Below are 495,473 nucleotides of genomic sequence, written 5' to 3' on the forward strand. Positions count from 1 at the left end.
TTGCTAAATTAAGAGGAAAATTAAGCCAAATTAAGAGGAAAACTGCAATAGGAGTCTGCTGATAGACTTTGTAGCCAACAGTGCTGAGGTTCCCCAAACCGGATTTACAAACAGCTGGCCAGGGAAGGAAAGACTAGACTCCCTGGGTACCTGCAGTGGGAGCAACCCTGCCACAGCAGAAGGACACAAGTAGCCCACAAAGGGGTCACTCCTGGATCTTCTGGACTGGTGACAAGAGGGAAGCACACTGCTGGGCCTCATAAGGCATCTCATACATAAGGCCACTTCTCCAAGATCGGGAGACAGAGCCGACTCACCTAATACATAGAAAGAAGCACAGAGAAAGAGGCATAATGAGGAGACAAAAGAATACTTTCCAAGCAAGGGAACAGGAAAAACTCCAGAAAAGCGACTAAATGAAACAGAAACAAGTGACCTACTTGACAAAGAGTTCAAACAAAATATCATGAGGATGCTCACAGATATGCAGAGAAGAATGGATGAACACGGTGAGCACATCAGCAAAGAACTGGAAGATATAAAAAAAAAATCAGAAATGAAGAATACAATACTGGAAATGAGAAATTCACTAGAGAGACTCAACAGCAGAGTAAAGGATGCAGAAGAACAGATCAGTGAGCTAGACAAAAGACTAGAGGAAATCACCCAAGCAGAACAGAAAAAAGAAGAAAGAATTAGACAGAATGAGAATAGTCTAAGGGAACTCTGGGACAATATCAAGCATGCTAACATTCAGATTATAAGTGCCCCAGAAGGAGAAGAGAGAGACAAAGGGGCAGTAAATTTATTTGGAGAAGTAATAGATGAAAATTTTCCTAACCTGAGGAAGGAAACAGACATCCAAGTTCAGGAAGAACAGAGAGCTCCAAACAAGATAAGCCCAAAGAGGCCCACACCAAGACATATTGTAATTAAAATGTCCAAAATTAAAGACAAAGAGAGAATCCTCAAAGCAGCAAGAGAAAGGCCACAAATGACATATACAGGGAAGCCCATCAGGCTATCAGTGGACTTCTCAGCAGAGACCCTACAGGTGAGAAGAGACTGGTACAACTTATTTAAAGTGCTAAAAGGAAAAAACCTACAGCCAGGAATACTCTATCCATCAAGGTTGTCATTCAGATTGGAAGGAGAGATAAAGAGCTTCCCAGACAAGCAAAAATTAAAGGAGTTTATCACCAGGAAACCAATTCTACAAGAAATGCTGAAGGGACTTATTTAAGTGGGAAAGCAATGACCACAAATAGAGATTTAAAAAAAATTATTATCAAAAAACAACAACAACAACAACAACAAAACCAGGCAATAAAATCACTTTTAAAGGTAAAAATATAGTAAAGGTAGCAGATCAACTACCTGTGAAGATAATATGAAGGTTAAAAGATAAATGTACTAAAATCACCTATTTCAATGATAAGAGGGTAATGGATAGACACACACTAAACAAGAGACTATGTATGATTTGAAAAACATAAAATGTGGGAGGAGGGGAGTGAAAAAGTAGAGCTCTTAGACAGAGGTCAAGCTAAAGAGTCTATCAACTCGATATAGACTGTTATATACATAGAATATTAAATAGGATCCTCATGGTAATCCAAAATCAGAAACCTATAATAAGCAAGAAAGTAAGACAAAAGAAATCAAACATATTACTAAAGATAGCCATCAAACCACAAGGGAAGAGAGCAAGAGAAAAAGACAGGAACAGAGAAGAACTACTAAAACAGCCAGAAAAAAAAGTAACAAAATGGCAATAAATATGTTTTTATCAATAGCTACTTTAAACATCAATGGACTAAATGTTCCAATCAAATGCCATAGTGTGGCAAATTGGATAAAAAACAAGACCCATGTATATGCTGCATACAAGAGACATACTTCAGACCTAAAGACACAAACTGAAAGTGAAAGGATGGAAAAAGATATTCCATGCAAATGGCAAAGAAAAGAAAGTGGGGGGAGCAATACATATATCAGATAAAATAGACTTTAAATCAAAAACTGTAACAAGAGACAAAGATGGGCACTACATAATGATAAAGGGAACAATCCAACAAGAAAATATAACACTTGTAAATATCTATGCACCCAACATAGGAGCACCTAATGTTTATTAATTATTAATTGTTTATATTAATAATTATATAAAGCAATTATTAACAGATATAATAATTCTGTCTATATAGACAGAATAGACTAACACAATAATAGACAGTAACACAATAATACTAGGGGACTTTAACACTCCACTTACACCAGTGGATAGATCATCCAAACAGAAGATCAATAAGGAAACACTGGCCTTAAAGGACACATTAGACCAGATGGACTTAGTAGATATATACAGAACATTCCATCCAAAAGCCACAGAATACACATTCTTTTCAAATACACATGGAACATTCTCCAGGATTGATCACATATTAGGCCACAAAACAAGTCTTAATAAATTTAAGAAGATTGAAATAATACCATGCATCTTTTCTGACCACAAAGGAATGAAACTAGAAATCAACTACAGGAAGAAAACCAGAAAAGCCACAAAAATGTGGAGATTAAACAAAATGCTACTGAACAATGATTGGGTCAATGAAGAAATCAAAGGAGAAATCAAAAAATTCCTGGAGACAAATGAAAATGAAAATATGACATGCCAAAATCTTTGGGATACAGCAAAAGCAGTTCTAAGAGGGAAGTTCATAGCAATTCAGGCCTACCTCAACAAAGAAGAAAAATCCCAAATAGACACTCTAAAAGTGCATCTAAAGGTACTGGAAAAAGAACAACAAACAAAGTCCCAAATCAGTAGAAGAAAGGAAATAATAAAAATCAGAGCAGAAATAAACAATATAGAGACTAAAAAAAACAATAGAAAAAATTAATGAAACCAAGAGCTGGTTCTTTGAAAAACAAAATTGACAAACCCTTAGCTAGACTCACCAAGAAAAAAAGAGAGAAGGCTCAAATAAATAAAATCAGAAATGAAAGAGGAGAGATTACAACAGACACCTCAGAAATACAAAAGATAATAAGAGAATACTATGAAAAGCTACATGCCAACAAATTGGATAATCTAGAAGAAATGGATAAATTCTTAGAAACATACAACCTTCCAAAACTGGACCAAGAAGAAGTAGAAAATTTGAATAGACCGATCACCAGTAAGGAGATTGAAACCTCCCAAAAAATAAAAGTCCAGGACCAGAAGGCTTCCCTGGTAAATTCTACCAAACATTCAAAGAAGACTTAATACTTATCCTTCTCAAACTCTTGCAAAAAATTGAAGAGGAGTGGAGGCTTCCTAACTCATTCTACGAAGCCAACATTATCCTGATACCAACACCAGACATGGGCAACACAAAAAAAGAAAATTACAGGCCAATATCCCTGATGAACATCGATGCAAAAATCCTCAACAAAATACTAGCAAATTGAATACAACAATACATTAAAAAGATCATACATCATGATCAAGTGAGTTTCATTCCAGGGATACAGGGATGGTTCAACATCCGCAAATCTATCAACGTGATACACCACATTAACAAAATGAAAAATAAAAATCGCATGATCATCTCAATAGATGCAGAGAAAGCATTTGACAAGACACAGCATCCATTTATGATAAAAACTCTAAATAAAATGGGTATGGAAGGAAAATACCTCAACATAATAAAGGCCATATATGACAAACCCATAGCAAATATCATTCTCAACAGAGAAAAACTGAAAGCTATCCCTTTAAGAACAGGAACCAGACAAGGATGCCCGCTGTCACCACTCTTGTTTAACGTAGTATTGGAAGTCCTAGCCAGAGCAATCAGGCAAGAAAAAGAAATAAAAGGGATCCACATTGGAAAAAGAAGTGAAACTGTCACTCTTTGCAGACGACATGATTTTATATCTAGAAAGCCCTAAAGAATCCACTAAAAAACTTTTAGAAACAATAAAGGAATACAAACAAGTCACAGGATACAAAATCAACGTACAAAAATCAGTTGCGTTTCTATACACTAACAATGAAGTAACAGAAAGAGAAATTAAGAATACAATCCCATTTACAATTGCAACAAAAAGAATAAAATACCGAGGAATAAGCTTAACCAAAGAGGTGAAAGATCTGTACACCGAAAACTATAAAACATTGTTGAATGAAATTGAAGAAGACACAAAGAAATGGAAAGATATTCCATGCTCTTGGATTGGAAGAATTCACATCGTTAAAATGTCCATACTGGGGCTGGCCTGGTGGCCGAGTCATTAAGTTTGCATGCTCTGCTGCAGACGGCCCAGTGTTTCATTGGTTCGAATCCTGGGTGCAGACACAGCACTGCTCATCAAGCCACACTGAGGCAGCGTCCCACATGCCACAACTAGAAGGACCCACAACGAAGAATATACAACTATGTACCAGGGGGCTTTGGGGAGAAAAAGGAAAAAAGTGAAATCTTTAAAAAAAAAAAATGTCCATACTTCCTAAAGCAATCTATAGATTCAATGCTATCTCTATCAAAGTTCCAACAACATTTTTCACAGAAATAGAATCAAGAATCCTAAAATTTATATGGAACAACAAAAGACCCAGAATAGCCAAAGGATTCCTGAGAAAAAAGAACAAAGCTGGAGGTATCACACTCCCTGATTTCAAAATATACTACAAAGCCATAGTAACCAAAACAGCATGGTACTGGTACAAAAACAGGAACACAGATCAATGGAACAGAATCGAGAGCCCAGAAATAAACCCACACATTTATGGACAGCTAATATTTGACAAGGGACCCAAAAGCATACGATGGAGAAAGGAGAGTCTCTTCAATAAATGCTGTTGGGAAAATTGGACAGCCACATGCAAAAGAATGAAAGTAGACCATTCCCTTACACCATGCCCAAAAATCAACCCAAAATGGATTAAAGACTTGACTGTAAGACCCGAAACCATGAAACTTCTAGAAGAAAACATAGGCAGTACGCTCTTTGACATCAGTCTTCGCAGCATATTTTCAAGTACCATGTCTGACCACGCAAGGGAAACAAAAGAAAAAGTGAACAAATGGGACTACATCAAACTAAAAAGCTTCTGCACAGCAAAAGAAACCATCAACAAAGTGAAAAGACCACCTAACAATTGGGAGAAGATATTTGCAAACCATATATCAGATAAGGGGTTAATATCCAAAATATACAAAGAACTCATACAGCTCAACAAAAATAAAACCAACAACCCAATTAAAAAATGGGCAAAAGATCTGAACAGATTTCTCCAAAGAAGATATACGGATGGCCAACAGGCATATGAAAAGATGCTCAACACCATTAGCTGTCAGGGAAATGCAAATCAAAACTACAATGAGGTATCACCTCACTCCGATCAGAACGGCTATAATTAACAAGACAGGAAACAACAAATGTTGGAGAGGATGTGAAGAGATGGGAACCCTTGTACACTGCTGGTGGGAGTGCAAACTGGTGCGGCCACTATGGAAAGCAGTATGGAGTATCCTCAGAAAATTAATAATAGATCTACCATATGGGGGCTGGCCCCGTGGCTGAGTGGTTAAGTTCGCGCGCTCCGCTGCAGGCAGCCCAGTGTTTTGTTGCTTCGAATCCTGGGCGCGGACATGGCACTGCTCATCAAACCACGCTGAGGTAGCGTCCCACATGCCACAACTAGAGGGACCCACAATGAAGAATATACAACTATGTACTGGGTAGCTTTGGGGAGAAAAAGGAAAAAAATAAAATCTTTAAAAAAAAAAGATCTACCATATGATCCAGCTATCCCACTGCTGGGTATTTATCCAAAGAAATTGAAAACACAAAGGCATGAAGATACTTGCATCCCTATGTTCATTGCAGCATTATATACAATAGCTAAGACTTGGAAGCAACCTAGGTGCCCATCAAGTGACGAATGAATAAAGAAGATGTGGTAGTTATACATGATGGACTACTACTCAGCCATAGGAAATGATGAAATCTGGCCATTTGTGACAACATGGATGGATTTTGAGGGTATTATGCTGAGTGAAATAAGTCAGAGAGAGAAAGTCAAATACCATATGATCTCACTCATAAGTAGAAGATAAAAACAACAACAAAGAAACACGTAGCAACAGAGAATAGATTGGTGGTTACCCTGGGGAAAGTGGGGGGAGGGCAAAAGGCGTGATTAGGCTCACATGTGAGGGGATGGACTATAATGATTTTTTGGGTGGTGACCATGATGTAACGTACACAGAATTCAAAATATATTGAGGTACATCTGAAAGCTATATAATGTTATAACCCAATGTTACTGCAATTAAAAATAAATAAATAAAATTGAAAAAAATAAACAAATAGTAAGGGGATTGAGTCAATACTCAAAAAATTCCCCAAAAGAAAAGCCCGGGACCAGAGAGCTTCACTGATGATTCTATCAAACATTTAAAAAAGAACTAACACCAAAAACACACTATCCATATAGTAAAAAGGCAATCCATAGAATGGGAGAAAGCATTTGCAAATCATATATCTGATAAGGGATAATATCCAGAATCTATAGAGAACTTCTAAAACTCAACAAAAAAACCCAAACAACTTAATTCAAAAAAGAGGAAAGGACTTGAATAGACATTTCTCCAAAGAAGATATTCGAATGACCAATAAAGCACATGAAAAGATGCTCAATATCACTAATCATCAGGGAAATGTAAATCAAAACTACCATGAGATACCATCTCATACCCATTAGAACGGCTACTATCAAAAAAACAGAAAACAAGTGTTAGTGAGGATTCAAATAAATTGGAACCCTTGTGCACTGTTGGTGGGAATGTAAAATGGTACAGCCACTGTGGAAAAACAGTATGGTAGTTCCTCAAAAAATTAAAAATAGAATTACCATATGATCTAGCCATTCCACTTTTGGGTATATACTCAAAGGAATTGGAAGCAGAATCTCAAAAAGATATTTGTACACTCATGTTCATAGCAGCATTATTCACAATAGCCAAAACGTGGAAGCAACCCAAGTGTCCATTGATGGATGAATGGATAAGTGAAATGTGGTATATGCATGCAATGGAGTATTAGAAAGGAAGGAAATTCTGCAATATGCTACATCATGGGTGGACCTTGAGGCCATTTGCTAAGTGAAATAAGCCAGTCACAAAAAGACAATCTGGCCCCGGTTGCTGTGCCTAGTACTTGTGACACACTCAATAAATGTTTATTGAATGAAGAAAACCCCACAATTACCTACCAATTCACATCCACTAAGATGGGTATAATTTTTGAAAAAATGAAAAACCAGTGTTGGCCACAAAGTGGAGAAATAGGAGTTTTGTACATTGCTGGTGGAAAATAGTTTGTTGGTCCCTCAAAAAATTAAAATGGAATTACCATATGATTCAGCAATTCTACTTCTAGGTATACACCCAAAAGAAGTGAAAACAAGTACTCAAATACATGTTCAAGAATGATCACAGCGGCACGATTCATAATATCCAAAAGGTGGAAACAACTCAAATGTCTATCAACAGGTGACTGGATAAACAAATTGTGTTATGGGGCTGGCCCCGTGGCCGAGTGGTTAAGTTCGCGCGCTTCACTGCAGCCAGCCCAGTGTTTCGTTGCTTCGAATCCTGGGCGCGGACATGGCACTGCTCATCAAAGCACGCTGAGGCAGCGTCCCACGTGCCGCAACTAGAGGGACCCACAATGAAGAATATACAACTATGTACTGGGGGGCTTTGGAGAGAAAAAAGGAAAAAATAAAATCTTAAAAAAAGAAATGGGCAGGTGACCCGAACAGACCCTTTAAAAAAAAAAAACAAATTATGATATATGCAAACAATGGAATATTGTTCAGCCATAAAAAGGAATGAAGTACTGATACTTGCTACAATTTGGATGAACTTCAAAAACATTATGCTAAGTGAAAGAAAGTAGATACCAAAGGTCATACTTTGTATGATTCTTTTTATATGAAATATCCAGAATAGGCAAATCCCTAGAGACAGAAAGAATATAGTTGAGTGTTTGTCCAGGGGTGGAGGTGGGGGATGGGTAGTGTCTATTTAATGTGGTGGGGTGTTCTTCAGTGCGTTATGAAAAAGTTTTGATGCTAGGAGAGAGGTGGCGGTTGCACAACACTGTGAAATCATTAAATGCCACTGAATTGTACACTTTAAAATGGTTATTTTAATGTCATATGAATTTTACCTCAATTTAAAAAAAAGTTGTGACAGCACCTGGTTTAGCTATAGTGGAGTTTTGTGGGGAGCTGTGGTCTATCCCTCAGAGAACTGGCCCCACGTTCCTAGAAGGCAAAAGGACACATCTGTGGGTGAAGGGTGCACAGGACCTCTCCGTACTATTTTTGCAACTTCCTTTGAGTCTACAATTATTTCAAAATAAAAGTTTAAATGAAAAATAAAGACACATGTGATCATGGCTGCCCTATGTCTCCAACTTTCAGATCTGGCACTTAGAGACTGCCCACTCCCTTTGAGTCCTGGGACTCATCCTTGACTGGCTACCTGTAGCTGCCTGGTGTGGCAGCTATAGGCAGGGGAGAGTCCTTATTCTCTGAGGAGATGGCTCAGGGCCAAGCAGGCACCCCCCAAAATGTAAGGCTCCCCCCAGCTCTGTGGTTTGGGCCCTGGGGTGGGGACAATGTAAACTCATATGCTCTCACAGCCTCTGGGATGAAACTGGCTCTGCCCTGAATGGTCTTTAAGTTTCTGTGTGGTGGACAGCAGGCCAGGTGAGCCCTCTCAGGACGGGGAGTTCCCACCAGCACTCTGTGGGTAGGAAGCCCATTCAGGCAGGGGTACCTGAGGAGGATGGGGGCCCGAGGTTTGGGACACCTAGGAAGTCACAGGAAACCATTGTATCCAGCCCACATGGGTCCCTCCTATGGCCCTGTCCCCTTCCTCGAGAAAGGTACTTACTCTCTCAGAGGCCAAACAGACCCAGGAGTTCTGTCCCACCTTGCCTGTGCCCTATGGCTGCCAGAACTCATCTTTGCCAGGCTAGGCTGTCCAGGCTGGAGGCAGGACTAGGAGCCGACTCAGAGTCTAGTTTAACTTTCACTTTTGCTTTCCCTGAGGTGACAGAGGAACCGGGAAGAAAGCTGTGACCAGCAACGTCCTTCACTTCCTTAGGCTTAGTTCCTGTTTGTACTAGCCACAACTCGGCACTGGCCTCTGCTGACACTGCCTCCCACACAGAGACCCTATCTATAAGCGCTGCAGCCTGTTGTCTAGCCCCAGGCCTAAGGATGGATGTCCTGGAGACCTCCAAGTCACTGGATGAGGAGCTGTACTCACGGCAGATGTGAGGCTTGGGGAGGGGAGTGGGGAGGGAAGTGGGGTGGCCTTCTGACCTCTGATCTCCAATTGTCTGCCCTCTTACTTCACATCCACAGGTATGTGCTGGGCTTGCCGGCCATGCAGAGGATTCAGGGAGCCAAGGTCCTGCTGTCAGGTCTTCAGGGCTTGGGGGCTGAGGTGGCCAAGAACCTGGTTCTGATGGGTGTGGGCAGCCTCACTCTGCATGATCCTCACCCCACCTGCTGGTCTGACCTGGCTGCCCAGGTAAGGGTCCTGGGAGGCTGTGGGTTCTCAGACCAGGGTGGAGGTAGAGCCCAAGAGAAATCTTGCTTAAGCCAGACTGTCTCTCTCTCTAGCTTTTCCTCTCAAAGCGGGACTTAGAAAGGAGCAGGGCTGAGGCATGTCAAGAACTGGTCGCTAAGCTCAATGGATCTGTCCAGGTCTGCATCCACACAGGTGACCTCACTGAGGACCTGCTGCTGGACTTCCAGGTGCCTTCCCAGCCCCACTCTCCAGGCCATCCCAGTCTCCTCCAGCCCTTAGCTGCAGGGTGGGCTGGGCAGTGTTTTGGACCTGCTGATCATGAGGTCCACTCAGGTGGTGGTGCTGACTGCCTCAAAGCTGGAGGAGCAACTAAAGGTGGGCACCTTATGCCACAAGCATGGAGTCTGCTTTCTGGTGGCTGACACCTGGGGTCTTGTCGGGTGAGTGAGACTGCCTGCCTAGCCTGCCACATTATAGACAACAACTGGTCCCAGTGCTGCTCTAGGCTTGCTCCCATTGCCCTTCCACCCAGCCCCAGGCCTGTCCCAGCATCCCCTCCTGATTCTGGTCCTTAGTCCCAGCTCTCTGCTTCCTCCACCCAAGCCTCCAAACCTGCTCCAATAACTCCCTCAAACTCCAGCTTCCAAGCTTCTCCCAGCATTCCTTTCCTGATTCTGGCCCTCTGGGCTTGTCCTAGTGTCCTCTACTTTTCACCACAACCAAGGTGGTTAACCACTGAGCCATCTCGGTGACCCCTACCACCTATTACAGGCAGTTGTTCTGTGACTTTGGTGAGGACTTCACCGTGCAGGACCCTACAGAGGCAGAACCCCTGACAGCTGCCATCCAGCACATCACCCAGGTGGGTGCTAAGGTGTGGGCACTCGTTTGCTGACTGAAGAGGGGCTGCTACAGCCTGTGGAAGGCAGGTACGAGCACCCCTGAGTCAAGCCATCTCTTATCCAGGGCTCCCCCGGCATTCTCACTCTGAAAAAAGAGGCTGATGGCCAGTACTTCTGCAGTGGGGACTTGGTGACTTTCTCAGGGATTGAGGGCATGGTTGAGCTCAATGACTGTGCTCCCCGGCCTATCCATGTGCAGGGTAAGCCAACCCCACTCCAGCTCTAGGCTCAGCGCCCACGCCCCCAGTGGGGGCACACGGCCTGGTCCTTGGGAATAGGTTTTCCCTCTGCCTTTCCCCAGTGGAGCAAGGTCAAGGACATCAATGCAAGACAGAATGGGGTGTGAGGAACTACTCAGGTTCAGAAGTCATACTGACTAGGCTGGATCTCCCCCAGAGGATGGGACATTGGAGATTGGGGACACAACAACTTTCTCCTGTTACTTGCGTGGCGGGGCGGTCACTGAGGTCAAGAGGCCCAAGACTGTGAGCCATGTGCGTGCAAGTACATCTGAGGTGGGGGAGCTTGGGATCCTTGAGGGGTCCATAGTGTTCTGGACCCCACCCTGAGCCAAGTGTCCCTTGCAGGAGCCCCTGGATGCAGCCCTGCTGCAGCCCCGTGTAGTGGCCCAGAGTCCCCAGGAAGTTCACCGTGCCCACTGCCTGCATCAGGCCTTCCGTGCACTGCACAAGTTCCACCACCACAATGGTCGCCCACCCCGGCCCTGGGATCCTGTGAGTGGCCCTGTTGCCCTTCCCCCAGCCTCTGTCTTATTGGGGGTCTCACCTGCCAGGAGGCAACAATGACTATCTCACAGATCCAAGTTTGAATCCCAGAGGCAGTTTCCCATTCATATAAAGGAAATGATAAGCACTATCTCCAGACCAGAGGCTGGGTCCCCCACAAATCCTGCAGACCCCTGCTACCTCCTAATTCCTCAGATCTGGGCTGGAATCTATCCCTAGGTTAGTGAAACCTCCAGGGCTGCTCTCTGGTTCTAGGCATCCTCTGGTAGAGCTGCTCGATCTAGCAAATGGGCTGGGCCTTCCCCCTCAGGTTTCTGCTTCCTCTTCTGTGGGACAGAGTAGATGGCTGCCTGAAGGATTTGAGTAGGGTGTAGAATTCAGGCTGAGGCTGCTGTACCCATGGAGTTCTACCCCACAGGTTGATGCAGACATGGTGGTGGGCCTGGCCCGGGCCCTGGAACCACTGAAGGGGACAGAGGGAGAGCCATTGGAAGAGCTGCTGGATGAGGCTCTAGTGCGGACAGTCGCCCTGAGTAGTGCTGGTACCTTGAGCCCCATGGCAGCCATATTGGGTGCCATGGCTGCCCAGGAAGTGCTCAAGGTGGGCACAGGCACAGGCAGGGTGGGGCTGGGAAGGGAGCAGAAGTCAATGTGGGTGCCAAAGGGTGCCCAACACCAGACAGTGGCCCTGGAGGCTTCACCAACCTGGGTACAGACCCTAGCCAGGATCTGAAGGGGCTGGGAGGTGGCAGGAGTCCCTAAACTAAAGTGCTTGCCTCTAGGCAATTTCCAGGAAGTTCATGCCCCTGGACCAGTGGCTGTACTTTGATGCCCTTGATTGTCTTCCAGAAGATGGGAAGCCCCTTCCCAATCCCGAAGACTGTATACCGGTGAGAACCTGGGGTAGGGGTGTAAGCCTTATCTAAACTCAAGATTAGGGGAGAAACAAGAGGAACCACCCTAAGATCCAGACCTGGAAAACTCAGTGTAAGAGGGAGATGCAGCACAGGCCAGCAGCCATCACTGACCACTATCTGCGTCTCCTAGAGAGGATGCCGCTACGATGGGCAAATCGCAGTGTTCGGGGCTGGTTTTCAGAAGAAGCTGAGCCACCAACATTACCTCCTGGTGAGCTGTGTGGTGAGGTTGGGAGTGTCTGTGGGAGGGCTAGGCCAGGCCCTCTGGCTAAGGCTGCTCCTGCTGGCAGGTGGGTGCTGGTGCTATTGGCTGTGAGCTGCTCAAAAACTTTGCCCTAGTGGGCCTGGGGACCAGGGGCAGTGGGAGCGTGACTGTTGCCGACATGGACCACATAGAGCGCTCCAACCTCAGCCGTCAGTTCCTCTTCAGGCCCCAGGACATTGGTGTGAGTGCCAACCCCTCCCCATACCGCTATGTCCTGGACTTTCCTCCTACAATGCCCCCATCCACCCAATGTCTTCCTGCTTTCTTCTCAGAGGCCCAAGGCAGAAGTGGCTGCAGAGGCCGCTCTCCGCCTGAACTCAGACTTGCAGGTGACCTCGTTCACCCACCAGCTAGATCCCAGTACAGAGGACATCTACGGGGACAACTTCTTCTCCCGTATGGATGGCGTGGCTGCCGCCCTGGACAGTTTCCAGGCCCGTGAGTGCTCCATCTTGGAACTCAGCCCCTTGTCCAAAGCTGTGCCAGCCCCACTCTTGACCCTCTGTCCCCTTGCCAGGACGCTATGTGGCTGTTCGCTGCACCCATTATCTGAAGCCACTGCTGGAAGCAGGTACACAGGGCACCCTGGGCCATGCTTCAGTGTTCATGCCACATGTGACTGAGCCCTACAGAGCCCCAGCCTCGGCTACAGCTTCTGAGGATGCCCCCTACCCTGTCTGCACTGTGCGGCACTTCCCCAGCACAGCTGAGCACACCGTACAGGTGGGAAGCACCCAAGGGACCCCTCCCCCACCCTGTTCAGTCCTCAACTGCAGACCTGTTTCCTACCTGACACCTCGCGGTTCCTCCCTCCCCTACAGTGGGCCCGGGATGAGTTTGAGGGGCTCTTCCATCTGGCTGCTGAGACCATCAACCACCACCAACAGTAAGGCCACCAACAGGGGTGGATGGAAGTCCAGGGCCCCTAGCACCAGAGTCTTCAGGGCTTAGCCTCAAACCTCCTCCTCTCTCCGCAGGGCACTCACTTCTCTGGCAGACACAGACAGGCCACAGGTGCTGACTCTGCTGCAGGCGGTGCTGGGTGTCCTGAGAGAGCGTCCACAGACTTGGCAAGATTGTGTGGTGTGGGCCCTTGGCCACTGGCAGCTACGCTTCTGTTATAGCATCATGCAGCTGCTGAAGCACTTCCCACCTGATAAAGTAGGTGGCTAGGGGTCAGGGGGCTGAGAGCTCAGGGTGACCAGACTGAGCCCAGCAGCTTCCCTTTCCCTAGGTGCTTGAGGATGGGACTCTTTTCTGGTCGGGTTCTAAACGGTGTCCTCAGCCCTTGGAGTTTGATGCCAGCCAAGTGAGTGGGGTCCCTTGGGAGCCCCGAGATGGGAATGTGGCTCCTCAGAGCAGAGGTGGGCACCTCTGCATTCTGCGGAGATGCACCGATGCTGAGAAAGAGAGCATGTCCTCACCTGTCCACATGTGAGGCAGAGGCAGGCACTCAGATCCACAAATGGGTGGTGACCCCCACCCCATGCACCCATACCTACCCACTCACACCCATGCATCTGCCCCTGCTCTTGGCCTGACTGCAGGACACGCACTTCCTCTACGTGCTGGCAGCTGCTAACCTGTATGCCCAGATGCATGGGCTGCCTGGCTCACAAGACAAGACTGGGCTCAGGGAACTGCTAAAGTTGCTGCCGCTGCCTGGCCCTCAGGACCTGGCCCCCATCTTTGCTAATGACTTGGATCCGGCTCTGGCTTCTGCTGAGTTTGGTGAGGTCCCTGGCCCTGGTCCCCCATGCTGCCACCCAAAGGCCTCATCCTGACCTCAACCTGTGCGGCAGAAGGAAGATGGGGCCTGGGGACCCTGCAGCCAATTCATTACCTCTTAGGCCCTCTGACCTTGCTTCTCTCTAGGCTTGGGCTCATCCTCTAGCCCCTCAGTAGGCCCTCTCCCTGCTGCCTATCCCTCCCTGACACCCCTACCCAACCCCTGTTCCCTTGGCAGATCTCAGCAAAAAAAACAACACCACAAACTGTTGGGCCCTGGGAAGCACCTAGCTGTGGCCCCTAGGTGAGGACAGTCACATAGGCGTGCATGTGTGTGCATGTAGACACACACACACACACACAGGGGTGAGGGCCGGGGCTGCTGGGGAGAAGATTGCAGCATCAATCAAGAGGTCTCTCTGAACATGGTAAGTATAGGCTTGGCAGAGACCAAGGATAGGCACCAGGCTCCAGGAGAAGAGTGCAGGAGCTGGGGCCTAAGGCCTGCCCCAACACCCCCTTCACCTGACAGGCCCTGAGCAGTTGAAACTGCATGAAGCCCTGGAATTCTGGAGCGTGGGCCCTCACCTGAAGCCCCTGAGGTTTGAGAAGGTGGGAGCCCAAGTAGGGATGAAGGGCCAGGCTGGAGGGTTGTTGGGGAAGGTCAAGAGCTAAAAAGACAGCTTTGAGGCCTTTTGGCCTGAGTTCTCCTCCCAGTAGGACCCCAGAAGCATCTTACTTTCCCTGAGCCTCAGCTTCCTTATCTGATAAGTGGGGAGATGTGAACATCTAGCCCATAGAACTGTGTCAAGACCTGTGCAGTGCCACACGATTGGCCGTGGTGAGGGGCATTGGGACAGTGTTAACACTACTGTCACTTGGGCCTCATAGGACAATGACAGCAACTTTCATATGGACTTTGTGGCAGCAGCAGCAAGCCTGCGAGCTCAGAACTATGGGATACTACCCGCCAACCGCATGCAGGTAACTCTGCCCCTTGGGGCTCAGGCCTGGAGGTGGGGGTCAAACCCTAGCCCTACACCTTGGGCCCAGACCAAATCTCCTGTCTTTGGCAGAGCAAGCGAATCGTGGGCCAGATTATCCCAGCCATTGCTACCACTTCAGCAGCTGTGGCAGGCCTGGTGGTCCTGGAACTGTATAAGGTGGTGGGTGGGGCACAATCCCTTGGTGCCTTTCGCCACAGCTATTTGCATCTGGCAGAAAACCGTTTCAGCCGCTGGGTGCCTCACGCCCCAGCCATCCAGACGGTGAGCCCTTGACATCCCACCCACTCTAGGCCTGGGTTTTCCCTCTACCTCCCCAAATAGGCCCTACTCTGGCTTTTGGCTCTCACCAGGACCCAGACTCTGGGGGAGTCCTCAAGACTCCCTCCAGCCCTTTTCCTGCTATGAAGCCAGGCTGGGACCTGTCAGACACAGGAAGCAGCCGTCAGCCATCCCCACCCCCCAACCTTTGCTGCCCGGGTCTGGGGGAGCTGCAGCTTTAACTCATTAGTGGAGCCAGACATCCCCCACAGCCCCCTCCTTTGTAGGAGTTCCCCTGAGGGGGAGGTGGTGGGGAGGGGACACTAGGGCTCTAGCCCCAAACAGAGCCTAACTTCTGCCTGCCTGGTGTGGGGATCCTGGCCCATCCCTCCAAGCTGAGTTAAAGAGCACTGAGCTTACCACCACAGGTGTGGCATCTACAGCCCTGTAGGGATGTGTGCATTTGTATCACTGGTGTGAGTGCACCAGGGTCTGGGAATCCCTGGCCCTGTGGTGTGTGGGCATGGAGGGAGCATGCTTGCACATCTGTGTGCCAGATGGGAGTGCAGGGCTCTTCTTCAATGTGGGCTTGCATGGGTATGCATGTGAGTACACATGCAGGCATTCCTGGGCTTGTGTGCATGTGTGTTCCTCCCAGTGCAGGGCTGTGAATGCCCCTGGCTGGGTGCCCAGGCTCTGCAGTAGTTGGCATTTCCTTGGGGAACAGGGGAGGGGGTAAAGAAAATGCCCTCTCCAGGGAGGAGGGGAGAGGGGAGAGGTCATGGGCCAGCACTGGGCTTTTACTGAGCAGCCCTGGGGTCCCTCAGGGCACAGCACACAGAGCGCCTTTGTGAGGGGCCCCGTCTCCAGCTAGAACACAAGCTGCCTTTGTCCATGATGGAGGGAGAGGGGGAGGGGAAGGATCCCCCCCTCCATCTCACCTCTGTCCTTGTCTCAGCTAGATACCACTGTGTTTTCTGGGGGCCTGGCAGGGCCCTCCTGTCCTGGCCCCTGGCTGCCTGCCACCCTCCTACCCTCAGCTCTGGGTACCAGAACCCCAAGACTGTTGAAATAGGGAAGGAAAGAGGAGGCCTCTGTGGACTGTGTCCCTGCTGGAGTCTCTGAGCCAGTGGGGCCCCAGTGGTCACTGTGCGCCTTGCCCATGTGTGCCCATGAGTAGTCCAAGGTCCTGGCAGTACAGGATGAGGGAACAGGATATACCCCCCAGCTCCAAGCCTTGCATTTGAAGAACAAGCTGCTTTATCGGTGACTGCAGCGGCCCTCCTCCTGCTTCCTCAGGAAGCACCGCCCCCTACCCCCCCAGCCTGTGTGATGGATCGCCTATTTCCCTGTTGGGGGGGGCCCCATAGCCCCATTTCCTGTGCTGGCCCCAGCATGGGCAGGGAGGGTGCTGAGACTCTGGGCCCAGATCCCACCTTCCACTCCCAACCCCTGGCTTCTGCTTTCAGCCTCTGGTCTAGCTCCTCCCCTAGGAAAGGGGCCCTCAGTGGCTGGTAACTGGGGTAGTGGGGAGGGTGTGTGTGTGAGAAGCTCTCACTCCTCCCTACTACCATCCCCCAGTTCCATCACCTGAAGTGGACCTGTTGGGACCGCCTGAAGGTGCCTGCTGGGCAGCCTGAGAGAAACCTGGAGTCATTACTGGCCCATCTCCAGGTGTGCCCCATTCCTGCCCTGCCCCCAGGCCTGGCCCAACCTGGCCTAGCTGGCACCTGACCTGTCTCTCTCTAGGAACAACATGGGCTGAGGGTGAGGATCCTGCTGTACGGCCGGGCCCGTCTCTACTCAGCTGCATGGCCGCCTGAAAAGCAGGCCCAGCACTTGTCTCTCAGGTGAGACCACACCTGGCTTTAGCCAGGCCTTGTTCTGTCCCTAGAAGTTGGAGGTGCAGGACACGCAGCCTTTCCTCTTCCCAACCCCATTGGGGCCCCTCACACCTTCCTGAAGTTTTCTTTTGCCAAATGGAGCCAGCAAAAGGGCTGGGGGTGGGGCAAGAGCTGAGAGCCTGAGGGGAGGCCTCCAGGAGCTGCAGGCTTGGCCAGCCCCACCAGCTCCTCCATGCCCTGCTCAGCCCCTCTTTCATAGCGCACTCCCAGGGGACTCACAGCTTCCTGCCTCCTGCCTGCCGGGCCAGCAGCTCCTAAAATAGTTTCAGATGTTTCCTGTCTTGAGCTGCTCCTGCTCCTAGTTTGGGCTCCTTATAGACCTCAGCATCCTCTAGTCCATGCCATATCACTCTCTGCCTGTCACTGCTCACCTACCAAATCTCCCCCAACCTCCCTCCCCCCCACACCACCAGGGTGACGGAACTGGTGCAGCGGGTGACAGGCCAAGTGCCTCTGCCTGGGCAGCGGGTGCTGGTACTGGAGCTCAGCTGTGAGGGTGAGGAGGAGGACACTATCTTTCCACCCCTGCACTACGAGCTGTGATAAGCAGCAGCCTCACCACCCAGCTCTGTCAAGCCCTGCATCCTGAGTCCACAGTAAACGCTCAATAAATGCTTGTTGAAAAAAGGTGTAAGTGGAGAGGATGGATGATAGAACACAGGGCAGGCACATGGGTGTGACATGGGCATGAGAGGGACCCCTGTAGGGAGGGAAAAGGCTCTTGATTCGCCTGCATGGACTGTGCCTTACAGGGCTGGGGCTGCCTCCTGGAGCCTCAGGGCTATGGAACCAGGACAGTCCAGAGAAAGTTCTTTATTGTCCTAGGCTGGAGGGCAGGGTCAGAGGTAGCTGATGACATCATTGCAGATGATCGGCTGGCGACTGCGGCAGCTCATGAGAGCTGCAAAGCGTGAGACATCTGCAGGCAGTTCAGGTTCTGAGCGAGGTGGGCATGACAGGCGCTTTCCCGCCATGGCTGCCCGGCGTGCCCTGGCCAGCTGACGCCGCAGCTGCTCAGAGAGGCCAAGCAGAAACTGGGGGGGCCGAGGACGGGCACGGGGCCCACCACCAACATCCCCCTCACCCACTGCCTCAGGCAGCTCCATCCAGTTGTGCACCAAGTCAGCAAAGCAGTTGTCCCCCAGCACCAGGGGCTGGCGACTGCGACCTCTGCTCAGCAAGGCTGCTGTCCAGTCCTCACCTTCCAGCCCTCGCCAATGCTCCAGGCAGGCATCTGGGGTGGACTTGGGCCGTGGTCGGTGGGCAGGGGGTGCACTGGCCACAGGGGCCCCTCTGGGCAGGGAGACGCCACTGGCTGAGAGGCGCTCTCTATGGGAGGGCCATGCTGGAGGTGCTCGGTGCTGAAGTACGGGCAGCTCTTCCTCTCTCCATGTGCTGCCTGACACCTCCGAGAAGCCAGAGTCCCAGTCCAGGGCATGCTCCCTCGGGCCCCCCAAGGCTACACCCCTGTTTCTTATCACCACAGCTTCTTCTTCCTCTTCCTCCACGCAGCAGACCGAATCCTCTTCCAAGGCATCTGGGGCCCTGAGCCGGTGGCTGAGCCCCACACCTGGGCCAGGTTTGGGAGGTGGTGGAAGAGGGCCAGGCATTGGGGGTGAGCCTGTGTCCCGGCCACATAGCTGCAGAGGAAGAGAGGGCAGAAGTGGGAGGGGCAGCCCTTGTCACCCCTGCCGCCTGGCCAGGCCAATCCCAAAACAGAAGGCCCAGGAGGGCTAGATAGGCCTGTAGGCCTGGGAAGCAAGGCAGCTCTAGTGGGCACAGGGCCGGCATGGGGGTGCTGGCACACGAAACTCGTGTGGCTCCCATCAGCCGACCTGGTGGCAGTCCGGCAGGCTGCAGCACGCAGAGCCGGGCAAGTCGGTACCCGCCCTGGAAGGCAGGGTTGCGGGCCTGCATGGGGAAGTAGGGCCTGCTCAGGGCTGGAGGGGCATCCCGTGCCTCTTGAGAGATTCAGCTCCCCAAAGCTCATAGCATCTTTTAGAGAAGGATGGAGCACTTGCCAGGTGGTGGGTAGAGGAAGGAGGTACCAGACAGCCTGAGGTAGCGGGCAGCGCCAGCATTTCTTTAGTCCCTCGCAGCCCACTGCTCCACGCCAAAAGAAGTTTCTCCCCTGCAACTCCCTCCGCTCGGGCAGCACAGCCAGCTGGGCGGCTGTTATTTGATGCCCAGCGCAGCTCCCAACCGTCCGAAACCCGACGCGGGCCATCTGGGCCATTTGCACTGCCCCGCCCCCATCCTGCCTTGGATGGGGACTCGGGACGGCCCCCTACCCTTTTGTCGTTCCAACCGGACGGCAGCCGAGCACCCTACACACGTCCTCACAAGCCACACCCGCTCCCAAGCCTCACCAGTTCCCAGCGGAGCTGGCCCAGAAAGCTGTCAAGCCGAGCGCTGTGCATGCCCGAACCGGAGCCCCCGCCAGGCCTGCCAGTTCTTCGAACTCCAGCGGGAGCTGCGCGGAGAGGGCTCGGCCGGCCGGCCAGCGGCGCCCTCGCCCTCCGCCTTGCTCCGCCGCTCCTCGCTCACCGTAGCTCCAGCCGCCACCGCCCCAACATCTGGCAGCCGCACCCCGCCCCTGGCGCCGCAGCCAATAGGGCCGGGGCGGAGCTAAGGTGGCCCCGCCCCTCGGGCCCGGCCTGGTGGGTGAGCCCAACGCCCACTCCTCATTCCGCTCCGGCTCTGGGGGAGGGGCGGGACTGTAGCTGTAAGCCGGGTGGGGTCGGCCCGGGACTCCTAGACAGCGCGGGCTGTTGAGCTGACTCTGGGTTTGCTGCGTGACCCAGGACAAATCGCTTCCCCGCGGTAGCCTCCGCTTCCCTATTTTTCCCAGGATAGAAATGCGGCCTCTCCCGCAGGGGTCCGGTGAGCGCGCGGGGTCCCCGGAAGCGCCTAAGTGCGGGCAGAGCGCCCCTAGCCTTCGGACTCGGCAGTACAGTGGCCCACTTGGGGCCCGACCCACTGAATCCGCTCCTAGAGCCGGCCTCGACAATCCCTGGAAGTGACGGGAGGGATCCAACCCTTCTCAGGATTCCGGCAGCGCGGGACCCCGCTGCAGAACAGGGGAGGGGCCACAGCTAAGGCCCAGCCTGCTCCCTCTCCGCCCCGGGTCTGGGCCAAGCCGGGCGGGGCCGCCCTCTAGTGGGGAGCGCGCGGTTAGCCGCGATTCCCGCGGCGACGTCCTCATCCCCTCGGCCCGGCACCACAGGCAGGGTGTTAGAGCGGCGCTCTCTGGCCGGAACGGTCAGAGCCGGTTCCCTGAGGCCTCGCCACGATCAGGGGCTGGGTTCAAGGATAAAGTCTAACTGGACACAGACTAAACAAGTCAGTAGACAGAGAAATACAGGGGAACGAGGGCGACAGGCTAGCTTGGGAGAAGGGACTCTCAGAGGAGGTGGCATTCTTTATGGGATCTGGATGAGCCATCATGGGGAGATGAAGAAGAGGGGCATTCTAGGCAGAGAGATCAGACGAATTAAAGGTTCCTTTGCTCCGTGGCACAGCTGTTAAGTTCACACGTTCCACATCGGTGGCCCGGGGTTGGCTGGTTTGGATCCTGGGTGTGGACATGGTACCGCTTGGCAAGCCATGCTGTGGTAGGCGTCCCACATATAAAGTAGAGGAAGATGGGCACAGATGTTAGCTCAGGGCAGTCTTCCTCAGCAAAATGAGGACGATTGGCGGCAGCTGTTAACTCAGGGTTAATCTTCCTCAAAATAAATAAATAAATAAATAAATAAAGGCCCTGAGAGTGGGGCGCTGGCCAGTGGTAGTAGTTAAGTTGGCGGGCTCTGCTTTGGCAGCCTGGGGTTAGTAGGTTCGCATCCTGGGCACGGACCTGTGCACCACTTGTCAAGCCATGCTGTGGCAGCATCCCACATAGAAGAACTAGAATGACTTGCAACTAGGATGTACAACTATGTACTGGGGCTTTGAGGAGAAAAAAAGAGGAAGATTAGCAACAGATGTTAGCTCAGGGCCAATCTGCCTCACGCACACACACACACACAAGCCTGCAAATAAAGGCCTTGAGAGTACAGGAGCTAGACAGGGCTTAACTTAAAGAAGTAGTTGGGAGAGTGAAGAGCCAGCAAAACCAGGCTCGTAGCAGCCTTAGAAAAGAACATGGGGTTTTGTTCTTGGTGTGCTGGGGAGCTCCAGGGGCTTTTGAGCAGGGAATTACCTGGGCTGGCTCCTGTTTAGATAATCCCAGCTGCTTTGGGAGAACCATTCTGTAATCAGAGTGGAGGCTCCTGCCCTCATCCAGCAAGGGAGGGGAGGGCCTGGGCCTATGTGGGGCTGGTGCACAGAAGGGGGTCACTTTGGGGTATGTGTTGGAGCTAAAATCAAGCCCTGCTGGTGCATAAATATGGGTAGGGAAAGGGAAGCACCCAGCACGGCTCCTAGATTTTGGGCCTGAACAACTGGTTGGATGGAATTGCCATGAATTGATCCAGGAAAGACTGGAAAAAAGTGGGTTTGGGGAGGAAAATCAAGTGACCATTTGTGGACATGTGACCCTTGACATGCCTGTTAGACATCCAAGAGGAGATGTAGGGTCAGCCACTGGATGTGTGAGATTAGCACTGAAGCCTTGGACCTGGGAGGCAAAGTGAGTGGATGGTATTTAAGGCCAGGGGCCTGGATGTGATGGAGGAGGTGAGTTTACATAGAGGAGGGTGGCAGTCAGGACTGAGCCCTGGAACATTCCACTGGATGGAGGTAGGGAAGATGTAGCAGAACCAGCAAAGGAGCTGAGCAGGAGTAGCCAGGTAGGTGGGAGGAAGCTGAGAGTGTGGGCACTTAGGAGCCAAGGGGAAGAAGCATCAAATGCTGCTAAGGAGATGAGAGTGGAGAATGCACTGCTAAACTGGGCAGTATGCAGGTGTCTGAGGACTCCAACAAGGGCAGGTTCATGGAGAGAGGGCAGTTTCAGAGGAGGGTCATTTTCGCGGCTGCACTGGGTAGAAGAGAGAGTGAGAGGTGAAGAACTAGAGAGAGCAAGTGTAGACAAGTTTTTAAAAATTGACATCTAACAAATACAATGATTGTCAACTCTCAAAGGTATAGCTTAATAAGTGTTAAAATCTGTAGACACTTGTGCAACTGTCACTCAGATCAAGATACTGTATAGAATATCTCCAGCCACCAGTGGAGGCCACTTTGTGTCTCTTCCAGTCGATATCCCCAAAGATAACCACTATTTTGATTTCTGTCACCAAGGATCCCTTGTTGAATGTAGACAATTTTTGAGAGATTTTGTTGATAGTTGCACTCAGATTTTGTAGGTAGATAATGTTCTAATGGGTGGTGGGCAGCTGGAGTTTGGACTTTGTGGGGTAGCAGGTCCTGGGCCCAATTTTCCTGATGCTGTGCTTCCTCTGTCTCCAAGGACTACATGACTAAGACTTCCCTGAGCCTCAGTTTCCTCATCTGAAGCTTGATTCTTCTCCCCTCACATCCTTCAGGTTATAGTAATGAATGGGGGAATTCACTGGGAGCAGTGAAAAAAATTGTTTTTTCCAGGCCTCTTGACACCTGTCTGAAGCCTAGAGATGTCACCAGGGATGGGAGGGGCTAAAATCTGGGAGGCCCAGGAGTCCCGCCTGACCAGCTATGTTTGAGCAACTGACCTGGCAACGAGGTGGGCCTGACAAACACGTCTGGCCTTCTAGAGTCTCCTCTGCTGTTTGTATCTTCAGACCACTATGGTGCTGCTCAGGGCCCTGGTGCTGCTTCTTGCTCTGGTTGTCTCTGGTGAGGAGCCGGTGGGTGGGGGAACTCACAGTTCTCACTTGCCCACTCCACAGTGGAGTGGAGACCTGACCTTTCTCAGATAAGCTCTCATGGAGGGCAGGGGCTAGGAGAGAGCCAGGAAAGGGCAAAGATCTGAGCCTCTGACCCTCATTCCTTATCTTGGCTGCTTCCTCCACCAGGTCCTCACTCCCAATGTGGGAAATGAGCTGACCTATGGTAGGATGTTGGGGACAAGGAAGAGCTTTGTCTGCTTGGCCCCAAGATGGCCAGAAGGGCAGGACTATGCTCATGTGTGTGGTTCTACAAGCATGGGGGGGGGGGGGGGCCTCCAGCCTGAATCATCTCTTCCTTACAGACGTCCACTGCCTGCCCTGGTTCATAAAAGTCTCCGAGAGCCAGGGACCTGGCACCATCCTTCAGTTTTTCTCCTTCAACTGCTCTTCTCATATACCTACCCTAGAGTTGCTCCATGTGCAGCCACCCACCACCTTCTTCAACCCACCCAGCCTGACTAGGTGGCAAGGGATGTATGTGGGTGAGGTAGGGTCATGGGCACAGCTGAGGACTGTGGGGAAACAAGGGCAGAAGCTAAATTCACAAAGCCAGAAGTGGTGTAGGGGGTTGGAGAGCCTAGGCCCCACATGGCACTGCCCACCTGCCACAGGTGACCTTGAGCAGCTCGGCCCGGCTGGATGCCCTGGTGGTGAACCACTATGAGCTGCAGCTGCGGTTCATATGTGGCAACCACGTGATGGAGGGACCACTCTCTGTGGATGTGCAGCAGGACCCTGGCCATATCCGGTGTGCTGGCCGATTTGCCAGCCCAGGTGAGGCCAGGGGCAGCAAGCAGGGGGTGGGCAGGCATGGCCTGAACAGAGCCTCCCTGACCTCCCCTCTGGCCAGGTGGGGAAATCATTCAGGTGCTGGAAACAGTCTCACCTGGGGCCCGCCTGTACACTCTGTTGCTCCCAGGCCTGGAACTCCAGGGTGCCCAGGTGAGTCCAGCATAGGGGCAATGGGGGGCAGGATGGTGGGTGGGGCATGGGGAGACCAAGCCCAGCTTCTGCCAGGTCAAGTACCTCCTGCAGAGGGATCCTTTAGTGTACAGCTGAGCCTCTGATGCATGTTCTTGGAGAAAGCCACTGAGGGTTGCCCGCCCCCCCCAGTGACCATGGATATTCCTCAGGGGCTGAGTTCTTCTTTCAAGTTCTCCTATGTGTTCTGAATTATCCATGAAAATTCTGTATCACTTTTGTAATCCAAAAAAGAAATGTAGTTAAAAAACAAAACAATTGGTTGCAAAGCAGAAAGGATTGAGGATCAGGGCCAGGGGTTGGGGTGGAGCTTAAGAAGCCCAGGCTGTGGTAAGTGTCAGTGGTGGGGTATAGGAGAGTTAGGTGTGGGAAGGTACCTGCTGGACTGTTGGGAGATTTTGAAAGGGATGGTTGGGGTACTAGGGGCTGAGGATGGGCCTCAAAGCATCTCTGTTTTGTCAGATGAGCATCACCAGTGCCCAGGACCCTCCACACTTCCCTGGACCTTTCTCTATCAATAGGCAGGGTTGGCTGCAGGCGCCATCCCAGGGCCTCAAAGGCCAGGCTCAAAAGGTGAGCATGACTTGGGACCAGGAGATATCCATGGATTGGGCATACAATGGGCAGAGCCACCACCTCCTGGAGGTTTGTTTGTTCTTGGCCTCCTTGGCCTCTTTGATTTTGCTGCCTCTCCCAAACATAGCCCACACCTGCATCTGCTGCCCCATGCTGGCTGTCCTCCTGTGTTGGTCTAGTTCTGTGCTGGACTCTGGAGTTCCAGGAAGAAAAGGGATCTTTGGCTCTGGGAGCTCATAGTGCCTCTAATAGAAAGGAGAGAATTCAGAGCAGTCACACAGGAAAAGAAAGTTCTGGGTAAAATGACTAGTGCAGTCTGGAGGAGGTTAGGGAAGTTCCTTCTTTAAAACTCCCGTGCCTTAGTGACTGGCTCCTAGCAATTCTAAGATGATAAGTCACATCATGAATGACTCAAATATCACTCTTTTTTTGGGGTGTTTGCATCCTAATAGAAGAATTTATGGCCCAAAGAATGGGATTCAAAGGACTACCTGTTAGAAGAGTGACAGATCATGGGGAGGAGAGAGTGTTGGGCTCCTTGGGAAGGACCTGAGAGGGCTGCCTATATGAAGGGAAGACTGGGCACGGACATACGGGTAGACACACACCCTGGTTCCCTTCCTGTTCTATGTACATCACAGAGCTTCCAGCTTCAGGTCTCAGTGACCTTTGGACAAAACCGAAGCTGCCATGGCATGCTGATGGTTAAAGTTTTGCCTGCTCCCTCCAGCCGGGTCTCCTTCCTGTAAGACTTCCCTACCCTGGGAACAGGGAAGGAGGCAGGGCCTAGCCCCAGGGAATTAGGAGGAGGGTGAAGATGAGGTGCTGGAGCGTCCTCAGCTAGCTCCTGTTATGAGGGAAGCCCCAGGGGAGGGGCCTGTGCATCCAGCCAGCCGTGGCCAGAGTGGGCAGGAGCCAGTGTCTCCCTTTTGGTCCAGGGAGCAAGCCCAGAATATCACCATCTTGGAGAACCTGGTCCCCGGGAGTAAGGTGGCTCAGGTCCAGGCCCGGGGCTTCGATGTGCGCTATGAAATCGTCTCCCCGGTGCCCTGCCCGCTCTTCTCCATCGGTCGCGGTGAGGGGCAGGGATGACGGGTATGGGGATGCCTCTGCGGCGGTCTAGAGGTGACTTGCGGTACCTCCTCACCCTCCTGAGAAACCAGGCTGGAGCCCAGGCAGAAAATGGAGCGTGGTTATGTTTGGAGGCTGGGCAGGAGTTAGAGGGGATCCTTGGAGGAGGCGGCTGGGGTGTCCAGGCTCAGCCCCCTTTGCCGGTCGCCGGTCCTGAGATCCGGTGGGAGGGTGGAAACAGGAATGAGCTGAGGGCGGGGCCGAACTCTGCGTCCCACACCCTCCCACCCCGGCCAGCCGACGGTGTGGTGCGGACCGCTGCTCCTCTGGAGTTGACGCCAGCGACCAAAGGAGCCGCGGTTACACGGCTGCAAGTGAAGGCCTTCGAGCGGCTCCGTCCGTGGGCCAGCGTCGAGCTCGATCTCACGGTGAAAGTGCGGTCAGTCAACCGCTGGCCCCCGCGCTGCCTCCCAGAGCTGCTGGTGTGAGTGCACGGGACCCTTACCTAGTTTATGGGGGCGAGAGCCATGGCTCATGGCCTGGCCCAACTTTTGCCTTGCCGCCTGCCCTCTGCTCCCAGGACACAAATCCCGGAGACCATGCCTGTGGGCACCATGCTGAACACCTTCACTTGCACTGACCCGGATTCTCCTGGTTCCACCTTGGACTACCAGCTGCGGTTCCACAGCCCTCCTGGCCCAGCCAGTCTCTGCCTTCGAGAAAGGGTCCTGGAGGTACCTAGCGCCTGCTCCCAGACCCACGTGCAGGGTGCTTGGGACAGGAAAGGGGGGTGGACCAAGGGTCTGTGGGAGCCAAGCCCATGAGCGCAAAGGAGATGGTGGTGGAGCCCACCTGCTTTGCAGTCTGGAAAACAGAGGTCAGGGTAGGCTTCCTGTGGTTACCCTGGCCTGAGGCAGCCCGGTTTGGCTCAAGGCTCTCCCAGGCCTTGGCTGGGCCTCACTCTCTGGCCTCTCTGGCCAGGTGAATGCCACACTGGACTGTGACACTCCTGGGGCCTGCTTTCAGCATGCAGCCTCCATCCTGGTGCTTGATGATGGTCAGCCCCTGATGACCAGTGAGTGACCATACCCAGGACTGGACATTCAGGAAAGAGCTGTTCTCTACCCCTCTCCTCATCCTCAGGGCAGAATCATCGCTCCTCCCTGAAAAACCAGTAAAGTAGTGTTGTCTCCACTTCAGACCCCTAGGGTGGGACATCTCTCTCCTCTCCTAGACCCTCCCCCCCAGCAGGAGAGGGTTATTGCCTTCCCTCCCTCCAGACCCTCTCCCTCCTTACACCGCCAGGGCAGGGCCATGTTTCCCTCCTCAGACCCCCAAGGCAGGGCTAGGCTCCCCAGGCTAGCTCCCTGAATGCTAAATGGCCTCCAGCTGAGGTGCCGGTACTGGTGATGGTGACACCTGTCAACGAGTTCTCCCCAGCCTGTGTCTCACGCACATTTCGAGTTCGGGAGGATGCAGGGCCCCACACTCTTCTGGGCTCTGTGGTGGGCACCGACATGGACTACCCGCACAACAGCATTGAGTACCACACCTCTGGCGGATCCGCCACCTTTGCTGTGGACCATCTCAGCGGTACTCCTACCCCAGGGTTGGGATGGAAGGGTGGAGCCAGAGTTGACTCTGTAGGCTGAGGCTCTGGCCACCCCTTCTAGGAGAGGTTCGCCTCCTGGGGTCTTTGGACTATGAGCTGCAAAGGTTATACAGGCTCACTGTCCTGCTGACTGACCACAGCCAAGACCAGGACGCCACTTGCCACCACTCAGGCTCCTGCACCATTACCATCGAGGTTGAGGTAATTGAACCCTGAGGCTTTGGAAAGAATTGGGAAGAGTTCACATCTCCCTCTGGCATTCTGCTTTTCCACTCTGTGCCTGTTTCCTCCATTGGTTGGCTTGAGGGGTTGGGACCTCATTGTGGGAAGCTTTGGAGCCTGTTACCTGATAGCTAGGCTCTGGCTGTGGTGGGAGAAGGCTGAGGGACTGGCCTGAGGGTTTGGGAAGTGGGTGACCTGGCTACCTTCCTGCAGGATGTGAATGACCATGCCCCAGAGTGTGAGCCCCCCTTTCAGGAACTCACCATCCACACATCCCTGGGCCAGAGCGTGGAGGTGACCAAGGTGTTATGTCGGGTCCCCCAGGAGCCTCAGCGCCTGGCCTTCTCCTACAGTATCGTGGGAGGTAAGGGCCATGGGGGCCACCAGGCTATGGGGGAGGAGCAGGACAAGGCCAGCAGTTGTCTTCTTCTTCTGCCACTCTGCTTTCAGGGAATAGTCAGAGCCGATTCAGTCTGCAAGGAGCCATCCTGGTGCACAATGACCTCATGTTGGCACCCCCTTGGCCAGAGCAGCCTCATACTTATGAGCTATTGATTCGTGTGGCCGATGCAGGTCCCTCCATCCCCCATCTCAGCACCACAGCCACCGTCATTGTGCATCTAGTTCCGTGGAGGGCCAGCACAGTGGCCACCAGCACCCACAGAGCCACAGTGAGGGGGGTCCTCGGGGGTGGGGAGAGAGGATCTTAGAGGGTGAGGAGACCCAGTTTACCAGGTGGAATGATGGGGGAAGGCATTCCAGAGGGAACTGTTGAATGCAAAGGGCCTGGCAAAACAGGTGGCCCAGCCCTTAAAGGAGTTTGAAGGCTGGATGATCAGGGCATTTCACAGGGCAGTGCTGAGACTGTGGCCCCCATTTCAGATGCCTTCAATGATGACACCCCTGCTTGTGACAGACACGGAGGCTTTCTGGCAGCCGGAACCCTGGTTTGTGGTGATGCTGACAATGACCGGTGCCCTTCTCCTCTTGGCTCTGGGCTGGCTCCTCAACAGGCTCCTTCAGGGGTAGGGCTCCTATCCCTGTGCTCCCTGCCTCCCCCCAGCCCACCAATGGACCCCATCTATGATAGGTGGTTTCACCTAAGATTTGATGACAATGCCAAAGTTGATGAGCAGCCCAACTGATACTGAGTGCTGCCCTCCCTCCAGAGGTTGTCAGGTTAGAGGCAGAGAGGCACTGGGAGGAAGACGTCTCCATCCTTGGCAGAGCCCAGTCTTGGAATGGGATGGGTGTGGATGAGGTCCAGGGCTTGAGACTCTGAGTCTCTCATGCATTGGGCATTTACCTCAATTCCTGACCCCTGCCCTCTACTTGAAACCTGACCTGCTCCTGGGGCTGGCCCCTTGGCTGAGTGGTTAAGTTTGTGTGCTTGGCTTCAGTGCCCCGGGGTTCGCCAGTTTGAATCCTGGGCACGGACCTATGCACCACTCATCAGGCCATGGTATGGTGGCATCCCACATAGAGGAACTAGAATGACCTACAACTAGGATATACAACTATGTACCAGGGCTTTGGGGAGGAAAAACCAAATGAAAAAAAACCCTGACCTGCTCCTAAGACTGTGGGTTTCTTGTGGGCACAAGACTGAACCCAGGGGAAAGTGGGGGTAACAATGTGGGCATTTGCATACAGACATTGACTCTCCCCAATATAAAGAGGCTGGTGAATGGTGCTGGTCCCTGGAGCCAGCGAGTCAGCTGCCCTCACTACTTGGTGCCCCCTCCTGGCATTTTAGGTTGGCCCGGGTGCTACAGGCACTAAGCATACCAGCCCAGGCTCTGCTGCTAAACAGGTCAGCCTCGTTTGCACATCTCTATGCCAGGGAGTCCATTTCTTAAACACAGGCTGGGGCCCAGAGCCTTAGCCTGTACTCCTGCTCCTACTTTGCTCCAGTATCCAAGGAACTGAGAGGTCCATTGAGGGGTTCATGGAGGCGCCAAGGATGGAGATGCCACAGGCACCCAGCAGCATCATGAGCCTGGTATGTAAACCCAGCATCTGTGTAGTGGGCACACAGCCTGCTCCAGAGTGCTCCCCTGCCAAGCCTGCCCCCTTCCCCATGGAGTGCCCTCTCCAGCACCATCAGGATGGAGGCGGCAGGTGGGCTCTTGACTTCTTTGGCAGCAGGCCTCTACTGCTCCCTATGGGCAGGATTCAACTCATTGCACCCTCTCATTTTTCCTCTCAGCAGCACTTTGATGGCAGAGCACAGGACTCCCGTGAGTCCCCCTCTTCCCAAACTATTCTCCACCTGGGCCCACTTTCTCTCCTTACCCCATCTCAGTATCTCCTCCTGCCACCAGACATCCACTATCTACTCTTTCCCTGAATGGGGTCTGTTCTCACCCCCACTCACCTTCAGCCAGTATCTGTCAAACACCTGTGGGACCAGGAGATGAGTCAGACCTGGTTTGGTTCCTGCCCAAGGGGGAATCGGGTGAAGGGGGAAGCCCCCAGATACTCCACTGTCACCAGTGAATTATGGCAGAGTAATCTGGCACCGGGTTTAGGGGATCTAGTGTCCAGTTTTGGGGAATTAAGGATGCTTCCTGTGCATTGGAGCCAGACCTCAAAGGATTTGCTGGGAAAGGGGAGAAGGGACAGATTGGATCAAGCAGAAGAGGGGTCACACCAAGCGTTTTGGAATGTCTTCCCCTACCCTTAGGGGAGGGAGGCAGTTTTGCTGAGGCCAGCAACACCTTCTCTCCCTCTCTCCTGACCATCTGAGCTCAGGTGCAGGCAGAGATTACCTGTTCAACACGCGCACGGGAGCCCGGCACTGGCTCTGAGGCTGAGAAGCTGCTTCACTATGTGTGGAATTTCATCTTCACGTGATCATGGGCTCTGTTTTCAAGTTGATTCAATAATAAACAAAATTACAAACAGCAAAGTCTCAGCCTTGTAACCTACATGTGGGAGAAGCTCTGAGATCTGTGCTTCCTTGCTCTCTCTTGGACAATGCTCTACTTTGTGGGCACTCTCTAGGGAGTAGTGAGGTTCATTTTCTTTTTTTGCCAGCATGTCAAAAAGAACCTTTATTATTTTTATAATAGCCTCTTATCTCTTATGTTTTCTTGCCAGACGCCTTTGGAGCAGGTGCTCTCTGGGCTGGAGCTGTCTGACCATTCTGAGCTTTCAGAGGTGCTGTCTTCTGGCCTGCAGCTTTCTTGGCAGGAACCTTCCGGGCTGGAGCCTTCTGGCCCACAGCAGTCATCTTTTTTGCTGGAACCTCTGCAGCAGTTGTTGCAACTGCACCCTTAGCAGCAGATTATTTCTTGGGAGAAGCTTTCAGGAGACCTTCCTTTTGAGGCTTCCTGACTTCAAACTTGATTATTCTGTTCTTCATTTTCTTTGCCTTCATGACTTTAAAACCATCAAAATCTGTCATCTTGGCTTTCCTTTTTCTGGCTTCAATCTTCTTGGCCCATCTTGTGGTTGCCCAGTTTGTATTGATATCTGCCTTCTGCCAGGCTTGTTGGATGTACTTCTGGCGGGCACTGTGTGGAAACTTTAGGATGAAGTCAGTGAGCTGCATGTATTTGAAAGACATAGCTTGTCTCCTTACCTGAGTGCAAGGACCATCGACCAAAGTCCGGTTCTGATCAATAACATCTACAGTCGCAACCAGCTTCCCTGCATGAGGCCCAAAGGAGACGTAGGTCACCCAGCCAACCTCCATGAAAGTGCCTGAACACCGTGTTGGTGGCGTTCAGTGAGAAGCAGGTTATTTTTCTTTGAAGAAGGCATTGTACAATGCTCTGACAGTGATTAATGCTCTGCAGAAGTAAGAGGCTGTTATCCTTGCCAGTGACTGAAGGGGCCTCCAGTCAGCCTCTTCCCTCAGAGGCCACCTGCTCTGGCAAATGTGGATGGCCCAGGAGCTTCCTTTTCCCACTGAGAGGAGGACATTGTTGCTGTTCGAGGGCCCCACCAACCTCCAGGGCATTTTCCTGATTGTATGTGGTTTTCTTGGGAAGGATCTGGAGCTGTTGCACTGAGGTGAGGGTTGATGCAGACTTGAGGACTCTGTGGCATGGATGGCCATGGAGGACTTGATGATAGCCCCCTTCTGAGGGGCTGTTCCCATTTTTTCCTGATTTGTTTCTTCTAGTTCCTCGGCCCTCGGTGCTCCTTGTGCTGAGCTGAGCTGTTGCACATGACCAGGTAGCCTACAGTAACCTGTAGCAGGGCAGGTTCTGTTGGGTGCAGTGCTAGCCCACTACCCATGCCCAGCCTGGCACCAGGTCTCAGGTTACTGCCAGCTCTCCAAGAGGACCTGTCTGTGTGGTGGCTACCTTTACTGTGGTATCCCCAAGTTCTCTCAATCTTCTCCCCTCTACCAAGTCTGTGGGCCTGAACCCTCTTGGGGCACTGGAGGACCTCTCTTCCTGAGCTGTAGTGTCCCAGGTAGTGGAAGAAGCTGAGTGCCTTCTGTGGGAAAGACATGTTTCACAGTGCTTCCAATAAAGTGTGGGTGTCAGACCTGCCCTAAGGGACAGCAACGTGTTGCTGGAAGTGGTTGCAGGTGGACTTTTCCTGAGTACTTACCCTGCTCTAAGGGCTCGACTGTTGTTCCTCATTTTACATATGGGCCAACCAAGGCTCAAAAGTCACAGAGCTAGCTAGTCTGGGCACTTGATGTGGGTCCAGGCTGTGTGACTATCTAGGCTCCTAACTCTGAAGCCAACCCCAGGGTTAAGGTGCTCTGTACTGGGGACCAAGATAATTAACCGTGTTTTCAGGACTCATAGTCGGCCTTGTAGGCAGATCATGACAGCCCAGGGTAAAAGATGTTGTCACAGGAACTCAAGACAAGATGCTCTAGGGCAGGAAGACAGAATACCCGCTGTGTGCCAGAGCTTGTTCTGGGGACTAAACTCCGGGCAGAAGGACAAACGTGGGCAAGCCTCCAGGGACTGCTCGGGGCAGCAAAATGGCTGCACCTTGGAGTGATGACCGGCAAAGATGGTGAAGACGCTAGGAAGAGGGAATTATACTGTGGAGGCAGCAGGAGAAGGTGCAAGATCCAGTGCCTCCACTCCCAGAGGTGGCGTGACCTTGGCTCGGCCTCAGTTTCCTCATCAGTGAACAGGGGACAACAATCCCTTCCCTTCAGGGTGGGTGACAAAAAAAGCAAATAGTACACAGAAGACATGCCCTAAGTGTGAGCGCAAGTGTGAGAAGACGTTGTCGGCTCCGCAGGCGCGCAGGGCTTGCAGACAGAACAAGGGCGCTACGGTCTCGGACTCAGCAGCAAAAGCTTTGCCTCTAGCAGCTCCGGGAACGATGCGCATGCGCCAACCCGTGCCGTCACAGTCACGTGCTGAGGCGTTCGGCATTGGCTGTGAGAGGCCGGCTCTGACTGACAGGCAGGCCGACCTGTCAGCAGGAAGCACTCCCGGGGGCGGTGGGCGAAGAGGCTGTTAATTGGAGATATCCTCAGCTGGGGGCGGGCTCTTTGCCGTCCTGGTTACTATGACGCCTGGCCCCCGCCCCCTCGGCTGGCCGCCATCTTGTTGTTGATCCGTACCCAGTGGGCAGCGCCGGGAGCTGGACCGAGCGGCCGGTGCGGGGCCGCTGTTGCGGGGCTCAGCCACCAGCACTGCCTGCCAGGGGGCGGGCCGAAACCAGGAGGCCCGCGGGGCCCAGCTCCCCTGGGGAGCCGTGGGCGCCCGCTGCCCGGGCCGGTGAGTGACAGGAGTCGGGCCGAAAGACCGATCTCACGGCGGCGGGGCGGCCGACGGCGGGCGCGGGGTTGGAGCGGGCGCGCGCAGGGCCAGGGTGTCATCAGAGCGTCGCTCGCGAGTCCTCATCGGCCGCCGGTGGAGCCTCCGGGATGCTGTCCCCGAGGCCAGGAGACGGCCTTGGGGTGGAGGTCTGAGAGCCCCGCGCCAGAGGGCCGGCCTGCCGGGTAGGGGGAAACAGGACCGAAGCCCTGGGCTACGCTGACCCGCAGCGCTGACACGTGTTCAATGCCAGCCAGATGCTCTCCGGGTCGTTGTGTTCCTCCCGGGTAAGAAATAAACGTACCTTTTTCTTAGATGTCGCCCCTGCGAGTGATTTTCAGACCGCTTGAGACTAAGACTAGATGAAACAGGCAGGAGCCCCCGCGAACCAGGCCGGCCAGTGTCACTGCCCTCTGATTCTAGCAGGGAGAAAGCCCTCTGCCCGGCGCCTGCGTTCTGTGCTCCTCGGAGCCCACCGTTTGCTTCTTCCTGAAGGTCTTGGTTAAATGTCCATGATGCTCGAATTTTATCTTGGAACAGAATTTCTTTGGTTCTCTACCACCACTTTTTGGAGTTGTGGTAAGGTCTTCCTCTTTTTTGCTGTAGGAGAAAGTGAATATTATGGTGATGACTTGGTTGCTTTTAGCTTCTAAAGAGAGATTCTGCCAGTTTAATCAGGAGACAAAGGAAATCCAGGAGTTTGTTAGAATCAGAAAAAGAAATGAAACTTCTTTTTGTCGTTGTGGATGGTATGAAACTGCCAAATTAACTTTTAACAGACTAAATGTATCTTGTCCAATTAAAACAGACCAGTAAGGCTCCTTTCCTGCAAGGGTGGGAGGGTTAGAGACCCTGGGCAAGGTGTGCAGGTCCTAGGAAGAGTTCTGAATGCTCCAAAACACATCTCTCTTTCCCTTTGGTCCTTTGGCTTCTCCGCACAGACTCCTTGTATGAGGTCACGCAAAAAGCCTTCATGAGACGACTAAAAAGTCAAGTGACAATACTTTGTGCACTTGTGTCGGACTTTGTCACCTCAGAATATTTGGTTTTGAGGGAAACCACCTCCTTGATTAGGAGATCGTTTTGGAGAACAGATGCTGAAACCAGAGGAAGCTGGGGGCATGTCGCTGTTTGCCTTAGGTGTGAGAAGAGGCAGCAGTTGGGTAGTCTTGAGTTATTTATTTCATTGCCCTCTCTCAGGCCAGTTTTTGAATCTTCAAAGAGTTTTGACCTTGGTGAGACCAGTTCCTGGGGCAGTTCTTGACGAGAAAGGAGGGATATACTTAAATATTAGGAGCTTCTCAAAATTGCCCCAAGCTAACCCTCCAACCCCTGTTTGATTAATGCTTCCTTTAGAAAGGTAAGGCAGCTACAGGGTTAAATTCTTGCTGGTTTCTGTTAAAATAACCCTAAGTTAGGCTCCTAGCCTGTTTAGGATATCAGACCTCTGTGAGATGTGGAAAGAGACAGATTGTCTCCTTAGTCAAGTTCACAACACTAACTTTTGCGTACACTTTTAGGTGGTTCAAGGGCCCATTAAAGTACATCCACAGTCTAATCCTATGTTAGAACCGCTGCCCAAAGGAGATGATAGAATACCCGAGAACTTTTATTGCCTTTGTTTAATGCTTTTACTACCTCATGAATATTTATGAGGAGTAGATGATGCTTAATTCAGCATGGTATTATCCAGCAGTAGCTAATAGCAGTACTTCTGTGCTGGGCATTTTTAACCGCAAATGAGTAAGATGTTACAATGGCAGACCATCCACTTTATCCACTTAAACTTCTTTGTCTTTATGTAGTTCACCTGTAAATGTCAACACTTTTTATTTTTTTATTTTTTTTGAGAAAGATTAGTCCTGAGCTAACTGCTGCCAATCCTCCTCTTTTTGCTGAGGAAGACTGGCCCTGAGCTCACATCTGTGCCCATCTTCCTCTACTTTATATGTGGGACGCCTACCACATAGTGGCGTGCCAAGCCGTGCCATGTCCATACCCGGGAATTGAACCGTCAAACCCCGGGCCGCTGAAGCAGAATGTGTGCACTTAACCACTGCGCCACCGGGCCGGCCCCTAAATGTCAGCACTTTTAACTGTTGTGAGCAACAGACACACTTCACAGACTATGGAGATCCTACAGTGAAGTTAGAAACTACTGCAGGCTTATGGGATGAGATCTGAGTCCTAATGTGGCATTGAAGGTACTGCTGCCCAGCTGGCCCCAGCCCACCTTTCCAGGGCTTATTCTAATCCCCACTAACCAAATGGTTTGCTAAATATTTCATACACGATATATCCCTACTCAAATCCTCTTGCCAGTTGAATCCACTGGCATTTGCCCCTCTTTGAGATACCCTTTTCCTTCAGCTCCACTTCTCTTTTCTCCAGAGTCCAGCTCTAGTCTTTCCTACTTTCTTTATGAAACACTCCCCAAACATTCCAGCGCCTGGGGATGCTTCACTCCCTCTGAACTGTAGTAGCATTATTGCCCTTAAACAAAAAACAAAATAGTATTTGCTCACTTAAGAATAATTTTTTGTTTCCTTTCGTAAGACCTAACCTCTTTCCTACAGAGACTGTATTTTTGTGTCTTCTTGTACCTGTGTGTAGTAGATGAGGAATAAATGTTTACAAAAATGTGTGAGTTAGAAACACTCTCTGTAATTAAACAGGAAATGGAGGGAAGGGACAAGTAGAAAGGGGATTTGGTGGCCATGGATTCCACCTCCTACCCTGCCTGAAGTACTTGCATGTGTTGACTCTAGCACCTTATGGAGGCCTGTCTTCAGTGCTGGAGAACTTGTTCTGAGTGCCGAACTGAGGCCTGAAAACAGAAAGTAATTCTACATTTCAGAAGAGGCTGTGTGGCCCACCCCCTTCCTGGCTAAGATGCCAGTTTTTTTTTTTTTTTTTGAGGATGATTAGCCCTGAACTAATGTCTGCTGCCAATCTTCCTCTTTTTTTTTGCTGAGGAAGACTGGCCCTGAGCTAAGATCCATGCCCATCTTCCTCTACTTTATATGTGGGACGCCTGCCACAGCATGGCTTGCCAAGCAGTGCCATGTCTGCACCCGGGATCTGAGCCGGCGAACCCTGGGCTGCCGAAGCGGAACATGCAAACTTAACCACTGCGCCACTGGGCCAGCCCCTAAGATGCCAGTTTTGACTCTTGGAAAACGTGTTGGGTGAGCATAGCGCCAGGTGTTGAGATTCTTGGACCCTCTTCTTGTTTGGGTCTTGGTCTCACTGCCATCATGGGCTGCTGTAAACATGGCAGTAGTATTTGCTGCTTGCCCTCCTCCCAGTGCTGCCCAGAGACTATAAGTAGCAGTGATGGGCAGAGCTGGGGATAGGTTGCACAGTGCACGCTGTCTCTGGCTTGGAGCAAGGGAGCAGTCAGGCATTTTGTATATTTGTCCCAGTGGATCTGTGTTTTGTCCTGATTTTAAATCAGATTTCGTTTCCCTTCTCCTACTATAGCAGGATTTGAGCAGTAGATTCTGGGTGGGAAAACCTAAGACATCTTGGTTCTTTTACAAGTAAAAAGATGTTAGATCAAGACTTCTGTTTGCTGCTGTGGTTTGAAGTTGCATTTATGTAGGAGGCATTACAGATGAGTTTTGATGGGAACACATGTTCACTTGAGTGATGGATCCCTGTTAGGAACTTTGTTTTGTTGAGTGCTTAGAAAATCTGCTGCTGATCTCTTATGTAAAAGTTTTATTTGTGGGTTTAGCTCCTTTATTCCTGTCCCTTCATTTACAGATGGTAGGTAGATCAGGGGAGCAGGTCTAGGACTGGACTCTTGTCAAGTGTAAAATTTGATGTCAGTGAATAAGAACACATTGAAGTCCATAAAAATCTGGGTGTATTATGATCGGATGAACATTTATAAATGACTTACTCCATAATCAAAAAGACAGATAATGATAAGTGTTGTGAGGATGTGGAGAAATCAGAGCCCTCATACAGGGGTGGTGAGAATGTAAAGTGATGCAGCTACTTTGGAAAACAGTCTGGCAGTTCTTTACATGGTTAAACATAGGGTACTATAGGATCCAGCAGTCCTACTCCTAGTTATCTACCCAAGAGACATGAAAACGTCCACACAAAAACTTGTATATGATATTTATAGCAGCATTATTTATAATAGCCAAAAGGGGAAACAACTCAGATGTCTATCAACTGATAGTGGATAAATAAAATGTGTATACATACAGTGGAGTATTATTTAGCAATAAAAAGAAATGAAGTACTGATGCATACTATAACATAGATGAGCCTTGAAAACATTTTGCTAAGTGAAAGAAGCCAGACACAAAAGATCATATATTATATAATTCCGTTTATGTGAAATGTCCAGAATAGGCAAATACGTAGAGACAGGACGTAGATTAGTGGTTGCTTAGGGCTTGGAAGTGTATGAGAGGGTAGAGGAATGATAACTAAAGGATATGGGATTTCTTTTTGAGGTGATGAATATGTTCTAAAATTGTAGTGATGGTTGTACATATCTGCAAATATATTAAAAACCATTGAATTGTGCACTTTAAATGAATGAATTGTATGATGTATGAATTATATCTCAAAGTTGCAGATAAGTAATGTATATTCATTAGTTTAAAAAAAGCTAATATATAAGGAACAAGAAATAAAAATAAAGGATCATCCATAATTTCACTGTTAGTGTTTTAGTGTATAACCAGACATTTTTTCCCTGTCTCTTACAACTTTTACAAAAATGAGAGTATGCTATACATCCTGATTTCTACCTTTTTGCAGTCAGCAATATATTATAAACATCTGGGTTAGTAAATGATGCATTTACGTCAGGGACCAGCTAGTAGTAAATTAGGGAAGCAGGTTGTAGGGCAGTGGGGAGTGGTAGGGTCTAGGGTTAACTAGTTAACACAGACCCTAAAGGGTCACTGTTGCTCAGTTCCAGCCAGTTGTTGTGTTACTAGATCTTATGATTTTTTCTTTTTTGGAAAGAAAACCAGAAATCTGTATTTTTATGTGAAATTTCTTGAATTTTAAATTTGGCAATGAATTAAAATTTGAGCTGCTTCACTGGCCAAAGAAAACCCTTTGCAGACCAGAAATGGCAAAAAATTTGAATTGCTTGGTGTGCGCGTTCTCAGCTGAAGTGGAAGAAGGCAACTCAGCCTTCTTGTTTCAGCTCTCCTGCTGTAAACAAGTGTCCTTTTTGTGGTCTATCTAGTGCCATAGTTTTTCATATTTTTATGTTTTTTCTTAGTGATTTCGCTGCTTAAATGGCTTCCAAGCATAGTGCTGAAGTGCTGTCTGATCTTCCTAAGCACAAGAAGGTGATGTTATGCCTTACGAAGAAAATCTATTTGTTAGATAAGTTTTGTTCAGGCATGAGTTATAATGCTCTTGGCTGAGAGTTCAGCATTAATGAGTCCACAATGTATGTATATTAAATAAAGTCTTTAAATAGAAACATACATAAGAGATGGTATATTGTATGTATGTAGCTCTAGAAGGTTATGTATTGATTGGCTGACAAAAATTTTGTGGAGGCTCACAGAAACTTAACCTATGTTTCCGCAGGAGTAGTTGCTCGGTATTTGCTAACTTGGTGTTGGTGGTGACTATAGAACATAACCACTGTAAATAATGAAAATTGACTATATAGGCTTTCGTATCTGGCTTCTCTTGCTCTGTATGACGATTTCAAGGCTCATCCATTTTGTTGTGTTCCTTTTTATTGTTGAGTAGTATTCCTTTTTATGACTATACCATTTGCTGATGGGCATTTGAGTTGTTTCTAATTTTTGGCTGTTATGAATAAAGATACAATAAATGTTCTCACGTAAGTCTTTGTGTATGTATATGTTTTCATTTCTCTTCAATAAATGTCCAGCAGTAGGGGCTGGTCCACTGGTGCAGCGGTTCGCACATTCCGCTTCTTGGCGGCATGGGGTTCGCCGGTTCAGATCCTGAGTGCGGACATGGCACCGCTTGGCAAAAGCCATGTTGTGGTAGGCGTCCCACGTATAAAGTAGAGGAAGATGGGCATGGATGTTAGCTCAGGGCCAGTCTTCCTCAGCAAAAAGAAGAGGATTGGCAGTAGTTAGGTCAGGGCTAATCTTCCAAAAAAAAAAATATCCGGCGGTAGAATTGCTCTGACTCAGACTGCATCAGAGGGACACTGTTTCAGGAAAAGTTGAAGAGCACTCCTGTGGGCTCTGGGCCCAATTTTGTGGTTATTCCTCTCTGATAATCCTCAGCTTGAAGCTTCATTTAACATTTTTACCAGATTTCCAGATCTACCTGAACTAAGAACTAGTGGTTACTCCATTGAGGTGAGAAGTTGAAATAACCAGGAACTGTTGCAAGTGTACACAGGCTTCTAGATTGAGGGGTTCTATTTGCTTTAGAACTTACTTCAGTACTTGTCGTGTTTCTGGATTTCTGTTAATTGATGCAGGCCGGGAGGCTTCTTGGTCATCCACGGGGTTCAACAAAATTCATCCTTCATTTCTCTCTGGAGCCTGGCCTTGGTAGTTTGTACCTTTGTAAGTGTTCAGGCCCAGTTACCACAGTAGATACTACCTCTTTAGACTGTTGGTCATGTGGCACATATTTCACTACTTTAAAAAGTAACGTGAATTAACTTTAATTCACATGTAACTTTTTAAAGCTTCAGGCTTTCTTGTCTGATGATCTTCCATGTATGATATTTGAAAACTAGTACCAACAGAGGGTCCTAGCTAAGTGTTCTAGATTTTAATTTCTGGGAGTGGCAAGCAGGGCTTTGATGATGACTTTTCATCCCTTAAATCCTCCCTCTCATTAAAAGTCATTTTCATACTTGCCTATTCATAGCTCTGTTTGACATATTGCATTCTGTTTCACCATTGACTTCTTGGGCCAGTGTTCAGAAGCGACTAGTTTCTTCGTAGCCAAGAACTTGGTTATCAGGATCCTCTTTTAAAGCTTCCCAAATGTCTTAAAGAATTAAATAGGTGGCCGGCCCTGTGGCTGAGTGGTTAAGTTTGCGCCCTCTGCTTCAACGGCCCAGAGTTTTGCAGGTTTGGATCCTGGCCACGGACATGGCACCACTCGTCAGGCCATGTTGATGTGGTGTCCCACATGCCACAACTAGGAGGACCCACAACTAAAAAAATAGGCAACTATGTGCTGGGGGGATTTGGGGAGAAAAAAGCAAGAAAAAAAAAGAAGATTGGCAACTGTTGTTAGCTCAGGTGCCAATCTTTAAAAATAAAACAAAGAATTAAATAGATTCTTATGGAGCTGCTAAAATGATATTTCCTGGGTGGAAGGTAAGGTGGGGATTTAAGATGAATGAAACTATCATGTGGAAGTTGGTCGAAGTGAGAAAATTACTCTTTAAATATTGCTGCTTTAGAGGGCATTTTTATTAAAAAATTTTAAGTGTTTTATAAGCTGTTTTATTTATAGTTTACCATATTTTTTATAGTTTATTGGCAGAGAGACCAATCTGTAATAGTCCTCTGACTTGATTGGAATCTTTATTTCCCAGTCTGCATGTTTTTCTTTTGAATAACTAAGTGGACAAGACAAGGAATTTCTTTTTCAACAGCCCTATGAGACAAGTTGTAGTACATTCATTTTATATTTGAGAAAGCTGAGAATAAGATGTTTAGGCCACCCAGCCAGGGAGTATCAGTGCTCAGACAACAGTGCCCATGCCTTGTCACGAAAGGTTCTGCCTTCCAGTGTTAGCTTAAGCACAGATTTTTTTTCCCCTCAAATGATTAGTTTGCCCTGTTAAATTTGTTTTGTTTTTAAACTCCTTGAAGTATAAAATACATATAAAGTGCACAAAATCTGATGATTTTTTTATACATGTATACATGTCTAACAACCACCCAGATAAAAAATTAGAACCTTTAAATAATTCGGCTTTTTAAAAAATAGACTATTTTTAGAGCAGTTTTAGGCTTATAGCAAAGTTGAATGGAAAGTACAGAGATTTCTCATATACCCCTTGCTCTCACACATACATAGCCTCTCCCATTTTCAACATCCCACACCAGAGTGGTACATTTGTTATAGTTAATGAACCTGCATTGACACATTATTATCACCCAAAGTCTGTAGTTTGTATTAGGGTTCACTCTTGATGTTGTATACTCTGTGGTTTTTGACAAATGTATAATGACATGTATCCACTGTTACAGTATCATACAGAATAGTTTCACTGTCCTAAAAATCCTCTGCACTTCTATTCATCATCCCTCCCTCTCCCCCATAATTATACAGTATGTAGCCTTTTTAGATTGGTGTCTTTCACTTAATAATATGCATTTAAGGTTTCTCCATGTCTTTATAGAGCTTGATAGCTCTTTTTCTTTTTAGTGCTGAATAATCCATTGTCTGGATGTACCAGTTTATATATCCACTCATCTAATGTAGGACATCTTGATTACTTCCAAGCTTTGGCAGGTTTGAAAAATCTACTATAAACCTCCATGTAATAATTTGTTTTTTTGTACAAAATAGACTTCGATGCTTATGTTTTCCTTTGAATGAAAAGCTCTTTTTAAAGAGGGGCCAGCCCCATGGCCAGGTGGTTAAGTTCGTGCTCTCCGCTTTGGCACCCCAGGGTTTCACTGGTTCGGATCCTGGACGTGGACGTGGCACCGCTCATCAGGCCATGCTGAGGTGGTGTCCCAAATAGCATAACCAGAAGCACCTGCAACTAGAATATACAACTATGTACTCGGGGGCTTTGGGTAGGAGGAGGAGGAAGAGGAAGAGGGGCCGGCCATGTGGCCAAGTGGTTAAGTTCATGCACACAGCTTCAGCGGCCCAGGGTTTCGCCAGTTTGGATCCTCGGCATGGACATGGCACTGCTCGTCAGGTCACTCTGAGGTGGCGTGCCACGTGCCACAACTAGAAGGACCCACAACTAAAATATACAACTATGTATTGGCGGGATTTGGGGAGAAAAAGCAGAAAAAAAAAAAGATTGGCAACAGTTGTTAGCTCTGATGCCAGTCTTTATTTTTATTTTTTTATTGAGTTAATGATAGGTTACAGTCTTGTGAAATTTCAGTTGTACATTAATGTTTGTCATTCGTGTTGTAGGTGGACCACTTCACCCTTTGTGCCCATCCCCCACCCCACCTTTCCCCTGGTATCCACTAAACTGTTCTTAGTCCACATTTTAAAATTCCTCATATGAGTGGTGTCATACACAGATTATCCTTCTCTAGCTGGCTTATTTCACTTAACATAATTCTCGGGTGCCAGTCTTTAAAAAAGAAAGATAAAGAAGAGTAACATGGCCTTTCATATTTGTCGTAAATTTACGTAGATGTTTAGATTCAGAACCTATTATGAAGTGGCCCAGATAGAGCTTTTTCCTTTCTTTTACTTTAGCTTTCATCTACTCAACTTCTCTGTGCTTTAGTTTCCTCGTCTTTTCAATGTTGACAACTTTTCCTTTCCTCTTAAATAGCTTTGCACCCTGATGTATTACCTGAGAAAAACTGGGCTGTGGGTAGGTAATCGTTTACCTGGGAAAATGTAATCTGTGCTGTTGAGCAAGCCTTATTGCTGTATTGGGGGCTTTTTTATTTTTCCTCCTCCTTCTCCGCAAAGCCCCCCAATACCTAGTTGTATATTCTTTTTTTTTCCCCTAAAGATTGGCACCTAGGCTAACGACTGTTGCCAATCTTCCTTTTTTTTTTAAGGATTGGCACCTGGGCTAACAATTGTTGCCAATTTTTTTTTTTTTTTTTGCTTTATTTCCCAACCCCCCCCCCCCGCGGTACATAGTTGTATATCTTAGTTGCAGGTCCTTCTAGTTGTGGGATGTGGGACGCTGCCTCAACGTGGCCTGATGAATGGTGCCATGTCCGCGCCCAGGATCTGAACCCTGGGCCACCGCAGCGGAGCGCGCGAACTTAACCACTCGGCCACGGAGCCGGCCCCTAGTTGTATATTCTAGTTGTAGATCCTTCTAGTTGTACTATGTGGGATGACGGCTCAGCATGGCTTAATGAGCGGTGCCATGTCCACGCCCAGGATCTGAACCGCTGAAACCCTCGGCCGCCAAAATGGAGCATGCGAACTTAACTGCTTGGCCGCAGGGCCGGCCCCTTTTGTGGCCCTTCTTGAAATACTAGCCCTTGTGGACTGCTGAAGGTCTACATCTTGGAGCTATTTGTAAAACTTCTGGATGCTAAAAATCCTTATCAAGAATATGAGGGTGAATGAGAAAATACTTCTACAGTATCATGAGTTGCTTTTAGGTACAAGCACTTAGAGGTGATAAAAACAAATTAAAACCAACTTTCCTTTAAGGATTTTTTCTTTTCAAGTATAAGACGGTAATTGGATCATACCCATTGAACAGAGCTGTTTAGGTTTCTAGTCCTCATATGACCTAAGATTAAGATAAATCCTTCATTAGAAAAAAGTTCAGGGGCCAGCCCGGTGGCACAGCGGTTAAGTTCTCACATTCCGCTTCTTGGTGGCCTGGGGTTCGGTGGTTTGGATCCCAGGTGCAGACATGGCACTGCTTGGCAAAAGCCAGGCTGTGGTAGGCCTCCCACATATAAAGTAGAGGGAGATGGGCACGGATGTTAGCTCAGGGCCAGTCTTCCTCAGCAAAAAGAAGAGGATTGGCAGTAGTTAGCTCAGGCCTAATCTTCTCAAAAAAAAAAAAGAAGAAAAAAGTTCAGATGATTCGTTCTGCAGTTCTTCATTTGACTAATAAGTGATAAAAGCCAGGCAGGGGACTTCGTTTCTCCTCTCTGCTTGTCTTGGAGCCCTTTGGTAACTGTACCCTTTGTTCCCTGCAGCCGTAATTGCTGTGTCTACTGAAGAACATGTGAGTGGCCATGGTATACTGACAGCCTTGCTTTGCTGTGGTACTTTCTTCCCATGTCAGTTATTTTGTTTTTGTGTACTGTTACTTCAGTTTTTCCTTTTAAAAAATACACATTGTGTCTTAACAAATCTTGTCAGTGGAGCTCCACAGAGGCCTTGCATCTAAACTATAAAATTGTCTTGGTAGTTGAAGTGATGCCAACAAGTTTGCTTCTCTGCCAGGGCAGAGAGTGGGAGAGGGTGGGAGATTAATAAATTAATTTTATAACGCAAGTAACTGCTACTGAAGTTAGATGTTGTATTTTTTTCTGTTATTTATTGCTGAAGGAAACATTTTCAAATGCTTTTCTCAGAAAGTTTTCTCCTGACCATGGACATTGATGCTGTTTGTCAGCACTCAGTGTGTTTCCCCGGGAATTTGAAACCCTCCAAGATTATATTACCACCCTTGAAAACATTGGAACTATCATGTGAAGGTTTCCAGGATACTATGCTTTTTTCAGGTGGGATAGATACAGAATCTTAGACATTTTTTAGAATGTGGGGACTTTGACAATTATTGTATTCAGTTTCTAGGTGATGACTAAAATTGCAGAGAATAAGTGATTTTCTTAAGGCCATGGTTCTGAAACTCTTGGTATCCTGACCATTCAGTCTCTCTTCCTCATGCCCTGTGGCCTTGCTCTCTGCAGTGTGAAAAGGCAGGGAAGGAGTGTTGTCTCTAGTGTCTGAAAGGTTTGGGGTTCCCACATCATTTTGTAGAGACACTAAACTTGTTGAGCAAATGAACCTACAGTTGTATTGCTGAGAGTGCTAACCTTACTCAACCCTGCACCAAGTGATACCTGCCTCCCCAGACTAGACTGAAAAGATAGATCTTGGGGCTTTCCTAGGAACGAAGCAAGGAAAGTGAATGCTGGTGTTTTACATACTTTCTAGCTGTGGAACCTTACTTAGGCGAGTCAGCTGACTTCTCTGTATACTTCTTTGCTTGTAATATTGAGTTGATGATACCTACTCTCCCTACGTCATAGAGGATCAGATAAAGGGGAAGCTTGTCAGTGGTTAACTTATGGCGTGTTTTAGTTTTTCAAAACTGTTTGGGAATAATTTCATTTGGCTGTTGTAGTCTTGCCTGCTCCAGTCCACTCTACACTGCGGCCAGTGCAAATCTGAGCCCTTTTTTTGCCTAAAGCTCTTCAGTGACTTCTTGGTGGAAAGTGTGGGTCAGGTTCCAACTCCTGAGTCTAGTAGATGAGGCACTTCATCATTTGGCTCTTACTGATCTCTAACTGCATCTCTTGACCATCCGGCCTCAAGATGTTTCAGGTGACTCACTCCTCCCTCTGGGCATTTGCCCATGCTTTTATCTTCACTCTCCTTATCCCCTTCTTTCTGTCTACCTCCAGTTATCTTTCAGATTTCAGTTTAGATGCCATACCCTCTAAGAAGCCTTTCCTGACCCCTATCCTCCATCTTGGTTAATGACCACTCCTGGTGTTTTTATAGTACATTCTTCATTGTAACATTTACCATACTTTAAAAAATTGCTTATTTGCCTCTCATTTCTACCTGATGTACATCCTCATTTTCACTTTTCTGAGGGCAGGAACTGTGTTCGTCTTATCACTACAATATTTGTTCTGCAGAGTCTCACTCAATGTATATTTGATTATATACCTTAAAAAAGTTTTTTGCAGGTGCTATTTTAATGGTCCTTGATTGATTTGGAGACTTTATAGTTGCTGTTTGGATGCAAATTTGATTTGGTGGTGAGTATTCTGAAAATTATTTATAAAGACTTTGCTCAACTGGAGGATGTTGTGTGGATCAGAGCCAAGGAGCACACTAGATATTTCAGATAAGCACAAGACATGCATAGGCTGTTTTGATTTTTGATATTCTTCATGAAAGTTAATTTCTTTAGCGTAGAAAATTAAATGAATGCTAAGAAGTTTCTTCCGTGTTTGGGAAGATGTATTATAAAATATGTGGTTGGTTAGCTATTTTGTGAATGTCTCTAAAGAAAGTGCTGACCTTGGCCTTGGGGAGCCAAATATTAAGCTTGCATAACTTCACGAAGCAGAGTGTACCAGGCAGGGTTACTTGGACCCTTAAGCATGTTAACTTGGCTGTTTTACAGTGTTGTATTACTTTTTATTGGTAGAATTGTAAATAAAGCAGAGCTATGTGGATTTTATGTAGGGAATAACATTTCTTATTTTCAGTCTATGCTACTTAGCCTTTTCCACTCATTGAAAAAACTGCCAAGTTCCATTCAGGAGACAGAAACCACACAGTAATTTGAACAGGTAAAGTTTAATATAAAGAATTACTGAAAAAAAAAAGAAGATAGGCAACAGTTCTTAGCACAGGTGCCAGTCTTTAAAAATGAATAAATAAGTAAAAGAATTACTGACTATAACGGGATTGGATTAATGAGGGATTGGCCCCTCTAATACTTTTAAAGCTATAAAATGTCATCATTGCTTTAGCTGCATCAGTATAGTATATACTTTTAAAGTGTTTTCTCATGTATTATGCCATCCTAAAAAGTACATAGGAGAGGGGCCAGCCCCGTGGCCGAGTGGTTAAGTTCGCGTGCTCCACTTTGGTGGCCCAGGGTTTCACTGGTTTGAATCCTGGGCACGGACATGGTGCCGCTCATCAAGCCATGCTGAGGCGGCATCCCACATGCCACAACTAGAAGGACCCACAACTAAAAGTACACAACTATGTACTGGGGAGCTTTGGGGAGAAAAAGGAAAAATAAAATCTTTAAAAAAAACGTACATAGGAGAAATGGTCTCAGATCTAACTTATTGACAGGGAAAAGAAGTAAATTGGTATATTGAAGAGTACACAACTTCTTAATCATGGGATTGTGCTTGCTTCTAGGTTGAGTTCCACTCTTTATTTTTTCACATAGTTTCTGACTCCCAGAATCCTGAGAGCTCTACGTGTTCAGGCTGTTCAGTTCCTTATGTCACATGAGGGTCAGGAAAGAAAGCTGAGAGAGTGGAGAGATGTGGAACCTGCTCTTAAGGAGTAATGTTTCTTTGGAGACATCTCTACACTTTTTTAAGTCGGGAAGTTGTTATGGATTTGTGTAGATGACAGTTAGTTCCCATCTGTCTGGAGCTACAGATTGTCTATGAGGTAAATGGAAGTGCTTTTCTAATGTTTAAAGGCGCTTAAAAATAGTAATTCTGATGTTTCACTGGAGGGTAGAAGACAGCTGGAGTCTAATCTGCTTGAAGCAAACTATCGCATTTTGTGAGGCATTAAACAGGTCATTTACTTCTTATGTTCACAGGTTTTCCCCACACTCTCTATCACTTTGCATATTTCTCATCTGCTTCTGGGTACCCTCTAAAAAAATCTTTATCTACATGATGGGTTTTCAGATGTGTTATTGTGTGGCCCCCAGTGGTGTGTGGTTCTGAATGAAGGAACTGCCTATTGAGTTTGTGCCCTGAAATCTTCTTGCATTGTTTTCTGAATGTCTGGCTGTATAAGAATTGTGCTGTGTGGGCCTTGAGGGGGAGAGGTCTTGCAGGAGGGCAGGAACATAGGATATCAAGAACATGGTCCTTGAAGGAGAGAGCTTGAACCAGTCTCTGTCCCAATGTGGGAGTAGCAGCAGCTTATTCAAAAAGAGCAAAATTCAGTGGAGCTATATTTTGTGGTAGACACTTCCTTATATCCCCAACTATAGCTGAATACAACCCAGTGTCCATGTCTGAGGAATTTGATCTTTGATTGTATTTTCAGATAATCTGCAGAGTATTATACCATCAAGACGTTTGAGTGTGTGATCTCACCACCACAGGGAGAGTCCTCTGGATTGTAGCCGTATCTGATTTTTAAATGTGTGTTCCCTTTTGGTGCCTTTTTAAAAATAGTGCAGAATTCAGTGATTTAAAACTCCTTTGGGGTTCCTGACAGTTTTGTGGTATCATTGAGATACCACAGGAAAGACAGAAGCTATTTTATGGTTGCATAATTCCTAACTCTGGAGGTTTTTCTTGTTCTAAGCTAGTAATCATCTTCAGTGTATGTGTGGGGGTGGTTGTTAAATGAGGCCTCCAAGTACTCTAAAAAGCTCAGTGCTGTGACCAGAGCTTTGGCTTCACTTCTCCTAGGTCTAGGAGATTTTATTTCTGTGTTTTACCTCTTTAACAGCAGGGCACATGTGAATATCACTAGTACAAGGTAGTAGATTTGTACCTGGAGTAACCTCCAGTTATAAACCTAGTGTTGCAGCTAATTGAAATTTTGAGGAGTGATAAGAATTATTGTTATTTTGTTTCTGTTCTGAAATAGAGAGCACATTTTATTCAAAATGGTTATGGTGAGGGAAAATCCCAAGTAGAGAGGTATCTACATCAGTTTCCCAGCCACTTTAGGGTGTGTTCACCTCTGTGTCCGTCCTGTCAGTTTGCCTCTACTGTGTTCAGCTTCTCTTTTACTTGAGCTACAATAGGATGGAGGAGGAGAAAAGGAACGAGAATTACCAGTCACGTCAGAAACCTAGGTTGTGAGAACAGGCATGATACTCTGCCTTTGCATCTTTCTTTCAGTTGTGCAGCAGCTTCTCTCTTCAGCTTTGGGTCTTCACTGGGATTGGTAGTATGAGAGAAGTCTAGGAAACTCACTCTTCCATATTTTAGCATTTTAGAAAGTCTCATTTTAAGTGTTCTGTGGTTTGTGTGTTGTTTTTTTAAGAACAATTTCTCCTGTCCTTCTATGTGTGTGCTTTCTAGGTTTGACTATGTTTAGGTTTTGTTGTAAATGTGCTAGGCAGAGACTGAGCTGATTCAGGTATGGCTTGCCTGAACTGACTGTTTAGTGGTAGCACTGGCACCCCTTGGCGTCTTCTTAAAGAATAATCCCATACAAATGTGAGCAGATAGTGCTTCAGGTGAGAAACATGTTTCTTCTTTCTTTCGGTGTTTTCTCATTTTGATTTCCCCTGTATCACTTTGGACCTGTATTCTTAAAATTCTGTCCTCAAACCCCCTTTTTTCCACTCTCTTTAGCACAGTTGAGACAGATATTTTCAAAAGAATCTTTACTAAAAAACTACATCTGGGGAAGCACAGGTTTCTGATCTTCAGAAATCCTGTAAAAACAGGAAAGGGGTACACTGGATTCTAGCTTCTCTCTTTGTCCTAAATTAATTCTGTTCTGGCTGTTTCTCAATGGGCTGGCACATCTCAGGCCTCCTGCCAGGTTTGCTTTCCTCCTTGCTCCCTGTTTGTTCTCACCCCGGTGTCCTCAGGAGAATGTCACTGTGTCCTTTGCTCCTGGAATAGGACCCAGGAGTCTAAACAATCCTTCATCTCTTCTCTGAGGACAAACAACGAAAGAGATGCCTTTAAGCCTTCTTTCTCTTTTCCTTGCTTCATACCTCCCAGATTGCCTTAGGCCTTTGCACCCATTTCTGGTTTCTAGGTGAGGGATGTGCCGGTCCCTGGTAGATTGGAAAGGCAGGCTCAGGTTGACAACCCTATTTACCTTGACAACATTCCCTATATTTCCCTCCTCCTTAAAGGAGAACTTTGTGAGCATCTGCTTGAAACAGTCCACGGTGATGAGGGAAGGAGGATTGTCCCCTCCTACTCTTCTAAGTATACCTAATCTGTATCAGTGCCTACAGTCTCGTATGTAAAAGCAAGAATGGACCTGAATTTAAGAAAGCATTAGGTTCCCTTGGTTGTGTGCTTTAGAGAACAAACATAATTTCATGTTAGTTTTCTGCTGTAGTTTTTTTGTCCCTGAATTTCAGGGTATTTCCATGTCTTTTCCTGTCAGAGTCCACATCAGCTTGTTGTTTGTGAAATTAGTTAGAAATCAGTTTTCGTCAAGTCCAGAGCTATGCAACTCAGACTTTGTATGTTGTTCTTTTCTGTTAGAGTAATTTACCAGTCTGTTATGTTCTTTTTAGTTGAGTGATTTTGCTATTTTTCCCTTGGATTGTATCAGAGAATAAAAAACAAACTGAAGATACATTATTGCCAAAATTTTACTGAGCATTCCTGATTTGCCAAGTTTAATTTTGAAAAAACTAAGTAAATTTCATGTGATTTTTTTTTAAAGAGCGTGTTGTTTTGCCATTATGTTTTTAGTGCTTAAGTGGATATATTTAATTTAGAAGAGGTGGTAGAAATATTGGATATCTAAACCAATTTTTAGGAAATTTGCAAATATACTTGTGCAGTATGAAGGCACCAAGAATGCCTCTCTTTCTAAAAAGATTGCATATAAAATCTAGTTGGTTAATCTGAGGCTATAAAAATATGTTGGCTGTAGAATTTGCAATTCTAACCAAGCTTCTTAGAGTGCATGTATGCTGATCTGCATTTTGAGTGTGTAACTGTGCTCATCTGACCAACAAACTTCGTCGCTAGGTATTGTTTTGCTCTTGCTGAGACTGCCTTCCTAGTTCTTAAAATAGTCCTGACCTTATTCACCACCATATCTGATTGCAATTTCTCTTTCTTTGCCAGAGCTTTTATTTATTGCCACTTTCTAGGCTTGCTGTGTTGTTGAATTAAAACAAACAAACAGAAAAACTACTTACGTTGTATCTCCTAAATTTGGCTCAAGTTCTTTGATGTGGTTCATCCTTTATTTTTTATTTATTTTTTTTGAGGACGATTAGCCCTGAGCTAACTGCTGCCAATCTTCCTCTTTTCGCTGAGGAAGACTGGCCCTGAGCTAACATCCGTGCCCTTCTTCCTCTACTTTATGTGTGGGACGCCTACCACAGCATGGCTTGCCAAGTAGTGCCATGTCCGCACCCAGGATCCAAACCGGTGAACCCCGGGCTGCTGAAGCAGACTGTGCACACTTAACCACTGCGCCACTGGGCCAGCCCGTGGTTCATCCCTTAAAATTGAGGTCATCTGTATATTTACCTGATTTTCCCCTTGTTTGTCTTTTGTATCATTAATGAAAATAGTCTAATCCTCTTCTTCATCGGCTATTTTCTTTTTCTTTCCCTGTCTTATTTAGTTCTGTTGCTATTTCTATCCAGGTACATTTCAACCTGTTTTTCTTTCATATATCAAATCTTTTTAGAGTCAAAACACAGAATTTTGCTTCTCTTTATTTGTTGATTTGGACTTCTGTCCCATGGCCAATATACTTTGTTCTTTGTAAAGCCATGTTACCTCTTTGTTCTGGTTTTGGTAGCCCTAGATTAGAAGTCTGTAAACTTTTTTGATTTACAACACTAATTAAAAAAAAAAAACTTGTCCCTCCATAAACATTTTTTCATGTTACATACTTACCCTACTGTACACATCTGCTATATATATCTTATACATACATACATTTATTCAGCTGTTTGAGTTTTTTTTTAAGATTTTATTTTTTCTTTTTCTCCCCAAAGCCCCCTGGTACATAGTTGTGTATTTTTAGTTTTGGGTCCTTCTCGTTGTGGCATGTGGGATGCCACCTCAGCATGGCTTGATGAGCGGTGCCATGTCCGTGCCCAGGATTCAAACCAGCGAAACCCTGGGCCACCGAAGCAGAGCGAGGGAACTTAACCACTCAGCCACAGGACCGGCCCTCAGCTGTTTTTATTGTGTGGCTACCATGTGCCAGGCACCTCTCCAGGCATTTAGTATAAATATAGTAAACAAAACAGACAAAGAGCTTTTCCTTCATGGAGCTGACATCATAATGAAAATAATAAACAACAGACATTTATTTTATTTTATTTTTTGCCCTCAGGTTGTTTTGGAGCTGCAGTTTTGTTTTTTTTTTAAAAGATTGCCACCTGAGCTAACATCTGTTGCCACTTTTTTTTTTTTTTTTGTAAATTCTTCTCCCCAAAGCCCCCCGGTACATAGTTGTATATTCTAGTTGTGGGTCCTTCTAGTTGTGGCATGTGGGACGCTGATGAGCAGTGCCATGTCCACGCCCAGGATCCGAACTGGTGAAACCCTGGGCCGCCAAAGCGGAGCACGCGAACTTAACCACCCAGCCATGGGGGCTGGCCCCAACAATGGCCATTATTAATAATTAAGCTATATAATGTGTCATAAGGTGATAAGTGCCATAAAAAAGGAAAAGAGCAGATTAAAGGGGATGAAGAGTGCAGGTGGATTTGCAGTTTAAATTTAGGAGGTTAAGGTAGACCTCATTGAGAAAGAGACATTTGAGGAAAGACTTTTGAAGGAAATGAGGGAGTTAGCTACGACGTGGATATCTGGGGGAAGAAGGGTCCAGGCAGAGTGAATGGCTCGTGCAAAGACCCTAAAGTGGGAATACGCCTGTGTGTCTAGACAATATGTTTAGAGTGGGGTAATAAACAATGGAGAGAGGGGTAGGAAATTGGAGCAGAGAGAAAATGGGAGTGAGGAGGAATAGAATTTGTGCGATCTTGTAGGATATAGTAAGGAGTTGGAGGTTTTTTTCCCTTTTTTGTGAGGAAGATTGGCCCTGAGCTAACATCCGTTGCCAATCTTCCTCTTTTTGCATGAGGAAGATTGGCCCTGAGCTAACATCTGTGACAGTCTTCCTCTATTTTGTATGTGGGATGCCACCACGCTTGATAAGCGATGTGTAGGTCTGCGCCTGGGATCGAACCTCCGAATCCCAGGCCACCGAAGCAGAGTGCACAAACTTAACCACACTGCCACTGGGCCAGCCCCTGAAGTTGGACTTCTGCTCTGGGTGAGATGGGAGCCATTGCAGGATTTTGAACAGAGAAGTCACATGCTCTGACTCTCAGTTTCAGAGTTACTGTGGTTGCCGTGTTGAGAACAGACTGCAGGAAAGCCATGATAGAAGCAGGATACCAGTTAGGAGGTGAGAGATGTTGGTGATCACACCTGGGGGATAGCATTAGAGGTAGTGAGAAGTGGTTGGATCTGGATATGTTTGGAAGATGGAGTCAGTAGTATTACATGATATAGGGTTTGAGAGAAAGAGAAGAATCAAGAACGACTGCCAGGTTTTTGATGAGAACAGTTGTAAAAATGGAGTTGGGGGTGGGGAAGACTGCAAGTATTTTTTGTTTTTTTGGGTGGGGGGGATGAGTTCTGGCCATGTTAAATTTAGACTTCCTAGATCAAATAGGCAGTTGGATATATAACTTTGGTGTCCAAAAGAGAGGACTGAACTGAAAGTGTAGCTAGACAAGAGAGGACCAAGGGCTGAGCCGTGAGGCCTCCAATGTTAAGAGGCTGAGCAGAAGAGGTAGAATGAGCAAAGGAGACTGTGTAAAGGAGGACGAGGAGAGTGTGGTGCTTGAAGGCCAAGTGAAGAAATCAGATCAAGAAGTTCTCATATTTTCCTCCCACTTCTAGGGGACTGTGATGGTAATCATATCCCAGTTTGGAACCATTGCTAGTATGTTCTTCTCCTCTCATTTACTGTATTGACATCACGTTTTAGCACTATGAAGGCTTTTTGTTTTTTAATTAAATATAAGTTCAGAAAATAATATAATACTAATGTACTTGACACATAGATTTAAAAATGTTAACATTTTACCATATTTGTTTTCCAACTTCTTAAAAAGAAATAAAAAAATATAGGTAGAGCTGGAGTTTCCTTTTCTTCCTAGATACCAGTCCTCTCCTTTCCTTTCCTCCTCTAAAGTGGGTACACATCTTTCCATTCCATATCATTGTTCTTGTTAATACACATATGTGTTCATAAATTTGTGCATAATATAGTATTGTTTTATGTATTAAAATTTAAATGGGATCATGCTAGAAATAGCATTTTCAAAATTGGTTTTTCCAATTTGGTTTTGAAATGTATTTGTGTTGACTTACATAGATCATTAGTTCAGTACTGTACAATTTATGAATATACCCATTCATTTATCCATTCCCCCCTTGGTGGACATTTAGGTGGTTCCCCATTTTTTGTTACAACAATGCTGCAGTGGACATCCTTGAACCTGCCATTTTGGGCATGTCCTGGGTTACAAAGGGTGCACATCTTGGGTTTTGAGTTGCCATCAACAGAATAGGAGATGGACCATTTCTCCCTGGCTGGCCAGTGCTTGGTATGTTCAGGCTTTAATTTTTTGCCAATTTTGTAGGAGTGAAATGGTTTCCTGTTTTGATTAGCATTTCCCCAATACTTGTGAGGAGAGCATTTTTTTACATGTTTATTAACCATCTGAACCTCCTCTTTTTTCCATTTTCTGGGTTCTTCCCCATTTTTATTTATAGTAGTTCTTCATATATTATTTACTATTTTTTTGCTAAACATTGCAAATACCATCTCTTAGTCTGTCTGACTTTTATCTTCATTTATACAAAAAATAATGTGGCTAGGGGAGTGGAAATGAGGGAATTGCAGATGGGTGGGAGGGGTCTTTTGGGGTGATAGAAATATTGTAAAATTGGATTGTGGGGATTGTTGTACAACTGTGTAAATTTACTAAAAATCATTGCATTGTACACTTAAAATGAGTCAATTTTATGGTATGTAAATTATACCTCAATAAAAGCTGTTAAAATTTTAAAAATTTTAATATGGTCTTATTCATCAGTTCTTCCCATTGTGGTTTGTGCATTTATGTCTTATTTATGGAGTTTTTCCTAATCTGTTGTCAAAAGGCATTTAAATTTTTTTCTAATTACCTTAAAGTTTATTTTGCACATTTAGACCTTAGTATATAGGGAATTTATTCTGGAGTATTGTTGGAGGTAAGGATAGAATTTTATCTATGTAGAGTGTTAGTCTAGCCTTGTTTATGACTTAGATCATCTTTTCCCAGTTGATTAAATGGGTATTTAAATACTACTTCAATCGCACACACCACTCCCACGTCAGTATGTGTCTGTTCCTAAGATCTCTCTTCTGTTTTGTTCATCTTCTTGCCTCTCTTTGCAAAATATCCTACTCTATCTTAATTGCTATAATTTCATAAAGAGCTTTGCTATCTGGGAGGGCAAGTCCTCCTTTGTTACTCTTTGACATTGCTGTCTAGCTACATTATTTGGCCATGAGTCTTCCATATGAATAGAGGCAGCTTGTCAAGTTCGTCAGAAGAGTCTATTGAGATTTTGATTGAAATTGCAGTGCATTTCAATATCAAGCCCTCCCTCACATGAATGTGGTGTACTTATGTCTTCTTTTAGGTCCTTCAGTAAAGTTTTATTATTCATCTGGCATAATTTTTAAAGATTTATAGGTACTTTACAGTTTTGGTTGCTCTTGTAAATGGGATATATTTAAACAGTTCATTTTCTAATTGTTTTTTCTGGTATGGGGGATGTTATTGATTTTTTTTTATTGTTATTAAGCTCTAACTTATGGTAAAGTTCACAAATCTGAGCACACAGCTCAGTGGATATTTCTAGTATTCACCTGTGTCACCTCTACCTTTGTGCCCCTTCTCAATTAGTATTTTCCCAGAGTAACCACTGTTGTGGTCTCCATTATCATTGTGAATTTCATATAAACAGAATCATACCCCATGGCCTCTCTAGATTCTTTCTTGCTACATCATGCCTGTGAGATTCATCTGTGTTGTATATGGCAGTAGTTGGTTCTTTTTCATTTCTGTGTAGTATTCCATTGTATGAATATACCACAGTTTAATTTTTTTACACAATTAAATATCCTACTTATTAATTCACAAATAATAAAACCTGATAGTCATTTCACCTCACAAACAGCTTTTGCTTTGAAAAAGGAAAACAAATTAATATACAAATTTCAGCAATATCAGAAACTTTATTTTCCTTGAATAGAGACATAATTCATTTTGGAATTCAGTTATATGTTCAAGGAATTAGTTACTATAACCAGAAAGTCCACCTAACTGTTGTAACTATCTTTGCAGTGTAAATCTATTTCCACTTGCTGCTATTCACCAGTGAAAAAAATTCAACTTCAGATTCTCAACAAGTTCTTTTTAAAAATAGCCTCCTTCCCATTTTATACACTAAAATGTGGAACCAAAGTGTTTTAAATCAAATGAAGGACAGATAGAGACTTCTGTTGCGGGTGATGTGCAAACTCATAGGCATGACTGTGGGGGAGTGGTCCATTCATAAGCTGACAAAATTTTAACCATTTTAATATAAACTTCCAATGATCCAGAATAACTGATTCAAACAAACTACATTATTTCCTCTCTGAGGATTGTTCACCAGGATAACATGTAGAGAATTGTTGTTACTTTAGCCCCTCTTACTCCAGCATCCACAATTGCGAAGAACATCTGCTCCTTTCCCTCAAGTATTGTACCTCTGCTCTGCTCATAAGGGTGGTGACAATGCAGAAGATAATGCAACTATCACTGACGACCCCACAAGCCAAGCCATTGGTCTTTTGGTTAGGGCACAGTCTTTTTATGATAAGACAAAAAAGATTAAAACCACGTTGTGTATTTAGGGCGTAGAAGTTATCTACTGGGTCATATAATTTTAATCACAATATGATTTTCCCAAAACCCAAAACTTAATCTTGTCCAAAGTATCTGTTTTGGCAAGCCAAAGCCTAGCTTGGTGCTCTACTTCTCCCCCCTCCCCTAGGACCTGATTCAGACCCTAATGCAAACAACCCAATGAAAACCGACATGGTAATCAAAACACAGGGGTCTTATCTACTCTAATACATAAATATTAGATAATATTCTTGATTCGTTTTCATCTTTCAAGATGAGTTCGTTTAGAAAGCTTTACTACAAAATACTGAAATGTATCAGGCTTCCCCAGTGGGAATTTTCTTATTTTTAAACGTTTAAATGTAAAATCATTTCCATCCAATACACACAATGCTACAAACTATTCCATAGAAGAGTATAAGATCCTTCTCACAAAAGCAAGATTTTCTCACCAAATATCCTGCCAATAATCATCACAGAAGTGGTGAAGTCTCATCTGAAACAGAGAAAACAGGTACTCTGGAAGCAGAGCTTAAAACATTGATCATGATTTCCACTATAGACTGAATGTTTGTGTCCTCCCCAAGTCGTATGTTGAAACCTAATCCCCAGTGTGATGGTATTTGGAGGTGGGGCCACTGGGAGGTGATTAGGTCATGAGGGTGGAGCCCTCATGAATGAGATTATGCCGTTATAAAGGAGACCCCAGAGAGCTTCTTCCACCATGTGAGGACACAGTGAATCACCAGACACCAAATCTGCCAGTGCCTTGATCTTGAACTTGCCACCTCCAGAACTGTGAAACATAAATTTCTCTTGTTTATAAGCCACCCAGTCTATGGTGTTCTGTTTACAGCAGCCCAAACAGACTAAGACAATTTCCTAAGGATCCTTCTCAAAACCCTAAGGATGTTCCTCCTCATAGTTACCTCCTTTTAATACTCTTAATGCCCCAAAGAGGAGAAATGCCCTACTTCTGGCAAGGGAAAAAAGAGGTAGAAAGAGAATAGTAAATTTTCCTTCAACTTTCAATCTGGGCAAATGCCGCTTCAGACTTTCATCTCAAAGAATAGGCTATAGAACTTAAATACTAATGGCAGTTGCTTTTTACTTTTGAATGTTTGTTTGTCAGTCATAGCTAAGGAACGTCAGGATGATTGGGGAAAGTGGGAACCTCTTTGTTCCTGGGAGATAGTTTTAATAAATGCCAGTTTTCTGCCAGTCTTAGAAACTGGGGTGGCAGCTCACAAGTTCTTGAGTCTGACCTAGACACATCTGAGCCATGGAATTAAAGTGGCTATTTTGTAACACTCAGGTACCACCCTTCATTCCTTTCCTTGACCCTGGAAACCACCTCTTGCCAGCTCAGAGGTCTGTATCTACAGGAATTTCACTTTTCCAGAGAAAATCTTATGAGTGTTACTTGGAAGGCAAACAAGACAGGTGACTTGGGAACACGTTTACGTGGTACTAATTCTACACAGAAAGGTAAAACTTGGCCATGATTTCTGTAACGATACAGCTCTCAGATGACAGATTCCAGGAAAAAAACACTGTGAAACACTGGTCTCTATTTAGATTTCCCTCTGCCCAGAGCTCATAGCACTCCCCACTATAGGCTTGTCCTTGTGCTCCTAGAATGTTAGTCACAATTTCCTGCTCAGGAGGACACTGGGTTATTATGCACCTTTCCTTCATCTGGGTTTATAGTCACTGATATGTGAGAAGTTTCTGATCCTGCTGGGAGATAGAGGAAGAACAGAATAGTCTCTCCTGTCCTCTAGACTTTACACATCTTTTTTTATGTGTGAGGAAGGTTGGTCCTGAGCTAACGTCTGTTGCCAGTCTTCCTCTTTTTGCTTGAGGAAGATTGTTGCTGAGCTGACATCTGTGCCTATCTTCCTCTATTTTATGTGGGATGCTGCCACAGCGTGGCTTGACGAGCAGTGCTAGGTCCTCACCTGGCATTCGAACCTGCGAAGCCTGGGCTGCTGAAGTGTATTGTGCTGATTTAACCCCTCGACTTTACACGTCTTAATGGTTTACATTGTATTAAGTTTGAGTAGCTCTGCTGGGTATACTGAAAGGGATATATTAAGATGTTTGGGCCATATTGATAGTCTCTAAGGGAAGTGGTGAAATTATGTAGGGTTTGTTGAAGGGAGGTTTGTAGGTATGTTTCAGTGTGTTCTGACAGTACTTCTTGTTACTCAAGTCCTTAGTCATGACAGGGAGAAGGTTCTTCCTGCCTTACTGGTTTGCATCGTATTTGGTTACTCGGTCTTGTTGTGCAGGAAGGTCCCCAGGATGGCTGTCGTCATGCCCAGAATGTTAGTGCTAGTGACCATGTTACACTGCATGATCAGAATACTGTGGTGACCATGTACCTCTTGGTGGCATTGGCAGCTGAATAGCTTGGAGGACTGATGAGTGTGAAGATGCTGAAGACAATGGTGGTGGGTGTGGGAAAAGACACAGAAGACTTTGACAGTGACAGCCAGGAGTAGGAACATCCAGGGTACTACTTGACTTGGAGATGCAGTCAAGTCGTGGCCTGCAGAGGGATCAAGGTTGTAATGGGATCTTCTAGAAGCTTCCTAATTGCAGTTAATTCTGGAGTAGGGCGGGGGATGAACCTGGGCATCACTTTGCTTCAGGTACTTCGCAGGTGACTAATGCACCACTGGGGAAGAGGAGGTTCTGTCTTGTGAGTGGAGTGTTAAGTATGTATGTTAGTGCCCAGCAGAGGCTGCTGGTGATTGGATTGCTGTCTGGGGCTGAAAGGTAAGCTCATTTGGGACACTAACTCTTGCCAAAGGCTTTGAAAATATTGCCTTGGTAAAGTACCTCTCCACAGAAACTTAGGGAACTTTGAACAACTTGGTATTTGACTGGTCTTTTGCTGGTTATTCCTCCCTGTTCAGCTTAGCAGTGACTCCAAGAAATGCTCCAGCCTGTCCCTTTTTTTTTTCTAGCTTCTCGGTATGGTTTTAGATTCCTTTCTGTTCCTCTTGTCCTTATTCACATGCCTTAGAAGTTCCATAGGAATGGAAGGTTCTGTGTGCTTCTGTGGCTCTTGTCTGACACAGGAGTAACTGCATAATGAGCCCTCACTACCTTGCAAGAGGAGTGGACATCAAGTCTTAGGAAGAAACTATAAAATGAGGAATTGCAGTTGTGCTTAAGGGATCAAAGAATAGTTGGGAGACTAAGGGAGACTCTCTTTCTCTGAGCTGTGTTAATTAATTACAAAGCAAAGTGATTTTTCACAGAGAAAAAAAAGATTGCAAATCCTAATGGATTTGAATAGATAGACTTGTGAGGTCTTTATAATATGTGGATTATTATACCTAAGCTTTTTCTCCTCCTGAATAAGCTCTTGTGATATTTGTAGGAGATGATATTTAGTTGTTGTTCTTTTTTTTAAGTAGAAGTATTTTTTATTAGTCTCAATCTAAAAATTATCCTGTTACTATTGTCATAGCCAAAGATTTTGTTGTACCTTATGTACTTGAGCAATATGAATTTCAGATAGCAGATGCATGGGAAACACCACTGTATTGTTAACCAGGTAGGGAACCTCGATTTATTGATGCATAGGGAAAAGAGTACCATTTGTAAAGTTTCCCCAAGGGAAACCTTTGGAGTCATTTATAAAACAAAAAACAAGACATAAACTGGTGGATTTTATTGTTATTGTTAGTTTAACCTATGGCAATGAAACCGGAGTCCCTCATGATTTCAGTTATCTGACATTATTTTTTGATACTTTGTAGCTTTTAAAGAATTTGCAAGTTTTTCTTTATGGTAGTAGTTCCTTAATTTAAGTCTAGAAAAGTCTTCAGAAGCTATTGACGTCTTGAGTGGCATAAACTACTTGAAATCACGTCAGTGTATTTGCAGAGGACAGTCTCCCAAATCTTTGAGGATTAGTTACACTCTGGAAAACAGGATTTCTTGACTCCATTGTATTTAGATGCATTCGTAAAAAATAATGATCAATAAGGTCTTGAAGTGGCAAGAGTAAGATTTCTTTTATGGTCTGTGTCTTATTGAATCACAGCAGAATTAGTTCTAAGCTAATTATTTGGGTATTTGGACAGATTCATTCCTCCTTATTAGAGAAAGAATTTTCTGTTTGTCATTTTTTTTGTAGTGTCTTGGTATCAGCCTGTGCACCAGACATAATTCAAATTCTTTGCCTTCAGGGACACTTTAAAGATTATAGAGCTACATTTTTCACTTTGAGGCTTGGGGAGAGTGTGCCCTTTGTCACCAGTGAAGGGCTTGTTCTTTAGTTGTTGGAAGTTTCCCTTTTGTCATCAGAAAACACTTATTGACCTCTTTATGTGCAAAGTGTATTAACTGGAGATCTGGGGATTTTGATGCAACTATTTCTGTCCTTTCATTTAGGATGGTTTTGGCTATAAGTGATAGATTTTGTTACACAACAAGAAGATATCCAGTACTTTAGTGATAGCAACGGGGACCCCAATTTTTTTCTTTCTGTTCTGCATACTCAGCCTTGTCTTTAGGCTAGTATCTTTTAGGGTCACAAGGTGGCTGCAATAGTCTCAGATATCACATCCAGACAAAATAAGATTCTGAGGAAGAAGAAGGACACCTTTCTCGTGGTCTTTAAGAGCAAGGTAACCTTTCCCAGAGAACCCCTGGCCACCTTCCCCTCGTATCTCATTGAGTAGAAGAGGGTCATATGCTCTTTCGTAAGTCAGCCCACTTAGAAGCATTGGGGTACTATTCAAGATTCTCCCTGAGCTAGAATGAAATTTCACATTCCCTTGAGGTTTGGCTACCTGAACAAGATTGGGGCACTGTTAGCAAGGAATTGGTGGAGGCCTCTCAGTCCATAGTTTTCACAGTGGGCCTTAGGTGAACACTAGACTTCAGGAGCAATCTCTGGTTGTTTTTGAAGAAGAGAGCGGTCACTATTTCCAGTACTTCCAAGGCTGGGCAGTAGGTGAGGCAAGCCCAAGTCCTTCGCCTGCATCAGCATGTCCCGCAGGGTTAGCAGTGGGCGTGTCTTCATTTTACAGTTGAGGAAACTTGAAGTTAAGTGACTTATCCAAGGCTCCACACTTTGTAAGCCAGCACTTCACGGAGGTTGAAAGAATTCTGAGCCCTTCTGCTTTTCAGGTTCCATGTTATTTAAAAAGAAATCCCAAAACAAAGTTACAGAAATGTGGTATATTTTACATGTTTACTTCTAAGAAAGTATTTCAAACACAAAAACGGTACCATGACTTTCTGTGGACATCATGTGGAAACAAAATATCGGAAGTCTAGATCTGACTAGAGATTGGACTTTCTGCCTTTCAGTCCTGTGGAGGCTGCAGAGGTTGCCATGGATCTCTCAGAGTCCAAGGAATGGCCATTTCCTTGACCCTCCTCTTGCCCAACTCTTCTGGAATACTTGGCACTGTTGTCCCCTGTCCTTTCTGAGACACCCACTGACCCAAAAGTTTAGCACCTTTCTGGTATCCCATCCACAGTCAGAGGCAATCCCAGGGTGAAGCGGAGCCAGCACAGGAGCTGACTGACAGTACTGACTAGAGTCCACAGTGGCACCCCCAAGAACCCTGAGAAAAGGCCTCCACAATTGCTTCCCCATTTTCCACTCTAAGCACTGCCACTGTGAGATTCCTTTTATTTTCATATCGTGCTTTTACTCACGGTGGTCCTCTTCCTGGAATTACTTAATTCATTCCAACAACTCCTTTTTTTGAGCACTTACTGTGTGCCAGGAACTGCCTTGGACCCTGGATGGAGATGAGAGAATGGTTTGGTGGTGGTGACAGGGAAGTAAATAGCTGACAGTACAGTGATGATATTGCTATGATAGAATTGGCACAGGTTATCTTAGGAGCCATAGAGGTGTGCACCAAACTCATGTTTGGACAGAATGGAGTCTGGGAGAACTCCCTGGGGCAGAGTTGCCTTATCCTGAAGGAGGACTAGGAAGTGGATAGCTAGGCAAAAACGTGTGTATGCATTAAAGCTGTGCTGATCTGTTTGGGAGAGTGGAAATGGAGAATAATTTATTTTTGTTGATAGCAGTGAAATAGACCATAGTTTCCTGGGCAGCTTTGGATTAAGAAAATTTTGCAGTTTTGCAACAGTGTTCTTGTATAGCCCATTTTGCCCATAGTTGTGAGGTTCAGGAAAAAAGTAATAGTTTATCTCTTACAGGTAAAACCATATTCTTGCTCTACACATATTTTACTTCTTTAGTCTTGATCTTTCAGATGTAGTCTTGCCTAATACATTCCTAATTTTAAAAATGTATTCAGTATTAAAGAAGTTGCCTGCTACTTTAACTTTCTTGAGAGAAAATTAACATTACAAGGAGGGTATCTAAGTACAGAGAGCTTTTCCTTGTCCCACTAATTGGTAGAGAGTCATACAGAAAGGGAAAGTGTGTGGTGCTGGGTATGGTCATAAACTGATGGCCGTAGATTTAAAGTAGAAGAACTCTGAAGCCTGAATTCCTTTGGGAAAAGCAAAACCTTTTTATGATTCTACAACTCAGCAGGGAATGGCTTTCCCTGCCTGGTCTTGGCACCTTGAGCAGAAAAATTGGGAATCTAGTGGGCCCTGATTTCTCAGGCAAAAATCCTTTGAGTCAGGGAGAGACCCTTACCAGTACTGGATATTGTGAGAAATCTGAACAGAATGAATTCGTGTGGCCTTGTGTTTTTTCCCCTGAACTCTTAGCTTTGATTGTGAAGTAAATGAGGGTAGTTGTCTTCCTGATGGCTGTAACTACTGTAGCTCAAAGGCAAATCCTTTAGAGAACTTAGAAGGGATCTGAGAACTAGGAAAGGAAGAGAATGTAGGCGTCTGTGCATAAAAAGATGGATGGAGGAGACCAAAGTTGCATCATTCAACAAAAATTTACCCACCGCCTCTCATGCACCAGGCAGTGTTGTTGTACATGCTGGCGGACCACATAGCAGGGAACAAAACAAAATCCCTGTTCTTACTCAGGGAGCAGATGTTCTGTGAGCTCCAGGGAAATTGCAGCTCTCCAGGTGTTTTGATTCCCTCTTTTCCTCTCTTCCTTCTGTTTAGGAAAGAAGAATAATCTGAACACTCTGACCACTGGCTTTCAGCTCACCAGGACCTTCTACCTCGCTCTCTTTTCGTGGCCCATGTGCTGCATCCTCTGCCCTCAGTGTGCAGCTGGCCCCCAACGCAATGTGTGTTTGTCAAACCATGGAAGTGGGGCAGTATGGCAAGAACGCAAGTCGGGCCGGAGACCGGGGAGTCCTCCTGGAGCCCTTCATCCACCAGGTGGGCGGACACAGCAGCATGATGCGCTACGACGACCACACTGTGTGCAAGCCCCTCATCTCCCGGGAGCAGCGCTTCTACGAGTCCCTGCCTCCCGAAATGAAGGAGTTCACCCCTGAGTACAAAGGTCAGTCACTGGTCAGTTTGGAGAGAGCAACAGCCTTGGGCTTGTAGGCCCTCAGCTCAGTTTACCTTGTTTTGTTGGCCATGTGATGTGATAGTAGGTCTCTCTTGTCTCAAAGCAGCTAAGTCACTTTGTTACAAAAATTGAAGGCTGAAAGCATCAGCTGAGGTCTTTAGATTTTGCAGTTTGAATTCATTGATAGGTAAACCAAAGAAGAACTCACAGCATTAAGTCCCATTGGTGCAGAGAATGCTATTCTCAAGGAAGTTTCCTCTATTTGCTGAGTGATATAGGAGAGAAGGGGGCAGCACTTTTCTGGTCCCAGAGGAGGAGGAATTGGATGCTTTCCAGGCTAAAGTGGTTAGACAGCTGGCAAGGAGGCTCTATGGAGGCTCTGTCTGTTCGTGCTGGCGGAATGAATTGATGGTAAGAAATTTACAGAAGGACTTGGGCTTGGAGGTCATAACTTTTGAAGGAAAAATAATGTTTTAAAATGTAAATTAACTTTATAGAATAGAAGCTCATGAATATCTACCAGAATTGTCACTTTATTTTAAAATCTGATTTTTGTCACTTTTTACACAATTTTATGATTGCCCATCTTGTGTAAGTTATATTGTTTTGTGTTCTGCTTTTTAACTTTTCCAAAGCTGTATAAATTCAGTCATGTTTACACTATCCTTTACTTAGGGATTCTCAGTTTAGAAAAACCAATTCATATCAGTATTGACTTGTTTCCTTAACTTATGTTTTATTGTGGTGAAATATATATAATATAAAATTTACCACTTTTGAGTGTTTTTTATTTATTTATTTATTTTTTTTTTGAGGAAGATTAGCCCTGAGCTAACTACTGCCAATCCTCCTCTTTTTTGCTGAGGAAGCCTGGCCCTGAGCTAACATCGTGCCCACCTTCCTCTACTTTATACATGGGACACCTACCACAGCATGGCGTGCCAAGCGGTGCCATGTCCACACCCGGGATCCGAACCGGTGAACCCCGGGCCTCCGAGAAGCGGAACGTGCGAACTTAACCACTGCGCCAGTGGGCCGGCCCCTTGAGTGTTTAATTTAGTGACATTAAATACCTTCACAGTGTTGTATACCATTGTTATCTATTTCCAGAACTTTTTCATCACCTCGAACAAAACCTCTGTACCCATTATTTTATTTTATTTTTTTGAGGAAGATTAGCCCTGAGCTAACATCTGCCATCAATCCTCCTCCTCTTGCTCAGGAAGGCTGGCCCTGAGCTAACATCCGTGCCCATCCTCCTCCACCCCGTATGTGGGACGCCTGCCACAGCATGGCCTGACAAGTCGTGCGCAGGTCCGCACCTGGGATCCGAACTGGCAAACCCTGGGCCACTGGAGCAGAGCGTGCAAACTTAACCGCTGCGCCGCCAGGCTGGCCCCCTCTGTACCCATTAAACAGTGACTCTCCATTTCCCCCTCACCCAAACCCCTGGTAACCTCTAATCTACTTTCTATCTCTAAAAATTTGCCTGTTGTAGGTTATTTCATATAAGTGAAATCACGTAATTTTTGTCCTTTTGTGTCTGGTTCTTTTCACTTAACATAATGTTTTCAAGGTTCATCCATGTTGTAGCACGTATCAGAACGTCATTTCTTTTTATGGCTGAATACTATTCCGTTGTAAATATGTGCCACATTTTGTTTATCCATTCATCTGTTGATGGACGCTCGGGTTGTTCCCACCTTTTGGCTATTGTGAATAATGCTTCTGTGACTGTTAGTTTACAAGTATCTGTTTGAGTCCCTGTTTTCACTTCTTTTGGTTATATACCTAGGAGTGGAATTGCTGGATCATATGGTGATTCTGTGTTTAACTTTTTGGGAAACTGCCAGACTGTTTTCTATAGCGGCTGTATCATCTGACATTCTTAGCAGCAGTGTTCCTAATTTTTTACATCCTTGCCAATACTTATTTTCCTTTTTTAATAAAATTATTATAGCCACCATAGTGTGAAGTGGTATTTCATGGTGGTTTTGATTTGCATTTTCTTTTTTTGCTGAGGAAGATTTGCCCTGAGTTAACATCCGTGCCCATCTTCCTCCACTTTATATCTGGGACGCCTGCCACAGCATAGCTTGCCAAACAGTGCCATGTCCGCACCCCGGATCCGAACTGGCGAACCCTGGGCTGCCAAGAAGTGGAACGTGGGAACTTAACTGGTGTGCCACCGGGCATTTTCTTAATGACTAATGATGTTGATGTGCTTGTGCTGTTGGCCATTTGTATCTCTTCCCTAGAGAAATGTCTGTTCAAGTCCTTTGTGCAGTTTTGAATTGGATAGTTTGTTTGCTATTGTTTTCAAAACAGAGTCAGAAGAATGTTGAATTTGGAGGAATAGCTATTCTAAGGCTCCAAAACTAGAGAGAAGCCAGAATCAAACACACTGCTGTCTCTGAGTGGCTAAAGAAACAATAGTTGCAAATGCTTTATAAATGCAGCTTAAGCCACCAACTCATCCACACTCAACACATCCATGGCTAAAGCTTCTGCTATAAATATGACAAAACCAGAAAAAGAACTACAGGCCCTGTTAGCTCATGGAGTCCTGATGCTAAGGAAGAAATCTCTTAAAAGGAAGTTGAGCCCTGCCTCCAGACAAATGTTTTCTAAATCACAACCACCAAAACTGGGACAAGTTAGAATCTCAAGGTACCTCCCAGGGAAGGATTGTCAGTCATAGAATTGGTTCAGGTTTTCCCTCAACGTTTTCTCAGACTGGGGAACTGAAGTCCTTAAAAGCCATAGCAAATCCTTCGTATATACTTGATTTTCTTTCCTCGGGCTGCATTTTCACAAGGGAAGAATAAATACACTTTCTCAAAAATACAATTCAGTTAAACTAAAATTGATCCCTTCTTTTTAAGTCAAATGAAGCCCAATTTATTCAAAGAAAATAGAGGATATTATTGATCCAATTCATATATTTCAAAGACAGACAGCATTTATATTTTGAAATAAATTTACAATTATAGAAAAGTTGAAAAAATAATAGAGTTCCCATATACCCAGCTTCCTCTAATGCTCCCATGATGCCAACATACCAGGTAAAGCCCTATCACAGGGTCACCCATGTCTTCTTGGAGAGCTCCCACCTGCATGTACTGGCTCCCCAGCATGCATGGCAGAACCAGCAGCCCCAGGCTGGATGCAGGCCATGTGCAGGAGGAGTCTGACCCATCTCTCTTTTTTTTTTTTTTTGAGGAAGATCAGCCCTGAGCTAACATCTGCCAATCCTCCTCTTTTTGCTGAGGAAGACTAGCCCTGAGCTAACATCCATGCCCATCTTACTTTATATGTGGGATGCCTACCACAGCATGGCTTGCCAAACAGTGCCATGTCCGCACCCGGCATCCAAACTGGTGGACCCCAGGCCACCAAAGCGGAATGTGCGCACTTAACTGCTGCGCCAGCGGGCCAGCCCCAATGATCCATCTCTTGAAGCTCTTGAGTCCTGCCAAGATGATATTTTAAAACGTCTGTATGAATTGAAAGCTACAGATGATGGTCTTTCCAAGATGATTCAGATGTCTGATATGGACTTGGATTTAACAAACATAGCAAAGCTGATGAGCCCACTGCTTGTTCAGCAAGTATATAGAACTTAAACTCAGTGCTTGGAAAGGATTATGGGGCACTGAAGGACACTGTGATCAGTGCAAACCCCACCTCCCGTCTCCCTGCCCATGCTGTGCCAGCTGCTCTGTGACCGCTACAGGGTCCTGTCCACCATTCACATGCATTCAGCAGTCAAGAACATACCAGAAAACCTTTTCAAGTACTTTGGCAAGCAGACTAAAAAACAGCCCCATCATGAATATCAGCTGAGTTTTACTCTAATTTAGAAGAATGTACCAAAGACGCAAATGAAGTTCATTGTCCAAACAATGTATCCTGTCAAAGGAGAAGGGAGCATTGCATGTTTTTTGCTCTCTCTGTTTGGCCAAAAGCATAATGCTGTAAATTTAACCCTCATAGACAGTGGGGTAGACATAGCTGTTTTTCAGCTGAAAGAGGGAAGCAGTAAAGAAAAAGCCGCTGTGTTTCACTGCATGAACTCTGCTCTTGGAAAGAGCCCCTGGCTTGTTGGAAATGAACTCACTGTGGCAGATATTGTGCTGGAACCTATGCTCTAGCAGACGGGAGGCTGCAGTGTAATGGTGCCAGCCAACGTGCAGAAGTGAATGAGGGCCTGTGAAAACCTGACCCCTTTTAACACTGCCCTCAAGCTCCTTAAGTGACTTTCAGTAACCGATCTTAAAGGGTTTAGATTTTAAGAATGGTGCTGTTTCATGCCTATTGTTGATAAGGGGACTTACATTAAAATCAGTGTTTATTTAGGCCAGTTGTCAAGTATCAATAAAAGTATATTAAAAAATTAACAAAAAAAATAACCGTGGTACAATTCATAATTTCCAAATGAGTATCGATAATGCTATTTATCATACTGTTAGTACAAATAATAATACTATTAACTATTCGGCACACCTCCTTCACATTTCGGCAGTTTTCCTATTTACGTTTTTTTTCTGGTCCAGGATTTCATGTTGCATGTAGTCCTCCTTAGTCTTTTCCAGTCTGGGGCAGCTTCTCAGTTTTTCTTTGTCCTTCATGACCTTGACACTTGTGAAGAATACTAGCAGTTGTTTTGTGGAGTGTCCCCAAGTTTAGATTTGTCCTATGTTTCCTCGTGATTAGATTAGGTTATATATTTTGGGCCATAGAAATGATCCTGTGTCCTCAGTTAATCATGTCAGGAGGGGTACATGTCTTGTTACTAGTGATTTAACTTTGATCAGGTGATCGGTGATTAAGGTGGTGTCTCCCAGGCTTCTCCACTGTAAAGCTATTATTTTTCCCATTGTAATTGATGAATATCTTACAGGGAGATATTTTGAGACTCTGTAAATATCCTGTTTCTTATTGTACTTTAGCCTACTGATTTTAGAATACATCAGTGGTTCTTGCCTGCAACAATTATTACTGTGTTGCACACCTAATGGTGACTTATGTTTCCATTATTCCTTCTATGTTTATTAATTAAAAGGAAGTACAGTTCTATAAGATTTGTCCCTTCTCACCCATTTATCTATCAATATGGACTTATGGATATTTTATCCCTCAGATTACTCTAGATTTGACAACTGGGACTCCTTTACATTGGTTCTTGTGTACTTTTGACATATACCTGCATCATTTTTGACTACTTCTTTACTTTTGGTTATCACAAGATGCTCCAGGCTCATCTTGTATTTTTCCTGCTCGAATTCAGGAGCCAACCATTTTTCCTAGAGCTCTGCTTCCTTTTATTGTAGAAATGATATTTAGAAAAACCAAGATCTTGGTGCTAGATGTACTGATTGTTCCTGGAATATCATTGCTTTTAGGACCCTTTAGCAGGCAGGTCTAGAAAATACATGTATAAATACTAACGCACATATACTTAGATATGTCGTTATTGCCAGAAGCACAGATGTTTTTTAAAACTCGACCAAGCTGAGGAAAAGTGCCAATAATATTGTACATTTTGGCAGTAGGTTTAAAGGATTTTCTTTTATTTACTATGACCAGCTACTCTCATCAAGTGTTACTGCTTGTAGTACTGAATGTGAGGTTCTAGGCTTCAGTGTCCTTCTGCAAAACTCTGCCTCATGCAGCTATCAGGTATTTATTGAGCATCTACTAGATGCCAAGCCCTGTGCTCATTAGTGTAAAAGACAAAAAAGGTCCATACCTTCAAGGAGCATACATGCTAATGTAAGAAACAAGAGTAAACAGACAGAACAACTGTAGATTGTGATAAGTGCTATGAAGAAACCGAAGTTTGTAATTGAAAATAATAAGGCTTCCAGAACAGAACACTTGATATAGGATGATCAGGGAAGCCGTGTCTGGGGAGGCTTGAAGGACTGAAGGATGAGGAGTAACTGTGGGCAAAGGGCAGTGGAAAAAACATTCTAAGCAGAAGCGAAAGCCCTGAGGTTTAAAAAAAAAAAAGCTTATGTGTGCTAAGAACTTGTTCGCTTCTTTTGCCAATTAAGAGTTAAGAAACAACCTAATTCAAAAATGGTCAAAGGACTTGCATATACATTTCTTCAGAAAAGATACACAGATGGTTAATAAGCACATGAAAAGATGCTCAACATTATTAGTCTATTAGGGAAATGCAAATCAAAACCACAATCAGATAACAATCACACCCACTAGGGTAGCTATTAAAAGAAAAAAGAAAAGAACAAGTGTTGACAAAGATGTAGAGAAATAGGAACATTGCTGGTAAGAATGTCAGATGATACAGCCGCTATAGAAAACAGTCTGGCAGTTTCCCAAAAAGTTAAACACAGAATCACCATATGATCCAGCAATTCCACTCCTAGGTATATAACCAAAAGAAGTGAAAACAGGGACTCAAACAGATACTTGTAAACTAACAGTCACAGAAGCATTATTCACAATAGCCAAAAGGTGGGAACAACCCGAGCGTCCATCAACAGATGAATGGATAAACAAAATGTGGCACGTTTACAACGGAATAGTATTCAGCCATAAAAAGAAATGACGTTCTGATACGTGCTACAACATGGATGAACCTTGAAAACATTATGCTAAATGAAAAGAACCAGACACAAAAGGACAAAAATTACATGATTTCACTTATGTGAAATAACCTACAACAGGTGAATTTGTAGAGACAGAAAGTAGATTAGAGATTACCAGGGGTTCAGGTGAGGGGGATAAATGGGTAGTTATTATTTAATGGATACAGAATTTTTGTTTGAGATGATGAAAAAGTTCTGGAAACAGCTAGTGATAATGGTTAAACAACATTATGAATGTACTTAATACCACTGAGTGGTACATTTAAAAATGGTTAAAATGACAAATTTATCTTATGTATTTTTTACCACAATTTTTAAAAGTAAATAAAAAGTGTATTTTAAAAAAATAACACAACCTCCACCCAAATGTAATCTGTGTCTATTTAGACCAATCTTCCAAATGCCAAGAAAATTAGGGCTTATATCAGATGAGTTAAAAGACCATTGATTTTCATTTTCCTACCTGCATTCTACCTCGGTGTGAGTCATAAGGTAAAAAAATGTCAGGATCAAATGTATTTTTCTCTTAAACTAGTAGTAGATTGCATGGCTCATTTAATTACCAAATCTCACCTACTCTTGGAGGGAACTTCTTCCTGCCCTACCCACAGCATAGCCATTTTTCCCCGATTGTGTGTGATGCTCTATGTCTACCAGTGGATATCAGGATACTCAGTGGTGTGTGCCTGTAAAGAACGAAAGGTTTCCAGTATAGCTTTAGATGGCTCGGCAAGACAAAAGGAAAAGAAGTGATTGTAAAAGGAGGGAATGATACATTTGACTATATAAAATTAAAAACTTAGGTTTATCAAAATATTCCTTTAAAGAAAATGAAGAGATAAAGATATTTACAACACATATAACTGACCAAGGATTAATTTCTAGAATCAATACATGTACACACCTATATATATAAAAATTTGTGCAAATCAGTAAGAAAAAGACAAGGGGCCAGACCCATGACTGAGTGGTTAAGTTCGTGCGCTCCACTTCGGCAGCCCAGGGTTTCATCAGTTCGGATTCTGGGCACGGACATGGCACCACTCATCAGGCCATGCTGAGGCGGCATCCCACATGCCACAACTAGAAGGACCCACAACTAAAATATATAACTATATACCAGGGGCACTTTCGGGAGAAAAAGGAAAAATAAAATTTTTAAAATAAGAAAAAGATAATAAGAGAATGAAAATAAAATCAATGAAAACCAAAGACCAAGGGCCAATTCTTTGAGAAGAATGATAAAATTGATAAATCTCTAGCCAGACTGATCAGGAAAAAGACATAAATTTCCTATATCAGAAATGGTAGATGTGTCATCACTACAGATTCTACTGATATTTAAAATATAAAAGGATATTATGAATGACTTTATGCCAATAAATTCTACACCTCAGATGAAATAGGCAATTTCTTGAAAGACACAAACTATGAAAACTCACTGAAGAAGAAATGGATATTTTGAATAGCCCTATCTATTAAATGAAAATTGGAGTTTAAAGTATTCTAGCAAAGAAAACTCCACGCCCTCATGGCTTCACTAGTGAGTTCTACCAAATATTTAAGAAAGAAATACTGCCAGTTCTACACAAACTCTTCCAAAAAATTGAAGTGGGAATATATCCCAACTTATTCTATAAGGCTATTACAAGAAAATAAATGTCCCTCATGAACCTAGATGTAAAACATTTTAGCAGGTTTAATCTAATAATATGTTAAAGGGATAATATACATCACGACCAAGTAGGGTTTATCTGAATAATACAGGATAGGTTTAACATTCAAAAGTTAATGTAATTTGTCTTATTAATAAACTGAAAAAAGGAAGCCCATATGATTATCTCAATAGATGCAGAAAAAGCCTTTGACAGTATCCAGCATCCATTTTTGATACAATAACAACAGCAACAAGACTCTCAGCAAACTAGAAATAGAAGGAAAGTTCCTCAACCTGATAAGAGGGCATCTGTGAAAAACCTACAGCTAACATCATATGTAATGATGAAAAGATTGCAGGGGCCAGCCCAGTGGCGCAGTGGTTAAGATCACACATCTGCTTCTCAGCAGCCCAGGGTTCACCGGTTTGGATCCTGGGTGCGGACTTGGCACCGCTTGGCATGCCATGCTGTGGTAGGCGTCCCACATATAAAGTAGAGGAAGATGGGCACGGATGTTAGCTCAGGGCCAGGCTTCCTCAGCAAAAAAAGAGGAGGATTGGCAGTAGTTAGCTCAGGGCTAATCTTCCTCAAAAAAAAAAAAAAAAGAAAAAAAAATATTGCTTTTCCTCCTAAGATTAGGAGCAAGACAAGGATGTCCATCCTCTTCATTTCATTTTACTGGAGGTTCTGGCCAGTGCAGTTAGGCAAGAAAATGAAATAAAAAGCATCCGGATTGGAAAGGAAGAAGTAAAACTGTCTTTATTTGCAGATCACATAGAATTCTATCTTCAGCCAACTGTCAATCAAGTGTTGGAGCAGAATAAAGTCTTGCAAAGGACTCAGAAAATTGACCTCCTGACCACCCCTTCTTAGGAAGTTACTTAAAGATGTATTCCACTGAAATAAGGAGTAAACCAAGAGTGGGGAAAAGTAGAGGATTGTAGAAGGAATGACTCTCACTCTGGTCAGCTACAGCAGGGAGGGGCCCAGCATGGGAGCTGTGTGGCAGGCCTTGGAGGACACTCTAGATCAGAGCATGAGGGGGAGCCTAGGAGACAGAGAAGATTGTAGACCAGCTTGAACAGAATGGAGGCTCTGGTAAAGACAAAAAGAGGAAGTTACAAAGATGAAAACCTACAGGAGAGGCAGCAATCTGTGAAAGAAAGCCAGGGTACAGATGTGAACCCAGTAAAGTGAGGCATGCTTTTAAGCTATGTAATGGGAATTTAGGAAAAAATAATCCATTTCCTTTTTTTGCTGAGGAAGATTCGCCCTGAGCTGACATCCACTGCCAATCTTCCCCGTTTTGTATGTGAGCCACCACCACAGCATGGACACAGATGAGTGGTATAGGTCTGAGCCCAGGAACTAAACCTGGGCCATTGAAGTGGAGTGTCCCAAACTTAACTAGTAGGCCACCAGGGCTGGCCCAGAATCCATTTCGACTTGATGTTTTAAGGACTTTTTTTTTTTTTCCTAAAAGGGCCCAGGGATTGGGGTAGTGTCCATCTGGAGAAAGAAATGGGCCTAAGAGAAAGATATTCTTGGTCTGGCATATTGACATATTCATAAAAGCTTCTCACCGATTTTCAGAGCCAGTTTTACACACCAAGAGTGTAAAAGGAGAAATGTAGCTGACGGAAGATTGGATGTGGAAGTTAGATGAAGGGCAGCCTGGACCTTTTTTTTTTTAATAAAAAAACCTCCTTGAGTTAGGTTTCTAGGTATTATGTTTTAACTCCTTTGGTAATGATCCAGAAGTACCCTTAAACAACCTGTTTGATAAAAATGGACACAACAAACTGTTTTGTATGAGTACTGCATGGAAAATAGGAGGTGTCTCAAATTAGGAATACCAGAGGTTTGGTGAGGTGGGAGTTCTGTCTGGTGAGGTTAGAATAGCCTGGTACTCAGTGTGGGCAGAAGACATATTTTTAGGACTGCCTTAGAGGGGGCAGTCTTGATATGTCTGTAGGTGACACCGTCAGGCAGAAGGATACCAGATCTAGAGGAGAACCAGACAGTAAAGGTAGCATTGTAGAGCAGTTAAATAAGTAGAGGGTTAAATTATGTCAGGTGTGGATGTCACCTACAGAACACAGTTCTTTTGAAAAATACGGAAGTCAGTAATTGAAAGTGAGAGGGCTAGATAAGAGAGTGGAGAATAAATATAGATTCATCTAAGATCAGAGGTAAGTAGCAGACTTAGAGGGTGGGTGAGTGGTCAGGTATCTTCTGGAAAGATGTCTGCTGGTCACTGTTCTTACACTGATGTACAGTTGGTTCAGGGCAGGTGACATCTGTATGCTGTGGGACAGCAAGTGCTAGCAGTCTGTGCTGCTTGGACCCAGCCTGTGTAGACGTTTGTTGACATTTGTCTTTTTTTCACCAGGTGTGGTGTCTGTCTGTTTTGAGGGGGACAGTGATGGTTACATCAACTTGGTGGCCTACCCTTATGTGGAAAGTGAGACTGTGGAGCAGGATGACACACCAGAGCGGGAGCAGCCTCGGCGCAAACACTCTCGCCGGAGCCTGCACCGGTCAGGCAGTGGCAGTGACCACAAAGAGGAGAAAGCCAGTTTGTCCCTCGAAGCCTCTGAGAGGTAAGGGGATGGTGAGTAGGGCTGAAGGTGCATGTCTGGTCCTGTCAGCGCAAACACTCTCCAGAGTCCTGACATGTGGGGAAGTAGGGATCAAGGTTGGGGGAAGATGGCTGGTGTTCTTGGGCCGCCCACATAGGCTTGGCCTACCACTTGTGTGTCACATCACTCCAGTGACGCCTCCTTATGAGTATGGCTGTAGCTGGTCGAGAGAGAATGAAGTTCTTTCAGCCCTTTGGAAGCAAGGATGCCCTGCCTCCTGTTTTCTCCAGCTTTGTCTCACACCCCCAAGACAGAAGGTTGAAATGCATTGGTCCACGGTGGGAGGCTCCAGCTTCTTTCTGACCTGCAGGATGTCGGAGCCAAAGGGCAATGAGAGGGCATCCAGGCTAGTATTCTTTTAAGGGTTTTGGGTGTCAGACCTCTCTTGAGGCTCTGATATCAGCTATTAACCCTTTCCCTGCGCCTAGAATTCACTTTATTGTATTGGAAATTGATTTTTCTTGTAGATTAGGAAAACAGTCTACAAAGAATTATGTTTCTTGATATTTCTTGCAAAAAACGTGAACTCCCACTAGGGTGGCAATAATCAAAAAGACAGACAATAAAACTGTTGATGAGGATGTAGAGAAATTGGAACCCTCTTACATTGCTAATGGGAATGTAAAATAGTGTAGCCATTCTGGAAAACAATTAGGCAGTTCTTCACAAAGTTAAACCCAGCAATTCCACTCCTAAGTATATACCCAAGAGAATTAAAGAAATACATTCATACACAAAACTTGTACACACATGATTATAGCAGGATTATTCCTAATACCCAAAAAGTGGATTTATCCATGATGAATTGACGAATAAAATGTGGTCTATCCGTACAATAGGGTATTCCTCAGTGATGAAAAGGAATGGAGTACTGATACATGCTACAACGTGGGTGAACCTTGAAAACATTATGCTAAGTGAAAGAAGTCAGCCACAAAAAACCACATATTGTATGATTCCTTTTATATAAAATATTGAGAATAGGCAAATCCATAGAGATAGAAAGCAGGTTAGTGGATGCCAGGGACTGAGAGAGAGGGGAGGATGGAAAGTGACTGCTAATGATGACAGGGTTTGTTTTTGGCGTGATGAAAATGTCCTAAAAATTAGATAGTGGTGATGTTTTACAGCCTTGTGAATATACTAAAAAACCACTGAATTATAATAAAAATAAAAATAATGTAAACTAAAAATGTGAGCTTCCTAAAACAAAATTGTACTATTAAATTTAATTTCACTAAAAAATAAGTTTCAGTGAATAGGATTCTCTGTGACTTGACTTAGAAGTTGGAATTGGGACTTTCCTTAGATGTGGCAGCACATAGTTGATCTCTGACATCAGATCAGTTCAGCAGCACCTGCTGCACACTCTGGCACGTGAAGTTCCAAGTCTGGCACTTGAAGCTCCAAGGGCTCAGAGTGTTCTAGCTCTCCTCACTTACTTGGATGGAAGAGGACACACTCTCATTAAGGAGTACAGAACCCCACGAGACTGGCTGAGTGTGTGATATGTCATTTCCTCTGTCCTCGGTCAGGGTCTCTCTGGCCAGGTCTGCATCTCAGATGCAAGGAGAGGCTTCATGTCCACTTCTTAGTAAGCAGAGTCTCCAGATGTTGTATATTCTTGTGGAAAATGGACTCCAGCCTGCAGAAGCACTTCTTCCAGGGCTTCCTTTTCATTCCCCAAGGGGCATTCTCTTGACTGATGATTGTGGGACCTAGGCTTGGTCATTTATGTGACAAGGAATGTGCCTCAAGTCCATAGCTGACAGTTCATGCCTCTCGACAGCTCTTCAGGGTGGGTTTTCTTTTGTCTTCCATAAGTACAGAAATTGCTTCATGAGGCACCTGGTGAAAAGCCAGTGAACATAGAATAACATCAAGGTCTGCCTGTGTCCAGGTTCAGGGCCCTGCTCTGAAGGTGACAGCTCTATCTGCAGTGATCAAACTTCTGTTTGGCCTGTTAGCAGAGTCTCTAAGTCACTCCCAGGAGTGGAGCTTGTTTCTTCAAGAGGGCCAGGGCTGCAACGCCAAGGGTGATGCCAGGTGCCACAGGCGCCCCGTCCAGGCACAAAGAACTTATTTGGGTTTACTCAGTATATAAGTCAACCTTGCTATTTCTTAAAAGGAATCACAAAAGGGCATCCGTGAATGGCCTCAGCAGTGCCCTCACAAGAAGAAAATGAGAGTTTTATCATGCTGAGAGGTACTCATGGGCTCCTCTCCTTCCAGTTAAAGTTGAAATAGGATTTCTGCCAGTGCTTCTTGGCACAGCCTGCCCAGACACCCTGTCAGGAGGGTCAGCGTTTCCAGGACATACTAGCACTGGTGCTTAGCTTGACTCTATGACTCATTCCACAGTTAGAGGAAAGGGCAGCAGTTCGGGAGAGGAGAGTGGCATTTGACTTTGCTGCAGTGCTCTGCCTTTGCTCTGAGCCGTAGACTTGCTCTACCATTTCCAGGGCACATGACTTCACCAGTGCTTTTCTTTGCTTAGCAGTGTGATAGCAGCATTGCAAATTGCTTCAAGCAAAGATTTCTTTTTTTTAATAAAGATTGGCACCTGAGCTAACAACTGTTGCCAATCTTTTTTTTTCTGCTTTTTCTCCCCAAATCCCCCCGTACATAGTTGTATATTTTAGTTGTGGGTCCTTCTAGTTGTGGCATGTGGAATGACGCCTCAATGTGGCCTGACAAGCAGTGCCACGTCCACGCCCAGGATCCAAACCAGCGAAACCCTGGGCCACCAAAGCAGAGCACGAGAACTTAACTGCTCGGCCACGGGGCTGGCCCCCAAGCAAAGATTTTTATGTTGGGGGAGAAATGAAGTTGTGGTAAAGTTCTAATGTTTTCCATTAGAGTCACCTTCTCACCAAAACCCCTTTGTGGTTTGACTTATTTTAGAAATAAAATTCCTTACTCAAATGGCTTCTTGCTTTCCACAGGTGCAAACCTTGTTTGCTGAGAAACACAGGTTCCTTGGGGCCTGCTCAGGGTAGACTCTGTCCTGCCTTTTTTTTTCTTTGATGTTTTCCTCTTTCTTCCAGTCCTGATATAAAGGCAGACAGACATTTCATAAGCATAATGTCCACATAGGCTTTCTTCAAATCTTTTTAAAGATTTTGTCGTAGATGTCATGGACAAAGATAGGATAGTTACTTGTGTGCTTGACAGTGGCATCCCATGCTCCGCCTTACATTTAACTGTGAAATTACATGTTTATCAATTTTTGTATTTTTTAAAATTGTCATAAGATACACATAAAATTTACCATTTTTACCTTTTTCCAAGTGTACAGTTCAGTTGCATTAAGTTCATTCACATTGTTTTGCAGGCATCATCACTATCCATTTCCAGAACTTCTTCATGATCCCCAATAGAAGCTCTATACCTATTCAACAGTTAACTCTCTGTTCCCCTCCCCCCAGCCCCTGGCAAACACCATTCTACTTTCTGTCTCTCTCAATTTGCAGGTAGCTCATATGAGTGGAATCGTACAGTATTGCTCCTTTTGTGTGTGGCTTATTTCCCTTAGCAAAATGTCTTCAAGGTTCATCCAGAATTTCATTCCTTTTTATAGCTGAATAATACCCCATTGTATGTGTATACCATGTTTTGTTTATCCATTCATCGACTGATGGGCCCTTGGGTTGTTTCCACCTCTTGTTTATTCTAATGCTGCTATGAACATTGGTGTAAAGAATCTGTTTCTTATTTTCAGTTCTTTCAGGTATATATCTAGGACTGGAATTGTTGGATAATATTATAATTCTACGTTTAACTCTTTTGAGGAAACGCCAAACTTTTTTAACAGTGGCTGCAATATTTTACGTTCCCTCCAGCAGCGTACAAGGGTTCCAGTTTCTCCACACCCTCGACAACACTAGTTCCAGTGTATTTTTATTATAGCTTTCCTAATGGATATGAAGTGGTATCTTCATCACATAATTTGATGCAAAGAATTATCTTTCAGACAGTTTTTAGAGACACAGGAAGAACACTACTTATACCATTTACTCACTGTTATGGGCTCATGCATCTGGGGCCCTGTGCCACCCATCAGCATGGTCTGTGAGTGGCAGATGAGGCCTGATCCAGACCTCTCCCACCCTTCCAGTGAGATCCCAGAGGGTAACTTGTCTGAGCCCTTTAGCAATGTGTATGTTCTTCCTTCTTAGCTCCCAGGAAGCAAAGAGTCCAAAGGTGGAGCTATACAGCCACTCGGATGTCCCTTTCCAGATGCTAGATGGCAACAGCGGTCTGAGTTCTGAGAAGATCAGCCACAACCCCTGGAGCCTGCGCTGTCACAAGCAGCAGCTGAGCCGCATGCGCTCTGAGTCCAAGGACCGAAAGCTCTACAGTATCCTTGTTACCACTCTTTCAGCCGTGTCTACTACTGGGACCATGGGTCCTGTGTCAGGGCATCTTCCAGTGCCGTGGCTGAGCCCCTCTCTGTTCAGGGGCCCCTCTTTCGTTCCTACCTCGCTTTTTCATAGGCTCTTCCTCATCTTCGTCCTTCTTACTTTCATCAACATGTTTTTTCTGCCTTTTGGGGCTGGTAAGGCTGAGGCTTAAACTTGGTGGTCTAGAAGAGTGCCATCCAGTAGAACTTTCTGTGACAATGGAAGTAGTCTCTATCTGTGCTTTCTGCTATGGTAGCTACTAGCCACACTGAGTAACCAAAATGTGGCTGCTGTAACTGAGTTACTGAATTTTAAATTTATTTTAATTAATTAAAATTTAAATTTAAATCACCAGATGTGGCTAGTGGCTACCATATTTAACAGTGTATGTCTAAAATCAGGGATCTGTGTGTGTGTTTGTGTGTGTGCACATCCACACGTGTTTTTCTCCTCTCCCAAAAGGTAATAATTAAAAAGTAATATGTTAGATTTTGGTGGGGATTTTTTTGTCTAAGATACACACCATACCTGTACAACATAAAATAATTTTAAGATGTTAAAGGTAAAAAAGTATTATGAAATGGAAATTCTTAAAATTGTTTAGTGTTTTGAAGCAGTAGACAGTAAATAAATAACTTGTTGCTAGTGCCATTGAGTTGATTCCAACTCGGAGCGACACTGTGTACAGCAGAGCAGAACCCTGCCTGGTCTATTTGCTCCATCCTCTCACTTTCCAGCGCTATATCAGGGAATGCACTGCTGCTGTTCATAGAGTTTTCATGGCCAACTTTTTCGGAAGTGAGTGGCCACATCCTTCTTCCTCTTCTGTCTTAGTTGGAAGCTCCACTGAAAACTGTCCACCGTGGGTGGCCCCGCTGGTACTTGAAATACCAGTGGCTTAACTTTCAGCATCACAGCAACACACAGCCGCCACAGGATGACAACTGACGGATGGGTGGTGTGGTTCCCTGACCAGGAAACAAACCTGGGCAGAGGCAGTGAAAGCACTGAGTCTTAACCACTAGACCACCAGGCCCTATATAAAATAACTAATACTTACTGAGAAACTGAAGGGAAATGTGCAGAGCACTTCATGTGTATTTACTCAGTTTTCATAATAGTCTTTTGAGGGAGAAACTGTTATGATTCCCATTTATAGATGAGGAAATGGAAGCTTGGAAGGTTAAGTGTTGTGCCCAGAGCCAGTAAGTGGCCAAAGAAGGATTCAAGAGCCCATGCTCTCAGGCACTGTGAGATTTTTATGCAGCCTTCTTTAAGTTTTATTGTCACTCATAAAAAGTTATACCTGGCCACAAGATTAATGAAAGGCCAACTTTAAAGGTTTTCTCTAGGTTATTCTTTAAAGAATTAGGAGATGTTAAAATGTTTATCATCAGACTGATGCTGAGTGTCATCCTCCAAGACTATGTGATTGCTTCATAGTCCCCAAATATGGAATTGAGGCCCAGGCTGAAAGCCCCAATGAATTGTAGCAGATGTGTGACAAGCCTGTACCTTTATCCAAGATTGTTGCAGACAGTAGATTTAGATCAAGACATGGATATAAATGCCAGGAGGCCAGGACTGTAGAGCTGTTTTGAGCAGAAGGTCCTAGAAGTACTAAGGGATAAGTTTAAATATATGGTTTGAAGTTTAGTCGGAAAATGGCAAGATAGAAATATCAATCCAGCCTCTTTTAAAGATTCCCATTTGAAAATGTCAACTCTAATTTCTCATTTTTGTAGTAGTGCAAAGACATCTTCCTTATTTCTTAGGCCTGGGTGAGGCGCTGGTTTGAGTAGGGATGTGGGTGAATCTGTCAAATCTTCTTTAGTTTGTATATGCCTGCAAGACAGATCTAAAGAATAAAATAAAAATGACGACATCAACAGATGTGGTATGTGTATACAATGGAAAATTATTCAGCCATAAAAAACAATGAAGTTTTTTTTTGCTGAGGAAGATTCAGCCTGAGCTAACACCTGTTGCCAATCCTCCTCTTTTTGCTTGAGTGAGATTTGCCCTGAGCTAAATCTATGCCAGTCTTCATCTTTTTTTTTCTTGTGGGTCACTGCCACAGCATGGCCGCTGCCGAGTGATGTAGATCTGTGCCTGGGAGCCAAACTGGGCACCAAAACAGACCAGGCTGAACTTAACCACCAGGCCATGGGGCCCACCTCCAGGAATGCGATTTTTTCACATGCTACAATATGGATGAACCTTGAAAACATTTTGCTAAGTGAAATAGCCAGACATAAAAGGACAAATATAGACTCCACTTATGTGATGTACCAAGATTAGGGAAATTCATAGAGAAAGAGAGTAGAATAGTAGTTAGCAGGGGCTGGGGGGCGACGGGGAATGGGAGTTATCGTTTAATGGGTATAGTTTCTAGTTTCTGTTTGGGAAGATGAAAAAGTTCTGGAGATGGATAGTAGTGATGGTTGCACAACAGTGTGAATATACTTAATGCCACTGAATTTTACACGTAAAAATGTTTAAAGTGGTTGATCTTCTGTTAATGTATATTTTACCATAATAAAAAGTATTTTTAAAGAAATAATAAGCCAGTGGTATGAATCCACATTTGAGAGTTTGTGAGTTGAATATAGATTACATTAGATGAAAATGCCCCCTTTTATAGAAAAACTTGGTTGTGCCTTCCTGGCTAGGGCTGATTGTGAGTGTGGTTGTTACTCTCCTTGACTGTGGCCCAGAGTTCCTCCTGCTTGAGAATGTGGTACACCACTTCAAGTACCCCTGTGTGCTAGACCTGAAGATGGGCACCCGGCAGCATGGTGATGATGCATCAGCTGAGAAGGCGGCCCGGCAGATGAGGAAGTGTGAGCAGAGTACGTCAGCTACACTGGGTGTCCGAGTCTGTGGCATGCAGGTTAGTCGCCCCCGGTGAGAGCCTAGGTGCTGCTGTTCGCATGTTTTAGTTTGTACATGTACCTGCCTGCTACCCATGCCAAGTGTCCTCCTGGCCCACATTGGTCCAGATCTCCTCCAAGATGGTGAGTCCCCCACAGGGTGCTGAGTGCATCCTTATGTTCCCTGAGCCATCTTGTCCTTACCTGGTGACCTTGGTCTGGGCTCTAGCTGCAGAGCCACTGTGAGAACTTGTTGCTTTGACGCGGAAGTAAGACAAAATGTTCCTAGTTTGAGTCCAGCTAGGCCCCAGGGAAGCTTGGAGGAGAGCTCCAAACGTGATGGCAGAGAACCCGTAGGCTTGGTCTCTGTGCTCTCCTGCGTTACTGCAGGAAAACGTAGGGCGAACCTACTCTAGTTGTACAGGATGGAGCAGAAAAGCTCAGGTTGGTCAGAAATGCTTTCCAGACAGTGCTTCCAGGGCACTATGAGATATCAGGCCTCCCTGGTGCTCACCCTGTCTGTCTCCTGCGGTTTCAGGTGTACCAGCTGGACACAGGGCATTACCTCTGCAGGAACAAGTACTATGGCCGTGGGCTTTCCATCGAAGGCTTCCGCAATGCCCTCTATCAGTACCTGCACAACGGCCTGGACCTGCGGCGTGACCTTTTTGAGCCCATCCTGAGCAAACTGCAGGGCCTGAAAGCTGTGCTGGAGCGGCAGGCCTCCTACCGCTTCTACTCCAGTTCCCTGCTTGTCATCTATGATGGCAGGGAGTGCCGGGCTGAGTCCTACCTGGACCGCCGTTCTGAGATGCGTCTCAAGCACCTGGACACAGTTCTCCCTGAGGTGACATCACCCTGTGGCCCTAGCACCAGCCCCAGCAGCACCAGCCCTGAGGCGGGCCCCTCCTCTCCACCCAAGGTGGATGTCCGCATGATCGACTTTGCACACAGCACGTTCAAGGGCTTCCGGGATGACCCCACCGTGCATGACGGGCCGGACCGAGGCTATGTGTTTGGCCTGGAGAACCTCATCAGCATCATGGAACAGATGCGGGACGAGAACCAGTAGGCCCAGCTCTGGGCTCCCAGAACCCCTTCCTCTCTACCCGCAGGCAGGGACCATTGCTCTGAACTCGCCGTGAGGACACACAGACTTCCTTTTAAAGGGTTATATTTCTCTTTGGTGTAAACTAAAAGAAATGTTTTTAGCTGTAGCCTGGAATCCATATATATAAAGTGATGGAGGGCAGAACACACATCCTCTCAGCCAGGCTTCTTAGCTCTACAGCTTCTACTGCTGTGTCCAGGCTGACTTAGGAAGGAAGAGGTGCTCCTGGTGGGTTTGGCAGCAGGGACAGGGTGCCGTTGGACATTGGTTTCTCTTGCCTAGGTCTTTGGGGTCTGCGGATACAGGGCCCTGCTGTTTGTGGGGTGAAGCCCTGGGCTGGCACAGGGCCCCTGCATGCCCACTCATCCCTCGTTCCTCAGAGGGATTGGGTGCCCATCTCTTGGGGGACTTTCTACTCTTGTGTTGTAGGTGTCAGCCAGCTCTTTAACAGGTGCCCTCAGGGCACCATAGGGCCAACTGCACACAGCTGGACCCATCTTTCTCAGTTCTGACCTTGACATGAGGCTAGACTCACGAAGCTGGGCTGAAGCCTGCTTATGGCAGAGGGCAGGTCCTGGGATCCCCAGGCATTCTTTGGCATTTGAACCTGCTCCTCCTCCTGCCTGCATACCCCAGCCAGCCTTTCTCACCTAGGCGAGATTCCTTGCCTAAGAAGGTCACCCTCTTTTGCCCCACTGAAGAGGGCCCTGCTCTGTTTGCTGAGGAGATTCAATGTCCTAGTGGGCCTCAGGGCCTCTGGTGGCTCTGGCCCAGACAGTATTTGCAGTTCTTCTGCTGTGGGTGAGAGTCCTTTTCTTCTAGCTTGGGCAGCTGTGCTGCCTCTGGATGGGCTGCTCCTCCCAGGGCTCAAGGGCTGTGGTCCGCTCAGGGTCTCACCTTTCTCCAGGCCAAGCTCAAGGCAGCCGCCCATTATGAGGAGCTCCAGGCTTGTGAGGGAGAACTTTAAGCTTGTGTGCTCATGGGGACATTGTCTGGACCGTGGGTACAGGTGCCCAGATTCTGCTAATGAGAGCTTGTCTTATCAGTCCCGGGATCCATCAGTGTGTCCATTTGTCCATCTGCCAGCCTTGTCTCTTACGAGTCTTCTCCTGGGGAGTAGTCTTGTTCATTAGTCAATATTGACTTCCTTCATGCTTTCCTCAGCAAAATATTCTTTCCCATTTCTGAGGTGAGCTTTTGCCCCTGTGCCCTTCCTTAGCAGGTGCTACCTTTTAACAAAGAACTGGTAGCAAAATGAATTGTAGGAAGTGTTTCCCTGCTGGCCCAGCACCCTGTCTGTCAGCCTGGATTGTGGCCTCCCTCAGTGCTCAACACTGACAGTGGTACAGTGAAGGCCCAAGGGGCAACCTCTTCCTTTCCCATGGTTGTGGTAATTTTTGCTGCCAGTCCTTAATGGTACAGAGACCTGCCACTTGTAACATATGTGGCCAGGAGGTGATACTGCACTCACCTAGCCATTGCCAAGGTTAGTGCCCTCACCTCGAGCCTAAGGCCACTGTCATCATCATTTTTGGCATGTCCCTGTTTGGGCATTAAAGGTAAGCCTGCCAGCCTGTGTCTGTGAGAGGCCTTGGTAACTGATGGACTAATTTCCTGGTCCTTAGAGATGCAGCCTCACATATCTTAAATGGGCTCTTTGATGGATCCCATCTCTCTTGGCCCTTTGACCCTGATGCCAGTGGTGGGCAGGTTCCCATTCCTTGAGGCTGGGAGGGGCAGCTTGCCTGTTTGTGGTTGGTAATGACCATCTTCTCTCCTGTACCATCCTGTGGCTTCAGCCATAGGGGCAGTAACTTTTCATTAGTGTAGACAGACAGTCATTTCCTGGCAGGGCAGAGGCTAAGGCAAAGGGTCTGGGGCCACTTGGTACCTCCTTGATTGAACCTCTCGAGCCTGGGGATGTGCTGTGCTTCTTGATTTCCTCTATTTTGGGAGCAGATGCTGGCCTGTTCTGCTCTTCATAGAGAGAGAGGCTGTACCCGCTTATATTCATTGTTTCCTGCCGCTAAAAAGAGCAGAAGGGCCTGGGATTTGCTGCTTCTCCCCCAGGACAGGTACCCTCTTTTCAGTACTTTTGACACTTGGAGACCCAGCCCTGTTAGCTGGTGGGTGGTGGGCATGTGTGTGTGCACACGCTCTCTGCCACTACTCTTTCTCCCTGCTCTATGCCAGAGAGTCCTGTCCCTCCCAGGCCCTGCCTTCCCAGCCCCAACTTGGGACCAAAGTGCAACGCGGGATCACGGGTTGGGGTGCTCAAGTGACCCCTCTCTATAGTGCTTCCCTGGGCCAAGTCAAACACCAGCCCCCTGGAGGGGTGGGACAGGCGGTGCTTAAAGAGGAAGGGGACCAGTGTAGCAACTTGCCAGGGACCCCAACCTGCCCTCACATTGGGGCCTGTGCACTGGGCATGGGGATTCCTCCTAAGGGGCCAACGGCCTGGGCTAGTTCAGTAGCCGCTGCTCACCTGCTCACACCTGGCCACGCGCACGCCCCCTAGATGCAGCTTGCTTTGAACTTTAAAGCTGTTCAATTTGGTTTTGTTTGTGTCGATTTAAAAAATGTTTGAGGAAAAAATTGGAGAACCCTGGGAAGGACCTGGTTCCTCTGCTTCTCTGGGAACTGTAAGGCCTCGCCTCCAGGAAACGCTCTCTGCTCCACTTTCCTGGAAGCTGCCTAAGCCTGTCCACGCCGCCCGAGGCCCACGCCCGGATACTCCACGTGGCTCCGGCTGCGTCTTGGCGCAGTTGCGTTCCCTCGGGACTTGCGTGCGGGGTAGGGGGGTGCTCGGGCCTCGTGCCGAGCCCACCCCTTTCTGTACACCCAGCGCTGCCCGCCCCGCTTGTGTCTGAGGTCGTGTACGTCAAAATAAAGCCGCTAGAAACTGAGGCGTGTCCGCGTCTTTGTGAAAACCCCCCGGCTTCCAGGAGACAGCTCCGCACCACGTCCCTCGGCCCCTTCCCTCTCCGCTGCTCCCGGGCCGGGCGGGGGCGGGGCCGGAAGCGGCTGTGCTGCCGCGGACCCGGGCACCGGGAGGGAAGCCAGCCTCGCCCTTGGCGCCAGTTCCGCCTTTGGATCCGCCAATGGCCGGCTGACTCGCTGGTCCCGGTGCTGGTCCCCATGGCGGCCCGGCGCGCTCGGACTCTCATTGGCTGCGTCTGCCGGAGCGCCGCGCCCCAATGCTCGGACGCCGGCGGCCGTGCCACGTACACGCCAGCCGATTGGCCCGCCCAGATTCACGTCACTGTCGGCCTGAGTTCGGGGCCAGCCGCCCTCCATCCGGCGTCGCGTACTGGTTTGTGGCGGCCTGGGATCCGGCGTTAGGGAAGACTGAGCGGATACGGCAGAGACAGAGCTGGTCAGTCTGGCAGGTGAAAGGCGCGGGGCCGGGCACGACTGCGGGAGTGCGCGGCGGGAGTCGGCCAGGCAGGCCGCAGACACCTCGGAGCCCGGGACTCACTCTCCAGCCGCCCGCCGGCGCGATGAAGGCACTGATCTTGGTGGGCGGCTATGGGACGCGCCTGCGGCCGCTGACGTTAAGCATCCCGAAGCCACTGGTGGACTTCTGCAATAAGCCCATCTTGCTGCACCAAGTGGAGGCGCTGGCCGCGGTAAGGCTCGGGGCGGGGTTGTGGTAGGACCTGGCAGGACGAGGGACTGCTAACGACTGGGGGTCGGGGACTCACGTGCCTTCCGGGTGAGCCCGCCTGTCGGCCCCCGCTGTTCTGTCCGACAGGCCGGCGTGGACCACGTGATTCTGGCCGTAAGCTACATGTCTCAGGTGCTGGAGAAGGAAATGAAGGCGCAGGAGCAAAGGGTGAGGCTCGGACTCGGCTCCCTTCCCTTGGTCCCCGCTCAACCTCCCACCCTGGTGGAGGAACCTGACCGGGGGGCTTCTCCCTTCCAGCTAGGAATCCGAATCTCCATGTCCCATGAAGAGGAGCCTTTGGGGACAGGTCAGTGGAGACAGTAAAGTGCTGTGGTGGGGCGGGGGGGGGGGGGGGTGGGGGGGGGTTGTTTAGGGCCAGGAAAGGGGTAGACCCACTCTGGATGGGGTCTGCTGTGCTTGGATCCAGGGGCTCAGACCCCCAGGAAGATAGTGACCTGTTTCCCTCCCCCAGCTGGGCCCCTGGCACTAGCTCGTGACCTGCTTTCTGAGACTGCAGACCCTTTCTTCGTCCTCAATAGTGATGTGATCTGTGATTTCCCCTTCCAAGCCATGGTGCAGTTCCACCGGCACCACGGCCAGGAAGGCTCCATCCTGGTAAGAGACCAGGTGTTTCTTCTCTGATACTCCCTCCTCCCATGCCCAGCCTCTCCCAACCCCCAGCCTTGAACTGCCCCCTTATGTTGTGGGTGCAGAGCTGTAGAGTAGCTGTCTTTAAGCCTTTGGGGCACAACCCCTGAGATTTAGGACAGCATTGCATATCAAGGCCCAGGAACACTGCACTAGGCCTGAGGTCCCCCCTGCACTCAGGTGACCAAAGTGGAGGAACCTTCTAAGTACGGTGTGGTGGTGTGTGAGGCTGATACAGGCCGCATTCACCGGTTTGTGGAGAAGCCGCAGGTGTTTGTGTCCAACAAGATCAATGCAGGCATGTACATCCTGAGCCCTGCAGTGCTGCGGCGCATCCAGGTGTGTAGAAGCCAGATGCTGGGTGGAGTGGGGTAGGGCAGGCCAACACGGCCGTGACCCTACTCACGAGCTGCCCAATCCCACAGCTGCAGCCTACGTCCATTGAGAAGGAGATCTTCCCTGTCATGGCCAAGGAGGGACAGCTATATGCCATGGAGCTGCAGGGTGAGGCAGGGAGGCCACAGGGTGGGGGGGTGGTCTGTGGCTGGGCTGAGCCCCCGATGCATTCCCTCTCTACAGGCTTCTGGATGGACATTGGGCAGCCCAAGGATTTCCTCACTGGAATGTGCCTCTTCCTACAGTCACTGCGACAGAAGCAGCCTGAGCAACTGTGCTCAGGCCCTGGCATTGTGGGCAACGTGCTGGTGGTGAGGCCCTGGCCCAACCCATCATTAATTCTCTCAGTTTTGGGGAAAATATGGCCCACTTGTATCTTCTCCACTGTCCTCAGGACCCAAGTGCCCGCATTGGCCAGAACTGCAGCATTGGTCCCAACGTGAGCCTGGGTCCTGGTGTGGTGGTGGAGGATGGTGTGTGTATCCGACGGTGCACAGTGCTGCGAGACGCCCACATTCGCTCCCACTCCTGGCTTGAGTCTTGCATTGTGGGCTGGCGCTGCCGTGTGGGCCAGTGGGTAAGCCTATGGGCTGGGCCATGTGGGGAGAGGGGCAGGGAATGTGCCTGCCTCATTGACAAGGCCTGCCCCCTCCCCCAAGGTGCGCATGGAGAATGTGACAGTGCTGGGTGAGGACGTCATAGTTAACGACGAGCTCTACCTCAACGGGGCCAGTGTCCTGCCCCACAAGTCTATTGGCGAGTCGGTGCCGGAGCCTCGCATCATCATGTGAGGGTATGCCACGGGGCTGGGTAAGCCCTTATTTCTCCACTGACAAGGGGAGCACTGGCCTGACACATCGGAAGGTCCTGGACTCGTTGCCATTTGTCTGGGGAAGACTGGACGAGGCTGAAGCTGTTGGACACCTGCCTTCTCTTATGGACATAATCTGGCAGGATCTTGCTGGGCACCCCCACAAAGCCCACTCCCTCAAGAAGGGCCGGGCCAGGCCTGTATGGAATAATAATTTAATGCTCACTGTGGCCCTGACTGAAGGTCAAGCTCAGGCACAATTAGGGCATGGCTGGGCCCCCGCCAATGAGTTTACACACAGGCAAGGAGGGTGGATGTGGTGGTGGTGGGGTGATAGGGGAACAGCAAGGGGAGCTCATAAATAGGGCCCAGTGTGGGCCTGGGTTTGAGGGTGGAGGCTCCTGCTGTGTGGGCTAGGCGGGCCTAGGTGGTTGAGGAAGTGGCACTCGCATTAGCTGCCTTGTCCCAGTCCTCTACAGACTCGATGGTGGCCTTGCAGAAGAAGCAATCCTTGTTGTTCATCAGGTGCTGGTTGATGCAGGCTCTACAACAGGGGAGGGGATGAGGATGGCCTGTGTATTTCTGCTGCTCCCCCCACAACCTCCTGTGGCCATGGGGCCCACTTACTTGCAGGACTTGTGGCCACAGGGCTGGAACACAGCAGAAATGGGGTGAGCGTAGCAGATGGGACAGAGGTCTTCTTCACTGGTGGGCTGCAGGGAGCAGAATGCAGGGTGGGCTGGGATTGGATGTCCAGACAAGTGGACATACACTATGCCTGTGTGGTGCGCACACAGTCGTGCTGAAGTGTATTTGGGTGCTGTGAACCTGGCCCCACTCACCAGGGAGGCAGCAGCTGCCTGGGCAGATGCAGAGGTCAGGTGTGCCAGCATCTGTTCCACTTGGGCCAGCTCCTCAACACTGATGTAATCTGTGTCTGGGGGGTGGTAGGAGGTGTCAGGCCAAATGTAGCCCTAGAGTCCAGTGCCTCTTGAGTGCTCCCAGCCTGGGAATTTGCTCTTCTTGGGACTCCTGACATGGCCCAGCCCCAAATCCCTCTTCCCTGACCCAGCCCTGCCCCACTCACAGCTCTGTAGCGAGAAGTGCTTCCGGTCAGGGGCAGGCAGGGCAGTACCAGGGGCAGAAGGCTCTGGCTGCCCCAAGAGATAGCATATAGAGCGGAGCTGGAAGCAAGGATCAGCCAGGAGCACTGATGTGGCTCTCTCTTTCCTAGGTGAGAGAGTGCAAGGTAGTCAGAAGGCTGGGGCCTGTCTGAAAGCTATTATTGGAGGGGTGGGGGTGGCATGCCAATCTAGCCCACTTGCATTATTGCCCCCTTCATCCCACCCCATCTCCCTGCTTCTTACCAACCTCCCCCCACCCCCAACAAGTCCTAAATCCCAGTAACAACCCACACCCGGAGTACCAGTTTAAGGGGGTTCAGAGGCGACACGAGAATATAAAGTCCACCTGCCTCCTAATAATATATTAACTTCAAAAAAACCAAAGAGCATCATTAGTACCTTAAAGGCGTACTTCTCAGGTTTCCCCTTCTCTTAGGGGAGATGTGCGCTACGGAAAGCCGCCGGGCAAGCGCAGGCCAAGGTATTGGGGCCGGACTCGCGCCCCCTCTGGCGGCCACGCGAGGCCCTTGATGGCTGGGGACGCGACTTCCCCGCCCCCTCCAACAGGAGCCAATGGGAGCCCAAGGCCCCGCCCTCTAAGCCCTCGCCTCGGGAGCGTATTTAGAAGCCAAGTGCTCAGGAAAGCTCTCGGAGAGAGCTGGGGAAGCCCGAGAAGGGAGTGGTGAGTGGAGCGCGGCTCTACTTCTCAACCGGGAACCGGGGAGAGAGTGCGGCCCCACATCTTGCCTTCTCGGCCGTCGGGCATTCAGCGCCACGCACGTCGAGCTACAGCAGAAGTGGGTGAGTCCCGGAGCCGCGCCCGGCACAGAGCTGCCCTGTCCTACCCGTGGCAGTCGCCGCCATGGCCTGGCTGGTGGCGCTGGGCGCACTGCTGTGCATGCTGCGCGTCGGGTTTGGCACCCTGGACTCCGAGGGCTTCCTGATCCCGGCGCCTCATAACTGCCCCTACAAATGTGTGTGCGCTGCCGACCTTCTGAGCTGCGCAGGCCTTGGGCTGCAGGACGTGCCGGCCGCGTTACCTGCCGCTGCTGCAGACCTCGACCTGAGCCACAACGCACTCCAGCGCCTGCGCCCCGGCTGGTTGGCGCCCCTCTCCCGGCTGCGCGCCCTGCGCCTAGGTCACAACGAGCTGGATATGCTAGGTCGCGGAGTCTTCACCAATGCCAGCGGCCTGCGGCTGCTCGATTTATCTTCTAACGCGCTGAGGGCGCTTGGCCGCCACGACCTCGATGGACTGGGGGCGCTGGAGATGCTGTTTCTGTTCAATAACCGCCTGGCGCACTTGGACGAGCATGCCTTCCGTGGCCTGGGCGCGCTCAGCCGGCTCTACCTGGGCTGCAACGAACTCGCGTCCTTCTCTTTCGACCACCTGCACGGTCTGGGCGCAACCCACCTACGTACTCTGGATCTCTCCTCCAACCGCCTGGGACGCATTCCCATACCTGACCTGGCTGCACTGCCGGCCTTTCTCAAGAATGGCCTTTACTTGCACAACAACCCTTTGCCCTGCGACTGCCGCCTCTATCACCTGCTACAGCGTTGGCATCAGCGGGGACTGACTGCTGTGAGCGACTTCGCACATGAGTACATGTGCCTGGCCTTCAAGGTACCCACATCCCGCGTGCGCTTCTTTGAGCATAGCCGCATCTTTGAGAACTGCTCAGCTGCCCTGGCTTGGGGCCTAGAGCGGCCTGAAGAGCAGCTGCATGTGCAGGTGGGTCGGTCGCTGAGGCTACACTGCAACACCAGTGCCCCGGCCTTGCGCATTGCCTGGGTCTCACCACAGCATGAACTGCTTGTGGCACCAGGCTCCCGCAACGGGAGCATTGCAGTGTTGGCTGATGGCAGCTTGGCCATTGGCAACGTGCAGCCATGGCATGAGGGTGTCTTTGTGTGCCTGGCTACCGGGCCCCGTCTGCATCACAACCAGACACATGAGTACAATGTGAGTGTGCACTTCCCACACCCTGAGCCTGAGGCTTTCAACACAGGCTTCACCACGCTGCTGGGCTGTGCCGTGGGCCTGGTGCTCGTGCTGCTCTACCTGTTTGCACCACCCTGCCCTGGCTGCCGCCGCTGCTACCATCGCACCTGCTGCTGCTGCTGCCGCCGCTGGCCCCAAACACCCAGCCCACTCCAGGAACTGAGTGCACATTCCTCGGTACTCAGCACCACGCCACCTGATGCACCCAGCCGCAAGGCCAGCGTCCACAAGCATGTGGTCTTTCTGGAGCCAGGCAGGAGGAGCCTGAATGGTCGTGTGCAGCTGGCCATAGCTGAGGACTTTGATCTCTATAATCCCATGGGCCTGCGGTTCAAGACTGGGTCTGAGTCCGCTAGCTCCACAGGCTCTGAGGGTCTGGTGATGACCTAGGCTGCCCAGGGCCCCTACCCAGGCCATTGCCTGCCTGCTGCTTACCCTGCTCTCTGCTGCTGCCCAGAAAACTGCCAGATGCTGATGGGAAGCACTGGGCTTGGTCCCCCAGCCTCCTGTGTGAGCCTCAACCTAAACCACAGCAGCCCCACTCACCGATAGAGGGGTTGGGGTCCTCATCCTCTCTCCTGTTCCACCCCAGCAAAGAACCCAAAGGACCCAGGCCATAGAGGGCCTGCTTGTGCCTTCTTTCCTTGGGACCTCCTGGTGCCTAAATGTCCCATGAAGATTGGAACCAAGGCCCACCTGGAAGAGCCCTTGGATTAGAACCCCAGGTCCACCCTCAGGGGCTGAAGCAGCTATCAAGGAGTGGTGATGAAGAACTGAAGCATAAACACCTTTCCTTTTCCAGGGGGTAGGAAGAGAGTGGGCCCACAGGGTAAGAGGAAGAGAGGCCAGAAGAAGACCTAGCCCCTACCCCCAGGGTCGAAGGAGGAAACAAGCCCTCCCTCTGGTGAAATAGGACTCCCCATGCCCCAACATCCCACCTACTTCAAGCTTCACAACTCCAGGTAGAGTCTGGTGGGCAGGCATGAAGCAGCCAAGGCCCCTTAAGAGACCCTTGGAGCCTCACCAAGCCCTGGCCAGAGTGGCCTGCTCCCTCTGGCCAGGGGCATCATCCACAGGCCACTGTGAGGGCAAAGCCTCTCCCATGGGCTCACGAGACAGCAGTAAGGGGCACGATGGCCTGTGCCCACAGCTTTTCAGCAGTAAAAAGCCTGCTAAGCATGGCTGAGATGGGAGGGCCGAGCCGGAACTCACTGTCCCTTGAGGGTAGAAGCCTCTTAAGGGCTGGCACTGGTCTCAGTCTAATGGCTGAGGCAATGCCCTGGCTTCATATGTATCTCACCACTCCCACTGCAGGGAGGCAGGGAAGGGGGTCTTGGAACCCCTCCTGTGTCTGGGCTGAGCGGGGGCCATCACAAGTGTCCTGGATTCAGCTGTCATGGAGTTTCTTAATAAAGGTAGTACATGCTCATTGCTGGAGCCTTTGCAGATGCAGGTAGCAGTGTGTGTGCTCAGCTCTTGATCCAGCAGTGCTGTTCTGAGACATCACAGAATGGTACCCTGCCCTACCAAGGTCTTGTTCCCCTGTCTGAGGTGTAGCCACAAGCCAGTGGCTCTGACTGTGGGCCAGGGCACCCTGTTCTGCTGGGGTCCCTGATTCTCCTACTCAGAGCTGCTGCTGCCACCTATTTAGGCAGTTCATACCTCGCTGCCTTCCCTCTGCTTCAAAACCTGATACTGAGGTCCATTTCAGAGATAAGGAAACTGAGCTTCAGGGAGGCCCTACCCAGCTCCCTCCCCATCAGACACGCTCAGGTCCCACAGGGGCCCACAGTCCCTAACACTCACCCTGAGGCTGGGCCATGCACCAGGAGCTGCACCAGGATGCCTGTCACTGCCACTAGAATAGGGTAGTGGTCCACGCTCTCCAAGCCTAAGGGGAAGGGAGTAAGGGGATGAGCTACCCACGTGCTCCTGCTGCAAGGGCTCCAGACCTGCCTGGCTGATGCCATCCACCCCTCCCATTGTCTTCTCCACAGAAGGGAGAACTAAGGTTGGGGAGAACCAAGCCTGGTTGTCCCAGTGCAGAATGGAGAATCAGGGCATTGCTGCTCCTGGCAGGGGAACCAAGGCCTGTGCTGTAGCATGTTGGGTGCAGGGCATCTAGGTCCTTACCAGGCAGCCGCAGGCTGACCACGCGGTCAAATAGGTTCCTCTCAGCCGTCACCCGATTCAGCACTTGGTTCAGCAGCTGTGAGGGCAGGAGCCCTTTGGTGGGTGGGTGGGCTCATGGTTGGGGCATCCCCAGGGTTCCACCCTCTTTGCCCAGATGAACACACCTGTGCCAGACGCTGCAGCAACATCTCAGAGGTAGGCCGGGCCCAGTCAAGGAATATCTCAGGCACCAGTGTGATGGTCATCTCCAAGACGCGCAGCAGGCTGACTGAGAGGTCAAAGCAGGTGGCACATACCTTGAGCTGCCGGCTGTCCACAAAATTCCGCTCCAGGCGTTCAGCAGCCTGTTGTATCTGAGCCACCAACAAGGCAGGTAGCAGTCAGTGGCCTGGCCACACTGCAGATCATGCCTTGTCCTCTGGAACACCTTGGCCCACAAGGTCCCACCATGACCCACCTCCTGGATCATGCCGATGAACTCAGAGAAGGCCCAGTTGAGCTGGTTGAGGACGCTGTTGAGGAAGCTGGGGGCCACGTCAGGACCCTGCCGCAGCAGGTCTGCCATGTGCTGCTGCAGCAGGGTGGAAGGGCACGGCTCTGCAGGGGCATGGGGAGGTGGCATCACTGGGGACTCCAGCCCACGGCCCCCACCTGTCTGCCTCTGTCCTCACTCATTGGGCCATTGGTATAAGGGAATGCTCAGGTCATGAAGCCAGGGTGACAGGGTACAGTACTCCCTGGAGATTAGAGCCTAATATGTCCCCTCCTGCTGCTGGGCAACCCACAGGCTGCAGTTGTTTCCAGCCCCACACCATCCACCTTAAGCCTAGAGCAGCCCCCCAGCCCCAGCCTGACCCCCAGCAAGTTCTTAGTCACATGCCCTTCATGGAGGGATAGACCTAGACAGGGCCGCCTAGACCCCTCCTCACTCATATCAAGGCCAGCTTCCCCAAGAGCCTACTCTGAGCCCTGCTGTCCTCTAATGTCCTCTGCTGTCCTTGGCTTGGCCTTGGCATATGGCCGAGGTGGTGGTGGGTGCCAAGTCTCCGTTGACAAGCAGCAGTAACCAGAGCCTTCAGCTGCAGCTGGGCTGGGCATACCTCCCCTCACCCTGCCCCATGCAAATCAATAGTTCCCACAGCAGCAGGATGTGTATCTGGCCCCACTGCTGCTCTCTATTTGCAGCTCAGTTTCACCCTGGAGGCAGGACCAAAACAACTGGCAAGGACTTGCCATGTAACTTTGCATAAGGCACTTGGCTTCTGGGGACCCCTTCAGGCCAAAACACTGCCCACAGGGCAGAAACACAACATGTGAGCCAAGGAGAGCCACCATGTGGGGTGGCAGGCAGATCCTGCAAGATGGACAGCCTAGGATCCTGGGCTGGGCCTAAGTGTAGGTACTCAGGCTCACAGGGCTTTGCTGGACAACGGTCCCAGGAGAGAGTGCAGCCTCTGCTCTCAACCAAATGCCCTTTCCTCCAGGAAGCCCTATGGACACCCTGTGGGGCCCTGGCCAACCCCCAGTCTATGCCCCAGCCTTGACTCAGGTATTAAAGGTGTGGCACCAGCAGATGGCAATGAAGGGGCAGAAAATGGGACAAGGCTGGAGGTAGGGAGCTGGCTCAGAGAGCAAGGGACAGGGTCTTTACTCTGCCTAATCTGCCAGCAGCCTGAGAAGATGCTGCCCCTTTTCACTGTGACCAATGCACCACATTCAGTCCCAAAGGGCACATGTTGGACTAGGGAGCAAGGGCAAGTAGTCCCAGAGTGTCCTTGGACTGGGAGGAAGCAGGGAAATGAGAACCCCAGAGGACATATAGGAAGTTTGGGGCCCAACATGAGTCCTGGAGAGGGGCTGGAAGAAGTGGGAAAGTCTGAAAGAACCCAAGAGCAGTGGGCAAGAGCCATCAGCCTGTCCAACCTGATACTCACTCTGAAGGCTGGGCAAATTGGCGTCCTCAGGTTTGGTTTTCAGCAGGTGTGGCAGCCGTGTATAGCGGTACCCAAACCCACAGCCCTGAGAACGGGGTCGGTGGGAGGTCAGTAGGGCAGGGCAACCCTTCCCTCTAACCAGCCACAGCCACTTCCCCTCCAGCCAAGCTTACCCTCCAGAGCCGCACCAGGATCCAGTTGGTCTGGGCCCAGGGCCGCTGCTCATAGGGAGCCAGGAGGCTCCTCACCATGGCAATGCGCCTGTGAGGGCGAGGGGTGGTGGGAACAGGGTGAGGCTGGGCACTGTGCTGTGCAGGGCAGGGTGTGTGCCTCCTACCCTGGCCCCCCACTCACTGTTCCTCAGGGATCCGCTCCACAGCTCGCAGGGAGTGTGGGTAGCACACGTAGCTGGCCAGGGCCTGCATTAGTGAGTCACGGATGTCTGCTGGGACAGGCCATAGCTTAGCAGGTGCCTGGCATGAGCCCTGGCCCCCATGCCTCCCACCCAGCTGGCCAGCATGCTGTGCAGAAAATGGCCAGCCAGAGGTGCCATCCCATCCCCATCCCCGAGCCCTCTGTAGGTCACCATACCAGTGCCCACGATGCGTGTGTCAGCAAAGTGTTTGGCAAGGATGGCGGCCAGGCGGGTCAGGGTCTCTTCATAGCCTGCAGGGTAGGTTTGTAGAAGCTGTTGGCTAGGAGTGGGGGCTCCAAAGCTGGCTCCAAGGGCCAGTCTGGGCCCAAGCTGGCATCTGGGGACTTCGGACCCAGCATTCACTGACAGTTGGTGAGAGGCTAGGGCACAGACTCACTGTGGGGGTTGGATAGGTCCTAGGGGGAGGACAGGTCCTGGCAAGAGTCCTGACTGGGCTCAAACCCATCTCAGCACACACACTTGTTGGCTTATCAGTCAAAGCCCCTTGGACACCCACAGTTCCACCTCTGAGGACAAAGTCTACACCTAGGCCTGGGGTGGGGCAGGAGGCAGGCCAGGACCTGAATGTCTACAGCCTGATCCAGACAGAAACCACCAAGCCCCGGTTGGAATCAGTGGTCAGCAAGAAGCCCTGGCTCCTAGGTGGACCCCCAGCAGGGTCCCAGCCCTTGCTGTGATCTACGAAGACAAAACACTGCGCCCGCACGGGATGCCACACTCTGTGGCCAGTGCCAGCATGGCAGGGTGAGAGGCCAGATGGCTCCTAGACCACAGTGGCACCAAGAAGGAGATGAAAACCAAGGCGGTTCCCCACCCCCGTACTTCATTTTGTTTGTTTCTCTCCCAGTACCAGGGAGGAGCTGTTGGCTCTGTGGCTATTGGTACCAGGGCAAGGCTTTTAGAAATGCTTGTTTGATACAGGGCAGAGCAGAGCAGGAGCTGCCTACTCTCCTCCCAACATGGATGTGTGCTGCTGGGCCAGGAAGGCTCAGAACAGGGCTCACACCAAAGGCATCCTTTTCTGTCCCCTCCCAGCTTAAATGGCCCTGTCACCTGGGAGCTCCTCCATGCTGTGCACAGGGCCAAAGTAATTCTTGAGAGCGCTGTAGCTATTGATGGCCACGCTCAGGTAGAATTCAGGCATGAAGGCAAAGAGAGAACCTGTGCGGTCACCATGCTCGATGGTCCGCAGGCAGACGCGCAGCAGCCAGTAGATGTCCAGCATCTTCTCCTGCGGAAGGCACACAGGGTGCTGCTGGGCTGCTCATGGGAAGGGTCACAAGGGGCAGGGCCCGATTTGGGGCCTAGGAATGGCCTCCCAGGAATAAGACATGAAAACTGAGAATTGGATTCCAGGAAGCAGGAGCAGTGGCTCAGGCAGGGGCGATCAAGCACTCAGCAGGCAAGAATGGCACACCCAGCCAGGAGAGGGCAACACCTCTCTGGTTTACATTTTTTAAAGGTACAAGACGTTTTGAGTGAGAGGGTGCCATGTGACCAGCAGTCTGTGTTGGAACACTGCCCAGTGCAGAAGGGGCTGCAGGGGCAAGTGGGGACAGGGCCGTGAGGAAGCTCCAGCCTTGTCTAGGTCCAAGACAGCAGACAAAGGGACTGGATGGCCAGGAATGGGAATGCACTGATGGGCTATGGGGGCAAGGGAATGGTTGCACCAAGAATGGGGCCCACATTTCTGGAGGGGAAGGAGCCTCCGCCAAGTCAGAAATACTGGAGGAGAAGCAGGCCTGGTGAAGCACAGAGGGGATGCTGCTTAGGATGTGTGGAGGATAAGGTACCTAGAGATGCCCCCAAAGCAGTGGTATTGAGGAGGCAGGTAGAAATCTGGTCTGGAGCTCAAAGGAGAAAGTAGTGGGAAGGCAGGAAGCAGCATGACTGCTGGTGGAACAGAGGCCACAGAGAGCAGACAAAACCTGCCAAGGGCCCTGTTCCCCACAGTATGGTTTTCAGATAGTCTGTCAGGATTCCACAAAGGGGCCCAGGAGGAGTCACTGACCAGAATGAGGCCCCAGGCCCCAGCCCAGACCCAGAGTACTCATATCTCTTGGAGTGGAGCTGGAGCATCTGGACTTTGCACCAGCTCTCTGATGTGCTCTCCAACCTGAGAACCCGAGGCGAAGATGTCAGACGGTGGGCCTGGGCCTGGCAGCACTTGTGGGCAGTGAGCCAGGTCTGTTGGGAGACTGTTGCCACAGAAGACCAGAGAAGACCGAGTCTGAGGAGGGGATGGCAATGACATTGATGCAGCCAAGAGGTCACTGTAATGGGGGTGGAGGTGTGTCCACAAAGGTGGTTGTGGGGAGCTTGACAGAGATCTTGCAGGACTATTTCAGAGAAGTGGAGGAGCCTGTGCTGGGCCAAGGGTGAAGTGGAGATGAGGAAGCTAAGACACAGAGAAGGAAGGAGATAGTGGTAGCTGTAAGCAGATATAGAGTCACGGAAAGGCATCATGGGCTTTTTCCTTTACTAATGGGAGAAACTGAATGAGAAGGAGGCAGGAGTGTGAGCACTGAAGATGCAGAAGAAAGAAGGCAGTTCAACAAAATAATGGCTATCTTATGAAAAGCCCACAACTAGCACCATACTTAATGTGAAAGACTGAAAGCTTTTGCTCTAAGCTCAGGAACAAGACAAGGATGCCAGCTTTTGCCACTTCTATTCAACATAGTACTAGAAGTCTTAGCCAGAGCAATTCTTAGCTAGGCAAAAAAAAAGAAGCAAAAGGTATCCAAATTGGAAAGGAGGGAGTAAAATGATTGCTGTTCACAGATGACCTAGTCTTAGATATAGAAAACCCTAAAAATTCCACAAAAAAACTTTTAGAACTAACGAATGAATTCAGGAAATTCACGGGACACAGCATCAACACACAAAAATCAATTGTGTTTCTACATACTAGCAATGAATAATTCAAAAAGGAAATCAAGAAAATAATTCCATTTACATTAGCATCAAAAAGAACTAAATAGGTGTGAATTTAACCAAGGAGGAAAAAGACTTGTACATATACTGAAAACTACAAAATGTTGCCAAAAGAAATTTAAAAAGGCACAAATTAATGGAAAGACATGTCATGTTCACGGACTGGAAGACTTAACATTGTCAGGATGTCAGTACACCCAAAGCAAGCTATGGACTTAATGCAATTCCCATCAGAATCCAAATGGTGCTTTTTGCAAAAATAGAAAAATCGATCCTAAAATTCATAAGGAATCTCAAGGGACCCCAAACAGCCAAAACAACCTTGAAATAGAACAAAGTTGGAGATCTCATACTCTTGATTTAAAAACTTATTGCGAAGCTACAATAATCAAAACAGTGTGGTACTGGCATAAAGACAGAAATATAGATCAACGGAATAGAATTGAGAGCCCAGAAAAAAAACCTTGCATACATGGTCAAATGACTTTTGACAAGGATGCCAAGACCATTCAATGGGGAAAAGACAGTCTTTTCAACAAATGGTGCTGGGAAAACTGAATATCCACATGCAGAAGAATTAAATTGACCCTTACCTCACAACATACACAAAAATTAACTCAAAATGGATTGAAGATCCAAACTTAAGAGCTAAAACTATAAAACTCTTAGAAGAAAACAGGTGAAAAGTTTCATGACCTTGGATTTGATGACGATTTCTTGGAAATGACAAAAGCACAGGCAAGAAAAGAGAAAATAGATAAACTGGACTACATCAAAATTAGAAACCGTGCATCAAAGGACACAATCAACAGAGTAAAAAGGCAACCCACAGAATGGGAGAAAATATTTATAAATCATAATCTGATAAGGGGTTAAGAGCTGGAATATATAAAGAACTCCTACAACAAACAAACAATCCAATTGGGCTTGGACTTGAAAATGGGCAAATAGACTTGAATAGACATTTCTCCAAAGAAGGTACACGAATGATCAATAAGCACATGAAAAGATGCTGGACATCACTAATCATCAGGGAAATGCAAATCAAAACCAAAATCAAGAATGAGATAGCAAGGGCCAGCTCAGTGGCGCAGTGGTTAAGTTCACACATTCTGCTTCAGTGGCCCAGGGTTCACCAGTTCAGATCCGGGTGCAGACATGGCACCACTTGTCAAGCCATGCTGTGGTAGGCGTCCCACATATAAAGTAGAGGAAGATGGGCATGGATGTTAGCTCCGGGCCAGTCTTCCTCAGCAAAAAGAGGAGGATTGGCAGTAGTTAGCTCAGGGCTAATCTTCCTCAAAAAAACCACTAGTAAGGGCAGCAAGGCAGAAGAAAATAACCTACAAAGGAACGCCTATCAGGCTTTCAGTGGATTTCTCTGCAGAAACCTTACAGACCAGGAAAGACTGGAATGACATATTCAAATCTTTGAAGGACAAAAACTTTCAGCCAAGAATACTCTACCCAGCGAAAATATTCTTCAGATATGATAGAGAAATAAAAACTTCCCCAGATAAACAAAAGCTAAGGGAGTTCATAGCCACGAGATGCGCTCCCCGCCCCCCCCGACCAAAAAAACCCCAAAAAGGCCCTTACACCTGAAAAAAAAAAAAAAAGGGAAACAGGTGTTACAAAGCATGGAGTAAGGAGAGAAATAGGTAGACAAAATCAGAAAATTGTAGCTATACATCAGAACAGATTAGCAAATACTCAAGAACAGCACTAAAGATAAAGGGAAGGAAAACACCAAAAACAAAGATAAACTTCTCATTTTAATCACAAACTCACAACACAAGATGGAATAAGATGTGAGAAAAACAACTTAGGAAGGAAAGAGGAAAGGGACTGAATCAGTTTAGTCTAAGGAAATAAGAGGCCATCAGAAAATGGACTATCTTATCCACGAGAATTTGAATACAAACCTCATGGTAACCACTAAACAAAAAATCAGAACAGAGACACAAATAATAAATAAGGAGAAAACAAAGAAACACAACATAAAAAACTACATAACTCAATTGGTAGACCAAAATACATAGGACAAGAAACAAAAGAAATGCAGGAGAACCAGAAAACGAGTGATAAAATGGCAGCTGTAAGCCCTCATACACTGATAATCACCCTAAACGTAAATGGATTGAATTCTCCAATAAAAAGACACATAGTGGCAAGATGGATTAAAGAACAAGACCCAGCAATATGCTGCCTCCAGGAAACACATCTCAGCTCCAGGACAAACACAGGCTCAGACTGAAGGGATAGAAGATGATACTCCAAGCTAACGGCAAACAAAAGAAAGCAGGTGTTGCAACACTTATATCAGACAAAGTAAGCTTCAAGATAAGACAGGTAAAGAGAGACAAAGAGGGGCAGTATATAATGATCAAAGGGATATTCCATCAAGAAGACATAACACTTAATAATATCTATGCACCCAACATAGGAGCACGAAGGTGCATAAAGCAACTATTAACAAACCTAAAAGAAGATATTAATAATAACACAATAATAGTAGGGGACCTCAACATGCCACTCATATCAATGGATAGATCATCCAGACAGAAAATCAACAAGGAAACAATGGAATTAAATGAAAAGCTAGACCAGTTGGACTTAATAGACATATATAGAACATTCCATCCCAAAACACCAGAATACGCATTCTTCTCAAGTGTACACAGAACACTCTCAAGGATAGACCATACGTTGGGAAACAAGGCAGGCCTCAATAAATTTAAGAAGACTGAAATAATAACAAGCATCTTCTCCAATCACAATGCTATGAAGCTAGAAATTAATTACAAGAAAAAAGCTGAGAAAGGGACAAAGATGTGGAGACTAAACAACATGCTATTGAACAACCAATGGATCATTGAAGAAATTAAAGAAGAAATCAAAAAATATCTGGAGACAAATGAAAATTAAAACATACCATACCGACTCATATGGGATGCAGCAAATTAAGAGGGAAATCCATCACAATACAGGCTCACCTTTACAAGCAAGAAAAATCCCAAATAAGCAATCTCAAACTACACCTAACTGAATTAGAAAAAGAAGAACAGACAAAGCCCGTAGTCAGCAGAAGGAGAGAACTAATAAAAAATCAGAGCAGAAATAAATGCAACTGAAACAAAAAAGGCAGTAGAAGGGATCAATGAAACAAAGGGCTGGTTCTCTGAAAAGATAAACAAAATTGACAAACCCCTAGCCAGACTTACAAAGAAAAAAAAGAGACAAAGCTCAGATAAATAAAATTAGAAATGAAAGAGGAGAAATAACAAGAGATACCACAGAAATACAACAGATTATAAGAGAATACTACAAAAAGCTATAAACCAACAAAATGGACAATCTAGAGGAGCTGGATAAATTCTCAGACTCTTACAATCTCCCAAAGCTGAATCAAGAAGAAATAGATAATCTGAATAGATCAATCACAAGTAAAGAGATTGAAACAGTAATCAAAAGCACATCCCCAAAAATAAAAGCCCAGGACCAGATGGCTTCCCTGGAGAATTCTACCAAACTTTCAGACAGGATTTAACACCTATCCTTCTCAAGCTATTCCAAAAAACAAGGGAAGATAGAACATTTCCTAACACATTCTACAAGGCCAACATCACTCTGATACCAAAGCCTGAAAAGGACAACACAAAAAAAGAAAACTACAGGCCAATATTGCTGATGAACATAGATGCAAAAATCCTCAACAAAATATTGGCAACCTGAATAATACAGCAACACATCAAAAAGATCATGCATCATGATCAAGTGGGATTTATACCAGGGACAGAGGGATGGTTCAACACCTGCAAATCAATCAATGTGATACACCACATTAACAAAATGAGGAATAAAAACCACATGATCATCTCAATAGATGCCAAGAAAGCATTTGACAAGATCCAAGAGCCATTTATGATAAAAACTCTTAACAAAATGGAGACAGCAAAATGGGGAAATTACCTCAACATAGTAAAGGCCATATATGACAAGCCCAAAGCCAACATCATACTCAGTGGGGAAAAACTGAATGCCATCCTTCTGAGAACAGGAACAAGACAAGGATGCCCACTATCACCAACCTTATTCAACATAGCACTGGAGGTTTTGGCCAGAGCAATTAGGCCAGCAAAAGAAATAAAAGGAATCCAAATAGGGAGTGAAACTCTTGTTGTTTGCAGACAACATGATCTTATATATAGAAAACCGTAAAGAATTCATTGGAAAACTATTAAAAATAATTAACAACTAAAGTAAAGTTGCAGGGTACAAAATCAACTTACAAAAATCGGTTGCTTTTCTATACTCTAATATCGAACTTACAGAAAGAGAACTCAAGAATACAATTCCATTTACAATTGTAACAAAAAGAATAAAGTAGCTAGGAATAAATCTAACCAAGGAGGTAAGGGACTTATACAATTAAAACTCTAAGACATTACTCAAAGAAATAGATGATGACATAAAGAGATGGAAAGAGATTCCATGCACATGGATTGGAAGAATAAACATAGTTAAAATGTCCATACTACCCAAAGCAATCTACAGATTCAATGCAATCCCTCTCAGAATCCCAATGACATTCTTCACAGAAATAGAACAAAGAATCCTAAAATTCATATGGGGCAACCAAAGACCCTGAATTGCTAAAGCAATACTGAGAAAAAGGAACAAAGCTGGAGGCATCACAATCCCTGACTTCAAAATGTACTAGAAAGCTATAGTAATCAAAAGGGCATGGTACTGGTACAAAAACAGGCACACAGATCAATGGAACAGAACTGAAAGCCCAGAAATGAAACCACACATCTACGGACAGCTAATCTTCGACAAAGGTACCAAGAACATACAATGGAGAAAAGATATTCTCTTCAATAAATGGTGTTGGGAAAACTGGACAGCCACATGCAAAAGAATGAATCTAGACCATTATCTCACGCCATACACAAAAACAAACTCAAAATGGATCAAAGACTTGAAGATAAGTCCTGGAACCATAAAATTCCTGGAAGATTATATAGGTAGTACACTCTTTGACATCGAACTTAAAAGGATCTTTTCGAACGTCATGTCTTCTCAGACAAGGGAAACAAAAGGAGAAATAAACACGTGGTACTTCATCAGACTCAAGAGCTTCTGCAGGCAAAAGAAACTAGGATCAAAACAAAAAGACAACCCACCAAGTGGGAGAAAATATTTGAAAATCATATATCTGACAAAGGGTTAATCTCCATAATGTATAAGGAACTCACACAACTGAACAACAAAAAAATAAACAACCTGATCAAAAAATGGGCAGAGGAGATGAACAGACATTTCTCCAAAGAAGATATACAGATGGCCAATAAGCACATGAAAAGATGTTCAACATCACTAACCATCAGGGAAATGCAAATCAAAACTACACTAAGACACCACCTTACACCTGTTAAAATGGCTATAATCACTAAGACTAAAAATAACAAATGTTGGAGAGGGTGTGGAGAAAAGGGAACCCTTGTACACTGCTAGTGGGAAGGCAAACTGGTGTGGCCACTATGGAAAACAGTATGGAGATTCCTCAAAAAACTAAAAATAGAATTACCATATGACCCAGCTATCCCACTACTGGATATCTACCCAAACAACTTGAAATCAACAATCCAAAGTAACATATATACCCCTATGTTCATTACAGCCAAGACATGGAAACAATCCAAGCGCCCATCGACTGACGATTGGAGAAAGATGATGTGGGGGGCTGGCCTGGTGGCGCAGTGGTTAAGTGTGCACATTCTGCTTCGGCGGCCTGGGGTTCGCCAGTTCGGACCCTGAGTGCAGACATGGCACCACTTGACAAGCCATGCTGTGGCAGGCGTCCCACATACAAAGTAGAGGAAGATGGGCACAGATGTTAGCTCAGGCCCGGTCTTCCTCAGCAAAAAGAGGAGGATTGGCAGATGTTAGCTCAGGGCTAATCTTACTCAAAAAAAAAAAAAAAGATGATGTGGTATATATATATATATATATATACACACACACACACACACACAATGGAATACTACTCAGCCAGAAAAAAAGACAAAATCATCCCATTTGCAACAACATGGATGGACCTGGAGGGAATTATGCTAAGCAAAATAAGCCAGACTGAGAAAGACAAATGCCAGAAGATTTCACTCATATGTGGAATATAAACAAGTACTGGGACAAAGAAAACAGTTCAGTGGTTACCAGGGGAAGAGGGGTTGGGGATAGGCATAGGGGGTGAAGGGGAGCACTTAAGTGGTGACAGACAAGAAATAATGTACAAGTGAAATTTCACAATGATGTAAACTATTATGCACTCAATAAAAAATTTTTTTAATTAAAAATAGAATTACCATTATGATCCAGCAATTGTGCTTCTGGGTACATATCCAAAAGAATTGAAAATAGGATCTTGAAGAATATTTGCTCACCATGTTCATAGCAGGATTGTTCACAATAGCCAAAAGGTGGGAAGCACCCCAAGTGTCCATCAATGGATGAACAGATAAACAAAATGTGGTATATACATACCATGGAGTATTAGCCTTAAAAAGGAAGGAAATCCTGATACATGCTACAACATGGATGAACTGTGAGGACATTATGCTAAGTCAAATAAGCCAGTGACAAAAAGAGCAATATTGTATGATTCCACTTCCATGAGGTTCCTGGACTGGTCAAATTCAGAGACAGAAAGTAGAATGGTGGTTGCCAGGGACTGAGGTGAGGGGGGAATGGGGAGCTAATGGGTGTAAGTTTCAGTTTTGCCAGATGAAAAGAGTTCTGGAGATTGGTTGCACAACATTGTGAATATAGTTAACACTACTTGAACTGTACATTTAAAATGACTAAGATGGTAAGTTATATGAGTGTGTCTTTTACCACAATTTAAAAACCATGGTTAAGACGGTAAATTTTATGTTATGTATATTTTATCACAATTGAAACAAAAGAAAGTACAGAGATGGGAGGGCAAGGTTCCTAAGAAGATGGTGCGGGTGGGGGTGGCAAAATTGCCTAGGGAAGTGGACAGGCATGGAATCCCAGTGGTGGGGAGGAGAAGTTCCCTGCCAGCATTCATCTTTGTGGGGCTGGAGGCAGGTGGTCTGTGGCAAGAGAGAAAGGAGGTAAAAGGTAGAGGTGATTTGGGTTCGGGAAGCACCACGGGAAGAGCAAATAGAGATGGCAGGGTAGAGTTGGGGACACCAAGGGATCACTCAGTTGTGGAAGAAGGGCATGCCCAAGAAGGAGGGGGAGATGCCCTAACATGGTCACCTGGGGAACATCCCAGGGCACTCACTAGATGGCGAGAGATGCCAGGACAGGCAGGGAAAGGAAAGAAGTCTAGAGGGTCCGGGGCCTGCAGGTCAAAGCCTGGTCACAGAGGGAGTGCACTATCTGTCCATCTTGTCCTCGAGGCTGACTGCCCTGGGAAGACAGAGACTCATCTTCCTGATTCACTACTGAGTGTCCCTAGTGTCAGGATGGCACCTGGCATACTCCAGGCTCTGGGCACACATTATTGAATGAATGAGTGAGTGAATGAGTGAGCAGGGAAGCCAGTGGCCTCATCCTCTGGAATGGGAGGGAGATGAGTCAGAGAGAAGCAGATGTGAAGAGTGAAGGTGAGGCTCAAGAGAGGCCACAGGGCCCCTGATGCCCTGGGAGAGAAGAAGGGGGTCAAGACACTGAGAAAAGGGGCAGGGGAGAGGGGGTGCAGGGACAGACAGATTCTGTTCCTCAAAAGGATATGAGCTGGAGGGGAACTGGGGGGGGGGGGGGGGTAAAAAAAAGACTTCTCCAAATGTTCAGGGGGCAGGGGGGGTTGGGGGGGTGGGATGGGGGGGGGGGGGGGGGGGGGGGGGGGGGGGGGGAGGTGGCAAGTGTGTGCCAGAGGCCCAGGAGGGCAGGGCGTATCGAGGTGCTGGCACAAACCTGCCCAATCTGTGACTAGTCAGTGAGCTTGGGGAGGGCAGCAGCCACTGGCCAAGGCCACATCTACTCACTTGGGAGTAGACTGTGGCATGGACCCAGGCAAGACGGCGACTCAGGTGGTCCAGCTTTTCCGAGAAAACCTTCTGGCTCTTAGTCAACTCTGCAAGGATGTCCTTCCTCTGGCACCAAGGGGAAAAGAGGACAATCAGGACATGGCCTCATGCCCAGACCCACCCTGTCTCCCCCCAGGCAGTCCAAGGAGGGGCCTCACTGCCACTGGGGGCCAGCAAAGGGTTGGGCAGACTCAGCTCCACTCTACAAAACCCTCTTCTCCCTCTGACTTGCTGGGATGTCAAGCCTCAGAACAGGGCCATAGTTGTCCCTTCAGAACATGGAAGTGAGACGCAGCTGGGGGTCTGTGAGCCCCTGGCCGGGCTGCCCCAAGGACTCTATGCTAGAAGCACAGCTTCAGCAGCTGCTCTCACTCTGGCCAAGCCTGGGGCTCTGCAGACAGGTGGGGGTCGGGGGGTGGGGGCCTGCCAGGGAACCCCAGCCTGGGAATGACTGGCCCTACTCCCCATGCCAGGATAGCTCCAGCAGAGGTGCTCCCGGGGAGTCGGGGAGACAGGCCCTGCTTCCCGCTGACTTTGCAAGTGGCCGAGGAAGCACTCAGGGTCAAATCCATAATTGATGAGGAGAGTGGGTTTGTGTCAGCACTTAGCGGGCCAGGGGTGGGAGCACCTTGGCACAGGCTGCAGCTAGATGATACGGCTCAGGCCGTGCCTGGTCCTGGTGCCAGCCCTGCTCTTACTGATGTGGTATGGTCAGGGCGGGGGCAGGGACAAGGAGAACTGCTGGGACAACCCCCAGGAGCAGGGGCAGGATAGCCTAAATTTCTTTTGTGGCCTGCCCTGGAGACCCCAAGCAGGCAAGCTGCCCCTCTTCAACACCGCTCCTTCCCAAAGACCCACCAGCCTGACCAAGCCTTACCCACTTGGGGCACCGGCGAAGCTTGTCCTCTGTGTCCCTCAGAGCCATCGCATACTCATTGACATCATCGGACACACCCACCATCTAGAGCATTGGACACCACATGTCCAGGGTGACCCTTGGGCACCTCGCCCAGGTTTCTTCAGACCCAGCCTGGACCCCAGCCTGCCAAGCTCCCAACCTTAGGCCCAGGACAGCGACCCCCACCCCGAGAAAAGTCAAACAGGTCAAGCCTAAACAGCACTGGCAGGAAATAGTCTTGCTGTGGCATATGCTCACATACACAGTCACACATGGCACCCCTGCACACACATGTGCACATGTGGGTGCGCGCAAACATACACACATACACACACACATCTAAACATGCAGAGCTGCATGACAAGCGCATGGACCAACAGTGCGAGACCTTGCCCAGCTGCTGGTGAACGCTGAGATTATACATGATGACAGCACCGTCTAGGACTTCCAGCAAGGAATTCTCAGTGAGGGGCTGCTCAGGTTCCTCAGGGGGTCGTCCCAGCAGCAGGCCTTCATTCCAGTGGCTGCCCTCAACTAAGGAGTGGGGGAAGGGCAGGGTCAGGGTCAGGGGCCAGTCCAGTTCTCTCCTAAGCCTGTGGAGCCAGGATGGGCTTCATAGCAGGAAAAGGAAGCCCTCTCCCCTGCCTGGGCTCTAGGAGGGACCTGCAAGGAGAACATGGGAGGAGGGCAAGGCAAGGTCCTGCAGCTCCAGGTCCTATTTCTGTAGCATCGATTTCCTGCCCTCAGAATGTACTTCCCACGCCCTTGAGATACTGCCAGGCCACAGGATTGGGAGGGAATGGGGGTACATCCTGGCGTTGCCCAGGATGGGGAGTTGTACATGACAGAAGGATCCTTCAGTGCTATGCCTGGCACTGCCTGGCACCTACTGTCCTCACGGGTCCTCTGCTCAGCGCTCAGCGTGCGGACCTTCACTTTCTCCGAGGTGCTCAGAGGCCGCCGTGGGGTCATCAGGCTCACAGCTGCTGTGCTGAGGAAGCGGTTGGCTCGGCCCAGGGTTGGAGAACTGAGCCAGCCAGGCCGAGGCAGGGGCAGTGCGCCCCCCATAGCCAGGGCCTGCATGGGGCGCTGTGGTGGAGAGAGGAGGCCAGGTGCCAATCAGTTCCCCAGGACCCGAGCCCACTTAGGGCTACCTTGATTTGTGGGGATGGGGAATGGGAAGGGAAGGTTCATGCCTCCACCTACAGCAAGGGAAGCTGCCTGGTGAGAAGCTCCTTGCCTGCAAGGAGGGGGAGATGGCCCTGTGATAGAGGAACCCTTGCCCTTACGATAGAGGGACAGTCCAACACGAAGCCCCCTGCCTGCCCCTACCACGGCACCTGGGCTGCAGCTGCAGCCGAGGCTGGCTCCTCATCCTCATCCAGGTCATCCATGGTGGCTGCCTGGAGCTCCAGTGGGTCAATCAGGATGTTGGCCTTGGAGGCAAGGTCATCTGAGAGGAATGGCAGGAGGGCTCTCAGGCCAGTGGAGGGGCGAGGGGTCACTGAAGGAACTGCCAAGGACCGCAAGAGGGCACTGGCTGGCTGGGCAGGAGGGCTTGCAGGGCCCCATTTACCACTGTGCCTGCACTTCACCCCTCCACTTACTCCACCTAGCCCTCACTGCATCCCTGGAGCCCTGTCTTGTAGGCACTTAGTAGCAGGAGGCATTCCCATCACACCCTCCCTGTCAGTCCCTCTGTTGTTTCCAGTGACTTCAAGCTCTCTAGGTTCCCCCACTTCTCCGACTGCTCCATTGCTTCCTTCCTTGTTCTGCCCCATAAACAAAAGGAGATCCAGGGCTGCGTAGGCCTCTGCTCACCCCACTCTGCACACTCCCCAGAGGGTCCAGTCCTCACTGCAGGCTTGTCCCCATCTCTAGGCTGACAGCTGACTGCACCATCTCTACCTCTAGCCCAGGCCTTGGTCCTGGCTGCATCCCCGGGCACCTCAAGCACATGGAACTTGTCATCTCAGCCTCCTCCTGCTGCCCTTCTTCCTGATGATGCCCCATCCCCACAGCCTCTGGCAAGAAGCCTGGGGTCAACCATGGCTGCTCCTGCCCCTTACATGTGCCTTCCTCTACCTCCTCTGTTGCCTGGACAACTAACCTCCTATATCCTTGCTCAGCCCTTGCACTCCATTCTCCACACCACAGCAGCCAGAGGGAGCTTTTTATAATGCAGACCCCCAACCTTACTCCCCTGCCTCAAGACCTTCCAAAACCTGCCCTTGCCCCTGGAATGAGCCTACATCCACCTTGTAGACTGCAAGGCCCTTAGACTCTGCCCTTGAGACTCCTTGGCCTCATTTCCCATCGCTCCCTGCCTCACATTTTCCTTTCCGGCAAACCAGCCACTTTCTGTCTCTGGGCCATGCTGGGCTGTTTCCAGCATCCTTTTTGCTCCTGCTGTGCTCTCAGCCCTTTGCAATGGAGCCACTTGTGCTCATCCTTGAAAGCAGCTCAGGCAGCAACTGCACACATCCCCCTTCCTCCCCCACGACCGTACCAAGATCCCATGGTCCCCTCCTCTGTTGGAAGACTTGCTCCTTATTTCATTACAGGGCTCCCAGACTTCCTCTGAGGTGGGTTATCAAGGGAAGGGATAGCTGGACCCAAGATCCAGGGCAAAGTGGACAGACAGATCAGCAACTCCCTGCAGGAGCAGGTCAGAGACTAGGGCGCCCTCTGGTGGGCACAGGGTAGCTCAGCACTCACAGCAAAGCTGGCTCAGGGACTGCCCTCCACCAGCACACACGGGCTCACCGCCCACCAGCCTGCACACACCTTTGAGAGTTTTCCGAAGGTGGGAGAGGAGGCCTCCAAGGCGCTGCAGGTCAAAGTAGTCCACCTTGCCATTATAGAAGACCTGGGGCGGGATGTAGGCCTCTGGGAGGAGTTGGGAGGCCAGGCCACAGTCAGAGCCCAGCAGGGACATCCTCCCAGAGGCCACACCTCTGCTCTGGCCTAGCACAGAGGGGACCCCTGGCCTTGGCCACCTACCTTCCCAGGCACACAGTGTGGCCTCCCCCACCCTCTGCTATTTCAGGTCAGTGCCAGCAACTGCAACCTGGGGTGAAGAAGCATTCTTGGCGGCGAGTCACTCAGGGGAGAATCAGAGAGGACCCTGACCCAGCCCTATGGGTTATCCCCCAATCCAGGGCAGGTAAGGCTCTCACTGGCCCTTGAAGATTCTGTCCCACACAAACACAGGGCCCCCTAGCACCTCAGAGCCCACTCAAGGTGTCCCCTACAAAGGACTGCACAGAGGGCTGGGCAGGCTAGGACTGAGGGGCCTGTAATGGACAGGAGCCTGTGAGGGCAGTCAGAGTGAGCGTGGGCTCGGCAGTCCTGGAGGGCGGGGCTCCTGCTTGCCCCAGTGGAGAAGCCGCCTGTCAGTAAGGTAGGACTCAACTGGGCAGGAAGCCTGGGACAGCTCTCCTAAACCCTCAGCTCAGCACTCCACACCAACACTAGGGGCTGCCCTGTGCCTGGCTCTGCCCAGCCTCTAAGACTCAAGGCCCTGGCCCCACTCACCCTCACTGAAGGAGGCGCTGGGGTTTGAAGCCTTGTATTCATCCCAATAGTAGCGTAGGGCAGAGATCAACCGGTGTAAGAAGCAGACCATGTACTCAGGGGGGCAGAGCATGGGCATGTTCTGCAGGCACAGGGCATATGACATGCATCTGCGTCAGCCCAAAGCCCAGGGACTTCCCCGGGACCCTGGGCTGAGCGGGGAGGGAAGGGCAACAGAGGAGGAGCAGGGCTAGACATGGATGAGGCAGCCTGAGAGGTGCCAGAAGCTTGGGGTGCAGACCCTGCAACAGAGCCAGGGGTCCACAGCGGGCTGGCCTAGGGGACACCTACCCCCCGGCCACTGGCATTCTCCTGCAGAAACTTTCGGAACTTGGTGAGGAAGATGTATCTAGAAGCTTCACCCTTCAGGGAAAGAAAAAAGGAGGCTGTCATGAGCTCAGGATGTTGGCCCCAGACTGGACTAACTCAATGCTGTGCCTCAGCCTGGACCCTGCCATGGCAAGCTGAGCCAGCCCCTGCCCTCTGTGTCTCGAGGCCCAGCACAGCACCCCTCCCACTAGCGACCCACGCAGGGGTCTGAGAGTCACTCACCCCATTTTCATCTTTATTGTTCAACAGCAGCTTCAGGATTTGGACCTGGAGTTCTTCCACCACTGCAGGTGGGGTGGGGAACACGACACTGAGCCCTCCTCAGGCAGGGCCTTGCCTTCAGGCTCCCAGGGATGGGAGCAGGTAGCAGGTTTGGGTCAGAGCTCCTCCACCAGGGCTCCCTGAGCCCAACCTAGGCATGGTCACTACCAAGGGCCCCTAAGTATGTAAGTATACAAATCTTCCACCCCCTCCCTAGTGCCCAAGGCAGGGGGCAGACCTTCGATGCGCTTCTTGAGCCTTTGGCAGCCCCGTTCATAGGCACGCCGCCGTAGCCGCTCCTCAGCAGTCTCATCCTTCACCTCCTTACTCTCTCTTCCCTAGGCAGGGGCAAGAAGACGGAAGACAGCAGGGCTCACCCAGGACTTACCAGGCCTCCTTCAGACAGAAGACCCCTACCCCCACCTCCAGCCCAGCCGCCAGAGCTGGGGCAGGGGACTCATGTGCTAAGTACCAAGTAGCTCAGATACCCTGTGCCAGCCCTCACTATGACCGCTGCCCACCCCACCCAGATCCGCCCACCTCCCTGCTTGAGCGGTGAGGCCACCAGGTGGTGGGAATGAGCTCCTGTAGACCAGCCTCCTCCACACGCAGGGGGCTCTTGATGTAAAAGAAGACAACGGATTGGAGCACATCAAAGCTGGCGGTCGTCAAGGCAGAGCTCTGCTCACCAAAGGGTGCCCCGTATGCTCTCATGAGTGGTCCCTAGGAAGCCCTCCCAAAACCTGCCCACCTCCGGATGTGCCCATTACAGCTCTCCCACTCCTAAGGGTGCCACTGCTGCTACGTGCCTGTCTGCCCCGACCCTGAGCCCTGAGAAAGAGCTGTGGCTGTCAAACCCATCAAACCTGATTCCCAGCAAGTGCATGAAAAAGGCCTGTCACAGGCACAGATGACTGTGGGACAAGCCAGAGAGACGGCGTGGAGGCCAGTCCGTCTCCTAGCTTTATTTCTGCCTCCTGGAAGCTGAAGACCCCAGGCAGAAAAGACAGCTACCAGCATAGGCTTCCCAGCCAAGCGCCCAAAGCTACACTCTCTCTCCTATTTGTGCAGTTCTCAATGTTCAAGGGAAGCGGGAAGAGCTGATTCCTCAAATAAGATCATGTAGGAACCCCTGCCACAGAATGTGGAGAAAAGTGCAGTGCTTTGGCTGAAGAGGGCAGGTGCCCCCAGACCTCCACGTAGCCCGAGTCCGTAGCCATCCTGAGATCCCTGCTCTGACGGGCCAGTCAGCCTGGGTGCTTTGCTCCACCCTCGTGCTCTGTAGAGAAAGTGCTGGGAGGGCTGGGTCCCAGAACAAGGACTCACATACGGGGTGGCTCTGGTGCTCCTGAACCTCCCTGGGGAGCCCTGGCCAAGGGCACACTGCCCTCCCTGGCCTACGCTGACCCAGAGGGCACCACGTGTCTGGCCTGCCTGGCAGCAAGTGGAGGATACAGGACATTGCTAAGCAGAAACTTGCGGGACTTCTCATGCCTCAGGATGGCGATGGTGAGTCGCAGGTAGTGGATCTGCGGAGAGGGAGTACTCAGAGTGGGCGGGTAAGGCCCAGGGGCTCAGGGCAGGGGCAGGAACTCCTACCTGCAGGCCCAGGTCTGGGACAATGGGCGAGAACCGGTACAGCCGCAGCAGAGACATCATCAACTGCTTGAGGCAATCCTGTACCTCATAGTCCTGCAGAGATACACCAGGCTGAGGGCAGGTTCTAAGACAGTCATCTGTGGGGCCTTTTCCAAGACCCTCCTCTACCTCCCCCATCTCAGTGGAGCCTGACATCCCGGCCTGAGACCAGAGGTCAGGAGCCTCACCTCCATGAAGAGCCACAGGAGGTCCAGGACCTGGCGCACCACGGACTGCGCCTGTGCTGGGGTGCCCACCTCCATGATGCCCAGCAGGAAGCTCATGAGCACGGCCTCCACCACGTACACCTTGCGCTGCACCAAGAGTGGGCACTGGTGAGATGGCAACCTCTGCCCCATTCAGGGCACCCCTGCCCTGGCACGCGACCAAGGCCACAGGCATAGATGGACTCTTGGGCCCCCGCAAGCAACCCTAAGACATAGAGTCAGCCCTTTTGGAGTCTGACTGAGATATAAGAAGGGCCACTGTCCCAGAGCCCTTCTGGGGCTCTGTACACACAGTTCCCTTGGGCTGTGATGTCATTACCCCTCAATCTTCTTTCTAGGACATCCCGATACCCTCAAATGGAAGCATTTCCTCCTCCCCTGGGTGACATCCTTAAGGTCTGAGGACTCTGGGCACATGGTGATGCCAGGTGATGGTGCTGGACCTCACATACCTCAGTATCCCAGCCCCTATCACAGGCATTTCTAGCATGGTCTGCCTCTTCCCCTCCCTAATATCCCTCACCAGGAGTGGTGCGAAGTGATGGAAGATGTGGGCCAGCGTGAGGAGGACGGTGGGCTGGCCCTGCAACTGCCACTGGGAGCTTTCCTTCTCTACCAGCCGCCCTTCCTGTGTGTGGGGAAGGAAAGAGGACTTTGAGAAGCAGAGAGCTGTAGAAGGCCCCCAGCCAACCTGGCCCAGATCCTGGCTCACCACAGGGTCCAGCTCCACACCAAGCACGGCCTGGAAGCAGCCCAGCAACTTCTGTGCCCGTACCAGGTCAGCACGTGGCGGGTCCTGCAGGGGCCGGTAGCCCGTCACTGGGTAGGTGCCACAGAGTTAAGCCAGCAATACTTGATCTGTGACTCAGACACACCTGTCCCCTCCTCCCCACTAAGACCCCTGAGGAGGGGCCTAGGCTCTAGGGCAGGGCTGTGGAGTCTGGTTGCATGGTTTACATCACAACTCTCCCACTTATTCTCCACGGAGTGAAACTTCTCTTGCCACTTCATGTTCTTTATCTGATCAACAGAGACAATAACAGTACCTACCTAACAAGGTTGCTGCAAGAATTGTTGTCCTCAGCACCCATCTAAGCTGTACCCTACTCACTCCTTGAGGAAGCTGAGGCCCACCAAAAGCCTATAGAGCTCCTAGAGCAGGAGACCCCCATCCTAACTTCCCCAAGAGCTTCCAAGCAGTCCACAGCCTTCTTTGCAAAAGGATATCGCAGAGGACGGCTGCCAAAGTTGAAGGCGACAGACTCCTTGAAGGAGAGGCTGATAGCTGGGAAGTAGGCCATGCCTAGGCCCCTGGATAAGTTTTCAAAGGCGGTACCAAGCGACACGCCATTCCTAGAGAAGGGAGGGCCTGTGAGCCAGTGATAAGAAGGATGTGGCCAAAACAGGCCAGTGAGCAGGCCCTTGTTGGGGCTATCCACCCGTGGGCTACCAGTGTCAGCCTGGCCCCCTTACAGAGACCAGGAAACTGAGGGAAGCCCAGGGAGGCCCCAGAGGCTAAGCCTGTGGCTAGAGGCAAGAGACTCACAGGCAGAAGGACAGAGTGCCGTCGTCCAGGTCGATCAGACAGCTCACGATGTCCCCTGCTGCCCATGCCTGCAAGGGGAGGAGGCCTTATAGCTGCGCAGAAGCCCAGCAGCCTGCTCACTTTGCCCCTCTTGCTGTGTCTCCACTATCACCCAGGGAGACTGGCCACTAGAACAGAGGAGCTGAGCTCCTGTCCCCTCCCTGGTGCCCCACAGTCCCTCGCAGTTGCCCAGTGGCTCCCGCCTAGCTGGATGGACATGGGGCAGGTGGGCACAGGGGGCTCAGTCCTCACCTTGCCATAATTTGTTGTGGTCACATTCCACTTGCGTACCCGGTTGCCATCATAAGCATAGGAGTTGTGTGTATCTCCAACCCCCTCCTAGGGAGGAAGTGTCTGTGAAGTCCAGGGGAGGTGGGAAGGGGCAAGGCCACAGCCTACCAGCCACCAACCTTGGACTCATATGGCTCTAGAGAAGGGGGCTGATGCTCTCAGGAAAGGAAAGAGGGCTGTTTTCTGGACTGGGTTGCCCAGAAATGGGGTGGGACACATTCCCCCTCCAGAGGGCAGTCCGGGTTCGGGTCCTCAGCAGACCCCATGCATTCTCAGGGGCTGCCTGAGCTCTGATGAGCCCTGCAGCAGGAGAAAGTCTTCCTGGGAGGGCCCCCCCCAACACGAACCTCTTGATTGAAGCGGCAGTTGATAGTGCACCAGCCGATCTGCATGAGCCCCTGGGAGGAGATGAGTACCTCGTAGACCCATTTCCCTGGAAAAAGAGAGTCAGACCCAGCAGGTAAACAAAGACTGCCTCCAGCCTCAGGCCTGGGCTCTTAAACTTTCTCCCAACTCCCTGGGCCACAGCAGAGCATGGGCTCACCTTTGTACACACATGTGGTAGAGCGGATAGTACCAAAGTTGCTGTGTCCAATCACCTGGGTGAAGAGCAGAGGTGGTGAGCCTTCTCCTGGGCACACAGAGTGCCTGCTCAAGGGAGAATGGCCCCATCCCCAGCTCAGCTCACGTTGGCAGTGCTTGCCTGCTGTGGCCAATGCTGCACTGTGCCTGAACAGAGTAGGAGGGCCTAGGCTCTGTCAGGAGGGATTCTAGGCCAGGAGCATGATGGGAGGGGCTCATGGCTGTGTTAGGAAGAGCTTGGGGCTGGGGTCACACCAGGAGGGTTTCAGGGCTATGTCAGGAGGGTTTAGGGGCTGAGGACCCAATGGGCCACATCAGGGGGGGGTTGTGACTACAGCCTTCTCAAGAAAGGTAGGGAGACCAGGGCCACATCAGGAGGAGCTTGGGGCTGTGTTAGGAGGGGCTGGGACCTGGGGCTCCTCACTCACCCCCAGGAGGTCATCATTCACCAGAAGAAGCCCCTCGAAGCCACCTGTGTGGTCTAGGACCACAGTGGATGGGCCAAGCCGCCCTTCAATCTGTCCTGAAAAGGAGGGAAGTGGGTGTGGGTCAGGCAGGGCACAGGGTCTGACAGCATGCAAAGAGTGCATTGAGCTCACCAGGGGAGTCCCCAGGGTCCCCCAGGACCCAGTCTTGGCTCCTCCAACCCCATTCCAGAAGCTGTCATGTACCCTGGCTCTCCTCATCCTCAATGTCCACATGCAACAGCTGGTCCAGATGCTCTGGTAGGTTCTGGAAGTTCAGGGATTTCCTGGGAAGAGCAAGAGGCTGTGAGGGGCCCAAAAGTCCTTGAAACCAGCCAGATGACACTAAACCCCTCTCTCACTCCCTTTCCCTGGAGTTTCAGAGGGTGGCTGCCTTGACTCCATAAAAATGATTGTGCCTAGTCCTAGATTCTGGCATGCTAGGGGTTAGAAGGCTGGATTATCCACAAAACTAAAAATCTGGTCCAATTTGGTGTACCTCAGGAGTGTTAAAAAAAAAGAAGAGCCCTCTCTAAGCCTTAATTCTCTCAGCTGTAAAAAGGGATCAACAGCTGTATGTCAGAGATGCATTATTCCAAGGAATAATGCGGGCTCCCCACATAGCCCAGAGCCTGCCCACTCTCAAAGGTGGCTATGCTGATTATGCCCGGGAAAGGAAGGACAGGAGAAGTGCTGATCTATAAGGTGGTCAGTATCAAGGACAGCTAGTCCAGCCCTTGACCCCATGCCTGTGGTCCCAGCCAGGCAAGCCGTGTATTGAATCAGACATGTCCTAGGAGGATGAGCCCTCTGAGCTGTTGGCTGGCTTTGTCCTGTGCCCACTTGTACAAGAGAGTAGAGCACCTGGCCTGCCTATTTGCCACCTGCCCCAGCCAAAGGGGTTAGGAAAATCTGTCTGAGTGGCACCCTCATCCTCCCAGCACACTTGCCCAGAGGAGAAGGGCTCTGTTTAATCTCGGCCAGCTCTGTCCTGAGTTCAGCTGCTAAGAATAGCAGGGAATGGGGTGGTGGTAACTAGCAGGGCTTGAGCAGAGGCCCAGTGTGCATCTGGATCCAGCCCACAGACTGCCGGCCCCTGCTCTTTCACCTCTAATCCCAGCTCCTACCCCATTCATCTGCCTAGAGAGTAGGCTCTGGAAGGGGACGTAGATGGGTCAAAGCAACGACTCTGTGGCAAGGTCATTTCAACCCATGCTCAGGGACCACATGCTCCCCTGCTGTGAGCTACTACAGACCCTGAGCTGGAGGAGGTGGAGAGGCACAAAGCCTCCTCCCTACTCCTGCTGAGCCCCAGGCCAAGGCCAGGTAGCAGCCATGCAATGGCGTGCCCACTGGTAGCATGGAGGGCTGCAGCCAACCCCATCCCGGAATACCCCAATGGGTCCAGGGATAAAGGGGGCTTCCTCAACAGCAGTTCTTACTGGCCCACACTTGGGAGGACTGCTTTAGTCTTGTGTCTGCTCTCAAGAGCAGCTGTGGGTGGCCGGCCTGAGGCTTGGCCTCACTGAGTGCCTGCAGCACTGCCCATTTGGCCAATCCCAACACTTGCCTGCCCTTTCTGCAATATCCGGGTCCCAGCCCAGGGTTCTGCATCCAAACAACCACTGACTGATTGCTCTGCCACCTGCTCTTCATCCTGGCTGCCACAGCACTAGTGGCAGCAGGACCATTTCTGGTATCACATGAGGTAGGGATCAGATGGCTCTGGGAACAGGCCAGGACTGGGCTCGGGTAGAGGGGGGCAGTAGCCCTCCACAAGTAGGAATCCTTTGGCCACCACAGCCACTTAAATGTAACAGGTAACAATGCTGCCCTTTGTGCCTGCCCCAAGAGCAGAGACTGTGGAAGACAGAATAGCCCAGGCTGGCAAGGCGGCTGAGAGATAGGGACACTTATGCCTCGCTGCAGGGAGGCAGAATCTACATGACCCTTCAAAGAAGTAATTTAACAACAGTCTTAAAAGTGATTGTAGTTCAAATGCCCTAGCCACATGATTCCAACCCTGGGCATCCTCACAGTACTGTTTATAAAAGCCAAAGCCCCTCCAAACCAGGACAGCGCCAAGGGCTTCTGCAGACCCCTGGCCCTAAAAGGTGCCCACCAAGATCAATCTGTAACGTAGAAAAACACTCAGGGAATAATGTTTGATTTGAACCTATTGACAAAAATAGAATCTAAACTATACTTTTGGAGGTGAGAGCTATATCCACTATCTTGATGGTAGTGATGGTTTCATAGATTATCCATATTAAAACTTCCTGAGTTGAATACATGCGGTTTGTTGTATGTCAATTACTCTTCAATAAAACTTTTTTTAAAAGAACTAAACATGATGGAAATTTAAAAAAAAATTTCTATACAGTACAATCTGAACTACATACATCATGAGACGAACAAAACAGAAAGGAATCATGCTCAAATGGTCATGTCAGAATAACGAGAGGACAGATACTTTTTCTTCTATCTATTTCTAGGTTTCTGCTAGAGTGCACCTGTAACTCTGATATGGTCTAAAATGCATTAAACTTCCAAGGAAAAGGGGCTGGTATGGTCTGTACTTTATAGATTCAGGGAGGGCCAGGGTGGTGCAGATATGTGGGCAGGTGCACACGGGACCAGATGCTGACTGTGGAGTAGGTATGAGGTATTATGCCAAGCCCTGAATGTGCACCATGCCCCTAACCTCCACAACACCCTCAGAAAGAAGGTACTAGCACTGCCAGGGAAGAAGAAGAAGCGGAGTCAAAAGGCAGACTCTCTAGCCCGAGATCTCACAGCCCCAAGTGGCAGAATGAGAACGAAACCCAAGATAGCCTATCGAAAGCCCAGGCCCCCTAACCCACAAGCCAGCCTCCGTGGTCTGGTCCCATGGACTGAGGAGGGGCTACCCACCCGGCCATACCTGTTGGTGGCTGTGGTCAGTGTATGATCACGAGAGGAAAAGATGCGGTGCAGGTAGTCATTCAGCAGCTTCTCTTGGACAATGCCTGGGCCACAGGTCAGAAGGGAAAGAAGGGTCACCTGGTCAGTACAGCTCCCAGAGGCTCCTGGTCCTAGGCTAGCCACAGGGGTCAGAAGAGCAGTCACGTTGGGTGTACTGCTCCATGGTTGCTGGTAGAAAACAACTGGCTCATGAGGACTAGGAGGGCAGCGAGGCCTGAGACTCATTGGACCTGAGATTTTGCCGCCTTTGTCTCTTCCTGCTCCTTCCCTCAACACAAGGAGCATCCTCCCAGCCCTGCCAACCCTTACCTGTGACCTTGGATTTCTCAGCGTCTGAGGTCAGCCTATAGCTCTTGCGGGAGAAAGACACGCCGGCCCCCTTGGACGCCATCCTTCATGTCTTGTGGGCAGCCAGTGGTCCTGGGAACGGAGTGAGAGGACTGACCTCAGTCCTGGGGTGGCAGGAAGGCTTGGGAGCAGGTAAAGTCAGGTGCACGCACACTCACACACATACCAACACAGAGCAGAGGAAAGCAGGGGCTCCCAGCTTCCTATACAGGAACGGTGGGTGGGGTCTGGGCCCATGTGACAGGGCCTCACCATGTCCCAGTACTTAGCACAGGGCCCGACAGAGAACGGGTACCAGACTATGTTTGTTGAACCAAACTAAATGCCTCAACCCTGGGAAAATCAGACTAAAGCATCCAAAGTGAGGTGGCCTATGGGCAGAGCCCCTGTATCCTCAGTTGTAAGCCACACTGGGTCCAGCTCATATCCAGAAGAGAGAACCCTACACCACATTCCCCCCAGTGTAGTCCACCATTCAAAGGCTTGGTGCCATCTCCAGCTACAAGTCTTGCTGACACCCAAAGCTACGACCTCCTTCCTCAGCTCCAAGATCCTCCCTTCTCCTATCCAAAGGCCTTCTAGTTTTCTTGTTTCCACTCATACACACAGCCTCCCACCCCGTCAGAGCACCATCCCTGCCCAGTCCTCATCGCAGACCCCATGGGTCTTCCCACTGCTGTCCATCCCTCACATATCATGGTGTTGCTGCTGCTGCTTCAGAAGCTGCACTGTCGTTTGGTGCCAGCCTCAATGATCAAGAGCTGTGCGGCCCAACACTAGCCACATGTGGCTATTTAAATTTGAACTAAAGTTTGAAAAATTAAAAATTCAATTTCTCAGTTATATTAGCCACATTTCAAGGACTTAGTGGCTGCATGTGGCTAGTGGTTACTGTACTAGACACCGAAAACAGAACATTTTCATCATCACAGAAAGTTCTATTAGACAGCAGCGGTCTAGAGCCTGGCCCTCTAGCACTGCCTTAGATAGCACTCACTTCTCTGCAGCCTAGTCTCTTATCTCACCCCAAACAGGCTCTCTGCTTCCACCACACACCCTTCTCCATTCACAGTCCGCACCACGCCTGCCCCTCGGGAAGGTGACTCTCCCGCCCTGCCGCCCACCGCAGGCCCTCCGCCAGCGTTCCCGGCCGCTGCCCCTCTCACACCAGGGCAGGCGCAGGACAGACCAGACGTGGTCACTCATTTGATTAGTAAACTTTCCGGACATCCACACCGGGTGTCAGGTGCTGAGGACCCAGGTGAGAGGCGGATCTTGACTTTGTTCAGGGGCTCCCTGCCACGTCGATCCTGTCCAGTTTCGCCGAGGGATCTGGGCTCGAAACCGAACCGACCCCATCTCGGAGCCCAAGGACACGGAGGGCAGCGAATGTCCCCCCCTAGTCGCCCCCGCCCGGCCCCAAGCTCCGGAGGATCCTCCAGGCCAGCTCCAGCCCGGAGTCCTGCAGCATAGGCTGCGACCCCCGCGCGACGAGCACCCTCGCACCGGACAGGCCGGGGCCGCGAGGGGAGCCGCGGGGGCCGCCGAGCTGGAAGCCCTGCCGCCCCTCACTCACCCCCAGCTTTGGCCTCGGCGTCCCGGCTCACAACATCCGCCCAGCCTCTCGGCTACGGCGTCCGTCCAGGGCCAAACCGCGCGCCTGTAGCGCACGCGCATCTGTCCGCACCCGGCCTCCGCCAGGGGGCCTCCTCTGCAGCCTCCAGCCAGGTTGTTCCCGGCGTCTGCCTCACCCCACAGCCCAGCCGCCTCCGAGCCCCGCTGGCACAGGAGGAGCTCTTGGTCCAGCTGTGTCGGAACGCAACGTCCTAACTGGGAGCCCCAGGCCGCCTATCTTAACTCCTACTCGTACTTGGAGGCTCGGCTCAGATGTCCTGTAGGACGTCTGAACGGCCGCACCTGCCAGGGTCCCTACTACCTCTCGCCCCACCTCCATTCCGGCCAGATGGGTGACCTCGCTTACCTTCCCTGGGATGGCACCTCTGGCGGGGCGAGGGGAGCCTCTCTGGGCTCTGCTGCCAGGGGTGTGGGCCAACCTGCCTACAGCTGGCACCGATAAGTCAGCAAAAGGGGCGGGCTGCTTTAGGGCTGGGGCAGGGAACGCTCCCCACTTTACAGGGATAAGCTAAGGCTCAGAAAAGTTTAACATCACCGCCCAGGGGCTGGAACTCAGGCCTCTGGCAGTGAATATGTCCACACTGCCCTTCCCTTCAGAGCAGCCCAGGCTGTAGGGGGGCTCTATCCCAACCCTAGGGTATCTCGAGTTTCCCCACTGAACCTTTCCAACACCTGCCCACTACAGAGGGCAATCTCTCAGGGGCTAGCTGTGCCAGAGTGAGGGCCCTTGCACCTCACCCAGGGGGCCTGAGGCCTGGCCCCACCCACATTCCTGCCACTGGGTCTCAGGTCAGGCCCCAGCAGGCCTGGGGTGGGGGTGTGGAGCCAGAGCCACCCAATCCCGTAGGGACAGGTTTCACAACTTCCCGGATGAGGCCTTGGTGGGTCACAGTGCAGCCTCCGGCCAGGAGAATGGGGTGGCTCCCACTACTGCTGCTTCTGACCCAGTGCTCAGGGGCCCCTGGTGAGTGCCCCCGACACCATCCCCATCTGCCTTCAGGAAGAGGTCGACCCCAGGCCCATCATGCTATTCGAGCCAGGAGCTCACTTTCCTACTGGGCATGGAGCAGTGAGTGACCTTGGCTTCTTGCACAGAACTGGGCAGCCCCAGGAATACATATATACACTGCTAATTCAGGCCTGCGTTAGAATATCTACTGTAGCATTGAGGCAGTGTTGGGACCTCACAGATGCATACACACATGCAGGCAGTTATTCCTCACAGGTCTGATCTAACCTAGCATATATTGTCATGCTGGTGAGAGCCCAGACTTGGAGTCAAAATGCCTGGGTTAGGCCTCTGCCTGGGTAGTATGACAGCTCTGAGCCTTAGCATTCTCATCTGAGAGATGAGATGGGTCAAGCTCCACAGGGCAAGCACCATCACCCACTGCTCTCATGGTGTATGTTTTAGACCTGAGCCTAGTGCCTTGCCCACTAAACAGGGGTGCTGGTGATAACCACCACATCTGTGCCTGCCTCTCCCACCCTGTACAGGGGTCTGACCCTTGAATGTGAGCACAGAGTCCATCCCAGAGGCCTTGTAGTTTTGATCCCCTGAAGGAACGAAGAGTGAGCATGCTGATATACATGCACTGACATGCATGCCCACCCTGCAGGGCAGCGCTCGCCCTTGAATGACTTCCAGGTGCTCCGGGGTATGGAGCTGCAACACCTGCTACATGCAGTGGGGCCCAGGCCTTGGCAAGAGGACGTGGCAGATGCTGAGGAGTGTGCAGGGCGTTGCGGGCCCCTACTGGACTGCAGGCAAGTGGTCACAGGACCTAGGTAAGACTGGGGGCAGGGGAACCTGGGCACTGGGTGACCCTGTGCCTCCTTCTCCCAGGGCTTTCCACTACAACGTGAGCAGCCATGGTTGCCAACTGCTGCCATGGACTCAGCACTCACCCCATACACGGCTGCAGCGTTCTGGGCGCTGCGATCTCTTCCAAAAGAAAGGTGAGTGGCTGTGGAGAAGGGCAGGCAGGGGATAGGGGTGATGGGGCCTCAGGCCTTCTTGACCGCGGATCTCTTGCTCCCAGACTATGTGCGGACCTGCATCATGGACAATGGTGTCAAGTATCGGGGCACTGTGGCCATCACCACGGCTGGCCTACCCTGCCAGCGCTGGAGCCACAGGTTCCCCAATGATCACAAGTGAGACAGACACCTCCCCTCTGTCCCTGCCTGGCCCGGCACCTGCCCTCAGCAAGCACTGTATTGCTGCTCTTTGCCCCTAGGTACACACCCACACTCCGAAATGGCTTGGAGGAGAACTTCTGCCGCAACCCTGACGGGGACCCGGGAGGTCCCTGGTGCTACACGACAGACCCTGCCGTGCGCTTCCAGAGCTGCGGCATCAAGTCGTGCCGGGAGGGTAAGCACCTCCGAGTTGAGCCCGGGGCGGGAGGAGCATGCCCACGCCCATCCACGAACCCACCGGCCCCATGTCCCCAGCTGCTTGCGTTTGGTGCAATGGCGAGGATTACCGCGGCGCAGTGGACCGCACCGAGTCAGGACGCGAGTGTCAGCGTTGGGACCTGCAGCACCCGCACGCGCACCCCTTTGAGCCGGGCAAGTACGCGCGGGCGGCTGGGCACCAAGGAGACCGCGCTAGGGGCGGGCCCAGGCCTTCAGGGGCGGGGCCGAATATAGGCGGTCGTTGGTCCGGGTCAGATAGGACCTGAGTCCCAGGGTCTTGTTCACGCCCCGCTACCGCCCCCAGGTTCCTTGACAAAGATCTGGACGACAACTATTGTCGGAATCCGGACGGCTCGGAGCGGCCGTGGTGCTATACCACAGACCCGCAGACGGAGCGAGAGTTCTGCGACCTCCCCCTCTGCGGTAGGGCGCGGGGCGGGGCCTAGGAGGGCACCTGGGAAAAGTGGGCGGGCGTGGCCTGGCCGGAGAAAGAGGAGGGGCTGGGCGTGAGCCGCCTGGGGACCGTCAAGAGTGGGGCTTGGCCTCAGCCCCAGTCCTGGTCTCAGCTCCCGCTCGTGCTCCGACCGGCTTCCGTCCATCCAAGGGTCCGAGACACAGCCACGCCACGAAGCCACGACCCTTGACTGCTTCCGCGGGAAGGGCGAGGGCTATCGGGGCACGGCCAACACTACCGCCGCGGGCGTGCCCTGCCAGCGTTGGGACGCGCAGAACCCGCATCAGCATCGCTTTTTGCCGGAGAAATACGCGTGCAAGTAAGGTGTAGGGCCGCCACTGGGGGCGTACTTCTGCGGGTGGGACCTGAGGAGGGCTCTGGGGCGGGGCTTGAAGGAAGGCGGGACCTGGGGCGGAGCTGGAAGCTGGGCTCCAGCCGGAGGCGGCCTGGCTTGCGGGCTGGCAGGCCGGGACCCCCAGGGCTGAGGGGAGCGCCTGCCCAGGGACCTTCGGGAGAACTTCTGCCGGAACCCCGACGGCTCGGAGGCGCCCTGGTGCTTCACATCACGGCCTGGCATGCGCGTGGCCTTCTGCTACCAGATCCGGCGCTGCGCCGACGACGTGCGGCCCGAGGGTAAGGCCCGAGCTGGGACTGGAGGCACAGAGCTGGATGGTTGGGGCGAGAACGGGCTGACGGCTGCCCCTGCCCATCCGTCGCAGACTGCTACCGCGGCGCGGGGGAGTGGTACCGCGGCTCGGTCAGCAAGACCCGCAAGGGCGTAACGTGCCAGCGCTGGTCCGCGGAGACGCCGCACAAGCCGCAGTGAGTCGGTCGGCAGGCCGGCCCCTCCCAGACCTAGGCCACAGGTCCCGCCTGGTCCTAACTCTAAGGCGGCACGCTGTGGCGTCTCAAACTGGAGCCCAGCGGGAGTTGGGGATTACCCTGCTATGACTTGGCTCCCCCTCCCGCCTAGGTTCACGCCCACCTCTGCCCCGCACGCCCAACTGGAGGAGAACTTCTGCCGGAACCCGGACAGGGATAGCCATGGACCCTGGTGCTACACTACTGACCCGGGGACTCCATTCGACTACTGTGCACTGCGGCGCTGCGGTGAGCGCTGGCGACACTCCCCCGGGGCCCCGCCCCTAGCCTCCACCGCCAAAGGCTGGCTCTCTTAAAGTGGGTGAACTTGGGTCTTTCAGATGATGACAAACCACCGTCCATCTTGGAGCCCCCAGGTATGGACTTGGGCCAAGCCTGGGTCGGGACCCATTTGCCCCCCATCTCAATCCAGTCAGGGTTTCATGCGGCCCATCCCATCCACCAGTCCAGATGCTGTTTGAGAAGTGTGGCAAGAGGGTGGCTCACCTGGATGAGTGGCGCTCCAAGCTGCGTATGGTGGGAGGCCAGCCGGGGAACTCTCCCTGGACAGTCAGCTTGCGCAACCGGTGAGGCACAACTGCCGGTCTCCCCCAGAGGAGCTGAGGCTATATCCTCAGTACTTATACCAGCAGAGGGTGGGAATCTGTTCCTGGCCTCAGAGGTCCTAGCCAAGAGATGGCAGGTCCATCTTGTGTCCCAGGACTCACTGTTCCCTCTCCTAAACCCCACTCCTCCAGGCAGGGCCAGCATTTCTGCGGGGGGTCCCTAGTGAAGGAGCAGTGGGTACTGACTGCCCGGCAGTGCTTCTCCTCCTGGTGAGCCTTCCTGCGGTTTGGGGACCCAGTCCCACCCCCCTGCCTTCGTCTTCCCCTTAGCCACCTTCCCCAGGCAAGCCAACAGGTGAGCTTGGGGCAACAGACTATGAGTCACGACTGATCTAGCAGAGCTTCTCTCCCAGCCATGTGCCTCTCATGGGCTATGAGGTGTGGCTGGGCACCCTATTCCAGAACCCGCAGCCTGGGGAGCCAGACCTGCAGCAGGTCCCAGTGGCCAAGATGGTGTGTGGGCCCTCAGGCTCCCAACTTGTTCTGCTTAAGCTGGAGAGGTATGTGACAAAGTCAAGAGGGTGTGAGGTAGTGCTGGGCCTTGTGGCATCAGGCCCTGAGTGTCTTCATTCCTGCTAAAGACCTGTGACCCTGAACCAGCACGTGGCCCTGATCTGCCTGCCCCCTGCGCGGCATGTGATACCTCCAGGCACCAAGTGTGAGATCGCAGGCTGGAGTGAGACCAAAGGTAAGGGCCCAATGCAGGAGCATGGACTGCTCCAGGCTAGAAGGCCCAGCCTTGGATCCTACCCAGAGGCCCTCTCTTTCTCATTCCCTTTACTGTAGGTACAGGGGACAATGCAGTCCTAAACGTGGCCTCACTGAATGTCATCTCCAACCAGGAATGTAATGTCAAACACCGAGGACGAGTACACGAGAGTGAGATGTGCACTGAGGGACTGTTGGCTCCTGTGGGTGCCTGTGAGGTCAGTGGCAGGGCCCCTGGCCAGCCCAGGGAGGGCATGGGAAGTTGAAAATGTACTCCTTCTTCCCCAAGAGGGCTAGTCTCTACCATGGCCCAGGGTCGCCTCACCAGTTCTCCCACCTACTAGGGTGACTACGGGGGCCCACTTGCCTGCTTTACCCATGACTGCTGGGTCCTGGAGGGAATCATAATCCCCAACCAAGTGTGTGCACGGCCCCGCTGGCCAGCCATCTTCATGCGTGTCTCTGTGTTTGTGGACTGGATTCACAAGGTCATGAGGCTGGGCTAGGCCCAGCCTCAATCCTATGTGCCTTGGGGAAGACGAAGCTTCCTGTCAGACATAAAGTCACCTTTCCTCTTTACACATGTGCAGGGTACTTCTTAGGCTCTGTTTTAGGGAATGAATTGGCAACTCCTGGCTAGGACTTGGGTGGCTGGAGGCCACGTACCCTGGGCTGGGCATTCTGACCCTAGGACTACCTTAGCCTGTGAGTGCTGTGGAAGGGCAGGGCCTCTAGATACACTGTTGAGAGGAGAAGGATGGTATAGGGCGGTTTCTTTTTTTTTTTTTTTTGAGGAAGATTAGCCCTGAGCTAACTACTGCCAATCCTCCTCTTTTTGCTGAGGAAGACTGGCCCTGAGCTAACATCCATGCCCGTCTTCCTCTACTTTACACATGAACCTACCACAGCATGGCTTTTGCCAAGCGGTGCCATGTCCACACCTGGGATCCAAACCGGCAAACACCAGGCTGCTGAGAAGGGGAACGTACGAACTTAACCGCTGTGCCACCGGGCTGGCCTCAGGGCAGTTTCTAACAAAGGGCTGCAGTAGAGGGAGCTAGCCCGGTGGAGACCCAGTTGGCCAGGACAGGCAGTGGCTGAGCCTCTCACTGTCCCATCCCCTGTCACACTGGAGGTAGATGAGGTCTTTATGGCTACCACACCCAGGGCCCATGGTCTCTGAACCCCAAGGGTGAGGCTGGGGTTAGAGATGGCTTGATCCAAAGTACCAGCAGAAACTAGACTGTGTGTCCTCATTTATTATAACTATATAGCCCACATTCCTCGGCTCCCCCATCCATGAAGTCCAGAACCCAGGAAGCCTCTCACCACTCTGCCAGACCCTGGGGCTCTCCAGGAGTGAAGTGTGGCATAGGCCAACCAGCTTATGCAGAGAGGCAGGGCTTCAGGTGCCCAAGTGTGTGCGCAGCCAGAGTACAGCATTCATGAAGCTGTCCGATTCCACTTCCACCTCTGATAGCGTGTGGGTGCTTTTGGGATAGAGCAGGAGCCTGTAGACGTTGGGCAACGATGTTTCAGGTTGGAGGGTCCTCCTCTGCTCACTTGCCCACCAACTGCTATGGCTGTCCTGCTGCACTCACCGAACAGGCACCTTCCGGGCCTTGAGGGCACGATAATATTCCACGCCCTGCTTAAAGGGCACACGCCGGTCCTCCTGGCCCAGCATCAGTAACAGTGGCGTCTTCACCTGGGTATGGGGAGTGGTGGTGAGCAGGGCCCCAGGCCCTGGACGGATTGCCAGCCCACAGGGCAGGGGCAGAGCTGTGTACCTGAGGGGTGTACTTGATGGGTGACTTGTCTAGCATTTCGGCCCACACACTGAGGTCTGGTAAGCAGTCACTGCTGTAGGGGAAGCCAGCCTCCACCACACACCTGCAAGAGACTGAGCTGATGCAGTCCCAGGAGCTCTGGGGCCTTTGGGGGCTCCCTGGAGGTAAGGGGTAGAGGGAAGGGCAGGGACCTGTGGGGCACACCCACCAGTCAGGGATGTCAGTGGAGCCCATCATGGAGGCGATATTGATCACCGGGTTCCGGGCCACGCAGGCACTGTAGGTTTCTGGGTACTGACCAATCAAGTGACAGGAGAGGAAGCCACCATGGGAACCACCCATAAGGGCCACGCGGCCTGCATCAAAGTGTTCTTCCTGGAGCACCTGCTCTACTGCAAACTACAGGGTGGGGCAGAGCATGCTTCAGCCAGTTGCCTGCCCAGCTGAATGGAGCCACACCCCTGACAGTCCACCCTCCAGCCTGTCCAGAAGCCCCAGCCCCTGATACCTGTACGTCCTTCACATCCTGGTTGCCCACATTTCCTGGGAGGGAGAGGATGCTGTCCTGGCCAAAGCCCGTGGAGCCACGATAGTTCACTGGAGGTCAGGGAAGGACCAGACAGGGTGATCAAGTGACATTCCCAGCCCCCTGGACACCCTTTCACCCATCTGTGAATTAGGTGCTTGTGACCAGCTATACTACAGACTGTCAAGGTGAAGGGGCCAAGAAATTTGACGCTGCTGCCCAGTGACCAAAGCACCCTTTTCATGGCAATTCCTGGTATTGGTTATCAGGACTTGGCTAGAGAGAGGCCTGGAGACTAGGGTGGCACCCATGGTGTTTGTACAAACCGGGCCCACCTCATCACCCCCCCCCAACAGCCCTACCAGAGCCCCTGGCCCTGCTCACTCACCTAGTAGTACTGCAAAGCCCATCTTGCAAAGCATAGCTGGGAACAGCATCCAGGCAGTGACAAAGGAGGAATGGGGCCCCCCTGCAGACAGGGAGCAGAGGGTGAAAGAGCCAACTAGGAGGGGTGGTGGGAGGGCAGGGGCTGCTCTTAGGTCAGATGCTTACCATGGGGCATGACCACCATGGGCACCTGGGTCTTATCTGGAGGGTCGCTGGGCTGCAGAAGGATTGCTTCAAAGTCAAGGCCAGCTGCAGGGAGAGGGCAGCAGTCAGCAGGGCCAGTGCTACTGCTCAGGGGCTTCCCCCTCAAGGCCTCAGCTGTAGCTGCACGTCTGGGGCTGACCTCTGGAACAGAGACCTGGCCAAGGCAGCTAACACTATGACACATGTACCCCAGAAGGCTCACACTTCCGCCCTAGTCAGGGAGCCCAACTCTGCAGGCATAGCATTCTGGATGAGGTGTGGTCACAAAGGCCTCATATAAGGCCTGTTGTCTTTAGACCTTTGTTTTCCCACCACAGATTATTTGGCCTGGTAATGCCCCGCTCTGATACCCAGAGCAGGTGCCCAGATGACTGGACACTATTCCCTATGACTGTCCACAAGAGGAACAGAAAACCTTTTAGAGGTAACCCCAGGAAACCCCACAATGTGAGACAAGAGGCAGAAAAGATGACCACAGATGCGTGTGCTGGAGAACTTGGAGAAGGCATCCCTCTGTCTCTGGCCCAGCTCACCATACTGCACATTCTCTTGCTCTGGAGGTGGCTGTAGCACCCGGATGCCCCAGGAGATGTCAGGAATGGGCTCGGCCTCCTCCAGGGACACCCACAACACCGACTGCTCCTTCCCTGCAGGAGGCAGGAACCCAACTTTCTGCCAAGGGGAAAAAGTGTGTCACAGGTGGCCGGCTGCCTGCCTGCTCTTCCACCTCTGCCCAGAGTGGGAAGTGGGCAGCTCTCACTATGCTCGACCTTCTACCCACCTCCAGAGGGTACAGTATAACTCCTGTTGTGAGCTGGCATACACAAAGGTACTCATATACAGAACCACATATACCCCTTCCTCCTCAGCTTCTAAGCTCTGCTGTCTCCCTGTGGTGCATTATGCCAGAGAACTGGGAACTGTCCCGGGCACCATGCTCTGTACAGAGCAGATCCTAGTGCAGTAGTTCCCTCCCATGGGTGCCAGACCTTCCTGGACCATGCTGGGCTGTGCCCAGTTCCCCTGACCTGGAGAGCTCTGTTTGCACACAGAACCCCTGCCTCCTGGCCCGAGGTCCACCAACACTCACTAGGCTTGGGGGTAGGCTGGGAGTGGAGAACTGTACCACCATGAGGTCCCGGTCAATTGTGAGCAGCTTCCAGCTTCCACCTGATCCCCCTGGAGAAGGCAGATGTCACTAAGTGCCTGGCAGAGGCTACCACCTTTCCCACCCACTCCCTGCAAAGCCAGATCTCAGGCTGGAGGCTCTATGACAAGGTACCCCTTCCAGCCTGAGAAGCAAAGGGACTGACACAAACAAAGGAGCTGACACAAACACCCAACTGCACACAGCCCTGGGTGAGCCTTCTGCTCGGTCTGTTCATCTGGCAGTCCCTGGCTGTGCCTGGGGACCACCAGACCACCACGGCACATCCACCCACCAGTTGATGACTGCAGTCTGCAGGGCTAGCAGCTAGGCCCAGGGAGTTGGGGGCGGGGTGTGCTGATTCTGGGCAGTGGGGTCCAAGGAGAGTCTTAAGCAAGGACTGTGCGATGAGATGTAGTTTGGGAGCAATACTTTGGTAGCTTTGTGAAGCAGCAGGTACAGTCAGGGCAGGTGGAGAATTCAAAAGATGTTTTAGGGGCAGAATCACCAGGCCTAGTCATATCAGCCAACACAGGGCTTCTCCTGGGCCCTGGGGTGACAGAGTTGCCACTGCCTGTGATGGGGCACCCGAGGTTTGGGGAGGGGGAAAAACAACTCTGGCAGATGTTGGCAAAGGAGAGTTTTGTAGGTTGGAGGAGCAGGGGTGGGTGCCGTGCTGAGGTGGGACCAGGACATGGACAGAGTTGAGCGCCGAAGGGCAGTGGAGCAGGGGAGGCAGTCTGTTGGCTGGGTAAGGGTCCTGCATGGGCAGGGTCCTCTTGAGACTATCAGTAAAAGCTGAGGAACAGTCAGTGATGCAGAGTGGCCAAGAGTGCCACTACTGCCCCACAAGCTCGAGCTCCAGTTCCACCCCTGGCCTGGCTGGCCCGTCCACCAGCCCTGCTCACCAGCCGTCAGGGAGGTCACACTATGCATCTGGGTGTCCACAGCAAACAGGTCCTGAAGCAGAAGGGAGGCCACGTGTGGCACCACATCCAACAGCCCTATGGGTCCCACCCCCACCTCCTTTCTACCCTCTTGGGGACCCCTGGGCCAGGCCAGGGCTGTGAGCAACTATGGCGACATCTACTCAGTGCAGTAGGGAGTGGCCTAAGAGCCTGAGTTCAAATCACAGCCCTGTCACAACTTGCTGAGTGACCTGGGCAAGGTAAGAAATGCCTTTGTGTCCTTTGAGCCAGCATGAGGATCAACTATCACAACCAAATGGAGCCTGGCACACTACAGGTATCCCCACCCCATCCCTGGGAGAAGGGATCTGTCCCATCTCCATCAGCTCTTTGTATAGTGTTCAGGGGCCCACCACAGTGGCAACCCCCTTGTCCTTAAGCTGGAAATGCCTGGGGGCAGGGGTTGCATCTCTGCCTCAGGAGAAAAGGCTAAGGGTTCTGTTGTGGGGCACCAGGGCAGCCACCCTCCTCATGGAAAAGTGAGTCCAGGACAGGGGCAGGCAGGGCCTTAAGGGGCTAGTGAGACTGTGTGGCTGGGCATTCCACCCAGGGGTGTGCATATGCTATGCCCCAGGCCCAAGGCACCTAGGGGATGTTTACAGGGGCTGCCTCAACATAATCAAGGCCCCTTACCTGACGGCTGTGCTGAGCTGAGTCAAAAACTACTCTTTGGCTGTCAGCTGACCAGCATCCCAGAGGCAGAAGGTTGCAGTAGATCCCAGAGAAGTTCTCTGCAAGGACAGGAGGGCTGGGGGTCTTGTCCACGAGTGGAGGTGTAGGGGGTCAAGACTGAGGCAGACTGAGCTGCTGGGGAATTCACCCGGGACCCCTACAACTATGAGAAAACGGCAGTCCCACAGATGGGGGCACCGTAGGCGAAGAGGAGCTGCCCAAAGGTGGGGGCTGAAGGGCAGAGGCCCTTGAAGGCCCAGGAGAGGCAGAGCTTAAGAGCTTCTGAGAGAAAGCATGGTGCTCAGAAGAAATGCACTGGCTTTCCTATGAGCTGCTCTTATTGGGCCCCTGGTAGGCACCAGGAGCTGCAACCAAGATAACACCTGTCTATCTGTCCATTAGTGCTTAGCAGAGTGCCTGGTATAGGGAGCTGAATAAATCCTACTCTTTAATATCATCACTCATTTAACCCTCACTATAATCCTACAAAGAAGGCAGGGGCAACCACCGTCTCCATAAATGAAGAAATGGAAGCTCAGGGAGGTCAGGACACTGTCCAAGGACACACAGCTAATAAGAGGCAGAGCTGGGATTCAGACCAGGTCCCCCCCACTGCATCCCTGCAACCCAAAGAGATGATAAGGAGGCCATCGCTTGTCCACTGGACTCCTGGAACTGACCAGGTGGCCTCAGAAAAGAGACTCTCACCCCTCATGTCATTGGGATGGTCTAGGATCCCAAGCAGAGCTGTGAGCACCTGAGACTGCAACCAGAGCCTGTCGGCCAAGATCCAACCTCCCAGAGACCCCTGCTGACTCAAGGGCTTGCACTGGACAAATGCAGGGCTGGGGGGTGAGAGTGGGATAATGCAGCACACTTGGGCTTGGAGCCTCTAAAGTAGGACATTCCAACCTAGTGCACCTTCTGAGACCCCTTAAAGGAGCAGTGGTTTTAAGCAGTCACTGGAAAAACAAGAAAAATGTAACTGAGCTATAGCACAGGAATGAATGAAATCATCCAAATCCTCAGCCAGCTTGGGCTGCTCTGATCTCAGCTTTGGTCCAGTTGACTTCCTTCTATCAGAACAATTCCCTACGGTGATGACCCCACTCCCTGTGGAGGCTGGACATGGGGCTGGCCCAGCAGGGACGGAGACTTCAGAAGGGACCCAGGAAGGAAGAGTTGAGGCAGCTGACCCTGTGCAGGGATAACAGATGGTGGGAAAACAGAGCTGCGGACTCCATTGCACCCACCCTGCCACACACCCGTTACCTCCCAGCTGCCGAGGAACAACATCCACCACCACTGACGTGACCTTGGTATACCAATCATACTGCAAGAGAACACAATGGTCAGGCCCACCAGGGGACTGGCAGTGCCCTCAGGGCACAGAATGCTGTACCCGTCCTCTTCTCTGATAGACCCGGGTAGCCTCAGGGAAGGGAGGAAGGACCTGAGATGAGCCTGATGTTTCTCCTTTCTGGTGACCTGGACCAGATGTCTGGAGGGGCTCTGACTTTCACTAGGGGCCCAAAGCTCTTCTTGGGTAAGGACAAAGACAGTAACTACCCACTATATCCCAGTCCCTTGCAGAGCCTGGCCACATGCAGATGACAAGCAAAGGGAGGAGCATTCTTGTAGACGGAGGATGCTCTCAAGGTAGTGAGTCTTGACAGTGCAAAGCCCCCCATACTGGTGCACTCAGCCTCCAGGCCCTGCCTGGAGAGGACAGGCAGAACTCATACCATCACTGCACCCAACACAGGAGATCCACTGAGGAGCCCATGGAGAGATGAAACTGAATCTTTAGCTCTCATCCACCATTCCCTCTTGCTGACCTCCCCCCGCCCACCTCCAGCTCACCAGGCACAGCTGGCTACACTGATGATGGGGAACCAGAGATGGGTACTGTAGGTAGACGATGCGGCATTGGTCTGGGCTCAACCGGGGAGAAGAGACAGCCAGAGAGTCATCTGAGAGGAGCTCTAGATCAGACAGACATGTGAGTATCATGCAGGCTGGCAGGGCCAGTGTGTCAGCAAAGCACAGGTGGGTGCCAACACTTACCACACTTCCCCCCGATGAGGTCCACATAGTACAGGGCTGACCTGGAACCGCCAGAGAGACACTCAGCTTCAAGGCTAGCCTGAGTTGCAAGGCCCCCTGCCCTGCTCCACTTCCTCACCTGCGATTGGTGCAGAAGCGGATGCCCAGCCGGAAGGGCTCATGCCACCAGCCTACGAACACCACACCTGTGTCTCCAGGGGCCCAGAATGCCTATAAACAAGACCACAGGGCAGGTGTGAACAGGGGCAGTAGCTCAGGCAGGGCCCCCAGACTCCAGGAGTGATGTAGTCCAAGTCAGCACTAACCTGTCCAGGGGACACACTCTCAGGGACCCCCTCAAGCACAGAGATGTTGCCGCTCTCGACATCCAGCACGCAGAGCACAGGAGTGCTTTTGGAAACCATGTTTTCTCCCCAATCTTCGTAAAACACAAACTGATCACCCTGAGAACACAAGACACTGAATGCCCAGCCTGTCTTGCAGGAGCCTACCCTGCCCCCTAGAAGCCAGGGCCTCCCCATTTCTGACGGGCACAGTGTGAGCAGGGAGCACACTGAGCCCTGGGGCTGCCCTGAAGTGCCTCCATCAACTAGCCACAGCCATGAGCACCTTGATGGCCTGGTCTGGCTTCTTCAGCCTGGCCATTTCATCATCGCTGCCACCGATGTCCAAGGCTTTGGTCTGAAAGAAGGACTCAGCCTTGGGGCGCTTCTTCTCTGCCACATACAACAAGTGTGTCTCCGAGTGTGACCAGGACAGGCAGCCAAAGCAGTCTGGGTGCAGGGAGGGCAAATCAGGGGGAGCCCTGGGTTATGGTTGCCCCTCCTGTCTACCCTGCTCACCAGCCAGCTGCCTCACCATCCTCATACACGGGTCCATGTTTCTCCAGTGCCGACAGGTTGAAGCTCTTGAGCTTTCGGTTCTTCTCCCAGACCTGAGGACATGTGGGCATCAGGTTGCCTGCCTCCCAACTGAATCTTAATTGTGGGTCTGTGCCCCTAGTTGCCCACCACCTGGTCTCATGCAGACTCACCTCCAGGAACTGCTTTTCCTCCCCAAGGCCCGTGCCTCCAGCCTTGCGCAGCACAGCTTTCATGGCGCCTGAAGGAGAGTCTCTGCTCAGTAGCCTGAAGAAGACACAGGGTAGAAGGTCAGGAATACCTCCCACCCAGTGATATCCCCATCCTGCCCCCTTACTGGCTATAGCCTCTTAAATAAGATTCTTGAGGCTTTGGCCCCACATCTGCCTCTGTAGCCCTTCTAGCCCCACCATGGCAGCTAGCCTTGCCTCTCTTCCCTGGGGCAGGGGCTCTACTCTCCCCAGCCTCCCTGAGCCTCCATGGGCTCTAGTCCAACCCAAGCTTGGAGCAAGCCTCCAATGCTTATCAGGCCATATCACTAGAGACCACATAAGCTACCAACGGGCAGAATCCTGGCTCCTGGCCTCCCTTCTGGGCCCCACCCGCAACAAAGGACATGGTAAGCATTCATAAAAGGCTTGTAGATGGCTGTGGCTTTGCCTGCAAGTTTCCTCCCTCAAACTTACTCCCCCCGGGTCTCCACACTGTTGCCCGCAGGCCCTGCAAACACCACTGAGTCCCCATCATGGAACACCAGGTACTGGCGGCAGAATCGGATGTTCTCCATGCGTTCCAGGTCCCTCTGAGTCCACTCTGCGAGGAGAGGCATGAGATTGCTCAACTTGACCTGACCAGCCCCACCCCACCCCCAGGAAGGTCCAGTCCACCTCCCTCAATCTGTCTCCAGATAGTCTGGGTGCAGGATGGACAACACTTGGTCACAACTCATGTCTAGGCCCACAGAGCCTGAGCTGATTGCATCTTGGAGAGGAACCACTACTGCTCCCAGCACCCACCCTAGAACCTTGAGGGCAGCCTGGCACATGTCTGGATACAGTGATGGGGATGAGCCGTACAAAGCCGACACCCTGTACCTTGGTCTAAATTCTACTCTCACATCCTCAACTCATGCCTTCATGGGCACCATCCCATAAGACTCTGAACAGCCCACCCCCCATATACCTGTGTGGGAAGACATCTCAGGGCGGGGGTGTACTCTCTCACCCCCACTCTCTCCAAGCTCCCTCTTCCTCCACCCATCCGTGAGCACCTATCAAGCAGCGAGCCTTCCACAGCCCCTTCTCTCCACCCGAGTGCACAGTCCCAGAATGGGCCCGCCACCCGATTCCCCTCCATACACACACCAGTGTGCACCGTCCGGTAGCGGCCCCCGTACTGCGTGGTGACCTCTGGGCCCAGGCAGGCGGCGCTCAACGCAGGCTGGCGGCTAAGGCCCCGGTACAGCGCCGCCGCCTCCTCGGGCTCGCTCAGCAGCACCTGCGCATGGGACACACCAGGGTCAGACCCGGCTCGGGCTGCAAGCACCACGGGAACCGCGGGCTGAGCCCTCACCTGCCGCTCCATGGTAGCTCTGGGCACCCGGGGCGAGGCGGGGCGTGCTGGCGCCCGGAAGTGAGGCTCAGGGGGGAGGAGCCAGGGGCGGCTCGACCATGCTCCGCCACGCCCAGCCCCGCGGTGGGAGGAGCGGGACCTTCGACGAATGGGCGAGGACCGTTAGCGGAGGGGCGGGGCCTCGATGGCAAGGAAGCGGGACCTGTGAAGGACAAGTCGGACCTTCGGACTCCGGAGTCCTGGAGGGGAAGGGGCAGGGACCTCGAGGAAAGGAGCAGACACTTGGGGGCGGGCTAGGCTGGTGAGAGGCGGGGTCTGTGGACGAAGCCCCAGGCCTGTTACTGGGAGAGGAGGGAGTGGGAGCTCCGAGGAGAGGGGGTGGCCCTATGGAAACAATACAGGAGCAGGTCTATAGGGTCGTGCGAGGTCTGAGAGGAATGACAGGGCTCACGTTGAGAAGGGGGTGAGATCTGAGTTAAGACTGGGCTGTGAGGCGAAAGGAGCTAGGTCGGACGGGGGTGGGCCCTAAGCATCCGGGGCGGGGCCTGAGAGGGATGCAGACCAATGAATCTTTGACGATGAGGGGTGGGGCGGGGCGGGGCAGGAACTGAGCCCAGTGAGGGTCAGGTCAACGAAATGGGAGGGTGAAGGGCGGGGCCTGCCCCAGCAGGGATCTTCCGCAGCTGTCGGTCTGTCAGGTCTCTCCTGGTCCATTATGAGGCCAAGATTCACCAGACGCTGCCAGGACCTGCTCTGGAGGGACTCCCAGACAGACAGGGAGAGAAGGGCCAGGTGCGCTCCTGGCTCCCTCAGGTGTGGGGCAAAGAAGGCCGGGTGCCTAGTTCTCAGGGTGTCGCCTGGGTTTATCGGCCGCCATGCCTATCCCAAGAGCTATCTGTCCCTGCAGCCCTCACCCGCCTGGCACAGTGGCAGCTTGCTGGGAATCGTGACCGGATGAACCTCTGCTTGCCTCCCCAGGCCTCAGCTCAAGCTCTTGGGTGCAGAGGGCCTGGTGGGGTCAGACTCCACTGGAACCAGAGAGCTTCCTGTGGAAAGAAGAACCTAGGCAGGCAGGATCCCTCAGCACAGTGGCACAGGACTGGGCAGGCTCTGATGGCAGAGGAGGGCAGGAGAGACTGGGCAGCAGTCAGGCCAGCAGGGATGCCCCCTCCTCCATATACCCTGAGCCTGGAAGATCTTGCACACCTCAAGGCCCTAGCTCCCTGCGCCCCACCTTGCCTTTGACTGAGATCCTACTTTCCTGGCCTGCAGCTTCCCCTTCCCCATCAACCACATTGGACTACTTAAGTAAAAACAGTCCCCGCTTTCTGAGGCCACTTGGATTTATGAGTACCCAGTATGTATAGGACTGTCAAGGCCAGAATGGGGAGCAAAAAGAGTGGCCTCAGCCACCAGTATGGGTGGAACGGTTAGAAATTAGGGTGTTCATCACAACATTGTTTATAATAGGAAAACTGGGAACATGGTGCCTGTCCTTCAGGGTGTGGACAGTAGACTGGCTGTAAACTCATGGCACAGCTCTCTGGAGGCTGAGTGTTAGAGGATGCACATGTAAGTACCTGGGACGAACATGCAGGAATAAACAGTAGCCTAGAAAACAGGGGGTACTGCACCTCATGACTTCTGTTTAAAATGAAAAAGAATATGGGGCCGGACCGGTGGTGCAGCAGTTAAGTTCACACGTTCTGCTTTGGTGGCCCGGGGTTTGCTGGTTCAGATCCCGGGTGCGGACATGGCACCGCTTGGCAAGCCATGCTGTGGTGGGTGTCCCACGTATAAAGTAGAGGAAGATGGTCACGAATGTTAGCTCAAGGCCAGTCTTCCTCAGCAAAAAGAGGAGGATTGGCAGCAGATGTTAGCTCAGGGCTAATCTTCCTCAAAAAAAAAAAAAGGAAAGAAAAAGAATAGAAAAATACAAACAGGAAGGACATGCATCAGGATATTAACTCTGGGGGAAAAGCCAGAGGCAAGGCTGATACTCTTTTCGTTTATCTGTGTTTTTAAAATTTTCTATCAGCTCTACGTTACTTTGGTAAGGAGGTTCTTCCGTCCTTCTAGGGAAGGACTGAGGTCTGGCAAACCCAGAAGAGTGTGGGTGTTGGAGTAGACACAGCAAGGCAGACAGGTGTAGGGCTTGTTGGCAGCACCAGGGGGCAGCACCTGCTCACCTGCTTCCCTGGAATCAGGTGGAAGAAAGCTGTGCAGCCTGGACACTCACAGGCAGTGGAGGCACTGTCCCTCAACAGTCTGCGCAGTAAACTAACTGCTCCCTCCAGGTCCAAACTTGGGATCTGCCCTGGGGTGCCTTTATGGAGGGCCTGTTGTCTTTGGGTGGCTTGGTGTGGACTCAGCCCTGGCCTTCCCCGCACTTCTGCCACATTGCCATTTCGCTCTACTCCCTTTAACTGTGAACAGACAGGATTGTCACAAGTTTTGGGATTTGTTCCTCTAGCTAAGCCTTCCCATTTCAGAAACCATCCAGAGACAGTCTGTAGGTTGTTTATATCAAGTCCTTTTATTCTGATACCACAGAATTACCTTGTCACAATACAGGGGAGGGAGACTGAAGTACCACGAGTTCTCACGGAGCACAGGAGGACGGCACACAATTCACAAGGTCGTGTGGAGGACTTGGGTCATTGCACTTACAACTGTAAACTTGTTTGTTTGACTTTGTACAGCACTCTTCCCCCCTCAAATAAAGAAGGAGAGAAGGAAAGAAAGGGAGAGAGGAAAGGAGGGAGGGAAGGAGTGAAAGCAAAAACAAGACATGGAAGCTAGCAGGGGAAAGGCGTGGGTGGCCACCACTCTCCAGGGCATTGCACTTGGAGAGAAGGAGCTGATTTGATCCCAGAGGCTGAATGAGGCAGACACGCATACACATACACACTCACACACTTGTTCACATGCATACACATACAATATCTCACGACTTCCATGGCTCTCCAGTGCCACCCCAGTGCACATGGCAGCAGGGCTGCTGGTACGCAGGCAGGCAAAGATGACATCTCTGAGGAGTTTCAGTTGATCAGGCCTGTCCCTCTGACCCTGTCGGAGTCCACGATGACAAGTATTTACAGAACGGGGTGATGGGAATGAGGGCAGGGGAGAGACCAACAGGCCAGGACCATGCTGCCATGGCAAAGGATCTGCCTGAAAAACTCCCTACAGGCTCCAGAAGACCATAGTTGCAGAAGGCCATAGTTGCTGCCACTGCTGCCCTCATCATGGGCCCTGAGACCACACTCTTTTCCCAAGGACTAAGTGGATGGTGGGGAAGGGGGTGTCACTGTGAAGTGAGTGCATTGGGCCCTGAAGTGGGCAGAGGAGGCAATGCCCTTGCTCATGACACTGGGGAGGCAGGTATGGAAAAGGCCTGGACCGCATCCCAGAGACCCCTGGCCCATTTGGAGATGTGCTCAATGCTCCCCACTGCCCAAGGCACTGAATGCTGGTCCCTCAGCCTCTGGCTGCAGTGTCCCCAGAGCCACAGCTGCATCTACAAAAAGGCCAGGACACTTGTGGCCCAGAGGCCTGCTCCAGCCACCCTCACAAGGGGTGATGGGTACAGATGTGTCCTGTGGGTACACTGGGGAGTAGGAAGTGGCAGATGTCAGAAATTTCAAACTCAGAGGGCTTGTCCAGGAAGGATATTTGCTGAAAAGTCAGTATTTTAGAGCCTGAGACTAACAGAGGCTGATCTGTTGTCATTTCCCTGCCTGTTCCCTGCTCCTGGTTCCATCCCCTGGCCTTTAGTGGGAAGGATTACTGCCTTTGTCCCCCTAGTATCCAGCCACTAGGCACATCCCCACACAGACCTGGCCCTGGGTGGTCAGAGGTGCTGGATGGTGGCCTCCCTCAGCCCTTGCTCAGATGGCCTCATACAGCCCAGGCCTAATCTCTGGAATGAGGCAGATGCCCCATGGGATGGGTGAGGCCCAAGTCCGAGAAGGCCAGGGTCTCAGGCCAAACACAGAGGTTGACAGCCTGCTGTCCCATCCACAGCTGCCAGAGGTGGGACAGGATCCCTCTCTGAAGGGGTGTGTAGACCTCATAGGAAAGCATGAGAAACGTGGACCCCTGAGAAATGCATGGTGCAAACCAGAGCACTCTGGAGGCAGGCTAGGCCTTGAGGGGTCAGGCAGCTATTGCCTGCCACACTCCTGGCTCCGTCACAGGGAAGCTGACGAGCAGTGGGTACTTGGGCTTCAGAGATGGGGGTGGGCAGGGAGTTTATGTCCTGGGGACACATGCAGAGAGGGTCACAACAGGACTTTCTATAAGTTGTACTATTGAGAAACTTCCCAAGAAACTCAACTTGAAGCCACTGTCTATGTGAACACCTGCTCTGGTCTAAGATGACACTGTAAGCTGTCCCCACCAGAAGTGCCAGAGGTCCAGTTCTTTCTGAGTACCAGCCTAGATCTTTGATCCCTGGCTCCAGCCTAGATCTCCTGGCTCATAAACCTTTGAGCCTCCCAGCCACCAAGGAGATGCATTGAGCAGGTACAGTCAGAAGCTGGGGTCCCCAGGACACAGCCAGGCCCTGCCGTTGGCCTCTGTCTCTCTGGCCACAGATGCAACCCAGCTCTGCCCTTGAGCAGTGCCCCCCCTGGGAAGGGGCAGCCAGATACCTCTGGCTCAGGGCTAGAGTAAGAGCGGGAGTGACTTACAGACGGAAATCCTATTGCAAACCTTCAGAATGTTGATGGACACACACCTTGTGTGGGCTCCCACCAGCATGTCTACTCCAAAGACTCATTTTCACCTCTGTCTTGGTCAGAGAAACCTGCAGGGTGTTTGGGGCCTTGCACTGCCTGGCCTGCAGCCTGGCATGCTCAGGCAACAATTCCAGCAGGTCCTCACTAGCTCGTGCAGAAGTCAGCTGGAAGCACTCCTGAAGGAGAGGTTCTGAGGCAAAAAGAACTCCAAGCAAGAGGGTCGAGCATTTAAAATGGATGAAATCGTGCAAAGAGGCTGCGAGCTGTGCATGCTCCACTGCGGGACAGGCGGTGACTCACCTGGCAGCAGCGAGTCCTGCCACAAGTCAAACATGCCACAGACTGAGAATTTTACACACACAGTGGGAGCAGGGAGGGTGGGGGGTTTGATATGAGCATATCTATCCAGTTCTCAATTGCATGTTTGCAATTAACTCCTTATACATAACATGGAATTTATTAAATATTAACAGTTGTCTTTGAGGGTTTATATTTCATTGCATAGAAGGTTAGAGATGAGACTTGTGGCTGTGCCTATGATGAAGGGAGGCCCCCAAAGGAAGGGCCTTAGGGAGGAATGTCACCCAGTCCACCAGGTGGATGGACAGTGCCACTCTTCCCAACACAGGGCTCTAGACCCTTCCCTTGATTGGCAGGAGCTCTGGCCCCTCTGCTCTGAGCACGCCCACTGGTGATGGCTTAAGAAGGTCTGGAATTGCACAGTAAACAGAGGCGGGCTGAGGGGCCTCCCTAGACCTCGCCCTGGGGTTGTGCTCTTGGTGGCCTGCTGCCCACTATTGCTTCTAAGTCAACATTCTCCCTGTGCTGAGCAGGGACAGAGCAGAGAGGAAACCACACCATCAGTCACAAAAGGTGGTGGAGGAAAGAGGCAAGGAGGTGAGCAAAGAGAAAGAAGAGAGAAAGGGAGAAGGAGAAACAAAAGAAAAATGTTTATGAGGTATACACGTAAATCAAAACTGAAATGATTAAGGCTGTTCTTGAAATCAAAAGAAATCCCCAGGTGTACAAATGAGGAGCCAGCTGTTTGAGACAATGGTGGTGCTGCTGGGATGCTCACAATGGCTGGGGGGATGGCTTTGAGATGGTGGCAGGCATGCTAGCATGCTGCCATCCACCGGCTAGGAGAAGCCTCAGCCGGCACCCACGCTGCTTTTCGGTGCTATGGCCTCTTATTTCATCAATGAGACAGTGTTAGGTCCTAATGTTTGTAAAGTTCTCCCAACCTCACGCTAGCCACATGGAAGTCTGCTCCAATGTCACCCAGAGGGCAGGGTGAGGGGAGCAGGGCCCTGTGGCCACAGAGGGATCTGGGCCAGTTGGAATGTGAAGGAAATGGAGACTGGGGCCTCCAGCCCTCAGTCAAAGCCCCTCTCCAAGGCTGTGGAAAAACTTCTGGCATCATGGAGGGAGGGCAGCATCCATCAAAAACAGGCAGCATGTGCCTAAACTCTGTGTATAACGCATTGGAAGCCTGGCTGGCCAGGCCGCAGAAAGGCGGCTGTGGGAAGAGCAGCAAGACTGCCATGGTGGCAAGGTTTCTGGAGAGGGCTCCTCCCTCCCAACGAAGGCTGTGCCTTGAAGGTAGTCCCCTGAGGAGAGCAGGGTCTCTGGAAAGATAGTCACAGGTCCCTGGGCCAGTGGTCCCACGTGTCCAGCAAATGCTTCACCCAGGCAGCTGCTGTTAGAAAACATTCTGTCTTCAACTGAGGCCCGCCTGCCATGTCCCACCTGGTGTGAGTCTTTGGGCCAAGGGTTTGCCAGACTGTAGATGCTTGGAGGAAACAAGGGGGAGGGGGGGAAGGAAAGAAAGTAGGATTTTGTCAAGAACTGTGGACAGCTGTTTCCCAGCCCCGGACTCCTCTCAGCTGTCTGCCATGTGCCGAAGGCCTAACTCCTTCTCACCTACAGGATCCCACCTCACTGAGGCTTGGAGAGTGGGTGCCTGGGAAGATTTGAGGTCACAAAGAGAAGGACAGGAAGAAAGAAGAAATTAGGTTGGCCGGGAAGGGACATTTCTTTAATATAACACAAGTTGTTTTTGTTTTGCTTAGGAGTGAGGGAGATGGGATTTGGTTTAAAGTGGTAAGCCTTTCCCAGCCCACTTCTGACACTGCCATAAAAGACACCAGGAGAGGGGCCCCACAGAAGGGCTGACTGGTTGGCCCAATCATCAGCCAAATGCTAGACCCTGAGAGAGATTCCTTTAACTACAAAGTTGGTGGTCTCAGTGGCCTACCCACATCGTGGGGCAGGACACAGAACAAAGCCATGCCAGTGGTTCCTTTCCATCTCCAGGATGGAGCCTCGGCCCCAAACCCAAGGTAGGTACTGCCGTGAACCTGGCCCGTGGGCTGCCTCAAGTCCTTCTCCTCCCCTCAGCACAACTTCTGATTTCATATCTGTTCCAGAGCAGCTCCAGGGAGACACTGACTGAGCAGGAAAGCGGCAGGGAGCCCACTGTCATGGGGTGAAGGCAGAAAGAGCACTGGGGGTGCTGCACTGTGCCTACTATAATTAGAATAAATTCCAGGCTCTTTACTTTGACCTCCAAAGCCCACCCCAGCTGGCTCCCGCCCCCTCAGACTTCATCCCTGACCACTGTGGCTCTGGCTGTGCTGCCTTTTGCCCATCCCTAAGGCCCACTTGTCTCATCCTCACATCAGAGCCTCTGTTGGTGCTGTTCCCTCACCTCGGAACACCCTGCAGCAGCCTCTTCTCCTCCCTCGAGCCTTACCTCGCACTGACCACTTTCCCTAGAGCAGACAGCTCTGCCCCATAACCCTGCTTCACTGGCTTCATAACACTTATCACCTTCAGAAATTACCTTTTTAATCTAATTTTTATTTTTTAACTTATTTATTCTCTGTCCCCCTTAATGGACAGTCAGCTTCAGAGGGCAAGGACTTGGTTTTGTTCCCTGCCATATTCCCAGTGCCTGGAATAGAGCCCAGCACCTGCCTAGGGCTTGACAAACATTTGTGGAATAAACAAAGTGGATGGAAGACTGGGCCTCTCCAGACCCCTCATTGTTCCTCCAGAGACAGGAAGCCCTTTCAATACTATACCCAGTGCCTTCCTATAAGCAGGCCTGGCCTAGGCAAGGGCTCCTGCTGGCTCCAGGGCTCCTTTGTGATTTGCTTGCTAACTGCCCGGCCTGCCCACCATAAGAAGTGCCCAAACCTCCATACTCTTAACTTGAGAAGTGCCAAAGGAGGGAGAATAAGAGGGTTCCAGGACTATGGAATGGTAGGAGGTGGTCCCTGGCTGTTCACAGAGCAGTGCCAACAGCCAGGCTACCCTCCCTGCCATCCTGGATGATGCACCACCTTCTCCTTCCCCGCAGAGGCAGGGCCAGGGCAAGAGAAGGCTCGAGGAGGCTTCTGTCCTGCCTTGGCCGCCAATCTGAGGCCCTTCTACTCTCTCCCTGGGCTAACCTGGTATGAGACTGAGACCACCTGTATAGGTAACCTCCCTTTCCTCTCTGCCTCTCTACTCATTCTGCTCTTCCACCTTGCAGGTCACAAGCTCAGCACGTGAAGCCAACAGTGTCTTGACTTTATGCCCAGGGCTGCTAAGCTCTGCAGGGTTTGGAGACTCTGGCCTCACTTTTCTGGCTGAGGCAAAGTCACCAGCACCAGGCCTCAGCAAATGGGCTTTGGAATCAGTGCCCAGTGCACAGACCCTAGGTTGTGGGGCATGGTTGGCTTTGCTGGACCCTTCCCCAAGGTTACTACCTGAGTCCTCTCAGCCAGCTCAGTGGTCTCTGCCTCCCGGATAGCTGCTGGGCCTGTCACAGGTGAAGGAAGCCCACCAGGTGCCTTCTAGTTCATTCTTGTAGGAACTGGGTGGATCTAGTCAGCCAGGCCTTGGCCCTTCACCCTTTCCTCTGACCCATACCACCCTGGGCTTGACACTCACTGTTATACGCAGAGTCCAGAGCTGCGCCCAGGCCTCTGACTCCAGAGATTTTTCCACAGCAATGATACCATCTCCCTTCATCTCTTCAAGAGCCTGTGGAGCATTTACAGAGGAGGGTTGGGGAGAAGCTGCATCCCAGTGGGTCCCACCTACAACCTAATGCCAACTCATAGCTGTGAGAGCCCTGTGGGGAGAAAGGGGGTGGTGGAGAAAGACAAGCAGACATTGGCCCTGGCTTCCCTTTGCTGAAGACCTCTACTGAGTTGGCTCCATGTCGGGGCCTCTGAGCACAGGGTCCCTCCTTTTCCTCCTCTTCTTCCCACACTCTTAGGAGAGGACACTGCAGCTCTGGCCATATCACCTGCAGCTGAAGACCAGACTCTCCCCAGAGAATCCCTCAGGACTTGGAGGCTCCTACATGAGGGCCTCAGGCCTTTCCCAGGTAGGCTGGGTACAGGTAGCTCATACTTACCCTGCAGGGCATGGTCACCAGAATGAGGAAAATTTTTTGCCAAAAGCAGAGACAGCTACAACATAGAAAAAGAACAGAGGTGTCAAGAAATTGGGTCAGACTTCCTCCTAGTCAGGGCCATTTGGCATAGTGAAGCCGAGCTTAGCCCAAGGGGTAAGGACCACCCAGAGAACCACTAGGCAGCAGCAAGTGTGCCTTTGGGCTGGCCTGGCCTGAATGACCGAGTTTAGAATCATTCCCCAGACCCAACCTCTCCCAGAGTAGGGCCCTGGAGCAGCTGCCCACCATGGACCTGGCCATAGGCAGTGCCTACCTTCCGTCAGCTTGCCGGCCTGCTCTGCTGCCCCACCAGGGAGGATCTTGGAGAGCACGCTCTCCCCATCGGCACCTGGCTGGCCAGCAGGAGCTCCTGGGGTCCCTCCAGGTCTGGCTCCAGCCTTCAAGCCTAGAGAGAAAGAAACCACCATCATGAGCCACACTTGGCCTGGCTCTTTAGGCTGTGAGTGGGAGAGGAGACATGAGGGAATCTGAACACAGGTACCCCATGAGGCAGGAGGGTGAGGATGAGAATAGAAGAATAAAGAGGAAGATGAGAACAGGAAGAAAAGGGGTGGAAAGAAGCATAAAAAAGGAAGTTGAGGAAGGTAAAGAAGGAGAAAGGGAAGAAAAGGAAAAGGAGGATGAGAAGGCAGAAGAGAGGAGGGAAGGGGAAAGGAGAGAGGAAGAAGCCATGGTCCTGGCCCTGTGCTCACCAGTCCCTTCCATGTTGCCTGCCCAGAGCTGCCTGGGCCCTAAGGCCCCAGGCTGGTGACCCCATTGGCTCATTCTAACCCCAGGCTTCTTTTCTGCTGGGGAGGTCTATAGCTTATTGGGCACCTTCTCAGGGAGCAGTGAGGGCATGCAGTGTGTGCTCAGGGCACCAATGGGTGCAGGGAGAGGTATCCTGGGGCATAGCTGAGGGCACCAAAGTGTAGGCTCACCTGCAGGTCCAGGTCCTGGTGGTGGTTGGGCCTGAGGAGGCCTCCCCTGCTGGGGTGCTTTGGTTGTCCCTTTAGAGCCATTTGCCTGTTCTGCCCGTGGCTGCAACATAGAACCCATAGCTGAGATACTACCCATGGACTCTGCCCAAGCCCAGCCTGGAACCAAGGGATGTCCAAGCTGCAGTTGTAACATCCACCCTGGGTAGGATCCAGGCACTGGAGCCCTACTTACCGGTCCTGCTGGCTGGGGGCCTGTGGCTGTCGTGGGGCCTGGCTGAGGCTTCCCTGATGGCTGGCTGGCAGCAGGGGCTGAGCCCCGAGCAGTTGGCTGGCCCTGCTGCTGCAGCCGAGCCTGTGATGAGGCCTGCTGGGGGGGCTGTAGCCCAAGACCTTGCTGCTGCTGCTGCTGTGTCTGCAGCTGGCGCGATGCTGTCACTGAGGGCGTCTGCCTGGATGGCGGTGGCTGTGACTGCTGTGGCCCTGGAGCTGCCTGCCGACCTTGCGGCTGTGGCTGCGGCTGGGGTTCTGGCTTTGGCTGCAGTGCAGCGGGCCCGGAGTGGGCCTGCCGGGAGCCCTTCTTGCTGTCAGAGGCATGATGGTACGCTGATGGGGTACGGGATGGCTGTGAGTATTCAGCAGGGCTGGGGTACCCAGGCTGACCCTTCTTCTGCACGAGTGTGGAAGGGCTGGGTTGAGGGTGAGGCCGGGCCTCATGGCGACCCAGGTCCCGAACATGCGGTTTGGCAGCACGCCGGCCAGGCTCCTCACCAGCGTGGCGGCCTGAGTGCCGCCCGTGGTCACTGTGGTGCCGGTGTTCCTTGGCTGAGGCATGGCGGCCCAAGCCACCCTCATCGTGTGGCCACAGGCCCTCCTCAGGGGGCTCATCATAGTCGTGGTAGCTGTGCCTGGCAGAGCCTCGCTTCTGGGAAGAGGAGGAGACTGCATGGCCCCCATGGTGCCTGAACCGGTCAGAGCGGGCATCCCGGGGCTTATCAAACCAGTCTGTCTCCTCCTGGCCCAGGTGATACGCTTCAGAGACCAAAAATAGAACACCATCAACCCCCAGGTTGATCACAGGAGGAGGCCCAGCTGAAGCCATGCAAGGAAACCAGAGAGTGGGTACCACAGCCACAAGCATAACACTAGGCCCCCAGCCCACCCTCCCACTACTGGGGCCAGGGTGCAGGTAGAGCAGGCAAGAAGCGCAGCCTGCAGCAGGGCCCACTAGATGATGCATCAGGCCAGGCCCTACTGGGACATCTCGGGGCCCAGGGCCCCACAAGCAGGCAGGCCCCCCAGGTGCCGAGCATCTGCAGAAATCACCCCCGTCTGCCATTACCTTCACTGTCGGAAACTACGCAGTGGGAATCGTCCAGGATGTAGCCCTCCTCACGCTTATATGCGTGGGCCCTTGGTCCATCCTTGACATGCTCCTGGACATCAGGCATGGAGTGGCTGGAGCAGAACTGTGGGCAGGTGTCCCCAGGAGGGAGAGTGCCCCCAGTGGGGCGGGGCCGTCCCAAGGGGCTGACGGGGCTGTCCTCTTCAGAGGCCTGGCTCCGCATGGGGGGCCGGACCCGGCCGTGGGCCATGCTCAGGGATGAGGGCTTGGGGCCTGCTTTTTGAAGTCGCTCCTCCCGTTCCCGCTCATATCCCTTGCCCCGGCCACTGAAGTCATGGCTGGATAGCTTCTCCCCACTGTATGCAGATGCCACCCGGGACCGGCTGCTCCCGCCGTACATGCGATCATCCTCCTCCACTGGGTCCCGGCCAGACACCCCATAGTACCTCTGCTGCTCATACACGTTCTTCTTGAGCCCATAGGTGATTTCATCCTGGAACTTCCTGCCTCGAGAGGCCAGGCTGCTGCTGACTGCAGGGGTTGGGTAGGAGGCCAGGTCTGACTCCACATCCTTGGCCTCTTCAATTGGTGAGAACTTGGAGATCTTTTGCTCCATGGCCTGCTTCCGGTGCTTGCTGCGCTTTGAGGAGACAGCAGCTGGGGCCAGGCTCTTGGAGGGATGCTTGGGCCCCATGGGGCCTGGACTATACTTCTCTGCTCGAGCCCCATGTCTGTAGTCGCTATCACTGTAGTAGTGGGTGCTGGCTGGTCGGCCATTGCTCTCCACACTCCGGTGATGGCTGCTCTTCCCACGCGGGTCATACGAGTCCTCCTCAGATTCTTCCTCCCCTCTGGCATAACAGCAGGACAGTGTAGGCCCCTCAAGGACACCTGGTTCTCCTGGCTCTTTCCCTGGACGTCCACTGCTGCTTGGTCCCATGGGCTCCAGTCGCTGACTATCAGGGGCAGTGGAGGTGCTATCCTTGGTCAGCTCACTGATGTCATCAATCATCACATAGTTCCGAGGGACATTCTGCTCCAGGCTGGTATAGTTTGAGTCAGAGGGGTAGGTGGGGGCTGGGCTCAGGCTCACACTGCTACGGTCACTGGCCCGGGACAGCTCAGGGGCCTTGCTTTGCTCATAGCTGCTGCTTACTGCTGGGCCACTATAGCTGGTTTCAGATGGGGCTGAAGACATGGCCACAACAGGGCTGGCAATCACCTCATAGTTGGTGGGCACCTTCTGCTCCAAGTCAGCCAGTGATGTCTGACGCGGCTTCTGGGGCGGAGTACGGCTGTCAGCTGAGACAGGGAAAAGGGTGCTCTGTGTGGTTGGCATGGCTGTTTGGGCTGCATAATGGCCTGTGGGATGGAAAGCCTGCTGGCTTGGCAGGCCAGGCTCAGCTGGGTAACTGGCACCAGGAGGAAAGGCAGGTGCTGGGTACGTGCTGGGCCCAGGGTAGGTTGGTGCTTGGTGGGCTGGGAATCCATTCTGAGTTGGTCCACTACTGCCTGCAGTGTACTGTGGGGCCGGAGGTGGGAACTGCGGCTGCTGCAGGGCAGTGGGGCCAGAGGCGGTGGCAGGAGCTGTGGCAGTGACAGGGAAATCTGCATACTGGCCAGCCGGAGCAGCATAGCCCTGGAGCCGCAGCTGGTTGAGCTCGCTGTCGGACAGGTAGTCACGATGCTCGCCGAGACCACGCAAGGGTGGGTAGTCACGGCCACCCCGGTCTTTGGCCAAAGACTCTTTGCGCTGTGTGATGCCCAGCTCCAGGTACTTGAGCTTGGCGTCGATCTCCTTCTCCTCCTCATCCAGTTCTGCCTGCTTCTTGCGCAACTTGGTGGACTCATGCTCCACCAGCCGCAGGTCCCGGTCCAGCTCCCGGAGCAGGCTGGCTTTGGTGGCAGGGACAGCGGTGGGCCCCACCAGCCCACGCTGCAGCAAGCTGGCCGCATACAGCTGTGGGGGAGCCTGGCCAGCCAGGGGTAGGTGAGCCTCCTCTGGAGGGGGGCTGGGCAGTGTCCGCTTCACCTTGCGGACCAGGCCGTTGGGTGGTAGCGCCGACACCTGAGACAGAGGGAAGGGCGGGCAGCACTGAGACCCAAGGTGTGGTTGGCTTGGTGGGGCACAGGGTGGAAGAACCCTGGCCTGGGCTGGGGTAGGGACTGGGCTCCACACTGTCAGCACCCTGGTTCACCAGGCAGCCTTAAGGACTACCTTGCCCACCCACTGGCCTTGGAGAGAAGACCTGTGATCGTGTCACAGAGCTTTGGGCAGCAGGAGAGTAGGGAAGGAGCAGATGCCCCTCTGTGCTGGTGTCTAGTACTGGCCTGGCACCCAGAGCCTCTGAGAACCCCTCCACATTTCCAGTGGGCTTGCCATCCTCCACCTCCCTGAGTGTCCTGAGGTCAGGAGAGTACAGGTCTGGCTCTGGGTTTGGGTACTAGCAGATGGTGGGGGCCAAGAGCAGTGCAGGGCCATGGACAGGAGTGGTGTGGGTCCTGGGCCCACCAGGCTTCCTAGAGGATCATGGGAAGGGACCCGTGCTGACTGTCAGTTGCTGCAGGCTCTAAGTCTTTTTCTGCTTCTTACCCTACTCCTCTCTAAAGTGACATGCAATTCAGCTGCCTGCCCACTCTCCTCCTGCTGCCCTGCAGCACCCTTGGCCCAGTGGTACCCTCGGCCCGGCCCCCAGGGCCCTCTACATCCCTGTCAGCCCACCACTCTCTGGGGCTGCCACCACTCCTCTAGGTCCTCTTCAGCCCTATCTCCAGCTGCATGGCTTCCTGGCTCAGGCTCCCTAACACTGTCCTCCATGGGGCCCTCCTCACCTGCCTGTTGCTCCACGTTGCCAGAAGGTTTGCCCCAGGTCCTCCCTTTGTCTCTAGCTCCTAGCCTTCCCAGAATGCCCCAGGATTTTGGGTTTCATGGACTACCCAAATCCCCAAAATACACTGGGGACTAACATTGGGCTTCTTACTTTTTACCTTGCCAGGCAACTACATAAAAACCTTCCACTTACTCTCACTGTATGTCATAAAGGAAATGATAGTGTGCCCCAAAACCTCAGAATGAAAGGTGGGCCTTTAATGTAATACATTTCACTTTCTGAACTCCTCACTCTGTTGTCTGTCTTTCATTATTTTGGCTGTACACCATGAGTACCCATCGTGGCATGGCCCCACATGGCCAGCTCATGGGAGCTCTGTGCCTACCCTAGCCTAGAGCCAAGACCACCTGCCTCTCTGACTTGTCCTCCCTGCCAGCCCAGACTCCTAATCCCACCCTCTCCCGCTCTGGCCTGCACACCCCAGGGCTTTCCACTACTCAAGCTCATCACCTACACAACCCAACATGAGGCCCCACCTTCTCCTCTCTGCATCACACCCAGGCAAATACACCTCATAATGCCTCTGGCTCCTACTCCCTCTCCCCAGGGCCACTGTGCAGTCTTCCTCCAGCCCATCCACCCACACTCTGCCCAGAAAGCTTTCTAAAATACCCATTTGTCCTGTCTCGCCTGCCTAAAACCTCCAGAGGCTCCAAGGGACTTCAGGAAAGCCCACCCTCCTCAGCCTGGCACTCAAAGCCCTTAGCATCAGGCCCTCACAACCCCATTTTCCCCTCCACAGCAGCCCCAGCAGGCTACCTATCACAGTCCTAGGATGTCATTGGCAACTAAAGCCACAGACAAGGGTAAGCTTATGCTCCAGGAGCCCCTATCTAACGGAGCAGAGAGGAGTGTAAACAGATTTACTGAGGGCCAGATAGGGGCAGGGGACAAGACGAGGCAGAGAGCATGCTGCAGCCGGTTAAGACAGGCCTTGAATGCTAGGCCAAGGGGATTGGGCTTCCTGTGGGGCAATGGAAGCCAGGCCAGGGCTGGGGAGTGGGGACCAGCCCAGCCAGGTCTGTGTTACTGATTTTCCCAGGAAACCTCTGAAGTAGAGGTTTGGAGTGGGAGGGGCCCAGACTGGAATGGAGAGCTGAGGAGGCCTGAAGGAGGAAGCGGCAGGGGCTGAACTAGATATGGGCTGTGAAGGAGCAGTGCTAAGGAGAGGCTGAAGTTTCTGGCGGTGTCTGGATGGCTGGCTGTGGAGGCCCACATATGTGTATGTATTTGCCCAGGACGTCCTTGCCAGGCTGCAGGCTCCACTAGATGTGCATCGAGGAAGGTCCATTCTTTGACTCCTTCCTCTGGGCCTCTGGAGCTGGAGATGACTCCACCCCACCCCAGAAGAAGCCCCTCCCTGTAAGGCCCCCCCACCCCCCACCCCAAGCTAGGCAGAGACCCCTGTCCCACCCTGGACCAGCCCCTGTGCCCATACCTGGCTACCCAGTCCCCCCTGGTGCTGGTAGAGGGAGAACCTCTCTTTGGCAGACTCCTCGGCGGTGGGGCTGAGGGGCTTAGGGTCAGACAAGGACCGCTGCAGGGTCTTCATGGGGCGAGGCAGCGTCTGCTGGCGGAGAGCGCTGTCAGCTGTGAAGTGCTTCTGGGGACTCACGTGAGCCTTGTTCAGCCTCTCACTGGAAGCAAAGGAAGTGTCCAGGAGCCGGTGGGGGGACAGGGGTGAGACTGGTGAGTAGAGGACCTGGGGGGACTTGGGAGGCTGGCGGCTCACAAGCTGTGAGAGGGACTCGGGGGGCAGGTGGGCCTGGTATCCAATCTCCAGGGGATCCGGCTTCTTTTTTTCAAATCTGCCCAGGGGCCCTGGGGTGACGATCTGGATGCCAGGCAGGTAGGGGCTGATGGCAGTTGGCCCTACAATCTGTGGCCCGGCTACACCCTGGGCCTGCCCATCCGGCTCTGTCTGGCAGGCCAGGCTCTCCCCACGCCCAGTCTTCTCTGGTGCCGATATGTACCTGACGATCTCCACCTTGGGGTCAGTGGCAGCTGTGATGTGGATGGCTGGAGAGACTCTGGGCAGCTGGTCAGGCTCTGTCTGCACAGAGCAGTCACTGATGGTCTGGATGCCCACACTGCTCATGGCCCTTGCAGTGGTGGTGGCAGTGGATGACGAGGCAGTGGCATCATGCTTGCTGTCAGAGCCAGAGTCTGAGTGGCGGGAAAGACGGGACCGGCGTCGTCGTACTGGCTGCTCCCACTCAGCGCTGTCCTCATCGTCAGTCTGCACGCTGCAGTCAGCACTCCGCCGTGCTCGGCGCCGCCGGGTCAGGAGGTAGCGGCCCTCCCCATCCTCATCATCCGTCTGCACACTGCTGTCTGCAATCCTCCTGGCCCCGCTGGGCTCAGGCCCTGCCTCTGGCTCACAGGCATCCCGCAGGCGTGGCATAGAGTGCCGCTTCTTGATGCCACTGCGGCCTGCCTCCCACTGCTCCTCCGTCTGCAGTGACATGTCCGAGGCAGAGCTGGGGAGACCCCGGTGCATCATGGGCTCACGAGGCTGTCCAGGCCCCTCAGGCCCCGCCACTGCGATGAAGGCGGTGTTGGTCAGGGGTGGCCAGTACTGGCCATTCTGAGCCAGCTCGGTGGCTGCTGGGGGAGGTCCTCGCCCAGGTACCTCACAAGCCACAGGGAAGGGGGCCTTCTGCCTCTGCTTCTGCTCCTCCAGCTGCTGCTGCAGCTGCTGCTGCAGTTGCTGGATTTGCTCCAGCTGCAGACGCTGCTGTGCTAGCTGTTCTCGCTGCAGGGCAAACTGAGCCTGCCGTTCCTCCTGTTGCTGCTGCAGCACATGGTGCTTGATGGTCTGCAGCTCCTGAAGCTCCCGCTGCACCAGCAGCTGCTCCTCCTCGCGGTGCCTCTGCAGCTCCACACGCTCCCGCTCCAGCTCCTCCTGCAGCCGCAGCTGCCGCAGTTTCTCCAGCTCCACCCGCTCTCGCTCTAGTTGTAGTAGTTGCTCCTGCTGCTTCCGCTGCCTCTCCTCCTGTGATGCTTCCTCCTTCTCCAGCCCTGGCCGGCTAAGGGCCCCACTGCTGCCCCCAGGAGCAGCATCTACTGGTGGCTTCTGGCCAGCCATCGGGGCTGCTACAGCCTCCTTGATGGCAGCAGGAGTGGCTGTGGAAAGGGGTTCTTCCCGAGCAGCCCCTGCTGGCCTTAGTGGGCCCCCAGCTCCTGGGGCCTTGGCAACAGGTTTCCCCAGGTAGACAGGACCCTCAGCAGGTGGAATGCTGGAAGCAGTGGGGAATCTACTTGGGGGAGGATATCGGTACAGCCCTGTGGGCCCAAGAGGTACACGAGGGGCAATCATGGGCACACGTGTCAGGCTGGCGAGTGGTACAGCTGTGACTCCACCAGACGCGTAAGGCCTGTACATGCCGCCACGCACCATGGGCCGCAGTACTGAGGCAGGCTGGGTGGTGATGGGCAGTGTTGCAGCAATTGGGGTGTTGATAGTCGAGTAGATCATGCCATCGGCTGCACGCACAGTGGCTGTAGATGGCAGCAGCTGTCTGACTGTTGTTCCCTGGCCTGCTGTAGGCCTGTAGTGGGCCAGGTTCCCAGGACTTGGGTGGCCCTCTGGGAAGGTCGGATTCCCAAGGAGGCCAGGTCTGAGGGGAGTCAGACCCTGCTGGGCACTGAGCCCAGGCCCAGCCTGGGGCTGATACTGCATGAGGTCAGGGCCACTACCACCACTGCCATGCCGTCCTCCATAGTGGTCCATGGAGTTGAGGGCAGCACACATGCGGCTAATCTCGCGGGCCGTGGTGGCACTATACTGGGCTAGGCTGGCCTCCTGAAAAACAGCTGCATCTCCCCGTGGGCCATATCTGTGGTCTGAGTAGATGTTTGACACTGAGCTGTAACGCCGCATGGGAAGCGGGTGAGTCAACAGATCTGTAGGATGACGCAGGTCCGTGAATGAGCCATACTGCAAGCCTTGCCCAAGGTAGCGTCCGTCCGCAAAGCCTAGGCTGTAGGAGTGCTTCAGTGAGCTGAGGTCCATAGCTGAGTCTCGTCCAGGGCCCTGGAAGAGCTGCCCAATCCTGTGGGCATGGTAGTTGAGGCCAGCCTCAGCCAAATTGGTGTCAGACATGGAGGCATACAGCCTGCCAGGGAGGCCCTGTGGGTAGGGCCTCTGCTCCTCATGGGGCCCAGGCCCCACCTGTGCCCGGTAGGTGGGGGCCTCGGGAGGCTCAGGGTCTCGGGGACTGTAGAAGGGGCCACTGCTTTGGCCAGGTGGGGCAACGTCTGCCACACTCTTCTCAGATGCGCTGGGGGCAGGGTGGAAGGTGCCTGTGCAGCTACTGCCAAAGGGGAACTTGTAGACCATGTCACAGCAAGCCAGCTGGCTCTCAGGCCTCATCCCAGTGAGGTCCAGGGCACCTGCTGGCTCCTCTGGGAGCAGTGTAGTCACAGTACCTGCTGTGCCCTCTCCCATCTGCACTACCACTGTGTGTGGCTTTCTGGCACCTGGTATAGCATGTGACCGCAGCTCTGCAGGGGTGGCCCGGTGGGGTTCAGCACCAGGCTCTGGTACTGGACCCGATTTGAGGCCAACACTCTGGGCAGTGCCCATGTGAGTAATCAAAACATCCCTTCTGGCCAGAGGCGCTACCTGGTTGGGCAGGTTATACCTGGCAAACTTGGCCTCCCTGGGTCTTCCCCGGGGCCCACCTCGGTATGGGGCTGTCTGGACGGCCTGCTCTACCTGCTTGACCTGGGCCAGGCATACAGGGCTACCCGCACCCTGGCCAAAGTCAAGCCGGCTCTGGAAGGGGTCTCCATAGACCACAGGCTGCTTTTGTGGAGCCATGAGCACAGATGAGGCCATGGTGATGCTGACGGTGGTGGCGGTGCTGAGGAAGGCATGGGTCTGCTCCTGGGCGTTGAGGTTGATAACCAAAGGCTGCACAGCAGTTGACTGCCGTCCTGGGATTGGATCCAGGGCAAGGCCGTACTTCCTCGCTTCCACAGCAAGAGAGGTCAGGTCCATGCCCTGGTCGGTAAGGATGATGGGTGTGGGCTTGACGGCTGTGCGAAGGTCTACCACAGCACTACCAGGGGGCCTGGGGCCTGGCTCGACCCTAGATGTTCCAGGGACAGAGGAGATACGGCACAAAGAGATGTTCTCGGCAGGGAGGGCGCCCCAGCCATATAGAGCAAGGGACCCATCCGCACCAGCACTAGGTGCCCGTGGGAAGCTAGGTGGCCCAGGTGGCTCTGGGGTCAGCTGAGACACACTGGGAGGCATTGTCTGACTGTAGCTGTGGGTGGTGGGCTGGGTGTCAGTGGGTGAGCATACTGGGGAGGTGGAGGCACTGGCATGTACCATCCTGGTGTGGCTGGAGGCATCTGATGCCAGCGTGGCGACCGTAAAGGGGGCCTCCTGAGAGGACTGCTGCCATACCAGGCGAGGCATGCTGGGTCGGTGTGGTGTTTGTGTGCCCTGAGCCACCATAGGTGTTGGGGTGGGGGCACCAGGGCTCCGTGGCATGTCCGAGGCAGGGGTTGGGCTTGGCGTCTGTGTAGAGAACTCTGCTGTGGCCCTTGGGCCCAGCTTGCCAGGGGAGAATGTGGGACTCTCTGAGGGAGAAGATGGGGAGAGAGGTGGGCTGGAGCCCACGAAGTAGGAATATCCCCGGGCAGGCTGGGGAGCACTGCTCTCACCATCACTCACACTCAGGGGCTTCTCTCTCGCAGCCTGTCCACTGGCAGTAGGACTACAGGGGGCCTGGGGTAGCTCCTCAGTTTGGGACCCATAGTTTGCAGTGGTTGGGCTCTGTCCATAGCTGTGGCCTGTGGAAGAGGGTGAAGGGCTCCGTTCGGAGCCTGCTGGGGAGGTCGGAGTCATATACCCTCGTGGCAGGCCTGCTGGACAAGGAGCCACAGCTGTGGTGGCTGGGGTCCCAGGGCCTTGAGAAAAGGATATGCTTATCTCCTTGAAGGCAGAGCTGGGGGAGGCAGGAGAGCTGTGCAGCTTGAGGGGGTCCTGAGGCTCCTTTGCAAAATGCTGAGTAACGCGGACGTCAGGAATGACTCGGCCCCCGCTGCTGTCTGAGGAGGAGGAGGTGGAGGTGGAGAAAGACACAGGGGCAGCAAGCTGGGTGGGACTGGTACCAGGGGTAAGTGGGCCGCCATTTTGCTTCATTGGGTCCATGTATGCACTCTCAGCATTTAGAAACTGCTTCTCCTTCTTCTTGTCCTCAGCAAAGGCCAGGTCCCGTGAGGAGGCCTGATGCATGCGGGCAATGCTCTGTGATGTTTGAAGAATTTCCTCATACACAGCTGCTCCCAGGCCAGCTGGTGTGTCCTCCGAGGCAGGCTGAGCAGCCCTGCCATAGTCATGATCTGGGGTGTCCTGGTATTCGAAGGAACCCTGGCCTCGGGGGCCTATGGGCTGAGACAGGCCACCATGGGGCCCCCGGCCCCCTGCCGCCTGGCCCTGTTGCCGCTGGAGCAGCTCAGCCTTTCGCATCATCTCCTCATAGGCCTCCTCAGCACTCTTGAGGGGCCGGCCGGAACTGGGAGTGGTGGAGCTACCCAAAGGTGTCTCAGTCGGTGAGTAGAGAGACATAAAGGTGGGCAGGTTGTACTCACTGCCTGACTTATAGAGCCGGGTGGGGCCACCATCCGGGGCTTCAGCCTCTGAGTCAAGGGAGGGAGAGGGTGAGTACTCCGAGCAGGAGGAGCGATGCAGCTCCTCCATTTCGGCTGCCTGCCTCAGCTCCTCCGTGGGGGAAGCATCCTCAATGGGCGACAGGTTGCTAGGGGGGGTCTTGGAGCGCTCACGCCGCCGCTGGGCCCGCAGCTCTTCCTTGTCACGCCGGGTCTTGCGGGCCGTGCTGCGGATGCGCTGCTGTTCTACCTCCCGCATCTTCTCCTGCTCACGCAGCAGCTCCTCCTCCTCCCGCAGCTCCTCCTCCTCGGATGAGTCCTCGATGGTGGGCAGCAGGGGCCCATGGGAGCGGTGCCGGGCCTTTCGCTGCTGCTTTGCTTCTTCCAGCCGCTGCCGGCGGCTGGGGCTGCTGTCGCTGTCCTCCTCCAGTGAAGACAGGGAGGTAGGAGAAGTGCCCGAGGTATAGCTGGGCGTGGAGGCTGGCAGTGTGGAGGAGTGCTCCCCACGGGAGCGGTCCTCAGGAGAGCCTGTCAGGCTCTCCATCTCCAGCTCAGGCTCCCTGTCCAGGCTGGGGTCGGGGCCTGGGCCAAGGTCCAGTTCATGGCCATAGCTGCCCGTGCTATTGAGCTCAATGGTCTTGAAGCGGCGGAGCCCACCCTGCAGGGCCCCAGTGCCATCGGTGGCCTCTGCTGGGCCTCCCTCGGAGAGCAGCTCCTCGTAGCCTGTGGTGGCATTGTGGGGCAGGCGCCTCTTGGGCAGTGCTATTGGTTCTTGGCTGGGCTCAGGCTTGGGCCTGGGGCCACCCTTCTGGGTGCCATGTTTGGCCATGCTATGCCCGGAGGTGGCAGCATCATCCTCTTCCAGGTTGTCTTCCTCAGCACTCATCTCCAGTATCTGCCGTCGCATGAACTCCTCATCAGTCAGTTCTGCTGCCCGGGCAGGGGGCTGGGGTGGAAGAGGGGACAAGCCACCCTCGCTGCTGTCCTCCACATAGTCGTGCCTCAGCTGGCTGCCAAAGTCATCTGAGGACTCTGCCGTGTCCCGCTGCTCACTCTGGCGCCCCCACTTCAGAGAGTCTTCCTCTTCCTCCAGGATATCCTCCAGCTCCTCATCAGAGTCAAAGGTCTCAGGCATGATGGACAAGGAGTGGGGCCGCCGCTTCTGCTCTTCACCACTGCTGCTGCAGGGGGGCTTGCTCCGCTCGCCACTGGGGGCTGGGCCCTGGGCCTCCAGTGAAGGCCGCGTGCTATGGGCCTCCAGTGAAGGCCGCATGCTGCTCCCTACCTTGTGGAGCTCAGAGGGGCTGGGCGGGCGTGGCCCTGTCACTCCTGCACTGTCCAGCTGCTCCACCTCTTGCTGTACAACACCTGTGATCTCACTTTGGGAGCTGGAGATGCCATCGGAGGAATAGCCTGTGTCGCTGAGGCTCTGTGGGCTCCGAGACAGGTCCTGAGAGTAAGCCTTGCCCCCCAGTTCCTGCAGCAGGGTGAGAAGCAGACACTGACACCCCATGGCAGACAGCTCGTTGGGGGAGCCCAGCCCTCTCTGTCAATTCCAGGGCCCTGGGGAAGGATCCCTCCACCTCCCAGGGGATCAGTGCCCACTTATCCATTTCTCTGGCCTTGAATAACTTGCGGTTTCCATGGCAAACCTCAAGCAGCCCTAGGTTCTCAAAGAGAAACTTTCCTAGATCTAATGGTAGCAAAACCCAGCAAAGCATCTGACAAGGTGCCAGACACAGGACCAGCCTAGAACTCATAGGTTCCAGGCCCACTAGGGCCTCCTCTAGGCATCCCTGCCCTCCTCTGTGACCACAAGGGCCCTGCCCCAGGCCTACATCCCAGCCCCGCAGGGAGCCAAGCCCTTCTCTAGACTGTCCTGCCTGAGAGCAAGGGTCCCCAGGAAGTGAATGGAACTAACCTCTGCCTCCCCACCCCTGGGGGCTTCTGGAAGAGCAGAGGTGGCAGGTTCAGTCCTCCGCGCCCCAGTCTTTGCTTTAGGAGTCCCAGGGGGAAGGGAAGTCTCTGGAGGTGGTTTCGGCACAGGCTCAGCTTTAGCTGGGACTCCTGTCTTCTTCTCCTGGGCACTGCTTGGGGTCCGGCTGGGTTCAGAAGCCCTGAGGGGCTTGGCTTGGGGGCTGGCCTTGGTGGGCATGGGACTGGTCTTGGCAGGCAGGGAGCCTGATGGCTGGCCCAGCCCTTGTGGCCCTTTCTGCTTCAGAGGGGCTGTTCCAGCTGTACGGTGAGGGGCCCCTACAGGGGGCTGCTGTGAGGTGGGCAGTGGCAGGGGGGTCGGCTCTCCCAGGCTGCCCTCCAGCAGCCGCTTAGTTTGGCAGTTCAGACAGAGCCACTCAGTCTTCTGTAAGGAAATGAGAGGGGAGGGGGGTTGATAAAAATCACAAAGACACTGAAGCACTCAAAGAATATTTCTGTGACTGTTTCTGTAAACTTAAGGAGGAAAAAGCCTTCCAAAGCATGACACCAAAGGCACGAGGAGAAGAAGACTGACAGATTTCTTGCTCCAAAATGACAGACTTCCCCATCCTTTAGATGCCTATATACAGAGTTAAAATGACAAACTAAAAAGAAGAATCCCTTCCTTACTCCATAGAGAGCTTTTCACCTGGCCAGAAAAGGGGGACAACTGTGTGTGGGGGGGCGAAGGGGGTGATTTACAAATAGCACAAGGGTTTGGAGAAGAAGGGGAACTGGGTATTCACCCCTAGGGAGCAAACAGCCCCTGGGAGCTGGTGTGGACTCCAGCAGTCGAGAGCCCCTGTAGACCAGGAATGGCATCAGACAGGGAGCACCCCCTGGATGCACTGCCCCTCCCTGGCCTCCTAGCTCTCAGGGCTCAGACACTATCGTTCCCCATGCCCTTCCCAAAGAAGGCCTGTGCTGGGAAGATGAAGACTCCTGGGCTCAGGGGAGGCTGTCTGGGAGAAGCCCTGCTTCGGTGGAAGGGCTGAGCAGTCCCCTCTGCTCACATCCCCCAGCCCAAGTCACCTTGTCTAAGGCCAGCAAAGATCCTCGGACAGAAGCCTCCTCTTGCCCCCAGGTCTCTAGACTGTTCCTCTGATGGGGACTGTGTGTGCTGGCCCTTAGGGCAGGGGCCCTGCTTCCTCCAGAGCTGGGCTGGGATCAAATCCTTGACCATCACTCTACTACTCTCAGGGTCACCCTTTCTGTGTCAGGCTCAGTGCTGGGGGCCAGAAACACAGTCACGACTAAGAGAGACACGGGCTAGCATGCAGCCTTCCTGGAAGCCATAGCCCCAAACAGGTCATTCCATGTATGACATGGGTATCATCGGTGAAGTTCCCAGGACACTAGAAACCAAGTTGAAGTCCCCCAACTCTAGCTGTCTACACAAGTAGGGGTCTGAGCATCCCAGGCCCTGAGCAGGTGATTCCTGCAGCAGGTCAGAGACTGACAGGGACATGTCCCTCAGGAGCCTCCTCTAGAATCAGGGTTCCCCCTTGGCAAGACTAGAGGTCCTATCTGGGCCCACAGGCGATGGTGTGGGGAATGAGTCTACACTTTTGCCTCTTCTCACCCTGTGGGTGCAGAGCCTTGGCACTCCCCCTTCCTGCTTCTGCTCATCCTGGGTACCCAGACATTCAGGATCCCACCAGCAGCTTGGCTACTGGAACTACAGGATGCAGAACCACAGGGTCACAGAGGGCAAGGCAAGGAGGCAGCCCTTGGCTTTTGCTAGCCCAAAGTGGGCCAACAGCCTCAGCACTGTTACCTCATACTCCACCCCCGGGCCCAAGTCAGACCCTGACAGAGTCTTGGAAGAGTGGTACTCCAGGGTACTTGCCCTCAGCCTGGCATCCTCAGGCCACCATGGCAGGTGCCATGTCAATGATTCTTCCCTGGTTTCCCCCAACGGAGGCCAGGACAGGCAGGTGGCAGGGCCTTGGTGTGTGTTGAGGGATAGGTCTGCTTCACAAGCTTGTTACTCAGGGCCTTGAGACTGCTTCCCTGAGACTGGAGCTCCGACTCTGCCCTGAGGCCCAATCCAAAACACAGGTCCTGGGCAGAGAGGCCCAGCTATGGAGGGGCACCCTTCAGTGGGCCTACATGTACTCACCCTGTGCCCTGAGGGCCTGGCCACAGCACCACTGCTGACTCCCTTGGACCTTATCTGATGTTCTACGTATCCCCACATGAACCCCTATGAAGCCATGGTTGCTGGCTACTTGCTGGGCCTTAGGTTCACTTGGCCTGGCAGGGTCCACCTCTAGAAGTGCTTGGGGAGAGTGTTGAATAGGCTGAGATCAAGCCCTGAGATGGACAGGGCATGGGAGAGCACAGAGCCTGAGCCAGGACTCCTGCCCACATGCCGCCAACATCACACACAATGTGTATGTGGGACACAATGGAAATCCCCTCATGTCAGAGAAGACTATGAGATGGCAAAAAGACTGGAGAAGTGGGAGGGGTATAGGCAGAGGCCAAGATGGAATTCTGGAAATGAGCAAACAGCCCTTTCTCCAGCCTCAGGATCAGCATGATGGGGTTTGGGTCCAGGCGCAAAGAGGGGGCTGGCCCAAGGCAACACTGCCCTGACCCCACCTTGGGTCCCTGCCCACAGTCATCCCAGATTTGCCTCTCAAGGTTATGTCATCTTCCCTGGCTCACCTTGGTGGCTTGGCAAACCTCTAACCTGCACCTCTGGCCTGTAGACTCCACCCCAGAAGCAACAGTCCAAACGAAGCAAGGCCACCTTTGAAGGATGGCCTGGATGGAGGAGGCAGACCTAATGCCAAGAGCTCAGAGCCAGCCCCTGCAGCGGCCAGCTTACCTGAGCCCAGAGGCCTGGACCTCAGTAGACCATGTCACCTGTGGTCACATGCTCACTGGAGCTTTCTTCCTTCCCACACTTACTCACAGAGGCAGCCAGGCTGCAGAAGGGGCTGCTCAGTCAGCCTTCTTGCTCCTCGCTCTGCTTCAGCAGGCAGCAAGGAAGGGAGGAAGGGCAGGTAGGAGGAGGCATGTGAGGTAAGAGCTAAAAATAAACCCCTGGCCTGGCTGCTCGAGGCCCTTTCCCAGGCCTCTGGGGTTTGGAGGAGAAGGGTACACGGCACTGGGGCCGGTGGGGGGGGGAGCCAGGGGAGACCTGTCCCAGGCCCAAGTCTTCTTGGGAATGGGGATGGGATGGGAGGCAGGCCGCGCAGAATCTCTGTGCCTGGGGACTGGAACGCAGCTGCTAACTGAGGCCCCAATTTCTTTATTCACTCTGCTCTCATCTCTGCCCTCCCAACAAGCTCCCCGCCCGTGCTCCTGCTCATTCATTCCCTGTTCTTCTACTCACTTGTTCATTTATTCACTCTCCCCCTTTAGTGTTTATTCCCTCATTCATTCATTCACTTGCACTCTCCCTCACCCACCCCCAGCCAGCCCCAGCTGGGGAGCTGCTGCCTGCTGACCCCTTTGCCTGCCGCCTTTTGCAAGTGGGTAGGGGATGATCTGGGACCTGGGAAGACTGTGATGACCACTTCTGCCTTGCATCCCTCTGTCCAGTTCCCTTCTGGGGCTAGGAAGGTAGGAGACCCCCATGGGCAATCAGCTCCTAAAGGTGGGAGGTATAGGTGTGCATACCATTGGATGGAGCCAGGTGTGGAAGTGAGTTGTCTGAGAGAGTTGGTGGGGCACCCCACAGGTAGGTGAGATATGCTGCCTTCCAGGACCACTGGCTACTGTGCCTCATGGGCCAACGGGGCCTGGTGAGGCTGCCCTGGAAGCTGTGCATCCTCCCTGCACTGTCTGCCATCATCTGAACGATCCTGCAGAACACAATCTCTTTATATGTGGAGCTGGCCTACATGTCAGTCTGGTTACAGTGATGCCAGCCCGACTGACACCCTGTGGCCAGCTGCCTGGCCCAACATAGCTCCCAGCCCCACTGCCAGAGCAGACGGCAGTGGATGAGAACTCCAGAGAAAAGAATGCCCAGAGGTAAAAAGCCCAAGCCTCAGACAGTGGACCACAGATGTAGCCATCACTGGTGCTGCTGTTCCTCTCCTGACTCTGTGACCCTGCCCCTCCCTGTCCCTGGACATGCCTACACTCGTCTTTTCTGGACCTCTGCCTCCAACAAAAGGAATCCTCCCTGATATCCCCAACATGTGCCTTTATGACCAGGCTGTGTTCCCTTCATATTGCAGTACCAAATGTGTTCATTCCCTGTGGGGCATCCCTCATGGAACTATGATCTTTCACTGGCCACAGGGTCAATTCATACCCAGATAATTGGGGGGCTGGTGGGGACTCTTTCTTCCCTGCACAGAGACTCTTTTAGGACACTCTGGTACCAATCTCCTGGCTCGAGGGCTGACTGTGTGTTGGACCTTCCATAAGTATCAGAGGTACGGAAGGCATCTCACCTGGCTCTCACAGAAACATAAGAAGGAGTACTATCACTCTCATTCCACATGGGAGGAGACAGGGCTCCCTGAGATCACTACCTTTAGAAGCAGCCTGAGGCAGGTCTCGAGCAGAGGAAGCTGCTGGCCTTTTGCCTGATGCCCCTGCCACAGCCCTTGCCCCAAATAAACCCAACCCAGCCCCACATATCACAGGCACCAGGCCCTTTGCCCAGAGAGGCCCCACTTCTCAGGGGCACAGCTGGTATTTTGGCAATTACAATAAGATAAGAAACTGGCAGTGTTACTGTAACAATTCCAATTCCACTAATTTCTTCACAAACTCTATTTTGAACTGAAGTCCAATTAAAAATTAAGCCAGAGGGTACTATTATCCTTTAAAAAGATAAATAGGTAAAAAATTTGGAATCAACGACTCTTAATTATGAAATGACTCAGTAACTAGCAGTTTGGTGATTTTTTCAGAGGAAATTTCAAAGGGAAAAGGGATCTGGTTTTACTGCCTCCTCCATTGTATGCTCTGGACTCCCTGTCTAGAAAGAAGGTAAAAAGGATTTTTACAGCTCAGAAGTGTTGAGGAAAATTCCCAACCTGGCAGCCCAGACAGTTGGCTCTGGCCTCAGGTGGAGCCACAGCAGGTCTAACAGGGCTGTGGGGAGCTGGCAGTGGGGCTCCCCTGGTCAATCCCTCCCTCACACTGTACACAGAGACAGCACAGTCATCCCAAGCCTGGTGGGCTGGCCTCAGTCAAGCAAGGTGTAGAACAGACAGCCAGGGCAGACCTACCCCTTGGACCTGGAGAAGGACCTGCTGGCCCTGCCAACTCACTCCCAAGGCAGAATGTGTCTGGGCCACCTGTTGAGAAATCAGGAGCCTCTAACCAAGAAACACACAAAATAGGTCACAGAGAAGCATAAAATTGCTCTGAATGGCCAAATGCCCATTCACTGAGGTGAGATTAAAGATGGCCTATGGCCTGGTTACGGGCCTCAGTGAAGAAAAGCAACAATGCTGGTGGAGAGAGAGAGGAAGAGGGACATAGCAAACCCCAGCCCTGCCCTACCAGCCCCTTGCAAGAGCCAAGGCAGACAGCCACAAGAAGGTTTTGGTCACTGTCTGGGTGAGGGAGGATAAGGGCTTGGAGTAGGGCTGTGGCCGCAGGGATGAGAAGGAGAGGCCAGATTCTAGTGACAGTGGGGTGGCAGAGCTGGCGAGACTTTGTCTGTGGAGTGGATGCTGAAATGAGAGCAGAGGAGTTGAGGATGACCCCAGGTTTCCAGCTGACATCTCTAATGGCGGATGGTGGCATAGTCTCCGATCTTTGGGGTGGGAACCACAGGAGGGGGCATCATGGCTGCACATCCACACCTTCCCCAGAAGCAGCCATAGGCTCTCTGGGAATAACAGCCTTAACAGGCAGAGCCCTGAAGAGAAAGGAGTCAGTGAAGCTGGGCCATCCTCTGACCATTAGGAGCAGAAGGCAGGGAAGTAGAGGGCCTGGGGTGGTGAGGAGCTAGGACCAGGACATCCAGCAGCTTTCCTGTCAGGCCCATGGAACCCATCAGATCCTGTGGAGGCCAGGGTGGTCCTGACCAAGGAGCTGGCAGTGGGGCAGGACACAGAGACAGCAGGACATGGAGGGCAGGGGGCAATGCTGGCCATCAAGAAACAGAAGCTCCGGTTCTAGAAAGGCGAGAACCAAGCAGCTAATGAGAGGCTTATATTAGAATCCAAATGCTCATCCAGAGTCAGCATGTGACCAAGACACTTCTGTTTTGGCTAAATCAGCACTTCCCATGGCCTGGCCCAGGAACTGCTAAAAGGAGCTGTCAGGAACATTTACTCTCCTGGATAGAGACAGTTTTCCCCTCCCCTCTGTGCACATCCTGCTTAATGAAGAAATGTGGGTCAGGAGGTCTCTTGGGGACAAGGGTCCTCCAGACTTGGCCAGCTCAGCAGTCCAATGGGGCTCACAGTCTCTCAGCATCAGGGCAACCTACAAAACTGGCAGTGAGCACATACCTGGCAGTCTCTGGACTGGAGCTCCTCTAGTCCTGTTGCGACCTCTTGGTGCCCCCTCCCCAACCAATCAGCCAGGCCAGCTGTCCTTCAGTGAGCCACTGGACCTACGGCTTAGGAAAGTGGCAGTGTGGGGCCTGGAGGGCCACATGGGCATCATGTGAGGAGGTCACTTGTCTTGCTTAGGGCTGCCCCTCCCTGCATGCTGGAAAATAAAGCCTGTGGTGGCCAAAGCAGTCTTCGTCATCACACTGGGAGGCTCCCATGGACGCCTGGCCCATGGCAAGTCAGGACAAGGTGCCACAGAGACCATGGAAACACCATGCTCTCCTCTGTTGTCCCACCCTGGGCCAGCAGTGGTCTGCACTCTACCTGCCTGTCCCCCATTGGCCATACAGAGCTCAGCCCAGGAGTCCCAAGGGCTCAGGCAGCTGCCCATGTGCAGGAGGAGGGGACTTGGCTTGACCATCTCCTGACATGACACGGGTAGGACACATCCACCTGCCAAAATGAGCCAAACACAGACCCTAAGGGCACTCCAAGGAAGGGGACATACCCAGCTATGCCCAAGGCAGCAAAGGTAAGGTTCACATGCATGGCCTGAGCAGGGCAAAGTGGGTAAGGGGAGGAGCAGAAGCAGCCTTCAGGCCCAGGCTGGTCCAGCTCTGCCAGGGTACTTTGGCACCTTCTGAGCCTCCCAGGATGGGCTCCAAGCTTTGAGAGAACACAAGGCCTCCTGTTCCCTTCTACTGAGCTCTGCATATCCAACACATTTCCCTGCAGCAGGGACTGTAGAGAAACAGGCCCAATCCCAGCACTCCCTCAAACTTTCCTTGGGGTGAGAAGAGCATCTCTGAGTATCCCCACAAGCAGCACCAAGGAGAGCCAAGGCCAGCCATGGGAAAATATGTGGACCAAAGGCTATGGCTTTGACAAGTAGACATCAACACCATGACCTCAGAAGAGGGGATGGAGGGAGGATACCACTTGGCTGGCCTGGACAGTGGGACATGGCCTGCCCCACTGTGAGAAAGCCTCTGCTCCACCCTGGGCACAGGGTAACAGCTCTCTTCCTAACAGTACTTTGCCCCCCTGTAAGGGTCACAGACCGAGGGCAGGGTGGGAACCTCAGGTTATTCCAACCTGAGCAGGGGATGCTGGCATCGTTCATCAGGACCATGCCATGATAGCTGGGAGTAGGGAGGCCAGTTCAGGGCCTCCTAAGCCTGGCTACCTTTGGTTCCAGCATCAGGGCACTGGTCAGCCAGCCAGAGACAGCGGGCACCATTACCCCATCCACTGTGCCAGTTAATTCTCTGAGGGGAAAGAGGGCCTGGGGCAGGGACAGAAAATGGAGCACAGCCCGTCTGCAGCATTAGCTGTGTAGGAGCAGTCCTGCAGCTGTGGGAGACTCGGCTCTCTGCAGCTCTTTCTGGCTCCCATGCCCCCCATTACCCCAGGCCTTGGCCCCTCATCGAGGCCCAAAGGAACATGCTTGGTCCAGCTCTCTTACCTCCACCAGGTGGGGCGTTGGGTTGAAGCCACACAGGTTGCACACCTGGAGCTTGCAGGTGGTACAGGTGTTATAGTTGGCTGGGCCCTTGCTGCCCACGTTGAGCTCGGCTTGGCACAGTGGGCAGGTGGCCCTTTCCTTCGGCATGGTCTTTGGCTTGGCAGTAGCCTTGGACACTGCCTGGTGTTCTGCTCTGCCATGCTTTGGACTGGTTGTTCCCCCAGTTCTCGCTGGGGCTCCAGGCCCTGGTCCAGGACCTGTTCTAGCTCCAGGCTCAGTTTTGGCTCCAGGTGCTGACCCAGGCCCAGACCCTGATCCTGGCGGTCTTGGGCCAGCCTCCTTGCTGGCATCACTGAAGACGATCTTGGGCGGCCCCTTGCTGGGGGCAGACTGGCCCTGGGGGTCAGCCTCGGGCTGCACAGACATGAGGGTGCTTGCCTGGGTCAGCAGCGATGCACCGAGGCCAAAGAGCTTCCCAGTGAGGCCCTCCTGGGTCTGCTCAGCAGCACCAGGCCCAGAGGGCATTGTGGTGGCACTTTTGGCCATGGCCTCTCCTGCAGGCGGCCTGGTCTCAGATGTGGAAGGCTTGATGGGGAGGGGGGGATGAGGAGGTACCCTCCCCACCTCTGGAGGGGCAGCTGCTTGGATAGGCCTCGGCACTGAGCTGGCCCTGGCTGTCTCAGCCTGGCGGGGGCCAGGCTGTGGTCCCCCTGGGCCCCGCGATTTCTCTTGCTCCGGCTTCCCCAGGGGCTGTTTGGCTGGGGAGTGGGCAGGAGACAGGGCTGGGGAGTGCAGCTGCTGCTGGCTCTTGGAACGAGGTGCAGTGGTCATGTCCATCCCCAGAGCCCTCTGCATCTGGCAGTTCAGACAGAGCCACTCCTTCACCTGAGGAGGAAGCATCATGGTCAGCGGGGTGGTCAGGACTGGTGGCACCCTTGGCCCAGGTCACTGCAGGCCTCACAGCAGCCAAGGACAGCTCTTAGCACAGGCAGGAGTAGCAAGCCCTGCTCAAGTTTCTGGGCTGTCAGGAGGCAGGGCTGAAGGGGCAGATAGCCCTGCCCTGCCCTGTAGGAGCTGCCAGGTACATGGAGCAGAGCAGAGGTAGCCACATACTCTCAACCCCACACCACAACCCACTGCCTGCCAGACCCTCCTGCTCAAGAGTCCTCCCCACTGCCCACTGGCTGTACCTCGATCTGCGTACATCGCTCCATCTCTGTGTCCCACCTCACCAATCTATGCCATCATCCTCCTGGTTGGATGACCCCAGGAGATAGCCTTCAACTGGTCACTCTCCTTCCCCTGCAGGCCATTTCCACATAGCAGCCAGAGTGATCTTTTGAAATGTAAATCAGGAGAGAAAGCATGGCCCTGGCACAGTGCCTGGTATGTAATAGGTATTCAATAAAAACTTGTAGAATGAATACATAAGTGAAGAGCAATAGGTGGGAGAGGGAGACATAGAAAATAAAGAAACCATGATTCCTGTCCTGCAAGAACTTAGAGGAGTTCAGGAGACAGGACATATATGAAAAATCTTGAGAACAGAGTCATACAGTTTAAGTGATGGTGTAAAGAGAATGAAATAGCCTTTTTGTCCCTTAAAGGAGACAAATTTTTAAAGGAAATGGGATAATTTGTGCCTCCAGAACAAACAAGACACGTATTGCTATTCACGTGAGGGACATGTAGTTCTCTCTGTCACTGACCCTGCCCTGAGTAAACTGGGCACATGACTTAGGTTGGGCCAATTGCTGGTCTCAGCTAGGGATGCAGGGACGGGCATGTGACCTTGCAAACAGGAACAATCACAGCCCTTCCGTGGTACTTGGTAAAGGAACAATAAGAGAGAGAGGGTCTTTTTTCCTTTTGGATTATTCGTCAGAAGGATGTAGCCTTAAAGTGGTCAGTAGCCTTTTCAACATGCAGAGAGAGACTAAGAATGAAGTCAATAGACAGAAGTGAAGCCAAGACAAGGAGAAAGGAGCAGATCTGATGAGTTCATTTAATGCCCTAGATTCAGCTATGCCTCAAGTCTACCCTTGGACTTCCAGTTACATGGGCCAATAACATTTTTTTCCTCCATAAAATCTACATATAAATCAGGGCATATCGCTTACAGGCTCAAACCCCTCTAGTGGAATTCCATCACACTTACCACGGGGACTCTTTACTAGCCCCATGATCTACCCCAGCCCCCTCCTCTCTCTGGCCTCCTTTCCTGCCATCTCCCCTTAGCTGTCTCACCCCAAACACAGAAGCCTCCTGTTCTGCCAAGTGGTCTTCGGAGCTCACTTCTGTGCCAGGGCCTACGCACTCACTGTTCCCTTTGCCCTGGGCCCAGGTAGCTGTGCAGGTCTCAGATCAAGTATCACTTCCTCATCAAGGCCCCCCCTGGCCACACAATCTAAAATACCTCCTGGGTACTCTGTATCTAATCACCCTGTTTATCTTCTTCACAGTATTTGTTCTTTCCCAAAGTATCTGCTAATTTGTTGACCTGGGTGTCTCCTTACGCAGCCTGTGAGCTCTTGTGGAGGTGTTCTCAGGACTGCGCACGTAGTGAGGCACGGAGCAGGGCTCATTCCAGAAAAGCTTGCTTGTGGGATTACTCCTGGCAACGTATTAGTAGGGGGCACAGCTCCCACAAGGATGAAGCCACAAGATTGAAGACTCAGTGCCTCAATGAGGAGGCTCCTCCTCCTAACCAGAACCAAGGCTGACGCCAAGGCTACTCCATCTATGATAGCAGCCAGAGGGTTTGAAAGCACCATGATGGCCCAGTCACCAGGGAATGGTCCAGTCTGGCACCCAGTGGCAGAAAGCCCCTCTGTCCTCCCTTCAGGGTGCCTCCAGCCCTGCTGTCTGCCCTGAGGCCACAGGACTGTGCTGCTGCTGCTCCTGAGGTTGACTTGCCACTTGGGGAACCTGGGCTCGGCTGTCTTGCCCAGAAGCCCAGGAGCAGCATCCAAGAAGGGGAGAACACTGCACTTTGGTGAGCGCCCTCTTGCGCCCATTACCACACAGGGCATGTTCACAGGCACTCTCTCATTTTGTCTTCACAGTAGAGAAAATCAAGGTCCGATATGATCTAACATGCTCTGCAGTTACTCAGCTAGGAAGTGGTGCTGCTGGCGAGATGAGCCCTGACAGCCCTGCCCAGCTTATGATCCACAGCCTGGAGCTGGGTGCCTTCTGCATTCCTGCCTCCTCTGAAGGCCACTTGGCCCCATGCAGGTCAAGTCACAGGTCTAGATCTCACCTCTGTGAAACACTGGCAGAGCCCTTAAAGACCAAGCCCAGCTCTGGAAACTGTAAGAACAGTAATACCAAAGCACGGAGGTGTAAAGCCATCCCCTCGCCTGAGAACTGTTAATTCACTCAGACGTTTCTTTAAGACCCAAGATAGCTTTGTCTACATTTGGACAGAGAAAGTCACAGAGGAAACAATTTGTGTCCCTGGGGCTCAGTCCAAAGACCCCTTTAGAAGGGTCACTCGTGGCAGGGCGGGGGTGGGGGGGCCTTACTCCCATCCAGGTGGGAGTTTCCAAGGGCAAGCTGTTTCTGCTTATCCTCAGAGGTACACTGGGAGGGGATTACTCTCCTGAGGGGAGGCCCAGGCTCTGGCCCAAGACAGCAGCCACAAACTCAGTTCCTATGGGGGTTGCCCAGCCCACACCTAGGGTCCCATCTGTGTTGTGCATGTGCAGGCTGCAGCATGCCCTGAGGTGGGACTTCCTGAGAAGAGGGATCTGGGAGGTAAGGCTCCTTATCCTGGGACTTCAGGGTGACCCTCCCTTGGGTTCTGAACAGGGGTGTTCAAAGACGTGCTAAAACTCCTGCACTCACCACTAAAACCTTCCTTTACCCAGCCCCCGTCACCCAGGCTGTCACAGCCATCTCACCTAAAATAGAACCTCTCCAAGAAACAGTTGCAACGCCCCTCAGTGACTCATCGCCCAGATGGGCGCAGCTATTTCTATCCAGCCTCTTCCAGACGGTGAGGAGCCTTGACCTCGTCCTCCCCCAGCCACTCCCAGGCTCAGGCCCAGGCAGATAAGCCCAGCACAAAAGGCCTCCCAAGAGGACACTGGCTGAGGGAGCTCTCTGAACCCAGCGAGACTGCCCTCTCTCTGCCTCCCCGACAGATCCCTAGGAGCTTGCTGGGGGACTCAGCCTCAGCCTCTTCCTCCCTACTCCAAAGTCCTCATCCCTATGTTAGGGAGATGGAGGCGGTCTACTGGGTAGGGAGAGAGAGAGCTGTGCACCTCCAGCCCACCTGCCCACCTAGGCTGCATATGCATGGCCAGGCCTGTGACAGACTCCCTCGGCCCTGGGACCAGCAACAGTGAAAGGCTTCCTCACCAGTACACAGTGACTATGGCTTCTTGGCACCCTCCAAGCCAGCTACCCACCAGAATCAGAGGAAATGCCATATAGCAGTGTGACAAGAAGCCTCTCTCAGGATCCTGCTGTCTAATACCTCCATGAACCTGACCTAAAATGTGGCCAAGAGATGGGTAGGCCACCAGGCACACATCTCATGTCCCAAGAGGCAGAAGTGGAGCTGAGGGGACTTCTGAGGACTACCCTGAGGCAGATGGCTCTGCCAGACACTAGCTTTTGTCAAGCTGACCCTTCTTGCCAGCAAGGAAGCCCATCCCACCCTCTCAGAGGGCTGGTGGTAGCCTCCATGGACATTTAACATCCATGCACCCCAGCCCAGTGGGGGCCTGGGTGGCAGTAAGGATGGGAAGGTTCAGTGTGGCGTGCAGGCCAAGAGGTGATTTGGGGATGGGGGAAGCGGAAGCTACAGGAAAGTGGCTTCCCATAAGGAGCCACTGCCCGCTCTGCCAGGAGCCTGCCAGGGATTCAGAAAGGCAGGGCCTTATGGGCTCTGAGGCTCTGAAGGGACTTTCTCCCCAAGAAGAGCCTTTCTCAGTTGCTCCCTTACTCAAACTGTTCAGTATGCAGAAGGGCAGCTAAGGTAACACTGCCCACCAAGGATCCAGAGGCCTGGAGACCAGGCTGGGGCTCTGTGAACCACAAGCTGAATGAGCAGCCAGCCATGATCTGTCTGCAGTGGTCACTCCCTGCTGCTCCCTCCACTGGATTCTGGGGCAGTGAGTGGAGTGGGGACAGTTCCTAGGAGCTTCTACATTTTTTCCCACAGAGACACTGGTGGTACTTAAGCCTGCCACACTGTGTTTTATCCCCAGAGGGTGGGATCCAGCCTTGCTTGCCATGTCTGGACCCAAAGCATGCTGCCCAGGGAACCTGCGTCTGCTCCTGGGGTAGAACCTGCCTCACTGTCACCTCCATGGCAGCCAGGAAGCTCTGAGGGCCCCCAGCAGTAACAGATTCTCTTTCCACTCTCCCCTCCCACCTCCCCACCAGCAAGGAAGAAGGAGGGTTGCAGATGTCACTTAGCCTGCCTTCCTGCAGAGAGCAGCGGCTTGCCTTTGAGGCCCAGCCCTGCCCGCAAAAGTGGGCATTCAGTGTGTCAGATCAGTCGGCAGTGACATCATGCCTGATGCCGCATTCATGCCTTTTTTTCCATTTTGGTACAAGTTGAAACATCACAGAAACAGCTTATAAATGTAACAGCCCTTCCTGCTGGTGCCAAATCCAGAAGTTCCCTGGAGGGCCCCATTGGCCAGTGTGACTCCATGCTCTTCCGGGCTTGAGTCACTGGCCAGGTCTCCACTGGAGGCACATAGCACATATCCCGCTGTAGCCCTGGACAAGAGTGATCCAGATGAAGACGTCAGGGCTGGCCTGGGCCCTCGCACTGCCCATGGCATTAGACATATCACCTGCCTTACCAGCATCCAGCTGCCTCAAGTCTGCCAACAATCTGCTTCACCTGTCAGCTGGCTGGCCTCAGGCTTACAGGCAGGCATCCAGGGTCCAAAAGTGCAGGGCACATTGATCCAGAGCTAGCTCAGCCAGGCCTGGCCCACAGGAAAGGCCGGTGCTAATCTCATCGGGCCAAGACCCTGAGGGAGGCCCTGGGAACCTGCCCAGCTTCTGAGGCCAGGATTTGGGGAACGGGGGCTGAACTAAATCGTTGCCTGGGGCTGGAAGGCCTCACTGGCCTGGAGCTCCATGAAAGGGAGAGAATCCAACCCCTTGATCTCTACACACATCACTTCTCCACTCCTGATACTCCTCAACTCCCCCCAGCCTGCCCAAATAGCCTCCACTCCCCACCAGGCCCATCCACTGTACCCTGTAAAATCTCCTGCCCATGACCAAGCCAACTCCCCTATACCTCTGTCCCCCGACACTCCTCTTAGAGATCCAAGAGTTGATCTCTCCAGGAGAAGTTGTACTCCCTGGACTTCAGAATGTGGCAATGCCTCACTCTCTCTTTAAAATCCCTGGGGCCCTTGGGGTTCAGCCCTTGTTTCTCTACCCTGTTTCCCTCTTGGCTGCTGTTCCCTTCCAGGTCCTTTCATCCTGGCCACTAGTTCCCAAAAGTCCTTGGCCTTTGCCTCCAAGGCTTCCACTGAACTGTCTCCTTCAGTCAACTGCAGAAGGCAGCCACCCATCTGACCCACCTGACACCGCTATCCCTCAGCCTCACCCCAAACTCATCTCCTTCAAAATCGCCCCTGCACCTGTCCTCCGTCAGCCTTCTAGGTCATTTCCCAGGCCTTCCCACTGCAGCAGTGCTTGGGCTTTGTGGAGACCCCCAACACTGAGCCTCTGCTTTCTGGTCCTCCATAGGCCCTTTGCTTTCACATCTCTTCTTTCCCAGTTGAATCTATGATCCATCATTCCTGTCACACTCTGCACTCTCTTGACCTGTGTCTGCTTCAGAACTAGACCCAAGTATATATCTTTTTCCCTGGGCCTACACCCAACAGCTGAACGGGCACCAGGCAAATGGGCTCCACTGTAAATTAACCTGCATCCTAACCTCTCCTGGGCACCCCCAGCTGCCTGGTTAACTCACTCCATCTCTCCAGGGAGCTTTTCTCCACAATGGCTGGTTCAATTTCTCCTATGCCCCTCCCTTCTGTCACCCTCCCCTGCCTTCTGGCTCCAGTGACGGCCCTGCTTTCAATGTCTTAAAGAGGAACCACACAATAGGATGCTCCTCCAAACTCAGGATCTGGATTTGCCTCTTCAGGTGACCCACTCCTTCAATCATGTCCCATCTCCCACATCCCCAGGCATCTGTTTCCTCTCAGAACTCAGACAGTGCCATTGTCTCCTGCTTTTCAGAAACCCTCTCCTATCTGCACACCTTCTCAAATTGCCACCTGTGCTCTCTCCTCTCCTCAGCCAAGATTCTCAACAGTTATCCATGTGATGAAACTCAAAAGACACTGTACTGAATGAAAGAAGCCTTATACAGAAGAGTACATTCTGTAGGATTCCATTTATATGAAGCTCTGGAATAGGCAAAACTTGTCTATGCTGGATAAAAATCAGAGCAGCAGTTGTCTCTGGTGGAGAGGCAAGGATGGACAGGGATGGAGCCTGAAGGGACTTTCTGTGGTGATGGGGATGTTGTCTATCTTGATAGAGGGTTTTGGGTGACACAGGTGCATGCTTTTATCAAAGCTCACTGAATGGTACACTTATACTTTGTACATTTCATTCTATGTAAAATTTGACCTAAAATAAAACCTTAAATAAATACTGATCTCTAGTTAATGATATGCTTGCTGAAATGTTTAGTGGGAAGTATACTGATGTCAATCATGCTTGTGAATCTCTAGCCCTGACCTGGTTGCTGCATGCCAGGGTCTTAGATTTGTCAGCCTATTGGACTCCACTCGGGTGCCCATAGGCACCTCCAACTTGACATGGCCCAAATGTAAAAATTCTCCATCTCTATTCCTTAACTTGCAAGTCCAAAACATTTCCAAAATCTGTCTGTTTAGCCTATAAAATACACCAGGAATCTGTCGTGGCTCTCTACTACCACTACCACTACCCCAGGCCCAGCCTACTCCTGGAACCCACCCTCACCCCTATGGGCTATTCTCTACACAGCAGCCAGAGGGTGTGTGTGTGTGTGTGTGTTGGTGGTGGTGTTTGTTTGTTTGTTTGTTTATTTTGGGTTGGGGGGGTGAGGAAGATTGGCCCTGAGTCAACATCTGTGCTGCTCTTTCTCTGTTTTGTATGTGGGACACCACCACAGCGTGGTTTGATAAGTGGCGTGTAGGCCACACCAGGATCCAAATCTGTGAACCTGAGGGCACCAAAGTAGAGTGTGTGAACTTAACCACTACGCCACTGGGCCAGCCCTGTTCTTGTTTATATATTTAAATATATATATATATATATATATGTATACTTACATATATTAGAGAGAGACAAGTGTGAAAAACAAACATAACATAAAATTGGCCATTTTAACCATTTCTAAGTATACAATTCGGTGGCATTAATTACATTTGTAAAGTTGTGCAACCATCACCACTATCTATTTCTAAAAAGGTATTTTTAAATGCACACCTGAACTTCCCGCTGCGACCTTCCAAAACCCTTAAAATCACATCTAGAGACTCCAGCAGTCTCTGCATGCCCTCTGGTCCTGGCATATGGCACCTCAGCCACCCTGGCCCTGGCTTGCTCCCAGGCCCTCAGGCCTGCCCTGCCTCCACCTGTCTCTGGTCCAGCTTCAGTCTAACCTCCTTCAGCCTAATGTCCCCTCCTTGTGGAAGCCCCCAAGAGTCTTGTCACAGCATCACACCAAGGCCCCCAGCCTTCCTTCTGGTCCTCCTCAGTCCTAACCCCCAGGTGTGACTGTAAGTTTGTTGTGTGATTTTTGGTGGAAAGGCTGCCTCTCCCACTGGCCTGCAGGCTCCACAGGGCTGAGTGACATGTCTGCTTCAGCTCTCCCTGATTCTCCAAGGTCAAGGATAAGTTCCTGGCTTATCACAAGGACTCAAAAAACATTTATGGAGGGAGGAAAGGATGAGAAGAAGGGAGAGAGCCACCCTCTGACTGAGTGGATACAAACAGGCCTGCCAGGGCCAAAGGTTGAACTAAATAGTAGGAAGAGCAGAACCAACAGGTTACCCACTACTGGTTACTTTCCCAAGCTTTCTTTGTTCTCTGCCTCTTCTTCCCTCTGGCTTTCTCCATCACCTTCCTTCCTTTGTCTCCTCTCTGTCCTTCCTCTCTTTTCCCACTTTATTTATTTATTTCTCTTTTCCTCTATCATTTCTACTCTATTCTCTTTTCATTCTGTTTCTTTTGCCCTTACATATAAAACAGGTATCTTTGGAATAAAATTTCATATTTTCTGTTTCAGATTAATTTTACATTCATTTTTAGATAACTTTACAGCCCCACTTCATAGCTAAAAGTTAGAGTTCCATGCCTGATGGCCCTAGCTGTGAAACAACTCCCCCTCCTGCACAGCTATCTCTTCTGCATGTCCTCAGTGGCTCTGGCCTCCAGCCCACAGTGGTCCAAGCAAGGAGGCCGAGGGTCCTATCTCCTGAGAGCATGGACTGGCAGCAGGGCTGGCTACCTAGGGCTGACTGAAGGTTGGGGGGCTTTCCCCTATTGACTCAGAGATTGTTTGGGTCAAAGCGGCTACTGTGGGAGGACTAGACTTAAGTCCTTAGACACATGGTGGGAGAAAAGCCTCCCAAAGGGCCTGCCACCTGGAGATCTACTTCCATTTTGTGTGGAGGTGGAGACGAGAAGACTGGGCACATGTGCAGACATCACCTCCTCCTGGGCCCAGGAAGGTGGAGGACACCTTTGCCTCTCCTCAGCCCACAGCTGATCCATGTCCTTCCAACACCTGCTCCTCATTCCTCACTAGCCCAGGCAGCAGTGTGGCCAGGAAGGAGCAGACGGAAGGGGACAAGGCTGGTGGGTACAGTGGAGGGATCTGTGCTGCACTCACAGCACCACCCCCAGGCCATCTGGTGCCCCAGTCCTTGCCGGAAAGGAGTGGGACGCAAGCAGTAGAGGAAGAGGGCTGTGGCCATTGCGTTGTCTCCCTTCCTTCTCCACGCCACCCACTTGAGTAAGTGCCTAAGCCCAAGTCTTGCCAATGGGGTGGGGATGGGGGGTGGGTACAGTGGATTAAACATCCTTGTCTTGGTCTCAGTGAAGTCCAGACCTTGGAACAGGCAAGCAAGACCAGGATTACTCTTCTATAGTTTTCTTAGATGGTCTTATAAGTGATGCTGACCAAAGCAAGGAAGGTGGGCTGCCTGGACCTGGAAGGTTAGGGAGGGGGTGGCAGCCCTGTTGCTGCTCCCCACTGAAGCAGAGGGTAGGCCTCCCTGGTACAGGCTGCAGCCTCATTTTAGGTGGTGCTCTGGGAGGATTCTGCTGATCTGATCTGGAAGCACATGTGTGCAGTCAGCCCTGCCTCTGCACAGCACTCACTGCTGTGATGCTGCTCCTAGAGCAAGGACACACTCACATCTGGAGGAGTTCCAGGCCAGGGTGTGCTGCTGGGCTGCTCTGGGCAGGGCAGAGAGGCTTCTGAGAGGGCTGGCAGAGATGGGCTATGCCTGCCCCAGGCCACTGCTCATATTCTCCAGCAGCTCCTTCCCACTCCCACTGCCCTCCCCAAGCTCACCTTCCCATCCTCCACCCAGCTGGCTCATGGCCACACCTTGTCTCCTGTTCCCAACTATCAGAATAGTGCAACAAGGGCCTCCCTCCTGGAGGAGAAAGAAGTGGCAGGCCTGAATGTTGAGTCACTGAAGAGCAGAGAGGTGGGCAAACAGGCCTGAGAAGATTTGGGGCATCAGCAAAGCCACTGAGGCTGGTTCCTGGACCCCCTGATTCTCCTTTAGAGAAATCTGGCATTCAGGAAGTTTAAGTTACTTGTCTAAGAACCCACGTCCAGGGAAAGAAGAGGAGAACAATACTCCTGCCTTCTTCCCATCACTGGGCACTGAATTGTCTTAAAAGCTAACACCTCTGGCCTCCTGGTCAGTGCATCCTCACAAGGTGGGTCTCTTGTGAGTGGTGAGAAATGTTTAGACTCCACAAGGAAACTCTTAGTCTTTTTTTTTTTTTTGGAAGATTAGCCCTGAGCTGACGTCTGCTGCCAATCCTCCTCTTTTTGCTGAGGAAGCCTGGCCCTGAGCTAACATCCATGTCCATCTTCCTCTACTTTATATGTAGGATGCCTACCACAGCATGGCTTGCCAAGCGGTGCCATGTCCGCACCCGGGATCCGAACTGGCGAACTCCAGGCCACTGAAGCGGAACGTGCGCACGTAACCACTGCAACACTGGGCCGGCCCCCCTAGTCTTTTGCCATGGTTTCAAACAGGTTAAATTATTCACCTGCCCTTAGCTACCAGGGCTAGAGAACTCCTAGAAGAAACAGCCTCTACCAAGATGAGTGGCTGAGATAGCCCTGTTTGTTCCAAACCATCTTTAACCTGAGCAAAAATGGACTGTGAATGGGGAAAATGGGGCTGGGAGTCCCTGGGGGAAAATTGGAGACCTAGCCACTGGTTCTGTGTCCTCAGCTCTTTTGTTCCAGAATGACCCAGAATAAGCTAAGACTTCCCAAGACTTGGTCTCCTTGTCTGTAAACAGAGGATGCTCTCAGCTCCCTCTGACTTCCATGCAGTTTCTATGTGCTCCAGGCACTCAGAAACCCAGCAAACTATGTGGGCAGGCATCCTCCTCTCAAGGCATCACAGCCTCAAGAGCTAGCCAACCTGGCACGAGCAGAACAGCAAGCGCCATGTCTGTATGTGTATTACCCATCCAGCAGCCCCAGGGCTGACAGGAGAAGGTTGAGTCCACCAGCCAGAAAGGTAGTGATTCTAGATCTCAGACACTGCTCTGGTCAAATGGGGCTGACTGTTCTACCTATGTGATTCTCATGTCCAAACCTAGTCTGCTGTTTTTGCAGGACTCAGCTAAAGTAATAAGACTGACAGATGCCATGAGATGGAAAACTAAAAATACCCAGTTCCAGTGACCATCGGCCCAGTAGTGCCAGTCTTTCCCCCCCCTTTCTGCTCATTTGTCCTCACGGAGCCATTCAACACAACAGTTCTATCACATTCCTAACCTGTGCTGCAAGTTGAGTTATAAACGAGCCCGTGATTTTCCACTTGTGATGCACGTGAGAAAAGGTACATTTTCCATGGTCCCATTTCCAAAGATTCAAGAGCAGGTTCATTAGTGGTCTCAGAGAGGCCATGAAACCCTCTATGTCACTTGTGTGGCCCATGCCCCTCCAAAGGACTGCTATATCCCTCCCTCTGTCAGTGGGAAGCTGAGGAGCAATGCATCCTGCTGACGTGGCCTGATGAGGCTTCGGTGACGTTTGAGGCAGGATGTAGGACATGGGCTGCCAGCCCTCCTCAACCAGGGCTCAGCACTACCACATTAGCAGTTTCAGGCACAATCCCATACATCCAGACATGGTCCCCATGTTGCTCCCCATGGCCAGTGTCTGCAGTGCATCTGTGCTGGGACCAGCAGTCCTCCCAACCTTTTTTACTCTACCTGGGCCGCCCTCCAGGGAAGTGAGAAACTGAGAAAAGAAGCAAGTGCTGGAGCTGGGTTTCCTGGTAAAGGTCACTCGGCCGGAGCCCCTGACACCTAGACATGCCTGAATTCAGAACCAGGCCCTTGTACTGCCCAGAATCTCAGGCCAGGCAGACACACCCAGCCCAGAGACACCAGGCCCATCCTAGAAACAGCCTTCTTGGCCAAAATAATGTCAAGTTAGAGGTGCCAGAACAGATGTGGTCTGACCAGGGTGGCTCTTTCAGCAGATGTGCGAGCAAAACCTGCAAACTTGTTTTCTCATTGTGTGGAAGCATGACCAGGGAGGTGAATCAGCTTTTAGCAAAGTGACAAAGGGCAACTGCTCTGACTCAAGAATCAGGCTCTGCCAGCCTCTCAGGAAAATGTACTGAGGGTTCCTTTTCCTTGACAGGAACACCACTAAAAGCCAACCCTGGAGAAGAAAAGGTCTGCTTAGAGACCACAGCAGAAAAGGGCATCCACCAAGTGAGAACCTGGAGAATGGACTAGGTCAGCATTTCCCAAACTGGATGCCATGGAACAGCAGCCCCTAATGTTCTATGAAAGCAACTCTGGAAAAGATTGCCAGATAAGCCCTGTTCTGGAGCTCCATGGTGCCCTTCAGGATGCTGAAGGCCCTGAGAAATCTGATAGCAAAGAACCATTGCATTTGCCCAGCCCAGTATGTGTTTGAAGCACCTAGCGGGGAGGTTTGCTCTTCACCAAACACTGTGAATCTGCAGTAAATTTGAGGCCCCTTTTCCGTTGGCCCTGAGCCTCGGCTTCCTCCCAGTACAATGAGGCAGATGGACTGAGTGTCGCCAAGGCCCTCCCACTCTGCTGTTTTTCCAGGCACAGTCAAAGTCTGGCTCTCTTCCCACCTCATTGAAGGTCTTAGGCTTGGGGGAGCCTGTTGTGTGGCAAGGACTGGTATGCCCACCAGCAAACTGTGCCACCATGTGTGGCTCTCCCTTGATCTCCGCCCACCCTACCCAGAGTTGTTCAGGTCTCGTGGCTCGAGTGAGCATCTCAGGGAGGCTGGAACCCAGAGGGGCAAGGCCTAAACAAGGAGGGATGCCCCACAGCGACATCTCTCATCTCTGCCTGCCAAGCTTCCCTGTTCCTGTGAGGACAACTGCTTCTGGCTTCTCACTAACAGAAAAACACCGGTGAGCTTCCCTGGCCTTAATCACGCTGTTCTAAATACTGGAGAGCAAACACTTACCTAACTGATCAGTGCAGGGATGGGCCTATTTCTAATCATAGATGTAATAATCACGAGTGTGCATGCCTCCTCAGGAAGCCCCCACACTCCAGGAGCGACTCCAAATGCACTGAGTCATCTCCCCATACCGGCAGCTCCTTCCTCGGAATCTCACACTTACCTCTCACAAACCACACGTCCCACACCCACAGCACCTCATGTCTCAAATAGACCCCAACCTGTGAACAATTATTCTCACTTATCCCCCCACCCACGTGGTCCAAACGGCTCCTGCTGCTGGTAATCCCAGAGGGGGCCATTCCTGTGCCTGCAGTCAGCCATTCTCCATCCTGTTCAAGGGCAGAGCCCTGGGGGGAAACCAGAGACTTCCATGAGTTACACTGGAGGAGAGGGAGGAAGCCAGCAACTTGCTCAGTTCATTTCAAAGGCATGGCCCCAGCTCAGCTAGTAAATTGGAGCAGCCAGCTCCAGGTCACCAAAGAGAGACTTGAGGGGCTTGGCTGAGCATCTCACAGCAACTCAAAGCATCCTGAACAAAGCCAGGATGAGGCTGTGGAACCAGGGTCCTCTGGGGCAGAAAGTAGGCCAATTTCATGGAAATGGCCCAAAGTGGCCTCTTGGTGACTGTAGGACACTGTCACCCACTGTGAATGCTTGCCCCTGCCCCTCGACCTGGGTCTATACTTTACCCCAAGTTGTTTCTCTGGGGATCGGTAGCTGCTCCACGACCTCAGGCCCCAGCTTACTGGAACAGAATCCCAGAGGAGGAGCTTCCCAGAGTCCAACTGGAAGGCAGTTTCCTGCCTCCCCTAAAACCTTGTTGCCCTCACCAGCATCCCCCTCCAGGGCCCACTGTAAGAGAGAGAGGCTGTCCTAGGGCCAGGGAAATTTGTCTCCCTTTGGGTCCTGCAGCTGCTCATGCCCTTTCCAAATAAGCATCCATTGGGAAGAGTCGTCCATAAGACCATCTTTGGCCCTCTATAAGGCCATTTTATTTTACAAAATTTATTTACTTATTTTTTTGGTGAGGAAGATTGGCCCTGAGCTAACATATGTTGCCAATCTTCCTCTTTTTGCTTGAGGAAGATTGTCAGTGAGCCATCATCTGTGCCAATCTTCCTCTATTTTGTATGTGGGATGCTGCCACAGCATGGCTTGATGAGCAGTGTGTAGGTCTGTGCCCAGGATCTGACCCTGTGAACCCTGAGCCACTGAAGCAGAGTATGTGAACTTAACCACTATGCCACTGGGCCATCTAAGGCCACTTTTCCAAGTCAAACTTGGACCAGGTAAGAAAGCATCTTCTACTCTGGGACTCTGCCCATGCTCTCAGGAGGTGCAGGAATCCCTCAGGAGATCTGGGGCCAGGACTTGTTCTCTGCTATCACATTTTGGAGCCAGGATATAACCTCCAGGAAAACACAGATGCTGGTGCCCAAGGAAATGACCAGAAAAAGAAAGTTGGTGAAAGAGGGGAAGGGAACAGGGGAAGCATGGGAAGGCAGGTCCGGGAGCCAGCGCAGAGGTAGTTACCTGGGTGAGGTGAGGGTTGGGATTGAACCCACACTGGTTGCAGACCTTGTTGTGACATTGGGTGCAGGTGTTGAAGTTTGGCTGGCTGGGGGTCGACGTGAGGTCCGAGGTCTTACATATGGGACACAGCGTGCTGCTTGGAAGGGGGGCGATCTGGGGGACGAAGTAGGGTGATGTGGGGGTGCTGCCTCTGTCTGGTGACACAGAGGGGGACCGCCCTGATCTCTGTGTTCTGCTGTCTACCTGCAGCGTCCTGCGGGGGCCATCAGCCTCCTGGCCTGCTGGGCCTTGTGCCCTTGTCTCCTGGGGGCTCTCGCGGCCGGCAGCAGTAGCAGAAGCCTGCTTCGGGATTGGGGAAGCTGCTCTCTGGCTACCCAGGGGCTCCTTGGGGTCCAGCCTCCTGGAAACGCTGAAATGACATTGAAAATGACTGCGTTAGAGACACATCTTAGAGAAGCAGCCTGTAGAGTTCTCTACTCAGCTAGGGTCAGCTAGGTGACCCTCCAAACCCCATCACCACCCACCACCCTCCTCTTCCTGCCCAGTGGCATCATCACAGCCACCATTTGCTGAGTGCTGACTGTGCCCCATGCTGAGCCCTGACTAGCATCTTCTACTTCAACCCTCAGCACCAGGTCATCTGGTAGGATCATGAGCATCCCCTCTTACATCCTCCTAAAGTACAGATTCTGACTCAGCATGTCTGGAAACGGGTCTGCATTTTTAAGAATCTCTAAAATGATACCTATACTGTGGTCTGCAGGCCACACATTGAGTACCAAGGCTCTAAACCCATATATTAGAAATGCCTAGGGTAATTTTTAAAGTTCTGACTCTCAGACTGCACCCCAGACAAATTACATCAGAATCTGTGGGGGCAGGACCCCGGCATTAGTATTTTTTCCTTCCTAGGTGATTTCAACATGCAGCTCAAGTTCAGAGCTATCACCCTGGGAGGTCTGGCTTGCCTTTTCAAAGGCTGACCCTAGACAGTTGGAGATGGGTTGGGGAGGCACCCCAATGCCTAGTTAATGCCATCTCCAGCAGGGACAAAGAAGCCTTCCTTTTGGAAGTCCTCCAGCAGGCTTGATGCCAGATAAAGTCCATCAAAATGGGTGAAGTGTTACTTTTCTACTTGTGCAAGGCTGGGTGGGATTGGAGTTCTAGGATCCAGCCTTTAAAGGATAACTGAGGGAGGTCCCATGTGCCTGACCCCCATCTCCAACCTGGCCCATGTTCAGAGGAGCCAGCATAATTGAGACATTCAATAAGGTAGAAGGCAAATCATCAGTCTAAACTCAATTCCCCTATATTCCTTTCGACCCAACTTAAGTTCATTTTTGTCAATTTTCCTTTCCCAATGAAAGAAGCTGAGCGCAAGCCAAAGGCAGTGCTCTGTATTTTTCCCCTGAAATTCTATGCTTGCTTCTGCATTCATCTGGGTGGATAACAGCACCCAGGAGATGGGGCAGACTGGCTGAGACCCACTGCAGAGGCCCAGCCACAGCTGCCTGTGGGGGAGCTTGCCCTGGCCCCTTCTGCTCTAGTACCCCCGATCCTCGTAGCATCTGACTGACAGGACGGGATTCTACATTTGCTGCTCCTAGATGAAGGCCATCGGCTTGCCAAAAAGATTCAGGAACCAACCGGTAGGACATCCTAGGACAAACCATTTCAGAGGGGAGACCAGGAGCCCACTCTAAGACACTCTGCAGTCCTTCCTCCCTTCTGAGAAACTGCTGGTGGAGAGCCACGCCCTTGGTCTAATAACGACTCTTCCAGAAAAAAGAAACACTATTAAATGTCCATCAAACATTTCTTTCATCAACCAACAACATACACCCACCCATCTAGTCCACAGACCTGCCACTTTCTTCTTCAGCAAGATAACCAGAATGTAAGACCAGCCCCTCTGGGCCATTTTGCCACCAGCTGTGAGGCCCAGTATGGTGGTGGCCACAGCCTCTCTGGCCCACACTCAGAACCTGGGCTCTAGGGCCTTTCAGTAGACTGATTTCTAGGTATTGTAAAGAAATATTCCTACCTGGTTAAATTCAGTTTCATTTTTTACTTAAATTATGTGGGGCTGGGATTTAAAAGCAGCCCTTGAAAGCTAATCAGAAGCTAGGGAGAGCCCTATATAACATGTAAAGGGACTCCAGCCCCTTTCCCAGGCTGTATAAGGTCCCTGGGCTCTTCTGAGAAATTTAGCAATTTCTACTGTATTTGTGTTGCAATATGTGACAAGCAATCTTCTGTGTACACAGTGACTTTTTAATTCAATGTTGCATTACAATGAAGTCTTTAGGGGACGTTTAATATGACAACTGGGACCCAAATTTGTTAACTTTCAACTCAGCTGTGGTGACAGCAAATAAACAAACAATGCCAAGTCTGCACCGCAGGGGACTGCTCCCTGAACAGGCCTGTGCGTCCACATACCACATAGCTGCTACAGGTGACACCTGGCGACTGGAATATATGTCTGTGATCCCTTCATGCTCCTGTCCTCCTGGATGGTTCCTCACACCTTCTCCTTGATCTCCAAGCCTCCGACATGTCCCTCCCTCTCTTCACTGTCACTAAAACCAGTGTGCCATCTCACTGAGAAAGTGGGAGCTGCTGGAGGGGAACTGGCACACCCACGGCCTCTCCACATCTGTCCCCCAATGTCTGCCTGTCTCCTGTTCCCAAGGCCCACTTCTCACCTCCACAAATTCCCCCTCTCCTTCATCATCCATTTCCCCCTCTCTATTGGATTATTTCAATTACCATACAAACATGCTTCTCCCATCCTAAAAAAAAAAAAAAAGAACTTTGACCCACTTCCTCCTTCAGCTACTACCCCATTTCTCTGCTGCTCTTTACAGCAAAACTCCTTGAAAGAACCGTCTCCACTCACCACCTCTTGCTCCTCTCCTTCCTTCTTTTCAGCACAATCCAACCTGGCTTTTGCCCATCATTCCACAGAAATTGCTCAGGTCACAGTGACCAAAGGCCTCATTGGCCACATTATTAAATCCAATAGTCACTTCTCACTTGCTCAGCAGCAGCACTTGATACCGCTGAGTACTCCCTGCTTCCTGAAGTAAGGTATCCACTTGCCTTCTGGAGCACCACCTTCTCCTGGGTTTACCCCTCCATCCTGGCCACACCTTTCCAAACTCTTTTGCATGTTCTTCCTCATCTCCCAATCCCAGAGCCCCACTTCTTACATTGGAGGGACTAAGTCTTTGCACAAATTAGCTTCTCTGAGTACACATAATCCCTGAGTCTCAATGCCCACGCAGACCCAAGGATTAAAATCTCATTTCCTACTAACAACTACCAAATTTGTATCTCTGGCCCAGATCTCTCCCCTGAACTCCCCACTTGTCTGTCAACTGTACATCTTCACTGAGTTGTCTTATAGGCATCTCAAACTTGAGAGGTCCGAGCTGAGCCCTTGACCCCATATGTGTTTCTCCCAGTCTTCCTCTTGGAGTCATCTCTGACTCCCTTCTTCTCTTCCTACGTCAGTCATTAGTAAATCTTGTTGGCTTAAAAGTCTGGTCACTCCCACTCCCTCCTTTCTTCACCAGGTTCAAGCCACTGTCCCCTCTTTCTTCAGTTCTGCACAAGCCTGGCTGCTTCTACTCCCCCCTCTAGGGTCTCCTCTATGCAGCAGCCAAGATAATCCTTTACATACATAAGTCAGATCACTTCCTCCTCTGCTTAAACCCTCCAACAGCTTCCTTTCCCTCCCAGAGGAAAAGTCAGAGGCTTTAAAATGGCTATGAGGACCCAGGAGATTCAGCCCCTTTCCTTCTGGCCTCATCTCCTACTATTCTCTCTCTCCCTCCCTCCACCTCCCTTATGCCAGGCCCACTCTTGCTTCTGGGCATTTGCATCTGCTGTTCCTGCTGCTGGCACTTGCACTCTCTCAAGTCTTTGCTCTAGTGGCATCCTTGCAGGGACACCTCCCTGACCACTCTATTTAAAAATCCCACTTGCTCCCTCCTGCCTCTTTATTCTCCTTGGCACTGAATACTTTCTAAAGCATCATATAACATATGTATTGCTTTGTGCAACCTCTGTGATCCTGTATTAGATTGCCAGCTCTGTGTGGGCAGGAACTCTGTGTGGGCTGTGTCCCAGGGCCTAGTATAGTGCCTGGCACACACTGGACATTCAATACGTGTTTCCTGAATGGGTGGACTGTAGGCATGTCATAACTTAAAACAGGAAAACATGGCCCCAAAGTGTGTTAGAGCTGAGGAAACGTGGCACGTGCCTGGCATTGCACTTGGCCCTTCCCTGGATCTGATCTCATGCCGGAGAGGACTACAGGAACAACATGTGGAGTCCTCTGCAGCTGCTGGCTTCAGCCCCAGCCCCACCACATAGAATACTCTGCCAACCACAGGGGCGGCAATGCCAACTGAGCCCTCACCACAAGCCTCACCATGTGCGAAGCATCTGTCACATATTAACTCCTTTAGGGCTCATAGCAAATTCATGGGGTAGAATCCATTTTGCCCATTTCACAAACAAGGAAGCTGCCACATATAGAGGTTAAGTAACTTGCAAAGCCATTATGACTTGCAAGTGGTGGAGCTGGGATTGGAATATCAAAACCACCTGTCCATGTCCTTAACCACCATCCATACTGCCTCTCTGGGGGAGCACAGTGAGGCTGGAGAGGGGCGGGAAGCACTGCAATCTGGGTTCTGCGTATTATTTTTTCCTTTTGCTGAGGAGCTGTTGAAGTGGAAGCTCCCTAGGAAGAGGTCTCTGACACTCTTCTCTCCACCGTAGCCCTCTACCCAGCACCACACTTGGCACTGGGTGGCCACTCCGTAAGCACATGCAAAGTAAATGGAAAGATGTGTGAGTACTACAACAAGCTCTCGGAGTGGGGCTGAGCTAGGGCAGAGACATCATTTAGTTTGGACCACTTTACCTGGAGGTTGCCTAGTAACGCTGAGAGACTTATAGAGAAAACCACATTCATTCATTCATTCATTTGGTCGTTCACAAATATTTACTGATCCCTGGAATAGTTCCAGGCCCTGTGATAGGGATTGATGGTATGAACGGATCATGTCTCTTACGACGGAAGGCGGGGCCACAGGTGTTTAGTGTATTGTTGTCCTTGACATCTTAGACATATTTTATAAGTAGGCTTACATTCTTTTTTTTTCTCCCCAAAGCCCCAGGACATAGTTGTATATCCTAGTTGCAGGGCTTACATTCTTATAAATACCTCTTTAATATTTCATTAAAATAAATTTTTTAAAAAGTGAATCAGACAGGGATCCAGTCCTCTGGGGGCCTCTTGTCTAGAAGGGAGACAGACATGCAAACGAATCACTGCAGGACACACTGCCCCCCAGGCTGGGGGAGGCGCAGTAGTCTGAGGTGGCTCTGAGGACAAGAAGACATCTAAGCCAGGACTCAAAGGACAGGATGTTCTCCCCAAGGTGAAAGGGCAAGCGAGGCAGATGGGCAGCACACACAAAGGCCCAAAAGACACGTCAGAGCATCCTCGGCGGCTGTGCATGGCAGGCACAGTAGGTGTACATTAGTGCTATCCCAGCATCTGGAACAGCTCCTAGCAATCGTGTGTGCTGAACTACCTGGACTTCCTGGATTACAGGGAAATTCAAAGCTAAAATGGGAAGGGCCAGGAGAGCAGGGCCTCTAAGGTTTTCAAACAAGGGAGTGCTCTGGCTCTGTGTCAAGGAGATGGTGGAGATAGAGAAAGGGAGAATAAGGCAATAGCTCAAAAGATAGTCCATGGGAGGAGAGAGAGAGAAGGTTCAGCCAGGGGTATTCTGGCTTGAGGTCCAGGGAGAAGTGGTCTTTTTGATGGAAATGGGAGATCCAGGGAGGGAAGCCAATTGGTGGGTGGAGAATGGGGAATGAAATGGCCAAATCATGAGGTTTGGTTTGGTTCTGTGGAGTTGGTGGTGGGGGTGAAGATCCAAGAGACACCAGGAGATGGGTCGGAGCATGAGTTCAATTCAGATAAGTCTAGACATTTTCACCTGGGAGAGTTAAGGGTTCAGTTCACAGGCAAACCTCAGGGACAGAGATCACATGGAAAGCAGTGGTCTGGAAAGATTTGAGCACCAACATTTACGGGAGCAGAAGAGATGCCAGAAACAGAGATGTTAGAGGGAGGAAAACAAAAAGACACCCCCCCAGGGTTAGAGTTCCCAGGAGGCAGAGCATCAACAATGTGCTGTGAGGAGTCTAGCACCTGAAGGCTGAGAAGCCTTACAAGCTGTGGATGAAAAGGCTACGCCCATGAAGGCCGCAACCTGTGACTGCCCAAGCCCTCTCCCACCCGTCCAGCTTCAGAGGGGTCAGCTCCCTCCCCACTGAAAACAAGGGCCCAGCATGGCAGGAGATTCAGGAGACCTGCCTGTGACACACCCCTGGATAAAGTCCCAAGGGGGCCAGGGTAGCTGGAGTAGCCCAGGGCCTCCTCAGGAAGGAAGAAGTATGCCCTCCAGGAGGCCCTCCGTAACAAAGGTCTCCACTGGGCAGAGAAGGGAGGGAGAGAGGAAAAGTGGAGGGAGGTGTCCACAGGCAGGCCCCAGCCCAGCAGCGGGAAAGACCTGGTTTCATGGTTATGGATCATCAACAGTGAGTCCCCTTGAAGTCAATGCTCCTCTCAGCAGCTTCAGGGAGCCCTATTCCTTGGAGAGGGCTGGGATAAGGACAGGTTAGCAAGGAGGGGAGAGGGACACTACCACAAAGCAGAAAAGACACAGGAGGACAGGAAGGTGAAGAAGAAGAGAGGGGGCAGAGATATGAAGGAGTGGCTGGAAGCTGAGCAGGGGGCCACTAAAAAGCCCTTACCTAGGGACAGATATTTTTTAAAGATGGCCAAGAAAGGTAGAGGATGTAAAAATAGCTGGATTTCTACCAGCTTTCCTCCCTTTCAGCATTTAAGGCTATTGACTGATCAGAAACAAGGCTTAAAGCTGTTTAGCAGGGAAAAAAGGAGCCCCCCACCAAAGGAGGGCTGCTGGGGAGGGGCACAGAGCCAAGTCAGTCAGCCTCTCCATCAGCATTCCTCAGTGCCCCTGAGGCCACCTGTCCCCTACCATGACCACTACTGGGAGACATAATCCAGACTGCACTAGTAGGAAGCTGGGCTCCCCTCTGTCAGAAATACCCAGGAAAGGCATGAGGCCAACAAGCTCCAGTGACCAAAGATGCTCCAGACACCCGGAACGTCCATAAAGGCAGGGCCATCAGGGAGAGAGAGATGGCTGCCCTGGTCCATGGTGGGAAGCAGCCTGGAGCCACTCTGGTAGCTGCACTCAGGGAGGGTCTGCACAGCTGAAGCAGACTGGAAGGAAAAGCAGGAAGGCATGGAGACAGAGCAGGCTTCAGAGGGAAAACCATGCTGGGTTCCACATGGCAGCATTCTAGAGCATGCCCTCCACTGCCTCCAGTTGAATATTTGAAAGAGAAATATTTCACACCAATAAATGGCTGTCTTTGTTCACCATGAGGGGAATGAACTTAAGGAAATCGTTTTTCTAAGTCACGGCAGCCAGAAGACTCCCACAACTTCAAACAAGGTTTTGATAAATTCATGGCTGACCTTTCTGTAATAGGCAATTACAGCTGGGCAGATGCTGTGGAAGGACCCTGTCCTTTGAGACCCATGCCAGGAAGGACTCCTGGGTGGCCCTGGTGGTCCCTGTGTATTCAGGCAGAGAAGCAGGGGCTGCAGAATGGTGGGCACCAAGGCCCAAGTCCTGGCTCCTGGACAACTCTCTCAGGAATGGATGAGAGAATTCAGAAAGTTTGAGTTTAGAAAAAATTCCAGTTTTCACAAAAGAAAACAGTTCTTGACCTGCCCAGCTTTCAGGCCAGTGGCCTCTTGCCTTTTTGATCATGTGTCCCTATCAATAAAACATGTTTGTATATCTTTAACATATGAATATTTATCCACCAATTACATGTATATATATTACTGATAAAACAAACCTCCCCAAATGGAAAAGTCTGAAAGGCTGAGATAGGAAATAAACGTACATAGGAGTTTTCATGCGTTCTTCCCATGCCTCAGTTGAGTCTCTTGTCTCCCTCCCCTCCTTGGCACCTGTGCCCCAGTTTGGAGGCCACTGCTGAGGAAATTCTTACTCTCCCAGTCTTTAAAGGAGTCTCTGTTGGTTTCCCAGACCAGATTCTCTCCTGCCCCCAGCCCTGCCCCATTGAAGGTGTACTTAGGTCAGTGTCAGGGAGGCCCCAGGCCATTGCGGGCTGCCCTCACCAGCCTTCCTGACCGCCTATGAACCAAAAGGAATTTGCTCAGCAACAGCAGAGAGGTGAAGGTCTCCGTTAATACGCAGCCACAGCACTCAGGAGGAGCCCATGACTGGACAGGAAGCCAGCACCATGAGCTCAGAGTCTCTGAGATGCTCTCTTGGAGCCAGGGGATGCCCTGCTATCTGGGGAGGGAAGGTGCCATGCACAGGGTGCCTGGGCAGAGTGGAGGTGTCATGCTATAAGCAGAGCTCTCCAAGAGGCTGACATTCTCCCTTCCTAACGGCCCAGCCCCTTGAAGCTCCTGCCCCACTATGAGGGTAAGGTTCCAGGACCCAAAAGACTCCAGAGAATTAGCTCCTCCTTAATACAGGTAGGGACAAAGCACCATGCCAGCCTGGTGACACACCCCCCAGTGGGTGTATACTGATGCACTTGAGCATACATGTACTCACACCCCTGAACAGAGAAATTCATGGGAAGAAATCATTAGTGTTACCCAGATACTACCGTCTCCACTCATCCTTTCCACTCAGAAATGCCTAGCAGTTGGGACTCTCCCTGTGGCAAAATAACAAGCTTCACTTGGTCCCAGGCCAGTCCATCTGGGCCAGCAGAGAACATGTTTAAGGCAGTGAGCTGGCTGCTTTGCTGTTGCTGAGGGAAAGAGTTCAGATGAGACTGCAGGTGGGTCAGAAGGGCAGAGAATGTGGCAAGAAAGACTGGTAGGAATAAGGGTTGCTCTCATCAAACACAGGCCAGGGGAAGCTGCCCTAATAAGAGGAGAGATCACTGGGAGGCTGGGAATAAGATGAAGCCAGGCTATAACTGGAAGGAAAGCAAGACCTGGGGACTTCCTTCCCCAACCCGGAGGCCCACATGGGTCCACGAGGTTGAGAGCATCTCTCAGGACAATCTGATTTGGCCTTGGTTCCCTTCAGGCCCAGCCAATCTCCAGAATCCAGAACAAGGATGGGAAATAAGGGTAATCTTCCTCTCACCCTATTAATTGGTAGTGACTGCCTGGAGGGCTGGGTTTGAGAAAGATCAGTGGGAAAGATTGTTGCCATCAACTAGTGAGGTCTGTCATGAACCCAGGAGTAGGGCACATAAGTACAAAGGCCACGAACTTGTCATCCATGACAGAGAACAAAATCAGATGCTTAGACCTTCCTCAAGTGATATCCAGCTTCCTGGAGTGTGTCGCTCAGAGCTGGGCCAGGCCACCTCAAACCAAATTCATCCCCCTCAGAGACGAGAGGATGCATATAGTGTTTATCTCTGAACTTCCCCTCAGTCCCATGTTCACCTCCACCTCGTGGCTTTCCCAAACCAAGAGCTGTATGCAGCCATCAGTCAACTGAAGTATCAAATGCCACGAGCTCAGTGTAACTGTGATGGCTAGATGTCTCTTGCACCATGGTGCTTGTGACAGGCATTGTGTGAATGATGGATACCATCCCTTTAGCCTCTGCTGAGGGGTTACTAGTCCTTTATTCATAGCTTCTTAATTCATGTCTTATGGGGGTTCCTCTCTAGAAGTTCTTTGGGTTTTTTTTTCCTTGAGGAAGATTAGCCCTGAGCTAACATCTGCCAATCCTCCTCTTTTTTTCTGAGGAAGACTGGCTCTGAGCTAACATCCGTGCCCATCTTCTTCTACTTTATATGTGGGATGCTTACCACAGCATGGCTTGCCACACAGTGCCATGTCCACACCTGAGATCCGAACCAGCAAACCCCGGGCCGCTGAAGCGGAATGTGCACACTTAACCGCTGTGCCACCAGGCCAGCCCCACTCTCTATAAGTTTTTATTCATTTATTCATTTAAAAAGAGCTCATAGGAACCACATTCCCAAGGTTAAAAACCACATATCTTTGTGGTTTAACCCTGAACAACAGCTTGGCTGGATATAAAAGTCTAGGTTGGGGGCCAGCCTCATGGCATAGTACTTAAAGTATGGTACTCTCTACTTCGGTGGCTGGGGTTAGCAGGTTCAGATCCTGGGCGTGGACCTACACCACCTGTCAGCCATGCTGTGGCAACGACCCACATACAAAGTAGAGGAAGACTGGCACAGATGTTACCTCAGGGTGAATCTTTCCCAGCAAAAGAAAAAAAAAAGCCTAAGTTCACACTTCCTCTCCCTGAGGACACTGTAGGTACAGCACTGTTCTCCAGCATCAACTGCTACTGTGGAGGGCTCTGGGCCAGCCTGATTAGCTCTCCTTAGAGGTACAGTAACATTTTCCTCTGGATGCAACAGAACTCTTTTTTTCCCTTTGTAGTTCCGTAACTTCACCAAGATATGTTTTAGGGTTGAATTTCCATATTTATTTTTCCTGAAATTCAGTAAGTCCTTTCAAACTAAAGATTTATGTGTTCCTTTATTTTAAGGGGAAAACGTTTTCTATGATATCTTTGAAAATTTCTCTACTCCATTTGTTTTGTTCTCTTCTCCAGGGATATCAATTACACCTATTTTTAATTTCCTTTGTCTTTCCATTGTCCAGGCTGCTGGCAACCCATGGTTTTCTCCCCCACCTGCTCAACTCCTTGGGCAACTCCACCTCCCTAGTAACTCCTTGGCATCACACAGGGTTCAGGGATACTCCAAAGTGTCCCCACGTACTTTGGCTTTGCTAACCAGTCCAAGAAGGGGATTATTGGGTCTGGCCCTCTGGACTCTGACCTCCCTGCTCTAGTTCCGCAGAGGCAAATTTCCCCTTCTAAAACCCTCCCTCATGCCCGACTCACTTTCTCTGTACTTGGAAACCATTCTTTGTTTATTGCGTTTCAGTGTATGGGTGTGTCTTAGCTGTGTTGAAGATAGTTTTCTGTTTCTTGTTCTTGCATTTTTTGGTTAGTTTCACTAAGGAGATTGAGCAAAGAGATGCTTTTATTTAATCAGAAGACATTTTACAACTCAAAACAAATGCCATTTTTCTCTGGCTTTCCACCTGTGCAAGTTCTAAGTTTTCTGAAGCATGGACCCCTTTATAAATCTGATTTAAAATCTTAGACCTTATTCCTAGAACAAGAAAAGTACATACTCATAAACACTTCTGTTTTATTTCAGAAGGTACCAGACCTCCTGAAGCCCATGGATGCCAAACTCCCCAATGGCTGAGCTAGCCGACGACCAGTGGGCCCCTGCCTATCACACCAGCCCGCCTCTTGAGCATCACTCACACACCCCTAATGCAAGCCCTGCCTGAGGCGTGGGAGTTCCCCCAACAAGCCAAGGGCTTTCCTGCATCCAGGCCCACAGGCCTTCCAGAAGGCTAGCTGAATACCTCCACTGCACCATTAGAAACTGACTTCTGGTGTGGAGTCTCTTCGAGTCTCCTTCCCTATGCAACCCCCACCAGCCTGGTCCCTGTGCTGCCCCCTGCAAGGCACTATCTGTTCACTGTCTGTCTCTCAGGTCAGACTGAGCACTCCATGATGGCAGGGGTTCCCAGGATTTAATGTGGGTGTAATCCTTGTTTGCCAGTGGAAGGAGGCAGAAGTTCCACAGGCTGTTTTAATAAACTGATGAAAAATAATTTGTAATTTGACAAGGTTTGTAAGAAATGACCCTGCTAAGACTCAAAACAAACTTCTTCTTTTAGGTGAGTTAAAGAGTCATATTTATACAATTTACCTTTTACAAAGGTCTGGTTCAGCTAATTATCACAAATTCCAAAGGGAAAGGATCCAAAGATTAGGTTTTACTACAGTGCATAAAAGAGCTGGCTTCTTTAGCTAGAAGCCAGTAGGAGGGGAGTGTTATTGCTTTTAGTGCCTTAATGCCTTTTTCCCCACTTATTCATCAGACTTGGGTAACTGCTTATCAGTAGGAGATGCCTGAGGGAGCCAGGGGAGGTGGGGGCCTATGCTGGGAGCCAAGAGAGCCAGAGGAGGGAAGAGGAAACAGGTGGGTGGCCAGACCAGGGTCACCGCCCAGAGCTGAGACCCAGGTCAGCAGCTCCATGAAGGGTTCTCCCATTACCTCCTAGGCTTTCCAGACGGCCTGGCCTAGAACTCTTGAGGAAACAAGGGCCTACCTTTGGAACTCTTCCCTTTGGGCATCATAAGGACTGAACCCAAGATGCTGGCATTTGTCTGGGCAAATGACAGTATGTCTCTGCACCGAGACCTATTATCTGCACAGCATTTGAATTTTTTTCTTTTACTGAAATTTTTTTTTTTTACTTTTTATTGAGATTATGATAGTTTACAACCTTGCAAAATTTCAGTTGTACATTATTGTTTGTCAGTCATGTTGTAGGTGCACCACTTCACCCTTTGTGCCCACCCTCCACCCCCTCTTTCCCCTGGTAACCACTAATTTGTTCTCTTTGTCTACATGTTTAACTTCCACATATGAGTGGAGTCATACAGAGATTGTCTTTCTCTATCTGGCTTACTTCACTTAACATAATACCCTCCAGGTCCATCCATGTTGTTGTGAATGGGATGATTTTATCCTTTTTTATGGCTGAGTAGTACTCCATTGTATATATATATACCATATCTTCTTTATCCAATCATCTGTTGATGGGCACTTAGGTTGCTTCCACGTCTTAGCTATTGTAAACAATGCTGCAATGAACATAGGGGTGCATGGGACTTTTGGAATTGCTGATTTCAAGTTCTTTGGATAGATACCCAGTAGTGGGATGACTGGGTCATAAGGTATTTCTATTTTTAATTTTTTGAGAAATCTCCATACTGTTTTCCATAGTGGCTGCACCAGTTTGTATTCCCACCAGCAGTGTATGAGGGTTCCTTTTTCTCCACAACCTCTCCAACATTTGTTACTTTTTGTTTTGGTTATTTTTGCCATTCTAATGGGTGCAAGGTGATATCTTAGTGTAGTTTTGATTTGCATTTCCCTGATGATCAGTGATGATGAGCACCTTTCATGTACCTATTGGCCATCCGTATATCTTCTTTGGAGAAATGTCTGTTCATGTCCCCTGCCCATTTTTTGATCGGGTTATTTGATTTTTTTGTTGTTGAGTTGTGTGAGTTCTTTATATAGTATGGAGCTTAACCCTTTGTTGGATATATGACTTGAAAATATTTTTTCCCAATTGGTGGGTTGTTTTTTGTTTCAATCCTGTTTTCCCTTGCCTTGAAGAAGCTCTTTAGTCTGATGAAGTCCCATTTGTTTATTCTTTCCATTGTTTCCCTTGTCTGAGAAGACATGGTGTCCAAAAAGATCCTTTTGATACTGATGTCAAAGAGTGTACTGCCTATATTTTCTTCTAGAAACCTTACGGTTTCAGGTCTTACCTTTAGGTCTTTGACCCATTTTGAGTTTGTTTTTGTGAATGGTGAAGAAGAATGGTCAATTTTCATTCTTTTACGTGTGGCTGTCCAGTTTTCCCAGCACCATTTGCTGAAGAGACATTTTCTCCATTGTATGCCCTCAGCTCCTTTGTTGAAGATTAGTTGTCCATAGATGTGTGGTTTTATTTCTGGGCTTTCAATTCTGTTCCATTGGTCTGTGCACCTGTTTTTGTACCAATACCATGCTGTTTTAATTACTCAGCATTTGAATTTTAAGGAACTTCCTGGCCTTTCCAGCCTGTGATGACTGGGGCACCCTTCAAAAGTGCCTCTGGGCCATCCAGACACCCTCACAGACTTCCCTACCAGGCTCAGCTTTCTGAAGAGACACATGGCTGGACAGGCGAATTCTTAGCCCCGTCTCCACAGCCTTCTCAAGATCCTTGGCCCCAGTACCAGGCCCCTGTTCACATTTACCAACCCTGTCTTCCGGGAGTGCTGTGCCTCCCAAGAATGGCCCCAGGAGTTCTGATCCAGCCCCAGCCACTGAGTCTCCTGCTTGCCAACCACCCCCAAGCTTGCAGACATCTGCGTTGGAACCCCAGATGGGGACAACTTTGAGCTGTGAAGCATCTCAGTTTGCTGGCTCAGGGAGAAAGCTCCTAAAGTTAGGAGCTCTAATCCAGAGTCAGAAGTCATCCCACAAAGCTGAGCCAGCTTTCCCCTGCTTCTAGCTCCCGTAAATTCTACTACTACAGTCTTTTACCAAGGGGACAGCGCTGCACTTGTCAGCTCTTTTCCAAATTCTGCTGAAACCAGGAAGTCGAGATAAGTTAAGAGAAAACTGCAAGTCTTTATGACCATGGAGGCAGCAGGTCCCACTCTTCCCACTCCACTCCAATAGGGCAGAAGCCAGAACTCTGGCCCAGAAAGCTTGACAAGCTCCTGCTCAGTCTTCAGATCCAGGCCTGACAACTCAGTGCTCATCCTGTCCTCGGGGGGCTGCCCACAAAGATGGCTAAGGGCCTACCTCACACGCAGACCTGCTTCAAGCACGGGAAAGAAAACAAGGGCCAACAAGGCAGGTAGAAAGATAACCCAGTACTTAACTCATTAATACATGAATCAGCTGAACCCCTGCTATGCATAGGGTACTAGGCTGGATGTGGAAACACCTCAGTGTGTGGGGCCTCCAGAGCCTGCTCTTCTAGACTTCCAGGGAAACCCCACCCAGCCTAAGACCCCTTGACTCCTTTCTCATGGGAAGCTAATGGAATCCAAAAACTATGCCCATTGTGTATTTTAGGGGAGAAAGAAAAACCAAAGTAATGTCTGCCCACTCCATGTTAAAAACCTCTCTGTCCAGGGGCTGGCCCTGTGGCAGAGCGGTTAAGTTCGCGCACTCCGCTGCAGGCGGCCCAGTGTTTCGTTGGTTCAAACCCTGGGCGTGGACATGGCACTGCTCAGCAAACCACACTGAGACAGCGTCTCACATGCCACAACTAGAAGGACCCACAACGAAGAATATACAACCATGTACCGGGGGGCTTTGGGGAGAAAAAGGAAAAAAATAAAATCTTTAAAAAAAAAAAAAAACCTCTCTGTCCAGAAATCAGGCCTGCTTTTTTTTTTAATTTAAAATTTTAAAAACCTTTCTTTCTTTTATTAGCAATAGCTTGCTTGCTTTATGTTTCTATACATGAATAAGAAAAAACTTGCCTGTGACCCAAAAATGGTAAAAGAAAATTGTGATTGAGGATCATCTATGGTCCTTAGTTTCAGCTCTGAGGGAAACAATAGAACGGGCCCCACCCCACCCGGCTCCCAGAGTCACCCTGTTGGCACTCCCTTCGTCACTAGCTGCACTGTGCCAGCTCTCGGGCAGGGCTATTCCAACAGCTAAAGGATCCTGCCTTTGGACAAAGGGCCTGTAGAATTGGTCGGAGCTGGCAGTACTTGGCACTGGAAATAACAGGCAATAAAATGAGAATGAAACTCTGTGAACTCTCCATTTGCCTTGTAATTTCAAATTTATTACTACCAAAAAAATTCAAAGCAAGTGCTCTCACACAAAAAAAAACCTGTCCATCACACACAAAATCATTAGAACTTGAATGTGCACGCATGTGTGTGTGTGGTGGGGTGAAGGCAAAGGGTTCAGGGGACTCCCAGAAGGGGAAATGAATGTGGGCTGGCAGAGTCAGAGAAAACCTTGGAGGAAGACAGGGAGAAGGGGAGAGGGTTCCAGAGAAAAGTGGGCTGTCCGCCTTTCCTCCACATACGGTCGCCATTGGGTCCTCAGAGCCTGGCGCAGAGCAGGGCTTAGTACATGTTTATAGACTGAATGACTGATAAACTAGGTGACTGATCAGGGACTCAGAGGTCCTCTGTGGTTGTGGCAGCTGACACACTGGGCATGGAAGAGAAGATGTGCTGCAACAACCCTGGGGCCTCTGGGGCTGCCTAGGTTGATGACAGATAGTCTAGGGGGGAGAAAGGACTCTGCAGTCTAGGACAGAGACACAAGGGCAGGTCCTGCTCAGGAGTCTCGCTCAGGAAGCCCATTTGAAAGCGGTCTGGCTTTCCTGTGGTAGCTGCCATAATCACAGCCCACAAGCCTCAAGCAGGTCACACCATGCTAAGTGCTCATTTCCTGCCCGTTGAGGTACAAGGGAAATCCAGCAATCCCACCTACCTAGGGGGACACGCACAGCAGCACTCTACGGCTACCTCCCCACCCTGGATGCACCCATCCTCGGCCTTCAAAGCACTCTACAATGGGGTCCCTCCTACCTGCGCAGTTTGCTCTTCCTGCACTGCCTTTGGCAGGGAGTCCTGAGGCTCTTCATCTGACCCACACGACTCCCAGCTTATGCTCTTTCCTTTTTCTCTTTCTAGAAGGCTTTTTCCTTAAAACCAATACAACCTTCAAAATCAGGCTCAAGCACCCTGCCCTGTATGGGGCCTTCCCCAGAATCCCAGTCCCCAGAAATCTGTTGTGCCTTCTGGCAGATTCCTCATGGCCTCACGCAGGCAGCTCCTTGTGGTGTCTGTGGGCCTCCCTCTGGCCTCACTCTTGCCTCACCTACATACAGCATGAGACTAAATGCCCAGACCTGGGGCTAGTGCTAAGGATGTATTGATCTACTGAATGCAAGTCTTTACAGGGCTTGTGAAAGAGAATCAAAGTGACAAAAAATGGCATCTCAAGATGGTAAATGGGATTCAAGATTCCAGCAGGAAAAACACGCCTTCTTCTAAATACTATCCACTGCGACATTAAAGGACATTTAAAAAGGAAAACCATCCACCACCCTTTCAGCCTTTAACACCACCATGTCCATTATTTCATCCACCCTGTCAGCCTAGTTGCAGAAAAACATACATGGATGGTGGCTCATTTTTCTTTTTTGCCAACTCTGCAGTCTTTCTTCTGTGGTATTCTTGCCTCTCATTTCTGAGGAATCTAACTCAGAAGGAGAAAGCTAATATCTACCTGTGGCACTTTGGCTCCCGTGCCTCCCTCTCCCTTAGACTGTGAGGTCCAGGAAGGTGTTAGGGGTTCATTTCTAGATCCCTTCTGTCAGAGATTCACCTATCAGCTCCTCAGGGAGCTTGCCACCCACTGGTAGAGATTTCCCAGGGAGGCAACAGGCTGGGGAGGCTTCCTGCAGGAGGTTCCCCCCTCCCATCCCTCTGCCCATTCTTCCCTCAGGCCTCAGAGGCTGATCCTCAAGCCACCCTCACTGTTTAACCTGATGTGAGGTGGTTAACCCCTCCTATGGCTCTATGGGCCTCACCTAAGGCCAAAACTTCCCATCCAAGGAACCATCAATCCCTTTCAGGCGACTGGAGCCACCCTTGACCAGGAAAAGTCTCCCTCCGGCTGACCACCAGGAACTCCCTCCCATACTCTTTTCCCCTTCCCAGGGCTCCATGGCTTGGGAGCAGAGGTTCAGGGAGGCCCAAGATCCTACCTGACACGTTTTCACATGTTGAGAGCATTAAACTCAGCTACTTGGACTTAAAATCCATCATGACAGATATTCTCATAAAAAAATATCTGCCTGTGATTCTGAGAGTGGTGATTAAGACCTGAAGAAAAAATATGATAAGACACTGTGTGAGTGTATGCGTGTGCATGTGGTGTGTACAAGTGTGCTCACATTCATGTGAAGGGTTGTGACCATGTGAGCACTAGCATGTGCTCCCATGTGTCAGTGTGTATGTGCATTGCACACATGTGCATGTGAGCATGGGAGTACAGGTGTGATCACCCTCTCCATGGCACATGGCTAGCCGCTGAGTAATGAGCCCTGCTCATTGGGGAACTGCTCCCAAGGGGAAGGGCAAATGCTCTGAGGGATTAGCCCAGCCCTGAGTCATCATGCCCAGAATATTCTGGCCAGACTGAGTCAACAGAGGAGCCAGGGTCACCTCAACCTCAGCAAGAGCAGTGCCAGGTGGACAGTAGGTGCTGAGAAAAACATTAGCACTTTCCTCCCTCCCTTCCTTCTTTGCCTGGCTTGACAGCAAGGGGAGTGGGCAGGAAGCCTGGGATTCTGATGCCAAAGTCTTTAGGGAAGTAATGAGAAGTCTAGCCAGCAATGCTGAGAGAAAATGGTAGAAGCTTGTGGCCTATGGCTGACGGGAGAGGAAGGACCAGGGTCTGAGGGGCAGGCTCATACAGCTGGCCCAAAGGTCCCCTGGCTAGGAGGAAGAAGCAAGTGAGTGGGGGTCTGGACAGCCCTGCTGAGGGGATGAGGGAAATGCTGAGTACTGAGGCACAGCCAGGCTCTCATCTGGCAGCAGGTGGAGGGGATGTCTGGGAAAGGTGCTGGGGATTCAGGGTAGTTTGGGTTTCCAGAGAACAGGGTAGGGTGCCTGGAATAGAAGATGTGGTAAATACAGATCCAGATGCAAAAGGGGGAGACAGAAGGGGTTAGGGCTCCAATGGCAGCCAGAGTGCACAAATGTGAGGATTCACTGAACACTAGATCCTTAGCAAGAGCTGGGTGCACTGGACTGGGCTGCGATGCAGACATTGGTTACCCAGCTGTGAGCAAGGCAGACAAGGCCAGTCATCTGGTAGAACTCGCCTGATGGTGCAGGAGACAGGCAAAGACCAAGAAGACAAATAGGTAGGCCTGATTCATTCAGAGGATGATAGGTGCTTAGAACAATATGACTAAGGAAGGAGGGAGATGATCCTGGTGAGTCAGGGGGGAACCTCTGAAGAGGGGACACCTGAGCAGAGCCACACAAACATCCTGGGAGGGGCTGAGCCAAGGCCCAGGGAAGGGCATCCCAGGGGAAGAAATGTCAGGGGTTTAGGCTTTGTGATGGGAGTCTCCACTACAGGCAGGGAGCAGCCAGCAGGCCAGTGTGGCTGGAGGGCTGTGGGAGGGGGACGAGGGGGAGCAGGTCCAGGAGGCCCGGGACATGGGAGCAGACCCTGCTTCTGGACTTCTTCCCAAACCTTAGCATCTTGTTTCAGTGCATGTCTACATGTCTTTGTCAAGAATTCCTGCATTAGTCATAACAGCCAAAAGGTGGAAGGAACCCAAACATTTATTGACAAAAGAATGGATACACAAAATGTGGCATATACATACAACAGAATATTACTCAGCCTTTAAAAGGAATGCAATTCTGTGTTTTTTTTTTTTAAAGATTGGCACCTGAGCTAACAACTATTACCAATTTTCTTTTTTTTTTCTTCTGCTTATTCTCCCCAAATCCTCCCAGTACATAGTCATATATTTTAGTTGGGGGTCCTTTTAGTTGTGGCATGTGGGACGCCACCACAACGTGGCCCGATCAGCCGTGCCATGTCTGCGCCTAGAATCCGAACTGGCGAAACCATGGGTCACCGAAGCAGAGCACGTGAACTCAACCACTCGGCCACGGGGGGCCCCAAAAGGAATGTAATGCTGATACATGCTATAATGTGGATGAACCCTAAAGACATAGCGCTAAATGAAATAAGTCAGATACAAAAGGACAAATATTATATGATTCCACTTGTCAAATTCACAGAAACAGAAAGTAGAACAGTGGTTACCAGGGGCTAGGGAGGGGGAATGGGGAGTTACTGTTTACTAGCCACAGTTTCAATTTGGGATGATGAAAAAAGTTCTGGAGATGGATGGTGGTGATAGGTGCACAACGATGTGAATGTATTTAATGCTGATGAACTGTACACTTAAAAATGATTAAAATGGTAAATTGTATGTGATATATAGTTTACCACAATAAACAAAAGGAATGATGTACTGATACATGCTACAGTATGGATGAACCTCAAAAACATTATGCTAAGTGAAAGAAGCCAGACATACAAGGACACATATTTCATGGTTTCATTTATATGAAATATCCAGAACAAGTAAATAGATAGAGACGGAAAGCAGACTAATATTTGCCTGGGGCTAGGGGCAGGAGGGAATGGGGAGCAACTGCTTAACGGTTATTGGGTTTTCTTTGGGGGTCATGAAAATGCTTTGGAACTACCTAGAGGTGGTAGCTGCACAACATTGTGAATGTACTACATGCCTCTGAGTTGTACACTTTAAAATGATTAGTTTTATATTATGTGAATTTCATTTCAATAAAAAAAGACAGACTGAGAAAAAAAAATCCCTGAGTAAAATCAGAGAAGGCCTCTACCGGAGCACCTCCTCCACTCCCCTTGGCCCTGCTGTGACGCAGGCCCCGCCGAATCCACCAGCAAACCTATGGACACCTTGTTCCCAACCCAACACTGAGCAGTGATAGGGTCTCCACAGTTCTGTTCTCCCACCCTCCACTGGTCTTCTCATTACCCCTTAGACATGTTTACGTCAACCAATCAGGATTTATCTAGCCTTTTTTCTTCAAGTTAAATCACTTCAAATTTGTTTTCCTTCTAAATGAACTTCATTCATCAGTCTTTTAATTATCTGTAGTGCAGTGGCTGGAAGATCCTAAATGCTTAAAAAAATATCATGCTTCCTTTCTGGAAGATGCAACACAAACTAGACATGGACCTAGAGCTTAAAAAGATCCAGTTACAAAAATACAAAAGACATAGGCACTTGGAAATTCATTGCAAAACTATTTGTAACAGAAAAACTCAGGAAACAGCCCCAATGTCCTCAGCAGGACCAACCACATAATAGAATTCTGTGAAAAGGAGGGAGGAAGGTGTCTATGAACTGCCATAGGATGACCCCCAGGATCACTGTCAGAGGAACAAAGTCAGGGGCAGAACTGTTAAGCCTAGGATATCTTATTGTGCTAAAATAAAGAAGGCTAGAGCAAACCAGGTAGGCCGGTATAGGCCTGGTCAGAGGCTAGGAGTCCAAACTCCAGCTCACAGGGTCAAAGCAAGCCGGTGCTGGTTGCTGGGAAGGAGAAACTGCTTCGTGAGTGTACCAGGAAAGGGAAACACCCAACCCAAAATGCAAGGGTTATCTGGATACGGGGTTTCTGCACTAGCTGGGAACTGGCAAGGTCAGCCAATCACTTCTTTGGATTGAGCAGGGTCTTGAGCTTCAGCACAAAGTGACAGCGGCCACGGCTGATCAAGAACCTGCTGAAAGATTGGCCAACAGGAAATCTGTCCTCCTGGGGCTTCGGTGCTATGGGTATCATTGCAGAAACAGCTTCAGGGTGGTCTCTAGCAATGGAGCAGGGTCCACTCAGCACTCCTCACACATGGGGGCCCTCCTGGACAGGCTCTGGTCATTTGCTAATTCAGTAATCATGATGTAATCTGACAGGTCTGTGTTGCCTAGGGTGGCAACCTCAGCAGCCAACTCCCGTGATATACCCTTTATAGTCAGGAAACTGAAGAAGGAATCAGGTAAAGCTGGTGGTATCTGCTCACAGGGCGACACAGCCACTTCAGCTGGCCCCACAGGAGGAAGAGTCCACTAACAGATAGAGACAAGAATGAGTCACAGAAGCAAGGGCACTGTGACAGCTCAAAGAACAATGTCTCTGGGACTAGAGCAGAACAGGAAAGCAGTGTGCCCCTCAAGAGTTCCCAGGCTGGTTGTCCTGGAGGAGCCAGCAGTGGAGGGGCATGGCTTGATGGGCCCAGCCCCTCCTATGTGTGGGGAAGGCCAGGCCCCAGCTACCCAGTGAGAGCAGGTATGTGAGCAGCCAAGTGGGTCAGGCCAATATGCTGATTGAGCACAAGGCTCCAGGAGCAACTGGCTCCTCCTGCATAGTTACCATCCCTCTGCAGGGACCTGCGTGGGATGTCAGCTTCTTCTGTGCTGTGCCCCTGAATCACAGCACACCTCTTCTTTCAGTCTGCACATGAGAACCATATGTTACTGATGAAAGAGGGGAGTAGGCCAGACTGGGCAGGGGGTGGGGAGCTGGTCATTTTTAGCACATGCCAGACACTCTACATTCAGCATTTCAGTTAACCCTCACAGCAGCTCTGAAATGGAGGTCCAGATGAGGAAACCAAGATTTAAAGAGAGGAAGTGACATGAATAAGGCAAAACCATGATTGGTACCAAAGTCTCTCTTCCCCCAAACCTGTGCCCTTTCCCCTGTTTGGTTTCATGCTCCCATGACCCCTCCTGACCTGAGGCATTGCCACCTGTTCTCAGAGAGCCAATTCAGTCAGAATGAGTTGTCTTGCTGTCCCAGAGACACAGAGAAGAACATCAGAGCACAGCACGCCAAGAGGACCTGAGGAAGCCATCCCTGCAGCAGATGCTCCCCTTTCTGACACCCAAGGGGAAAACTCAAGGTCAATACAAGGAAAGAGCTGGCAGACGTCAATGGACAAGAAGTCCTTGGGTCCTGCCCCACAACCCCTCCCACCCAAACACAGTGTACTAATCGCAGGGATCTCAAGTTGAGAAGCTCTCAGGAAACAGGGTCCACTTCCCCATATCTTCAGTTAGTGAAGCTTGTGTCTGACAGGCAGGGCCAGTCATGGTGAACTCACAGAACACCAAGTTCTCCTTCCCTTACAGCTCAGTCATAAAGAACAGAACTGGAGACCCTGCAAAGGCAACAGATGGAGTCATCTCTATTTCAGCCAAATGCTGTGACTCATTTAAACAAATCCCACAGTTTTCAGAAATCTGATAACTACCTCCTATTGAAAAATAAAATAATAAATTTTTCAGAAGCAAACCATGCTAGTGATACATACCAAAAAACTGGAAAACTATTCTAGTGTCATTCTAAGATCAGATATAAACCAGGCTAGAATGAGACCCAACCTTCAGTGAGTCTCTAAAAGAGACACCATGGAACAACTTCAGTGAGAAACATGGCATCAGGCAGACTCTACCCTAGGTACTACCACTAGAGTCTTGGGCTCTGTTTGTCAGCTCTGGACTTGGCTTCACCCTCAAACTTTTTGGCCAAGACACAGAACCACAAGGTAGCACTGGAGGAGGTGATACATTAAGAAGACCAACCGCAAAGAATCCATGATCTTATTAAGATCTTTCTAGGCTTCTGGTCATTCAAACATCTCATGAGGCCTTGGAAAGAAAAGCAGAGCTGAACCCATTGGACATTGCCATGCCCAGGAGTACAAGTAAGGATGTCCTTAACTTCTGCAGAATTTTCAGGGATAAGGTCTCATGTGTGATGCTCAGGCAGCTCTGATAATTGCTACCAGCACTGCAGACTACTTCCTCTGTCTCTCCAATTTTCCTGACCATGCTTCCAGGCCACCCTCCCCCTGGCTTCCTTTTTTGGGAGCCCAGGGCACTCCCTGCTTGCCTTCCTCTTGGAGAACCCACTCGGCTCTCTGATCCCCTAGAAGGGCTTCTTGGATAAAGAGTTGGTATCTGCCATTGGTCAGTGACTATATCACAGGGGCTAAGGAAAAAGAAGTGGGGCTTCCTGCCCTCCCTTGACCCATTCTTAAGGATGGCTCCTCATCTACTCCTTCCTCATTCCCTGGGGGCCATTCTTCTGTCTCAGATTCATGTTCAACAATCTCTGTCACTGGCTCCAAGAATGGGGCTCTGGGCTATGACTATAGCCTCCACTCATTCCCCGGGCTCCAGGCTCCCCTCCTCCATGCATGTTACATACAGTGGCCAGAAGAATTTTCCTAACAAACCTCAGCAATCTTCAACAGTTCCTCTGCTGTCCTTAGATTCAAGTCCAAACTGTACCTGCCATTCCAAGCCCTCTGGCCTCTGGCCTCACCACCTCAGTCAACCTGATGTCCAGAGGTCCCACAGCCCAGCCCTCCCTTCTAGCCACTCCCTCACTACTCTTACTGCACAGTACTGCAAGTTCTAGCTGCTGCAATAAGGCAAGCAGAAGGAATAAAAGACATAGAAATTGGAAAAGAAGAAATAAAATTGTACATATTTGCAGATGACATGATTGTCTACACAGAAAATCCCAAGGAATCTACAAAGGAAAAATCATAGAATGATTAAATAAGTTAAGCAAGGTCACAGGATACAAAATGAACACATAAAAATCAATCACATTTCTATATACTAACAATGAACATGAAGAAATCAAAAGTAAAAACACAATACCACTTACGATCACTCCAAAGAAAATAAAATATTTAGGTACATGTTTTAAAAACATTTACAGGATCTGTATGTTAAAAATTACAGAATGCTGATGAAAGAAATCAAAGAAGATCTAAATAAATGGAAACTCATACTACGTTCATCAACTAGAAGACTCAACATAGAAAAGATGTTAATTCTCACCAAGTTGATTTATAGGTGTAACGCAATTCCTATCAAAATCCCAGTAAGGTTTTTACAGACAAAGATAAACTTATTCTAAAATTGATATGGAAAAGCATGGGCCCTAGAAGACTAAAATAATCTTGTCAAAGAGTGAAGTGGGAAGAATTATTCTACCCAACATTATTAAGGCTGACTATTTAGCTACAGCAATCAAGGCTGTGTTATTGACAGAAGGAAAGACACATAAATCAATGGAACAGAATAGAGGATTCAGAAATAGATCCACACAGACATGTTCAACTGATTTTTTACAAAGGTGCAAAGCCAGCTCCATGGAGGAAGGATGGCCTTTTCAACAAACGGTGTTGGAGCAGTTGGACAACCATAGATAAGAAAAAAAACAACCTTGGCCTCATACCTTATATAAAAAACTAACTCACAATGGATAATAGACAAATATCAGGAAAATCTTCAGGATCTAGGCTAGGCAAAGAGTTCTTAGACTTGATACTATAACTATGACCCATTATAGGAAAAAATGAGAAACTGGACTTCATCAAATTTAAAAAGTTTTGCTTTGTTAAAGCCCATGTGAAGAGAATGAAAAGAAAAGCTACAGAATAAGAGAAAGTATCTGAAACCACATATACAATAAAGGACTAGTATGCAGACTATATGAAGACCTCTCAACACTCAACAGAAGAAAAAATTTAATTAGAAAATGGGCAAAAGACATGAACAGACATTATACCAAAGAAGATACACAAATGGCAAATAAGTATATGAAGAGATGTTCAACATCATTAGCTATTATGGAAATGCAAATTAAAACCACGCGTATCAGAGTAATTAAAATAAAAAATAATGACAATACCATATACTGACAAGGTTGCAAAGAAACTGGATCACTCATACACTGCTGGTGGAAATGTAAATGGTACAGCTACTCTGGAAAACAGTTTGGCAGTTTCTTTAAAAACTAAGCATGCAACTATCAAATGACCTGGCAATTGCACTCCTGGGCATTTATCTCAGAGAAATGAAAACGTATGTTCACATAAAAATTTGTGCATGAATGTACATAAAAGCTTTATTTGTAATAGACCAAAACTGGAGTCAGGCCAGATGTCCTTCAACAGTGAATGGTTGAACAAACTGTGGTACACATATACCATGAAACACTACTTGGCAATAAAAAGAAATGAACATTTCTTTCTTTTCTTTTCTTTTCTTTTTTTTTGGTGAGGAAGATTGGCCCCAAGCTAACACCTGTTGCCAATCTTCCTCTTTTTGCTTGAGGAAGAGTGGCCCTGTGCTAACATCTGTGCTCATCTTCCTCTATTTGGTATGCGGGTCACCACCACAGCGTGGCTTGATGAGTGGTGTAGGTCCACACCTAGGATCCAAACCTGCAAACCCAGACCACTGAAGTGGAGCATGCTGAACTTAACCACTATGCCACGAAACTGGCCCCAAGAAATGAGCTACTGATAGACACAACAACTTGGACGAATCTCTAGGGAATTATTCTGAGAGAAAAAAGTCAACCCCAAAAGATTGCATACTGCATGATTCCACTTATATAACATTTTTGAAAAAACAAAATTTTAAAAATGGAGGACTGGCAGTTTCCAGAGATTAGGGACAGAATGGAGGGAAGAGGCGGGGGGAGGTGAATGTAGTTATAAAAGGACAACACAAGAGATTCTTGTGGTTGGAACTGTTCAGAATCTTGACTGTGGTAGTGAAAACACAAATCTACACAGGTATTGTATACAACTTAATAAGCACCCACATGAGTGAGTATAAGTAAAACTGGGGATATCTAAATGAGATTGATGGATTGTATGAATGTCAGTGTCCTGGGTGTGATATCATACTATAGTTTTGCAAAATGCTACCAATGGCAGAAACTGGGCAAAATGTACAAGAAATGTCTCTGCATTATTTCTTACAACTGCATGTGAATCTACAATAATCTCAATTTTTTTAAAAAAAATCAAATGTCTCAAATTATCCTACTCCATTGGCTTGCCATTTTAAAAAATTATGAATAAGAAATGTATTGGTATTTCATCATTTCATAATATTACCCTATGTCTTTGGTTCTCAACCTTGTCATAGTCAACAATCTTTTTAATAACAAATATAAAGTGAGCTTAAAAGTCTCTGTAAAAACAGACAATTTTTTTTTTGAAGAAGAAGATTAGCCCTGAGCTAACTACTGCCAATCCTCCTCTTTTTGCTGAGGAAGGATGGCCCTGAGCTAACATCCATGCCCATCTTCCTCTATTTTATATGTGGGATGCCTACCACAGCATGGCTTGCCAAGAAGTGCCATGTCCGCACCCGGGATCCAAACCGGCGAATCCCGGGCCAACAAAGCGGAACATGTGAACTTAACCGCTGCACCACCGGGCTGGCCCCTAGACAATTTTTTTTTAAGTTTTTTGTAAAGATCGGCACCTGAGCTAACAACTGTTGCCAATCTTCTTTCTTTTTTTTTTTTTCCTGCTTTTTCTTCCCAAATCACCCTAGTACATAGTGTATATTTTAGTTGTGGGTCCTTCTAGTTGTGGCATGTGGGATGCTGCCTCAATGTGGCCTGATGAGTGGTGCCATGTCTGTGCCCAGGATCCAAACCGGTGGAGCCCTGGTCCACTGAGGCCGAGTGTGAGAACTTAACCACTTGGCCATTGGGCCAGCCTGATAATTTTTAAATGAAGGTAAAATAAAGACATTCTCAGATAAACAAAAGCAGAAAAAAAATCTTGATAGTACATTGCCTTACAAGAAATAACAAAGGTCAATCATATCTTAATGAAGCTGGGGTCAGAGGGATAACAAAGGAAGTTCCTCAAGCGGACAGCAAGTGACACCAAACAGTAATTCAGATCTACACAAAAAACCAGAGTGCTGGGGAAGGTAGTTATGTAGGTAAGTATAAAAGAAAGTATAATTGCATATTTCTTCTCTTTTATTCTCTTAACTGACTAAAAGGGAATTGTATAAAACTCTGAGTGTATTGTTGAACTTATAACATATAGAAATGCAATATGTTTGACAACAGCACAAAGGAGGTGGGTGGGAACAAAGCTGTAGTCAAGTAAGGAAATGACATCAGATAGTAACTCGAATCTACAGGAAAAAAATGAGGAGAATTAGAAATGGTAAATAAGAAGGTTAATATAACAAACTCCACAAAAATATACTTGCTCTCCTTTTTTCTCTCAGCTTCTTTAAAAGAAAAGGCATTATATAATTATATATTGACATATACAACATTAGAGTAATAATTATAAAACTGTATTGTTGGGTTTGTAACACATATAGATGTAATATGCACAACAATAATAGCACAAAAAAGAGGAGGAAGTAATGGAGCTATATTGGAGGAAAGTTTCTATATTTCAATGGAATTAAGTTAGCATAAATCTGAAGTAGATTCTGACACACTAAGATGTATATTGTAAGCCTTAAAGCAACCACTAGGCAAATAATATATATGGTTAAAAAATCATCACAAGAATGAAAATGTTACACTAGAAAGTGTTCACCTAATACAAAAGAAGGCAGTAAGGGAGGAACAAAGGAATAAAAAGGGCATGAGACATACAGAAAACAAAAAGTAAATTGGCAGATGTAAATCCAACCATATCAATAGCATTATTTAAATAAAAATATTAAATAATCTAATCAAAAAGCAGAGATATCGGACAATAAAAATAAATCCAACTATATGTTATCTACAAAAGACGTCTTTTACATTCAAAAATACAAATAGTTTGAAATTTTTTTAAATGAGAAAAGATTACCATGCAAACAGCAACCATAAGAGAGTTGGAGCGGCTACACTAACATCAACAAAATAGATTTTAGAGCAAAAAAAGTCACTGAAGATAAAAATTGATAAAAAGTTCAATCTACTAGAAAGATTAAAATTACATAAATTATTGTAATTATATACAATTATATATAATTAATATAATATATAATTATATACATTATAAACATATATACATAAGCACGAAGCAAAAACTGACAGAATTAAAGGAAGAAATAGAAAATTCAACAACAATAGTTAGATATTTCAATACCTTATTAATAATAGATAGAACAACTAGGCAGAAGATCAATAAGAAAAGAGAAGACTCGAGGCCGGCCTGGTGGCACAGCGGTTAAGTTCACATGTTCCACTTCTCGGTGGCCCGGGGTTCACTGGTTTGGATCCCGGGTGCGGACATGGCACTTCTTGGCAAGCCATGCTGTGGTAGGCATCCCACATATAAAATAGAGGAAGATGGGCATGGATGTTAGCTCAGGGCCATCCTTCCTCAGCAAAACGAGGAGGATTGGCAGTAGTTAGCTCAGGGCTAATCTTCCTCCAAAAAAAAAAAAGAAAAGAGAAGACTTGAATAACACCATAAACTAACTAGAACTAACAGGCATCTATAAAACACTCCACACAACAACAGTAGAATGCCCATTCTTCTCAAGTGCACATGGAACATTCTCCAGGTTACACAGGAGCCTAGGCCATAAAACAAGTCTTGATAGATTTAAAAGAACTGAAATCATACAAAGTATATTTTCTGAACACAACATAATTAAATTAGAAATCATTAACAGAAAGAAATTTGGGGAATTCACAATAAGTGTAAATTAAACAACACATTCCTAAATAATCAATGGGTCAAAGAAGAAATCATGAGGGAGATTAGAAAATATTTTGAAATAAATGAAAATGAACATACACCATACCAAAACATATGGGATGCAGTGAAAGCAATGCTCAGAAGGAAATTTATAGCTGTAAACACCTGTATCCAAATGAAGAAAGACCTCAAGTTCATAACCTAACCTTCTACCTTAATAGCCAGGAAAAGAAGAACAAACACAAGATAAGTACACACAAGATAAGTAAATGAAGTAAATAATAAAGATTAGGACATAAGTAAATGAACAGAAAATATAAAAACAACAGAGAAAATCAATGAGATAAAAAAAATTGGTTCTCGGAAAAGATCAACAAACCAACAAACATTCTTTTGAAGAAGAAAAAAGAGAAAAGACTCAAATGACTAAAATCAGAAATGAAAGAGGGGACAGCACCACTGATCTTAAATAAATAAAAAGGATTACAAGAGAATACTGTGAACATTATATGCCCTTAGGTAATTTAGATGAAATGGATAAATTCCAAGAAAGATGCAAACTACTGAAAGAGACTCAGGAAGAAACTAAAAATCTGAACCTATAACAAGTAAAAGGACTGAATTAGTAATTTTAAAACTTCCCACAAAGAAAAGCCAAGCCCTTATGACTTCACTGGTAAATTCTACTAAACATTGAAAAAGCACGCATATCAACAAAGATGCTACAAAAGAAAACTACAAATCAATCTTCCTTATGAATACAGATGCGAAAACCCTCAAGAAAATACCAGCAAACCAAATTCAGCAGCATATTAGGATTATACATCACAACCAAATGGGATTTATTCCTGGAATACAAGGACACTTGAACATCTGAAAAATCAATCAATGTAGTATACCATGTTAATAGAATGGAGGAAAAAACCATATGATCATCTCAACTGATACAGAAAAAGCATTTGACAAAATTCAGTATCTTTTCACGATAACAGCTGATTTAGGAATACAAGGGAACTTCCTCAACATGATAAAGGCCATATATGAAAAAAAACACAACTAACATTATATTCAAGGTGAAAGACTAAAACTTTCTAAGATCAGGAACAAGACAAAGATGTCCACTTACACCACTTTTATTTAACATAGTACTGGAAGTCCTAGTCAGAGCAATTAGGCAAGAAAAAAAATTAAAAGGCAGTCATATTATAAAGAAAGAAGTAAACTATCTCTATTTGCACATAACACAATCTTGAATATATAGAAGTCTTAAGGAACCCAATAAAAAACAATTTGAACTAATAAAAGAGTTGCATGGTTCAAGAATCAACATACAAAAATCAACTGTATTTCTGTACACTAACAAAGAACAATCCAAAAAGGAAATTAAGAAAATAATTCCATTTACAATAGCATCAAAAAGAAGAAAATACTTAGGAATAAGGTAAACAAATGAAACATGAGGGGCTGGCTCCGTGGCCAAGTGGTTAAGTTCGAATGCTCCACTTCAGCAGCCCAGGGTTTCACTGGTTCGGATCCTGTGCATGGACGTAGTACTGCTCATCAAGCCATGCTGAGGTGGCATCCCACATAGCAGGCTGAGAAGGACCTTCAACTAGAATATACAATTATGTACTGGGGGGCTTTGGGGAGAAGAAGAAGGAGAAAAAAGAGAATATTGGCAATAAATGTTAACTCAGGTGCCAATCTTTAAAAAGAAAAATGTGACTTACACACTGAAAACTGCAGAACGCTGTTGAAATAAATTAAAGATCTAAATAAATGGAAAGACATCCATGTTTGTGGATCAGAAGACTTAGTATTGTGAAGATGACAATATTCCCAAATTGATGGATAGATTCAATGCAATCTCTATCAAAATCTCAGCTGGTTTCTTTGCAGAAATTGATAAGCTGCTCCTAAAATTCATATGGAAATGCAAGGGATCCAGAGTAGTCAAAAAAAGTCATGAAAAAACATAAAGCTGGAGGACCTACACTTCCTGATTTCAAAACTTACTAGAAAGCAACAGTAATCAAGACAGTGCTGTACTGGCATAAGGATAAGCTTATACATCAGTGGAACAGAATTGAGAGTCTAGAAATAAACTTTATACATGTATAGTCAATTGATTTTTGATAAGGATGCCAAGAAAATAAAATCAAGAAAAGACAGACTTTTCAACAAATGGTGCTGGGACAACTAGATATCCACATGCAAAGGAATGAAGTTGGACTCCTACCTCCACCATACATAAAAATTAACTCAAATGTACCATAGACCTAAATTTAAGTGCTAAAACTATGAAACTCTTAGAAGAAAACATAGGAGTAAATCTTCATGAACTTGGATTGGGCAATAGTTTCTTAGATACAAAACCAAAAGCATAAGCAATAAAAGAAAAAAACAGGTAAACTAGATTATCTCAAAAATTAAAAACTTTGTACTGCAAATGTATTATTAAGAGAGTAAAAAGGGGGCTGACCCCGTAGCCGAGTGGTTAAGTTTGCACACTCTGCTTTGGCAGCCCAGGGTTTCACTGGTTTGGATCCTGGGCGCGGATGTAGCACTGCTCATCAACCCATGCTGAGGCAGCGTCCCATATAGCAGAGCCAGAAGGGCCTACAACTAGAATACACAGCTATGTACTGGGGGGCTTTGGGGAGAAGAAGGAAAAAGAAAAGAGTAAAAAGGCAAATCACAGAATGGGAGAAAACATTTGCAAATCAAATATCCTATAAGAGTCTATTATCCAGAATACATAAAGAACTTTTACAACTCAACAATAAAAAGACAACCCATCTAAAAAATATGCAAAGGATTTGAATAGATATTTCTCTAAAGAAGATATAGAAATAGATAATAAGCACATGAAAATATGTTCAAATCATTAGTCATTAGGGAAATGCAAATGAAAACCACAATAGACACCACTTCACACCCATTAGGATGGCTAAAATCAAAAAGAAAGATAATGACAAGTCTTGGTAAGGACATGGAAAAATGGAACCATCATTCATTGCTGGTTAGAATGCAAAATGGAGCAGTCACTTTGGAAAACAGTCTGGTAGTTCCTCAAATGTTAAATGTAGAGTTACCATATGAACCAGCAATTTTACTCCTAGGAATAGCCAAAAGAAATTAAAATATATGTCTACAGAAAAACTTGTACTCAAATGTTCATAGAATTATTCATAATAGCCAAAAGTCAAAAAGTGGAAACAACCCAAATGTCCATGAACTGACGAATGAATAACATGTAGTATATCCATACAATGGAATTTTATTGGGCAATAAAAAGGAATGAAGTACTGATACATGCTACATCATGGATGAACCCTGAAAACATGCTAAGTGAAATAAGCCAGAGACACAAAAAAACACACTGCATGATTCTATTTAATCATGAAATGTCCAGAATAAGCAAATCTATAGAGACAGATATAGATTAGCAGTTGCCTAAGCCTGGGGCACGGGGATGAATAAGAAGTGACTGCTAATGGATATGAGGTTTCTTTTTGAGGTGACGAAAATGTTCTAAATTTAGATTTTAGCTTTTGTTGTACAACTCTGTACTGAAAAACACTGAATGGTACACTTTAAATGGGTGGATTTTATGGCATGTGAATTATATCTCAAAAAAAAGTTTAAAAATACTATCTGAGCCTGTACCCCAAAATAAGCAATATTCTTTTCTAAATTGTAAGCATGTGCAACTGTGCTAACGTACTAAGCATTCACAAATTAGAAAATAAAAAGTGATATTAAAAAAAAAAATCTTGGTTGACGAAATAGGTAATGATTTCAATGCTTTTCATTTCTGGGAGTCAGAACAGCGACACCATCGCCCCCAGCAGCTACTGTTCTCAGCTCACTCTCTATGCCAGGCTCCCCCTTTACATAATCAACTCCTAACAACAATGCAAGGCAGGTACTCCCATCATTTCCATTTTTTCCAATGAGAAAATTGAAGTTTAAAGAAACAAAGCAGTCTAAGGGCACCAGAAGGAGAGGCAGGGAACTTACGCCCTCCAAGCCCTACTCTCACACTCCCAACCCTACAAACTAAGTGCCTCCTCAGAAACACACAGAGGCTAACTCCTAGGAAGCATGCCTCTTGTTTGTTTGGCATTTCATAGGAGATTAAAATGCTCCTAGTAAGGTAGAAATTGAGTAAAAACGCAGGGAAAAATTCTTGTTATTTGACCAGTTGGAAATTTGGAATTCATGTTCCTGGGGCAAATTGAGAGGCAAAAGCCTCCCAACAAGTAGCAGGGAAACCAGCAAAAGAAAGAAGAAATCTGGGAGCAGGACATGATCAGTAGCCAACAGTAGGGACTGCCCAGAACAGTGCTTTGCATGCAGCATGTGCTCAGTAAATATTACTGAATGAATGAGTGACCCTAAGCACCATCCTGCCCTGGAGTGGAGGTTTGATTCAAGGTGGAGCCAGGCTGCACTAGGAAAATCTTCAAATTCAAAACACCAAAACCCTTAGTGGGAAGAGGCCAGAGAGATGGGGTCTGCCCTCCTGCAGATTTGGAGTTGGGTCTCTGAAGGGACACAGGCAGTGTGCACTAATACAGGGCACCATAGAGACCAAGAAGAAAGGCGAGAGGCCAGCTGTGGATGATTCTTCATGTTACAAACAGCCAAGCTCAGAAAGCAGTCCTCTGCTCAAAAGATTGTGAATCTGAGCAATGCAACCAGCAAAAGGTATGAATAAAGAAAAGTTGGGGCCAGCCCCATGGCCGAGTGGTTAAGTTCGCATGCTCCGCTTTGGTGGCCCGGGGTTTTGCCGGTTCGGATCCTGGGCGCAGACATGGCACTGATCATCAGGTCACGCTGAGGCGGCATCCCACATGCCACAACTAGAAGGACCCACAAGTAAAAATGTACACCTATGTACCAGGGGCGCTTTGGGGAGAGAAAGGAAAAAAAAATTTTTTAATCTTAAAAAAAAAAAAAGAAAAGAAAAGTGAATTCACACTGCATGTCAGGAAAGAAAAAGGAATCTCACAGGGTCCCCTGCATGTAGGAGACGGCCCTAGCCAGAAAAACAGACTAGAGCCTGGAAACTCTCTGAAGTTCAGAGGTAGAGCTTCAGGGCCAAGGCTGCTGTCCTACCTCTTCAGGGTGCTGCTCTAGCTCATGTTGCCCTTAAAGGTTGAGCAAGTAGGTGTCCAGCTAGGACAAAGGGTGTGGTAGCTTCCCTGGAGATATGCCTGGGACATAAGAGTGGTCAACAGCTTCCAATAGGCACATGGATTGCTCTGATTCAGGAAGGGACAAGGTGGCAAAAAGTTATCAGGGTCCGAACTGCTGATTCTTTGAGAAGTGGGAGGCTAGGGAGAAATGTCTCCCCATACTGGTCTGTGAGAAAAGCTGGCTGCAAAGCAACATATTTAGTGTGATCCCATTTCTTTAAAAAAGTATGTGTGTCAGTCCTCCGGTAGCTGGTGGAGAGAGTGGGCAGATTCAAGATGAGGTATAAGGCGGATGGTGGAGGAACCATGAGCACAGCCAAAGAAGGCACAGGTGCCGCGGCCAGTGTGATGGGTGCAGCAGGTAGCACCAATGACTAGGGCAGGTCAGGTGGTCCTGGTGGCCTCGGAGGCCCTGGCAACCAGATGGCCCTGGGGACCCCAGCAACCCTGATGGCCTGGGCAATACCAGAGGCAATATAGGAGAGGAAGATGCAGCCAGTGGCACTCCCCAGATCAAGCAGGCACCCCATGCACCAGGGCCTGGTAGAGAAGCGGTGCCCAGTGGCTGGAGGTCCAAGTAGTCTACCGCTCCAGTTCACCTTCACTGTGCCTCTCCCATCACCCACGGAGGCAGAGATCACCCTCCAGTTTCTGACCCCAAACACTGAACTCCAGGGGCCAGCTCAGAAGGAGTTCAATGTGAATAGCAGCATCCTAGTTGTCCTATTGACTGCTGCAGACCCTTGCCAACTCCAAATTTCCAACCCCTCCTGTCTTGACCAAATTTCCCTGGTGGTGCAGACCCTGCAAAGCTTTGTGCCCTCATCTTTCACTAACCATCAGCAGGGAAAGGGGGCTAAGTTTACTTTGGGTCCCCTCCCAGGCAGCGCATCCTTCTCTAGAGCATTGATTTCTGGAGTAGCTGCCACTTTATTATTCCAGCCTAATATTTTGCTAGTAATGGCCCTTAGGTCTCAGGGTCCACGGGTTTTGTTTAGTGATTAAATGTTTATTACTACAGAAAATAAAACTGAGCTACTAAAAAACAGTGTGTGCATATGTACACAATAGATTCATGGATGTAAATGCATGGAGAAAGATTTTTAAAATATGCACAAAAAAGTAATGATGCTAGAAAAGGAAGTGGAAATAGAAGTTTTACTCAATATATGACTGGATTGTTTGAATATTTACATCAAGAATATGTTCATATCTTACTTGTATAATTTTCTAAAATTCCAGAAGAGTCTCATCAACACAGTTAAAACCCCAAAGTACCCAGACATATCGGAAGTCAGGAGAGTAACATTAAAAAACGGATGCCAAGAAAAGATCATGGGAACAAAGACAAAGAACAAGCCTCACTGGCAACAAGAGCACTGCTCAGGCAAGATCACTGAGAAGCATGGGGGCAGCAAGATCCAAAGAGCAGTGAGAGCTACCTCCAGGCAAGACTCCTTTCCAAGGTCGCTGCTGAGTGTCCATCATCCCAATCTTGGGGCCCCCACTGTGCCCCTCCCTGCTAGAACTCAGTAGCCCAGGGCTCCTCTGTGACCTAGTCTGGAATAAGAATATAGTAAACTTGCCCCCACCTCCATGCCCCAGTCATGCTAAGCAACCACACAGTTAGCACCATGATCAGTGGTATCATGGTCACCTGAGGGAAGCCACCACATGGTGGTGCACCAATGCACCTCCAGTCTCTCCCCTCCATGTCTCTCCTCCCTTGATGAACTTAGCCAGACCAATGGGGTCAGTCCTGGGGGTCTCTGTTACATCTGTCTGGAGGCCTGGACTTTGCCTCCCAAAGGTGTGGCTTATGCTGCTAGGTTTTGAGAGGCTTGCCCTGCAGCCAAACTGGCAAGGGAGGCCTTCCTATGAGTCCTGTCATAGGCTGATGGGGCTGATGTGGACTACTGGGCTTGCTCCAGGGTGTCCTTCCTGCATACCTGCTTAGAAAGAAGAAGCTGGCAGCATCCTTATGGAAGATCCCAGCAGGACAGATCAAGCCTCCAACTTCAGGAGAAACACCTAGGCCGACTCATTGCAAGGCTTCTCCACAGGGGGGCCACAATTCACCAGGCCAACTCCGAACCTCATCCTCCCCTGATGTTTCTTAAAGGGTTATACAGAGTTCCTGCCCTTGAGAAGCCTGGTGGGTGAGCCCCAGTAACTGTTGATAGCTGCTAAACACTGTTCTACCATGAGACAAGGAGGGAGAAAGCCCCTTCCTGCCCCTACCCCCACCACCAAGCTTTTGGACTAAGGCAAGAACCACAGCAAAGGCTCCAATGCCATCGTGAGAGCACACTCATGGAAGACAGAATGGGACCAGAGGCCAGGACCTGGCTGGGGAGCAAAAGGAGTTGGGTAGAAAAGAGCAAGCACACTCATGGTCCCAGAGCAGAAGAAGGGGACTCCAGAAGCAGGCTTCTAGGAGGAAAGGCTGCTGCTAGGCAAGGCAGCACCCACGGGAGTCTGAGGGGGTGGAGTGGAGTCAGAGCCTAAGGCTGCTGGCATATATGCTCTCCTCTTCCTGAATAAGTAAAAAATCAGACCCAGGAGCCATCCTCCACTCTTTGGGGCTTGTGCCCTGGCAACTACTCTGGCCTACCTAGCCCCCTCTCACCTGGATACCAGATTCTCCAGGGTGTAAGGAAGAGAGTCAAAAGGGCTGCATGTAGAAGAGGTTTTAAAGGGACGCTTTGACACATTGGCCAGCAGCAGGGATCCTGCAGACGACCCCTGAGGGTAGACAGTGGGTTTTCCACTTAGTGGGGGTCTGGTGGAATGGCCTTTGGCCAGCAGTCACACCTGTCATTGCCTCTACTCTGGAAGAACCCTGGGAAAGAGACAGGAACTTGACTGTGCATCCAAAAACATGTCTTAAAAAGTGCTGCTGCTACTTCTCTTCCTCTCTTCAGGGTGCCAGCTACCATTCTGGTGTCTTCCCACAGTGGCAGGGGCAGCAAGCTAGACAGACACCCAGAAGAGGGGAGGGGTGGTGAGCTCCTGTCAGAGCCCAGAGGAAAAAGCCAGGGAGTGGTCAAAGAGGACACAGGAGACAGACTCCATCTGAACAACCAGCCCAGCAGTCACTGCAGGAAGACATCCTAGCTAGAAACAAGCCGTGTATTCTATTGCTGGAACATGTCCCTTCGCTCCCACTCATGCTTCTGGTCCTCCACTGAAAAAGAATCTTCTGCTTCTTGAACATTAGCCTCAGGGCCTTTGCATGTGTGGTCCCTCCAGCATAGAAGGCTCAGCCCCCTTGCCTCTCCACCTACCTGCTTCCCTGATTCCTACTAACCTTTCAGACACATCCCACACATGTATCCCCACCCTGGAGTCACTTCCTCAGGACCCTAGTTCTCAAGGCTTCTGGTCTTACACCTTTAATAGCACTTTGCTTTGTGTGTGATAATGTCAATCTCTCCCATTAAGCCCTTTCTCCTCAAGAATAGGGCTGTGCCTTCTTTGCTCACCACTACATCACAGACCCTGGCACAGTGCCCAGGAAGGAGAGGATGGACAAGGTTCCATGAGCCTGGGTCCCTTAAGGTGGCCTCCCTGAGCCTAAGAGTACCTGAGAGTTGTCCCCAAGAGAGGCACCTGGCAGAAGCCACCTATCCACTGGCCTTCCCCTTCTTCTGCATACATAGCTAAGGGATCCAAGGAGGTCATGAAAATGATAGGTGATCCCAATAATGAAAATGGACTAGCAAGAAAAGCACAATCCCTTCACATATGAAAGTAGAGCCTAGGATGAGCCTGTAGGGTCAGCTCTAAACCAAGGCAGCTTAGCTCTGCGGACAAATAGGGACTGAAAGCCTTGGGACCCCAGGAGGTCAGGCTAGAAAAGAATGAATAGGTCGCTGGCAAAACAAACAGCTGGAGAGGTGGCCCTGGGGTCAGTCTTGCCTTGAAAGAGGAGAGTGACAGGGAGTAAGGGGAAGAAAAGTGGTAAAGATGAATTAACTTTCAGAATTTTCCCCAAGTTCACCTCTTGTCTTAGCCTCTCCCACCCATCTGTGGAGGCTGCCTTCCGGACCACCTCCAGATCTACAGAAGGGTCCTGTGCAGGTTAAGTACAATGCAGCCCCACCTGCACTACAGATCAGAGCTGATGCTGCCCCTGGCCCACATTGAGCCTCTCAGAGTCTCTCCCATGAAAATCTGAAATGGGAGAGAGAAAGGAAAGCAGGGAAAGGGTGTGTGAGTTTTGAGTTGCCAAGATTCCCACCAGGTACCCTGTAGAAACCAGAATCACTAGGCCTCAGAAAGAAGCAGCAGGGAAGTCAAGAAGAGAAGCAGGGGGAAAAGGGGACAGTGTCTCTAGGCCTCATCCCTGTTTGAGACCTGGCTGTAAATTACTCTTGGCCTCTGAAAGACACACCACTCTGATCTTATAATGTGGCCCCCTTTTTGGCCTCAGGCTATCCAAGTTGGATTATGATATTTCCCACCAGAAATGTTCTTTGACCAGCCACACACTGCTCAGCTGCTCCCACTGATCTCAGGGCCCTGGGGAGCCCTTCCACCTAGGTCTGGGAAGAGGCTCCATTCCCCCAAAAAAAGACTTTTTAGGATCTTTTATAGACACCAAACAAAATCATTGATATTCCTGTCCTCAAAAAGTCTTTAATGTCAGATTATTTCATCGTGGTACAGGCTCAAGTCTTCCCAAGAAAAGAAGTCCTACAAACCCAAAATTAAGTACTAGTTCAGCCAAAGGGAAGAGAAGGTGAGGGGACAAGTGATGGCACTCTGCATAGGAGGTGAGTGGAGGTGCCTGTATGGAGATGTCCACTGGGAGTTGGAGGCCCTGAGCTGGAGAGAGTTTTGGGAGCCAGCAGCATGTGGCATCTTTTATGCAGAAAGCCCTGATGGGGGGAGGGCTAGGAGGAGGGAGAAGAGATATGGCTCAGGTTGAGTCCTGGGCACCTCAGGCAGGCAGGGCAAGTGGCACCACAAAAGGAATTGACAAGTAAACAAGGAGGTGCTACAGAGACCAGGAGAGTGTGGTCAGAAGGGTCTGAGCCCACAAGGAGGTCCAGGCAGCTAAGGACAAGAAAATGTCCACTGACCTGGGCCATTAGATTGTCCCTGGAGCCTGGGGAGGAAGCAGGTCAGGTGTGTGTGTGTGTGTATGTATATGAGCAGCCATCACCTGAGGCTCAGGCCTGCCCATTACAAAAGAAATCCTGCCTAAGCCGGCCCTGATGGCCTAGTTGTTAAAGTCCAGCACTCCAACTGCTTCAGCAGCCCAGGTTCAGTGTTCAGTCACCAAACCACACCACTCATCTGTCAGTAGCCATGCTGTGGTGGTGGCTCACACGGAACTAGAAGGACCTACAACTAGAATACACAACTATGTATTGGCACTTTGTGAAGGGAGAAAAAAAAAAAGAGGAAGATTGGCAACAGATGTTAGCTCAGGGCAAATCTTTCCCAGCAAAAAAGAAAATCCTGCCCAAGGCCAGCAGGATACTAGCACTCTAAGACCCACGGGCTGGCACCAGAGAAGTTTTGCTGCTCCTTTCTCTTAACTGTGTGGCTTTGGTTGAGCCCTTCTTGCTCACCCAGGCTATCCACCTAGGCTGCCTATTGCATTTCCACTGTGAACTCACAGCCTGCACAGACCCTGATATACAGTGGGGTTAATAAATGCTTGTTGAACGACCAAACATTGAACAAAAATAAACGATGAATAAAAATGTTGGACAAAGAAACAACCTTCTCAAAATGAGTCTGCATCTTTTGAGAGCAAAGCCTTCCCTGGGGATAAAGCAGTGTCTCTGGAGAAGTTAATGTGTGGTGGGCAGGTGTTGGTGACGCTGTCAGTATCCTACACGTCTAACTCCCCACCTCCAATGGCATGTTATGGAATAATAACCATAACCACTTGACCAGCACACTTGACATCTTATGTGGCTGTGGGTCTTACCCCTGAAGGCTGTATACTCTGGGAGGGCCTAGAGCATGCTGGCTTGTTCACAAAGATACCTGCTGTGTCCATGGCAGTGCACAAAAGAAAGGACTATACAATGTCTATCCTTGTTCCCAGCTGCACCCGAGCCTCTGGACCTGGCACAGGGTGACAGTAGGTTGTTCTGAAGACTCTCACTGCAGCAGAAGACTTCCTCGAAGACTGCATCCAGTGGGGCCTGGGTTCTCTTCTGGCCCTGGAGCCTTATATCCCAAAGCCACCCTGAAACTGTCCCCTGCTCCCTACCCCCAGTGCACTCTACCCAGGGGCGGGGAGGGTGCCAAGCAGACCAGTCTTGCAGACCAGATACCTGATCCCTTCACTGGACACACAAAATTTCCTTACCCCAAAGTGGCCAGGGAGGCTCACCAACCAGAGCCCGGGGCTGGGAAACCCAGGCTCCTCCTCTTGGTCCTGCGCTGCCTTGTTATCAGGTTCTTGGAAGCCCAAATTACCTCTCCAGCCTCAGTCTTTCTATGGTCTACCAGTGATCCTGACCCTCTACTGGCCAGAGCTACACAGAGGAAAAAAACACTGTATAAGCAAAATCACGTAATTACTATTAAGTATCGTTACTATCTTTTCAAAAGCAATGCACATCTTTATCTGAATGTCTTGTTTTTTCCTGAGGCAACAGTAGGGACTAAGGAAAAGGAAAGTGAGGGAGCCTGACCAAGGCCCACGTCCCTGAAAACTTTGCCAGGAGGTCCAGCCTTGATTGCTCCTGAGGTCACTGCCCCTTCATTTCACTGGCCTGAGAGTCCCAGAATACGTGCTCTCATGGGAGCACGGGGAACACAGGACGCTTTCCAAAAAGGCAAAGCTTCCAGTTCTCTCTTTCTTCATGCCTCTGAAAGCAGATTCTCAGCACAGAGACACAGAGCAATAAACCAAGGTCTTGGCAACTGAAAGGGGCTGTGTCGCCCCCAAGGGTCCCCACCAGGCTCTCTGAATTAAGGATAGGGAGGACATTTTTTCATTCCTCACTCCATACTCAGGGGTATAGAGGTTTTTACCATCTAGAAAAGGAGCTTGTTGTTTGGCATTTGTCCCTGGAGCCCTGGATGGGTTTCCCAGGGCTCCTCACACTTGACTGGGTACCTGGGTAGGGACAGTGCAGAGGCTATGTTCCTGCTGCTCCTCAGTCTCTGTGTTTCCACAGCTCAGACAAGCCAAGGTATACACCACAATGGCCAGGGAGGTGCCAAGTACCAAGGAGAGCAGGGACCTCTGCGGGTAGGGGGTCTCTACCACATACCCTGATAAAGTGGGGAGTAAGAGATAAGGTGGGGGGAAGCAGTGTGGCAGACCTGGTCTATTGGGAGCATCCAGAGCAAGCTGTCCTGTTCTGTCTTCTTCCTTCCTGCCTTTCTTCCACAGGCTCAGCCTGCATCATAGCACCCCAAAAGCACCCTGAGAGGAAACCACTCCTGCCCTGGCAGTAAGCGCTAAGCACTATTATTTGCAAAAGTGCTTTTAGTACCAGAGGGGAACAGGGATGGATGCTTGGCCACTGGGAAAGCCCTACTCCAGTCCACTGGCTTCTGGGCCAGCTCCATGTGCCACAGCCTGCATCCAGGGCCCTGGGTCCAGAGAAGTGCACGTCCTAGAGTCAAATTATGGAATCTCTACCCCAGTTGCCCATGAGCAGATCACTACAATAGAGCAGAAACCCCAGCCCTGGAGCTCCCTCCCTCCCTCTTCCCAATCCCCCAAATCTGCCAAGGGGACCCTGTCCCCCACCACTGTCCAGCCTTCCTGGAGTTTCATGAACACAAGTGAGGGTCATGAGGCAAAGAAACATACTTCCCGTAACAAGGGGGGTGTTTTCTGTGGCTGTAGTGGCCTGGGCCTTGGCCCTGACTAGCAATGGATTCTGAGAGCCTGTGGGGGTGGGTCAGGCCTTTCAGGTGAACTCTGGTCTGAAGCCCAAATTCTGTATCTGTTTTAGCAGCTGTATGTGAAGATGAGAAGGATGGACCACAGTGGATCCTCTAAAGCCCCCAGGCATCCCCCACTGAGTCAAGCTCCTAGAGGGCAGGGACTATACCCCTTAATCAAATTTAACTCAAACATGCTCTGTGGCAGGAAATAGGGATGCTAATCTACCTGTTCACCTTTATAGCCTTAGCCCTGGGCAGGAACCAGGCACCAGCTGGCATTTAATGCCAGGCCTCTTGCTGAGTGCTCTCATTTGCAGCATTTCGTTTGATAAAATAAATGTTGGTTGAATTGAATGTACTTGACTTGCCCTCTTGGAACCTCAGTATGGCCTCAGTCTCTTCCTCTTCCTTATCTCTTTCTCAGGGTACTTGTAGGACCAGGTGGCATTAATATTAACACATTTGCAGGTGAAGTGCTACTTTTCTTTTCCAGCCCAGACTTGAATGCCCAGCTGCCTACCTAACATCTCACTTGGATGCTTCTAAAACATAGCTTGTCCAGGAACAAACTCCTGATCTTAGGCCCCATCCCTGTTGCCTCCAGTGTGCAACAGATGCTCAGACCAATACTCGGGGATCCTCCTGACTTCTCTTTCTCTAACTCTTCATAGCCAACCCTTCAGCAATCCTTCTGGCTCTACGCCCAGAATATATTCAGAAGTTGAGCACTTTTCAGCACTTTCCTCCCTCTCCCTTCTCTCCGCCATGCCCTCATCCTGGTCCAGTGACCATCCTCTGACATCTGAATACTGTCCAAGCCCCTCATGAGCTCCCTGCTTCTGCCTTTGCCCCTCAGCCTTGGCAACACTTTAGCAAAACATGCATTTACCATTTTGTTTCAGCAATCTTACTTCTAGGAAACTATCCCATAGATACACTGGTAAAAACACAAAATGATGTGTAGACCAGGTTCCTCACTGCAGTGCTATTTGTAAGAGCAAAAGCCTGGACCTAGGCCAATGTCCATGGATAAACTGTGGCACGTCCACATGGTAGAGCATTGTACAGATGCAAAAAGGAATCAGGAGGATTTCTACATTCTGCTATGGGGTGATCTTCAGGATATATTATGTGAAAAAAGCAAAGTACAGAACAGTGTGTAGAGTCTGCTACCTTTTATATAAAAAAGAAAGGTAAATAAATGTATATTTTCCCTTATATTTCCAAAAGGAAACAACGGGAAAAACTGATAAAAATGGTTTCTTATCAGGGAAGGAAGAGAATAAGATGGAAAGGAACAAGATGGAACTAGACTTCTCTCGATATACCTTGTATTATTTGGAATCACAAGAAAGTTTTACATAATTTTAAGAAAATTAAATCAAAAAGAAAAAAGTATGGTAGATGGCATTGTTGTTCTCAATTCTTTACCTTCTGTGGATTTCTGTCCTTTGCCATGTGACCTTGTAATTCCTCCCACTAGAAGTGGAGTATATTTTTCCAGTTGTGGTAGACTTGATTTTCCAAAAATGGTCTCAGCAAAATTTCCAGTCCCACATGCTCTCATAGAATCTGAACACTCTCAGTCATGGATTCTCAGTTAAGAAATGGAATTCATGCCTTCTCCTCTCAAACCTGGGCAGGACTCTGTGACTGGCTCAATGAATAGAATGTGGCAGAAGCAACAATGCATGTCTTTTGAGAGTAGATCATAAAAGGCAGTACAGCCTCCACCTGGCTTCCTCTCTCCCTCTCTCCTTTTCTCAGGACACACTTGGATCTCAGCAACCACATTGTGAGGAAGCTCAAACTAGCCTACATGGAGAAGTACCGAGGCACCCAGCTAATAGCCAACATCAATTATAAGACATGTAAATAATGGAGACATATCAGCTGATTCCAGTCTCAGGCCTTCAAGTCTTCTTGAAGCTCTAAGCACTGTGGAGCAGAAAGAAGCCATCCCATTGTACCATGACTGAATTCCTGACCTACAGAATCTGTGAGCAAAATAACAGCTGTTTTATGCTACTAAGTTTTGGGGTAACTTGTTACATAGCCATAGTAACTGTAACACCACCCCTTAACTTTGGGCTTAACTATGAATTGCTTTGATTAAAGGAATGTTAGAAGATGTGTGATTTCAAGCAGAGGGCTGAAATGTGTTGTGTGTGGTTAGGCAGGCTCTCTTGGGTATCTGTCATCACCAAGGGAAGAACATGCCCTGGCTAACTTGCTGTCCAAGGAGAATGAGAGATATGTGGAGCAGACCTGGACTCAACTGCAGCCTGGAGCCCAGCCTGGATCAGTGAATTCTAGCCAGCATGCAGATGCATGAGAATAAAAAATTGCTATTTGAAGCCACTGAATCTTGGCTGATTTACTCTGCAGTATGATGGTGGCAACAGATAAGGGATCAAAAAGCAATCCTTACAAACCAAAAACAAACTAGAAAAAAGGAGCTTAACAGTATATCTTCTTAATGGCATAACCACTCAGAGAAAGATCATTTCTAATAACTCTAAAACATAGAAATTTCACTATACATCCCTGGAAAGATATAAACTAAGGACAAAAGAAACCACAAGGAAATCTTAAACTACAGTCATTGGTATTATTGTTAGTAAAAATATCTATATTATTATTTTGAAACAAATACTCACATATATATATATATATATATATATAAAACATATTCTATATATGGCAAGGTTTGTTTGGATCCTGATTTGAACAAACCGACTCTAAAAAGTCAATTGTGAGGGGCTGGCCCCATGGCCTAGTGGTTAAGTTTGGCATGCTCTGCTTTGGTGGCCCGGGTTCAGCTCCTGGGCGTGGACCTACACCACTCATCAGCAGCCATGCTGTGGTAGTGACCCACATACATAATAGAGGAAGACTGGCACAGATGTTAGCTCAGGGAGAATCTTCTTCAAGCAAAAAAAAAAGAAAGAAAAAAAAAGTCAACTTTGAATTAATCAAAGAAAATTGAATATGGACTGAGTATTAGGTTATGTTAAGAAATTACAGTTAACTTTGTTGGCTGTGATAATGTTATCGGATTAAAATAAAAACATTTTTTAACTATTTGAGGTACATCCTAAAGTATTTATGAGTGAAACGAAATATTTGCATTTTGACTGAAAATATTCCAGCCAAAAAAAAAGTTGGAGGAATATAGATGAAACAAGTTGGCAAAACACTGATTATTGTTGACACTGGGTGATGGTTTCACAGGAGGGGGTTCATCATGCCGTCTTTTCTCCTTTTATGTGTGTTTGAAATCTTCATCTGCAGAGCATTTGCTGTTCCTAGGGACATCTACCCTACAGAGCCAAAGGCCAATGTACCCCAAAGAGAGGCCAGCATCACATAGCTAACCAGGGAAGAACAGGCCTGCACAGGGGTTTCCTCTGAAGTGCACAGGGGCTGCGACAGCTAGGGTGCAAGGGGTGGTTGCATCTCCAATCCAGCCCCGGCTCTACCTCGGTTCTCAGGTGGCACCATCCAAAACCCGAGCAGGCAAGGCCTCGGCCTTGAGAGCTCAACACTGGCCACTGAAGGTCAGATACAAGGCTTTAGATAGTAGGCTCACAGGGCCATAGGAAGGAGAGAAGTTCTCACAGCATGATTTCTGAAACACACACACCGCCTTAGTTATTACCCTCAGTTCAGGGTACAAAGTCAGGACCCAAAAGGGTCTTACTAGGTTGGAAGGGATCTCCAAGTACAACCAGGGAAGACATGGCAGAGACCCATGCAGACCCTCACAGATTCACAATCAGGTTGTACAAGCCTAGGATGGACAGACTCAGCCTTCATGCTGAGATACCCAGCATGAGGTCTGGACAAGTGTGGAGTGTAGTGCCAGAGAGCATTCAGAAAGGTGTTGAAAGGTGTTCTCAGGCTGCATGAGCGAAGGTCCCTCATCCTTCAGACTGCATCACTCACAGCCCATGTGACATGCTGAGCCCTAGGCCCTGTTCTCTGAGCCTCCTTGTCCTCAGGATATTGACAGCCTTGGGCAAGGCAGCCCAGGTCGGCAAGGGTTTCAGAGTCACATCCCAGTCACAGGAGCTGGAGAAGTCAAGTCTAGAGAAGACCAGAGTTGAGGAGGTGAGAGCACAGAGCTCCTGTTAAACCTGTGAGCAAATAAGTCACCTATACCAGAAGGCAGAGTCAGGACCAAGAGATAGGAGGTATAAGGAAAACCATTTCAGACAAATAGAAAGAAAGAACTTCCCAACAGTGCAGTCATCTACGTGGGAGGAACTGAAGGCCACTGACCACTGGGGTAGTCACACCAAGGAAGAGCTCCTGCCTTCAGGGAATGAGACCAGACATTCTGGTATCCCTTAGGGGTTAGATCAGATGCTCAAAATAAAAGGAGGACAGAGCAAACATATCATGTGCTGAAGCCACACCACGCTCCAGAAGGAAGTGGCCTCACATGCCAGACCTTGACATGGGAAGAGACCTGGCCTGAGCCTAGAGAACCCTGAGAGCTGCAGAAGAAACTGCAGAAAGCACCACATCCATCTCCTCACTCTACAAGTGAAGGAATCTGTACAACTGCCCAACTGGAGGGGGCAGAACTAAAGTCTCCTTCACGCTGGCCCTTTCCATGCCCCACCCTCCCCCACAAGAAGTGTCTGCCAACCCCAGCTCTCCTGGAAATCATGGGCACACTGGCTGCTGCCAGAGCACCTGTGGGATAGGGGTGGAACAACACTCAGAAGATAAGCAGCCAAGCATGGATGGAAACAGAGAGCCTGCAGTAAGCTCTGCAGGCCCAGGCAGGAGCCTTGCTGGCTGGCCAGCCAACCCAGCAGAAGAAGGCCAGCAACTTTTCAAGATCCCCTGCCTACCAGGAGTAACCGAGAGGCAAGGTGCCAGCCAGTCGCTCCCCTGGCTCCAGGCTTGATTGTGAGGTCATCTTGTCCACTCTGAAAGACCTCTTAAGAAGATGGCAGAGCAATCCTCTTCATTTAAAGCTGCTTCTAATTAACCTAAACACTGTGGGTTGTACTTGTTTTCCCCCCTCAGTGGGGCTGAGGAACAGTAGGAAGCATCACCCTCCTTTCTACTATTCTGTCAGAAGCTATCAGAGGTGGAGGGGACTTTGGAGATCATCTAGTTAAATCTCTCATTTTACAGATGGAAGTAACTGAGGACCTCCCCAACGTGTACAGCCAGTTTGGGGTACTATCAGGATTAACTAAAACCTGAGTTTCTGACCCTCAACCAGGATGCTTCCACTATTCTTCATCCCCCACCCTACCCAACCCTGTCCTTTGCTCAAATATCCTACTTCTTGATCCTTTCCCATCCTCAAAGCCCTCCCCATCCTCCTGCTAAATTTTCCATCTTCTCAGAGTAGGAGGCGGGGAAGCGATGTGGTTCTCCAGCTGTGCTCAGTGATGGCATTTCAGTTTGCTAAAGTCAGTTAGCTAGCTGTTCTTCTAAATCTTTCATATTAGACCTTTGGAGTTTCCAACAGAATAAGTTAATGTTGTGAATGTGTTTTGTAAGCTATAAAACACCACAGAAATACGTGCTCTACTATTTTAGACTATGAAATAATACACCCCCATTTAATCAAGCTCTCATTTATCTTACCTCTGTGAGACAAAGAAGGCAGGAGCAAACTCTAATGTAAGGAAGTTGAGGGTAAAGATCAGAACAAGTATCTCTTTCTTTCCCAGCCGACTGCGAGCCCCTTGAGGGCAGAGCCCATTTCATGCTCCTTCCTTTGTTCCACAGATTTCACCCAGGGATATGCATACAGTAGGTGCTCAGCAAAGGGTTTCCTGAATATATGGATAAAATTTCACTTTAAAATCCTCCTACTTCTAGAAAATCCTACTAAATTTAGTAAAGTCCTCTCCTACTAGAATTGAATTGTAGAAATCCCTCACAACCAATCTCATATACAAAAAGTGCAGGCAATCCTTATTACCTACCTGCATACACCAATGTACCAAACGTATGGGAGTGAGTATCGGAAAACTTCCTCACCTTCTCTTTCTTCCAAAGCACCCAAATGCCCCTCTGGTTCTTCCAGCATCCTTGGAAGGGGCAGTTCCCTCCCCGAGCCAGTGGCACTGGAGATCTACGGCTCCTCTGAGTACAGGGGGCAGTCCCAGATGAGACCAGGTGGGGTGATCCTTGTGTGAGCTCATGGACAAACTTCCGAGGCTGTCTGATCTCCTCAATGGTTGGGACCAAGTCCTCCTACATCCCCTTAGGGAAAATCTCTTTTTCCTCTTTGGCCCTGACAGCAGTCCTATCACATCAGGGGCAGTCAGCCCTCTCTAAACAGATCTGGATTTGATCCCAGGGGTGACCTAGAGTTCCCTGGAGGTTCCCAATATGCCTCCATGAGACACTCTTGTTATAAAGAAGTGGGGATGCCAGGTAAGGGGTCTCTGCTAGAGCAAGGCTCTCTTCAGAACCCTAGATTCCCCTAAGAGCAAAGTACAGGAAGGAGAGATCAGAGCAGCCCTGTGACCAGCCTGGGGACCCAAGATACAGCACAGATGAATCAGGGAGCATGCTCACACCCTCCATCCCACAGGCAAAGCTGACCAGAACCTAAAGTATAAGACACATGGGCTGAGAGAATGCCACGGGGCAAAAGACACCCACCAGAGGCCCAATCTGCAGGAAGGGTACCACAGGGGGTAGGATATCACAATCTCATCTCCCTTACCAAAGGCAGGATCCCAGAGGCCGGGGTCCCAATTCATTCCCCAACTACAATCAGCTTCCACCACTATGCTGGTGAATGGAGATGATACAGGGCCCTGCAGGAAAGGAGCCTGAGCAAGTCCCACGAATGCAGTATCAATACCAGCATGACATGCTTCTGGCCCCAACCGAGAGGCCCAGAGCAGGAGGCCCCACAGCTAGATCGTCCACCAAGTCCCAGCTTATCAGGAGGGCCTCAAGTCCTAAAGTGACACTCGGCCCTTGCTGCAAGCATACAGCCTGAGCCACCATTTCACCATTTAAAAAAGTAAGTGCCCAGGCAGGAAGGATAAATAAGGCCAGGACAGATGGGGCCCGCAGGAGCTGCACAGCCAGGCAGGTGGAGTGAGGATAAGTGTGTGTAAAACACCCAGCAGAATCACTCTGAGGAAGCACACATGCAGAAGTGGCATTTTATTGCACATCGGCCCGGGCTCCGAGAACAGATTCCCTTCAAGTAGCCCACACATAGCAAGGTTTGTCCCTCTCCACCTCCATCACTAACAAGGGGAAAGGGCCCCTTTCAAATGTGCAGGACCTATGAGAAGGGAGACTATATATTGAAGCCCCAGATCCTATCTCCTAGTAGCCTGCTACTTACATATACAGAGAGTGCTCCCCCAAGCTGGGGTAAAAAGGCCTGACCCAGGGGCTCCGAAAGCTTTGCCTTCTTAAACTCAGAACCAAACCCACTCAGAGGAAGAAGAACTTTAGAAAAAGAACAGAAAAGTGGCCCACTGCATTGTTCTCTGGCTCCAAACTAGCCCAAAGTCTGGCTCTGCTTTCAGGGAACCCCCCATCCCTTCATGTCTGAAGCCCTCAACAAACTCCTTTTCAAAAAGCTAGAATTTCTTGGCCAAAAGAAAGAAATGTGAATCTAAATGGCTTCTAGATATAATTCCCAGGTTAAAGGGAAAATATGGGACAGAGGAATATCTTAAATGACACTTCAGAGATATAATCAGCATAATCCAGAATATGAGAAATCACAGGACAAATGATACAGTTCTCCAATAATAAATTGCAAGGGGTGAAAATGGAGAAGGAACTTACAGATTTAAAGAAACTGAAGAGATGTATCAAACAAATGCAATATGTAGACTCTGTTTTGATGACAATTCAAACAAACCAACTTTAAAATAAATTCAAAAGATAATTAGAAAAATTGAACCCTGACTGGATATTTGCTGAGATTAAGGGATTGTTATCCTGTTTAGATGTGATCATGGTGCTGTGGTAATGTTATACAAAGCCCTTATTTCTTTTCATTTTTGCTGAGGAAGATTCACCTGACTGCTGCCAATCTTCCTCTTTTGTATGTGAGCCACCACCATAGCATGGCCACTGACGAGTGGTATAGTTCTGTGCCAGAGAACCAGGCCTGGGCCACCAAAGTAGAACATGCTGAACTTAACCACTAGGCCACTGAGGCTGGCCCTAAAGCCCTTATTTCTTAGAAAGACACACTGAAATATTGATTATAAAATGTTGGGACGTCTGGAAGTTGTTTCCATGGGATGTGGGAAAAAAGGGAGATAGATAAATTTGATCAGCCATGAGTTGATGATGGCTGTGGCTGGGCAATGGCAACACAGGAGTTCATTAGCTTACTCTCTCTACTTTTATGCATGTTTGAAATTTTCCATAATAAAAAGTTTGTTTCTTTGTTTTTTGCAAAGATAGCCTTTTTCCTCATAATATCCCCATAACTTTTTTTTGGATTGGCAGTATCTTATCAGTCTTACTAACACTGGGAACAGCTATATTATCGAAGCTGCCCCTCTCTCCTTGGCAAGGAACACAAAAATGGTTGCCCTCTTTGGGTGAAATTTTGACACCATTCAGATGTTAGTTCACTTACTACAAACCTCATGACATGCCTTTTGTGAGAATCCAGCCACTTGGGCCAAACACGATTTCTAAACAATAAAGAACCATTATTTCCAAGCTTGACAATTGTATCCTTTCATTTTATCCTTATAAATTAGTCCCCCATTTTTCCACAGCCTGACTGTTAGCTGATATAATACAACAAGTCTGGCTAATCCCAGACCAGAGATATTAGGCCTGCCAAACCAATTTATTTTTATTTTTATTATTGAGATATAATTATGACAAATTGATTTTGAGAAAGGAACTTTGGGTGTGGTTCTCAGAGCAGCCTTGCCAACCTTCCAGCAAATGACCATGCTCTCTGTGCCCAGTTGCCTTTGGCTCAATATGTCTTCATGGCATGTGGGCTGGAAATGAGTGAGAGGCAACCTCAGGGATGTCAACAGGTAATGAGAAAGAGGAGTCTAACCTGGCTTGCCCTAGCCCTCCTCCACACCCCTGCACTCAGCCTCATTCTCTATCCACTGTCCCTGCCTGTGTAGACCATGCTCTTCAAGCCATTTCTCCCTCCTTCCACCTCCCATAACCCCACCATTTTTCCATTATGCCTTGGGTTTCTCCATCTTTTGAAGCCTGGCTCTGACTCTGCACTCTTCACTTGACAACCCTTCCATAAGCACTGCTTATTTGACACTTCTCAGATACTAAGCTGCCCATAGTGTCACTCATAGGATCCTTCCATGATTTGGCTCTTCAAGTGTTGCGTGACCAACCAGACTGTGAGGTGCTAGAGGACAGGGGAGCATCTCTGTCCCTTCTAGACCCTCTAAAAAAACCCAGCACAGTGCTTGCTCTTGATACTGGTATATACATCTTGGCTGATTGACTACGGATCAATTTGCAAATGTCAAAACATGTGCAAGTCCACAGGGCTGATATAGATTAGATGAGGTGCCACTAGTCTACATGGCTCCTTTGTGGGGTTTTTTGTTTTTTGTTTTTGGTGAGGAAGATTGGCCCTGAGCTAACATCCATTGCCAATACTCTTCTTTTTTGCCTGAGGAAGATTGTTGCTGAGCTAACATCTGTGCCAATCTTCCTTCACTTTGTATGTGGGATGCTGCCACAGCATGGTTTGATGAGCAGTGTGTAGGTCCGTGCCGGAATCCAAACCCATGAACCCCAGGCCGCTGAAGCAGAGCTCATGAACTTAACCACTATACCACAAGGCCAGCCCCTGTGCAATTTTTTTAAAAGGTGCTTTCTGGGCTACTGAAAAAGTTCCATCTTGAACTGGTGATGTGTCATGGGTGTGTGTATAGGTAAAAATCCCATCAACTCGAGTATTTCACTGTACATCAGGCACACCTCCATAAAAATAAGTGAAGGAATGAAGGAACGAAAGGTGCCCCTTCCTCTTGGAGGATGCAGCCCATACCAGGGCATACAGCTTGGAGAGTGGAGCCTGAGACAGAGTTCAGCCTTCCCTGATGGCACTCCTTGGGAAAAGCACAACCTATATAACTGTACACGTGACCCTGAGACCAGAAGCAGAGAGCCCTGTCTTGAGAGACTCTCCAATGCCCAAAGTGCCATATCATCCAAGTGGGCTAAGAGGCTGCACTATGGTTTGGTGGTGCTGCTAGTCACAGGATTCAGGTCAGGTTTTTCAGTCACAAATGCTGGAGCTGCCCCCTCACAGAGCCCAAGTTAGCTCAGTATGAGGATGAAAAGACTAATTCAGCCTGGGGTGACAAGAGGTAATATGCCAACAGGAAAGAGCCAGGAATAAACTCCCCCAGAACCTCAGTTTCATTCCCCTCTGGATTTAGTAAAATGATCTCCCCCTTACCTGACCCTCTACCTACCTCTACGAAGTTTCCAAATGCCCTCAAATTCACAAGGTTGCTTGAAACTGAGCCAATACGCTTTCCTGAATGCACAGAAGCACATGCCACAGGGCTTTTTCTCCATCAGTGGACTAATCTGTTCAGCAGCACCTTAGAACAGAACATGCTAACTTTGGCATCGGGTACCTGAGATGCTCTGGTGAGAGAAGTAGAAGCCATTCTGATGCTGAAGGAGAGACACACCATGGAGGTGTTGCGCTCAGCTGAGGTGCTGTAACAAGCGGAATATTAGCTGGAAGAGTAAATCCTATCTCTTAAGCGCCCCTAGTCCTGAGCTTTGGTGACAAATAGCCAGCCTATGCCCTGAGCCTGACAGCCGTAGGACCTTAGCACCACAGGCCCATGTGTGAGCCCTGCCCACAGCCAGAAGTGAATTATGTGATTGCTAAACCCAGCAGGAGCCCATGATTTCCCCTAACCAACGGTAGTTCATGGGTCTGTCCTATAGCAGAATGCAAGGACAGGGTAGAAATGAAACACTGAAAAGGAATACAAGCAGTAGACACCAGCCTCCTTTCTGTCCCTCTGAGCTGCCCAAGTCTTTCAAAAATTTCATATGCTTGGTTCTGCAACATCAGATAAACTACAAAGCAGTCTGTTTGGTTACCAGAAGAGAAATGTCAAATTCCCCATATAGAGAACTCCCAATAACAAGGTGTTTTTCCATTCAGCTGTAGATGCTTTCCCATGGAGGGAAGCACTAAAGCCCGGGTGAGCCTCCCTCAAGCTAAAACTCAAACAGCAGCTCAACACGCAGCAAAATGGACAGTATTTGCAGTGCTAAGAACCGTGTGCTACCCAAGTGCATTACTGTAATAGCTAATGTAAAATGGGCAAAACCCACCTCTAAAAGGGATGCTCACAGGCTGGCCTGTCTGCGGCAGGTTTCAGGCTACGGCGAGCCTTTCGTTACTGTTAGTTGTCTAAGAAATGACTTCTGAGGATATAAACACATGAGAGGCACAGCTGGGCAGTTGAAGAATCAAAAAAATATGCTCCCTCACAGTTTATGTGCTCCCACACAGAAAAGCCAAGGCAACGTTATCAGCAGACTCACATAGAGCCAGAAACAGCCCCCCCAGTTTTGCTATTCCTAGGGCCTATTTGGTGTAAAGATAATGCCTTCCATTTTATCCTGTTGTCTCTTGGTAGCTTTCCTGAGTTTTCAGTCTACTGATTTATTATATATCAGCATTCCCTTCCACTGCATTCACTGCCACTTGATTGTTGTTGTAAGACCTCAATTGGCATACATTTTAAACAAGCTGGCTTCACAGTGTTTGGTCAGATATGTTCTGTTTAAAGTATTCTATGTGGGTTTCAGCATTCCTGCTGGTTTCTAAAGTGGTAATCTAAATCATAAGGCAACAGGAACATATTTGATGCTAGATGATTCGATAGCATTTTTGCTTCACCCCAAAGTGTTTCACTAAACCTTGGTGAAAGCACACGACCCTGTTAGTACTGTTGAGCCTAAGTAAGTACCTTTTGGTGTCCAGTGGCATTTTTCCTTCCTCTAAAGATGATTATAGCCACTAAATGCCTGAGGAAAGCGCATGACCAAGTTCACGGTTCAACTATTTTCATCTCTCTCTGTTCCTGGCAGTGACACTTATCTTCCCCGACAGCCACTCCCATTGTGCTCTTTCCTTGGCCCAACACAATGGACACATGCAGACACCAGCAGACAGAAAAGACGTTTTCCATCCCACTGCTCCCCAGTGCAGAGGGACCAGGCTGAGGTTACATAAGCCCCTCCTGAGCCCGGCGTTGGGGGTAAGCGAATTTGGGGGTCGTGACGGAGTCACTGTCTGCAGGCCCCAGCTGACCCTGAGCTCACCATCCTGCCTTGCCAAGGCGGGGCAGCTAGACAGGGAGGGCCGCTTCCCGCGACCACCCGGCTCACCCCAATCAAGCTGGGTTCAAAGCGCGGCCGGACGTCCGACCTCGCTGTCCAAACTAGATCGCGGGGTCGTGGGCCCCGGCCCTAGCCTCAGGCAGTAGCTCTCCGCCCCCTGGGCGTCGCGCCGCGCGCTTACCTGCCCGGGCCGGGGCCGGGGCTGGGTCCCGGGCCGGGGCCGGGTGGTCCCGCGGTCGCTCGCGCCGCACCTGCTGCGGGGAGCTGTCCGCCGCCGGCCGGTGCTGAAGGCGGCTTTCCTGCTCCGGGGCCCGGGCCGGGGCCGGAACCTCCGGGAGGCAGCGGCCCGTCGCCAGCGCCGCCCTCCAGGCTGGCCTCGTTGCCCATGGCAGGCAGGCGGGCGGGCGGGGTCGGGGTCGCGCTGGGCCTGGGCCGGCGGCTCCCTGGAGGCTGCTCACACGCTCGACGCCGCCGCCGCCGCCGCCGCCATCTCCCAGCTCGGCTCGCGCCGCCGCCTGCCGGTGCGCATGCGCTTGCGCGGCCCGCGCACCCCTTCCCTGCACACGCACCCCCCCCACCCACGCGCGCGCTCTTGCCAGCCGGTGAAGACGCTTGTCCACCAGCCAGCCGCGGGGTCGCTGGGAAACAGCCGGCGGCGCCAGCGCATGCGCCCTCCGAGACCGTCACGGCCGGCGTGTTCTACCTGGAACCCGGTAGGGCTTGAAGGGAGCCTTCCACTGAGCCAGGATGGAGGGGCACGGACCACGAGAAGGGGCCATGGGGGCGTCGCGCCGTGCCTTGGAGTCAGTGGCCCTTCCTGCCCCGGGGAACTTGGGAATGGGTGCTCTCCTTTGGAAAACCTCAGTGCCCCAGCTGACAGGCTTCGTGGGGACAGTCCTCGGAGAGGGGCCACCCAAGTGTGCCTCAAAGGATGTTTAGGAGTTGGAGGCAAATGAACAAGGGTGTTCAGAGGTGCAAGGTCATGGAAGCACGGAGATAGAGGATGCTGGGTGGTACGAGGGAAGACCAGTTGGGGAGTGAAGACTATCCAGATGGCGATGGGAACCATCTGTGATTCACTCTGAGGCCTGGTCCCATGGGACAGGAGTCTCAGGAAGCCTTCCTGGGAAAGGTGGAGGGTGTGTCAGGGCTGGTCTGAAGCCAGCTGGAAGGTGCCTCAGCAGGCCCTGGGACAATAACCTTGGGGATGGGGGGGATGATATTTCCCTGAGGCCTAGAGCTGTGGCTCCCAGGTGCTGTCAAAATAGGGGCTGCAGGCTTGTTCTGCATTAACCTGTGAGCTCACCAAATTATCTTTTCATTACCTTACTTTTACAGATTACAGTGTTTGCACACTACTCAGGATGGTCTGCCTCCTGGCTTCTCAAAGAAGTCTGTGCTTTCCTGAAGGAGAATATTTCTTAGAAGATCCACAGTATATTCCAAACTATTCCTGGCTTCATAAATCATGGCCATGTAGAAGAACTTGAGTAAACTTGGACCCATTTTACAAACCCGTTTAATTCTCCTAATGATGAGGAATATATCAAATGGGATGTCAGCAGTTCTAACCTGACCTGGAATAATCCAGGGATCCCAGTGAACACTGATAGCCAGGCTGATGGACAGACCTTAGCTAGGCCTTGCCCATGCACTCTGTGCTGCCCCTCCCAATCTTTGGGATGGAGCTTCCAGAAAGCCTAGACTTGCTAACTGTCTGACTCTGACTGCCCAGGATGATGAGAGCCTCTCTGCCTGTGTTATGATGGTCTTCGCTGTGTTTGAATCATTTTTGTGAGTGTCAAGTGGCTACATGTTCATAACTAGGCTCCACAAGGATCCACATCTCAGCTCTGCCACTTCCCAGATGTGACTGTGGCCACTGACTTAGGCTCACCTAGCCTCCATTTTCTAGCCTGCAAAGTTATAATACTAGCCCCTTTATCATGGGGGTTGTGAGGGTAGAGTAGCTGATGTAGGTAAAACACAAGGACAAGTACCTGGCATACACATAACCAACTTTATTATTAGTTGTCTCTCTGGGGGTGGTCTGGGTTTTTGGGATTTTGTGCCACACCTTTTCTCCTGGGGAAGAACATGCACACAGGCACTATGGGCAGGCCAATGACCTGACTTTGGCTGACTCAGGCTCTGCTGGCTTCAAAGACACCAGTCTGTGGCTATATGGGCTACTTGGAAGCAGGGGAGAGAAGCATGCTTGTTTTCTGTTTTAGAAGCCACAGAAGCTATGGCTTTCCACAGATTTAAATTAACATGCCCCTGGTTCCAATGGGGGTAATTAGCCCTACCCAGCCAGTGGACCCGGGGAGTTGCCCTCCTCAGAGTGGATTCCTAGGTGTTAGCAGACCTCCAGGGTCTCTGCTGCCTGGTTGACAAAGGACAGAGTATAATGGACCCAGGAGGACCTGGAAGTGTGGGTTAGTGGTACCCCTACCTTCCTTTCAAACTCTCCCAGTTTCTCTGGGAAACATCCCAAGGAATGTGCCTGCCCTGCCCACATCCACCCCTGGTATTCAGCCCAGGAACTCCTGCTGGCTGTGGGATGGTGCTGGCCTCTGGTTGTCTTGGGCTCTGATTTAGTCTCCCATTTTTATTCACTGTTCCAGGAGTTGTTTCCTTCCTCTTGACCTAGACTGAGGGCTCCTCAACAGCAGGACCCTGTCTGACTTGTCCTATCCCCTGGGCTGGCCTTCAGGAGGGCCTCAGGGGCTGATGGTTGGGATGGGTTCTCCATGTGGCTCAAAGCATTTTCCACACCTGCACTTCCAAGGGGCTTTACCAACCACCCGGCTTAAAAGCACCCCAGAGGGACCTTTGTCTGTAGTTCCTGCATCACTGCATTTAGGTTGTTGACTTAATGAGCAACAGGGATGGGGCCGGCTGGTGGCGCAGCAGTTAAGTGTGCACGTTCTGCTTCGGCGGCCAGGGGTTTGCTGGTTCGGATCCCGGGTGCGGACATGGCACCGCTTGGCACACCATGCTGTGGTAGGCGTCCCACATATAAAGTAGAGGAAGATGGGCACAGATGTTAGCTCAGGGCGAGCCTTCCTCAGCAAAAAGAGGAGGATTGGCAGCAGTTAGCTCAGGGCTAATCTTCCTGGAAAAAAAAAAAAAAAAAAAAAACAGGGAGGGTACTGAGGTTGTGTCCAGAGTTCTCCTGGTGGAGGGGTCATAGATGAGCTGTCTACACTCGCCTAGAATTCACTAGGCTTGACTGTTCTTTATGACAAGTAAATGAACAAATCTCTCAGTTTATGTAAAGCAGCTGTGTGGTATGCCTAATACCATTCCCTCCTGGGCCCAGCTGCATGGCTGTTGCCTGGCCAGGGACAGGATGGACCTGGAGACCCTACAGAAGTTTCCCAGCCCCCTAAACTTCACTTGCCAAAGGTATCTCCTTCCCACTTCAGTGTGACATGTGACACATGGCAATCATTTTGGAGAAAGGCCATATGGGAGAAGAATCAGTCCACATGCCCAAAGAGAACTGATGGATTGACACATGTCCACTTAATTCTCTTCTCTCAAACACTTGTAGACCAGAGGGAAAATGGAATCAGAAACAAATCCATCCAGGTAGGAAAAAGCCCAGTTGGAATCAGCTCATTGCTGAGATTTCTGGAAATCTTTAGTCATTGGAAGGCAATCTTGGGAGAATGAAGAGATGCAAGATCCCAGGATCTGCACCTGGCTGCCAGCTGGCCATGGACAAGGCAACATGCAGGTGAGCCCCAGGAAGGTGAGGAGGGGCAGACTGCAGACTCTGTGGCTTTCCTGCTTCCCCACACAGTCCAGTTCACTCTGGGCTGCTACTTTCAGTGTGGTGACCTCCACAGGGAGGCTCAGGATCCAAAGATGAAGATGCCAATGGGGGTGAAGAAGAATGGTAAACTTTGCAGGCAAGAAGAGGAAGTAGAGAGAATGGAGGTGGAAGAGAATGAGGAAGGATGACTGAGGATAGTTCTGGATGATGTGGTGCCATGGGCTTTGGACGATTGCAGAGAGGCTGGGAGAGCCGGCTCCTGTCTACAGGTCCCCCTGAGCTCTGCACTCTTCTTTTTGTTGTATTGCTGCTGAGGCCTATTCCACCTCCCAATGAGAGGCAACTCAGGAAATTGACTCCCTGTCCCGACTCCTTCTCTGGGATGGCGAAACAGTACTGAAGAGGAAGGAAGAAAGCCCAAAGAAACAGAGGGTTTCTCTCCTGGCTGAGGTTTGTCAGTACCACCCACTGACATGGGGAAAAGGCAGCTCCCCAAGCAGGCCTCAGGCTGGCATGAGGCCACAAACAAGAGACCTGATCTTTGTCCTGCTCAGCAGCCCACCTGGGCTGGCCTGGACAACCTTTCTTGTGTACTAAGGTTTTCAGCTGACCCATGGCCCTTGGTAGAGTAGGAAAAGGCAACAGAGCTGGAAAGTAGAGAATTTGCTTGATGCTTTGTCTGCGTAATTCCTTTCCTGTTGCAATGTGCAAATCTTTACTTGCATTATGTGAAAAAGTCAGTAAAAAATCATCAGAAACGTTTACTACCAGCCTAACTCCACTGCCCATGCATTGCTCCCAAGAAAGCTAATTAAGCCCCATTGCTGTTAGAGTTACATGCTTTCAAAGGCTTGTTATGACAAGAAAAAATAACGAAGTCATGGTTTCTCCAAGTTGTAAGCATCCAAGTCAAACACACTGTTTTCCTTGCCCCCCACACCCCAGACAGGCTTCCCGGCTGCTTTGCCTATCTCATTCATGCATGCATGCCCTCATTGTCCTTCAGCCAGTGCATACCCAACTCCTACTCAGTGCCAGACCCAGAGAAGACTGGGACCTGCCCTCAAGGGGCTCAGTTTGCAGAAAGAGAGAGAGAGGTACACAGATTATTCCCATAAACTACAGAAAATGCTACCTCAATATGTATTGCAATCCTTCCCACTAGGATCCCAGTTCCCATAGAATTCCCTCCACCTACCTCTGTTCCGTGGATGTGAGGGGGAGGGACAGGCCCAGTAGAAAATCATGCCCTTAGGCCCTCTCCTAATCAGCCCACATGTCCTACTCCAGGTAACAGAGATTCAGACATGACTCAGACAGTTCAGGAGAAGGGGCAGCTTGCTCAGCCCTTCCATCAGGCTTAGTTCCACACATCCTCAGGGTAGTCTCTTAGAGGCGGCCCTACCTCCTGACCCCTCTGTGGCTCTGCTACTGCACACTACTGAGAATCACTCCTTACCACCAGGGATTTCAGGCCATGTGACATAGTCACTCTCTCCACTGAGCTTCATCTTTGTCTGATCAGAGTGGATTGTGATAGGGCTTGTTTGCCCTGTCATCTTACTCAGTGCCCAGGAAGCTTCCAGGAGTCACCTAAAGAGTTCCTGCCTTCCAGGAAAAATGGATAGAATGGGGCAGGGTCTCTGATGGTGAAGGAAAATCCTTATGGCAAGTAGAAAGGGCCATTGTCCCTTAGGCTTCTGCTAGCATCTACTAGGATGTATGATTTCAATTCGGTTCAATTCAATTTAAATTTTAGTTAAATTTGGCACTTTTGCGCCCTAGTACAAGGACGGCACCATACTAGGCCCCAAGGATGCAGCAGAAACCAAGACAGTTGAGCCTATTCTACCCTCACGGAGCTTGCAGTCTCCAAGTCTGACCTTTGCCTGGCTGCTGCTCAAAGCCCTGAACCTGGAGGGCTTGACTGCTGATCCTCAGTGCAGGACTGCTGTCCTGCCCTGCAGTGGGTGTGGCCAGAGCATCACCAGGCCAGGCTGTGAGGGCTAAAGTCACAGTCGGGCATCATGGTTGTCTGAGGAGAGCCCTCCCTGGCTCCTCCACTTTCTGGGCTGGGTAGCAGCAGGTATCAGTTGAGCAGCAACATCAACATCAGTGGGTTACCACTGCTATTTATGTATTAATAACTCCTCCAGCAGGGAGGCCTGGCATGGGAATCAGTTTTCCAGAAAGGTGGTCTTTCTGACAATGAGTTGACAGTGCAGATTGAGTAATTCATAGTAAAACTGGACAAAGGACATCCTCCATTTGCCACTGAGAGCAGAAAGACCACATGTTTGGCTGAGCCCTCCCCCACTCTGTCTTTGCTGATTCCATCCAAACCCACCCTCCATCCCCTAATCTGCTCTAGGGATCTTCTTGGGGCTCAAGGGTGGCTATGTCCCTCTCCTAGCCCTGTCTGGCACAGGGCCTGAGGAGGCTGGAGGTTTAGGAGTAAGCTGATGTGCTGCTAGGACTCAGGGTAGGACTTGGGGGGCACAGTGGTTGCTGAATCAGAGCCATTGGGGTCACAGTGGATGCTTCCTCAGTCTCTCATTTGCACTCTAATAATTGTACTGGACACAAGAAGGCAGAGCTGTGCTCCCCATGTGCTCCTCAAACAAGAGCAGGACTCCATGCCCTTGAGCATCCCACAAGCCCAGCTCCTCGAGCAGCCCAACTCAGGGACTGTTCCCTGAGGCTAAGTTCATCAAGGACAAGCTGGTCCTCTCCCCCAGGCATGCCCAAAGACAAGCTGCTGCCATCTCCCAGCAGGACCTCCTCACCCCTGCCATCATGGGTTGGAGCCAGCCCCTTCACCTTTCTCTCCCAAGACCTTTTGCAACAGAGGTGCTGAGGAAAGTGGAGATTGATCCCTGGAAATGGAATTGGTCTGACCTGAGCTCCTAGCCGTTTCCACAAGTCCCAAACTTGAGCTTTGCCCTCCACAGCCTGTGGCTGGGACAGCATGAGGACAGAAGGCAATAGTACCCTCAGCCCTGGCCCTGGGAGCCCTGGCCAGCTGCCACTGGATGTTCCCTTCTGTCCTAGTGGGTGCCCAGAGCTGTGGAGACAGCTTTGGGCAAAGTGTTCCGTGAGACTTCAGGGTGCCCCCACTCCAGGGTCGACCCAGAGAAAGTGAGTCATCTGTTGCCCCATCCTAGTCAGCTTCTAGCGCCAACAGTTTTCCCCCAGGGCCACAGACTGGGGAGACCCCCAACCATGCAACTGGAGACGCCTGGCTTCCATCCAGGGCCCTCCCAGATCCCACAGTACTTTAGGCCCTCAGGAGCTCTAAGGCTGGAGGAAGAGGAGACTGGGGAGCATCCAACAGGCGCTGGGTCCTACTGTGTGCAGGCCCCGCACTGGCCTCCAGGGCACGAAGCCTGGAGGCATACAAAAACTAAAGCGAAGGAGTGAGCAGAGGAAGAGTCCTTATTGTTTTCGCCTATATACATCTCAATACTGGCGAAGCCCTAGGAGCGGGGGCCATTCGGAAGCCAGGGCCCCAGACTCGCCGCTCCTATTCCCTGCCGGCTTCCCTGTCCGAAGGAGAACGGCCCCGGCGAAGGGCGGATTCCGAACCCGAGCTACACTTGCCCCAGTGCCCTCAGGGACTGTGCAGCAGTGGCTCAGCGAGAAAAAAACCGGCCCAGTTGCACCCCCAGTCCGCGGCCTACCTCCGGGCGGTGTCCCGCCGCCTGCCAAAGGCCTTAGCCCTGCCCACAGCCCTGTTCGGCCCCGCCCTCCCCCAGTCCTTAGTCCAGCCATCTGTGGTCTCAGCTCCGCTCTTGGCGGCACTCCGCCGGATCCTCCCGGCGAGGCCTTAGCCCCGCCCACGTCCCACCCCTCCCAGCTCTCAGACTCTCCCCACAACAGCTGCGTTACTTAACCCCGCCCAGAGTCCGACTCGTCAGCCCTGCCCACAGTTGGCAGGCTTCCTCTCGCCTCTGGCGCCACCTCCTGGGAGTCTGCGAGCACTGTCCCTCTCTTAGGCCCAGAGCTACTGGCAATTTGCTCTCTGCTGTACTCATCCGGCGGGCACCTGGAGCACCCCCAAGGTTCAGAGCTGCCCCCATCATCACCCCGAACCCACCAGGGCACCGTCCTGGCCACTAGGAGCCTTCCACAGGGACATGAACAAACCAACTTCGCTCCACTCCAGCTGAGACTCTAGGGTCACGTCCACCAAAGTTGGAGGCAGCTCAGCTAGTGAGGGCCCCAGTGGCCAGGTCTCCGTGCTGCGCTTGCCCCAGGCTATCCTCAGGCGGCAGGCAGCCTCCTGCAGGAACACCCCACCCCCAGCAGATTGGAAGCCTCACTTTGAATCTCACACCCTATCTTTTCTGGGTCTCCGTAAGGGAAATGGTACCCAGCATCCCCCAGTGGGAGTTTCAAATAATTCTTTACTGCTCTACAATATGAACACAATTTTACAATCAGAAAAAAACCTAAAGTGTTTGGGTCACATTTAGAATTGAATGTGCCTTGCACTAGCCTCTCTGGGCCTCAGTCACCTTGTCTCAAGATGGTGCTGAGAAGATAGGCAAAGCAGGAAAAGAGTAAGTCATTAGCTGATTGATATTTTTAAGATATAGTAATATTATAGAGAGGAATGAAGCTTACCCTCAAAAGACTGATGCTTTAGAGGAGCTAGGAAAGGGCCTGGCGTAGGAGCTTTTTCAGCCTGTTAGGAACAAGTGGAGGCCAAGCTGGGAGCTGCAATAGGGCAAGTCATGTAGAACCTCCAGTCTCTACCACTCCCTCTCCAGCTCAAAAGACCTGAGTAGACAGTCCCCACCCCACCAAGGAGAGGTTAGGGTCCTGGCACGAGAGTGTTGGGAAGCAGGGGTCTACCAAGCCAGACAGTAGATATTCCCAAAGGAGAGGGCAGAGCAGAGGTCTGAGGTCCTGTGGCTTCTCTTCCTGCCCTGCTGACCTTCCTGTTCTCTGCTTGAGTCCAGGACAGTGAGTCCACTCATAATCCAGTGGAATTCCAAATTCAGGTTAAGCAGAAGTTCCTGAGGCCAAGAGAACAAGGGGAGAGTCACTTCCTGGGTACCTTGTGCTAAGCCTTAGGGGGTGAGGTGTGTATCGCTGAACAGGTACGGGGTGGGGGCGGGGGTGCAGCCTTTCCTGGGACATACCAGTGTCATATTTCACAGTTATTTGACCCTCAACAACTCCCCATTCTGGGACTCAGCTCTATTTGCAATATGGCACCATTCTCCACTCTGGGTCCTGAAGGTTGTGAGCAGAGCAGCAGCCTGGGGGCTGTAGGTGGAAATGGTGAGGACCCTGTGGCGATGGGGGTGAGCCCAGAAGAAGCACCAGTTGTTCTGTGACCAGTGGCCCCTGATCATGCCTCCAAAGACACAGCTACTGCATCCCCCTGCTTCCCACACCCTGGGCAGTTCCCGGGACAACCCAGCCACTTCCTGGCACTAAGTCATGATAAGCCTACCCAGCTGGCCTGTCCATCCCAGGCAGGGCACATAGAGGCAGGCTCTCAGAATCTATAGGCCCAACCAGACCAAAAGAGCCTGGCCAGAAACAATTTTCCCCTTTTCCCCACTCCAAGGCCAAGCCTTCCTTGAGATTACCTGGGAGACCGGCAAGCCCACAGCTCACAAGGCAGTGGGCACAGGAGCTGGAGCCAGAGGAATCCCTTAGTCCCCATTTTTGCAAGGGTCCAGACTCAGGGAACCCTGCCCAGGAGCTGCAGGGGCTGACCCACTCTGGGACAGATGGCATATGGCAGGACCTTTCCCACCACCCTCCCACCCCACCCAGTCTCACTGGGTTTTCTGCCCTTGCACCCCACTCTACAGATGAGGAAATTGAGGCTCAAGGAGACTTGTCTCAGCTGACTCAGGTGGAAGAGTTGCTTAAAGAGGGCTCACACATCAGCAGAGCTTCTGGAGCATACACTCACCCCTCCCAGTGGACACAGAAATAGTAAGGTTGTGGAGGCTATCGAGTCAGCTGCTCAAAGGCCACCTCTGAGTGAGCCTGGCTGGGTCCCCTCTTCTATCACATGGACTCCAGCTCCCCACCACTTATGTCCTAGAATGTGTAGGAGCCAGGGAAACAGATGCTTGGAGGCAATGGCATTGTAATAAAGACGCTGCTTTTATTTAGTTTGATATGTTTCTATACAGAATGCAGAAAACACATCTTAAAATCATATAGAAGGAAATAAAAACACATCAGTGGTTGGTGAACACTTGAATGTGAAATTGGCTCTCTGTCTCACAAAGTCCACCGGCCATCGCCTGACTGGTGCTCAGGGGAGGAGGCTGCCTACAAAGGCATTGTTGCTGTTGTTATTCTGTTCACTGCCCCATCGCCTCCATTTGCTATGGCAACAGGCCATTCTGGGCCAGCCATGTCTCTGAGTGGCAGTGCCCAATGGTGTTGCCAGGGGCAACAGAGCTGTTTGGAAGGCCTTTCAAAGCCCTTACCTGGAACATTGGGGATTGTTTATTTTTTGATGAGGTCATCAAAAATAATCTCACCAGGTCAGACCCTACTTGTGCTCGTGACTCTGGGGCACTGAGGAAACTCTGGCTTGGAAGCACTAGGCCCAGTCACAGAGGTCTGCTGAGCGCTCATCCACAGACTCCCACAAAAGGGGCACTGCTCACTCAAGTAATCCACTGGGGGCTGGGGAGAGCAGAGGGACTGAGCCTTGTGGGAGAAGGTGCAATGGGAAGCTCCCCGTACCCTCCTACCTGCCCTCCCCTCCTGAGGCAGCACACAAGAATCCTCTGCAAAAACGGTCGATATGGCTTAGAAGTGGCTGCTCGGTGTGCAAAGGGAGCCTGGGTCCACCCACCTGCCCTCAATCACTGAAGGGATACATTATTGCAAAAGGCATTCCTAAAAGGTACCCCAAATAACTCCCAGACATCAGGAATAGTCATGTTCAAAATGGTTTCTTCCAAAGGAGGAGAATCAAAGCAGAGTGGGTACCCCTGAGACATGGGACAGAGATCCAGATGGATGGATGGACATTCTGCTAAAAAAGGCAAAAGAAGCCCCAGTGTAATTCTAGAATTTAAACTGTTAGGAAAAGGAGGGGAGAAAAAATCAAAATGAGCAAAGCCGTCAGTTCCATGGAATCAACACTAAGAGGTTGTACAAACTGCTGTAAGCATCACCATTTTTAATCTTTTTTTTTTAATAAAACAATTTGAGGCTGTATAAAAACTTTAGTAAAAAATTAGCTTTGAGAACCCACAGATTTTTACTATGAACTATTGCTGGCACTCCTCCCTAGCCAGAAGACCCTTCCCAGTCATTCAGGCCCAAGGCCTGGGACTGGAGCGCCAGAGAAGAGGGGTGGGGTGGGTCAGGGTGGGGCTGTGGACTGGTTGGGACAAAGCGGCCAAGGTCAAGTGAGGAAAGAGTATCACATGACATAAAAATATTGCATCTTCACCAAAATGTCCCCCACTGAGTGTTTCAAAAACCATGATATTCCTTTTTGAGGGAGGAATAACAGACAGAAGAAGGGTAAAAGAAAACAGGTTGATGTGGTCGAGTCCCTCGACCTCCCCAGGCACCCCCATAAGCAGCTGGCCCACCCTGGAGCACCTAGGTTGGGGGCCACGGCCACCACTGCCTCTTGGAGTCCCCTTTCCATGGAAATAAAGACCCCTTGGTGGTGGGCCGCTAGCATGCATGGGGTCAGGGTATGGATGTTCATGGCCCAAGAGGCCCCTCCAGCTTCCAGCCCCTGGCAACAGCGGGAGAGCAAGCCCAGCACCAGGGCCCTGGCCCTTGAGCCAGGGCCGGAAGGCCCCCAGTCAGTCTATGGGGTATCAGAGCAACCAAGTTTACGTAGTGTGAAAAAATAGGATTCCTTTGATAAAAAATACTGTCCCTTGGTCTTCTCTAAGTTTGAAACACCCTGGGAGCTTATTTTTAGCAAAGCAATTTCCCATACCCACCCCAAAATTATACATACAAGTTTAGGTAAACAGCAGATTAAATGTAAAAACTTAACCTTAACTTCTGAAAGTCCTTTGAATTTAATCTTTAGCTACTGTTTTCCATGTTACATCCTGCAGCTAGACACACGTGAATAGAAAAAACAGTACAGTTAGTGTTAAAGGCAAAACGCAGAAGGCCGGGAGGCTGCCCAGCACTGCCTGCGAGTTCATTCACGGTTCCTCGCTCCCTCCATCTACCTCTACTCCAAACGGTGCTTTCAGAGCCAGCCATCAAAAACGCAGCGAAGAATTTTCTATGAACAAACAAAAAGCTGTTAGGCAAAAAATAAAAGTAAAAATGTCCCCAAAGTCTCTCCAGCTGCTTTGGGGTTTAGGAGGACCAGAGAGGGCAGGCTTGTCCAGGCCCCGTGTGTGTCAGTGTGTGCTAGGTCAGGTGTCAGCTCCCAGTGGGCGATGGTCTGCAGGCCACGGATCTCCACAGACAATACCATGTTGTCTCCAGGGCCCTGCCCGACCCCTGCCTCCACCCAGGCGCTTGTGGATTAAGGGGGTACGTAGGGAGGGGGCGACCGGTATGGGGTCATGTTCTTGGGACGGGAGCCCTTGCCCTCCATGGGGGCTGTGAAGGGCGGTGGAGGCTGGTAGGGAGGTGCATTGGGATCCTCATCCCGCAGGGGCGTGTACTCTCCCACGGTGTCCTGGTTCAGAGGAGTGGTCTCGGGCACGCTCTGGTTGGGGTACTCGGGAGGGGGTAGGGGGGCTTTTTCCTCCTGCAGGATGAGTGGCATGCTGGAGGAGGGTGGGGGCTTGGAGTCGTCCAGCTCATCCGCAAAGATGATAGGCACCCCCTTCTTGATGAAGGTGGCCTGGTCCTCAAGGGTGAGCTTGCCCTTCCGCTTCTTGCGATAGCAGATCATGGCAATGATGCCAGCGATGAGCAGAATGGCTGCAACCACCACAGCTGGAATGACCGTGTGCAGGTAGACGTCATCCTCGCTGCTCTTCTCAGGGTCCCTAGCTGGCACCTCCGTAGGTGGTGCCTCTGAGGGCACCTTCTTGGGTGGTGCCACAGGGATAAACTGTAGATGCCGGCAGCTGCCAGAGCCCGTGACAGCAATGCTCATGGCTTTGAAGTCAGGCTCCAAGGCGTTCAAGAAGGCAGCCCGAGGTTTCCCATCATCCTCAGCGATCCTCCGGCTAAGCCCCATGATCTGCTCCTTGGGACAGGGCTCCAGAGGCAGTGTGTTGTTGGTCCATTCCACCACAATGGAGCCCCGTGTGATATTCTGCAGAGTGATGGTACTACAGTTGCGGTCCCCAAAGGCGAAGGCCAGCTTTTTCACGAGGGCAATCTTCTTATGGATGTCATTCAACACTGGTGCTGGGTCACCCACAAATTTGGCCTTGAACTGTGCAGGAGCCTTGTCTCCTTGGGGGCGCCTGTGAACATGGATCTCAAAGGCATCCACAGCTGATAAGCCCCCCTTGTCTGTGGCATGCATGAAATACTCATGCTTGCCCACGTGGCTGCTGTCAGGCAGGCCATACATGAGCTGGCTGTTGCTGTTGAACTGTACCCAAGACTTTTCACCTACAAGCTGCTGCTCCCGAAGCTTCAGAGTCAGCTTCAGCTTATCAGTCGTGGTGTCCTCGTTGTCATAGAAGGTGTCTGATGGGATCTTCACCTCAAAATAGGTGCCAACCCAGGCATCCACCCTGTCAATATGGTTCTTGAGCTCTGGTCGCTGGTTGGGTTCTCCACGGGGCACCCCACTGGTGGTGGTGCGGATGCGAGTAGGTGGGGAGGCAGTTTCCAATCTGGTGATGGGAGCTTTGGTGGTGACCCGGGGCACTGGTCGGGGTGTCCGTGGCTTCTTAGTTGGCCTTCGAGTTGTGGTGGTTGAGGAGTCAGTAGAAGGCGTGGCTGATTTTGGCGTGGATACTCTTGGCTTCTTTGTGGTAGTTGTGGGAGGGGTAACAACTGCTGTGGGCTCCACATAGCCAGGAATGGTCATTGTTGGGCGGATCTGGCCCGAAACTGTGGTGCCAGCCTCTGACACCCGAGTGGGCTGGATGGGGCCTAGAGTTGGGGTCTGAATAATGGCACCTCGAGTCCGAATGGTGACCGTGGGCTTCCCAGGAACAGGATCCCTGACCGGAGGAGCCATGGTCTCTGTTGGGGGAGCAATGGCTGGAGATGTAGGCGTGGGCACAATCCTGGATGGTGGCTCCTGGATAGCTGTGGTTGGGGGCCCAATGGCAGTGACAGGTGTGGGTGTGGCATGGATCTGCCTCCGGATGCGTTTGGGGAGAGGGGGCTTCTTGTTGGCGATATGCCAACCCACCACGGGGTAACCAAGCTGGGCAGACATAGCACCCTCCCTGGCAGGGGCCTCCACACCACGAATGTCAGGCACACTGTTCTGGTTCAGGGAGCAGCCCAGCTTCCAGGAAAGCAGGGCCCCATTCTCTACCACTTTTTTTGCATTTCCTGGCCCAGCCATGAAGGCTGACATGTCAAACAGTCTGTTATTCACCACTGGCACCAGCTTCATGTTGTGAAGTTCCACTTCTGAGAAGCTCCGCATCCTGTGGAGGAGGTCAATCCTTTGCTTTGGGGTCATCTTGGTAAGGTCAGCATCCAGAATTACCGTCAGGACAGTCACAGGCTCATCGGCAGCACAGGCAGATGACACCACATCACCAGGGTCTGGTGATGCTGCCCGCAAGGACTGTGGCTCACTGTGGTCTTCAGGGTAGACCTCAATAGAAAACACGCTGGAGGTCTGGGGGATGTGGCTCCCATTGGCCCCCAGCCGTGCAGCGCTCACGGAAATGTAATGCACACCCTTATCGGTGTCAAGGGGGAGGCCTTCCAGGGTGTGGCTCTCCGAGTCCCAGTGCAGCCAGGACGGCAAGGCCTCCTTCCCTGCCGCTGATACCTAGAAGAGACACCAGTATGAATTCAGTGCTACTGTCACTGCGTAACCTGAAAATGATCACAACAGTTAACCACTGGCCTAGCCTGAACTGTGTGATAGGCTTGAGCTATAATTCAGAATTTTGCTCAAGCAATATGCCTGGTGTAGAGTGACTTTCCTGCTCAGAGCGGAAATGCACACAGGTCTAGGTGCAAGGTACAACTCAAGGTCCCCAAACGACTCACTTTATAACCACCACATTACATTCAAGGATAGTGGGGCACATCTGGGTAGCAAACACAGTTAATTGTATCTAATGCCTTAATTAACCCTGCTTTTCAAACCTCAACAAAAATGACAATAACCAGGATGGGAGACTAGAAACAACTATTCTAGAAGAGAGTTTATCAAAGGCATTCCAAGGAGCTCTGGTCTCTCAAAAAGAGAGTTCTGTTTGGGAAATGTACAGAGCCCACCTCTGGCCTTGGAGAGCCCAGGTACAGAAGCAGGCCTAAGGAACTCATCCCCTTATTCCACCCAACAGCACCTCCCAGACTTATTTCAAGGTGGAAGTCCTTTTCCAAAGGGACATAACTGGTAATACTCAAAGCATCCAGAGGAATGCTACCATAAAGACTTCCACCATCAGCTGACAAGAGGGAAACAAGATTTCCCTTTTACCCAGGCCCCATCTAGGACTCTTCTCACCTTGGGGAAACTCCTTGACTCCTCCCCTCAGTGCAAGGAAGGTGGCACCCATTCTCTAGTCTGCCTGAAGGCACTCTCAGTTCCACTGTCCTGTCCCATCAAATCCAGAGACACACTGGCCAATAGACGGCATTTCTTACTGCCAGCCTCAGTCCAGGAATTGCCCTTAATGGCCATTGCTCGTCAGCAGAGGGACACTAAAATGCTTCCCTCCCTGTAGCAGGAAGGCCAGAGCCATGCCTGTTGGGCTCCCCAGTGGCTCTTGTGCCTTGGGCTTCTGAGTGCTGGGGAGGAGACCCTAAGCTTGTACCTGATCTTCCTAGCCAGGACGCAAGTATCCGAGCAATATGCCATTCCATCAACCTTATCAGAGACCAGACACTTACCCTCCTATAAACAGGCTTCCTACCTCCAGTAAAAACCCATGAGAAGACATCTGACAGTATTAGGAGTTACTATTATTGGGGGTTGTCCTTTACTGATGCCCTATATATCACTGAGTTCACTGAGGGTCTGTGAACAGTGCTGCTTTTGCGATACCCCATTCCATCAACTCTAAGGTGCACAATCATCTAATTAATGCACCAGTAAGAATCCTCCATCCCGCCATTCACCACCTACTGCAAACACAGCCAACATCAGAAATGGTAAAATATCTATAAATATGGGTGTCTTCAAATCCATGAAAAACATTAAATATATTTTTCCTTTCAAATCTTTTTAGCTACAAAAAGAATACTTATTTCAAATATTTTGGCTGAAAAACCTATGCTTTAAATTTTTCCAGTTCAATTATGTTAAATATGAAAACTGAAACATTCACATACAAACATATAAAGCAAAGGCTGAATGCTCTTGTTTTAAAAAAAACATGAAGATTTAAGGCCCAAATGGAGTAGTCAGGGAAGCATGAGATGTTTTACACGGGTGGGATAGGAATTGGGGTCCTGAAAGGTGGAGAGTAGGTGAGCGAAGGTGTGGACCCAGGTCTCTGGACACCCAAGGATGTTTCCTAATCCCACTCCATCTCAATGGCCACCACTGGGATGAGAGCACATCTGGCAGGGCAGGGGGGCAGACAGAGGACAAAGGGAGGACCTATACTGGAGTTCTGGGTAAAGTCAACCAAGGAGAAGCCAACTGTAGAGGAGACTGAACAGGGCCAGGAGAGACCAGAAGAGGCTCCAGAGGTGGGTGCCAATTGGCTGGCCAAGTTCAAGGGACATTCCTGAGTGGCCAGGCAGCTAGGCCTGTGCCCAGCCCTGTGTGTTCCATCAGCACAGATGAGTAAGCAGCCCCAGTGCTTTTCCAAGTCTGTCTCTGGCTACTCAAGGTCTCTTTCTCTCTTTCTTTCTTTCTTTCTTTATTGGTGAGGAAGATTGGCCCTGAGCTAACATCTGTTGCCAATCTTCCTGTTTGTTTTTTCCCTCCTCAAAGCCCCAGTACATAGTTATACATCCTAGTTGTAGGTTCTTCTAGTTCTTCTATGTGGGACACCACCTCTGCATGGCTTGAGGAGCGGTATATAGGTCCACGCCCAGGATCCCAACCGCTGAACCCCAGGCAGCCAAAGTGGAGCACGTGAACTTAACCACTACGCCACCGGGCTGGCCCCCAACAAGGGCACTTTACAACACGGAACAGAGAAGGGCCCCGCCTCCTCAAGCTTCCCAGCCTGGCTCACTTTCTTTTTTGCTGATCCCAACAGCCACCGTTCTGTTGTCAGATATTTCCTAAGGAATAAACCCCAGCTACTCTTGGTCCACGGCTCTCACGCACAGCCAGTCTTGGAAGACATACACTTATTTAAACTATGCCAAATAACATTATAACATGTTAATAACATGTAACATAACAAACATTAAAGAAAACTCCAAGTTTCACTAAGCAAATTATAACACTCAATTGCAAACTGGGAGACGGAAGAGCAGAAGTGGTAGCTAGCTTTATTTTGATTATTGAAACAAATTCTTTCACTATCATCTACCCACAGCTTTATAGATACTTGGGAAAAGCCACGTCAGAAAAACAGAGCTAAGCCTCTCCAACCTGCTCACCTGCCTTTCCCTCTACATATTCCAGCTCCTCAGAGTCCTGGAGTCCCAGCCATGCCCTGGCCACAGGACAAGTGTCCAACCTGGATCTACAGCCCTGAAGCAGACAGTCGCCAGGATCTTGGGTACTTTTCAGACAGGAAGGAAAGGTACTAACCTGACTGTTCTAAAACCCATGCATCTCTGAGCATCTTGGTACTGGGAACGTTAGGCCCAGGCAGCACTTTGAATGGCAATGATTCATTTTAATAGAAGGGCCATAGGAAGCAAAACAAATGTGAGTTCCATAAGGAATCTAGCCAAGCCACAGACATGCTGACATCTCTGCATTTTCAAGGCCATTGGAAGAAAGCCCCTTAACATGCCTGAAGGGCTGGCAGCATCCACAATGCCTGAAGGATTCCACTTGTGGCCCCTCCCTCCCAAGGGCACTCAATTGAGGGAATGTTCTAAGATGCAACTCCTGCTCTACCCTAACAAAGCAGGAGTCCCTCAGCCCAAGGAAACTTTAAACATCCTCCTCAGCCTTCAACACTTCCAGGCTCTGGACTTCTTTTCCTCTCAGGGCCTAAGGGTGAAGTGGGATATGAAAGCTCCTTCTGAGAGATGCAGCCCCTATGACAAGCCAGGACTCATCCCTATTAATAACAGCCTATCCGAAGGGAAGCCCCATCTCTAGGAGCCTTTGGCTGAATCCCAGCTCCAGGCAGGCTGAGGCTTGACCCACCGCAGCCCATTTTCTCACCTGTGAAAAGGGGAAACAACGCCATCCTTGGATGATCACAAGGCCAGGCACATGTTGGACTCTTTATCAATGCTGGTTCCCCACTCACTCCTGTCGGCTGAGAGAGGACCCAGTACACATTGTAAGGCTGCTGCAAGAACAGGTCCAGGGCACTCTGCGGCTGGCCTTGGACCCAGCACACACTGAGGCCTTGTTTCCCAGTTCATATCCCAAAGCATCAAAGGGAAGTGGGGAGGCTGCAGGCAAGTAGAAGCCAGGCTCCTACAGAGGAATAAGGCCGAGGCTGGGGACCTTCAGAGACCTGCTTGCCTGTTAAGACCTGTCTGCCAGGAGTGAATGAAAACCCTGGGGCGGGGGGGGGGAAGCGGGTAGGGGGAGTCGGGAGGGGGATGGACCTGCTGCTGCAAGTGATAGCCCAAAGACCAGTATTCACCTCCTCTTCAGTCTAAAACAGGTGTGCTAAATCCTGGCATATTTGAGCATGAGATTTTGACTATCCATGGAGTCCCTGGTTTATGCATATAAAAATTTCTGCCCCAGCTGTACTGTAACTACCCACAATTAACCCCCTAAGGGCTGCAGGCTAGGAATGACAGGCAAGGGGCAGGAACCAGAGATCTGTGTGAAGTGCTCATCAGCACCAGGACATGTGTTTGGGGTGACAGGCTGGTCCTCGCCATGGAACTCCCCCAGGGTTTCAGCTCACTCAGCCCTCTATCACCAAACACCAACAATACCTTGGAGTTGTGGGAGACAAGGCATGCTAACCTTATAAAGCAGTCATCTTGGAAAGAAGCCTTCAGGCAGTAAGAACAGCTACAAGAGGCAGAAACTGCAGGAGTAAGCCTGATTTGAGAAGATCATAGGCTGTAGCTCAGAGGCCACGCAGAAGGAGCCAGAAATCTTTCCAGTTTCAGCCACCATCAGAGAGGACATGCTTGCAAGATGGAAAGCAAGCCCAGCACTGGGGAAAACAAGACTTCAAACAGCCACACACCCAGTTTTAGAAATTCTGATCCATAAAGTACATTTTGCCAGCCCTGGTGGTCTAGTGGTTAAGATCTGGTGCTCTCACCACGGTGGCCCAGGTTCATTTCCCAGTCAGGGAACCACACCACCCATCTGTTGGTTATCATACTGTGGTGGCTGCATGTGGCTGTGATGCTGAAAGCCATGCAAATACCTGTAGGGTCACCCATGGTGGACAGGTTTCAGACTAACAAAGACTAGGAAGAAGGACCTGGACATGTACCTCCCAAAAAATTGGCCAAGAAAACCCTACGAATAGCACAATTATCTGATACAGCACTGGAAGGTGAGATGATGGTGCAAAAAGACCAAGCAGGGTTCAGCTCTGCCGTACACAGGGTTGCAAGGAGTTGGAATCCACTCAATGGCACTAACAACAAAAAGTACATCCCCAAATATTAAGAATCAAAACCACAAAAACCTGGGCAGACCCATAAAGAGTTAAAGACTACCCACCCAGTGATGCCCACAATGAATCACCATGACCAATGACTAGGGAACTGCCAAATGTGAAGGCTTTGGTCACTCATCAATCTATACCAGCAGATGACTAGTAAATGACTCCCTGTTCAGTTCTGAGGCATTCTCTCCAATTGCTTTGCTGATGCCCTCTCTCACACAATAGACTGTCAAACACCCAGTCTGATAAAGATACAGCACCTGTGTTAAAACACCATGCAACACAAGCAAAGTCTCTCACCCCAAACTAGTATCCTTCCACACTTGGAGAAAGAGCAAAGGGGCAGAGGAGCTCCATTACTCAGTCCCTCATCAAAAGGCAGGTTTCTACCCAGGATGAGCCAGCCAGCTAGGCATAGCTGAAAGATAAAACTGAAGAATTAGACTCTCATCAGGGCCTAATTAATTATATGACTGTTGGCTTCAGAAACCAAGAAAACCTAAGCTTTACGGGTAAGATATCACCTATACAGGAGTTGTGGGACTTAGAAACGGCAAGCAAACACTCTAGAAAGATGGGTAAGCACTTTCACACCCATGTCACTTGCGTGAGCTAATGATGGCCAGTAAAGAAGGATCTTTAGAATAAAAATATAAACAAGAAACTGCATTTGGTGAGAATTCCCTCACATTATAAACCTTTTGGAGGGTTCTTTGGGCCTCAGTGGTAGCACCTTCCAACCAACACCTCTGAATTCCCCACAGATGTGCAAGAGGTTCTTCTCAGTGATCCATTTCAAAGTGGCATGAACTGCTGCCTTGTGACACCCCACTGCTTGGACCTCTAGCAGCCTGCCCTGGCAAAGTGTCCACCTCCCTCAGACCTGGTCACCGGCTCCTGACCCTTCAGCCCTCTCACCCCTCAGTCAAACTGTAGAGCTGGGCCAACCTGCAGCCATCTATGGCTGGGAATACCATAGGGAATACCCTGGAGGCACTCACACGTGAGGTGGTCAAGGCCTCCTTGGGGCAGGCTGACCAGGAGCGCTCCTCTGCTCAGGGAGGTAGGAAATGGTCGTTCTGAAGAAGTCTGAACCTCCAATCAAGTTTCAGAAGCCCCCATCGTGTTGACTCACATTCAAGGTGAGCCTGTGTCTGTGCCACGGACTATGACAATGAGACAAATCTGCTCTGTGGCCAAACTCAGCTTCTGCAAATGATGCACATGCACAGTCACATGGCTGGGCTGCAGGGAGATGGCACAGGTCCACAGGAAGAGCCTCTGGATTGAGGTCAAAGGGCCAAGACTGGGGCCGGTCCTGTGGCCGAGTGGTTAAGTTTGCATGCTCCGCTTCAGTGAGCCAGGGTTTCGGCAGTTCGGATCCTGGGCGTGGACGTGGCACCACTCATCAAGCCACGCTGTGACAGCATTCTACATGCCACAACTAGAAGGACCCACAAGTAAAAATCTGCAACTATGTACCCGGGGGGGCTTTTGGGAGAAAAAGGAAAAACAAAATCAAAAAAAAAAAAAAAAGGGCCAAGACTTTGTCCCCACGAGGTGAGGAACCATGGTGAAACTGGGTATGAGGGGCCTTTGCTTTGCTGAGTAAAGCAGAGCCAAGAGAGATAATCACTGGTCCTGCTGCTAGATATGCAAACCTCAAACCAGCACACAGCTTACGCCACAAAGGCCAAGGCCACAGGATCACATTCTGAACACAATCGCACAGCCCAATCAGTACCCTTCTGGTCTGAGTTATGAAGTATTTTACCTGACATTAACTGTTAACTAAAAACAAAAATTAGTATTTTTCCCCCAAAAGTAAGGGACAACTTCGCATAGTTACAGCCATTAATAAAATTCTTAGGATCCTCAATCCCAAACCCTGACATCATCTATTTTTACTTTGTCATATTCTTGCAGTCCTTGTAATTTTTTTTTTTTAAACATAGAGGCCTGTATTTTCAGTAAGTATTTGAGTTGATGTGTCTGGACAAATGCCATTCTGACAACCCACCCCCAAGGATGCCTTCCTTCGCCAACCCGCATTTCCCCGGTGTGCTGTGTTCACAAGGGGTCCATTCAGAGCCAGGAAACACCCACTCAAGGCAGAAAGAAACTGCAGTTCATCTCACGCAGGCGGGGCTGCCACAAAGCTCTCAAGCATCCAAAGAAATGCTCCTTTCATGAGCTCCCCTTCCTGGCTAAAAAGAGTGTCCATTGTTCTCAGGGGAACAATTGAGTGCCCACACCAGCAGCTAAGAGCACAGTCCCAGGAAGGGCTGCTCCCAGTCTGCCGACATCTTGGGCTGAGAGAAAGTCCACATTGTCTCCAGGCAAGGAGGCTAAGAGGAAGTAGGGATGAAAAGCCATCATTGCAGGCTCTACCAAAATGAGGTATTTGAGGGGGCTCTAGAGGGGCAGCCTAGTCATTTCATGAGATGCAAAGATGTCTCTCCTGACCACGCTAGAGAGGAGGGGTTAGAACATCTCTAGGCATATAATCATCTTCGTCACACAGCCCCACACTCACTCAAGTCAGAGGAGAAGTACCTGCAGGAAACCAACACCAATCTCAAAGGAGACAAGAGTCAGGATGGGTAACGTATACTATAGCTAACTCAGGACAGCCTATGATCCACCCAGCAAAGGTCAAGCTGGCTTCTGTGTGACCCAACCCCACAAACCCTGATGAGGAGGGACAATGCTCCAGGATCCAAAGGCAACTGTGAGAGCAAAGAAAAGACAAGATCTTGGATGAGCTTTTCATACAGGCATCCAGTCTCATTCAAGGGGGCAGAAGCCAGGACCATCTGCTTTGGGGTATCCTGAGGCCACAGGAAAGGAGAGAGTCCCCGGGACAAGTCTCTCAGGAAGGTCATGCTGGCCAGAAGGGCCTGGAGACAGCCCGCAGTCCATTCTTGCATCATCAGGTCAATGGAATCCACCTGGGAGTTAAGCTGGGGTGGATAACATGAAATCAATTCCTAAGGCAGAGCTAGAGAACAGCAGGGGAAGTAATAGGTGCCAGCCAGGCTGAGACTGGACGAGAGCTGTCTGGATATGAAAGGGTATCAAGCATGGGACACAGCACTACAGGACTACATCCTCCAGGCAAGCAAGTCCCCTCTTCTTTCTCCTGACCTGCTTCCTTGCTGTGTGGTATATAAAGTACAGGGAAGCCCTTGTTTTAGGAACTGATGTTACCTGATGGGTACACCTGACTAACATCAAGCAGCACACCCCCTGCCACTGTGATTCCACAACAGAGTTGCCACAACCATACAGGTCAAAGAAGGCTTGGAAAGTGGCTAGTGCAACTCACATAGCATGAGGCTTAACCTTCTATCCCTTCAACAGATTTTTACTCAGTCTGCTACAAACACTAACTTATTCCATCACCAACCCCTATGTACATCACCTGACCAGTCAGCAAGTATGACAACCACATCATCTAATCTCATCAGATCTCAGGAGAGACCATGCTCTACCTGAGTCCTGATTAGGCAACTTGGCCATGTCCAAATTGGCAGGAAGACCAACCCTCACTGGGAACCCCACATGAAGCTCGGGCAAAGTTAGTCTCTTGCTGCCCTTGACATGGGCTGGCATTTCTCCCTGCACACAGCCAGGGAGACTTTGACAATCCAAAGCAGGTTTGTAGGCACTGAAAGGGTCCTCATTCCCTCTGCCAGCCTATAAACATTTGAGGGCCTATATGATGGGAGTCAAACATGCAGAATAACAAAAGATAAGAATTTCAAGTACAAAAATTTGCTAAGAAGAAGATAACACAGGGTTTTGTGGCAAAGCTACTTTCATCCAGGTGGAGAAAAAGGGCTCCAATGCCGCAGACAATGTTCAAGCTAAGCCTGAAGAGGTGGCTGTACCCATGTCAACAGAAGAAAGAACCAACCAGAGGCCTGGGGTGGGCCATGAGCTTGGCATGTTTGTGGAACAGAAAGAAGCTGGTGTAGCTGGGACACAGTATGCAAAGGGAAAGGCAAGAGAGAGGAGGCCAGAGGCCAGATCACATGGGGCTTGATTCTAAGTGCAGCTCAGTAATGGGGGGGGGGGGGGGGGTTACAAAGATAAAGATGTCTTGCCTTAGCATGGAAAAGAGAGTGACGGGTCAAGAACAGAGGTGGGGAGCCTGGGAAGGGGTGAGCAAATGGTAGCTTAGATGACAGTAATAGTGATGGATATGATTTGGAGGTTACCCCAACAAGCCTCCTGGGGACCAAGATCTGAAATGTTCCTCACATACACAAGAATATCGGGCAGCCATTCAAAGTTACATTCCCAAAGAATACTTAATAACCAGGGGAAAAAACTCAAGCTACACTGAATGAAAAATGGTTAAAAAAAATACATCCAGTGTGGACAGCCACATGCAAAAGAATGAAAGTAGACCATTATCTTACGCCATACACAGAAATAAACTCAAAATGGATCAAAGACTTGAAGGTAAGGCCTGAAACCATAAAAGTCCTGGAAGAAAATACAGGTAGTACACTCTTTGACATAGATCTTAAAAAGATCTTTTCAAATACCATGTCTTCTCAGACTAGGGAAACAAAAGAAAAAATAAACAAGTGGGACTTCATCAGACTAAAGAGCTTCTGCAAGGCAAAGGAAGCCAGGAATCAAACAAAAAGACAACCCACCAAGTGGGAGAAAATATTTGCAAATCATATATCTGACAAGGGTTTAATCTCCATAATATATATAGAACTCACACAACTGAACACAACCAAACAACCTGATCAAAAAATGGGCAGAGGATATGAACAGACCTTTCTCCAAAGAAGATATACAGATGGCCAATAGGCACATGAAAAGATGTTCAACATCACTAATCATCAGGGAAATGCAAATCAAAACTACACTAAGATATTGCCTTACACCCATTAAAATGGCTATAATCACTAAGACAAAAAGTAACAAATGGTGGAGAGGGTGTGGAGAAAAGGGAACCATCATACACTGCTGGTGGGAATGCAAACTGGTGCAGCCACTATGGAAAACAGTATGGAGATTTCTCAAAAAACTTATAGAAATACCATATGACTCAGCTATCCCACTACTGGGTATCTATCCAAAGAACTTTAAATCAATAACTCAAAGTGACTTATGCACCCCTATGTTCACTGCAGCATTATTCACAGTAGCCAAGACAGGGAAGTAACCCAAGTACCCACCGACCGATGATTGGATAAAGAAGATGTGGTGTATATATATACAATGGAATACCACTCAGCCATAAAAAAAAAGAAAAAATCGTCCCATTCGCAACAACATGGATGGACCTGGAGGGTATTATGTTAAGTGAAATAAGCAAGACAGAGAAAGACAAACACCATATGGTTTCACTCATATGTGGAAGATAAACACTTGGACAAAGAAAACAGTTCAGGTGTTACCAGGGAAAGGGTGCTGGGAAGTGGGCACAAAGGGTGAAGGGGAGCACTCATATGGTGACAAATAATAATGTACAACTGAAATTTTACAATGCTGTAAACTATTATGAACTCAATAATAATAATAAAAAAAAAATATGTCCAGTGTGATCTCAGGTCTGTCCAAGATGTCTTTGTATGTATGTGACATGGACAGCTCTTGATGAACATAGAAAATAATGGAGGAGTTTGCTGACTGGTAGGAATCACAAGAGACTGTCTCTTTTTTTTTTTTTTTTTAAAAGATTGGCACCTGAGCTAACATCCGTTGCCAATGTTTTTTTTTCTTCTTCTTTCCCCCAAAGCCCCCCCCCAGTACACCGTTGTATATTCTAGTTGTAGGTCCTTCTAGTTCAGCTATGTGGGACAATGCCTCAGCGTGACTTGATGAGTGGTGCTAGGTCGGCGCCCAGGATCTGAACTAGCAAAAGCTGGGCCACTGAAGCGGAGTGTGCAAACTTAACTGCTTGGCCATGGGGCTGGCCTTTTTTTTTTTTTTGGCTGAGGAAAACTCACCTTGAACTAACATCCATACCAATCTTCCTCTATTTTTTAGTACATGGGCCACCAGCACAGCATGGCACTAACAGAGCGGTGTAGGTCTGTCCCTGGGATCCAAACCCGGGGCTGCCAAGCAGAATGCGCTGAACTTAACCATTAGGCCACCAGGGCTGGCCCACAAGAGATTTTCTTTCTCCCTTTTCTACAATGTACATTTATACATCATTATTATAATAAGGAGAAAAAACTAACTCCTTTAATATAAAGACTTCCCAATCCCGTTTTACACATAGGGAGATCAAAGTTCCAGGAATGAAGTCAGGCTTTCTGATCTGATTTCCCACTCCACAGAACCCTGATGGTAAGACTGCGGGGGATGAAAAGTCACACACCTTTATCTGCTTTTCTACAGGCTGATCAGCTACTAAATGGTCTGCTTTATACTGATAAATATGCTCAGATAAAATCCTGTTTTCTCAGTAAAATCTCTTTACTCCTCTGGTGAATAAGCCTGTTAAATGTCTCTCTGCCAGATACAGCAATTATCCAGCTCACTGTATAGATGCAAGGCACCTCTGGTCAAGACTAATCCATGTAAAACATCCCAATGGCCAGTGGAACAAAGGCAATCACCGCAGAGTTTGGATATTCAGAAGATCAAATTTGATGCTGGGCAAGAAAGGTACCTCCAAAATTGCCATTCTTCATCTATTGGTCAGACTAGCATCTGGCTAGCTGGGGTATTATGAAGATTGCATGGAAATCTTTTGCAAACCCTCTATGAAGTAGACAGAGCTCCATGGAAGTAAGCCAGGATCTTCAGAAGTATGACCACCTCTGAGAACATAAGGTCACCCTGCAAATAAGCCATAACCTGAAGATAAGGGGAGCAAGAGAGAAAAGGAAGAGAGTACAAGAAGGGTGCAGGTAGGGAGTGGGTCTGCCCAGATTTAAAGGAAAGGGGCAAAGACCCACCTCTCAGTGGGAAAAGCAGTATAGAATTTGTGACCATTTCTAATCCAGATGCCTGTGTCTTTTTTTTTTTTTTGAGGAAGATTAGCCCTGAGCTAAGTGTTGCCAGTCTTCCTCTTTTTGCTGAGGAAGCCTGGCCCTGAGCTAACATCGTACCCATCTTCCTCTACTTTATATGTGGGACGCCTACTACAGCATGGCGTGCCAAGCGGTACCATGTCCACACCCGGGATCCGAACCGGCCAACCCCGGGCCGCCGAGAAGAGGAACATGTGAACTTAACCACTGCGCCACCAGGCCGGCCCCCAGATGCCTGGGTCTTGATGGTCAGAGAGAGGCAAGGCGGCAAGGACTCACCAGAGCCTGTATGTACTTTGACCACTGGAGTACAACGGAAGTGTCGCTGTACAAGTTTCCAAGTCCAGGCCTTAAGAGATTGGCAGCTTCCATTTCCTGTTTCTTGGAAAACTCAATCTTGGAACCTAGCTTTCACGCTGTGAGGAAATCCAAGCAGCCTGTGGAAAGGTCTACATAGAGAGGAACCAAAGACCCTGACCAGCAGCCCCAGCTAAGCTCCCTGTCAACACACAGCACCAACTTGCCAGCCAGGAATGAGCCATCTTGGGAGTGGATCCTTTAGCCCCAGATGAGCCACTCTAGTCAGTACCATGTTAAGCAGAGATGAGGTTCCCTCAGAGAGATGAACTCTGAATCCCTGAATTCTTGGCCACAAAACTGTGAGCAAAACAAATTGGTTGTTTCAAACCACTAAGTTTGATGGTTTAAACACAGCAATGGATAGCCACAACACTATGTATATGTAGAAGTATACACGCAAACAGATATAAAACTACCATAACAAAGTACAGAGCTTGACATGTTTTTAAGCCATTTTCAAGTCACACCTCTAAGGAAAGAATGCTGTAGGGCAGGGGTCAGCAAACTATGGCCGTGAGCCAAATCTGGCCTGCCACTTGTTTTACAGTCCATGAGCTAAAAATAGTTTTTGTATTTTTCAAATGATTGAGAAAAAAAATGAAAAGAAGATTTTTTGACATGTGAAAATTATAGGAAATTCAAATTCTAGTTTCAGTGTTCATAAGTAAAGTTTTACTGGAACACAGCCATGCCTTTCATTTATATATTATCTATGGCTACTTTAACACTATACTGGCAGAGATGAGGAGTGGCAACAGAAACCGTATGGCTTGCAAAACCTGAAATATTTACTATCTGGCACTTAAGAAAAAGCATGCTGCCCTCTGCTCTAGGAGAGATGTTCATAGTTTGAAAGGTACACCCTACACACCCACATGGACACCATGCAAACTCACTCAGGATATAGGGGAAATTCCAAGGTCCCACAACCCCAGACAAAGATATGGTGCTTCTTCACACAAAAGCTTCCTGTTTCACCTGATTTCCATCCTGGGCCTGCCAAGACACTCTGCTGTTACATGGGTGTCAGATCCTCTTGTTCTCTGGATTATTTCCCCAAAAGGAAATGGGGCATGGCTGAAGTTTGGGTACTAATTTTGGTTCTTAAGTGAACAAATACATTAGTAAACACAGAACAACAAATAGAGCTAAACTCCTATATTTATTTATACCTTATTTAAAAAAAACAGGTTTGAAGTATTTAAAAGTTCTGTATTTCTTGGGTTTAATCCAATGGTTAATGCAAGGAGACCTTTTCCTTTATACACAGGCCCTTCCATCAAATCCCTAACTCAATGACCAAAAGACCTTCCAGAGTACAGATGTAAAGGCTTTTTAATGGTGACACCCTCAAAATGGGCACAAGAATAAAGGTTTAAGATGCTATTCTGAGATGTATGGGGACCCTCTTGTGAACATTAGTGGCTGTCCCTTTCTTTTAGCAGATCCTGAAAGAAATGAGCTCAGAATTGCTGGAGAGTAGAATTGAAAAACTAAAACTAAAAACCAAAATGGAAGACAAGAATTCTTCCTCATTGATGCTTTATATTTGGTCTCACCTTGATGACTTCTCCATTGGAGGCAATTAAATCTGTTGGAATGGTCACTCGAAATGAGCGCCCAACGACAGCCGTGCCATCAGGAATGCCAACCACAGTAGGTACAGCCTCATGGAGGTCTGAAAGCACAGAGTGCATGGATGCCTCGAGCTGGTTCTCCCAGTCCCTGACGGCCTCCGAAGGTTCACTGGGCCAGCGGGACTGAGTCACGGCCACGCAGAGCAGAAGGAGAAAGGTCCTCCCCCAGAGAGGGAGCAGCAGTGAGAGGCTCACAGACATCCTCATCCTGGGCCCAAGTCTGCTCAAGCCGATAGTCTCACTAAGAAAAGAAGCAAGCGATGTGGTCCCAGAGCTGGGTCCTCACCCTCTGCACACCTGCTCCATCCCAGAGCACCCAGAGCCTGAAAAAGAAAAAGAGTAGACTTAGACTTCAGCAGTCTCCATGGTTTCAAAGTCGTGCACAGGCAATTACTACTCCTTAAGTGTTCCTGTCAAAAACATCTTCCCTGAGTTGCAACAACTCTCATCCTGCACTATCCAGTGCAGAGCCACCAAGCTACATGTGGCTACTGAGCATTGGAAATGTGGCTGGTCCATTAAGTAAAATACACACTGGATTTTCAAAACTTAGCATAAAAAAGAATGTAAACTATCTCATTAATACTTTTTAAATATTGATTACATATTAAAATGATAATATTTTGGATATAAAATATATTATTAAACAAAATATATTAAGTAAATATTAATAAATTATGAATAATAAATATATTAAATATATTAAGTAAATAAATATTAAATTATGACTAATAAATAAAGAAAATACATTGAAATTAATTCAACCTATTTATTTTAATTTATTTTTCACATGGCTACCAGAAAATATTAAATGACATATATGGCTCACATTATATTTGTCGGGCAGATCCAACTTTCAGTTTACAGGAAATACAAGGACCATGAAGACACAATCAGACAAATCTAGAATAGGGGAACTTCTATAAGATAACTGGCCTGCTCAGTCCAAATGCTGACACTCCTAAACACAAGGGGACTGTTCTAGACCTAGAGACAGCAACCAGATGCAGTGTGTGCACCTTTTTTTTTTGGTGAGGAAGATTCACCCTGAGCTAACATCTATGGCCAATCTGCCTCCTTTTTCACTAGAGGAAGATTAGCCCTGAGCTAGAATCCATGCCAATCTTCCTCTATTTTATATGTGGGATGCCTCCACAGCACGGCTGATGAAAGGAGTAGGTCGACACCCAGATATGAACCCATGAACCTGGGCTGCCCAAGTGGGCCACATGGAACATTAACCACTCGGCCACAGGGCCGGCCCCAGTGTGCACATCTTAACTGGATCCTTAATTTACTTTAGAAGAAAACAAAAAACACACAAGCCCAGCTCCCAAACGGGTAATTGGGGAATTTTGCATGTGGGCAGAGATTAGATTTATTGTTAATTTTCTTAGGTGAGATGATGGTGGTGTGGCTCTGAAAACGACTGTCCTCAATTTTGAAGTATTTAGGGATGAAGTACCAAAAATCTCTGCAACTCACTTTGAAATGGTTTAGGGGGAAAAATGTGTGCCTGTATAAAAAGAGATAAAGCAATGTGGGAAACGTAACAATTATTAAGTCTTAAAAAAAATACTTTTGAAAAGACTGAAAAACCATTTGCACAGAGAAGTATAGCAACTGACCACTCCTCACACATCAAGCACTAATCACAGGACTCGTTTCTTAAACACATATTTACAAACTCACTGCCAGTGAACAAAACTTATTTGGCCTCTCTAGTCCCCTACACCCAACAGAGTGCCTAGAACCCTGCACATTGTTCCCTCTCCCCCACACCAGCTTCAGGCAGCTCAGAACACCAGCTCTAAGGCTAGCAGCCTCACGGACGCATTGTGGGACTTGCTAGGTGTCCACAGGTGACCACGGTCATCATGAGCAATTTCCCACTCTAAAGAATTAAACCCTGCCCTGAGCCAAGCTGTGGAGGGGCCCCGTGGTATTTTTTGACCTGGGTAATTCAAAGTAAATAAAACCAAAATCACTAAAGAAAACAAGGCCACTGAAATAGGTGGTATACTCTGAAGTCAATGCAAACCCAAGCCAGTTCCAACAGGGTTTTTTTCACTATTGATTTTGCCATTCCTGTTCTTATTTTGTTTTTGGATTTAAATTCCCGAGACAGAGCCAAAACTCAAGAAGGTAAAACAAATTTGAAGTTGGGAGTCCTATCCTACCAAATAAAGACTTATCAGAAAGCTATTGTATGTAAGGCAGTGTCACATGGGACAGAGTGGATAGTGGACTACGGAATCAGAGTTAGAGCCCAAAACCAGCTTGCCAAGGAGTCGTTCAAAGGCACCAGGACAAGCGGTCATCTATGTAGAAAAACAATTAGGTTCCTCCCTCACTTCTCCATGACAAACAAGATAAAGATCAGGTGGATTGGATATACAAATGTAAAAAAGCAAAACTTGAAAATTTTTAGAATATAGTAGAAGGTCAGCATAAGAAAGGATTTCATTTATTTTATTTTACTGTATTTTGAGGAAGATTAGCCCTGAGCTAACTGCTGCCAATCCTCTTCTTTTTGCTGAGGAAGACTGGCCCTGAGCTAACATCAGTGCCCATCCTCCTCTACTTTACTTTTTTTTCTTTTCTTTTTTTTTTTTGAGGAAGATTAGCCCTGAGCTAACTGCTGCCAATCCTCCTCTTTTTGCTGAGGAAGACTGGCCCTGAGCTAACATCCATGCCCATCTTCCTCTACTTTATACGTTGGACGCCTACCACAGCATGGCACTTGCCAAGCAGTGCCATGTCTGCACCTGGGATCCAAATCAGCAAACCCCAGCGCCGCCGAGAAGCAGAACGTGCGAACTTAACCGCTGTGCCACTGGGCCGGCCCCCATCCTCCTCTACTTTATATGTAGGACGCCCACCACAGCATGGCTTGCCAAGTGGTGCCATGTCTGCACCCAGGATCCAAACCGGTGAACCCCGGGCCACTGAGAAGCACAGCATGCGCACTTAACCGCTGCACCACCAAGCCGGCCCCAGGATTTCATTTTAAAAGACATCAAAAAACACTACACATAAAAGAAAAAAAACAAATGAACTTCTACTTGCACAAAGATGGAGAAGATGTATTTTTTTCCTAGTTTCCCACTAAATACAACAAAAATCCTAAATGTTATATATAAAATAAACATGAGGTTCTAAAAAGTCAAGAGAAGAAGGCAAACCAGCTAGGGACCCCAGGACTCAAGGAAAGACACAGTAGTGAATTCCCTGGGTTTTCTTTTGGCCTCAAATATCCCAAGATTGGAGCTGAAAAAGCTGGCAACTCAGAAATGCCAACAGATAAGACAAAAAAAAGTCCCAACAAAAGTCTGCTCTCTTTAGCCAAAGGAACAGGAAGGGGGTAGCACAGCAAGACAGAAAACATTTAGACAATACCAGCTCTATTCCAACCAAACACCACAGAAAACACTGTGCCTCTACTCCCACCCGCAACAGCAAAGACCAAATGGGAACCTAGACTTCCACCCTCATGAGACTGTAACAAGGCACCCTAATATCCCCACTGGGGTAGCATCAGAGAAGGCCAAGAGAGCTGTGACTTTCACCCCCACTGCTCAGTAACTATGTGCCATCCCTCTAACCTCCTCCTCTCACCCCTTGGTGTTGGTGGAAACCACAGGGTGAACCTAAATTTCTATGCCCACCCAAGCAGTAACAAAGAGGTTCTCTCCCTCCCTGTTGGGATGGTGTCAGAGGAGAACTAGTGGAAAGTCAGAAGTTTCACCAATGCTCAGTAGTAATGAGGCCTAGGGAACTAGAACTCCCACTCCTGTCTGGCAGTAAAAAGGACTTCACTCACCTTCAGGTATCAACAAAGGCTGAGAGGAGAACCTGGACTTCTACCTCCACTTCCCAGTAATCAGCGAGCACCTCCCTTCCCCTTCCTCTGTCAGAGGAATGTCAGAAAAAGCTAGCTAAAACATAATCCAGAGTTTCAGAACAAAATACAAAATTACCCAGGTTTCAATCAAAAATCACTCATCATACCAAGAACCAGGAAGATCTCAAACTGAATGAAAAAAAGACAATCTACAGATGACAACAGAGAGATGACAAAGATAGGCAGAAAGTAAAAGGATGGAAAAAGACATATCATGCAAACATTAATTAAAGGAAAGCAAGAGTGGCTATATTAATATCAGATAAAGTAGACTTCAGAGCAAATAAAATTATCAAAGACAGAGAGGGATATGATATGACAATAAAAAGGTCACTCTACCAAGGAGAATAGCAATCCTAAATGTATATGCACCAAACAACAGAGCTGCAAAATAAGTGAAGCAAAAACTCATAGAATTGAAAGGAAAAATAAACAAATCCACAATTTAAGCTGGAAACTTCACCACCACTCTCAACAATTGCTAGAACAACCAGAAAGAAAATCAGCAAGGATACAAAGAACTCAAAATACCATCAGTCAACATAACCTAATCAACAATTATAGTGTACTCTGGGGGCTGGCCCCGTGGCCAAGTCGTTAAGTTTGTGTGCTCTGCTGCAGGCGGCCCAGTGTTTCGTTGGTTCGAATCCTGGGCGCAGACATGGCACTGCTCATCAAACCACACTGAGGCAGCGTCCCACATACCACAACTAGAAGGACCCACAACAAAGAATATACAACTATGTACTGGAGGGGCTTTGGGGAGGAAAAAGGAAAAAATAAAATCTTTAAAAAAATAAAAAATAAATAAACAAAAATAAAAATAAAATGGTGAATTAAAAAATCTCAAAAAAAAGCAAAATAAACCAAAAGCAAGCAAAAACAAGGAATAAAGAGCAGAAATCTATAAAAGTGAAAACCAAAACAACAGAGAAAAATCAGTGAAACAGAAAACTGTTTCTTTGAAAAGATTAATAAAATTAGCAAATCTCAAGTAAGACTGACAAAGAAAAAAGAGAAAAGACACAAATTACCACTATCAGGAATGAAATAGAAGGTATCACTACAGATCCTACAGACGTCAAAAGGGATAACAAGGAATACTACAAACATCTCTACACAGATAAATTTGACAATTCCTCGAAAAACACAAACTACCACAATTCACCCAATATAATACAGATAATTTCTAATAAGGAAATTGAATTAGTAATTTAAAAACTCCCACAAAAAGAAATCTCTAGGCCCAGATGGCTTCACTAGTAAATTCTACTGAACATTTAAAGAAGAATTAACACCAATTCTCCAAAATCTTTTTAAGTAGGAAAGAACACTTCCCTATTCATTTTATGAAGCTAGCATTACCCTGATAGCAAAATCAGAGAAAGACAGTACAAAAAAAAAAGAAAATACAGACCAATATCTCTCAGGAACACAGACACAAAAATCACATTATCAAATAAAATTTAGAAATACATAAAAAGAATTGTACACCATGACCAAGTGATATTTATTCAAGGGATGCAAGGCCAGTACAGTATTTGAAAATCAATCAACATAACCCACCATATTAACAGACCTAAAGAACAAAAATCACATGATCATATCAATTGACGCAGAAAAAAGTATCTAGTAAAATTCAACACCCATTCATGATAAACACTCTCAGAAAAGGTTAGGAACAGAGGGGAACTTTCTTAACTTTTTAAGAGCACCTACAGAAAACGTACAGCTGACATCCATAATGGTGAGAGATTGAATGCTTTCTCCTTAAGATCAGAAACAAGGCAGGGATGTCTGGTCTCACCACGTTTATTCAACAGAATGCAAGAAGTTCTAGCCAATGTAACTAAGGCAAGAAAAGGAAACAAAAGGCAAATAGATGGGGGCCTGCACCGTGGCTGAATGGTTGAGCTTGCACACTCCACTTTTGGTGGTCCAGGGTTTCACTGGTTCGAATTCTGGGCACGGACAGGGCACTGCTCATCAAGCCATGCTGAGGTGGCATGCCACACAGCACAACTAGAAGGGATCTACAATTAGAATATACAACTATGTACTGGGGGGGGCTTTGAGGAGGAGAAGAAAAAAAAAGATCAGCAATAAATGTTGGCTCAGGTGCCAATTAAAAAAAAAAGGCAAATAGGTCAGAAAGGAAAAATAAAACTGTCCCTATTTGTAGATGACAAAATTGCTTATGTAGAAAAATCCCAAGAAATCTACAAAACAAACTCCTAGAACTAATAAGTGAGTTTAGCAAGGTCACAGAATACAAAATCAATATACAAAAATCAACTGTATTTCTATATGCTAGAAATGAACATGTGGAAACCCAATTAAAAATATAATACCATTTAAATTGCTCAAAAAATGAAATACCTAGGTGTAAATCTAACAAAACATGTAAAGGATTTGTTTGCTGAAAACTATACAACATTGGTGAAAGAAATCAACAAAGATCTAAACAAAAAGATACATTTTGTTAATAGATTGGGAGGCTCAACATAGCAGAGATGTCAATTCTCCCAAAGTGATAACACAGGTTTGTAATAGGCTAGATAATGGCTACCCAAATATATCAGGTCCTAATCTCTGAAATCTGTAAATGTTACTCTACAAGGAAAGAGTCTTTGCAGATGTGATTAAATTAAGAATCTTCACAAGGGGAGATTATCTGGGTGGGTCTTAAATCCAATCACAATTGTCATTATAAGAGAAAGGCAGAGGAAGATCATACACACACAGAGGGAGAAGGGGATGTGAAGGCTGAGGCAGAGATTGGAGTGATGCGGCCACAAACCAAGGGTACTGGCAGCCACCAGAAACTAGAAAAGACAAGGAATGGATTCTTCCTCAGAGCCCACAGAGGGAGCATAGCCCTTGCCAGCACCTTGACTTTGGACTTCTGGTCTCCAGAACTGTCAGAAAATAAATGTGTGTGCTATTCTAAACCACTAAGGTTGTGGTAATTTTTCTTACAGCAGCCCTAGGAAACTAATTCAAGGTTTAAGGCAATTCCTATCAAAATCTCAGCAAGAATTTTTATAGATATAGACAAGATTATTCTAAAATTTATATGGAAAGGCAAAGGAACTAGAATAGCTAAAAATTCTTTTTTTTTTTTTTTTTTGAGGAAGATTAGCCCTGAGCTAACAGCTGCTGCCAATCCTCCTCTTTTTGCTGGGGAACACTGGCCCCTGAGCTAACATCCATGCCCATCTTCCTCTACTTTATATGTGGGATGCCTACCACAGCATGACTTGCCAAGTGGTGCCATGTCTGCACCCAGGATCTGAACCTGCGAACCCCGGGCCACCGAAGCAGAACGTGCTCACTTAATCGCTGCGCCACCAGGCCGGCCCCTATTTCAAATTTTGGAAAAGAACAATAAAGAGGAATTACTCTACCTAATATCAAAACTTAGATAGCTACAGTAATCAAGACTGTATTGGTGGAGGGACAAACACATAAATCAATGAAACAGAATACAGAATCCAGAAATAGACCTAAACAAGAATGCCCAACTGATTTTTGACAAAGGTGCAAAAGCAATTCAATGGGGAAAAAATAGCTTTTTCAACAAATGGTGCAACCCAGGTGTCCTTCGATGGGTGAATGGCAAAACAAGCTATGGTACATCCACACCATGGAACGAGCAATAAAAAGGAATAAACTACTGATACACTCAACTACTTGGATGAATCTCAAGGGAATTATGCTGAGTGAAAAATGCTAATCCCCAAAAGGTTGCATACTATATGATTTCATTTCTTAACACTCTTAAAGTAACAAAATTATGGAGAACAGATTAGTAGTTGCCAGGAGTTAAAGAGGGGATAGGGCATGAAGGAAGTAGGTGTGGCTGTAAAAGGGCAACGTGAAAGATCCTTTTGGTGATAAAAATTGTTCTTTATTTTGACTGCATCAATGTCAATATCTCGACTGTGATATTGTACTACAGTTCTGCAAGATGTTACCATTGGGGAAAACTAAGTAAGGGTACACAGGACCTCTCTGTATTATTTTTAACAACTGCATGTGAAGCCACAATGATCTCAAAATTTTTTTAAATCTAAAAAAGATAATTTAAATTAGAATTTTAAATTTCTGTACAATAAAGGACACCATAAAGAAAGTAAAAACAATCAACCACAACCTGGGAGAGAGCTTTTTCAATACAAATGACTGTTAAAGGATCCCTATCAAAATACATCAAGTGCCCTAAAACAACAAAAATGGGTTGAACACAGTAATTCACAGAAAAGAAAATCTGAACAGCAAACATACAAAAAGATGCTTGACCACACTAGTTATTAGGGAAAAGAAAATTAAAGCAACATGAAAAACATTTCCACATAAATCAGAATAGGCGAAAATGTTCACATGTGACATCACTGAGGGGAAGGAACTGCATGGCTACTGGTGGGAGTATGGGCTGGTCCAACTACCTGGACCCACCAGCCCAGCTGGGCCTTTCCACTTCTAGGCACACCCAGAGGAACATGCAAACATACATGGAGAGTCAGAGCAAGCAGGTTCATTGCAACACTAGAAAGCTGGAAACAACCTCACTATCAACTGAAGAAAGCACCAACAGGTTGTAGTACGTTCACAGCATAGAACTCTGTAGGACAATTAAAAAGAACTAAAACTACAAAAACCAAAATCAGTCAATGTCAAAAAACGTTCAGCAGAAAGAGCCCATTGCATAAAGATATTAATATCATTTATACAAAATGTTTACAAATTGTTTATAGATTCACATGTATGTAATAAATAAAATTATCCCACGATGGTAAACACCAAATTCAGGGTCGTGGGTCACTCTAGGAAGAGAGGGCAAAGGAAAAAGGAGGGGTTCACAAGGGTCTCCAAACTTATAACTGCTTTACTTCCTAAAATAGGATCTTATAAAAATACAAAACATTAAGGTATGACAAAGCTGGGCAGCAGACACTCAGATTAAGTGTAATGTTAGTCTATGTTCTCTGCTGAGTATTTGAAACACATGAAAGGTGAAGAGCTTGGCTGAGCCCTGTGATCTCAAATAAAAATCCTAAAATGGCCAGCACCTCCTGCTCTATTTTACCTCTCTGTGTCTTTTCCACCACCTTCTCAAGACTGGAAAGCCCTGTCCTCATGTGTGTTTCTGGCATATTCTGAATGGCATCTAAAATCCAGATCCCAGCCCCTGGGGCTCCTGCCCTGTCCCAACTCTACCCCATGCAGCACCCCCATCTCTGTCCACCTCTATCTCTTGGTGCCCATGTCACTCAGGTTTACATAGCCCCCCTGAGAAGAGTCTGCATGCACCCCTAGTTCCAAGGACAACACTTGCTCCCTAAAGACTCAGAAAAACACATGGAGCTGCTCTACAAAAGTAAGGAGAAACGATTTGAAATTCATCTACCTTAGAAAGTTAATGAAGATGTTTTATCATTTGGCATGATCCCACCCTCTCATCAAAGCTAGACAGATACCAGGTTTAACAATGTCCTCCTTCCTGTTTCTATTACCTTATTTCACTACAAGGTCAAATTCATGTGACCAGGCAGCTCTCACAGAACTTCAGACCCATTCCTCAATAGGGACCTCTCCTCCCCGCCAACGGGAGATGGCTGGGTCACTTTTGCCCACCACAGACTTGCCAGCAGTCTTAAGTGCCACTTCTCCAGGGGGACACCAAATGACCACAGACTTAAAACTGATGTCCTGTGGGAATCAGTTCCAAGAACCACTTAACTTCTAGTGACTTCTGCAGGGTCCTCTACTAGGAAAGACAAGGAAGGAAACCCTCTGACTCCTCAACACCCAGAGTTCACACTCTGGGTGGAGGCCTTCTCAGACTCCCATAAAGTGCCCCAAGTTTAAGGTTTTTCTTCAAACTCTTTTCTGTGTTTCTTTTTACATCTCCCAGTTTCTTAACTGTCTATGTTTTCATATCCCTTTTATAGTTTATCACTTAATTTTTAAATTTTTCTAGGTCTTGAGTTTTATAGTATCTTAAATTGTAACTTTAGAGCTTTCTTTACTGTTGTATAGTGCTTCCTTTAATGGCCCTTTCATTTCTTATACTTTTAAACTCTTATTTAGTAAATCGCTCAGCTCAACTAACACCCCGGAAGACTAAGTTATAGAAGGGCAGGGACACATCTGCTGCAATCAGTGATGTATGCCAAGCACACACACAGCACCAGACATGCACCTAATGAATGAATGAGGAGAATACAACTTTTTTTTTGGCTTCTTCCATGTCTTAACTCCTTAGTTTATTTATGTTTCTACTTATTAGATCTAGCTGATCTTTTACTTTTCTAATCTTATTCTCCATTTTTAAAGTTTCAGCTTATTTGAAAACAGCAACAGTATGAGACACACCCTGTTCTACCAGGAACATAAGCTCAGTCTGCTATCTGAAGACACATGACGACACAGGGTATCTATTTCATGGGCATGACTAAGTGCTCCGCATTTAGCAAGCGGGCGATGCCCAGGGCACAGCTCCAACTGCTTTGTGTTGATTTTCCAGGGTCTGGGAAGAAAGATCTTTCTGCAACTTGGCAAAAAGCAGTCTTGTGTCTTTCTGATGCTGGCTTCCTATAAGCAAGGGTCACATCTCTCCATGCTAGGAACTTGGCAGGCTGCATCCACACACCTGCATTAGGACATCCCCTAAGGAAGGTTTTTATACATACTCATACACACTCACACCCTTGATCACTCAGAGATGGAGGCACTGTAGAGATCCTCCTCCTCATTTTTCAGGGACCAAGGCCCAAAGAGAGATAACACTCAACCACGGTCACACACAGCCTGTGGCCAGAATATACTGGGAGGAGAAAGTGCTTAGGAACCAGAGAAAGATTACAGCCAGAGTCACCCAGTCTTCCTGACACAGCCACCCATTATAACACTGCACACACATACTCACATTATACCCTCTGGAATACCAGAAGCGCTCAGGGCAGCTCAAGAGTATGTCTCAGCTGAACTTACCACAGTCTGGCTGATAAAAGCTGCTGAAACTCTCCTACCGAGAAATGGGTAGTTAGAATGGGTAACTCATTCCTCTGTCCCAGAACCCAGTGCAGTGCCTACCACTAAGTCTAGGTCCAGCAATGTCCCAGACTCCAGTGAAATCCAACTCTGTAAAGAGAGACCTTCCCAGAGCCTTCGTGAAGCCCCTGGCATTCTGAACACGTGCTCAACAGCCATGGCATACAGTATGAAAATGGGCATAGCTGCCAGGCTGCAGTTTCATCCCCTAGTCCCAGACATTCCACCCCTGGGGGGAAGAGAAACCTTAAAAGTGTTAATGCCTGCAAAGTGTGGACACAGCAGAGCCCTTTGGCACACTGCTGCCCCAAAGCAGCCAGTCAGGCTGCCCTCTCCCTCTTCTCTTGGTAAAAGCCTGCACTTCTGCCCCAAGAGCCACCAGTACCAGAGAAGAGAGCCCCACAGTATCCTAGATACCGATCCCACCCCTCCCTGGGCCAGGTGTATTTTCAACACCTAATAGCACCACCGAAGCAGCACTTCCGCAGAAAGCTGGCTGGGGGTAGAGGAAGAATATCTGAGCAGGGGACTTCGACCAGGCTCCTGGGGTATGGACCCTCAATGATGAAATGACAATCTGGAGTGAGAAGCCCAGGGAGTCCTAGACCCTAAGACTCACTTCAGAGAAATCAGAGCTAGTTGTAGGTGGAACCAGCAACCCCCTGAATCTGCCAATGGCCATGCCAATGCTTCTTTTCTCCAACTGTGACACTGGGGACTCTCCACTGATGGGCAGAAGTAAAAAGTTAAGTTTTCAGCAATGCTTAAAAGGTGATGGTCCTTTGTACACACCAAAATACATAAAATCTTCCTTCAAGGCACATGTATTTAAAGTTTACCAGATCAGTCAGTAGGAACACAACTAGGAAATCAAAAGCATTAATACAGGGACAGGTGAGGACCCCAAGCATCTGAGGCAGAGTTCAGTAGGAAAGAATCCTTCTGGCCCTCTTGTCAACCAATACTAATCCCTATCTATATATGACTGAAGGATGTGCCTTATATGGGGGAGAGTGGGAAGGATATATGCCCACCAGGCACAAAGCTTTGTGACTCTACTCTGTGCAACAGCCTTGGGTCCCTGGGAACTGGAAGACTTCTCTGGAATCCCATCTCCAGGGGAGCAGTAGATCTATTCCACTCAGGTTTCCTGCCCAAAGCTAATGATTGCCCCATGCATGCTGGAGGCTCAGTCAATAAACACTTTCCACTCAATAAATGCACAGAACAAATGCATATGTGGCACCAACTCAATTCATAGTAAACAATGTTTCCTCATATGCAGAAAAACACACAGAGAATGAAACGTTAAGATATGTTAACTAAAAACACTGATAGAACAGCTCCCTACTAGTTTTTACTTTCTAAGAATGAAGGAAAAGTTGTAAGCTTCAACCCATTATAAACCACATAAAATGAGGCAGAGGTAGCCCATCCCACCACTCCCAGGAAGCCCCACTCTCAATTAGTTATGTTACCTAAAAATAGTACTTAAATTGTCAAATTGATACCATTTGCCATGGTAATTAAAACATTTAAGGAAAATGAGATTTTCCTTTTAAAACCAAGCTAAAATAATAAAATTACATGTCCCTGTTTTAAATGGTTCTGGAAAATGCAATATCTGGAAAAGTCAAAAGCAAAAATCTTAACTGAAACAACCACTTTAGGTTCCATCTAGCAAAAGGCTAGACACTCAGAAGTTAAAATTAAATGTTAAATGTCAGTCTAACATTAATATAAGATTTCTAGAGGGTTAACCAGTTTAAAATTGTTCAATTTGATGGCCAACAGGATGTACTCAACACAATGGAAAACAATAGTGTGAAGTCATTGTTTATTTGGGCTCCAAATATCAAAGACAGGCAGATTTCTCTCTTTGAGTTAAAAACAGGCCTTTTTAACTCCTTGGCCTCACAGGAAGGTGTTGAGCTAAGTCACTGGTAAAGATTCAAGGTGTCACCCTAAAATCACTCACAGCTCAGGAGGCAGACGAGGTTCCCCTGATATGAGGCAAATTCCTGCCTGGCCTTGCCTGTGAGAATCTCACCAGAGATGTGGAGGCAGCCCATGAAGACATCATCAGGGAGCTGGGGAACCCAACAAAGGAGTCAAGGGTCACACACACAGCAAGAGATTTAAAAGTAAAAATATGTGGGAGAAAAGAACTACTACCTCTGAAAAGCAAGCACTACACAACAGTATCAAAGAGAAAGCTACTTTGAACACTTTTCTCACTTGGAAAACTCTTGCAAATTCTCACTTATCACAGATACCAAAAGGAGAGGTCCAGGAAGGGCAGTGGTTTCTGCTGATGGTGGTTTGGCTTTTTCAACAAAGGCAGGAAGGAAGCAAAGGTTTAATACCTGGGTACAAACTCACTCAGGTGCAAACATGTCCTAGAGGAAGAGAAGAAAGAGAAGGTTCAAAACCTAGGGCTTAATGGCCATTCTCCACTGGACCGTGGTTTTCAACCTGGGTAGATTTTTAACATCTTATGTGAGAAAGCTCACTGAAAAACAGTTCCTTCTACACTCCACTGAACTCCATATGTTCCTGTTAAACATTACTCACTACTGAACTGTACACTTAAAAACAGTTATGATGGTAAATTTTATGTTATATGTGTTTTACCACAATTTTTAAAAAATTTTAATGGTTAAGATGGTAAATTTTATGTTATATATATATTTTACCACAATTATAAATAAACATTAAAAAATAAGCCCACATTACTCAAGAGTCACATCAATTAGACTTCAGAAAAAACACTTATGTGGCTTAGGTCCATTGGACCTTTAATCACCATCCTTTTAATCACCGATGCCCAGGTAGGGCACTGAGGACAGAAAAGGATAAACTGAGCCCAAAGACAAGGACCAGGCCTATCTGTCCATTTGGCTGCAGCAGCTGGATTGGGAGGTGGGGTGGGGGTGTAAGTGCAAGAGGTGAGAGGCCAGACTCAGCGGAATCCAAGTGAGAATGAATTACCACATCTACTTACCCACGTGGCATCCAAGAACTCAATTAAAGCAAATTACAATTATCTCAAGACAGCCCAACAATAATTAACACTTCAGTGCATACTTACAGACTACCTACCCTGTGCTAGGTGTGAAACCTCATTTGCTATGCATGCAGTCTTCCTAAATTTCATATAAAAATATTCAATTAAGATTTACATATATTACTATATCAAAAACACAAGAGGTAATAAACTAAGTACTTATATATTATAAACAGGCATTTTCCAAGTAGTCACTTACTGGAAACTAAAAGTTGCCTTCTGACTCCCTAAATTTCCCCTGGCTATCCAACCCCCTCCTCATCTCAGTACAAGAGTAGAGTTGGGACTACACTGTGAGGGCAGGATGGTCACTGTCTGTCTAGGTCAAGGCTGGATACTGAGGGCTGCCAGAGAGAAAAGGAAGGAGAAGAGGTCCACTGAAGCAGTCTTGGCAGCATACGCTCTTCTGCCCTCTCCTCCAATAGATGCCTAGCACCAAGCAGGCCCTTGGCAGACATGAGAGTATAGGTAAAGGGTTCCCACTAAATGCCCGAAATGATTCACCAAGCACAAAAGCAGTAATCACCTGATTTCACACTTTGAAGTCAAAACCTGAGCTATCTGATATCTTTTCCATTCTACTACAACAGATTAAAAATATGTGCCATAGCTCAAAACTGACTTCAATGCTAATCTGACTTCAATGAATTACATTTAGAAAAATGTGCTGACTGCTGGTCTTCCTGACCTAATTGGCTAATCAGACTCCAAAGAGAGGAGTGAGGCGAAATACCAGACTAGCCCCAGCCACCCCCAGCTCCCTACTCAGGTCCCCCCTTACCACAGCCCTTGGCACTGCCAGCAGCCTCACAATATAGGCCTCAGAAGCCAAACAGGGGTATTCTGGCCCCTGTTGACTGGGAGTCCTTGTACCCTCACTGTAAGATGCCACTGTACCAAATGTTTATCCAGGCAAATACCTCAACCTTCAGTGTTTAAAGTTGTGACCTGTTTTGGGCCACATTCTTAAGGCTCGCCCATCAACATTTCAACCATGCCAGAAATTGCCAAATCAACAAACTTTGCTTATAAAAGGACAAGACACAACTAGCACTTACTCCCTTTGCTCAGACTGTCTTGCTAGCAGAATTTCTTCCCTCCCACACGTGGCTCTAATCGGCCCTTCTACCTACCTCAGCTTTGCCACAGCTACAAAATCTAAATAATTACAAATTTCTCCAGTAGGTTTTAGGGGTATGCTTCTAAAAGCTGGAGCAAAAAAGCCAAAAGATGGCCTTACAGACTTTTGGAACCCCTGTTCTGCACAGCCACAGCCACTCTACAATCAGGCAAAGCAGTGGTCAAGGCCAATGCTGTACAGAAAAAGGATGCCTGCCATACCCAACTTTGAAATCAGGCTTGCCTGGAGTGGCATCTGAGAGCACAGTTCTCAGCGAACTAGTGAAGGCAAAGTTCCTGGGCCAGATCCCGTCAGCTCCTGCATTGCTGGCCTTCCTCAGCAGAGGATGCTAGGGTGCTCCTTGGACCACAGGACAGATTTAGAGAAATGTGTCCAGTTCAGGCACCTCTACACCAGGTAAGATGGATTTACACCCAGTTTAATACAACTGAAAAAATACTTGAAGACCCCCTTGACCTCACATCCCACTGCCTCTACCTCCTTCTGCAGGCTTTGATCATTCCCTTAGCACAAAGGAAAAAGTGGGTTTCCACCCAGTAGTAATTATTTGGAAATTAATTCCTGCATTTTGGAACCCAAGGATTAAAAGTTAAAAGCAAAAAGGGATAAGGGAAGGACAAAAGCAAGAGATTGTCCGTCTTATCAAAAGGGTGCAGCCATAATTTACATATTCCCAAGTAGTGGGGAGAAAGTAGCAGCTACAACATACTTTTCAGTGGTGGCCAGAACGTACTGATACATGAAAGGTGTTGTTTACTTCTTCCAAACAGAGCTAGGATCTCCTTAATCTCCAACCTAGACCACTGTCAGGCACAGATGGACTTCACAGCCCAAGAGGACAGAGATCCCACCAGCCCACAGCTTAATTCTTCAGATACTTTATCTTCATTTCCCATGAATCTTCAACTGGCTTCTAACATGAGTACATAGGGACTCTGCCCTTCCCAGTTTCCATGTAAATCGTTTATGCTGGGAGCTAACTACCTAAAGGATCTCTTTTGTAAATGGAAAATTTATTTTATGTCGTTTCTTGTATACCAGTCCAATGAATCTTAAAGGTTCTGTGGTCTTAAGAACAGACATAAACAAGAGTCAGGAACCTCCTCCTTGCATTTATCTCATGCAGGGATAAAGATGACACTGTGAGGGATTTCATGGCAACACAGTCCTCCCAATAGGCTGGTCCCTTACAAAGCCATGGGGATAGCTACTGCCCTCTCTCTCAGAACTAAATGGTCAGTAAGAAGAAAAGGCAGAGAGGTCACAGGCAAAAGACAGAACGTGAGTAAACTAGATGGAGCTATGATTCTGTCTTCTCAGACTAAACTGCCCTGGTTTGATTGATAAACAGGATTTGGCCTCTGTCCCTACACTTGCCCCTTCACCTAGTTATCCCTTGATAAGATTTCGGTATCAAGGGATACAGAGAGAGTATCCCTTCTGTATAGGGGGAGTACAGGAGATGCAGAGACAAGTCAGGGCAGAAACCAACAAGTTCTGGGGAGAGTGCCCTCTACAGCTTTGCCAAGTTGCTCATCCTAAGGCAGCCAAGACATGCTGACCTTGACATATTTTTTAACTGGTTGAGAAAAATGGCCACAAAAACCGTAGTCCTCACTCTCTCTATAGATCTCTCTGTAGGGTCCCTTCCAGGATCTCACTCTTGGCTACAACCCAAGGAGGTGTTCCACCCATCAACCTGCCTCAGAACTGGAGGGGGAGCAAACATGGAGCCATGGGCGCCTCAGAAATGCTTCTCATCTCAAGGGAGGGAGGAGCCCTTCAGTCCTCTGCCAGCCATAGAGTATTACTTGCTATATTCAGCAAACAATTAAAGGAAAATCCAGATTTCTCTGGGACAAAGAACTAAAAATATAGCAAATTCACCAGTTATCAGAAGCATTTATCTACAGAACTGGAGTTTTGTTCTTGTTTTTTAATCAAGTTCTTTATAAACTCACAAACCACAGACACCTCAGAAAGTCATTTAAGCTCTTTATTTACAGAAGCGCTAAGAAGCAGGAAGTCATCTCTTGACACCAGAGTTTAGCATGCTCTTGACACCAGAGATTCCACCTCTCACACCCCAAGGAGTAGTGCAGCTGCAAACTTAAGCAGCTTCTCGGAGGGTTGACCCTGTAAACAACGCAGCTAATCCAAAGGCAGCTAATTTAAAGTTTGCAAATCTTTTTTTCAGATCACTTGCAATGCATCCAGGCATCTCAGCTATCTTTTGCTTTTATAGACTAACTACTAAGTATTGAATTTGACACTGACCACAGGGCCAAGGAAGTAACAGGGCCTCAACTTCCATGAACATCTAAGACTCAGCAAGCATCTTACACAGGACCAGTGTGCATGTGTCTGGTACTGGTTACTTTCTCATGGCTCACGTCCTCTTGGATGACTCCATAGCACTGAGTGTAGCACCTGGGCACCAAGGCCTATAAGTGGTTAGTGCTCAGCAATTATCGGCCTGGACAGAGTAGGCTTTAAGGGAAGCACTTGCAAAACATTCTGACGGAGAATGAACATGTTCTAACTTCATCTATCCCTAAACAGGAAAGCGGTGCTCCTGCCCAACACAACCTCAGGTATGGCTGTCCTCTGGATATGAGACAGGCAAGAGGTCAGTGACTATCAGAGGTCCTAGCACTCCAGAGAGCAGAGTGACAGCAGGTGCAATGGAGCAAGAGCAATTTTTTTGGCCAATAGGATTTCTTTTAACAATTATTTTATAAATCTAAGTCTGTTCTCAGAAACCTTGCTTTCTAGGCAAATACGGAATGAAATAACACCAGATACAATAATAATCAACAACATGAACAGAGATAACTTGGGCAAATGGCAAATTAGATAATGATACTTGGTGTTTCACTCTTTGGATAAAAAACACTGGATAAATATCACAGAAACACCTACTATTCGCTTCTGCAATAACTACTTTTCTTTTTCCACAAACAACTTGAACTAACAAAGAAACACACAATAGGAATTACATTTCCTTGATATTTTGACTATCTACTCAGTATCAGACACCACGCTACCTTCCCCTATGGATGGGTTCTTTAATTCCAACTCCATTCCATCTGTGTTTCAATCTCTTCAAAAATGAACACTATAAAAATGAAAACGCTTGTTCTTAGAGTTGGATAGAAGGAAAAGTACTCCTGGAATGGTGAAGGAAGGGCAGTCTCTCAGGAGAGGATGGGGAGCCTAGTCCTAAAGACTAGAGACTATGCTCTAAAAACACAGCAGCTATGAAACAGAACCGGAGGTAAGATAGTATGGTTTGGGGCCCAGACCACATGGAAAGCAGGTACTGAAGGAATTAAAAACTGGTGCAGCTGAGGAAAAGGGCTCAGAAAATGCAGAGTTACTCTTGACCCAACACACCTGAACAATCCTCACTAGGGCAAGGACTCCTGCATTGAAATTCTCACTGAAGCCTCAGACCCATAATTCCACATCCTCTGAAAAGTTTCTCCCAAATATCTTTGCCCCCTCACAAAACATATCAATGCTGCTCAGAGGCAGCATTGGCACCTCATGGAACACCCGGGAGTGGTATTAGAGTTGTTCTCCCTCCTGTATACCTGGCTCCACCCGTCCTCAAGGGTCACAAAGGCTGCAGCAGTCCCTGGCTCCACTCTGCTTCTGTGGCATGAGCCCCAGCACCTGAAGTTAGCCTCCACGTGCTGTTTGAGCCCGTTTTCTCATCAGTGGAATGGGGACCATGCTGACACTGACCTCACATAGCCACTGTCAGGATGAACTGAAAGTGATACGTTAGCCACTCAGGCCAGTGCCTGCATGAAGTACTCTGTAAAGACTGCCTCTTGGGGTCAGCCCTGTGGCAGAGTGGTTAAATTTGCCCGTTCTACTTCGGTGGCCCAGGGTTCACTGGTTCGGATCCTGGGCGTGGACCTAAGTACTGCTCATCAAGCCATGGTGTGGCAGCATCCCACATAGTGAACCCAGAATGACCTACAACTAGGATACATATACAACTATGCACTGTGGCTTTGGGGAGAAAAAAAAAAAAAGGGGAAGATTGGCAACAGATGTTAGCTCAGGGCCAATCTCCTCAGGAGAAAAAAAAAAAAAAAAGACTGCCTCTTGCAATGACTATGGTTTACCCTGCACTGAACTGCCATAATGAGGAGCATCGCGTTCTGGATGCTGCAATGCCTTGAGATTGGCATGTCACCCTGGATAACACAGTGACCCTGGTGAACAGCTTGTATCTCTTTTATGACATGAAAAAACTGAGGTCCACACCAAGTAAGAGGCAGACCCAGGTCTTGAAGCCCAGTTCACCAGATTAACTTGCTTGAGCCACAACTGCCATCACATGGCTCTCGCATTCCAGGCAGCTCATGACAGCTGCCCATGGATCAGGTCCACACACACTGCCTGGCACAAACAAAAAGTACTCATAAGCATTTGTTAAATGGAGTTTTTTTCTAACTCCCTCTCACCCTCCAGGTTTCTGTCCCCTAAATGCAGCTTCCTCAGGAAATTTGCCCAACTCAGCCCTCAATTATACCTTTCCTTCTTCAATAAATTCTCAGAATAGTGAGAGCAGGGGCCAGACTTGATTTGCCCAAAGTCTAATGATGGCACAGGGAGGACAGAGGTCAGTCCAAGTCTTCCCATGACAATGACACCCACCTACGGGAGAACTATGTCAAAGACCACCTTAAACACCAAAGCACATCTGCTCCATTGCCTCGAAGGACACTGTACCATTACTTCAAAGCTCTGACAACAGAGTCATGGGTACTGGGCTTTATGGAGCTGGGTTTCAGGCAGTTCACTGCCCAAGGCAAGGGTCCCTGGCATCAATATTCAGGTATATCCTTTTTTTTTGAGGAAGATCAGCCCCGAGCTAACATCTGCTGCCAATCCTCCTCTTTTTGCTGAGGAAGACTGGCCCTGAGCTAACATCCGTGCCCATCTTCCTCTACTTTATATGTGGGATGCCTGCCATAGCATGGCTTGATGAGTGGTGCCATGTCCGCACCCGGGATCCGAACCAGCGAACCCTGGGCCGCAAGCAGAACGTGCGAACTTAACCACTGCGCCACCAGGCTGGCCCGAGGTATATCCTTCCTCTTTAGAAATCAGCTCAGTGGTTCTGATAATTTCCCTACCAATTAAATAGAAATAAATTCTTTTTGAGCAGGCAAGGCCTTCTTTAATTTTGTTGCTAAAGTCCATCTTACTCTGCAAATATCATGTGTTCATTTGTTCCACTTATAACAAATATCAAGAACTAGCGGGGCCAGCCCCGTGGCCGAGTGGTTAAGTTCACACGCTCAACTTCGGCAGCCCAGGGTTTTGCCGGTTCGGATCCTGGGCGTGGACATGGCACTGCTCATCAAGCCATGCTGAGGCAGCATCCCACATGCCACAACTAGAAGGACCCACAACTAAAGATATGCAACTATGTACCGGGGGCTTTGGGGAGAAAAAGGAAAAATAAAATCTTTTAAAAAAAAATCACAAATTATAAAAATACAAGGTATATGAAATGGAAAGAAAATAAGTGGTAAGAAAAAGGAATGTGGAGCACGGTCTACCTCCCCTCTCAGGACCTTAGTTCCTCCCTGGCAAAGCAGGGATAGTCATCAACAGTTGTGAGGCAAAGTCAGCAAATGAGCTCTGTAAACCGTGACAGCCTATGTAACCCTAACCCCACCATTTACCTCACACCCAGCAACTTTGTCCAATAGCATTCCAGGTTCCAGGCAGGAAATCTCCAGAATGCATAATTCAAAACACAGAGCCCACCAGGCAGGCCTCCAAGCCCTCTAAGTTTCTGAGGGGAAATTCAAATGCATTTTCCTCCAGAAGCACTACAAACAAAAAATATACAAAAAAGGACTTTGTTTATTTGTTTTAAAATACTTGGGTTATAATAGAAGAAAATGTTACACTGGGACTTGAAATTACTACATTGGGCTATGTTTGCTTAAAATTAAAAATAGTTTCATCTTGGCCAGCCCGGTGGCATAGTGGTTAACTTTGTGCGTTCAGCTTCAGTGGCCCAGGGTTCACAGGTTCGGATCCTGAGCATGGACCCAGCACCGCTTGTCAAGCCACACTGTGGCAGCATCCCACATAAAAAATACAGGAAGATTGCCACAGATGTTAGCTCAGCAACAATCTTCCTCAAGCAAGAAGAGGAGGATTGGCGACAGATGTTAGCTCAGGGCCAATCTCCCTCACACACACACAAACAAAAACAGTTTCATCTTCCCTTCATAGGAGCCTTCGCCAACCAGACCATCACCAACTTCATAGGTCCCAGAGCTAAATGAAAGATCTGGACAAGCTGAATCCAGTTTTTCCCAGTTATTAGACTCCCCAGTAACAATTCCTGGTCATGATTCAGAAAATGCACAACCAGCCTCACAATGACACCACTAGTTGTCTCGTCCTTACCTTTAGACTTAATGCAATAAAAGTAATTCACAGGAGGCCAGCCCCCTGGCCTAGTGGTTAAGTTTGGCACACTCCACTTCAGCAGCCTGGATTCAGTTCTGGGAGCAGACCTACATCACTTGTCAGCAGCCATGCTGTGGCAGCGACCCACATACAAAAAACAGAGGAAGATTCTTTCTCAAGCAAAATCTTTCTCAAGCAAAAAGAGGAAGACTGGCAACAGATGTAAGCTCAGGGCAAATCTTCAGGAAAAAAAAAAAAGTAACTCACAGGAAGGTAAAACAAATTCCAATAACACACTAGGGCACAAGCCAAAAGTAGGTTTCCTTCCCAGTTCCTCATGTGAGCAAGCTGGGTTTCTTCTACAGCTCTCCACAAATGACACACTTAATGTATCCACACACATAAAGAAGTACGACTCTTTTTATTTCATTCTTAAATCTCAAATGGAATCATACACTTCATAATTCTTCCTTTTTAAAATTTACTAGAACTGGGAGAGCTCAGCCCCAGCAGATGGATCCACCTCTTCACTTGCTCCTGCTTTTTGTGGCACATTTATTTATTTATTTAATTTTTTGGTGAGGAAAATTTGCCCTGAGCCAACATCCACTGCCAATCTTCCTCCTTTTTTTTCTTTTGCTTGAGGAAGATTAGCCCTGAACTAACATCTGTGCCAGTCCTCCTTTACTTTTGTATGTGGGATGCCTCCACAGCATGGCTGACACGTGGAGCAGGTCCATACCCACCTTACCCAGGATCTGAACCCACGAACCTGGGCCACCAAAGCAAAGCACGAGGAACTTTCACCACTCAGCCACTGGGCCAGCCCCGTCGTGGCACATTTAAGCATCTAAGTATCCCAATGTGTTTTGCTCTGAAAGACATTCTCTCACTCTCATCCTTGCATTCTTCTGGAAGGAAATTTGAGGATAAAATCCTAAATGTGGAACTGCTGGGTCAAAGGTTATACACATTAGAATTGATAGACATTGGCAAAATGCCCTTGAATTTAAATTCCCACTTAAAGATATGAGTGAGTTTTTCCCTTACTTTCACTAAAATTGAGTTATTGTCAAACTCCTTCATTAATAACATGAGATGGAAGAGGAAGGAAGGTGGGACAGGTTGAAACAGCATAAAATAACAGTTTGCCCCTCTCACATTGCTTGATTAATGGGCATGGTGGGCAGCAGGTGTCATAAATTCAAGCTGAAAGTAATGATACTTCATCATAGTTATTAGCCAGCAGGAGAATATGGGAGGGTGAACATCTAGACGACTAATGAATCAAAACATGTTGCTATGTTTTTCCAGTCAAATTTGACTACCTCAGAGAAAAACTTCTATGGAGAATTTATGGGCTAATAAGGTATCTGTGATGCTCTTTGCTCCTATTTTTGCTTCCTCTGGACCAGGGCAGCTCCTGGACTACCACAGAACAATTCTGGGGCAGGGCAGAGGGAAGAGAGCTACAAGTGCTAAGCACAAGGACAGGAGAGGGAAGCTAGAGTATTTCTGAGCTCTCAAGTCTAATCTTCATACTGTAGTCTCACTGCTCTGAAAAAAACCAACCTTTTCTAAATCATATTTCCAAATCTAAGTTTGCTGCCTGTTGCCCTTCAAAAGAGGGGGGAGCTGAAGCCCATCATCCTGGAGGTCACACCCTCCAGATTCTTGGGACGTTGGGGAAAGAATCACCTGTCCCAGGCCAGTGCAGCCATTTGGGAAGGCAGTCATGTACCTAAGCACAGAAGTACTCACCAGTCCAGTTCTCATCTTTCTCTTAGATCAGCCTAACTTGTGCATGTGAAAAATTAACCCAACTAAAAGTGATGCCCACAACAGTGACTAACATTCCAAAGTCCTAAGACGACCCTCCCAACTCTATACCATGCTAATTCCTGGTTCAAAGGCTGCCTGGAAAAACCAGCTGACCCAGGCAACTCCACCAAGATAAGGAGTAACAGGGACTGGGAGCCACACTCCACCATGAGGACCATGATACGAAACTCCAAAGAACATCAGAACCAGGAGAAGGAACGTGAAGGCCTTCAGCAGATGTGGTTATGGTATCGTCTAGAGATACATACTGAACTATTGATGGATGACAAGACGTCTTGATATTTGCTTCAAGATAATGTGGTGTAGGTGGGGCAATGGTTGGGAGTGTGAATGGGGCAAGACTGGCCACTGGTTGATGGTTGTTGGGGCTGGTGATAGGTATACGAGATTCATTGTACTATTCTGTCTTTCAGTATACTTAAAATTCTCCATAATAAAAAGTTCAAAAATGAAACACAACAAGAGCCATAAAAATAAAATTCCCAGTAAGTAAAACATCAAATATATTCAGCAATTCACTCTTAAGTATATACCCAGAAGACAAGGGCAAGAGCATTCATATCAGTAGTATTCACGAGTCAAAAACTGGAAACAACTTAAATTCCACCAATAGGAAAAGCAGTAAATTGTGGTATATTCATATGTGAAATACTATATAACAATAAAAGAGAACTGCTATATAGAACCACACAGATGTAGAGACCAAATGTTCAATAAGAAAAGACAGACAAATGAGAGTACATACACTCGGTCATTCCACTTACATGAAGGTCAAGAGCAGCAAAACTAAGCTCAAGGACAGAGGTCAGAAGAGTAGTTACCTTTGGGGAGATGCTGATTGGGAAAGGCACAACAGAAACTTCCAGAAATGTTCTACATCTGGATCTGAGAGGTATACACATACATAAAAATGGGTTGAGCTGTACATTTATCATTTATGCATTTTGCTACATGTAAATTATGCTTCAATTTTTTAAAAATAGTGACATCAAAAAAAAAATCAAACACTACTAGTTACCAAGAGATCCAGTGAAACATCTTTATCTATAAAAGAGTAGAAATTCAAAGCCTGAACAAGGAGAAAAGTGAGCTCTGGCCTGGGATAATTTTGGTTGAGCCTGCTACCTGCCAACACCTGAGGTAAAAGCAGGGACTCCCTCTAAGGACCTTCACTGCTAGCTGATCCACAAACACCAAAGAACAGCAGAGCAGCCAACACCAGAAAACATGGCTATAACTCCTGCTCCACCACCTCAGCAACTAGCTATGGGTGTGGTCTTGACCTTACCAAATTCTGATTAATTCACATTTACATGTAGTGGTATAGATCGCTCATATAGAAGACTGAGCTCTCCCCTCACCGCCAGGCCTGCTGCTGGCCGCCGGAGACACACTCCTACAGGAAGCTCCTAAGCAGGGCCCGGCAGCCTCTCCAGCCCTTCCTCCAGCACAGCCCATGCCTCCCTGACTCTGAAATTCCTTACATTCTCGACCCAGAAGGGGAACCCTCAGAAAAGTTGAAACAAAAAACTCAAAACAAGAAAACTAAACCTGGTCTACCTCCTTAAGCCTAAGCAACCTTGGTACACACACAGGATGCAAAAATCTGAATTTACTTGGCCTTAAAATTATTTAAGTATAAAATAAATGAAATTTTAAAGGTGTGAAATAGCAAAACAAACAAAAAGAACACAGGCACATGTTAAAGCGTCCCAGCACTAGGGAAAGGCCAGATAAATCCTGGTACATCACATGATACCTCCTCTCAGGGGCAATTCCCACCTGAAGGACAATGGGCTCAAGATATACAAAAGTACAGGCCAGTCAAGAGCACAGCCCTTTACCTCCACATCCTCACAGCAACAGTTGATCAGATAGCGGCTCTGTCTCTGAGGTGAGCACAGAGTCACCCTCACACCAGATACAGGCTTGGGCTGCCCATCAAATTCTGGGTAAGCTGGATGGGGCCTGCACACAAGAAAGCCAGGACCAGCTGACAAGTTCCTGGGTCTGGAGCCTGAGCCTACTCTCATACTGAAGCAACACTCCCTAGTCTTCCAGGTAGTTGCCCACATCTTCAGCCACTTGCCAGCATGGTAGCAGCAATGGCAGCTGACACTTCTCTATCCTGTAAGGTAAGTCTCTGTATCCAGAGCTTGAGACCAGCAGGTGAGGCCATGACCACAGCCCACAGAGCCTTCCACTATTCACCCAGCCTACCCGGCCTGATAGCACAGATACAGGGAGAGACGAGATTCTGGCTGCTCTCTAAGCCATATCCATTTCTCCATATCCTTCTGCTAGTGCTGGCCCTGCATGGAGAAGCAGGGAAATCCTCTAAAATAGTTTTCAAACACAGAGAAAATCTGTAAAACAGAATATTCATAGGACTGAGTTTGAGGCAACCATTTATCAGGATCAAGACCTTCATTTTACAGACAGGTAAACCGAGGATTCCACAGTCTCCCAGAGAGTGAGCAATCAAGCAGGATGAGAATCCCTCTCCTCAGCCTCGAACAACCGTTTCCCCTTTCGAACCCTCTATAAACAGAGGGAGAAAGAAAGAGAGGAAAGCTGAAGAAAAGGGACAAGATGGGGGACAGACAACGAAAGGCAGGGGAGCTGAGAGTTAGGAAAGCACAACATGAAGAAAGAAGAGGGGGCCTAAGAAGGCGACAGTGTTGTGAACCCATCTTGGTAAATTAGGCCAGAGAAGATGCCCAGGGTTTTCCTCTTGCAATACTCTGTCACACTCACGCTGGAAAGACTGGCTTGACAAGGACTACAGAGCCAGGGAGGCTGAGCTGGGCCTGGCCTCTTCTCAGCCCCCTCGTCCTCCCATAAAAGTGGTGCTCTAGGTACCTCCTATGAGCAAAGCGTGGGACAAGAGGAAAGTAGCACTCCTGAGCAAAGACCCAAACCACCCCAGCCTTGCCAAAGGGACCGAACCTGAAGCTGATCAAGCCTTAGGATCCAGCTGCTGATTCACAGGAAATTCAGAGAAGAGCATGTTGAACCGTACCCTGAGACACAATCTGCTAAATCTGGACTACCTAGACTGGACTCCACAAGTCTAAGGGCCCAGTTTCTTCAGCAAATAATCATAAGGAAAAGGGAAAGAGAGGGAAACTGTAGATTAAAGAGACCTAAAAGATATACCAAGTTTTAAATATTTTGTTTTTTCTTTTTCTCCCAAAGCCCCCGGGTACATAGGTGTATATTTTTAGTTGTGGGTCCTTCTAGTTGTGGCATGTGGGACGCTGCCTCAGCACGGCCTGACGAGCAGTGCCATGTCCAAGCCCAGGATCCGAACCAGTGAAACTCTGGGACACCGCAGCGGAGCACGCAAACTCACCTCTCAGCCATGGGGCCGGCCCCCAAAGTTTTAAAAATGGACAAAATTAAACCACAGTGCATAAGATACACATGTGGGAGATAAAACCATGAAGAGGAAATGAATACACACAGACAGACTGGGGGTCACCTTTGGAAGGGAGGACAGGGGCCTGTGGCAGGGATGGGGCCTGTGGAGACATCTCTGCTGGGGCCAGCAAAGCTTTATTTCTTGACCTTATAATTCACCAAGCTATACTTTTTTTTGGGGGGGTGGGTCTTGTTTTCTCTATTTTTGTTTTATGTTATACTAGTAAAGTTTAAAAATATATTTAAAAAAATAAGATGAAGTAAACATAAAACCAGCCCTAGAAGAGCAAGGAGACTTGCCAAAGCAGCACATGAAGAAAGAGAACCCCACTAGGAAGGGTGAACAGAGAGGATGGCCCCACAGGCAACCGGGTGAGTATCTCTAATTCTGAGGTTCAGCATTACCCCCCAGTGGCTTCTCACCCAGATCCTACCATCTCCAATAGCCCCACTGGTTATTAAGCCGTTATTGTAGCCACCTGCACGGTCCCTTTATCCATCTCTCAATTGGTTCCCAGGGATAGAGTAAAGGTGTGTGTGGTTTTTTAATAGGGTACCCCAAAATTCCAACATGTCCCCTCCAGTCCTTGCTCCCTCCGCTGCAGATTTTCCTGACTCCCACACCCTGAAGGACTTTAACTTGCTCCCCTGGTAAAGTACACCAGAACTGTCTTTCAAGCTCCACCATTCCTCAACTCTGGGCTAGTCCAACCTCACTGCCTCAGTTTCTGTTCAGAAGCTGGCTCTATCTATGCTGACATAACTCCATCATCTCAGGGCTAGCCAGAGTCTCTGTACCCATCTACAAACCCTACTGCTAGCTGACTTCACCCCACAGTGGTCTCTAGTGCTCACCACTGGCTGTGCCCAGACAGTAACCCCTTGCCTCCTACCTCCTCCAGCCAATTTGGAGATTAACAGAGCAAACGCAGCAACGTTCCTCCACTCAATGTGAGCTATCTTCTCCCTCTCTCCCCTTTCCAAAGTTCACTTTCTCTAATCCCCCGCCCACCTCTTCCTGAAGCTTCCTCAGTTATCCCCTAAAGCCCTCCACACACCCTTATCCAAATCATCACCAAACCAAAGGGCTCCCAAGGTTCACTTTGACCAGTCCCTGAAACCAGATCTCACAGGCCCCACCAGGATCACCTAAGGCATGGCAGCAGGGCCAGGAAATGGCTCAATATGTCACAGACACATCTGTGTGTGACCAAACGTGTTTGGCTTTGAATATAATGTAGAACTGCCTACCAGGCTCTCCAAGGTCCTCTCCCTGATCGCTCACATCACCCTCTGAGATGGGCCTAGCTCCCCACTCCCTCTTATGATGAATCAGAGGCACACCAACTGCCCACGATCACTTGCCAGAGGCAGGACCTTCAGCCTCTCCAAACGACACTTTCTTCAGAAAAATACCTACTGAGGGGAAATAATCTTCACTTCTCCTCCCTCTTTTGCGTGGTCGGGGCAGAGGTAGGGCCCATATCTGTCTCATCTATAACCAGATCCCTCTCTGGGGCCTAGCACAGTGCCCAGGACATGAGAGTGACTCAAAAACATCTGCTGAATGAATGAATGAATAACTGAAACCTAGCACTGACAGGGCCTGCCCACTGAGTGCCAGTTGATAGGTCCTTCATAGTCCATATACTAACCTGTCCTGTAAGGCTGCTTAATAGTCAGTATTTAATCTTAAACACTTACTAGATCAAATTCCTTTGTTTAACTTTTTCCAATTAAAAACATAGATTAAGTGAGCTAACGCATGTAAAGCACTTAGAAAAGGATCTCACACAGAGTAAACATTTTAAATATAAACATACAAAATATAAATAATCTTAATCCAGTCACCCATAATCTCTTATGATTATAATGTTTCTGTGCTTCAGACACTCTACATGAGGAGGCTAGCTAAGAAACATGAACATCACTATGTACACCACTGGGAGTCTTGCTTTCTGCATCCCAGATCCAAATCTGAAATAAAATTGCCAAGGTCAATAACAACCCCACAATGACAAGAATGCCTGCAATAGAAATGGACTTGCTTCCACAGTGGGGTTTCTTCTGCTCTACTGAGATTCAGCTCCTGAACAGTTGCCTCCTCTGGACTGCCTGTTCTGCACTGCCTGGGGACCACCCTTGGGCTGGGAACAGCCCTGTGGGCTCTGCTTCCCCTCTAGCTTATCAGAGGATTTAGAGTGAGTATTTAGAGCTTTATTTTCAGCTTCCCTCTGGTGGTATCATGTCATTTTCTTATCTGAGGACAGCCAACAGCTCTACTCTCACCCTACTCTAACACAAAGGTCAGAGACCAAATGCCTCCACTATCTGGAAATCACCTGGAGCCTTCTCCACTGGGAACCCGGAGGCAGCTCTCCCCAAACACAGAATCATAAAATACAGTGCCTTCATCACCTGGAAGCTCTACCCAATTTTTGTCTTTAGGACAATTACTCCCCACTCAGAACTTGGGCCTGTACCCTCATCCTCCTCACATTCTGGAACTCTGCACTCAACTTGTCCCTCAAGGAGTCAAGGAAGCCCAAAACAGTTCAGATATCCAGGGAGGATGCTGATTTTACAGAGTAAGGTTCAGACATTCCATACTAAGCTCATCCTATTAACAGGAAAAAAAAAATCTTAAAATCCTTCTTCTAAAGAGTTCCAACTCTACAGCTCAACTAAATTACACATTCCAGGTACAGAATCTGGGGCTGTCCAACATTCAATCAGGAGCACCCACTCACTCCAGGTCTCTTAAAATGCATCTGTTGGTTGAAAAGTCAAAGTTTTATAAGTTAACCATCACATACTCATACAGGAAAAAGTAAGTATACATGTAGCCCTTTGAAAACCCAAGGGCTTTTCACACTAGGCATACATTGCTCTTATAACTCAAAGAAAAATAAACACTAGACAAAAAAAGAAAACAAAGCACTCTCAGTCACTCAACTCACATGGCAACTTTGTCAGTCTACGCTCCTTCTACTTCACTGGTGCGATTCAAGAAAACAAACCTGGGCGCATCAAAGAATTTCCAAAGAAACACTTTCTTTTTTTTTTTTTTAAGATTGGCAGCTGAGCTAACATCTGTTGCCAATCTTCCTTTCTTTTATTTTTCTTCTCCCCAAAGTCCCCCCAGTATATAGTGGTACATTCTAGTTGTAGGACCTTCTGGTTCTGCTATGTGGGACACCACCTCAGCATGGCCTGATCAGTGGTGCGATATCTGTGCCCAGGATCTGAACCAGCAAAACCCTGGGCCACCAAAGCGGAGCACATGAACTTAACTACTTTGCCACGGGCCAGCGCCCCGAAGAAACTCCTTAGTGGTTAAGGTCATGCACTCTACTTTAGCCCAGGGATTGCAGATTTGGATCCCAGGTGCAGACCTACACATGGTTCATCAAGCCATGCTGTGGCAGTGTCCCACATACAAAATAGAGAAAGATTGGTAGAGATGATAGCTCAGTGGCAATCTTCCTCAAGCAAAAAAAAGAGGAAGACTGGCAACAGATGTTAGCTCGGAGCCAATCTTCCTCACACTCACACTCACTCATATGCACACACACACCCCCTAAACATTGTTGTCTAGTTAACAGAGACCTTGGTCCTCAAACTATTTTAGTCCCTTACTCAACTTGAAGGAGGCCAGTGCCTCCAAGGACCACCTGCCCCAATAAGACACTATAGCACTCAAAGCTCCACAGGTGAGCAAGCAGTCAAGCCAGAGCTGCTTTCTGGGAAGTACCAATGGGCTCATGTCTAGATTCTGGGTTTTTTTAAATAAGATATTTGGTACATATAATATAATCTATTATGTGCATAAGTAAAAAACACCCCTGAACCTATCACTCAAAACCTAAATCTCAGCATGTGATCTCAGCAAGGCAAGTAGATTTTATTCCTTTATTTGATAAAAACAAAACACTACTCCCAGTCTTAAAACTGAGAAAGAAACGTATCACTCTGCTCAGGCAGAAGGATAAAATAGGCTAGATTTTTTTCCTGTAATAAAAGAAAAAAAAAAGGTAGGAGGAAGGCAAACATCCAGGGCAGTGCCAATGCCAGCTGCTCCTTTCAAGACACTTTCACAGAAGACAAAGAAATCATACATTTTGAAGCATCATGAAAAGAATGGAATTTCTTTACTCAGAAGATGAAGAACAATTTTCAGGACCATTCCAAAATAAACCTATCTGGGTTTTAGAGAATCAAATTTCTCAGCAGCCATCCCTGCAATCATATGGACCTCATGAAGAAAAGCCCTTCACCAACTCCAGGAGGGCTTGATCAGGCCTTCTCCATCCCCCCTACCACCACCAGCTCGCTCATCTACTCTTCACAGAACCTGCTAAAGCTGATCACACGATAGCTGAACACACATCTGGCTCCCTGTCTGAAGCCAACACCCCTGAAAAAGCAGCAGTCAGTGGCCTCTATCAGACTATTCACCAAACCCTAAGTATCTCATAAACTTTTCTCCAGCAACACACTGGCCTGGGGTCAGGAGAAGAACTGATGGGTAACGCAGTTTGACATCAGGGGAGAACATTCATATCCAGAACAAATGTGTGTTTTAAAAAGCTGAGTCCCTCTGGTTTCCCCTACTTGGAGAATCATATTCTGGCACTTCACATCTTCAATGAGTTGAATCCACAGTTGATTAAGACCAAAATAAGGCTTCTTCCAGCTTTATTCAGATACAAGTGACAGCCAAAATAAGTTAAAAAAAAGAATTTGAAGTCCAATTTCATTACGAAAGAGATTAATCCTTTGCTTCCCAGTGGATTCGGAACATAAGAAAGGCCTGGAGGGAGTGACCAGCCTCCTGTGACCAGGCACTCACCCACCCTTGGGAACAGCAGGCCTGCCTCTCCAAATATGGCCTCAGATCTGCTCCAACAGTGAGTTCAGGCCTGCAAAGGTGTCCACAAGAATATTTATCAAGACACGAGAAATCAGAGGGCAGACTCAGGGATAAACAAAGCACCATCCCTCAGAACACTCCAGAACAGCAGGGTAACATGTGAGGAAATGACTGATTGCTAGGCTCCCGGCTCCTCAGCACATGTAACCACAGCAGACCGGACAGAGAGGCCATGTCAGGCCTGACACTGAAGCAGAGGGCTGTGCCTGCAGAGCCCACAATGGGCCCCATTCTCCCTAGAAGCTCAGGGCAGGAGGAGAGAGAGGAGGTCAGGACATTCCTTCACTCCCTCACACAGAGAAAAAGGGCAGAGGCAGCCCAGGGCACTAGAGGCCTACATAAGAAGAAAGTATGAGCAGACATTTTCCTTTCCAGCTGCATGAATCAAAAAGGGACCTCTCCTTAAAAATTCAGAAGGGAGGGGCCAGCCCAGTGGCGCAGCAGTCTAGTGCACACGTTCTGCTTCGGCAGCCCAGGGTTCACTGGTTCGGAACCCGGATGCGGACATGGCACCACTTGGCAAGCCATGCTGTGGCAGGCATCCCACATATAAAGTGGAGGAAGATGGGAATGGATGTTAGCTCAGGGCCAATCTTCCTCAGCAAAAAGAGGGGGATTGGCAGCGGATGTTAGCTCAGGGCTAACCTTCCTCAAAAAAAAAAAAAAAAAAAAAGAAACACTATTTGGAATTCCATTATTGACTGTATCATTTTTCTTAGCAAAAACTGGCTAAAGAATCAATCCAGCCCTAGAGAACTGAGTTAACTGAGAGGCATTCATGACAACCAAGGCAGAACTGGTTCACTTCTGCCATAGAGAGCCCTGGGAATCTTCTTAAATAACCCCATATCAACCCCTGGAACACCTGAGGGAAAACACTCTGAGCACAGAAAGAGGTAAAACAGGGACTAACCATAACATTTGCAAAAACGAACATCTTCCAATTTCACTAACCTGTTTCAATACACAGATACCAACTATTAGAAAAAATTCTGCAAGAGGTACTTCTTATTTGTGGATTCCCATACTCCATATACAAAAATTCAACATCCGTAGAAAATGAAGAGCAAATGCTAAAACAGGGGACCCAGCTGGGCACTGGCCACTGTTTCCCTGAATATGACACATTCTTCCAAATGCTTCACTCGTGCCTGAGGCCCCCCTCAACTGGTCCTCTACTCTACCAAGTATACTTGGTATCCAAGGGTCATGACTGCCTCAGGAGGAATGAATCTGTGGCTACACATACTCCCAATGGCAGGGAACACTCAGTCTGGGCATTTATGTGGCTATAAAAATTGCATACCAATGCAAGTCACAGAAGAGGGACTACACATACACAATGCTTAAAATAAAAATCAGGGGGCTGGCCCTGTGGCCTAAGGGTTAAGTTCACGTGCTCCACTTCAGCGGTCTGGGGTTCACCAGTTCAGATCCTGGGCATGGACCCATGCACCACTCATTAAGCCATGCTGTGGTGGCATCCCACATAGAAGAACCAGAACGACCTGCAACTAGGATACACAACTATGTACGGGGGCTTTGGGAGGCAGAGGGAAAAGAGAATGATTGGCAACAGATGTTAGCTCGGGGCCAATCTTCCACACCAAGAAAAAAAATAAAATAAAATGCCATGGTTAATCATTTTGCGAAGTACGTGTTTATTCATCATCTTTTTCTTGCAAAAATATTTCTTTTCAACTACCTTACCTCACTTCTAGTGCTAGGTTGCTTTAAAAGCCTTATCTTCCTGGAGAGCAGAGGCCCTGCAGGAAAAGAAAGAACCAATATTGGTGAATGTCCACAAGTGAAATAGAATTATACTACAATGATCAACTCCAAAAGAAGTGGGGAATGCCACTTAGCCTTTTGCCCACACCACCAATTAGTCACCCTTCTTTGTCAAAGGGTGACAAAGAAAATACAATATTTTCTGTAGAGTCAATCCAGAAGAAAAAATTATAAATAGTATCAAAGATATAACATTAATTCCAATGTCTACAATTCAGAGAGCAATATTTTTAAAAAACAACTAGCTCAAGAAGGTATAATTGAGAAGCAAAACCTCAATGCTATTAAATGCACCCCATGACATGTAAAGACATTCAGTCATAAAAGGGACTTTTTTATAGTCAGCTGATTGTTCCCACTAGAAACCTGCTTTTAAAATACAAATATAGGAGCCAGCCTGGTGGTGCAGCAGTTAAGTTTGCACATTCCACTTTGGCAGCCCAGGGTTCACCAGTTCAGACCCTGGGTGCGGACCTACGCACCACTTGTCAAGCCATGCTGTGGTAGGTGTCCCAGATATAAAGTAGAGGAAGATGGGCATGGATGTTAGCTCAGGGCCAGTCTTCCTCAGCAAAAAGAGGAGGATAGGTGGCAGATGTGAGCTCAGAGCTAATCTTCCTCAAAAAAATAAAAATAAAAATATAAACTAAGCCAACATACTGCTAAAGTTTCACTCAGATTTACTTCATTCCAACATAGAACACAGAACAGCTTCACCAACTCAGACCACCTCAGTTTATGATATTGTACCACTGCATCCCATCCATCTTTCTACCTGGACCCAGAGCAAGGCTAAGAAAATGCTTAGTTATCAAACCTAAAAAATAGGAAAATAGAAAACTCTATTCATTAAGGCTAAATTAAGCCCTCTGGCTGGTGTAATTTTGTAAACTACTCTAAAATCCTATTTATAGAAATTGCTATTTGAGCAGTATTACTGACTAATGATCAGAGTGAAGAGGTATGGTCAAAAGGCAAAGCAAGTTATACTCACAAGAAGACTGCTTTAAATTAATACCCAAAGGCATGTGCACACAAAGACCTACCGGGAAACAACCAGATTAATCATTTGTATGTTCAAAACAGCCATCACCCTACTCCAAGCCTGAAGTGTTCATATGGGAAAAGCAGAGGAAGACGGGGGCCTAAGAAGTAACAGCACAGTAACACTGGTAAAGACACAGAAACACTTTAACATGGAGGAGAGAGAAAACTTACTCCAGAAAAGGAGGGAGAAATCCTTGACTAACACACAGGACACAAAGAACACACTACCTGAATTTATTCTCACTTTGAGTTCCCCTGAGGTTCAACACTCTCTCCAGTCTCCATCTGGGTCCACCCTGATGTTCAGACCAGCATTTCTCACTTCTTTGAAGTCATAAAAGAGATAAGCCTCCAGCCTCCAAGCAGTCACACTCTACAGTGGCTCAAATCTAAACAGCACACCCAGCAACCTGGATATTCAATCACACTTCTCATTGCTGACTTCTCCTATGGGCCAGAAAAAAATTCACAAGGCCTCACTCTTAAATCTTGCCTATCCACAAAATGGGTATATCACCACTTGCCATTCCACTAGGCTAGCTGTGTGCCTCTTATCAAGATGGCTATGACCAAAATTAAACCCAACTCAAAAAGGCAAGCACAGGTAAATGGGCTCCTTCTTTTTTTTTTATTAAAGATTGGCACCTGAGCTAACAACTGTTGCCAATCTTCTTTTTTGCTTGTTTGTTTAAAGATTTTAGGGGCCAGGCCAGAGGTGCAGCCGTTAAGTGTGCATGCTCTGCTTTGGCAGCCCAGGGTTCGCCGATTCAGACCCTGGGTACAGACATGGCACTTGTCAAGCCATGCTGTGGTAGGCGTCCCACATAGAAAGTAGAGGAAGATGGGCATGGATGTTAGTTCAGGGCCAGTCTTCCTCAGCAAAAAGAGGAGGATTGGCAGCAGATGTTAGCTTAGGGCTAATCTTCCTCAAAAAAAAGAAAAAAAGATTTATTTTTCCTTTTTCTCCCCCAAGCCCCCCGGTACATAGTCGCGTATTTTCAGTTGTGAGTCCTTCTAGTTGTAGCATGTGGGACGCCACCTCAGCATGGCTTGATGAGTAGTGCGATGTCTGCGCCCAGGATCCAAACCAGCGAAACCCTGGGCTGCCAAAGCAGAGTGCAAGAACAACCATTCGGCTACGGGGCCAGCCCCAGGGGTTCCTTCTTGACATCATCATGGGCCATCCTTAGTTTGCACTGCGCAGGACAAGTCTGCAAGCCAATGACAACTCTTTCAATGAATTCAGCCTAAAGCCATATCACCCCTGCCATGATTCTGAGTCTCCCAAACTGTAGACAATAAAACACAGTGGTCCCCTACCCTACCAAGTGGGTCAAAAAATCATGCTTTTTTCCTTCCTAAGTTCACCCCTTCCTATTACTCTCTGCCACTCTGGTTTATCTCCTTCAACTGTACCCCTGCAAAAGACTCAAAACTGGTCTCCTAACTTCTTACCACTCCCTGCCAGACACAGGCACTACCCTACTTACAGCTTCCAGGGGCTCCCCACTGGCCCAACTCAGCCTTCAGGTCAACGTTTTGCCCCACCTTTTCCCCAGGGGACACTTCCTTTGGCTCCACCCTGTCCACTCCTTGGTCCTCAGGCAAAGCTGGTCTTTTCCTCCTCCACCCTTTTCTGTTCACCCAAAGACAGCCCCTCATCCTGCCTGACTGCCACAAAGACTCAAGCAAGCCTTCCCCCCTTTTCTGCAGTCTAGGAGTCTCTCTATTCCAACTCTCTCAAGTCCTCACCAGTGCCTGGGTGATGCAGCCTTACTTCCTCATCTTTTCACTGTCACCTCCTGCCCACTACACTCAAAGGTAGACCCCTGATGGTACCAGCACCATTCAGGTCCCTAACATCTCTGACTCATCTTGAACCTTCTTTCTCTCTCTCCATTCCCCTAAAAACCACTGCCTTTGTTCAGGTCCACTGTCTCTCCACTGGACCACAGCAGTAACCAACTTGCCTCCAGTCCAGTCCAGCCTCCACACTCACACTGAGGGCTCACTTCTTAAAACCAAGAACTGATCCCACCACAGCTGTGCTCCAAGATCTTCAAGGTTCCCCGTTCCTATGTAAAACTCCTCCATGTGGCATTCTGGCTCTAACCCAACCTTGTAGTACAGAAAAGGTGCCCAGTCTTCTCCGTCCCACCTCGTGCCTCTGCTCACCCCTTTTCCTCCCAGAGAGTTGTGACCTTCCTGCCACCACCCTTTCACCAGTCAAACCACTAACTCTTCTTGAAGATCCAGCACAAATACAGTCCTCCCCTAAAGTCTGCTATCCTCATCCTAGGACCCACACTCTGTGGCTTACTTCAGCATGGTGCCCAGAGCAACCAGCACAGGCCACAGGAAGGCTCTGACAAGCGTTGGTTTCTGAAAACGGTCCCTCACAGCATGTTCTTAGAGATCTGTGGGGGATCCCTGATGACCTCTCTCATATCATCCTGGCATTCTGCTCACCACCAGACACCTGGGCTTGGTCTTTGCCAGAGAAGCACCCAACCAAGGCCACCAGTTGGATGCAACACAAATGCAGATGGGTATAGCTAAATGTTCAACCTGACTCTGGTTCAAATCCTGACTCTGCCACAAGATGACAGTTGTGTGACCTTGGGAACATTCCTTCATCTGTGACTCAGTTTCCTCAGCCAGGATAAAGGATTCTCATAAACACTAGCAATGGTGCACACAGAGCAGAAACACAGAAGGCCCTCAACTGTGGCTGGTGTAGGCCCATCACATCACTGACCTAGAGTGCAGGAAAAGCTGGAACAACTATGAGGTAAACAACTGAATATGCTTTCATCTGCCTCAACAAGGATGAACATACATCTGCTCTCAGTGGTCAATACACCAGCCCTGCCCAAGAGGAAATGCAATGCCCCAAGTTCAAGTGATAAGGTTCTTGACAATCAAATGCTATGCCTCTCCTTTCCTAAACAACAATCCCAGTCTAAGCGGCCTCAGGGTCCCTACAAACCCCACCATGCTCAGTGTTTAACAGACACCAGCAAACTTGCACAAGAGGCGGTTAAAATCTTTGGTCATGCTTAGTCTTCTGACCCACACATTCCTCTTTTTCTTTTTTAAACATTTCAGTCACCCTATTGGAGACTCTTATTTTTTTATTTTTTTGAGGAAGATTAGCCCTGAGCTAACAGCTGCTGCCAATCCTCCTCTTTTTGCTGAGGAAGACTGGCCCTGAACTAACATCCATGCCCATCTTCCTCTACTTTATATGTGGGACGCCTACCACAGCATGGTGTGCCAAGCGGTGCCATGTCTGCACCTGGGATCCAAACTGGCGAACCCTGGGCCGCTGAAACAGAACGTGTGCACTTAACCGCTGTGCCACCAGACTGGCCCCAACCCACACATTCCTGAATGCAGGTTTCTCACCCTTCAGAACTTGGCGTTCCCTCTGCTCAAACTTTTCAGCCTCTCTTCTCAGCTGGCTCCTCCTCCCTCATCTCTCCTCTACTGGCTGGCCTCACAGCCAGAGGTCCTGACCCCCTCGCCCATGCTACTACCTATGTAGCCACCAGCAAGATCTTTCTAAACACAGGTCTGGACCATGCCACTCCACTAATTAAAAGCTTCTTCACCCTGAGTACGAAGTTTGAACTCCTAAGCACAAGAAAAACCCGGGGCTACCACCTGTCAAGCTGGAAGACTCACAGGTGCTATTTTAGGTGCTCCTGTACATGTGGTTCCCTGTGTCCAGACCTTACTGTCCCCCAGCTAATTCCTGCTGGCCCTGCAAGCCTCAGCTCAGGAATTCCCTCTCAACTCAGGCTCCCAAAGTACCACGTGAGCACACTTAGTGGGCAGACACTATCAATCATAGGTTCCCTAAACTCTACTGTCCCCAAAACTGAGTTCCTTAAGGGCAGACCCAGCTTGTTTTACATGGCTCCCCTGGACCTACCACAGAATTTGGCAAGAAGTGAAGCCAAATATTTGTTAAATGAATGAATGCATTTTGTCAAATCAATTTTTCTTAACAGTGAAGATTTGTCTTCTGATTCTTTCAACAGGGGCACATATCAACACAAGCTTTCATATTCCAACCAGGTGTTTGTCGCCTATATAGTACTGCTTATTCTTACTTTCACACAGTGTCCTACAGGCTTTGAACAGGCTCCCACTATGCATCCAACTCCTTCCTCAAATCAGATTTCTCCAAGAAATGGCTCCTCAGCCTCCCTTAAGCATGCAGCCCATGAGCTCTCATTCCTTGGCTCCAAGGCAAACAAAGTTCAATTCAACTTCTCGATATTCAAGCTATTGACTTTTATGCCTCCGAGGTTGAACTCTTTTTTAAAACAGAGACATTCCAAAATTATCATGTCTCTGAACACTAAGCATAAAACAACCTGATAAAGTTACAATATCTCAGCTACACCAGACGCCAAAGCACCTGGTAGCATATCCAACTCTATCTGGACTTCTGTTCTATAAACACCACCCTCCCTTCAAGGAGACTGGGTTCCACGCCAGGAACCACTTCTACTCGCTTATTTAGGGAAACAGCAGGCTACGCTCTTAAGTTAGAACACTAGGCTATAAACGAGCTGTCCCAAGCTCTAGCTCCCAGCAAGGTAAAACTTCACGGTCACTATTAAAACTAATTCTGAAGGAAGTCAGTTTACAAATCCAAGACCTCCTCAAATCACAGAGATTAAAATACGCATTTTAAATTAACAGTTGACTTTGTATGAAATTATCTTGGAATTTATGGCACAAAGATTCTAAGCCGAGAGAGTATTTTCTCTGGAGATATTTTCCAAATATACCCGCAGGTGAATCTGGTTTTCCAAACACCAAGCGAAAAGGTGAAAAGCTAGTAGGCTCCCAAAGAAGCTCATGTGGGGGGTGGGGTGACTCCAAGGCTCTGAACAGCTCAGGACCCGGAGGCTGCGGCGTCGTTCCCCACCTCCTGCGGGGGCTCAAACGCTCCATCTTCCGGCTTCGGCCCAAATGGGCCGCGAGACCCTTTTTGGAAGCCTAGGAGGCAGCCCGCAGGCCGCACACGCCGGCGGCACACGAGCGGGCCGGGCTGAGGCCTGGCCCACTGCCGCGGCGCGCAACCCAGGCCCGGCCGCCGAACGCCGCGAGCCTTCGCCTGAGGGGCGCGCGGCCGCCTCACCCGCAAGGACATTCGCGACCGTGCCCCCGCCCCGGGCAAAACAGCGATCAGCAGCAGGTGTTCCTCAGAAGGCTTGGACGGCAACGGGGATGGGGGCCCGGGCTGCCAGACTCGGCGGCGGGGTACGGGCGGCGCACTCACCGAGCGCTGGCGGGCGGGCCGCGGCAGGTGCTCACTCCTCCTGGCCGCAAGACGCCCCCGCCACCGCCGCTCCCCGGGCACTCGGCGCCAACCCGCCTCCGCCTCTGCCGCCGCCGAGCCCGAGGAGGGCGAGCGCCGCACCGCAGCCTCCGCGAGAGCACGTACCGGGCGGTGAGAGGGCGCCGAGCGCGAGGGCGGGGCGCGCGGCGGGAGCCTAGCAACCGCCTGACACGCGAGTGCTGCAGCCAATCCCGCCGGCAGCTCCGCGCGGCACCGACTAGCAATCGGCGCGACGCCCGCTTCTGCCTGCGTCGGCTGCCCCGCAGCGCGCCGCACCCGCGCACAGGCACCGCCCTCGCCCGTGCCTCTCTGCCCATTGGCCCGCCACGCCCCCGCCCGAAAAAACACGCCCCATCCTGGAAGCCCCGCCCCGCAACCAGCCAGGTCCGTCCCCCGGACACGCCCCGGGTCGCCCGGAGCACTCTGGAGTGGGAGTGGGGGAGGGGCGCCTCGCCTAGCCCTAGGCCTTTGGGTCTTTGAGACGCGTCCAACCAACCAGGGGTGGTCAGGCTCGAGAACTGGTCGGGCCACTACTGGCCACCCATCGACTGCGTTCGGCCGTCCTGATTTCCCTCGAATGCAAATCAAGAGGTATTTCCAAGCCATGAAAACAATCAGGAAGCGTCCTCTGAATTGCAAAGGATGATGGCCCTGTAGCCTGGCCCTCACGCAGAAGGGAAAACGGAGGCGAGGGCCAGAAGGGCGGGAAGCCGTCCACTCCCCAAGGGCCTAGCCCCCAGCAGGCGGGGGCGTCCGGGAAGCTCCTCAGGCCGGACCTTCGTCCCCTCCCCCTGCCTTGAACGCCGGAATCAGATGCCTCCTTGGGCGCCAGAAATAGCTCTGACCCACTGGCGCAGGTCACTCACTCCTTGTGGCCCGCATTCTTTCAGAGGGTGGGGGAGTAAGGGGTGGGGGTTACTGCTGAGGTCCGTCTCCCATCAAGGGAAGAGTCCTGAAAGTGCTCTCTCTCCCCAGGGCTTACCTATGGCCCCCAAGCCCAAAGAGAGTTACTGAATCTGAACAGTTACTGGATGGGCCTGGGGATGGGACCTGTGGTGGGCTCTGCTCCCTTTCGTTCCCCAAACCCTGCGCAGAATGTGCCCATTCCCTCCTGGGCCTGTGGCCAGGTTGGAATTCCAGGCCAGCACTCTTGTCAGCAAGAAACTCTGAACACAGAACTGGCCGCTGCCTGCCAGGATCCTCCCTGGATCCAGACAGCTCTGGGTCTCCCCTGGTTTCTCCTCCTTAGGATCATCTAGAGAAGCAAATTTCAAAGCAGAAAGGAATGTCCCATTTCCCAAACACACATACCTGTTTGTGATTCTTTATACTTAAATGCATAGGCTCCAAACCTCATTCACACGGACTAGAAAAGGAACAAAAACCGGGAAAGAGGTCCTGAATCAGCCCTTAGATGTTAAAACTAAAAAATTAATGGCCTCTCAAATTCAACTCTGGAATTCTGCTGCTTTGAAAAGGCTAAGAATGCAGAAAGTTATTTGGATTTCTAAACAAAATATATTCTCTTATTCACTCCTTCAGCTTTGGGAGCATGCCCCAAACCCAGACACACACCAGGCACTGCTTTGCAGCCCTACGTTCTGCTGGGTATTTCAGTGTCTGACTGTATAGTTATATATATATTTTTCCAAAACAAAAGACAGCAATGGGTACAAGCCTCATGAGGCACCTCCCTCCTACCATCTGCACAGAAGCTGCTGGTCACTCTTTAGTCCTCACTAACCATCCAGTGATGCTAGAGTAGCTCCTCTTCTTCCTTTTTGGCACTGGTCTTGCTAGATGAGACACCAGGTCTCATTCTGGCCTGCAGAGTCCCAGTGCCCCATGCCCAAGCACCCCAGAGCTCTGGCCAAGGGAGGGTCTCTACTTCATCTAGCTGGCGCCAAAAGCTGGGATAGGCCCTTCCCAGAGCTGGGAGGAGGGAGCAACCAGCAGAGTTTGCCTGAAACCAAATCGTTTCCAGTCAGTTGCCTCTCCAGGTTTGGGGTTTAGTTGCAGGTGCTATGGCCCCAGGCTGACCCTGGTGCTGTCTCCCTCTCCCAGCCCTCCAGCCTTGGCAGATCTCACCTGTTTTCTTCCCTTCCTGCCAGAACAGCTCTGAGCTCTAGGCCTCATTGCTGGCTTTCTTTGTTTTTGTCTTGAGTTGAGGTTCCCCCAACCCTTTCTTCCTTCAGACCCTAGAAGGCAGGAGGCCTGGCTGGCCAGAGTTGGATCAGCCTCTTGGGGCCTAACCAGCCCCCACTGGAGCCCAGCCAGCCTCCATGAAGCCCATAGAAAAGTAAAGAGGGACGTAGACAGCTGTCTTCATGGGCCCCTGGGTTGGGTGGAGTCTGTAAGTCAAGACCTTGTTACTCTCTGTAGTCCTGAGGGTGGAAGCCTTTCCCTTCCTGGGGAACTACACAGCCCACCCTAGGACTCAGCACAAGCTCCCCAGTGACTCACCCTTGGGAGCTATTCTGGAACCCCAGCAGGGCCTAAGCCACCCTAGGTCAGGCTTGGTACTCACAGCCAGTTGGAGGACATGGCCAAGAGCAACTGCCCAAAGGGCCACATGGTGTGGGCCTGGAGAGGACTGATCAAGAGGCTGAAAATGGGACTTTTCGTGCCTGACAGTCAGCCCTCAACTTTCTTGGCCCTTCAGCCTCCAGTGCTTCTTCCACTTAGACCCCACTCAGAGGCTCTAGGAAGATTATCTGTTTAAGGTTTGTCTCAGCCACCGGAGTATGAGCCCTTGAGGCATGAGGCCAATCTGCTTAGTCCTACCTTGCAGCCATCACCTAACAGCCTGCAAATAGTAGAGGCTCAATTTCTGTTTGAGAAGGAAGAAATCAGGGGATGCTGCCTGCCTCACTTCCTGGTTGGCAGTCATCCCCAAGGGCCCAAGCCCTGTGTAAGACCCAAGGCAAATGTCTCAGTGTTTACTTGAGGCTGCTATGATTTAAGCTAAGGCCTTGGTTCTAGCTTAGACAAAATCCAGCAGACACTTACATGGACCAAACTCTCCCCTGGTCCTAGGATTCCAGGGCTTTTTTACTCTGGCATGTTCCCAAGGAACTGAGGGCCAAGGGCCAGTACCTAGCCTCAGACTCTTCCAGAGGGAGGGAGGCTCCTGCTGCTGATCCTCCCCCAGGCCCAGTGGAGAGGGGCAGGGGTCAGCACTGGCTGAGGGTGGAAGCTCCTGACCCAAACGCCAGGCCTGCAGGCAGTGAGCTGGCAAGTAGGGCCAGCCAACTCAGGGCAAGGAAGGGTCTCTGGATTTAACAAAAGGAAAGTTGTCTGGTAGCTCTGGCAGAAAGAAAGCACTGATAAGTTTGTCCGAGAGAAAGTGCCACTAGGTATGTCTACGGGTTACCACCAGCCTTCCCGGAAGCCAGTTCCTTCCCTTACAGGCCTTCCACTCCAGCACTTCCACCAGACCCCTTCATACATATCTGGCACAGGGCCTTCCTCCTGTCAGCCTGGCGGCAGCTTCCATACTGACCCTCTAGGAACATACAGTCCTATGGGGACAGGAACCCCACAGCAAGGGTAAGTGTTGGCTGAACAAATAAAAGTCACCTCTCCGCCTGGGTGTACACACATGTCCACCGCCCCCTCCCTCAGCCACATTCCACTCCCTGCTAGCTCTGGATAAGACAGTCCTCCAAGGCCAACTTTGAGTGACTGTTCCCAAAACATCAGTCTTGTGGCCTTGAGCACTAGACTAAACACCAGATTAGGTCTGGTCTGGCCTGGTAGCCAGTGGAAGCAAGCAAAGCTTAGGGGCCTATTTGTTAATTCTCTTTGGTCAATGACCAGCTAGCCCCTAAACCGAGAGTCTTGGGGGAAGTTGTCCATACTCATCTGGTTCAGCCAAATTGAAATTCCCTTCTCTGCTCTCAGTTATATGTCCATGTCTGGCTCAGAGCTTGGCCAGGGGCTCCTCCAGGACAGAAATACCTCTTCTCAGAGCTGGCCTGAGATCTGGGCCAGTCCCTCTCATCAGCCTGGGCTCCTCTCAGTGGCCTCTTAGTCAAGAGACATTGATGGGCTACCCAATAACCACTGATTCTGACGCTTATCATAGTTGATGAGTATGCCCTTGGAACACTGGAAAGTGTTGGATCTGAGTGGACAGATAGCCTTTGCTCTAGGCTGAATGCTAACAGAGACAAGCACGGCCTCTGGGAACCCTACCTGTGGTCTGGGGAATCCCCAACATTCTTGAAAGGAATGAGAGGGATCCTTCCAACTGTCTTGAGGGGAGCTAATAAAAGGATAAAGAGTGAGTGTTAGCTTATTAGCCAAGCCTCCCTGTGTGTCCATGTGAGGAATAAACCCCTGCTGGGACCCAGAGCCAAGTTCGCTGTGTGACCTTACATAAGCTACTTGCCCTCTCTGAGCCTCTTGGTCATCCTCAACCTCATGTGGGCTTCAGACCTGCCTGCTCTCTGTGAGTGACAAAAAATCACTTTATGTGACTGAGTCAGGGCCAGGGTGAAACATCCATTCATGTGTTGTCAATCCACAGATATTACTAAGTCTATTGTATGTATGCTAGGAACACAGGGAGGGATAAAAGAAACAAGCTCTGCTCTTGTGGAACCCAAATTCTAGTGTAACAAGACAGACAGTAAATAAATAAGTAAATGAAAATGTAATAATCGGGAGCGGGGGCGCTGAAAGGGGCCAGGATCTCTGTGTGGTACAATTCACCAGGGAAATCCTACAGGAGGTGAAGGAGGAAGCCCTGGGGTTTTCTAGGGCAGGAGTGGAACAAGCCTGGGGAATGGCCTCGGTGAAGGCAGAGGAGGAAGTAGGGCAGGCAGATCTGAGGAACCTCGGAGGTCACCATGGCCTCTGCAGTGAATGGAACAGTGAACAGGAGAGAAAGACCAACTGGTGGGAGGGCAGGTCCCAGAGCTGGATTTAACCAGGCTGGGGTTTGCCAGAGGTATAGGATTCCCAGGAGCAAGGGGCATGGAAGCTAAAGGGTGGGAGCGAGGAGGAGGGGAGTGGGAACGATGCCCTCAGGCCTCCTAGAAGGAATGCTGTGGAGTGTGGAATGAGGGGGCAGCAGCTTGGCCCCATCCCTGGAGCCCCTCCTTCCCCTTTATGTGGGGAAAGAGAGGTGGGAGAGCAGGCAGGGATAGGAACAGAGACAGGGGTCCTGTGGGGGGGAGGGCCCAGGCACCATTGAAGTCAAGTCAGAACAAACATTTAGAGAGAAAATTTCTCACTTTCCCTGCCTCCACCTTCCCCCGGAATTCAGAGAGGCGGCATCCCTCCTTCAAGCCCCAGAGGAGGAAGGACAGGGGAGAAGGGACATCCCTGTGGTGGGAGGAATGGCTCCCCTGGGCTTGGGCAGCTCCTTGTATATGCTGCAGGTGAAGGTTTAGGAGAGACCCTGCAGAGCCCACTAGAGAGGGCCGAGCACCAACTCCCTAGGGAAAGGAAGTCCATGGGCTAGGCCAAGGTGAAGTGGGGAGAGAGTAGAGGGATGGGAGAAGGGGGCATGGGAGGTGAGGAGAGGAGTAGGGGGGAGGGTCCTGCTCCAAGAAAGGCTTTTGGGCAATTCCCCACCCAACTCCTCTGGGGCCGCTGCCAGACACAGATATTCAGGAGGCCCTCAGGATAGGTGGGGTGTCATCTGGCAAGCACGTGAGGCCTTAGTCAGCTGTCCCATCCAACTCACTCCTGCTCACTGCTCAGGCTGGTAACCTTCAAAGATGCCTCGCTGCACCTGCCACTTACCCAAACTGGACTGAGGTCCTGGCTGAGGTTACCCGTGAATGGACAGGAGAAGGTCTGTGTCCATCAGATGGATTCAGTAGGTTGAACCTGACAGGGGACTCTAGGGGCCAGGAAGGCCTGGAATAGGAAGGACTGAAGGCTGTGCTCAGGACCGGCCCTTGGGATAAGAGAGACCCCAGCTTGAAGCCAGGGCTCTGGGCCTCTGGGTATGCGCATGACTGGCTGTAAGCATGGTAGCAGCTATCTCCAGAGGCGCTGACATGTCCCAAAGGCCATACAAAGCCCCATTCATGATGTGTGGGGAATTTTTCCAGAAAAGTTGAAAAGAAACATTTCATCTCTACCTCCCTCACCTCATATCTATGTCCCCAGGCATGTGAGGGAATGTGGCAGCTGATACAATGCAAAGGTGGGAACTTGTGGGTAGAGGGAAGGCTATTCCTGAAGGGGATATCCTGGGCCTCAGAGCTAGGCCCCAGCATCTGCTCATCCCATGTTGGGGGTGCCCCAGGAAGGAAGACTGACCTCAGCTGACTCCTTACCCTCCCTCCACCTGAAACTTCCTTGTACTCACCCTGGTGCCTGGGACCCTTGGCGATTGGTTCAGTGTCAGTGGTGCTGAGGCCCTGGTGTTGAGGTGGACAGAGGAGTGGGAGCCCACAGGAGGCAGGGCCTGGGAGTGCCCTAGGCTTACTTGCTCTTATAGGTGGGTACTAGTGGACAGCTCAGAGTCGAGGCGCAGAGGGCTGGGTGCACACAGGCAGGGGCCCTGGTGCCTGCCTCTGACTGACTAGGACTTTGGGCAAACCCCTTTCCCTCTCTAGACCCTTTCTCTCTCTGATCCATGTGGGCCAAACTTTTCCAAAAGGCCCAGGGTTGTTTACTTTCCTTCCTAGGAGAAAGGCAGTGACAAAGGTACAGATAAGGAACAAGGGTGGGAGAGAGAGGGAAAAAAACAATCCAGGGATCAGGTAGGGGAGGGCTCCAGAAGGGTCCCGAGGGAGGCAGTGCAGCTCAAAAGGATGGTCTTTGGGGGAACCATTGAAGGGGGAGGAGAGCACTTGGCTCCCTCCCTAGCCCTCCATTCCCCACCCCAGCTTTTCCTTCCCTGAGGAATTCCAGTTGCATCTGAAAGCATGGGAACTGGCTGTCCTGTGGGCATGAGGATGCTTCCCCTCCCCCAATGTCCTCCCACCCTCACTGGCTCTAGACCTTCATTCCCATGGCCCAGCAAATAGGGAGCTTCCTCACCTGCTGCTGCCTGGGCTCCCTCCCTCTTCCAGGCCAGCAGCTGTTCCCAGACAGCTGTATCAGAGTGAGACACTGCCTAGGGCTGAACTGCCACGACCTCCTCCTCCCCTGTCTTGATGGCCCACCCACAGCCCTGCCTTTCAGATGTCATTGACCCCAAATCCTGGAGACCCACCACAGCTGTGGGCTGCCTGCACTCTCGCGAGGGGCAACAGCTGCTGCTGCTCCCAGACTCCTCCAGAGCCAAGGTTCCCTTGCCTCTTGCCAGCCTGAGAGTGAGATGCCAGTCCCTACCCAGCACATCCCCCTTGTCTTTCTGGGTCTTTGTCTTCTGAGCACTTTCTCCCACAGAGCAACTGTTGCCTGCAGGGAGGAGGGGTTGTGGGGCCCTGTCCTCTTCTGACCCAGTCTCCACGTGACAGTAGCCAGAGCTAACTTCCAAACTCAAATCTCCCTGCGATCCTGCCCTGCTCAGTGCTCTGCCTGACTTCCCACTGCTGGAAGAAAAGGACTGCTCACTTCACCCTGACCTGCCCAGCATGCCCCCTCCCTCCACTTTGCCTCACTCCTACCAATCCACCCTCCACTTCTCTCAATACTTACCAACACATTTTTACCCTAGTTTTTCTTTGCACATGACCCCAGCCACGTGGAACCTCTTTAAGTTCCTACAAACATGCCAGGCATCTGCCAGCTCCCCTCAAACCTTCCCATATGCGACACTTTTGCCCACAGCATTCTTTTTTGCACTTGGCCTACCTCATTCCGGTCATCTCCTGTCTTAGTTTCTGGCCTGGGCAGGTGTCCCTGCTCTGGACCCCTGCTTAACCCACCATATTATTATGTCAGATTTAAAGTTTATCCCTAGGACAGAATCTCTAGCACCTGAGACAGGGCCTAGCACTTAAAAGGTACCCAATAAAATTGGAATGAATGAATGAACATTTGATTGAAAATGAGGCCTCCTGGAGCCTTAAGTCTGTGCTGGAGACTTGTAGCCTTCTGGAGAGACTTCCCCAAGAGTCCAATTGACATTTTGGAGTCCAAACCCTGTAAACCAACATAGCTTCAGGGACTTCCAGTCACCTGCAGAATAAATTTAACCCTACCCTGCTCCATTCTGGGCAATAGGGATCTGCCCTAGACTGGTCATGGCCCAGCAGTCGCGTCCCCTACCCTCCACGCCCTTCAACTCCCTGCAGAGTACCACCTATGCAGGGCCCTCTTTCTCCACCTGCCCAGGTCCTGCCTATCTCATTCAAGAACAACATCCAAAGGAGAACAGATTAGTGATTACTAGAGGGGAAGAGGGTGGGGGGAGGGTGAAAAGGGTAAAGGGGCACATATATATGGTGACAGATAAAAACTAGACTATTGGTGGTGAACATAATGCAGTCTATACAAAAACTGACATATAATAACATACACCTGAAATTTACACAACATTATAAGCCAAAATGACCTCAATAAAATAAAATAAAAAATAAAAAGAACAACATCCACAAGCCTTTCCAGCATCTGACTCCCCATAGTCTCTAGGAGACCTCCAGCTCCTGGAGGGCAAAGATGACCCTTGATAGTAACAGCTACTGTCACTGAGCTCTGTCCTGCATCCTGGACACGCAAAATTTCACTATGCCTCCCAACAACCCTCTGCAGCAGTTATTATTATTGGCCCCATGTTACAAATGAGGAAACTGAGGCTCAAGAGTTAAGTCACTTACCAAAGGTAACACAGTGAGTAAATGGCCCAGCTCTGTTCATGTTCATAGTCTTCACTGTGCCTGGCCCAGAGTAAGGAACTCCACTGATGCTTGCTGACTAAGTGAACAAATAGATACAATTGTGTCAAAACTACCAGGACCCATCCACCTATAGGGCCCAGGAAACAGAGGCCTTGGACTCATGAGAGGGGCTTCCAGACTTGGAGAACCAGAGCCAGGTCTGTGTCTTGCTCTCCCCTTGTATAAGTAGCTAATGGCCACCCTGGCCTCACCTTGGTGGGGTCTTGACACTGTTGAGTTGTGGGAGTACTCAGAGACCAGTGAGGGAGGGAAGAGGCTGCAAAGCAACCCCAGTGAGGAAGAAAGGGCAGAGGCCTCCAGGTCATCCAACCCCTTTCAAAGAGCAGCAGAAAGGCCTAAGGGCCAGTGGTTGGACAGAAGTATTCTCAGGGTGGCCTGATTATAGGGTCTTCTACAGTTCTGGTGTTTAAGCCCACTTCGGTCCTTAATTCTAAAAGAGTAAGGAACTGGATGGAGCGCAGGGAAGTAGTCAAATCAAATCTCAAAGCCCTTTCCTGAGCTCCTACTCTATTCCCAGACGTGCAAGAAGGCCAAAGGCAGAGAAATTGAAGTCACAGCCAGGACAGCAGAGAAGCATGTATTCCAGCTCCTCAGTAAGGGGCAACAGGGAGGTGTGTAGAGGGCTGGGTCTGAGAAGGCCACCTAGGGGAGGGGTCACTGCAGCTGGGTCTTTGGGGAGAGGGGCAGCTGAGTTCCCTGCTGGCTTGGTGAATTTCCAGGTAGTGTTCAGCAGTAGCAGAGCCTGTCCAGGCCTGGCCAAATGGACAAGAATGGGGCAGAGGTGACTGCCTGAGCAGGCCCTAACCAGGCATCATAGACTTTGTTGGAACTTGCCTGACTCTGAGCAGAACGGTCTGGAGTGGGGGCCAAACAGGAGGAGCTCAGGGAAGGAGATAGGGGAACTGACAAGATAGCCAGCTGCTGGTCCCACATTGCCAAACACTAGAGTCATCTCGTTCCAGATTCCTTTCATAATAGGATAAAATGTACCAACAATGAGACCCACAGTGGGGCCTGGTGGAGCCCAGAGACTTCAGCAGCAAGACAGTGGGTTCCAGGAAAGGCAGGGAAGCACAAGCATTCCTTGGCTCCCTGTCCCCAGCAGCTGTAGGAAGCTGCTCTAAGCCCCCAGCTGTGCCCAGTAGCCCCCAAGGACAGGAGAAAGTCTTGTTTCCTGTCACTCCTCTGATTGGTGAGAGAGTCCTGGATGGGGACAGCTGAGTATTCCACGGCAAGCCCCAAGAGAGACAATGGGGGCTGCCAGCCGATGTTTGAGAAGGCAGCGTAGGGCTGTCTGGAGACCAAGCCTGGGAAGGGGGTACCATGGATTTCATCCCCCGTGGCAGGATACCCACCCTTCCTTACCTTCATAATCTGAAAAATCTATTGACACTTTCCCCAGACAAACATTCCTACACATACAATCATGCCTATAATTTAAAAAGGTCCCTGAACATCCTGCAGTGCTTGCAGGGACTCCAAGCTAGAAGCCCCTGCAGTCTGCTTAAGGACAGAGAAATTCCAGTCTGGTCTTGCCCCAACTGGTTGTGAGTCTTGGGCCAACTCCTGGCCATCTTGATTTCTTCTGCCTCCTATAGAGGTTGGGCTAGGGGAGCCTCAAGGGGCCTACATGCTCTGTCACCTCCTTGGAGCTACTTCAGCTCATCCTACTGGAGATAGTATGAAGGAAAGGTCAGCTTCAAAAAAAAAAAAAAAGAAAGAAAGAAAGAAAAGAAAGGGCGGCTTCAAACCCAGCTGAGAATCTAGACCTGCACTCACCAGGGCTGGGCTGTCCCACTCACACTAGGCCTTCCCAAATTCCCAATAGTACCTGCTGCCCCCCTACCTTCTGCCCATCCAGATGGGTCTGCCTGCCAACTTGTGGGCCTCTGGGAGATTTTGAGGCTCTGGGCTCTCATTCATACACACACCCATCAACACATCTTCTGTTTTTGTTTTTTCATTTATCATCTATATCAGTCATTCGCCCTACTTGCTGAGCACCTACTATGTACCAGGCCTTGGGCTAAGCATAGCACAAGTCCAAATCATGCCATGCTTATGGGTCCTGCCTGAATCTCACGTCCTCCCAACTTTCAACTGCCCACTCAGTGCAGCCCTCCCAACTGGTTCATCTTGAAACTGAATCTCTCTTCCACTCATTTAGAGCTTCTGGTAAACTGCCCGGTGTGGCTGCCTAGGCAGAGCCTGGCCTTGTTAGTCACTTCTTGCTACTTCCTGCTGACAAGCAGCAACTTTGAACTCACAGTAGGAGATGAAGAAAGAACTGCTATCTACCCTAGGACCCAGGAAGCCTTTAACAAAGTGACCTGGCTGAATCCTCACCAGGGTGTGTTGGTTGCGTTTCTTGCCATTTTGTTCAGAGTGCTTATCTCTACTAGACATTATATTTAAACTGATTTATTTGTCTTTTCTCCTCCACTAGAGTGAAAACCCTATGAAGGCAGAGAGTGAACAAAAGTTCACCCCTGCATGCCTATGTGAAAAAAGTGCTCAGTAAATATTTGTTAAATAAAATTGATAGAGCTGAGACCACATTCTACATACAACGTGGTATCCTTCTGCCAGAGTTGAACTCCTGTATGGCCACTCATCAGCTGTACGGCCCTGGGCAAGTTATTCAGCCTTTCTACTCAGTTTGTCTCACCTGTAATATGAGAATGATTGTGACTTCTACCTTGAAGGGGAGGAGGTTAAGTGAAGAAAAAGTGTAAAGAGAACAGTGCCTGGCACATAGAAAATGCTGAATAAGTGTTAGTGGTTATTATGATTGTTACTATTATTACCCAGCTTTGTTCATTCAACATTGCTAGGAGCTTTTCCTACCTGGATCAGAAACTTGATTGCTATTGGAAACTCTCTATGCCATTGGATCAAGATGCCATTCATTCAGTACAAATTTATACATACTTACTCTGAGGGCAGGAGTTCTTACTGTGAGGGCTGTGGGCAGCTTTAAGGAGTTTCTGAATCCCCAAACATTATGAGCAATTTGTGTGTGTGTGTGTGTGTGCACATAGCACAATCTTGGAGAAGGTTGGCTTTCATCAGCATCTCAAAAGACCCAGACCCAACAAAAGTTAAGGAGGACAGGGCAGAAAGCTGGCTTGTAGGAGAGTCTTTCAGTCAGCCATTTCCAGAGTTCAGGTGTGGACCATGTGAAAGGGAGGCTGGCATGGTCTCCTTGTTTTTGATTATTGATGGGATTCTCGATACGATAGTTGCCTTGGTAATACTAGGAGATATTGTTTGAGAAATACCTTTGGAAAGTTGAGGGTCCAAGGCTCAGGTAAGGAATATCATTCCAGGCACCCAGAGTCCACCTCCTGCCTATGCCGGCCCCATCAGCCTGACTCCCCTTGGGTGGGTGACTCTCCGTTTCCCAGCAGATGGCACTGCTGTCCTGACTATGCCTGAGACGGGCCAGCCAGGAGACAGAGTTCTCAGAAGGGCTGGGACCAATCCCAGGAGACAGTGCCATCCCATTCATTTATGGATTCAACAAACACTAATTGAACACCTATATATGCCAGGCAGGCTGTTCTAGGTGCTGAAGATTTGGCCAGGAACAAGACAGACCAAGCCCTGCTTTTACAGGGTTTACATTTTAGAGCTGTGCTGTCAAATATGGTAGCCACTAGCCAAACACGACTATTGATCACCTGAAATATGACCAATCTGAATTGAAAAGTGCTGTAAGAGTAAAATATACATCTGACGTCAAAGATTCAGTAAAAAATAATTTAAACTATCTAATTAACATTTTAAATATTGATTTTATGTTGAAATGATTATATTTTGTATATTTTGGGTTAAATAAAATATCTTAAAAATAATTTAACCCATTTCTTTTACTTTTTTAACACGACTACTAGGAATTTAAAAATTACATATGAGGCTCACATTTGTGGCTTGCGTTATACTTCTATTGGACAGTGCTTCCAGAGAGTGGATCAGACAACATATAAACAAATGTATGATGTCAGGGGAGAGATATTAGGGCTGAGAAGTGACAGAAATGAGAATGAACAAACAGGTGGAAATAAACCTGTGAGGTTGGGGACAACGTGGAGGCCAGTGTGGCCAGAGTAGGGGAGTAAGAAGTGTAAGAGAGGAGTTAGGAGAGGATGGCCAGAGGTGCGGTTTAAAAGGATTATTGCTGTATGACCATTTTGGGAAGAAGTTTGGCATTATTGATTAAATTTAAGGGTATGCATTCTCCCAAAGCCATGATCTGGCAATTTGACTTCCATAAATAAATCCTAGAGCAGCAGGTCTCAAAGTTTTTAGTCTCAGAACCAGATTACACTCTTAAAATTACTGAGGACTTGCGGCCAGCCCAGTGGCGCAGTGGTTAAGTTCACACGTTCCACTTTGTCGGCCCGGGGTTTGCCGGTTCAGATCCCAGGTGCAGACATTGGCACTGCTTGGCAAGCCATGATGTGGTAGGCATCCCACATATAAAATAGAGGAAGATGGGCACGGATGTTAGCTCAGGGCCAGTCTGCCTCAGCAAAAAGAGGAAGATTGGCAGCAGTTAGCTCAGGGCTAATCTTCCTCAAAAAAAAATAAATAAATAAAAAATAAAAAAAATAACACTAAGGGCTGGCTGGTGGCATAGGGGTTAAGTTCGTGCTATCTGTTTAGGCGGCCCGGGGTTCACCGATTTGGATCCGAGGTGCAGACCTGCACACCCCTTATCAAGCCAGGCTGTGGCAGGCATCCCATGTATAAAGCAGAGGAAATGGGCACAGATGTTAGCTCAGGGCCAGTCTTCCTCAGCAAAAAGAGGAGGATTGCTAGCGAGATGTTAGCTCAAGGCTAATCTTCCTCAAAAGAAAAGAAAAAAATAAAGAACCCTAGTAAAGGTAACTTCATAGGTAAATATAAAAACCATATCATTGTACTTTGCATTTGGTTTGTAACTTCTTTCTTCTGTATGATTTAAAAGGAAAATGCATAGTATCTTTTTGGATGTCTCCTCAGGCAAAAAATTTCAAAAAGCAAAAATAAACAAATGGCACTACATCAAGTTAAAGAGCTGTTGCACCGCAAAGGAAACCATCAACAAAACAAAAAGACAACCTATCAAATGGGAGAAGATATTTGCAAATCATATATCTGATAAGGGGCTAGTATCCAAAATATAAAGAACTCATACAACTCAACAACAAAAAACAAACAACTTGATTAAAAAATGGGCAGAGGATCTAGATGGACAGTTTTCCAAAGAAGACATACAGATGGACAACAGGTACACGAAAAGATGTTCAAATTCACTAATTATTAGGGAAACGCAAATCAAAACCACAGTGAGATATCATCTCACACCCTTTAGAATGGCTATTATCAAACAGACACAAAATAACAAATATTGGAGAGGATGTGGAGAAAAGGAAACCCTGTACACGATGGGGAGGTAATTGGTGCAGCCACTATGGAAAACAGTATGGAGACTCCTCAAAAAATTAAGAATAGAACTACCATATGATCCAGCTAGTCTGCTTCTAGGTATTTATTCGAAGAATACAAAAACACTAATTCAAAAAGATATATGCACCCCTATGTTCATTGTAGCATTATTTACAATAGCCAAGATACAGAAAAAAACCTAAGTGCCCACTGAAGGATGAATGGATAAAGACGATGTGGTATATATAGATAGACAATTAGACACATAGATAGATAGACAGATAGATAGATAGAAAGATACACACACACACACACACAATAGAATACTACTCAGCCACAAAAAAAATGAAATCTTGTCATTTGCAACAACAAGGACAGATCTTGAGAATTTTATGTTAAGTGAAACAAGTCATGCAGAGAAAGACAAACACCATATGATTTCACTCATATGTGGAACATTCAAAAAACAAAATAAATGAACAAACAAAACAAAACAAAAACAAACACGTAGATACAGAGAACAGATTGGTGGTTAGCAGAGGGGAAGGTGGGTCGGGGAAGGTGAAATGGGTAAAGGGTGTCAATTATACGGTAACAAACGGAAATTAGATTTTGGTGTGGTGAGCATGCTGTAGTGTACTCAGAAGTCAAAATTTAATGTTGTACACGTGAAACATATAATGTTGTAAACCAATGTTAGCTCAATAAAAAAATAAATAAAAGGAAAATACATAAAACAACAATTTTAAATCTATGTTAATAGTCATAAAATGTATAAAGATGAAATTTGTGACAATAACAATGCAGAGGGGAAGGAATAGAGACGTATAGGACCAGAATGCTTGTAAACTATTGAAATTAAGTTGGCATTATTCAAACTAGCTTGTTATAAATTTAAGGTGTCAGTTGTAATCCCCAAATTAGCCACTGAAAATATAGTTTAAAATTTACAAAAAAAAGAAAGAAGTGAATCAAAGTGGTACACTGCAAAAAATCAACTAAATACAAACAAAAAGGCAGAAATGGGGAATTGAGGAACGAAAATCATAAAATATACAGAAAACAAATAGCTAAATGTGACAAGTAAATCCTTATCAGTAATCACATTAAATGTAAATAGATTAAACTTTCCTATTAAAAGACAGATTGGCAGATTGGATTAAAAAAAAACCAAGATCTATCTATATGCTATCTATAAGAGACTCACTTTATTTATTTATTTATTTATTATTTTTTTGAGGAAGATTAGCCCTGGGCTAACATCTGCTGCCAATCCTCCTCTTTTTGCTGAGGAAGACTGGCCCTGAGCTAACATCCGTCCCATCTTCCTCTACTTTATATGTGGGATGTCTGCCACAGCATGGCTTGCTAAGCGGCTCCTTGTCTGCACCTGGGATCCGAACCAGTGAACCCTGGGCTGCTGAAGCAGAATGTGTGAACTTAACCGCTGTGCCACAGGGCCAGCCCCAAGACTCACTTTAGATGAAAGGACACAAACAGGCTGAAAGTAAAAGGGTGGAAAAATATATTGCATGCAAACAGTAACCAAAAGAGAGCTGGGTGGCTATATTATTGTAAGACAAAATAGACTTAAATCAAAACAGATTACAAGAGACAAAGGAGAAAATATATTAATAAAAGGTACAATACAGCAATAAGATATAACAATTACAAATATACACATTTAACAACAGAGCCCCAAAATCTATGAAGCAAAAATTGACAGAATTGAAAGGAGAAATAGAATGCTACAATAACAGTTCAATACTCCACTTTCAGTAATGGATAGAATAACCAGATAAGATCAATAAGGAAATGGAGGACTTGAACAACACTGTAAAGTGAATAGACCTAACAGACGTGTACAGAACACCTACCCAACGACAGCAGAATACACATTCTTCTCAACTGCACATAGAACATTCTCTAGGATAGGCCATATATTAGTTACAAAACAAATCATAAGAAATTTTGAGAATGAAATCATACAAAACATCTTTTCTGATCACAATGGAATGAAAGTAGAAATGAAAAAAAGAAGGAAAACAAAAAAAAATCACAAATATGTGGAAATTTAAAAACACTCTGTTGGGGGCTGGGCCTGTGATGTAGTAGTTAAGTTTGCGTGCTCTGCTTCAGCAGCGGGGGGTTCACAGATTCAGATCCTGGGCACAGAGCTACACATCGCTCATCAGACCATGCTGTGGTGGCATCCCACATACACAAAAAGAGGAAAACTGGCAACAAATGTTAGCTTAGGGCCAATGGCAACCTTCCTCACCAAAAAAACAAAACAAAAAAATCCCATAGGGGTCAGCCAGGTGGTGCAGTGGTTGGGTTCCCACATTCTGCTTTGACGGCCCAGGGTTCTCTGGTTTGGATCCCAGCTGCAGGCATGGCACTGCTTGGCACACCATGCTGTGGCAGGCGTCCCACATATAAAATAGAGGAAGATGGGCATGGCTGCTAGCTCAGGGCCAGTCTTCCTCAGCAAAAAAGAGGATTGGCAGCAGATGTTAGGTCAGGGCTAATCTTCCTCAAAACAAACAAACAAAAAAACGCCCCACCACTCTGTGATGGTTAATTTTTTGTGTCAACTTGACTGTACCACAGGATATCTAGATATTTAACCAAGCATTATTCAGAGTGTGTGTCTGTGAGGGTGTTTCTGTGTGAGATTAACATTTGAATAGACTGAATAGAGCACATTGCCCTCCCTAATATGCATGGGCCTCATCCAACCAATTGAAGACTTAAATAGAACAAAAAAGCAGAGTAAGAGGAAACTCCTCTCGCCTGAATGCTTGAGCTGGAACATTGGTCTTTTCTAGCCTTTGGACTGTACTGAAACATCAGCTCTTCTTGGAGCTAGAGCCTGCCAGGTTTTGGACAGGAATTTACATCATCAACTCTCCTGGTTCTCAGGCCCTCAGACTTGAAGTAGAACTACTCATTGGCTGTCCTGAGTTTCCACCTTGCCAACTGCAGATCTTGGGAGTTTTCCTCCATAGTTGCATGAGGCAATTCCTTATACTCTCTTTCTCTCTCTCTCAATATATATAGAACATGCTCAATATTTCTTCTACTTTCTGGACCATACAGAATATTAAGTTCAAGGTTTTTTTTTTTTTTTTGAGGAAGATTAGCCCTGAGCTAATTACTGCCAATCCTCCTCTTTGCTGAGGAATACTGGCCCTGAGCTCATATCTGTGCCTATCTTCCTCTACTTTATACGTGGGATGCCTATCACAGTATGGTGTGCCAAGCGGTGCCATGTCCGCACCAGGGATCTGAACCAGCAAACCCCGGGCTGCTGAGAAGTGGAACGTGCAAACTTAACTACTGCGTCACTGGGCCGGCCTCTATATTAAGTTCAAATTTTAATGGCTTTGTCTGCTAATTCTATCATCTGTTATTTCTGGGTCTGTTTCTATTGCTTGATTTTTCTCTTCATTATATTTTTCTGCTTCTTCACATTTCTGGTAATTTATAATTGGATGTGAGACATGGCAAATTTTACCTTTTTGGTAAATATTGTATTCCTATAAATATTGACCTTTGTTCTGGGATACATTTAAACATTTTGATCATTTTGAGGCTTGATTTTAAGCTTTATTAGTGGAATCAGAGCAGATTTTAGTCCAGGGCAAATTTTTATCCACAACTGAAGTAACACACTTCTAATTTCTCTATACAATGTCCCATGAATTAGGAGCTTTTTTACCATGCCTGGCAGGAATACAAACTATTTCTGGCTCTGAGTAAGATTTGGTGATTGTTATCTTTTAATCCTTTTGGGTAGTTCTTTCCTTGGCCGCGGGTAGTTTCCTCACATAAATGTGCTGATTATTAATAAGTTGAAGCCTCAAGGGGAACCCCCTGGAGTCATCTCTCAGTGCAGCTCTGTTCTCTGTAGCCTCTAGCCGTCTTTGCCTTTCCAAACTTCCGGTTTTGTCTCTTCAACTCAGGGAGTGTGACAAACTCCACGTGGGTTCCCCCTCATTGCACTTGGAAACTCTTCAGACAGTAAACTGTGATAATCATTGAACTCATTTTGTTTTGTTTCTCCTCTCTCAGGGATCACTGTCCTATGCAGCCTGATGTACAGTGTCTGAAAACGGTTGTTTCATATGTTTTGCTGGGTTGTTTAGTTGAGTCAACTGGGAGGGTAAATATTTTCCCAGTTACTCTGTTTTGGCTGGAAGTGTAAGTTCCTAAAATTGAACAATAATTTGTTCATTTGGAATGTATTTGAGCACCCGCTGTGCCCAGCATGATGCTAGGAGATGTGGGATACAAACAGACAGACTAAATCCCTGCTCTCCTACCCTACATAGCCCAGTGTGGGAGACAGGCTTTGAGGAACGATTACAATAAGATGTAGAGAGCCTCTGACAATGTACAGTGATCTGGCTTAGTCCAGGAGAACAAGAAAAGACTCCCTGAAAAATTAAAATCTAAACTAAGAACTGAAGGGTGGAAAGGTGGCAGGTGGAGTAGAAGTGACCTAAGAGTGTCATGGGCAGCGAGTAGCCTGTGCGCAGACTGGAAGGAGAGAGATGGCAACATGTGGGAGGAACTAGAGTGAATGTGTCAGGGTTGGGGGAGCAGGCAGGTTTTGAGCAGCCTGTGGGCAGAGCCCATCCATGTCCTGGACTCATGGACTTATTAAGAGCTTTTAGATTTGATCCTCAGGCAGAGGGATTCCATGAGAATTTCACACTAAAAAGGTCATCTTGCTACAGTGTGGCTAATGGTCTGGAGGGGCTGGAGTGAAGGTGGTTGTCCACTAGAGAGATATGAGAGGAGACTCATCTGCAGTGAGGAGCCACACAGGTCTGTATCTGCTGTGACTATGCTCTCAGAGTTAAGCCCTGAAGACCAGAGCCTGTTTAGATCCTCCTGATTCCTAGGGAGCCTACAGTCCTTTGGGATTTGGGGAAGCCTCTGCTCTAGCATGGGGTGGGCTCACTGAAGGGGAAATTCTCAGGAACCTGGAGGGACCCAGGCACTGAATCATTAGTCTGAGTCAAAATGGAGATGGCAATGGCCAGTCCAGGAGACCCAAGGTTACAAATTGTTTTCCCCTGAAAACAGCCAATGAGGAGACAGGGAATGTTTTCTGTCACTAGAAATTTCCAGGCCTGGGCTGGGAAGGCACAACTCCTCCGGGCTGTTGTTCCTTAAGCTGGCCTGGAATCCTGTTTTGTTTTGTTTTGTTGAGGAAGATTGTATCTGAGCTAACATCTGTGACAATCTTCCTCTATTTTTTTTTTTAAAGATTTTATTTTTTCCTTTTTCTCCCCAAAGCCCCCCGGTACATAGTTGTATATTCTTCGTTGTGGGTCCTTCTAGTTGTGGCATGTGAGACGCTGCCTCAGCGTGGTCTGATGAGCAGTGCCATGTCCGCGCCCAGGATTCGAACCAACGAAACACTGGGCCGCCTGCAGCGGAGTGCGCGACCTTAACCACTCGGCCACGGGGCCAGCCCCCCTCTATTTTTTTTTTTTAAAGGTTTTATTTTTTTCCTTTTTCTCCCCACAGCCCCCGGGTACATAGTTGTATATTCTTCGTTGTGAGTCCTTCTAGTTGTGGCATTGTGGGACGCTGCCTCAGTGTGGTTTGATGAGCAGTGCCATGTCTGCGCCCAGGATTCGAACCAACGAAACACTGGGCCGCCTGCAGTGGAGGGCGCGAACTTAACCACTCGGCCACGAGGCCAGCTCAAGCAGAGTGTGCGAACTTAACCACTACGCCACCAGGCCAGGCCCTGGAATCCTGATTTTGTGTCTATTTGACGCCCCACTATGAGAGCCCTATGGGCTACAATGAGCCTGTGTTTCTGGGGCCCCTCAACACAGAGAAGGCATAGGTCACCAAAGCTGACGATTGCGTGGCGGGTTCTGACCTAGGAGGTGGGAGCCCCCAAAAATGTCCTGGTTCCAGCTCTACTCCATACTGCTTTCTTGGCTTGGGAAATCACTGGACCACTTCTTATTTTTTTAAAGATTTTATTTTTCCTTATTCTCCCCAAAGCCCCCCCCGGTACATAGTTGTGTAGTTTTAGTTGTGGGTCCTTCTAGTTGTGGCATGTGGGATGCCACCCCAGCATGGCCCGATGAGTGGTGCCATGTCCGCGCCCAGGATCCCAACCGGTGAAACCCTGGGCTGCTGAAGGGGAGTGCGCGAACTTAACCACTTGGCCATGGGGCTGGACCCTGGACCACTTCTTTGTTATCTATAAAACAACCTTGGGGGCTGGCCTGGTGGCGCAGTGGTTAAGTTTGCACATTCTGCTTCTCAGAGGCCCAGGGTTCGCCGGTTCGGATCTCGGGTGCAGACACGGCACCACTTGGCATGCCATGCTGTGGTAGGTGTCCCACATAGAAAGTAGAAGAAGATGGGCACGGATGTTAGCTCAGGGCCAGTCTTCCTCAGCAGAAAAAGGAGGACTGGCAGTAGTTAGCTCAGGGTTAATCTTCCTCAAAAAAAAAAACCAAAAACAAAAACACAAGCTTAACTGACAATCTCTGAGGCATTGTTTCTGTAAATACCCCAAAGGATGGGGATGATGGTAAATACGATGGTTACTATTTAATTTTTGCTTTGCTTTTTTCTCTTTAAATCAAATTTATTGAGGCATAATTTAGATACAACAAAATATACAAATCTTACATACTCAGTTTAGAGCCAGCCCTGATGGCCTAGTGGTTAAAGTTCAGCACTCTCACCATTTTGGTGGTACAGGTTGGTTACCTGGTCACAGAACCACACCACCGGTCTGTCAGTTGCCATGCTGTGGCAGCAGCTCACAGAGAAGAACTAGAAGAACTTATAACTAGGATATACAACCGTGCACTGGGCCTTCGGGGAGGAAAAAAAAAATTCAGCTTAATGAATTTTGACAGAGGTCTAGACAAATATAACTAGCACCACAATCAAGTTATAGAACGTTTCCATCAGCCCAAAATATTTCCTTGTACTTCACAGTCAGTCCCCTCCCTTCACCTCTGGCCCCAGGTAAAACTCTTCTGATTTATATTACTATAGATTAGTTTTGACCTTTGTAGAACTTTATGTAAGTGGAATCATACAGTGTATCATGTTTTGGGTCTGACTTCTTTTGCTTAACATAGTGCATTTGAGATCTGGCAGTGGTGGTGTGTATACTAGTTGTTCACTCCTTTTTTAAAAAAATTGTGCTAAAATAGATATAACTTAAAATTTACCATTTTACTCATTTTAAGTGTATAATTCAGTGGAATTAAGTATATTCATAGTGTTGTGTAACCATCACCAGTATTTCCAAAATTCTTTTCATCATCCTAAACAAAAAATCTGTACCTGTCAAGGACTCTTCTTTCCTGTTACTCCCAGCCCCCTGGCAACCTCGATTCTACTTTCTGTCTCTATGAATTTGCCTATTCTAGGTACTTCATATAAGTGGAAGCGTACAATGTTTGCCCTTTTATGTCTGACTTTTTTCACTTAGGATAATATTTTCAATGTTCATCCACGTTGAAGTATGTATCAGAATTCAATTCATTTTTAAGGCTGAACAATTATATATTTATTATACACAGACCACCTTTTGTTTATGCATTCAACTGCTAATACATACTTGGATTTGTTCATTTCTTTTTATTGTTGAGTAGTATTCCACTGTATGGATATACAACAATTAGCTAATCTGTTCATCTGTTGGACATTTGGGTTATTTCCAATTTTTGGCTATTATGAATAAGGCTCTTGGGTGGAGGTATGTTTTCATTTGTCTTGGCTAAACACTCAGGAGTGCAATGGCTGGATCATATTGCAGGTAGAAATTTAGTTTTTAAAGAAACGCCAAACAGTTTTTCAAAATGGCAGGAAATTATCAATGGATGAGAGTTCCAGGCACTCCACATCCTTCCAGTCTTAATTTTAGCCTGTTTAATGGGTGTGTGTGGGTTCTAATTTCTATTCCCCTGATGAATAATCACGTTAAGCATCTTTTCATGGGCTTATTGGCTATTTATCTTCTTTTGTGAATTATCTGTTCAAATTCTTTGCCCATTTAAAAAAAAGGGTTAGTATCTATTTTTGCAATTAATGTCGGCCAGGCAGTATGCTCATTTTTGCCCATGGCTTTATATGCTTTAACTGACGATCGCCCTGCACAGAGGCAGTAACGGAGCAAGACTCGGAGCTCCCAGAAGCTTCAGGACTGCTTAGATACAGAACGAGTCCCCTGTGTCTGGCCTGGCCGGCGGTGGCTCTCGAAGGCTCGCGCGGTGATTGGCTGAAGCAGCACTTCCGCAGGCACTTCCGACTCCCCGCCCGCCCTGATCATCGGTGATTGGCTGGGCTGGCCTAGCGCGAGTCCACCCGGGAGTTGTAGTTCTTGGAGCTCGGGTGGGAACACCGGGAAGGACCAGTGGTCCGAGGCCAGGAGTGGCAGTTGTGCTTGGTCGCTGTCGCTGGCACCATGTCCCGCGTGTCGGTGCCCTGCCATGTGAAAGGCACCGTGGCCCTGCAGGTGGGCGACGTGCGGACCTCCCAAGGCCGGCCTGGCGTGCTGGTCATCGATGTCACCTTCCCCAGCGTCGCGCCCTTCGAGGTGAGCAAGCCCAGTGGGCGCGACCGGTGCTCCTGGGCGGGGCTGACCTGGGAACTGGGGTGTGTCCGAGGCATTTAATCTTTTACAGAAAGCCTCTGCAGTATCTTCGCCCTGGCGAATCAGTTAAGGATTTGTTTATTCCTTTAGTTAACACATACTTACTAGAATCCAGCTTCCTGGCCTGTTCTTTTTTTTTTTTTTTTTTTTTCTGAGGAAGATTAGCCCTGAGTTAACTGCTGCCAATCCTCCTCTTTTTGCTGAGGAAGACAGGCCCTGAGCTAACATAGTGCCCATCTTCCCCTACTTTATATGTGGGACACCTACCACAGCATGGCTTGCCAAGCGGTGTCATGTCCGCACCTGGGATCCGAACCAGCGAACCCCACACCGGGGAAGCGAACTTGCGCACTTAACCGCTGTGCCACCAGGCCATCCCTGGCCTGTTCTCTTCAACATCTCTCCCCCATGTCTAGGACAGCGCTGGCACGGAAGTGCCAAAATAGTAGGCTAGGTGCTGGAAATACAGTTCTGAACCAAATGGAAGTGAGAGGTCATTTTGTCCCTGGCTACTGGCTGGGGATCATTAGACAATGACTTACCCCCAAACCTGCCTCCTGCCCATTCCTACAGTCCTTGCTGGAGGTCAGGTTCAACTCATCCTTCAACAGGATCTCCAATGGCTTCATTTTTCACTCTCCAGTTGCCTTCCACATCTGCTGGCAGAGTGAATGGACACTGCAGGACTTCAACACAGAGGGCAAAGTCCACTTTCTAGTTGCCTGGCATTCAGGGCCACTCTATGTCTGCACCCTGCCTTCTTCTCAGCTCCATGCACTTTGTCCTGTAGTATGTGATTCTCCATCAAGCTTTTCCTTACTATAAGTTGAGCGACTTCATTAAAGGGCCCAGCCCTGGAGATTCTGTTTCAGTGTGTCTGAGGTGGAGCCTATACACCTATATTTTTTTAAAAAACTTCCTTAGGTGATTCTGATGAGTGTCCAGTGATGAGAACTGTAGCCAGGCCAAATCACTTAGTATTCCAGGGGTGTGCCAGATTCTCTCACCTTTTGGTGCTCCTTTGTATATGCTACTTTTACATTCTTTACCTTTCCTGGTCCACTTTGGTGAACTCTTCCTCCTTCAGGGCTCATCTGTACATTTTCTTCCTCCTCTAGAGTTACAGCTCTGACCTCTGGCAGCATGTTAGACATGTGGCAAGATCTGTGGTCGTGGTTTATTTGCACGACCTGTTCATTTAGACTGTGAGCTCTTCTAGGAAAGCAAAATTGTCTTTGGGCCCCAGTGGATGCTTGTTGAAATTGTTAGATTGGTAGAAGAATACCTTCCTAAGGGGAGGAGGAGATGGTGCCTTTGAGCCTCTCAGGCCCTGGGACTGGTTCTGATTTGTCGTGGTGGGTTGTGTGCGCTCTAGTTGCAGGAGATCATGTTTAAGAATTACTACACAGCCTTTCTGAGCATCCGTGTTCGCCAGCACACCTCGATGCACACACCGGCCAAGTGGGTAACCTGCCTGCGGGACTACTGCCTGATGCCCGATCCACACAGTGAGGAGGGAGCCCAGGAGTATGTATCGCTGTTCAAGCACCAGGTCAGCTGGGACTCAGCATGGCCGGGGCAACCCAGATGAGGGCTCTTAGGGGGCCTGGGGATTGGCCAGGATACCAAAAAGCAAGAGGCGGGGCAAGGGTGGCCTGGGCTGTAGCTCTTTGGCAAATGCCTTGGAGGGACCATTGCTCTTTCCTTCTCAAGGGCCTGGGGAGGCAGCATCTTGGCTCATTGCTGATTAGGAAACTCCTGGGCAGTGAGCTGGGGCCTCCCTGGGTCCTTGTGTCTTTGTGTATGTGTGTGTGTATGTGTTAGATGCTGTGTGATATGGCCAGAGTACTGGAGCTGCGCCTGATTCTGCGACAGCCATCGCCACTGTGGCTGTCTTTCACAGTGGAGGAGCTGCAGATCTACCAGCAAGGACCCAAGGTAAGTGACTAGTTCAGAGCTATTGGTTGATCCTTTCCCCAGGAGGCTCCTAGCTATAGCTGGGAGAGCTGGGGGTTGGGGTGGGGATGGGAGTGGATGGGTAAGGATGGTGAGATTCAGAAGGAGGACTTCATGGAAGTTAGCCAGGTGGGAATGCTGAAAGCTCATGATTAGAGGTGAGGCCAAGTCCCCATATCCCCTGATCTTTGGAGCCACCTGCCTCTTTCAGAGCTGGAGCCTTCAAATGCTGGGAGATACTCCTGTTCCTTGTGTTCCCGGAGCCTCTTTCTGCATAGCAGAAGTACTTAGTTAGTCTGACTGCCCCTTGGGCCTCTGTGGACCCCTGAACAGAGTTTTCCCAGTGTCTGAGGCTCAGGGTCTCTGCTCCTAGGACCTTGGAATCTGGTCCCAGGGCTGTCCCACTCTGCATCCCTCGGGACAGTATGCCTTTGCTTTGCAGAGCCCCTCCATGACCTTCCCCAAGTGGCTTTCCCACCCAGTGCCTTGTGAGCAGCCTGTTCCACTCCTTGAGGTAAGCCCTTACCCTGGGTAAGAACCATGTGTGAATAGCTCTTGTGTCCAGCACTGGCCTAGGTGGTTGGTCTCCTTTATGCAAGAATACGGGGCTGGACCCAGGGCCCTTCGTTCACTCTATGCCATCTTCCTCCTGGGTGCTCCAGGGGATTTGAGGCATCTCTCTGTGGGGCTAGGCCGCCTACTGCACATCAGTCCTCAACATCATGTTTCACAAGTCATCTAGGAATGTTACTGGTCTTAGCTGGGGGGTCCTGTACCCAACTTGGCCTCTCTGGAGCTCTGAGGGTACTGCTAAGGAGAGACCCATGGCCACTGACTCCTCCTTCTGGATCAGGGTCTCCCAGACCCCAGCAGGGTATCCTCCGAGGTGCAGCAGATGTGGGCGCTGACAGAGATGATCCGGGCCAGTCACACCTCCACAAGGATCGGCCGCTTTGATGTGAGTGATCACTTCCCTCTGCTTTGCTCCTGTTGCTCTGAGCAGGTCAGATCTGATGGTCTTTTGTGTTGCAGGTGGATGGCTGTTATGACCTGAACTTGCTGTCCTACACTTGAGCCATGGCTCTTAGCCAAGACATTGGCCTTCCATGCCCACTCAGGCCTGGTTTGGGCCGTCAGAGGCTGAAGTCCTTTCCATCTGCATTCCAAGTGTTGCCTGCATGCCCATTCTGTCTGGGCCACGTTCACAGATTCAAGATTCTTGGAGGTTGACTGTATTGCTTCAGCATGAGGTCCTGGTGGGAGTGTCCTTTGTCCTCACCTGACTGCAACCTGAAAGTCTACCCTAAAAACACACCAGTTCTACTTACTAAGAATCCCCATGTACCATCTACCTCTCCTGCCAACATGCACACTCCTGTCATCTGCCTGTTTCTCACTCGGAGTGCAGTGGGCTGGGGTGACCTGCTAGAATCTAGTCTATGTAGCCTTGGAAGGCTGCTATAGCTGTGGCACTCTTGTAGTTTGGAAGCTTGAAGGAGAAACAAGAGCCCCATTTCTTCCTCTTGCACCCCCTAGTGGTCTTCTTTCCCTTTGTGTTATGCCCACAAAAACATTTCCTGTATCAACTCTTCTGTTGCCTGCTTAGGGATCAAAGCTCCGGGTTTGGGCAGCCTGAGTCCCTTAGTCCCTGAGCTGGCTCCTGGAGTGTGCATCTGACACAGTCCAAAACACATCATTGTCTCTTCTCCCTGCTGCTTCCTTCCAAGAGTCATGCTCAGTATGATAGTGTGATGAGGGATCAACTTTAGTGGGGGGTGGGTCCCGGTGAGGGTTCTCATTGGTGTTTTTTAAAAGGCTTAGGTGCTCTACAATCCCAGACCAGCTGCTGAATAAGGCAGGCTGCTCTTCCTTATGAGAAAATCCTGTTTCTCTCTGGTTTTTCCTGGCTTTGCCTCTGGGGGCTACAGTACTGCAGTGTGTATTGGACCTGGAAAATCAGACGTTTGTGTGGCTCAACAGCTTCCTGGGGGAAGGTCAGCTATTTTTTGGTGGCTGCTCTCTACTCTCACCCATCAGAGTTCTTCCAGGTGGTATCTTTGCCAGCAGCATCATTTACTTAGCCCCATTCAGCTTTTGCTAAGAGGGTAATGACCATAGTCCTGTGCTCAGGGAGTAGCGGCCCTCAGTGTGTGTGTCTATATGTTGGGGGGAGGTCCCTGGGATGGCAGGGACTGTGCTTCATTCACAGCTGTTTTTTCAGCACCCAGCACAAGGCCCAGTGTGCAGCAAGATGAATAAATACTTGTGGAATGCATGACTGTGCTGGCTGCTTGTGTGTGCCCAGTGGGAGAACTGGAGACCCTCACAGGAGGCCAGGTTACTGTGGCTGGCTCCACCCTCCTGTGTCCTTTCCACCCTTCCCCCTCCCCCCATTTGACCTTATATTCCTGATGTCCTGAATGTGCAATTCAGGCCTTTCAGCCCTTTGCAGAACTTTGACCCTTTGGAGGCAGGGCAGTCTGCAGGGGGAAGTCTAGCCCCCAGCTCTGATTCTGAGCAGTGTAACTGGCTCCTGGCCCAATCTGCCCTGATCAGCTGGAAGCGCCCGGGGCTGTTTCCCTGCAGTTTGGAGTTACTGCACCTTGTGTTCTAAAGCCCCGCCTGCCCTTGGGGCTTCCCGCCCCCTCTTCTGATCCCCCTTGTGGGAGAGAGACCTGTCCAAGCAGGGCCCGGACTACATCTCCCAGCGTGCCTGGCAGAGTGGTGGCCTCTGTGCGCCGGCTGCACCAGTTGTGGGCAACAATGCAGCGGGCAGTGAGCATGGTGGCCCGTCTGGGCTTGCGTCTGCAGGCGTTCCCCTCCACCCTGGGCCGTCCGCTCAGTTGCACACAGGTGGGACAGAGGGTACTGGGGCGTTGTGCCAATCTTGGAAGGTGGGGGAGGTAGGGGGCTGGGGACTGGGGCCCTGGTAGCGCTGAACCCGGCCGCCTGCAGGATGTGCTCCGAAGGACACCACTGTATGACTTCCACCTGGCTCATGGCGGGAAGATGGTGGCATTCGCGGGCTGGAGTCTGCCTGTGCAGTACCGGGACAGCCACGTTGACTCACACCTGCACACACGTCAGCACTGCTCACTCTTTGACGTGTCCCACATGCTGCAGGTGAGCCAGGGGAGCGCGCTGGCCGCCAGACCAAGGCTTCCTCCCATTCCACACTGGTATAACCCTTGGCTTTGTTTGCTGGGAGCTGGATTTCAAGGGCAGCCCTCTCAGAAGACTTGGAAGTCTCAGGGGTGTCACAGACTATGGCCTCCAGCAAGCTAATTCAGTGGGTTTCCTGATCATCTCTCTAATCTCTCCAGCCTCCTCCCACCAGTAGTGTGCCTTAATGTCCTGGGATTTCCAGGGCACCCATTCTCATCCACTGACCTGGGTATTGGTTTGGAAAAGGGGGTATTTCAGGAAGGTACTGGGCCCTTTCAACTTCCCTAACCTCCCCTATTGCAGCCCTCTTGCATTGGCGGATGTGGGGGAATCAAAAAGTGGGGCCTCTGCCACCTGCAGAACCCAAAAACGAGTCAGGCATTTCAACTGGATTGGACTGTGCTGTGGATGGCAGGGAGGGTGCCTCCTTGCCTAGTGGCCTTCCAGATTACAGCTGTTGCAGTGGCCTGAGGCTTTTGATCTCTTTCCCAGACCAAGATCTTTGGTTGTGACCGGGTAAGGCTGATGGAGAGTCTAGTGGTTGGAGATATTGCAGAGCTAAGGCCAAATCAGGTGGGTCTCTCTTCTCTTATTTCTGCTCAATGGGTGTTCTTAGTCAGGAGCCAGCAAATGGGCTGAGTCCCTACTTCGGGCTTGGGGGCACAGAGATGGACAGACACAGCTTCTCAGGGCTTGCAGTCTTGGGGGACGGAGTCCCTGAGTCCTGTCCAGACACCCAGCCATTCAGGGAGGGGCCTATTCCATCCTCACCACATAAGGCTGGGAGGCCAGAAACCCAGGTTCATGTCCTATTCTGTGACCTTCCATACTCCCTAATCCCTCGAAATTCAAAGTGTAGTCCCTACATCAGCAGCCTCATCATCACCTAGGAGCTCATTAGGAATATGCTCTCAGACCCTGCCCCAGACCTGCTGAATCAGAACCTACATTTAAATAAAATCCCCAGGTGATTCATGTGACCTCTCAACCTCAGGCTCTTCATCCATCCAGTGGGGAGGCTGAGGCCAGCCTCAGTATTTTGGGGCATTGCTGTGGAGCACATGGGATCATCAAGATGGACTTTGAAACTTCTGTCCTGGGGTTTGGGGCATGGGCTGAGTTGTCCCAGGTCTGGGTGGGGTGAAACAGGAGGTCCTAGGTATCATGGACTAAGTGTGAGATAGGGCTCTCAGCTCTGAGTGGGGTGGGGTGCAGAGGCCCCACTAGATCAGGGAGGTCCTCCAAGGTGGGGAAGGGGTGAAAACTTTCTCAGTGCATGAGGATCAAAAACCCTGGGCTTGGGGCCAGCCTGGTGATGCAGCAGTTAAGTTCGCACGTTCTGCTTCTCAGCGGCCCAGAGTTTACTGGTTTGGATCCCGCTGCTTGGCAAAAGCCATGCTGTGGTAGGCGTCCCATGTATAAAGTAGAGCAAGATGGGCACATATGTTAGCTCAGGGCTAATCTTCCTCAAAAAAACCCCACAAAAACCAAAAAACAACAAAAAATAAACAACAAGCGAAAAAACCCTGGGCTTAGGCAAGAGCCTGGGCTGACCCAGCCTTGCACCTTGTACCCCCCTCAGCCCTGTGCAAGAGGGTTCATGAATTTGTGGTGGCTGAGTGGGCCAGGGGTGTGTCTGACTCACATTTGACCTTGGCCTCCTGGACCTGGAGGCAAAGATACTCTACTTTGGTGCTAGGGGACACTGTCGCTGTTTACCAATGAGGCTGGAGGCATCTTAGATGACTTGATTGTGACCAACACCTCTGAGGGGCACCTGTATGTGGTGTCCAATGCTGGCTGCTGGGACAAGGACTTGGCCCTCATGCAGGTACAGTCCCTCTATGTTCTAGGTACTCTATCTTCCTTGTTCACAGAGCAGCATCCTTGTTGTCCAGGATGTAGCTGGCATGGATGATGGGCTCATACAATGGCTCTTTGAGTGATTGAATAGCAAGCCAGTGTGGGCCCTCCCTGGAGCACGCCAGGTTTCAGTTTGGAGGAGGTGGGGAAGTGAAGCTGATGCCTAAGTGAGCATCCTCTGGTGAGGATAGAGGGCTGGAGCCTGGTGTTAGAGCTGGCAGACCTGGACTTGGTCATCCCTACCACTTAGTAGTTATGTGGCCTTGTAAGTTGGGAACCAGCCTACTATGCCCAGCTCTGCAGCACCTGGCCCATGGTAGGTACTCAGTAACTGGTCCCAGAAGCTATTGTGATTTCTTTCTTTTCAGGACAAGGTCAGAGAACTTCAGAACATTGGCAGTGATGTGGGTCTGGAAGTGGTGGATAATGCCCTGCTAGCCCTGCAAGGTGAGCAAGCTAGGCTGGAGTTGGAACTGACCTTTGCCTTCCTGGCTTCCTCTACTGCTTAACAGAGGCCATACCAGGAGGGTGTGGATGGTGTGATATTTGTGTGCCATAATTCGAAGTTTGGTATCCTACCCTCCCTCTACCTGCCATAAGGCTCCATGGGCTGTGGGCGAGAGCATCTTCTCCCACCTGCAGAGTAGGTCTTGCTCAGGGCTTGTTCTGGTCCCTGAGTAATGGCTATGGACTAGCTTTAAGGGGCCCTGGGACCTGGACACTTGGTCACTGGCTCCCTGGGCCCAGGCCCCACTGCGGCCCAGGTGCTACAGGCCGGCGTGGCAGATGACCTGAAGAAACTGCCCTTCATGACCAGTGCTGTGATGGAAGTGTTTGGTGTGTCTGGCTGCCGCGTGACCCGCTGTGGCTACACAGGAGAGGATGGTGTGGAGGTATGTCAAGAAGTGGGTGCAGGATGTTGCAGGGCACAGGACTCTGGGGCCAGCTGCCCACTTGTTCTCTGCTGTCCCATGCAGATCTCGGTGCCAGCAGTGGGGGCAGTCCGCCTGGCAACAGCTCTGCTGGAAAACCCGGAGGTGAAGCTGGCAGGGCTGGCAGCCCGGGACAGCCTGCGCCTGGAGGCAGGCCTCTGCCTGTATGGGAACGACATCGATGAACACACCACACCTGTGGAAGGGAGCCTCAGTTGGACATTAGGTGAGTTGGGCTAGCACTCAGGGATCCTGAAGGCTGGAGTGGCCCTTAATGAGATCAGCTAGCCCATGACTGCTCCCAAGGTTGTATAGCCTGAAGCAAGTGACTCAGCTTCCCTGAGATTCCATTCCCTGATGGGACCACTGTGGCTTTGACTATTAGATGCTGAGGACCTTCAGCAGGCTGAGGTGGGCAGCGTGGCCTGCAAGACCAGAGGGCAGGAGGTGGGTGGGTGGCTGACTGCACTGCAGGGCAGGAATGGGGCCTGGGGGAGCCTGGGCAAAGGGGCCTCAATACTAGATGGATGTTACTTGGGGTCCTTGGACTGTGTCTTAAGTCTGGTGTGTCATGCTCCAGGAAAGCGTCGCCGAGCTGCCATGGACTTCCCTGGAGCCACAGTCATTGTTCCCCAGCTGAAGGGCAAGGTGCAGCGGAGGCGTGTGGGATTAATGTGTGAGGGGGCTCCTATGCGGGCACACAGCCCTATCCTGAGTACAGAGGGCACTGTGATTGGTAGGTGAATCAGGGAAGTTGGGAAGCCCTCCTCCTTTCCCCAGGAGGGTGTGGGCACTGGACTGACAGGGTGGTGCTGATGCATGGCCTCTGCCCGGACAGGTACTGTGACCAGTGGCTGCCCCTCACCCTGCCTGAAGAAGAATGTGGCGATGGGTTATGTGCCCTGTGAGTATAGTCGGCCAGGTACCCCGCTGCTGGTAGAGGTGCGGCAGAAGCAGCAGATGGCTGTGGTCAGCAAGATGCCCTTTGTGCCTACAAACTACTACATCCTCAAGTGAGGATGGCTTGGGGTAGTGCCCTCCCCTCCAGGAGCTTTGCTCTGGAAGGCACTCTACAAGGTGTTAGTCAGGAAGCTGAGGCAGAACACAGTGGGAGCAGATGGCTAGGGTGGAGGCTGGTTCTGGTTGTCTGGTTGAGGGGGGCCACACCACCTATTCCTCCCTCATCCTGTGCCACTCCAACTTGAAGACCTCATTTTGGAATGACATACCAGCTCACCCAAAATCCTGTTTCAGCCCACACTCCCACTGACCCCACTCTTGGCTGCTGGAGGGCTGAGAAGCATTAGTTCTGACATCTATCCCTTCCACTCTGCCAGGTGCTGGCTGGGAGAAAGGCTCACCTTTAGGGGGAAGATAAAGCCTACCCAACTTACCACAGTTCCTCACACTGCAAAGGGTTATTACCTTGGGCAGTGCTGGCCACCTTCTCCAGTTTACCTTCCATAAATACATACTGCTGCCTCTCCCTGGGCAGGAATGATTCCTGACTCACAGAGGGTTGGCCCAGTAGTGTTGCTGTGCCATGTGTAAACTTGGGGATGGCTGAGGGGGCATGGACTCACTCTTCCACATTCCCAAGGTGGCCCAGCCTCCTGCCCAGTAGCAAATCATGCCAGACTCACCACCTGTTCTGAGCCCCAGGGCTGTTGTAGGGCAGCCTGGGCCTCTTCTTGGACTTGCCTTAACCTGGGCTGACCTTCACCCCAAGGGCCCATTACTGGACTCCACTGACTCCTAAAAAGCATTAAACAAGCTTCCTTCCTTCTTGCTTCTCAGAATCTCTAGCTTCATTGTCCTCTGTCCACAGAGTTACTAGGGTGCCAGCCCAATGCCTGCCTTCCTGGCTTCTCAGATAGGCTCAGAGTGGGTTCCCCTTGAGGGGGCAGGTCTATAAGAACTAACAGGCATAGCGCTCCTGTTGGCACCCACCACCACTCCTCCCAGGGATATGGCAACACCTCTCCATCTCTGCAAGTCATTGCATTTTGGGTGCTGAGGGGCAATAACCCCAGTGTGTTCCCTCTCCAGTCTTCCCTGTGTATGCACACCCTTGTTCTGTCTGAATAATCACACAACTGATGCACTTCCATGTTTAATAAGCCAAATCATCAGTTAAGCCTAGGGTGAAATGTGAGACCCTGATTCTGTGTGTGGTGTGTCAGTGGGTAGGCCTGGGGCTGCAAAACCATCATCCTATCAGCCAGAAGATATCACCAGAGTAGGCACATGTGCATGAGCTCAGTGTAGTCCTACTTCCAGTGCACCTCTGCTGCCGAAGATGGCTTAGGCAAAGGCTGCCAGATGTGACATCTAACGGAAGGAAGCAGGCAGTGGGACACTGAGGTAGCTGGTGGCCCAGCAGAAGTAGGCAGAAGTACAGCCATCAGGAAAAGAGGCAGAGCCACACTACTTTCAGGAATTGGTGTTTGCCACCCGCACATTTGGAAGCTCCCTAGCCCACTGTGGACATGGCAGGCCTGCCTAGCCTGTGGCTCTTCTCTGTTGAGGTTCTTGGGGGCTGAAATGGTGATAGTGGGGAGGAGCTGAGCCTGTGGGCTCTTAGGATGAAGCTCCTGTGGTTACAGGTCAAGATAGGAAGTGATGAGGCTGCAGGGCACAGTGGGGCCACTCTGCACTAACTGCTTAGTACCTCCCTGTGAGGGGGCAGGGTACAGACCCACAACCCCATGGACACTTAGGCAGGGGGGGTGGGAGTTCCCCCCTGGGGCTCAGCCTCTTTCAGGTACCTAACTTCCCTCCAAGAATTGAGAGGAATATGAGTACAATGCTCAGGAAAAGACAATTTCCATAGCCTGGCTCACACCTGGAGAGCTCTGGATGGGCCAGGGAGGTGGGTGTTTGGTGCCTCCATGTCTGGATGGTGTTAGCTACCCCCTTCCTTATACTTGAATGGTTAGCTAGGTAACCACAGAGTACAAGGCTGTGTCCAGGCCAGGAGTCCCTTGCTCCCTGTCAACAAGGCAAAACCAAAGAAATTCAGGAAACTCAGGGCTTAGAAGACAGACTTCCTTTACAAATCCCAGAGCTGGTCAACCTCAGGTTTCCTCTCAGAAGGACAAATTTCTATGGGGTCACATCTCAGGGGGATGGGAAGGACAGGAAAAAGCCAAGACAGAAAATGGACTATTGGCCTCCCAAACTCAGAGGCTTCTCCTGAGCTGACCCCTGAGAGAGGAGAAGCATGCGTTCTCTCCTTAAGGCACCTAGATCAGGGTAGAGACAAATTCTTTACTGGCCCAATGCCTGGAGCTGCTGGAGGCAAGGCCAAGGGCAATGGAGGCCCAGCCCTCCAAGCACTGTGGTACTCCCTGCCCCCAACCTCCTCCCCCCTGCAGTTGTCCGTGGGGTCTGAGCAGCAACAGAACCCAGTGTGGGAGCCAGCAGACCCGGTGATGTCCCTGGAGGCCCCTCTGTTGCCTTCCCTTATTCTCTGTGGGTTTTGAGAGGTTCGTTTGCTCCTGTTTCCCTAAAAATGGAGAGAAGAGAGGGGTTATTCCATGGGCAGCACAAGTCTCTGAGATTGGCTCTCTATAGCCCCTCTTTGAGGGCTGAGCTGGGCTCAGTAAGGCCATACTACAATCTAGACCTCTCTGCTGAGCTCCCACAGCCCACACTGGGCCCACCACCTTGCCCCTGCAGACTCATTCTTCCTCCTGGTTTCCCACCTTATGGTGGTGCTCCCATCCTTCCCGAGTTGCCCAGGACAGGAACCTGGGCAGTAGGAGGCCTCCTAACTGGCCTCTTGCCCTCTGTTGAACCCCTTACTTGCCATGAAGTGGGCAGTTGTAAAGGCAAATTAGATTACGCCATGGCCTTGCTGAGTCCTTCAGTAGCTCCCTGAGACTTGGGATGGGACGTTCCAGTTCCCTCCATGCCTTCATGTTTGAGCTCCAGCCTTGTCTATCCTTCTAATATGTCACCCTCGTTCTTGCCTCTGAGCCTTCTTCTATCCATTCTCTTTGCCTGGTACACTTTACCACCCACCTAGTCTTTGCCCTCAGCTTAGGCGTCTGTCTTGGGAGAAACCTCTGACTGCCCTTGGCCCTGCACTGCTGCCCTCTCCTTTTATTTTTTTATTTTTATTTTATTTATTTTTTTTGAGGAAGATTAGCCCTGAGTTAACATCTGCCGCCAATCCTCCTCTTTTTGCTGGGCAAGACTGGCCCTGAGCTCACATCGGTGCCCATCTTCCTCTACTTTATATGTGGGATGCCTACCACAGCATGGCTTGCCAATTGGTGCCATGTCTGCACTTGGGATCCGAACCGGTGAACCCTGGGCTGCCAATGCAGAACGTGCACACTTAACCGCTGCGCCACCAGGCCAGCCCCTGTCCTCCCCTTTTAAATCTCTAGCTCTCCCTGTAAGCAGAGCCTGGGTTGACCTTGTCCTTGTCCTCTGGACCTAGTGTGGCCCCTGCCATGTGGTAGAAGCTCAGAGATTAGCTGAATGAATGTCCTGATTAGTGAGTTCATGTTTTACAGATGAGGAGGCTGACTCTGATGAGGCTAGTTAGTGCACTAAGGACAGAGGTTCCTGCCTTTCCAACTGAGGTGCTTGCAGTGAAGTGGAATCCAGCAGACTTGCCACTTCATCTCTGAAATTGTGACAATAACACCACCCACCCCACAGGTTGCTGATGAGCATACTGATGGGCTGTTCAGACATCGGTGTCACTGGAACCCTGATCTCTACTTGCAGACCTTGGAGCTTGCTGCAAAGGCCGCTAAGCTGGTGGACTCCTATCCTGAGAACTCCCTTCCCCCATCCCTGTCCACTTTCCCAACACAGGAGAGTCCTCAGCCTGTCAAGCATGGGGTTGAGAAGGGAACAGATTTACTCACCAAGAAGGGAAATGCGTGGAGCCATCAGATGTGGATCCGTTCTGGTTGCCCAGACCTGGGGGCGGGAACACATCCAGAGCTGCAGCAGGCTGGGGGTGGGGATCTGAGCAGGCATCAGCCCAGGTCACGTTAGAGGCCAGTGGTACTGTTTCGTGGAGTCTGGTGGGGCCCCTAAGGGACTAGTGGTATTGTCGGATGGGGGTTCAAAGAACAGTTGTAATGTGATGGGTGGACTGGTGGGTTTTCTGGCATGAAATGGTATGTTGGCATGGGTACAGCGTTAAGTTGTGATCAGGTTCTTAGAGGACCAGTGGTAGTCTAGGGGGGGTTCTGGGGAGCCCAGTGGTACAGTCCGGTAGGGGTGGGGGCGGCCGGCCCACGGAGGTTGTTAGGGAGCCTCACCTGGGCGGTGATACAGCCCGGTCACAGTGCTCCCGTAGAACCCCCACGCCAGCTGGATGCCCAGGAGACTTAATACCAACCACAGCAGCAGCAGCTTGAAGAGGGTCACGCGCATGTCCTGTGCCTCCCACTCCCGCAGGAACTCGCTACCCAGGGCACCCAGCGCGCCCAGCACTGTGGCCGGCAAAGCCTGCAATGACTGCCCAGACCAAGGTTCCGCCATGAGTGGCCCGCGCCTCACCCGGGGGGCTGTCAGTGAAGTACACACTGCGCAGGCCTCTGGTCGTCCGGGCCAGGCCCGTTAGTGCGCACGCGTAAACCCAGGGACCGCGAAGCTACCTCGCTTGCGCGAAGTGTTGGCAGTTTGGGGAGGAGTATTAAAACCGCGCACGCGCAGCTAGCCCAACCCCACTTATAGGATGAGTGACTCGAGAAGCATAAAATAGCAACCAGGTCTTTTATAGCCCTCGAACTCCCGTGATGCCCCACGCGGCTGTAATGATTGGTTAAGCGCCTTGCTTTTAGGGCGTGGACGCGTTCCTGAGCAATCGTGGCTGAGCTGTGAGTGCGCGCGCGTGCGCGGGGCCGCGACAGGGGCCGGCTCGAGCCCGTTGGGCATGCGGGGGCGCGCACGTCGCTCCCCGCCCTCCCGCCGCCGCCCGCCCTCGCTCTCTAGAGCTCCCCGCCCGCCGCCCGCTGTCCTCCGTCGATTCTCTCGTTGGTCCGCCGCCGCTTCCTCAGCACCGGCCGTTCTCTCCGAGCTTGCGACTCGCGGACAGGCGTTCTCAGTGCGGAGAAGTGGGACTCGGAGTCGTCGCCTGAGGTGAGCGAGAGGGTTCCCTCCTGGCGCCGCGGCGCCCGTGGCCCGCCCGCCCGGTACTCTTCCGGCCGCCCGCCCGCCCGCCGCGGCCGCGCCCCACCTGCTGCTCTCGGCCGGCCGCCCCTGGCCCCTGACCCTGACTCCCGGCCCGGGCCCCGCGCCCCAAAGCGGCAGCCCCGCCCGCGCAGTCCCCGGAAGCGCGCCCCGCGGCCTCCCGCGCCCCTTCCCCCGCCCGGCCAGGCCTGCTGGAGCCCAAGCCGCCCGCCCGCGGTCCCCGGCGCTTCCTCTCTCACGGCCGCGCCGGGTAGGGCGGGGGCTCCGAGCCAGGCCCCGCGACCGCGCCGCGCAACCGGCCGCTGCGAAGCGCGCGTGGCTCCGGAGTTGAAATGGGAAAGAAACTCTTTACAACTCCATTTTGGCTTTTACGTTTAATATGAAGCATGAATCACCGTTTTATACTGGGTGAAGTCCAGTTATGTTTTGGGTGGATTTTCTTTTTAATGCAGTGTTCTTGGAGATTGTGTAAGTAAAAGATAGTGTTGAAATCTTAGGGGGTTAGGATTCTTCGGTATTGAAAAAAAGGGGCTTTTTCATTGAAAAGAACATTTTTCATGATTTGAACTATATTGCATCAAAATAGAGTATTAATTTGCAGTTTTGCTTAGTCTAAGTTTCTACCGTAATTAAGAATCACCTAAACATCTGTTCTTACTTACCGATTGGATCCAGTTACAGGTCGTCTTCATTAAATAGCACTATTTGCACTCAAATTGATTTGGTCAAAACCATGTCTAGTAGTTTATGGTGTAAATTTGGCATCCCTTTTACCTCAGAGTTGGTTCCACTTGTGTTTTTTTAGTGGTCTTGATTTAAAATTTTTACCTCTGTTGGTGACTCGTTTGGTTCTTTTTGTGTTTAAGACAGTCTTTTGAAGTAAATGTTTCTTGCAGATGTGTACATAATCAGATTATGTTCCTCTCTGCCAGAGTTGAAGGGGAAAAAGTACTTTAAAAATTTTTTAAGATGTGCATGGTGAGAATTTTTCAACCGCTTAGTGTCACACACCCAAATGTGTAATGTGTACCATTGCATGACTGTCACTTTAGACATGGCAAAATTGGAAGAGATACTCTTTTCAGCATTTGGCACAAGTGACATTGTTTGGACTGAAAATACAAGACTAGTTCTTAATTATAAAGGATAACTTATTGAAGGATCTCTTTTGGTAAATTGCTTTGAGAGTAGATGTGTGTACTTTTGTAGAGCACTGGTGGCTCTTGGGGACATAACAAAATATATATAAGATGGAACTTGCTTTGAGTCAAAGTCTAGTGTCAGACTTATAATCTCTGTTCTCATAAACATCTGTACTGGAGGGAAGGCGAGAGTAGGAATCCACCGATGTCTTCATAGATCCAGAGTTTTAGACTTGAAGGGAATCTTCAGAACATAGAGTCCAACCCCATTTGCAGATGAGGAAACTGAGTCCTTGAGACTTAAGTAAATTTCCCAAGGTCATATGTCTAGTCAAGTGCAGGCCAGAACTGTTTTCTCTATATTTTCCATGTACTCCGAAGCGGCTTGCTTAGAGTCAGCTAAAATTCAGGACTTACAATGTATTCGTGTTTTCTTGTTTTATATCTTGCTGATTATATATATATATATAGGGAAAATCTGAAAAATTTGTTTTTCCAAACAAATTTCAGTTCTTTAGCTTTCACAGCACTCTAACTGGATGGTCCTTTACCAGTTGGTTGACGTAGACAAATGAATCGTTTTAGTGCATAGTTTTAAAGGGTCCCTCAGAGTGTTTCATCCTCTGTTACCAGTTAGTTTATCCCTTTGTGCACCGACCAGTGGAACTCAGTTTGCCTGCACCTACATGTTAATGTAACTAAATTTTAAACTTGTGTTAATGTGTCTTACTATACTCTGCTCTTTGGGGCCATGCTCACTGTTAAGTATTTGTGAAATTAATAAAATTTTCAAGACAGTTTAAAGTTAGTAATTACTGTAAAATTCCTATTTCAAGTGTTTCTATGTCAAGTGACTCATTTTTAATCTGTGGTGCTGTTGTAATAAGACCTTATATACTTATAATTATAATAGACATGTGACTGAAAATCAGATCGACATTGAAGCTGCTCGTTCTGGGTGTTGGTCGGAGTTTATTGGTGTTTCCTCCAGATGATTCTGAATACATTTTTATAGCTAATAATCATCAGAATTTGAGATACACTCTGTTAAATTGCAGCTGGTTTGCAGTTTGTACCAAACTGAGCTTTTTTTTTTTTTGAAGCGGGTTGGTAAAGTAAATATGATTAAGCATATTTATGGTAGTATCTTAATATTCAAGTGAAGGGAAAGTAGAGAACATAAGCAGCCAATGAAATAAATTTAGGGTGGAATGGAGTGAAGGGAAAAGTGGGAGGTAAAATGAAATTAGAGAGGAGGCAGGGACCAGATCTAGTAGGGCTTTTAGGACTTGGGAAGTTCTTTGAGTTTGTTCTGAGATGAAAATCATTAGATGTTTTTTAGCAGGAGAATGATGTGATCTGATAGTGAACAAGTAAACAACTAGAATCACTCACCAAGAGTAAGGGGTAGATCAGAGTCCATTCTGACTTTAGAGAGTAAATTAATACTAATTCATTTCTGGCAAAAATATCAGAGGGATTTTCTAATATTATTAATTTCCTTCATCTGATGACTTCAGCCTGTTTTTTTGAAGCCATTGATTTTCTGACAGTTGCCTTTCAGCCTGTAATTCCTCTGTAATGCCTGTATTAAAAAGGAAATGTAATTTGATAAAGCAAGTCATTCAAATTGTTAAGGTAGTCTTGGTGGTAGGGATATGGATGTTCACTGTAAAATTCTTTTAACTTTGCTGTGTTTGAAAATTTTTATAATAAAATGTTGGAAAATTAATTTACATAGGATTCACCTGCTTTTGATTTTTGCTTCTAAAGAGGCAATGTTAATTTATAATACTCAGAAAATAGGTTGATTGTGTACGTTTTGTTAATTGAAGGAGGCCAAGACTTGTGTAACTGTGATAAATTTTATGGTATGTCAATTAAAAATTAAATTCTGTACTTTTTTCCTCTCTTGGTTTCTAAATTACTTGATGGAACTTTGGCCAAGTCCATTTACATCCTGTGTTTTGTTTTATCCTTGTAAAATGAATAAACATAATTCCTGATTTTTTTATATTTTTATAGTGCCTTTCATCTGAGAAGTTCAAGGCACTTTGTAGAACTTCTGCCACACAGGCTCTTGGTCTTGCCGCACGTTTGTAAGGTATGTAAATAGAAGCCTCTTCTTTCATTCTTTCCCCATGGAAGAGAGTTTACTATTATGTGTTATATATTAATGTAAGTTCTAGGGAAATGTGGATGCATCGCTGTTAGTGATTCTCTTCACCAATCTTGAGATCTTCATTTCACTCCGTAACTTTTCTCTCTGGTCTTATTTTCCTACCTCTCCATAAGATACTCCTCTAACTTCCCTCTTTTCTTCCATTCTAAGTGACGTTTCTTCCTCAGATGAAGATATGTTTCCTAATCGCTCTCTTACTTAATCTTTAAGCAGATGGACTCACTGTATTACAGACATATTTCTCTTACTTCTGGACCATTCCCATCTTATTCTTTCTGTTTTTTGTCTTTAAGTTTTCATTTTTTTCAGTAGAGTAGTGTGGTCATCTTACAGTTTATCCACAGCCTGTGCTATGGGTATATCTAATTATCAATAGAAAATGAGCCATCTAGAGAATGAGGATCAGAGGACAGTCCTCTTTACCAGAGGGATCAGCAGTGGTACTGGCTTGGGTGGGAGCTATGTTAATAGCAGGTATAATAGCCCATCCAGGGACTGTTCAAATATTTTAAACTGATTACCAATAAGGAAAATAGTTAGAAGTATCTTAATTTAGTTGATACCACAATAAATACCCTGGTCTGGTACCATTTTGACCACCTTTTCTTGTTCTTCTTGGGTCTGGGAGAACTCTGTATATGGAGAAGTGATCTGTTAAGGGGATGAATATTCTCATTTGGTGAGGTGGGCTACCTTGCAGTGAAGGCATATGATGAAAGTGGTTTTGGTTGGCTTTGAACTCCTTCTTGGCATGTTAAGAGGAAAGGCCAAGCTAGCTTGTGGTTTTGTCATTTTTCATCTATGGAACAAATAATTACTGAATAGCTACTATATGCCAGGTGCTTTTCTGGGACACATCTGAAGAAAACAAAGATGGTCACTGCCCTCGGGGAGTTTTGTTTGTTTTACAATATTTTATTCCTAAAGACATGAACATTTGGTTTGAAACTGAAAACTCTGTTAGTTTTGAATCATTCCATCTACTTTTTTCAAAATCACTGACAAGAAAATGGAAAGCACTTCAGGTGTTAATAATCACAAAAACATTAATAGATCTGCTCATGGAGTTTTTATTCTAGTAGGGAAGACTGATGATAGACAAGTAAGGAATGGGCTTGTCCCCTTTTTTGGTGAGGAAGATTGGCCCTGAGCTAACATCTGTAGCCAAACTTCGTTTTTTTGCTTGAGGAAGAGTGGCCCTGAGCTATCATCTCTGTCAGTCTTCCTCTATTTTATATGTGAGATGCCACTGCGGCATGGCTTGCTGAGTGGCGTGTAGGTCCATGCCCGGGATCCAAACCTGCAAACCCCAGGCCATTGAAGCAGAATGTGCAAACTTAATTGCTATGCCACTGGGCTGGCCCCTGGGCTTGCATTTTTTAGGGAACATCAAAAAGGCTTGAAGGCTGGAGCCTAAAAAGCAAGCAGGAGGAGTGGAAGAAATAAAGTTCTACAGGTAGGCAGGGGTCAGGTCTTGTAGGAACTGGGAATTTAGAGTTTATTCAGAGTGCATTGGGAAGGGTTTTTTTTTTTTTTTAAGATTTTACTTTTTTCCTTTTTCTCCTCAAAGCCCCCTGGTACATAGTTGTATATTCTTCGTTGTGGGTCCTTCTAGTTGTGGCATGTGGGACGCTGCCTTAGCGTGGTTTGATGAGCAGTGCCCTGTTTGTGCCCAGGATTTGAACCAACGAAACACTGGGCCACCTGCAGCAGAGCGCGCGAACTTAACCACTCGGCCATGGGGCCAGCCCCTAGTTCTACTCTTAAGCATCAGTCAATAGTAGCAGCAGAGATGGTACTCTCCAGCAAGTGGACAGAAAAGTAGATGGTGGGGTGGAGATTTTTTTCTTCTGCTACCTGCTGCCACTTTCCTTTTATAACTGAAGGATTCTTGAACAATTTCTAATCCATGCCAGTTCTCTTGCACACCCATCTGTTGAACTGTGGCTGAAGAGTCTTCAGTCATGAAGCCAGAAGCATTTATCATGTACAGCTATATGCACACTTCATTTATCTTTCAGGCTTATTCTTTAGGAATTATATTTTCCATTAGTTAAAGTTTTCCAATTTTACTAACCCTCCATCCTTACCATAGTCCCTAAAACAGAAGTCCCTGAAATTTAAGGAAAAATGTTCTGAACTACTTTGTCGATTTAATAGTGGACCTCAAAGAGCAGTTCCCACATAAAAACTAATTTTTTTTGCAAGAAAGAGGGACAAAAGAATACAGGTTTTTATCTTCTGAAGCTCCTAGCTGCTCTGAAACACAGAGATCCAATTCCATTGCTTAAAAAAATTATTTTGACTTTAAGCATATGGTTGCAAACTCTTCTTTTGTTATATGTGCATTGTCATTTTTACCTTATTCTCATGGCAGCTGTGTCCAAGTCTGTATGGTGCAGATGAGTTGTTCTCTGGTGCCTCTTCCATGGACCCACAGAGCAAATGTTCTGCCACTTTTCTGGTGTACTTTTACATAACCCTGCTATTTGTTATTTAGATTTTGAGAGTCTAAGGATGTACATTTAAGGTAGATATTTAATGTAACAAAACAATTTCTTGCCACAAGGTATTTTTATTACATGATTTGGCAGTTTTGTTGGAAATACTGCATTTAGAATATTTTGTAGAAAAGTTCTGGATGAAGTGTCTTGTTTAACTTTTCCAGTTATTCAGAAGGAAGCTTTGTTTATCTTTTGAAGGTCTTAAGTTCAGAAAAGGGAAGCAATAGAATGTCTTAGGTAAGAGCATGGGCTCTGGAGAGAGACTGACAGTTAAGTACTAGCTCTTACACTTGATGGCTTATGACTCTGGACAGTAATGTGACCTTTATAACTGAGTTTCCTCTTCTGTAGAATGGGCATGATAACAGAGTGCAATGAGGGTTCAGTGAGAGAGAAGCGCTTAGCTCCAGTGCCAGACATGCAGCCCTTCAGCCTTCACTATTCGAATTACAGTTTGTAGTACCTAATAATCACCCTTCTTTAATCTAATTTGGAAGAGGTTTTTGAGGGGAGATGGGGGGGTAGCATCCTAAGGATTAATTCTTAGGGTAATGCAACAGGGCTCACTGCTGGGTCGCTGGTGCATATGAACAGTGGTACCTAAACTTGGCTATTCCCAAACTTGGTATCCAATTCCCCAAATTAGAATCACTTTGGGAGAGGCTTTTTTTTTTAAATCACCTTTATTGAGGTATAATTTGCATACAAAAATGCACCTATTTAAATAACAGTTTGGTAAGTTTTGATAAATATATACATCTATATAATTGCCACCCAATCAAGATACTACAGAATATTTCCTTGGGAGCCTTTAAAGTTTTCTATTTTTAAGTAGTTTATTTTTTAAAAATATACATTTTATTCTTGGTGGGACTGTGAAATGGTACAGATAGTTTGGGAAAACAGTATGGCAGGTCCTCAAAAAATTAAAAATAGAATTACCTTATGATCCAGCAATTCCACTTCTGGGTCTATATGCCAAAGAATTGAAAGCAGGGTCTCAGAGATATTTGTACACCCATGTTCATAGCAGCAGTATTCACAAAAGCTAAAATGTGAAGCAACCCAAGTATTGTTGACGGATGAATGGATAAGTAAAATGTGATATATACACACAATGGAATATTATTCAGCCTTAAAAAGTAAGGAAATTCTGCAGTATGCTGCAATGTGGATGAACCTTGAGGGCATCATGCTTTTTTTTTTTTTTGAGGAAGATTAGACCTCAGCTCACTACTGCCAATCCTCCTCTTTTTGCTGAGGAAGACTGGCCATGAGCTAACATCCATGCCCATCTTCCTCAACTTTGTACATGGGACACCTACTATAGCATGGCGTGCCAAGCGGTGCCGTGTCCGCACCCGGGATCCGAACCAGCGAACCCTAGGCCGCCAAGAAGCGGAAGGTGCAAACTTAACTGTTGCGCCACTGGACCGGCTCCCGAGGACATTATGCTAAGTGAAGAAAAGCCAGTTACAATAAGACAAATACCGTATAATTCTACTTATATGAGGTACTTAGAGTAGTCAAAATCATAAAGATAGAAAGAATGGTGATTGCCAGGGCCTGGGGGGTGGGGGGAAAATGGAGAGTTAATGTTTAATAGGTATAGACTTTCAGATTTATAAGATGAAAAGAGTTAGGATGGATAGTGGTGATGGTTGCACAACAGTGTGAATGTATTTAATACGACTGAACTGGATGCTTAAAAATGGATTAAGATGGTAAATTTTGTGTTGTGTGTATTTTACCACAATTTAAAAAAGGAAAAAAACGCACTAGGTAAAAATAAAATCATACGTTAAGGTTTATAATAAAAAATGTAAATGTCTTCCTGTCTCAGACCATGGTCTTCCTTCTCTCATATTATTGCCCCTTTAGGGCTTTAAAAATATTTGACAGCAAGAGGGTTGATAAAGCATGTATATGAAACAGTGCACAAGGGATGGATGGAGCATGAAAAGTAAGCCTTTCTCCCATCTCAGCCTCCTGAGTTCCTTGCTTCAGAGAAAACCATGTAACTATTTCCTGTGTATCCTTCTAGAGATACTGTGTCTACATGTACATACTACATGTTTTTCCTTTTTATACACAGACTCTTGCATCACACTATTACACATCTTATTCTTTCTCCTTAACAGTAGGTCTTGATGATTATTTAGCAAGATATTTAGAAGTATACACTGGGGAAAATAGTTTGTCATTTCCTCAAATAGTTAAATACAGAATTACCATGTAAGTCAGTAATTCCATTCCTAGATATATACCCAAAAGAGTTGAAAATGTGTACTCAAACAAATACTTGTACATAAATGTTCATAGGAGCACTATTTATATAGCCAAAAGGTGGAAACAATTCAAATGTCCATCAACAGATGAATGGATAAACAAATGTGCTATGTACATAAATGGAATATGCAGCCCTTAGAACAATGAAGCACTGATAACATGCTACAACGTGGATGAACCTTGAAAGCATTGTGCTAAGTAAAAGAAGCCAGTCACAAAAGATCACATATTGTATGATTTCATTTATATGAAATAGCTAGTGGTTAAGTTTGTGTGCTCTGCTTTGGTGGCCCAGGGTTTCGCTGGTTTGGATCCTGGGCACGGACATGGCACCGCTCATCAGGCCATGCTGAGGCGGCATCCCACATAGCACAACCAGAAGGACTTACAACTAGAATATACAACTATGTGCTGGGGGACTTTGGAGAGAAGAAGAAGAAGAAGAAAAAAAAAAACGATTGGCAACAGATGTTAGCTTAGATTCCAATCTTTAAAAAAAAAAAAAATCTAGAATAGGTAAATCCATAGAGACAGCAAATTGGTGTGTGCTAGGTGCTGAGGGAAGGGGGAACTGGGGACAGACTGCTTAATGGTTTTGGGGTTTTCTTGGTGGTGGTGAAAATGTTTTGGAACTAGAAAGAGTTTGTGCTTGCACAACATTGTGAATGTACTAAATGTCATCGAATTGTACACTTTAAAAATGTTAACTTTATATTATGTGAATTTCACCTCAAAAATTTTTTTAGTAGTTGTTGAGGCCCCACCCTGAAGAGTTTTCAATCTGCTAGTTGTGGTCTCTTGAGAGGAATAAAGATGTTTGTGCCAGAATGCAGGGTGCCTGGCTGCTCATTGTCATTGCTGAAACACCCCAACAGGCCATTAAGCAGCTCCTTGGAGTTCCCTCTTGGTTTATTCTTCTTTGTATGTCAGTTCACCAGACAAGCATTGTCTTAGGGGCAACATATGTGGAGAATTAGGCTGCACAAAGCCAAATCCTGATTCTGTGCATCTACTTAAGGTTAACCCTAGAACATTTACATTTTGAGCTGGGTGATATATGATGCTCTTATTTAGAAGCCAGAAGGTATGTATGTTCCCTTAGGAGTGTTTCCGGCCTCGCCCCCCCAAAGAATTTAAGTCTGGGGTGATTTTCACTTGGCAGTATATTGGAGGCTTTGTCAGTCTCTCCTGCTTGCCTTTGTGTGCCTTAGAGCTGCTGCTCTTCATGTCCAAGGGACCTTACTGCTGTGGAAAGGAGGGCCCTTGAACTGACATTCACCCTTGGCAACTGCTTGATCAAGATGGCCAAATAATGGCACTACCAGGTCAAGCTCATCATGAACAAATGGACAGATGGTAGTTGGGACCTTTTTGCCAGAGGTTTCCTATGTAGTTCATTAACAAACTAAATGGCTTTATGTTTTCAATTTAATTTCCCAAGTGTTTAATGGTGTTCCTGTGTGCCAGGCATAGTCCTAGATATGGGTGAAACTGGAGTTGATAGGACAAGTTTCTGCTCACTGCGCTGAAATAGTTTCAGTATAGATATTTTCTTCCTTAATAAAGCAGTATGTGTTCTGTTCATTTTAGATGTATATTTTAACAAAAGATGAAAGCAGTGAAACCGGGAGGGTATTGGAGAAGGGAGTGCTTATGAAAAGTCTACACTTCGTTTCAACCAGGTTTATTGTTTGAACACAAATTTGATTCTAGTTTGGTTGTTACTTTTAGGACTGTCTGGAGAAAAGACTATATTTTGACCTTTATTTTTAGTTTTATAGTCCTGATAACTTTGCTTCAAGAGGATGCATTGTAGGGAACTTTAAGCTTTTATGGGATTAATGCATTTTTAGGTATGGGAGGTATGGCTCTTATAGAAAAATCAAGATCTTAAACCTCTGAATAGTATTATAGTGTTCTAGATAACTGAAGCTTGCTTCTTTAAGCTTTAAAACTTGCTTTAGTTCTGTAGTGGATGTCTTCTTTTTCTGTGTCTTACAGTATCTGGGCCCTAAGCTTCCGTGTGTAATGATTGAGGTCTTTTCTCCTAAAGGGCTTTTGAGGTCTATCCTTGGAGTCTGTTATCCTGTTTTAAGACTCTGGCCTGGCCTAATTGGCACTTCTCTCCCTCCCGTTTTACATTTGTGAGCCTGATTTACAGTTTTCTGTCTCCTACATTCTTGTCATAGGCTGCACATCTTTCTCACCTAAACATGCATTTTTCTAAACTGCTGTGAAATGAGCTACTGGCCAGTTAGACTTACAGAGTTGTCTAAAATAAGAGCAGATGAGTTCACAGGGAGGATCTGAGTTTTAACACTTGTTGGTACAGATAATTGATGTTTCTGATTATATGAGGGCTTTCTGTAATTCTGTGAGAGTGAATTCTTGAACTACTAAAACAAAGTGTCCTGGGAGGTAGCCTCACTACTAGTGTACACAGCTGATCTTGTAACTGTTTTCTTTTCAAAATCTGTGGGCAGCAAATTGGTTATATAAAGTTTCTTTGCTCTTGGAAATTTATTTTCTCAGATTTGTTATTTGAACCCTTAACTATTATGTGCTTGTGCCTGTGCTTGTCCCACAGTGGTGAATAAGACAGATATGATTCTTACACTAATGGAGTTTGGCAGGAAGAAACTTTAGAGGGGTCTAATGAGTGAGGCAGAGAGAAATCTTACATGCTGAGGGAGTGTACCTAAGGGGCTTGATCTAAGTTGGTAACTCTGGGAAGGTCTTGAGAGAGAGTGACTTAGCCTTAAGTATGAAGTTATCTAAGTGGGGAAAGGGTAGGTGGGGTGCATTCAGGGCAGAGGAAAGGAGGAGGAAGAAATCATGGCTTAATAATAGCCTGAGTTACGGATGTTGTCTTGGCTGAGGATGGTTGTATGCTTTGGATTTTATAATTTCATGAGTTAGTGTCTTGAGATTTATAGTTATTTCTTTGTCTGCAATATGACATTTTGTACCCAGATTTTATCCAAAATATTTTTTGCATTGTTTGCATTGATGCTACTTCCTCCCACAGAAACTAACATTGACAAAACCTAGGGTTGGGAGGAAGTTTTTATGTATGTACACTAGGATCATTATTATTCTTAATGAAATTCACAAGATTTTTATGTGTTTTAAAATTCTTTTTAGGGGCTGGCCCCGTGGCCGAGTGGTTAAGTTTGCGTGGTCTGCTTTGGTGGCCCAGGGTTTTGCTGGTTCGGATCCTTGGTGCAGACATGGCACTGCTTATTAGGTCACATTGAGGTGGCGTCCCACATGCCACAACTAGAAGGACCCACAACTAAAATGTACAGCTGTGTACTGGGGAGATTTGGGGAGAGAAAAAAAAAAAAACAGAAAAAAAAATACTGTAAAATTCTTTTTAAATTTTAGTTTTTGAAAGACGACAGCTTTTGCTTTTGTAATAGTCTGTATAGTACTGATTTATAACAACTTATTTGGAGAGAAATAGCAGATGTAAAATTTCAACTGGATTACATAATTGAGACATATGGATGTCAACAAGTTGTATGAACTCAACTTCTAATCTGTTGTGTCCACTATGTTTAAAGTAATGAATGAAATAAAAAAGTAAAAATTAAGCCATGTCCAAGGCTATGCTGTATTAAATGGTTTTATTTCTTGGGTGGTTGAGAAATTGTAGAAAGCTTGCTGTGATCATCACTATTTCTTTTGCGTAATTAGTCCCTTTGAAGGATTAGGAGGTAAAATTATAATTATCTCAGGTATGCTGAATTAGTCATTTTTAAAGCCAGGATTATTTTATCTGCATGGAAATTTATTCATTAACTTTCCAAAATATTGTAAAGATCTTGATCCAGCTGAAGTAGCATAGTTATTCAGTCAAATTATTTGTACTTCTGTTTCTTGGCTGGAGAACTGTTTTGTGCCTGCTTATAATGAATGTTTAGCTAATAAATGTCTGAATAATGCATTCGTTATAACCTGGTAGCACCATCACAAACATCTTTGGTGGCTTCTTATCTGCCAAAAATAAGCAAGAAATTGTGCACAGACGCAGATTACTGTGAGTCTAAGAAAATAAGTATTGCAAAATGTGTAGTCCCTAAACAAGTTGTCAGAATTATTCAGCTAATTTAGATTGTGGAATTCAAATTACTGTCAGCTCTGCAGTTTAGCTTAAACACATACCACACCCAGCTGCCCCCCCCCCCCCCCCCCCCCCCCCCCGCCCAATTTAAAACCTATTTTGTTTTAATTTCCCAAGAGGAATAGCAGGAGGGGCTTAGTCCACTTCTCGGGGGTAACAGCATGGTTATCAGTCATGGAAAAATCAGATTTGAGGGCATTAGAAAAGATGCTTAAAAAGCATTGAGAGGGATGTGATTGTGTTTAAAACAAATTGGCATTGAGTTAAAGAGTTTCGTAACTGCCATTCACAAAGTTCTGAAAACTACAAACTCATTTGATGGCAAAACCTGAGCTGAACTGATGAGAGGTTTAGTCTTTATCCACTTAATGTGAATAGTCTTTTATTTTAGTGAAGAACTATTAACCCATTGGGTGTGTTATGGAATATTTAGCATTTGTACCATATTACCTTTCTAAAAATCTGAAAAATCCTAAGTTTAGAAACATCTGACCCCAAGGCTTTCGGATGAAGAATTGTGGGCCTGTAGTTCTGGGCGGTAAGAGAGAAGCTAAGTTTTTTTGTTTTTTAAATAGGAAAAAAAGAGGGTGAGATGAACTGTGGATGGTATATACACTTTGAAAAAATAATTATTTGCTAGACTGGTAAAAGTTTCATTTTAGGAAAAACAACATTCTTTTCATGTCAGGCCATATTATCAGGTCATCTTCAAATTCTGGACAGTTGCAGTTTGAAGGAAGGAGTTGCCATGTGACCAAAATAAGACCTAATTAATAATGCAAACATTAATTGAACACTGTGATCTATTTTCAGTGTAGGTAAGCTCTTTCTGTGTAATATCTTATTTGATCTTCATACTACCCCTATTTAGAAGGTTCCATTCTCCACTTGATAGATAAGGAAACTGGTTGTAAAAGGGCACAAAGCTAGCAAGGGACAGAGCCTAGATTAACTCTCAGGTAGTGTAGTTTCTTTACCACTACTGTAAACTGCCTTCTCTCTACTCAGTTGCTGCCTATCACTGAAATTAATTTCTCGTAGAACTTTTTAATTTGGCTAGTCTTCATGGGACCTGTCTATGTAATGAATATTTCTGCTTTTATTGAGTAGTCCATATGGTAGGTGCTGTATACTCATCACACACACCCAGGATGGGACTCACATTTTGTGATAGTATTTTGGGTGATGAGGGGAGGTAGATGAGAATCACCTGGAACTCTTAGAGAACATGTATCAACTGGCCCCTTTCAGAATCTGTGGTTGGAGTAGGGATTGGAGTGCATGTGATTATACCTTCTTCCAACTACACAATAATAATTCACAAAGATTATTCATGATTATTCACGAAGTAAGGTAACAGCGATAGTGATGCACAATTTCCTTTTTCCTAAGGCCCTTTTTCTTCTGCTTGGGAACACTTACTAGAAAGAAGGGAATGCTATAGACCTGAAAAACTCTTGGCCTTAAAAAATAGTTATTTGCTAGATTGGGAAAAGTTTCATTTTAGGAAAAACACCACTATATTCAGGTAACTTTAAATCTGCTTTAATTTATGGAAAAAATGAATTGCTTGCAATCTTCAGTATTTTAGCTGTTAATAACAAATTATTTTTGATCCCCCATAATGAATCTCTTCATCATGGTTGAAAACGGCTGCTCTCTAAAGTATTCCAAGAGTATTAGTCTTTTCTTAAGGCCTTTTGCCATATCTAAGGTGATAAGATAGACATTTAGTGTTTTTTTTCCTCCCCTTTATGTTGTTGTTTCATACACAGGTACCAGGGAGTTCTGTATACAGTGGTTTGTTACTTGTGAGTCTTATTTGAAAAGAAATAACTTCCTACTTGAAGAATTAGACTTAAGGCCAATTCAAAAAAGAAGGGAAGTAACTTAGAGGAAGTAAATTTGAAGGCTAATGTCTAATCTTAGTAACTTAAGCTTTTGAAAGTTTCCTTTTACAAAGTAAAAAATTAACTCTTTATTATACCAACACATTTTTATCCATTAACTTAGGAAGGCTAGGTTTTTTATCCTTAATTCAGTTGCTCTGTTCAGTGCTATTTTTGACTCTGCTAGGCATTGTAGGGAATATAGAAAATGATCGTAGGGTCTTTTTTATTGGAGCTTATGGATAGTAGTAGTAACAGTTAAACATTAGCTGTTATTTGCTAGGTTTTGTTTATTCTAAGTGCTTTCCTGTGTTAACTCATTTAATAATTACCACTATCCTGTGAGGGTAGGAACCGTTATTTTTCCCTCTTGTACAGATGAGGAAGTAGAGGCATAGAGGGATTAAGTAACTTGCCCAAAGATTCACAGCTACTTTGAATCCTAGCACCTGGCTCCAGAGCCTTCTCTCTGCTAGTGCAAATAGAGTATCAAGTGATGCAAGCTTACGTAGTCATTTGGGAAACAGCGCTGGGTAAAGTGCTGTAGGATTTCAGGGACAGAAGAATTTGTACTGGAGTAGCCAGGGAGGCCCCTGTGGGGAGGGTGTAACTCTTGGCCTAAAGGGAGATAAAGAGGAGTGTTGTGAGTGGTGGGAATCAGCCCTTGGCAGTGTTAAACTGTGCTTGAACACAGATAATCTTGTTTCACCTCCTTGTAGGGAAGAGAAAGTGGGCAGGATTGGTTAGCCTAGGAAAGTTGTGTGGGGGAGAGGGGACAGTCTACTTCTCTAGCCTTCAGGAGGTCAGATCCCAAGATGGATCTTTGTATATGTACTGCTTTGTTTCTTCTTTTTTCTTTTTCTTTTTTTACTTAATATACTATATAGATCTTTCCAAGTCAGTACATTTTAAAATTTATTTTATTAATCTTTTTCAAAAACACAATACATACATTTGGTAGATTGAGATAGTGAAAAAGGATATATGGTCCCTAGAGGCAACTATTTTTAAGAGTTTCTTACGTACTTTTTGAGAGAGGCTGTGCATATACCAGTGTTCATTGTTCTTCAGTGAATATTAATTGTGCACTTCTGCCTTGTTCTATATATCTATACATCCCATTGTTATGTAATGGTATGACAGTGTACATACTCAGCCCCTTACTTTTTTCAGTTAATAATCTGTCTTGGAGATAATTTGTTAACACGAATCTTTATTATTTTTTAATGGTTGCATAATATGCCATTGTATGGGTGTATCATAAGATACTGAACTAGTCCTCAAAAGGGACATCTAGGGTTGTTTCTAGTCTTTTGCTATTATAACATTATAAATATTGCTGAAATGAGCATTCTTGAACATAAATGTTTTCATCTGTATATGAATACATTTACAGGATAAATTAAGTGGAATTGCTGGTTCAGATGATATATGCAGTTTAAATCTAATAGATGTTGCCAATGGTCCTACAAAGAAGTTGCTCCTTACAGTAATAATACTTTGCTTTTTATGACTGAATCTCTTTAATACCCAGTCACTGAAATTCTTCAGCCCCACTGGGGCTTACAGTCTATTGATCTTACTACCCCTTTACTGCCCTTCATCTTCTTCATTTCCCACTTTTCCTTGATTTCATAGTTCATCACTGTAATCACAACCTTGTATACATTCTCAACTAACTTTCTCATTTTATCTTACCTGGCAAAACCTTGGCCCTGGTTAAATCCAACTCTTCGCTTATTCTACACCTGTAACTCAATGTAGCTGGAGAAGGGAAAAATGCTGACTGGTCTCACTTTGAACTCATGACCTCTAATGTCAAATGTGGTTTGTAGCACTGCCCAGCAGTCCCACTAAGACTCCTTAGTTCATTTATTCTCTTATTTTTAGGACAGTATAGCACCACCTCCTTTAGCTCAAACCTGTTTCCCTTCCCCAGCCTCAGTGTCAGCTGATGATCTTGCTTCTTACTTATTGAGAAAATGGAAGCAAGTAGAAGAATCCACTGCTGTGTCTACTCACTCACCTGCATTTGGCTGTTATGGTCCACTTCATCCTCTGTTACTGTGGAGCAGTCCATAGTTCATATCCAGGGTCAGCCCTTCCACTTGTGTGCTAGATGTTATTCCCCTCTAATCTCCTCAAAACGCTGCTCTAGCAATTCTTCCCTCTCCTGCATCAATTCTGTATACAGTCCATTGGCCAGATGTTAATGATCCCAGCTACCTGCAACAGAGGTCGGGAGGGCGGGGGGGCTGGCGGGAAGGTAGTCTTTATTGTTGACAGCCATGTGACCAGAAAGGGGGATAGTAGGTACTGAGGAGGCAGCTGAGTATTCTCTGCTACACCTTGCAGGCTTTTTTTTTTTTTTTAAAGATTGGCACCTGAGCTAACATCTGTTGCCAATCTTCTTTTTCTTTTTCTTCTTCTTCTCCCCAAAGCACCCTGATACATAGTTGTATATTCTAGTTGTGAGTGCCTCTGGCTGGGTTATGTGGGACATCGCCTCAGCATGGCTTACTGAGCAGCACCATGTCCGCGCCGAGGATCCAAACTGGCGAAACCCTGGGCCACTGAAGCAGAGCATGTGAACTTAACCACTTGGCCAGGGGGCCAGCCCCCTCTCTTTTTTTAATTAAAAAACTTTTACTGGTAACAGTTTTATTGAGATGTAATTTACATAACATACAATTCACCCGTTTAAAGTGTACAGTTCAGTGGATTTTAGTGTATTCACAGAGCTGTACAGTCAATTTTACATTTTTATCACCCCAAAAAGAAACTCCTGTAGCTGTCGTCTCCCAATCTCCCCATCACCACCCCCAGCCTTAGGCAGCCACTAATCTTTCCATCTCTGTAGATTTGCCTATCCTGGACATTTCATATGAAGGGAACCATATAGTATTTGGTCTTTTGTGACTGGCTTCTTATAAAATTTTCAAGGTTCATCCATATGTAACATTTATTGCCTAACTTCATGAAAGAACATTTTACACAACCTACCTCAATGCCCTCCTCTCTTCAATCTGCTACTCCTACCCCATGGCCAACTGAAAGGATTTTCCCCTGTTTTGCTGGAGACCTTCTGACTGCTGTACTTGTGCCCTTTTTCTAGTCATGTAATATGGACCCTTTCCTTGAAATGGCCTTCCTTTCTCTTGGTGCTGTTTCTCACCATAGCTTTCTGACTGTTCTCTTCTGGCTCCTTCATGCCCACCTTTTTCATGTTGCTAGCAGTCTCTGTGGATAGATAGATCACTGCCTGTCCCCATTCCACACCCTTTTTTTTTTTTTTTGCTATTTTTTGCTATTTTTACCTGTAATAACAACTTACCTGGGCACTAATCTTTTTCAGCTGGCTGGGGAAAAATATGTGTAGCATTAGGAAAAAGCCTCTTAGATTGTGCTTATTCTACCTCACCCTTCCACTAGGTTTCTCTCTCCTCCTGGGTACTCTCATGCCCTCACCATGGTCTTCTCATCCCTGTTCAGTTCACTTCCCAGCCGTCACCATGGTCTTCTCATCCCTGTTCAGTTCACTACCCAGCCGTCTCTCATGGTACTGCCAAGGCTTTCTTTGTAAATCACAGATCTGATCATGCCATTCCATTGGCTTTCCCTTGCTTACACAGTAGAGTACAGGTTACTCTGTATGACATACCAGATCCTCCAGTCTAACCATCACTTATCTCTCCACTCTCACTTTCCAACAGTCTCCTCTCTGAATTCTTGTATTTAAGGTCATTGAGGTCATTTGCTCAGGCTGTTCCTTCACATAGAAAGTATTCCTGAGTGGGGCTTGCCCAGTGGCTCAGTGGTTAAGTTCTCACATTCTGCTTTGGCAGCCCCGGGTTCACCAGTTCAGATCCCGGCTGCAGACCTATGCAATTCTTGTCAAGCCATGCTGTGGCAGGCATCCCACATATAAAAATAGAGGAAGATGGGCATGGATGTTAGCTCAGGGCCAGTCTTCCTCAGCAAAAAGAGGAGGATTGGCAGCAAATGTTAGCTTGGGGCTAATCTTCCTTGAAAAAAAGAAGAAAGAAGAAAGTATTCCTGAGCCACCACCACTTTTCTCAACTCCTCCCAGAGGACTTGTCCTCATTGTTCTAGGTCTAGGTTAGATATTACCTTCTCTGAAGCCCTCTGGCAGAATTACTTGCTTTTTCTCTCTGTTCATCCCAGAGAGGGTGAGCTTCTGTTACAGCCCTTAATTAGAATGTTTTGTTTTCTCTAAGTGTCTTCCAGATAAGGCTGCACCTAGAACAAGGAATGGCCCATAGAAAACCCTTGGTTTGTGTTAGACTGATCAAGTGTAAAGGAGATAGACTTGAGACAAGGCCACTGGACCTATCAAGGTGATCACCATTGTACTGAAGTAGTGGGTGGAAGAGTGACTAACTGTGGAGGAAGCATAAGGGATGGATAGGAGTGCCTGCCAGAATTTATCTTTAAATGATCTTTAAATGTTTATCTTTAAATATTTTGTAGAAAAATCTATAATATGAAATTATGGGTATGACTTCTTTGGCAGATCCTCGTAGCATGCAAAAAACCAGAACATTGAATGAGAATCCTTTGTCTGCCAGATAGCCATGGGAGAATTGCTTAGAATAGCCATGTCCAGTAGACTTTCTGTGATGATGGATGTGTTCTATTTCTCTCTGTCCAATATAATAGTCACATGTGGTTGCTGAGCATTTGAAACATGGCCAGTGTGACCAAGGAAGTGAATTTTAAAATTTAAATTAATTAAAATATTAATTAAAAAATTAAAATAGTCATATGTGACTAGTGGCTGCTATGTTGGTCAGTGAAACTGTAACAGTACCAGCTTTGGAAGTGAATGTGACCCAGACATTCTGTCTCTTGTGATCATGTTTCAACCAATGACTGCTCCCCTGAATATATTTTTTCACTATTTTTATATTCCAGTTTATAACTATCGTTGAAGTCTTTGGCTTCCTTCCTGCTTACAAATAATTTAGATATGAGGAAAGTCTTACTTAAGGGTGTTGAGGAGAGCTTCCCAAGTGCTTTCTTTGAAAGGTGGATTGAAGTTAAAATTTTATTTCTGTATGTAGCAGCCACTGGTAAATTATGCAGTGGCTTTTGTTCATTCATTCAGCAAACACAGGTGGAGAGCCTACTTGTGTCTGGCACTACTTGCTTGGCTTGGTATTGGTTGATATAAAGGTGGATGAAACTATCCTAGCCCTAAATTAGCTTTCAGTCTAGTAGAGGGAGTCTTGTTTAAATAGGAATGATAAATAGATGGCGAAGATATTTATAAAGGAGGTTGTGTGAGAGGGAAAAGGAAATGGAAGAGGAGATCAGGGAAGAAGTGACTTTTGTCATCTTGAAAGGTAAATATTTGTGAAATATACAAGAGATGAGGCTTCCTAGGCAAAAGGAAGATGTGTTTAGGACCAAATATGCTTTTACTTTTTACAAAATTGTGTTGTGGTACAGGTGATAATAGAATAAGTCTAGAGTGAATTGGAATCTTTACCTGGAGACTTGGAGATGACCTTTAAAAATTTCAGAAAATGTTGTTGGAAAATATTGCTTCTGCTGTGCAGTCCTTGAAACCCAGAAGGTGTCTGCTTGTGGGTGGCTTTGTGCTCCCGGCTTAAATTTCTAAACTTTGATCCTTGAGCTGATTTTTCTCTCCCACCATCCTTCTTACCTAACTCTAGGTGAAGTTCTTGTTTGTTACATTAGCTTAATTGCTTTGTAAAACCAACTTTGTAGGCAGTTATGTACTTATTAATGGTTGGTGTATAAACCTATAGTAGGTGCTTGATATATTCTGTCGTTGAAATGTCTCATGAATCCTGCAGTGCCTGAATTTCAGCAGTTTTCTACTTGTCTTTGTTCAGATAAACTGTAATTAAGCTATTTTTTTAAAGCTAATTCTTTTTTTAATTTTTATTATTTTTTAAAGATTTTATTTTTCATTTTTCTCCCAAAGCCCCCCGGTACATAGTTGTTTATTTTTAGTTGTGAGTCCTTCTAGTTGTGGCATGTGGGATGCCGCCTCAGCATGGCCTGATGAGCAGTGTCATGTCCGCACCCAGGATTCGAACCGGTGAAACCTTGGGCCGCCAAGTCAGAGTGCCTGAACTTAACCACTCAGCCTGGGGGCCGGCCCCTAAGCTATGCTTTTTAAAATCCCAAATGACAACATTATTTGCAACAACTTGTTAGCTGCATTTATCACTCTGGGCTCTTTGAAGAACCATTAGGTGACTTCTTCACTGTTCTTCATTAAGTATGTTTTTCATTTTGATTCCTCATTTTCTCCTTTGATTTTTCTCTTCTTTCATATTAATAACCATTACTCCTTTTAACCTTTCCTGAAAGAGTTTTATTTAGTTTCTCTAGTGCCACCATTAAAATTTGTAAGTTTTCCTTGGAATCTTGAGCCCAGGATTAGAACATATGTTTTTCCAGTCCAAATTTTGTTCCATCTATATTTTCTTGTTACATGTTCACTGTTTCAAACTGACTAGCATTTCAGATAAGATCTGGACTAAATCCCGACATGGCAGGCTGATTGCCTCTCATGGCCTGTGGATTATGCTGGCAGGCCTGTAGGCAGCTGCCTACAGGGGAAGGCAGAGGGGAAGCCTCCTTTTCTTTTGTAAAACTTATTTGCTTCTGTCTTCTAAATCTGCGCAGACTTGGGCCTACTAATCACTTTCTTTTTCTGTTGAGTTAAAATACACGTAACAAAATTTACCATCTTAGCCATTTTTAAGCATACAGTTCAGTGCTGTTAAGTACATTCACATTGTTGTGCAACCTTCCCCACCATCCATCCCTGTAACTCTCTTCATCTTGTAAATCTGAAGCGGTCTACTTATTAAACAACTCCCCATTCTCCCTTCCCCACAAACCAAACAACCACCATTCTACTTTCTGTCTTTATGATTGCGACTACTCTAAGTGCCTCATATCAGTAAAATTATACAGTATTTGTCTTCTTGTGACTGGCTTTTTTTTTTCACTTAGCATAATATCCTCAAGATTTATCCATTTTGTAGCATATTGCAGAATTTCCTTACTTTTTAAAACTAAATAATATTCCATTTTGTGTATATACCACATTTTGCTTATCCATTCATTGATTGATGGACACTTGAATTGCTTCCACATTTTAGCTATTGTGAATAATGCTGCTATAAACATGAGTGTACAAATATCTCTTTGAGACCCTGCTTTCAATTCTTTGAGGTGCATACCCAGAAGTGGAATTCTGGGTCATATGTAATTCTATTTTTAATTTTTTTTTTTCGAGGAAGATTAGCCCTGAGCTAACTGCTGCCAATCCTCCTCTTTTTGCTGAGGAAGGCTGGCCCTGAGCTAACATCCGTGCCCATCTTCCTCCATTTTATATGTGGGACGCCTACCACAGCATCGCTTGCCAAGTGGTGCCATGTCTGCACCCGGGATCCGAACTGGCGGACCCCTGGCCGCCAGAAGCAGAATGTGCGCACTTAACTGCTCCGCCACTGGGCCGGCGCCTATTTTTAATTTTTTTGAGGAGCCTCCATACTGTTTTCCACAGTAGCTGTACCATTTTACATTCCTGACAGCACGTGTTTTCTGTGTTTTTCATGGTAGCCATCCTAATGGGTGTCAGGTGGTATCTCATTGTAGTTCTGATTTGCATTTCTCTAATTAGTGATGTTGATCATCTTTTCATGTGCTTATTGGTCATTTGTATATCTTCTTTGGAGAGATGTCTATTCAAGTCCTTTGCTCATTTTTTTTTTGAGGAAGATTAGCCCTGACCTAACATCTGCTGCCAATCCTCCTTTTTTTGCTGAGGAAGACTGGCCCTGAGTTAACATCCGTGCCCATCTTCCTTGACTTTATATCTGGGATGCCTACCACAGCATGGCTTGCCAGGCAGTGCCATGTCCGCACCTGGGATCCGAACTGGCGAACCCTGGGCTGCCGAAGTGGACCGTGTACACTTAACTGCTTCACCACCAGGCTGGCCCCCTTTGCTCATTTTTGAATTGGGTTGTTTCTTTTGTTGTTGTTGAGTTTTAGGAGTTCTCTGCATATTCGTCCATATTAATCCCTTATCAGCTACATGATTTGCAAATATTTCCTCCCATTCTGTGGGGTGTCTTTTCACTTGCTTGATGGTGTCCTTTGAAACACAAAAGTTTTTAATTTTGATGAAGTCCAGTTTGCTTTTTCTTTTATTGACTTTGCTTGTCACATTGTATCCAAGAAATCATTGCTAAATCCAATGACAAGAAGTTTCTCCCCCAATATTTTAAGGTTTTTTATAGTTTTCCTCTGAGGTTTAGGTCTTTTATCCATTTTGAGTGAATTTTGTTTATTGTACAAGGGAAGAATCTAAATTCTTTTCTATGTGAATATCCAGTCTCCCCAGTACTGTTTATTGAAAAGACTCCTTTCCACATAGAATGATCTTGGCCCCTTGTCAAAAAATCAATTGACCATATATGTAAAGGTTTATTTCTGGTCTCTCTGTCCTATTCCACTTGTCTGTGTCTGTCTGTATACCAGTACCACACTGTTTTGATTTGCTTCTGTAACTTTGTAGTAAGTTTTCCAATTAGGAAGTCCTCTAACTTCATTTTTCTTTTTTAAGATTGTTTGGCTACTCAGGGTCTCTTGAGATCCATATGAATTTTGAGATATTTTTCTGTCTCTGCAAAAAACATTGTTGGCATTTTGATAGGGATTGCATTTATTCTGTAGATCACTTTGTATAGTATTGTGATCTTCATGATGCTTAATTTTTCTCCCCTTTTTTGGAGGAAGATTAGCCCTGAGCTAACTGCTGCCAATCCTCCTCTTCTTTCTGAGGAATGCTTACCCTGAGCTAACATCTGTGCTCATCTTCCTCTGTTTTATATGTGGGACACCTACCACAGCATGGCTTAATAAGTGGTGCTAGGTCTGTGATCCACACTGGTGAACCCTGAGCCGCTGAAGCAGTGGAATGTGCTGAACTTAACCACTGTGCCACCAGGGCAGCCCCAATTCTTGTTTTCCAATCCGTGAACATGGGGTATCTTTTCTTTTGTGTCTTTAATTTCTTTAACAGTTTTTTTTTTGTAGTAGTTTTCAGTGTATAAGTCTTTGGCCTTCTTGGTTAAATTTATTTCTAAGTGTTTTATTTTTTTAGATGCTATTTAAATAGAAGTTTTTAAAACTTCCTTTTCAAGTTATTGCAAGTGTATGGAATTACAATTGCTTTTATATGTTGATTTTATATCCTGAAGCTTTGCTGCATTGATTTATTGTCCCTGACAATTTTTTTAGATTCTTTAGGGTTTTCACTTGCATCCGCAATGCACAAGGGTTCCAATTTCTCCACACCCTAGCCAACACTTGTTGTTGTTTTTTAAATAATAGCCATCTTACTGGATTTCTTCTTTTTTAATGTATGCATTTACAGCTATCAGTTTCCCTCACTGCTTTCACTATATCCCATAAATTTTATGTTGTATTTTCATTTATCTCAAGGTATTTTTAATTTTTTCTCGTGATTTCTTTAATTCATTGGTTAAGAGTCTGTTGTTTAATTTCCACATATTCATGAATTTCTGGTTTTCTTTCTGTTACTGATTTCATTCCATTGTGATCAGAAAAGATACTTTGTATGATTTCAGTCTTTTTGTTGTTGTTGTTTTGAGGAAGATTAGCCCTGAGCTAACTACTGTCAATCCTCCTCAGCTGACATCTGTGCCCATCTTCCTCTACTTTATATGTGGGATGCCTGCCACAGCATGAGTTGACAAGCAGTGCATAGATCTGCACCCAGGATCTGAACCAGCAAACCCCAGGCCGCCAAAGCAGAACTTGTGAACTTAACCACTGTGCCACCGGGCTGGCCCCTAACCTTCCTTCTTGAAAGATAGTTTGCCAGATACAGAATTCTTAGTTGGCACCTTTTTTTCTTTCAAGACTTTATATATGTCATCCCACTGCCTTCTGGCCTTCGTGGTTTCTGATGAGAAATCTGTTGTTAATCTTATTGAGGATCCCTTGTATGTGATGAGTCCTTTCTCTCTTGCTGCTTCCAAAATTCTTTGTCTTTCAGTTTCTGCGGTTTGACGATAGTGTGTATTGGTGTGGATCTCTTTGAGTTTATCCTGCTTAGAGTTCATTGAGCTTCTTGGATGTGTATATTCCTGTCTTTCACCAGATTTGGGAAGTTTTTGGCCATTATTTCTTCAAATATTTTTTTCTGCCCCTTTCTCTGTCTTCTCTTTTTGAGATTCTTATGATACAGATGTTGGTATGCTTCAGTGTCTCACAGATTCCTCAGGCTTTATGTTCATTTTTCTTTCTTTCTGCTCCTTGGCTGGATAATTTCAGTTGTCTTTGAGTTCACTGAGGTTTCCTTCTGCTTGCTCAAATATATTTTGAACCCCTCTAGTGAGTTTTTCTTTTTTTTTTTTTTTAAAGATTTTTTTTTCCTTTTTCTCCCCAAAGCCCCCCGGTACACAGTTGTATATTCTTCGCTGTGGGTCCTTTCTAGTTGTGGCATGTGGGACACTGCCTCAGTGTGGTTTGATGAGCAGTGCCATGTCCACGCCCAGGATTCGAACCAACGAAACACTGGGCCGCCTGCAGCGGAGCGCGTGAACTTAACCACTCGGCCACGGGGTCAGCCCCAACTAGTGAGTTTTTCTTTTCAGATGTACTTTTCAGCTCCTGAATTTGTTTGACTCCTTTTTTAATGATGTCTCTGTCTTTATTGATATTCTCGTTTTATTTAGACATCATTTTCCTGTTTTCCTTTTAGTTCTTTGTTCATGGTTTCCTTTAGCTCTTTTAAACATTTAAGACAATTTAATCTTTTGGCTAATAGTTACAATGTCTGGGCTTCCTCAGGGCTGTTTTTTGTCATATTCCTTTTTCTCCCCTGCTATGAATGGACCATTTCTCCCATTTCTTTGTATTTTTTGTGTTTTGTAATTTTTTTTTTAAGATTTTATTTTTCCTTTTTTTCCCCAAAGCCCCCGGGTACATAGTTGTATATTTTTAGTTGTGGGTCCTTCTAGTTGTGGCATGTGGGATGCTGCCTCAGCATGGCCTGATGAGTGGTGCCATGTCCACGCCCGGGATCTGAACCGGCGAAACCCTGGGCTGCTGAAGTGGAGTGCATGACCTTAACCACTCAGCCGCAGGGCCCAGTCTGTGTGTTTTGTAATTTTTTTAAATTGATCTAGGGTATGGGGTTGGTGACGGCTCCTACTGCAAAGCTGAAATTCATCAGTCTCTTCATCAGGCTCCACCCTTGGACACTGCAAGGGTTCTTACTAGACTCCAGAGTTCTGAAATGGTTGCTTTACATAGTTTCTGCTACCTCATTTGTGTTTTCAGTGAAAGGAAAGATTCCTGGAGCTTCCTATTCCTCCATCTTCCCTAATGTTACATAAACTTTTATAAAGCTTTGGATCTTAATGACAGATTCACAAATTTAAAGAAGTTGACTCGAATCAGATATAAAATTTGAAACTGTAATCAATTCAAACTCTGCTTGCTTTGGTAACTAATCCAGATTTCTTTCAAATGAAATTATTCACCTAACAAAATTCTGCTATTGTATCTTTAACCTCAAAACATTAGGGACCCTAGTTGAACTGACAAGCTTTACCTCCGGGTACCTTATAGAATTATTGTGACAGTGCTCTAAACAGGTAAGCCCTAAGAGTAATGACCTATACCTGGCCTAAGTTAAGGTCTGGAAGAATCCAGTTATAAAGAGAAAACCTGCAACTCAAACCACCTCTATCTACAAATGCCAACAGCTGTTGAAGGGTGCTGGGAAACTAATTTGGCAACAGTTGTTCAATATTATTAGTAGCCTTTAGGCAGAAAAATGGCTTTCCTGAAATTCATTTCAGGGCACAATCTACATGAGTTCTCCTGAAATAAAGTAGCATAATGTCTTATTGCAAGGACATCTAGTCCAGGGTCCAGTATTCCAACTTTTTTTCTGAAAAATTCCATAGGCAGTCATCAAAGTGCCAGCAAGATATCAGCTTATACTCAAGCCACAAGCTAGAATTTTTCAGTCTTCTGGTGGGAGCCCAGATATGGTGGCAGCTGATCCCAGGTGTGATGCCCAGTATTATCTCAGGTACATGCATTCTGCTCAAGCCCAGCAGTAAGCCAAAGAACCCTGATCTCAACACAGGCAAAGAAGGCACTTCTGAGATATGAAGAGCTTTAGCTCATGGTTCAGGTTCCATTAGTAGCCTCAAAGTTAGGGTCTGCCAACCATGTCTGTCCCAATGATGTCATTTATGGTGGAGGCTGTCTTCAAAAATGGTTACTTTCAGCCATTATAAGCTGATCTGTAAGCTTCTGAGTGTTGTCCTCAATTCTTATACTGATCTGCTAAAATTTTATTTAACCTAGTTCCATCCAGATAATTTAGGCTATTCCAGAGCTCTTTTGCTTTACCAAATCATTTGTGAAATTTCCTTTTGATCACAAAAATGGAGTAATGCTGAACCCTGAATATAAACTACTTCCTTTTTCCTAATCCTGAAAAGTTTTATTTTATTTACTTATTTATTTTTTTTAAAGATTGGCACCTGAGCTAACAACTGTTGCCAATCTTTTTTTTTTTTTTAGGAAGATTAGCCCTGAGCTAACTGCTGCCAATCCTCCTCTTTTTGCTGAGGAAGACTGGCCCTGAGCTAACAGCCATGCCCATCTTCCTCTACTTTATATGTGGGACTCCTACCACAGCATGGCTTGCCAAGCGGTGCCATGTCTGCACCCGGGATCCAAACTGGCGAACCCTGCGCCGCCGAAGCGGAATGTGTGCACTGAACTGCTGCGCCACTGACCCGACCCCACCAGTCCTTTTTTTTCTTCTGCTTTTTCTCCCCAAATCCCCCCAGTTCATAGTTGTATGTTTTAGTTGTGAGTCCTTCTAGTTGTGGCATGTGGGACGCCGCCTCAGCGTGGCCTGACGAGTGGTGCCATGTCTGTGCCCAGGATCCGAACCAGTGAAACTGTGGGCCACTGAAGTGGAGCGTGTGAACTTAACCACTTGGCCACGGGGACGGCCCCTGTTGTTTTATTTTTCTTTGAGGGAGATTGTCCCTGAGCTAACATCTGTTGCCTATCTTCCTCATTTTGCTTGAGAAAGATTGTTGCTGAGCTAACATCTGTGCCAATCTTACTCTATTTTATGTGGAATGCCACCAAAGCTTGGCTTGATGAGCAGTGCCAGGTCCACACCCAGGATCCAAACTTATGAACCCTGGGCCACCAAAGCAGAGCATGTGAATTTAGCCACTACGCCAGTGGGCCAGCCCCTGAAAGGTTTTACTTTATATCAGTGAAGTGAGAACCTATTTACAGAAGGGAAAAGTTGTATTCTTAGATGGAATGAAAACAAACCACCAGACAGCACCTATTCTGGCCTTTCTAAAAGTGTCCTTTTATCCCCAAATCAATTCTCTAATACAAATTTTGATTCCTTGAGTGATTCTCTCAGTGACGTGTGAGGAAAACCAATAGAGTGTAATAATAATATGTAAAGTGTATGAGGCCGGCCCGGTGGTACAGTGGTTAGGTTCGCATGTTCCACTTCGGTGGCCCAGGATTCGCCGGTTCGGATCCTGGGTACGGACATGGCACCACTTGGCAAGCCATGCTGTGGCAGGCGTCCCACATATAAAGTAGAGGAAGATGGGCATGGATGTTAGCTCAGGGACAATCTTCCTCAGGAAAAAGAGGAGGATTGGCAGCAGATGTTAGCTCAGGGCTAATCTTACTCAAAAAAAAAAAAAAAATATATATATATATATGTATATATACATACACATGAAGTGTAAATGACAAGTTCAACTCTTTCAGCTGTATTTGCATTTTATTATTTATTTTAATTTTTTTGCCAAGGAAGATTAGCTCTGAACTAATATCTCTGCCAGTCTTCCTCCACTTTATATGTGGGTTGCTGCCACAGCATGGCTGATGAGTAGTGTAGGTCTGCGCCTGGGATCTGAACCTGTGAACCTGGGCCACCTGGGCCACCGGAGCCGAGTGTGCTGAACTTAACCACAGCACCATGGGGCTGGCCCCCATTTGCATTTTAGAAGAGCCTATAGAATCCAAATAAATACCCAGTACATTTTTACTGCATGAGAGATGAACCTTCCTTGGCTACTCCTCAGTCGCCCAACTTAAATAGTCTATGCATGCAAAAAGGTGGAGGGGGGATACAAAAAAAAAAAAGGAACAAAGACTAAACTCTCAACAGGTCTTAAAATATCAGAGGGAAAGCAATAAAGAAAACCATGATACAAAGCATGAGGAAAGAAGTGTTAAAAGAACTAATACCCCAGGAGTTAATTTTTTGGATAAACAAGAAAATTTTCATGCACAGCTCAATGAATTTCACAAAGTGAGCCATCTGTGTAACCACCACGAAGATCAAGACACAACACAGCCAGCATCCCAAAAGCTCCCCTGTGTCTCCTTCCTCCTAAGCACTCCTGGACTAGTCTTATTTCTTTAACTATGGATTGATTTTACCTGGCTTTAAATTTCTTTGCTGGATTTTGAACTTTGTTTGGGCCTGCCTTATTTGGTTTAACACTCTTTCAGAGATCCTTCAAGTACAGGTTGCTTTACTTTCCTTGCTGTGTAGTATTCTACTCTTTGTATACAACTCAATGCATATATGTACTCAACTCTTGACTGATGATTATTTCTGCCTATTAGGAATACTGCTGTGACAAATCTTGTACATGTGTTTGGTATACTTATTTACTAAACATTTCTGTGGGTTTATACCTAAGAGAATGTTCTGCTTTAGTACACACTGCTAAACGGTTTAGCAGAGTAATCGTACACTTCCACCAGCAGTAAATGCAAGTTCCAGTTGTTTCTCATCCAGCAACACTTAAAACTTTTGCCAAGCTGCTGGGTGTGTATTGATATCTCATCGTGACTTTAATTTGCGTGTCTCTGATGAGTAATGGTGTTGAGCACCTTTTCCTGTATTTATTGGCAATTTTAGAAAGCTGCTTTTGTGAGAAAGGATTACTTTGAACTAAGAAGTTCAGTCCAATGGGGGAAATAAGATACCTATGAAACATACTAAGATTTAAATTGAGATTTTATAATAGATGCCAAAGAATAGCAGAGTAGGGCAGACTATCACTAAAGCAGATAAAGAGATTTTGGAGAAATTCTAAGACTCACTAAAAATTATCCCTGGGTACCTGGTAGTTGGGTGCTTCATTTTACCCCTGTAGTAAAGCTACACATTAACAAAATCGGAGGTTCTCAAAGTTTTGCATGCATATCAGAATCACCTGGAGGGCTTGTTTAAACCCAGATTAATGGACCCACCCCCCAGAATTCTGATTCAGTAAAGTCTGGTGGGGGCTGAGAATGTGCATTTCTGTCAAGTTCTCAGGTGATGCTGATACCACTAGTCTGGGGATCACGTTGAGAACCACTGACTAGCAAAGAAATTCTTAAAGATATTTGATATTTTAGGTATTTGTCTTAATAGAATTACTTTGTTAATTGAAAACTAATGACTACAGGATTAAAAATATAGGACATTGAATCAATATTTGCTTTTGGTCCAGTGAGCAGTTCTTTTTAATTTCCAATCCAATTTAATCTAGGAAGGCTCTAGAACGTTGCATACTAAACTCTAGGCTAAATCAACAGCTTCAGAGAGCAGCTCCAGAAAGGCTTCAGGAAGCTATTCAGACAAATGTGAGTCAACATTATGGTCACACAAACATGAGGAAATCACCAAAGACTGCTACGTGAAATGGAGAGGACTGAATGTTAATGTGTGGTTGTAGTTCACCTGCCCAAGCTTGGGCAGTAGCCATTCTAACTGCTGAGAAATGTTTTAATGGACAGACCACTCCCACAGTGTGCAACTAGTTAAGACAAGCAGGAGTGCAAATAGGCTGTAGTCACCACAGGGAATCATTAGGCTTGTAAAAAGAAGTGTGAAAAGGGCTGGCCACCACTTATCAGTCTTACTGTAGCAGAGCTTCCTGAAGTTCAGAAAGCCACAACCCTTTCTTGACATCATTTGTCACCCAGTGAGAGTAAACAGACTTAAGACACTAGGACAAAGTTGATGACTTCATAGCAACTCAGACATACTTGACATTTGGCAACTCTATCTTCCTCTGGTATGTAAATGACATTCTAAAAAGAATCTGTGCAAAAAAATCATAAAAGGCTAGAAAACAAACTGGGGAAAATGTGAAATAAATATAACATGGTTTTTAAAGCCACAAGACTTTTGATCAAATACATCAAAAACTCAGTTAAGGAGAAATAATTCAGAGTAATCAATTACCCTAAGTTACATATTAATTAGTTGGATCTTTCACGATATCACCAAGGTTTGCCTGGGTAAGCAAAGAAGAAGAGGACACTAAAAGCTGCAGGATTGCTTATTGACATTTGGGGGAGAGGAAGAAGGGCAAGACAGTGACATGTTTAGGAATATGGACTCTGGAACAGATTGCTTATTAATTCAGTGCCCAGTTCTGCCCCTTGCTATCTTTGTTACCTTGGACAAGTTAGCCTTTCTGTGCTTCAGTTTCCTTATCTGCAACATTATAATACTGGGCTCTGTCTCCTAGGGCAGTTATGAGGATTAAATGTGTCAATGTAAAGTAAAAAGTTTATAACTGCATTATTTAAGTGTTTGCTATGTCTGACATTTTCTTTATTTTCTACAAAATGGTGGGAGACAAAACTTCTGCATCTTCAACTAAATACCTATGTTCTAGGTCTAAGTAAGAAGAAAAAGGAAGTTGTGGGGAGGGGGTTGCAAAAAAACAAAAGATGACTTAAATAAATGGAAAGATATCTGTGTTTATGGATCAGAAGACTTAATATTGTAAAGCTGGCAGTATTCCTCACATTACAGATTCTTCTATAGATTCAATGCAGTCCTTGGCAGGCTTCTTTGCAAAAATTGACAAGCTGCTCCTAAAATGCAAATGGAAATCCAAGAGACCCGGAATAGCCAAAACAATCTTGAAATAGAACACGGTCGGAGAACACACACCTCCTGATTTCAGAACTTAGTGCAAACTAACGGTAATCAGGACAGTGTGGTACAGGCATAAAGACAGACATAGAGATCTGTGGAATAAAATTAAGAATCCAGAAATAAGCCCTCACATTTAGAGTCAGTTGATTTTCAACAAGATTACCAAGTCCATTCAGTGGGGAAAGAACAGTCTTCAACAAATAATGCTGGCATGACTAGATTTCCACATGACAAAATAATGAAGCTGGACCCCTATCTCATACCGTGTTTAAAAATTAACTCAAAATAGATCAAAAACCTAAATGTAAGACTTAAAACTATACAACTCTTAGGACAGAACAGGCTTTTCATGACCTTAGATTTGGCAGTAGTTTCCTAGATGTGACGCCAAAATCATCAGCAACCAAGAAAAAAAATAGATTAAATTGGACTTCATCAAAATTTAAGATTTGTGCTTCAAAGGACACCATCAAGAAAATGAAAAGTTCAAAAATGGGCAATGGATTTGAATAGACATTTCTCCAAAGAAGATATACGTATGGCTAGTAAAGATGTCAAAATAGATACTCAACATCATTAGTCACTGGGAAAATGCAAATCAAAACCACATGAGATACTACTTCACAGCCACTTGAATGGCTATAATTTAAAAAAAAAAAGGAAAATAAGTGTTGGCAAGGATGTGGAGTAATTGGAACCTTTGTACATTGCTGGTGGGAATGTAAAATGGTGCAGCTACTGTGCAGAAACATTTTGGTAGTTCTTCAAAAAGCAAAACATAGAGCTGCCCAACAGTTCCATTCTTAGGTATAGTCAAAGGAATTGAAAGCAGAGACTTGAACAGATACTTGGACGCTAGTGTTCACTGCAGCGTTATCGAAATAGCCAAAAGGTGAAAGCAACCCTGTGTGTCCTTCACCAGATGATTGGACAAACAAAATGTGGTATATCCACCCAATAGAATATAATTCAGCCATAAAAAGGAATGAAGTTTGATACTTGCTACAACATAGATGACCTTTAAACATTATGCTGAGTGAAATAAGCCAAAACAAAATGACAAATGTATGATTGCATTTATGTGAGATATCTAGAATAGGCAAATTCATAGAGATGGCAAGTAGATTAGAGTTTATCTGAGGATAAGGGGAGAGGAGAATGGGGAGTTACTACTTAACGGTTACAGTTTCTCTTTGGAGTGATGAAAAAGCTTTGAAAATAGATAGTGGTGATGATTGCACAAAAGTGTGAATGTAATTAATGCCACTAAATTAATGTAAAGGAAAAAACACCTCTTATTTGTCTCCTCTACTCTCAATACTCTGCTACAACACTGTTTGACTTCTGACGCTTCTGGTCACCAAATATGGCGGGGGTGGCTTTCCCACACCAAGCAATTCTGCAATACTAGCTGGTGTCTTACAATTCAGTTCAGTTCTGACACTATCTACCTGAAGTTAGCATCAGATCCCACAAGTTAAGCACTCAGTTCCACAAGACTGCCCCACAACCCCCCTACTTCAGATGCCAGTAGCAAGCCCAGGTTTCCTGTGCTTCTGACCAACTGGATATAAATCCTAGGTTCCTACGACTGCCTTCTGGAGTTTGCTTAATTTGCTAGAGCAGCTCACAGAACTCAGGAAAATATTTTACTCACTAGATTACTGATTTGTTATAAAAGGTTACAACTCAGGAACAGCCAGATGCATAGGGCAAGATATGTGGGAAGGAACACAAAGCTTCCATGCCCTCTCTAGGTGTGCTGCTCTCTCAGTGTCTCCACATGTCCACCAATCTGGAAGCTCTCTAAACCTTGCCTTTTTTGGGGTTTTTGGAGGCTTTGACACACAGCATGATTGGTTAAATCATTGGCCGTTGGTGATTAATTCTACCTCCAGCCCCTCTTCTCTACCCAAGGTGGGTAGGGGGTGCTGAAAGTTCCAAACCTCTAATTGCATAGTTGGTTCCCCTGGCAACCAGCCCCTACCCTTAGGGATTTTCCAAAAGTCACCTTATTAACATAAGCTCAGGTGTAGTTAAAAAGAGCTTGTTATGAATAACAAGGCACTCTTTTCACCTTGATCACTGGAGCTATTTCAGGAACTGGAGCTTTTTGAGGACAAAAGACCAAATTTTTCTTCCCTGCTTTTTCTCTCCAAATACCCCCAGTACGTAGTTGTATATTTTAGATGTGGGTCCTTTTAGTTATGGCATGTAGGATGCCACCTCAGCATGGCCTGACGAGTGGTACCGTGTCCATGCTCAGGATCTGAACCGGCGAAACCTTGGGTTGCCGAAGTGGAGCTCAGGAACTTAACCACTCAGCCTCAGGGCCGGCCCCAAGACCAAATATTATAACAAAAAATTCTCCCATTGCTCTTATAGCTTAGGGAATTACAAGGATTTTAGGAGCTGTGTGCCAGGAACTGGGATGAAGGCCAAATATATATTTCTTCTTATAAATCACAGTATCACAATTGTAGACTTAAAAATTGTTAGAATGGCAAATTTTGTTATACATTATCACAACTTCTAAAAATTAATGTAATGTACTAAAAACGAAGTGTTTACTTTTTTCCCCAGCTTTGTTAAGATACTGATAATAACATTATGTAAGTTAAAGGTGTACAAAGTGTTGATTTGATACACTTAGGTATTGCAGAATGATTACCACCATAGCATTAGCTAACACATGCAATGACATCACATAATTACCATTTCCTTTTTGTGGTGAGAACATTTAAGATTTACTCCTTTAGCAACTTTCAAGTGTGTAATACAGTATTGTTAACTATAATCTGTACATTAGATCCTCAGAACTGTATGGGAGGTGAATTATATTTCAATACAGCTATTTTTCAGATTTGTGTGTATGTGTGTATTTATATACACATAGCTTCGTACTGTTCACTTGGCCTCCTGCTGCCAGTTAGATGTCCCATATATCTTTCATTGGGTGTCATTGAGCACAAGGTTTCCATGATATGTTTGCTGAGTAGACCTGGCCTAGTTTACCTATTTAATGGTGGAAATTTAGGCTAATGGAGTTCGAGTTGTGATTGATTTGTGGACCTCTTTGGCAATGAGTAAATCTTTTGTTGTCTATTCCAGTTGCACAAGTTAGATTTCAGCAACCTCTCTAAAAACAGATGGAAACTGTGTATGCTATGCTAGAATGGTTTTTCAGTTTGAAAATTATTTTAACAACATGCTGGCCTTATACTCAGAAAAATCTAGTAACTCTAAGCTGTTTCCCCTTTGGTAAAATGGAATGAATGATAATTACATTCTCTTCTGGAAGTTCAGGATCAAATCAGTTCCTATCAAATATATAGGAAGTGCATTGTGATATACCAGTGTCACTGTGGCTCACGAAGGGTCCGCACAGTTTCTTAGGATCTGTTGTAGTATAGCAGATTTTGAAACTTCTTTTTTTAATTGAGGTAACTTTGGTTTATAACAATATATAGATCTCAGGTTTGTGTACACGATTATAATTCGACTTCTGTACACATTACATCATGTTCGCCACCAGAAGTCTATTTTCTTTTTTTTTTGTTTTTTTTTTGTTTTTTTTTTTGGAGGAAGATTAGCCCTCAGCTAACTACTGCCAGTCCTCCTCTTTTTGCTGAGGAAGCCTGGCTCTGAGCTAACATCCGTGCCCATCTTCCTCTAGTTTATACGTGGGACGCTTACCACAGCATGGCTGCCAAGCAGTGCCATGTCCACACCCGGGATCCGAACCAGCGAACCCCGGGCCGCCGAGAAGCGGAACGTGCGAACTTAACCGCTGCGCCACCGGGCCGGCCCCCACCAGAAGTCTATTTTCATGTGTCATCGTAGAGATGAGCCCCTTTATCATTTTGCTCACCCCCAACCCCTGATTCTGAAACTTCTAACACCATTTGTGTCATTATTAGTGAGAAGACCAGAAGAATGATTAGCATAGAGTGTTTTTTGAAGAAGTTGTATGTCAGGTAATAGAGTGAGGCAGAGATGGAGCCACAACCAACCTGATTAGCAGTAGACAATACTATCAGATGTGACAGTGAAATCTATCTTGTGGTTGCTGTGATAGTCCTCCAAAAGCCCAGGCCTCTGATGGGGCCACTGAAGTATATCCCTTGGAAAATGCTTCATCATCAGTGCCAGCAGAGGAGTCCCCCTGAAAAGGGGCACTGCTCTGAGTACTTATGACCACGTCAGTCAGGATTGGCACATCACAAAAACGATATTCTTCTGTCCTCCCTGCTGTTCAAGGGAGGATGTTTATATCCAGACAGCCCTTATTTCCTCTTGTGGAAGGAAGGTGGTAGTTTCCAAAAGGGTGACCTCTTGTCATTTGTTCCCAGCACTGTGCTCCTCAGTATTAGGGCCATTCCTGTCCTCCTGAGTTCCAGTTAAGAGCCAATCTTTGATAAGTTTTGAGTCCTTGGACAAATAAAACAAAAGTTCCTGCTTTTTAATAGAAACCCTTAAATAGCAGATAACAGGGTTTTTATTGTATTTTTTTGCTTTAACCATCAGATCTTTGAATGCCAGCCATAGATAGCCACCCATGTGGTGGTATTGGGTTCACCCTATTGCCGTAGGTTAAAACATCAAGCTTTCTGGACACACAATTAGAAGGTCTTACTGATTTTTTTTTTTTTTGGTGTAGTCATCACTGACTTTGTAAGTGAAGCCTATACCAGGAGGATTGTGGGACTTTTGTGTTGCCTATAGAATAGTAACTGTCTGTTATCAGAACAAGGCATCAGAAGGAAGGCAGCCTCCATATCCAAGTCAGGGTCACCTTCTTCATTTCTCATTGTTTTGGTTGGTTTTGAGAGGTTGCGCCAGCCATTGCTACTGCGTATGTTCCCTTCCAGGGAATTTTCTTGACCTTGTAAGTCAAAGGCCAGGGCTGGGCCCCATACACTTGGTATACTGTCCCCCTAATGAATAGTAACCACTAAGAGCAGGCATTTTGCTGTGGTGCTGTCTGGCTTTCTGGCAGCATTTTACAGAGGTGTTTTCAGATGTGAAGGACCCAACTTCAATACAGTGATGGTAGGAAGTATATACTTAAAATTGGAGGCGTTTGGAAGGCAGATAGCAAATATTACATTTAGTATATCACACCTAAAGTGGCGGAGGCTGGAATGTTGAGACTTGAAAAAGATCCCTATTAAGTCAAGTAAAAGTGGCTTCAGGTTGACATATTTTGGTAGTCTGCTTTTCAAAGGAATGTCATTGAAATTCTCTACTGAGGATAGCACATATCCACGTCCAAATAGTATTTCACACTGAAGTCTTTTTCAGTATTTTTGTGCTCGGCCTATGGTAGTTTGATTGAAATTTCAGTTTTCTGATTCTTCACTACTGTATAATTTTTTTTTTGCAAGTTTCCTGTCTGCTGAATCCTGTAAAGAAAAAAACAAAACAGTCATTGCTTCAAGAAAAGATTGATCAGAGAGTGCCAAGGAATCAGGTTTTTTATCAGTATTTTTGGGAAACCTGCCTCTTCTTTGGGCTTTTGTTCCTCTGCACGTGGATCTTATTCAGCATGTCCTTGCCATATTAATGCAGCTGAGAATACAGCTCTAAGTGGGACAAGCCAAACCAGAAGTGGTCCCAGTCCTGAAGGAATTTATACTCCAGGAATGGGTATGAGTCAAGCACACAGAAATATAACTGCTACCTCTCTCATATAGAATAGGATGCCTGGTAAAAGTGGTTGAATAGAGATGTATAATATGAGGACCAAGAAAGGTCCAAAGCCCTACCTGGAGGCAACATCTGATTTTTGAGGGTGGAAGATATAGGACCAGAAATACACTTTGGAATAGAGGGTAATACTTGAGATGGACAGATGAGACGTTATTTTCTGGGGAAAGGGAAGAATTTTTCAAAGAACGTATTGCTTTGAGCTGAGGTGGAAGGGTTCTGCAAAGCCAGTTAATGAAACCAAGTGTGGTAAGAAATGGAGACAAGATGGGAAGAGAAAATTGGTTGCTGTTAGAATTTTAGAGGACCCTAAAGGTAAGGGTGAGATGTCTTGACCTGATTTTGGCATTAAAGACCTTCGGAAGGCCTTTTTTTTTTTTTTTTTTTTTTTTCCTGAGGAAGACCAGCCCTGAGCTAACATCTGTTGCCAGTCCTCCTCCTTTTTCTGAGGAAGACTGGCTCTGAGCTAACATCCGTGCGCATCTTCCTCTACTTTATATGTGGGACGCCTGCCACAGCATGGCTTGTCAAGCGGTTCCATGTCCGCACCCAGGATCCAAACTGGCGAACCCGGGGTTGCCCAAGTGGAACGTGCGCATTTAACCGCTGTGCTGCCAGGCCAGCCCCTGAGGGCCTTTTGAGCAAAGATGTGATGGGCTGTGAAGCCCAGGCATAGGAATAGAGAATTTGGCTGCAGCAGGCAGGATGGAAGGGAAGTGAGGAGACCAGTTGAATTTTTGCTTTTTTCCAGGTAGGTAGTACTGAGGACTTGAACTGGACTGATGGCTATGAGAATGCAAAGAGGGTAATGGTGGTGGTGGAAGTGAGACCCATGAAGGGTAGAATTCCCCAGAACTTGACAATAGTCATGCTATGAAGAACAAAGTAAGTAAGAGAATCATTTAACCTCAGGGTTTCTACAGTGAATTGAGTATGATAGTAGTATAATTTTGTTTCACCACCAAGATTGGGGGAACTGGGAAAAGAAGAAGATTTGACAGAGGTTGGCATGATGTCCTGGAGACGTTGAATTTGAAGTGCAAGTACAGCACAGAGTTGAGCTGTGTCAGGAGTTTGAGAGTGGGCACTGGGGTCAGAGAGCGATTAGGGAGTCACGTGCGTAGAAGTGATATTTGAAGAATTGAAATCCCCAGAGATAAATAGAGTATTAGGAGAGTGAGGGGAAAAATGTTGAGGGGGAATGATTAGGTATGGAGGCTTAGCTAAGGAGACAGAAGACTTACAGATTAACACGTCAGTGTATTTTGCTGGGGAGGTCCAAGGATAGGGAGGTAAATTGCAACAAAAAATATCAAGGAGAATGAGGACTAGATTTTGTGAAGGTAGGTCATTGGTGACTTTGAGAAAGTTTCAGCAGAAGTTTGGGCAGAAGGCAGATTGGAAGAATTTAAACGAGTGGGGCAGAAATGTATACCTTTTCTTTGAAATAGGCCAGAGAGAGGAAGGTAACAAGAGGAAAGCATGGATACGGGAAGATTTGTTGTTTTAAAATTGAGGCACCATGCACTTCGTTGTGGACTGAGAGAAGGGAGCCAGTAGACTGAGAGGAGAGAAAGGGGTTACGGGATAGCACAGGTTGCAATACTGTATGAATTGAAAGGTACTAAAGGCCCTGAGGTTAGGCGTGGGCAGGAGGGAGAGACCCTGGTAGTAGTAACCGGTATTCACTGAGTGCCTCCTCTAATGCCAGAACTCAAGAAATGCTTGCTGAGATCCCCACAGCCCCTCTAGAGGGTTACTGCACTGGCCAGCTATGGTGTGGGCTCCTGAGAGTTAGTAAGCTGTCTGCTCTTTTGTATGCTGAGTACAAACTGTGAGATTACATAGGACACTGCATGTAGCCCCTCAGTTGCTTTTCTTGGGCACCCATTTCTGTTTGCGTATGAGTGGGAAATGTGTTGCAATATTTGTCGTCTTTGTTAATAGTAATGTTAATGTAATTTGCCAAAGTTTGGTCCACAGCCAGAACTTAATATTATTATTTTTTTATAGATTTTTTCCCCCTTTTGTTCTCCCAAAGTCCCCCGGTACATAGTTGTGTATTTTTTAGTTGTGAATCCTTCTAGTTGTGGCATGTGGGATGCCACCTCAGCATGGCTTGATGAGTGGTGCCGTGTCTGCGCCCAGGATTCGAACCAGTGAAACCCCAGGCTGCCAAAGCAGAGCACGTGAACTTAACCAACTCAGCCACCGGGCTGGCCCTGAAGAACTTATGTTTTTTGAGATTTGGGGAAAGACTGGTCTTGTGATGGCAGAGAACATAACTTGGAGTAGGTATTTTCTGTGCCCTTTCAGCACCATTAGGGAGCTAGTTTTAACTTGTGAGGGTGGCACAGTATAACTAAAGGTTTTGGACTGAGGAAAAAATTAAGAACTTTAAAAAGAAATATACAGGGGCCGGCCCAGTGGCACAGCGGTTAAGTTCACATGTTCCCCTTCAGTGGAATGGGGTTCAGCGGCATGGGGTTCTCCAGTTCAGATCACAGGTGCAGACCTACGCACTGGTCATCAAGCCATGCTGTGGCACGTGTCCCACATATAAAACAGAGGAAGATGGGCACGGATGTTAGCTCAGGGCTAATTGTCCTCAAAAGAAAAGAAATATATAGTCATTTACGTATGGCTACAGGTGACTTAAATAGGTCTGTTTTAACTGTTACTAGAAAAGTAAACCTCTATTTAAAGCTCCTAAGAATTCTCTCTCAGACTGAATTGAACCTAGAAAATCAAACATCTGGCAGAGAAACTGCACAGAGAGCTCAGTTTGATTTCCTTTCTCAAGCTGGCAAGCCATGTACTTGAAAAGATTCTGGATTATAGCAAAGTAGAAAGGAAAGATACTAGAGTAAAAAATTGTCCTGGGTCATTTCAGGAAAAAATAACAAGTTTATTTTCTGATGTTTGTACTTTTCACTTATGGTCAACATCTTGGGTTGTATTGCCAGACTCCCAGCATCCTGGAAATCACCTTGTAAATTGTATGCTTTCATTTTCGTTTTGTCCCATAATCACTTGTAATTTCTGTCTTTGTCACCAATAAAGGGTGAATGGTTTTACACCTTTCCTCGGCCAAATGTTCCCCAAGGAAAATTTTATAGAGGCTTTTTGGTTACTCCCTGGCATTTTCATTTTGTGTGTCTTTAGCCACATTAGATTGAGAGAGATTATTTCTTGAGAATTGAATGCCTTCTGGGAAGGATGCTATTCAAAGATGGCAACCTTTTCTTGAAAGGGAATTCCTAATGAATTTTGTTTTCATCTCATAAGGTCCTGGTTGTTTAACTTGCACAAACCAATATAAGTTAGACCTGAGGAGATGTATAAAGCATTTAAAATCTTGACATGAATTTGAGAGTATGAGAAAAACAGAAAGTGATTTATGGATCCTATCAAGATATTAGCAGTCAGACTGAACATAGAGGAAGGACTTTTTAAGAGGTAAATCCACTAGTGTCTCTGCCCTGGATTATTACATAGGAGCCTGAAAATGAGGTCATCTATCTCACCTTTCTCATTTGAAAAATTTTTTTGTTTTATTTTTGGATTTACTTAATACCTACTTCATGCCCACTAAAGTTCTGAACTGCATAAAGCTACAAAGAAATTTATATATTCTTTTATAGAAAGATACATTCTTTGCTCTGAAGTGATCTGCAGTCTAGTTGGAAGACAAAACGCAAGTGAAACAAGTGCAAGACCTTAAGGCAGGTCCCATATCCATTAGGAATTCCAAACAAAAATGGAGGGAGAAGATTGATATAGGAGCTGAATGGGCGGCCAGAGTGTTGGTCTCAATACAATACTGTTTTGATTGCGTGCCTCTATTGCTTAAAGATTTATATTGAACACATTTCCCCTTTATTTGTATGCTTATTATTGTGCTATCATTTTTAGTATTACCCTCACTCTACTGCTTTTTTGCAAAAAATAGAAAAATCTTTAAAAATCACTAGATTGTTTTGTGGGTTGGTTAACTTCTAATATCTGTGTATATACTTAGCCAGAGACATATCCACTACAGTATGTCACACTGTGATGAGAATTCACAAATATGATGGCAGCACTGTCAGCCTTTCCCATCATGGAATCGTCTGCTAATGAGTTTATGTGTATTGAACTTTAAAGCTAAATTTCTTATGTCTTCTAGAACAAAAAAATGAGTTTCACATGTTTCCTTCATATACCCCAATGGGTTGTCTCACTCGCTCCAGTTTGGGAACCATTCCTTTTAGATAATCTGGTTTTGTCATTGAGTATGTATTGTTGAGGATTAGTTTGACTTTAGATAACAGACCTGAAAAATACCCCTTTGAGACAGTTATTTATTTTTCATTCACATAAAAGAAGTGTGGAAGTAGGCAGTCTGGGGCTGAGTTGCTGGCTCCCAAGATCATCTAGGATCCAGGCTTCTTCTATCTTTTATTCCACCAACCCCAGAGTATAGAGAGTGGCACTCATCCTCACATTCCAAGATGACTGTTTAGAAAGCAGCGCTGACTCCAGATTTAAGCAGGAGGAAGGAGATGAAGAAGGGCATGTGACTTTAAGGAAGACTTCCTGGAAGTTATCCCACAGGATACTGCTGATTACATCTCATGGGCTAGAGCTTTTACATGGCATACCTAATGTAAGGGAAGTTAAGAAATATAGCTGTGCAACAGAGTGTACAGCTAAAAGTTGGAGTGCTGTTCTAAGAGGTAATGTGGGATTTGGGGTGGTTGACCATTAATCTGCCAAATGGAGGGGGTTTGCATGTCTTTTTCTTTCTTTCTTTCTTTCTTTTTTTTGGTAACAGCTTTCTTGAAATATAATCCACATACCTTTACATTCACCCATTTTTCAATGGGTATACAATTCATTGGTTTATAGTATACTCATAGAGTTGTGCAGCTGTCTTACACTCATTTTGGAAAAATTTCATCATCCCAAAAAGAAACCCCACTATTCCCTTAGTAGTCATTCCCTACTCCTTTCTCCCCCAACTTCCTTCCCTAGGCAACCACCAGTCTACTTTCTGTCTCTGCATTTGCCTATTCTGGACATTTTATATAAATGGAATCACACAATATGTGATTCTTTGTAACCAGCTTCTTTCACATACGTAATATTTTCAAGGTTAATCTATACTGTAGTATGTATCAGTACTTCTCCCCTCTTTATTGCTGAATAATATTCCATTGTATGAATATAACACATTTTGTCCCTTCATCAGCTGTTGCATGTTTGGCTTGTTTCCAGTTTTTGACTATGATAAATAATGCTGCTGTGAATGTACATGTACAGTTTTTGTGTGGACATAAGTTTTCATTTCTTTGAATATACAGTCGTGTGTCACTTAACGATGGAGCTGTGTTCTGAGAAATGCATTGTTAGGCAATTTCATCATTGTGTGAACATCAAAGAGTGTATATACACAAACCTAGATGGTGTAGCCTACTACACAGCTAGGCTACACAGGTATGTAGAACTAACCTCATGGGACCACTGTCATACATGCTTTCCATTGTTGACCAAAACATCGTTATGTGGCGTATGACTATATCTAGGAGTAGAATTGCTGGGTCATATCTATTCAGGTCTTTTCCCTGTTTTTAAATTGGATTATTTGTCTTTTTATTATTGAGTTGTTAGAGTCCTGTGTATATTCTTGATCCAAATCAACATCTTGATTGCAACCTCATGAGAGACCCTCAGCCAGACCAGTGATCTAAGCTGTTTTTGTTTTTTTTTTAAGATTTTATTTTTTTCCTTTTTCTCCCCAAAGTCCCCCGGTACATAGTTGTATATTCTTCGTTGTGGGTCCTTCTAGTTGGGGCATGTGGGACGCTGCCTCAGCGTGGTTTGATGAGCAGTGCCGTGTCCGTGCCCAGGATTCGAACCAACGAAACACTGGGCCGCCTGCAGCAGACCACGCAAACTTAACCACTCGGCCACAGGGCCAGCCCCGAAGCTGTTTTTTTTTGTTGTTGAGTTGTAAGAGTTCTTTATATATTCTAGATATAAGTCCCTTATCAGATATGTTATTTGCCAACATTTGCTCTTATTCTATGGGTCATCTTCTCATTTTTTCTTTTTTTTTTTTTAAAGATTCGCACCTAAGCTAACATCTGTTGCCAGTCGTCGTCGTCTTTTTTTTTTTTTTCTCTTCGTCTTCTCCCCCAAACCCCGCAGTACATAGTGTATATTCTAGTTGTAGGACCTTCTGGTTGTACCATATGGGATGCTGCCTCGGCATGGCCTGATGAGTGGTGCCATGTCTGTGCCCAGGATCCAAACCAGCAAAACCCCAGGCCACCTAACCAGGGTGCATGAACTTAACCACCTGGCCACAGGACCAGCCCCTCATTTTCTTGATAATATCTCTTGAAGCACAAAAGTTTTAAAAATTTTTATGAAGTCCGATTTATTGTTTTCTTTGGTTGCTGGTGATGGATATATTCATGAGTCTACTGTTCACAATATATTGTGATAAATATATTATTCATAATAGCCAAAAGGTGAAGGAACCCAAACATCTATCAGCAGATGAAGGGATAAACAAAATGTGGTGTATATGTATATATACACAATGGAATGTTATTCAGCCTTAAAAAAAAAGGAAATTCTGACACATGCTGCAATATGGATGAACCTTGGAAGACATTATATGGAGTGAAATAAGCAAGTCACAAAAGGACAAATACTGTATGATTCCACTTACATGTGGTAGCTAGAGTAGTAAAATTCAGAGAGACAGAAAATAGAATCGTGGAGTTATTGCTCACTGAATATAGGGTTTCAGTTTTGGAAGGTGAAAAAAGTTCTGGAGACAGGTGGTGGCAATGGTTGCAGAACAATGTGAATATATGTAATTCCACTAAACTGTACACTTAAAAATTGTTAAAATGGTAAAATTTATGTATATTTTAACACTTTTTTTAATTAAAAATGTTTCATGGTTTTAGCTCTTACATTTGGACCTTTAATCCATCTTAAGTTAAATTTTGTATATGATGTGAGGTAGGGTTCTAACTTTATGACAGTGCAGTGCTGTCATGATTACTATAGGTTTGTAGTAAATTTTGAAATCAGGAAGTCTGAGTCCTGCAACTTAGTTCTTTTTCAAGATTGTTTTGGCCATTTGGGGTCTATTGAATTTCCTTGTGAATTTTCTGACCAGCTTGTCAGTTTCTGCAGCGAAGCCACCTGGGATTTTGATAGGGATTGTGTTGAATCTGTAGATTAATTTGGAGGATATTGCCAGTTAACAACATTGTATTTCAATCCATAAACATGAATGTCTTTCCATTTGTTTAGTTTTGCTTTAATTTCTCTCAACAGTGTTTTGTAGTTTTCAAAGTATGTTTTGTACTTCTTTTGTTAAATTTATTCCTATTTTATTTTTTTAATGCTATTGTAAGTGAAATTGTTTTTTAATTTTATTTTCAATTTGTTGTTGCTAAGGTATAGAAATACAGTTTGATTTTTATATGTTCACCTTGTATCCTACAACTTTGCTGAATTTATTAATTAGTTCATAGTTTTTTAGCGGATTCTTTAGGATTTTCCACCTATCTTCGAATTCCATCTGTGAATTAAGATAGTTTTAATTCTTCCTTTCTAATGTGAGTGTCTTTTATTTCATTTTCTTGCCTAATTGCCCTGGCTAGAACTTCCAGTATCATGTTGGATAGAAGCAGCACGAGTAGACATCCTTGTTTTGTTCCTGATCTTGAAGGAAAGTTTCTAGGGTTTTCACCATTAAGTATAATGTTAGTTATAGGTTTCTGGTATGACCTTTTGGTGCCAAGTGGAAAGATATACTAGCAATTTGTATTTGGGTTTGCTAATAGAGCCTTAGGCCCCATGATGAGAAAAGTTCGTCATAGCCTGAATCTGTTATGGCTTCTTGTACATTCTAGATAACACCCTTGTCTTACCTTTCAGCAATGGCTGCCATCAGGAAGAAACTCGTGATTGTTGGTGATGGAGCCTGTGGCAAGACTTGCTTGCTCATCGTCTTTAGCAAGGACCAGTTCCCAGAGGTGTATGTACCCACGGTGTTTGAGAACTATGTGGCAGATATCGAAGTGGATGGGAAGCAGGTAAGTCCACTTTCTATAGCAACTGGTACTATTTTGCATGTTAAGCTATTCATAGAGCCTGTAGAGAATTGGGGGCCTTTTTGTCTCTTCAGTGTACACTAGAACAATAACAAAAATGTTAGAATAAGAAATCCATTTTCTTCATGCTTCCTGCCATCTTAGCCCAACTTTGTTCATTTTTAATTATCATCTAGACTTTGTCCACGTTCATATGTATTTCACATGAGGAAGCCTTAGCATATATGTTCTTTTCAACTTTATTTATATTCGAAATTTAGTTTGTTGCCAAATGGATAATGCTAAAATGAACCCCTTTGTATGGATGGACTTTTTTTATTCTTAGTATTTCAATAAGTGCTGAAGTATGAGATTATTAGGTCAAGAGGTCCTTATTGATTATGCTTCTCAAAGGGTTATACTGGTCTATACCACCAGTAGTGTGACATTTAAACAACATCCTCATATTTAATTTTTTAAAATGTGTTTTGACTTGAACGTAAACAGGCTGCCACAGTTGTTTCAATTACCTGTCATTGGCACTGAGGACCGTATTTTCGTGTGTCTGTCCTAAAGCCCACTGGCAAGACTGGGGTAAAGCTCTTCTGGAATTAGAGTACATGTTTTTTTATCTTCTGGTCCCTTTTATTGTCAAAATAGTATCTCACCCAGCTTCCTATACATCTTTTGAAGAGGAATGAGATTCCCGTTGCAGATGGGTCAGCCGAAAAGAAAAGCTAGAACAAGGGCTCTTCTCCAACAGACACAGTCCTCTTGGGCATTCAGTCACATGTCTCACGCTGCTAGCATCTAATTTATTGGCTTCCATAATTCCATCTTCTTTCTCCTTTCTCATTTTCTTGCTTTTTCTACTATCCCTTTCTGTCCCAGTGTTACCTAGCCTCAGTTTGTGGCACCATGGATGGAAAACACATTAGGCCAGCTGCTTGGAATTGTAGCGTTCCTCATTATAGGGTGTCCTGATAGTTCTGTGACCATGAGTAAGCTTCCTAACCTTTGATCTGCGTTCATTTGTAAAGTGGTTAAAACTTTAAAGGTCACATCAGGGTTCTGTGAAGTAGCTGAAAGCATTTGGAAGCACCAAAGCGCTTTACAAATCGGGCTAAACAATAGCATACTGAAAACCCCCTTTTTACAGTTTGTAGTCCATTTGATCCGATTGTAATGTGGGCCACAATGATTGCTCTCATGTACCATTAGGAACCCCAAGGCACCGTTTTGGCCAAGAATGGATGAAAAAACAAAACAGTAAATTCCAGCCTAACAGAACTTTGTCTGGATCCTACCCTGCAGGTGGGCCAGTACAGAGTGTTGCCAGTTCAACTTCAGTCAGTTCTCTGCATGGATGCTTGGATAAAGGTGTTTCTGTGGGCCTGGTAAAAAGACTGTTTTTTTGGGCCGGCCCGGTGGTGCAGTGGTTAAGTTTGCATGTTTTACTTCAGCGGCCCATGGTTCACTGGTTTGGATCCCGGGTGTGGACCTATGCACCACTTTGTCAAGCCATGCTGTGACAGGTGTTCCACATAAAATAGAGGAAGATGGGCATGGATGTTAGCTCAGGGCCAGTGTTCCTCAGCAAAAAGAGGAGGATTGGCAGCAGATGTTAGCTCAGGGCTAATCTTCCTCAAAAAAAAAAAAAAAGTTAAAAAAAGAAGACGACTGGTTTTGTGTAGAGATAGGGCCCACTTGTGATAAACTGGGTGGAAATGTGCTGAGATCTTTGGGCCTGCTGTCACATAACGGCCCTCTTGTCTAACTTAGATTGCCGCACATACACGGAAAGACTCAGCAGCTTAAGGGAAGCAGGATCAGATTGATGTTTTCATAGCACATTTCTCAAAAGCCTGGTGATATATATTGCTGGTTTTATCCTGCCATTCCCTCCAGAGAGAGCAGCTATTGGTTACTCTGTGTCTGTGACCATCAGTTGGAAAAGTCTTTTCCACCTGTGGCAGTACATATGTTTTAGGGGCAGTAATGGCTTCTGGAAGCATCGTCTGTGCATGGAGGTCTTGGAACAACCAGGATCTTACCCATAAGAAATTTAGGGACCTTGTCTTAAAACCTTGAGTAATGGTCTCTGAGTATCTTTCTTGTGCTGCCAGCTTTGAACATGCCTGACCTTGGCAAGATAGGGGAGCCCCCTCACCCAGGGAGAGAAACCCTGAAATAAAGGTGCTTGATGTGGAATAGAGTATCATGGCCTAGCTGCCTATCTCAGAGCAACTTTGTAGCCCCAAGGTGGGAGGGGGCGCTGCCTGGGAATGTTCATGAGTATGTACTAACAGAGCCTAGGGAACTGTCCAAGATTCTAGGTGATCATGGTCCTGGGAATAAGGCCTACCAAAAATGGAAAGGCCCATTCTGACATGATACAGGCCCGGTACCCTGGAATGGAACCATTTATCAGGAGATAATCAGGGTTGGATGTGTCTTACTGAACACTCATGAGGTGTGGAGGGGCCAGGGGAGTGGGATTTGGCAGAGTGAATGAGCTGTACCGTTTTGAGGTCAGAGCGGTTGTGAGGATTGGGCATCAATATGTCATAGATACACATACCAAGCTGATGGTGTGTGTGCATGACAGAAGTGCAGTGGGCCTTGTAGAGGTTGTAGGTGACGCATCCCGGGGCAGAGGTTGCAGGTGGAAGAGATAACTAGCCATCACCTTTAAGAAGCAATGATATTTAGAAACTCTGCAATATGGGTTGTGAAGGTGCTAGGAGAAGAAGGGTATTCCAAGTATTGGAGGGAGAGCTTCTTGGGCCGCAAAGGGTGTTAAAAAATCCACTCTGGTTGTAAGAAGAAGTGACAGAGTTGGCTGCAGGGCTGGATTGTGTGAAAGAGGACCTATGTCCAGAGCCCAGGCATCAGTTTGCCCTCCTACTACAGGAAGGTGAGTAGGTTCCCAGGTTTGAAAGGAATACCCTAATACCTATGTGATCTTTTCATTCAGCCATTCAGACATTTTTTGAGCAGTAAAGGCAGAGCTAGAGGCTTTTCCTATCAGCTCAGACCTTGCCTGACACCCAGTATGGTATCTTTTCTTACCCACCAACTTAAATACAGTCTTATCTCCATGTTTCCACATTGGAGCAGAATGATGAGACCAAATAAGGAAATGGTTAAGGGAGATTGTATTAGGAAAAATCACTTGGTCTAGTTTTTCCCTGTCTTGTACACCTGGTGGAATGTTATTTACAGTTTGAGTTCCCCTCTTGTTCATCCTTCCTTTCCTATGTGGAATGTTATTTATAATTAAATACTTGTTATAAGCTATAAAGTTACTTTTGACTTGACATTTTGAATTATGCACTTTATTGAGTTCTAGTATCTGTTTATAAAATTTGCAATTTTGAGAAATTTCAACCTAAAACAATTGAAATACACCCTCCATCTTCAGGTTTGATTCTAATAATTGTGAAGTCTTGTGTTTTACTCTTTCAGACAGTCTGCCATTAGAAGGGACCGTGGTAAGCGTCACTTCTGAAAGTGAATAGTGGAATTAACCCTGGACTCTTGTGTTTATTTTTTTCTATTGCAGGTAGAGTTAGCTTTGTGGGACACAGCTGGGCAGGAAGATTATGATCGCTTGAGGCCTCTCTCCTACCCAGACACCGATGTTATACTGATGTGTTTCTCCATTGACAGCCCTGATAGTTTAGGTGAGTAGCCCTGCAGCCTGGTGTTTGTCACTGCCTGTGTGCCTGGCTGATCTGTGGTTTCTCAGGTCCTTTCTGGGCATCAGGTGGCTAAAAAGCAGACATAAGCTTCAGAGAAGGAGTCATCAGTGACCATAGTCCTAGAGCCTTGGGACTGTGGACCCTGGGCTCTGGGCCCCTTCTCAGCCTAGGTCTCCCATGGCTTCTGTGTCCACTTTGTAATGTAGGTGGATTCCAAATACAAAGCCATCTTTCAGACTAAGATTTGGGGAAGGCTTTTTTGGGTGCCCACACCTTTTTTCAATACTTCATATTGAGCCTGCTGCCTCCCAACATCTAGACTGGTGATTTATTGTTTCCTGGTAGTGTTATTAAAGCTCTATTTTAGCTCTTTTCTAAAGTGTCTTAGCTAATAGAGACTTGAACCTGACCATTCCACTACTTCAGTTGGTCACATGTTTCAGAAGCCACATTCCTTCAGAAAAAGACTGAATAATGCTGACCTCACACTGCATAACAAGGCACCAAGGCCTGAAAGAGAACTTGCTTTCAGTTTGTGCTGAAGATGATGAAATGTCCCACTTGATTCTGCAGTGCTCTATCTTTACAGGGCAGCAGATGGGCCAAGGATATTGTCATCATTAACACAGACAACCTTTGAGGGCTTGCTGGTGGCATGGGCTTATATTGTGGAGTTAGGATTAGAGTGACCACTTTTTTTGTCATGTTTGTACTCACTTTAATGACAATACTGGGGATGCTCTGAGTCTTTGAACACTTGCCCAAGGAACCAAGCTGAGATTAACCCCAACTCCCTGCAGTGTCTCCCAGGACTGAGACAAGAGTGGGTACTCTCTGCCGTTAGTTTACTTCGGTCATTTTCTCAACAGTTGTGGTTTAGTTATGGTTTTCAAACTTATCTGGCTTCCTTTGTGGGGCTTTTGGAAGGCACTGGAGGTTGGGGCAGAGCTTTAGGCCACAGAGAAAAATGGAACCATGTAACACCCTCCTCTCTGACATATTATGGACTTTTCCTAAATCCTAGGGGAATGAGGAAGACTGTGTGTCCTTTGCCTCATCATCCAAGGTATAAATACCATAGGGACAGAAATGCCTTTAGAGCAAAAGTTATTGTTCTTCAGTCTCACTTTTTTCTTTTAAGAACAGGTCTCCTAGTCTTGAAAGGAGGTCTTTAGCTTTTGACCTCTGTCTGTTTACTAGCCAAGAATTATTTCTTGCTGGCCTCTTCCCCAGAGGGCAGACCCTAGGGAAGGAGAGCAGAGGTAGACAATAAACAGGCAAGAGAGAGTGATCTCTGTCTCTGAAGTAGAAACACATCCAGGGATAGGGTCTAATGTTGGAGGATGCTGTGCCTTCACTGGAGGTCATTGCAGGAGTGTGATAGGTAGCTGGGTCCCCTTTGCTGAGCTGACTGAGCTAGCTTGGTTTTACTAAGGGCCTTTTAAAAGTTTTGTTATCTTGGCTAGGGAGTGGGGGAGAATCCCACCAGTAGTTTGCCCCAGTAAAATGTGTCATGGGAACTCAAAAGCATTTATCAAGAAACTGAGAGGCCGGCCGTGTGGCCGAGTCGTTAAGTTCGGGCGCACTGCTTCGGAGGCCCAGGGTTTCGCCGGTTCGAATCCTGGGCATGGACATGGCACCGCTTGTCAGGCCATACTGAGGAGGCGTCCACATGCCACAACTAGAAGGACCCACAACTAAAAATGCACAACTATGTACCGGGCGGCTTTGCGGAGAAAAAGGAAAAATAAAATCTTAAAAAAAAAAAAGAAAATGAAAAGCTAGTTGTCATCCTAATGGTGGACTTTGTTTTTACCTGGTTGGATGTTAGACCATGGCCCGGAGTCTAGGTGTAGGATAACAAGTTTAATCAGGAATCAGAATGTTGGTGTGCAAGTTTCAGTCCTGCTGCCAGCCAACCCTGTGATGATAGTTTACTTTTTGGAGCCTCTGCTGTCTCACTGGCAGTTGGTCTAGAGTCTAGTTCTAGTTGAGATCTGGGGTCCACAAACTTCTGTAAAAGGCCAAATAGTAAATATTTTAGGCTATGTTGGCCATGTGTTCTCTGTTGCAACCGCTGAATTTTGCCAGAGCTACTCACTCTACTGTTTAGCACAAAAGCAGCCATAGAAAATATATAAATGAATGAACTTGGATGTATTCCAGTAAAACTTTATTTGCAAAAATAGACTTACCAAAAAAATTAGACAGGCAAGATTTTATTTGCTGACCCCTGATCTAGATGATGAGGATTCCTTTTCTCTAGCTTTCTGGAATTCTCAAAGGCCCCCAAAAAACCCCACTGTAAATCCGTATACAGTCATGTGCCCTGATATCAGATTACTTCTGGGATGGGACAGATTATAGGTGATTGCCATCACCAAATTAAAAACTAAAAAATTAAGTTCTAAAATTATTCGTGAAAAGTGAAGATAAGACAGAAGCAATTCATTTTTATTTATAATGTGTCCTGAATTCCAGAGGATGGGGGGGCAGCTCTTGGAGTAATCATTTCATATATTCAGCAGATAATTATTGAGCACCTACTTAAGGAACTTCTAGGTGAAGGGGGACAAAAGAGGAAAGACAAAAGTAAAACAAAAAAAACCCCAGTAAATCCAATAGCAAGATATGATACAAATAACATTTGTAGAAGTGAGTATGGAAATAGGCCATGGGTATGCTGTTTTAGAGCATGACCATAAGATGGTCAAGAACCTCACTAAAAAGGTGACTTCTGAGCAGAGACCTGAGGGAGGCCAATACAGATATCTAGCAAAAGAGCTTTCCAGGCAGGAGGATTAGCAGGTGCAAAGTTACTGAGGCAGGAAGAGGAAGGAAGGAATCCAATGTAGCTGTAGCAGAGGGGCTGGGAGTGAGGGTTGCAGAGGCATGTGGTTAATGGTGTGGACTTCTTTCATCATGAGTGAGATGGGAGCTCTTGGGAGGTTTGAATAAGAGAGCAGTGTGATCTCACTCACCTTTTAAAGTGATCACTATTGCAGCTGAACTGAAAACTAACCATGGGGTGCAGAGGAGAGAGCAGGGTTCAGCACTGAAGCTATTGGGCTTCACCATTAACTGTGCTGGCCCTTTTCTCTTTATTGCTCTGAAGACTGGGGTGCTGCACTTCTTGGGAACCTCTTTGTTCCAGAATAAGGCTTTGAGTTTCAAGTTATCACATTATTGATAGAATCAACTCTAGCTGCTGTAGCAAAGGAAGAAAGAAGCAGTCAAGTGTCCATCTTGTGTGGTGAAGAGTGCAGCATTGAATTATATGAGAGTTTCCTGACCTCACTCTTGTAGCATCTCTACCTGATGTGGTCCTTCTCCCAGAAGACAGAGCATCTTTCCATAGTCTAAGTAACTCCTGCCTTTTGTTAATTTGTCTTGCCATCAGAGTGAACAGTTTACTTCTAAAATACAATCTCAAATTACAGTCAGTACCATTTAAATGATGTCGTACTAAGTACTTTGTATGCATTGACTCAAAATAACCCTATGTAAAGTAGGTATTACTGTTATACCCATTTTATAAAATCATCCCTGATAATGAGATGCTCAAAAGGTGTAGGAGGTTGAACCTGGGCCGCACGTCTGCCACAATGTAAATACAACCTTTCTAAATTAGTACAGTATTGGCAAGAAGCTACAGCTGGTTATCACGTATTTTCAAAAGTCACTTGAGCCATTTGAAATACCAGTAACTCACAGGGTGGGGGTCATGCTCAGGGTCTATGAGCAAGGTGTAGAGACAACATATGGACCCTGGGCCAGCCCTGTATGAGGACTCCTTCTGTAAGCTGTGGTCAGAATCATCTGCCAGCAGTGACAGGGATGGCCCATGGGGTGCCTCCTTCCACGGGATAGGTGGCACCACCGCAGAGCCACCCTGTGTTCTGGATCCTTTGCTCCTCTAGAGCCTTTGCCTGCCCACCTCCAGAAGAGCTGAGCTCCTTGGTGAGACTGAGAAAAGTTGGTGATTCTGTGCTTAAGGAAAGGGGGTTAGATTTTGCCTTTTTCTGTAGTTTCGAAACTAGTAAAATTCCATTAAATGTCCAGCATACTTCTGAAGTAGTTTCTTTGCAATTTAACTAAGGCTCTTGGAGATTCTTCAAGCTAGAATTGTTTGTATCCCCAAATTATGTGCATTTTGCTTCTTTCAGAAAACATCCCAGAAAAATGGACTCCTGAAGTCAAGCATTTCTGTCCCAACGTGCCCATCATCCTGGTTGGAAACAAGAAGGATCTTCGGAATGATGAGCACACAAGGCGGGAGCTAGCCAAGATGAAGCAGGCATGGTCTTGGGGGCGGGGCTCTGCTTTCCTCTTGCATTCTTGAACTTGGGTCCAAGGTTGGAGGTTCAGGGAGCCCAGCAGAAATCCTCATAGGCCAGGCTATTTCAGAGAGAGTCCCAGAACCCTCTTTCTGTCCATCCAGCCCTGATTCACTGGCACCTGCACAGAGGATCCCTAAGACTCCCTACTATGAGGCAGAAGCTCTCCTATGAGGTATTGCTATATCCCCAAGGATTGCCTGCCTAAGAAGGGACCTTCACAGCAGTAGTCAAGGCTCCAGATGTAGGAACTTTAACAAGCTCTTGATTTCCCCCTCCACTTACTACCTTGGTATATATGAGGCCAAAGATGAATTGGTGGCAGCTGAAGGATTGGGAAATCCTGAGGGCAAGGAGTCCAGAGAGAGAGCCCTGATGGCTTTATAAAAGTGATGATGGAGGTGGCATCTTGGCTTCTGAGAAGCCAGGTGACCCAATGGCAGGACTTCCTCATTGCAGGAGTGCCTTGAGGTCTTCAGTCCATGTTCTCCCAGTAAAGTTTCTCTGTCTGAATGTTAAGGTCAGGATCTATTTCCTTCCATGAGCATTAAGTCCTCTGTGAAGCTAACTATAAGAAGACCCAGGGGCTCACCCTGTATCGACAGTTTGAGTAATTTTGCCCTTAATTCCCTCCTTAACCTTCCAGGGGCTTAACCTTCCAGAGGTTCTGGCCTCAACCTTCTTTCTCTTTATCTCCCAGAGAAGAGCTCATTTGATAGGGACTTTATATTGGGGGTTGGGGGGTTACTGCATATGAGTTTGATAAGACAACTCAAATCTGGGAGTTTGGCAGCTTTGAAAAGAAGTCTTTTAGCTGAATTTGAGAGAACTCGACACCTATTTACGGTTTGTAACACTGTTAACTGAAAGCACTCTTTTTCTCTTTGCTAGGAGCCGGTAAAACCAGAAGAAGGCAGAGATATGGCAAACAGGATTGGTGCTTTTGGGTACATGGAGTGTTCAGCAAAGACCAAAGATGGAGTGAGGGAGGTTTTTGAAATGGCCACGAGAGCTGCTCTCCAAGCCAGACGTGGGAAGAAAAAATCTGGGTGCCTTGTCTTGTGAAACCCTGCTGCGAGCACAGCCCTCATGCGGTTACTTTTGAAGTGCTGTTTATTAATCTTAGTGTATGATTACTGGCCTTTTCCATTTATCTATAATTTACCTGAGATTACAAATCAGAAGTCATCTTGCTACGAGTATTTAGAAGCCAACCATGATTATTAATGATGTCCAACCCACCTGACCCTCTGGGGTCCTTCTGACACCGCTCTAACAGCCCTCCTCTGCATCCCACCTGACACACCAGGCGCTAATTCAAGGAATTTCTTAACTTTTTGCTTCTTTCTAGAAAGAGAAACAGTTGGTAACTTTTGTGAATTAGGCTGTAACTACTTTATAACTAACATGTCCTGACTGTCATCTGTCAGCTGCAAGGTACTCTGGTGAGTCACCACTTCAGAGCTTTACTCCTTAACAGATTTCATTGCATAGCTCTGGAGTGGGCATCCAGTTTTTTGAAAATGTGCTCAGCCAGAAAGGCCCAAGTCCGTGAGCAGCTATGGCAAAGTTACAGTTCTGTGGTTTCATGTTAGTTACCTTATAGTTACTGTGTAATTAGTGCCACTTAATGTATGTTACCAAAAATAAATATATCTACCCCAGATTAGATGTAGTATTTTTTGTATAATTGGATTTCCTAATACTATTTGTCATCCCTGCAGAAAGTGTATTGGTTTTTTAAAAAAGGAAGTGTATTTGAAAATAAAGTCAGATGGAAAATTCATTTTTAAAATTCCCGTTCTGTCAGTTTCTCTGATAAAAGACGGCCATATCACCCATTTTCGGCCCCTCATATTCCCAGTTCCCCCCTCCCCAGAGCTGGGCTAAGTAAATAGGAATTTGGTTTCATGCCTCAGGCACTTAGACACTTCAGAAGGTGGCATAACCTGCCTCACCTGGACTGCAGGGTCTGGCTCTAGTTCACAGTGCTCTTTCTCCTTACTGTATCCAGGTTCCCCGCCCCCCCCACCGCCCCAGAGCAGCCACCAGTTCTCTTGGTTGGCCCTCAGTTTCTCTCTTCTCTCCAGCTGACTAAAACTTTTTTTCTGTACCAGTTAATTTTTCCAACTACTAATAGAATAAAGGCAGTTTTCTAAACTTCCTGTATGCTGGTGTTTGTGTTGCTCTCTCCAGGGCTGGGAGTGGGAGGATGGACTCAGGCTAGCGCACCTTGGAAGGTTCCTTCAGGGTGCAGAATAATCTTGTCATCCCCCCACCCCACTCCCACCACCCCCAGTAACCTGGCTCTTGCTAAGAATGTGGAAATGAGGGCCCGCCCGGTGGCGCAGCAGTTAAGTTCGCACATTCCACTTCAGTGGCCCGGGGTTCACCAGTTCGGATCCCAGGTGCGGACATGGCACCGCTTGGCAAGCTATGCTGTGGCAGGCATCCCACATATAAAGTAGAGGAAGATGGGCACAGATGTTAGCTCAGGGCCAGTCTTCTTCAGCAAAAAGAGGAGGATTGGTGGCAGATGTTAGCTCAGGGCTAATCTTCAAAAAAAAAAGTGGAAACGATTATCTTGTGTCACATCCAAGTACATGAGGGGTGCTCCAAGCATTCTTCTGGGCTAATCTCGGGAGTGTGATGTTTTCCTCTTACTCCCTGTCCATTTTCAGTGTCTTTTACTTCTAGGCCTGAGCTCCAGATGAAGTTGGCTGGTACAGAGGATGGCCTGAAATCAGCTGGGTCCACTGGGCCCTCCATGCTGTTGGGCTCCACGCCAGGAAGCTGGGGCAGGGCCTGAGGGTCTCCTGGAGAAAACCTGTGTAAGGGCAGTGCCGCACTGAGGGTGTAAAAGGAGGAAAGAGACCAGAGACCTGGCGGTTAACAGATCCCAGGCAGCCCCAGAATGCAGGGAAATGACTTAAAAAGAGCTGGTTTTTGGAGCCCTGAGCCCTGGCTGCACCAGCATTGCCCACCTTCTTCCAACTTAACCTTCCTAGATCCACGGTGCCTCATCGCACGGAGAACTTGCCTTGGCAGCCGCTGCCAAGTGCACCATCACCACAAGTCACAACTCAGTGCACCTGGCAACAATAGGAAACACTGCAAGAGCAGTAACATGGCATGGGGCAGGAGGGCCACCAGCAGCGCCTGCTGCTATGGCGGGCCAGTCTCCTGGGGCCACGCCCCAACATTTAACTGAAGAACCTTTAAGAAGCCAGAGTCCTCTTGGGCTCGGGCTTGGGTGGGGTAACCAAGGCGGCTGTCGCAGGGCCGACGCTGCTCTGCCTGGGCCGGATTAGACGTGCCCGTGGCTCCGCAAGGTCTGGGCGGTGCCCGCATCCGGCCAGGCCGCACCCTCCCGCCTGGCAGGTCACCCGCGGAGGGTGGGCGGAGGCCGGATGAGGCGGGACCGAGGGAAGGAGCAACCGGAAAAGTGCCTTACCACGTGACCCTATCGCCCGCCTGTTGAAAGGAGGTGCAGCCGAGGTCCTCTACTGTACGAGTCCGAAGTTCGTCTTTCTTTCTCAAGCCATGTGCGCTGCTCAGCTTGCGGCTGCCGCCCGGCGCTCGGTGTACGCCTTCTCTGCGCGCCCGCTGGCCGGCGGGGAGCCCTTGAGCCTGGGCTCCCTGCGTGGCAAGGTGCTGCTCATTGAGAATGTAGCGTCGCTCTGAGGCACAACGGTCCGGGACTACACCCAGATGAACGAGCTGCAGCGGCGCCTTGGGCCCCGCGGCCTGGTCGTGCTCGGCTTCCCGTGCAACCAGTTCGGGCATCAGGTGCGCAGGGAGGGGTGGAGCGGGGGTGGGCATGCACCCGGGATTAGGAGCGCCCGCGGGGCGTCCCCCGGGCCTAGCAGCTGCATGTCCTGGGCGCAAAGAGGCGGGGTAGCGGCCCACTTCCCTCCGATGCTCGTCACGGCTGGGATTCAGGTCGGCCCTCGGGTTGTGCAGGAAGAGCAACAGCCCGGAGACTCATCGAAAAACTCCTTGTTTGCGGTTAGAAGTTTTCCCTTCCTCGCGGCCCCGGGTCCCAGCTCCTCTTCCCTCCCACAGGAGAACGCCAAGAACGAAGAGATCCTGAATTCCCTCAAGTACGTCCGACCTGGCGGCGGGTTCGAGCCCAACTTCACACTCTTTGAGAAGTGCGAGGTGAATGGTGCGCAGGCGCACCCGCTCTTCGCCTTCCTGCGGGAGGCTCTGCCTGCCCCCAGTGACGACGCCACTGCGCTCATGACCGACCCTAAGTTCATCACCTGGTCTCCAGTGTGCCGCAACGATGTCGCCTGGAACTTCGAGAAGTTTCTGGTGGGCCCGGACGGTGTGCCTGTGCGCAGGTACAGCCGCCGCTTTCCAACCATCGATATTGAGCCCGACATCGAAGCCCTGCTGACCCAGGGGCCCAGCTGTGCCTAGGGCGCCCCCTCTACCCCTCTGCTTGGCAGTCACAGTGCTTTTCTCTGGGGATTTCATCCATGATGGCGTTTCCTCTAAACATGCATGAGGAACGCCTGATGTTAAGGAGAATCCCCCGAGATGGGCTCTGGTCCTGTCTATCGCATCCTCATCTCTCCCAGACCACGGCTTCTCACTAATAAAGTGCCAGGAGTCAGCAGAACTGGGTGTGTGTCCTGTGTTAGTGTAAGCTGGAGAAGCTTCTCTACTAACCTTATTGTCAGGTCTGGGAGCTTAAGCCCCCATTCCTTGACCCTTATGCTAGCCAAGCCAGAACTTCCTATCCTTGTGTCTGCAGTGTATGGAATTCACTCTTTCCTATGTGGAAAGCCTGGCTCCTGTCTCTCTGCCAGGACATGCAGTTGGGCCATCCCAAAGCCCTGTTACAAAAGAAAGTCCTTATTCTAAAAAGAGGAAGACAAATCAGGGGCTGACTGCCTAACCCCAGGAGCAGGCCTCTCCTTTCTGAGTATTTGCTATGCATGAAATGACCTTCACAAAAAATAACACCACAAGCTCCCTCTCACACTCAGAGTCTAGAGTCTGCGGCCTCTCCAAGTGTTAGCCCATACAAGCCCATTTTACGTAGTTGGAAGCTCAAGCAATATTACAAATTCTTTTCCCATTACTTTGTTAGATCTTTGCATATTCCTACCCAGCACTTATATCTCCTCCAATGCTGTCCTCACTGGTTGCTGCCACTCATGTATTCAGGGTGAGAAGAGTATACAACTGGCCCTTCTGACCATGCCCTGAACGATACTTAGCAGTTGCACGATCAGGCTCAGGGTAGGGGCATATCTTGGCGGCCAGCTGCTGCTTTTCAGGCGTGACTCAGGTGCAACCTCTCTATCTGTTGGCCCTGCTGTCAGTAATCTTTCCAGACAGAACTGGAGCCTTCCTATCACAGTACAAGGGACTCTGCAGGGCTTGGATGCAGCTTCTGCTTAGACAGACAAGGACCCAGATACATGTTGGCAGAGTCATCCAGTCCAGAATGTGGGCCAGAGCTTCTGGGGTTTTAACATTCATGCTCAAATCGGTGGCTCAAGTCCCTTCTGTGTCTTAACCAACTCTCAAGAACTTTTCCCCCAGCCCTAAGCAGGAATCATTGCTGCCTCCGCCCTCCCATTCTGTCTGCCTTTACGTCATTAAGGGGTGAAGGGCCCTCGGAACCCGTTTTGGCTCCCTCTCCATCATCAGAACTTATGCACAGGCCCACCTCCCTCTGGCTACAAGTCCTTTCCACCTCAGTGCTTTAGTCCCTTCTGAGGTGATCAAGGCAGAGCTGTCTTTCCCCTTTGGACCCCACCAGACTCCACCCTACCTGTGCTCTGAGAACTTTTTTTTCCTTCTCCCCAAAGCTCCCCAGTACGTAGTTGTATATTCTAGTTGTAGGTCCTTCTGGCTCTGCCACGTGGGACGCCACCTCAGCATGGCTTGATGAGTGGTGCTAGGTCCATGCCCAGGATCTGAACCTGTGAAACCCTGGGCTGCCGAAGCAGAATGCACAAACTTAACCACTCGGCCATGGGGCTGGCCCAGAACTCAAGAGTCTTGATTGCATCTCGTCGGCTTCCCCAGAGGGTAAGAGTCTAGGAGGTGGACTGCAGCTATCCATCTCCTCAGGGCCCACAGAGCCTGGCATATGACATATATCAGCAAATGTTTGTCAATTAATATAAAGAGAAAAATTTTCCATTCAAACAGGGCCAGGGCTTTTTGACCGTCATTTGTAGACTCCAAATCTGACTCCTGGGATGGAGAATAGCAACCTATACATCTGGGTATATCTGGTTATACCCCAGGCCATCTGTGACCTCCTTAAATCCCACATCTCTTCCCTAAAAGCCCCTCGCTCCCTTACTGTAGTGGTCATCATTCAGTCCTGTGCCATGTGCTCTGCTGGGTGACAGGGATACAGTCCTCAGGAAGGCAGAAAGAATATATAATTACTAAAAGCATGTTTAGTTCTGTGAGGTAGTACAGGGTACCTTGATAATAAATAAGAGGGCCTGGCCCAGTAGGGAGGATCCTGCTTGCCTCCTGGAGGTAGTGACTGAAGCTAAAGAGGAGTCAAGAAGCAGTTACCCAAGGAACAAGCTGATGGAGGGTGGACAGACAGAGGTTACAGTGTTCCAGGGCCTGAGGTGGGAAGGTGGCATCGTTGACAGTTGGACAACACAAGTGGGAGCAGGTTTGGGGAGAAGGGGATGTGTTCAGGTTCAGATATGGTACATCCAGATGAAGATATCTGGAGCAGGTGGTTACAAGAAGCTCAGAAAAGGAGTGTGGGTTGGAGACAAAGGTCTAGCCAAGGGGGGAGTAAGTAGCCATTGGAGAGAATAAGGTCACCTGGGAAGAGTGGCAGGAAAAAGATCAGGGGACCTAGGCCTGAAGCCTGTGGATTCACAATCCTACTGGGTCAGATGGCAGAGAGGCACAGCTGAAAGGAACAAGGATGGAGTCAAGGAGCTGAGGGAAGGGACATTCATACAGAATGGTTAGATGGGACAAGTGCTTGTGGATTGAATATTCCTCAGCAAGTGCGGTTTCAGGGGGACAGCTGGAGCTGAAGCCAGATAGCCAAGTGCCAGAGATGTAGTAGGTCCTGTTCTAGGAGCTAAACATATAGTGCCCAGGAATCACCTGGGTGCTTGTTCAAACCTATGTTCCACGGCCTACCTCTAGAGATGCTCATTTGGAAAGTCTGGTGACTTAGAGTTCTACTCAGTGACCTACAGTTGAACCCATGAGGAGAGACTTCCTGCTTCAACTCCTCTTTCCTATTAAGGGTCAGTGTGCCCCAGGACACACTTTGGTTAGGCTCCAGGATAAGAACCCAAGGCTTTCCAAACTGACTCCAACTTTGTCCCCTCAGGCTGCCTAATGACTCACCCCTCCTCACCCACTCTTTTTTCCTCTCAGTTTATGCCTCTGGCTGCCAGGGAAGGGAACTTCTGAGTTCGCAATGTGGCTGATTCTGGCTGGCGAATATTCCTTCTCAGACTTCAAGCTGCCTGCTTCCCTTAACTGAAAGTCTTTTCCAACTCTCTCTTCTTCAGGAAGACTCAGAATAAAGCCAGTTAACAAATTATCTTCCTCCCCAAGAAACTGGGCATCTTCCCCCAAAACATACAAACACACACACACAAACACAACGCTCCCACACATACACATTCTTTATCACTCAACCATGTAACTGCTATTGGCTCTGACCTACACGCACCCCACCGCACCCCATTGTGTATCAGCAGCTCAAATGAACAAGTAAAAGCGAAAGAATCCCAGTGAGCCTGCCTGAGGCCCTAGCCTTTGGAAGAAGTGGCTGCAGGACATTGCTTGATCTGGGAGCAGGCAGCAGTATTTAGGCCTTCTGTGAAAGGGATGGGCCCTGCTGTTAGTCAACTAGGTCCAGAAGCTTCCATTTTAGTACTTCCAGAAATGATGTTTTTTTTCCTTTTGTTTTTTTCAAACATTAAATCTGATAAAATTATGTATACCTATATCAAATCACTATGATGTACACTTCAAATATTTTACAATTTTATTTGTCAATTACACCTCAGTGAAGCTGAAAAAAAATCTGATAAAATTTGGTCAGGCACTTCTTATGCAATTAGCCCTTTATCAGATGACTTCCCTATTCTGTCTCGATGTAGGTCCACAAACAACATTTAAAGCAACTTTATTTTCAGAGCAGCATTCCTGGACTGATGAGCCAAATAAATCTTGCGAGTTTTAACTTTTGTGTAATACTGAATAAAAAATACTAGCTAAAGATTTCCCCAAGAGAACACAGCATGGATTCGTAAAGAATGGGCAGGGATCCCTGTCAGAGTACCCTGAATTTGGCAGGTTTTTGATGTTACAATCACCAAAGAGACTGGAAGAGCATGCTTTCACACAAGGAGGTGTGCATATCTGGGCTGGCACTAAGATAAAGCCCAGCTCCAGCTGGTTAACAAGTTACTAGACATGTGCCTCGCATCAGGTACTGCTGGATTGGGAGCTACAAGCACAGATAAGAGAGGTTCTTGCCCAAGGAGTGAGGTCCCATGGGCCCTGGCCCTAGGGGTAACAGAAGCAAACTCTGAGCCCTGACGTGCTTCAGCTTTGACCTCCCCAAGAACTCAACTCCAGATTTGTCATGTGAGAAAACAAAAATCACCATCTAGGTAGGACACTTGCTGGTGGGTATTCTGTTAGTTGCATCGAGAAGCATTGAGATTGACATGACATGACGGTGGTGTGCTGGGCAGGGGCCCAGCAGCCTTTCCATCATTCATTCTGCAGACAGAAGCTCCACCCCCATCACCCCACCCAGGTCTACTGTAAGCGGTGGCCAGCAAGGCCAGGGGAGGACACCACAAAACAGACCCATTTTATCCAAATGCCTAGAGTCTGAGCAGTATCCAGGGGCATGTGCAGACCACTGTGGATGGTTTCCTACAGTCCTGCAAGCCACCTGGCTCCTCAGGAAGGCAAGTGGAGAGGATGTGAGTCTCCCTGCAGAGAAAGCACTTGTTACCCCAGCCTCCTCTGACCCCAGCATGTGACTATGCCTGTGTACGTGTGTGTGTGTGAATCTAAAGAAGCCCTGGTTCCCTGAGCATACCTTTGCAGACTCATCACGCATCCCCAGAGGCAGGCCAAAGAGAATGTTAAGCAAAGCATGCCTTTGCTCCCTACACCAGTTGCTTAAGTTTCTTTCCCAACAAAGTGTCTGCAACATCACCTTCCATGTTCCTGTAGCACTTTTATCACACAACACATGACACTATAATTACATGTGAAAACATCTTCCCCAACCACATTGGCTGTGAACCCCTGGAGGGTGGGGACTGTAAGCATCTAATAGATTATTAGTCAAATGAAAAAGCGATTAATATCTGGATAATTCTTTCATTAATTCATCCAAGAAATGCTTACTGAGAATCTGCTCTGTGCAAATGGCACACACACAATTAACATCTAAATACCTGTTTATGGTTAAGACATTGATGGTAACAGAATTAGAGGAGGAAGAGAAGGCACTGGCCACAACTGGGTGCAGGGTGCCACACTCCCCATCTGGGCAGGGCTGGCCACCAACAGTGGCATAACCAGAACAGAATCTGAGCAAACAGCATGAGTTTCCAACATAGGAAAGGTGATCCCACTTTCCCTCTGTGAGAGTGGTTCAGGTTTTTGCCTTTGTCACCTTCCTCAGTAACCTAATCCTTATATAACAGAGGTTATAATGTCACTGATAAGATGTTTAATACTTCTAAAATGTACTTCTAGAGCTTTTTATTTTTTCACAGTCCCCTGGGCAGGTTAAGGAAGCACAGGCACAAAGAAAACAAAAATATTTCTCTCCTGATGCCACCTTTAATCACAAGGTGCCCAATATTTGTGACTACTGCCACATGTGCTCTGTGACTGCTGGCCAAGTGTGGACAAAGGGTGACATGGGAAGGCCAACTCCAGTTAGGTGGAGAGCAAGCCATAGTGCCAGTCAAGGTCAGAATTTTATGACTTGCAACAAAATAAAGCTTGAAGTTCACACACCCAGGCGTTACAAACCCTCAGTTAGATCACCACAGTCCAAGATCAAATAGTATGTGACCAAACAGCCAGGCCCGTTCCCTTTAGCTCCCTTCCTGCTTTCTTTCCTATTCTTCTGGCCCAAACTCCCATGGCAATGGGTGGGTTATTCAGTTGTGGGGTTTGGTTATGGGGCCAAGTGAGTGTCCTACTAAGCCTGCACCTCTCCCTAGGGTAAATGGCCAAACAGAGAACACAGCCCTGGGGCCAGAACATCTCCTGAGCTGAATCACTCAATTCATTTCCTCCCAAATCCACAGGTCACTCCCACAATAGTGGGAACACACAGGAAGATCATTGTTCCCAGTTATCAATTTTTAACATTTTAATCAAACTCACTAAAAAAGTTTTAAGAGGGCTGGTCCGGTGGCGCAGCAGTTAAGTTCACACGTTCCACTTCATCAGCCCGGGGTTCGCCGGTTCAGATCCTGGGTGTGGACATGGCACTGCTTGGCAAGCCATGCTGTGGTAGGCGTCCCACATATAAAGTAGAGGAAGATGGGCACGGATGGCAGCTCAGGGCCAGTCTTCTTCAGCAAAAAGAGGATTGGTAGCAGATGTTTGCTCAGGGCTAATCTTCCTCAAAAATAAAAAATAAAAATATTAAAAATATTAAAAAAAAGTTTTAGGGGCTGGCCCCGCGGCCGAGCGGTTAAGTCTGCGCACTCCACTGCAGCGGCCCAGGGTTTCACTGGTTCAGATCCTGGGCACAGACATGGCACCACTCATTAGGCCATGCTGAGGCGGCATCCCACATGACACAACTAGAAGGATGTGCAACTAAGATACACAACTATGTACCGGGGGGATTTGGGGAGATAAAGCAGGAGAAAGAAAAAAAAGATTGGCAAGAGTTGTTAGCTCAGGTGCCGATCTTTAAAAAAAAAAATTTTTTTTAAAAGTTTTAAAACTTTGGAAATGAGGACCTTCTGACTTTAAAGTTTCACTTTATTCCTTGCATTTTAACTACTGGCACTGTGTAATCTTAATATAAGTTTTTAGGAGCTACCCATAATTGGCAGACTATTTTTATAGCTATTTAATAGCACTGAAGAGATCCAGGCTTAAAAAGATTTTCCAAAGTTTTCATTTTTAAAATTAGATTTTGTCCCTCTTTCTAGTGGTGCTGAGTACTTGTCCTACTTCTGCTTCCTTAAGACTGACCCATGCCATAAATGGTAGAGAAGAAACTGCTAAAAAAAGAAGAGGGAAGCAGACACCCTCTAATGTAGGTTCTGAAGTAATGTCGGTAACCCAACTTTCATTTTCCATAAATAACAGGACTAAAGGTAGTGTTTCTCATTTGATAACATTTTTTTTTCCAGTTTTTTTTTATTGAGTTATTGATAGGTTACAATCTTGTGAAATTTCAATTGTACATTAATGTTTGTCAGTCATGTTGTAGGTGCACCACTTCACCCTTTGTGCCCACCCCCCACCCCACCTTTCCCCTGGTATCCACTAAACTGTTCTTGGTCCATAGTTTTAAATTCCTCATATGAGTGGAGTCATACACAGATTATCTTTCTCTTGCTGGCTTATTTCACTTAACATAATTCTCTCAAGGTCCATCCATGTTATTGCAAATGGAATGATTTTGTTCTGTTTTGCAGCTGAGTAGTATTCCATTGTATATATGTACCACATCTTCTTTATCCATTCGTCTCATTTGATAACATTTTTAACAATTTCAAAGAACTTTCACAGAAGGGCACTTGTCAGGGTTGGCTCCGTAGATGTAGAATTATTGAATGCTGTACCTTATCTGCAGGGGATTAATTGATACATGGTTATTCAAGGCAGTTTCAATTCCAAATTTATTTTCCCCTGCTATCTACACAACTGCCAGGAGGCATCTGTTACCAGATGATGCATGATAGATGTTCCAGGGAGTGCAAATTAATTTAAATTAGCCAAAACCCAACATAAAAATAGTAAATCTGTTCAGATGACCTACCACACCTTCACCAGGCCAGCTCTCCCTCCTCCACCCCTAACATTGAACATGGCTCGTGTGTTTCTCCTCTCCTCCCTCATAGCTACCCCTCCAGTGAAATGTTACTAATAGGTTTCTGGGCTGCACCATTTTTGGTGTAATGCACCCTCAGCCATTTTGTCTCTGCTCCAAAATCTCCTACAATATCTGTGGGCCATTTAAGGCAGGACATGGGGCCCCTCCGGCCTCCTGTCTAGCTTTAGATCTCAGGCTCTTTCAGTAGTCTGTGCCCAGCTCAGTTGGCCTAACGCTCTTTGATCCTGCCCTGCTTGTTCGAGAAACTCTAGTCTCCCCTCCTGTAACAGGCACCATCATTTCTATGCTTTCTTCAAGACCACATTCAAATGCTACGCAAGTCAAAGGCTCCCTTTGACAGCTCCAGGCCCAGTCTTTGGTTCATATTCAATGGCACTTACCACACACTGCTTGGCACTGGGGTTATTTGTGGAAGATTTCTTGTCCTCTGTTAGACTGTGTAAGTGCAGGTATTGGGTCTTATTTATCTTATTTTTCTCTGAGAGCAAGAACTGCTAGACAAGTGAATGGAGACTCATGCAGACCGGCTGCCTGGCATCGTCGTTGCTGTGGGCTTACTACCCACTCCAGAGGAGAGCTGTATTTTTTGTATGCAGGGTTAAGAGGAAAACACACAGTGTTCAGGACATTGTACCTTGTTGCAGTAACAAATTAAGACTCCTAGGCACCTTTTATATGGAGAACACACCTGGACTTCTCCTTCCCACGTTACGTTGACACTCTGCAGCTGCTTGTCTCCCTGACAACGCAAGTACCTAGCTCAGCAGTGGGGGAGGGCTTGTGGAATTCTGCCGTGGGCCAGGTGATTCTGGCGTGGACTGTTTGGGACGTTGTTAACGACTAGACCACACCGTCGAGTCCCGGTCCCAAGGCGCTGCTGCACCAGGCACTTGCCAAAATCCCTGTAGGGCCTCCAGGACAGGAATACCGATCCCGCTTTTGTGCAGTTAAGGACTCGCCTAAGGTCTCTGCTGAAAGCGGAATGGCAGGAATGACAAGAAAATAGAGTTCCAGGGCTTCTCGCACCGGTTGCTGCGTTTATTTAAGACCAGAATAACCCCGCAGGCCAGGACGGAATGCCAGAGGGTCGCGGGCTACCAGATGGCCACGCCGCGGAGCGGCCTTTAGGACTGGAGGAGCAGCGGCTCCCTCTCCGGCGTCTACCACCTCTTCCGGCTCCCTCCCTGGGTCCCCCGCGTACCGGAGGAATAGGGGCGCCGCCCAAGCAGGGAAGATGGAAAGCAGCGCGGGGCAGGCACTTAAGCCCGCGAAGGGGTGGGCTTGGGCGCGCTCACGCGCGTGCGTGCGTGCGTGCGTGGATGGGCGCGGCCCCCAGCACGCCGTGCGCTAGGCGGACGTCCGGGCCGGCTAGGCCGGGGCAGTGGACGAGATGGCGGAAGGCGGAGGCTGCTGTGAGCGACCGGATGCAGAGACCCAGAAATCCGAGCTCGGGGCCTTGATGAGGACCACGCTCCAACGAGGGGCGCAGTGGTGAGCGCCGAGCCCGTTTTTCCGCCGCAGAGGCCGGGGGCCGGAGCTCTGGCTCTCAGGCCCGCCTTTATCGCCTTGGGTGGGAACCGGCCAGAGGCGATGTTAGTGACCCTGAGAGAGTTAGTGACCCTGACCCCCACCCCTCAGGAGAAGGACCCGAGGATCGTCTCTGGGGAAGGGTGGGCGGAGCTGAGGGTCGTCCCGGTCCTTACGGAGCCCCAGGAGGCGGACCCGGCGGGGACAAGGCCACAGGATGAAGAAAAGGGGAATGCTCACGGGGACCTTCAGGATAGGAAGAGCCCTTTACTCCGAGGACTCGCTGTGTGACCTTGGGTAAAGGCGTCAGCACCTCACGGACCCCGGTTCCTTACTGTTAAAACCGGAGTAGCAATATTTGGCCCTCCGTCCTCAGTGGGTTAAGACGAAGATTAGAAATACATATTTTGTAACTTGTAAACTGCCGAACAGATGTCTGAAAGCCTCAGGTTATTTTGGTAGCAAATGTCAAAATAATTTTGCAGCAGCGTTTCGAATTGGAAGAGGAGGGTAGCCTACAGCCCAGATAAAAAGAAGATTAAAAGTCTAGGGTTTGGAAAAGCAAGTCTGAGACAAGAGCTTTCTTAATAAATTGTTTAGGGAAGGGACAGTATTTCCAATAGTGAAGAGATTCGCGGGTGGTATTATTGTGTGGAAGTAGAAAACTGAGGCTTGGCTTTGCATTGAACATGATTGAGCGTCCCTCTTAAAGAAACCATGATAAGGCCACTTAAAATGACAGAGGAATGAGCAGCGAAGAGAGAGGTTGGGGTTAAGAGGAATTCAGATGCGGCCTTACGGTATTCCTGAGCTGGCCAAGCTGTGAAAGGCGGGGTAAGCAGAAGTACTTTTAGAAGTTATCCGGCAGAGGAGTGATATATGAAGAATACTCAGCAGAAGCAGAGGAAGTTTGAGATAGACTAAAATCACACACAGAAAGTGTTTGGAGGGTTTTGTTTTCTTGGAGGGAAAAGAGCATTTTAGAGATTTGGGTGTATTTATAGATTCATGTGGCCTCTAGGAAGCTGCCTGATCTCCTCTGAAGTTTGTTGGTTATAAAATTTGAAGGACTTACCAATATAATTGTTGTGCTTTGTTTCCCCACAGAGGTTTCCCTTTTCCTTCTGTCTTAATTGTAAAACAGCATAGTGATACTTTTAAAATATAACCAGATCAACTTAATGCTTTTTGACAAGCTAAACATACCTAGACACTATCATATATATATATATGTGTGTGTATATACATGTATGTGTGTGTGTGTATATGTACATATATTTCCAAACATATGTACCCACATTTTTTTATATCTTGTTGGGTGCTCAAAGGAAAACAGAAGTGTGGGATGTTATTATCCCATTTTCAGAAATGAAATTAGTTTAATGCTATTCACATCAAGCAGAGCAGTGTAACCAAACTGCCTACCTGGACCAGGACCTCTATAAAGATCCTTATGAAGTTAATGACTTGGTCATTAGCAAACAAGATTTTTGCCTGTAGAAAGACTTCCTTTAAATAAGCATTTTGAAGTCAATCATTTCCTTCCTTTCATATATTCATTCTTTCAACAATCAATTCATTAATGGATGCCTGCTCTGGCCCAGGCTCTCTGTGCCATGTAGGCCCTAGCCCTGCTCCTGCTTTTGTGAGTGTGTTTTTTAGTGGGGATTGCTTGTTCCCCAAGTGGAAAGACCATAAAAAATATTAAGGGAGCACCTGCAGAAACTTACAACCTCAGCTTTTCTGGTATAGTAAATTTTTGTCTGTCTCTAGGTATCTTATTGACAGCCGGTGGTTCAAGCAGTGGAAGAAGTATGTGGGCTTTGACAGCTGGGATATGTACAACGTGGGTGAACACAACTTATTTCCCGGCCCGATAGATAACTCTGGACTTTTTTCAGGTGTAGTATCCTATTGCTTTTCTAACTGAAATATCCATCTGGGCAATGACCTAAGGTCATGTTTATCTGTAACACGGACATTGTGAACCTGGCATTCCAATTGTGAGGGGATAGAAACAAGTGTCCTCAATTTGTGTCTATAGCAGAAGTCTTTGCGACCCTCAGATAGAAGTTAAGCTGCTTTTTTCCTAAATTAACTGTTTGTAACAAGAGCATGCTTCTAGCATTTTAAATCTTTTTTTTTTAAATTAGTTCTGCTAGAGATTTCAGATTTCAGATTAGTATATGGAATGAAAAGAAATAATATTTTGAAGTCGCATCTGGAATCTGAAATTTTGGAACCAGAATTTTTTGTGTTACCTTTGCAGTGGAGCAAATTGTAGACCTGTCAACATTCATCAAACATTCCCGTGGTGGCCTATGTTTGTCATAGAAGTAGTGTGAGGAGAGGTGGAAGGTCAGTAGAGTTATGGTTACAATTAGCTCCCAATGGAAGAAGTGATTGAAAAAGTGATGTATGACACACCTGAGTTTGGCTTGCCCCTATAAATGCAGAAATGACAGTTGGCCTTTCCTAGGCTTTATTCTGCCTGACGTTAGACTCCCTTGCAAACAGGACAGAGGTGATCTGTTGCCTGTGCCCAAAATCAGGGCAGCAGAAAGGCAGACAATGCATGAGGCTTGATCCAAGTACCTATCACTAACCTGAGTGTTTTTAAAAATGAGTAAGGCTTCAATGCAGACATTGTTTTAGGGTAGATCTAAATAACATAATAAACAATGTCATATGCTTTGTTTCCTGATGTAGGCATTATACCATGAAGTTGCCACAAGGGATCATTGTGTTATGTTTGTGCTTTCTCCTTTTCCCTCTCTTCTGTTTTTTTGAAAAAGTGTATTCTTGACTTTTAATAGTAATAGTGATGAGAATCCTAGAGCTGGAGGGGCCCTCTGAAGTCATTTTGCATGACCTTCAGCTAAGGGCATGTCCCCCGATTTGATGTCACCTGGTTTTGGCTTGAAACATTTGCTGTATGCTTGGGAAGTGAAAATTGCATTCCAGTCAGATCCTGGAACACTGACAGTGCAGGAATGACCTCTCTCTGGTGAATGAGGTCCCTGTTAATTCCTAGGCTCTCAGTCACCTGCCGGTCCCAGTCTGGCTGCCTTCCACCGAGGGTCATGGAGTGGCCTGGAGGGGGCTCTTGAAAGTGCAGGAAGGAGAGGGTAGAACATACCCTTGCTGATGTTGTCTGTCGAGCACCCCTTGTCTCATTGACACCTTTGCCCCTGCTGTATATCAGATAGAACCCCTACACTTTGACCAAGCTGTGCTCCTATTTTCCCCCTTTATTTGCCTCTTTGTTGAAGACATTTTCGGAGGCTAAATCCTCATTTTAGAACCCTTGTGTGATGTTTAGCATGATGCCCTTGAATGATCTAGTTTTGAGTGAGAATAGTGACTGCATTGAAAATTCAATTAAGTCTTCTGCATTTGCTATAGGGTCATAAGAATGACATGTTTGGGGAAATTGTCACTCAGCCCCAGAGGGGAAAGAGCCCTGTAGGATTGATGTACTTTGGGTTGAGGATGCTGAAAGCTGTTGGTTTCTTTCCCACATTTGAAGGTTTCTGGTTGCTGTTTGGCACAGTACAGTGGCCAGATCTGCGTAGTGTTTAGTGTTAGAAATGAAGAAGGTGTTTCTCCCCAAGTAAGACAGTAAGTGGATAACTTTTATGAGTTTTAATTTGTAAATCAGAGAAAAGTTTGGAGTTCAGGTGTCAGTTGTTTTTGGAAGCTCTTGTCTCATACAGACTGATAAATACTGCCCCTGGACCATCTTGTTGCCAAACAGAAAGGGTGTGGTCTCTCAGTGTTAATAATCATGCTAGGGGCTGGCCCGGTGGCAGAGCAGTTAAATTTGCACATTCCGCTTCTCAGCTGCCTGGGGTTCGCCGGTTTGGATCGCAGGTGCAGACATGGCACTGCTTGGCAAAAGCTATGCTGTAGTAGGCATCCCATGTATAAAGCAGAGGAAGATGGGCATGGATGTTAGCTCAGGGCCAGTCTTCCTCAGCAAAAGGAGGAGGATTGGCAGTAGTTAGCTCAGGGCTAATCTTTCTAAAATAATAATAATAATAATCATGCTAGAGCTGCTGTGGAAAGTGGTTGGCTCATCAATGAGGAGGATCCACCTTTTATTTTTCAATTATGGTAAAATACACATAACATAAAATTAGCATCTTAACCATTTTTAAGTATACAGTTCAGTAGTATTAAGCATATTCACATTGGGTTTTTTTTTTTTTCCTGAGGAAGATTTGCCCTGAGCTATCAGCTATGCCAATCTTCCTCTGCTTTTTAGTATGTGGGCTGCCAGCACAGCATGGCCACTAACAGAACGGTATAGTCTGTGCCTGGGAACTGAAACTGGGCCACCAAAGCAGAGTGCACTGAACTTAACCACTAGGCCACTGGGGCTGGCCCTGCTTTCTTAGTAAATCTTTCAGGGGAAGATGATATCTGACCTTAATGCAGTTTCACTAAACAGAATATTATGTTAAATATTCATAATTAACTATTTTAATTGTGGAAGCTGAAAGCACTTTGAAAATGTAAACTAGAGTTTTTCTCTTTTATCCTACCTTCTCTTTCCAATTATAGAAGAAATATAAGTTCCTCATAAAATGTTCAGAAAGCATATCTGAAAGCAAAGACTAGTCAAGTCTGTGCTGTGTTATGGCCAGTGACAGAGTTTTGGGATTTTCTGTCCTGTTTCTATAAATACTTAAATTCCTATAAATAAGTACGTAAGAGTCATGTAAAACAAACATTTCTGGGGAGAAGAGCAGTGAGTTATGTGCTGTTTTCCTTTCTCAGATCCTGAGAGCCAGACATTGAAAGAACATTTAATTGATGAATTGGACTATGTATTGGTCCCAACTGAGGCATGGAATAAGTTACTAAACTGGTATGGCTGTGTAGAAGGCCAGCAGCCCATCGTCAGAAAAGTGAGTACATGAATTGTCACACCCACTGGTCAGTGTCTGCAAGTGCTCCCTGGGGGACACTGACTGGTGTTGGTTTCCTGGGGTACTGGATGTCCCTAAGTGGTTGAATGGAGGTATTTGAGGCCTTGTTTCTGGTTCTCTTTAGGGAATTGTGGTTGTGAGTGGTGGTGAGTGAGGCTGCTCACCCAGGATGTTACAATGAGTGGCCTCCAAACATCAGAGCTGCCCAGTGCCTTGGGATGAGTCCCCTGGTGCCGTGAGAGCACTTTCTGGAAGGCTCTATGAGAGAAAGTTCACTTGGGGTCATATGGACATACAGTAATGTACTGCTTCTTGTTTATCTTACAACCTTTCTGATACTGTTTTTTCCCCTGTGCTTGGGAGTCTTGGGCCACACTGATGAGTTTCTCAAAAAGCAAGTGTTCATAGCCTAGAGAATAGCCTCTTGAGGAAAGGTAGGCCCTGGGATAGAAACCCAGATTGTTAACTCCTCTGGTAGACAGGACTCATGAGAAGACTACTACATTGAGTCCCAGAGTTTTTTTCTTGTCCTACCAGAGGGGAAATCACAGGAGCCTGCGTGCCTGCCAAAATATAGTAGTTGGATAAATTTCTCACTCTGCCTGGTGTGTAGTTCTCCTTAGCAGAGTAGGGAAGAATTGCAATCCTGAAGCCATGCTTCTAAGAGTCATTCTTCAGGGCCAGGACTGCCTTCTTTCTCCAGCTTGAAACCTGGGATCCTGAGAGGGGTTAGAGCTCAGAAGGTTAGGGGCATGCCATTCTCCTGCAGACGTCCCCTAATGCCCACTCTGCTGCCATGTGGTGAGCGTTCTGCAAAACGATTTAACTATATTCTCTAGTCCTCTAATTCAACAGAGCCTGCAAGGGAAGCATCATGATCCCCACTTAGAGATGAACAATGACTTCCCTGTTGTGCAGTGTCATTTCTATCTCTGGTTCCATCGAGGTGCTCTTGGTTGGTCCTAGTAGGTGGACAAAAGATTTTTAAACACCTAGTACAGATACTGGCAGCTTTAAATCTGTACTTCTGATCCCCTGATCACTTAAGGAAACTGATTATCATGTTGATTCTGCCTTTTGTCACTGATGAGACATGTTGATTCCAAAACTGCCCCAGTGTGGAACTACTGCTTCTTCACCCATGCCTCTTGTTCACAGGTTGTAGAGCATGGTCTGTTTGTCAAGCACTGCAAGGTGGAGGTGTATTTGCTAGAACTGAAGCTCTGTGAGAATAGTGACCCCACTAACGTGCTGAGTTGCCATTTCAGCAAAGCAGACACCATCGGTAAGTACCTGGGCTGGGGTTCCAGATATCCAGTGAGAGAGTGCAGACAGCATTGTGGCTGATGGGAGGGAAGCTGGGGTTCCCTCTTCAGAATTGCTACCCAGATAATCTCAGGTTGTGATTACCAGTTCTGAACTGGTAATCCCCAGAACATTCTTATGGAGAGCTAAGTTTGGGAATCATGTTCTATAGAACACTGGGCATGGTCCCTGCCCATTTGGCATATGGTAATACAGATGAAGAAATGCAGATTCAGAGAGGTTAAAGTAACATTCAAAAGTTTGAGTGAGAAAGTGGCAAAGCGGGTATTTGAAACCACATCTGTCTTAATTCCAAAGATAAGTTTTCTCACTTTTTCATGTTGCTTCTGTGCTATAAATGGGACCCACATCATCAGAGAAGGAGAAACATAGGGAAAGTTTCTGGGTGTGTGAGTGCAAGAGGACGCCCATGGAAGATGTTTGGACTTAGGAGTCACCAAGGGGCTGAGGTCAGTCAGAACTTTTGATCCAAAGCATCCTGTGACCATCTGAAAAGGAGGATGAGTGTTTGCTTGCCATGGCTGTGTTTATCCTTGCATCTGGGGAAAGCCCTGAGTGATGTTTCTGTCTTTTCCCAGCAACCATTGAGAAGGAGATGCGGAAGCTGTTTAACATTCCTGCAGAGCGTGAAACGCGGCTGTGGAACAAATACATGAGCAACACCTACGAGCAGTTGAGCAAGCTGGACAACACTGTCCAGGATGCTGGGCTATACCAGGGTCAGGTAGGAGGGCCCAGGCCATGCCAACAGGCATCTCCGCCCACAGTGTGTGGCCACATATCTTCTGGTTCTGAGCATGTCAGAAGTGAGGTGTTTTGCATATTCCTCATATGGTGTCCCTTTCACTCAGGTGCTAGTAATTGAGCCCCAAAATGAAGATGGCACATGGCCAAGGCAGACCCTGCAGTCAAAGTAAGTGAACTTTTCCTCTCTTGTAGTTGGGCACACAGGTCTAAGAGAGACACCGTTACCTAAAGTAAATTATTTGTGCTAAGAAAAAATTTTTCTGAATCAGATGAAAAAACATATTTGATTTTATATCCAGGATTTTATAACCCTGGCCTTTGGTAAGCAGCAGGTTGGGCTGCCATCTAAGTGACAGTTGTCTGGGTGTGTGAACAAGGCAGTGAGGCTCTCCTTGTTGAGAATTTGAGAGGAGAACGGGCCAGGATCTGGGAATGCTGCTCTGCCAAGAAATGGCTTTGTTTTTGTCAAGGGCTTTTATTTTCTCCATCTATAGTTAGAGGCTTTGATGGAAAAAAGAGGGCTCAGGCGTGGGGTCTTGTATGACTTGAAGGTAATAGTTTGATCCCACCTCACTCTTTACCCAGTGGCTTGTTACTCATTCTTGCCCTTGTCACTTGCTGGGGGAATTAATCTACTACTAAACTGGGACTCTGTGTACCTCTGTCTCAGGAGATGTTTATGTGTGGTGTGGAATTATGCGTGTCCTGAGAAGGGTTCATAAAATGGTGATGAATTTTTCTTATGGTGTAAGACGGGGAAATTGTGTCTGTATTGATAGTTATAGGGATAGTGGTGGTCTTTGCTCTCTTTCCTCAGTGAGGCCTTGGGCAGTGACTGTTTTATGTGATGGGCTTGTAGCCATCCTTCCAGAATCATGAAAACTATGAGCTCTCTCTTGAGAAACATGGAAGAAGACACAACATATTGCCAGCAATCTCAAGGGTTTTACAGACATCCTTGAGGCCTAGCCATGGCCTCTAGTTTAGGAAACCCTGGTACCCAGTTCCTGACGAGATGAGAAAATAGCTGTGGTAGGCAGAATAATACCCCCCCCAAAGATGTCCATGTCCTAATCCTCAGAACCTATGAATATGTTACGTTATATGGCAAAAGGGACTTTGAAGATGTGATTAAGGATCTTGAGATGGTGAGATTATCCTGGATTATCTGAGTGGGCCCAGTATATCACAAAAGTTTTTATAAATGAAAGAGAGAGACAGGAAAGTCAGAGAAGGAGATGTGAGGACAGAAGCAGAGTCAGAGTGATGAAATGTGAGAAAGACTTGACTGGCTGTGAACCAGGGAATGTGGGCAGCCTCTAGAAGGCTCTAGAGCCACCACAAAGGAACACAGCTTTACCCACATCTTGATTTTGGCACAGTGAGAATCATTTTGAACTTCTGACCTCCAAAACTGTAAAATAATAAATTTGTGTTGTTTTAAGCCACGAAGTTTCTGGTAATTTGTGACAACTAGCCCAGGCTGCTAACTATCTTCTTGGAACTGGAATTGCTACAGAACTGAGGGAAAATAACATAGAAACTGTGAGAACCTCCTAGGTAGACAGAGGGAGTTGGATTCCAATCTGTGAGGTAGGGTTGGCAGCTTGGAGCAGAAGAGGCTGGGTGTACTAGCCAAGGGAGACTGTTTTAGTTGTGCCTTTTTCTCTTCCCAGCATTGCTTTTCCCTATCCCTTCTACACACTGAGGCCTAAGAGATTCTAGTAAAGGGAGACAGCTTTTGGAAAAGAGCAGTGCCTCACTGACATTCCCTGAAGGTTAAGAGTGTCCTGGTAAAGTGTGGCCAATGGCTAGGGAGCCCAAGGTGGAATTCCTGAAGCACGTTCCCCTCCCCACTCCACCAGTAGTGCTAGACACTGTTCTAGATGCTGAGGATACAGCAATAAACAAAGCACAGTATCCTCAAAGAGCAGAAATAAATAAGAAAAATACACATGTCCAATGGTTTTTGTTTTTGTTTTTGTTTTAAAGATTGGCACCAGAGCTAACAGCTGTTGCCAATCTTTTTTTTTGTTTTGCTTTTTCTCCCCAAATCCCCCAAGTACATAGTTGTATATTTTAGTTGTGGCATGTGGGATGCTGCCTCAGCGTGGCCTGATGAGTGGTGCCATGTCCGCGCCCAGGATTCCAGCCAGTGAAACCCTGGGCCACCGAAGTGGAGCGCGCAAACTTAACCACTCGGCTGCAGGACTGGCCCCGTCCAATGGTTTTTAAGCACTGTGGAAAAAAATCAGAGGAGAAAATCAGCGAGTGCTAGGCTTTGGGAAGGGGAAGATTTAAACAGGACGGTGGAGAGGCCTTGGAGGTACCATTTGAACATAGTCATGAAGGAGGTGAGGGAATCAGCAGTGAGTATGGTGCTTAATGGGGAGAATAACATTGTAAGGTCGAGGTGACAGCAGCTGCAGAAGTCCTGAGGCAGAGGCAGGCCTGGTTGAAGACCAGCAGGAATTTGCTGTGGCTGGAGCTAGGAAAGATGACAGGAAGGTTGAAGGGATGAGACCTGAGACATGACAAGGTGGTAGGCCCTGTTGCCCTTGTGAGACTCTGGATTCTAGCTTTGCCTCTTGGTGATGTAGGGAGCTCTTTGAAGGGGGTGTGGTGAATGGAGCAGTACTGTGATCTTACCTGGTGAATAGCTCAGAGGGAACTATAATGAGAAGATGACAAATATAGTCATGAAAAAAAGAAAGTGACAAATTGACAGCCTGTGCTAGGTGGAGCAGCATTCATGTTCCAAGCCTCATAAGAAGATGAAATAAGCATAATGAATATCCTCAAGAAGAGGAGGAAATAGGTATACAAAACAGGAACAAGGAGACATACTTGTGAACAAAGAATTCAGGGGATGGGTTGAGTAGCAGAGTGGATGTAACTGAAGACTTAATGAACAGATTGGAAGATCAGGTTGAGGAATTCTAGAAGGTGTTATGAAGGGATAAAGAGGTGGAAGATAATAGGAGAAAAATGGTATGGAGAATGGGAGTAGAAATGTCAATATCCATAAAATAGGAATCTCAGAAGCAGAAATGAAATGACGGGAGCAAGGGGAAGAAAATGTTAGAAGATGTATTGACTGAGGGTTTCTCAAAAATCATAGAAGATGAAAGATCTCAAAGAATGCTAACCACAACAGGTAAATGAAAGCCTGTACCTAAACACTTCAGAAATTTAACAAAGTTGTACAGAAAATTCCAAATCTTTTTGTGTTTTTGTTTTTGTTTCTTTTTTAAAGATTTTTATTTTTCCTTTTTCTCCCCAAAGACCCCCAGTATATAGTGGTGCATTTTTAGTTGTGGGTCATGCTAGTTGTGGCATGTGGGATGCTGCCTCAGCATGACCTGGTCAGCGGCGCCACGTCTGCGCCCAGGACTCGAGTTGGTGAAACCCTGGGCTACCGAAGCGGAGCGTGCAAACTTAACCGCTGGGCCACGGGGCCAGCCCCTCCAAATCCTTTTGAAGGAAAAAGTCAAAAAGGAATACGCAGATTAATATCAAACTTCTGAACAGCAAGAATGGATCTAAGAGAGACTTTTTTAGGTCAAAATAACTTTAAAACTAGAATTTTATATCCTGCTAAGCTGTTGACCTTAAGGGGTTTTCCATGCGGAGCTGCTCCCTGAAAACCTCTTAGAAGAAGCACTGTTAGAGTCCAGGGACATTCAGTAAAATCCATAAGGTGTGAGGGAGAGTACACAACTAGTGAAGTGTTCTTTTGACCGGAAAAGCAAGGGTTTTGTGACTTTGGAGTAAGGAAAGATTTGTTACACAAGCCACAGCACCACACATTATAGAGGAAAAATGGATGGTGTGGATGACTTAAATTAAGAACTTCTGTTCATTGAAGAGTAAAAAGAGTGAGAAAAGATATTTGCAATCCATACGTCTGACAAATTACTTATGTCCAAAATTTCAAAGAAACCTCTACAAGTCAACAAGAAAAAGTCAGACAACCCTGTTAGAAAAGAGGGCAAAAAACCTTTTAACAGTCACTTTACAAAAGTGGATATCTGGATGGCTAGTGAACATATGGAGAGGTGCTCAACCTCAGCAGTCATCCAGAAATGGCAAATTAAAACCACAGTGCATTGCTTCTGACACACCTGCCAAAATGGCTAAATGAAAAAGATAGTACTAAGTGTTGTTGAGGTGTGAAGTAACCCGAATTGTTGGACCCTGCTGATGAGAGAGATAAATTGGTACAGTGATTTTAGAAGATTTGGCAACAAGTACTAAGTGAAGAATTATATACATGTTCTACAGCTCAGCAGTCTACTCCTAGATATACAACCAACAGAAATACATCCCATATTTACTTAAATATGTGTTCAAAGATGTTCAAGATAGCACTGCTTGTCATAGTCAGAAGCTGGACCTAACCCAAATGTCCACCAATGATAGAGTGGATAGATAATTTGTGGTGGATGCACACAATGGAATTTTGTGTAACCACAACAACATTGAGTCTCAGTAAGCAATGTTGAATAAGAGAAACCAGACACAATACAAGGCATGCAATATGATTCTCTTGATATAAAGCTTAAGAACAGGCAAAACTAGTGTTAGGGACTCAAGGTTATGATGGTAGTTAGTTTGGGGAAGGTGTGACTTAGGGAGTGTGAGGTGGACACCTGGGGGGCTGGTGCTGTCCTGTTTCTTTGTCTGGTTACTCGTTACGTAGATGTATTCTGTTGGTGAAAATTTCTTGGTTCTTGTACTCTCGTGATTTGTATATTTCTGTATGTCATACTTCAATAAAAAGTTTAATAATAAGAAAAGTTTAAGAAAGCAACCTATATCAATAACAATTACAAAGGGTTCCTGGACCCAATTCCAATCTGTGTGTGTGGAGGCTTCCCCACACCAACAAGCAGTCCTTGGACGCCAGCAGGGTGTCTGGGAATTCCACTCAATTCTGGCACTTTCTACTGGAGATAGAATCAGATTCCATGAGTAAAGGGCTTGGTCCCACAAGACCACCCTCCTCTTCAGATGCCAGTTGAAAACCCAGGTTGGTACCTCTGCTCTCTGCCGACAGGCTGCAAACTGGAGGTTCCAATGAACAGGTTCCAACAACCCCCTTCAACTCAAGATGCCAGTCGCAAGTCCAGGTTGTTAACCTATACTTGTGACCAACTGGCTATAAATCAGAGGTTCCTAAGACCCCCTCCTCAGATTTGATTAATTTGCTAGAAGGGTTCATAGAACTCAAGAAAACCCGTTTACTCACTAGATTACTGACTTCTTAGAAAGGACATTAAAGGATATGAATCAACAGCCAGATGAAGAGATAAGGAGGGCGAGGTCCCAAACAAAGGAGCTTCTGTCTTCATGGAGCTTGGGGCCTTGCACAGTGGCACATGGAAGCATTCTGGTTCCCTAGCATGGAAGTTCTCAGAAAGAAGGATTTAAGAGCTGTCTTTTTGGGTTTTATGTAGGCTTTATTATGTAGTCATGATTGACTCAGTCTTTGGCTGTTGATTCAACCTCAAGCCCCTGCTCCGCTACCTGGACATCAGGGGGTGGGACTGAAAGTTCCAGTCCTCTGATCACCTGGCTGGTTCTTTTGGCAAGTAGCCCAGACCCTTGGGTGGGATCCAAAAGTTACCTTCGTTAACATAAACAAGACACTTTTATCATTCTGAACACTTAGGAAATTCCAAGAGTTTTTGGAGCTGTGAGCCAGGAAATGTAGATGAAGACCAAATATTATATGAGAAATATGTTTTGGTCGTCTGAATGGCCAAATATATATTTCTTATAAATCACAGTATTGCAACAATCCAGAAGTAAATTCTGGGTAATCCCAACATGGAAGACAAGTGAAGAGATGGGAGGCAGTAAAGAGCAGAGAGAGATGAAAATGTCCTGAACTGCTTTTCTTGGGGGGAATGTAGATAATTATAAGTTTAAGTAATTGATGGAGAAAAATAAAAATAGTTGTAGATCCTAATAAGTTAATGAAGTAACTACCAGAAATATAAAAATAGAATTTGTAACTTTGAAACATGCTTTGTTCATTAGGTAAAGTTTGGTGGGAATTAACAAAGACCTGAAAATCAGTATGTTAAGCAAGATAGATGCGTCTGTCTTTCTAAAAAGAATTTCTGAGGTGAGCAGACCAGTGCTGGTATTCTTAGAAACCCAGCTGCTCTGTTCTGTTGCTCTGCTGTGTGGCTTTTACTTCAAAGGTGGTCACCTCATGGTCCAGGTTGACTGCTGGAGCTGAGGCGATTATAGCTGCCTTCAGGTAGCTAGGAGGAGGAAGCAGGAAGAAGGACATACTCCTTCCTTTTAAGGAAGTTTCCTGAAAGTCACACATGAAACCTCCCGTAACATGTCTCTGGCCAATTGTTTGACCACACCTGGCTTCCGGGGAGGCTGGGAAATGCCTTTTAGCAGGGTTGCAAGGTGTCCAGCTAAAAATTGCGGTTCATGAACTAAGGAAAAAGGGAAGAATAGCTATTGGGAAGTGGAAGGAAAAAAAACACCTCTTTTTCTTCTCGACTCTGTGAATATTTCTGGCCACCAAACGTGTCGGGGTTTATCCCATATCAACCAATCTCTGACACCAGCTGGGTGTTCTACAATTTAACTCAGTCTTGACACTGTTTACCTGGAGATAGTGTCAGATCCCATAGGTTAAGGGCTCAGTCCCAGAAGACTGCCCCCACTTTAGATGCCAGTCACAAGTCCAGGTTGTTACCTGAGCTTCTGATGACCAGCTAGCTGTAAATCAGAGGTTCCCATGACCCCCTCCTTGGGCTTGATAATTTGCTAGAACAGTTCATGGAACTCAGGAAAACAGTTTACTTACTCGATTACGTTTATTATGAAAGGATATAACTCAGGAACAGCAAAATGGAAGATATGCTTAGGCAAGGTATAGGAGAAGGGTCCAGGAGCTTCTATGCTCTTTCCAGGCATGCCACCCTTCTAGCATCTCTACGTGTTCATCAACTCAGAAGCTTTCCAAACCACCTACTTAAGGGATTTTTATGGAGGTTTCTGTAAGTTGGCAAGATTGATTAAATCTTTTCGCCCTTGGTGACTGAACTCAGTCTCTAGCCCCTCCTTAGAGGTAGGGTAAAGGGGATGAGTGAAACTTCCAACCCTCTAATCACTGGTTGGTTCCGCTGGCAACCAGCCCTCCATCCTTTGTTAACTTAAACTGAAGTGTGGTTGAAAGGTCTTGTTATAAATAACAAAAGAAACTCCTTTCACCTTTATCACTTGGGAGCTATTTCAGGAACCTAGGAGAAAAAACAAATAAATGATGTTCCTGTCACTCTTATCACTTAGAAAGTTACAAGATTTTTAAGAGCTGTGTACCAGGAGCCATGGACAAGACCAAAATATGTATTTCTCCTTATAAAGCACAGTATCATAGGAGGAATCAGGAAACTGCATCACCTAAAAAGGAAAATTCAATGGAAGGCAAGAAAGAAGGAAAAAAAAAGAACACCTGAAAAGTATGGTAATTAGAAAATGTGAACTAAGGAGGCTGAATTAAGTTCAGCTGTAACAGTAATTAGACTATAGGTTAAAGTCGCTAATCAAAAGACATGAACTCTTGGGTCAGATTTTTTTAAAAAACCAGCCATGTTCAGTAATACATTGTCTGTCAAAGAAGACACAGAGGGATTGAAATGGAGGGAATGGAAAAGTACATCAAGTGACTGTGTGATCCAGGGAAAGTCATTGACTGGCTTAATCCTTTTTTTAAACCAAATTTTACATATATCCTGGTCAAATTTACATATATCCTGGCCAGGAGAATAGTATAATGAAATTGTTTCCATTCAACTCTTTTATTGACTGGTGAGGGCCTCCTTGTAAATTCTGAGCATTTTCAGATAGTTTTCTCTTGTGGATTACTCCAACCTTTGTGTTAGTGCTTCCAAGGTTTTCTGTAGACCTGGCCTCATTTCTCTCTCTCTCTCTCTTAACTTTACTTGCATGAGGTCTGTAAGGCCTGGTTAGCTCTGTACCACGGTCTCCTTTAAAGGCTGCCTGCCTGGAGTTGGAAGAGGTCAGTGTTCCTGAAATGGAGATGTGAGTGCACACAGATGAGGGTTAACAGTGTTAGTGTAGAGAGATGACAGCTTAGGATGTTGTGAAGGCAGTGAGGGTTCTGGCTAAGAGTTCATTGTTATCTTAGTAATAATGCCAGAAGCTGGACTTGGGATACTTACAGTCAGTCTTAAAGGGTGGGCTCATCCTTAGAGCAGCATTTAGCCTGGAGGACATCTGAGAAGCAAGCAGAGTGCAATGGAGCAAGGAGGGCAGGCATGGGTATGTTATAGGGCCTCATCCTTTGGTCTAGGGCATGTTTGATTTGTAATTAATAATGATCTTACATGACTAGGAGGAGAGAATATCTCAGTAGAAAGGTGCTGGGAGACCAGAGGCTTAACTAGAGTGTCTTTTACAAGCAGAGGGATCCTTATTTAGGGGTTTGGCCTCTGTTTTTTAGAGTGCTTGTGGCATGAGACTCAGTCACAACTGAGAGTGAGGTCTCACCTAATCTAATATATGCACTTGAGAGTCAGGTGTTTCCCACTGATGCCTATTTCCCAGCCTGCAGCGCCCCAGGGTGTGCTTTGAGCCTGCCTGATGACAAATGACAAGTGCCCAAGCATTTCCCAGACACAAGTCACTTTTTTGCACAGAGTTCTTTCTTTTGATTTGTTGGTCAAGAGTGGGGTTTCTAAAAAACTGTTGTGTAAACTTTCAAGCATATAAAAAAATATCTTTATGTACTCTTTGTTGGTTTTCTTTTGATTGAATTTACTCTGAAAACTATAGGCAGTATTTTCTAGACATTTTAAACAAATGTCAAATAAAATTTTTCTTTGTTTTATTTCAACCAGAAATGTTGTCTCAGAAATTGACAAGTCTTGGTAGGATTTTTCCCCTTTTAAGTTCAAGGAACTAGAATAAGTTACCAGTGAATAGTTACTGGAAAAGGGAGTGTTAGACTATAATGCCTTGAGGTTCTGTGTGTCAGAATTTGAATTTCACTATCCTGTAGTATCTACCTGTCTCCAGACTTGAGATAACTTGAGTTTGCCATATCAGACCAGCTTGGATAGTGACTTTCCTGTCTGCATAGGAAACTGGGAATACCTGCATCACGTTGAACAGGCCCCAAATGTGTGCTTTTGTCATCTCTGTGGTGGAAGAGTGCTCCCTTGGCTCTGACGAGTCTCCCTTAGTGAGCTGCCTGAGTTCTTGGACTCCTTTGCAATGAGGATGAGGTTCCGTGAAGCAAATGCTCTTCAGGATTAAAGAAGGTGTATTTCCTTATGGGAAGGTGACAGGCCAGGAAGCCCTCTTTCCCCCTCCCTCACTGTGACCTCTGAGCGTGGAGCAGAACTCCGTTCCTGATGCCCATTTAGACCCCTGGATAGTTTCCTAACATCTGCCCACTGCTGATGTAGGTACAGAATCACTCTTTATCTTTGCTGCCACAATTCGCTTTCTTCTCACAGGGAACCCTGGTTGACATCAGATCCCATGAGGTTGGGCACTGTGCTAGGATAGCCCATCTTAATTATTTGCTGTATTCTAAAAATAACCCCAAATCTAGAAAGAAAATCACAGTTGTATGTATTTGAAATAATGCAGAATGATTCACTTCCTTCTACGTATTCTTATACAGATTTTAATATAAAGTTGATATCAATTTAAGATTTGGGGCAATTAGCTCTTGAGTTAATCTGAAAGTAGGAATAAATCTAAAATAAGCTGTGAAAAATATTGAAACATGAGTTGGAAACAGAGAGATTACTCACATTTGGTAAATTTGAGGAAACGAAAGTAATTCCCTTTGAATAGCGTGGTGAAACCGAATTGCCATTGTCCTATTCTAGTATACTTACAGCCAGCTGTTTAATTTGGGTCAAGTATTTTTGGAGAAATTCATCTCTTAGTGCCATTTTTCTATGTCTTTTGCTGGTAACTCTTAAAATTCAGGGAAGCTTATGATTTATAGATCAAACCAGGATGCCCTAAGATCAAGCTTGTGGTTTATCCTATTGAAAGATTCAGTAGGACCGGCCCGGTGGCACAGCGGTTAAGTGCGCATGTTCTGCTTCTTGGCGGCCCAGGGTTTGCCAGTTTGGATCCCTGGTGCGGACGTGGCACTGCTTGGCAAAAGCCATGCTGTGGTAGGTGTCCCACATATAAAATAGAGGAAGATGAGCATGGATGTTAGCTCAGGGCCAGTCTTCCTCAGCAAAAAGAGGAGGATTGGCAGTAGTTAGCTCAGGGCTAATCTTCCTCAAAAAAAAGATTCAGTATATGTCCATGTGGATGAATGAGACAGGAAGACCAATTAATTTCTTTACTCTTGTTTAAATAAAATTTATCTTGAGGTAGCATGAAAATAGGCTTTTTGCAATTTATTTTAAGTAACTGAATATGGAGAACCTTTATTTCTTGAGAAGAGACCTAAGACATTAGATAGGGCTTGCTTTTTGCAAAAAGTCAGTAGCATTGTTTCTGCTTCTCTCTCCCAGATCAAGCACTGTGCCTAGCAGAAATTTTACTACCTCTCCAAAATCATCAGCAAGTCCCTATTCCTCAGTGTCTGCCTCTCACATTGCAAATGGTGATAGCACTAACACCTCTGGGATGCGCAGTTCCGGTGTCAGCAGGGGGTAAGAGCAGGCTCTTTCACTTTGCTTCCCTTTCCTCTGAATCCTTTCCCAGGCTGCACCTGGAGAGCTCCTCTGCTGCTGCACTAGTCATAAGTGGGATTAAGGTTCCCCATGGGAACACACTGCATGTAGTTTCTCACTCCATTTCATACCCTCAGTAAAGTGTGCATCCTGGTTCTGACTTACATTGCTTGACCTCCTGCGAGCTGGTATTTTCCCCACAGCATAAGTCACTGGTGGTCATGGGGTCACTGCATTTGTCTGTGAAGGGACAGGCTGGCCATATGGCAGAATAGCTGTAAGGAGATGATGCTCAGCTGTGGGAGAGCTCTGCCTGTTTTCCCTCTGGATGGCTGTGATCCTTTATCCAGGTGTTTCAGGAGCTCCTGCCACACACCACAGGTGGAATGGAAGAGGAGGGTGAAGCGACAGACTGTGCATGAACACTCAGGCACAGTCAAGACTGAGTGTGGTCTGGTGGGTGGTGACAGGTGCAAGCTCTTGATCTCGGTAACCACAATGTTCTTCCCTGACATCACCTGGCAGATAGCCTTCTGGAGGGATACAAAATTAGCATTTGCCAAAGCCTGAGAGTGGAGAATTCAAATAGCATTTCTTCTCTTAAGGATATGCTTATCACCTGCTATCATGTCAAATCAAGGGCAGGGGCAGGGTTGGTGGATGGTGTGGCTAGAGGACTGGAGAAGGGAGTAGAGAGAGCTTGTATCATGGGATCATTACCAGACAAGAATTCTAGAGGCCCCAGAGGAGCCCCAAAATGACCCTGAGGGCATGTATGCAGCACTTAGCTTTTATTGCTGATGTGGGTTGTGTTTTCCAGTGGATCTGGCTTCTCTGCTTCATATAATTGTCAGGAGTCTCCATCGTCTCACATACAACCTGGGCTCTGCGGACTTGGAAACCTGGGGAACACCTGCTTCATGAACTCCGCTTTGCAGGTAGAGGGGAGAGCTGCCATCTCAGTAACACTGTGTCTTTACAGTACTCGAAGCTTGGGTAAGAGTGGCCTGCTAAGGTGTTGGGACGATCCTCTCCCAGGGGTCCCTACTTACCCTTTGTCAATATTTCAGGGTACTTCCCGCTGATTACTACAGAGTGGTCTCATCAGTGTTTGTGGCCCCAAAATCTCTTCTTAATCACTTCTAGGTTTGGTTTTGTAGTAAAAACGTTTTGAATTTTGTTGACCATTAGTGAATGACGCTCCCAGAAAGTATTGGAGTGCTTGCCTGGTTAATCTCTGATGAGATGAGAACTCACAGCAGCTGGTGCCAAGCTAAATTATGCCTAGGTTAAGGTTGACCATCTTTTCACCAATGACAGTTGTCTCACCTTATGTCCTCGACTGGAGAAAATTCTAAAATCCTCCCTTTGAAACCTTATTTATTCATTCATCAAATATTTATTGGACACATACTGTGTGACAGTACTGTGATGGCTATGGGCTAGAGTTAGGGTCCAGCTACAGAGTTAGGAGGGCGCAGTCCCCACAACTGCCTTAACTTCTGACACCAACTGCAAGTTTGGGGGTCCCCAAGACCACCTTCAGTTTTGATAATTTGCTAGAAGGACTCACTTTAAGTCGTGAGTCACTTAAAACTATTAGACTCACAGTTATGGTTTATTATAGGGAAAGGATACACATTAGAATTAGCCGAGGGAAGAAGTAAATAGGCGCCAGCCCCTTGGCTGAGTAGTTAAGTTCTCACGCTCTGCTTCAGTGGCCCAGAGTTTCACCTCTTTGGATCCTGGGCACAGACCTGGCAGTGCTCTTCAGGCTATGCTGAGGCAGCGTCCCACATAGCACAACCAGAAGGACCCAGAACTAGAATATACAACTATGTACGGGGGGCTTTGGGGAGAAGAAGAAGAGGAAGAAGAAGAAGAAGAAGATTGGCAACAGATGTTAGCTCAGGTGCCAATCTTTAAGGGAAAAAAAGTAGATAGGGCAGAGTCCAGGAGGGTCCCCAGTGCAGGGCTTCTGTTGTCCTCTCCCTGTGAAGTCAAGATGCGTCACTCTTTTGGCATTGATGTGTAACATTAGGCATGGAGTGTTGCTGACCATGAAAACTCACTCAAGCTTTGTTGTGCAGAATTTTTATTGGGGATTTATTTCTTGGCTTGATTAATTGCCCAGATGGTTACAGTCAGTCTCCAGGTAGATTGATACCATGTGACCCAATTCCCCTACCCTAAGTTACACTGTTAGTCTTTTTGAAGCTGCTAGTTCTCACCTTAAGACTATGTGAGTGTGGCCAGCCCCCGCCCTAAATCACAGTGTTAGACTTTTCAGTATGACTGAAGGCCCCCAGGCAAAGAGATACTTCTATCAGGGATAACATTCCAAGAGTCAAAAGAATACTTTCCAGAAGCCAAGGGCAAATCCAGACCTTCTGTTTGGAGAAGGCCAAATTCTTTACCATACATGGGGACTCAGTGGTGAGCAAATCAAACATAGGTTTTTGTCCTCTCAAGACTTACAAACTAATTTTGAAGTTTCTTGGAATATAAGCGAAAAGATAAAAAGATTTATTAAAAAATTAGGTAACTCTTGGGTTTGGATATTATTTTTCTCCACTGTGGTGAGGTGGGAATAAGCCTAGAACTAAAGAAAAGAGACTTTAGATTTGGCTTTTCATGGGGAGGTTTTCTCAACTCTTTGTACACTCAATTCTCCTCAGATGTCAAATGAAGATAATAATTGGTGAGGAGGTCTGTAGTTCTAGATGTAAATATTAGGAAAAAAAGAAAGGTTAAATTCCATGATTTAAGTTTCTGTCTCATGATGCTAGGAAAAGAACAAGTAAAACCCAAAGGAAGTAGAAGGAGGGAAATAATAGAGATTAGAACAGAAATTAATGAAATACAAAGCACATTTACAGTACAACCAAATCTGTTTCCTTGAAAAGAACTAATAAAATTAATAAACTCTTATGGAAACCAATCAGGAAGTAGAGAGAGACGATATCAAGGACTAATGCCAGGAATGAAAAAGGAACATTACTATAGATCCTATAGGCATTAAAAAGATTATTAGATGATAGTAGAACAACTTTATGCCATTAAATTAGACAATTTAGATGACAAGTTTCGGACAAGATGCTTTGAAAAAGCACAATTTATCAAACTTATATAGGAAGAAAGAGAAAATCTTAGTAGTCTTGTATTTGTTAAAGATATTGATTTGATAATTAAAAGCCTTACAACAAAGAAGATTCTTGTTCTGAATGGCTTTATTGGTGAATGTATTCAAAGTTATAAGGCAGAAGTGACACCAATCATACAAACTCTTTCAGGAAGATTTTAGACTATTATATTTCATACCTATAGACACAAATAATATAAATAAGATTTTAGCAAATCAAATTCAATGATATCTAAATAAAAGTGGTAACACAGGTGGGGTTTGTGCCAGGAGAGCTAGGTTGTTTTGACATGAAGAATTAATCAGTGTCATTACCATGGTAACAGAATAAAGGAGAAAACCATATGATCATCTTAATAGATATAGAAAAAGCATTTGATAAAATTCAATACCCGCCTTCATTTTTTAATTTGAAGAGTTAAAATTATTATTCACATGTACAGTGATATCATTTATTGTTTTTTTCTGCCACCTTATTATCCTGATTTTTTTCCCCCATAATGTTTTGGCTCTGGTAAAACATTTTGCCTTCAGCTTATTTGTAGTTTGTCTTCTCATGAAACAGTGGAATGTCCCAATCAATTCTTTTTTTTTTTTCTTTTTAAAGATTTTATTTTTCCCTTTTCCCCCAAAGCCCCCTGGTACATAGTTGTATACTTTTGGTTGTGGGTCCTTCTAGTTGTGCTATGTGGGATGCCACCTCAGTGTGGCCTGATGAGTGGTGCCGTATCCATGCCCAGGATTCGAACTAGCGAAACCCTGGGCCGCTGAAGCAGAGCACAGGAACTTAACCACTCGGCCATGGGCCAGCCCCCCAATCAATTCTAATGAAAAAAGTTTTCTTAAAATTATCTTCCATTGAAGAGAAAATTATCGTGTGTCAGCCACTTCGGGTACACAGCTTTTGCCCTCAGGTAGCTTGTTTCAGAGACAGTTCTTAGGCAGTGATTGTGAGCTCCTCCAAGACCATTCCTTGGGAACTTAGCCACAAGATTGGCCACCAACTTGGGCTTCTGGGAGGCTGTGCCTTATTGTTGTGAGACTTTCAGAGAATCTGCCGAGTACTTCATTTGGTTCAGTTGACCCTCATTGGCCCTTTAGAACTTGGTTTATCTTGTGTCTTTGTGTGCTCTCTAGAAGAGGTGTGAGTTCTCATCGTGTTCTCTTTCAGTGTTTGAGCAACACTGCACCACTGACTGACTACTTTCTCAAAGATGAGTATGAGGCCGAAATCAACAGAGACAACCCTCTGGGAATGAAAGGGGAAATTGCAGAAGCCTATGCAGAGCTCATTAAGCAGATGTGGTCTGGAAGGGATGCTCATGTGGCACCTCGCATGTTCAAAGTAGGTTGATTTGATATATATACTTTTTTCCCGTTTTGGGGAGAGTTGTTTAGTGTTGTAATGAGGCATTCTTTCACCTGTATTTTGGGGTTAAGATGGGATCTGAGACTAAAAGTACCACATGATTATATCCTTCTTTTTGTTGTTTAGTCGTTCATCACACACTTATCTTAAGTGACTCAGGGCCACCCTGCCTTGGCTGGGGATACTTCAGAAGTCATTTGTAAACTGATTGCTCAGAGTGCTGTATTCATGGTGGCAGTCTTTAAATGGTCAGCATCATAAGCCAGACCAGAAAAATTCAATTTAATTTCCAGTGTCATCAAAGAGTACTCCCAGGTTCTCTGAGCCTAGAACCTGTACCCACTGTGGTTTGAGTTGGGTCCCCTAAGTCAAGAATTGGGTTGAATTTCTTGGAAGGTGGTGTGAGGGGCAGTTCTCACTTGGGTCCCTCAGCTAGGAAGACTGAGGAGGAGATGGGGGAACTGCAACGAGCACTTGGAGCAACTGAGGCTTTCCATTGCCCTCAATGTTTTTTCCTGCTGAGGGGGAAGTGCCTTACTTCCATATGTTAAAATCTGGAAATTCTATTTAGCGTGCACCACTGTGATTCAAGGAGCCTTCATGAAGCACATGGTAGAAAAGATATGCATGTTTTTGATCCAAAGAGGAAAAAAAATAGCACCTTAGCTCAATGAGAAAATTAAAATCTTAGATGGCTTATTAAAATTGAAAATTAATTCTTTCCATATCCATGGCCGCATTAATCTCTGGGAAATGTATGTAAGTTACTATTCACATACAAAGTCATGAGAGACTGGGATTGGGTGACGACACATTGGGCTCCAGCTAATGTAAATAAATAATTGGCAGACAGTATTTAGGAAGATTAGGGGTAGTGTAGAGCTTCTTCAACGATGGACATGTTCTCCCTCTGCAGTCTGGTATGGTAGCCACTAGCCACTTGAAATGTGGTTAGAGTGAACAAGAAACTGAATTTTTAATTGTATTTAATTAATTTAAACCTAAATAGCCCCCCTGTGGTTAAGAGCTATGGTATTGGACAACACAAGTGTAGAGCAGTAGTTCTCCAACTTTAGAATGCAGCAGAATCTCTTGGAGGGCTTGTGAAAACAGACTGTTGGACCATCCCTGAGTTTCTGATTCTGGAAGTCTGGAGTGGGCCCTGAGAATGTGCATTTCTAACATGTTCAGAAGTGATGCTGATGCCACTAGTTTGGACTCCACTCTGCGGATCACTGGTGTAGTGCAGTACAAGACAGACACTTACTTAAGGATAGGAGGGCTGTTAGGTAGAGGAGGATTCCTCTGGCTGTTGCAGGTGCCATTTGTAAAGTTCTTAGGGAGACTGAACAAAAGAAGGTGGTCAGAGAGGGATTCTTGTCAGTACTGAGGAGGTGTGGCTACTCAGGGTGCCACCGTACACCCTTCTCTTAAGGTAGTGGCTGGCCCAGATTCCTGTTGTTGTGGCTTTCAGATATGAGCCCTCTCTCTGGTGAGAACTACTGGTCTCCTTTAGGCCCTTGAGGAGTTATTTGGGCTACTCAACCCAGTGATGTGCTCCCTCACTGTCTCAGCTGACACTGCAAAACTATTTTTGATGATAGTTTCCCATCTGACTTCACTGGTTCTTTATATCTTATGCCATCTGATGTGGTTGCTTTTGTTGTAGACCCAAGTGGGACGTTTTGCCCCTCAGTTTTCTGGCTATCAGCAACAAGACTCTCAGGAGCTGTTAGCCTTTCTTCTAGATGGGTTGCACGAAGATCTGAACCGAGTAAAGAAGAAGCCCTACCTGGAGCTGAAGGATGCCAATGGGCGGCCAGATGCGGTATGATACTGAAGATTTTTGAACAATAGTATTCCAAAGAAGCTGCCTCCAGTTGAGAGTTGCAGGGACATCCTTCTGATCTTTGAGTGTTGGGCTCTGGTTGCCTCTCGCTGTTGTTGGTGATGTGAGCACATGCCTTGGTAGAGAAATGCATTCCAGGTCTAAAAGGGGTTAACTCTAGTTACTCCTAATGCTCTCTCTTGGGCTTCTTCAAGTTATTGTCACTTTGTTCAGTATAATTTCATTGGTTAACCAGAGACTAGGGCACCCTGAAAACTGTGAAGTACCTGTAATGTGGTCCCTTGGGATTATTATACTCATTAAAATTCATCTATGATTATTAAAATAGTTTATTAATATTATTAGGGCACTTACACTTTTTTGCTTTGATTTTATGATCTATGAAGAGGGAATTTAGTACTTGTTACCTTATCATATTGGGGTGATCAATATGCATACTTTAAAGTAGAATTTACATCTTAAAGGTAAAACCATGAGTTAGCTAAACTATAATATAAATTACAACCTCACTGAAGGGACTTTGGATCATCAGAAACCATATAGGAGGCCGTTCTTGCCCTGGTCAGGTCCATGTGCCCTGGGTGCTCTCAGTGCATCTGTCTCCCATCAGAGGACACACGGACACCTTGTTCCCCATAGATTCTACATCCACACTTTAAGTATGGGATTAGGTGTAGAACTGGCATGCGGTGTGAGTATGGTATGCTAAGAACAGTCCTAGCCCTGGCTGGCCTGGACCAAGCTCTTGGCTGCACAGACTGCCTTGCCTTATAGTCCATTTCACATTTTGCTGTGAATCATTCGGGATGCAGGCTTAAAGAACTGAGAGGTGTTAAGCATGTCTTATTTATCCCTTTTCCTTTCTTCCAGGTGGTGGCAAAGGAAGCCTGGGAGAATCACAGGTTGAGGAATGACTCTGTGATTGTGGACACATTCCACGGTCTCTTCAAATCTACTTTGGTTTGCCCAGAATGTGCTAAAGTTTCTGTGACTTTTGACCCATTTTGCTATCTAACTCTCCCACTGCCCTTGAAGAAAGATCGAGTTATGGAGGTCTTCCTTGTTCCTGCTGACCCTCGCTGTAGACCTACCCAGGTAAGAGAGTTGGCATTCTCATGGTACCCCTCGTTGTGAGTGGTCCCCATACCCAGAGTGGCACTGTTTCCATCTGCTGCATCAGAAACTCCGTCAGCTACCTCTGAATCCCTTTGGTGCTTGCCTGAGTGTGTGCCCTTGGCCTTTGTGTAATCCTGTATCATTCAAGGCATATTAGGGACTGGCCCCGTGGCCGAGAGGTTAAGTTCGCGCACTCCGCTTTGGCGGCCCACAGTTTCACCAGTTCAAATCCTGGGCACGGATGTGGCACCGCTCATTAAGCCGTGCTGAGGCAGCGTCCCACATGCCACAACTGGAAGGACCCACAACTAAAAATACATAGCTATGTACCGGGGGACTTTGGGAGAAAAAAAGGAAAAGTAAAATCTTTAAGATAAATAAATAAATAATAAAATCTTAAAAAAAAAAGAAAAGGCGTATTATGAGGGTCATCTGGGTTTCTCTGTCACTTTTTTTCCCCATGCTCCATTCACGCAACTAAAGTAACCTGGCTGATCCGCTAGGTAGTCCTTGAATTTGAATATTGGGGAACCAGAAGCAAAGTACTTTCCTTGGTCAGGTTTACCCCTAAATCAGGTAGGAGAACCTGCCAGAACAAAAGGCCAGATGAGAGGTGTGACCAGCAAGTCTTAGTGCTTAGTCTTCTGGCTTTAGTTTCTTCATCTCCAAAGAAAGATGATAGATAGGACTAGGTGACAATTTGTATAACTTAAACAATTCATTAAAGGAAGTAGTGAATGGCTCCAACAAGTTAAGAATAAAATAAAACAATGTTTAGGAGAGAAAGAGATGGCCTAGCTCCTGTGCTGCTGCCTGAATAGAGGCAGGTGCTGATACAGATTTGTCTGTTTGCTCTTCTGGCCACTCATCTGGGCCTTGACTTCACCATACACTGTTTCTGGAAGGGCATCGCTGCCCTCCATGATGCCTGGTCCTCCCAGCTCATCTCCTACCCTTTCTGCAGCACTCTCATCACCCCTCCCATCTCTCTTTTACAGTATCGCGTGATTGTGCCGCTGATGGGGGCCGTGTCTGACCTGTGCGAGGCTCTCTCCAGGCTGTCTGGCATTGCTGCAGAGAACGTAAGGCGGGTCGTCAGTGGTGCTTAATGTACTGGGGAGTACTTCATAGTCCTTTGGAGTTTGTTTTCAACCTTGTATCCACTTTTGGGGGGTAGTTAGTATTGGCCAGCACAAATGTGATTATATCTGGATGCCTCAGACCTCCTGGCCCTCACTCGCTGTGCACAGTGTGGCTGAAACTGTCCCTTCCAGCCCTGGAGAACACTGTCTTTCCTCCATTGAGGTCACACTGGCCATGGTCAGAGGGCCAGGATTTGGGCTCTGCTCTCAGCTTTGCTGCCCCTTCCTACACGACCTCTTCTGTAGTATGAGAAGCTGGAAATTCTTTCCTGCCCTAAACTCCATAAGTCTGTGGAGTGACACTGTGATGTTCTTGAGAGAAATCTTTATTTAAAAATAACTGCTAACCCACAACTAGAATATACAACTATGTACCAGAGGGATTTGGGGAGATAAAGCAGAAAAAAAAAGCAAAAAAGATTGGCAACAGTTGTTAGCTCAGGTGCCAATCTTAAAAAAAAACAAAAAACGAAAAACAACTGCTCATGCTGGGCTTTCTGCTGAGCCTAGCCCTGTGTGAGGTGAGGAAACTGAAGACCGCCCCTGGCACAAGGACCCATCCTCCTGCCCAGCCCTGGTCAGTGCCCTTGCTCCTCTCCACTCCTCTTGCACCCCTGCTGGTTTCAGGTGGTTGTGGTGATTGAGGTTTGGTCTGTTCTGTTCTGCTATGTGCTGAGGTTGGCTTAGAGACTTCCAGCCCTGGGGAACACCCCAGAGGCTTCTGGGTGACTGCCAGTCTCTGGTCAGCATTCACTCCCCACCATTTGAGGGCAGATCCCATTGTAAACCTCAGTACAGATGTTACCAGCATATCCTCTGCTGGTGGCAGCCATGCTGCTCCCCCTTGGACCTTGGCCCCTGAGCTCTGGGGCTGGGTGTATGGTGGTTTCTCTGGAGGCAGTGTTCCAGCTCCATATTTTTTTCATTTGTTCCTGGGTTTTTAGCAGAGGTGCTCTTATCCATCCTGTAATCTTTCTGTTACTGTACATTCTTAGATGGTGGTCACAGATGTGTATAATCACCGATTCCACAAAATTTTCCAAATGGATGAAGGTTTAAACCACATCATGCCTCGGGATGACATTTTCGTGTGAGTACTCAGCAGTTTTTGCTGCAGGGTCAAAGGAAACATTCTAGAGGCTTTACCTTGTTCTTGGCTCTATAGCAGAAGTTATGGTAGTCGGTGCTCATGTGGATTTACCCTGACCCCTGGGTGCAAGAGATGGGTGTTCAGGGAATTGTGGGCTGTCCTCAGTGAAGCATGCACTGCCACTTTAGAGCTAGATGTTCTAGATAACTGCTCAGGATGGTCACAGCCTTTTGTCAACAGTTGCTCCCTGTTAAGAAGGCCTATTCAGGCGTCCTACAGGTGGTCGTGCTGTCAGAAATGCCTTTCTCAGGAAGAGTTCCAGCTTTGTCGGGGGCCACAGGAAGACAGGAAAAGGGACATGGTACAGGAAGGGTCTCGTCCTTTCTCCATGCCACAGGCAGTGGCTCCTCCAGCAGGTGCCATCTCAGAATGACAGGGAGGGTTGATTTAAACAGCCTTTTTCAGCTCTAACATTCTACAATCTCTAAGACTCAGTTTTTTCACTTCAACTCCAGTTGGTCTCTTTGGCCTCTCCCGAGTCCTCTTGCTTCAAGGCTACTCTGTGTAATTGTGTGTGTCCCCCTCTTCCAGGTGGGGCAGAGTGGATGTGAGCTTGCCTTTGCTTCTAGATAACCACTTGCTCAGGGAAGCTTGAATGTGGACCACATCCATGCTGTCTCTCTCATTCGTCCTCACTTAGAAGCTTGCCTCTGCTGAGAGGTTTTTAGGATTTTGTTTTGGTTTTGGTTTTTGTTTTTGGCTGAGGAATGCAGCACACAAAGGAGGCATTTTCTTCCCTTTACATTTTTGGGCCTCTAACTTCTAGGTCACTTTAAAAGAAATAGTACTTGACCACGTCCAAGATCCTGGTTCTCTTCACCCTTGCATAGGCTGCCTCCCCGCTCACAGCCATCTTCCCTCACTTTACAGATGGAGAGCACCAAGGCTTATACTGGAGCTGCAGAGCTAGGGCACGGGAAAGGCAGCTTTCATGTCCTTTTCTGACCCCAAGTCCTTAACACAGTCTCCCTCAACTCTGGAAACTAATGTTTGCACATACCTGAGCTGAGAAGAACTGGGGCGTTGCCCTGTGCGGAGCTTGGCAAACCACCACCAATGAAGGAATCTTCAGAGGGCCAACCAGCAGGAAAGCAAATTGTTTTAAAGATGAATTGATTTACTGAGAGAGTAGGTTGTAAAAGTCCTCTTCACAAGAGGAAAAATTTTTTTGGTAACTATCTATGGTGATGGGTGTTAACTAGAATTGTGGTGATCATTTTGCAGTATATACAAGTATCAAATCATTATATTGTACACCTGAAACTAATATAATGTTATATGTCAGTTATACCTCAATAAAAAAATGAATTGATAATTGTCTTACAAAAACACAATAGCAGCATCTAATACTTTTTAAGCATGTGGTACATTGTGCTAAGTTACTTAATTCTCACCACTACCCTGTAAGGTGGGTAATCCCGTTGTCTGTTGAGTAAACAAGACTCAAGTTAGGCTCTTGGCCCAGTCACAGCAGCCAGAAGGTGGCAACGATAGACATGGAAGCTGGGCCAGCCTCACTCCAAGGCCTGGTTCTTGACCTTTATGCTAGACCACAGGGTCCTGACCCTAGAGCACACCTTGGACATCTTTGTGAGTTTTTCTTAGAATGCCTCCTGCATGTACTACAGTCAGGACTGTTTGCCAAGCATCTGGGGAGGGATGTGTGTGTGTTTGTGTTTAGTTTTCAAAAATTGAATCAGTAAGTTTGTGTCTCCCCCTATAGGAAGAGGGAAAGACTACAAGTCGGTTGCCAGCAATTTTGGTAACATCTGTTCCAGGATAAAACATCTATAAATCTCCTCAATCCCATGTATTCACTAAGTAAGACATATTTTTCAAAATCATTGATTTGTAATGAGCAGTTTCTTTAGTTTTCTCTGATTTAAAAAAAAATTAAATATCATTCTTTTACTTCAATGTTTTTGAACAAAAATGGCAATTAGTTTTATAAATTTGCTTCCTCATTGGAAATAGAGTCTTTGACTAATATTCCAGGTGTATGCTTTGTACAATATTTGGTTTTATTGTAGGGCAAGGCACTGAGAATGCCTTTTTAAAAGTTGAGCTCCTTGGTGACAAAAAATGAACTTGGTGGCTGGGTCACCCTGTGTGCCTTTGTGTCTTGATTGATGGTCCACATGACAGCTGTCGTCTGTGTTGAGTCTCAGTTTAAGGACCCCAGAGTTTGAGGTCATGGTTGGGGGAAGGAGGATCATGTTTGCCCCAAGTCCCGGGTTGTATAGGTTCACGTTGTGCTGACCGTGACCCTCCTTGGGATTCCTGACCCAGCCTCTAGAATCATCTTGGAAATGGTTTATCTACCTTTTGTGCTAAACTATGCTCTGTCCCAGTAACCATAGTCCTGGCCACCATGTGGCTGTAGCTCAGATCTCTATTGCTCACAGGGACCAGCTGCTGAAGGCGCCCTCTTTTGTGATTGACACAGGTATGAGACATGCAGCACATCCTCGGACAGCTCAGAATGTGTCACACTTCCAGTCTACTTCAGAGAGAGGAAGTCCAGAACATCGAGTACTTCCTCTGGGGCAGTGTTGTACGGGCAGCCACTGCTGGTTTCTGTCCCCCGGCACAAGCTAACCTTCGAATCTTTGTACGAGGCTGTTTGTGAGCGCATCAGGTTGGTGGCAGGAATGTGATTTGCTTGTTATTTAAAATCAATACAGGCCCAGTAATAGTAGTGACTCTCCCGTGCAGAGTGCCTGTGTTGATCCTTTGTGCTCGCTTCTGTTGGAAATGCAATTGTGCCAGCCCCCGGGAGGGCCAAGGCAGGTGCTGTTGGGACAGGGCGTCTGGCACATCATTTTTTTTTTAAGGAAGATTAGCCCTGAGCTAACTACTGCCAATCCTCCTCTTTTTGCTGAGGAAGACTGGCCCTGAGCTAACATCCATGCCCATCATCCTCTACTCCATACATGGGACACCTACCACAGCATGGCTTTTGCCAAGCGGTGCCATGTCTGCACCTGGGATCCGAACCAGTGAACCCCGGGCCACCAAAGTGCGCACTTCACCGCTGTGCCACTGGGCCGGCCCCTGACACATCTTAAGCATCATGACACTAGGCACCTAAGCCTCCTGTGGTCTCTGGAATCATGTCTGTCACTCCTTTCAGTCAGCTGCTTTAGGGAGTCTAGTGCTTTGTGGCATTTTGTATTTGAATACGATTTCTGAAGTACTCCATTATCATTTTGAAGCTGGTAATTAATGTTATTGGGAAATGTTTTCTAAAGTGATGGTGCCACTTGATATCTATAGAAGACTTGAAATACACTTTCTCAGAGTCTTCAGTGACTTGGTAGTTAGATATCTTATGTCTTAGGTTCCTCTCAATTTCTTGAAATATTGCACCATCACTTGATTTTTAAGCCCTTTTATTTACATAAGTTGCTTTTTATATAGCTGAATATATAAATTATGAACTACTTCTAGCTAAGTAGTGGAGAAAAATACATAAATGTTACAACTAACAAACAATTTTTCTTTCTTTTTTTCAAGCCGCTATATAAAACAGCCTTTGCCTGATGAGTCTGGTGGCTTGCCCTTGGAGCCGGGGGCCTGCAATGGCTCCAGGGGCAGCTGTGAAGGTGAGCGCTTGTCATGCTATGGGGCTGTGACTGACCAAATCCCTCCTGACCTCCCTCTTCTTCCAAAGGTTTTCTACACAGGGGAGAGGGAGGCTCTGAGGCTGGGTTGGGGGCTCTGCCTGAAGAGCAGACCTGCGAGCCCTGTCTGTGCCATTCCACCGTGCCAGTGCCTGTTGTCCAACTTGGACCCCTCGTGGAATCTTCTTAGACATGTAGACTGATTTTCACCTCAGGCAGACTGAGCCAAGCGGGACTGAGTGACTTGCCCAAGGTCATGAGGCAGAGTCAGGATTTGATTCTTATCTGTGGGGTTTGCAAAGTGGGTGCTTATCTAGTACTTGACTGCCTCCGTGACCTGGCTTCTATCGGCAGAGCTGTTATCTTTGCCCTTACCCATCACTGTGGTGTGGCACCACCCCTGGGGAGGGCAGGCGTTCTGGTCAGCCAGTCAGAAGGCAGAGACGCATTCTCTTGGGCATTTCTTTCTTTATACCCAGGAAGCTACAGGTAGTGGCTAACTCTAGACAGCTCCTGGTGTGGGAGTGAAGAGAGCCACAGTCGAAAAGCAGTAAGTTAGGTTTGTTGCAGGAAACCCAGAGCCCTCACCATCTTCCTGTGGCCAGCTGCTCGCAGGCTCACCCGTGGCCCGTGTCTTACCTGCATTGCAGCTATCACTCTTCTTTTTGGGGCTTAAGTGACTTGGTGGCCTTATTCCTATGAAACTATAAATGTCCTCCAAGTTAGTACTGTAAATTTTCAATTGCAAATCCAAATGCCCAGATTTCAACAACATGCAGTCTTGGAAAGTGAGAATTAACATTAAAAATAATAACTACAAAGCTCTGTCATCAACAGACATTCCAAATTGTTGGTATTTTAGGTTGAGTATTTATTATAGTCATATCTTATTCTTGCCCAGAATATCATGTTCTCCTCCAACTAGGGATGAACAGGAGTGTATTTTATGCACAGGTCCCACAAGCAGAGATGTCAGAGTGGGAATGGTAATCTCTGAGCAGACCCTGGGAGACCTGTGGGTCTTCAGCACTCTGGAAATTAGGTTCATTGTGATTCCCAGCTCAAGGAGTACAGTAGAATTGAACAAGTCACTTCATCTCTCTGAACCTTGGTTGAACCATCTGCAAAATGAGACGATGACATCTGCTTCAGAGTTGAGGTTACAATTTAGTGAGATAACTTGGTTAAAATACCTGGCACGTAATAGATGCTCAATTAATAATAACACCGTGTAAGTATTTGCTGTTGTTATAATTAGCCTAGCTTCTTAGACATTCCATCTATCAGTCTCTACTGCCTTCTTTTGAATCCTATAAGCGAGTCTTGGTGCAGAGACTTCAAACCCTGTTTGATGTTGAAATACAGTCATGTACTGCATAACATTTTGATCAATGGCAGACTGCATGTACAACTGTGGTCCCGTAAGATTAGTACCATACAGCTTAGGTGTAGAGTGGGCTATACGATCTAGGTTTGTTTGAGTACACTCTATAATGTTCATACAACAACGAAATTGTTTAATAACGCATTCCTCAGAAAGTACCTGTGGTTAAGCGACACATGACTACACTTTTAACTTCTTTACTACCATGGCTCCTTGTTAGGCCTTTGGTGGCTGTCTCCTGCTGATTCTCTGAGTGACCTTGGGTAGCTGCTTTCAGTGGACCCTGCTTTCTTTTCTCATCCTGTGATAGACACTTCATGGCATTTTAATTCCGACTGCATTATCAGAAGGTTCCTGAGATTGTCCAGGTAACTGGCAGCCCAGTGGCACAGCCAGGGACAGAGTTCTTATAGTGCTGGGGCTCTGTTTGTTCACTGAGTGGGGTTGAGGCTAATTTTGGTTGTGTCCCTCTTGGAGAGGCAGCAGGCAGGGCAGGGTTTCTCTTGCCAGTCTGGGAGTGGGCCAGGCTTACCTGGGTATAAAAGGGGTAGTGCCACTGTCTCAGGAGTCAAGTGAGCTGGTTGGGAAAGGAATGGCTGTGAGAGCTGGGGCTTGCAGTCTCATGCAAGCTGGCTGTTTCAGAGTGGTGCTGATGGGGATCCGTGTCACATCCTCATCCATGCTGTGCTGTTGCTGTAGCCTAAGAGGAAACTGTGCTGTATGGTCCTGGGCCCAACTTGTCCTTCCTTGTGAACACCCCCAAGGCAGACTCTCCTTGAAAGAGAGGATTCTTATGTTGAACATTCTCCTTTCCTTGGAGTTTCCATTTCTACTGATATTTCCCTAAGTATGTAAACTTTATCTTTTATTATTTTTATTTATTTATTTATTTTAAAGATTTTATTTTTTACTTTTTCTTCCCAAAGTCCCCCGGTACATAGTTGCATATTTTTAGTTGTAGGTCCTTCTAGTTGTGGCATGTGGGACGCCACCTCAGTGTGGCCTGATGAGCAGTGCCATGTCCGCACCCAGGATCCGAACTGGCACAAGCCTGGGCCACCGAAGTGGAGTGCACAAACCTAACCACTTGGCCATGGGGCTGGTCCCTTTTATTTATTTCTTTTTTGAGGAAGATTAGCCCTGAGCTAACAATCTGCTGCCAATCCTCTTCTTTTTGCTGAGGAAGACTGGCCCTACGCTAACATCCATGCCCATCTTCCTCTACTTTATATGTAGGATGCCACCTCAGCATGGTTTGACAAGCAGTACGGAGGTCTGCACCCACGATCTGAACTGGTGAACCCCAGGCCCCGAAGTGGAACATGCAAACCTAACCGCTGTACCACCAGGCTGGCCCCAAACTTTATATTTTAAATGTTTTCTTCCCCTATTACTTTGCATCACCTTTTGGAGTTGTCCCCACCTTTGTTGAAATTATTTATCTGATACCTTAATTTTCCCCTTTGATTGCCCAACAACAAAAAGTATGATGAATATGTTCATGGATCTTTTTATTGCAGCCACATGTACCAGTTCTCTGGAAATACCTAAGAAATGTATTCATCAGCATATGTCTCTAGAATGCCTATTAAAACTCTTGAAACTCGGCAATCTCGAATAAAGAGAAAATAAAGGAAAAAAACGGATAAGGGGGGCTCTGTCTGCCATGTTCCCCGGGACCCCGCATGGCACCTGCACCTGACAGACAGTAAATGCCTGTTGAAGGGACAAGTCTCAAATGTTTCTTGTGGTGGAAATGGAGACCTTTACTTAGTATTTGTGTTCATTATAATATTTAAAAGTTGACTTTTAAATTGCATTTCTTACCAAACTGTCTTCTTGAATGTTGAGTATGTGTTTAATTTTGGTCCTTTTCTCTTGATGGGCCTAATGATGAAGTTGAAAAGTCCTCTTTAGTACAATGCCTTGAAAATTCTTTTTTTTTTCTGTATGACATTGAGTTTAATGAAATCTCTTGCTGAAAACCAATATGCTTTAAAATCAGAGAATTAAAAATACATTTCTGAAGAGGAAGTAGTTTATTTTTTTTTTAATTTTTATTGAGTTAATGATAGGTTACAATCTTGTGAAATTTCAAAGATTCTAGGAGTCGTTGAGTCCTCAATCAGTCTTCCCATCTCCTTCCCCCTTTCTCTGATGCTGGAAAGGCCTGGAAAATGCCTCCAGTAAAGTATCAAGTCATGAGGAGCCCAAATTTAGAACCAGCAGGACTGCTTGACTCGCTTTCTACCTTCGGGTAACTTGTTGAACCTCCCTGGGCCTCTGCTTCCTCGACACAGAAGAGCAGTGCCCACTCTGCCTGTCTTACTGAGTTGTGATGAGGGTCACGTGAATTCAAGTGCCTTGTAAATGCAAAGGGGTGGATGTAGTTCCATATACACAGGACAAAATCTGGAAGGAAACACCACAGTTAGGTATGAAATAAAATTTTTAACATTGGAATGGTGGTAAATTATATACACATTATTTTTCATTTGTGTGCCAGGAGACGATGAAGAGGAAATGGAGCATCAGGAAGAAGGCAAAGAGCACCTTTCAGAAACAGAAGGCAGTGGGGAGGATGAGCTGGGAAGTGAACATAGTGAGACCACTCAAAAGATCAAAGGCCGGCCCTGCCCGAAAAGGCTTTTTACCTTCAGCCTTGTGAACTCCTATGGAACAGCTGACATAAATTCCCTTGCAGCTGACGGAAAACTACTTAAACTCAACTGTAAGTGCTTTTTCTGACATTTCAGACTGGACTTTTGGGGGCTTGGGATCTATTTGAAAATACTTGCACTGAATGCTTACTATGTTGGGCTTTCATCATCTCCGTGTAGCTCAGGGACACTTTTGTGATCCTTGGTTTGAAGCTCCCTAAAGACTGTTTTAGATACATGATCACCACTCCCCTCCCTTCTGCCCACTCCTGGCCTCCTTGTCAGGCTTTTCTCTCTAGTCCTTGATGACTTCAGAAGGAAGCAATCTCTCCCTCCACTCCTGCCACCCTTCAGGACCTTTGCTCCAGGTTGATAACACTTCTTGTGGCCCTCCTGGATAACAGCATTTCCCCAAACTCATTTCACTTTTGAGAATAAATGCATTTTTTTTTTTTTCCATGAGAATACTCATGAAATGTGACCCATCTAGAAGATGATCATGGATTTTGTAGGCTGTTACCTGGAGCTTATAATGAAACTGCTATACAGACAGGAAGAAGCATCCACATGGGGTGTGTCATGTGTGTGTGAGAAGCACAAGTGAACGGGGAGGATGCCTGCACAGGATCAGGAGGGGAGCTGCAAAAGTGTCTCCTGGGTCTTTTAGCTTCCTTTACTGGAGAAGAAATTAGCTAGATGTCCGCTAGCTAGCTAGCTAGCTAGCTTTCTTGCTTTTTTTGGTTATACCTCTTTAAAAAAATTTTTTTTAATAACAGCTTTATTGAGATATTCTTGGATCTCCACATCCATCTCTCTCTCCATCTCACTGCAGCTCCCTCCTCTCCATGTGGCTTCGTCCTCTTTAGTACAACGCCTTGAAAATTCTTGCCAAATATTCTAGGAGTCTTTGACTCCTCAATCGGTCTTCCCATCTCCTTCTCCCTTTCTCTGATGCTGGAAAGGCCTGAAAAATGCCTCCCGTCAGTAAGTGGGGCAATGTAGGCATTGCTTTGTTTCTTTTCTTTTTCTCACGGTCTTACTCTTGCTCTGCCTAATAGCCATTGTCTGAAAACAGTTATTTCGTCAGGTTTTCTTGTGGTTTAAGGAGGGAGGGTAAATCTGGTTACTCTTACTCCATCTTGACCTATGACCTTTCAGAATTTTTAAATAGTACTTTTGGAGCTTATCTGTAGCATTGAGGAAATCTTCGCCAAAGGATTTGGGGGTTCAGGGGTTCAGAGTTGACTGGCTTAAGGCAGAGCACTGCTCTTGGCAGTGGCTGGTGATGGGTGAGCAGGTGTCAATGGTGCAGCCTGAGCGTGGTCCTTCTCACTCCTGTCACCTGAAAGCCTCTCCCATTGCTGGCCATTCAGTAGTGAGTGACACTTTGGTGCTCCTCCACAGCTCGATCCACACTGGCCATCGACTGGGACAGTGAGACCCGGAGCCTTTATTATGATGAGCAAGAATCTGAGGTAGGTCACTTGGGATTCTTGGTCAGTGGTATGTGCTGGTTTCTGCTCTGGATGTGTCTTAGGGTCCCTCTCACCAGTTCCACAGCAATTTAACAAGTTATATTTCAGACTGAGAATGAAAAGCACTTAAAGATTTTGTCATTATGTTTCGAGGCTCCAAAGAGTACATTATATTCCAGGCATGAGAGCTCGTGAGGTCATAGCTCGATGTGGTAAGATCTTATTTCCCGAACAGAACTCAGCACTTTGTTCCTCACAGGCCTATGAGAAACACGTAAGCATGTTGCAGCCTCAGAAGAAGAAAAAGATGGCAGTGGCTCTGAGAGACTGCATTGAGCTCTTCACCACCATGGAGACCCTTGGGGAGCATGACCCTTGGTATGTAGCTCTCCACTCTGGGCAAGCCACCATGTACCCTGGGACTCTGAGATCTGCTGGGGCCATCTGTGTACACAAAACCTTTTGTATTTGGACTTGTCACTTTTTGACATGGCCGACCCTACAACACAGGTCTTTCTGTGTGAATTGTGCTTTTCAGACTAAGAAAGCCGTCACCCTGTTTTGGAAGGGGGCTTAGAGACCTCCTTGCCCTGAAACAGTCCTGCTGAATACAAGAAAGGGTGTTGTGGGATTACGGCTGTGCCTCCAGGCTTGAGTGCCACGTGGCACTGGCTCCTCCCTCCCCTCTAAGTGATGGTTTCTCTTTTTTCTTCAGGTACTGTCCCAACTGTAAGAAGCATCAACAGGCCACAAAGAAGTTTGACTTATGGTCTTTGCCAAAGATCCTGGTGGTCCACCTCAAACGTTTCTCCTACAATAGATACTGGAGGGATAAGCTCGACACAGTCGTGGAATTCCCAGTCAGGTGGGTTCCTGGGCTGCACTGTTATTAGGAAAATTAAACAGGCAGGAAATCTGGGCACTGATTGGCTGAGGGTTTTGCTACCAGAGACTTTCCTGCATTAGGATGAGTATTGTTGGGCTCTGGGAGGTTAGACTTTGGCTCACTTCACCTCCCCATCCTCCCACCTTTGGGGAAAAGACTCTCCAATAGAAGCCCTTCCTCAGGCTCAGGGTGATGCTGGTCATCTCTGCCACTGCTGGTTCCCCTCTTGAGTCCCCCGTGCCACCTGAGTGAGCAGGTTTTCCCACCCTGTCATTGGTCCCAGGGAGCCTGGGCTCAGCAGGACAGCACAAGCGCAGTGCTGCTTCTTATTAACAGAGGGACAAGGCAACCAGAGAGTAATCTGCTGGGGAGAATTGGATTATTGGGGGCCTCAGATGGGGGTGCAGATTCACCACCACCCTGTCCCTGGAGTAGGGACCTAAGGCTGGCTGTCTACTCATATCCTCTCAGGTCCCAAGGTACAGAGTGTAACTGACACAGGAAAGTAAGTCAAGAAGATAGGAGTTCCTCCACAAAATGCAGATTTTAAAATATGGGTGGATCTTTTACATGAAGTAAAAGATGGGTGGACAGATACATGAAGTATAGACATGTCAATGGGAGAATCTACGTGATGGGCATATAGGTATTTGTTGTAAAATTCTTTTAACTTTTCTGTGTGTTTGAAATTTTCAGAATAAAGCATTAGGGGGAAGAAGCTTTCTGGGCCTATTTTGGTGTTTAGCTTAAGTTTTTAGGTAGTAATTGTAATTTTGAATGTAACAGCCATTTCTGCGCAGTTGCTGCAGACCTCTTCTCTGTGCTCAGAGCCCTTCCTCGCTGTTTGGTCTGGAGTTGGAGTTACCCATGAGGCTTCTCCTTTTTTCTAGTCTGAACATGTCAGTGGTCAGAACAAGACCCTAGGGCCCCTTCTGTCATGGTCTGTTCATTCATTCCTTCAGCAGTTGGTATTTGAGTGCCTCTCTTGTTCTGGCCTGTTGCATAAAAGGGGTTTCTGGGTTACTCTGTCTTCTTTCTCTGAGTTTAATGTATTTAAGGGCTATTTTTGTGTTTGTGCTCAGAGGTCTGAACATGTCCGAGTTTGTCTGTGACCTGTCAGCAAGGCCTTATGTGTATGACCTCATTGCCGTGTCCAATCATTATGGAGCCATGGGAGTTGGCCACTGTAAGTATTGGCATCTGCTTCCTTCTGAGATGTTGAAATGCCCTCTGCCAGTTGTCTCCGAGCCTCTCCCAATGTGCCAGGCGTTGCTCAAAGCACTCTACTTACGTAACTCCTCAGGTTTCAGGCTTTTTCCCTGCTGCTGCTGCTCCACTCTTTTTTTGGTTTTTGTATTCTTTAATCTAGTAATCCCACCTCTGGGAATCTACCCTAAGGAAATTACTTGATATTGGGAAAAAGTTTTATGCACAAAAATATTCACCTATTTATAACAGTGAAAAATTAGTAACAGCATTGGTGATCAATAGTTGGCTCTACTGTCCATCTACTTGATAGAAGAGGACACAGTCATTGCAAAATAAAATTACTAATAACGCAGGGGACATGTCCATGATATGTTAAGCGAAAACAGTGACACAGAGTTGCATCATCACAGAAGATAGTGTCACAACTACAGTAAAACAGAAGCAAAGAAACTGAAAGTGAAAAGCCTAGGAGGAGACACCAAAATGTTCATTTTACTTTTTTCTGTTTGTTCTACTTTATTTTCCAAAATTTCTATAATGTGTAGGTTTACTTTTATAATGAAAAGACATAGTACATTTTGTTACTTGTTTATGGGAAGGGTTAGTGATGTTGAAGTGAGGAGCTGGGTTTCCTCATATCTCCTCTGCTGTCTCTGCACCATGCCAGCTGCCACTGCACCCAGTATTAGGACCCCAAGAGATGACACCATGGCAGGTGTCAGTTCCATTTGCACTCAATGGATTACAGAATTGCCCTAAACCCCGATCTTCTCCCTTATACTGGTAAGCTTTTTCTGTTGGCCTAACAGTCTGCTCTCCTGTGCCTCCATTCTTACCTCCTGGCTCCAGATGGCTGCTCAGTCTCCAGTCCTCATGTCTGCACTTCAGGCCATCAGAATAAGGGGGAATGGGGCTGGCCTGGTGGCTCAGTGGTTAAGTGTGCACATTCCGCTTCGGTGGCCTGGTGTTCACTGGTTCGGATACCGGGTGCAGACATGGCACCGCTCAGCAAGCCATGCTGTGGTAGGCGTCCCACATATAAAGTAGAGGAAGATGGGTACGGATGTTAGCTCAGGGCCAGTCTTCCTCAGCAAAAAGAGGAGGATTGGCAGCAGATGTTAGCTGAGGGCTAATCTTCCAAAAAAGAAAAAAAGAATAAGGGGGAAAAAGGGCATGATGTTCCCTTTTAAGCAGACTTCTCAGAAGTCTCCCTCAACTCCTCTACATACATCTTATTGGCTATAACTTGGTCGCCTGGCTACATCTAGTTGTAGGAGAGGCTACAATAAAAATTGTTCCTACTTAAAAATTGGGGCTGTACTGGGGTGGCTGTTAGCGATCTCTGGTTACATCATATTCTGCAGCACTTAGTTTTCTGCAACTCTTTTCTCCCAAAATAAATTTTGATATCTGTGTTCATGCATACTACTCAAACATATTCATTTTTAAACTGCTATTTTAGCATATAAATGTACCACGTGGGCAGTTTCTTAGCCTCCAAAGGCTTCAGTTTTCTTATCCATGAGATTAGGCTGGTTGTGTGAAGGTCCACATTGCATCCACAGGTGGAACTCCAAGATTTTGAGCCACCAGTGCAGCTGTTATGCCAAGCACAGACGGTGGACACAGGCCCTCAGCATCTTCCCTGTCACTGTCTCCTGTGTTCTTCAACCACCACTTTGTGCAGTAAGCACTACAGTGAGGAGTGATTAAACAGCTTGCCCAAAGTCAGACAGCGGGTTGAGAGTAGAAACCAGATCTCCATTAGATTCTGTCGTTTCTTGGAGTCTGAGTGGAGCAGGAATTGGGCATTGCTGCTGGGATTGCTGTTGTAAACACATCCTGCTTGGAAAGAGTGTAAAATCGAGACAGGAAGTGTTGGCTATGGGAAACGCTTGGACCATTGTGAGAAATTGTTGCTCAGCCACAGACTCTTGACTGAGTTTTAGAGCAAGGTAGATTTAAGTCTTCTTGTCCACATCCCAGCTCCACAAACCCAAAAGGCCAATGTGTCGCTCACTGGGATTGCTCCGTGGGCTGCAGAGGCAGTAAGAGGCAGTAGTAGCCATCTGCCTGGACAAAGTGGGGGAGTTTGACTAGGCATGTTGTTTTCAAGGAAGGTGTTTTGCTTAAATCTTAAAGTAGCAGCTCATTTTATGGGTCCCCTGGCTCTGGATTATTGCTCATAGCCATCTTGAAGATTAACATTGGATTTCTCTATTTTTTGGATTAGTCTCCCCAAATTACAGTTTAAAGCCTTGGTCCCTGACAGCTCCATTTTAACCTTTTAGAGGCTTTTTGAGAAGAAACAGATTTTTTAAAAAGATGAGTTATCTTTTGGTTGTTACGACACAAGCTGTAAATTACTTTTAATTTCAGGGTCTTTGTTTCACTTTTTTGGAGTTTTGTTGTTGTTTGGTGCAAGCCTCATAAACTAGCTGGATTAGTTTTCTGGTGACTGCTAGAGTATTTTCTTTGTTGACCTGGCAGACACTGCATATGCGAAGAACAAACTGAACGGGAAATGGTATTACTTTGATGATAGCAACGTGTCCCTGGCTTCTGAGGAGCAGATAGTGGTGAGTAGGCCCTGATACCTGGTTTCTCCTCTTACCTTTATGGATTAAAGCTGGGAAGAGTCTCCTGGGCTAGTTGGTTATTTAGTCATCTTGATGTGACAGTGGGAGCTGGGTGTGGTAGAGAAAGAGTTGGCTGCCATTCCTTCTGGGATCCTTCCTAAATGAGATGCTCATCTCTCCTCAGAGTTCTGTCACAGGACGCCTGCCTTTCCCCACTTCCTGGGCAGGGTCAGCCAAAGCTAGCCTCATGTGGAAGGGCCTTCATGGTCGCCTCTGTGTGTGCATGCGCAGGGCAAGATGGCAGATCCCTGAGAGTGGTGTGTTTTGAACAGTGAGAGAAAAGTTTGGGGGAATGAGTGATTTTTCCAACCAGTGAAGAGACTTTTTCCCCTCTTGTGTTTTAGACAAAAGCAGCTTACGTGCTGTTTTACCAGCGTCGAGACGATGAGTTTTGTAAGACACCTTCACTCATCAGTTTTCCTGGATCCTCTGATGGAGGGATGAGACCAAGCAGCTCACAGCAGGGCGTGGGGGATGATGAGGCTTGCAGCATGGACACCAACTGATGCTGCCTCAGCAACTTTGCCACCCCACAGCACCAGTGTAATCCCCCAGGAGAATATCTGATACTCTGAAGACTACTAGTGTTCGGTCTAAAAACAAGATGAGGAAATTCCCTTCTTTTATGAGAAGGAAAAAAAAGACCTTATTTGCTCAGAAGGGTTATGTCAAGAGGCTGAATTATTTTCTTTTTTACACAGGTGGTGAGAAATTTCTCTAAGACCTGTGGAGTTGCAAAGTGGGGGGTGGGGCAGGGCACAAAATAGAGTATGTCTGATGGATTCCAGAGAATGGAGAGGAGCACACTGTAATTGAGTATGGGGCGGCCAGGAAGACCTGCTGCAGGCTGCCCTGAGTCTGGATTTCTGATTCTGGTGCCGATTACTGGTCACTGCAGTAGTCTGCCTATAGTAAACCAAGCCTCAAGTAAACTTGATGTCCCCTTCTCCTTTGCTGTGCACTGAGATGGGTTTATAATTCCCTCAAAATTAGCCACTGAAGCCCATTTCTGTTTCCTTTTGTGTCATCTTGGAATTTCCAGCTTTATTACCCCTAATGAAATGAAGATATTTGGTGTTGGGGTCTCCTGTCTCTCAGTCTAGTGTGGAACCTAGCAGTTCTGTGTCCCCCACCATCCTTGTTGAATTGAGACGGATGGATACGGTGTGAAACTTTAATTAGATATCACTTAAAAGAAGTTGATGCACAAAACTGCTGGTTACTGTGTCCAGTCCAGTCCTTTCTCTCCACGTTGGCTTGAGAACTGGAACCTTTCTGGGAGTTGTCAGGCCTGGAAAGGGTTCCCGTTCCTGCCAACTTTTCGTAAGAAGTGAGATTCCCGCCCCTCCACTCGGACGGAGCTCTCAACTCGGAGCTCTCAACGTGTCTGGCCTCCTCACCCTGCCGAGGCCTCGCAGGTCACCCCCACCCCACCCCTATCCGCGTAGGCCCGATCCCGTGTTCTCAGCCGCCTCCCTCCGCCTGCGGGGCCCTTGCTTCCCCTCCGGGCTGCTGGCGTGTAGGTTTAAAGCAGACGGTCGTCCGGGCTTTTTTGTCTGACCTTTAACCTGAGCCGTGGGGGTTGGGGCCGCTGGTCTTGGGCACGCGCGATCGATCATTCGGGGCGCGTGTGGTGACCGTTGGCCGGGGCTGCGGCGTGGTCAAGCTGCTCGGTGAGGACGCGGCTGCCGACCTCCTGTCCGAGGGCTGGCTGCAGGGTGCGGGTGGGGTGGGCTCAGGTCCTGAGAGCCGAAGGGGCTGAGGGATGAACGTCCGGGCGGCAGCGGGCGGCAGGGGGAGGCGGGGCTGGGCGTCCCTGGGGCTACTGCCCGGTCGCCAGTTCTCGGAGAACCGCAGGCCACACCCGCCTACAAGGGGTGGGCAGAGTGTGGGTTCCCCTGCTCTCTGGCCGTTAGCGTGGATCAAGCACAAGGAAATAATGGCAAATACCTTATTCGGGGTGGTTTACAACCTCATCTGTAACATTCTCGTGTTGCCCGCTGCATTTCCAATGTATTACATAATAAGGACATGGTCGCTTTTAGGAGAAATGTCTGAAAAACTGAGAAGATGCAGAAAGGAGCTGACCGCAGCCATTGACCGGGCCTTTGAAGGAGTCAGTCATTCCCAGGAGTGCTCAGGCCAGCCGAGGCTGGAGCTGGACACGGCGCCGCTTTCCTTCCACCTCCCCGTGCACCGGCTTCTCTGCAGGAGGCAGCCGCTTGCAGCCTGCTCTCCTGCTGCTCCCTTTGCTCCTGTCCTGTGTGCTCCAGAGAATGAGAGCCCTGCCTTTGCCCCAAACCATGCCCCAATGAATGCAAAGCCACAGGCTTTATGCCCCAAAAGAAAACCTCTGACCAGCAAGGAAAACGTATTGTTGCATTCCTCCATTTTGGCACCCGAAAGACAGTTTTGGAGAGCGACAGGAGATGGGGAGAACTGGAGAAAAGACAGTATAAGGTGATTCCAATTTGATAGTTTAATAGCTACAATTAGGGGGATCTCATTTCTGAAAAAATTGTTGAAGATCCTACATTGAGTCCATAACACTGCTCTTACCTCCCCCTGGGAGCTCTATGACTATATTTGGGAAGTTCACAGACATTCTTAAGAATCTGACCCAGAAAACGTGTGTCTGTGTGTATGGGTTGAAGGGGCAAGGGGTCCTGGATGTCAAACCAGTCATGGAAACCACTTTGCAATACCCAAAGGGATAGTAAATGTTAACCTGATTGTTTTTTTTCTTTTTTGAGTAAGATTAGCCCTGAGCTAACTACTGCCAATCCTCCATTTTGCTGAGGAAGACTGGCCCTGAGCTAACATCCATGCCCATCTTCCTCCACTTTATACGCAGGACGCCCACCACGGCATGGCTTGCCAAGTGGTGCTGTGTCCGCACCTGGGATCCGAACTGGCAAACCCCGGGCCGCCAAGTGGAATGTGCGAACTTAACCACTGTGCCACCCAGCCGGCCCTAACCTGATTTTTAAAGTCACCTTATTTTTTATGCTACAGAAACAAAAATCTTAATTCCAGTGTCCTTTGCCCACATTAAGGAGAAGCTAAATGGATGACTGGGCCCTACTTTCTGGCTTCATCTTTGCTTCTGCTCCCCTCCTCCACCCCAGACCTTCTTAGACTATCCCCTGGTTAAGACCTCCCCCAGACTTTTTCTTCTCCCAGGTAGCTTCAAACTGCCTGGTCCTAGGCACCTTGATTTGGAGCAAAGATGACCATGTGGGATAAAACTTCAAGGTCCTGCCATCTGGGCTGCCCTGTAGGCAGAGAATGAAGAGGCCATTTAACTGGTTCAATTCTTCAAATATTTATCCTGGTATTCATAGACATTGATGCGTAATCTGTGATGCTCATGAGTCATTATGATGATGCTATTAGTCAATTTCACTGATTTAGCAGTTTCCAATTGTCCTCCAATCACAGCATAAATGACAATCTAAGGTTACCAGTAAACTCTTATCTTTAAGATTATCTAACTCTGAGTACCCCACCCCCAATATTTTCTTGAAAGAGGATCTAATTCCCTACCTTTTTCTTTTCACCCCGGAGCTTCAGGGAAGATATGGAGAAAGATTTGAAGGTTGACTCAAACATGCCACTCAGCACTTCTAGCCAAGAGGTCACAAAGGATCTGCTTGATATGATCGGTGAGTACAGAGGGAGGATAGGTGCTTCACGCAGGCCCCTGAGTCAGCACATGTCATGTAAAGAAACCGCTCTCTTATTTTGTATTTCTTATTTCTCATCCATTTACTTGGTAGATTTGTTTTGTTCACAGCAGGCTCTGTGTATAGAGCCCTCATAGAGCTGATAGCCTGGTGGAGTCACACATCAATCAGATAATTTCATAGATGTCTAGTTACAGTGAATCCCTGGAAGCATGGGACGGTGGCCCCACAGGACTTGGTGGTTGAGCTTAGACCTGAAGGAGACAGGACGTAGGCAAAAATGGGAAAAGTAGTCCAACTGAGATGGGTAGTACAAGAATAGAAGAAAAGTCAGAAACCAAAAGCCCCCTTATTCTACCCCCCAGAGAAAGCGGCTGTGAACATAGTGCTGTATATCATGTCAGACATTTTTTTCTGTGCACCCATGTGTATATTGTGTGTATGAACTACGTGTGCCTGTTTTTAAAAGACTCACTACACAATGGATAAAGTTCCTAGAAAAGGGATACATAGCCTTGGCGGCTGCCTGAAGCTACTGGCTCTGGAAGGGCCTCCAGGTTATGAGGGATAAAAGGGAGGCCTGGTGAGGGGAGGTACTCTCCCTAGGCCACAAAGCAAGACCCCTGCCAACCCACTATTTTAGTGGACTGAGTCTCCTCCCTGAGCCCCAGCAGGTGAACTGAAGTCATTACTGCCTCTGCTCACCATCTTCTATGGCCCTTGCTACCATCGGGCAGCATTTTGATTACCCTAAAGATTCAATTTTTTTCGCACTATGCCATGCCTGCAGGTCAGGGAGTTCCCTGAGATCCAGGACAAGCATGTATCCTCCCACTCACACCTTCCTTGGGAACTGCCAACTAGTTGGGGCTCGATAAATGCTGGAGCCAGAAAGGAGGGCAGCAAGCCCACTTTAACATTTGGTTCTCACTATCTGCCCTGGGGCAGGAATGCCCAGCTTTGCACAATCCTAGAATAGTGGCTGCCCGTTTATAGGTTTTAACTCATGCCTGAAATGTCTTCAGAAACCTCTCACTGGAATTGTAATGCTGAATGTTCTTATTTTTAAGACCATACAAGTATCCGAACTATTGAAGAATTGGCTGGAAAACTAGAATTTGAAAATGAGTTGAACCGTGTGTGTGGTCACTGTGAGGATTCGCCCTTCAAGGAGGAAGCCTGGGCTCTGCTTGTGGACGAGAGCCCTCAGAAGGCCTCGGATGCTGACCCTGGCAGCCTCAAGCAGGCTTTTGATGATCACAATATCGTTGAGACTGTTCTGGACATGGAAGAGGACTACAACTTGATGACCTCTTTTAAATACCAAATTGAGTAAGGGCAGTTGACCTTGGCTTTGATTCTTTGCAGCAGGAGGCTGATGTTAAGGCGTCTGTACAGAAGCAGTCACAGTCATCATCAGCTGCCATAGTTTTTAAACGGTTAGCAGAATCTGAATTACTACACCCCACTTAACTTCCAGTTGTGTCCTTTTTTGAGCTGAGAGCCCAGTTTTTTTATACTGTTGGTTTGAAATGTTTCTTACTGTAGTTTTTTTTTACTTTTCTTCACATCTTGAATGTGTTTTTTTGATCTATGTTCAATATACCCAGTAGCCAAGGCAGGTGCAGGTTGTGGGTCTCTGCTCTGTCTCTTGGTGTTCTTTTCCATGAGCCCCTGAAAGAGTACTAGGGCCACAACCAGGGGTGGGCTTTGTGTACCTCCGGGGACCAGCCCATCCCAAGCCAGCTCAGCCTGCACGGACGAACCTAGGATCAAAATGGACCTTGGCCCCAGGCCCTCTGCCACGCTTGCATACTTTGTTCTCCTTGTAAACTTTGCTTAGAGGGCTGCCTGTTCCCTACATGGGCCCCATGCCCTCCTCATTTCCAGACCAATCTCCCTCAGTCCCCCCATTCCTGCCCCTGCCTGGCTCAAAGGCCTCTGCAGAAGTCTCCTGGTTGTGTTACAGGGGCTGGCAACATCCCTGGTCCCCTCCTGACAGCACATTCCCATGAGGCCTTCCATCACCTACCCCACATCAGACGCCTGGGCCTCATTAAGGGGGGTTGGGAGGGAAGGGTAAGCACAGGTCCTGCCTGTCCCCACCTTCATGCCTGAGCCTCATCCATCCCACCCCAGGCCCGGAGACCCTGGTGGCCACAGGTGGTTCCCAGGGCAGTAATCCTGCTGGGGCAAGATGGGCAGGGAGTGAAGGAGGGGCCAGGCCACTGCCCTCCTGAGGTCAGCATGGCAGCAAAAGCTTGACAGGGCTAGCTCCAGCCCCACCCCTGGAAAGAAGGGGCATCGTCAGAAAATATTTGGACAAGTCTCTCAAAACCATGATGTTCTTTTAGAATACCTAATAAGCTGTTAGGCAAGGTTTGATGCCTCCCAGAAACTGAGTCTCAGGGAAGTACCCGCCTCCTGGGCTCATAGGGGAGGATGGGGATGGGGAGGCTGGCACAGGGGCTGTTTGTAAGACCTAAAGCCCAAACACACCAAAAACCTGGGGAGGAAGGTGCAGTGGTGGAGGAGGCCCCCTGCCAGGCTGTCTTTTAGGCTAGTGACCTCAGCATAGGGCAGGCTGCAGAGCCAGTGACACCCCTTCACCACAGGTCTGGCAGTTCCTCTGGGCTAGCAGGTGGAGACTGCAAACACACTCCTTAGTGAAACAAGGCCGGGCACTTGCCCACGCCCTGAGAATTAGCCCCACAGCTTTGTGGGATGGGCCTCCCCTGTAGGCGCAGCCACTTCCACTGCCCTGCCTGGGGCAGAGGGTACGACAAGACTAACCAGAGGCTCCTCCTGGGCCACCCAACACTCAGTCCCTGCAGGTGGTGGCATCCCAGTAAGTCCTCATAGCCTGTGGAGTTGGGGACCAGTTTCTTCTCCCTGAGCAGGAAGGACAGGAGCAAATGAAAAGAAATGCTCACAGCATCTTCACCTGCCCTGCTCAGGTGGAGGATGGGCTGTCTGGATGGAGAGATGTCAGACTACTTGATATCCAAAAAAACAGGTCTCAAAACAGTGCATTCCAAATATTGTGTGTTGATGTGGGTACTCTCTCGTAGAGGAGGTGGAGCTGAATCCCTGTGCCCCTAGCCCCTATCCATCACCACCACTCAAGGGTGAGCTAGACTTAGTGACTTGCTTCCAAGGAATAGAGTAGGAAAAGGGACAAATAGTAGATTTACGTGGAGAAGACTGGCAGACTCCACTTAACCAAGTGATGGTGAATACCACCATGATGGCATGTGGTTGTCACCCCTGATAAGAGGCGATGAGAAGGGCGCTCCACCTCTGTGGTGTTTTTACCAAAAACCCCCATTCCCCAGGCCAGTCATGAGACAGATGTCAGACAAACTCAGATTGAGGGACATTCTACAGGATCCCTGGCCAGTACTCAAGACTGTCAAGGTCATGGAAAATGAGGAAAGACTCAAAAACTGTCACAGACCAGTGGAGACTAAAGAGAAAAAATAACTAAACACAGTGTGGTATCCTGGATTGCATCCTGGAACAGAAAGAGGACATTAATGGAAAAACTGGTGAAATCTAAATAAAGGCTAGAGTTTAGTTAATATCAATGTATTTATGTTAGTTTCTTAGTTTTGACAAATATGCCACAGTTATGTAAGATGTTAACATTCGGGGAAGCTGGGTGAAAGGTATATACAAACTATCTTTGCAACTTTCCTGTAAATATAAAATTATTCCAAAATTTGAAATTTATTTTTTAAAAATGCAGTTGATCCCAAATTTGTAAAAATGTGTGTATGAACACACAAGTGCAGAAAATTGTTATGGTGAAGACGAGGTGGAGTTTTAGTCTTTTTTTTTCTTTTCTGTATTTTCTAATTTGTCTGTAATGGGTATGTATCAATTCTGTAGAAAGACAAAATTAAAGTTGTTTTGTTAAGACTCATCTCCACCAACAAGCCACAGGCATCCCTCACCGGGCACCTGCCCAGAGGTGACCTTCACACTTTCCAGGAACTGGGGCAGAGCTCAGGGCCCTCAGTGGGAGAACTCAGCAGGATCCTGACAAGGGAGGCACCATTCCCTGAGAGCGCTGGATCCTCAGGGGCTAGAAACTCTACTGTCTCACAGAGCTGTTTCGTAGAACTCCGTTCATGCTCCCCTGAGGGGCTTTGCAGAGGGAGTGGATTTGGGCTTCTAGCCATAATCCTACAAGACAAAGAAGAGGATTTTTTTCTGCCTGGGATGGAGACTGTGGCCCTTGGGAAAGAGGGCGCAGCATGGGGTAGGGGTGAGGTGGGAGAGAGGGTTCAGGCTCTCCCAGGCCAGACAGACATGTATATCTGTTTTAGCAAAGTCTTTATGTGAAAATTCAGATTTACCAAAGGGATAACTCACCCTGGAATCCTTTTTTTTTTTTGTGGAGGAAGATTAGCCCTGAGCTAACTGCTGCCAATCCTCCTCTTTTTGCTGAAGAAGACTGGCCCTGAGCTAACGTCTGTGCCCATCTTCCTATACTTTCTATGTGGGACGCCTACCACAGCATGGCGTGCCAAGCGGTGCCATGTCTGCACCCGGTATCTGAACCAGCAAACCCCGGGCTGCCGTAGCGGAACGTGCACACTTAACTGCTGCGCCACTGGGCCAGCCCCCTGGAATCCTTGGATGAGGAATTTTTCTCACTGTAGAAACACAACTGTTCAGTAAAGTGGGTGAGCCCTGATCCTCTGGCATGCCAGTCCCGGATTAGCAGAGATGGCCATACGGTCATTTCCCTGGTGACATCTACTCCTGTCTCTACATCCCTGGCTCCCTGAGGTGCCCCAAGGAGACCTTCCCACCTTTGTCCTCTGCTTCAGGCAGATGTGAGCGGGTGGTTTGGCCAGTGGGTCTCCAGGGATTTAGCTGGAGGGAGAACAGGAACCTAGAACATTTATTTTAATAAAACTTCCTCAGGTTTGCAGGGAGCTGGAACCAGAGACTTCTCGGGGAGACATGGATAGTCATATTTGAGAAACTAAAAATGTTTTACGTCATTCTGTTCTCTCCCCCGCAGTTCATCTTGGCAAGCCAAACAATCACTGAATTGTTTCCGTGGAAACACCAAACTGCAGTTTGGATTAGCAGAATCAAAATAGAAACAAGACAGCTTCAAGAATAAATAGGAGCTTTGGAACCTGCTAGGCGCAAACTGCAAATTCAAGCCCTTGCACAAGGCATGTGCGAAGTTGGGCCGTGCAGCCCCATAAGGAGAGATTTCTAGGTCCCCTGGCTGCATCCCTCTGGTGTCAGTGCCAGAGCCCTAGGAACCAGCTATGTATACAGACTGGTAGGCTGACTTTGTAACAATACTTAAGGCAGAAGTTCATCTGTAGAAGCTCCTTGGAGAGAGGATTGGGGCTGGAGGGGAAGACTGAGGAAGAAGGGACCGGAAAAAGGAGATGAGTGAATGGCTGAGTGAAGATCCAGCAAGGACTAGAGAGCCACAGGCGAGGCCTGAGAACAGAGCAACAATCCTATCAAAAGGACAATTCGAAGTTGGCCATGGGTTGGGAATGGTAATCCTACCTTCAGCTCTGTCCACAATTGCAGTGTTCCCCACATTCCTGGGTATGGCTATCTAGCCACACGGGTCTAGACAAGAGTCTGAACTCTTGCCAGGTGCACTCTTGGGGCACTTCTGGTTAGTATGCCTCTGCCCCGTATGACTCCAGCCAGCACAATAGGGCACTAAGGCCCAGCTTCTCATCTCTGGCTCTCAGGGTTCCCCTTCCCCTGCCTCTTGTTCCCCTCACTAGGGGAAGAGGGAAGCCACCTTCTGACCTACCTGCCCTGGCCCCTTGGCATTCTCCTGGATCCTCCACTTCCAATCCCAGAGAAGACTCCAAGGGGATCAGGAAGAAGGAGACAGACAACCCGGGAGCCTGTGCTCCTCACCTTTGCACCCAGGAATGTGCCAATAGGGCAGCAGCACCATCCTGCCACTGGAGAAGTTGTAAACTGCTAATGTTCAAAGAAACTGGTGAAAAGGATTTGCAAAAGAAGCCTAATTCAGGCCAATCTCCCTCCTCCTGAATGGCCAGGCCAGGGCTCACCTGGGACCAGAGTGGTACCTCCTCTAACTGAGGCACAAGACGTTTAACATGCCTGTGAAGACCAGTGAATGAGGCATACCAACAAAGGAGGCCACTGTACCTGATTGTAGACAATTACTGAAAAGGTTCTCATCCTGAGTCTATCTGAGGCTCTGGCAATTTACTTTCTCCCTGGAGTATGTGGGAGAACATTAATTTAATTTTACGTTCCAGCTAAATATTTATAGAAGGAACAAAGTTTTACTCAGGAAATCTACTTGACAATGGGTCCCAGCTGTAGTGGGAAAGGCCTCTCTGTGCTAGGCCAGCTGGAAAATGCCTGATTTAATGAAGAGTTTTGGCCTAAGGCCTGGCTTGAAAAAATTTTCAAACCTGCTCAACCCTTACAGGAAGTAACTATCTTTTTGAGGGCAGAAAGGCTGCTGTTTTCTGGGCACTTTGAGTGGAGAGGGGTTGCTGGGAGCTGGCCTGGGAGAGAGAAGTGGGCATCTTGCAGGAGACCCCACATCAGGAGCCCTTTGCAGCTTCTGAGACAAAACATGAAAAAGAGAAGTTGTAAAGGAATGCTAGAGAGACCAGACTTTCAGGACAGGGCTGCAAGGAGCTGTTTGAATGAAAAGCAAGCAATCTCTGCCCTCAATAAGTATTTATCAAGTGTCTACTAGAGTGTCAGACACTCTCTTGGGTGCTGAGGATACAGCAGGGACAAGGCAGATGCTGCTCTTGCTTCTGGAGTTTATATTCCACATGGCAAGGCTGGTAAAACACAAGTATATGCATTAGTACATCATTTCAGATGGAGTTGTATGAGAAAAAATAGGGTAAGGGGATGGACAGTGAGTAGGGAGAGTTCCTTCAGAAGAGGAGAGGTCAGGAAAAGGCCTCTATAGGTGACAAACTGATACTCGAATGTCAGGACAATTAGGTGCTGCAGCTGACTTGATTTCCATCCTCAGACAGCTGGAATTGTATCAGAGGGAGGAGCCCCTAGGTGGCTCTCTGGGCCCTAGGCCAATAAACCTCCCACATCCACCCTGTGTAGCCACATCTCTATCAGCATCTGAAGAGCCAAAAACATTGCACACTCCAGGGATGTGCCTGGGCTATGTCACGCTCATCAAATCTGGCAGGAACACAGTAGTTAAAAAAATAATAATAAAAAATTAAAAGCCTTAGGAATAAAATAAGAAACAGAATATCCTTTCCTGATGATTGCCAGAGACAGGCAGTGTAATTTTAATTAACCCAGCCTGGTTAGGAGATAAATTTACTGCTCATTCTACAAAAACACCCAGTTCATGGAACACTGAGTCACTCTGACCTTTGACTTCATTACACAAAATGAAATACTTCTAAAGAAATACAGGATTTCATAACTCACAGAAGAACAGAGGGTCCTGCTTTGGCATTCCAAAGTCGAACAGACCCTTCAATGAGAAGGCCACAGTCATAAATACTAATGGAGTTCTCTCAACAGGGTCTCAACTTTGAATTAAAATTATTAAACTTTTCAACTTAGGGTAGTAAAAGATTTCCAGATACAGACTCCTCTCGTCTACAAGCCTTATTCTAACCCCTCGACAGCTACTTGTAGTCAGTATGGGAAGGGCTGAAAGGAACCTTTTGCATGGCTGGGCTCCTTCCTCCTGTGCCTTCCTTGCACAAGCAGAGAACACCAGGAGGCAAGGCAGTGAAGGCTGGGTGTACAGACATCCAGTGAGGCCCACAGGGAGAGAAGAGGCCAGGGCAGCCTGAGGCAGAGCCCAAGTGTGTACTTGTCCTTGGCCTCAGAGAAGGCTGCTGCCATTCCCTGTGGCTCCCAGCTACAGGTCACAGGAGGCCCTTAGTCTGGAAATGAGAGTGAGAGCTTAGGCTGGTGCCTGGTACCCTTGCCAAAGGTGTCCCAGGCAAATTAAACTCCCCCAGACTTTGGTGGGATACACACCCCTGAAAATAAAATAAAAATAAGAAATCAACCATTGCTTTCACTCAGAGGCCCCAATGTCATTTACTGTACTGGTTTGAAAATGGGGAAATTCTGGAAACTGTCCATCTCATGAGAATTTTTACTGTCATAGAATAAAGAAAAAGAAAAACAAGTTTGCGTAGGGTGGTGTTTATTCAAAATCATCTTGTGAGAAGCCTGGGGAATAAAAACATGGTATGCATCTTATCTATTTGATTTCCTTAAGTAAACTGACGGGAGATCAGTTCAGTAAACTTAATGAAAGAAAAAAATGTATGTTTTTAAAAGTTTTATCTTTATTTTTTGATTATTTTGTATTACAAAAGAAATATAGATGTGTTGCAAAAATTCAAAAACTTCAGCAAGGGGCCAGCCCGGTGGCACAGCGGTTAAGTTCGCATGTTCCACTTCGGTGGCCCAGGGTTCACCAGTTTGGATCCTGGGTGTGGACATGGCACTGCTCATCAAGCCATGCTGTGGCAGGCGTCCCATATATAAAGTAGAGGAAGATGGGCACGGATGTTAGCTCAGGGCCAGTCTTCCTCAGCAAAAAGAGGAGGATTGGCAGCAGATGTTAGCTCAGGGCTAATCTTCCTCAAAAAAAAAAAGTTAAAAAAAATCTTCAGCAAGATATAAATGGAAAGCCAAAGTCTCATATAAGACCATTGCCCTCTTCAGAAATAACATAGGGCCTACAGATGCTCTCATTAGCTTTAAAAGAGTGGTTGAAAAACAGGATGGGGGAAAAATAGCCAGAAAGAAGAGTGGAATTGTGCGGCTTGTGAACAGTAGTGCTCTGGGCATTTGTTTGGTGCATGTTACCTCTCTTTAATTGGTTGCTTTAACACTATTTTTCTGTTCACAAGAAGACTGACTTAGTGTGTCCTGTAACATGTCCACTGACCAAAAAATAGAAACACTCTGGCAGCAAAACTGAATAAAAATAATAAGGAAAAAAAATCCTGAAACCTGGAAAGGTATTAGTCATATGTAGGGAATATTTTGAAAATCAAAAATGTTGTGTTTAGGAGTCATGCTGCCACAGCAACAGTTTTGTGAAAACCCTTCTGCTACTCAGTATTCCATATGGAAGCCAGCTCTCCTTTAACCAAACACAGCACCCTCCTCCTGATGCTCCACACCCAGGCTGCTGCCCCAGCTCTCATCACCAGCGTCTTCACACATTTCATTCCAATAAATAAGGATGCACTTGTCCGTTATGTCCTGTCATGGGCAGTACCCAGTACCCAGAATGCCAAATCTGCTCCACCCACCTGCACTGACCTCCCTACCAGGGCCTCTGACCCTGAGGGTCCCAAGAAGGATTCAGGGACTTTCTGCTATTTGCCAGCCCAAGTGTTCTATAATTTGTCTTTCTGGCTGAGACCAATAAACCATCAACAGAAGTCATTGCGGGCTGGTCAGAAGTCATCATCGCTGCTATCAAAACCCAGATCATAAAGCGTATTCTTCCCTGGCTCCTTGCACAGAGGGGGCTCTGAACTTCCAAGGTTGAGGTCACTGAACCAGCTCATGCGGTGGTCTCCCTGGGAACTGTTAGAAAGCAGGCTGTTGTCTTGGGAAGAGTGCCTGCTGAACTGCAAGAGGTTCCCTTGTGCTGCCCTCACTGTCTTACTGGGCATGACTGTTCCTCCCAGAGCAGGGCAGACTGGCTTTGTGGGGCTCCTGGGTCTCCTCAGGTGCAGGGGCTGATCAAGCGGTTCCTGCTGCTCCACGGGAAGCCTTTGTGGGCCAGAAACTGGAGGTTGAGGATATTTAGAACTGAAAGCACAGGTTTTGCTTGGGGTTTGTTTTTGTTTCCTGGCCAGGCGCCGACCTCTTTGGACTTTCCTGGGCTGCTGCTTCTGGCCTTTGGCCACTCTTTCTACAGCTCTGCCTTTCTGTTCAGTCACCAACCGTTGTTCACAAGGGTCACACGAAAACATGCCTTTGGCTTGCAGTTCTTGGCAGGTGTTCTTAATGCTGGTTGCAAAGTTGTTTAAGTCCAGGGATATAAGCTGCGAGGCTCCTGGGGAAACCAGGTCCCTATCACCAGGAACCTTGTGGCCCTGAATGTCCAAACTGTGGTTCTCAGAGCCTGTTTTTGTAATAGCCAAATTCTTGCAGTTAGTTTGCACTGCCTTGTCCTTTACTGGCCTGTTTCTTTTGCCGGTTCCAACTGCCAGCAGCGCAGCCTCTTTTTGGAGGGTATCATTCTTTGCTCTCTCACCCCAGACACCAAACTCCCCAGGCTGCAAGGAGCCCCTATTGAGAATCCGTGCAGCAGGGAGGGCCTGAGCCTGCCACATAATTGGTTCCTCAGAGGCATATTTGTCCTGCCTGGTGAAATTGAGGCTCTGGGCCAGAGGTGGTGAGGTCTGGGAAGTGCTGTCTTTCACATGCCTGGGTACCTGAGGGACTGAGATCAATCTCTTCAGCTCTGCTAGGATGCTGGGCACATTCAGCTGGCCTAGCTGCTCACACAGCTGTTGGAAGTCCTTGTTCTGCTGGGCAACTAAAACTTCAAGGTGCTTTAGGTTGGACTTCATTTCTGAAAACTCTGCTTGTCTCTAGAGATAGGCAATGAGAAAGAAGAGAGTTACGGACAGGATGCACAATCAAACGTGAACAAACCAAAGGATGTGCCAGCAGAACCAAATCTTGTCCCTTGCTGGGCACTTTATAGGGGAAACATGGCTACACTCTGGAGCAGGGCTCCTAGGGTCCACATCATGTCAGAGAAGCATGGGGAAGGAAGCTGGTCTCTACCCTGGCCTGTTACCAAGGGGGTTGGGCTGGCCTCTGTTCTTGGCTGAAAATTTGCAGCTAAAAGTATCTTTCTGAGTCTTAGTGACACAGCCAAAAACACACTTGAGGAAAGGGGTTGGGGTCTACACTTACAGCTTCAAATCTCTTCTGCATCTCAAGGATGGCCTGCTCCATGTTGCCTTTATCCTGTGCTGTTTCCAACACCAGATCGCTCTGGGCCTGTGCAGTCTCTTGCACTAAATACAAAACAATGACCATTCACCCTATGAAGACTATAGTATGCGGGCCAGCCCGGTGGCCAGCAGTTAAGTGCGTACGTACGTTCCACTTTGGCAGCCCCAGGTTCTCTGGTTTGGATCCCAGGTGCGGACCTACACACCGCTTGTCAAGCCATGCTGTGGCAGGCGTCCCACATATAAAGTAGAGGAAGATGGGCATGGATGTTAGCTCAGGGCCCATCTTCCTCAGCGAAAAGAGGAGGATTCGCAGCAGATATTAGCTCAGGGCTAATCTTCCTCAAAAAAAAGAAAAGTAAAATAAAATGATTATTCTTTAAAAAAAAAAAAAAAAGACTATAGTATGCCCTACCTTGGTCAGGCCACAATGATGGAGAGGGAGGAGCTGGAACCTGGCATGGGCCACCTGAGCCAGCTCTGCTAGAGCCCAGAACTCTATCCTCCCAGATCAGCCCTGATGAGGAGAGGCAGCCAGAAGAGGGTGGTTCCTCCATTGTCTCTTCTTCCTTCCCTCCCTGAGAACATCCTAGCCAGGGCAGACACAACCTCAACCCCCTGCTGGGGACCCTGAAACCTGCTGCCCAAATGATGGCACCAACCTCCTCCTTGGCCTACCTTTTTGGCTCGGTCACTAGTGGTCTTTCTAGAATGTAGATATGATCATGCCCCCTCTGAAACCTACACTGAAACTTTCAAAGTCACCCCACTGACCACTGGATGAAGTCCAAATCTTTAAATTGGCTAACAAGACCCAGGCCCACTTCCCCTTACCCGCTATGCTCCTCCATGTCTCTGAGCTCTGTTTCCTAGGCAATCTTTCTCTCACTGTTGGCCTTTGTGCGTGCCATGCATCCATTCACTTGAAGTACTCCTGCTTCATTCCCTGTCACTCTACCCATCCCCTCAACCACCACCTCAGTCCAACTAATTCTTGTTCTTCCTTCTGCTCTCAGCAGTTACCTCCTTAGAAAATATTTCCTATCTGGCTTGGGCACTCATTCTCTCCACAGGTGGCACTATGTGTGTGCTCTACCATCACTTATCACGCTCCACATATTTATCCCCCCTTTACACTTGGGGTCTGATGGGCTTGGTGACCTGAATGCTAACCACTTAGGACTGATATTGATTCTCCCCTTTTGCACGTGGAGATTTTACACACAGATACATTTATTTCATAACACATTGTGTTGTGATTATTGCCATCCTCTTGCTAAACTACAGATCATGTGAAAATGCTCTTACATTTATTCAACAAATACTTAGTGAACATCTGCTATATGTGAGGCACTGGGCCAGGTGCTCTGGATAGAATAGTGACCAAGATGGCTAAAACCCTCTTGAAATTACAATTAAATAGGGAAAACAGGTAGTTAATGAGTAATTATACAAAGAACTATTTATAGATGTAATTTATAGATGCTCTACAGGAAAAATATAGTGAGCTGAGACTATGTAACAGGCAGATCTAGTCCAGTTTCGGGGGTGAGTTAAGACCTCCCTAAGGAAGTGATATTTAGCTGAATTATCATTAACCTATGGCAGGAAGAATATTACCAACAGAAGAAAGAGCATGTTGTCCAAAGAGGAACCATGAGATTAACATGGCTGAAGTATGGGGAGAGAGGGCATGGTTGCTTGAGAGGAGGACACAGCCAGACAGAGGAGTATCTGGGCCATTTCAAGATTTGATTCACTGACACAGTTAAGCAGAGGGTTAACACGATTACATTTTCTCTTTAAAGGGAACACTCTTCCTGCAATGCAAATGATCAACTGGAGGGGAAAGACTGGACACAAAACCAGAACAGAGATCAGAAATAACCCAAATAAAAACAAAGATTTGAAATTAATGGGAAAAAGATGGATTTTTCAATCATGGCATGGGGACAAACTGATTAGCTATTTATAAGATAATTAACCTGAATTTCTACCACTATCCTGTTAAGAATATCAAAGCTCCATAATATGTTTTAGTTTAGAAACTAGCAGAAGTTCTTTTACTTCTTATTCAGGCTTATTTTCAAGTGCCTGCAGAAGAGGACAAAGAATAGCAATGGCCATTTCAAAACCCTTTTTCTGATTTTTTCTACTTTAGAAAATAAAACCTGAGCTCTAAAAGGGGAAAGCACAGAGAAACAATTGTAGGTTCACATACATCAGAAATAACCCACCAGATACTCTTTTTATCTTCTCACAACTACCTAAAGCTTGTTTCAAGATTCTTGACAATTTTTTTTCATTTTAGATGGGTAAAAGACAATTTGGCAACAAGAGACTGCTTAACTCTTCACAATAAAAATGGAAGGCAAACCAGAGTAACATCTGGTGCTTGAAAGACAGGATTACAGACTCAGATTTAGTCTTACTTGAAAACTTGCCTCAACCTGATAGGCGCTTTGTTAGTTTCCTGTGTTCTAACTATTCTGTCTCTTTTGTCCCCCCTTATCAGCCAAGGGCAGGGATTTACCACGGGGTACCTAGTAAAGGTTTTTTTAAGTTCAAGTGATTTAGAGTTTCTCTTTAAAATAATACATAATTCCCTTCTTAAAAGGAGGCTTACCTTTCAGATTTCTTACATTAACATAAATTCCACATAGATTACCAATTTTAGTGTAATTAAATAAATAATAAAAGTACAAGAAGGAAACATGGGGTAGATTGTAACCTTGTAGTGAAGAAGGCCTTTCTAAGCAAGACCTAAAACCCAGAGGCCATTAAAAAAAAAAAAGGGGGGCCGGCCCGGTGGCGCAGCAGTTAAGTGCACACGTTCCGGCGGACCGCGGACCACGGTTCGCCGGGTTGCATCCCGGGTGCAGACAGGCACCACTTGGCATGCCATGCTGTGGTAGGCGTCCCACATATAAAGTAGAGGAAGATGGGCATGGATGTTAGCTCAGAGCCAGTCTTCCTTAGCGAAAAGAGGAGGATTGGCGGCAGTTAGCTCAGGGCTAATCTTCCTGAAAAAAAAAAAAAAGATGAATTGCGTGTCCTTGTTAAGTTTATTCCTGGGTAGTTTGTCTGCCATGTTGGATTTATAAAGCCATCTGTTTTTTTCCATTACATATTTTATTAATTTCTGTTACCTTACTAAATTATCTTATGATTTGTGGCACTTTTCTGGTTGATTCTCAGAATATTAAGGAAAAAGATGAGACTTGAAAAATGTCCCTAAAGTGTGGGGGGAAACCCAGATAACATATAAAGAATCAAGAAGTAGAATGGTATCTAACATCTCAACAGCCAGATTAAAAGACAATGGAACCATGCCTTAGAAATCTGAGGGCAAAGCATTTTCCACCTAGAATTCTATACCCATGTGGAGACAGAAGACATTTTTCAAACATCCAATGTATCGTGAAAGTTACTTCCCATACGCACTTTCTCAAAAAGCTATGGAAGATATGTACCACCAAACATAAGTGTAAACCAAGGTCCAGAAAACAAAGGGATCCAAGAATGGTAATTAAAAAAAAGATCCTCAGAATGATGGTGAAGAGAAGTTCTAAGATTAGGATTTAAAGAATAATCTTTGCCCAACCTGGAACTGGAAGACTGAGCTCCAGGCAGGACGTCTCTAATGAGAAGATGAAACAAAGACTTCCTGTTGTGTTTGAACAAGTTAATTGGAGATATACAGCTCTATCTGAAATTTATTATCAGACGTTCTGTTAGGAGCATGGAAACAATCTTGAACAAAACTGTCTACCCACATGAATTTTGCAATCTTGAATAGGAAAAAATAAAAATAAACAAGTAAACAAACATGCACATACATAAATGAAAATTGTGAGAAATGCTATGATAGGGATTGTAATAAAAATAAGAGGGTGAGGGGCATCTACTTTAGATAAGGTCATCAGAGATGGAGACATTTAAGGTGAAACCAGAAGGATAAAAAGGAGCTGGCCCTGCAAAGGTTAAGGGGAGATTATTAAGGTAGAGGAAGAGCAAGCGCAAAAGTTCTGAGGCAAGAGAAAGCCTATTATATAGACAAGCCAGTGTGGTCTTGCAAAAAAAAAAAAAAAAACCCCTAATAAATGGTAAATTTCATGTTCTGTGTATTTAATTACAATAAAAAAGGTAAGAATTTTTTAGAAAGCAAATTTTCTCCTACTTCTCAACATAAGTTAAATTCCACGTGTCAAACAATTGGAAAAAGGCTGTTTAGTTATGTTTCAAATACTGGATTCCTTTCCTAAACTCAGTCAAATATTTTCCCAGACATCCATGTAGATATTTGTAGTAAAAAGCAAATGTAATTAAACAGCAATGTTTCTTAGCAACAGTGAACATTACCAACTGCAAAAGTAGAGAATGAGGCACGCAAGCAAAGTGTTCAATTCTAGATTGAGTGCTCAGAAAGTATTTGTCTGTGGTCCTATGTATTCTTTTCCTGTCCCCTGGGAAACATATATTCGGAGTCTTCTCCTTTACGAGAGCTTTTGTATCAAGCTCATTACTTCCAAAGTCTATCCTTTTTTTTCATTTAAAAAATTTCATTTATGAAGATAACTCAAAATCATAACAGCATAAAGAAGCATACAATGAAAAATGATCGAATTTCTCCCATGCAGACCTTGGCTCCACTTCCTGAATTTAACATTACAAGTAGTTTCTGGAATTTTGCATTAATATATGTACATATCCATGTATAGATGATAGATCTTATATATTTGGGGGGGGCGTGTGTGTGTCTGTGTGTTCTCTAGAAGGGGACTCATTTCATTTCTGCTTTGGCTATAAACATCAGATATTTTTAGCTTTTTTGTAAAAAAGCCACTTAAAATCCATTTCCATATTCTAGACAATATCTCTATTTTCTTGTGAAGACGATTTTTTTATTCATTTCTATTTTAGCGATTTGACAGAGCTCCATTAAGATGAGATCAAATTCTGATGCTTTTCCACTGATGGCCAGTGATTTTCCTTTTATTCTGTAGTTTTGCTCTCCTTGCCGTGCTGATGAGAGCCTGAGGAAAGGTCTAGGAGCCTCCACGTACAAGAGGAGATCCCTCAGTCCCCCTTTTTCTTTGGGACATCCTTCCCAATTTTCACTGACTAGTCACACTCCTCCACAAGACGTATCCTGAAGCAAACTATGTGCAAAACTATGTGCACATGAGCAGCACCTTGCTGTTTTCATTTAACAATGAAGAGATATTTTCATTTCAACAAGATGGACCTCCTTCTTAACTCTATGTGCTTGGAAAGGCATTTCTCACTCTAAAATTATAAAAATGTTGTCCATGTTTTCCTATAGTTCTTTTTATGATTTAATCACCATACTCAATATATTGATTCATATGGAATTTATTTTGATGCATATTTTCCAAAAGAGACATTTTCTGATTTGTGTGTGTGTGTGTGAGGAAGACAGTCCCTGAGCTAACATCTGTGGCAATCTTCCTATATTTTGTATGTGGAACACTGCCACAGTATGGCTTGATGAGTAGTGTGTAGTCCACACCCAGGATCCGAACCCGTGAACCCCGGGCTGCTGAAGCAGAAAGCACAAACTTAACTACTATGCCACCGGGCCGGCCCCTACATTTTCTGATTTTAATAGCAGCCTCTCCTTTTTATTTTCTTAATGATCACATTTTTCAATAGAACCGATACCTATTAGGTGAAAGTACTGCTCTCTACCAATTAGCCCACCTAAACCCAAGTTACAGTAGGATGTGGATGGCCTTGGTAATTTATTCTATTAGTCTGGTCACTGGTGTCCTCAGCTGAAAAACAAGAGTTAGATTAGATGACTTTGAGTGATCTTTCTGTTTGTACAGGGAGACTGCAACTGGAGAAAGATTTCATGACCTCATTCTCTGAAGGCACTAATTACATAACACAAGAAAGCACTTTCATACAGTATCTTCCCCTTCTCCTTACAAGCATAGTGAGTGCCTGCTGAAAGCCTGCAGAATGCACTGACTGGCAAGTTCAGTACTGTAGGATAGCTGGACTGGGCCTGGCCATATGATAGAGGATTTGTCTAGTTCCTCTTTCAGTGACTAACTTCCTGCTGCTCATCACTACCTACCATGAAAGGGAATGATTCTGGAAAGGCAACTTGTGCTCACTTTCAAGAATGACCTGATTTTCTTTTTCTTTTTTTTTTTAAAGATTGGCACCTGAGCTAACAACTGTTGCCAAGCTGCTGCTTTTTTTTTTTCTCTGCTTTTTCTCCCCAAATCCCCCCAGTACATAGTTGTATATTGTAGTTGTGGGTCCTTCTAGTTGTGGCATGTGGGACGCTGCCTCAGCATGGCCTAACGAGTGGTGCCATGTCCGCACCCAGGATCCGAACCAGCAAAATCCTGGGCCACCGAAGCAGGGCGTGGGAACTTAACCACCTGGCCACGGGGCCAGCCCCTGACCTGGTGTTCTAATTGATATGATGCCACAGTGTTTGTTACTGTTTGCCCTGTCAATGTGGCTCCCTCTCCTGAGTCTTACCCTCTGAAAATTAAGGAACCATCAGGGGTGAAGGATCAGGATCCCTATACCTACCATAAAACAGACTTAGTTCTAGTCCTCTCCAGGCCTCAATCTTGTGTTGGGGCCTTGGGCACTTCCATTCCCTACTCTGGGCCTTAAATGTCACACCTTTGCTGCAATCCTCCTTTTTGTACTTCACCTAGTTTTAAATGTAGGAAGGAAAAAGAGCACTTTCCTTGGGCACTTATAAATGAGTTATTCTATCATGTTGTGCAAAGGAAGCATCCCTGATTTGCTTCTGCTCTTTGTCTTTCTACTTGTTTTGAGGGTAACAGTCCTAGGCTTCCAGAACCGGTTTCCAAACAGATGAACAGTTGTCCTCTGTGTGGGATACCCAGGTTGGAAGCCAGTAGACAGTACAGTGCTTCTTTGCAGACAGATGGGGATTAATTTCTAAGCCACACAGAGACATGAACTTTTGTAAATCATGAGCAATCCATCCCATGACATTTGAATAAGTTTACTTCAATTTGTTTAAAATAAAAAATAAACACACAGACAAATGCAAACAAGTAAAGATGCAGCCAACTTCTTGCTGTTTAGCTGAGAAGCTGTTGGCTCTAGAAGGATGTCCACCTAAGGAGATCTTTGTATTGGCTCTCTTCTGTTTAGTAAGAGCCAGAACCATGGTTTCATCTAAATGTAAATCACTAATCGGCAGAGGAGGGGACTTTACAAACCACAAACTGTAATTGAAATGAGAAAGATGCTCTGAATCACTACAAAACAGCTCTCATTGAAACCAAGGCAGCAAGAAGAACAGTAGGTGACTAGAGTATTTCTAACTCCTAAGGGAGTAGTGTCTTTATTTTTAAGTCCTAAGGGAGCAGTGTGTTTATAGACAGTACAGCCAGCAATTCATCTGGGACTCAAGGATGCTACTGATTCACTTCAGGCAGTGAGATGAGAAATCTGGCAGAGCTAACTGCCCTGAAGCAGTGGGGTTACTGGGTGGAGGATTAGCGCTTCACAAAAGGCATCCAGGGACCGGGGGCATTCCCACACAGAAGTGGATCCCACCACCCAGTTCAGCATGCTCCATATCTCTTCAAGGCTAGCCTTATGTACCCATCTTCTCATCTGAAATGCTGTATGGAACCTCACCACTGGCAGAAACCTGACTAGGGTCAGAAAGTTCACGGTCACTGCTCGCCAGTGCCCTCTGCTGATAACCTCAAACACAAGACACTCACATGTCTTGGCCACAGTCTCCAAAGAATCCAAAATGGACTGGCTTCTTGAACTGAGATGTTCCTCAGACTTTTCCACAGATGTCTGCAACTAAGAAACCCAAAATTAAGAAAGAATGCACGGACTGTTGCCTTATTTTACTAACTTGGAGAACTGTCATTTAATAATAAAAAAGAGTAGTTAAAATATTGCTATACCACATGAACTAAAGTCAATACAATGTAATTATTAAACTTCTTAATATGTTGTTCTTAAAATCTAGCACAATGTTCTAACTCCTTGATATGTAGCTATACTTACCCTGTAAATGCTTTCTCTGGTATGGGAAATGAAGTTGTACAGAGCTTCACTAGAATAGGAGAGAAAAAAGAAAATAAATCTTTGTGAAATATTGAAAGAATATGTAATAGAATTGATTCCATGAACATGGCACACCTCCACCTAGTGTAGCATCAAAACAGTCCTTGATCAGAGTTGGAGACTTAACTCTGAGAAACGTTCACTAAGGTTGGGGAAAAAAAAGAACATAGACTTTTCATGACTATTTCCAAGGCAAACCACTTTTTTCTTTAAGTTCATTCTCTCTATATTTTAAATGAGGTTAAATTTTAGCAACTCAGTGGTTGCTATAGTAGAACAGACCAGCTTTCATTTTATGGCAACGTTGGCTTCAGAAGATAGTGACTTCCTTCTGGTAGTGCAAAATTCCTGGACACATCTTAGTCTAATGACTATTATTTTGATTATAAGAATGAGGTAGTATAGAGACAATTCTGGAAACAATATTAATTTCTAATGAAAAATAAACTATCGGGGCTGGCTCAGTGGCCAAGTGGATAGGTTTGTGCGCATCGCTTCAGCGGCCCAGGGGTTCACAGATTTGGATCCGGGGGCAGACATGGCACCACTCATCAGGCCATGCTGAGGCGGCATCCCACATGCCACAACTAGAAGGACCCACAACTAAAAATATACAACAATGTACAGGGGGGCTTTGGGGAGAAAAAGGAAAAATAAAATCTTAAAAAAAAAAAAAAGAAAAAGAAACTATCATAATTGTTCCTCAAATAAATATCTCACTTTTGAAAAGATTCAGACATGGATTGTCATTAAAAATTTTTACAGGGGCCGGCCTGGTGGCGCAGCGGTTAAGTGAGCACGTTCCACTTCGGCAGCCTGGGGTTTGCTGGTTCAGATCCCAGGTTGCAGACATGGCACCGCTTGGCAAGCCATGCTGTGGTAGGCATCCCACATATAAAGTGGAGGAAGATGGGCACAGATGTTAGCTCTGGGCCAGTCTTCCTCAGCAAAAAGAGGAGGATTGGCAGCAGATGTTAGCCCAGGGCTAATCTTCCTCAAAAAAAAAATTTTACAGATTTTCTTTCTTTAATCTATACAGTACAAATGCAAATATCAATTTTTGAACTTCAATAGGACAACTCTTCATCCCAAGTCTTTCAGATGCTCCACCAGACTTACTTTAAAAGGAGAATTCAATAGAACCATTTGGGAACCTACAAACCATATGCTTTTCATGAAAGAGATTGGGACCTTTCCTGAAAACAAAAATAGGAAAAATGAAAAAAAGTTAATGAATTCAGGATGTTAAGAACAGAATGCTATTAAATTATAAAAGCAGAGAATAAGAAAGGGTACCTAGAAATTAAAAATAGCAGATTAAGCAATTAAGTAGAATGGTTAGAAGATACAGTTAAGTGGGGGCGACTCCGTGGCCGAGTGGTTAAGTTCGCACACTCTGCTTCGGTGGCCCAGGGTTTCCCTGGTTCAGATCCTGGGCGTGGACATGGCACTGCTCATCAGGCCATGCTGAGGCAGTGTCCCACGTGCCACAACTAGAAGGACCCACAACTAAAATATAAACTCTGTACTGGGGGGATTTGGGGAGAAAAAGCAAAAAACCCAAAAGATTGGCAACAGTTGTTAGTTCAGATGCCAAACTTTAAAAAAAAAAAAAACCAGAAGATACAGTTAAGGAAATATGACAAAAAAATAGAACAAAAGATAATAGATGGAAAATAGATAAATAGTAAAAAAAAAAAAAGTATATATATATAGAGGATCAATGCAGGAGATCCAACACATACTCAAAACTGGAGATCCAGAAAGGAGGAAGAGTGAAAATAGAGAAGAGATTTTTAAAGATACAAGAAAAGAAAAATTCCCAGAACTGAAAGACATAAGTTTATAGGTTAAAAGCAAATAGCCAACGCCCAGGAATTAATGACATGCCACATCAACACACACTACAGTAAAATTTCTAAACTGTATAGATAATGAGAAGATCCTAAAAACTTCCACAAAGAAAAAAGCAAGTGAAACACACAGGATCAGGAATCAGAATGACACCAGACCTCTTAAATGCAACATAGAAAGCAATAAGGCAATGGCACAATGCTTTAGAAATTTTGAGGAAAAATAATTTCCAATCTAGAAGTCTACATCCAGCCTAATTTGCAATCAAGTGTAAGGAGAAAATAAAGAGTTTCAGGGGCAGGTCCGGTGGCACAGTCATAACGTTGGAGCACTCAGCTTTGGTGGCCCAGAGTTCCCTGGTTCGCATCCCGGGTGCTGACATATGCACCACTTATCAAACCATTCTGTGGCAGGCGTCCCACGTATAAAGTAGAGGCAGATGGGCATGGATGTTAGCTCAGGGCCAATCTTCCTCAGCAAAAAGAGGATTGGTGGTGGATGTTATCTCAGGGCTAATTTTCCTCAAAAAAACCCAAAACAAACCAACCAACAAAAGAATTTCAGATACACAAAGTTTGAAAAAATTGTTTAGATGCCATGCATCTATTGTTTGGAAGTTTCTGGAATATATGCTCCACCAAATCCAAGGAGTAAACCAAGAAAGAAGAGGACACAGGATCTAAGTAACAGAGGATCCAACACAGGAGAGAGGAGGTAGGAAAGCCCAGGACAACAGTAAAGGGAGGACTCAGGATGACAGCTGTACCAAGTTCAGATTGGAATTAGGAAGGATGCCTCTGAGAAGAAAATGACACTGAAAGAATTTCTGATGTGTTTCAACCTGTAACAAGGAACTTTTTCAGTTTTCTGCAGGATTTGGGAATGGACTGTGATTCCTACATAGAAAACTAAGCAAAAAAGAAAACAAAGCAATTTTTAACCTTAGGAAAATGTAATTAGTATACACAATTTTTCTAGGCTATTTATAATGGTTACAAAGTGACAAGGATGTAAAGATTGAAAGCTGATTTAACTAAAAATGTTCACAAAGCTATATTGGGATGATGGAAGATGAGAAGTTTATGATGTTTGGCTTAGGGAGGAGGTAGAGAAGTAAATTCTTACTATAGGGTAGAAAGTCATTCTCTGAAAAAATTAAGAAACGACAATATAAGCCATTTAACATATGCCATAAGGTAGATGGAAGTAAGTGCCAGCATAGCTAAAAGGGTTGCAAGTTAGCTGCAAAAAGGAAAAAGGAATCAAGACAGGCCTGCTGTTTTTCACTGTAATCCTAATTGTATTTTTAAAACACTATGTACACGTAACAACTTGATTGAAAAAAATACATGAAATTTAAAAAGACAATTTTAAAGATGTCTAAAGTCTAATAATACTACCAAAGTACTGCTCACAAAAGCCTCTACTACATTACACACCACCAGTTAGGAATGATTCTTTATTCTCATAACCTCATTCCCTTATTAGCATATTTGGGCACCAATATTCTCAACATTAAATTATATTATACAAATTGAATACCTTTTGTATATAATGTTATATTAAACTTGTTATATATAACTGATAGCTCCCGTTATGTTAACTATTTATTAATCCTCAATTCCACCTTGTCTGAATTGAAACGTCAAATTCTGACTTACCCAAAAGCCTTAAAAGATGTTTAATAGACAGAGTAAAAACATTAAACGCTTGATAATTGAAACTTTTATAAAAAGCTACCATACATTTGGATGCCATTTTTATTATTCCTTACCAAAATAAAACAAAATAAGATGCTTAAAAATAGGGACTTCTCGAGGCAGCCCAGTAGTGCAGTGGTTAAGTGCACATGTTCCACTTGGGTGGCCCAGGGTTCGCCGGTATGGATTCCGGGTATGGACCTATGCACAGCTTGTCAAGCCATGCTGTGGTAGGCGTTCCACATAAAATACAGGAAGATGGGCATGGATGTTAGCTCAGGGCCAGTCTTCCTCAGCAAAAAGAGGAGGATTGGTGGCAGATGTTAGCTCAGGGCTAATCTTCCTCAAAAGAAAAAAAAGGGATTTCTCATCCACCCAGACATTATGTACAAGTCCACAGAGTCAATTATGCCCTAATCTCTTCTCTAGAAAAAGTCAGTTGGGAAATTCTGTTCATCTGTATTAAAAAATATATATATATTTTTAAGAAAAGAATTTCTGGGGCTGGCCCCGTGGCCGAGTGATTAAGTTCTCGCGCTCCGCTGCAGGCGGCCCAGTGTTTCATTGGTTCGAATCCTGGGCGCGGACATGGCACTGCTCATCAAACCACGCTGAGGCAGCGTCCCACATGCCACAACTAGAAGGACACACAACGAAGAATATACAACTATGTACTGGGGGGCTTTGGGGAGAAAAAGGAAAAAAATAAAATCTTAAAAAAAAAAGAAAAAGAAAAGAAGTTCTGTATTGCCCTGTGTTGATGAATTATTTTGCTTTGAAAATCCATTTATTTATTCAACAGCTATTTATTGAGCCCACTTTTGTGACAAGTCCTTGATTACAAGCTTTGGCAATATGGAGTGAAAAAATTCAAATCCCTACCAGTAGGAAGCTTACATTCTAGCTGGCGTGGGGTCTTTTAAATTTAAAAAAATTATTTTCTTTATCCATTCATCCGCTGATGGACATTTAGTTTACTTCCATGTCTTGGCTATTGTAAACAATGCTGCAGTAAACAATGAGAGTGCAGATATCTCTTCGAGATCCAGATTTCAATTCCTTTGGATACGTATTTAGAAGTGGGATTCTTGGATCATATGGTACTTCTATTTTTAATTTTTTGTGGAACCTCCATACTACTTTCCATAGTGGCTGCACCGATTTACATCCCCGCAAAACAGTGCCCAAGTTCCCTTTTCTCCACATCCTTGCTAACACTTGTTATCCTGACAGGTATGAAGTGATATCTCATTGTAGCTTTGATTTGCACTTCCCTGATGATTAGTAATGTTGAGTACTTTTCATAAAGCTGTTGGCCATTTGTATGTCTTCTTTGGAGAAATGTCTATTCAGTTCCCTTGCCCATCTTTTAATCAGGCTATTTGGTTTTTTTGCTATTGAGCTGTAGGAGATCCTTTTATATTTTAGATATTAACCCTTTATCAGATATAGGGTTTGTAAGTGTTTTCTTCTATTCCATAGGTTGCCTTTTCATTTTGTTGATTGTTTCCTTTGCTGTGCAGAAACTTTTTACTTTGATGTAATCCCACTTGTCTATTTTTGCTTTTATTGTCTGTGCTTTTGGTGTCATATCCAAGAAATCATTGCCAAGGCCCATGTCAAGAAGCTTTTTCCCATGCTTTCTTCTAGGAGTTCTATGGTTTCAAATCTTACGTTTAAGTCTTTAATCCACTTTGAGTTGATTTTTGTGTATGGTATAAGATAAGGATCCTTTTTCATTTTTTCTTTGCATATGGATTCAGTTTTCCCAACACCATTTGTTGAAAAGATTATTCTTTCCCCATTGTGTATTCTTGGCACTCTCTTGTACTGTATTAAATATTTAAAACATAATCCCCAGAAAGATGCATATAATAGAGTACAATGCAACCATTAGAAACGATTTTGGGCATGAAATAGAAACACAACCATTAAATATTATTAAATTCAAAAAGCAGATTGCAATATAGTCCATAGGAAACAATCCCATTTTTATTTTTAAAAATACACAAAAATAGAGCAGTTATATAAAACAGTGTTAGCGGTAGTTCACAGAGTAAGCTGATTCAGAGGCAGACAAGAATCTGACAGACCCAAGATCTCTGCCCAAAATTCCCACTCAGTTTAGATGTGTTCCCTTGGATGGAGTCCTTCTTGACACCCCCAGTCAGAGCTGGGAGTCATCCTCAGAGCTCCCAAGGCATTTGGATGCAATCTCTACTACAGCATTTACAACTTTGTACTTAGAGTGGAAAGTCTAGAGTCTTTATTTTAGGCTGTTCTGCATTTGATCCTCTTTTCTGTTTGAGGAGTTCCTTAGGTTAGGGATTTGGGGGAAAAGCAGAGTTTATTTCCTCCTCTAGAGGCCGAGAGTGCCAGGGGCTTGCTTTCTTAGCCTCTCCTGAACCCTAGGCTTTCCCCTCACACATGCCTTGCTAGACTGGAAGTCAAGAGAAAAAGACTGTGAGCTCTCTCTCTGGTGGCTGTGGCTAGAGTAGTAGGAAGATGGAGTTCCAGGGGACTGGGAAAAGTGTTCAGGACTACACTGGCTAAGGGGGTAGTAGACAGCAGAATCTGCACTGGACTAATTTTGAGATTTGGCTTGGGGAGTTGTCCATGGCACGTAGCCCTTGGCAATTGGCAGAATTGTAGCAGAAACTTAAAGTGGCCTCATTTTCTTCCTTGGAAATCAGAATCCTAATTTTTCTTTCCCCCTGGATGTACTGCCACCCAGATAGATGATATTCCTAGATTCCCTTGCTAGGTGTGGTCATGTGAGTAAATTTTAGCCAGTGTGAAATGTAAGCAGAAGTGTTGCATGCAACTTCCAAGAAAAGTCCTAAAGAGACGGGAAGATACTGTTCTTTCTTCCTTCATTGATCAGCTGTCTGGAACTCAGATGTAACAGCTGGAACTCCAGCAGCCACCAAACACTGTGAGGACAGGGGTGTGGTCACACTTCAGGGATGGCAGACCAGAGCATCGGAAGGAGCCAGATTCTTGAGGACCATGGAGCCACCATTCCAGCCCTGGACCACACACTTCAGAATGATTTTTGCATCAAAAAAAACAAACATCTGGGGCCGGGCTGGTGGCAAAGTGATTGGGTTTGCACACTCCACTTTGGCAGCCCAAGATTCACAGGTTTTGATCACAGGCACGGACCTACACACTGCTCATCAAGCCATGCTGTTGCAGTGTCCCACATACAAAATAGAGGAAGACTGGTATAGATGTTAGCTCAGGATGTTGAGCAACTTTTCATGTATTTATTTGCTATCTATATGTTTTCTTTGATGAAGTATCTATTAAAATATTTTCCCATTTTTTATTGAGTTGCTTGTTTTTTACTTTTGAGTTTTAAAAGTTCTTTATATATTCTGGATATGAGTCCTTTGTTGAAAATGTAGCTTACAAATATTTTTTCCCAGTCTGAAGCTTGTGTTTTCATTCTCATATCAGTGTCTGTTGCAGAGCAAACATCTTCCTCTGTGTTACTAGGAAGCTGGTCGTTAAGTAGGAGAGAATGAAGTATAGATGGAGAGAGAAGCACAAGAAAGAGATAGTTTCTGATTTCTTTTCATTCTCTGTCCTTCCCAGATTGGTTAAGAGAGTTAATATATCCTCCTTTTCATCAAAGCTAGTTTAGGGTGGGTTTCTATTTGCTACCAAAAGAGTCATAACAAATACAATCTGAATGATTAAGGATTCTTTTTGAGATTTCTTAACCTCACATGCTACTTCTATAAGTTTGGGAAAATACACACTTTCAAAACTATTGTGTAAATCAATGTTTTACGGGTTTGTGGCATCTCTTATGTTTAAATTCTGTACCATGCCTTATCAATTTCCTGCTTCCAAATTTACAGTAGTATTCTTTCTTTCCCTCACTTTAAAATTTCTCACTCCTTCTCATCACATTTCTGACAAGCACTTATTGACAGAAAACAGGAATCTAAAGTCTTGTGTTTCATTTTTGCCAGAATTTATAAAATTATGATTTCCTGACTATAAGTCAACTTTCCTATAAGTCAATATCTTAAGTTTGAGTTTTTTTTAACTGGAGATAGAGTCTTCATAGTCCTCACAATTTGTTCTCTCTATATAAATACAACATATTTCTTGCCATATTGTAAACAATTAACAGAAACTCATTTCACTACCAAAAAGAGAAGGAAATGAAATAGAAAAAGGGAAGGAAGGGAAGGGAGAAAGGAAGAAAAGGGACTTAATGTTTCAAAAAAAAATTTTTTTAGCTGCAGAAATGTTGATCAAACAAAATACAATCCAAACTCCCAGAGAACAAAAAAATTAAGACTGATCTAAAGCACAAGAGGATGAGGGCAATCTGTTCATCTGTAGTACCCTACCATAGCTATGCTGATCAAGCCATGCTGTGGCAGCATCCCACATACAAAACAGAAGGAGCTTAGTACAGATGTTAGCTCAGCATCAATCTTCCTCACACACAAAAAAAGGAGAGAATTCATGTGCTATATTCCTGATCCTAAAACAAATAATGTTACCTAATTTCCTAATTCTGATGATCTGAAAAGAAAACAAATTAAATTAAAGGGCAGAATTTTAGGCAGAATAAACATAACACTACTTGAATATTGCATTTCTCTAAGTCCTTCAGCTTACTTTTCAGAGGAGCCAAAACTGTGGCAGCCATATTCAAATCTGCCACAAGTCACATTGACAAGAAAGCAAATAAAGAGTAGTTATTAGATGAGCTGTAAAGTCAAATGCTAAAATTGAATTGACTATTGACATTCCATTTTCTGTTTCCCTCAGAAAAGATGAGCTGTGTCATCCTCTCGAAAGGTTTGCATACCTGTCACATCTGTCTTTTGCCCTTTTCTTTTTCTCCTCAAACTGTTCCAAGAGGCCTTTCGATTTTCCAACTGACAAAGGAAGAGGAAATAAGCCTCCATCTTTTTTATCTCCTCCAAATAGTTGAGGTTTTGTCTGGTACTTTGTGAAAACACTAGGTTCACTCTGTCAAGTGAAAAAAAAATTACAGCATTTCATACATAAAAATATTTATAGCATTCACTATTTTCTATACAATGCAGAGTCACATTTAAGTGCAAATTATACTAAAAAACAACATAGCATGTAGTATTTCCTTTTTATTTCATATACACCAGAAAGCTATACTAAATAAAGCAATTCTTTTTATTAATATAGTTTCTGCCTTACCAGCACAGGGGTATTTAAAATGTCAGCTAAAATGGTTTAAAATCAATTGCATAAATTTAGAGGCAACAAAACAGAGAATTATTTATGTTATCTCTGAGATGATGTGTTAAAGTTTTCATATTAACAAGTTTAACTCAAATTGCTGTTGCTCAGCTGCTGGTAAACTAGAAGTGTTCATAAGTTTGACATGAACTGGACAGTGGGCATGCTGGCACATAGTAAGCCATTTCCTGCATCCTGAGGCAAAACTTACTCTGAAACATTCAGGGAGTAAATTTAATCCTTCATATCACTGGGTACCAATTATTGTACTGAAATGCTTATCTTAGAGCGCAGTCTAATAACTTAAAACACTGACCTAACCTTAATCATTAAGTCTCTATTTGAGGTAAGTTTGTATATAAATTTAAATCTAGTTCCAGACCAAAATAAGTAAATATATAAAAGTATTTCTGACTCACAAAAGAAGACAGGCTGGCCTCAAAAAATCAAGAGACTCTGAGACTCTGTTCCTCATTCTGGCCCTTATTCGTTAACTTAGGCCTCAGAATACTCATCTCCTTCTTCAAGGAGATAATGTAGCATAGTAAACTAAAATCCACAAAGCACTTGAAGTTTCTTAGAAAAGAAAGTCCATCTAAAATAAAATTTATATTACTTTATTTCTATTTTTCTAAAGTTCTTTTTTTCTTATGAAATTTTCAGACACAACAGTATGACTAGTCTTAGAAAATATCATGCAATATTTGGCTCTCCCTAGTAGTGGTCAATGTACTGGCACTATTCTATATAGCTTTAGTAATAGAAGAAACTGCAAATATAAATATTTTTTCCATTTCAGACTACTACATCAAATGAGTCACAAATCAGTTTAGGAGAGTACAAATCCATTTAGGAGACTAATCTGTAGAGATGTACGATTCCAAAATATAATCCAACAGAATGATTCTTCTTTAAAGCTTATCTTCATAATGACTGTGAAATGTGTGCAGAGAAATTCTGGAAATCAGACTCACCTCCAGAGAATTCTGTTGTGACTGTTTGGGACGTCTCAAGTGGGCACCAAAGTCCAAGGGTGCTGACAGGGTCTCTGAACTTTCTGGACAGAACTGGGATCCAAAGAGGAACTGGGAATCACTGAGACTGGAGTGATCAGTCTGGTTACTATTCCAGTTAGATGACTTAGTATTCCTGAAATTAAGCAAGAAAATAAAAATGTATCAAGCGAACAAACATCCTGAAAAAATGAAATTATAATTTACAACTATTCATTTCAGAATATTCCGGGCAGAGTGCTAGCTTGTTCTGACCTCCTGGTCCCCTGCATACTGCCACTATTACCTATAAAGAAACACAAGAAAATTTTGAATGCCAGACATTTTGATTACAACAACCTGGAAACAATCAGATGGAAATTCAAACATTAAGGACCAACACCATTATTCCTTGTACAACAGCACTGTGGGCTATACCACCGTTTTGGAGATGAAAGTTCATTAAATCTTTAGGGATTAAGAGAACTATCTTTTCACAAGTCGAATCTGTTCATCACCAAGAGAAGGAATAGGATAAAAAAATATATAGTATTTGCATATAACTGATGCAGTAATCAGAAGCAATAAGTTGGATTTACATATAACCAAGTGAATAAGTCTCAAAAATGTAATTTTGAGTGCAGGAAAAAAGTAAAAATTGAATGAGCTCTATCACACATCATTTATGTAAACTTTTAAACCTATATCATACACACCAAACAAGTATGTAACAGTGTATAGAAGGTGAATTGGAAGAACACACGTTAACTCTCCTAGAGTGTGCCTACAAGGAAGGAAGGGAGCAAGATTGGAGGGAGAGAAGGAGCCATAATACAACAAACACAAGATAGACCTAGTTATGGACTGAATGTCCTCCCAAAATTCATATGTTAAAGCCCTAATCTCTAATGTGATGGTATTTGGAAATGGGTCCTTCGAGAGGTAATTAGGGTTAGATGAAGTCATGAGGGTGGGGCCCTCCTGATGGGATTAGTATCCTTATACGAAGAGATACCAGAGACTTCACCCTCCTTTTCTCTTTCTCTCTCCATCATGTGAGGACACAGTGAGAAGGCAGTTGTCTGGAAACCAGAAAGGGAGCCCTCACCAGAAACCGATCACGCTGGCATATGGTTCTAGGACTTCCAATCTCCAGAACTGTGAGAAAATAAACTTCTGTTGTTTAAGCCGTCTAGGTTATGGTACTTTGTTATGGCAGCTCAAGCAGACTCATATAGCCCTCATCCAGACTAAAGAATATAATCAACTCAGATTTGGGCACAGAAGGATCCATTAAAAATTGTTTTTGAAACAAGGGAACAAGATTTTGTTCCCTTTTACAGTTTTAGTGTCTTATCTTTGTTTGCTTTTAAAACTTCCCACTTCGGACTTCAACTTGCTTCCCATGGATATCTGTGCCAGTCTTTAAGCCTCACATATGAAGAGGATAGTGTTGTTGATACTGACAGAATCACACTTGAACAGTGTACTAAGCCTACTACAGAGACAGCACATAAGTGCGCAGACAAGTAAAACACAGTCTTCAAGTTTTTACTTGAAAGAAATGTCAGTAACAATTTGTGTTACTTAATGTTGTTGTGTAACCTGAGAAAACATGCTTTTCATTAAAACACACACACACAAATCATTCTTTTTCCAAATACTAAATTTAAATTTAATTAGATAGCATATAACCACATATTCTAAGCCAAAGGAACCATCATATATTAATATAAGACAAGAAGAAACTCTAATAGTTCAGTACAGGGAAGAACAATTATTTTGACCATTTTCTAAGATTAGCTAAGGTAATGTGCAATACGGGTTGCACAATCACTGCTCAAAATTACTAAATAGTTCTCTGTGACTCCCCTCTTAGGTCAAAGAGAATAATTAGCTGAGCTTGGGAAAAAAAATAACAGCTCTGTGAGCCTACAGAAATCATGTATGATTTACGTCTTAAAGGTATGATCTGGAATTAAACAAAGATAGATTTTCCCTACTCCGTATCAACTGTAAGCATGTTTTTTCTTTTCGAGAAATAAAAAGAACAATGTTCTAAGTCTTTGCTGAATTAATAACTGCCTTCAGGAAGGTTTTAGGAAGAAAAGAAACTATTCAATGACAAAAACATACCAAAAGCAATTAGAAATCCCTTAAATATATACTACTACTGGGACACACCCACCAACTTAGCAATGGCAGGCCTACTGCGTGGCTGGTGAACACCAATGTAAGTACCTTGGTGAAGTAGTAGAGGGGGCAATATCTCAATGAGCCTTGTCAACAGATGGACTGGCTCCTAACTCCACATTGCCTACAAACTGTAATATACAACTGAACACATATCTGAACATTGTCTTGATTTTGCTCCTTGCTGTTTCAATAGCAACCACTCCAACTGAGGGGAGAGTTTCTAGATGTCGAACCATGTCTAACTCTCACAGGCCTCATAGTCCCTAGGCCCAGTGCTCACACAGAGTCATTGCTCAGTTAACATACATAGTTGAATTGACATTGCTTTTATAGTCAGAAAATAGGCAAAAGGAAAAAGACAAGTATGGAAGGGTGCAGCAGTGACAGGCAAGGTGAAGAGAAGAGGAAGAAGCTATATGGGGTAACTTTATTACTATAAACTAATAGGAAAGGAAGCTTCTCTCTATGAAATCAATATAATTATAAAATCTTCTTAAGTATCAGAATATAAAACCAGATAACTTACCCAGAGCCTGAGGGAATACTGAGCATCTCTTTGATATTCCAGACATTAAAATTCATTTCTTACTATTGTCTCTATTAAAAAGAAGACAGGAACATCAATTCAAAGGGTTAATATACTATTTTTGTCCCCAAAATTACTTTACTGGTGACTATGATATGTAGATGAGGACATTTCAGCAGTTATAGTCCCATGCAATTGGTAAAAATTACCATTACCTAATACGCCAGAAACAGGTATTTTCTGCTGTTAAATTACATACAAATTCCCCTCTTTCTTAATACCAGGGAAAGCCCAGTCACATTTGAAACAGTAAATTTGCCTTTCATCCTCTCTGTCTTGTTCTTTTCTTTGCCATCCTGCTAATAATCTGCTTTTAGGAAAAGACCAACAAATCCCATCTTTCATTGTCCTATACAATGAATGACTTAATCTATGACCTCTCCCAAGAAGACTAGTTCTTCCCAGACCATGGGATATTGGAATGCTAAAAGAGCTGTGGAATTCGGGCAGTAAAGAAGCTAAATGAAGAGTATTTGAGCAAGTGACTTCCGACACCTCTTATAAGCAGTTGTACCTGCTTATAATATATCCTGCTCACTGCCAACCCATCACAGTTCATACCAGTTCATTATGATGATCATATAGCCTGGATTTTATGAAACAAGTCCAATTTCTAAATTTTGTCTCCCTGATCTCACAGAACATTCATATTTATCAGATTATATAATACTATTGAGGGCATCAGAAAATGATTCCCACACATATGGTGGATATACTTGATCAAATATCAAATACTACCCCAACATAAATCTAAATAAAAGGAAACCGAAGTTCTGAACAAATACTGACATTTTAGTATACTTTTTATATAATTTAACCTTATTTAGAGAAATCTGTTATATTGAAGTTGTCTAATTTTCTGGAAAAATAGATGCATTTGAGTGTTTATACCCACTCGTTTGGCAAGAATGTTTAGACCATAGGATCAAGGGGCTAAAGGCGCTACCATTTGTACAACCCCTACTATGTGCCAGGCACAGTGCTAAACATGTTGCAGGATACAAGCTTAATGATTTTGTGAGGCAAGTCTTGTTATCCCCATTTAGAAGTTTGTGAAGACTCATATGGGCTAAATAATTAGTTCAAGCTCTCTCCAATAATTAGAGGTAAGTAGGTTCCATGCTAGATCAGTCCAGTACCAAAGTCCATGCTGTTTCAAGCACACCATGCTCTTGTTTCTCAACACTGGTTCTGTGTTAGGTACTTTCTAGAACCAAGGAGCTCTGTATCTCTCCCTTTATGAGCAACAAGGTAATGACTTGAAAGGGGATGGCTTTAGAGGAACCAGATCAAGGTTCAGATCCTGATTCTTGTATTTATAAACTGTGTGAACTTGGATACATTTGTTAACTTCCTTGAATCTCAGTTTCCTCATTAAATGAAGATAACACCTACCTTTAAGGGTAGGGTCAGGGATTCAAGATCATGAATAGTCTGTGCCTGGATATGGATACTGGCACTTACTAGATGCTTCTTAATTACTTTCTGAGAGACTATGACTTAACCATTTTCAAACAAATCCATGGTCTCCTAGGGCTTTCCACATTCATCTACTCTCTGTTCAAAGGACTCTCATTTGTAACACATTAAGTCTCTCACATTCACCCTAGCTGAGAATAAAGTTGGTGCAGGGTTGGGGCTAAATACCACAGTTAATTACTTTGTTTCAATTCTATTGAACACAGTTTATATAATTTTTTCTTTGTAGACTATCTTCAAAGAACTTCAATGTAATATTACTTTCCCGTGATGCAAATAAATTAGTAAAATACCACATTGAGATGAAAACTGAAGAAAATTCATTTTAAAAACTGGTGATATTATCTAGATGGGTTCACAGGTGAATTCTATCAAACATTTAAGGAAGAAATTATACCAGTTCTCTACAATCTCTTCCAAAAGACAGAAGCAGAGGGAATACTTCTAACTCATTCTATGAGGCCAGCATTACCCTAATACCAAAACCAGACAAAGACACTACAAAAAAAGGAAACCATAGACCAATATCTCTGATGAACATAGATGCAAAGTCCTCAAAAAAATATTAGAAAATTGAATCCAGTAATATATAGAAATAATTATACACAACAAGCAAATGGGATTTATTCTAGGCATGCAAGGCTAGTTCAACATTTGAAAATCAATTAATGTAGTCCATCACATCAACAGACCAAAGAAGAAAATCATATGATCATATCAATAGATACAAAAAAAGCACTTGATAAACTCCAATACCCATTCATGATAAAAACTCTAAGCAAAGTAGGAAATAGAGGGAAACTTCCTCAACTTCATAGAAAACATCTACAAAAACCCCAAAAACTATCATACTTAATGGTGAGAAACTACAAGCTTTCCCACTAAGATCAGGAACAAAGCAGGAATGTCCCCTCTCCTCTCACCACAACATCATACTGGAGGTCCTAGCTAATGAAATAAAACAAGAAAAGGAAATAAAAGATACACAGATTAGAAAAGAAGAAATAAAAGTATCTTTGTTCACAGATGACATGTCTATGTAGAAAATATGAAAAAATTGATAAGCTCCTGGAACTAATAAGTGATTATGACAACATTGCAGGATAAAGATTAATATACAAAAGTCAATCTCTTTCCTACACACCAGCAATAAACACACAGAATTTGAAACTAAAAACACAGTATTAGGGCTGGCCCTGTGGCATGGTGGTTAAGTTCAGTGCACTCCACTTTGGTGGCCTGGATTTGGTTCCCAGGTGTGGACCTACACCACTCAGTGGTGGCCATGCTGTGGCAGCAACCCACAAAAAAATAGGGGAAGATGGCATGGATGTCAGCTCAGGGCAAATCTTCCTCAGAAAAAACAAACAAATAAACCAAAAAAACACCATACCATTTACATTAACAAACCCCTCAAAAAAGAAATACTTAAGTATAAACCTAAGAAAATATGTATGGGATCTGTATGAAGAAAACTATAAAATTTTGATGAAAGATATCAAAGAAGAACTAAATAAATGGAGAGATATTCATGTTCATGGATAGGAAGACTCAATATTGTAAAAATGTCAGTTCTTTCCAACTTGATCTATAGATTCAATTCAATCTCAATAAAAATTCCAGTAAGTTATTTTGTGGATATCGACAAACTGATTCTAAAGTTTATATGGAGAGGCAAAAGATACAGAAAAGCCAATACAATATTGAATGAGAACAACAAAGTCAGAGGACTGACACTACCCAGCTTCAAGACTTATTATAAAGCTACACAAATCAAACCAGTGTGGTACTGGCAAAAGAATAGACTAATAGATCAATGGAACAGAATAGAGTGCCCAGAAATAGGCTCACTCAAATACAGTCAACTAATCTTTGACAAAGGAGTAGAGTCAATAATAAGGAGAAAAGATAATCTTTTCAACAAATATGCCGGAATAAATGGACATCCACATGCAAAAAAATGAATCTAGATACAGACCTTACAGCTTTCATAAATATTAACTCAAAACGGATCATAGACCTAAACGTAAAATGCAAAACTATAAAAACTCTTAGAAAATAATATAGGAGAGGGCTGGCCCCATGGCCGAGTGGTTAAGTTTGCACGCTCCGCTGCAGGCGGCCCAGTGTTTCGTTGGTTCGAATCCTGGGCGTGGACAGGGCACTGCTCATCAAACCACGCTAAGGCAGCATCCCACATGCCACAACTAGAAGGACCCACAATGAAGAATATACAACTATGTACCGGGGGGCTTTGGGGAGAAAAAGGAAAAAAAAATAAAATATTAAAAAAAAGAAAATAATACAGGAGAAAATGTAGATGACCCTGAGTTTGGCAATGACTTTTTAAATACAATACCAAAGACACAATCCATTAACAAAAGAATTGATAAGCTGGACTTCATTAAAATTAAAAACTTCTGCTCTATGAAAAACACTGTCAAGAAAATGAGATGGCAAGGCACAGACTGGGAGAAAATATCTGCAAAAGACATTTGAAAAAGGACTGGTATCCAAAATATATACAGAACTCTTAAAACTCAACAATAAGAAAACACACAACTTGATTAAAAAGCAAGCCAAAGATCTGAACAGACATGTCACCAAAGAAGATATACAGACGGCAAATAAGCATATGAAAAGATGCTCAACATTATATGTCATTAAGGAAATGTAAATTAAAACAACAATGAGATACCCCTATACACCTGTGAGAATAGCCAAAATCCAGAACACTGACAACACAAATGCTGGTGAGGATGGAGAAACAGGAACTCTCATTCACTGCTGATGGGAATGTTAAATGGTACAGCCACTTTGGTAGATGCTTGGTAGTTTCTTATAAAACTAAACATACCCTTACCATATGTTCTAGCAATCACGCTATTTGATATTTGCCCGAAGGAGTTGAAAGCTTACATCCACATAAAAACCTGCACATGGATATTTATAGCAGCTTTATTCATAATTGCCAGAACTTGGAAGCAACCAAGACGTCCTCTTCAGTAGATGAATGATACTGCTTCAGCGGCCCAGGGTTTGCCGGTTTGGGTGCCAGGTACAGACATGGCACCGCTTGGCAAGTCATTCTGTGGCAGGTGTCCCACATATAAAGTAGAGGAAGATGGGCATGGATGTTAGCTCAGGGCCAATCTTCCGCAGCAAAAAGAGGAGGATTGGCAGCAGATGTTAGCTCAAGGCTAATCTTCCTCAAATAAATAAATAAATAAATAAATAAATAAACAAAGTGTGGTACATGCAGGAAATGGAATATCAATAATTCCACTGATAGAAATGAGCTACCAAGCTATGAAAAGACATGGAGGAAACTTAAATGCATTTTACTAAGTGAAAGAAGCCAACCTTTTTCTTTCTTTCTTTCTTTTTTTTGAGGAAGACTGAATCACGAAGAAACAGAAATCTGAACAGACCAATTACTAATAAGGAGATTGAATCAATAATAAAAAACCTCCCAAGAAAGAAAAGCCCAGGACCAGATGGCTTTACTGGTGAATTCTATGAAACATTTTAAAAAGAATTAATACCAATCCTTCTCAAACTCTTGCAAAAAATAGGAGATAAAGGAATACTTCCAAACTCATTTTATGATGCCAGCATTACTCTGATACAAGAACACTACAAGAAAAGGAAATTAGGCCAATATCAAAACCATCAGGCCAATATCCGTGATGAACATAGATGCAAAAATCTTCAACAAAATATTAGCAAACCAAATTCAACAGTATGCTAAAAGTATCTTACACTATGATCAAGTAGGATTTATTCCAGGGATGCAAGATGGTTCAACATGTGTGAATCAATAAAAGAGATACACAGCATTAACAAAATGAAGGACAAAAATCATATGATCATCTCAATAGATACAGAAAAAGCATTTGACAAAATTCAACATCCATTCATGATAAAAACTCTGAACAAACTAGGTATGTAGGGAATGTACCTCAACACAATAAAGGCCATACAAGACAAGCCCACAGTTAATGTCATACTCAATGGTGACAAGCTGAAGGCTTTTTCTCTAAGATCAGGAATAAGACAAGGATACTCACTCTCACCACTTTTATTCAAAACAGTCCTGGGAGTCCTGCTCAGAGCAAGAAAAAGAAATAAAAGGCAGCCAAATTGGAAAGAAGAAGTAAAACTGTTTCCATTTGCAGATGATATGATATTATATATAGAAAACTCTAAAGACTTCACCAAAAAACTATTAGAATTAATAAGGATTTAGTAAAGTTGCATGATACAAAATCAATATACAAAAATCAGTTGCATTTCTGTACACTAACAAAGAAATACAGAAAACAATCTCATTTACGATTATATCAAAAAGAATACTGAGGAATAAATTTAAGCAAGGAGGTGAAAGATCTGTACACTGAAAGCTATAAGACATTGATGAAAGAAGACACAAATAAATGGAAAGATATTCCATGCTAATGGATTGGAAGAATTAATATTGTTAAAATGTCCATATGATCTAAGCAATCTACAGATTCAACACAATCTCTATCAAAATTTCAACGTCATTTTTCACAGAAATAGAAAAAAACAATACTAAAATTTGAATGGGACCAGAAAAGACTCCAAATATCCAAAGCAATCTTGAGAAAGAAGAACAAAGCTGGAGGCATCTTTTTTTTTTTTTTTTTGCTTTTTCTCCCCAAATCCCCCCAGTAGATACTTGTATATTTTTTTAGTTGTGGGTTTTTCTAGTTGTGGCATGTGGGATGCCGCTTCAGCGTGGCCTGATGAGTGGTGCCATGTCTGCACCCAGGATTGGAACCGGTGAAACCCTGGGTCGCCAAAGCAGAGCGCGAGAACTTAACCACTTGGCCACAGGGCCGGCCCCTATACTTCCTGATTTCAAACTATATTACAAAGCTATAGAAATAAAAACAGTACAATTTTGGCATAAAAACAGACACGCAGATCAGGGGCAAAAATAAGCAAGTGAAACTACATCAAACTGAAATGCTTCTGCATAGCAAAGGAAACCATCAACAAAATGAAAACCAGCCTATGGGATGGGAGAAAATATTTGCAAATCATACATTCGGTAAAGGTTTAATATCTAAAATATATAAAGAACTTATATAACTCAATAGCAAAAAAACAACTGGATTAAAAAAATGGGCTGAGGAACTGAATGCACATTTTTCTGAAGAAGACACAAATGGCCAACAGGTACATAAAAAAGGTGCTCAAGATCACTAACCATCAGGGAAATGCAAATCAAAACCACAATGAGATATCATCTCACACTTCTCAGGATGGCTAACATCAAAATGACAAAAATATTGGTGATGATGTGGATAAAAGGGAACTCTTGTTCATTCTTGGTGGTAATGCAAATTGGTGCAACCACTATGGAAAACAGCATAGAGGTTCCTCAAAAAATTAAAAATATAACTACCATATGATTCAGCAATCCCACTTCTGGGTATATAGCAAAAGGAAATAAAAATAGGATATCAAAGAGATATTTGCACTCCCATATTCATTGCAGCATTATTCACAATAGCCAAGGTATAGAAACAACCTAAGTGTCTCAATGGATGAATAGATAAAGAAGCTGTGATATACATATGTATATATATACATACATACATACACACACATACAATAATATTCATATATATATTATTCAGCCATGAGAAAGAAGGAAATCCTGCCATTTGTGACAACATGTACGGACCTTGACATTATGCCAAGTGAAATAAGGCAGACAGAGAAAAACAAATACTAAATACTGCATAGTATCACTTATGTGTGGAATCTTAAAAAAAAGGTTAAACTCATAGAAACAGAGAGTAGAAAAGCAGTTGCCAGGGGCTGGAAGGTGGGGGAAATAGGGAGAAGTTCGTAAAAGAGTACAAACTTCCAGCTATAAGACAAATAAGGTCTGAGGATCTAATGTACAACATGGTGAGTATAGTTGGTAACACTGTATTGTATAATCGAAATTTGCTAAGAGAGTAGAACTTAAATGGTTTCACCCAATAAATAAGTAGGTAAATAAATAATATGTGAGTTGATGGGTGTGATAATTAACTACTTGGGGGAATTCTTTCACAACGTATATGCATATCAAATCATTGCAATGTACACTTTATCTTACAATTTTATTTGTCAATTATACCTCAATAAAGCTGGAAAAAAAAAACCCTAGGCAAAAACTTAACAAGAACTCCCCAAAAGCTATGTGAGAAAAACCATAAACCATTCCTGAACAATGAGAAAGATATATCACGTTCTTTGATAGAAGATTCGACATCATAAAGATGTTAAATCTCTCTAGGTTAATTTCTAACTTTGAAATGATTCCAATAAAAATGTCATCAGGTCTTTTTTGCAGGTAGAAAATTGATTATAAAATTTGTTTGGAAAAACAAAAACACGACACCAGCCAGGAAAATCCTGAAATGGAAAAAGAAGAAAGAGGAGGAGAAAAAAAAAAAGGGAGGCTAGCCGCACTAGGTGTTAAAACATAAAGCTTCTATAATTTTACTGTTTTATATTGGCACGTGATTAGTCAAACTAGTAGAACAGAATAGGGCAATAGATCTAACTGAAAAGGGAAATATAGTATGTATAAATATAAAGGTAGCATCTCAAATACATTGGGAAGAGATAGACATTTTAAGAAGTAGAGTTGGAGGGCCAGCCCCATGGCCAAGTGGTTAAGTTCACATGCTCCACTTCGGCAGCCCAGGGTATCACTGGTTTGGATCCTGGGTGCAGACCTAGCACTGCTCATCAAGCCATACTGAGGTGGCGTCCCACAGAGCACAACCAGAAGGACCACAACTACAATATACAACTGTGTACTGGGGGGTGGGGGGGACTTTGGGGAGAAGAAGAAGAAGAGGAAGAGGAAGAGGAAGAGGAAGAGGAAGAAGAAGAAGAAGAAGAAGAAGAAGAAGAAGAAGAAGAAGAAGA

The 495,473-nt window shown here is 47.2% G+C and overlaps 19 protein-coding genes and 2 pseudogenes across 46 annotated transcripts; 13 read left to right on the forward strand and 8 right to left on the reverse strand.

Annotated features, from left to right (window-relative positions):
• The first annotated feature begins 9,125 nt into the window (after positions 1-9,125).
• Positions 9,126-17,960, forward strand: UBA7 (ubiquitin like modifier activating enzyme 7). 4 transcript variants are annotated; one of them, XM_046639325.1, is made up of 24 exons: positions 9,126-9,345; positions 9,437-9,605; positions 9,698-9,832; positions 9,939-10,045; positions 10,377-10,467; positions 10,572-10,707; positions 10,904-11,001; positions 11,095-11,241; positions 11,672-11,854; positions 12,036-12,143; positions 12,301-12,381; positions 12,461-12,616; positions 12,708-12,873; positions 12,953-13,158; positions 13,257-13,321; positions 13,413-13,596; positions 13,670-13,744; positions 13,983-14,166; positions 14,696-14,775; positions 15,055-15,147; positions 15,240-15,431; positions 17,010-17,102; positions 17,178-17,278; positions 17,746-17,960. In XM_046639325.1, exons 1-24 carry the CDS (start codon positions 9,290-9,292, stop codon positions 17,873-17,875), a joined length of 3,036 nt encoding a protein of 1,011 aa, XP_046495281.1. In that variant the 5' UTR covers positions 9,126-9,289; the 3' UTR covers positions 17,876-17,960. The 4 variants fall into 4 exon arrangements, with proteins under 4 accessions (XP_046495281.1, XP_046495291.1, XP_046495302.1 ...); XM_046639335.1 differs by lacking the exon at positions 17,010-17,102; XM_046639346.1 differs by lacking the exon at positions 12,461-12,616.
• Positions 17,930-19,906, reverse strand: INKA1 (inka box actin regulator 1). Its single transcript, XM_046639363.1, has 2 exons — positions 19,702-19,906; positions 17,930-18,972 (listed from the first exon to the last, which is right to left on the reverse strand). Exons 1-2 carry the CDS (start codon positions 19,750-19,752, stop codon positions 18,172-18,174), a joined length of 852 nt encoding a protein of 283 aa, XP_046495319.1. The 5' UTR covers positions 19,753-19,906; the 3' UTR covers positions 17,930-18,171.
• A 3,152-nt stretch (positions 19,907-23,058) lies between these two features.
• On the forward strand, positions 23,059-30,432 carry CDHR4 (cadherin related family member 4). The gene is made up of 19 exons (XM_046644744.1): positions 23,059-23,107; positions 23,463-23,647; positions 23,772-23,934; positions 24,011-24,102; positions 24,604-24,714; positions 25,359-25,462; positions 25,656-25,792; positions 26,086-26,272; positions 26,369-26,522; positions 26,770-26,863; positions 27,178-27,381; positions 27,462-27,601; positions 27,836-27,986; positions 28,073-28,293; positions 28,505-28,647; positions 29,379-29,435; positions 29,537-29,624; positions 29,835-29,862; positions 30,377-30,432. The coding sequence occupies exons 1-19, from the start codon at positions 23,059-23,061 to the stop codon at positions 30,430-30,432; spliced, it is 2,364 nt and encodes a 787-aa protein (XP_046500700.1).
• A 275-nt stretch (positions 30,433-30,707) lies between these two features.
• LOC124225221 (60S ribosomal protein L14-like) lies at positions 30,708-31,322 on the reverse strand (annotated as a pseudogene).
• A 1,844-nt stretch (positions 31,323-33,166) lies between these two features.
• IP6K1 (inositol hexakisphosphate kinase 1) lies at positions 33,167-86,253 on the forward strand. 2 transcript variants are annotated; one of them, XM_046668975.1, is made up of 6 exons: positions 33,167-33,330; positions 63,683-64,031; positions 74,711-74,921; positions 79,139-79,320; positions 82,081-82,256; positions 82,775-86,253. In XM_046668975.1, exons 2-6 carry the CDS (start codon positions 63,809-63,811, stop codon positions 83,306-83,308), a joined length of 1,326 nt encoding a protein of 441 aa, XP_046524931.1. In that variant the 5' UTR covers positions 33,167-33,330; positions 63,683-63,808; the 3' UTR covers positions 83,309-86,253. The 2 variants fall into 2 exon arrangements, with proteins under 2 accessions (XP_046524931.1, XP_046524937.1); XM_046668981.1 differs by lacking the exon at positions 33,167-33,330 and adding an exon at positions 33,345-33,656.
• On the forward strand, positions 67,094-68,431 carry LOC124243415 (aminoacyl tRNA synthase complex-interacting multifunctional protein 2-like; annotated as a pseudogene).
• Positions 86,254-86,393: 140 nt separating the features above from the next.
• GMPPB (GDP-mannose pyrophosphorylase B) lies at positions 86,394-89,099 on the forward strand. The gene is made up of 9 exons (XM_046668966.1): positions 86,394-86,976; positions 87,102-87,182; positions 87,273-87,321; positions 87,487-87,629; positions 87,843-88,001; positions 88,088-88,166; positions 88,242-88,369; positions 88,453-88,635; positions 88,718-89,099. Exons 1-9 carry the CDS (start codon positions 86,545-86,547, stop codon positions 88,847-88,849), a joined length of 1,386 nt encoding a protein of 461 aa, XP_046524922.1. The 5' UTR covers positions 86,394-86,544; the 3' UTR covers positions 88,850-89,099.
• Positions 89,071-123,007, reverse strand: RNF123 (ring finger protein 123). 5 transcript variants are annotated; one of them, XM_046668962.1, is made up of 39 exons: positions 122,650-123,007; positions 120,630-120,740; positions 120,280-120,364; positions 117,564-117,643; positions 117,321-117,415; positions 116,855-116,909; positions 116,658-116,743; positions 116,272-116,358; positions 115,981-116,048; positions 115,662-115,787; positions 115,147-115,261; positions 114,958-115,062; positions 114,396-114,521; positions 114,169-114,261; positions 114,025-114,098; positions 113,110-113,227; positions 112,808-112,907; positions 112,531-112,592; positions 112,270-112,341; positions 111,940-112,060; positions 111,190-111,291; positions 109,743-109,855; positions 109,293-109,491; positions 108,791-108,936; positions 108,382-108,465; positions 107,463-107,570; positions 97,555-97,732; positions 96,657-96,731; positions 96,420-96,507; positions 96,239-96,326; positions 96,066-96,150; positions 94,589-94,728; positions 94,296-94,484; positions 94,132-94,207; positions 93,805-93,889; positions 89,957-90,099; positions 89,712-89,806; positions 89,497-89,582; positions 89,071-89,413 (listed from the first exon to the last, which is right to left on the reverse strand). In XM_046668962.1, the coding sequence occupies exons 2-39, from the start codon at positions 120,709-120,711 to the stop codon at positions 89,293-89,295; spliced, it is 3,951 nt and encodes a 1,316-aa protein (XP_046524918.1). In that variant the 5' UTR covers positions 120,712-120,740; positions 122,650-123,007; the 3' UTR covers positions 89,071-89,292. The 5 variants fall into 5 exon arrangements, with proteins under 5 accessions (XP_046524918.1, XP_046524906.1, XP_046524919.1 ...); XM_046668950.1 differs by lacking the exon at positions 122,650-123,007 and adding an exon at positions 122,245-122,421; XM_046668963.1 differs by lacking the exon at positions 122,650-123,007 and adding an exon at positions 121,905-122,216.
• Positions 90,093-93,444, forward strand: AMIGO3 (adhesion molecule with Ig like domain 3). The gene has a single exon (XM_046668965.1). It carries the CDS (start codon positions 90,856-90,858, stop codon positions 92,386-92,388), a length of 1,533 nt encoding a protein of 510 aa, XP_046524921.1. The 5' UTR covers positions 90,093-90,855; the 3' UTR covers positions 92,389-93,444.
• Positions 123,008-123,173: 166 nt separating the features above from the next.
• MST1 (macrophage stimulating 1) lies at positions 123,174-127,952 on the forward strand. Of its 4 annotated transcripts, XM_046673928.1 has the most exons (18): positions 123,174-123,267; positions 123,923-124,070; positions 124,150-124,262; positions 124,346-124,460; positions 124,544-124,680; positions 124,761-124,881; positions 125,029-125,147; positions 125,329-125,497; positions 125,681-125,811; positions 125,898-126,000; positions 126,152-126,288; positions 126,381-126,416; positions 126,506-126,626; positions 126,798-126,875; positions 127,019-127,165; positions 127,247-127,353; positions 127,452-127,591; positions 127,718-127,952. In XM_046673928.1, the coding sequence occupies exons 1-18, from the start codon at positions 123,174-123,176 to the stop codon at positions 127,877-127,879; spliced, it is 2,178 nt and encodes a 725-aa protein (XP_046529884.1). In that variant the 3' UTR covers positions 127,880-127,952. The 4 variants fall into 4 exon arrangements, with proteins under 4 accessions (XP_046529884.1, XP_046529866.1, XP_046529860.1 ...); XM_046673910.1 differs by lacking the exon at positions 126,798-126,875; XM_046673904.1 differs by lacking the exon at positions 126,381-126,416 and having other exon boundaries at positions 126,473-126,626.
• A 660-nt stretch (positions 127,953-128,612) lies between these two features.
• On the reverse strand, positions 128,613-137,655 carry APEH (acylaminoacyl-peptide hydrolase). Its single transcript, XM_046685672.1, has 22 exons — positions 137,567-137,655; positions 137,359-137,491; positions 136,681-136,807; positions 136,168-136,261; positions 135,993-136,068; positions 135,744-135,907; positions 135,440-135,577; positions 135,253-135,344; positions 135,135-135,175; positions 134,931-135,052; positions 134,340-134,400; positions 133,029-133,126; positions 132,336-132,387; positions 131,371-131,459; positions 130,814-130,952; positions 130,242-130,325; positions 130,078-130,158; positions 129,672-129,760; positions 129,372-129,562; positions 129,164-129,266; positions 128,975-129,081; positions 128,613-128,884 (listed from the first exon to the last, which is right to left on the reverse strand). Exons 1-22 carry the CDS (start codon positions 137,576-137,578, stop codon positions 128,779-128,781), a joined length of 2,199 nt encoding a protein of 732 aa, XP_046541628.1. The 5' UTR covers positions 137,579-137,655; the 3' UTR covers positions 128,613-128,778.
• A 1,984-nt stretch (positions 137,656-139,639) lies between these two features.
• BSN (bassoon presynaptic cytomatrix protein) lies at positions 139,640-238,440 on the reverse strand. The gene is made up of 12 exons (XM_046658627.1): positions 238,235-238,440; positions 183,737-184,145; positions 168,484-169,368; positions 160,481-160,918; positions 153,371-160,036; positions 149,039-151,109; positions 147,932-148,728; positions 147,700-147,799; positions 147,033-147,164; positions 146,720-146,774; positions 146,248-146,340; positions 139,640-144,100 (listed from the first exon to the last, which is right to left on the reverse strand). Exons 1-10 carry the CDS (start codon positions 238,438-238,440, stop codon positions 146,734-146,736), a joined length of 11,745 nt encoding a protein of 3,914 aa, XP_046514583.1. The 3' UTR covers positions 139,640-144,100; positions 146,248-146,340; positions 146,720-146,733.
• Positions 238,441-247,950: 9,510 nt separating this feature from the next.
• Positions 247,951-306,933, reverse strand: DAG1 (dystroglycan 1). 7 transcript variants are annotated; one of them, XM_046663036.1, is made up of 5 exons: positions 306,619-306,933; positions 300,192-300,247; positions 279,989-280,021; positions 266,585-266,985; positions 247,951-252,737 (listed from the first exon to the last, which is right to left on the reverse strand). In XM_046663036.1, exons 4-5 carry the CDS (start codon positions 266,867-266,869, stop codon positions 250,338-250,340), a joined length of 2,685 nt encoding a protein of 894 aa, XP_046518992.1. In that variant the 5' UTR covers positions 266,870-266,985; positions 279,989-280,021; positions 300,192-300,247; positions 306,619-306,933; the 3' UTR covers positions 247,951-250,337. The 7 variants fall into 7 exon arrangements, with proteins under 7 accessions (XP_046518992.1, XP_046519025.1, XP_046519009.1 ...); XM_046663069.1 differs by having other exon boundaries at positions 306,784-306,927; XM_046663053.1 differs by lacking the exon at positions 300,192-300,247.
• A 22,349-nt stretch (positions 306,934-329,282) lies between these two features.
• NICN1 (nicolin 1, tubulin polyglutamylase complex subunit) lies at positions 329,283-333,808 on the forward strand. Its single transcript, XM_046652248.1, has 6 exons — positions 329,283-329,520; positions 330,953-331,129; positions 331,402-331,515; positions 331,976-332,047; positions 332,387-332,491; positions 332,566-333,808. Exons 1-6 carry the CDS (start codon positions 329,389-329,391, stop codon positions 332,605-332,607), a joined length of 642 nt encoding a protein of 213 aa, XP_046508204.1. The 5' UTR covers positions 329,283-329,388; the 3' UTR covers positions 332,608-333,808.
• Positions 333,809-333,944: 136 nt separating this feature from the next.
• AMT (aminomethyltransferase) lies at positions 333,945-339,518 on the forward strand. Of its 3 annotated transcripts, XM_046651968.1 has the most exons (9): positions 333,945-334,386; positions 334,489-334,656; positions 335,191-335,271; positions 336,398-336,529; positions 336,930-337,008; positions 337,309-337,454; positions 337,539-337,719; positions 338,074-338,229; positions 338,332-339,518. In XM_046651968.1, exons 1-9 carry the CDS (start codon positions 334,297-334,299, stop codon positions 338,508-338,510), a joined length of 1,212 nt encoding a protein of 403 aa, XP_046507924.1. In that variant the 5' UTR covers positions 333,945-334,296; the 3' UTR covers positions 338,511-339,518. The 3 variants fall into 3 exon arrangements, with proteins under 3 accessions (XP_046507924.1, XP_046508007.1, XP_046508094.1); XM_046652051.1 differs by lacking the exon at positions 338,074-338,229; XM_046652138.1 differs by lacking the exon at positions 334,489-334,656.
• A 1,009-nt stretch (positions 339,519-340,527) lies between these two features.
• On the reverse strand, positions 340,528-343,267 carry TCTA (T cell leukemia translocation altered). Of its 2 annotated transcripts, none has more exons than XM_046652602.1 (3): positions 342,782-343,267; positions 342,380-342,482; positions 340,528-341,001 (listed from the first exon to the last, which is right to left on the reverse strand). In XM_046652602.1, the coding sequence occupies exons 1-3, from the start codon at positions 343,002-343,004 to the stop codon at positions 340,959-340,961; spliced, it is 369 nt and encodes a 122-aa protein (XP_046508558.1). In that variant the 5' UTR covers positions 343,005-343,267; the 3' UTR covers positions 340,528-340,958. The 2 variants fall into 2 exon arrangements, with proteins under 2 accessions (XP_046508558.1, XP_046508639.1); XM_046652683.1 differs by having other exon boundaries at positions 342,380-342,434; positions 342,782-343,208.
• A 185-nt stretch (positions 343,268-343,452) lies between these two features.
• Positions 343,453-398,867, forward strand: RHOA (ras homolog family member A). 2 transcript variants are annotated; one of them, XM_046652369.1, is made up of 6 exons: positions 343,453-343,604; positions 346,823-346,901; positions 388,512-388,669; positions 392,232-392,352; positions 396,537-396,667; positions 397,599-398,867. In XM_046652369.1, the coding sequence occupies exons 3-6, from the start codon at positions 388,514-388,516 to the stop codon at positions 397,770-397,772; spliced, it is 582 nt and encodes a 193-aa protein (XP_046508325.1). In that variant the 5' UTR covers positions 343,453-343,604; positions 346,823-346,901; positions 388,512-388,513; the 3' UTR covers positions 397,773-398,867. The 2 variants fall into 2 exon arrangements, with proteins under 2 accessions (XP_046508325.1, XP_046508418.1); XM_046652462.1 differs by lacking the exon at positions 346,823-346,901 and having other exon boundaries at positions 343,469-343,604.
• Positions 398,868-400,167: 1,300 nt separating this feature from the next.
• On the forward strand, positions 400,168-401,331 carry GPX1 (glutathione peroxidase 1). The gene is made up of 2 exons (XM_046641271.1): positions 400,168-400,496; positions 400,773-401,331. Exons 1-2 carry the CDS (start codon positions 400,251-400,253, stop codon positions 401,130-401,132), a joined length of 606 nt encoding a protein of 201 aa, XP_046497227.1. The 5' UTR covers positions 400,168-400,250; the 3' UTR covers positions 401,133-401,331.
• Positions 401,332-410,053: 8,722 nt separating this feature from the next.
• USP4 (ubiquitin specific peptidase 4) lies at positions 410,054-452,888 on the forward strand. 4 transcript variants are annotated; one of them, XM_046638163.1, is made up of 22 exons: positions 410,054-410,283; positions 412,093-412,220; positions 415,102-415,232; positions 416,412-416,538; positions 417,158-417,303; positions 417,431-417,492; positions 427,871-428,011; positions 428,853-428,970; positions 432,346-432,519; positions 434,213-434,371; positions 435,263-435,487; positions 436,507-436,590; positions 437,646-437,740; positions 440,247-440,438; positions 441,317-441,405; positions 445,314-445,538; positions 446,872-446,942; positions 447,202-447,320; positions 447,658-447,807; positions 448,911-449,014; positions 451,528-451,616; positions 452,021-452,888. In XM_046638163.1, exons 1-22 carry the CDS (start codon positions 410,183-410,185, stop codon positions 452,180-452,182), a joined length of 2,892 nt encoding a protein of 963 aa, XP_046494119.1. In that variant the 5' UTR covers positions 410,054-410,182; the 3' UTR covers positions 452,183-452,888. The 4 variants fall into 4 exon arrangements, with proteins under 4 accessions (XP_046494119.1, XP_046494129.1, XP_046494137.1 ...); XM_046638173.1 differs by lacking the exon at positions 427,871-428,011 and having other exon boundaries at positions 410,076-410,283; XM_046638181.1 differs by lacking the exons at positions 410,054-410,283; positions 412,093-412,220; positions 415,102-415,232 and adding an exon at positions 415,382-415,555.
• A 138-nt stretch (positions 452,889-453,026) lies between these two features.
• On the forward strand, positions 453,027-463,535 carry C1H3orf62 (chromosome 1 C3orf62 homolog). Of its 4 annotated transcripts, none has more exons than XR_006885085.1 (4): positions 453,027-454,136; positions 455,244-455,341; positions 456,433-456,801; positions 460,398-463,535. XR_006885085.1 is itself a non-coding variant. In XM_046638196.1 (4 exons), the coding sequence occupies exons 1-4, from the start codon at positions 453,442-453,444 to the stop codon at positions 460,477-460,479; spliced, it is 1,137 nt and encodes a 378-aa protein (XP_046494152.1). In that variant the 5' UTR covers positions 453,027-453,441; the 3' UTR covers positions 460,480-463,535. The 4 variants fall into 4 exon arrangements, 3 of the variants coding, with proteins under 3 accessions (XP_046494152.1, XP_046494156.1, XP_046494161.1); XM_046638196.1 differs by having other exon boundaries at positions 456,433-456,694; XM_046638200.1 differs by having other exon boundaries at positions 455,250-455,341; positions 456,433-456,694.
• Positions 463,536-464,077: 542 nt separating this feature from the next.
• Positions 464,078-487,030, reverse strand: IHO1 (interactor of HORMAD1 1). Its single transcript, XM_046684074.1, has 7 exons — positions 486,975-487,030; positions 484,235-484,409; positions 482,851-483,014; positions 474,400-474,448; positions 474,102-474,189; positions 466,304-466,407; positions 464,078-465,972 (listed from the first exon to the last, which is right to left on the reverse strand). The coding sequence occupies exons 1-7, from the start codon at positions 487,028-487,030 to the stop codon at positions 464,824-464,826; spliced, it is 1,785 nt and encodes a 594-aa protein (XP_046540030.1). The 3' UTR covers positions 464,078-464,823.
• Positions 487,031-495,473: the final 8,443 nt, after the last annotated feature.

The sequence above is a fragment of the Equus quagga genome, chromosome 1 (assembly GCF_021613505.1).
Source record: "Equus quagga isolate Etosha38 chromosome 1, UCLA_HA_Equagga_1.0, whole genome shotgun sequence".
NCBI lineage: Eukaryota > Metazoa > Chordata > Mammalia > Perissodactyla > Equidae > Equus > Equus quagga.

Excerpts from the sequence above, each read along its gene's own strand:
- RHOA (XM_046652369.1), top strand. The coding sequence starts at position 388,514 with ATGGCTGCCATCAGGAAGAAACTCGTGATTGTTGGTGATGGAGCCTGT. Across the intron at positions 392,353-396,536 it reads TGACAGCCCTGATAGTTTAG|AAAACATCCCAGAAAAATGG; the intron begins GTGAGTAGCCCT and ends TGCTTCTTTCAG. Across the intron at positions 396,668-397,598 it reads AGCTAGCCAAGATGAAGCAG|GAGCCGGTAAAACCAGAAGA; the intron begins GCATGGTCTTGG and ends TCTCTTTGCTAG.
- DAG1 (XM_046663028.1), bottom strand. The coding sequence starts at position 266,869 with ATGAGGATGTCTGTGAGCCTCTCACTGCTGCTCCCTCTCTGGGGGAGG. Across the intron at positions 252,738-266,584 it reads CCAATGGAGAAGTCATCAAG|GTATCAGCGGCAGGGAAGGA; the intron begins GTGAGACCAAAT and ends TGTCTCTTCTAG.
- NICN1 (XM_046652248.1), top strand. The coding sequence starts at position 329,389 with ATGTCCCGCGTGTCGGTGCCCTGCCATGTGAAAGGCACCGTGGCCCTG. Across the intron at positions 329,521-330,952 it reads CCAGCGTCGCGCCCTTCGAG|TTGCAGGAGATCATGTTTAA; the intron begins GTGAGCAAGCCC and ends TGTGCGCTCTAG. Across the intron at positions 332,492-332,565 it reads CAAGGATCGGCCGCTTTGAT|GTGGATGGCTGTTATGACCT; the intron begins GTGAGTGATCAC and ends TTTGTGTTGCAG.
- IP6K1 (XM_046668975.1), top strand. The coding sequence starts at position 63,809 with ATGTGTGTTTGTCAAACCATGGAAGTGGGGCAGTATGGCAAGAACGCA. Across the intron at positions 64,032-74,710 it reads GTTCACCCCTGAGTACAAAG|GTGTGGTGTCTGTCTGTTTT; the intron begins GTCAGTCACTGG and ends TTTTTTCACCAG. Across the intron at positions 74,922-79,138 it reads TCCCTCGAAGCCTCTGAGAG|CTCCCAGGAAGCAAAGAGTC; the intron begins GTAAGGGGATGG and ends CTTCCTTCTTAG.
- RNF123 (XM_046668962.1), bottom strand. The coding sequence starts at position 120,711 with ATGGCGTCCAAGGGGGCCGGCGTGTCTTTCTCCCGCAAGAGCTATAGG. Across the intron at positions 117,416-117,563 it reads TGAGGATGAGGAGAGCCAGG|GACAGATTGAAGGGCGGCTT; the intron begins GTACATGACAGC and ends CCTCCTTTTCAG. Across the intron at positions 96,327-96,419 it reads GAGCGGATCCCTGAGGAACA|GCGCATTGCCATGGTGAGGA; the intron begins GTGAGTGGGGGG and ends TCGCCCTCACAG.
- C1H3orf62 (XM_046638196.1), top strand. The coding sequence starts at position 453,442 with ATGAACGTCCGGGCGGCAGCGGGCGGCAGGGGGAGGCGGGGCTGGGCG. Across the intron at positions 454,137-455,243 it reads TGGAGAAAAGACAGTATAAG|CTTCAGGGAAGATATGGAGA; the intron begins GTGATTCCAATT and ends TTCACCCCGGAG. Across the intron at positions 456,695-460,397 it reads TCTTTTAAATACCAAATTGA|TTCATCTTGGCAAGCCAAAC; the intron begins GTAAGGGCAGTT and ends TCTCCCCCGCAG.
- CDHR4 (XM_046644744.1), top strand. The coding sequence starts at position 23,059 with ATGGTGCTGCTCAGGGCCCTGGTGCTGCTTCTTGCTCTGGTTGTCTCT. Across the intron at positions 26,523-26,769 it reads TTCGAGAAAGGGTCCTGGAG|GTGAATGCCACACTGGACTG; the intron begins GTACCTAGCGCC and ends CTCTCTGGCCAG. Across the intron at positions 27,602-27,835 it reads CCATTACCATCGAGGTTGAG|GATGTGAATGACCATGCCCC; the intron begins GTAATTGAACCC and ends ACCTTCCTGCAG.
- TCTA (XM_046652602.1), bottom strand. The coding sequence starts at position 343,004 with ATGGCGGAACCTTGGTCTGGGCAGTCATTGCAGGCTTTGCCGGCCACA. Across the intron at positions 342,483-342,781 it reads CGGGCTGTATCACCGCCCAG|ATCCCCACCCCCAGCCTGCT; the intron begins GTGAGGCTCCCT and ends ATGCCTGCTCAG. Across the intron at positions 341,002-342,379 it reads TCCACGCATTTCCCTTCTTG|GGAAACAGGAGCAAACGAAC; the intron begins GTGAGTAAATCT and ends CTCCATTTTTAG.
- APEH (XM_046685672.1), bottom strand. Across the intron at positions 136,069-136,167 it reads AGGAAAAGCAGTTCCTGGAG|GTCTGGGAGAAGAACCGAAA; the intron begins GTGAGTCTGCAT and ends ACATGTCCTCAG. Across the intron at positions 135,345-135,439 it reads AGAGTGTGTCCCCTGGACAG|GCATTCTGGGCCCCTGGAGA; the intron begins GTTAGTGCTGAC and ends TCTTGTTTATAG.
- AMIGO3 (XM_046668965.1), top strand. The coding sequence starts at position 90,856 with ATGGCCTGGCTGGTGGCGCTGGGCGCACTGCTGTGCATGCTGCGCGTC.
- USP4 (XM_046638163.1), top strand. The coding sequence starts at position 410,183 with ATGGCGGAAGGCGGAGGCTGCTGTGAGCGACCGGATGCAGAGACCCAG. Across the intron at positions 434,372-435,262 it reads CCAATGGGCGGCCAGATGCG|GTGGTGGCAAAGGAAGCCTG; the intron begins GTATGATACTGA and ends CCTTTCTTCCAG. Across the intron at positions 441,406-445,313 it reads CTCCAGGGGCAGCTGTGAAG|GAGACGATGAAGAGGAAATG; the intron begins GTGAGCGCTTGT and ends TTTGTGTGCCAG.
- AMT (XM_046651968.1), top strand. The coding sequence starts at position 334,297 with ATGCAGCGGGCAGTGAGCATGGTGGCCCGTCTGGGCTTGCGTCTGCAG. Across the intron at positions 334,387-334,488 it reads GTCCGCTCAGTTGCACACAG|GATGTGCTCCGAAGGACACC; the intron begins GTGGGACAGAGG and ends GGCCGCCTGCAG. Across the intron at positions 334,657-335,190 it reads ACGTGTCCCACATGCTGCAG|ACCAAGATCTTTGGTTGTGA; the intron begins GTGAGCCAGGGG and ends TCTCTTTCCCAG.
- MST1 (XM_046673928.1), top strand. The coding sequence starts at position 123,174 with ATGAGGCCTTGGTGGGTCACAGTGCAGCCTCCGGCCAGGAGAATGGGG. Across the intron at positions 123,268-123,922 it reads CCAGTGCTCAGGGGCCCCTG|GGCAGCGCTCGCCCTTGAAT; the intron begins GTGAGTGCCCCC and ends CCCACCCTGCAG. Across the intron at positions 127,592-127,717 it reads CTCCTGTGGGTGCCTGTGAG|GGTGACTACGGGGGCCCACT; the intron begins GTCAGTGGCAGG and ends CCCACCTACTAG.
- BSN (XM_046658627.1), bottom strand. The coding sequence starts at position 238,440 with ATGGGCAACGAGGCCAGCCTGGAGGGCGGCGCTGGCGACGGGCCGCTG. Across the intron at positions 160,037-160,480 it reads CCAGGGGTGGGGAGGCAGAG|GAACTGGGGGGCAAGGCTTA; the intron begins GTTAGTTCCATT and ends ACCCTGCTGCAG. Across the intron at positions 148,729-149,038 it reads CGTAGTTTCCGACAGTGAAG|CGTATCACCTGGGCCAGGAG; the intron begins GTAATGGCAGAC and ends TGGTCTCTGAAG.
- GMPPB (XM_046668966.1), top strand. The coding sequence starts at position 86,545 with ATGCTCGGACGCCGGCGGCCGTGCCACGTACACGCCAGCCGATTGGCC. Across the intron at positions 87,183-87,272 it reads TGAAGGCGCAGGAGCAAAGG|CTAGGAATCCGAATCTCCAT; the intron begins GTGAGGCTCGGA and ends TCTCCCTTCCAG. Across the intron at positions 88,002-88,087 it reads CAGTGCTGCGGCGCATCCAG|CTGCAGCCTACGTCCATTGA; the intron begins GTGTGTAGAAGC and ends CCAATCCCACAG.
- UBA7 (XM_046639325.1), top strand. The coding sequence starts at position 9,290 with ATGGATGTCCTGGAGACCTCCAAGTCACTGGATGAGGAGCTGTACTCA. Across the intron at positions 10,708-10,903 it reads CCGGCCTATCCATGTGCAGG|AGGATGGGACATTGGAGATT; the intron begins GTAAGCCAACCC and ends GATCTCCCCCAG. Across the intron at positions 13,159-13,256 it reads CAGCTGAGCACACCGTACAG|TGGGCCCGGGATGAGTTTGA; the intron begins GTGGGAAGCACC and ends CCTCCCCTACAG.
- IHO1 (XM_046684074.1), bottom strand. The coding sequence starts at position 487,030 with ATGAATTTTAATGTCTGGAATATCAAAGAGATGCTCAGTATTCCCTCA. Across the intron at positions 483,015-484,234 it reads CACAACAGAATTCTCTGGAG|AGTGAACCTAGTGTTTTCAC; the intron begins GTGAGTCTGATT and ends TTCACTTGACAG. Across the intron at positions 466,408-474,101 it reads GGAGACTGTGGCCAAGACAT|TGCAAGAGACTGCACAGGCC; the intron begins GTGAGTGTCTTG and ends TTTTGTATTTAG.
- INKA1 (XM_046639363.1), bottom strand. The coding sequence starts at position 19,752 with ATGCACAGCGCTCGGCTTGACAGCTTTCTGGGCCAGCTCCGCTGGGAA. Across the intron at positions 18,973-19,701 it reads GCCAGCTCCGCTGGGAACTG|CTATGTGGCCGGGACACAGG; the intron begins GTGAGGCTTGGG and ends CTTCCTCTGCAG.